The sequence below is a fragment of the Aotus nancymaae genome, unplaced genomic scaffold (genome assembly GCF_030222135.1).
Source record: "Aotus nancymaae isolate 86718 unplaced genomic scaffold, 86718_ANA_hifiasm-v0.15.2.pri h1tg000019l, whole genome shotgun sequence".
In the NCBI taxonomy this organism is placed as follows: Eukaryota; Metazoa; Chordata; class Mammalia; order Primates; family Aotidae; genus Aotus; species Aotus nancymaae.
Genome location: NW_026988431.1, coordinates 21,441,652 through 22,018,367, shown reverse-complemented (window position 1 = coordinate 22,018,367; position 576,716 = coordinate 21,441,652). Strand labels below are relative to the sequence as shown.

The 576,716-nt window shown below is 35.8% G+C and overlaps 1 protein-coding gene and 2 non-coding genes across 3 annotated transcripts; 2 read left to right on the top strand and 1 right to left on the bottom strand.

Moving 5' to 3' along the window:
- Positions 1-65,490: 65,490 nt before the first annotated feature.
- On the bottom strand, positions 65,491-65,598 carry LOC135275948 (U6 spliceosomal RNA). Its single transcript, XR_010343534.1, has one exon. It is a non-coding gene; the product is annotated as a U6 spliceosomal RNA (small nuclear RNA).
- A 132,899-nt stretch (positions 65,599-198,497) lies between these two features.
- LOC135275922 (U6 spliceosomal RNA) lies at positions 198,498-198,604 on the top strand. The gene has a single exon (XR_010343511.1). It is a non-coding gene; the product is annotated as a U6 spliceosomal RNA (small nuclear RNA).
- Positions 198,605-215,790: 17,186 nt separating this feature from the next.
- KCNH8 (potassium voltage-gated channel subfamily H member 8) lies at positions 215,791-557,423 on the top strand. The gene is made up of 16 exons (XM_012466726.2): positions 215,791-216,076; positions 319,728-319,961; positions 362,912-363,043; positions 400,316-400,443; positions 405,044-405,284; positions 437,692-437,849; positions 442,272-442,479; positions 478,473-478,670; positions 490,118-490,317; positions 491,178-491,427; positions 496,723-496,937; positions 531,353-531,391; positions 534,685-535,043; positions 537,014-537,120; positions 539,645-539,721; positions 555,149-557,423. The coding sequence occupies exons 1-16, from the start codon at positions 216,001-216,003 to the stop codon at positions 555,851-555,853; spliced, it is 3,327 nt and encodes a 1,108-aa protein (XP_012322149.1). The 5' UTR covers positions 215,791-216,000; the 3' UTR covers positions 555,854-557,423.
- Positions 557,424-576,716: the final 19,293 nt, after the last annotated feature.

Genomic DNA, 576,716 nt, shown 5'->3' with positions numbered 1-576,716 from the left:
TTCCAATCCATCTTGAGAAGCCTTGTGCAGTCCCTCTCTGACAAATGTTCTCAATACTTCAACTGTTTAATTCCAACATTTCTGTCTTAAAACTCTCATAACCTGGCCATTAATCCTGACTTATGGCTAGGGCATTGTAGGGTTATCATTTTTATAGCTGTTGAATTTCAGAAATTTAATTAAGTAACTGAACTATCCACTGAAGCAGTTGACTGCAATTTGTGCAAATACAGAGCTCTTATGATTTTCCATCTATTACCCTACCAAGTTTGTCATAATTTTTCCAATTCTTCATATTTTTCTATTTGCTTTTACCCAAAGCTAATATAACATGTTTTGTTACATTAATTTTTTCTATAAATAAAAGTTATATTGAAAGTTATCTCTTTTTCTTTTTAGACAGCTTCACTGCTTTACCTCCTAACTGTATGACTATTGTAGTTTACTACTAAGTACTTTATACAATGCCTGTTTTCAAATGTGATTTGTAGAAACTTAGGACAAAAAATACACAATTGACCCTTAAATAACATGAAGTTAGACTGCATGGATTCACTTTTATGCAGACTTTAAAAAACAAATATATTGAAATTTTTTTTGGAGATTTGTGACAATTTTCAGAAAAACCTCACAGCCTAGAAATATAAAAAAAATTAAGAAAAAAGTTAGGTATGTCATGAATGCATAAAATGTATGTAGATACTAGTCTATTTTATCATTTACCACCATAAAATACATACAAATCCATTATAAAAAGTTAAAATGTATGAAAACACAAACACACAAACACAGATCTTATATGGTGTCATTAGAAATCAAGAGAAGTGTAAACAAAGGAAAAGATGAGTATTAAGTCACAACTGCATAAAATGAACTGTTGTACATACTGTACTACTATAAACATTTTGTAGCCACCTCTTGTTGCTATTGTGGTGAACTCAGTGTCGTAAGAATCCAACCACGTGATGCTAATCATCTCAATATGAGTAGTTCCTCTCTCCAGTAGATTGTGTGTAGCAATAAGTGATCTCCCCTTGTTCTCTTGTATTTTCATCATGTTTAGTGCAACACCATAAACCTTGAATAATAGTATGGGACCCATACGAAGTGCAACTAGCAATGCTGGAAGTGCTCCCAAGAAGCAGAGAAAAGTCATGACATTACAAGAAAAAAGTTGAATTGCTTAATATGCACCATAGACTGAGGTCTGAAGTTGCGGTTGCTCATCATTTCAAACAGATGATGTAAATTTACAGTATTGATAAATACTGTACAGTACTGTAAATGTATTTTCTTTTCCTTTTGATTTTCTTAGTAACAGTTTCTTTTCTCTTCCTTACTTTATTATAAGAATACAAAACATAATACATATAACATACAAAATATGTGTTAATCAACAGTTTATGTTATTGATAAAGCTTCTCATCAATAGTAAGCTGTTATGAGTTAAGTTTTGGGGGAATTGAAAGTTTTACGTGGATTTTTCAACAGTGTGAGGAGTTGGTGCCGCTAATCACTGTGCTGCTCAGGGTTCAACTACATATCCATGAAGAGTAAGAAAAGCAATAGAGGAAACCAGTTCGGAGAGGGAGTGAAAGAAATGATTAAACTGGGCATAAAGATCAATACAGTTCTAACGAAGGAGCAAATTTAGCTAAGCTGTCTAGCATCTATGCATAAAGAAAATATGATGGTTGGCTCATTGTCTATATTAGCTGAAAAAGGCATATATATATATACACCTGTATATTTGAGATGGAGTCTTGCTCTATTGCCAGGCTGGAGTGCGGTGGCGCAATCTCCACTCACTGCAACCTCCGTCTCCCAGGTTCAAGCGATTCCCCTGCCTCAGCCTCCTGAGTAACTGGAACTACATGCAGCCGCCACCATGCCCAGCTAATTTTTTGCATTTTAGTAGAGACAGGATTTCACCATGGCTAGGATAGTCTCTATCTCCTGACCTCATGATGCGCCCACCTCGGCCTCCCAAAGTGCTGGGATTACAGATAATGTGAGCCACTGCGCCCGGCCAAGAAAATAAATAGAGGTTTTCCTAAGTTCTAAAAAATGTATGGAATGTAACACAGGTCAGAGAGGGACATGATACATAATATCCTGACAATCACTGTATACGGAAAGCAGACAACTCTTTCTTGTGATTACTTTGATAGAAGCTGAGGATTTAGCATTAAATTAGCATGGAGAACAAAGAGCAAATATGCTGATTTCAAATAATTTTCCCTTGGTTTAAGTTCATCTGCACATAGAATTCAGAAAATTTTCAAAAGTGTTGTGTAACACACACTTTTATTTATATTATTTTAAAGCAAATAGTACATGGTTTTTTAAAAAAATAAAAAATAATTAAAATTTAAATTGCATTCCAATTGACATGTCCCCATACCACCATTTAAATTTGTTATGTATTCATTCCTTCAGATTGCCTTCAATTTTTTCTCAACCGCTTACACATGTATAAACATGGAGCTTTATTTTTAGACACATCATACTATACACATATTCTTCAATTTGCATTATTCCCATAAAATATTATTTCTCTCTTACATTCTAATTTCCAGTGGCATTTTACTTTTCTGGCAAAACTTTTGAAAGAATCTAGAGGGGAAAAGACAAACTATTTTGACAAGTGGATAAAAACATGGGCTTTAGAATCTGACCTGCTTTTATGACTTCCATGATCAATAATTTTGTAATCTTGGACAAATAAGTGTTTTAAGACTCAATTTCCTCATCTATGAAATGGGGATGAGAGTAGTATACAACCTCTCTACAGGATTTTCAATAAGGTTAAATAAAATACATACGAAGTATTAAGAACAGCACCCACACAGAGAACGAGCCCATTTTAAGGCCTTCCAATGCTGACCTAGATTATGGACTGAGAGCAGCATTAAGCTTTAGAAACTAGTTAGTGGTAGGTATGATGTTCCATTGTGAAACCTGAGAAGGGCACTCCACCCCCACACAGGTTCCTCAAATAAAGTTTTATTTTATCCAGAAGGGAGACTTGGATTTTCTCCAGAATTTTTATAAACATTTTGCAAAAAGACTTATCACCCTAAACCACCAAGTATGGAACCAATAGCTCTGAAGCAAACATTTTTCAGAGATGCTCTGCCCCCTGTCTACCACAAAGTGCAAATGCAGGGGGTTGTCCTCTCACTGGCCTCAGAGGACCCCTGGCCCAACCTAGGTGGCTCAGAAGGGCCAGTGAGCATCTGGGCTGAGAAGCCCCCCCACCTGCCCACCCAAGGGCAGCTCCTGCCAGCTCAGCTGGGCTGGGTCTGGGGTCCCTGGGTCACCACATGACCCCCTCCCACAGGGCCTTAGAAGCGACCTCTGCGTCTCTGGCAGTTTCTGTTAGAGCAACACGGGTCCTTCCATGGGGGCCTGGATGCAGCCTCCAGTGTATTCCCTTCCCTGAGAGTGGGGCTTCCCCAGGAGCTGACTCTGCACCTCCTCCTTAGCCCTCGTGGAGCCCCAAGGCATCTGAGTGTGGTTTTTCCGAGTGCAAAATAAATTCTCCCAGAAAAAAAAAATTATCGGCCTCAGAAAATGAAATCTCAAAATGGTCCCATGGAATTACTAGTCACAGTTGATTAAGATTTTATACAAATATAATCTCATTTGACCCCTATGAAGTCATTGTAAGGTGAATATTATTTTACAACAGAATTTTAGCATCTCTCACGCCCTTTATGTTCAGTTTGACTTATTGAAACTTTTGGACACTAAGGACATGGAAGTATTATGGCATCCAATGGACTGTCAGGACTCTGAGCTCATTTGAATCCTGCTAAGCTCATATTGGTGTACAATGCAGCAGTTTACAAAGCAATCCCAGTGGAGTTGTGTTCTAGCTGCTTGTTTGTTTGCAAGTGCAATTCCAGATGTTGATTTTTCATCTAGTCATCCCTTGCTAGTTTGGTGTCGTGTTGCCTTAGAGATTGTTTTCTCTATGTGTTATCCCTTGACAATTGATGTCAACCAGAGTCTTCCTTATCATCATCTGGAGATGGAAGACAGAACCAACAAGCAGTTGGACATTTTCTTAGCTCATCCTGCTTGGAATTTCCTTCTCTAGAAGCTTTCTCAGGCTGTGTTTTAACTCATGGTAAAATATAGCTCATGTTGATTACAAAAAAGAAAGCCCAGAGATCCAGAGTGAAAAGAGTATCTGATAACCTTTCCTCCTTTCCTGCTTCCTTTTTTCCTTCTCCCTCTCTTCCTCTCTTTACCCTCCTCCCTTCAGTCCATTCCATTTCATACCATTCCATTCTAGTTTAACCTAGTCTAGTCTATCCTCCCTCAATCCTCCCATTCCCACCTGCCCCCTCTATCTCTCTCTGTCTTACACATGTGTAACACCTACACACACACAAAATAAACACACACACATACACACACACACACTCTTAACTTTTCCTCAGACGTCTCAGAGCAAACTCGTTGGAAATGCTTAAGGCTAAATCAAAAGTGAATAAATGTTTCCTTTACCAGGAACTTTAACTTTTTCTTTGAAGTTTAATTTAGTTCCTGAATGTTAAAGATGATATATTTGATATCTGTAAATCTGTCTGTACTCGTCTGTGCATGTGAATATATATACATGAGCAAAAATGAAAAAAAGAAAAGAAAATCCCCCCAACTTCTGCTTTGACTGCAAGATTAGAGGTTCTAACTTCTTGATTATTCCTTAACAAGAACATTTTAGAGAAATCAGTATCTTTTGTCCTCATTCCATATAGATTACTGCAGTTTGCAGACAGCCCTTTTTGCATATTATGTAAATAGAAAGTTACATTAACAACACTGTAGGTAATGTAGGAACATTTTTTTTAATTTCTCTTTTTTTCTTGTAGAAAGAGCTTCTGATTAAGAGCTGTGAATGCTGTTCATATTTAATTCCTTGCTGACTCCCCAAGTGCTGTCTGGGATGCCTCAAATACTTTTTGTAAAACCATTAGCATTTGGCACTACCCATCCTGAAAAGATCACAAGTTAGCCCAATGGACAATGTAGAATGTTGAACATATCCTGCTCTGAGTTACCTAGATGAGAGTTAAAGTGTATGCGCTGGCAGGTGGGTTATCAAAATAAAATGTAGCATCCATAGGTAGCATTTTTATAAAAGTGTTAGGAATGTGAGAGGTGGTGGGAGGAAGCAGAATCTCAGAGCACTTCAGAGCTGGATAAATAAGCTCTAACTTCAACAGAGAACAGGAGGGAGTGGGAGAGGGAAAGAGAGCCTCGATGCTCTTTACAGGGTGTGTCAAGTTATACAGACACAAATAGAGTCCGAGCTTTTGTTGATGCATGCTATGAATTTTGCAAAATATTAGAATAATGAAATGTTGCTTGGTAGCTAATTACAGCATATGATAGGGTCACAAAGAGATGCATAAACCTATCTTAAAATTTACCCCCAAAGACAAAGCAACAATAGCTTTTTAAAACAAACAAACAAAAAACACTTCACTTTAGAGTGACCTTAATTGTTACTGGAAACAAGATATTCAGCCTTCAAAGTATATTGGTGGCCCTGGCCCTGACTCAACAGGAACACTAGAGACAATGTCCTGCCCCACCACTGACTTTCTCAATGTCCCTAAAATCTATGGAAGTGAGTAATCTACCAGCTTTCCTGAGAATATGACTTCCACCTTAATGCAGAGAAGAAAATTGCTCTGTTGAATAAAGAAGAAGTATCTGATTATAATTCATAAAGCTACAGAAAATTATATGGATTCATTAGTTTATGATACTGTCTCACCTTAAGAAGTCAGTAAAATTTCTCTCCTTGAGCAAATAGAGTTTATCATGTTTCTATACAATCAGTGTTGAATGGATTCCTCCATGCTCTTTTCGGAAATGTTTGTTGTGATAGCATGTGACACAATTTACTTATTATTGTGGCAGTAGGAGTTTAATGTGATTGAAAGCCATCAAAAGGCATAGCATCTGAATGTCAAACATGACTTGTATCTATAATTCCAGACAACGATTTGGATGCCTGTTGATTCTCTTCCTCATTCACAATGATTTTTCCCCCCTTTCCACTAAGTGGCACTGTGTTATTTGCATTTTTCTGTTCAGGTCAAAATATCCAAACATTTGGAATGCTGGTATGAAAACCAGTTTAAAGCTTTGTTGTAAATTTCTACTAAATAGATTGGGATGGGAAAAAAAAGCAGCAATTAAATTTTTAAATTTTTATAAGAAAAAAATCCTCTATGAAGCTTTCTCTTTTCTGTATTTAACTCTTTCCCACTTTTTCTTTCCAACTTCATTAGCCTCCAAATAAGCACACCATATTATATATGTCGAAGGGAGTTTTATTTAGACTTATAAGGGCTGATCTATTCCCATACTGTTTAAATTAATGTTCAAAAAAGAATTCAAACCACATTCTAACATTTGGACTATGTAAGAAGGAAACAGATTTTTTGGGGAAAAAAAAGATGTTGTTTTAGCTAGGCAGAATGGGCTGTAGGAACATAGACACGTGCAGACTGAATTTCTAAATGTGTGTATTATCTGATAAGATCTGGGCTGCTCATGTGTCAATTCAGAAAGTAAATGAGTACATGAACAGATTTTTTTCTTTCTTCTTTTTTTCTCCCTATCCCTTCCTTCTTTCCTTCCTTCATTTTTATTTTATGTTTTCACTTTTTCCTTTCTCCTCCTTCTTTCCTAATAGTACAGAATTTACTTTTGTCTCAGCCACCTGCAGCCTAAGGCTTGGAAACACTCTGGTTTTCACTAACTGGTGACATTTCAGGCCAAATTAGCCCCAGAAATGCAAGGTGACTTTTAAAAAATAAACTAGAGCCTTTAAATAGAATAGCCTGGATTTGTATCGGGTGTAACATTTTGAGAATTCAGTTCTGATTACCCTCTCCAAATACAACACATCATTGACAGGCAGAATGCTCTATCAGGTTGACATCTATACAGTCATCCTATATTTTTAAAAAATCATGAACAAAAACAAAGTTACTGTCTCTGTGTGTGAGTGACCACCTTTAGTTTTCAATACAATAGATTTTTCCAGTTTCTCAAGTGCAGCGAAAACACTGCCAGATAAAGAAGCACAGATACGACCTCAGAAAGAACCTTAGAAAGAAAAAAAACCTTAGAAAAAAATTGAGGTCAAAATTCTGGGCATGTATGTGATTGCATGTGTGTGTGTGTGTGTGTGTGTGTGTGTGTGTGTGTGTGTTGTGGAGAGTTCTGTTTGAAACTAATATATTACATTCCAATTAGCCAGCTTTTAGCAGTTACTTTCTTTGGTGTTTTGGCTTCTATTTGTAGCACGTATGGTAATATATTTTTTTCTCATAAATGAAGTGTATTTTTTAATTAGAAAAATAAAAGAAATTAGTGAGCCAGAAAAATGTCAGTCTACCTTTTTGAAAATTACATCACCTTTTAGAAAATAGCACAACTCTCTCTTCTGTATATGAGATATTATAGCATTTTCCTTTGAAACTAGCTAACATTCAAGAGCAGATGAATTTGTAGACTTCCTAAGACAAATAAATTACAGAGAACCTGGAACAGCGTTGAAACAAGCGCCATGCCATGAGCTAGTGTTTCTGAGAAGGGAGAACTGTCCCAATGTAGTCACATGAAGACAAAGGCTGGTGAAGTGGTGGAGAGTTGGCATGCTTCCCTTGGCATGTATTAGTCCTTTGGAATAATCCTGAAACCAAAAGAACTGTATGTGGGACATTTTGGTTTACTTGCAATAGACTTGTAAAGAGTCACAATCCATTAATGGATCCAAATCAGTCCATGTAACCTATTTAGTTTTCTTCAAATTAGCTTCTCCAAAACTTGTTTGGGCTTGTATCCCTTTTTGCTAACCACCTGTATTGCACTCCCAATGGTCTAGTTTGACAGTCAAGGCAGACTATATTATACGGAGGTAATGTAGAGCCTCCCAGACATCAATGGTTTATGTCAGTAAAAACTTATCCATTTCTTACATCATGATCCATGTTCAGCATGTCCTTAGGGATCAGGAGTGCTGTGTTCATGGACCAAAACTGAAGAAAGAGCCAGTATATGAAGCAGGCCAGTTGCTGTGCTAGAGGGAAAACCAAAAGTTCAAGAATATTCCACCCAAACACCAACCTCTAGGTGCCCTGAGTCTGAGGTGATTCACAGCACTTCTGATCACAATTAATTGTGCAGAACTAGTCATATGGTTTCATCCCAACACAAGAGGACAGGAAATGTAATCCCAACATATGCCCAAAAGGCAGAGATCCTAAAATAATTTGGGAACAGTACTAATGACTACCATACATAGTATTTTTCAGAATATATTTTAACATTTCCTGGACAACTTATTATGTCTCTTACATGCTCCAAATCTCATTGTTTGCATTCTTCCAAGATCAAGTAGGGTTTTACCTGAAAGAGGAGCGATGCCAATCCAACACACTGAACATAGTCCAATTACATGTGAAAAATACCTTTTTACATTTGAGCTTCATAAAAACCCTATTATATGTATTGGGCAAAGATTATGATAAGCAATTCTTTCTCATGAGAAATTGAGAGGTGAGTGAACTGACCCTTCTGAGTTGATGTAGTATTCAAATGGTCTTTGTAAATCCGAAGGAAACACTGGGAGATGGAAAACGTGAACAGGTTCAAACCCTGAGACAGCTGGGCTAGCAAGAAGTATCACTGCAGTTCAGCGTTACTCTGAATTCTACCAGATTTATCCAGGACTGGTCAGGGTTGGAGAGATTATTGAACAAAAGTATAGTGAGAAATAAAGCTCATTAACAAAAATGTAAAGAAACAAATTTTGGTGAGGTGCCAAGAGGTGATAATGTGCTTCGTAAATATCTTGAGAGGCTTCTGACCACTTGAAGCAATGACCACTGAATCATTAAAGAAAAAAATTCATGCAGTGACATCAAAAAGATTTTAACCTGTCATTTCAGCCTCAAAAAGGACAGTCAAAAGTAAAATAAAAAATAAATTCGGGCTTTTTAATGTGCCGTTGGACTTTCAGGAAGATAAATTCTGATTTATTGTTGTCTGCCCCAGAAAGAAGATGGAGGCACAGAATGACATTTTATAGCTTTGTTTTGGTTTGTCAGTGTAGGTGTGGGTACCAGGCTGTAGGAGAGTGTATGCCATGACAGCCACTAGCAAGCCACAAGCCACGTCTCATTACCCTTTTCACGTCCTGCCTCACCTCCATCTCCCCCAACCCCTAAATCTACCATAATTAGTCTTGCGATGCTTACATTGCCCCAGCTACATGCCTGAGGCATTATCTCCTATCTGTGGTATTACGTGCTGCAATCCTACAGCTAAATGTGGTAACCCAAATTTCACAGAGACGCTGTAGCAGGCTTGCCGAGATAACCCATCTTCGTATGTGAAGTGCCAGGTCACACGGAGCCTGTAGGCTTGGAGTGCTATGGATGCTTTGTGTGGCTTCTTCCTACGCACCCTATAGCTTACCCATCCTTCCAGAGATCACAGGAACCCTAAATAGCAAATATGGCATCCTAACTAGAACACCACCTGTTTTGTGCAAGTGTACATGGGCTTCTGCCACCCGGCTGCTTCTCTCTCCCTCGCTCTCTCTCACTCTCTTTTGGTGGAGAAGAGACAAAGTTTAGGGTCCATCTCTGTTGTCTGGCTGACTAAATATACATAAAACTGGTAGATGCAGGCTCACTGTCTGTCTCCAGGCCAATAGTACCTATGCCACCTACACAAACAGAGTGACCTACATATATCTCTCACATATGTTACTTTGAACATTTTACATATGCTTGCAGGTGCGGGATCCTGGGCAATAAAGATCGTTGCTTGACAAGCCTCTTTGTTCCATGTTTCGGAATATCTGTGGCTTTTTGTTGTCAAAAGAGATATATTCTTTTGTCTCCTCTGACTCTCTCTCTCTCTCTCTCTCTCCCTCTGTTGTGGGATTGCTTAGAAGCATGCAGGTTTTGACATATGCTTTTACCCGAAAACGTATCTGCTCCTGCTGCTTTATTGGACCCCCTAATTACTTGTAAAAAAAATAATAGTAAATTGGGCAGGTGTTTGCTCTTCCAGTTGATTAATTGACAATGACTTCACTACAATTGACGGCAGAAAGCTAGGAAGCTGTGGATTGGGGTTCATCAGCTTGAGAGGACAATTTACAAAAAGCTAAAATTGCCAGAAAACTATATGTTTTTCATTTCAGGCTTGGGGACGTATTAGTCCCAGTATTAAGCCCTGTCACATATATAATTCTCTGTTTTATATACATGAAACTCTGGAGCCAATAAAATGAGCTTAGAAATATTTTTTTCCCTAAGTGAAAAAATTTCACCCAGATTAGTCACTATTATGTGTTGAAAGAACTGCATTACAGCAGGAACAGTTAAGTCTGATGTAAACTTGACCATGCTTTTTCACTGTGTCGTTAGTGTTTTGCTTTTCAATTTACCGGTATCAGCAGCAGTAGCAGCCAGCCTCAGATGGTCTCTGAGGACCATGCCTCCCAGAATATTAGCATAGTGAGGCTGGAGAAATTCCATATTAATTTTTTTTATAGCTTCAAAGAAAAACACATGATATTTTCATACTGGTGAGTAAATAAAAATGCACTCAAAAATAAAGAGATCTTAATTTCAGAAATAGACAAAACCAAGCATGCTCACATTTGATTGATACTAAAACTTTCGAGGTCTTACAGAGATCCTAGTAATATACAGAATACATGAAATCTTGAGATTTCATTATCTTAATTAAGAGTTCTGGGCATAAAGCGTAATTTCAGAATACCAGGTTTTTAGAATAGGAATAGATTGGCTAATAGAATTTTCCATGAAAAAGAAAGTGGTGAACTATGTAAAATAAGTTAGATTCAAGGTTTGGCTGGAGTTCAGGCCATATTTTTATGTTGATCCTTAGAACTCATTCATTCACTCTATTTTTATTTTACAGCTGAGCTTGTAAGCATGAATAATGTAGATACACAAATAGCATAGAAAGTGACTGTAGCCAGGAGGTAGTGAGAGAGGGAAAAGAGTCCATATTTCCTGAAAACAACTCCAAATAGGAGAGACATTTTCATGCTTTTTAAAAGACAATAACAAATAAAGAAGGCTTATCACTAATGCTTATCAACTCAAAATATCCTTTGAATTTTTTTTTCTAAACATAGCTATTGGAAGACCAACTTACAAAGAATTACTGTGATGTTTTAATAGTATTTTTTTTACTAATCAAATTTATAAGGGAAAAATAATGATATTCCAGAATCTTATTACTGGAAGCACAAAATTGATTATCTATCCTTATCTTTAAAGAACTCCTCAACATATGATTGCAATCCAAAATATTTTAAAGAAACATTCAACAAACCTAGCAGGTTATTTAATAAAAAATGAGTATAAGAACTCTCTCTTAAATGTTTACGTAGAGAAATTATATTATTCTTCACTAAAATGAAAAGGTACGAAGTAGAGAGATTTTAAAATATTGTGTGTATTTTCAGCAAAAGACTTTGGGCACTATATCCATTATTTGAGATTGCTATTCTTGGCTATAAAACTTTCTCATGTTATTTTGATATTCTGATTTGCCAAGTAGATAAAGAGTCCAATTCTAACTTGTCCTTTCATAAGAAAGAATAAAAAATACACAGAAGCACTTGATCGAAAGTTTTTATGCATAGAACATGGGTTTCCTTTCCTTGCTATAGAAATACATATATATATATTTATAATTATATATATCAAAAATATATATTTTATATATATATATCTGCACACATTAACCTTATTGATGCATTTGCATCATCAATTTCTTTTCAGCTTTAAAAATTCAGATTGAATATGCCTCTCTCTAATAAGTTTATAAGCCACCTCTCTGCTGCTGTAACATTAGTTAAGTAAAGCAGATGTTTGCTGTAAGCCTGAATGATCTGAGGGCATCAGGCTTCCGTCACCTAGTCCATGATGTGTTCTTAAAATTAAGACTTTCCTAAGAAAATAGCAACAATTCCCAAACTCTAGCAGTAAATTATAATAATAACAATAATGCATTTTATACAGGTGAATTAATCTAACCGTTCCAAGAAAACACACACACACACACACACACACACACACACTCCCCACTAGCACAGCTTTCCAAAGATGGCGCTAATCAATTAACTTTTAAAAAGGCATGGAGAAGATGGCAATTGAGAACTTCTTAAAGAAAATATAGGCTTCCTTTTTATAAAATTCTCCATTTCCCAAGTTCTACCTAAGCACCTTGATTGTTTTATGTATTAAACTGTGAATACTCAACTCCTGCTCTGGATAGTCTGTGAGTCGGGAAAGATGCAAGGCAGACGGGCATATCCCAGCTGTAAAATTGCACACTCTACCATAAGTGAGCAATCTAGACTACCTACTTCATCTCCTTCTACCAAAATATTGCATTTTCTCTTTCAATAAATATGTTTTATAAAGGCAATGAGGTGCTGTAACTCATGAAGTTTCTGCTGCTTACTTGCTCTCTGTGTCCTCTAACTCCCACTCTATCATGAGAGCATATGTTGTATCTCTGTCATGAATTATTATTTGATGACTCCATGTTGGAATTTGCACTTGGAAGGCAGTTTCCCCACCCTCACTGCAAAGATTCCTGCTTATTCTTAGAAGGTCCGTATTGTCTAATGGCTTCCATGTTGTAAAACAGTTTCTCAGGTGCTGCATCCAGGGGCTTGGTCTCCTAAATTCTCAATTAGCAAAACCATCCTGAACTTATATAGGTACCTAAGGTGCAGTGCCTCTTTGTTTTGAAATAACCATTTGTGTACACTATATCCAAGAATGAGATTTGCTCTTCCATGAGCAAACTCAATTGCAAAACATTTCAGTTGGCAATGATAAAAATCTCACCGGCATGAAGCAGGGGAAGAGACATCCGTTTTTGCATGCACTGCCTTCCACCTTTCTCCCTAATAATAAATTTAGCGAATGGAGAGTAATAATATGCATTTTGTTTTAGTCTTTGTGATTCTGACTTTCATCAAGAGGATTCCAAACTATTCCCTGGTGGTAGATTTTTCTTGCAAGTTAACATTTGTTGGTTCTCTCTTAGCAGTGGTGTATCAGAGCTGGCTCACACTGGTTCACAGAACCAAATGGGCACACTACTTCTCCATTGTACTTTTGGTAGACAGCTAGTTAGCCTGAAATAAGCTATTGTGATAGAATTCACACCACAGAAATCAATAAATGCCATAAATCAGGGCTTACTTGGGAGACCACTGGGGTTAGTTGCTAAACAGTTACCAGCACATCAACGCCATCTACCTAGTAAATAAGGTATTCTAAAGGTGCCAAAGGTACCATACGTAGCAGTCCTGGAATGAAAGTGGCTAACCTCTAGGTATAAAGGTAACACATAAAATAAGGTAAAAATACTTTAGGTAATTAGCAGAAAAGATGTTAGGTTGGCAGTGTAACTTATTAGTTAAAGACCCAGGCTTGGTTCAGTTTGCAGTGGTCCTCTTGCTAGTTGAATACCCGTCAGCAACTCACTCATCTCTCTGAACCTCAGTTTAGTTAATTGTAAAATGGAAATAAACATTAGTCTCCTCATATAGTGGTTTTGAGGATTACTTGAGATGATGAATGTATTCACTGGTTGCTTGGTATATACTGAGAGCTTAATACATTTTAGCCATTATTATTAAAGACAGGTAGTTGAAAAATTAGCAGCCTCATCTCAATTGCAGTTACTTATCTACCTAGTCCTAACTATACATGCCTTCTTTATTGTCTTCAGGCATACCATGTTTGTTTTGGCCTCTGAGACTTTGCATCTGTTGTTCCTTCTGATTGAAAATTTATCCCATGAAATTTTGCCTGGTTGGCTCATTCTAATTATTCTGGCCTCAATTCAGACGTTAACTATTCAAAGAGGACTTCCTTATTCACTCTTCCTTGGCCATGCATTCCAACTCTCACCCACCTGGTCATCATGTCCCAGATTTTCCTGTTCGATACATCTATAGAAGTTTTCATCATAAGTTTCTGCTTTATTTGGTTATTTGTTTTTAAGGATCTCTCTTACTGAATCAAAGACCCATGAAAGAAGCAGTCTCATTCGTCTTTTCCTTTGTGTAATCCCAAGCACCAGTAATAATGACTGGCATGTGGTAGGCATGCAATAAATATCAGTGAATGAATGAACAAATAAATGGTAACTTTGGAGCCAAAATAATGAATTCACTACTTAGGTGGGGGCTGATCTACAATTCTATTTTTAGTCCAATTAAGGATTGTTTTTTGATAATAAAATAGCAATATTTATGGATCCACAGGAGGTAAAAAAGTTCATTAATGCTCTGGATAAATAAAGGAGTGAGCAGTAGAAAAAAAATCTATTGACATATTTAATCAATCAGGAAACTGTGAAAACAACTAGATATAGCTGATTTTGTGAGGCATGGAAAGATTGGATTCAGAAAAACTTAATTGGGTAGATTTTTAAAAATATTATATACACACTGCTAAAAGTTTATTTCTGTGATCTTAGCATAATGATTGGAGATAAGAAAGTGGTATTTAAATTCCCGATCATTAAACATCCTTATTATTATAATTTTGAATGGGAGGAAAGATATAATGTGAACTAGGCTTCTTGGTCTGCAAGAGTTTCCATAGACTTCTGTGCAGGTGTGTGAGTGAGACTATTTTCCCCCTCATGGCATTTGTCTGAGCATATGAAGAAGGAGTGAGGAGTGCTGAAGAAAGAAAAACAGAATAAACCAGTTAACAAATATTTTTAATGCTTGTGGTATCAAATAATAAAGCATTTCTATGTTAAGGGATTTTTTTTAAGGAGTATGAGAGGTTCGAAGAGCTTTAAAAAATACCATTCTAAAAGTGAAGGACTTTAATTAATAGAAAAAATATTTACCATATATTACACTCATACAGTAGGATCAGGAAAAGTGTTATGAAGTAAGAAATAGAATTTTAGCATAGGCATGCATTTCTTGCCTTACTAAAGAAAAGACATTTTATAAGTGGAAGCCAAACTATAATGCAAGGTATGTGGATATAGAGATCTTTATATCTGGATTAATTGCTCAAAGTCCCATCTTTTTCTTTATTTTTTAGATTAGCTAGGATAGAGCAGGGGGTGACATGCATAATGTTATAGCATTTTCAGTTACATTGTGGATATACAGTAAGATTGAACATTTGAAAGAATTACAGAAACTCCCAGGCATCAGTTGCAGGAGATTTAAAAGGCAGTTATTTAATGCCTTTATATATATATGTGTTTGTGTGTGTGTGTTTATATATGTGTACACACACATAATCATCATTATCATCATTCTGAGGCAAATAATTCAGATAGGCACACAGCTACACACAATTGTTTGCACCTATTTTATTATCTACGTGTAACATTTTAAGAATTAGTTTCAGATTCTTAAAAAATATAAAAGCTCTGGATTTCCTCTGCCAAGTATTTCACAATTGCACTTACATGGACTAAAGTGCAAAAAGTGTAGGAGAATGATATTTTATATAAAAATAAATAGGCACCTAATTATTACATATGTAATCTATTGTTTACCAAAACATATAAGGCCATACCTTATACAAATTCTCATGCCCACGCTTGTACAAAGGCTACTTCTTATCGTTGTTAATGTATGACACTATGTAGCCAGATCCTAAATTAGAGTACACTATGAAGAAACAGCATCTGGTAACAACTTGCCATATGCTAGAAATTTTTAGGTGCTATGTATATTTTATTTCATTTAATCCTCATAACAATTTATATATATAATATATACGTATATTGTATTTTTGTTTTCTTCCCTCTCTGATCTCCTTATCATGTACATAATATATATAGACTTTATTATCATAGTATTTAAGTTATAGGATATCAAGTATAAGAGTAAACATTATTCTAGGACTTTGTGTCCTCTTCTGAGGAAAGGGTTAGTGCATCTTCAGTTGTGGTTATAAGCAAGATAGCTGTATCATGTTAGGTGGAAGTATGACCTTGTTATTTTCCTTATTTGGAGATCAAGTATGGTTTTAAGATATGTATATGATTGCCAAATTAACAAGGGGTAAACTTGTGATGGTTAATTTTGTGTGTCAAGTTGACTGAGCCATAGTGCCCAGATATGTGGTCAAACATTCTGAGTATTCCTGCTAGGGTGGTTTTTGGATGAAAATGACATTTAAATAAGTTGACTTTGAGTAAAGCAGATTGCCCTTCATAATGTTCATGGGCTTCGTCCAATCAGTTGGAGGTCTTAATTGAACTAAATACTAACCTTTCCCAAGCAAGAGATATTTCTGTGGCAGACTGCCTTCAGACTTAAACTGTCACATGGGTTCTTCTGTGGGTCTCTAGACTGCTAGCCTACCCTGCATAATTTGGACTTTGAACTCATGAGCCTCCTTACTCATATGAGCCAGTTTATTAAAATAAATCTCTCCACACACACACACACACACACACACACACACACACACACGTATCCTGTTGGTTCCATTTCTCTGGAGAAACTGGACTAATGAACAATCCAGTGAAGAAAGGAATCAGATCTCTATTACATAGATGAAGAAAATGAAGCACACAGAGGTTTAATTGTCCAAGATCATAAAACCAGCAAATAGTGGAATTAGAGTCTGAAGCCACATCTTCTGATGTGAAAGCCAACATTGTTTTGCATATTTCCCATGATTCTCAGAAGAGGCTTCTAATAATCAACATTTCAACAACTTATTTATTATTGAGTACATTACTAATTATAATTATTTATTCATCTATAAACACTGAAAGGACAGAAATATGCCTTAGCCATCTTATTTTCTAAGTCTAGCACAATGTATGATGCATGAACCACCAGAAAACACACACACACATACATACATACAGGCACATATCTCTACCATACACATACACAGGCATATCACACACCCCCAACATTTATCATATGACAAGCATGTATACACTTCCTACAGTATAAATTATTTAATTCAAGAGAGTCCACAATTTACATTAACTTAGGCAATAGCTTATTCCTTTTCTTCGGTGTTTGAGCCCATGGGTACTATTGAACAAGACAAGACATTTTAAAGCCTCTGTGTTTCCATTTCTTTATACATTAAACCAAAATTTGGCCTGCAACAGGATTACCTGACTCAGATTTTAGACGTTTGCAAATCACCTTCCTGCTACTTGCCTTATTCACATACCACTAAAAAAGTGTAATATGCTGCCAAAACCTGCAGAGATGGAATGTAGACATTACTTATGTTAGTTTCAACCTAAGGAGTAACTTATATTTTGAATATTTATTAAGATAAATTCAAAAATTTTATAAAATTTAAATTGCCTGCAAATGAAAATCATTCAGTATTAGCAATGAAATGAAGGCCACATTTGGGAAAACAGGTCTAAATTAGAACTTAAACCCTTGTTTAGTTCTCTCTGTTTATAAATTGACTACTTAATGGACATTAGATCATTCTATAACTTATCCCAGATATAATCTTCCTAATTCTCCAAAATCTAAAATAACCTAAATGTGATAAGAAATTTTCAACATATAATGGGTTTATTGGGCCATAATTGCATCGAAAGTCAGGAGTATTTGCATTTTTGCTTTCTCACTGGCTGCTTATATAATCCCAAAGAAATCAGAGGCCCTCTACAGTTTTCATAGATACATGAGTACATGTACATTTAAAATTTCAAGAGGTCTTGTGTAGGCTTTAAATTTTTTTCTATTACTACAACTCACATTATGAAATATATTTTTAGTGTGACCTGATATGGACATATATATGCAGTATAATTGAAGTAAAATTTTAATGAAAGCTGCTGACATTTCTATTCTATTCTCTATCATCTGTTCTATTTCATTCTTTAAATTGCAGACCACCAGCTACCAAATTTATTTTATGACACATTATATTAATGATCTACTCCTGTGTAACAATATTGCCACAACCTTAGAAGCTTAAAACAGCACTCATCTATTTTCTCACAGTTTCTGTGGGTCAGGAGTTCATGTATGACTTAGCTGTGTCCTTCCTCTGTGAGGCTAAACTCGGGGCTTCGGCCAAGGCTGTGGTTTCATCTGCCATTCGACTGAAAACAGACTCATTGCCTTGCTTGCTTGGGTTTTGGCAGCATCCAGTTTTTTGTGGGCTACACTGGACGGACAGCCCAGTTTCTTGCTGACTGTTATATGGAGACTGCCTTCAGTATCTTGCTACATGACCGATTTCGTAGGGAAGCTCACAACGTGGCAACTCGCTTCTTTAAAGCCAGCAAGGAGAGACTCTCTTTACAAAGCAGATACTGAAATCTCATGGAATGTGATCACGTACAGGTAATCATGTATGCCCTGTTACTTTGTCGCATTGGTTAGAAACACATCACAGGTCCTGTGTACACTCCAATAGAAGCAATTATGCAAGAAGTGAACATGAGTAGGAAGGGACCTGTGTGCCAAACAAATTAATGTATCAATTTCTGAAATTTGAAAACCACTGGTCTAACAAGTTAACTCTCTTCATATGATAATAATTCTGAGTATCTGTATGCCAACAAGGCAAGAATTATCGTTCATACTTTTTCCAACTCATTAATAAAACCACAGAGCTAAAGGGCTTGCTCAGGATCATATAATTCTTTAGTGGCGGAAGCAAAACTAGATTCACCCTTTTTTTGGCCTCCAGTCTCAAGATGTTTTCATTATCTCCAGCACCTAGCAGAATGTCTAGCATATAGTAGTCATTCAATATATGTGTTTTGAATAAATGAATACATAAATAAATGATTATAAATCATATTATCTTTCATGAAATTCTTGAAACTAGTCAATTAGAAGTGCTACGAAATATAGAATATTATCTTGGCCTCTTAAGAGATTATTTAAAATCTTATTAATTTTCTCTCTGGTCTTTGACATTCTATATGATCTTATTACATGATGTATATACTTGTCTTTAAAAAAGTTAACACCAAAAGTTAACACATTTACTTCTCTACATGTTCCAATGCAAATGTTCTCATAATCTAGAAAGATGGACTTGACAATTTAAATTCTAGGCAGTGATAGTTAAAGAAAACTTGTAAGTAGTTTAAGCACATATATTATTCCACAAGCTTAGCATAGGCTAACAATGCCCCAACAATTTTGATTGCATCATTGTTGTGAAAGTGTTAAGAAATGAAAAATAGTTGTCAATTTGAGTATAATTATTTTGTCATTGTACATTTTCAAGCAATCTTACTATTTAGAACAATGTTTATTATCCATCACTACTGCCCCAAATAGGGTTTGAAGAGCTTTTAATTTGTAAATTAAGCATCATAACAAGTAACAGCTTCTCTCTCTGTCACACTTTTCCAGATAATGGTCATTTGAACTGTCTCTGAGTCTGGAGGTTGCTGTTAACAAACCAGATTGTATTGCTGCTGAGCTAGTTAACATTCATATTAGACTTTCAAAAGAGCGTGGAGAAAACAGTCAGCTCTTTGATAGCATTTATGATGGACACACAGCTGGGCTAATGAAGACAATATGTCAAGGCTTGAACAGCAATAATTTTACAGATTTTTGAGACATCTATTTGGGTTTACAGAGCTGATTTCCTCTTTGGAGGCTGCATTCTGAATTAGTGATAACCACCTTTATAGAGAAAAGATTGAATATAAAGGGTCCAAGGAGTTTAGACTAAAGAAGTAATTCTAGGACTAATCAGACAAAGAGAAATATTGTCTGAAATGACTCTGAATTTAAATTTAAAATTGGGTGTGGCATTTGAGGTGAGAGTGGGAAAGGTTAGGAAGGGACTCTGAGGAGCTAATAAGAAATAAATACCACACAACACGCATCTTTATGAAGGTCCTTATTACTCATAATGCAACATGTGTGTGAGCTTCCACTTTGAGAAAAGACAAACTAAGTAACAGCTATTTCTTTAGCCAGGATTTAGTCATTTTTTGTTAAAGATCTTTTAAACTAGCCACTTTTTCCTTAAACTCCAATAAGCCCTGTTCCCCAGAATCTATATTCGTTTAACTGCTAAGATCTCAAGATTACACTTGCTTATTTTTATGTCTAAGAAACACCTTTATTTCTGTAAGAACAATATTCTTAGAGAGAAGAGGAATTTCTAGAGTGCAGTTGATTTGAAAATTACCTAATTTAAAATATTTTAAAATCCCACAAAGCTAGGTAGGTAGTCACTGCCTGCCTCCCAATAAAATATTTCTGGACTGTAAGTGGACTCTACTTTCCAAGAAGACAAAAGACAATTCATATAGTTATTCAACTTCCTTATCACAATTTTTGTAGGTCCCTTTGTGGTAGAGCCCTAAAGCCTTGTTAAGTTATTTTACTGGCAAAAGAGTGCCCCAGTTATCATGCAAAGCCCATGTGGACACCATTCAGGTTTAGGCCCAAATTGTTAACCAAAATGTACTCAAAATTTGAAAATCATCAGAGCTTGCAGTTAGCACCCTGACACTTTCCCTTTGTAAGCTCATTTTAACTATGTGCCTTGTTTCTTTACATTATCTTTTTCACAGTCGTAATTACTATAATAGCTAGCATTTATTGAGGATTTACTATAAGCTAGGCACGGTGCTGAATATTTGATGCAGATTGTCTCATTGATTCACATAGCAACCATAGGAGGTAAATATTATGATCATTATCTCCAATTCATAGATAACAAAACTGATGCTTAGAAAAGCTAAAAAATTTGCCATAAATCACAAAGCTATAAAATCAGAATCCTAAGATATCAATCAGGCAAAAATTCCAGACAATTTGGTCTGCTCAGAGAACAGTCTTGAAGGCAAGTATTTTCTAGATTTGAGCAAGCACGCCTCTTTAGAATTTTTCAAAGGCTTCTATAAGAATTCCAATTTGGAAGACTCAGGAAATTAAAGTATTAGTCTATATTTGAAATTACTACATGAAAAAAATTCTTTTTTAATCGATAAAGTTTTGCAGATTATCATTAATAAAAAAATCAAACTTCAAAGATTTGCAATTATATGAAATTTCATATCTCCATATAAACCACTGAATATATGGCAGTGAAATAAAACTTCAGTTTTGACTAACACTTCTGTGTGTCATCTCTGCAATTAAAATTCTCCTGCCCTCTATTCAAAACAATTTTAAAATCTTACATCTCCTTTATTTTTCTTTATAAATTAAAAGTGATTATTGTTCTTCTGTTTCTGGCCAAAATAGAGTAATAGGGACAAAATTTACCTGTCTACCTTGTTCACTGTCTTAAAAAACACTGTTTCAAATATTTTGTCCCCTGTTTGTTTTTTCAGGTACAACGCTTTTGAAAGATAGTTTTATTTTTCTTAATTAAATATACACCCACCACAGAGTTCAGTCATTTCAATCCTATTTATTTACCCAAAATGAATGAAAGCATATGTCCACACAAAGACTGATCACCAATGAGCTATTCATACATGCAACAACCTGGATGAATCCAAAAATAATTGTGCATAATGAAAGAAGCCAGACATGAAGAGTACATACTGTATAACTCCACCTATATATAAAACTAGAAAATACAAACTCAGCTGTAGAGATAGGAAGCAGATAAGTGGTTGTCTGAGATCAGGGTGGGGTGTGAAGAAACTATTGGGGATGGTGGATATGAAATGTTTACTGTCTTGCTTTTGGTGATAGTTTCACAGATATAAATCCGTGTGTAAAGACAGGTCAAAAGTTACTAAACTGTACATCTTAAATATGTGTACTTTATTGTTGTCTTTTATTTTTAACAAAACTTTTAAACTTTTTGTAAGTAATTTTGACTAAAACTTAATCAACTTAATCTAAGCCATGGGACAGAGCACTGTGTTCCTTTCCGAGTACTTTCCTTACCTTTAAATTCTGATACACAGCCCTCCAAGACCACTTCCTCCCTCCCATCCCACCCAAATCCCTCATAAAACATCAAATTGCAAAATTAGGAAGGGGCAGCATCAGCAGATGCCTCTGACTCTCAAGAGGCAGTTTTAATTCTCTGTGTCATTTAGCTCTTTTAAAAATGATGGAAAGTTGCCACTTTAAAAAAAATCAGTTTTCTTTCCACATGTAAGTATTTTTAGTGGAAATTTTACTATCAATATCTGATTGAGCATATTTCTATTCCCTCTAGGTTTAATGTTTTCCATCTGCAATGTAAAAGAAAGATAATGCACAATTATGCTAGTAAGACTCTCTTTTCCAATAATGTTTGCACTTCTCAATACTTACATTTAAAAAGGAAATAGTAGAACTTGAAAAGTTAGGTAAGAACATGAACAAAACTGAATAGAGGAAAAATTCCTGCCTGAAGACTTGTTGAAAATACATTTAAAGACAGTCTGTCTGAGACAGGAGCTGAGCTGGCCAACTCATCTTTTAAATAGCTGAACATCATTCTAATGTCAAGTATTTGACCTGGAGACTGGAAGAGGAGGAGAGAGCCGCCCCCAAAAAGTCAAAAGATGAAGAAAAAAGTTAAAAAGAATTTGTCCCAGGAATCAGGGAACCAAGGTCCAAACTTCTACCCTCTGCCCAACTAAATTATTGCTGCCTCTTTCTGTGAATCTTAAAAGTGTACAATATACCTCATTTAATGACTTTCATTTATTCATGGAAACCCTATCCCCATGGGAAAAGTTGTTAAATGTAAAAAGATTTCCTTTAAGTAGAAAAATTATGAAATGATTCCTTTTAACCCTCCATGCCCAAAATATATCAAATGAATTATATATATATATCAATTATCAATATATATCAAAATATACCAATTAAAAATATCAATTGAACAATACATCAACTGAATTATGAAAGCAAATTATTTAAGTAGCAAAGAATAACATAAAGGTTAATAAGTATAGCTTATACTTAAAATACAATGAATTGAAAGCGGACGGCACTTAATATAGTAGGCAGAAGAAACTTAATAGAAAGTGGTAGGTAGGGGAGAAGGGAGTTACTTTTTGGAAAATGCATTTTTTATTTCTGCATCATTTTATTCACAAATTGTTCTTAATCTTTTGTGAATCTGTGGATTTCTTGAATTCACACTAGACTTAATACAGTTATAGCACAGAAAAAAAATCTTTACCGGCAAAATAAAGGCTAAGCAAGAGAGCCTTTCAAAACACATGAAAATAGCACACACGTACAAAAAAAAAACCAGAATAAAGAGATGTACAAGTGACACCTCCTCAACCTTCTCACTTGGTATACATATGCACAGTAAATTATTTTGGGCTCAGCCAAGCATGGGAGCAATTCAAATAGATCCATATGATGTTCTCTGATTAGAAACTCTTGTGGAGTAAGTTGGTGGGTATATCTTTGCCTAAAACAGTAATGTCAAAATATAGCTTCTTATAGCATATTTATTTAGTATCATTTTGGTGAAAAAGTGGTTATACAGAATAGAAAAGAGTTGTCCAAAAATAAGTGGTTGACCTTTCCAGAGCCATTACCTGCAGAATTGTTATGTAAGTCTGTTCCATACTCATAAAGGAATACTCAACTGACCTAACTGATTTTCTCCTCATGTTTTTTTCTTCAAGGGTTAGTCGATGTCTACATGTAGTGGTGCAAAGCAACCTCAGCCCTATGGTCCAATATTTGCCCATCAAAACTTGTCTTATGATTTATAGAACTGGAACTTCACTGGTAAGTCACATTCCTAGAGTTTCCCCTCTCCCTACCCCAGTGATGGAAAGTGAATCAAATCATTGTCATTCTTTCTTAACAAAGAGTATACATTTAAAACTTGCGTAGAATTACAGGTACTGTCTGTGGTCTACAATGGGGAACCTGAAGACTCAATACTGCAGTTGTCTAATCAGAGGATCTAAGATGCATATGCTCAAGGACTTTATATTTGGCACCCTCTGGAGCTTGGTTTAACAGAGATTCATTTGGGTTAGGAGACATTATGTAGGCAATATACTTAGTCAATGGAGGCCTTATGCCCAAAGACACTTAGAAGAATCTGAATTCTTATGTTACTTTTCCTCTCATGGAGTGGAATTCCAAATGTAAAAAATCAAACAGCATGTGCATAAATATTAGATATTATACTGAAATTTACAAAGCCTTTATAGATATGCAAGTGTTATTGTGTCTGTCCCTTACTTCTATACAGAATTTAATGGGTAGCTGTTATTATTTTATTGCTGTGTAAAAATGAAGAAACTGATAAGTTGTCTAAAGGTGCACAATCAAAACACATCAAAGCTATTGTGAAATGCAGGTCCCCCGATTTCAAAATCAGGTCTTCTGCTTATAAATTCAGACTTTCTCATATTGCCATAAACTCCATAATGGGAAAACAAAGTTAACATCAGAAGAACTTCTTTTAGCCGAGCATGGTGGCTCATGCCTGTAATCCCAGCACTTTGGGAGGCCACGGCAAGCAGATCACTTGAGGTCAGGAGTTCAAGACCCCCCATGGTGATCTTGACTAAAAATTAGCTGGGCACGGTGGCGGACACTTGTAATTCCAGCTACTTGGGAGGCTGAGGCAGGAGAATCGCTTGAGCTAGGGAGGCAGAGGTTGCAGTGAGCCGAGATCATGCTGCTGCACTCCAGTCCGGGCGATAGAGTGAGACTCCATCTCAAAAATAAAGCAGCTTTTTATTTTCCCCCTAATCACCATAATATTCACTATTAAGTGATGGAAATATAAATAATTTACTTAGCAAATGCATTCTAGTTTAAATAATTTGTATACAGGCTATGCAAACATAATAATGAGAGATTCTTTTTAGTCATCTTGCTTTATATCACTAATTACACTTTTATTTAATGATATTTTAAAGAAAAATGTATTTTTTTCAAGTAGAAAAATCATATATGTCCACCAAGGAAAGCTGTAATGAATGTAAAATGCATAAAAAATGCTAAATTTCTAAAGCGTTAAAAAAGACAAATAGAAGGGTGTCAGATTAGGAAAGTTTGTCTTGTAAGGTAATGAAGAGACCAATTAGCTTAGAGCTGTGGATCTCAAAGTGTGGTTCTCAGACCAAAAGCATCAGGATCACCTGGGGAACTTGTTAGAAATGCAGATTCTCAGATTCCACACTTAATGAATTAGACACTTGGAGTAGAGACCAGCAATTTGTTTGAACAAGTCCTCCAGGGATTCTAATACAGCTGATGTTTGAGAAACACTAGCTTTGAGTAAACTTAAGAGAGTCTCGTTAGTATTTTTAAATCATTGGAAGTTGGTTTGTTTTGTTTTCTCTTAAGTGGAACTCATTTGTACTTCAATACACAGAATGGATATTTAGAGGAAGTAGTTTTTGACCTAACACAGATGAGTACTTCCAGTTGAATAGAGCTTTCTGAGAATGTGGCTGCCCTCTACAAGTAAATAACTGGTTTTCTCTAGACTGGAGCTGCAGGCAGGTCACTACGTGTATGGAGGATTGTATTAATACTATCGTGGCTCTTTACAGCTCTGCATTACTAATATTCTGTTTTAAAGTCTTCCTTAATATCCACTGTCTCTGTGTTCATGATGGTAAGGACTGGGTAATATTAACAATCATCCTGTTGTTGACAACAGATGATAAGGGAAAGCCCAGCTTTACGCTCCCTGTAACCTTACTCCGATTCCCTATTCCTCGTCTAATTTTTTAACACATTAACACATGACCTTGACATTGCTAAATAAGAAACTCTCTCACTTAGAACCCAATGCAATGTGATAAAAATTATTTTTAGAACAATCAGGAGCTCTAGTTTTCAACTCTGCTTCTCTTATCAAGTAATTCTATGCCTGAGTTTCTTCTTTGTAAATATAAATAGCTGGAATAGAGGATCTGGTAAGTGTTATTCAAGCTGAAATTGTATGTACCCTATGCTGAGTTTCTCTCCTATACCTCTAACCCGTTCAACAATCACACCACCAGTTTTCAGGACTCAGAGTAGGATTAGCCGTCTATCATTTGTTAATAGGAATGCTTTTTCACCCAAACAAGAAACGCATGATTTTTTCTGGTTTTTTTTTTTTTTTTTTTTTAAATTTATTTTAGCCAGGTTCCATGTGCTGGCCTGGAACTATAGAACAAACATTTCACAAAAAGTAATGATGATATACAAAGGAAAGACAATTTCTTTGAATATCCATAATCTCAATATGGAGCCTGGCTGTGGATGGCCAAGAGAGTTTCCTTAACTGGAAAAAGTTTTTTAAATGAGACTTGGTGGGCGATATATCTTTGCATCATTACAAAGAGGAAAAAAGAGAAATCTCACAACTGAAGAAAGTGAAATCCACTTTACTTAATGCGGACCTCTGTCTCTGGTGTGCAGGTCCTCTGTGTCCAAAGATAATTAGCACTTTATAATGCTAATTATTATAATTATGTCTGAGAAAAAAATCATTAGGGGGTAGGTCCGTTCACTGATTTTCAATTGCCCCCTCTATTTAAAAATAAGGTCATTTTTCTATGAAATAGCTTTAGGAGCTCGAAGCAGAAAGAGGGTTATAGAAAATTCTGTGTAGGTATAAGCCTGAGTTTTTAATATTCTTATAATTTTGTGATATGTCTGGGAACTGAACCAGGAGGAAACAGTGAACCTATTTAGTCTAGAAGACTAGAAATCAGGACTCAGAAGAGCAAACATTTCTGTAATAGTTGGTCCTCAAATAGTCATTCATTCACCATCCACTGTGTTCCTGGCAATGTGCTAAGCTGTTTCTAGATGCTATCTCATATAATAACTATCACAGTTGCACAAAACAAGTACTAGTACTCCATTTTTCATAGATAAAGAAGTAAAATCTTAGAAATTAGCTGCCCAATATCATGTATATAGGAAAGGAAAGTTGGATTCTGATTCAAATTTGCTTGCTCCAAAGTACTTTTTGTAAACATTTCACTATCCTGTGCTTACATGTAAATGTACCATTTCTGTTAGGGGTCTTGAAATACTGACTAAAGAATGGTGTAGGGGAGGGGAAGTTTAGAAATACCTGGAAATTGGGTTGTTTGAGAGAAGCTTACTCTCAGGTGGTAGGCGATCAAGCTAACAGAATAGATGAGGAGAGCCCCAGAAGTATAAAAATGGTCTAAGGGGAAGAATTTGAGACACAGAGTGAAAATACCCTGCTTCTGAAGACCAGCTTCATCTCTTCCCTTCTGGGTGATAATAAAAGAGCCCTTTAACTTTGCCAGGTCTCAGTTACTAATTTCTGAAACAACTCCTGCTGCTATTACTACAGATCTTACTACTACTATTACCACCACCATCACCACATCAGTTACTGAGAACTAGATGCCAAGCGAAATGCTAAACACTTCATATACATTCTTGTTTTAAATACAAAATGTACTATTAATCCAATTTCATATATAAAAGAAAACCAAGGTTCAAAGAGGCTAGGTAATTTGTATGTGAACATGCTTTATACTATGTAAAACATCTTATTAGTAGATATCACTATTATTAAGAACCTATCAGCCGAAGAGGAGGAATTGGCCTTTTATCTTTCTATGATGAACAGTTGTCTTTCTGTTTAATGGTTTTTTAAAAATCCCCCTGTGACAAGCTCCAGAGGACAAATAATTTATTTCTTGTGGTGTATGGCTCTCTAAATGAATTAATTGATAGGCATCCCATTGTCAGTCTCAGGGATGTGGAAATAAAACAGGCATGAGATGTTCTTTACCAAACTAATTTGTGCTTTAAACACATAAATAATAAATATATATATTTTAAAGTAAATGTGTATTTACCATCTCTCCTGCTCCACTTCGAATTCAAGAACCTGTGTCTTTGTTGTGTCATTGCACTGTCACTTGAGAAGCTTTGTTTTGTTTCTTTTAGTATTAGTAAGTGGAATTAAATAGTAAATATTGCTGAGGGAAAGAAAGAAGAAAAACAGCTCTTTCAATCCATCCCTGCTTCCATTCAATGAAAGGAAGGTAGAAAGAATACTTATGATAATTGTAATAAGTATAACAGAATAGCAGAGCCACTCTTTTCCTTTCAGGAGGCCATTAGGTCGAAACTATTTTCATAGCAATACTAAGATGATATTTGCCTTTTCACTGTGTTGGCACTTTGATAATGCAAAAACATTGGAGTCTTAGCCAAAATTAAGACCATGAAAACAAACTGCACTAGGAGTAATTATATTCTTCATTACTATTTACTTGCAGCAGGGGAAACCCATTTTCATTTAAGAAAGTCCTTGGTGAAGTAGTAAAAATATTAATTTTATTAAATCTCGACCTGAGTACAAGTCTTTTAAACATTCTGAGTGATGAAAGGGAAGAATATCTGAAGTGCTTCTGCTGCATACCAAAGTATGACAATTTCTCAAAAAAAAAGCACTTGTGTGATTGTTTGAGATGCCAGCTGCGCTAGTCCCTTTTGTTTGAGAACCACCATTTTTACCTGAAAGAATGTACAGACAAACTATGGGTATTCAAAGTTGAATATTTTACAGACATTTTCTTGCAAATAAATAAAGGGGGCCTCTGGCTTCAGGAAAAACAACTGACAGTATTTTCAGCCCATTAGAAAATTAAATCTTTCAAGAGACCATGTCTTGACAGCTCCCTAATACTTCCAAAAGATGGAGGGTGGCATTAATAAATATAGTTTTTTATGACGTTACATAATGGAATGTTTTAAAGATTGTAATATCTGTATAACCATGAAAAACAGTATCTTTCAAATGACAAACACATGGTGTTACATAATCATGAGTGGGTAAAAATGCAAGATACAAGAATGGATTTTAATGCAGCAGAGTACAAAACATTCACTTCCCATTCCACATTGCAACTAACCTTTAAGAAACTACAACTTGTTGAGTTCTGGGTATTATCAAAAAATGTCTACAATTTATATGACTAGCCTATTAAAATACTACTATATTTTTCAACTCCATGTCTGTGTGAGTCAAGACTTTCTTTACATATGTCAACCAAAAGCAGATTGAATTGTAGAAGTAGATACGAGAATCCAGTTGTCTACTGTTTAGCCAGATACGAATGAGATTTGTAAAATGGAAAACAATGCAACTCCTTTCAGTATATATCTTTTGGCTTGGAAATTGTTTTTCATAATTTGTTATTTTTATTAACAGATAGTGTTTATTACTATTATTTAAAAATCAATATTTACACATCTATAATTTCTAATATGATAAATATCAAAAATAACCATATCACCAAAACTCTCTGGGGACCTCAACTATTCTGAGCGTATAAGGGTCTGAGACTAGAATGTTTGAGAACTGCTGGAATAGGGTAATGAACAATTGTATGAACTGCCCTTGGGTCTGTAAATTTGTTGCACCATTTCTGCAGAGCAACTTGTCAAACTGTCAAAATTACTAAAATTTGGGTAACTTTTGGCCAACAATTTCCACCTTTAACAGTTCATTCTTAAGAAAAAATTGTGGATTCCTGCAGATATTTATTTATCAAAATATTCATTATACTTTCTATAATATAAAATAGCACTTATAAATATCCATGGGTTTGTTTAAATACATTTTGTTGGTTTCTTAAGACAGAATATCATGTAACCATTAAAAATATGTTGTAAAAAACTAATATATGACATAACTTTTGTTAATAATATATTAAATTTAAATGATATAAAATCATAGTTTTAAGAGACATATTTTGAAAACTAAAATGAAAATGCTTTCTCCTCTCCCTATACATTTAAAAGTTTTATTTTTATATTTCTCTATGTATCTGGAAGTTTAGATAAATAATGAGTAATTTATTTTTCAAGGATGATGAATGATGGGTTATTAGTGCTTCTAAAAGTCTTTTGCGTTTTTCTAATTTCTACAGAATGTGCATTAATTTTTTATCAGGAAAAAAGTTTACAAAAATGCGGTGGATAAATCATAACTTTCAGATTGACAGTCTTTTATTTCTGAGCTTCGACAGAAAAGAGTATGTTTAATATGTGAATGTAACTAGGAAAAACCAGAGCAGGGCATTACTGGAGCACTGGGTAAATAGTTGGATAAAGAGCAGGTTAAGACAATTGACTTTTATTGAGGACCTATTCTGGCTCATGTATTACGTTAGGGGCAGGATTGAAAATACAAAATTGCCATTTTTATAGGTCAAAAATTGTTGAAAATCATCATTTATATTTTATTAAAACTATCTCATTTAATATAATAGATATTATTATTATGCCTATTATACAGTTGAGGAAATGAAGCTCAGAAGTTAAATAACTTGCTTGGGATCACAAGTTTTTTCTAAAGTATATTTTCCTTCAAAGTTCTGCTCTGGATCGACTCGAGGGTAAGATCTTTTAAGTCGGCAAATGGGATATCTTCATTAAATTTCGTGCAACTTAACTCTGGAAAACCTATTCCTACATATGTATGATGGTGTTAGATCCCCTACTGAGTATGCTGCCCTTGGATGTACAAAGTTATTAAAACTGTTTGGTATGCTTTTAATGTGAATAAATATATTTTAAATAAAGGACAGATGAGTTATCAAGAGCTCCTCACCTGTCTTCTTCTAAAAATAATTCTGGGACTCTGATGAAAAGGAAACATAGTATGATAATCTCTGAAGCTCACCATCTACTCTCCTCCAAAACAGCTAAAATAAAGCATAAATAAAAATGTCAACTGCAGCTGGGTAACAAAATCAAATAGAAGCCGGATTTAAGCTGAAGTGAAGAAAATATTGAAGGCAAAAAACAGTTGAAAGCAAATCTAAATAGAAAACAAAAAGGGGGTGGGAGATTAGTTCCAAAAACTTCTCAGAAAAGGTTGAAGCCTTCCACAAAAATTCTAAAACACAAAATCAAGAACACAGTTCCTACTTTAATATGAAAAGTTATAATGCCGAAAATAAAATTGAAAATAGCAGAAACAGACTCTAAGTGTTAAGTTGAAGAAGGCCCAGAGTAAAAGTGACCTTGAGAAGGAAGAAGTCTAAAGAACTTGGATAAAGCTGCCCCAGTACCACCTGGATAATATATTCTTGGATGTAACTTATCCTAAAAATAACCAGAAGAAGCAAGAGCTGGAAAGAAACCAGTATGGATATAGATGGATGGAAGTGGGGTGAAGGAAGCATACATATTTGGATCCATGCAAGCATTCAAATTAGGGGACCAGATTTGCCCTGTCAATGTGAAATATCAGAAGAGACATCCTTTGTTTTGGATATGGCAGATTTGACACAATTAAACAATTACACAGGAATTCTTAGAGGAGGAACTCTCCGAGTATTTAGTATTCTGATAAGTGGTGTGGATTCACCATGCCCCTCAGTGGAAGTTTTTTTCAGCTTGAAGAATAACATCTCATAAGTATTTTGTGGAACTGGTCTGGTCTCCAAACATCATATATATACATATTATTTTTTAGAGATGGGCTCTCACTCCATTGTGCAGGCTGGAATGCAGTGGCACTATCATAGCTCACTGCAGCCTGCCACTCGTGGGCTCAAGTGATCCTCCCATCTCAGATTCTCCCAAGTAGCTGGTACTACAGGCTCTTGCCTCTGCACCCAGCTCCCAAACATCATCTTATGTATATGTAAATTCAGATTCCAAGAGTGAAGAGGCTTCCCCAAAGAATGTGAATATGTCCAAGTTAAAGATCAACCTAGGTCCCTTGTGTGCCACTTCATTGTTTGTTTACATGTTTTAATGGAGTGACATATGAGGAAACCTTTCCTAAACAAGTGCTTTTCTAAACATTTTCATTCTACTTGTCTGAGGGGTATGAGTGAAGAGTGAAGTACTCATGGTGAGCATTGGTGTGGTTGGCTTGTGCGATTCCACTTGGGGAAGGTGGAAGTTGTAGGGGAGTTAGTGATTTATTAGCAGGGATGAGGGAGGACTTGGATAGTTCATGGAAATGCAGTCTCCAGGTGGAATGCCAATCAGTAGATAAATATTGTTTAGGACTCTGCTCAGAAGGTATCTACTACAAAATGTAGAATATAACATCGACATTGTTGGGAGCCCCCTCATCCTTTGGACATCAGTTGAACTTAGCTTGAACCTTCAACTTTACAGCTGTGAAATCTGGTACCTTTCCCAAGATATCTTCAAATTTTCAAAATTATCACCTCAAAACTCCTTGGAATTTCTTTGTCCACTGCCATCTTGGAATGATTTTATTCCAGCTAGTATAATGACTTTATCCATTCACTCTTTTCCATAAGAATTTAATCATACATATGATTTCATTCCGTTAGTAGCTTTAATGAACACATATGATCTTGGGACGAGATGACATTGGGCACCATACAGCCTCCTACAATTTCCTAGCTCCCGTCCTCACATTCTCTTCTACCTTCCCAAAGCCTGGCATCCAATCAATAAAGTGAACAAATAATTATATTACACAAATCAGGACATTCTAAAATTGAAATAGAGTGCTATTAATAACTATATTAGAACCACAAGTTTAAATGAGAACTATATGGAAGAAAACTATATATCCTACCAATATATTAATATGACCAGCCCCCATTGTAAGAAGGCCTTTGGAAATGTAGCTTCATCTCTTCATCTCTGAGGGCTTCCTTGATTCGGACAGTAGACTTTCCTTAGGACCCCAGGGTATTTTGAAGATTAAGTTTTTCTCTAATCCATTATAGTTGTTTGATTCTTAGTTATCATCAATGGCTTAGCTCTTCCTTAGATTTGTTTGTGTTTCTCATAATTTTTTTTTATTTTAAAGCAAAACATAGTTAACCTCAATATAATCATTTATGTACACATCTATTTTTTTCTGCTAAACAGTAAATTCTTTTGGGGCAAAGACCATGTCAAGTTCATTATAGCAAAATGTTCTACTTGTTCCTCACTATGTTTTCTCCTTTTTCTATCATAAGAGAACCTTGTTTTAGCTTTCAAAAAAGGTCACTCAGAATTAAAACACATTCACAGCCCTCTTTGCAGCTAGGAGTGAGCATGTGATACAGATTTATACAACAGAATAGGAGTACTGGTTATGTATATATTTTCTGGACATGCCCTCTTTTTGCCAATTCATTTTTCTTGCTAGAAGGCATATGCATATAAATGTACTAGTGTGGCAAAGACTATTATTAATCATTAATCATGTGATGCTCTGCATTTACCATCTTCCCTTGCCTGTAAGTTGAGACTATCTGACTATCTTTTGCCACATAATGTAATTAAAATGAGCGTCACTTCAGAAAGGGCCAGTTAAGATCTCATGTGTTTCCCTGTTACTCTTGCTTTGTCACAGAACTATTGGAGGCCACTAGTTCCAAATAAGTAGCTATAAGAAGAAGGCCCTTGGACTCACCTGGGGCAACTCAGATTGGGAGTCATTTTGTTAATATGGTACAGCAAGGTGTTATTTGTCTAGAGTAGAAGGAGAACCATTTTGGGCCATGCAGTCAACATCAATACCTTAGGGAGTAGAAAGTCACAAAACCAAAAATTCCTGGGTTCCAGACATTGTGGAGATAACAGCTGACTTCTGAACTCTTTCCTCTTGAGCTTCATGTGAGAAATAAATGCCTATTTTGTTTAGGCCACCACGAATTTAGGTCAACTTTGCAGCAGCCTAATTCATTCTCAATAATAAACCTATCTTTGCATTTCTCAGGGTGCCTTATAAAGTATCTCACTCATTAGAGATGCTCAATTAAGCATTTGGTGAATTGAAATAGGATAGATAAAAAGACCATATAAGAGGGTAAAGGATATTTAGTCAAGAGTAAAGTCAGCAGAAGCCCAAAAAAGAGGGAAAGCTATTTTAAAGGTTTGAACTTCTGGACAAACTTTCCTGGCATTTCCTAGCATACCAATTGGGAAATAGAGTCCCAAACCAGAGGCAGCACTCTGTCAGCCTATGGGTCTAATCAAACTCACAGATGGGTTTTGTTTGGCTTGCATTACACTTTTTAAAAAAAATGTGAGTTAGTTGCCAACATTCATAAATAGGAAGAGTTTACATGGAAATCCAGATTTCTGGCTTCTTTTGAAAAATCAAAAGACCTGGCAACTTAGGCCACATATTCTCATATGGTGACAAATTGGCTAGGACTATGGCATCCCCCTGTAGTCAGGACATGAGTTAATCAGCTAATGATGACTATGACATTGTCTCTCTGACATTGAAACTGTGTGTCACTTGCCATCTATATGACAGTACTTGCTTTCTCACTTGTAAAAATTTGGCCTGCTTCCATAAGTGACCCTAAAAATAATTGAGATTGAGAGCCTTAACCAAGGTGATGATGAGACCCCTGTTTTATACATTGTTTTGTGGGGAAAATCCTAGAGTGCAGGAGTTGAGCAGCAAGAGTTAAAGAAATTGGGAGATCCCAATAGAGCAGTACAGGCAACGTGGAAATCTTCGGCAACATGAGTTTTAATGGCAGAAGGCATTTATTTGAGCAGGTGTTATGAGAGGCCAGTGATCCCAATAGGCATATGACCATCCTATTCTCTGCTTGTTCTCTTAGCCCCACCAAAAGATGAAGTGGCCCCCAGACTCCAGGTCTAATGTAAGAACCATATGCTATTGTGCTCTTTCGAGCTCTGCTCCTAGATCTTCATAGAATTCTTGACAACTTGAATGGTGATTGGTGCTTCTCCAAAGACTTGAAAGATTGAGAGGCAAATAGATAGTCCCTACGTCTCCCCTCACTTATCGTCATTTCAATAAGAAATGTGAAGATGGAAGATGAAATACAAGCAGAGACAAAATGAGGTTGTAAATCAAATACTGTTTTGCTCCCCTTGCTGGAAAAAGCCTGTTGAGTGCTTCAGAGAGAAAGATAAAGCTTGCAATGTGGGGAGGGAGGATTGAGACAAAGGGAAAAGTTGTATTTCTATGTTTCAGTTAATCTCTTGATGTTGGTGGGTGTAAAGCCCCAGATGTTAGAGCTAATGCAATATGCATTGGTCCATCACATTGGGAAATCTCTAGTCTCTGCAACAAGGAATTAATAAATCTAGTAATTGTGTCATGTCTGTAATACAGGCTAGGAAAAAAAAATTGCGTAAACCATTTGATAAATGTGCCTGCCCAGATAGCATGTGTTTCTGAGGCCCTCCACAGGGATTCACCCAAAAGGTTGCCCAGGCATTCTTTTCTTCCACTGTGTCCTCTGTAGGAGGAGCTGGCACAAAACAGAATGGTTGTTTATTTAGTGTGGCATTGGCATCTAATTAATAGCATCCAAAATCGATTCTTTATGCTTTGTTTCTTATCAACACCCCTCTCCAGAACGCGAGTTCTCTAAGGCAATTAGAAATAATCATGGGCTTGCCAAAATGCTCTTTTCGATTTTCTAAACATTATAACTAGAATGTGCTTCAGTTTTAGCTTTTAAGAGGCTCCTTTTTATTTAAATAAAATGAACAACTAAGCAGTTGTCTGAAGCATCAGGACACTATATATGTATCCAGAATGACATATGCAATATGCTTTGTAAAACATTTCTGAATTTCCCTTTTAATTTTTCTGCAGCATGTTGAAGAGTATGAATTTAAAAATAATTGTGAACACATCTTCGTCATCGATTCTTGTACCTCTTCAGTGTGCTAAATTCAACACAGAGGTATGGATGTGGGAGAAGTAGAAGGAAACTGAGAAAAAGTTCACAAAGGATATCTCTTGAGGACAGACTCATATTTACCATGATTATGTCAATCTCTTTGCTGCTAGAAGATTTCTGTGCCATTTATGATGAAAAGGTATATAGGCTTGAGTAAACCAATGAATAATAGGAAGCTGTGCTCCCATGTGTACCCAAGGTGATTAATCTCTTAGAGGCTGAGGACAAAATAATTAGAAGGTGCCACGTCACAATTAACACAGTGATTACTGACCACCTTAACTTGGATGGACCCTTTGGTAGGACTGTCTCATGCCAGTCAGAAAACCACTATACTCACATCACTGTAAATATGCCTTGTGCCATCACTATGTTTTGGAAGCAAAATCCACCACCCTCAGACTTTTGTAAATAAATTCTTAACATTAGCTTCATTTCCTCTCTTTCTGGACCCAAGAAGATTGGGTTATGGATTGCCAAGAAGATTATAAACCCAAGAAGGCAGAGGTTGTATCTTGTATGTCCACCTTGATAGATCTGTTGGTTATGGCTACTAGGGCACTGTGTCAAGGCTACTTGCAGCTGCAGTGCCATGATGGATTAGTCATATCGTCCATGGGTAAGGAAAACAGTGCTGTGATACATTGTCTGAATATTTGCCAGCCTTGTTCTAAATCTTCACATTTTTCTTCCTAGAAAATCTGCAGTTGACTCTTGGCTGTTTTCTAAAGATTCCCTTTGGTATGCAACATCTCTTTGTAATTCAACAACACTTTCTCCTACAGTAAGAAGGAGCTTAGAGTCATATCAGAAAGACTGACTATCCTGGGTCAGAACCTCAATATTTCTGGGTAATTATTGTGCTTTATTGAAACAAAAGATCAGCTGCTATGATAATGTGAAATGTTATAATATACTTTCTAACAAAAAAACTAAAAATGAATGGATGGAATAGTCTAAGAGTCTAGCAAATAATTTTATCACTACTGTTTAGACCTGGCTAGAGCTAGAAAAAATGGCAGAAAAGTAGAGAAGCCAAGAAAGTGAGAGAGGAGTTGGCTGGACTTCACATGTGAAGTGACAAGGAAGCCAGTAAGAGATTTGATTATAAGAGTGATTATAAGAGTGAAGAGAAATCTTCCAATCCCAGTGACATAGTAAAGGAATAAACTAGATGCTGGAAAGGGTAGGATAGATATAAGATGTTAAAGAGATGAAGTTGATCAACATCCTAGCATAAGATATACAACTGTGCTGGTTTTAAAACATGTCTGCAAATGTTTTGACACTTTCATTAAGAGGTAGAATAATATTTCACCATTGAATAAAAACCAGTCATGGTTTAGAGAATTGCTTTCAGAGGCTAGTTCTTGAAAGGTGATACAGCTAATGCTGGCTCTCTCTCTCTTTCTCCCTCTCTTTCTTCATAGGCATGCACCTTTGGAGTCCTGAGCCACAAAGTAAGAAACTCAGTTGCCATGTTGAAGACACTCTCTGGAAAGGCCATAAAAAGATAGAGAAAGACACTCAAGGAGCCCCAGCTGTTCTGGCCCCTACCTAATTGAGCCACCAGACAGCATCAACCATCAGATATGTAAGTGAACAAGCCTTCAGGTGATTCCAGTTCCACCTACAATCTGATTCAGCCATGTAGAGACTCCAAATGACAACTGCCTAGCTGAATCCAGTCAATTCCAGGACCATGAGAGATAATAATGATAACAATAACAAGCATTATTGTTGTTTTAAGCCACTAAATTTTGGGATCGTTTGCTACACAGTTGTAGATAACCATAACTATACTTTCTTCTCTTCATCAGGGATAGAAGTAGACTACCTTTAAAGGTTTTTACAATTCTAAAATATACTAGGGAATCTAAGTTGAAGTTGAGGCTAATGTAGCTGGATAAAATTTGAGATACATTTTAGAGTTATATTATCCCCATGATATGCCTCTTTGCCTTCCTTCTCCTCAAAGCACAGATTTCTTTGGCATTGTCTCAGGAGGGGAGGAATGCTGCAGGACTAAAACCAGAAGATGTCTTGGCTTTGTTTCCCCAATGTAAGCCTTTAGAAAATCACATGCATTTTGTAGAAGTGGAAGAAAGGAAGCAAGGTAACATGCAAGAAGAAGCAGAGTAGCTTGGAAAAAAAGTGTAAGTCAGGAGCAGGGAAACTACCAGCCACCTCAACTAGAAGAATTTTTTTTTGGACTGAGGTTGGAGTGAGAAGCAAGAAGGGAAATATCTAAGCATCATGCAAACAGAGAGGGCTGTGGGCATCTCTTTGGTAGCAGCCAAAGGAAGCAGTAAGTCTCCAGAGAAGAATGTTATGTCTGGACAGTGGGATTCTGGGAGGTCTTGAAATAGTGTCCTGTGTCCCAAACACAGAATGACATTGTTGACTGAGATTTTTTTCCCCTTTCATATGAGTAAAATAACTTTGCTGCAGAAAAAAACTGGGAGTCAACATCAATGATAGGTCAGTGAGGCACAAGCTTCAGTGACAAGGAGAGGTCTTACTTTGTGAGGCTTATGGGGCTATGGACCTCAGCAAGAGAGTGAGCCAGGGCAGGAAAACTTGAAGAGGTTTAAGTGTTCATAAGAAACTTTCCCAGGGATATTCAGATGAGATTTTTGAGGTACTGGAGTTTTTAAGTAATACACACTGAGAAGGATAACAGGGATGTCTTATATTTATTGTGAAAGTGAACTGCATTATCTTTAGAATGATAAAGTCTGGGAAAACTCAGGTTCCAAATCAGTTCTTTGGAGTCTAGAGTAAGCATTCTAAAATGAGTCTGATCTAATTGGCAATAACTAAGCCTTTGATAGACCACTGTGCAAATCTAATTCTATGATTCTTGGTAACTGTAAAATTAAGTTTGCTCAGAAAGCTTCATTTCCTTCTATTTCTTAAACAATAATCTAAATAAATACTTCCTTTTAAGATTAATCTCTTTTTCCCTCATGTGCGTATAGAAGTGTGATTGTTTCTCTGTAGTAGCAATTATCTCCTTCCAATTTAGGTTATTCTGTTATTTGTGGCAGTCTCCCCATGAGACTGTGAGCTCCTGAAGGGCAGTAACCTTGTCCTGTTCATTAAGGGATTCCAACAATTCCTCTTAAAAAACGCTACATGTAATATTTCACTTATTGAAAACATATTTATAGAACACCTGTGTTGTGCCCAGCACTGTGCTCAATAAATGACTCAAAGAATTGAAAATTAAAAGCTTCTCATATGTGATAACAAAGCTATTACACTGCTAAGAAATGTCTTCAACAATATTTTTAAAAGAAAAACATAGTTATACACATCCATCTGCTTTATAAATATTTTATTTTGGACATTTTCCTCTATATCTATAAGAGATATGGACCCATAGTTTTCAGTTTTTGGGCTAACTTTGGTATTTGTATAAAGGTTATAAGAGATTTGTATATTATATTGAAATCATTGCATATGTTTCTATGATCTGCAATAATCTTTATACCATTGGAATCTGTCCTTTTTAGTAGAATTCATCTATAAAACTGTCTTGGTTCAATGTGTAAGAGTTTGAAAGCCACCATTCCCATCTTTGCAAAAATAAATATAAATATAAAATTGAGCAAACCGAATATCAACAACTACTCTTGCATTCATCAGAGAATTGGGGTCACAAGACAAATCACTGCCTTAAAAACTGGGAAGATAGGTGAGCACATGCAGAAATCACAGCATACTAGGAACAGAAGCTATTGGAGTCAGCAACTGGTAGAAGTGCATAAATGGATACTAACTGTGAGGAAAAAAACTCAAAATAAATTTTTACATACCAACATAACTTACTGCCACATCAACAAGTCTCCTTTATAATAACAGGAAATTACAGCTAAAAGAACTGCAAGCCTCTAACTCTATTTAAGAAGGAGTCTCTAGAGAAAGTCAAAGACAACATGAGAAAAGAAAACAGAGAAAATCTTAACCTCTGACACCTAAAGCAAACAGTAAACAGAATCTAACCTCACACTCAATAATTATTTATCTCAGTTTCTTTTACTTAACACATTATGTCCAGATTTTAGCAAAAAATGAAGGCATGATAAAAGGCAAAAACCACAGTTTAAAGAGACAAAGCAAGATCGGAGTCATACTTTTAGACATGGCAGAGATTTTGGAAATCAAACTGGAAATTTAAAATAACTACTATTAATATACTAAGGGCTCCAGTGGAAAATATTCTCTGGTGGACAACATACAAAATCAGATGGGTAATAAGCAGAGAGATGAAAACTGTAAAAAATAATTCTCCTTAAGAAAGAAAATGCTAAAACTTAAAAATAGTATAATAGAAATAAAGAATGCTTTTGATAGGCTCATAGGGACACTGGACATGGCTGAGGAAAGAATCAATGAGCTTGAAGATATGTTAACAGAAATGTCCCAAACTAAAAAGCAAAGAAAAATAATTAAATGAAACAATATCCAAGAGCTGTGGAACAATTTTAACCAGTTTTAAGATACATGCAATAGAAATATCAGAAGAAAAAGAAAGAAAGAAACAAAATTCCTACACCTAGGAATATCATATTCAAACTTCAGACAACCAAAGGAATAGAGAACATTGCGGAAAAAAACCAGAAGGGAAAACAAACTTCACACACAGAGAAACAAGAATAAGAATTACATTAGACTTGCCTCTCAGAAACCACACAAGCAAGAAGACAGTGGAGTGAAATATTTAAAATGTTGAAAGAAAAAAACACCAACCTAGAATTGTATATTCAATGAAATTATCCTTTAAAAGTAAAGCAAAAGTAAAAGACTTTCTCAAACAAAAACAGAGAATTTACCATCAATCGACTTTCCTTGTGGAAAATGTTGAAAGAAGTTCTTTGAAGAGATGATAAATGATATAGGTCAGAAACTTCTGTCTACATAAAGAAGGGGAAAGCATTATAGAAGGAATAAGTAAAGTCAAAAAAAACTTTTTTCTATTTTCTTATTCTAAATTGGTTCTACAGACAACTGTTCAAAATAATAATAGCAACAATATCTGAATGATTACTGATTTTAAATAAGTGAAATGAATAACAGCAATGTTATGAGGGATGGGAGGGAAGAACTGGGAATACTCAGTTATAAGATACCTGCTAGTTGTGAAATAGTATAGTGTTATTCAAAGGTGAACTTAGATTTGTTGTAGATGTATATTGCAAAGTCTAGGGCAATCACTAAATTTTTTTTTTTTTTTTTTGAGACGGAGTTTCACTCTTGTTACCCAGGCTGGAGTGCAATGGCACGATCTCGGCTCACCGCAACCTCTCCCTCCTGGGTTCAGGCAATTCTCCTGCCTCAGCCTCCTGAGTAGCTGGGATTACAGGCACGCGCCACCATGCCCGGCTAATTTTTTTGTATTTTCAGTAGAGACGGGGTTTCACCATGTTGACCAGGATGGTCTTGATCTCTTGACCTCGTGATCCACCCGCCACGACCTCCCAAAGTGCTGGGATTACAGGCATGAGCCACCGCTCCTGGCCCATCACTAAAATTTTTAAAAGGGTCCTTGAAAAATTTTAAAGGATTCTTAAAATTTTTTAATTGATCTAAGTTTTGAAAAAAATGAAGTCATATAACATGCTCAAATAAAATTAGAGAAGGCAAAAAAAGATTAAAACACAAACTAACAAAGGACAAGGTCAATGGATAAAAACAGTTGCAACTATGGCAGATATTAATTCAACTGTATGAGTAATCACTTTTAATGTGAAATGTCTAAATATAACAATTAAAAGGCAGAGACTGTCAGATTAACAAAACAGATCCACGTATAGGTTGCCTACAAGAAACCCACTTTAAATATAAAATCGTATGTAGATTAAAAGTAAACGAAGGGGCAGGGCATGGTGGCTCACACCTGTAAACACAGCACTTTGGGAGGCTGAGGTGGGCGGATCACCTGAGGTCAGGAGTTTGAAAGAAGCCTGGCCAGCATGGGAAAATCCCATCTCTACTAAAAACACAAAAAATTTAGCTGGGCTTAGTGGCATGCACCTGTAGTCCCAGCTACTGAGGAGGCTGAGGCACAAGAATGTCTGGAACCCAAGTGGCAGAGGTTGCAGTCAGCCTTGCACCACTGCACTCCAGCCTGGGTGACAGAGTGAGAGTGACACTCTGTCTCAGTTAAAAAAAAAAATAGTAAAGAGAGGAAGAAAGCTAAGATTAATCAAAGAAAGATGACTTGATTTATCAACTTCAGACAAAGCAGACTTCAGAGCAAGGAAAGATTTCAAGAGTAAACAGAAACATTACATAATAATAAAGACTAAATTAGTTCAACAATTGTGGTGATTCAACAGTGTGGTGATTCCTCAAGCAGCTAGAAATAGAAATACCATTTGACCCAGCAATCCCATTACTGGCTATATACTCAAAGGATTATAAATTGTTCTATTATAAAGACACATGCACACATATGTTCATTGCAGCACTGTTTACAATAGCAAAGACCTGGAACCAACACAAATGCCCATCAATGATAGACTGAATAAAGAAAATGTGGCACAGATACACCATGGAATACTATGCAGCCTTAAAAAAAGATGACTTAATGTTCTTTGCAGGGACATGGATGAATCTGGAAATCATCATTCTCAGCAAACTGGCACAAGAATAGAAAAACAAACACCACATGTTCTCACTCATAGGTGGGTGTTGAACAATGAGAACACATGGACACAGGGAGGAGAATATCACACATGGACACAGGGAGGAGTTTGTTGGGAGGTGGGGGTGGCTAGGGGAGGGATAGAGGAGTTGGGGAGATTGGGGAGGAATAACATTGGGAGAAATACCCTAATGTAGGTAATGAGGGGATGGAGGCAGCAAAGCACCATGGCATGTGTATACCTATTTAACAATCCTGCAAGATCTGCACATGTACCCCAGAACTTAAAGTATAATAATAAAAAAAAAGAAAGAAAAAAAAAAGAAGCTAATTTTCTTAGATGACACAACATTTCTTAAAGTATGCACATAAAAACAATGTCAAAATACATGAAGTAAAAACTGATAAAATTGCAAGAAAATATAGTTGGAGACTACTATAGTTGAAGACTTTAATGACTCTCTTATTAGTAATTGACGTCAGGTAGAAAATAAGGATATATTAGAACATAACAGCACCATTAATCAACTGAAACTAATTGACATTTATAGAATATTTTATCCAACAACAGCAGAATACACATTCTAATAATTCTTACATAGAACACTTACCAAGAAGACCATATTCAAAGTCATTAATGAATCATACAAAATTTTTAAAACAAACATTATGAGGTATGCTCTCATACTAAAATAGAATTAAAGTAGAAATCAGTGACATAAAAATAGCTGAAAAATTCTAAAATATTTGAGGATTACATGATATACTTTAAAATAGCATGTGAATCTAAGAAGTCACAAGAAAAATTAAGAAATATTTTGAAATAACTAAAAATGAAAATGACATTAAAACTTGTGAGATGCAGTTAAAACAATATGTAGATGAAATTTATATTTTTGAAAGCATATAAGAAGAAGAAGAAGGATCTAAAATCAATAATCTAAGCTTCTACCTTAGGGAAACTAGAACAAAAAGACTAAATTAGATTCAAAGTACACAAAAGAAAAGGAACAATAAAAATTAGAGCAGAGGTTAATAAAATTGAAAATGGAAAACTGATGTAGAAAATCAACAAAACCAAAATCTTATTTGAACAGATAAATAAAACTGATAAATGTATAACCAGACCCACCCAAAACAGGGAGTGATAATACAACATTACCAATATCAGAAATAAAAGGAGGGCCATTACTACTGATCCTTTGGACATTAAAGGATAAGAAAAGACATTATGAACATCTCTGTGCCCACAAATTCAATAACTTGGATGAAAGAGACAAGTTCATTGAAAGGTACTACCTACCAAAATTCACATAAGGACAATAGATAATATGAGTAGGCCTATATCTGCAAAATAAATTAAACCAATAATATTTCCAAAATGAAAGCACGAGGCTCAAATGGTTTCACAGGGGGCAGGTAAATTCTACCAAATATATATACTTTTAAATCACATCAAGACTCTACAAACTCTTTCAGAAAATAGAAGCAGAGGGAATATTTTCCAACATATTTTATGTGGCCACCATTATGCTAATGTCAAAACCCAAAAAATACATTACAGAAAACGTAAACCATAGACCAATATCTCACATAAACATGGATGCAAAAATATTCAATAGTATATTAACAAATTGAATCTGACAATGTGTGAAGAGTTTCAGCATTTGAAAATCAACTAATGGACTGGGTATGGTGGCTTATGCTTATAATCCCAGCCCTCTGGGAGGCTGAGGTAGTGGATCACCTGAGGTCAGGAGTTCGAGGCCAGCTTGGCCAACATGGTGAAACCCTCTTTCTACTAAAAATACAAAAAATTAGCTGGGTGTGGTGGCATGTGCCTGTAGTCCTGGCTACTTGGGGGTCTGAGACAGGAGAATTGCTTGAACCTGGGAGGTGGAGGTTGCAGTAAGCTGAGATCACAACACTGTACTCCAGCCTGGGCAACAAGAGCAAAACTCTGTCTCAAATAAAAGAAAGAAAGAAAATCAACTAATGTAATCCATTACAACCGCAGGCTACAGAAGAAAAATCAAGTGATTTTATCAATAGATACAGAAAAAGCATTTGACACAATTGAACATCCATTCATGATAAAAACTCTCAAAAAACTAAGAATAGAGGGGAACTTCCTCAACTTGATAAAGCACATCTACAATAAACCTACAGCTAATATCATAATTAATGGCAAGAAACTAACTGCTCTTGGCCTAAGATTAGGAACAAGACAAAGATGTCCCCTTTCACCACTCTTATTCAACATTATACAAATCTAGCTAATGGTATAAGACAGGAAAAGAAAGTAAAAGGTATACATATTAAGAAAAAAATAAAATTATTTTTGTTCACAGATGACATGATTATCTTATGTAGAAAACCCCAAAGAGTCAACAACAATAAACTGGAACTAATAAGCAATTATAGCAAAAGTGCAGGATACAATGGTAATATCCAAAAGCCAATTGTTTTTCACATATCAGCAATAAAAAACTGAAATTTGAAAAAGACACTTAGATATAAAAGTAAAAAAATCATGTACAAGATTTATTTGAGGAAAACTACAAGCCTCTCATTAAAGAAATGAAAGACAATCTAAATAAATGGAGAGGCATTCCATATTTATGAGTAGAAAGACCCAATATTTTAAGATAGCAGTTCTTCTCAATATGATCTATAGATTTAATGCAATCCTCCCAAAAATCAAAGATATTTTGTTTATATCTACAAACTGACTCTAAAGTTCCTATGGAAAATCGAGAGTCAGAATGGACAATACAATATTAAACAACAAAGTCAACACACTAACACTACCCGATTTCAAAACTTACTATAAAATAAGTCAGTATAGGTATTGGCAAAAAAAAAAAAAGAAAAAGAAAAAAAAAAGAAATAGATCAATGAAACGGAATAGAGCCAGAAATAGGACCACTCAAACATACACAAGTGATCTTTGACAAAGTACAAAAGCAATTCAATGGAGAAAAAATAGCCTTTTCAGTAAATGGACTTTATTGGAACAAGTAGACATCTGTGACCCTCCCCTCATCCTAAAATAAATCTAGATACAGATTTTCCATCTTACACTTTGCATAAAAATTAACTGAAAATGAATCATAGACTTAAATATAAAATACAGATCTAAAACTTCTAATAATAGAAAAGGAGAAAACTTAGATGACCTTGGGTTTAGCAATGACATTTTAGATATAATACTGAAAGCATGAGCCATGAAAAAAATATATGCAGAGTTGAACTTCATTAAAACTAGAAACTTCTGCTCTTGAGAACTACCCTGTTAAGACAGAAAGACAAGCCACAGACTGGGAAAAAATATTTGCAAAACGCATATCTGATAAATAATTTATATTCAAATATACAAAGAACTCTTAAAATTCAACAATTAAAAACATGACTCAATTAAAAAATGGGCAAAAGAACTGAACAGAGACCTCACCAAAGAAGATATATAGATGGCAAATAAGCATATGAAAAGATGCTTAACATCATGTCACTAGGGACTTGCAAATTAAGACAACAATGAGATATTACTACACACCTATTAGAATGGTGAAAATCTAAAACACTGACACCAAATTTGATGAGGATGTAGATTAAAGGGACATTCATGGAAATGCAAGGTAGTACAGTCAGTTTGAAAGACAGTTTGGTAGTTTCTTACAAAGCTAAAGAGAGGTTTGCAATGTAATTCAGTAGTTGCTCTCTTAGGTAACTACCCAAGTTATTTGAAAGCATGGCCACACAGTAGCTGGCATGTGAATATTTTTAGCAGCTCTATTCATAACTATCACAAACTAGAAGCAACTAAGATGTCCTTTAATAGGTGAACAGATAAACAAACTGTGGTACACTCATACAATGAAATAGTATTCAACAATAAAAAGAAATGATCTATAAAGCCAAAAAAGACATGAAGAAACCTTAAAAGCATATTGCCAATTGAAAGAAGCCAGTCTGAAAAGATAACTTATTGTAAAATTGCAATTATACAACATTCTGAAAAAGAGATAAGTACAGAGATAGTAAAATAGTCAGTGGTGGTTAGGGGTTCAAGCAGAGGGAGAAATGAATAGGTGAAGTTCAGGGTATTTTTAGAATGGTGTAAATATTCTGTATGACACTGTAACAGGTGGATTACACATTTGTTAAAACCAACAGAACTGTAGAACACAAAGTGAGAACCCTAATGTTCATTATGTATATTTTGTCAATAATGATGTATCAGTATTGATTCTTCTATTATAGCAAAAGTACCACAGTAATGCAAGGTGCTATTATGAAAAACTGCATGCAGGAGAAAGAAAGTGCAGGGAAAATGTACTTTGTGCTTAATTTTTCTGTAAGCCTAAAACTGTTATAAAGTATTAATTTTATAAAGTCTTACCAGTATTAATGCCTTTATAAAGGTTGATAGTTTTAAAACTGATGATAGTTGACTGTTTTTGAAATGTTATGGTTTTTAGTCTATTCATATCAACACAAGGAACATAAAACTCTATTCTACCCTGTGAAAAAGAAATTTATAATAGAGTCTTCAAAAAGGAAATGTCAAAAAAAGCTGGATGTTTCAAAACAGTTCAAGTATATGCCTCTGTTTGTCATCTGCAAGTAAAAACAACTGGTTTCTTTAACCAAAGGAGTTTATATCTTAATAGAGAAATTTATCACATTTACATTTATTGTAATGTTGGAATTAATCTGTCACCATATTTAATATTTTCTATTCATTACACCATCTTTCTTTCCTTTTTATTTGTTGAGTGGATTAAATCTTACCTTTGAGCCATTTTCCCCCTCTTCTTGTAACTTGGAAGCAACAAATTTAATTATTATTCTTTTCTGCTTCTATTTATTTTTTATTTTTTCAAGTTCATACCTACATTACCAACAAATTAAGTAGGTCAAAAGGATTTCTGAGAAAAATAAGCAACAGTCTCCTCACCTTTCATTCCCTATTCTCCACATAACATTTTTATATCAGTTTTAATTTTTCTAGTAATAATGGTATAACTCTGATAATTTATTTTTTTCTGTACTTCTTGATCCATAAATTTCAAATAAATATACATATTAAAAATGTCATATTGAAACATTCTCTTTATTACTTTACACAGTAAATTTTAGGCTTTTGGAAAGGATATTATGACAAAAATAATATACATTTCTTAGATATTAAATAATATATTATAATTTGCATTAATTACATTTATCATTTACATCATAATTTACAATTACAATGTATAGTTTACATTATACATTACAATATTATTTTAGTTTACTCACTATCGACTGTTTTATGGACTCATATGTTTCTTTCTCTCAGTTTATTTGACAATGATAATGAACATTACTAGTGTAGAAATACAGGTCTTTTTCTCATGACATTCTTCAACACTAGTAAATTCTCCCCTAGGGGGGACGCGGTGGCTCAAACCTGTAATCCCAGCACTTTGGGAGCCTGAGGTGGGTCAATCACCGGAAGTCAGGAGTTTGAGATCAGCCTGGCCAAAAGGGTAAAACCCCATCTCCACTAAAAACACAAAAATTAGCCAAGTGTGGTGGTATGCATCTATAGTCCCAGATACTCAGGAGGCTGAGGCAGGAGAAACCCTTGAACCTGGGAGGCAGAAGTTTCAGTGAGTGGAGATTTTGCCACTGCACTCCAGCCTGGGCAGCAAAGCAAGACTCTATCTCAAAAAAAAAAAAAAAAGAAAAAGACCTGTAATCCCAGCACTTTGGGAGGCCGAGGCAGGTGGATCATGAGGTCATGAGATCGAGACCATCCCGGTCAACATGGTGAAACCCCGTCTCTACTAAAAATACAAAAAATTAGCTGGGCACAGTGGCACGTGCCTGTAATCCCAGCTACTCAGGAGGCTGAGGCAGGAGAATTGCCTGAACCCAGGAGGCGGAGGTTGTGGTGAGCCGAGATCGCGCCATTGCACTCCAGCCTGGGTAACAAGAGCAAAACTCCGTCTCAAAAAAAAAAAAAAGAAAAAAAGAAAATTATCTTCTATTATTTCTTGAGTAATTTCTTCTATAGTGTCTTCTTAGTTCCCTTGTTTTAAGATTCCTACTATTTGCATGTTAGATCTGTAGAATAGGTCTTTATGTGTCCTGTCTTTTCTCTCAGATTTTCTTTTTTTTTCCCCCATTCATTCTCGGAGACTTTTGTCTCTATCACAGTGTTCTAGTCTCCTAACACCTACAACATTACATGTTAAGATTGTATAGGAATTTAGATTCTAATGGTTATATTTTTAGATTCTGCACAAATATTATTTAGAATTAACTGTTTTATGAGTTTCTTTGGATAACAACTCTGTTTTTGTTTTGCTTTTTTTTTTTGCATCTCATAGATTTTGCTGTATGCATTTATTTATTTATGAAAGTCTTTTTTAACAATTTTTTTCAAAAAGTCTATTGTCGTAAACATTTTGTAACATTTTTATTCTAAAATGTTTTTGTAAGGTCTTTCAAATTGCATGCTACTTCTACTGTCCACTAGGTATAGAATTTTAAGTTCAAAATTACTTTAGAATAGTGAACATTTTCTTTCAGTGTTTTCTAATGTACATTTGAGGAAAAGTGTGATGTCAATTCATTTCCATATATTTGTAGAAAATCTGCTTTTGTCTTCCTGAAAACTTTTAATTTTCTAATTAATTTTTAAAAACTTAATCCACAAAGTATAATTATTATATACATTCTTCTTGACAGCAAGTATATTTTAAAAGCAGAATAATCATTTCTTTATTCAACTTTGGAATTATTTTCTGCCTTTCTAAAAATATTTTTCTCTCCTCCATTTTTCATTTTCTCTTCTATTAAAATTCCAAATGTAGACAGATTTTTTCTTGAAATTTCTAGATCTCTTCTCCATGACTAATATGACTTTTCTGAAATATTCTACAATTCTTTGTTGAGAAGCATTTTCAGAGAATTACTCTGTTAAATTATTCTGCTTCATAGATATCTCTCTAGCAATTATGTGAGGATTGGGTAGGATATGCTTCCTGTTACAGAGTTTCTGAAATTGCTGTTCTGATATTTGAAGATTCCAAGCCCCTCCTGTTGCCATACTGACGGGCTTTTCTCAATCGTTTGCTATTTTAACTTGTTCCAGTGAAACAAGTCAGTAGGAAAGAGGTGGACCACCTAGGCACCCAGGGTATATTTCTTCAATTTGTCACCTTCACCATTGTCATTGTGCTCCCTTTCCCTATTGAATCCTTTTGCACTTAGCTTTGAACTTCCATAGAACAACTGCCCAAATGTTTGTAAAGGTTATGACCTTCAGTTACTGCCATGCATCCAATTCTGCATGCTTTCCACCTGTTCTGGAATTTTAAAAAATTTCTGCTGTACTGATACTTTTAATGTAGTAATTATTCAGTTTTTTTTAAAAAAATTATTCTATCATTTCAGAAATTTTAAGCAGGAGGTAAAATAGCTACATGCTCTCAGTCTGCTGTCTTAATCCCATTTCCCCAGAACAAATTCAACAGTACTTAATACCTGTGCCTTTCTATTTTATGTTGCCATACAGGAATACCTCGAAACTGGGTAATTTAAAAAGAACTAACAGTTCTACAGACTGTACATGAAGCATGGTGCCAACATCTGCCCAGCTTCTGGTGAGACCTCAGGGAGATTTTACTCATGGCAGAAGGTAAAGCAGGAGCAGGCACATCACATGGCAAGAGAAAAAGCTAGGCAGTGGGGTAATGTGCCACACTTTTAAACAACCATATCTCACATGAACTCAGAGCAATGACTCACTTATTACCAGGAGGACAGCACCAAGCCATTTATGAGGAATTCACCTCCATGATCCAAATACTTATCACCAGGCCCCACCTACCATGTTGGGAATTATATTTCAACATAAGATTTGGAGAGGACAAACATTCAAATTACATTATTACTTTTAAGAATTATATTCCAGACATTAAGTTAGAGTCAAATATATTGCATTATTTTTAAAGTCTTGGAGACTGACTAAAAGACTATAAATGTGATGGTCAAAGAACAGAAATGGCTGACATTAGAAAATAACTTTGTCTGAGTCTGGGACAATATGCAGCTATTGTCCAGAATAATTCAATAATTGCTTTCATAAAGTGAATAGTTAGCCCCTTGAAAATACATTGAGTATTAATTGAAAAGTCAATTAATTTGAAGAAAGTAGAAATCATTTAATGCACACAAGTTAGTTGCATCTGCAGTTTGCATCTACAAAATTTTTTTTCTGAATTTAAAACACATTATAAAAATCAGAATCTTTTGAGATTATAGATTACAAAAATCTGATCTTTGAGAACTTTGGGATGTCAACTTCTCTCTGATAAATAATAACACTTAAAAAATACTAATTAAACCAATAGTTGAAATAAGGAATAGTATATTAAAGCTAATAGATTTGTTCTTATGATGGTTTCATCTTCTATTATTTTTTAAAAATTAAGCAGCGGTAAAAAATTCGAAGTGTTATATGACTGTCTGGAAGGATAACAGTGTACTGGGATCAAAAATAAATTTCCAAAGGTGAACATCTTAGGCTAAAGTCTCACATAAGTTTATTTTCTCAGTAAAGACAGAGGAATCTTTCTTTTCTCCCTTCCCCCATTATCATTAACTCAGAAGAAAATAGAGACAAAATTCAAATCAGACTCTCTTTTGTCTCCATAAGCGAGACAGAAACTACAGATTGATGACTAGGACTAAGAGGTAGAATTATATGTTAAAGAATATTAATGATGGAATCCACTTTAGAGTTTGAGTATCAGAATATTTGCAGGAAGACAATAATTCACATATTTCTAAAGAAGAAAGTGAGAATGTGATCAAGCAATAAGTGGATAAAAAGGAGACCAAGATACATGTTTAGAAATTATTTATTTCAGAGGTCCCTAACCAATGGTCCATGGATTTTTAGTGAAGCACTTCTAAGATCTGTGACTCCTTTGAATTTGAATGCAAAATTTTGTAGATGCACGTGCAAAATTTTATAGATACATGTGCATCTGAGGCGGGCAGATTACCCAAGGTTGGGAGTTCAAGACCAGCCTGATCAACATGGAGAAACTCCAACTCTACTAAAAATACAAAATTAGCCGGGCATGGTGGCGCATGCCTGTAGTCCCAGTTACTTGGGAGGCTGAGGCAGGAGAATCTCTTGAACCAGAGGGTGGAGGTGGCAGTGAGCTGAGATCGAGTCATTGCATTCCAGCCTGGGTGACAGAGTGAGACTCCGTTTAAAAAAAGAAAAAGGTTGAGTCACAAATTTAATCTTCTCATTTTATAGATTAAAAACACAGAGGCCCAGACAAAGGAAGTGACTGCGCTCAGTCCAAGCAGCACTGATCAGTAGAGCCATGAGTCATCTAGGTACCTAGATCAGAACTCATCTGTCTTTGGCCACTGTCCTTTCCCTCTACATAACCCCCAACAGCACCAATTCCTAAAAGATATGCAATCTATTTTTCTCATCACCAAGGTTTCACTTCATATCATAGCAACATGAAATAGACAGGGATAGTTTAAGCTAAGATAAGGCCTCAATAATCTATGTTTGTTAACATTAACGCTCAATGATATCTATAAGAAATAGTAGTTTGTAGAAATCTGACCAATAACTGACCTATAATGGTTCTCAAGGAGTCATGGCCAGTTTATATTAAGACCACGTAAGTGCTTTGCATTTTACTTTAAGCCATTATTTCACTCTAAGGATTTTCTTTACAGATCTATAAATATAAAACAACATAAATTATACTGTTTTACCCATATTTTAATGAAGTATGTGATACCCAAACATCAGATTTAAAAAGAAAATGAGTCCCAGAACCAGGGAGGGAATGAACTCTGCAACTGCACTGTCTATTTTCAGTCTACTTTACCTTGAAGGTTTTATATTAACATTTCCGTTAATTTTTCTAATGCTAAAGAAATGCACTTGTAAAGTGCACCATCTGTGCTTTGTCTGATTAGCTGGTCAAAATGGAATGGATGTCAAATTCTGAGTCCCTTTTATTTTTATGAAAATAAAAAGAGCTTCACTTCTAACTCAGTTTTATGAGCGAATCAATGAGAAGTCATCTACTGCATAATCTTCCCCTAGAAAGTGATAAATATTTACAGTATATAATGAGATTTCATGTCAAAAATTGATGGTATTTATTGTGTTTTAATAAAAGTAGATTTGAAAACATTAGTTTTATTAAACAAAAAACAGAATATTGTTTTTAAAAATTGCCATTTTCATATTTGCTTTTCCTGTGGAGACCTTATATGCAAAGGCAGATTTTTAGCTAACTGTATTACTATGGAAATTAGCTCCAACTGAAGAGAAATAGTACAAAATAATGAAAACACTAATACATCTTTACACATTGTATTATTCATCTATCAATTACTTTCCCTTTTGTGGGGCTCACTCTTCCAGGTTTGGTTGTTTAACAGTCATATTTCCCAATATTTATTCTCAATTTCTTTTCTCAATCTTGATCCTAAAAATTTACTAAAAAAGAATATTTAAAAGGTCATACTGTGTAAATGAGAGATACAAGACTGTTACTAACCCATTTTCTAATTATTTAAGTAAATGTTAAGAGAAGCATTTGTTTCTCATATGAAAAGCTTTTCACAAATAGGTCAAATATATTATAGGTGGCAGAAACAGACTTTTTTTTTCATGATTTTGCTAGATTCTCTGGCTCCTGAAGAAATTAGTTCAAAGGGTCATCTATTCAGATTTTGACATTTAGAAGCTAGTAACTCTCCTATAGTGAAAAAGACTCTTAGAGATTGATCTGGAGAATATGTGAGAATAATGGCAGCCCATAATGAAAATGCCATTAAAGACAACTCTACATTGAAGATTATAACTCAAATGCTTATCAGTCTCTAGTATAAAATAATAGAGTTTGTTAGTGACCATAGTTAACTAAGAAATGCAGATGCACCTAGATGCTAAGATTCACACTTTAAAACAATAGTGTGCTGGCCAGAAAAATCACAAATCTGAGTGTTAAATTCAGCCAGCGGGTACCAGATTTTGTTGCTGAAACTACACAGTAATATGTCAAAGCTACAGGATTGATTTTATCCTTTCCCCTTTTATGCTCATCCATTAGTCTTCCGTTGTTGTTTGATGTATTTCTCCTTATCAATACTTTGCTGGTTGTTATTATTAATCTTTTACTGACTTTTTTTTCTAAATAGATGAACTGTGGTTCAAAAATGAAGAGAAAATATAAAATGATACACAATAAAAAGTCTTACTTCTCCCCAGCCTTGATCTGTCCATTTCTCATTCTGATTCCCATGCTCTGACAGATAACTTCTGTTATTGGTTTATGTGTTTTCACCAATGTTATTCTATTTATACAAAAGCAAAACAAATAGATCCACAAACACACATATTCTTATGCCTCCCATTATAAACAACACATTGCATAATGTATATACATTTTTTTTTCTTCTTAATGTCAATCATTTGAAAATCACTTCTGATACATTTTGGATTTGTGTCCCCACCCAAATCTCAGGTCAAATTGTAATCTTTAATGTTGGATGTGGGACCTGGTGGGAAGTGACTGAATCAGGGGGGCAGATTTCCTCTTTGATACTGTTGTCATGATAGTGAGGGAGTTACTGGGAGATCTGGTGGTTTAAATGTGTATAGAACCTCCCCCTACTCTCTATTCCTCCTGCTCTGGTCATGTAGAACATGCCTGCTTTTCCCTTCTCCTGCCAGATTGTAAGTTTTCTTAGGCCTCCCCAGGCATGTAATCTGTACAGTCTGTAGGACTGTGAGCCAATTAAACCTCCTTTTTCCATAAATTATCTAGTCTCAGGTATTTCTTTATAGCAATGTGAGAACAGACTAATACAACTTCTTACTTAAAAATAAATAAATACATAAATAAGATACATAAATACACAGCATATATCTATACTGGTGGCCTTTATATTATAATAATATATTTATTATATATATATATACACACACACACACACACACAGTGCTTACTTATTCATTTATACAGCAGCATATTTCTTTGTAAGAATATATAGTACAATTTATTTGATTCTTCCAATAATGGTTTTCAAGCATTTTCTATTATAAATATCACTGCATGCATTATTTTGCACTTGTACGAGTACATCCATGAGATAAGTAGCATAAATGATTTGGCTAGGTCAAAGGGTAAATTTATTTATAATTTTGACAAACATTGTCAGATCATCTTTAGAAATTTTATTAGTTTGAATCAGTATCCATTCTCACCACATCAAGTACTACTCCTTTGTAAATGAGGGAGCTATGAAACTTACATTGTTTCTGCTAATATTAGCTAAAAAATGATATTGTAGTGTAGTTCTAATGTATATTTTTGATGTAATAAGTGAGAAAAATCATTGCCATGGTTAATACTGATTGTCAATTTGATTGGATTGAATGATACAAAGTATTGATCCTGGGTGTCTGTGAGGGTGTTGCCAAAAAGAGATTAACATTTGAGTCAGTGGGCTGGGAAAGGAAGACCCACCCTTAACCTGGGTGGGCACAATCTAATCAGCTGCCAGCATGGCTAGAATATAAGCAGACAGAAAAATATGAGGGGAGAGTGGCCTAGCCTCCCAGCCTACATCTTTATCCTCTCCTGGATGCTTTGTGCCCTCAAACATCAAACTCCAAGTTCTTCAGTTTTGAAACTTGGACTGACTTCCCTTGCTCCTCAGCCTGCAGATGGTCTATTGTGGAACCTTAGGATTGTGTGAGTTAATACTTAATAAACTCCCATATATATATATATATTCCATTAGTTCTGTCCCTCTAGAGAACCCTGACTAATACAATCATCTTTTCATATGTTTCAAAGCCACTTTTATTTTTCTTTTACATAAAATATCTGTGCATATCATTTGCTCATTTTATAAAGTTATTAATCGTGTTTTCAATTTCTAGTTTATTATAAATTAAGGGTATTAGCTCTTTGTACAATCAGACATAAATATGCCTCACTTTGTTGTTTGTTTACATTGTTGCTAACAGTGGTTTCATTTTTTATGAATAGATTTTTTATGCAATTGAATTTATCAGGCTTTTCCTTCTCAGATCTTTTTCTCTCTACAGTTATAATGAAATTAGTATTTTCTTCTAGCATTTTTATTATTTCATATTTTTACATCTAAATCTTTTATTCTGTTTGAATTTGCTATAGTGTACAATATGACAAATGGATCTAACTTTAAGGAAGAGTTCACTTATGTTTCACAGATTTGGCATATTCCAAAACTTACCTCAGATGAAACAGAAAATTAAACAGACTGATTCCATACAAGAATTAGCCAACTCCCACAAAACATCAGGAACAGATAGATTCACAGAGGAATTCTCCAAAACCTCAATGAGTAGATAATTTAATACTATTTACTGAGTTCTGTTCAACAGATTTATTTTTCTGTTTATTCATAAATATTATAGTGCTTTAATTATGTTTTAATATATGGTAGGGCTTAGTACAATTCCAGCACTCTTTCTTATTAGCTTTCTTTGAATATTTTGGTTTTGTTGCATTTTTTCCATATGAACTTCATGAGCTTTTATAGCTTTATTTTTATGAAAAATACAAAACCCATTTATATTTTTATTGGAATTATTTAAAAATTATTAATTAACATGGGACAAATGAATATATTTATGATGTCAAGCATCCTACCAAAAATGTAGTTCCTCTTTCCATTTTTCAAGCTTTTTTGTGAGTCCTTCAGGAGCTTTTTAATATGTACTTCATGTATATTTTGCATATTTCTTGTGAGATTTATTTTTAGTTATTATATTTTATATTAATTAATGTTTCTTTGGTAAGGTCTTTTCTTTTTAAATAAATTCTATCTGGCATTTTTTTTAATGCATAAGAAAACAATTTATTTCCATAGTAAGTAAAATGTGACTTTGGGGCTGATATATATACAGAAAGAAATAGATACACATATACACATGAGATTTTCATTTTAAAGAACTTGTACTTATTTGTATGTTGCTTATTGTTTTTCAATCTAAAATGAATATTGAACTTTGTCAAATGACTTTTCAGGGGCTTAGATGTGACTCTATTATTTTTCTCCTTAAATGTATCAGTCACGTAAATTACATTAATAGATGTCCTGACATAGAACCATCCTTGCATTTCTGGAATTGAATCCAGTTGCTTTTTGGTATATTTTAAAGTTTAATTGTTACTGAAATCTATTTGCTAACATTTTATTTAGAATTTTTGCACTGATATATACATAAGTGAGATTGCTCTTTAGTATTCTTTTGTGTGCAGTATTTTGATATATTTTGGCATCTGTATTATATTCATTGCAAAATCTTATTTGGAAATGTTTTTCTTTTGCTAATGCACTGGAAAAATTTAAATAGTATTAAATTATCTACTCATTGAGGTTTTGGAGAATTCCTCTGTGAATCTATCTGTTCCTGATGTTTTGTGGGAGTTGGCTAATTCTTGTATGGAATCAGTCTGTTTAATTTTCTGTTTCATCTGAGGTAAGTTTTGGAATATTTTGTGTTCCTAGAAAGTAACACATTTCATTCAAGTTTGCAAATTTATTCATTTATTAGAGCAAAATTATTTTTACTAAGTTCTAAATTACCTGCATTCCTGTGCATTTCCTCCTTAATTAATATTTCTTATTTTTGCTCTTAAATGCACTCTCTTTCTCTTGATGAGATTAACAGAATACTAGTTTTTTAAATAGAAACTTATAAATCAAACTCAAATAAATTTAAAAAAAACTTATAAATAAAATTTAACATTATTCTGTTTTCTAGCCCATTAATTAATATTGCCATAGTACCACGTAGCAAACAACCACAAAATTTCAGTGGCATGGTTTCACTCTAGAACTTTGATATTTGCTGGGGCAGTTTCTCTCCTGACTTTGGTGGCTGAAGCAGTTCCTTTTTATGCTGAATTGGCTTGTGTGGCTCTCCTCTAGGTGCCTCTCATCCTCCTAGGACCAGCAGGCTAGTTTAGGCATGTTATTCTCATGGCAATGGCAACAGCACAAGAGGGCTTCCTCAACTGTTCAAGCACATTGTAAGCCTCTACTTGCATCACATCTGCTGGCATCCCATTGCCAAAGGAATCCACACGGCTGAACTCAAATCAAGGGTAGAAGACATATACAAAAAGAACTGAAAAAGTGGGAACGGTATCCACACACCAAATTTTCTCTCCTTTCCTTCAGTTTATTTCATTTATCATTTTCTAACTTTTTGAGTTGATATCTATTCATGACAAGTACTTGAAGATTGTAAATTTTCTTCTAAACCCTGTTTTATCTACATCCTATAGATTCTAAAGTGTCTTTATTACATTTTTTCCTAAATATGCTGCAATTTTTATTTTCTATTTTCTCTTCTCTAGACTTTAATAAAATGTTTTTACAAATTTCAGGAAAAAGAAATTTTTTCTTTTTTTAAGATAGAGTCTTGCTCTGTCACTCAGTCTGGAGTGCACTGGCACAATCTTGGCTTACTGCAACCTCTGCCTCCTTGGCTCAAGCAATCCTTGTGCCTCGGCCTCCCGAGTAGCTGAGATTATAGGCTTCCACCACCATGCCTAGCTAATTTTTGTATTTTTAGTAAAGATGGGGTTTCACCAATTGGCCAGGCTGGTCTCAAACTCCTGATCTCAAGTAATCCTCGCATCTTGGCCTCCCAGTGTGCTGGGATTACAGGTGTGAGGCACCATACCCTAGTTTGTATCTAGTTTTATTATTACATGGTCATTAGAGAAGCTTGCACCTATGATTCTTATTTATTTTTAATTCAGAACAGATTAAGGATATTCCAGTCGTTCAATATACAATCAATTTTCCTATATATTCCAAAGTTCATTCAAAATTAATAAGGTACATAATTGCCTCATCAATTAGCTCTACCTTATTATTTATATGGTTTTGATATTCTGTATACTTCATTATTTTCATTCACTTGATCTAACATGGACCCGGAAAGGTGCAGTAACACATCCCTTTAGTGTTTTTACGTCTATTTCTGTCTCTATCACCTGTCTTTTATGCTTTATGAATGTTTGGCACATTTATGCTTTATGAGTGTAACTGTAATATGTCCATTCTGAACACTTCTGAACTATTGGCTTTCTTTTCTCTTTTTTAATGCTGTTTAGTTGGAGATCCTAGTTTATTTTTGTTCATATTTTCTGGTATATACTTGTACATTCTTTGATTTACAGTCTTACTGAAGTACTTTGTTTTAGGTAAGTCTATGCCAAAGAGTATAATCCATCCTGATTATACTATAATCCATCCTGATTTTTTTTTCTTTGAAAGCTAAGTTAAGCCTTTTAATAGGTTATTTACTGATACAAAAGCAGTGTTTTGTCTTTCTTATATCATATTATTTGTATTGCATTTTCTTTGTGGTTTTAAAAATAGTATTTCATTATAAGTTTTGTTTTCTTTGCTTCTTTTGTATTATCTGCTAATTAAGTTATGTGTGTTTTTCTTTATTTGCTTTATAATAATATTAGACCTTTAGTCACGTACTTCTTTTGAATACATCATCTCTAAGTTCCCTGTTATGAATAATAATTAAAAATTGGAAATTTCCTCTTTATTTTCTCTCTTGTTCTTCCCTCTTACCTGACTTTAGTTACTAATGGTGTTTATTTTTAATAAATTAAATGAGATTATGAGTTTATTTAATTTCTGACCTTCTTTCTTCCTTGCCTGTCCATTTTTTTTTTTTTTTTAACTTCAGACAGACTCCATCACCCAGGCTGGATTGCAGAGGCGCCATCTCCACTCACTGCAACCTCTGCCTCCTGGGTTCAAGCAATTCTGCCTCAGCCTCCCAAGTAGCAGGGACTACAGGCACCTGCCACCACATCTGGCTAATTTTTGTATTTTTAGTGGAGACGGGGTTTCACCATGTTGGCCAGGCTGGTCTCAAACTCCTGACCTCAAGTGACCCATGCACCTCAGTCTCCCAAAGTGCCGGGATTATAGGCATGAGCCACCACACCCAGCTGACTGTCCAAACTTGTTAAATATATCATTTCTGTATTGACAAGGCATAAAACATTTATTTTCTATTCTGACATGTCAACTTCCATATTTGCTTTCATTTAGGTTCTATAGATTCAGTATTTATTTTCAGTCATTTTGCCAGTGTTTGTCTAGTTATTTCTTATTTGGCCCAAATTCATTTTCTAGTGATCCTCTCAAGAAGAACTCAATGGCACAAGATTCTCTGAGCTCTTGCATGGTAGCATCTGTTGTTTATAGGTATTATATATTCAATCAAATTTGAGTAGCTACACTAATCTTTGACTCAAAGTCATTACTTTGTGTGTTTTGCAAGTGTTGTTCTACAGCCTTCTCATATTAAATATTTGTAAGAAGAAATATAAGGCCAGAATTTTGTTCTTCTCTTAGGAATTTTTATTTTATTTTATTTTTCCTGGTTGCTGCTGTAGCTGCAGCGCCTCCTCCCCCTCCTATTCTCTTTCTCCTCCTCCTTCACCTTCTTCTTCATCTTCACCTTTTAAAGTGCCAATGTAAGTCTTAGAATTGACCATACTGCATCACTTTTCCTGCTCTGCTGGGTATCCACTGACAATGTTGAACTTTACTGAAGCCTGGTGATCTTGGAAAACGGTACATATTAGAGAAATTCCCCACCATTTCATGTTCTAGGAAGCTGCTTACTGCAAAGCACTACACTTTCACACAAGACTTAGATAATACTCATGGATGCCACCTTGTTAACTTATGACAAGGGACAAACAGACTCTCCAGATTCTCATTCTTTACTTCATAAATGATTAGCTTAACTGTTTGCACACATCCCCTGCCCACTGATCAATCAGAGAAAAATACTTGTTAACTAAACTTTTATTAATTTTCTCTCCTTCCCCCAGGAACCTGAACTTTGACCCACCCTCTGCCTAACCCAGTAAACAACCCCTTGTTAACAGCCCCTCCCCAAAATAGGCTGATTTTAGGGTAGAATATTTTCTGATTTATTGTCTGACCATAGATATTTCTTCTGCTGCTTCACCGTTTTGGACACATTCTTGCCTCCATCCTAGGCACTGCTTATGAAAATTTGCATGATTCTTAATATTTACATTCAAATCCCCAAATTCTCTGGGTATTCTTTTTATCATCCTCTGAAGTTAAACACAGTTGGAAAATAAAGTATAAAGAAAATAGAGTGAAGGGCACAGGGCTCCTTTGATGGGATCCATTATCTCCAATTTTCTTTTGTATGTCTATCTCTTCTTCACCATTCCTCCTGAATCTGACTGATCTATTATTCTCAATCTTTTTATCTTGAGTCTAAAATAAGGTTTTTGAAAATCAAATCTGTTTTTTGTTGTGTTTTGTTTTTTGGTGCTTTGCTGACCCATTTTCCCTTAAAATAATCAATATGGAATGCAGACTAAGGAGGAGGAAACAGGAATTACAGAGGAACGAAGAAGAACGGTACCCTAGATTGATATGAACTATTTTCATTGATATGATAGAAGTGTCCCTAAGTCATCCACAGTCTTATTAATGCTTCCTCTTCCCCTAAGGCCCCATAATCTGCAAGATAACTGGGTGAATTTGGGGAGGGATGTCTCCATTCCCCAGACAGAGCCAAGCAACATCCTCGGACATCTCAAGTCCAAGTCCCATAGGTAATAAGGTGTTGAGTTAACCTATCCCAGCCTCCTTTGATACCATCTTTTACTGAGAACATCCGACTAGATAATACACAATTATATTTCTTCTCGTCGTCTTTTTTTCAAATACCCAACATACAACTAGTTCACTGCCCACTCAATTTCTATGTTAATATCTCTTTATTTTTCAACCCAGAATGACACGGTTCTTTTATTTTTACAATGAAAAATATTTTTACCTCTCAAAGTCTCTGTTTCTTCATAAAATGGGGATTATATCTTTTTTAGAGGTGTCATTTCTATGATGCTATCAATAGAATATGCTGAAATTGGAGATCTGATCCTATTTTGTAGATCAGAAATGACTGTATCAATATTGGCTATAATTAAATGTTTACAATATACAGCAATTTCCATGATTATAGAAATATTAGCTGGTAAGAAGAAGCCTCTAAAAATCCAAAGAAAAGCACTGGAAATGGCAGTCTTCCCAGGGCTTCTCAGATGCTGCCCTTCGTTTACTGGGGCTGTGTAAACCGTGCATACCTTCAGTAAGTACATGTTCCTGGGGTTTTGGCTCAGATGGATGCTCATGTAGCCCCAGTTTGCCACTTACTTGTCGTTATAATAATATGATCAGGCACATATGGCTGAAGAAGTTGGGGCTACAGTGCTTGTATTAATATCTAGCAAACCAAAATTATAGAATGACTTTTCACTTAATGAGCAGGATAGTAGTTAGTATCCATCATTTCAGCTGTTTTGCCTGGTCTGCCCCTTAAAGTTAACTCACATTGAGGAATTCCCTACCCTCCTCAGAGGAGGTTGTGCTTCTGACACTTATTTTTGTATATAATTTTGAGAAGGGACAGTTGGTGGTAGAGTTGTCTTATGTGGCTTATATAAGTTTATTTTATCAGGAGCCAAGGAGAGGAGAAGGCAGGCTTGGCATCCAGCATGAGGTTTCTTTCCGATCCTCAGTGAGTGGGCATCCATATACCTCCATGGCTTTTGGACATCCATGATTGTGGCAGATCACTGTGACTCATTTGGCCTAACTGGCTGACAGACCCATCTGTTGTTAGGAACCCAACTCAGATCTGTGTAGTAAGGGAGCAAAACAAACCACATATCTGAATCACAGGACAGAAGGAGAGCTATAGTCATCTGCTGATAGATATACATATTTTTTAATTTAAATAAGGTTTTCCCTTCAAGCAGGTGGAGCGATGTACCTTACAGGGCTTTTGTGATTGGCTCCCAGCCAGTCTTCTGCATTTTTCTTAGCTGGCATCAGGATAAACTAATTTTTTTTACTGAATTGACCCTCTATTACTTTCATTTTCATCAGCTCACAACCAATTGATGAGATACAATTTAATACAATGCAATTGATGTTACAGAATTTTCTACAGCAAAGCATCAAAAAATGAGCTAAAACCTAAGTGCCAACCAGTGGGAGTTGGAGTATAGGAATAGGAAACATAGAATACAATGTAAACCTAGGAGAGAAGGAAGCACCAAGAAATATAAAAATAATTTATGCTGCTAGTGCTGAGAAAGAAAGGGATTATAAAAAACAAGCTAGACAACACATGGTTAATAATTACTTTACTAAGATGCTTCTAAGGATTCAATAAACCTTCCCAAAATAGGCAACCTGTAAATTGGGCCTTGGAGAAATGGGGGAATGAGGGCATCAAGCTGGTGAAGAAAAGAAGGGCTATTTCTAGCAGAGGAGAAAATACGAATGCAAGCAGAGAGCTGTGAAAAAGCATTCATGGCCCCATGCAATCTGGCACCTCCCTTCATCTACCTGTCATTTCCCACCAATACCCTACCACCTGAAGTATTTACTATTTGTATATATTCATTATTAAAAACTTTTAATGTGAAGTTAAGCTTATGGATTTTCATTTTATTCAATGAATTATAGTTCACTGGTAACATTATTTATGTTGATGTTAAATTATACCAGATTTTGCACATTGGTTGTCTCTTCAAGGTGGCTTTTATGTGTTTTTGACATGTCTCTAACATTCTTTGAGTATTTAATTGCTTTTTTGAGTAACTTGTTGTATATATTTTTAGTTGTAGTTCTGAAATTAACCTTTCCACTAAGGAGCCCTGATGCCTTTTAGTGGAGAATGGTATTTAGGAACCAATATCTGAGTACTAACTGTGCTCATTGCTATTAGCATTTCATTGCTTCTAGCTTATCCCAATGTTCAGAGCTAGGAAAAATAACTGAAAATGCACACACATATGTGCACACACACACAAGTACATACATTTTTTTCAGTATCTACCTGTTTATATATCAAAAACAATGAATTTACCTGATAATTACAATTCCAGTCACCTATGTTTATTCCAACTATCTTCCATTCCGTGTTTATAATCCCTTTCTCCAACAGTGAAAAATCTGACATCCATTTTATCATCAATATATCTACTTATTTCCTCACTCATAGAATGCACAGAGCATGATTTCAGAATTGTTCGTACCATAGTGAAAATCAATTCTATTAAGTGGAATTTACTATTTGTCTTTTTTAGAGCAAAACTTGTAAATAGTAAAAAATACAAATCTTTACAATTCATTGAGTTGTAATAAGTGCTTGCCTTCATAAAACTCACCCTGGTATTAAGATATAGAAAATGTCATCATTGTAGATGGCTTCCTTTCTCCTCTTCCTGGTAAATTCCCTCATTTAATAGGTTAGACTTTTCTCTTCTGATTTTTTATACATATGAAATCATGTAGTGTGAATTATTTTGCATCTGGCTTCATTTGCTTAATCTTTCATTGTCTAAAAGATTCATCCATATTATTATATGGATGAATAGTTTTTCATTTTTATTGCACTGTATTATTGCATTGCAGTCTATATCAAAATTACTTACTTATTATTTAGTTGACAGATATTTGTGTTGTTCCCAATTTTGAACAATTAATAAAACTGCTATGAACATTTTCTCCAAAGTCTTGTGTAAAAATGTATGCTTATTTATCTTAGGTAAATTCATAGGAGTAGAATCGATATATCATAGGGAGGATTTATGTTCAGTTTTTAAAAACTGACAGGTTTCAAATTGATTGTATCATTTTTACTCTATCATCAAAGTATAAGAATTATGGTGGCTCCATATCACTGACAATATTTAGTGTTGGTCTTTTTATAGTTTATTCTGCTAAATATGGAGTAGTATCTCTTTAGGATTTAATGGCATTTTCCAGCTAACTAATGATGTTGGATCCTTTTTCATTTACTTATTAGCCATATATACTTATTTCTTTGTGAATTCTCTGTTCAAGTTTGTTTTCATTGAATTTTCTTTTTATTACTCAATTATAGAATGCAAGTTTCTTGGTCTTTTGCCAGATATGACCTCAGGTTATAAAGATATCTTGGATTTTCTTCTAAAAGGTTTTAAGTTTAGCTTTTAAAATAGGGTATCCACATAGAAATCCTCAGTGCCATTATCAAAAGTTAATTGTACAATTTTGGGTGTATTTCTGGACTCTATGTTTTATTTAACTACCATTTTATAAATATTGTACTGTCTTTATATTGTAGCTTCATAGTAAGTTGTGAAGTAAGTCAGGTATTGTTAGCTCTCTTCCTATGTGTATTATTTTCTTTTAAGATTGTTTTGACTATTCTAGGTCACTTGTACTTTAACAGAAATTTTAGAATCTGCTTATCAATTTTTAAAATAAAAAGCATATTGTAATTATGATTGGCCTTATGTTGAATCTGTATATCAACTTGGGAAGAGTTGACATCCTGATCATATTGAGTCTTCCAATCTGTGAACATGGTCTATCATCCCATTTACTTGGGGCTTTAAAAGTTGCTCTCGTTAATACTTAGTGAATTCTGTGTAGAGATTTTGTTTGGATTAATTTGTCTTAAATTTTTATGTTTGGAACTATTGAAAATGGAACTTTAAAATTTTTATTTTAACGTTGTATATTGAGATCTTGCTAAATTTGCTATGCAGTCTAATGGATATTTGTATATTCTTTAAGATTTACTAGACAATCATGTCATCTGCAAATACTGATAGTTTATATTCTTTTTTTTTTTTTTTTTTTTTTTTTTTTTGAGATCATGTCTCACTCTGTCACCTAGACTGGAGTGCAGTAGTGTGATTATCTTGGCTCACTGCACTCACTGCAACCTCCCCTCCCAGGTTCAAGTAATTCTCCTGCCTCAGCCTCCTGAGTAGCTGGTACCACAGGTACACATCACCATGCTTAGCTAATTTTTGTATTTTTAGTAGAGATGGCGTTTCATCATACTTTCTAATTCCTTTCTTTTGCATTATTGTAGTTTCTTAAACTTCTCATGTAATGTAGAGTAGAAATAGTGAGAGAATATCTTTGCCTTGATCACTGTCTTAGAGGGAAAGCATAAAGTAATGATGAGAAAATGTAAACTTCTTTATAAAATTTTATGCAATCCTTGTACGGTATTCATGCTAGTCATCTCTGTACTGTTCCAATATTAGTATATGTGCTGCCAAAGCAAGTACATATTTTCTTTGAAAATCTGTGACTTCCTTGAGATCGGATTTCATAATTTAGTTACCTTTCTAGTCTATGCACCTAGCATAATGCCCCAAGCATGCAAGAATTGCAATAAGTGTTCTTTAAACAAACAAATAACAACTTCTTGAAAGATTATTATGTAGAAGTAACCTAATAATATCCTATGACCCTATTTTCCAGACGTTGTTGATGTAATACTAAGAGATGATATCATGTATTAATGTAAACTTTTTTACCGACAAATAAATTTGGGAGATTCTGGATCTAAAAAAGAAAAAGATTTACCTACATAACAGAGTAGACAATTCATATTTACACAAATTTGTAAAAGTTTTCCTAATATTGCTATGTAACTAAATTCCTTTATGATCCCTATTTCTACTGATGATTGGAAAGTAATGTAAACTTTCCAGTTACAGTTAACTCAATAGTTTCCAGTTTAAAGTCTCCTCATTTAGGAAATGTTCACTCAGTTTAACTTCTCCAGGTGGTACTCACCATTTCCTTTTCTAAATGGTGTCTGGATTGTGGCAAATGTCTTCTGGGGCTTGCTCTTAGTGAACTCCGACTGAAGGGTAGCTTGTCTTACCTTACTCTGGGCAATGGCCTTTTTTCCTACTGTTTCTGCTGTTCAAGTGACTATAACAGGTATACCTTATTACTTACTGTCACAGAAAAATAAAGTCTCAATGCATCTATCCTTACAGTTATGAGTTGAATTATATCCCCTCAAAATGTATGTGACAAAATCCTAATTCCCAGTAACCTAGAATGTGATCTTATTTTAAAGTAAGGCCATTGCTGATATAATTAGTTGAGAGGTTATTAAGATGGGCCCTAATCCAATGTGACTGTGTCCTTATAAAAAGGCAGAAATTTGGAGAAAGATATGCCTGTAAGGACTATGCCATGTGAGGATAAAGGCAGAGTTGGGGTGATGCTTCTATAAGCCAAAGAACAGCAAGATATTTAAAAACAAACCTACCAGTTTGATGAGAAAATTTGAAAAAATGCTAGTCAGTGAAATTTTAGATCCAAAGCAATTGTAATGTTTTAAGCATTCATTTTTAAAGTTATATTTTATAGACCGGATCTTGATCTGTCTCCCATGCTGGAAAGCAGTGGCAGGATCATGGCTCACTGCAGCCTTGACCTCCCAGACTCAGATTATTTCTGTGCTTAACTATTTTAATCACGTCTCAGTATTCTTCCTCTTTTCAATAGCTTCTGATTGCTTGTACAGTAAAGTCTCCATAACTTTAATCAGATTTTCAAGGCCTTTCATGATTTCTCCACAAGACAAATTTGAAATAGAAGTTTCCCTTACTTTTCTCCATTCACCCTTCAATGATTTTGCCAGAATGAATTATCAATACTCCTTGGCTATGAAGCACTATCAGTTGAAAAGTCTATTATTTGTTTAATACACATCTTACTCCACATCCTTACAGATGGTAAGTTTTTTTTTTTGAAATTGATTCTAAGATAAATCCTGTTTTTACAGACAGTAAAGTCTAGAAAGATAATGTGACCAAGAAGTAAGGAAGCAGAGTCCTCATGGTTTTCTACATGTTGCATTCTCTGCTGCCTGTCCCTGGCTAGAACTATTCTCTCTGCTTTGTATGCTCCAGGACTACATATTCACATAGTCCTGCTCATCTAAAAATCTATGCAAATATCTTCCCACTTAGAAATCAGTGAGGACCTTTGTCTTCATTGAGCTAAATGTAATCACTCTTAAATGAACTTTCCTCTAAAATGATTAGAACTACTCACAGGCATTTTCTACTTTGTCTTGGCAACTTTTTTGTTGTTGTTGTTAGTAGACTGCATGCAGGTTGAGGCCAGTTCAGAATTTACTGCATATTTCACACTCTGTTTTTGCCACTCCAACACAAAGTTCTAAGTACAATGTCTATTGTGCATTGCTCAATATATATTTGTTCAGCAAATAAAATCAATAAAAAGCACACATTTAATAAACTACAAGGTTTCTGACTCCTCATATTCATTCTGTCACTAATTAACCACGACTTGCTTAACCTCTTAGGGCTGCTGCCTCAAATTACAGAATAGATGAGATAGTAGATGTGTGAATACTATAAACTGTGAGATCAGTTCGATATCTTAGCATTGTTTCCTCTTCTTAAAAATGAGGCAGATGAACCTGGAAACCATCATTCTCAGCAAACTGACACAAGAACACAAAACCAAACACCACATGTTCTCACTCATAGGAGGGTGTTGAACAAGGAGAACACATGGACACAGGGAGGGGAGCACTATACACGGGGGTCTGTTGCGGGGGAGTGGGGGGGACAGCGGCGGTGGGGAGTTGGGGAGGGATAGCATGGGGAGAAATGCCAGATATGGGTGAGGGGGAGGGAGGCAGCAAATCACACTGCCATGAATGCACCTATGCAACAACTTTGCATGTTTTTCACATGTACCCCAAAACCTAAAATGCAATTAAAAAAAAAAAAATGAGGCAGTTGAACTTGATCTAGTTTTTAAAACGACCTGTAAGTAGCATTCCATAATGATAAGATTGCCAGTTGTTGCTTTTTCTTAAATGTGTTGGCTTGAAGTGTAAGATGACTTTAAAAAGCGAGGTACAGAACTTGCTTCCTGAAAAGCTTATCTTGGTAGCTGATGCACTATTGAACATTCCTACTGTGATTATTATTCCAGACAACTTTGCACCAGGCGGACAGGTCAAATGAGACCAGAAGTATTATGAACCAATGCTAATCAGGACTGTTTCCCACACTCTGAGACCAAAGGGGCCATTCTCACAAAGAAAGAGGTAGGTATCAGAGCAATATAAATCACCCAAGAGTTTGGTCCAAAACTTTTTTGATTAACTAAAACTTTTATTAATAAAAGTAGATTAAAGACATATTAAGAGTTCAATATTTTAAAGAATCACCCTTAGGAAATAGGCATATAGTGACTGGTGTTGGATGTAATGATATACCATAATTAATGTGAGCACTACAGAGTCTTGAGCCCCACATCTCTGCATTGTGATGTATTTTCCAGTTCAATACTATTCATTTCAGTTCACTTTGACTCAATTTACATTTGTATCAATTCAAGGTAGCATTTGATATTGTGGAAAGAGGGTTGGCTTTTAGAATTCATGAACTTCCATATTAACTACTATTTGTGTGATTTTTAGCAACCCAGTTATTGTCTCTAAACCTTAATTTCCTCATCTGCAAAATGGGAATATTATTAGCCGCTTCATATTTCATATAACGTCCCTAGCACAATGATTATATCATCTTCCTCCAACTCCTTTAATTCATGCTAGTTCAATTTGACTTAATTTGGCAAACATCAACTATTTTTCAGCTATATTGCTGGGACACAACCATGCATATGGTAGCATCATTGCAAATATGGGCTTCTCAGAAGCCTCTGTAATTGAAAAGTTTTTCCTTGGGAAAATATGTATTATTTGATTATGTAAGGAATTAGATATTGTCATGCTTTATTTATATCTAATCCAGTGAGTTTATTAATGTCTAAATCAATGGGAAGATCATTAAAGGAAAGCTTGATGTTTTCTCCAAAAATTTGGTGTCTACACCCTATTTTTCTATAAAATGAACACATTTTCTTAAATTTCAGGAAGACAGTAGTCTTCTATAACCAGGTCAGTGGACAGTACTGGAAGGCATAGTGAAGCTAAGCATTGCAATGGATGAGATGCCTCTGACTCCTCTTGTGCCCCACTTTCAGCTCAGCCCTGTTTTCCCAACCACTGCTGCAGTAACCAGTTACACGTGAGCTTTTCCACTCAAAACTCAAAATACACGCAATCCAGACGTGCGAACGAATTAGGAGGCCAATAGATAAATTACTCCTTTTTCTATCTCCCAGGCAGATAGGTCTAAGATGTATTTTGTGACTTCTTAGAAAATCTCATGTGATGACCATCTGTCACATAGTAGTGGTCAACTCCATCACGCATCCTTGTCTTAGTTTTTCTCCTTTCCTGTTTCTCTCTATCTATCCCTCAATCCTGTTTCCTCATATCACTTTAGGGAGAACTTTAGCTAAGACTGAATATAACGGGGCAATTTTTTAGGCTTAACTCCTCCCCATTCTGTAGCTCTTAGTATGGTAAACTGGTAAGGGTAGTCAAGTTTGTATAAGGGACCAACGTGATTCTAGGAAAGAAAGAGTAAAACGTCCTTCTCTCTGGGGTTAAAGGTTATTGAAATGACTCTGATTTATAAAGATTGTCTTGAGTGAGGCTGATCAGCAGCAGAAGACATTCAGGGCCCTTAATATGTGAAATTTTCCAGAAGAGTAAAGGTGGATTTCAGTTGTTGCCCTAGACCAGAGTTGAGCACAGTGTAAGGATAAGGCTGGAAATGCCATCTAACCTGTACTTTGTGAATCGACTACGGGCAGATTACCTGTGCATGTGAGTATAATACAGGCAGCTGTAAAAATGAAAGCCCAGTTCTCAGGTGGTAAAAGCCATTACAGATAACGGTAACCCTGAGGGAAGGTGCTTCTGTTTTCTGCTTTCCCTGTAAGCTCTCGTACTGAGCAGCAATGTCAGAACTAATGCATATGGTCATCAGTGGATGGACAGGATTCCATGAGGCCTGTGCTATGTGTAAAACAAGATTCCTCAGTTTCTTCCTGCCAGAGCCTTTTGAAACCAGGGCTGGGTCCTAAGAACAGAACAGCTGTGGCAATGGTAACATCAGTGGCTGTGGCTTGGATGGAAGCATCCTTACCCTGAGGGAATGGGCCTGGAATGCAGATGAGTCAGTGGCACAGAGCACTGGAACAAGTTGACTGAGGCGGGATTGAACCAGGAAGAAGAGAGACAGGTTTGTGGTAGGTAAGATAGAAGCTGGACTTGCGAAAATGAGTCTTTCAGCCTTTATGTAAGGGTAGCAGAAAATTAGGAGGCACTATCCTACGGATATCTCATGACCCAAGTTTCATGGATTCTTCCAAATCTCATTGAAAAATAAACAAAAATCCTGGCATGCTTCTGATCCTTCTAGTAACTCAAAGGTGGGAAAATGAAGCTATTAAGGCAAGGGATTATGGCAGTTAAGATTTCTTGACTCTTAGCTATTGTGGCAGGAATAAAACAATGGTCATGTTTAGCTTGAAGGGTTGTGCAGAGTCAGGATTTGTTGTAGCGCATGCACCTTATCGCAGGTGTGATGGCTTGCCTGGTTGGTGTGAGGCAGTAGTCAAGCACTATTGTTCCAACTCTATTGAGGTTTCATCCTTCACCTTCTGTGAACCCTGGGCCAGCATCCTATTTATCTCCATAAGAGGACTGGCTTCTCCAGCAGATTACTCTCATTAACCAAGCAGGAAGCATGGAGGGTCCCAGATCTCCACAGAGGTTCCAGCTCGTCCTGCTCTTCCTACTTAACAGCCACCTTTTCTATTTTGCACAACAAGCCCTGCTGTCATCAGGCCCAGAACTAGATGCAAATACAATACCCCTAAATCTACTGTTTCACCAGCTCCCACAATATTACATGGTAAAATCTCTATGAGAAGCCCCTTATTTTCAGTCACTCCTGGAACATTCACTTCTCTGATCAATTCCTGCCTGACAGTACTGACAAAAACAACGGTTTCTATTTCACAACCTTGGGCAAGAGTCATTTCAGCCTGCTTTGGCCTGATTGTACTTGTGTAATATGGGGTATTGGTGGGGACAGGTGGGGTTAAGGTAGAAATGGCGATTCGTGAGGAGAAGGTTCACCAAGGGGTGTCCCTCATGTGAATACAGCAACGTTACTAAAAGAACATTAAAACACACTCTGCAAGGAAGTGAGAAGTAAAGGTGAAGGGAGCAGATTGGGGACAAATTGGAGCATCTGCCTCTTTAAGGGGAGGCAGCAAATCTGAAACCTATTGTTATTAGGTGAGAAGAATGACATCCAGATTGCTAGATTTGATTTCATAAAAGGTTGGAAACTCAAGTTCTTATTCAAAATTTTCCAATTTTTTTCAATTGATTTTATTTAATTTTTAATTCATATGAGTACTCATTGGGTGTATATATTTATGGGTTGCATGCTTTGATAAAGACATGCAATAATCACATCAGGGTAAATTAGGTATCTATTACTTCAGAAATTTATCATTTTTTAATGTTATAAACATTCCAATTCCACTTTTAGTTATTTTAGATATACAATAAATTACTGTTGACTGTAGTCACCCTATTGTGCTATCGAATACTATGTTTTATTTATTCTTTCTACTATATTTTGCACCTATTAACATCTGAAAATCCCCCAAATCCCCTGTTACCCTTCCAAGCCTCTGGTAGCCATCATTTGGAGATAGCTAACTCTATCTCCAAGAGTTCGATTGTTTTAATTTTTAGCTCCCACATATGAGTGAGAACATGCAAAATGTGTTTCTCTGTGCCTGGCTTATTACACTAACATAATGTCCTCCAGTTGCATTCATATTTTTGCAAATGTTAGGATTTCATTCTTTCTTATGGTTGAATTATATTGTTCATATGTACCATGTTTTCTTTATTAATTCATCTGTTGATGGACACTTAGGTTGATTTCAAATCTTGCTATCATGAACAATGCTGCAGTAAACATAGGAGTGCAGATATTTCTTTGATATAATAATTTTCCTTCTTTAGGATATATGCCTAGCAATGAGATTGCTGTGTTATATGATAGTTTTATTTTTTTATTTTTATTTTTTGAGGAAACTCAATATTGTTCTCCATAGTGACTATGTTAGTTTACATTTCCATCAACAGTGTATGAGGGTTCTCCTTTTTCCATATCCTTGCCAGCATTCCTCATTGTCTGTCTTTTTGATAAAAGTGATTTTAGAGAGACCTGGCAAGATGGCCAAATAGGAACAGCTCTGGTCTGCAGCTACCAGTGAGATCAATGCAAAAGGTGGGTGATTTCTGCATTTCCAACTGAGGTACCTAGTTCATCTCATTGGGACTGGTTAGACAGCAGATACAGTCCACAGAAGTGTTGCCTCAACCAGGAAGCGCAAGGGGTTGGGGAACTCTCTCCCCTAGCCAAGGGAAGCCACAAGGACCTGTGCTGTGAGGAATGGTGCACCCCGACCCAGACACTAGGCTTTCCCCATGGTCTTTACAACCCACAGACCAGGAGATTCCCTTGGGTGCCTATGCCACCAGGGAATTTAAGCACAAAACTGGACGGCTATTTGGGCAGACACCAAGCTGGCTACAGGAGTTTGTTGTTTGTTTTTTTTCATACCCCAGTGGCACCTGGAATGCTAGCAAGACAGAAATGTTCACTCCCCTCGGATCCCACCACAACAGAGCCCAGCCAGCTAAGATCCACTGGCTTGAAATTCTCACTGCCAGCACAACAGTCTGAAGTCAACTGGGGATGCTTGAGCTTGGTGCAGGGAGAAGCATCCACCATTACTGAGGTTTGAGTAGGCAGTTTCTCCTGGCAGTGTGAATAAAGTCCTGGGGAAGTCCCAACTGGGTGGAGCCTCCTGCAGCTCAGCAAAGCCGCTGTAGCCAGACTGCCTGTCTAGATTCCTCCTCTCTAAGCAGGGCATCTCTGAAAAAAAGGCAACAGCCCCAGTCAGGGGCTCATAGATAAAATTCCCATCTCCCTGGGACAGAGCACTTGGGGGAAGGGGCGGCTGTGGGCACAGCTTCAGCAGACATAAATGTTCCTGCCTGCCAGCTTTGTGCAGTGGATCTCCCAGCATGGTGTTTGAGCTCTGCTAAGGGTCAGACTACCACCTCAAGTGAGTCTCTGACCCCTGTGTCTCCTGACTGGGAGACACCTCCCAGAGGGGCCAACAGACACCTCATACAGGAGAGCTCTAACTGGCATCCAGTGTGTGCCCCTCTGGGACAAAGCTTCCAGAGGAAGGAACAGGCAGCAATGTTGGCTGTTCTGTAGCCTCTGCTGGTGATACCAGGCAAAAAAATTCTGGAGTGAACCTCCAGCAAACTCCAGCAGATCTGCAGCAGAGGGGCCTGACTGTTAGAAGGAAAACTAACAAACAGAAAAGAATAGTATCAACATCAACAAAAAGGACGTCCACTTGGAAACCTAATCCAGAGGTCACCAACATCAAACTAAGTTTCATAAGTGAAGGAGAAATACAATCTTTTACAGACAGGCAAATGCTGAGGCATTTTGTCATTTGTCACAACCAGGCCTGCCTTACAAGAGCTCCTAAAGGAAGCACTAAACTTGCAAAGGAAAAACTGGCATCAGCCACTGCAAAAACATACCAAATTGTAAAGACTATCAATGCTATGAAGAAACTGCATCAAATAGTGGACAAAATAACCAGCTAGCAACATAATGACAGGATCAAATTCACACATAAAAATATTAACCTTAAATGTAAACGGGCTAAATGCCCCAATTAAAAGACACAGACTGACAAATTGGATAAAGAGTCAAGACCCATTGGTGTGCTGTATTCAGGAGACCCATCTAATGTGCAAAGACATGTATAGGCTCAAAAAGGGATGGAGGAATATTTACCAAGCAAATGGAAAGCACAAAAAAGCAGGAGTTGCAATCCTGGTCTCTGATAAAACAGACTCTAAACCAACAAAGACCAAAAGAGACAAAGAAGGGCATTACATAATGGTAAAGGGGGCAATGTAACAACAAGAGCTAACTGTCCACCCAATACAGGAACACCCAGATTCATAAAGCAAGTTCTTAGAGAACTACAAAGAAACTTAGACCCCTAATAATACTGTGAGACTTTAACACCCCACTGTCAATATTAGACAGATCAATGAGACAGAAAATTAACAAGGATATTCAGGACTTGAACTCAGCTCTGGACCAAGTCTACCTAATAGACATCTACAGAATTCTCCACCCCAAATCAATAGAATATACATTCTTCTCACACCACATCACACTTAATCTAAAACTGACCACATAATTGGAAGTAAAACACTCCTCAGCAAATGCAAAAGAATAGATATCATAACAGTCTCTTGGACCACAGTGCAATCAAAGTGGAACTCAGTATTAAGAAACTCACTCAAAACTGCACAACTACATGGAAACTGAACAACCTTCTCCTAAATAACTACTGGGTAAATAATGAAATCAAGGCAGAAATAAGTAAGTTCTTTGAAACCAATGAGAACAAAAACACAGCATACCAGAATCTCTGGGACACAGCTAAAGCAGTATTCAGACAGAAATTTATAGCACCAAATGCCCACAGGAGAATATGGGAAAGATATAAAGTCAACACCCTAACATCACAATTAAAAGAACTAGAGAAGCAAGAGCAAACAAATTAAAAAGCTAGCAGAAGACAAGAAAAAACTAAGATCAGAGCAGAACTGAAGGAGATAGAGACATGAAAAACCCTTCAAAAAATCAATGAATCTGACAGCTGGTTTTAGGAAAAGATCAACAAAATAGATAGACCACTAGCCAAACTAATAAAGAAGAAAAGACAGAAGATGCAATAAGAAATGATAAGGGGGATATCACCAGTGATTACACAAAAATACAAACTACCAGTAGAGAATACTATAAACAGCTCCACACAAATAAACTAGAAAATTTAGAAGAAATGGATAAATTCCTGGACACATACATCTTCCCAAGTCTAAACCAGGATGAAGTGGAATTCCTGAATAGAACAATAACAAGTTCTGAAATTGAGGCAGTAATTAATAGTCTACCAACCAAAAAAAGTCCAGGACTAGATGGATTCACAACTGAATTCTACCACAGGTACAAAGAGGAGCTGTTACCATTCCTTCTGAAACTACCCCAAACAATAGAAAACAAGGGACTCCTCCCTAACTCATTTTATAAGACCAACATCATCTTGATACTAAAACCTGGCAGAGACACAACAAAAAAATAAAATTTCAGACCAATATCTCTGATGAATATTGATGCAAAAATCCTCAATAAAATGCTGGCAACCTGAATCCAGCAGGACATCAAAAAGCTTATCCACCACAATCAAATTGGCTTTATCCCTGGGATGCAAGGTTGACTCAACATACATAAATCAATAAATTTAATCCATCCAATAAACAGAACCAATGATTATCAAAAACCATGATTATCTAAATAGATGTAGAAAAGGCCTTCAATAAAATTCAACAGCTCTTCATGCTAAAAACTTTCAATAAACTAGATATTGATGGAATGTATCTCAAAATGATAAGAGCTATTTATGACAAACCCACAGCGAATATCATACTGAATGGGCAAAACTGGAAGTATTCCCTATGAAAACTGGCACAAGAATGCCCCGTCTCACCACTGCTATTCAACATAGTATTGGAAGTTCTGGCTAGAACAATCAGGCAAGAGAGATAAATAAAGGGTATTCAATTAGGAAAAGAGGAAGTCAAATTGTCTTTGTTTGCAGAAGACATAATTGCATATTTAGAAAACCCCATTGTCTCAGCCCAAAATCTCCTTAAGCTGATAAACAACTTCAGCAAAATCTCAGGATACAAAATCAATGTGCAAAAATCACAAGCATTCCTATACACCAATAATAGACATACAGAGGGCCAAATCATGAGTGAACTCCCATTCACAATTGCTACAAAGAGAATAAAATACCTAGGAATACAATTTACAAGGGATGTAAAGGACCTCTTCAAGGAGAACTACAAACCACTGCTCAAGAAAATAAGAGGGGACACAAACAAATAAAAACATTCCATGCTCATGGATAGGAAGAATCAATATTGTGAAAATTACCATACTGCTCAAAGTAATTTATCAACTCAATGCTATTACTATCAAGCTACTATTGACTTTCTTCACAGAATTAGAAAAAAACTACTTTAGGCTGGGCGCAGTGGCTCATGCCTGTAAACCCAGTACTTTCAGAGGCTGACATGGGCAGATCATGAGGTCAATAGATTCTGGCCAACATTGTAAAACCCCGTCTCTACTAAAAATATAAAAATTAGCTGGGCATGGCAGCACATGTTTGCAGTCCTAGCTAATCAGTAGGCTGAGGCAGGAGAATTGCTTGAACCCAGAAGGCAGAGGTTGCAGTGAGCCAAGATCATGCCACTGCACTCCAGCCTGGCAACAGAGCAAGACTCCGTCTCAAAAAAAAAAAAGAAAAATACTTTAAATTTCCTATGAAACCCAAAAAAAGGGTGCATAGCCAGGACAATCCTAAGCAAAATGGACAAAGCTGGAGGCATCATGCTACGTGACTTAAAATTATGCTACAAGGCTACAGTAACCAAAAGAGCATGGTATTGGGTACTAAAACAGATATATAGATCCATGGAACAAAACTGAGGCCTCAGAAATAAGACCGCACCTCTACAACCATCTGATCTTCGACAAGCCTGACAAAAACAAGCAATGGGGAAAGGATTCCCTATTTAATAAATGGTGTTGGCAAAACTGGCTAGTTACATGCAGAAAACTAAAACCAGACCCCTTCCTTACACCTTATACAAAAATTAACTCAAGATGGATTAAAGAGTTAAACATAACACCTAAAACCATAAAAACCCTAGAAGCAATACCATTCAGGACATGGGCATGGGCAAAGACTTAATGGCTAAAACACTAAAAGCAATGATAACAAAAGCCAAAATTGACGAATGGGATCTAATTAAACTAAAGAGTTTATACCCAGCCAAAGAAAATAGCATTAGAGTGAACAGGCAACCTACATATTGGGAGAAAATTTCTGCAACTGATCTATCTGACAAAGTGCTAATATCCAGAATCTACGAGGAACTTAATCAAATTTACAAAAAAAAAAAAAAAGAAAGAAAAGAAAAAAGCATCAAAAAGTAGGTGAAGGATATGAACAGACACTTCTCAAAGGAAGACATTTATCCTGCCACAAACATATTTAAAAAAAGCTCATCATTACTGGTCATTAGAGAAATGCAAATCAAAACCACAGTGAAATATCACCTCACACCAGTTAGAATGATGATCATTAAAAAGTCAGGAAACAACAGCTAGAGAGGATGTGGAGAAACAGGAACACTTTTACATTGTTGGTGGGAGTGCAAATTAGTTCAACATAGTGGAAGACAGTGTGGCAATTTTTCAAGAATCAATCTAGAACCAGAAATACCATTTGACCCAGCAATCCTATTCCTGGGTATATACCCAAAGGATTACAGATCATTCTACTATAAAGACACATGCTCAAGTATGTTTATTGTGGCACTGTCCACAATAGCAAAGACTTGGAACCAACCCAAATGCCCATCAATGATAGACCGGATAAAGAAAACATGGCACATATGCACCATGGAATTATATGTAGCCATAAAAAAAGGATGAGTTCATGTCCTTTGCAGGGACATGGATGAAGCTGGAAACCATCATTCTCAGCAAACTATCACGAGAACAGAAAACCAAACACCGCATATTCTCACTCATAAGTTGGAATTGAACACATGGACACAGGGAGGGGAGCATCACACACTGCAGCCTGTCAGGGGGTAGGGGATAGCATTAGGAGGGGAGGGATAGCATTAGGAGAAATACCTAATGTAGATGACAGGTTAATGGGTGCAGCAAACCACCATGGCATGTGTATACCTATGTAACAAACCTGCATGTTCTGCACATGTACCCCAGAACTTAACATATAATAAAAATAGAAAACACACTCACCCCCCCAAAAAAACTATAAATGTAAAGGAATGAGACAGAATGAATGCTACCAAATATAAAAGTGTTTTTAAAAGTATGAAGACTTTCTGCTGCTCATGTAGTACTACATAATATACGGAACAAAATGAAGGCAATAAAAAAACCCCAAATATATGTATACCATTTTAACAGGAATAAGATAATATATTTTAGTTTTGATTTACATTTCTCTGATGATTAATAATGCTAGCATAGTTTCATATACCTGTTGGCCATTTGTATGTCTTCTTTTGAGAAATGTCTATTGGGGACTTTTGCCCATTTTTAAATCAGATTATTAGATTTTTTTTCTATTGAGTTATTTAAGCTTTTTGTAGAGACTGGTTATTAATTCCTTGCCAAATGGGTAGCTTGCAAATATTTTCTCCTATTCTGGGGATTGTCTCTTCACTTTATTGATTGTTTCCTTTGCTGTGCAGAAGCTTTTTAGCTTGATGTGATCTGATTTGTTAATTTTTGCTTTGGTTGCCTCGGCTTGTGAGCTAGTACTTATAAAACCTTTGCCTGGTCCAATGCCCTGAAGAGTTTCCCCAGTGTTTTCTTTTAGTAGTTTCATAGTTTTAGCTCTTAGACTTAATCCATTATCTTTAATCCATTTTGATTTGATTTTTATCATAGCAAGAGAGAGGGGTCTATTCATTCTTCCTCATATGGATATCCAGTTTTCCTAGCACCATTTATTGAAGAGACTATCACTTCCCCAATGTACATTCTTGGCACTTTTGTCAAAAATGAGTTCACTGTAGGTATGTGTATTTATTTCTGGGTTCTCCATTTTGTTCCTTTGATGTATGTGTCTGTTTTTATGACAGTACCATGCTGTTTTGGTTACTATAGCTCTGTATGATAATTTAAAATCAGAAATTGTGATTCCTCCAGCTTTGTTCTTTTTGCTAAGGACAGTATCAGCTATTCTGGTTCTTTTGTGGTACCATATAAATTTTAGGACTTTTTTTCTCTTTCTAGGAAGAATGCCATTGGTATTCTGACAGGGATTGCATTGAATCTGTAGATTGCATTGTTTAGAATAGGTAGTATAACAATATTGATTTTTTCAATTTATGAACAAGGAATATTTTTCCACTTTTCTGTGTCCTCTTCAATTTCTTGCACCAATGTTTCATAGTTTTCATGGTGGAGACCTTTCATTTTTTGGTTAAGTTTATTTCTAGGTATTTTATTTTATTTATAGCTACTGTTAATGTAATTACTTTCTCATTTCCTTTTTCAAATTGTTTGCTCTTGGCATATAGAAAAGTTACTGATTTTTATGGTTCATTTTTTATCCTGCAATTTTACCAAATTTATCAGTTTTAATAGTTTCTTGGTGGAGTCTTTAGGTTTCTCCAAGTATAAAATCATATTATCTGCAAACAAGAATACCTTGACTTCCTTCATTCCAATTTGGTTGTGCTTTATATCTGTTCTTGTCTAACTGATCTAGCTAGGACTTCCAGTACTATGCTGAATAACAGCAGTTAAGATATGCATCCTTGTCATACTCCAGATCTTAGAGGAAAGAGATTCACGTATTCCACATTTGATACTAGCTGTGGGTCAGTTATTTATGTATTTTATTGTGTTGGGGTATGTCCCTTCTAAAGCCATCTTTTTGAGGGTTTTTTATAGTGAAAAGACCTTTATTGAATTTTTTTAGCATTGATTGATATTATCATGTTTTTTGTCCTTCATTCTGTTCATATGATGTATCATATTGATTGAGTCACATCCGTTGTAACATTCTTGCAGCCCTGGCATAAATCTTACTTTGCTGTTATGAATAATCCTTTTATTGTGTTGTTTAATTTGGTTTGCTAGTATTTTGTTCAGAATATCATCAATTTTCATCAGAGATGTTGGCATAGTTTTTTTGTCATTGTTGTGTCTTTGTCTAGTTTTGTTATCAGGGTAATACTGGCCTCATAGAATGGGTTTGGAAGTGTTCCCTTCTCTATTTTTTGCAGTAGCTTGAGTAGGGTTGGTATTGGTTCTTCTCTAAATTCATGTTAAAACTGAGGAGTAAAACTATTCAGATCCAGAATTTTTTTGATGTGAGACTTTTTATTATGGCTTTCATCTCATTACTTGTTATTGGTCTATTCAGGCTTTGAATTTCTTAATGATTCAATCTTGGTAGGTTTTATATAATTAGGGATTTATTTATTTATTCTAGGTTTTTCAATTTATTGGAATATAGCTGCTCATAGTTGTTGCTAATAATCCTTTGAATTTCTGCAGTATCAGTTTTAATGTCTCGTTTTTCATCTCTGATTTTGTGGGTTTTTTTCTTCATTTGACTAAAATTGTCTTTCAAAAACCTAACATTTCATGTTTTTCACCTTTCATAGTTTTGTTACAGTTTTAGCTATTTCTGTTCTGATATTTATTCTTTTATCTACTAATGTTCAGTTTGGATTGCTCTTGCTTTCTAGTTCTCTAAGATGCATCATTCAGTGTTTATTTGAAGTTTTTCTCTTTTTTTGATGTGGGTATTTATTGCTATAAACTTTCCTCTTAGTAATGCTTTTGCTGTATCCCACAGGTTTTAGAATGCTGTGTTTCCATTTTCATTTGTTTAAGGAAATTTGCTTTATAATGTCTTTATTGGCTCACTCCTCATTCAAAAGTATACAGTTTATATATGTTTGTATAGTTTTCAAAGTTCCTCTTGTTATTGATTTATACTCTCATTCCACTGTGGTCAGACAAATTACTTAATATGGTTTCAATTTTTTTTTTTTTTTTTTTTAGTTTTTAAAGACTCATTCTGTGACCTAGCATATGGTCTATTCTTGAGAGTGATCCATGTGCTGAGAAGAATTTGTATTCTGCAACTGTTGGATGAGATGTTCTCCAAATATCTATTAGGTCCATTTGGTCTATAGTGCAGACTAAGTTTAATGCTTCTTTGTTGATTTTCTATCTGTCCAATGCTGACAGTGGGGTGTTTACTTTTCCAGCTATTATTGTATTGAGGTCTAACTCTCTTTAGCTCTAATAAAATTTATCTATATATCTGGGTGCTCCAGTGTTGTGTATATATATATTAAAAATTTTTTTTTAAGTTTATTTATTTAAGCCATCTCCTGCCACAAGCAAAGGAATGAAAGATCAGTATACCAGTCATCATTTGATACAGGTAAAGAAGGTGAGCTTAAGGTCCCATATACTTTTTCTGGTCCATGTGCAGAGTAATGGTCCAAACCAGTGCTGTGGTCCCTGGTGCCCAGACAGTGGTCCAGATTCTCTTTATTCATCTTTGTAGCCAGTTGGAAGTGGATTCACATGAGAGTTATGGAATAGGGTATGGTTACCATCTCCCCAGGGAAACAGCTTGGTCCTGATGCGGAGATGAGGGTAGGCGACAAACTCGGGTCTCTCGTGCTCTTTTTGCGACTTCAAGTACACATTCAGCATGCTGACTCCCACCCCGGGGAGCGCGACCTGGACCTTTAAAATTATTATATCCTCTTGCTGAATTGACCCGTTACTCATTATGTAATTACTGTCTCTTTTTAGAGTTTTTGTATTAAACTATATTTTATCTAACATAAGTATAGCTACCCAGGCTTTTTATTTTTTTGTTTCCATTTGCATGGAATCTTTTGATTCCTTTATTTTTAGTCTGTGTGTCTTTAGAGGTGAAGTGAGTTTCTTGTAGGCAGCATATATTTGGGTCTTTTTTTAATCAGTTGAGTCATTTTATGTCCCTTGAATAGAGTTTAGTTCATTTACATTCAATGTTTGTACTGATAGGTAGGAATTTACTACTTCCATTTTGTTATTTGTTTTCTAGTTGTCTTCCTTCCTTCCTTCCTTCCTTCCTTCCTTCCTCCTTCCTTCTCTCCCTCCCTCCTTCCTTCAATTCCTTCCCTCCTCCTTCTCTCCCTTCTCTCCCTTCCTCCCTTCCTTCCTGTCTTACTTTTTGGAAAAGTGATTTTTCTCTGGCAGTATGTTTTAATTTCTTGCTTTTTACATTTTGTGTATCTGCTTTCGTTTATTTATTTATTTAGATCTACCACAATGCTTGCAAATTACATCTTATAAGCCATTGTTTTAAACTGATACCAATTTAAGAAAAAAAAAGCAACAAGTAAGCAAAGAGAAAACTAATAAAAATTGTGTAATTCAGCTTCATCACCCCACCATTTAGCTTCTTGTTTCTATTTATAGTCTTTTTCACTATTTCTTAAAAAGTTTTGTAGTTATTATTATTTTGAGGCAGAGTCTCACTCTGTTGCCCAGGCTGGAGTCCAGTGGTGTGATCTCAGCTCACGGCAACCTCTGCCTCACAGGTGCAAGTGATTCTCTTGCCTCAACCTCCTGAGTAGTTGGAATTACAGGTGCACTCCACCATGCCCAGCTAATTTTTGTATTTTTAGTAGAGATGGGGTTTCACTATCTTGGCCAGCCTGGTCTCAAACTCCAGAACTCAAGCAATCTGCCCACCTTGGCCTCCCAAAGTGCTGGAATTACAGGCATGAGCCACTGTGACTGGCCTAGTTATTATTCTTGATAGGCTTGTCTTTTAGTCTTCATACTCAAGCTATAAGTGATTTACATACCACAATTACAATGTTGTTAGTGTATTCTGTGTTTGTGCTCTTACTGTTAAAAGTGAGTTTTGTGCACACAGATGATTTCTTATTGCTTGATAACAACACCCTTTTCTTTCAGATTGAAGAACTTTCTTTAGCTTTCCTGTGAGACAGGCCTGTGTTGACAAAATACCTCAGCTTTAGTTTGTCTCAGAAAATGTTTATTTCTGCTTCCTGTTTGAAGAATATGTAGGCTATATTATTGGATATAATATTCTAAGACAAGATTTTTCTCTTTCTACACTTTGCATATGTCATGCTACTCTCTCCTTGCCTATAAGGTTGTCCCTGAAAAGTCTGCTGCCAGACATTGGAGCACCTTTGTATGTTGTTTCTTTTCTGTTGCTACTTTAGTATCCTTATCCTTGAACTTTGGGAGTTTGATTATTAATTGTATTACTTAGATTACATTTTCTTGATGTTCTATTACTTTGTTGTACTTGAATATTGATCTTTCTCTCTGGATTTGAAAAGTTCTGTGTTATTATTTCTCTGAATAAATTTTCTACCCCAATCTGTCTTTTTATTTCCTCTTTAAAGCCAATGTCTTAGATGTGTCTTTTTGAGACCGTGGTCTAGATCTTGTAAGTGTGCTTCATTCTTTTTAATTATTTTTTTCTTTTTTTCTTCTCTGACTGTATTTTCAAATAGACTGTCTTCAGTCTCAGTATTAATTCTGCTTGATTAGATCTGCTGTTGAGAGACTCAGATGCATTTTTCAGCTTGTCAGTTGAATTTTTAAGTTACAAAATTTGTGCTTGACTTTTAAAAAAATTTCAATATCTTTGTTAAATTTATTTGATATGATTCTTAATACCTTCTCTGCGTTATTTTGAAGTTTGTTGAGCTTCCTTGAAATAGCTATTTTGAATTCTCTGTTCTGAAATGTTACATATGGCTGTCCTTCTGGCATCGGTCCCTGGTACCTTTAGTTCAATTGATGAGGTCATGTTTTCATGGATGGTCTTGATGCTTGTGGATGTTCACAACATCTGGGCTTTGAAGAGTTTGGTACTTATTCTTATCTTTGCAGTCTGGGTTTATTTGTATCATCCTCCTTGAGAAGGCATTCCAGATATTCAAAAGGAATTGAGTGTCGTGATCTAAGTTTTTGGTCAATACAGCTGTATCTGCTTAGAGGGCACCCCAAGCCCAGTAATGTCACAACTCTTGGGGACTCATATAAGTATTACTTGGTGGGCTTGGGTAAAGTCTGGGGAAACTTTTTTGATTACCAGGCAGAGTCTCGTGTTCTCATCCCTCAGTTTCCCCCGAACAAATGGAGTCTGCCATGCTGAACTGGAGTTGGTGAAGGGTGATGCAAACAATCCTGTGTCCACCACAGCTGGGACTGTGCCAGGTCTTACCTGAAGTCAGTATAGTACTAAGTCTTGCCTAAGGCCAGTGGTGACTACTTCCTGGCTACTGCTGACATTTATTCCAGGTCTAAGGGCTCTTTAGTCAGAAACTGGTAAATCCAGAACAAGACTGGGTCTTTTTCTTTAGGGCAGTGGATTCCTTTCTGTCCCCAGTTGTGTCTAGAAATTCTGTCAAGGAGCTACGGCCAGGAATCGGAGGCTTCAGGTGCTTGCTGCCTTATTTACTGTGGCTAAGCTTGTATCCAAGTTGCAAGACAAAGTCCTCTTTACTCTTTACTCTGATATCCTCAGGCAGAAGGAGTCTCTCTCCAAGCTGCCCTGCCTGGAGTTGGAGGAGGGGTGATGCGAGAACCCCCTTGGCCAACCCACCTGGTGTCTCACTGGGTCCTATTCACCCCAAGTCCGCTGGATCTGAGCCCAGTGCAGCACAAGGACTTGCCAAAGTTCTACAGTCCTTGTGGACTGCCTTTCATATATATTCAGGACTCCATGGCACTTTAGTTTCTGGTGGTTGGCTAGCCAGAACTCAGGTTCTTGCCACTGGGATGGAGGATTCCCCTCTGGCTGGGGCTGGTTTAAATACTTCTTCCATGGTCACTGGCCAAATTCTAACCTGTGCTGTGTCTCTCTGTGGCAGAGCAGGACTGAGTTTCAATGCCAATTCCCACAATCACGTCTCTTTCCCTTACCCAGGCATACAGATTCTCTTTATGAGCTGCCAGGAGATGAGGAAGAAGTGGTGTAGGCAATGCAAGACTGTCTTTGCTGCCCACTTCAGTGCCTCTTTCGTTGATATAATGTTAGAACTAGATACCATGATTGCTCGCCTGATTTTTGTATCTTATCAAAGTTCTTTCTTGTGGGGATAGTTGTTAAATTTGGTGTTTCTGCATGGGAACAATTGCTAGATTGTTCTATTTGGCCATCCTGCTTCCCCACATTTCCCAATTTTAAATGCCTGTAACAACAATAACAAAGTAATAATAACTTTAAAGAAAAAAATCATTTTCTAAACTTAACAAATTCTGTCCGTAGGCCAGGTTTGGTCCAGTGTAAGCATGAACTCCAGTCAAATTATCTGGGTTCCAATATTTGTTCCAGGATATACTAGGTGTGTAACCTCACGCAAGTTAGTTCTGTACCTCAGTCCTTAATATATAAAATGAAATAGCACCAAACTTCTACAATGTTTATGAGATGAAATAAGTTCCTAATACATTTCCATGTTTCTAAGACATCACTGAATATAAGATGCATCATTATTTTATGTGCCCCTAAGAAAGAAAAGATGGCTGCTAATTAACCTATGACACAATGCTTTCTAATCACTAGGAATTGTTGTTTTATAATTATTTAAAGAGCTTTTTCAGAGTTATTTTCACAGTAATTTTTATCATATGTCACTCATAGGGCCTGTGTGTGTGTGTGTGTAAGAAATAATTTGGTTTGTATTCTTCAAACCTCCCCTCATTATTAGTCTAACATGAATTAGTTTACCACTGTGATTTAAGCACAGTATTATTGTTGGTGCTATTAGCAGCACCGGTGATGTAGCACTTAAAGAGTGCTCCCCATTGTCTCCTGGAATTTTTTCTAAGTCACTGAAACCATAATGAGAGTTTTCATGTTGGCACTTTCTTGATCTTACTAGAAGATGTCAATGGAGAATTTTCAAACAGAAAGACTTGTGTTCTTTCTTTAAATGGTCCTTAAGTTAAAGATTGTTGCCTAAATATTCAGAGGATTTCAATTGTTCAGCCACTCACCGAGAATAACAACAAAAAAGTTTGTGCATAAACAAACATGAATGGCTACATAATCACTGCTGTTTTTCTGAGAATGACTGCCAAAATTTTATTAATTATAAGATATTTTTGATTTTCCTAGGTGATGAAATGTAAAAAAGTTTATTTGAAAAGTTTTATATAAAGAAATATCAAAGAGTTTGATAAACAAAAACAAATTTTTATAGAGAAAAAAGCTAGTATTTTTACTTAAGCCTCAGCTTGATCATATATTATCTATATGGCCTTCTTTAAAGCATTGACCTCTTTATCTATAAAACAGACATAATCTGACTTGTAATCATTGCATTACAAGTCATGGGTGGATAGATGGTCACGTGCAGAGTGTCTTGTGTATGTCAATTCAGCTATCTGAGGTCTGAGGGTTGAAAGAACCAAAACTGGGGAAAGAAAAGGACATCAAAAGATTCACGGATTAGATCTCTCTGGAAAAGGCAGACTGAATTTAAATATTTCACCAAAGAAGAAGATACAGATATGTAATATTGGTTTGGGCCAATAAATGTAACCTGTTGAAGGTGAGAACAGAGGAGAAAACTTGATTGGGAAAGAGAGAAAATAGCACAAAGAGTGCCAGACTGAACATTCCGGTTGGGTGATTTCAGAAAGGTCTATCTGTCTGACCTGAGATGTCTGGTCACACAAGTCCAGGAAGAGCCATTGTGATGCTGAAGACTCAGGGGCCTCCTTTGTCTATTAAACTGGATTCCAAAGTCCCTCCTGTCATAAAAACAACAACAAAAAACTACACTGCTTCAGCTTTTTTGGTTCTTATTTACAAATTGGCCCATTGGCCTCTTCGTTACCCTAAGCCCCTGAAAGTATCTGGACTTAGAAAATGTGGTCAGTGCCAGAGAAAAGTAAGGCAGAGGGAACAGCTACCTCTCTCCTGCCCCAAATCCCAGGATCACAAATGATTCGGAGAGCTGAATGAGGCATTGTATATATTTCACTTACAATGATTGTACAACAGCTGTATAATCGATGTTGTTGAAGATATGAGTGTTGCTCAGAGTCTAGCATAAATGTCCACAGTGAGCTGCAAATGTGAGTAAGAATGGCCCTGCCTGCATAGTAATTGGTATTATTACTGGAATGAATGGCAAATCCACATATGGATGAATGGGTGGGGCTACCAAAGGGTGCAGCTTGAGAGACAAATGGTAGCTTTTATTTTCTCTGATCCATGCCTGTTCTTTCAAATAACCAGCCACGGTAGGTGGAGGAAAAGGGATAGAAAGTAGGAATATAGTGGAGAAATAGTGAAGCTGCCTATCTACTATTACATATCATGTCCCTTCCTGTCTGCCAGTGCCCACACTTATTAATTATAATAGAGTATATCACACATCCCCTCCTGGAGAAACAAAATCCGTCTGTTACAAAGGGTAGAAGGATAGACTCAGGTGAAGGGGGTGGGAGTGGCGGGAGACATAGGGAAGAGAAACACTTCAGGTTAATTGGAGCTGAGAATATAAAATACTCGTCTTAAAGTGTGTGCTTCAGTTATGAGAAGGAAAGTGTCGAGATCATAATGTTTTCTGTGCAAGATTCAACACAGCATGGGTGTTTTAAAACAAGCAGTAATCATTTCTCATGGAGAAATTATAAGCAGCAGCTCCAGGCTCAGGACAAGCGCATGGGAGAGCCATTCTTTTCATTTCTCCAAAAAGACACAAGGAGAAACGCAGTAGTTAGCAGATGAGTCCCTTGAACCAAATGGCAGAGTTAGTGACGAAGAGAATTATATTGTTCAATTTGCTTATTGCTTTCTTCATTCAGAAAGAAATGACACTGAATTCTTCTAGAATTTTGCAAATTAGGAGGGAAGAAATTTTGGTTTCAAAAATCAAACTGTCTGGCTTCTGCAGAGGTTGCAAAGCAAATTGGTCAACTCCATAATCAGGAAATAACAGAAAACTGTTAAATGATTTATTTGACAAAATTGTCTATGTTATTTCTTTTAGAGAAGAGACCTTTTGAGTCTGATATAAAAACAGGCTCTGCCCTGATACATACAGCTTTTGTTTGCTTGCTGTCATCCTGGGTGCACCTATGTGGTGTCTGAATCACTAGTAGGTCTCTGTTTAAAGATTTATTTTTTACTAGAAATAATTTCTCTAAAGTAATAATGCACTGTATAACACCACTTTAAAAATTCTTAGAAATAAATGCAAAGAAATTAGTTACAATTATTCACATAGTTCCTCAAAATGGTAGCACATGAGAAGAAAGAGGGGTCCCTCTCACCCTTTTTCTGAAGACTATCTTTGTTTACTTCATTCCCAAGTATTAAGAGATTGCATGATCCATTTGCATAGGATAACTAACATATACCACATCATTTGCACGTCTGCAAGTACACGTGAGTAACCGTAATTACACGTGACACCAATTACTCTATTACTTTGTATTAAATTATAATGGAAAATTCCACTAGAGAATTGAAGCCTAATTGCATCTTAATTTGCATAATTTTGCATATTAATTACATCTCAGATGAATAATAAATTTCAGCAGATTTTTAATTTATGCATAGACACAAAAACAAGTGGAGAAATAATTTAGAAAAAAATACCAGCAACTATTACTTAGGGCATTCAACTAATTTTGCTTAGTTTAGCAAAACAAAACTTGGTTTGTTTAATATAGCATCTTTAGACTGCTGTTTATTGCACAATATGTCAGTCTTGAAACATAGGTGCAAGCATGGTTTTCTTAAAAAAGTGTTCAATTATAGCATTTTAAGTTTGGATTTTTATTTTTTGATAAGACTGTCTCGGGGATAATATTGTTTCATCAGAAATATCTTTAGTTGTGATACATTTTGATTGAGACTTAATTTCTGTTGCAGTTATTTTATATGCAGGGGATTATAAAAATAGAATATAAAAATATCTTTGTGAAGGAGATCACTAATAAAATATATCAAGTGTTTTCTTTCTTGAGTTTACTATGAAGTCACTGAGGATTGTTTTAGTGATTTTTGCATGAATGATTCAGAGTGAGAAATTCCATGTGTTTCGTTTTTTAGCATATAACAATTTAGAGGAATGGCTTTCAAAGATTACTACTATTTTCTGATTGTTTTCTTTGTTTCTCATTGCTTGCATGGTAAACAGTAACATTTGTTCTTAATTGCTAGAGACCTGGGTTTTAAATTTAGTCACCTTTACTTCAGATTTATTAAATAAACAGAAGGTATATTTCTCAGAGTTAATTAATGCATTTTAGTTACATAGCTGTATCTAGGTTGACAGTTATTCAACAAAAGAAAAAAATACACCAACTCAGTGTTCCTCAAATGACAATATGTAACTGAAAATTCATTTTGTCCATTTCTTGCCTAAACCCAATCCTTATTGCTTTATCCCTGCTGCCACTGTTAAAAGATGGGTGGAAACCCTTAGCTCTGCCTCCACTAAGTCTAATACTATGATCATTTGCCAAATTATACAAAAAGAGAGGATGACACGTCCTAATAAATCAGGAAACTGTCAAGATTAATAATCTCAGCCGTCATCTGTTTTCTTATAAAAGCCCTACTGGAATCAAATATTTTCCAGTTGGTTTTGCAGTTCTGTTGGTGCAGAAACTGGACCTGTGCCAGCCTGGTGCTGTGCAACCTTCAAGAAGCCATTCTATATGTCTTTTATCACATTAGCCCGAATTTCACAATTGTGCTGGGTCACAGGGTGGTAAGCAAGAAGTCTTTGCAACATATGCTCCCCTTCTCTGGTTACCAATCATTGTTACGATTTGCTATCTGACAGGCAACACTTTGAACTTAAAGGCTTAGATTTGTCTTTGTTTCCTAATATTTCAGTATTTTCTGTTTGCATCAAAAAAGTTTACCTCATTCTTAGGCAAGCTAGAACCACTGGAAAAATAAAAACTCACCAGGGCTTTCCTTATTGCATGAATTTCTATTAGGTGCTTGACTCTGGTCTTTGGTTTCTGTTGCCAGGTGACAGCCCTAGGAACACCTTTCATTATTTGTATGTATAAAAGCTGAAATAGTTCAGCTATCCAAAATAGAACTGCATCGATGATTGCATCTGTCACTTTACTTTTTTTGTTCAACCCTTTTGACCAGGTTCTTATGTTAAAGAGAGATTTGAGCTGGATGAATGCCTCAAACCAACCCAATCTTTCCAACATTTAAACAATGGTTCCCTCTTGTGGCCATGCTTCAATAGTGCGATTTAAGAAAGAGGGAACGTAAAAATCTAGTAGCTGTGAAACAGATTTCGACACAACATACTGTAGCAATCTACGTGCAGCTTGTATTTAGAGGCATTCCCAGAAGTCTCAAGTCTTTCTGACCTATTTTCAGTAAGGTATAAGTCTTGGTGTTTTGTGTGAAGGAACAGCCAAGTATCCTGATGCTTATTTCCTGGTGATATTAGAAAAATACTCTCCTAGAGGGAATAGAGTCCACATTTTAGGACATTTTTTAACATGCTGAAGCATAGGTAGGAAAAAAGGCAGTTTAGGCTGTCTCTGTAGCTTTAGAAATAAATTTATAATTTCACTATTAAGAATACTAATGATCTCCTAAAGGAACATCATAAATATACAATTAAATCTAGATTATGCTTGTCCTTTCAGATTTTATCCTCAAAGTTCATCTAAGAGGGGGTAAAAATCATACAATTAACCAGCTCCTCAAAGATGATCTTTCCAAGCACCTTTGATATATGCTTTTAGAAATTTATTTTGAGTCAGATTTCCCCAGGGGCCACCATCTTACACTCTCCAAATTACTGTGATAAAGAGCATTCTTCTGACACCACAACTGTAAACAGCCCACAAATGCTTTCTGTCTGTGTTAAGCTATGTTCAGAACAGCAACCGCCAAGAGATGTCCCTTAAGTAGATTTTTTTTTCTTAAGACCGTGTTTAATGTAAGAGTAAAGTGTTGTTAGTAACAGAGACAAGAATCTGCGCATGGTCATATGACTGCGTCTACAAAAGATTGCAGCCATCCACGCAAGTCAGATGCGACGTGTTTTAGTACACTTCAAAATTCCGAGTAATAAAAATGCCAACTTTCAATTCCACTCTAAGGACCCTTTTGAAAGAATGAAAGCATTCATACTTGTCAAGCCATTTTTCAAGCCACAGTCTTTCTTATTCACCACGGAAGTATATTTATTTGGAAGTTTCACATGGGAAATCAGGTTCAGGATAGAAATGGACATTTCTGCATGTCACAAGGAGGGTGATAGAAAGAGAATTAGCCGTCAAGAAGCAAGAGTATGGAGATAATGTAATCACCAACAACATATTACACTTCTGATTCCAAATGAACTCCTTCCTTTCCCTCCCTCATCCAGCACAGGCTCAGGCACCAAGTTACAAGTCTCTTCACTTCACTGACAGGGCAGCTCTGTATGTTTTGCTCATGAGCCTCCATTTTGTTTAGAAGTGCACACCTTTTTGTTGTTAATAAAAACACAGGTAGTTAATTTTTAACTATTTGCCTGCAAGATGAGTCACGTCAGAAGCTCTCATAAGAGAGGAAGGTTATATTAAGGAAATAGGACTAGCACCAACTTAATTTTCAGCACAAATTTTAAAATTAATAAGAATGATTTTCTTTCCCTTAAAATAGTGAGCTTTAAAAAAGGTTATTTCCCATTGTGGTTCGCTGATGCCACTTTCTGCCACCACTAGGCTTGGGAGGCACTTTTGCAGAGGCATTTCCTTTTGACAGGCTCAACCGAGGTCTAGTCTGAAGCTTCCTGTGGAGTTTTTGCCCAATCCACTATTCCTTTTCTTGGACTTTTTCCCTTTATTTTTCTTCAATAAAAAAGTACAAGATTAGGCTGGGGGCAGTGGCTCATGCCTGTAATCCCAGCATTTTGAGAGGCTGAGGCAGGCGGATCACCTGAGGTCCGGAGTTCGAGACCAGCCTGGCCAACACGGTGAAACCCTGTCTTTACAGAAAAAAAATATATATACAAAAATTAGCCAGGCGTCGTGGCATGGTGATGCACACCTGCTAAGGCATGAGAATCGCTTGAACACAGGAGGTGGAGGTTGCAGTGAGCCAAGATCATACCACTGCACTTCAGCTCTGTCTCAAAAAAAAAAAAAGAAAGACAAAAGATAACAATTAAATGAAACAATGACCACGAGATGTTCCTCCACAAATGTGTACTAATTGCCATCTTGTGGACATTTTAAAATGTCCATCAACTGGTTTTTACATGAACTGTACCCTCAAACTGTTAATCTCCTTGCACTTGCCCACTTTTTGTCTCTGCCTCTGTCTCTCTCCTTATCTCTTCCTCTTTCTTGATGAGATTAGCGATGTAATTCACTTGCGCAGGAAAAATAAAACCTAAAAAGCCAATTGGCTCCTTACCTTCCTCCTTCATTCTCTTAGGAAATCACAGAGGCTTTTGGAAGTTAGCAAAACAGAGAAGGAAATAGGGGAACTGTAACACAGAGGAATCCAGAATTTAGATTTTACAATCCAGTAAAATGTCAAACCAAATATTCAGGCTTTGAGATTGACTGTTATTTGCCAGCTTTTTATTAATATTTTGCCAAAAAGGTAAAAGAAATCCCGAGAATTACCGTATATTCTGAACATCGCTTAATAAAAGATGCTTTAGCAACAAAAGAACAGGTAGAACATAATCTCTGAAAGAAAAAAAAGACACCCCTTTCCATCGGCTATGTTTAGTTTTAAAAAATCATCACATTTTTATTCTTTCTCTCCTTTATGCTTTTATCAATTAGATCAGCTAAACTTCAATATACAGGAGTGTTTGTCTATAGACCAAAATCTGGAACTCACAAGCTCACTATTTGTTCTTCTTCAGAGCCCTGGTCAAATTCACCATTTTCAACAGATTCTCCTTGATTTCCCATGTAAAAACGAACAGTTGTGCTATCTAAGCTCTATGCATTGTTTGATTTTCATCTATTTTATTTTGAATTTGATTCATACTGCAGTTACCTCCATCTCCATGAGATCAGGAATTCTTACTACGTATTCATTTTTTAAGGAGCACTCCATAAATGCCAGTTGACCAAATGAACCCAAAACTGACAGTAAAAAAATATGATTTATGCAAAAGTTGGTTTTTCCTTCCATGGAGCAATAATTCCTGATAGGCACATAGAAATGTTAGGAAGTAAAATTGATCACTTTCACATCATGGGGCAATGACAGCAGTGCCAAATACATGTGTGTGTATATGTGTGTGTGTGTGTGTATGTGTGTGTGTATATATATATGTATATGTGTGTGTGTGTGTGTGTGAGAGAGAGAGAGTGAGAGAGAGTTGTATGTATCTGAGGGCTTAACTTCCAACCCCAGATATACACACACATGTAAATATACACACAGACACATTACACACATATACATCAAGTTACTGGAACTTTGCTCTAATTAAGAATACAACTTGAAGTTTCAATATGGAGAGGAAAATAGGTATTTTTTATTGGCTTTGCTCTTGGCTAACCACTTTTATTCTTCAGATTCTCTTTACTAAACCTGATTCCTGGTGTGCTATGGGTACCAAGACCTGTAGCTGCCATGGGCTTGCAGATTTTAGAGTTAGAAAGGTGTTAGAAATTTATCTGTCTCAACTTTCCAAATGTATGGAATAGGAAATTGAGACCTAGAAAGGCAAAACATCTAGGTCTTCTGACTTCCCAGCCAGTGCTTTTCCCACTCAAACTATTAAATTGACAGAAGGGAAAATCATGTGGCAATTTGTGCTTTTAAAACAGAGAATTTTTAGAGGCAATCTAATTATTTTTATATTACATTAAGAAAGGAAGAAAGGGAAGAAGAGCAAGGCACCAAAATCAAGAAGGTAAGCTCTTTGGAAAACCTGGTTTTCATCAGCTGGTCATAACCTCTGGAGCTAATACTGGGCCCAGAGGAATATCCCGGACTGATCTATTCTTGGCAGAAACTGCTTTTTGGGTGAGTAAGCCGCCCACTAGCCTTTTTGTTTTTTTCTCCCATCTTCTAGATAAAAATGAGTGTTTAAAAACTGTGCTAAAATTTTCAAAAACACCTTAAAAAGATTCCATTACTTAAAGTGATTTGGATAATTGTGTTCAATGGTAGCCATTATTTAAAAATATAATTAGTTGCTGAACTCAGAGAAGGAGGGAAATTTCTGCAGGTGTTTCTCATTATTTGCTATGCATACAAAATATCTGCATAAATTACCATTATTATTCCAATGTATACTAAGAGACAATAAAGCATTAGCAAGCAAAGAAGAACGCTGTTGACCCACAGACTGTGAGAGAGAGGCCTGGATACGCAGTAATAGTGTGTTGGCCTTCAGCGCTGCTGCTGCACATGTGCAACCGCATTCAGGATTAAAAGAAACAATTTTGCACCTGTAACAATGTTACATATGGAATGTAACTCCATCAGAAAGATATTTAAAACAGGGTAGGGGGCAGGGAGAAACAACAAAACAACTGGAAAAAATAAGGCTATAATTATTTCCAAAGGTTGACACACTGACACACACTTAAAGTAGGTATCTTGGATTTCTTTGAGTTGAAAGCCCTAGTAGAACAGACAACTGAATTTTTTTAACTATGTGGTGCATTTGCCATTTTTCTTCCATGATATTGTTAGGGTTTGATGGCAATGTTATTGTTAGCATAGTCCCACAGAACTCGCTACAGTGGTGGAAATATTCCATATCTGCACAATCCAGCAGTAGCCATCAGCCACATGTGGCTATTGAGCCCTTGAAATGTAGCTGGTGCAACTAAGTAATTGATTTTTTACAATTTAGTTTTAATTAATTTAAATATAAAAAACCACATCTGGCGGCTAATGTAATGGACAGCATAGGGAAGTTAATTGCATTAAGTTGTCCTTTTCAATAAAAATGGTAACTAATGTCTTTTGAGTACTTACTACATACTAGGCACTGGGCTAAATATTATCTCATTTAATTAACACAACAACTCTATGAAATGGGTACTATTATGCTTGAGAAGGCTGAGGTCCATAGAAATTAAGGTATTTGTCTTGATGTCACCAGACCAGTATATGAAGGGGTCAAGATATAATCTAGGCAGTCTAACTCCAGATTTCTCCCTATGAACTCTTGTTAAGGTGGCATCAAAAAGCAACACACTGTTGAATTTACTCTATGAATCCACAATAAATCAATTTCTGTCAGTCTCTAACATGAAATCAAATGATAAATGAATATGTGTCACATTGGAAGTAAAGATTATCCAGTGATCAATCCAACTCTTACCATTGACAAGAGGGAGGCCCAAAGCAGATGAGTTCAAACGTGTTAGTGCTTAGCAAGCTTAAAACCAAGGTCATTGTAATATATGCAAATGTAGCGAGTGTCCCAAACCACACGTCACACAGCAAACATTCAAAAAATGGTGTGGGTGCATCTTCCAGGGAAATCTGATACAGCAACCAAGAAGGAAGATATGGAAGAGATGTTGGGGCCGGATCATTTGGTGATGAAAAGCAAATGAAAAACACTGACTGGAGTCCAGGTACGGTGGCTCATGTCTGTAATTCAGTATTTTGGAAGGTCAAGGCAGGTGGATCACCTGAGCTCAGAAATTCGAGACTAGCCTGAGCAACATGGTGAAACCCCATCTCTACAAAAAATGCAAAAAATTAGCCAGCTGTGGTGGAGTGTGCCTATTACCCAGTTCCAAAGTCACCTCTACATTTTTGGGTATATTTCTAGGAGTGACCCACTCGACTGGTACCAATTTACTGTATTAGTCTGTTTTCATGCTGTATGTCATAAAGACATATCCGAGACTAGGCAATTTACAAAAGAGCAAGGTTTAATTAGGCTACAGTTCCATGTGGCTCGGGAAGCCTCACAATCATGGTGGAAGGCAAGGAAGAGCAAGTCACATCTTTCATGGATGGTAGCAGGCAAAGAGAGCTTGCATAAGGAAATTCCCATTTTTTAAAACCATCAGATCTTGTAAGACTCATTCATCGCCACAAGAATAGCACAGGAAAGACCCGCCCCCATTATTCAATCTTCTCCCACCAGGTTCCTCCCACAACACATGAGAATTGTGGGAGTTACAAGATGAGATATGGGTAGGCACACAGAGCTGAACCGTATCAATAGTCCAGTCTCATTTTTGGTGTTCCGCAAAATCAGAGCTTCAAAGACACAAACCAGTTCATCAGATTTGCATAACAACATGCCTCAAAATCCTTCCTGTTTCCATTCCTTTGAAACTAAATGAAACTTCACACTTAGTGCTCCTGCCCCTAGCCTGTACCATCTCCCACAAAACTTTCCTAATTTCTAAATCTTCACAGTAATTTTATTGCACTCTTGCCCCAACTTCTTTTCAGGATAAAAACTGATTACCCCTCCCTTAAGCTCTCACAGCCATTCCTCTGTGTTTGCATCCATTACACTGTATTATGGTTACTATTTAAGTGCCTGTGTTCTCCACTCCACCACTCAAAGGTGCATTTTATCTCCTACTCCCTTTTTTTGTGTGTGTCTTCAGCAACTGACAAAGTTTCTGTACATAGTAAGTCCTTAAATATTTGCTGAATTCAAATGAACTAAATAAAAACAAGCAAGTTCACACAAAGTCCTCCAAATACTAGTTAAACCAGGGTATATATTCTTTTCACACTGATAATCCTGTTACTGAATCAGCTAGTTATAACAATGATCTCTGCATGATTGGATTTACATACTATTTTATAACAGTTTGGTTCTAACTTTGTTTCCCCACAAAACTATGAGCCTTTAAATTTATTGTCTTATTTATATTAGTACAGCACATATGTTAAGAGCACAGACTCAACTTTATAAGTGAATGGTGCTCAGGTCTTAATTTAACAAGGTGACTGATGGACAACATGGAGACATCAATGTCGTTGAAAGAAAGTTTAATGCCATTCACACTTTGAGAAACAAGAGGCATGGAATACCACACAGGGCCACAGGAAGAGGCAGCAGATTTGGACAGGAGACAGAAACAGGGCTGTGGAGAAAGCCTAGGCCAGGGGGTTTTATCAGGGTTTCTGTAGGAAAGGCAAGGTGGGGTAGAATAACCTGTTCAGGACTGGCTAGTTTGAATAATCCCAGTGGGCTTTTGGGCTATAGGAGTGGTCTCTAGTTGCCTGGCATCTGGCCCTGGAATAATTTAGTTCAGGAGAAATAATGGCTTGGTGTATGAGACTACATAAAGTGCGTGGTTGGAGATAAGTTAGTTTGTGTATGAAAGGTGTGCTCACGGCCTATCCCTTTGTTATCACTAAGGATTAGCTCTCCTTTGGAAGGACAGACTTCCCTGACCACCAAGATTTTTCAGATTTCAAAACACCATAAGATACAGAAAATGGAAAACATGATTACTACAATGACCTTGAACAAGTTGCTCAACCTGTCTCATTCTCCTCATCTGTAAAATGGGGATAATAATTACAACATCATAGGGTTGTGTTGAGGATCAAATGAATTAATATATATAAGACAAATAGAATGGTATAAGACATATAAAATATGATGTAAAAATTGGCAATAATATTTGTCACTACAACACCTCTCAAAATGCAGCCCACAAGATGGGAGGTGCTTGAAAAGTGCTGAATGAATGAATGAATGTAGGAATGAATGAACAAGTCCTCAGCATTACACACTTTAGTGCTAAGCAACCAGCATTTTCGATGTCTTAGAAACAGAAAAACAATTTGTGGATAAAACTGGCACTGGAATGAAAAGATGAACTGAATCTTGAGAAAGAATAAGATTCTCACTAACTAAAGCCTTTGCTACTGTTTTCCTTTAGTGCTTCTTTTAGTCCATCTATCTCTGTCTCAATATTTAAGGCAGGCATTTGTCTTTCAGGTTTCTTTTGGCATCACTGCAGTCATCAAATGAAACGTAATTTCCTCCATCCATAACCCAGTGAAGTTTAGTTGGACTTGATATCACTCCCAATTTTAAAAAGAAAATTTGCATCTTCAGACATCAGCAGCATGAGGCAACCTAAGAAATAAGTGTGCATTAGGCCTCTAAATAGACTTTTCCTTTATTATGTGTATGTAGCATCTATCTAATGGAAAACGAAGCAACAGCATCCATCTCCTTCTACTGGCATTACAATTTAAAGGAATCCAGTGAACTGTCCTTGTTACATGTATAGGATCTAGTACCATTCTTTACTTCTAATGAACCCGGCATTTCAGATGCATAGATCTTTAGAGTTGGAGAACTGGATATTTTTCCACCCCCTGGATTTCCAAAGAAGAAAACAGATTCCAAGGCCCCATCTGCCATCTTTTGTCAACAGTTCTGGAAAAAGGACTCATTTCTATGTATTTAGGACACCCAGAATAATGTCTTATTTTTTGAAATCAGTATGGTATCCAAATGAAGGCAGCCATTTTACTAGTATTAATACAAAAACTTACTTCAGCGAACAATGAGGACTTGAAATATCTATCTACTATATCCCCAATGCCAAGAGCATAGAAGAGACAATCTATGTTACAACATGGAGAAGTAACTAATTTTCTTATTTATAGGTACAAATAGCTGTGTTGGAAACAGCATTGGCTAGAGACTTTGGTGGCCCAAATCTGCCAATCTCTAGATACGTGACTTTATGTAAACCATTTAAATACTCAAGGTCCCTGTTTTCTTATCTGTAAAATGAGGGGATTAAATCAGGTGTTCAAGATCTAACATTTCTTGATTTTATGAGTGGATTTATAATCAAACTTTACGGTACTAATTACCTACAGGTCACTTAAGTAGGTCTGATTATCAGCACTAATTCACATGGACCTAATATAGAATTAACCAGACCACATGATAAGCTCATAAACGTGCTCTTTATACACTTTTAATCTTTTGGGGTTATTTCCTATAACAAGAGGTCCAATTTAAAAATGAGTTGAGTTATAAGCCTTTATATAGCATTCATTTCTACACACTTGAAATAGAAAATGTTAGCTATTTAATCAGTCAGGTTCATAATTTAGTTTGTAAACTCAGAGACCATATCTAGGTTTTACATAATATTGATTACATGATCAGGGCTCATTAAAGGATAATAATTTAAAAATCACTTTTAAGTGTTAGCTTTTCCTAGCTAATTTCCTTTCCATGTGAGTGCTTCATATTTTAATATATCATCCTTTTCTCTTATTTATTTATTTATTTGCTCTAGAAAACCGGTGAGAATTAATCTAGAATGATGACAAAATTAATGGAAATTTAAATGAAAGTGTAATCTTATTGGAATTTCATTTCTGATGACATAATAATAGGCTTATATAGCACCTTTCATCTATGGACCTCTAAGCACTTTACAAACATTAGTTAATTCGCACAACAATCCTGTGAGGTTGGCAATTATAATCAGCCCCATTATGTAAATCAGGGAAGTGCAATACAGGGAGGTTAAGTTCCTCAGGCAACAGAGAAACTAGTGGCAGAGCCAGCATCAGACCACAAGCATCCAGATGCTTACAACTGCACACCCGAAGAACCTTGTGGAAAGCCTACCATTCTGCTTGGTTGCCAGGAAAGACCTCTTTCCAAAAGAAAAAGATCCCAAAGAAATGTCTGATCTTGCCTTTTTTTTTTTTTTTTTTGAGACAGAGTTTCGCTCTTGTTACCCAGGCTGGAGTGCAATGGCGCGATCTCGGCTCACCGCAACCTCCGCCTTCTGGGTTCAGGCAATTCTCCTGCCTCAGCCTCCTGAGTAGCTGGGATTACAGGCACGCGCCCCCATGCCCAGCTAATTTTTTTGTATTTTTAGTAGAGACGGGGTTTCACCATGTTGACCAGGATGGTCTCAATCTCTTGACCTCATGATCCACCCGCCTCGGCCTCCCAAAATGCTGGGATTACAGGCGTGAGCCACCGCGCCCAGCCGCCATTTTTTTTTTAGTGTTCCCACTGGAGGTGAAAGAACCAGAAGTGTAGGGCAGTATAAACGAGACTTGCCTTGAAATGTACTCTGTCAAGCATTTTCTCACCAGGCTGAGACTCCAGCCAAAAGGCTAGGTGCTATCCCTTTCTTGATGAGCCACATTTGAAGGAAAATATGCCCCAAATACGAATATGAACACTGTTTATAATAGCAGAAATTCTTTATTGAGTGTTTAACGGTTGACGGGCATTGTATTAAGGTGTTTTATATATGTCACTTCCTTTAATCTTTATCATAACCTATATGTAAGTATATTAACTATTGTAAGTATATTAACTATTGCTGTGTAACAAAGCACCCTATCACCCATGACTTAAAAACACATTTATTTTTGTTCTCATATCTGTGAGTCAATGGGGGTTGGTGATGTAGGCTAAGCTTGACCTAAACTAAAGCTGAAGGTTAGATCCAGGTCTGCTCAACAAGACTCTTCTACTCCTTAGACATCAAGGGAGCTGGAGCATGTTTTCTCATGATAAGCATGTTTTAAACTGTTACTGCATCACATCTGCTGATATCCCACTAGCTATGTAAGTTACATGGCCAAAGTCAAAGCCAAGATATGAAGTACTTTCTGCCCAGGATGAGGTCAACCCAGTTGCGTGGTTAAACCCAATACTGATGGAATAGGAAAGTTTATTCCCGATATGAAGTTAGTAGAAACAGTGAATATTATAATTGAACCTACCATTATAGCTATTCTTTCATTCCTTTTCTTCCTTTTTTTTTTTTTTTCAGGATCTCACTGTGTTGCCCAGGTTGGAATACAGTGGCATGATCATGGCTCACTACAGCCTTTCTCTACCTCCTGGCCTTAAGCAATCCTCCCACTTCGGCCTCCATAGGGCTGAGATTACAGGCATGAGCCATTGCACCCAGCCTTGTAGCTACTCTTGTTCCAATTTTACATATGAGAAAGCAAGCTGGAAGCAGGGAAGCCTTGGGAATTTGAATGTCTGTATGCATCCCAGCCCTCCTCCCATCGCTGTTTTTCTTTTAGCAGCAAGTGTATTACAGGTTGCTTTCTCATTCCTCAGATTATCCACTCAGAAGTGACATAAACGCACCTTCTCCTCTTCACTGATACTGATGATGATTTAAATTACAGGGCCAAGGACTTCTCCATCCTGGTTATGGCTTAAGCAGGGGCTAAATAGCCCTTTTTGCTTCTGTGCCTTTAGTTCCACATGGGACCAAGAAGCACTGAGACCTGCTCAAACCTTCAACACCAGTGCATTTAAGCCATTAAACCGTCCTGCTGCATTTCAAAGAATGGATGCTGACAATTCACAGAAAGCACCCTTTAGCTTTTGGATGTATGAATTAATCATTCTGGTTAACTAGACACAAAGTTCACCTAAGGTCTCTGATCTTCTCAAGATAAATATTAAACATATCCGACTTACTCAGTAGAAGCAATGCAAATTACCAACAGTCCCTGGGTCAAGGATCTGAGAGACAATAAGAAGTTCAAATAAATCAGACCATGAGGGGCAGGGAAGAATTTTATCACTGATGTGAATACTGCACATCATCCACATCCACTTCTCTCCTGCCAGTATCAGCAGGGGCACCAGAAAGTGTGAGATGGGCTGGCTCCATTTTTGTCCTTTTGTCAGCTGCTACATCTTTCAACTCCATTTTTAAGATATAGAATTATGAACATAAGGAAGGAGAAAGATCTGCAACTTTATTAGTGTATGTCTACCAGTTTAAAAGGAGCTAATAATTTAACATCTATAAAACTAAGCAATGGATAGAAGTTGTGGCATTACAATGTTTGCTTTTCAAATTCCATTTTGCAGAGTGTAAGAATTCCTTGGCAGGGCTACAGGAGCAGCTGCAGGAGAAAACAGAGAGGCAGAGGTACAGTGCCTTTGGTCTCCCGTTATTCTACTGGAGCAGCTGCATTTTTATCTGCTTTATCAATTGAGTTTCATGTACAATTACAGTGGAATAAAAGCATTCTGCTGTTTTAAAAATGGTTTAAAACCACTGGTTTTGGTCATGTCTCTTTCTCTACTATATTATCCATTTTTCTATGCCCAACAACTGTGCTTATCCTGAACATGGCCTTAACATTTATTTATTTAAATGTTGGCTCTTTGCATGTCAGCAAAGAATGGTATTCTGTTTGCCATGTTTTTAGCCTTTTCCCAAAACATGCCCCATTTTGTTTTGATTACTTTAATCTTTTTGTTCTCTTCTCCTTATGTTCAGCATCAAAATTGCTATTTTACTCCTAGCCTAGGGACAGGCATGTCTGATACCATTTCAAATAAATAATCTAACTGGAGATTGGAGAGAAAAACAATGTGATCTCTTAGGTCTAGGAATGGTTGTGTTATATTTAATTTATGCAAAACCTTCTGCATTGCACTCTCTGGAGGATTTTCTTTGAATTCCTGACCACTACCTTTCAGATAGTGGAGTTTCATGGAGCACACAGCAATGATCAGTATAACTCAAAGGGTTCTCTCCAGTCACTTCCACTCCCCATCTTTTTTTTTTTTAAGTGTCACGTATAGATGAGCTGAGAGACCACAGGCACACTTAGGCTTCTCCCTGAAAGCCAGAGCTACTTCATATCTATTTACATGTGGACATGGTGAGACCTCTTGGACAAACATAACTCTTCATTGAAAATGCCTCAGTCCTCTTTATTAACACAATATTCCAACCCTCCCCTTTCTCTTACCATTCTGAGTACTGCCTCACATTGCACTACCCTCAACTTCTTGGTCCCCTGAACTGTACTATCAATGTAACAGATAGAGAAGAACAAATTAATCTCCAGTGATATCCAGTAACTCCTGTGTCTTTGGCGCCATTGCTGGTAGAAATTTCTGATCTATTAAATTACTGTGATTTTAGACTTCAAGAAAACTTCCTCACTGATCCCTCCTAAATGTTCTTTATATTGGCAATAATTTTGAAATAAAATCCATGATGATTCTTAGTCACATTTTGAGGTTATTGAAGAAAACTAGTTGGAATATTCGTTATAAATCAGTACCAGTATTCAAAATTCGAGGGGTATATTAATTTTCATGAAATAAAGTGTATTTCCCTTCCCTGTAACACAAAGGTAGACGCAGTTGAGGTCTTAATAATCTTTTAAGTTCTTCTACCAGCACTGTAGTATGGGTTAGTGTACATTTCTGAGTCTGTGAAATACTGGTTACTTAAGTCTTTGTGATCAATGTTCCCAGTATCCCACCCATAACGGCTTTGGAATTACCAGTTTGGGGCATCTAGCACTAACTGTTGTTCTTTGTCAATAGTTGTCTAAAGGTTTCCTCTGGTGACTGAATGCATATACAAATATACAATAGGCTGAAAGTACATATAATTAGCACCCTTTTGGGAATAGCACCAGCCTATAACTGATAGGAGTTTGGGGTATGCATATTCCATTTCTGAAACCCCTCAGTGAGATAACTCTGAGGGTCATGCTTCTACACTGGCTTCTAGAATTCCCCAATGATATTAAACTCCAGTTGTCCACAGTGATAGCTGTCCTGAGAACTCACCATTTTTCTGTTTTCTTCCCTTTCCTGACTCACTTTCCACATTTCCTCCTGACATCTTCTGCAATCAGCTCCCAAGTAAACTACTTGCACTCAGACGCTTTCTTCAGGATTTGCTTCTTGGATAACTCAAACTAATATGCTATTCTAAGTCTCAAATTCACTGGTCAGGGAGTGGGGATGATAACAACTCCCCCAAAGTCGTGTAAAGATTAAATAAAACAATGTCTTTATGCCCTTGCCATTACTATGGCCACAAAGTAGGCATTTAATAAATTATATTAATCCATAGTATGTATCCTCCCACCTTGCCTGTAGACCTCTATTACTTGATTCCCTACCACTGTATTTCCTACTCATTCCAATGAGGACACAGTGGTCTTGCTCTTCCTCAAACACGCCAAACACACCCCTCCTTCAGAGTCTTTGCACCCTCAGTGTCCTCTTCCAGATATCTGCATGGCTTTCTCCATCACTTCTTTTTAAACCTTGCTCAAGTGTGATCTGATCAATAAGAATTTCCCTGATCATCATATACAAAGTAGTACTTCCTATCAGATCTCAGTGCTCTCCTTGTCCTACTTAATTTTTCTCCATTATAATCATCATTGGCCACTAGATCAGAAACACCATAATGGCAGGAGCCATGTTTCTTGCTCTATTTCCAGCACCTATAAAAGGGCTGCGCACATAATAAGAGGAAAAATAGTATTTGTTGAACAAATGAATAATCTTCATAAAATCCTAAATTTAAAAGTCCCTTTAAGCATTTTAAGCGTAAAAACACTTAGATATACTGATCAGGATATATTGATGAGGACAATCTTATCAGATGATGCCAGTGGTGTGTGAGAGCTGGCTTATATGTGCTCAAAATAGTAAATTAAATATTCAGCAATTTTTTTGACCAGTTCTTAAAGTGTTGTAGCTTGAAATTGTCCATGATAAAAATGTTTACACTATGGAAATCAGTAAATGCTATATATCAAGACTTTTTTTGGAAAGGGGGAATCTGTTTGTCACCACACTACTGATGACAGCTAAAATTCTGGAGCAAACAGAATTTTAAAAGAAAAGTGCTTTTTGGCTATAACATAGCTTTGGAGTAAGGATAAAGGATAACATTATTGAACAGTGATATCATCCTTTGGGCCTTATGTTGAGCTTTATGTATGAGAGTTAGTGCACAATTATTCCCCAGGTAGATTTAGTAGGATTTTCTTCTATGCTACATTGCACCATGCATACATTTCTACTACTGCTCATATGACATGAATTTTTCATTGTTAATATATAAACAGTTGACTCTTTGAGGATAAGACACTGTTCATCTTTATAATCCCTGGAGACTAACAAAATTTGCCCACAGAGCAGGCTGGTGAATGTTTGAATGACACAGTGATAAGAGTCAGGGTTATGATGACTGACAAAAAAAGTAAGGCCATATATAACTGACCCCATAATGCTTCCTTTCACAGTATCTTAAAGAATGAAGTTGAGTCTAACCTCTTCATGAATTTGTAGTCACTCCTATTAAAATGATGAAAATAATTCTATCAGCTCAGTCCATTTTTCTTTGCACAAATAAACTCTGCTAAGGATAGGCGTTCTCAAGACATAAATTCTAGTCAACTTGTAAATATATGCTGACTTCTGAAGCCACAGAGATATATCATGAAGAATAAATGAATTTCCAGTTTTGACCTTGCATGTCACTCACAAAAGAAGAGTTATTGAAAGTCTGAGTAAGATTTTTCTCTTTAGACGAGCATATTAGGTGAGGCAGTAGAGATTATGCCGCAATAACAAATAAACTTAGAAATTGTAGTGACAGAAATCAATAAAAGTTGTTTTTCATTTGCATCTCAGTCTTATGTGAAAGATGTGGCTTTCTTGGGTAGGTGTCCTCCAAGGCACCTCCAAACACTTTCTATGGTGGGATCTCAGTCATATCAACCCACTAATTGCAACAGATGCTGGGAAAGGTAATATTTCTGTGTATCATGAAAGAAATTATTCTGATGAGCATCTATTCAGTCTCTGCTACAACATGTCTAAAAATTGTTGAAGATTCTATACATAAATTCATTTTACAGGAAGTCTCACTACCTCATTTGACTGATAATGGCCCACTTTTCCTGTGAGTTGAAATCTCTGCTTGCTGCCTAAGCAATAGCCTTCTATTTCTCTGCTGTTTAGGAGAACCTGCATTTTTCTTTTAAAGCCTGGTTTTCCTAGCTTCCTGTCTTTAATTTTATGAATCTGCAAGACAAATCTGGTGGGAAGTGCTGGGAAAGACTTTCTTCCCTAATTGAAAAGAGAACAGAAGTAAATTCCCCTGTTTTCCTCTATCGATGTGGCCGTGCAGTCAAGGACCTAGAAATAGAAATTCCATTTGACCCAGCAATCCCATTACTAGGTATATATCCAAAGGATTATAAATCGTTCTACTATAGGGACACATGCACACGAATGTTCATTGCAGCACAGTTTACAATAGCAAAGACCTGGAACCAACCCAAATGCTCATAGATGATAGACTGGACAGGGAAAATGTGGCACATATACACCATGGAATATTATGCAGCCATCAAAAACGATGAGTTCGCGTCCTTTGTAGGGACATGGATGAACCTGGAAACCATCATTCTCAGCAAACTGACACAAGAACACAAAATCAAACATCGCATGTTCTCACTCATAGACGGGTGTTGAACAATGGGAACACATGGACACAGGGAGGGGAGCACTATACACTGGGGTCTGTTGCGGGGGAGTGGGGAGGGACAGCGGGGGGTGGGGTATTGAGGAGAGATAGCATAGGGAGAAATGCCACATATAGGTGAAGGGGAGGAAGGCAGCAAATCACACTGCCACATATGCACCTATGCAACAATCTTGCATGTTTTTCACATGTACCCCAAAACCTAAAATGTAATAAAAAAAAAAAAAAGAAAGAAATTAGCACTGCCATCTCGTGACAATGAGGAGAGGCTCAGCAAAGGTACAGAGGATTGTTGAGTTTGAAAGATGGAAGTGGCATGCTTCTTGCAAACAGCAAAGAGCCACTGAATTAACTCTGGAATCCATGTATGTTGGGCCTCTTATTAAAGGAGACAACTTTTTTCATATTAAGATCTTTTTCAGTGTATTTTTTATTTAAATGGTTTTAGGATATAAATGGCATTTCAATAGGTGTTTTTAAGTGCCCGATTGATACAAGGTACAGTGTTAGCTGCAGAAAGGATGTTTTCCACTCACCTTGAGATGTATTCCATTATTTCACCCAGAATGCTGCCAGACATCTCTTTCTAAAAGGCGAGCAAATGCTTTCTGATATTGAATCCTACCTAAATATTTAACTTGGAATCTCATCATTCCTAGAAGATGGACTATAGTTTTAGAACTTTTTGTTTGTTTGTTTGTTTTGAGACAGAGTCTTGCTCTGTCGCCAGGCGCCAGGCTGGAGTACAGTGGTGAGATCTTGGCTCACTGCAACCTCTGCCTCCCAGGTTCAAGCAATTCTCCTGCCTCAGCCTCCCGTGTAGCTGGGACTACAGGGGCATGCCACCATGCCCAGCTAATTTTTGTATTTTTAGTAGAGACGGGGTTTGTTGTGTTCACCAAGACAGACTGTCAGGGTGGACCACCCTTGTTATTAAAACAACAACAACAACAAAGCTTGGCGATGAAAAGCAAGCCTCAGAGAAGAGCCTCTAGTAAAGAGATGGGGACTAGGGGAGTTCAATTGTTCTTTATTTCAAAGTAACAGCAATTTTTGGTTTTTCTCATGGTAGTTCAAGAGAAATGAACTCTGTGGGGATCTTGGGACTCAGCGAGAAAAGGAGGCGAGAGAAAGTTTTCCATACTGAAACATGTCAGCAAACCAAGGCTAAGCATAGAGAGGACCAGGCACCTTAGCTACGTTGATGTCTGATCTATTCATTTACATTGTTTTCTCTTTCTGCTTATATTTCACCTCCATTATTTCCAACTCTTCAGCAGTTGTTACACATAATAGAGTTACATATTGGTTTCTTAGAGAATAAGGTGAGCAGGCTGGGTGTGGTGGCACACACCTGTAAACCCAGCACTTTGGGAGGCCAAGGCAGGCAGATCACAAGGTCAGGAGTTCGAGACCAGCCTGACCAACATGGTGAAACCCCATCTCTACTAAAAAATACAAAAATTAGCTGGGCGTGGTGGCATGTGCCTGTAATCCCAGCTATTCAGGAGGCTGAGGCAGGAGAATTGCTTGAACCCAGGAGGCAGAGGTTGCAGTGAGCTGAGATCGTGCCATTGCACTCCAGCCTGGGCGACAAAGTGACACTCTGTCTCAACAAAAAAAAAAAAGAGAGAGAGAATAAGGTGAGCAAGGTGTTTGAGTTTGCTTAGGACTTCTCTAGTCTTAGCCCAAAAGCCCCATATTCAAGGCAAACCCAGATGGTTTGTCATCCTACTTAGAAAATGAAGGCAAGAGGGTGAGCACTGTGGGTGGGAGTGGTAATTAAATGGTGAAAGCTGATTAAAATTGAGATGGGAGAAGTGTTCTGACCAGGAAGTGAGAGATCCCAAGATAATGTAAAATTTACTTTCATGGAAATCCTGAATGATATAAGACAGATTGTTACACTTACCTCAAGGACACAGGAAGTCAAATTGACTATTTTAATAGTAAAGAAAAGAGTAACTCCAGAGTTACTCTTTGGGGATTTGGAAACATAGAGATCCTGGTATTGCCAGCTTAAACTAATTCCTCTGACTGTGGCAAATACTGAGAAATTCAGGGCTCACTGAGACCATGTAAAAAGCAATCTCTCTGAAGCATCTGAGAAGTTCTCCTTGAAGACAAAGTCCTGGCTATGTTGAATTTGAAGTCTTCCAGGCAGATTCATTCTCTAGCATCACTGATATAAAGTAGTGACTTCTAATGAGTACAATTAATAGAGACTTTCTGTGACTGCAAAGAGAACTTGGGAACTGATGTGAGAATTACTATCATTCTGATTTTAGCTGCTTCAAGCAATCTTCAATTGGCCTTTTCCCCTCCCATCCTCAAAATGTACCAGACTTTAATCTCTCTACTTCATTTCTACTCAGCTTTGCCTAAAGATAACATTTTCATATAAATCAATTCTACTTAATGTATTATCTAGTTGGAGAGTCAATTCTCCCAGATACAGTCACTTCATGTGAAGGAGTGATGATAATGCTGGGTCACTTCAGCCATCAGTGTAAGGTGTTGGGACATACAATTTTGACTCCAGGAATCTCAGGATCACTCCTGAGTAAAGCCAGTCAAAAGGAACAAGAAAAAACTTATCTATAACTATATGTAACACATTCCTCAGAATTCCACTGAATTTTATTACCTAGACAGCTTGTTGTCTCTGTGGGAAAATAGACCATGCAACTTTTTCAATTATATGGAAGACAACTTTCTCCAGTGTGTTAATAAAATTCAGTGTTACTGAGTTTATATTCCCACTAACATATCGTGATCATACACTTATTATTTCTGATTAGCAATAATACCATGGTAGCTTATAAGGTCAAAAGACCACTAAGAGAAATTCTCTACCAAAATAGATTGTCCGAAAGACATTTTTGAAATTCATTTTAAGAATGAGGTCATTGAAAAAACAGGTTGCAATGAAGACTATAAAGCAGACACTTGTTCTTTGGTAAATACTTTCATGGATTCTGAACTGAATAAATCTAACCTATATTTTAAATATCATATTGTTTTAAAAAATAATAAACTGTCAAGTCCTGCTACTTATCACTGTGTGATCTTAGGTGAGAGACTGCAACCATAAAAGAAGTATCTATAAACAGCATATGTGGCTGCATTCCAAAGGGCAGTCCTCTCTCATGCTTTGACTTACATGTGTGTATTTTATTTTTCCCCAACACAACTGTAACCACCTTGAGGCAGAACCTCTTTACTCCCGCAAGGATAGTCTGCACCAGAATGCACATAGTAGAAGCCTAATAACTGTAAGATATATAGCTAAATTATTGATTGTGGGTTACCCATTATGCTGTTCTAATCTTCATTTGCACTGTATGATATAAAACAAGAATATAGTTTATCAACTATAATCTGTTTTTTGAGGCTCATAATGATTTTTGAGATCAAATACGGCCGTGGGAAGAATTCTTGAGTTTGAATATGGCCTCTACGACACTTACTTGCTGCGAAATTTGGACAAATTTCTTATTATTCTGCTTCAGCTTCCTCATTTGTAAATAAAGACAAGAGTATCTATGATAAAGTAATTATAAAGATTAAATGAGTTAATACATAAAAAGGGCTTAGAATTGTGTTTGGTGTAATAGCAAGTACTTTATGGCTTTTTTTATTCAAATAAATTTATAAAAATCATTTGATTTTACAGAATTGATCTGTAAAAAAAAAAAAAAAAAATCACTGCATCTAATTTCTTTCCACCCAAGCTATTACTAAAGCCATGGTATACCTTACAATCGATGATATCTAAAAAAAAAAAATCAAAGAAATAAAGTTTCTAAAGAAAAGCAAAAAAGACACACGATGAGAAAAATGACTAGAGAAAATGGAGACAGAGAAGTGAGAGAAAGTGGTAAGATGCACAGAAACCAAACTCAAAACCTGGCCCATTGCTTTCCTCTGGTTACCAGATTTTGAAAATGATACTGATCTTATAATTTTACTTGGATAAAAGGACAAAGTAGCTGACAAGAACTGGACATTATTTCAGGTATATTTAGTTGTCTCATGACATACAGGGCTGGTTGAAAGGATTTGTTCACTTTTTCCCTCAGCTCCTCCTTTCAGATGTTTGCTTTCCATCGGGATGTTTGGGAAGTAACTTGGGGCAGCAATGAAGAACATGAGAGGTCTGACTGTCTCCTTGCTCTTTACCTAGAAACTTCAGTATAAATATCATGATCATAATATTTACATGGATGAATGGAAAGTTTATAAAAACTTGGTGGGAAACAACATAGGGTGCCTTTTTATTTCATATTGACATGATTCAAGCTTTATCCTAAGAATACATATATAAAAATAAGCAACTTTAAAAAAATAAAACTATGATGTCTTCATATTTCATTTCAAGGTCACATTTAAAATAGTTTTCTACCCAGCTTCTTAAATTATGCTTTACAGAAAACTAGTTCCATAAAATATCTGTTGTTGTTTGACATTTTTATGTCTTTTCCCCTTATGGCTAATGTCATTTTTTTAAAAAAGTTCAATGGTCAAAGAAGTAAGGAAAACATTGAGTTAACCAAAATTTAACAAATGTCTTTTTGATAGGACTTTTCAGAGTCTTTAATATGCCAACAAGCATCATCCATCTTTCAGAAGAAGATACCACAGACAGTTTTTGCCAAGTGTATTCGATTATGTAACATTTATAACATATGACTTAATGCAACTATGCAATGCATTTGCTTAACATTATGTTCTTTTCCCTAAAAAAAAAAAAAACCCCTTTTCACATATATAGTAAAAATTCTTCATCACAACAGTCCCTGGGAAGCAACAGAAAAATAATTAATATAGCCATTTTATGGATCTCATAAGCAGAGGCCTTAAATGCTGAATTATTTTCTCAGTGTCATACCATATGACATAGAGGACTTAGGTCTCTTGATTCTATGCATTATCCTATTGAACATTTTATTCAGAATTTATTTTTTACCATTGTAGTTTTATACCAGCTCTCATCTATCTACTGCAACCCCAGTGAAGAGTTATAACATATGAGGGCACATATAGTACTCTGGGTCTTGGGCCCTGGGTTAAACTGGAAAGGGATATTTCTGAGGAGCCAGTAGCCATTGGAGGCAGTATCTATGAAGCAACTGTAAGAGAAGTTGGAGCAAGCCCTCTGATAGTGATTGACTAGAGACTGGTATAGGGCTGGAAACTGGAGCTATGCTAATCAGGTCATTGCTTAGGAGGTGATGAATAAGAGCCATGTTGCCCAAAACTCTTGTCTTATTAGTTGTTGGCCACAAGGCCTGTAAGTAGACCATCATATAATGTCACAATCTGCTAACTTGATGCAGGGTGTACCCTCTGCTTATCAGCTCCCAGGTCTGGAAAGTCAAGAAGAGTTGAATGAGGCCGAAAGAAAGAAATCATGAGGCTAACTACTTTGACTTCCATTTGGAGCTTTAAAGGTAGAAGGCATTTTTGGTGATGATACTTGGTTTAGACCAGCACATCAAGATTACAAAAAAAAACAAAAAACAAAAAACCAGACTTGGAATTCAACACCAAACAAAATGATTACAGGCAATCCACTGCTAGGGTTTGGATGTGGTTTGTTCCTGTCAAAATTCATATTGAAGTTGTATTGCCAGTGTAGCAGTATTGAAAGTGAGGCCTAGTCAGAGGTGTTTGAGTCACGGGGGTGACTCTATTCTTGTCCCTATGAATAGGTTAAGGACTTCTTGAAAAGTGAGTTCTTGCTCTCACAGAAATGGATTAGTTCCCACAAGAGCGAGCTGTTATAAAGCAAGTTTACCTATTTGGCCGCTTCTTCACATCCACTCCCCTGTTGACTTCTGTCATGCTATGATGTAGCATGAAAGCCTCTCTAGAAACCAGCACCATGCTCTTGAACTTCCCAGCATGCAGAACCATGAGTTAAATAAAACTATTTTATTCATAAATTACCCAGTCTCAGGTATTCTGTTTTAACAATACTAACTGCACTAAAGCATCCACCTTCTCTTCATTCAAGCCTCCAAAGCTGAAAGGAATGTGCAAAGTTAAGTACAAACCACAGCTTCCCAGGGAAGAGAACTCTATTCAGCCAAAAGTCAGTTAATCTCATAATGTGTTTTTGTGTGCTAAGTGGTATTTCACTGTATAAGTTTTCTGAGCAGCACACACTGAATTGTCACCAGCCTCCAGAGCTGTAGGAAAAGAAAATGATCTCTTATGTATCTTGGTGGCTTATCAGGTAACATGGAAGAATTAATGTATTTATTCTTTCTTCTGAGATTAAATGTAATTGCTTTAAAAAGATAATCATGCTATTGTTTGAATTGTATGCATTTCTTATGAAGCACTAATACATTTTCCTGTAGTTTGACAAAGTGTATGGTCTCTTATCCTCATTTCCCTGTGGATAAATACTTTGTTAATTAATAAAGTATTATATGAGCACTTAGTGTCTGCATTTAACAGTGCAAGGATTTCATTCAGATTATGTTAATAGATTGTTCATATTATTCCTTGCATTAATTACAACTTCTTTCTGTGGTTTCATCATAAGAGCATTGTCATTGTGAATACAGGGGGCTTTTTGGATTATATTCTTGTTTGACTGCTGAAGTAATGCTAGGAAAATATTATTATATCGAGAACTACTCTCTCAGACTTGGCAAAAGGCAAAAAACAGATTCAATTATTCTCAAATCTTAGAGGCAACACAGTTAGTTACTGTCTGGCCTACTTGAATCAAAATCAGGCAATTTGGGAATTTCTCTAGAACCTACAATATCTTAGAAAAAATTTATAAAATTAGTATTTCATATCATGATACCTTAGGCATAATAATCAGAAAAAAATTAAAAGGGTTCCTCCTAGTAATTAGTAAATGTGGAATTCAAATGAAGCAAATATATGGCATGGGTATAAATCTTAGGCCACAGGTGTGCAAGAAATTTCACTTTCTTTTTTTCAAATCAACTTAATTCTGACTCATCCTGCTGTGCTGGTGGGAAATTTAATGAGAGGTACGTGGACCACCCCCTCTGCCCAGTGTTATGCGAAGGTTCCAAGGTCTTAGGTAATATCTGGAAGTGAGGAAGTCCCTGGGTCATCAGCCATCAGTCTGTCATGGTTACTACTGAGGCACAGCAGGCCTAGTGCTCAGGGTCCCTTCAGGTCTGCCTATGCTCCATTCGTATTTGAGCTGTTTGAGGTACTTTAGAAGGCTGGGGATCTCTATGTCTGCCCTGGGGATGGGCCTCCTCAGCCATATCTTGAGGAAATCATTCAGTCACCAGTCTACAGGCAGAACGCTACCACAGGGAAATATGCCAGTCCTCACCCTCTCATTCTCCTCCTCCATCTTTTTCTCTTTCCTAGAAATTTTTCCTCTTCACGGCTGTTGCTCTGATAGTCACTTACTCCCTCTGTCTCTAGTTGTCCTCAGAAGCAATCTTAGCATTTATCTTTTTAGGCTTTTCCTAGCCAGACAGAAACCGAAGATTTCTGCCGGGCCAAAACATCTCAGAGGTCTATTTGCAAAAGGGTCAGCTATGTGCTTAGAATAAAGGTGTGGGGAATATATACACAGAGCAAACACACATAAATTATCTTGATAACAAATCCTGGAACATAAACTATTTTCCAAAGACATGCAATTTTATTTTAAAAAAAATAAACTTTACAAAATACAGTTCTAATGTTACTATTTCAGATAAAACGAGAAATTATTTATAAAAATAAAACTAGGGATTCGATCCAAGATGGCCGCTTAGGAGGAACTCGGGAATGCAGCTCCGAGAGAAAGCACAGAGGGTGAGTGGACGCCGTGTTTCCAGACTGATTTTTACTGCCCACAGACCAGGAGATTCACACGCAGAGAAGCCACACGGGTCGCCAGCGCCGCTGGCGCCGCTGGCTTGAACGGTGCAGCCGCTGGGCCGGCAACCTGAGGCAACGGCTCACTGTACAAAGTGAGAGAGTCTGAGTCCCCTATAAGCCAGCAAGGGGAGTTGAAACGGGGAGCCAGGCCAGCGCCACGAATCTCAGAGCCGCGGCTTTAGCCAACGCAGCGGCTCCGGAGGCAGATCAGATGAGACGGTGTCCCCTCTTACCCAGCAAGAAGACCTGAAACACAACTGAAACCAGGACGGTCCAGCTCTGTGGAGGAGGGGCGTTCTCCATAGGCACCTGCTGTTCTCTACCAAGGCAATCCGCCACTACAGAGACTCCGTCACTACAGGGGCGGGCCAACATATCGGAAGCAGTTCTAACTACACCCAGAAGTTCACACGGAAGCTGGGTGGAGCCCACAGCAGCTTAGCGAAGCCTCTGCAACCTGAGTGTGACTAGGCTGCCACCTTGTGGGCAGGGAAAACAGCAACCGCACAGGGGAACATCATAAAACCGTAACTCCCTGGGACAGAACACCTGGGGGGAAGAGCAGGGGGTTTATGAGTTCTGCCACAGCAGACTTAAAATTACCAAAATCAGAAAGAAAACAACTACAAAGTCAACAGGTGGATAAATCCACAAAGATGGGAAGAAACCAGCGCAAAAAGGATGAGAACACCCAAAACCAGAACACTTCTCCTCCTACAAGGGATCACAACTCCTCACCAGCAAGGGAACAAGACCGGATGGAGAATGAGTGTGATGAAATGACAGAATCAGCTTTCAGAAAGTGGATAATAAGAAACTTCCGTGAGCTAAAAGAACATGTTCTAACCCAATGCAAAGAAACTAAGAACCTTGAAAAAAGACTTGACGAAATGCTAACAAGAATGGACAACTTAGAGAGGAATATGAGCGAATTGATGGAGCTGAAAAACACAACACGAGAACTTCGTGAAGCATGCACAAGTTTCAACAGCCGAATTGACCAAGCAGAAGAAAGGATATCAGAGGTCGAAGATCAACTCAATGAAATAAAACGAGAAGGCAAGATTAGAGAAAACAGGGTAAAAAGGAATGAACAAAGTCAACAAGAAATATGGGACTATGTGAAAAGACCTAATCTACGTTTGATAGGTGTACCTGAATGTGACGAAGAGAATGCATCCAAGCTGGAAAATACTCTTCAGGATATTATCCAGGAAAACTTTCCCAACCTAACAAGGCAGGCCAAGATTCAAGTCCAGGAAATACAGAGAACACCACAAAGATACTCCTCTAGAAGAGCAACCCCAAGACACATAATCATCAGATTCACCAGGGTTGAAATGAAGGAGAAAATACTAAGGGCAGCCAGAGAGAAAGGTCGGGTTACCCACAAAGGGAAGCCCATCAGACTCACTGCAGATCTCTCAGCAGAAACCCTACAGGCCAGAAGAGAGTGGGGGCCGATATTCAACATCCTTAAGGAAAAGAACTTTCAACCCAGAATTTCGTATCCAGCCAAACTAAGCTTCATAAGTGAAGGAAAAATAAAATCCTTTGTGAACAAGCAAGAACTCAGAGAGTTCATCACCACCAGACCAGCTCTACAAGAGCTCCTGAAGGAGGCACTACACATAGAAAAGAACAACCAGTACCAGCCACTCCAAAAACACACGAAAAGGTAAAGAGCATCAACACAATGAAGAATCTGCATCAACCAAAGGGCAAAACAGCCACCTAGCACCAAAATGACAGGATTGAATTCACACATAACAATATTAACCCTAAATGTAAACGGACTAAATGCCCCAATCAAAAGACACAGACTGGCAAATTGGATAAAAAGCCAAAACCCATCAGTGTGCTGTATCCAGGAAACCCATCTCGCATGCAAGGATACACAAAGGCTCAAAATAAAGGAATGGAGGAAGATTTACCAAGCAAATGGAGAACAAAAAAAAGCAGGAGTTGCAATTCTCATCTCAGATAAAATAGACTTTAAAGCAACAAAGATCAAAAGAGACAAAGAAGGACATTACATAATGGTAAAAGGATCAATGCAGCAAGAAGAGCTAACGATCCTAAATATATATGCACCTAATACAGGAGCACCCAGATACATAAGGCAAGTTCTTAAAGACTTACAAAGAGACTTAGACTCCCACACAATAATAGTGGGAGACTTCAACACACCATTGTCAATATTAGACAGATCAACGAGACAGAAAATTAACAAGGATATCCAGGACTTGAACTCAGACCTGGAACAAGCAAACCTAATAGACATTTACAGAACTCTCCAGCCCAAATCCACAGAATATACATTCTTCTCAGCACCACATCACACCTACTCTAAAATTGACCACATAATTGGAAGTAAATCACTCCTCAGCAAATGCAAAAGAACGGAAACCATAACAAACAGTCTCTCAGACCACAGTGCAATCAAGTTAGAACTCAGAATTCAAAAACCAACCCAGAACCGCACAGCCTCATGGAAAATGAACAACTTTCTCCTGAATGTTGACTGGATAAACAATGAAATGAAGGCAGAAATAAAGACGTTCTTCGAAACCAACGAGAATGAAGACACCACATACCAGAATCTCTGGGACACATTTAAAGCAGTCTCTAGAGGAAAATATATAGCAATAAGTGCCCACATGAGAAGAAAGGAGAGATCTAAAATTGACACACTATCGTCAAAATTGAAAGAGCTAGAGGAGCAAGATCAAAAAAACTCAAAACCTAGCAGAAGACAAGAAATAACTAAGATCAAAGCAGAATTGAAGGAGATAGAGACACGAAAAACCCTTCAAAAAATCAATAAATCCAGGAGCTGGTTTTTTGAAAAGATCAACAAAATAGACAGACCACTAGCCAGACTAATAAAAAAGAAAAGAGAGAATAATCAAATAGATGCAATAAAAAATGACAAAGGGGATATCACCACAGATTCCACAGAAATTCAAACCATCATCAGAGATTATTACAAACAACTCTATGCACATAAATTAGAAAACCTGGAGGAAATGGATAAACTCCTGGACAGCTGCCTCCTGCCAAGCCTAAGCCAGGAAGAAGTCGAAACCCTGAATAGACCAATAACAAGGTCTGAAGTCGAGGCAGCAATTAAGAGCCTACCACCCAAAAAAAGCCCAGGTCCAGATGGGTTCACAGCAGAATTCTACCAGACATACAAAGAGGAACTGATACCATTCATACTGAAACTATTCCAAATAATCCAAAAAGAGGGAATCCTTCCCAAATCATTTTATGAGACCAACATCATCCTAATACCAAAACCTGGCAGAGACTCAACAAGAAAAGAAAACTACAGGCCAATATCCATGATGAACATAGATGCAAAAATCTTCAATAAAATAATGGCAAGCCGATTACAACAGCACATCAAAAAGCTTATCCACCATGATCAAGTAGGATTCATCCCGGGGATGCAAGGCTGGTTCAATATACGCAAGTCTATAAATGTAATTCACCACATAAACAGAACCAAAGACAAAAACCACATGATTATCTCAATTGATGCAGAGAAGGCCTTCGACAAAATTCAACAGCCCTTTATGCTAAAAACCCTCAATAAACTAGGAATCGATGGAACGTATCTCAAAATAATAAAAGCTATTTACGACAAACCGACAGCCAATATCATACTGAACGGGCAAAAACTGGAAGCATTCCCTTTGAAATCTGGCACTAGACAAGGATGCCCTCTCTCACCACTCCTATTCAATATAGTACTGGAAGTTCTAGCCAGAGCAATCAGGCAAGAAAAAGAAATAAAGGGTATTCAATTAGGAAAGGAGGAAGTCAAATTGTCTCTATTTGCAGACGACATGATTGTATATCTAGAAGACCCCCTCATCTCAGCCCAAAAGCTCCTGAAACTGATAAGCAACTTCAGCAAAGTCTCAGGATACAAAATCAATGTGCAAAAATCACAAGCGTTCCTATACACCAATAACAGACTTAAAGAGAGCCAAATCAAGAACGAACTGCCATTCACAATCGCTACAAAGAGAATAAAATACCTAGGAATACAACTAACAAGGAATGTAAAGGACCTCTTCAAGGAGAACTACAAATCACTGCTCAACGAAATAAGAGAGGACACAAACAGATGGAGAAACATTCCATGTTCATGGTTAGGAAGAATTAATATCGTGAAAATGGCCATACTGCCCAAAGTAATATACAGATTCAATGCTATCCCCATCAAGCTACCAATGACCTTCTTCACAGAACTGGAAAAAACCACCTTAAACTTCATATGGAACCAAAAGAGAGCCTGCATAGCCAAGTCAATTCTAAGCAAAAAGAACAAAGCAGGAGGCATCACACTACCAGACATCAAACTCTACTACAAGGCTACAGTAATCAAAACAGCATGGTACTGGTACCAAAACAGAGATATAGACCAATGGAACAGAACAGAGGCGTCGGAGGCAACACAACATATCTACAACCACCTGATCTTTGACAAACCTGATAAAAACAAGCAATGGGGAAAGGATTCCCTGTTCAATAAGTGGTGTTGGGAAAACTGGCTAGCCATATGCAGAAAGCAGAAACTGGACCCCTTCCTGACACCTTACACTAAAATTGACTCCAGATGGATTAAAGACTTAAACATAAGACCTAACACCATAAAAACACTAGAAGGAAACCTAGGCAAAACCATTCAGGACATAGGCGTAGGCAAGGACTTCATGACCAAAACACCAAAAGCATTGGCAACAAAAGCCAAAATAGACAAATGGGACCTAATCAAACTCCACAGCTTCTGCACGGCAAAAGAAACAGTCAATAGAGTGAATCGGCAACCAACAGAATGGGAAAAAATTTTTGCAGCCTACCCATCTGACAAAGGGCTGATATCCAGAATTTACAACGAGCTAAAAAACATTTACAAGGAAAAAACAAACAAGCCCATTCAAAAGTGGGCGAAGGACATGAACAGATACTTTACAAAAGAAGACATACATGAGGCCAACAAACATATGAAAAAATGCTCATCATCACTGGCCATTAGAGAAATGCAAATCAAAACTACATTGAGATACCATCTCACACCAGTTAGAATGGCAATCATTAAAAAATCTGGAGACAACAGATGCTGGAGAGGATGTGGAGAAATAGGAACACTTTTACACTGTTGGTGGGAGTGTAAATTAGTTCAACCATTGTGGAAAACAGTGTGGCGATTCCTCAAGGACCTAGAAATAGAAATTCCATTTGACCCAGCAATCCCATTACTGGGCATATATCCAAAGGATTATAAATCGTTCTACTATAAGGACACATGCACACGAATGTTCATAGCAGCACAGTTTACAATAGCAAAGACCTGGAACCAACCCAAATGCCCATCGATGATAGACTGGACAGGAAAAATGTGGCACATATACACCATGGAATATTATGCAGCCATTAAAAACGAGGAGTTCGCGTCCTTTGTAGGGACATGGATGAACCTGGAAACCATCATTCTCAGCAAACTGACACAAGAACACAAAATCAAACACCACATGTTCTCACTCATAGGCGGGTGTTGAACAAGGAGAACACATGGACACAGGGAGGGGAGCACTATACATGGGGGTCTGTTGTGGGGGAGTGGGGGGGACAGCGGGGGGGTGGGGAATTGGGGAGGGATAGCATGGGGAGAAATGCCAGATATGGGTGAAGGGGAGGAAGGCAGCAAATCACACTGCCACGTATGCACCTAAGCAACAACCTTGCATGTTTTTCACATGTACCCCAAAACCTAAAATGCAATAAAAAATAAATAAATAAATAAAAAAATAAAACTAGTTTGAATTCAGAATTTATAAAAGCCCAGATTTGGTGTTTTACATGGAAATGTGATAAAACATTAACATTTGATGTTTTGTCTAATTATATTTGTTTATAGAATGATTAGGTCATTTTCATTTTATATCTTGAATATTCTCATGAAATGTAACTGTAGAAACTAAGAAAAAGGTTTTCTTTCTTCTCTTTTTATGCTCACTCCCATAGTCATTCTTGCCTCTAAAGTCTCCCTGTTCCAACTCCTTCCAGATGTACCCAGCTAACATGCAGTTTTTCTCACTCATGACCACCTCTTGCCCTTTGTACCGAGACTTCTCCCATATCTAGGGCTGCAGATTTAGCAAATAAAAATACAGGACAACAATTAGCATTGAAATTTAAATAAACAATGAAGAAATTTTTAGTATAAGTATGTCTCAAATATTGCATGAGACATACTTATAAAAGAAAAAAGTCATTGTTACCTGAATTTCAAAGTTAACTATGCATTCTGTATTTTATCTGACAATTCTACTCATATTACCATGTCACTATCTCCCCTTTCTCCAACTCTCCCACCTCCTATCACAGAATATTGGTCCATGTTACTAATCAGTGGGTATGAAGTTTCAATTAAGCAAAATAAATAAGCTCTAGATGTCTACTGTACTGCATTCAACCTACAATCTACAATAATGTACTGTACACTTAAACATTTATTAAGAAGATTGCTCTTACCACAATAAAATAAAATTAGAAAAAGGTATTATAGTAAATATGAAAAAAAAAAAACTTCAAAGAAGAGGTACTTTGATTGAACACCCCACAATCTTTGATGAATTTCTCAACCTGTGCTCTTAGATCCTGAATTGTCTTAGAAATAGGAAAATGGCCTCAAAATGTATAATCTAACAGCCTCAAATTCCACAGTTATGGTGGAAATAGAGCCAAGATAAAGAGCTAGAATTTAGGCTGGAGGACTTTGTGATGTAAGATAGAAAACTTGAACAGTTTATAATAATCAGGCATTCTGAATTCATAAAATGGAAAAAATCACATTGCAGTTAAAAAAAACTATTTTAACTTGATAGCACTAGAGTTAGAAAAGTATGCCAATTGAATGGTTCTCTTTAGAAATCATCCATTTGGAATATGAAGACCCTTGTAAAGAGAGGAGTGGCTGGGGAGGCGAAGCCCATTAAAGTTGGCAGTTGTGCTTTGTCAACCATTTAGTGTGGTTGAAGCAAAGGTAAAGTAGCAAGGATTGTTCCTCTCGGAAAACATATTTAAACTTATAGGCCAGGCTTTACAAGTAAGAGTGCAAGGACAAGAAAAGTAGAGGTTTTATTTCAGGGCAAAATAAGAAATGCATAGGATATGGTCCTTCTTGTTCAACACAGTCTCCAAAATGCTTTCAAGTTGAACATGTTTCTGAGCATTGCAAGGATAGTTCACAAATGGTTATTCTTAAGCTGTTGCTTATTAAATCAAACCTGAATCTGGCCAAGTAACAGCAGCAGCCAGGGGAAAGCCAGTAGATGATGCATTAATGCAGCTTTGAAAATAATTTTCAAGTCTTACTCAGCAACACAATTTGGTTATATCCTGCTTCATATGGAATGATTTCATTCCTTTTGTTTTTTTTTAAATCAGTCTGCTTTCTATAATAGCTATTTAAATTAAGCATTAAATTTATCAAAAATGTATTCTTTATTGTAATTAATTCTAAAAGATAGAATAATACTACCTTCTTCAACAAACACAGAGTGACCATGTCTGGAATTCAACAATATTTATGCAGAAAGAAACTGTATGTACACAGGAGAAAAAAAAGTAGATTGAGGCAGATCTGTGTTTAAAACACAGCTCAGTCATTTACTAGCTGTGTGGCTTTGGATGGATCCATTAACCTCTCCGAATTTCTTTCTTTAATTATAGCATGTACTAATAATGCCTTGCATACATGAGAGTTAGTATTAAACATAATATGTGTAAAGTGTTACACACACAATAATAGCTACTATCTAATGAGGTCTATTAGGACGTCCTGAGGCTCATAAAGGAGAATAGCTGAGACCTCTTGAATAACATTTCTCAAAATATGTTGGGAAAATATTAGTCCCTACTGATGAGTCTGCTATTATCAAATAAGTTTGGGAAATGTGTTTTATAGGCTTCTATTAGAAAATAGTAAAGACTCTGAGAAGCTCTGCAACTAAGAAATCTGCTTAAGTTCAACACTGAGTTTTCCAGGCCTAAGAATTCTGCAACATTTTATTAGGCATCAATAGGAATTCCAGTCTTGGGTGAACTTTGCTCTTGATGTCAATAGAGAAAGCCAATTCATTACAGTATGTTCAGCTGAGGCTGTGTTTCCCACTATGTTACTTTGACATTGTTACCTTTCTTTTTCACTAATTTATTAATCTCCAGTTTTAATTCATGAAAATAAACTTGGAGGAAATGTCATTTATTGAAAGTATACCCTTTGTCAGATAGATAGATTGCAAAAATTTTCTCCCATTCTGTAGGTTACCTGTTCACGCTGATGATAGTTTCTTTTGCTGTGCAGAAGCTCTTTAGTTTAATTAGATCCTATTTGTCAATTTTGGCTTTTTCTGCCATTGCTTTTGGTGTTTTAGGCATGCAGTCTTTGCCCATGCCTATGTCTTGAACGGTATTGCCTAGGTTTTCTTCTAGGGTTTTTATGGTTGTAGGTTTTACTTTAAGTCTTTAATCTATCTTGAGTTAATTTTTGTATAAGATGTAAGGAAGGAGTTCAGTTTCAGCTGTCTGCATATGGCTAGCCAGTTTTCCCAACATCACTTACTAATTAGGGAATACTTTCCCCGTTGCTTGTTTTTGTCAGATTTGTGAAAGATCAGATGGTTGTAGATGTATGGCTTTATTTCTGAGGCCTCAGTTCTGTTCCAATGGTCTGTATGTCTGTTTTGGTACCAGTATCATGCTCTTTTGGTTATTGTAGCATTGTAGTATAGATTGAAGTCAGGTAGCATGAAGCCTCCAGCTTTGTTTTTTGGTTTGTTTCTTTGTTTTGCTTAGGATGTCTTGGCTATAGGGGCTCTTTTCTGGTTTCATATAAAACTTAAAATAGTCTTTTCTAATTCTGTGAAGAAAGTCAATTGTAGCTTGATGGGGATAGCATTGAATCTACAAATTACTTTAGGGATTATAAATCATTCTACTATAAAGACACATGCACATGTAAGTTTATTGCAGTACTATTCACAATAGTGAAGACTTAGAACCAACCCAAATGCCCATCAATGATAGACTGGATAAAGAAAATGTGGCACATATACACCATGGAATACTATGCAGCCATAAAAAAGGATGAGTTCATGTCTTTTGCAGGGACATGGATGAAGCCAGAAACAATCATTCTCAGCAAACTAACACAGGAACAGAAAACCAAACAAACCAAACACAGCATGTTCTCACTCGTAAGTTGGAGTTGAACAATGAGAACACATGGACACAGGAGGGGAACATCACACATTGGGGCCTGTTGGGGGTGGGGGGCTAGGGGAGGAATAGCATTAGGAGAAATACCTAATGTAGATGATGGGTTGATGGGTGCAGCTAGTCACCATGGCACTTGTATACCTATGTAACAACCCTGCACATTCTGCACATGTATCCCAGACCTTAAAGTATATATATATTTTAAAAGTATACCAATGTATTTTATTACTACAGGACTTTTCTTATGCAACTTTCAAGTTTAGAGTTTTGTCATATGACCTAATTCATTTCTTTAAGGAGCTATTATATTTACAACAAATAAAATGCACTGATCCTTTGTCTTATGAAGGTCTTATGAATGCTACTTTCCCAGCTTCTGTAGATACAGATCCTGAATTGCCTCGGCTCACGTACTCTAAGCCTTTCTCCTCACCTCATCTTCTCAAATTCCACTGGTTTCCCCCCTCATTTTTCTTTCCATCTAAGGCAATATTCATCATCACAACATAAATATAATCTCCACTCTTTGACTTGTTTTGTTCACAAATTTCATCTCTTCCCCAGCTAGGTTTCTTATTCCCATGAGAAGCTGTCTACAAATAGCATTTCTACAACAGCTGTACAGAATGTCCATGAACCAGGCCATTGACCCCCACTCTGGGCTTGCAATACCATGATCCATCCCTCATGAACTTGACTCCCCTGCTTGCTGCAGCCTCAACAGAAAGAGTCTCACCTAATCAATCCTAACTTCAACAGTTAGATTTAGACATTTTTAATAACTCAGAAGCAAATTGTTGGCAACTAGAGAATCAAGTATTTTTGGCAATAGATATATAAAATAGCAGGAATTATATGACTGGGAAAATACATATGACTTGTTATACAAGATAAGACTTATCTCTAAGCAGGCTGATAACACAGTCTTACTTAGGTACTGTTTTTGGTCTTTGGATGAAGTAGTCTATTAGTAATACACTATAATCTAGAAGCAGCCAAAGTTGCTCCCATCTGTCCTTTTTGAGCATTTCATACGTGGCCATCATGTAATGAGCCCAGAGACCAATAGCTCCAATCCTACAGGCCTTGTAAAAAGCACTAGTTGTGAGATGCAGCCAGAGAATTCATCACATAATCTCAATACCTAAAACACTGCACCATCAAACAGACATGCTGGATTGGCAATGGCTGGCTCAGTGATGTCCAAGACCACAGTCATGGCAGTGAAGGGACTGAGGTGTTTTGGCACCAAAGGTGGTGAATGGTTTCTCCACAGTATGTCTGCTTCCAGGTGCTATGATAAAAATCTTGGCTTTTTCATGACTTCCTAAAATCATTCTTCAACTCAATATAATACTATAAACAAAAAGGAATATGGATGAACTTCGTGGATGGTGAAATATAAGATCACTATTACGGCAGCATGTTATAGACCTACTCATAATCCATCTTTAGTTGTATTTTTCATATTGTTATTTTCACACATATGAAAATTCATTGTAATAAAATTCCAGTGTAAGGTTTTTTGTTCATCAAGTTTCAGTTTCCCAGGGAAGGAGGCTTTTGAATAAAAAAATCTAATAATAATATCCACCACACGTAGCACTTTTCCAATACAAACACTATTCTAAATTCTTCACATATATTGACTATCTTAATCCTCACAGCAATACTATGAAGTAGATACTATGATCGTTCGTTCACATTTTAGAGACGAACAGTGAGGACAAATCATTCGAAGTGTGTGGACTGAAGCACTGTGATTCATTGTGTCCAGTTACAGACCTGACAGCCCTGTTGGAGTGAGGCAGCAGAGGTGAGCATGAGAAGGACTTGAAGTTGACATCGTCCTTGCCTAAATGTTGTCTATAGGAATCATTCTCATCACAGTTGCCTCAGTTTCCTCATCTGTAAGATAAATATATACTTATCTCTCCCCCAGAATATTTGAAAATGTACTTACAAACATCGTAATAAAAATCCATGACAACCACTATGAATAATATTGGAACCATTATTAATAAGTAACCTAAGACTATGGAAATGGAAGAACCACCGTTTGAGTCACAATTGTCCAAATCCCTGTGCATACTATATGTCCCATAAAAGAGTGTGTTCTCTGGAATCATTCAGAGGAGAGGACTCTGGGGTAAATTCTTAGGGAAGAGAGGCAGTTATAGTTTGTTCAAGTTATTTTTCTAGTTAGGGCCAAATATTAGGATGAACCAAATCAAATTATCTATATGCAACCACTTTTGACTCAGAAAAATGGCAATTATTCATGTGGGTCAAAGTAACATAATGTCTTACTTTATGGGGGATCTTAGGAAAACAGCATGTTGATTAGAAGGAAATCTGTAACAAGACATATCTAGCTGAAAACAACTAATCTATATCAAATCTGTAGCAACCTTGAATACATGATGGAGTAGTGGGTATGCAAACTATACTTAATCCTATGCAAATTTGAGTCAACCTATGAAATTATAATTAGCCCAGGTGATACACCTTGAAATCTATAATTTTTGTCCTCATGTCTGGTATTTCAGAAAACCTGGTGTAATTATAATCCACCTTTCCTGGCAGAAAATTTTAAATGCAAATTTGCTAGAAGTTCTCTTGCAAAACAACAAAATAAAATAATAAGAAATCCCTTCTTAGGATTTTTTTTAAACAGTGAGGTAATGTAATGGAACTCTGAAATATATTCTACAACTGCCATTGTGTTCTGAGAGATATCCCTACAGAAACAGGTTTGGAGTCACTCCAGTTCACGCTGTCAGTTTGGACTAAGACAGGCAGTACGAATGGGCAATTTTTTTGATAATGAAATCTAGAAATTTGTCTGGAAGACCCTGAAAAATTTCATGGGTACTCTTTGATGCTACAATGCCATCAGCATGAAATGGAATAGTTCTGCTTTAAAGTGCCTGGCTAAAAGAGGTGCATATCTCTGCATCTCAGGAGCACAAGGCATAAACATCATGTTACTGTGAATTCCATTTTCTACAGCAGAGATTAGTAATGTATGAGCTTGCATTTCTTATTGCCCTTCCAATGAATTTCCTGAAGACTTTTAATTCTAAATAAAAGAAGGCATGTTTATATTTTCTGCATTGTCATGTGTGTGCTGTGCATGTAGTAAAAGATACAGACACACAGAGAAAAGGAAAATTATGAACCTTGGAAGAATCATCTATCTATCCATAGATAATGTTTAGTGTCTCTGAGAGATCAAAAGACTCTGTACATATTTCAAAAAGTAAGAAAAGAACAGAAGCATAATGATGTTATATCCTCCTGGCAATTTCACTACAAGTGAATTTTGCAGGTGAGTACAAGGGAATGGTTTCTCAGCACCCCCCTGAATCCCTTAGAAATTGAAAATAAGTATGAGGATTGACTCTGAAATACCTGACTTCAAAAAAAATGCCATGTATGTGAGAGTGCATGCATGCATACACATGCACACACAAACACAATATGTGCACAAATAGAACATGATGGCTAAGACAATTTTTCTGAAGTTGAGATTTAAGGTGCTAAATTGAGGACTTCAACTTTCAGTCCATAAAGTCGTTCAACCTCATACTTAGACTACAGAAGATAAATTATGTTCAGAAGGCCCACCTGAAAGCTCTTCTGTTTTCTGTGATTAAGCCTAATTAGCTATGCATTTGGGTAAAAATACTGTCTTATTGTTTGAATCGTTGCATAAGCTCTATACCTTCTTCTTGGCTCTGTTTCTGACTCCATCTCTTCTTTGTTATGCTATTGTAGATTTTTAATTCTCATTTTTATATTAGTCACATATAGACATACTGTTAGATAATACCTAGCTGCCTCCTCAACTACACACATACACGCACGCACCATATAGGTAGGTATCTAATTGCATGAAAACATTAGAACAGTCATGCACTCATCCCTAGGGTCCAGTCCTCAGGAATTGATTTTACAAAATGGTCTGAGAGAGATGTGCAAACCCTGATGTGAAATAATTTGAGTTTTACTTGTACTCACTTGATGTGGAAGAAAGTAATTGTTGACCTATGATTAAATCCTCAATCCTTTCTTCCTTATTCAGGGTGGTAATGTACTCAACTAAAAATAGTCTATTGCATGTATAGATGACCACAAGATATAATTCTATCCAGTAGAAATGCCTGAGGGTTTCTGGGAAAGTTTAGATTTCGCAGTATAAGTACAATGCCTTCCTATTTGACCTTCTTTCTGCCTGCAATAGACATGAGATGAGGGTGTGTCAGCTATATTACAAACAGAAGATGGAAAGCATAAGTACAAAAGATGTCGGAACTCAAAAGCAGACAATAGCTGGGTTCTTGACGTTATTACTAAGAAGTTGGAAGAGACCTTCATTCAATATCTCTGTATATTTTATGATTTGATAAAAGCAAATCTTATACACTCAAGTGACTGCAGTCAGGTTTATTTGCAGCTGACCCCTTCCCCAACGGACATAGCTTATATTGTAGTAACAGTTTCAGGCAACCAAATGTGTTCCCTATGGGTTATTTTGGAGGTTGGGCAAGTGTCTGATGGAGCAAAAGGGTCTGAGCCCAGCTCTTCTTTCATATTCCTCCTTTCTGAGCAGGTGAACCCACAATACCACTGGAGAACACTCTTTGCTTGGAGTGAACAGCATCCCCATTTGCCCTTCCATTCTTTCAGCTATTCTGTCTTATTTTTTCTCTTTCCCTAAATATCTCCATCACATTTCAAACGAGGAAACACTGGTTCTCCTGGGCTTTGGGCCCATCAGTCTACAGGGCACGTATGGACTTGCTAGCCTCTAGAATCATGTGAGCCAATTTCTCATAATAAATTATGTTTTACATACATATATACATGTGGCTAATGACTACATGTATATATATGTATGTAAAACACAATTTATATATATGTATGTATACATATATATGTATACATATGTATATAAAACACAATTTTTATATATATGCTATTAGTTTTGTTTCTCTGGAGAAACCTATCATATAAGCGAAACTAGTTTGTGAATCAGACCCAGATGTTTACCTTTTCCTACTATTGGGTATATTCATCTCAATAATGCACTTACAGATTTTTTTTTAAAATCACAGGGTATATCTGTGAACACACTGGAACCTCTCTGAGATAGACTGGTACCAGGACTCTATTTAACACCTTTGCAAGTTTCTATACTATCAAAGGGGCCATGTTGCCATTTTTGAGCCATCTGATTATAGTATCACCTGAGATTATGTAACTAATAGTCATTGAAAGATCTCAGTGTTCCACTTTCCAGAGTTAATTTGGCAATTAGCCATAAGACCCTTCGGGGAAAGACTGGGGAAATTGCTACTACATATCCTTGCTGTGGAATTGCACAGTTCTTCCTCAAGGGGACTTGAAATGTCCTTTCATTAAAGGGAAAAGCTATCTTATGTCTTGGTCAAAGAACTGGCTCATGTCTGGAAGCTAGGTGAAGAATTGTGAATTTTTATTTTATATTGATGGCTCTCATTAATCTTCTTGGTTACTTACTCTTGGTCTTTTGTGGTTTTAGTAGAAAAACAACATCATCATTAAGTATCATCTACCTCACTCCTAGGCTCACCATGCTTTATATGCCTTTGTCACAGATTGCTGCAAGTCAAGGACCCTTGGCCCATACTGGCCTTAATGCCAACCATGTAATTACATCTGCTGTGGCTCTGATGTCTTAGTGCTGCTGTCAGGTTTCTCTCTCCTGGTTCTTTATTATTCCCATTGACACAAGCAAGCCCGCTTCTATCAGTATCAGGAAATTGCCACTACTGAGTTCTCAGTGATGCCAGTGTTTCTCTCCCTAGTGCATGCCTTACCACTTTCATGACGGAAGTGTCCCCTAGGCCCATATAGTTAGCTAGTGGTTTCCTTATCGTATGCATAATCTTACTCAATAAACTAATTTTACACACTCTTCTATACTTTTAAATCCTTATTCAAGTCTATGCCATAGAATTCTGATGTCTCTACCATGTTTACTGGCATTTCTTCTAGCCCCAAGGAACTGTCTCAGCTAAAAAATCATAAAAACCAAGGGGTTATTTACAGGGCACCAATAGCAGGTGCTCCAAGAACAAAAAAAGAAATTCTTTCCTATTTTTCATTGTCTAACGTATGGCCCTAAATGTGGTACTGCCCAATACAGTAGCCACTAGCCACACATCAGTATTTAGATTAATTAAAATTAAATCAAATTTATATGTCAGTTTCTCACTTACACTAGCCACATTTCAATTGCTCAACAGCCACTTGTGGTTAATGACTATTTTCTTGGATAGGACAGACAGAAAATGTTCTTCCTCACAGAAAGTTCTATTGGAGAGTACTGCTCTAAAGTACATCATATTTCTTCTACCTAATAATAATATTAGCTATCATTTTCATTTATTTATACACTACACTATTACCAGCTCTTTACAAATATTTCCTACAGCAACTCTCTGAGACAGCTTCTATTTCTACCCACACCATCAATATCACAGATGACAATCTCCAATATGTTAAGATATGACATTTCCTAAATGTATGTAGCCAAAAAGTGGTGGGTCTGGGAAATAAACTCAGATCACCTGTCTCCAAACCCACTTCATAATGGTGCTTCCAGAGATCCTATTTTTCTGCTGACTTATATTTATCACTATTATTTGATGTTAATATTTCCATTGAAGAGGAGTCATGGATCCTGGTACTGTGTGCTGTGAGATGATAAATTTAGTGTTTATGTGTGTGTGAGTGAGAATCGAAAAAAAGGTGACACTTAGCAGTAATAACTAACAGAGAGTAGAAAAATGAATAGAACCTCGTAGAAATGTAAGACAACTTTAAGCACACCAATAAATATGTAATGGGGAAACCAGAAGGAATGGAGAAAAAGAAAAGAATATAAAAATATTTGAAGAAGTAATGACTAAAAGCTTTTCAACTTTGCAAAAAAGACATTAATTCACACATTCAAGAAGCTCAACAAACTTCATGTAGGATAAATTCAAAGAAATCTACACCCTGGCACTTCATAAAAAAATGTTGAAAGATAAAGAGAAAATCTTGAAAGCAGCAAGAGAAAAATGACCCATCACATACGAGAGAGCCTCAATTAGATTAGCAGAGGACGTCACATCAGAAACAATGGAGTACAGAAGGCAATGGAATATTCAACATACCAAAAGGAAAAACCAGAAGATTTATGTTACCCAAGAATCTTATTTCTAGCAAAACTATATTTCAAATAATGAAGGCAAAATGAAGACACGCAAAAAATAACAAAGCTGAGAGATGTATTGCTAGCAGATCCACTTTACAAAAAAAAACACTAAAGAAAATTTTTCAGGCCAAAAATCAATCAACATGGAAATTAAAATCCACATGAGCAAAAAAAGAGCACCAATAATTTTAATAATGTAACTATAAAAGGTAATATTTTTTATTCTCTTTAATAATTTACAAAGTGCTTATATAAAACAACATACAAAGAATTATACGGTGGAGCTTATATAGAAATATATTTGACAAGAACAGGAAAAGAAGATGAGTGGAAGCAGAGTTGACTGGAGTAAGGAAATGAAACCAGATGTTAAATCCACAGGAGCAAATAAAGAAAAACAGAAATGGGAAATAAGGAGGTAAATGTAACAAGTTCTAAAAGTATGCACTTGGTCTTTATTTCTCAGCATTTTTAATAGACACAAATTATATAAAGTAATCAGTATGACAAGGTATTACTGGGTTTGTGATACAGAGAGGTGTAATATATGTAACAACAATACCACAGAAAGAGGGAAGAGGGAATAGAGCTATACGGGAGCAAAGTTTTTATATCATATTAAAATTAAGTTAGTACAAACCTGATAGTAGATCCTAATAGTTAAGATGTATATGGAAAGCTTGAAGGCAACTAGTAAGAATGTAGTTAAAATTTTTAGTAGAAAACTATTACAGGCATTAAAATGTTACAATAGAAAATATTCACTTAATGCAAACGAAAGCTGGAATGGGTATACTAATGTCAGATAAAGTAGACTTTGAAACAAAATAAGAAATAAAGAGGGGCATTTTATTACAATGAGTGACATTAGAAATGAATTACAAAAATACGTTTGGAAATTTCACAGATATGTGGAAATTGAAAAACATACTGCTAAGTAATCGATGAGTCAAAGAAGAAATCGCAAGGTAAAGCAGAAAATACTTAAGATGAATAATGAAGACACACATACTAAAACTTACAGAATGCAGTTAAAGCCCTGCTCAGAGGTAAATTTATGTTTGTAAACATCTATGTTAAAAGACAAGACTGACCTCAAATCAGTAACTAAGTATCCCCATTAAAACAAAAAATAAATAAATAAATAAAGAACAAACTAAATCCACAGCAAGCAAAAGGAAAATAATGATATGTGTTAGAATGAAAATTAATAAAATAGATGATTGGGTAACAGTAGACAAAATCACCAGAGTGAGGAAGCAAGATGGTTGAATAGAACCCTCCAGTGATTGCACCCCTCCAGGAAAACCACATGGAGAAACTATCCACATGAGAAAACACCTTCATAAGAACCAAAACTTAGGTGAGTGACCACAGTGCCTGGTTTTAACACCATATCAAGGAAAGAGGAACTGAAGACAGTCTTGTGTAGCCAACATGTCATCTCCCACTTCTTCTGGCAGTGCTGCATGTCTTAGGGAGAAAGAGTCTATGTGCTTCGAGGAGGGAGAGCAAAGTGATTGTGGGACATTGCATTGGAACGCAGAGCTCACCTTGTCAGAGCAGAAAGCAAAACAGGGCAGAATTCAGAATGCACCCATGGAGGGAGAATCTAGATCAGCCCTAGCCAGAGGAGAACTGTCCATCCCAGCTGTTGAAACCTGAGTTCTGACTAGTCCCACCACCATGGGCTAAAAGACTCTGGGTCCTTAAATACGCTTGAAAGATAGCACAGGACACAAGGACTGTAATTCTTGGGAAGTCCTGGTGCTGTCCTGGGTGCAGAATCAGTGGACTTGGGGTGTATATGACTCAGTGAGACACCAGCTGAGATGGTCAAGTGTGTGCTTGAACCACCACTCCCCCAGTTCCAAGCAGCATAGCTCACAGCTTCAGGAGACATTTCTTCTGCTTGAGGAAAGGAGAGGGAAAAATAAAGGGGACTTTGTTTTGCAACTTGGATACCAGCTTGGCCACAGTAAAATTAAGCGCTAAGCAGAATCATGGAGCCCACATTCCAGCTGTAGCTCCTGGACAACATTTCTAGACCCACTCTGGGCCAGAAGGGAACCCACTTCCCTGAAGGAAAGGACCTAATCCTGGCCTGTTTTATTACCTTCTGACTAAAAAGTCCTTGGTCTGTGAATAAACATCAGTGTTAGTCACAGAGCAGTTGCCACAGGCCTTGGGTGAGCCTCAGTACCGGGTTGGCTTCAGGTGTGACCTAGTACGTTTTCAACTGTGGAGACATTGGGGAGAGACTCCTTCCGCTTGAGGAAAAAAGAAAAAAAAGTGAAGGGGACTTTGTCTTGCAAAGTGGGTACTAGTTTTGAGACGGAGTTTCGCTCTTGTTACCCAGGCTGGAATGCAATGGCACGATCTCGGTTCCCCGTAACCTCTGCCTCCTGGGTTCAAGCAATTCTCCTGCCTCAGCCTCCCAAGTAGCTGGGACTACAGGCGTGCGCCACCATGCTCGGCTAATTTTGTATTTTTACTAGAGACAGGGTTTCACCATGTTGACCAGGATGGTCTCGATCTCTTGACCTCATGATCCACCCCGCTCGGCCTCCCAAAGTGCTGGGATTATAGGCGTGAACCACCACGCCCAGCCCCTGGACCACATTTATAGACCCTCCCTGAAACAGAAGGGAACCTAATTCTCTGAAGAAAGAGACCCAGGTCTGGCAGAATTCACCACTTGCTGATTAAAGAGGCCTTGAGCACAGGCCCTGGACAAGACCCAGTACTGTGCTGGCTTCGAGTGTGACCCAGCATCATCCTAGCAGTGATGACTATGGGAGGACTTGTGCCATCCCTCCCCCAACTCCAAGCAGCTCAGTATGGAGAGACAGAGACTCTGTTTAGGGGAAAGTTAGGGAAAGGAACAAAAGATTTTACCTGGTAAGCCAGGGAATTACCCTGAATTTTTCCAAAGATCATCACGGTGGTACCTGTATAATTCTGCAAGAGTCACAGCATTACTAGGGTTTGGGTGCCCCCTAATGCACATAAGGCTGCAGTGACCAAAGACTTAAACCACAATACTCAATTTGCTTTGAATACTTTAAAAGTCTTCTCCAGAAGGATGGGTACCCAGACTCTGAAGGTTAGAATATGTACTTAACTCTTCAATGCTCAGACATAGACTAACATCCAAAAGCATCAAGACCATCCAGGAAAACATGACTTACCAAATGAACTGAATAAGCAACCAATGACAAATATCAGAGTGACAGAGATATGTGACCTTGCATACAAATAATTCTAAATAGCTGTATTGGGGAAACTCAAGGAAATTCAAACTAACACAGAGAAGGAATTCAGAATTTTATCAGATGAATTTAACAAGAAATTTAAATGATTGTTTCAATCAAGGAGAAATTCTCAAGCTGAAAAATTCAATTGACCAGCTGAAGAATGCATCAGAGACTCTCCATTGATTAAGCAGAAGAATTCGTGAGCTTAAGACAAACTGTAGGAAAATACACAGAGGAGAAAAAAGAAAAAAGAATAACAGAATAAAGCATGCCTAAAAGATCTGGAAATAGGCTTAAAAAGCCAAATGTAAGAGTTACTGGCCTTAAAGAGATGGCAGAGTGAGAGAATGGAATAGAAAGTATATTCAAAGAGACAATAACAGAGAACCTTCCAAACCTATATAAAGATATCAATATTTGAGTACAAGAAAGTTAAAGAACACCAAGCAGATTTAATCCAAAAAAACTACCTCAATACATTTAATAATTGAGCTACCAAAAGTCAAGCACAAATAAAGGATCCTAAAAGCAGCAAGACAAAAGAAATAACATACAAAGGACCTCCAGTATGTTTCAGCCTTCCCAGTAGAAATCTTATGGGCCAGGAAAGAGTGGCATGACCTATTCAAAGTACTGAATGAAAAATCCTTATATCTTAGAATAGTATATCCAATGAAAAGATTCTCCAAACAAAGGAAAAATAACAATGTTCCCAGGCAGACAAAAGCTGAGAGATTTTGTCAACATGAGAATTGTCCTATAATAAATGCTAAAGACAGATCTTCAGTTTGAAAGAAAAGGGCATTATCAAGCAATAAATCATCTGAAGGTACAAAATTCATTGGTAATCATAAGTACACAGATGAATACAGTATATTATAACACTGTAATAACAAACTCGTATCTTGTAGAAAGACTAAAAGAGGAATAGATAAAAAATAAATAACTACAACAACGTTTTAAGAGACAGAAAATATAAGATATAAATGGAAACAAAAAGTTTAAAAGTCAGTGAAGCAAAGTTAAACATTTTAATTATTTTTGTCTTTGACTGTTTGTTAGTTTGTTTTGGCAATCAGAGTTAAGTTGTCATTGGTTTTAAATAATGAGTTATAAGATGTTATTACTTGAAAGCCCGATGGTAACCTCAAATCAAAGAACCTACAACAGATACAAATATACACACACACATATAAAAACAAAAAGAAAGAACAAAAAATATACTCCCAGAGAAAAATCACATTCACAAAAAGGTAGACAGGAAGGAAGGAAGGAGGGAGGGGAAGGGGAAGGGGAAGGGGAAGGGGAGACCACAAAAGATACAGAAAATAAGTAACAAAATGGCAGCACTAAGGCCTCACTTAACAATAATAACATTGTAACTGGACTAAACTCTCCAATCAAAAGACATGGAATGGCAAAAAAAAAAAAAATAAGTAAAAAATAAACCACTGTCTGTTACCTACAAGAAACTCACTTTACCTATAAAGACAAACAGACTGAAAATAAAGGGGTTGAAAAAGAGATTCCATGCAAATAGAACCCAAAAGATGCAAGAATAACTATACTTAGATAAGGCAGATTTCAAGACAAAAACTATAAGAAACAAAGAAGGTAATTTTACAATGGTTAAGGGGTCAGTTCAGGAAGAGGACATACAAATTATAAATATGTATGTATACAATACTGGAGCTTACACATTTATAAAGCAAAATTTATTAGAGCTAAGGAGATAGATCACATTGCAATAATAGCTGGAGACCTGATCACCCCATTTTAGCACTGGACACATCATCAAGGTAGAAAATCAACAAAGAAACATCAGACTTCATCTGCAGTATAGACCACATGGACCCAACAGATAGTTACAGATCATTTCACTCAGTGGCCACGTAATTCTCCTCAGCACATGGATCATTCTCAAGGATGGACTATATGTTAGGCCATAAAACAAGTCTTTAGAAAATTGAAAAAAAAATGCAATTATATCAAGTAACTTCCCTGACCACAATGAAATAAAACCAGAAATCAGTAAAAAGAGAGACTTAGGAATCTATACAAACACATAGAAATTAAATTATATGCTCTTGAGTGACCAGTGGGTCAATGAAGAAATTAAAAAAGAAATTTTAAAAATTTCTCAAAACAAATGAGAATGGAAACACAACATACCAAAACCTATGGGACACAGCTAAGGCAGCACAAAAAGCAAAGTTTATAGCAATAAGCACAACATAAGAAAAGTAGAAAAACTTTAAATAAACAATCTAATGACACATTTTTAAAAATTAGAAAACCAAGAGCAAACCAAATCTAAAATTAGTAGAAGAAAAGAAGTAATAAATATCAGAGTAGAAATAAATGAAATTGTACCAAAGGAAAACATAAAAGATCAAAATAAAAAGTTTGCTTTTTGAAAAGAGAAACAAAGTTGTGAACCTACAGCCAAACCAAGAGAAAAAAAGAGAAGACCCAAATAAATAAAATCAGAGATGAAAAAGGAGATATTACAAGCTATGGACAGTGGCTCACAGTTGTAATCCCAACACTTTGGGAGGCTGATTTGGACAGATCGCTTGAGTCCAGGAATTAGAGACCAGCCTGGGCAAGATGGCTAGATCCCATCTCTACAAAAAAGTGAAAAAATTAGCCATATATGGTGATGTGTACCTGTAGTTCCAGCTACTCAGGAGGCTAAGATAGAAGGATTGATTGAGCCTGCAAAGTCAAGGTTGCAGTGAACTGTGGCTGCACCACTGCACTCTGGCCTGGCAGACAGAGGAGGACTTTGTCTTAAGGGGGGGTAAAAAAAAGGAGACATTGCACCTGACACTGTAAAAATCAAAGGATCATGAGAAGCTATTTTGAGCAACTACATACAACTAAATTGGAAAACCTAGAAGAAATCAACAAATTCCTAGACATGTACAACCTATCAGGATTGTACAATTGAGATATACAAAACCTAAAGAGACCAATAACAAGTAATGAGATCAAAAGTGTACTAGTCTCCCAGCAAAAAAAAAAAAGACTCAATGACCTTAGTGCTGAATTTTACCAGACATTTTAAGAACTAACACCAATTCTCAAACTATTCTAAAAAATAGAGAAGGAAAGAATGCTTCCAAACTCATTCTACAAGGCCATTATTATCCTGATACCAAAACCACAGAGAAACATCAAAAAAAAAAAAAAAAAAAAAAGACAAAAAAGAAAACTACAAACCAATATTTCTGATGAACAGTTGATGCCAAACTAATCAACAAAATACTACCAAAATGAATTCAACAACATCTTAAGAAGGTCATTCATCATGACCAAGTGGTATATATTCCAAGGATGCAAGGAAGATTCAATATTTGCAAATCAATCAATGTGATATATCATAACAGAGTGAAGTCGAAGAATAATATGATAATGTCAACTGATGTTGAAAAAGGATTTGACAAAATTCAACATTCCTTCATGATAAAAATAAAACCTTCAAAAAACTTGCTTTTAGAAGGAACATACCTCAACACAACAAAAGACATATATGATTGACCCACAGCTGGTATCAAATGAACGCCCTTCCTCTAAGATCTGGAACATGACAAAGATGCCTACTTTCACCACTGTTATTCAACATAGTACTGGAAGAGTACTAGCTAGAGCAATTAGACAAGAGAAGTAAATAAAGGGCATCTATGCTAGAAAGGAAAAAGTCAAATTATCTTTTCAGATGATATGATCCTATATTTGGAAAAATATAAAGACTCCACCAAAAAGCTGTTAGAACTGATAAATTCAGTAAAATTCTAGAATAAAATATCAACATCAAAACATAGTAGCATTTCCAAATGCCAAGAGCAAATAATCTGAAAATGAAATCAAGAAAGTAATCCCATTTGCAGTAGCTATAAATAAAATAAAATACCTAGGAATAAACTTGACTAAAAAACCGAAAGAGCTTGAGAATAAAACCTCTAAAATGTTGATGAAATACATTGAAGGGTCCACAAAAAAATGGAAACATATTCAATGTTCATGATTGGAAGAATCAATATTGCTAAGATGCTCATATTACGCAAAGTGATCTTCAGAGTCAACGCAATATCTATCAACATGCCTATAACATTCTTCACAGAAATAGAAAAATAATTCTAAAATTCATAGGGAACCACAAAAGACCCAGAATAGTCAATGCCATCCTGAGCAAAAAGGACAAATTAGAGGAATCATATTACCAGACTTCAAATTATACTACAGAGTTATAGTAACCAAAACAACATAGAAGAAAATTTAGGCATAAATATTTATGACATTTCATTAAGCAATGTTTCTTAGATATAATGCCAAAAGCAGAAGCAAAAAAAGATCAGATATATATCATATGCATCATCAAAATTAAAAACTTCTGTACTTCAAAAGTATACCACTGAAAACATAAAAAGATACCTACAAAATGGAAGAAATTTTTTACAAATTACATGACTAATAATAACAATGTGATACCACTTCACACCTACTAAAATGGCTGTAAGAAATAATAGTGTTAGCAAAGGTTTCAAAAAATCAGAACCCTCAAGCACTGTAATGTAGGAATATAAAATAGTGTAGCCACTTCGAAAATTAGTCTGACAGTACTTCAAATATAATACAGCAATTCCACTTCTAAGTATATTTCTCTTCCAAGAGAAATAAAAGCATAGGTACACGCAATGTGTACAGACATTTATAACATTTATAGTAATATTATTCACAATAGTCAAAAGGTTAAAACAAGTTAAATGTCCATAATACGGTAAATATATGAGCAAACTGTGATATATCCATACAATAAGATATTATCTGGAAATAAAATGAAATGAAATACATGGGAGAATATTAGAGACATAATGCTAAGTGAGGAGATCAGTTAAAAAGGATCACATATTGTATGACTCCATGTATATGTAATATTCTAGTATAGGCAAATCTATAGAGACACAAAGTAGATTGGTGATTGCCTAGGGTTGGAGGGATAGAGTTGGGGAGTATTGAGCACTACAGATGACAACTAAAGGGTGTGAGATTATTATGGGGGGGGTGATGAAAATACTCTAAAGTTGATAATAGTGATAAATGCACAACACTGAATGTGCTAAAAGTCCTTGAATGATACACTTCAAATGAGTGAATTGTAATAATATTTTTTATAATATAGAAAATGAATGACAAGTGGCATGTTATGGTTCCAATAAAGCAGTTTAAAACAGAATAATAGCTAAATGCCAAGTTCTCTGTAAAATGAGAAAACTAAGAGCAAATATACAAATATATAAATCAACAGACTTTCTCTGTTCAATACAGTAGCCACTAGCCACATGTGCCTATCAAAATTTAAATTTTCATTAATTAAAATTAAGTACAATTAAAAATTAAATTATTTACTCACAGTTACCACATTTCAAATATTCAATAAACACAAGTGACTAATGGCTTCATTTTGAAAAATGTATATATGGCACACATCCATCATCTCAGAAGGTTCTATTGTACAATATTGATATCTACAATCTATACATCACAGACTTAGTTTTACATTTGCCAAGTATATTATCTACTTAAGAACTACTTTTTACTTTTAGATTTTTGTCATTTGATTTAAAATGAATTTTCTTTAATATAGATATAATTTTTAAAAAATGTTTTTACCTTGAAAAAAAAAGTGGTTACTCTATATTAGCTCCCTGTTCCCATCTCCATTCTCACAAAAAAACAGTCTGGGATCGCTGAAGAATAATATTTTCAGTAGCACCTCAGTTTGAATGCTTACACAGAAAAAAAAAAGTAGTTTATAAGACTGAAGGTAGAGAAAGATGAGAGTCTGGCATATTATGATGAATCTTATTGGTATGTAAATATTGGGTATTAATTTAGAAACAAAGGTGGCTATGACAGTGAATCGCTAATATTTCAACCTCATTTGAGGGGGAAATATGCAGTTGATTAAATCAAAGGTGTTCAAAAGGGGTTTATTTTAATTGCTATGTCACTGAAGAATAAGAAAAAGGTAAAAGAAAATACTCTATTGATATGTGTTGTCATCTGGATTTGCTTTTCTGTAGTCATCTGTGTGTGCATTCGATTGTATTTTATGTCACCCTGGTGAACAATACCACAATATGTCAAGACGATTTAGAATTCAACTACAAAGGAGCTAAGAAAAGGGTTCTGGTTTTCATGTTGATCAGCATCTTCTGCTTAGATTGGGAGGTCTTAAAATTAACTCAAGCAATACAAAAAAATATCAGACACAATGCATAACAGGCAGTCTCACAAAAGACTTCCTTTATGGCTCATCAGAGTAAATTCCCTGTCAAAATACTCCTTGCACTAAGTAAAGGTTATCTATTCATATGAACACCTGACTTATAAAATCAATCAGGGCACAATAAGAAAGATGCCTGCTTTTTGCATGCATTCAAGTTGTTGTTCCCATTAACTTAAGTTCCTAAAAATATATTTCATTTTTTTTCAGTCTGCTCTGCACAACTCATTAACATCATAATCCCCAGCAATAATTGCCTAAAGTGAGTAAAGAAAATCGCGAAAGATGAAGAGTTGAATTACCACTTAATGAAAGAAGAAAAAAAGAAGACAATTTAAATCAACAGTCTAAGACTCAGCAACCACTCCCTTCCTTCAGAAAATGTATAGTAATTGTGTTTTTTTTTTGGAGCCTGTTGTGTTTACAAATTAGGATTCTCAGACAGTGAATTCTCAAAATGATTCTATGAGTTTAATTGATGATATAAATCAGAAGAACTTAAGAATATTTGCTCAGCAATCTAAAGCTGCGTTTTTATAACAAGTTGCAAAATATAACTATTTATTTTTGAAATCATCTCTATGCTAATTAGAAGGGCTGACCAAAATGAAATGTTTCTTCTAGACCTCAAAAGGTGCAGATTCTCTCAAAAAAATGTTTAATCTATTTGGGGATTTGTTGGTTATCCCTTTTAACCAGTATTCCTCAATTGTAGTTGATTTCTACTCCCAGAGAACATTTGACAATGTGTGAAAAAAAAAAAAAAACTGTTATTCACAACTTAGTGATTGCTACTGAGATCCAGGACAGCTTCCTGTAACAAAGAATCATCTGGCTCAAAATATCAATAGCAACAAAGTAGAGAAGCCCTGATTTATACCAACAAAAAGATCTAAGAGATGATTATAAAAGGCAGCAAATAAAATAAAAAGATAATGTCTCTTAGTAACAAAAAACAATCTGTTCAAAGTTAAAATATAAATGCAATGTTTTACAAAATGATAATTTATTTTTCATTTTAGAAAGCAAGCTGGAGATAGGGAGATAGGAGAGAGAGAATGAGGATACATTCCTCCAGCTGCCCTTATTGGCCAAAACTTTAACTCATGGCAAACAATCAGTAGGCACTAATTGTAGTAAAGGATAATTACGATTTATCATTTTTATAGTTATTTGTTGAATCTGTAAGCATATGAGTTATTATGAAAAACAGATTAAGTGGGTTGACAGTGTCAGCCAAGTACACATGTAAAAGGATATTAAAGTGGAGTTTTGGCAGATGCTTTAATACAATGGTTCTCAAACATTACCATGCATCAGAATTACCTGGAGGATACATTAAAAACACAAATTATGGCAACATCATCTCTACAATTTCTGACCCAATAGGTCTGGGGAGGGTTTTAAGAATTTGCAGCACTTTGATAAGTCCTTCAGTGATAGGGATAGTGCTAGTCTGTGGCCACTTTGGGAACCACTTCCCTAATTTAGTAGATGCTGCATCCTAAAATGAAATGCAATACAATTATGATGCAAATTTCACTGGCAATAATAATGTAAACAATTAGATATTAAGAGATGAGGAAAGTGGAAGTTATTTTAGAGAGAACTGTAAAATGTTCACTGTTGAGTCCTGTCCCCTCACAAGTGGTAGAGGTGGGTCTGGAGAGTGCAGGCGGCTTCCATCAAGACTAGGGAAAGATGCTTCATTCCAACCACTTGGAGAGATATGTTTCTCATAGTTTGCAACATGGAGTAGAATCCAGTCTCTCTCTCACTTAAGAAATCTAAAGAACAAGAGAGACTTGCTGGCTAGCTGATCAATGGCAGGGAAGATGTTAAGCTTCTAATATGGTGAAATTCATCTGCATAGTTGGAATTTGTCAAGAAAAAAGATGAATGAGTGTTTCTCACCTGGAGAGCACACATGGCCTGTGTGCAAGGGGCCCCATGTGGGGTAATCTTAAATTATGTTCAAAAGGAAGACTACAGGGAGTTAAGGGACCTCTATTATAGCTGATAGACATGTCTTTGTTTTTAATCAAGGTGATGACAGGTAGACAGTTTCTCCAAGAATGAGATGAGTGGGATATCTTCAACAATTGAGTTAAGTGATTCCAGAAAGTCTAATTTTACATGTCTGCCAAATTTCCAGAGCACTGAAACTAGACAGTTAGAAGACTATTTGTTAAGTGAGGACTTCTCCTGCTTAGGGCATCTCCTTCCCTCATTTCAACACTGGAAATAGCAGAAACAATTGTTGAAAGAAAAACTTTAGATAAATTTATTTGGTCAAAGAATGATTCATGAATCAGGCATCACTCAGAACCAGAAGAGGTTTAGACAACTTAGCCCAGCAGTCTGAGCAGTGAGATTTTATAAATTGAACATACAAGCAAAGGAGATAAATATCTGACTGACTACAGCTAGGCATTTGCCTCATTTGGGCATGGTATAATGAGGATTTGCCTTACCTGAGCATGGTCTGATGAATTGGCTGTCTATGATGGGTAGAAGTTCAGCTGTTTTTGATTGGCCGAAACTCGGCTAATTTGTTTTTAAAATATACTCAAGTTTTGTTTAATTTATATACTGTTAGGTTGCAATTTGTTATATAGGACTGAAAGTACAGATACAGTCTCAAGTTGATGACCTTGTGTTATTAAATTTAACAATTTCCCCCTTTTGGTCAGCCTCTCAATCTTGAAAGATTGATCAAAACCTTGGACAATGTTGTGATTCTCTGTGGCTATCATAATGGACTTGTTTGGTCTCCATGTGGAATTCACAAGTCACAACATGGACTCAGTTGAATGATTCTTTATAGTCTCTTCATGTTTTTTGCTTTAACCAATGTGAGACCATTTAACACACAGTAGATGGCTGTATATATGCATTTAAGATGCTTGAGAGCACAAAGTGTACCAGGGAGACTATTATGACCATCAGGAGGATAATATCAAAAGACTAAAATATGCTCCTTAATCAAATAAATTAAAATCATATAAATCCAAGAATGATCCAGAAAGGAATCTACTTGTCAGTTTGTTGTTTTCTTGTAATTGAGTTTCTCTCATACCAGATGTGTTTCCCCAAGTACAACAAGGGGTGTTAGCTATCACACACACTGTCCCCTGTTCAGCCAGCCCATAGTAAAGGCAATCTTGTTCTCTAGAAATACTTTAGCAAATACGTGTAGAGAAGTTTCTGGGCAACTACAGCCTTTGCAGTAGAGTCGACTATAGTAGCTAGTGTTTGGACAGATATTTAATCATAACCTCATTTATATTTGTGCCATGCCAAAGAAGAAGCATTCTATCAAAGCTGCCCATTTAGAGATTGAATTAGTCAGGGTTCTCTAGAGGGAAGAGTCACTAGAGTCTCAAAACTGAAGAACTTGGAGTCTGATGTTTGAGGGCAGGAAGCATCCAGCACAGGAGAAAGATGCAGGCTGGAAGGCTAGCCAGTCTCACTTTTCACATTTTTCTGCCTGCTTTATATTCACTGGCAGCTGATTTTATTGTGCCCACCAGATTAAGGGTGGGTCTGCCTTCCCCTGACCACTGACTCAAATGCTAACCTCCTTTGGCAACACCCTCACAGATACACCACATTAATACTTTGTATCCTTCAATCCAATCAAGTTGACACTCAGTATTAATCATCCAGAGATATTTACACCTCCTGGCAAATTCCTTCTTATGTTAAAGTGTATATTAGAAGGTATAGACCAATGTTCAGTTTCCAATTCATTATAAAGTGACAGTGGTACTGTTAAAATCTATAATATGCATTGAGTTCTTGTTTCCCACTTACTGAGACATGGATTGCTCATATATGTGACTGATCAACAAATCCTCCACAGCTAAAAACATATCCTGGAGAAGCACAAAAGACAACTTTCTGTGAGATGCCTTTCACATTAGGGGTCATCAGTAAGAAAGCACTAATTGTATTTATTCAAAGCTCCACTACAGAATTACTGAATGACTGGAAACTACTAATAATTAGAGAATTCGGGTTATAACAGTTATAATTTACCAACTGTTAAATTATGTGTCTTTTGGTTTTCTGCCAATTTTAGTGTCTAAAATAACATTTGTCCTTTCAACCTTCTCAGAAGTTTGAAGATGATGAGGACAATGGTAATGTCATTGTGATTGTAATACTTTATGTAACTGTTTTATAATATTTAAAGTGGTACCTCTATCATTGGAGACTTAACTGAGAATATCCTATAAAGAAAACATATTTTCTAATGATATTTTAGCTACTGTTATAACATCAGCCTTCCTTATGGGAAAATTTCTATTCAACCAAATAACATACAATTACAAGAACATTTTGATATTCCGTTGAGGGTGGAAATTGAATAAAATACATCTTTAAGTGTTCAAATAATCCAGTAGGTGGCAGAAATGTAACACTTGAGGTTTTTACTCTTTTACTAGGATTAAGAGTTTTCAATCCCATCATTGGTTATAGATCATTTTAGAAATTCATAGAATAGTTTCTGTACCAATTTTTTTGTATCATTTTGACTACTCCATGATAGTCAAAGAGCGCAGAGCTTTTAATAATGGAAAGTTTAAGGACTCAGGAAAGAGCAGGCAACCATCAGAGCCCACTGAGTCCACACTTAAAATTGAATTTTAAATATCAATTTTGTTTCTCTAATTCTGGTGCACAGCACTGTTTATCAAATAGCTTATCTTAGGTAGTTTGACTCCTATGGAGTTTATTTGAATTGCATATTTTAACAGTTTCAGTACTAGCTGATTTAGCATGAAAATCTGCCAAAGTGTTTATTTGGTACTCAATTAATTCTTGTTCTTCTTGATGTTAGGTTAGCAGTTTCATGAACCAATCAGTTTGTTCATTAGAGTTATGGCAATTATCAGCCAGTTTAATAGTATGATCTTAAAGTTATCAGAAATTTGTGCTTATCAAAGTCCGTCCCATGAATCTCCTTAAAGATGAAACACTTTACATTTATAGTTGCTTCAGTAGTACTCAAGAAAGTTCTGGAGTAAAATGATTAACTGTATGTAGAAGACAGTACTTAAATGGACATGAAAAATATGTGGTGAGACATTACTGTAAAGCAATTGTCAAGGAAATTATATTATTTCTGTGATATACAATATTTTAGGATACTAACTAGAATTATGACTGACAGCATTATTTCAGGACCATCAGATTTATAGGAGTTTTGTACAGTTTCTGGACAATATATTAACAACATTTCCATAGCATGGTTTGAAGAAGGTTCAGCATCACATTATTTGACCATGCTTCCCATGTAATTTAACATATCATGTAACACAACATATTTCCTTTTGTAAGACAAAAAATTTGGGGAAGAGGTGGCATGGTTAATGGGTGCAAAAAAGAAAGAAAAAATGAATTAAGAGTTACTATTTGATAGCATAACAGGGTGATTACAGTCAATAATAACTTAATTGTATATTTTGAAATAAAGAATGTAATTGGATTGTTTGCAACTCAAAGAATAAATGCTGAGGGGATGGATATTCAATCCTCCATGATGTACTTATTTCATATTAAATGCCTGTATCAAAATATCTCGTGTATGACATATATACATCTATTATGTACCCACGAAAATTTTAAAAATAATAAATTGTAATTCTTTGGAGATATTCCAGGGATCCATCTGAAAACTCTCAAATTAGTTTGAGATCAAAAGGTCTTAGTTTATAATTTGATTTTGGGAAGTTGTCAAAAATTGTTAAAAGGTTTGAAACACTTGATTAAAATAGAATCACACTTGAGATCAGGAATTCAAGACCAGCCTGGCCAACATAGTGAAACCCCATCTCTACTAAAAACACAAAAATTAGCCATGTGTGGTGGTGAGTGCCTGTGTTCCCAGCTACTTGGGAAGCTGAGGCAGAAGAATAGCTTGAACCTGGGAGGTGGAGGTTGCGGTGAGCCGAGATCAGGCCACTGCACTACAGCCTGGGTGACACAGTGAGACTCTGTCTCAAAAAAAAAAAAAAAACAGAATCACAGATCACTGTGAAACAGTACATATTCATTTAACTGTAGAGATTATTAAATGACTTCAATGGCAAATACAGAAAATCACATACTTCTACAAAAAGCCTTAGCTTTTATTAAAGAGGACTCAGTTTTCTTAAGTAATCAAAGCCTAATAAAGCCAACATGAACCACAGGAAAGTATCCACTATCCAGATTAAACACAGAATCTTCATTTCCCAGTCCAATTACTTAAAAGGCTAAAGAAAAACCTTTCACAATTTATTATTAAGAGCAGACCAATACTAAAAGTAAGCAAACACAAACACAAACAAAACTTGTTGTTTTAATAGATTAAACTAAAATCTGATTTTGTGTTAGTAAACTTTTGACATGAATGCTACATTTTTAAAAACTTACAAATAATTTCCTTCAAATCTTAGCCAGTTTGAGCACACATAAAATTCCTTTACCAAAATTCCTTTTCCACAAACTGTAACTTTCTCATATCTATTCAATTTTTGTTTTTATATTTTTCCTCTTTCTCACTGTGGAACAGCCAGTCCTTCTATTTCAGGACAAAAATTACTCTCTTTCTCTTAATTAATCAAAACACACTCTCATACTTTATAGCTTTTCTAACAAAATGCACACCTTACTTTCTTTGCATACACGCACAAAGAGTTGTTTCCTTTATAATGCATAATAATTTTAGTTATTTATGGTTGATCTTTGAATGGTATGAGTTTGAACTGCACAGGCCAACTTCTATTACAGATTTTCTTTTGCCTCTGCCACCCTGAGACAAGGGGAATCAACTCTTCCTCTTCTTCCTGCTTCTCAGCCTACTCAGTGTGAGGACAATGAGGATGAAGACCTTTATTAACACATAGTAAATATATTTTCTCTTCCTTGTGATTTTCTTAAAATAGTTCATTTTCCCTAGCTTATTTCATTATAAAGATATAGTATATAATACACATAGCATATTAAATATGTGGCAATTGTTTGTTATTGATAAAGCTTCTGGTCAACAGTGGGCTATTAGTAGTTAAGTTTGGGAGAATCAAAAGTTATACACAAGTAATTGTGCATGGGGAAAGGTACCACTAACTGCTGTATTATTCAAGGGTCAACTTTTTAATTTGAATTTTCAACCATTAGAAACTTCAATTTCTGGTGAAAACTAAGAAATATACAATTGTGAACTACCTGTCACACTAACATTCTATAGATTAGCAAACCTATATCATAATTTCTTGAAGCATGTGCTTTCTCACAGTACAATTATTCATTTTGGCACAGAACATATTTACTAACAAACCTAACTATCTTTAGTCTCTCTGCAATAAGAAATTGTAGGGGAGACAACGTTTTATCTCTGTCTTCTGTCTTCTTAGATTTTTTTTTTCCCTTTAACTCAAAATAGTCAATATGTCAGAGCAATGTATTTGAGGGGGTAGGTTATGAACTTCTTCAAAGCAAAAAGTAAATAAATTTAAAATTATTTCTAGAAATAAATGTTTAGGCACGTTGTCTTATTTGTAAATGATTGAAATATTCAATGAATATCCATTATTTAATTTAACTTCATGTAACTTTAGATGTGTAAGTTATCAGAGAGATTTCAGAAATTTTTTTAAGTAGACATGATAGAAACATAATTATTGTGAAGAGCTTATTTATAAACTATTATATTACATCTATTTAATTCATTTTTTTTTTTTTTTTTTTTTTTTTTTTTTTTTTTTTCCAAGAGCAGGCAAAAATGGACAGCTGAGCCAGTCAATCAGTGGACTTAAGGGAGGAGGAGGGTAGATTTGCTGAATCCTGGGACTGAGGGTAGATTTGCTGACTCCTGGGACTGAGGGTGCATGGTGACTTTTCCAGTACCTGAACCACATCCTAGTCCCAATAATTCTAATAATATTTTTTTTTTTTGAAAGAAAGAAAGAAAGAAAAAGAATAAAGAAGAGGAGGAAAAAGGAAGAGAAAGAGAGAGAGAGAATGGGAGTATTGCTTTCTTGCCCAGGCTAGAATGCAGTTTAGTAATGGGTATTGAAAACCTCTTTTATACCAATAATTATACTTGATGTAAACAGGAAGGAATAAGGGAAGAAAATAACAAACGAGCAGCCAACCAATATTTCATTTAAACCTATGAAATGCTATGCGATTACTGAGTAGTGATTTACTTCCAATTATGTAGTCACTTATGGAATAGGTGTGAGGTGGTAATGTATGTTTTATGTATTTGAAGTGGAGAGTTCTATAAATGTTTATTAAGTTTACTTGTTCCAGGTCTGAGTTCAAGTCCTGGATGTCCTTGTTAATTTTCTGTCTCGTTGATCTATAAAATCGTTAGCTCTTCTTGTTACATTGATCCTTTTGCCATTATGTAATGTCCTTCTTTGCCTTTTTTGTTCTTTGTTACTATAAAGTCTACTTTATCAGAGGTGAGAATTGCATCTCCTGCTTTTTATTTGTTTATTTTTACTCTCTGATTGGTTGATAAATCTTCCTCCTTCTCTTTGTTTTGAGTCTTTGTGTATTGTTGCATGTGAAATGGGTCTGGATGCAGCATAGCAATGGGTTTTGGCTTTTTATCTGATTAGAATATATATACCTTTAATACTGGCATTTGATGCTAGCTGGCTGTTTTGCCCATTAGTTAGTGTAAATTTTTCGTTGTGTTAATGTTCTTTTCTTTTTGATATATTTTTGGAAAGGCTGATATTGGTTGTTCCTTTATATGTATAGTGCTTCTTTCAGAAGCTCTTGTAAAGCAGGCCTGGTGGTGGTGAACTCTCTAAGTACTTGTTTGTTCGCAAAGGATTTAATTTTTCCTTCGATTATAAAGCTTAGTTTGGCTGGATAGGAAATTCTGGGTTGAAAGTTTTTTTCTTTAAGGATGTTAAATATTGGTCCCCACTCTTTTCTGGCTTGTAGGGTTTCTGCTGAGAGATCTGCTGTAAGTCTGATAGGTTTCCCTTTATGGGTAACCTGACCTTTCTCTCTGGCTGCCCTTAGTATTTTCTCCTTCATTTCAACCCTAATAAATCTGGCAATTATGTGCCTTGGGGTTGGTCTTCTTGAAGAATATCTTTGTGGTGTTCTCTGTATTACCTGGAGTTGAATATTACCCTTCCTTGCCAGGTTGGGAAAGTTTTCCTGAATGATATCCTGAAGAGTATTTTCCAGCTTAGATTCATTCTCTTCATCACATTCAGGTACACCTATCAAACGTAAATTAGGTCTTTTCACATAGTCCCATATTTCCTGGAGACTTTGCTCATTCCTTTTCATCCTTTTTTCTCCAATCTTGTCTTCTAGTTTCATTTCACTGAGCTGGTTCTCGACTTCTGATGTCCTTTCTTCTACTTGATCAATTCGACTGTTTAAACTTGTGCATGCTTCGCGAAGTTCTCGTGTTGTGTTTTTCAGCTCCATCAATTCACTTATATTCCTCTCTAAATTGTCCATTCTCATTAACATTTCGTCAAACCTTTTTTCAAGGTTCTTAGTTTCTTTGCATTGGGTTAGAACAAGCTCTTTTAATTCACAGAAGTTTCTTATCACCCACGTTTTGAAGCCTGCTTCTGTTATTGGAACACACTCGTAATCTATTAAGCCTTGTTCCGTTACTGATGAGGAATTGCGATCCCCTGTAGAGGGAGAGGCATTCTGATTTTGAGTATTCTCTGCCTTTTTACGCTGATTTCTTCCCTTCATTATATATTTATCCGTCTGTTGTCTTTGTAATTACCGACTTTCTAACTAGGTCTCTGAGCAGACGTCCAACTTGTTAATTCCCAGCGCCGAAATCTGAGCAGTCCACTGCGCCAGCCAAAACCGCGGTGTTAAGATTGATGCTGCTTTTCTGCCCGGGAATCTCCGGACTCTGCACCAAAAACTGGCGTGCTAAGGCACCAGCAAAACCGCCGCGCCGGCCACAAGAGTCGCCCTGGCGACACGTGGGGCTTCTCTGCTGGGAATCTCCTGGTCCGTGAGCAACAAATATTCGTCTGAAAGTGTGGCGTCCTCTCGTTCTCTGCGCTTTCGCTGGGAGCTAGGAGCCCGAGCTGCTAGTGATCAGCCATCTTGGATCTCTCTCCCCTAATTCATTTATTTTTAACAGTATTGCCTGCATTGCTCATAAAAATGAGGCATTAAACAACTAGTCATCATCTTAAGTTAGTTTTCTTGCTGACAATTTTATAATATAAGAGATAACATCAGTTAATTTTATTTGTAAACTTAGGTAGAAAAACTTGTGTGTCATATTATATTTAATGCTGACAACTCTAAAGACATGCCTGTATTCATCAATTCATCAAACTAACAAATTTGAACTAGTTCTTATTTACTAAAGATTATCCCAGATTAAATGAACTTGAAAAACATTTTAGGTTAATTTCTATCTTTCTAAGAGTTTAAGGAATGCTTAATGTATATCAATACTTGTTTTTCTTTAAGCCAACTAAATAGAGCTCTTTTATGATTTAATTTTGGTGATACCATCCAGAGGTGGAATATATACATAAACATGCAGATAGAAGCATATCTTACAGCTTTCATTCTAAAATTTTAGCCATGTGCCATGTGCAATAATACAAAACTATTTTATTAAAGAATATCTGGAATTGTTTTTTTTTTCTGGCCAATGAAATAAGATTACCCTGCAAAGGCAGGGGAAGAATTACCACACAATTCTTGGACTGGTAAGATTTAAAATGAGAATCAAAAGCTAAAATTAAAGTTCTGTTGCTTTGTCATTGCCCCCATGAGTGACGAATCTTTAGTAATGGCTACACACACAGAATTTATTGTGCCTTCCTAAGATCCTCAAATGAGATTTTTGCTACAGAAATTTATGTCTAACTCACTGTTCCATGTTTGTTTTCAGCTTCCTTCTTTGATAGAAGAATCAAGGATTATTGTATAAAGTGTGGTTAATTGTAAACCAAACAAAATCTGATAAGTGGGTGTTTGAATAAAGAAATACCATGCTACATTCCAGGATAGATAAATAGCCCAGAGAATTTACCTGAGACATATTTGATAGAAATTCAGATTCTTCTGATAACCCTAATGCTTGAACAAATCAGCTGGGTAGACCATTTCCCAACTTAGTTTTAATATATAGAGACAATTACAGACAAGAAGGAAAGAATATGTGAGAATTCTAATAGAAATACGTTGTCAACTAGATATGAGTTGAGTATTTGGAAGTTCATTGTTGTGATCTGTGACAGTAAACTCATCAGGTTCCCTGATTTCTTCATCCATCTTTCTTATGAAACCTACTCACTGTCAACATGTCAGTGTTATGGATGGAAATACCATTCTGACTGTATTTCCCCATTAAAATACACCATTAAAAATGGTCAATGGATCCTCATTTCTAAGGAATAATGATACACAACATTAGTATTGTGCTGAGTTAGAATATGCTGAGTAGGTCATTCTTATAAACTATTGATATAATAATTCTGGGAAAAAATTGGATGCTGTATCAGCCAGGGTTTCACTAAAGAAACAGAACCAATATTATATACGTACTATATATGACATGTTTGTATGTGCTACACATATATGTATGTGCTAACATATATGTATATATTTTATATGCATATGCATGTATATGTATATACACATACATACAGAGACACAGAGAGAGACAGAAAGCAAAGCATTGACTGGCTAGAAAAACCTGAAATCCATAAGGCAGAAGACCATTAGAAAGGAGAGGCTGGATATTCTAGAGCAGGAGCTGAAGCAGCAGTCCACAGATAGATTTTCTTTTCTTCTTTAGGAAAGCCTCAGTTCTGTTCTTAAGGCCTTTCAACTGATTGGATCATAACCACCCAGATTGTTGAGGATAATCACCTTTCCTTAATGTCAACTGATTAGAAACGTTAGTCACATCTACAAAATACCTTCAGAACAACACCTAAATTAGTGTTTGAATTACTAGAGATTTAGTCTAGCCATGGTGACAAACAAAACTGACCACCATAGCAACATTATCACAAGGCTTAATAGATTCATACCATTTAGTGATGGATTCTAATTCCTGAAATCTATCCTAAAGGAAATATGAAGAATTGTGCACATTTTATATGTGTTAGTAGCTCACTCCAGTTACTATAATGAACCAAGCTCTGTTCTAGCAGCCATAGGCACAGACAATTTACCCAAGAAAGATTGCTAATTTGGCAAGTTCAAGCCAAAGTCATTATTGAGTCACTGGATAGTAAGTTGAGATAGATTGAAATAGAAAATGGTTTAAATGATGGTAAGTCTGTATATTGTGGTTATTTACCTCTTTACACTATAACATTATTCAAATAATCTATAGTAAGCATATACATTTTACCCTCTGAAAAACAAACATTTTTATATATGTTTTAAATAACTGTGAGACATTTTAAAGCATGGATAAAAGCAAAAACAACTTTGTAATTAAACTAACTACAGCACTCAAAATATGACAACATAATTTCTATTTATCACAATGTTATGATTTTAGTTCAGTACCTAACATACCACACAGTGCCTAATATTAGGGAATCAAAACCGGATATTATAAAATTGAGCTCAAACACCTCATATGCACTGTGGGATGAGCCAGTGATGATTAAAATAGATAGTACAATGAAAACAACCTTTTGGTAATTAGTGAAACTTAGATAGAGTCTATTGCTCCTTGATGTGGTACCCACCAGGCCAAGAACCAAAAAAAACCTAAGTACCAGCATAAACAGCTGCGACAAGTCACCTGATCTGCTCTTTGCCATTCAAAGGTATGTCTACTGTATTTAAGCCACCTCCCAAAAGAAAATAGGCCACATTTTTAAAGCATCTCTGGGCCTTCCCCATTAATCCAGAGAAAAACAATCTGTCCATCATCTTAAGACGCGCCTTCTTAACTTCTCCCACTACAAGAAGAGGTCACGATTGGACATAACTCAGGATATTGATTGAATCAGGTCATATATAATAATGAAAATGGCTGCCATACCTTAATTTTATGAGCTCAGTGTCCATCCTTTATTCTGACTTTCTGACCTCACCCTTAGGGTAGGACAAATCATTTGGTCTTTTGAACTTCTTTTTCTATTCCATGTGTCTGGTTGAGCAGACTCAGAGTCCTTCTTGATTCTTTCTCCTCTCTCTCTCTTCTAAATTTTTTTGCCACATTGATTCCAAGTATGTAATTTGAAGCTAGAAGTGAAAAAGAGATGACAGAGGTTAGAAGCTTCCACATAGACCTCAAGGTTTAGTACCATTTTCCCATTCAGCATTTATGAGATTGCCTACAATACAGGATTAAATATTATCCCAAATATCAATGAAAGGCTACTTTAATTCTACATTTTGCTATTGTGTCTTTTAAACATAGTTCTCTTAGGAAATTAAAGGGATTTAAAGTGATTGGCAAGGCAGGATTCAGATATCCCCCAATTTTTCATTCTTATTCAGACATATTTATTGGAATGAAAGCATCACTCTTAACCCCTAATAGGACTTAAAATTGGGCCCTTGCTTTTATTTTTTGTATTGTATGTACTTGATACTCTGTTAAGCACACATCATTCTTGTTTTAATACTGGATAGAAAAATAGACACTATTCCTCTGTAAATTACAGCAATTCCTATTAACATTAATGCCTTGCTCTGTTCTAAATTTCCAACCTGAAGCTTTTCTGTTCATAATTTTGATATTTCTGAGTTACTCTTTCAGTCTCCTCTCTGTTGAAGTCAAGCCCTGTTATTCAATAATGAGTCTCTTCTTGGTAGATTTTAGTGTTTCCCTTCTTTATTCATCCTTGGCTTTAGTGATTTACTCAGCTAGCTCATACTGAGATCTATGGTAGGAAGAATTATAAGAGACCCCCCAAGATTACCACTGATTCCTGATGTATACACCCTGTATAATCCCCTCCCATTGAATGTGGATGGGGGCAAGGGAATATGATGGACATAACTCCATGGTTAGTTTGTGTCACATGGCAAAAGAGAGATTTTGCCGGTGTAATTAAGGGTTCAAGTCAACTGATTTTGAGAAAATCAAAAGTAAGATTATACTGAGTGAGTATGGCCTAAAATAGATCAATTAAAACATGGTCAAGAGGTAAAAAAAAAAAAATCAAAGATGTTCCCATTCACCTTGGAGAAAGAGATTGCCTTGTTAAAGAGAGAGCTATGTGTCAGATAATGCTGGTTGACCTCTAGGAAATTGAGACCTCAACCCTTCTACCACAAGGAACTAAGTTCACCCAGTAATTATGTGGCCTCTGAAGAACTCAAGTTCTAGAAAGGCATATAGCTGAGTTAGCATTCTGATTGCAGCTTTATGAGATCCTGAGCAGAGAATCCATTTAAGTGCCTAGACTCTTGACCCTCAGAAACCATGAGATAATGCATGCATGTGGTTTAATATTACTGTTTGTAATATATTTTTACACAACAACAGAAAACCAATGTTAGTTCCCAGATTGATGTTTTTACTAGAAACATAACTGAAGAATGCAGTACTTAAAAACATGTACTTCCAGGGTCAGCCAGGAATTCTCCTGGCAACCTCATCCCCCAACAAAAAAAGAATTGCCCCGCCCACACACATATATACAAACACACTCCTCCATCTTGGAACTGTCAGTATTTCTTCTGCCCTAGGAGAAGATGGGTCTAATTTTAGACTCAAGTTCCTCCTCATCCTGCACTAGAATGATACCTGCAGACTACCCATCACGACTTTTCTCTGAATCCTAAGCTAAAACAACATTGTCCTTGGGGAACTCATGGACTCAGCTGGGGAAGTTGTTCCCATTAATTACAGTATAAAGAAATCTCTTGAATATGGTATTGTGAAGTCTGTTTTGAAAATCATATTCCTTTTAAAAATCATCATTCATTATGCTTCATAGAAAAATAATTTTACTTAGGAGCAAAAATATGATTTTCTACCAGCTGAAGGGTCTCTCTATAATGAAGCTAGAAAATCATTACTTGAGCAAGACTGTTTGTTTGTACTAAAGCTAAGCTATTCTTATATATAAGAGGGAGAATGAAGAATCACATATAAATAAAGAAATAAATCTTTGAAAGCAAGAGAGGCTTTCCTTTCAATTCATTTCTATGTGTATCCTTTTCTTGTTTTGCTTATGAAATGAGAAACAATAAAACTATTTGGTGTGTGTGTGTATAACTATATAATTCATCACTTCAAAAGTCTAATCTTTCTCTATGATCTGTAATTTCTTGTGGCCTCTATAATAAAATCAATCAACTCAGTATGTCTTAACAAAGCCATACTTTGTGATAGTCCCATTTAAAATCATTTTTGTCTTCTTGATGCTCTAGTTTCTTGATATATGCAATGCCATACTTAAAGCTATGAAACATATTTGCTGGATAAACTTCAATGATTCGTATAGTGATTTGTAATGTGTGTCCCTAAAAGAAACCATGCAGAAATAAATTGCATTATAAAAACCACATTTGATGGCCCTGTTCCTTATAATTGTAAAAATTCCACCACACATAGGTCAGAGATACTGCTTTGCATGTATCAGTATTTCCATCATCATAGATTAGGAATTTGACTTTTTAAAATTATATCCTAGTCCCAACTGAATACCAATAATAAAAAATTTATAGTAAAATAGCTTATTTGATTATAAATAAATAAAACTAGTCTTTTGATCAGGACTCTTGCATGGGTACATAAGCCCCAAGTGGGCAACTTATTGAGGAGAGTCAAAACTTGTCATAGAGTCAAAAGAACCAGCAATGATTCCTTCCTCTTCTTTGCTATTTTTTTCATCAAGGAATAAAAACAAGGGCATAGTAATCCACCATGTTAGTTACTGACAAATGAATACGTAAATAAATAAAAACCAGACATGTCCTAAAATACCATGTCTCTCTTTTGCAACATCAATCATTACCTTCAATATTTCAGAATCTCACTAGGTGTTTTAAGCCATATCGAGAGAAAAATAGTCTTGAAATGGCCAACAAAACCAAGTTTTTAAAAAGAAAAAACTTACCCCTTCTTCATATTTGCCTCATCCCTGAATATGGATTCTTGTGATTTTTCTCCCTTCTCTTATCATGCCTAGGAAGTTGCAATTTCCCAGGAAGTAAAAGTGTTGACTTTCTTATTCATGTTATTTCCCCACAGTTTAGCAGTACGTCTGATGCATAGTAGGGCCTTTGTGAATACGTATATGTGAATATCTCTAAGAATTTAGATATGTGGGACTCTAAAATTAGAAAATTAATGGGATAATATTATGTTAAGATAGAATTTTTCCACCACCCCTTCAACTAATATTTAACTAATCACTAAGCTCTGCTGACCCACATGAAGCTAGTCTTAAAAATAAAGGCAAGAATTAAGATTTATTAAAAAAAAAAAAAAAAAAGGCAGAGACATCAATGATCACAGCCTGCAGGAGATTTAAACTCTACAGAATTAGTTTAGGAAAATCACTAAACAAATATACAAGTTAAAAACAACAACAACAACAACCCGAGAGACGTGGAAATCAAAATCTAGAGTACACAATATATTATCTAAAATATTAGTTTTCAACCAAAATATTATAAGGCATGCCAAAAAATAAGACTATGCAACCAATACACAGGAAGAAACTGTTTCTCTTTCAATATAAACTCTGTGAGGGAACACAGAGGTTGAATTTAGTAGACAAAGAAAAACAGCTTATGTTCAAAAGCAATAAGAAGCCATGTTCAAAGAATTACAGGACAATCTGATGACAATGGCTTATCAAGTAGAGAATATCAATAAAGAGATGTAAATTATAAAAACCAAATAGAATTTCCTGAATTGAAAAATAAATTTAAAGCAAGAAACTTACTAGAATAGCACAACAAAAGATTTGAGGTGGCCAAAAAAAAACCATCAGCTAACTGGAAGTGGATCAATAAAGATGATCTAATCTGAAAAACACAAGGAAGAAGAAATTAAGGAAAAAAAGATTGAATAGACTTAGTTACATATGAGACAACATAAAGCATACTAACATAGGTGTAAAGAGAATGTCAGAAGGTGAAGCTAGACAGGGGAAGAAAAAATAAATGAAGAAATAATGGCTAGCCATCTCCAAAATTTGATTACTTTGTCCCCAGAAAGAAACTTTAATTACATTTTGAGGAAGGCTAACAGATTTCAAGTAGGACAAATACAAAAAGAGTCACATCTAGACCTATCACCAAATAAGCCAAAGAGAAAAATCATATTCCAGCTCCAAAAAACCCCACATTCGTGTCCTTTGTAGGGACATGGATGAACCTGGAAACCATCATTCTCAGTAAACTGACACTAGAACAGAAAATCAAACACTGCATGTACTCACTGATAGGCAGGTGTTGAACAATGAGAACACATGGACACAGGGAGGGGAGCATCACACACTGGGGTCTGCTGGGGGGAAATAGGGGAGGGACAGCAGGGGGTGGGGAGTTGGGGAGAGAGAGCATGGGGAGAAATGCCAGATATAGGTGAAGGGGAGGAAGGCAGCAAATCACACTGCCATGTGTGTACCTATGCAACAATCTTGCATGTTCTTCACATGTACCCCAAAACCTAAAATGCAATTAAAAAAAAAAAAAACAAAATAAAAACCCACATTCCAACTCATCATGAATAAGAAAACCACATTAAAATTAACAGATAACAGAAAAAAATTGAAACAAAAGGCAGTAAAGTGGTATAGTCCAAGTGCTGACAGAATAATACCATCAACAACGAATTCTATATTAAAGAAAACTATAATTCAAAAATCAAGGCAAAATTAAGACATCTCCAGATACAAACAAAAGTTGAGAGAATTCACTGCCAAGCTACTTTGAAAACAAGAAATACAAAGGAAGCACTTCAGACGGAAGGGAAATGACACCATACGGTAACTAGAATCATACAGAAATAAAGAGTACCAGTATATCTAATTATGTAAGTAAATATAAAAGAGCAAGTAAAAGTATACCTGCATGAAGTAGAAATGTAACTATAAATACATATATAAATATATATACATATATATGTCTTTGCTCTTAACTGATTAAAAAGACAATTGCATAAAACAATTATTATAATACTACATTATCAAGCTTATTACATAAAGATGTATATATATGGCAAAAATAAAATTATTGGATAAAGTTTCTATATAAGTTATTCCAATAGGTAGGAAATGGTTATTTGTGGGCAAAATAAGGCAGCAGCAGTAGACTGAAGAAAATTCGAATAGGATAAAGAGATATAATTAGCATAATTTGAAAATGTCTTTTGGAACAATGGTGCAGGCATAGCTTAAAGAAACTTTCAATCAGGTTGAAAATGAGGAAGGAGTATCCATCGGCATAATTGGACATACTAACACTTTATTATGGATTTATTTAGATTATTTTTCAGCCTGAGAACTAACTGAAAACCAGGTCCTTGAGGAATGAGAGATAAGAAAGTAAGTTTCGATAAGCGTAACTCTCCGTCTCTCCCCATACTAGTCATTGTTATAGGAAAACACATTCAATGTGCCATGAGGGTGATGAGTTGCATACGAAGAGGAAATAAATATAAAGGATACCAAACTAGAGGATTAAATCAAAGTTATTCATATTTCTTAGTACTCTCTGGCACTGCTGCTGTCAATGAGAATAATTCTATTTTAAATCAGTCTTAATTAGTTTTATCTTTAACAACAGTGTAATAGCTTGATGATCAAAATGAAGTAAACCCCTAAGATTTCAGATTTGGAAGAGTTTGGGAGAATAAATGAGGAGACAAGACAGAAAAGTAACTCAACTGGCAGCTTGAGGGAAGAATTAGGGCTTCCATCTGGATACTCATCTAACCTTCACCTTTGACTTTGCTCTATTCTGTTAGTCTCTACAGGTTGAAGGATGACCTCAGTTTTCCTCTTTTCTTCCTGGTATGAACCATTATTTGAATATCTTCTTGAACTTATGAGAGCATTACAAAATTTCAGAGCACATTTTTATTGCAGCAAAATGTAATTTTTTCCTATATTCCATACTCGATTAAGATAACCCTGGAAATTTTGATTGGATGTCTGGATCTCAGGAACCCACAAATCTATGTAGATAAGTCACTGGAAAATAGAAGTCTTGAATCTTCTTTTGGTTTATAATTCCTCACTGCAACGCAGATAGGATTTATGTAACTTATGCTAAACTATTTTTTTTTTAGGTTAGAGAGATTCTATGAAGTAGGTAATTGTTACAGAAACTGGAGTTTAGACAAGTGAGCAGTAATGCTAGGATTAATAAAAATGGCAAACAGTATCTCCAAGGAACCAATAATTTAAGACAACTACCTTATATTTGTGTCCTCTTACCTCATATTAAAACTCTTTCTATTCCTTTGCCATTGTTTGCTTATATGGAGAAATATTGCTGTTTAGAAAGTTGCTTTGGTTATCAGAAGTAGCAGAAGGTACTATGAAGCCCTAGCCAAGCATCTTTGAAGTAAATGGTCTCTCTTGTTAAAATATAGTAGCCCCAAAAATAAAATCTTGGCTGAGAGAGAAAGTGTCAGCATGAATTGTAGCCATCAACATGGTGAAAATCCTCAAACACTTATCAGAGATGTTTTTGACTCACTCCTTGGGAGAAACTCAACTTTCCCAACAAAGAGATGGTCCACTAAGTATTTCTCAGCAAATACTGAAGGCCCGCAGGAGAATCAGACTTTATTATAACCATAGTTTCTTTGTTGTTGTATAATTTAAAGTACACAACATGATGTTTGGATAGTTGTAGTTTTTATGTTATAATAATTTCTAACATCTTACCCTACTGAAAAAGTATAAATGGTTCAGTTTGCTGAAGGTAAGAGAAGTAAGCTAACTGGTGTTGCCTAGCTATTCTGTGCCAAGGACATAATATTAGTGTTTAATTCAGTCCTCTCAGTCATTCTATGAAGACACAATTATCTATATTCTATGGCTAAGGTGACCAAGGCTCACAAAATTTAAGTGCTTTCTCAGAATCATATAATAGGTCCGGAATAGATCAAGGAGTGGGATACATGGGCATTTTCTATGTTTCCATAACTGACACTCAAACATTATCTAAGCATTTGGAAAATTTCTTGACAGTTAATCCAGGAATTCATATTAGATTCCTAACCATCATTTGAGATATGTAATTAGTCCTCTAGGGCCAAAGAAGAGAAAAGCAAAAGCAAGAACGTATGTTCCTCATTGGTGTTGATCCTATCCCGAAGAGGTAAATGCTGATCAAACAACAAAATAATGTTTTTGTTTTTAAATTAGGGCTGTATTTTTAGTTTTGCAAAAATCCCCCATCTCAATCAGGCATGGTTATATAGTGTCATTCATTGTTTCCCAGGAGAATGACTCTGCAATGGAGTTAAAGGGCAGATAATTTATTAAAGTATATTCTCAGGATCAACATCTATGGACTAAAAGGAAGAAAGCATAATTGTGCCAAGGGAGAGAGTAGGCTGTGGTAAAGATTCAATAAGGGCTTTAACCAACCCCAAGTGAAGCCCTGGAGCTGGGCCCTTCAGAGTTGTTTTGACTTGGGCTGGGATGGCCAAGTCTTTATACATGCAAGTAAACCAGCCATTGCATGATGTGGGTCAGCTGCCCAAGGATGGTGTGTGACCTTGGGCAAAGGATTACTGAAGGATCACCAAGAGTAATTTCTGGAGATAGCTGACAGTGTAAGACAGCTAGCTGACAGACTCCCAACCATTGGCAGAAAATGTCTCTCATCCCTAAATGAAGTTCTAAGTGAATCATCAAATACATGTTACTAGTTAATGATTAAGCTGGTCTTTAAATTTAGACATACCTAGTTCTAAGCCCATGCTTTGTCTCATGTTATTTATTATTGTGCCTGTGTGAATGCACAAGGAATGCTGCTTATGACTACTACCAAAGTTTTAACCTGTCTAATCAGACTTTAGACTATCTTAAAGAACAAAACATATGGGCCTGCTTGTTCTAGTATATGTTTGGTTTGGCTGCAACCGTTGTGAACTAGATGTGTGAAGAGGCAGGCTGTAGCATGACATTCCCCCCTACTCTCCAGCTATAGCAAACTGATCCAGAGAAACCACTCTGAGAAGGGTCACATGGAGATGTACACCAAGGCTATGTTGCAGGCCCTGGAACCTGTCCTAATCTCTGGGAAGTACTCTACAGAACAAGAGCTTGGTTCATGGTAAATGCCCTCCAGCCCGTTTCCTATCTTGAAAGAGGTATTTGCAGCTTTGCAATAAAATATAGTAAATGCTAATGGATGTTTGCATTTATTTCCCTCCTTGAGGTTTCAGACAGCCAAAGATTCACTATAGGTAAGTCAGGGTAAGTTAATAGTGACCCTTGAATGCTTCATCTGACCAATGAGGTGTAACTCAAAGCAGGGAGCCAAAAATTATCCAGACTGTAATAGTGGAATCTTTACAAGCACAGCTTGAGACAAGGGCTTAGATGTAGGTTGATTTTCTGGAGAGGTAATTCCAGGAAGCAGGAAAGAAAAAGAAAAGGAGAATGAGATGGGAAAGAGCTTTTAAAAGTGTCTGTTATTTGAGCTAGTTATTGGAGTAGCCAACTGGGGTGCAATCCCACTAAGAACTTTTTGAGAAAACTTGCAGAATGCACTTCAAAGATACCCTATGTAAAGGTGGGCTCTTGGGGCACTTTTCCAGTGACTCCAATCTCCCGATGTATAATGGTCTCCCCTGGGGACATCAATTCTCCCACATTTTCTGAGTAAGCGCCCTTGTTTTTGAGAAAGTGTTGAGTAATAACATTGGAGAGTCCAGGTGGGACACTGTTAGCCTGAATAAGAGCTGTCCACCACACCTGCTGCTGAAATACTCTTGCGCTGTGGGATTGTGGCATAAGACACCAAAGGTGTCTGCTATAGCTGATGGTTGCCAGGTAGTTAGCTAGATGGCTTTTGAAGGATTAGCTCTCACCAGAGGAAGAGTGGAGAGGCAATCACCTTGATTGTGAAGCGCTTCAACATTTCTGCTCTCTGATGTTCATAGGAGTTTTTTTTCTGCTGACATTGAAAAATATTTGCATCCTTAGGAACTATTTTTCTAGGGCATTTGTGGGTTTCTTGCATTTAGTTCTGGCTCAATTCTCCAAGTTTCAGGAGCAATTTACCCTTACTGGGCCTCCCTTCTTGCCCCAAGTAAATATCTGTGCCTATGCCTACTAAGAGGAACATAGGTAAGAAGATGTGTGAGTAAACAGTATTTGCAAAGCTGGAGTAATTTCTCCTAATTATATGTTTTAATTAATTGGCCTGATCAGTACTTACTAAAAGAGCTAGTTATGAATAAAAATGTCATTTTAGTGATTTTGTCTGCTAAAGTCTGTCCTGAGTATTAAGAAGGGCCTCTAGAGTTAGCCTTTAGCACTAACTAATTTTGTTACTTTTTTGTGTTTCTGTATGTCTTTTCTGTAAATTCTATGATTTCATTATACAATGAAATGGGCTTCTGTTTCATATTTTTTTCCAATTACTCAGGCAGTTGAGATATGACATTTTACTTCATTTTGATTCATTGAATGTAATTCAATAAAGGGTGGAGAGCGAGTGAGCTAAACTCTATGAGCAGACGCTTCTCACTGCAAACCAGTTGGCTTTTCTCCTACTTTTTGAAAAATTCTGATAACATTCATGCTTCCATATTCCTCCCCCTCCCTTCTTTTTTTGGCAATTTTCTCGCATTGAACCTTGAAATGCAATTTTTCAGCACAGAAAACAAGGCCACCTTCTTTGGCTGATGACTAGAGAAGAAAAATAAACATAAGGGTAGATTTTAGGCTTCCTTCTTTATTAACTACCAACTGTATGACTTTAAATAAAGTGGTGCAGTCTCTAAAACTCAAATTCTGGCTACCCTTGGTTATTCAATAGAGGGCACAATATTTAATTTTTTTAAAAGAAGTGAACTAGATTTCTTTGTATGTCATAACTCTCTTAATTTTCACAGCATCCTTGTGACTAACTGCTATTGCTAGTCCCATCTACAGATGGTGAAACTGAAGCACGCAGGCATTAGGTAACACTCTCACAGTCTACACGGCCATTAAGTAGGGGGGGCCAGCATTTAAACCCAGACATTCTGGCTTTAAATATCCATGCTTTTTGCTACCATTTTATACTGCCTCTTAGCTAAACCTCTCTCTATAAAAGTCTTTGGTGTGAGTTCACTGATACCTTGTCAAGACATAATGGAGTTGAGGACACCAACATTATTTATATAGACTGTTTAAATTTGTTTGAAAATTGACAGTGAAGCAAGAAAAATTTTGCTGATTCTAATCTTTGTACACACAATCTAATTTCAGCAATCCTGATTTCTCTCACAGATCAGACTCTAAAGATGTGGGTACATATTTTTCTATGATTCTGCAAAGTACTCCAAAGTCGAGGGCTACAGTTTACAGCTACCTTTTAATTATAGTAAGTAAAATTTGATGGAAAATAGTAATTCTGTTAGTGAGTTTTGACTGGCCTGTATCTTACAGTCACTAGAAAAACCTCACTAGCTAATGCAGTGGTGCACTGGCGTGTGTGCATACTACAATTTTGTTCTGATTTTTTTTTTTCTAGTTTCAAGATGTAATGCAGTCTATAACACACTAGATGGTAGCCTTGTCACAGGAGCCCCCAACCATAGACCACAGAACTAAAGTGAGAACAATTCTCTTTTCACATTAGAACATTTAAGAGGATAGATGTGAATGCAGGGCCAATAATGGGTCTACTTTTTATATTTCAGGGTTAGAGGCCAAGACTCGTGGAGGTGAGAGAATTGTCTTCTGCTCAATAGCTCAGTAGTGTCAACAGGAGTTGACTGAGAGACTTTTTCCCTGCGTGGTTAGGGAAGGTCACTCTCTGCTTCTTGTGGAGTTGGAATTACTGTAAAAAGCTTTTTAGGAAGCTCATCAGAAAAACACAAATAAATAGTTCATTTACAATTATACAATAAAGTAACTGATTCCTTATATGTCTTAAGTTTTATGATTAATTTATGACTATATATATAACTGTGATTATAGATCAAATATATGCTAGACATTGTGTGTGTATTTTTTCCCTCCAATACGTATGAAATTTGAGGAATGAATAAAAGGTTAATAGTCTCAATATTATTATATACAGTCCATTAGAGTCACTGAACATCTCTTATCTTTTTCCTCAACCCAGAAATGTATCCCCTAATCTTTACCACTGTTAGATTCAGTTCAAGAGCAAATGTTCCATACCCAAATCCTCCAGTTAGTATGTCTTCCTCTCTGCTGAACTGGATTTGAAGGGGTTAGAAACAAGAAAGGAAATTCTTGTCTCAGAATCTAGAAAGACAGACACCGTTCTAGCATGCCACGTGGAAACCCTGATCATAGTGCCCTGTAAGCACAAAGACTGCTTCAAGTGTACTAGCCATTTAAACAGGCTTTGGCGGGTTGGCTTTTGAACCAACTACCACATATATACAATAATGTGCTTGTGAGAAATAGATTTGTTGAACAGTACAAATGGTTCAAATGATTGGGCTACAACCAATTTCTCGATTAGGGACTAAAAATAAATGTTTATCTGTTTCATTTTCCTTTGGCCTCCTATAGTTTTAATCCGATATCCCAGGTCAGATGACTGCTGATAGTCTCATTTATCTTGCTGCAACTATTTATTAACAAAACAATAATTATGACATTACATAGGCTGAGTAGGATAATCCTGTATTATGATTATTTTCTTGGCAACAATGACATAAAGCTTTCTGCACAACTGCATTTTTCTGGGCAAAATTTAGATGAGTGTTTTATATAATGTTGAATAAAGACAATTGATTCTGAAATGCCATCATCAAGCTCTATTTTAAAGAGACATAACAAATTCTTAATTCATATGACAACATATTTTCAACTTGTTCTGCTGGCCTTTAAACAAGTTTCTGATTGTAGAATTTATGGTCATTTCATTGTTACATCTGCTTTCTTCTTTCAGCAAAAATATAATGAGTACTTGTGTTTCAGTTACTGTATAAGAGCCAAAATAAAGATACGTGTCATAAAGGCACGGAACTCTTTGCCTTTTACCTAGTAGATAACTTGAGACTACAGAAAAGCATTAAAGACAGAATGAAGCAACATTTGAAGATTACAACATTTCCAGCTCCTTGCTGTATGCTGTCATGTATATCATTCAACTCTCAGAACAATCTTTGAGTAGGAAATTGAAATACAAGGATATTGAGATTCTTTATTCAAGGACATGTGGTGAATTCCAGAGACTTCACCGCAGGCAAAACTGTGAATTAATTAAGTTCTAGAGAATTCACCACGTGCGAAACTGTGAGTCAATTAAACCTCTTTATTTATAAATTATCCAAACTCAGATAGTTCTTTATAGTTGTTTTGCATTGATGTCCAGTGTACTCTTATTGATTGAAGTCACAAATGAATGTCTGGACATGTTCTCAGTTTTAAAACTAGGCCTCACCTAACCACTCTCCAAGTGCCTAGACCAGAAGACCTGGTAATTGTAATAAAACCTGTAAGAAATAATTTAGAGTATCTGGCAGAAGAAATCTCTGAGGTGCAAAGTATTCAAAATTAACCCTAACTTCATACAATCATATGCATTCACAAATAGATGGTGTGAAATTGGAACTTTCATTTTCAAGGGAAGCAGAGTGTAAAAGTTTGGGAAATTTGTAGCCTGACCATGTGGTAGAAAAGAAAAACTCATTTTCTGGGGAGAAGTTCAAGCTGATGGCTACATAAATTTTGCATAAGTAAAAAGAAGCCAAATGTTAATTGCCAAGACAATGGGGAAAATATCTCCAGAGCATTTTGGAGACCTTTGCAGCAGTCCCTCCCATCATAGGCCTAGAGGCCTAGGAGGGAAAAGTAATTTCATGGGTTGGGCCCAGGGCATCCCTGCTTTGTGCAGCCTTGAGACAGGGCATCATGTGTCCCAGCCACTCCAGCTCCAGCCATGGCTAAAAGGGGCCAAGGTGTATCCCAGGCCATGGCTTCAGAGAGTGCAAGTCCCAAGCCTTGGCAGCTTCCACATAGTGTTGGGCCTGCTGGTGTGCAGAGGAAAGAATTTGGGAGCCTCTGCCTAGATTTCAGAGGACATATGGAAAAAATTGGATGTCCAGGCAGATGTCTGCTACAGGGGCAAAGCCCTCATGGAGAACCTCTACTAGGGCCATGTGGCTAGGAAATGTGGAATTGGAGCCCCCACACAGAATCCCTACTGGGGCACACAGTGCCTAGTGGTGCTGTGAGAAGAAGGGCCACCATCCTCCAGACCCCAGAATGCTAGATCCACTGACAGTTTGCACCATGTGCCTGGAAAAGCCACAGACACTCATTGCCAAACCTACTTGAATAACACAACATCTAACAGAGTTCAGGAAGACAGACATATTCCTGGCATCCCAGGGGCAATGGGGTTGGAAATTCAGAAAAAAAACATGAGGCACAACTTGTCTCTGCTCCATCATGTCTGGAGCATCCATTAGGAAGGCTTTGAGGGGCATCTTGATGTTTGAGGCTAGAATCATCTGCTCATCCAAATGCCAGACAGTGATTTTGACTGTTGGCTGAGACCTTAGCTAGGGCTGTCAAATAGAACACCTGCACATGCATTGTCTCTATGTGATCTGTGCTTCTGCATAACATGGTGGCTGGATGCCAAGAGAAAATGCCCTAAAAGACAACCAGTAGGAAGCTGTCAACTTTTATAAATTTGCTTCAGATTTCACATGGTATCACATCCACTATAGTCACAAATTTGTCCAGATTCAAGGGGAGAGAATATAAATCTACCCTCTAATATTGCAGGAATATCAGAGTCACATTGTATGAAGACCATGTGCTTTGGGAGATAATGTGGTTATCATTGGAAAATTCAATCTGCTGCATCAGGTCAACAGAATTCTCTTTTTCACACTTAGTATTGTTTATATGCTTTATATGCTTTGTAAAGTAAGCTTGGAATTAATATGATACAAATATAATTTGATTGACTGTATTTTGGGCACATTATTTATTTGGTTATGTTATATGCAAGCAAGCAATATATTAGGATAAGAAGCAAATTTCTTTTTTGAAAGTAGATATAATAATTATGAACTGAATCGTATGTGATTACAAATCCTGACCTGCTTTCAATAATTTTGAAGAATTGAATATATCTAGAATAATCTTATATGTCTATTCAGACATTTAAAACATGGGATTATATTTCATAATAAATTTTATAATGTAAGGATATATATTAGAAAAATTCTGTTAAATTTTTTTTTCCTAAATGGTTATGGTAAGGGAATAACATTTTGCATTTTCCCATAAAGACCAGTATGGAATATATAATCATGTAGTGGTAAAAGATAACTCAATTATAGGGAATTTGAGTCATAAACTGGATGTATTCCATATCTCTGAGTGATTCATTATTTGTGCCATGCACAGTTCCCTAATTAAGGGAAAGAATTTCCTCTTGGGATTGGATTAAGTCCTGCTAAAGGTATGACTCAAAAAACAAAATACGGGTAGATTTAACACTCTATAATTGCCTTATTTGACATCAGTAAATGGCAATTCTCCTCTTTGAGGAAATAAACCAATGATCACAGTTAAAAGATAAGAAAAGCCTGAAGAAAACTTTTAAACAAAAAAATTTAGTTCAGTGGTGTAGAATGATAGGAAGCTGGTAAAGAAAGGGACATAAAAAGTTTAAAAGACAATTCAGTTACGTATTTAAGGAAATATAAATGCTTCCATGAAAAGAATACCTTGATATGCATTTATTGTATTTGTTCTTAATGCATAGTTCTCAAATACTACCATAAAACTAGAGAAGAATACAGACAATCTAGATAGGGCTATATCTATTAAAGAAGTTGAATTAATAATTAATAACTTTCCCAAACAGAAAGCACTAAACCCAAATGGGTTCACTGATGTATTATACCAAACATTTAAGAAATATATTATATTAATTCTCTATAATCTCTTTCAGAATATAGAGGCTGAGGGAATATTAACCTCATTGTATGAGGCCAGTATTACCCTTTTAACAAAACCAGACAAAGATACTACAAGTAAAGAAAATTGCAGACCAATATATCTCATAGACATACATGCAAAAATCCTTAACAAAAAATTTAAAAAATGAATCCAACCGTGTATAAGAATAACTATATCTCATTACCAAATGGCATTTATTCCAGGTATGCAAGGCTGGTTCTATATTTTGAAATCAATTAATATAATCCATCACATCAACAGTCTAAAGAAGAAAAGTCACACAGCTATCAAAAGATGCAGAAAAGTTATTTGGCAAAATTCAACACCCATTCATAATTTTTAAAAATTCAGCATGCTTACCTAATTTGATTACTATACATTGTGTCAAAACATCACTATATATACCATAAATATGTACAATTACAATGTGTCAATTAAAAATATGTCACTGTGTTTAGGGGAGGAAAAGGCCAGTCTGGGCTAATGTGATCAAGAAAGGCTTTAGGGCAAGGCAGTACCTAAACTGGATCCTATAAAATTTTTAAGATGAGGGTATACCAATCAGAGAGCTAGCACATTCCAAGCAAGTTTGGAAACACAGATTTGAGCTCAAAGTGTGAGCAGATTCATTTACTTCAATTTAGAACACTTCATTAATTAAAATATTTTATTATATTAAAAAACTATCAGCTAACAATAAGTAGAGCAGAACGCCCTAACCTTGAAAAATACCATCTATAATAAACCTCCTGGTTACATTATACCTACCTATAAGAAATGAGAAAATGTCTTCTCTTGCTACCTATGTTACCACTGTACTGGAAGTCCTAACTGATGCCATCAGACAAGCAAATAAAATAAAATATATGTAGATAGGGAAGAAAAACATATAACTCTGTTCAATTACATGACTGTCTATGTATAAAATTTGAAAGAATGGACAAAAAGTTCCTGGAGCTGATAAGCAATTATAGCACAGTTGCAGTATACAAGGCTAATGTACAAAAGTCAATCACTTTTCCATATGCTAGCAATGAACAAGTAGAATTTTAAATGAAAAACACAATATTTTTTACATAAACACCCAAGAAATTAAATACTTAGGCATAAGTTTAACAAAATATGTATAAGATCTATATGAGGAAAACTACTGAGTAAAACAAAAAATTAAAAGAAAACCAAATAAATGGAGAAAGATTCCATGGTCACAGATAGAAAGACTCCATATTGTGAAGATGTCAGGAACTCTTCCCAACTTGATTTATACATTCACAACAATCTGAATTGAAATCCCAGAAAGTTATTTTGTGGAAATTGACAAACATCCATAAGTTTATATGGAGAGGCAAAAGATGCAGAGGAGCCAACATAAGGAACAAAGTTAGAGGACTAATACATGACTGCAAGTAACACGGTAAAGCTACAGTACCCAGGACACTGTACTACTGGCAAGGATATACATAGATCAATCAATAGAACAGAATAAATAATTCATTAATAAACAAACATAAATATAGTTAAGTGATCTTTGGCAAAGTAGCAAAGGCAGTACAATGGAAAAAATAGAGTCAACAAATTGTCCTGCAACTAGACATCTATGTGCAAAATAATAAATGGAGATGCAGACCTTACACCCTTCACAAAAATTAATAAAATAAATAATTATCGTAAATATAAAATACAAAATTATACAACTGTTAGAAGATAACATCTGAGAAAATTTCGGTATCCTTGGGTATAAAGGTAATATGTTAGATCCAATACCAAAAGCATGACCTGTGAAAGAGAATTGATAAGTGAAACTCCATTAAAATTAAAAACTTCTATTGTATAAAAAACAATATCAAGACAATTAGAAGACAAGCAACAGATTCTCTAAAGAGAACTGAAAATGTGGAAGCAGGTTTGGAACTGTGTAACCAGCAGAGGTTGAAAGAGTTTGAAGGGCTCGAAGAAGACAGGAAGATGAGGGAAAGTTTGGAATTTCTTAGAGACTGGTTAAATGGTTGTGATCAAAATGCTAATACAAATATGGACAGTGAAGTCCAGGCTGACTGGGTCCTAGATGGAAATGAAGAAGTTATTGGAAACTAGAGTGAAAGTCACCCATGTTATGCCTTAGCAGAAAGCTTGGATGAATTGTTTTTATGTTCTAGGGATCTGTGGATGTCTGAACATAAGAATGATGACCTAGGGTATGTGCCAGAAGAAATTTCTAGGCAGTAGAGCACTCAAGAGGTGATCTGGCTACTTTTAACAAACTATGATCAGATACAGAAGCAAAGAAATGGCCTAAAGTTGGTACTACTTTTTTTTAAAAAAGGAAGTAAAGTGTAAAAGTTTGGAAAACTCGTAGCCTTGCCATGTGGCAGGAAAAGAATCCAAGCAAGCTGTAATCACTTACTAGAGAGATTAGCATGACTAAAAGGGAGCCAAGTGCTAATATCTAAGACAATGAGGAAAAAGCCTTCCGGGCATTTCAGAAATCTTAGAGACAGACCCTCTCATCACAGGCTCAGAGGCAGAGAAGGAAAGAATGATTTCAGGTGCCAGGCCCAGGGCCGCATTGCCTTGGTCAGCCTGAGGTCCTCATTGCCCTGGTCAGCCTCAGGACACTGCTCCCAAGATCCTGGCTGGCCCAGATCCAGCAATGGCTCAAAGGGCAACAGGTACAGCTCAGGGTGCCACTCTGGTGGGCATAAACCATAAGTCTTGGTGCCTTCCACTTGGTGTTAAATCTGCAGGCATACAGAATGCAAGTGTTAAGGAGGCCTGGCAGCTTCCTTCTGGATTTTAGAGGTTGTATGAGAAAGCCTGGGTTCCCAGGAAGAAGCCTGCCACAGTGGCAGCGCCTTTACAGAAAATCTCTACTAGGGCAATGCAGAGGGTAAATGACGGATTGGAGCCCCAACACAGAGTCCCCACCAGGACATTGCCTTGGGGAGCTGCTGAAGGGAGTCACCACCCTCCAGACCCCAGAATGGCAGAGCCACGGGAAGATTGCATCCTGAGCCTAGAAAAGCTGTAGGCACTCAACTCCAACTCATGAAAGCACCCATGGGTGCTGTACCTTGCAAAGTCACAGATGCAGAGCTGTCCAAGGCCCCTGGAGCCTACTCCATGCACCACTCCATGTCCTGGATGTGGGACATGAAGTCAAAGAAGATTATTTTGAAATTTTAAGATTTACTGGCTGCCCTGCTGGGTTCCAATCGTGCATAAGGCCTATAGTCCCTTTCTTTTGGCCAACTTCTTTTTTTGGGAATGGAAATGTCTGCTCAATGCCTGTACCACCATAGTATCTTGGAAATAAATAACTTGGCTTTGATTTCATAGTCTCATAGTTAGAAGGAACTTAACTCCAGATGAGACTTTGGACTTTGCCATCTTTATGTTGGGAGTGGAACAAGTTAAGACTTCTGGGATCCTTGGGAAGTTACTTTTATATTTTGCAATGTGAAAAGAACAAGTGATTTGGCAGGTGGGCAGGGGCTAAGTTATATGGTTTGGATGTTTGTTGCCTCCAAATTTCATTTTAAAATATAATACCCAGTGTTGGAGGTGGGGCCTGGTGGAAAGTGTTTTGGTCTTGGGAGTAGATTCCTCATGAAAGGCTTAGTGCCATGCCCTTGGTGCATGATTGAGTCCTTGCCTGTGTTCACATGAGATCTGGTTATTTAAAAATGTGTGGAACCTTCCCACTCTCTCTCTTGCTCCCTCTTTCTTGCTCCAGCTCTTGCCATGTTACATGCCTGCTCTCCATCTGCCTTCCAATATGATTGGAAGCTTTCCAATGCCCTAACCAGAAGCAGATGCTGGTGCCATGCTTTCTGTACTGCCTGCATAACTGTAAGCTAATTAAACCACTTTTCTTTATAAATTACCCAGTTTCAGGTATTCCTTTATAGCCATGCAAAAATGGCCTAATGCAGTTATCAACCATGGAAAGACAGAGAGTAACCTTAAATGCATACTACTAAGTGAAGAAGACAATGTGAATAGGCTACATACTGTGTAATTCCAACTACATGACATTGTGGAAAAGGCAAAACTATAGAGACTGAGAAAAAGATCAGTGGGGGATCGAGGGAAAAGAAAAATGAATAGAAAAATCACAGAGGATTTTTTAGGACACAGAAAGTAATCTGTGTGATACTACAATGGTAAATACACGTCATTATTCATTTGTCTAAACTCATGGAATGTAGAATACCAAGAGTGAACACTCGTATAAACTATGGAATTCGGGTGGTAACAATATATCAATGTAGGTTCATCAGTTATAACTAATGTACCATTCTGATAAGGGATGTTGATAGTGGAGGAGGCTGTGGATGTGTAGGAGCAAGGAATATATGGAAACTGTGCCTTTTGCCTAATTTTGCAAAATGGCTTTTAAAATGAAGTCTATTAAAAGGAAAAAAAAAGCAGACTACAACAGTATAGATTGTAACATAATCCTACTAGAATATTTATCATATTTCGTGTTAAAGGGAACTTGTGGTACTCCAGTGAATGGGTACACCTTAGTCAACCTATCCGTGTTAAACCTAGAAATTGACTTGAAGTCTTCTAGACTCGTGTTTTGGTGGCAGTAGGTTATGTTAAATCTAGTATCTAAAGCCAGGGAGTTTTCTATACTCATTTTTTGACTCAGAGCTGGATGTGGGGCTGATTCATGGTTTGGGCAATGCCGGCTCCTCTTCAGCTTTATTCTCTAAGTCATAATTTCCAAGTATGCTGAGAGATGCCATTCATGGGAGCCTTTCTGTATTTAGGTGGGTTTGGTAATGACACAGGACCAGGTATGCTTATCTCATGGAAAAGATCTCTACCACAACAATCTCCCTGTCATGTGATGTTTTCTCCTTAAACCCACAAGGAACATGCATAATTTGATTAGCACACAAGGTAAATGTAGCTTAATATTGGGCATTTGAAACCTAATATTCCATTTCTTTGAAAAAGTGTCTTCTGTATATCTGTGGTACCTTACAGGAAGAAAAGAGCTTTGAAATGAAAAGGGCTAGCAATTCTTACAAAGAGCATTTTCATTGTATAAAAAAAAAGCTTTAGATTTATGTGTTCATTATCACTTACGACTTCAAAAATATCACTTGAGAACAAAGACATTTCATATGCAGATATTGTATTTTAAATATTTCTATAAAATCCAATAGCAAATATAAATAATCCGTAAGCAATATATAGAAATAGACAGCATCACCAATTTGATTGATGCTAAGGAAGAATACTGATTTGGAATTTGGCTGGGTGAGCCACACATTATTCTCATTTCCAACTGGGACATTTAATAGCCCTTATTGTCACTGGAAAATTGCATCCTTTTTGAATGACTAGAGAATGAGCTTGAGTCTTTTCAATCACGACTCAGGAAGATGCTAATGTATTCTCTTGAACACAGAAAGAATATATTTTCCTGGGGTCCAAACAATCAGGCTTCCCTTTTGCTAGCTGTAATTTTATGAAGTTATTTTACTCTAACTTCTCAACTATGGCTTCATGATCTTGGGGGTAACTCAAGCCATCTCTCACCCCCATTGTACTACAAAGAAAGAGGCTGTCTAATGTGAGTCAAAGAAATACAATTCATTGTAAAAGGGAGAGGAATAACCATTGTTCCCTTTTCCCCAGTGGAAGCCCCACCTTGGCACAACTCTGGGATTGCTTCCTACCTCCCTGGCCACTGCCCCTGTGGGTTGTTCTGACTGACCTAGTTTGGTCTGCTCATGAAAGCAGCCCTAAGCTTTAAGAATAACTTTATTGCTATTTTATCTTTTTTTAATTAAAAAATCATTCCGTTTCAAAAAAAATCTTCTGATTAGTCCCCTTTTGACATAATTTTCTGAAGCCTACATCAGTAGACTTAAGCAAAATGACACATGTATATATCACATAGTTTATGAAGCATCCTCACATATTGTCTCCTTGCCAGGGACCCATTATTTCCATTTATCTTTTGCAGAGGAGAATTCAAGTTCTAAGAGGTCTAACTCAAGGCCACAGGGAGACAAATTGCAGAGCCAGCACAGGAGACTTGGTTCTTCTCCAACTTCTTATAACTGGTTCTCAAACTTGAGCATGTATTATAATCACCTGGGGAACCTGTTATTAAAATACAGATTTCTAAGCCCCATAAGCAGAGTTTTTGATTCAGTAGTTCTTTGATGGAACCAAGCATTGCATTTCAAACAAATTCCCAGGGGGTGCTGCTGCTGCTGGTCTGGGAAACTTTGAGATCCACTGGTCTAAAACACACTGTAAAAGTTAATCTCATGTCCCTTGCACCAGATCCAGAAAAATTTCATGAAATAAAAACAAATATGTAATAAAAAGTACATGAGAATATTATAAAAATATCTTTAGACCTACAGCCTCCCTTCTTCTAACCCCTTACCAAAAGTGTTCAGAGTTTATCATCATTGCTGTCTTCCTGTAATGCCCTGAGATTGTAGTGGTGATAGCCCGGCAGTATGGAGAGACGAGACTCTGTGGGCTTTGTGTTTGCAAAATGTGTTTCCAGAGTATGTTCATTTTCATTTTTTCTGGTGATTCATCACATGCTGTTCTCTCAGCAGGCTTTCGGCATCTGGCCTCCACAGGAAACTCCAGCTTGACTTAAGGAGTGAGGTAAGTCTTATTTTTAGCAAGGAAATATTCACAATTGCTAAATTAGTTTGGATTTGCTTTAGATTTAAACACGGATTTATTTTAAAAGACACTGAGGCCAACGGAAAAACAAATAGCCCTGGAAGTGTTGGGGAAGCACTGTCTTGTTGACAGGGAAGTTGGCTAGCTGAAATCAAATGTTTTTCAGAACAAAGATACTACGGTCTTAAGATTTCACTTGAATTTAAATTCTAGAATATTCTAAAAATAATGAGCACTTACTTTGTGCTACTTTTTTTTTTAATTTTACTTTGTTCTGGGATACATGTGCAGAACATGCAGGTTTGTTACATAGGTATACACGTGCCATTTCTATGACAGTCTTAGCAATTCTAAGAAGGAGGTATTTTAAATATATCCATTTTATTTAGGAGAAAACTGAGGCCAAAAGAGGTGAGGTGATCTACCTAAGATTATATAGATGATAAAGAGGAGGGATTTGAACCCAAACTTAGTCTGGATTCTGTGCTTGGGCTTACAACCAATATTCACTAAATGACTCATGATATCTGAAAAGAATCCATAGAAAAAGAAGAAGCAAGAATGAGACTGAGCCCAAGCATAATGCTATCGCATGACTGAGCTGTCAAAACATAATAAATTTCCATCTTAATTCCTTTGACTTATAGCTGGGAACCAGTATTCTGGGTCCAAGACAGACAACCTCAGACCTTGGATGACTTACGGATACTTTTAGCTTGTCTGGGTAAATTGCCTTAACAATAACAACAATAAGCAATAACAAATTACTGAGTAGTAATGAGAAAGAAAAACCAAATGAAATAATTTGATTCAGACACATAGAAAATTAAGGAAGAAAACAATTCTGTTTCACCTGATGGGTCTTAATTTAATCTAGTATGGAGGTCTGGTATCAATCATTTCTCTTTCAAAAGAAAAAATAATATGACTTTTTTTGTTACGTGAGTCATTTTGCGAAACTAATTGACTTCCTGTGGAATACAATGCTCTCCCATTATTTTTTTGGCTGAACTATCAGGTGGTTAACTTCTTTATTTTTTCTTTTTAAAAAACTGTCTACCAAACTAAAGTTGAGAAAGACGAAAGGGAGGGTCAGAGGATCACCATTGAATGTTACCTTCTCGACATTCACATTATGACTTGGTTACCAAAGACTCAGCTTGGCATGAAGGAACATTAGCCCAAGCTATGGCCTCTCTACTGCTTTCAAACTGTTTTTAATTATGCAATTGTCAAACTTTCTTAGGAGTTTCTGGAGTTCCTCATTTAGTGTTGAGAAAAGAAACAACTTTAATTGGTATACCAACTTAAATTTGTGAGGAATTTCATACATATTATCCAGTTTGATTCTTATAAGAATTCATGAACTAACTCAGGTGGGTACTATAGTTCTTATTTTTCAAATGCAGAACCTAATACCCAGATAAACTTATGTGGAAAAACTCTTATTTAGTAAATGACAAAATTCAGATTTGAATCCCAGCTTTCAAACAATAAAATTTTAGCTCTTTTTAGTTTTTTACTATAATGTAATACCAGATTGTATAAAACAACCTTATTATATTTTTTTCCTGTAATCACCATTGAAAACAGGTTATGTACAATCCATGTTTCCCAAACAAGTTATTAATATTTGAGGAATGTGGAAACAAATAAAAGTTCTGTTTTAAAATTTGGAAAGTAATTTCAATACAAACTTCTTAAATTGCAAAAAAAGCTTTGAAAATCATGGATAGACTATTTTGAAAGTGTTATATTTCTCTTAGTTTATTGATAAGTACTAATTTTCCATTTCAAAGATATGATTAAAAACAAAATGAAGTTCAGTTTCCAGTTATGCATGCTTGGAAGTTGCCACTCTGTCCAAACAATAGGCAAAAATAAGTAAAAAGCTAAACAAACTAAAAAATAAATAAATGAAAACAACTTAGATATTTCACAGAAGCAAAGTCACAGGGTAAATCTGCTGTTTCCAGAATTGGAAAGATAGGCAGATAGAGAGAATCTCAACATACCAGAGAACAAATCTCCCCAGGAATCAGTGCTGTAATAGAAAAATCTGAGTTGTAATTGACAAATTGCTGGAGGCTAAGTGTGGTCAAGGCTGAAAGTTAAAAATTCCAGGGGGACCTAGTCATAGAAGGGTATTGACACGTATGTGAATATTATCACTGGGAACTTGACCAGGTTCTCACAGAAAACATCAGAGTGAAATATTCCCATGCTTCCAGCAAATGAGAAAGGAAGGGATCCATTTTGAAATAAGTACACCCTGTTCTTAATAAGGTCTGTGTTCAAAAGAAACCACTGAACCTAGCCTAACTTTCTAGGGTTTTATCAAGCCCAACTGACTTGGGAGAAGAAAACTTAACTCAAGCCCATTTTAGCCATTTTGTTCCATATAAGGTTTGGGGGAAGGATGGAGAAGCATATGTAAAGTTCACAATCCAGAGAGACAAACTCAGTAAAAGACTGAAACCTAGTTGTAGAACTGTACAATGCTTCCTTTCCCCACACACCTCATCACCACATTACTAAAGGCCTATTTACAGCAGTTCCTTTTATCCAGTACATCAGGTTTGACTACCAAGAAAAAATTCAAGGCAAACTAAAAAAGCAAAAAACAGTTTGAAAAGACAGTGAAAGCATCAGAACCAGACATAGCTGGGAATTTAGATTTACCAAGAATTTTTAAAACTTTATTAATATGCTAAGAGCTCCTTTATTTATTCATTAAATAAAGGAGACAGAATGAAAGAATAGATGAGCAATGTAAGCAGAGAAAAGGAAATTCTGAGAAAGTACCAAAAAAAAAAAAAAATGCTAGAAACAAGAAAACACTAACAAAAGTAAAGAATGCCTTTGATGAGCTTATTAGTAGACCAGACATGGCAGAGAAAAAGGTCTCTGAACTTAAGAATATATCAATAGAAACTTTCAAATCTGGAAAGCAAAGAGGACGAAGATTGGGCAGGGTGGATAGGTTTGGACAGGGGAAGAATAGAATATCCACAAACTGTGGAACAACTACAAAAAGTATAACTTACATGTAGCAGAAATACTAGAAGAAAAAAGAAAAGAAAAAAACCAGAATATTTAAGATAATAATGACTGATAATTTTCTAAATTAATATCAGACACCAAGCCACAGATTCAGGATGCACAGAGAATACAAAGGAAGATAAATGATAAAAAAACACACAACAAAACATTACACCTATGCATGCCATTTTCAAACCACAAAAAATCAAAGATTTTTTTTGCTAAATCCTGAAAGAATCCGGAGGGGGATAAAACAGCTAACTTTATTGTTTTTAGGGTTTTTCTATTAATTTTTTGTAGATATATAGTAGGCATACATATTTATGGGGCACATAAAATATCTTGATACAGGCACACAAGGTACAATAATCACATCAGGGTAAATGGGATATTCATTACCTGAAGCATTTATCCCGTCTTTGTGTTACAAACAATCCAGTTATACTCTTTTAGTTATTTTTAAATGTAAAATAAATTACTGTTGCCTGTAGTCACACAGTTGTGTTATAAAATACTAGATTTTATTCATTCTATCTAACTGTATTTTTTTACACATTAATCATTGTCCTTTCCCCCAGCCACTACACTTTCTAGCGTCTGGTAACCATTGTTCTATTCTCTACCTCCATGAGGTCAATTGTTTTAATTTTATTTCTCACAAATAAGTGAGAACATGAAAAGTTTGTCTTTCTGTGTGAGAAAGAAATAAAGGGTATTCAATTAGGAAAAGAGGAAGTCAAATTGTCTCTATTTGCAGATGACATGATTGTATATTTAGAAGACGCTATTATCTCAGCCCAAAATCTCCTTGAGCTGATAAGCAACTTCATCAAAGTCTCAGGATACAAAATCACCGTGCAAAAATCACAGGCATTCCTATATACCAGTAATAGATAGAGAGTCAAATCATGAGTGAACACCCATTCACAGTTGCTACAAAGAGAATAAAATACCTAGGAATACAACTTACAAGGGATGTGAAGGACCTCTTCAAGGAGAACTACAAATCACTGCTCAAGGAAATGAGAGAGGACAAAAACAGATGGAAAAAACATCCCACGCTCATGGTTTGGAAGAATCAATATCTTGAAAATGGCCATACTGACCATAGTAATTTATAGATTCAATGCTATCCCCATCAAGCTACCACTGACTTTCTTCACAGAATTGGAAAAAAACACCTTAAACTTCATATGGAACCAAAAAAGAGCCCACATAGCCAAGACAATCCTAAGCAAAACAAAACAACACAACAACAACAACAAAAAAAAAACCCTGGAGGCATCACACTACCTGACTTCAAACTATACTACAAGGCTACAGTACTCAAAATAGCATGATACTGGTATATAGACCAATGGAACAGAACAGAGGTCTCAGAAATAACACCACACATCTGCAACCATCTGATCTTTGACAACCCTGACAAAAACAAGGAATGGGGAAAGGATTCCCTGTTCAATAAATGATGTTGGGAAAACTGGCTAGCCATATACAGAAAGCTGAAACTGGATCCTTTCCTTACACCTTATACAAAAATTAACTCCAGATGGATTAAAGATTTAAACATAAGACCTAACATCATAAAAACCCTAGAAGAAAACCTAGGCAATACCATTCAGGACATAGGCATGGGCAAGGACTTCATGACTAAAACACCAAAAGCAACGGCAACCAAAAGGATCTAATTAAACTAAAAAACTTCTGCACAGCAAAAAGGGGAAACTATCATTAGAGTGAATTGGCAACCAACAGAATGGGAAAAAAAATTTGCAATCTACTCATCTGACCAAGGGCTAATATCCAGAATCTACAAAGAAAACAAATTTACAAGAAAAAACAAACAACCCCATCAAAAATTGGGCAAAAGACATGAACAGACACTTCTCAAAAGAAGACATTTATGCAGCCAACAAACATGAAAAAAAGCTTATCATCACTGGTCATTAGAGAAATGGAAATCAAAACTACATTGAGATACCATCTCACGCCAGTTAGAATGGCGATCATTAAAATATCAGGAGACAATAGATGCTGGAGAGGATGTGGAGATATAGAAATGCTTTTACACTGTTCATGGGAGTGTAAATTAGTTCAACCATTGTGGAAGACAGTGTGGCAATTCCTCAAGTATCTAGAAATAGAAATACTATTTGACACAGCAATCCCATTACTGGGTATATACCCAAGGGATTATAAATTATTCTATTATAAAGACACATGCACATGTATATGGCACATATACACCATGGAATACTATGCAGCCATAAAAAAGGATGAGTTCATGTCCTTTGCAGGCACATGGATAAAGCTAGAAACCATCATTCTCAGCAAACTGTTCTCACTCATAAGTGGGTGTTGAACAATGAGAACACATGGACACAGGGAGGGGAACATCACACACCAAGGTCAGTCAAGGAGTGGAGGACTAGAGAAGGGATAGGAGGGGTTGAGGGGATAGGGGAAGGATAACATTAGGAGAAATATCTAATGTAGATGACGGGGTGATGGATGCAGCAAACCACCATGGCATGCGTATGTAACAAACCTGCACATTCTGCACATGTACCCCAGAACTTTAAGTTAAAAAAAAAATTTACTAGACCAAAAAAAAAAAAAAAAGAGAGAGAGAGAGAATGTAACATGTAACTGATATGCTAAGAATGGAGAGAAAACAGAATCATAAAAAATGCTCAATTTAAATCACAAAAGCAGAAAAAGTACTGAAGACAAAAATAAGAACAAAGAAAAAGGGAACAAACAAACAGCAATAAATGTGGTAATATTAATCCAATTATATCAATAATCAGTTTGAATGTTGATGGTCTAAATGCAGTACTTAAAAGACAGAGATTGTCAGATTGGATCAAAAAACAAGTCCCAACCAGAAGTACCCACAAGAAACCTACTTTAAATATAAAGCCACATTTAAATTAAAAGTAAATGAATGGGCAGGGCACTGTGGCTCACACCTGTAATCCCAACACTTTGGGATACCAAGGCGGGTTGATCACTTGAGGCCAGAAGTTCGAGACCAGCCTAGCCAACACAGTAAAACCCCCATCTCAACTAAAAATAGAACAAATTAGCTGGATATGGTGGCACTTGCCTGTAATCCCAGTTACTTGGGAGGCCGAGGCGGGTGGATCACGAGGTCAAGAAATCGAGACCATCCTGGTCAACATGGTGAAACCCCGTCTCTACTAAAAATACAAAAAATTAGCTGGGCGTGGTGGCACATGCCTGTAATCCCAGCTACTCAGGAGGCTGAGGCAGGAGAATTGCCTGAACCCAGGAGGCGGAGGTTGCAGTGAGCTGAGATCGCACCATTGCACTCCAGCCTGGGTAACAAGAGTGAAATTCCATCTCAAAAAAAAAAAAAAAAAGAGAGAGAAAGAACACAAATTATTAAAATTAGAAATGAAAGAGGGAGCATCACTACAGATTCTATGAACATTAAAAGGATAATGAAGATATAAACAGCTCAGTGCCCCAAAATTTGATAACCAAGATGAAATGGACCAATTCCTTGAAAGACAAAATCTGCCAAAACTCATACAATTAAAAAAAGACAATCTGAATAGGCCTATCTATGCTAAATAAATTGAATTACTAAGCAATTACCTTTCAAAACAGAAAGTACCAGACCCACATGGATTAACTAGTAAATTCTACCAAACAGCTAAGGAAGAAATTATATCAATTTGTGACAATCTTTTCCAAAATATAGAAGTAATATATAGGAAATATTTTCTAACTCATCCCATGTATTGCCCTAAAACAAACAAACAAATACAGAAATATTACAAGAAAACTACAGACCAATTTCTCTCATGACCAAAAAATTGCAAGGTTAATGTACAAAAACCAATCACTTTTCTATATACTAGCAATAAATAAATGGAATTTTAAATTAAAAACACAATATTATTTATATTAGCACCCCCAAAAAGGAAATATTTAGGTATAAATCTAACAAAGTATGTATAAGATCCATATGAGGAAAACTATAAAACTCTGACAAAACAATGGAAAGAACTAAATAAATAGGGGAAAGTTTCCACATTTATGAATAGAAAGACTCAATATTGTCGAAATGTCAATTCTTTGACATCTGATGAAGACTGCATTGAATCTATAGATCAAGTTGATTGTTGATATTTTGTGAATGCCAACAACTGATTCTAAAGTGGAGAGGCAAAATCCAAGAGTAGCCAAAACAGTGTTGAAAGAGAAGAACAAAGTTGGAGCACTGACACTAGCCAAATGCAAAGCTTATTATAAAACTACAGTAATCAAGACATTGTAGTATTGGGAAAAGTATACACAGATAAATCAATGGAACAGAATGCAAAACCCAGAAACAGATATACATCAATATAATCAAGTGATCTTTGTTTGACAAAGCAGCAAAGTCAATACCTATGGATAAAAGAAAGTCTTTCAACAAATGATTCTGAAACTAGTGGGTGTTGACATGAAAAAAAAAAAAGCATCTAAATACAAACCCTACAACCTTCACAAAAATTAACTCAAAATAAATCACAGATGTACATGTAAAAGACAAAGCTACAAAACTCTTGAAAGATAATATAGGAGAAAATCTAGATGGCCTTGGTGTGGCGATGACTTTTTAGATATGACCTCAAAGTCATGGTCCATGAAAAAAGGAGTTGATAAACTGGACCTTATTAAAATTTAAAATTTTTGGTTTGCAAAAGTCACCCCCAAAAGAATGAGAAGATAAGCCTCAAACTGGGAGAAAATACGTACAGAAGAGGCCTTGGCCTCCCAAAGTGCTGGGATTACAGGCGTGAGCCACCAAATCCGGCCATTTTTGATGTTCCCTTAGCCTAGAAAAGTGGATCTCAAAGTAAAATATTCAGACTAGCAGAAGTAGCATGACCTGGGGAACTCATCGGAACCTTCAACAGATCTACACAATCAGAAACTCTAGGGCGGGACCTAGTAATCTGTGTTAAAATTTGACAACTACTGGTGTAGCACATCCTCCTTGCTTCTTTATAACACTCTGCCGGGCAAAAACAGACCCAGATTTCACACTTCCTTGTGAAGTCTTCTCCAATCCCACAGCTTTTTCACTAAGCAGAAAAGAATTACTCTAAATTGCTTTGTCCCCTCTGCTTTTGGAACACTTAGGACATATATATAAAATTCTCCATTATAGCACATACTACATTTTCTAAAATGGCAGTCTTTCACTCACCTCCTGCCACATCTTATCAACTGACTTTTATCTTATGAAGCCAGTTGCAATACAAAAGTGTAATCAAGGAGTCTTATTTTGCTGACAATTTTGACCCCATAAGTCATGTGTATTGAAATTAATCACTGGACAGAGTATGAACAGCATAGTTCTGAAATTTTCATACAAGTCTCTTCCTCCATTCTCATAGTCTCAGGAGAAACAAGAACTAATAAAATAGTTATTAAGAAAAGAAATAACTTGATGAGCCAGAGAAGATTAAAAAGCAGAGGAGTGATCAGTATGAAGGCTGAGCAGTTGCCTTCTTGCTGAGTTTAGACTACTTTGCCATTTTTTAATTAAGCAGTCTTTTTACTCTTGCCATTCAGAAGGCTTCAAAGATCAGCGTTTCTCATATATTGGGTTACATATCCTCACCCCATAAGGGAATGATGTGGTTAGATGCTTATAAACCAGATGTTTGAGGTGTGTGAGATACAACTGCAAACAGATTTACTTTGTCTTGGTGGAAATGGCTCCTTGATTATAAGTTAGATACTTTGGGGGATACTGCAGAATTCCCTTCCATTTGAGTATAATTAGAGCATCAGTGCTCTAGTGAACTAAACACAATTTTAAAGAGTAAATGCTAAGAATGCTAATTCTTGGAGAATACCCTTCACTTTCCATTCTCCATGTTGGTAAACTTTAGTTGGTTATTTGAAGACATATCAGAGATCTCTGCAAATCAGCAAAGTAATTCCTATTTTTGTGTTGCATTGTATCAGCTCCATAAAATGCTTTATGTGTGCTCAGTCTTTTTTGTGGTAGCCAAGCAGACAGACTTTTCTTGCAAACAGTGTTTTTGAAAAATTGAGCAAATGCGTTTTCTGGCTTTTTTTCCTGTTATTTTCAAGAAAATGTGATACCTTCTATGTCTGAAGCCTGTTACCTTGAAGTTTATTGACAATGGATGAGAACAAGGAGTCCTCATTGATAATGGACCTTGAAGGAAAGGAACTGTATGTATCCCTAAAATACTTATCATTTGTCACATAATTGAGTTTTGCTATTATATGTTCCAAACAATAGAAATAAATATTTGTGATTGCCTCTGTTCATTTTTTCTATGTACAGTATTATTATTTTGTAAATAAATAATAAAAAGACATATTCCCATTATGCTATTTTAAAATTAATAATAAAAATAACATATGCCTATTTTGGATAGCTAGAAAACATAAACCTATAATTAAAAAACACAATCACACATATTCCTGTTATTAAAAGAAAATGTATTATTAATGTTTTTGTGAAGAGCTTTCCATCATTTTATCTATGTGCGTGCAATTTGTTTTTCAAACTTGGGAGTATGATATACTATGATGTTTTAATGATAATTTAGTTAATATATCTTGAGCATTCAGTTATATGATTATCTTTTAAAATTTTATATAACGACCTTATTGTTTTTCCTGTTTTAAAATTTTATTTTATGCTAAAATTGAGTAACATCAAAGTCATCCAAAAATGATTTAATTAAAACAAATTTCTCAGATAAATAAGAAGTTCTAGCCCAGTACTATCCCAGAGAAAATGTGAATGAGGTATGTAATTTAAAATTTTCTAATACCCACATTTTTAAAAGTCAGAAGAAATCTGAAATTAATCTTAATAATATATTCTATTTATCCCAATATATTCCTGTATTGTCATTTTAAGATGTAATCTATACAAAATATTATTAATGAAATATTTCACATTTTTTAATTTTAAATCTTTGAAATCTAGTCTGTATTACACACACACAGCACATCTTAATTCTGACTAGCCACATGTGCAATGATCAATAGCCACATGTGACTAGTGGCTGCCATGTTGGACAGTGTAGCTCTATATTGTCTTATATTTTTTACTTGTCATCAAACAAAGAAAATATTAAAACTAGCACATACAGGTGTATGAGTTCCTTTACATGACTCCTCTTTTGTAACTTTTTTTCATATCACATTATCTCATAAGAGTCAAAGAGGAGTTTCATGTAAAAATTTCCAGTTATCTGAAGGTGAATAATTCTTAAAGACTTCAGCCCTACCTCCTCTGCTACTCTCATCTCCATCCCCAGCAGTCCAGAGATCTAGTATTTGGGTCCTGAACAGCCTGCTTCAGCCACTTTGTGCCCTTGTTCTAAAGTAATTCCTGGATCCATGCATCATGATTTCTTCGAGGTCATGCTTCTAGACTCTAATGTTTATCATTACACTCATTTGTCTCCTTACTACATTGGGCAATTCTACACACTGTCATCTCAGGCATCAGTGTTCAAACTGGGGTCTGGGGATCACTGAGTTTCCAACTTTTTAAAGATAAACTGCTATGGAGGACATGGAATGGAAATTTGAGATCAAGGAAGTAAAAAGAAATATGTAAAGATTTCCAGCTGTTAAAGAAAACTTGTTTATGTATGTTTTAATGACAATAGTGGGGATCAAACAGCTTTTATAGTTATACTGGATTTGTTACATATAAAAGTCAAAATGTTATTATTTTGGAAATGACATGCTTTGTAATTATTTAAATATATAAAACTTCTTTATATATAAAGTTAAAATGTGCAGTGTGACTTTTTTTTTTAATAAAAAAGCAGGCAGAATGTAATGTAAACAGAAGCTTTGAAGACCTTAAAATTAGCCCAGTTCACTTACATCTGCTCCTGAAAAGAACCCCACTGGCAAAACTCTTAAACTTTCTGCACCTCTATAATATGAGATAATAATATTATTTACCTCACAGTGTAGTAAGGTTAAAATGAGATAACTTGTGTAAAAGCATTTTGTAAATTATGATACATTGTAGAGATGTTTGTTATTCATAATTTCTTTTCATCAGTTCCTTTTTTTTTTCTTATGAGACAGAGTCTCGCTCTGTTGCCCAGGCTGGAGTACAACAGCACAATCTCTGTCTGCTGCAACCTCCGCCTCCTGGGCCCAAGCAATTCTGCTGCCTCAGCCTCCCCAGTAGCTGGGATTATGGGTGCCTGCCACCACTGCTGGCTAATTTTTTTTTTTTGGAATTTTAGTAGAGATGGGGTATCACCATGTTGCCCAGGCTGGTCTTGAACCCCTGACCTCATGTGATCCACCAGTCTAGGCCTCCCAAAGTGCTGGGATTACAGGCGTGAGCCACTGCGTCCGGCCCCATGAATTCCTTTAATAAAAATACTTCTTGAGCATCTACTCTGTGACAGAGGCTTTTTTAGAATTTGTAGATACAGTGATGAAATAAAAAGGGGAAGTCTATGTTTTCATAAATCTTCCATTTTAGTAGGACTGGCAAAATACACAAGTAAACAAATGAACAAAGCAATATGCTTGCAGGTAATGATAGATGTTAGGAAGGAAAAAATACCAGGTATTTCATTGTGGCTTTCCTGAGTGGGAGCTACCAGACTTCTTAAGGTTTATTACTGGACCTGGCACAGAGTCATTTCTTCTACAATCTATTGCTAAAAGGATTTTACAAAGCTGGCCTACATTCAAGAAGATGGAAGATAGAATCTACCTCTCAAGGGGTGGAGCAGTAGAATATACAGAGAGAAATGGAAATGATGCCAGCCCACTTTGGAGACTATCAATTGCAATTATTCTCATTTTTTGGACAAGGAAATTGGAGCTCAGAGATATCAGGTTGACAAATCAAACCCAGGCTTCATTGATTCCAGAGCCTGCACCCTTAAATATTCTAGTTTATGGCCTTTATTAGAGTGGTTCCCACCCTGCAGAGGAGGTCTAGAACTGAGGAGACAGACTGTTAGAGTGTTGGAAAACAGCTATGTCATTAGGAAGGCATACAGGAAGGGTTTTGGAATCTTATCCTTGCTTCAAGCAGAAGAACTCAACTTCAAATTATTTTACCCATTGATCTTGCATATAAAGTTTGATTTGAAGAAGAGATTCCACAGATTTAAATACAGTCAAAGGATGCAAAATGATTATATATATACATATATATATATAATCAACTAGTTTATAACTCTATGAATTTAAATCTCTGACATATTCTACTTTAAAAAATGTGTTTGTTTTTATGACTGTTATTCTTCTTTTGTTTACAAAGATAAATTCTAAATAGATAATAGTTCACCAGTTCAAACAGATATTTTATGCAGAAGTGTAGTTTTATATAGTGATTTTCAAAATGCCTGGTTTTTTTGGAAGCTTCCCTTTGAGTTCTTTTGTAATGTTATTATGCACAATATATCCAATTTCAATCTGATAGGAAAACCATATGTTTCCACTGTATTCTTTGCAGGAATACAATTTAGGGAATATTTTTTCATGTAGTTCTTAGGAATGTTACATTATATTTTTTTGCACAAACTTGTCACAATATGATAGTAAATTATAATATCTGTTTCTTCATAATACAAGAAATACTGGAGAAGGGAAAAATTGTGAGTAGTCATGTTCCCATGCATTACCCAGAGACGTGTTCCTTTCCTTATTTTATATGCTGCCTTTGTGTACAAGATTTTGTTTGAAGAAAGGCGTTCACTGCAAAAGAAAAGTATAATTTCAAAACAGTTTTACTAAACAATCTTTAAGCCATAACATAAGTACAAACTCTATGGTTTTCTGGCCATAAGTTAATTCATTTGCCAAGATCTGTATCCAATATATTTCTGGAATGTTTAAAGAATTTGATAATTGAATTAAAGTTTTTTTGCAGTGATTATATTAATCAGAAATAGACAACATAAAAAAGAATTTAAAACTTCCCTTAAATGCTGCTGATGAGCTGGTATAAATTTTGTTTTGGTATAATTATTTTATTTAAAACTTCTTGAAGGTAGTTGGGATACCTACATTTTCTCTAGAGATATTCTTGACTTTCTAGGACACTGCTTTAGATGAGAAGTACATAGAACCTTTCATCTAAGAAACCAGTGGAGTCCATAACAGGTAGCTAGTCTGTAACTAAGAACCAGAGAAAATAGAAACTATCCTAACTTCCCAATAGTCACAAGCTAAAACGTCGTTCAAAATTCATTCCACTGTCTTAATTTTTTTTGTTTCTTTCCCTCCAAACCCTATTTTCAATATGTTCTTTTGATGACAATAATTTTCTTCTAACAATTCACTTTTGTTCCTGAAGTAGCACCCAATGCAGGAGCACTCAGATTCATAAAGCAAGTTCTTAGAGACCTACAAAGAGACTTAGACTCTCACACAATAATAGTGGAAGACTTTAACACCTCACTGTCAATATTAGATCAATGAGGGAGAAAATTAACAAGCGTATTCAGGACTTGAACGCAGCTCTGGATCAAGTGGACCTAATAGACACCTACAGAACTCTCCACCCCAAATCAACAGAACATACATTCTTCTCAGTGCCACATGGAACTTATTCTAACATCGAACATGTAATTGGAAGTAAAACACTCCTCAGCAAATACGAAATAACTGATGTCATAACAAAAAGTCTCTCAGACCACAGTGCAAATTAGAACTCAGGATTAAGAAACTCACTCGCAACCAGACAATTACTTCAAAACTGAACAACCTGCTCCTGAATGACTCCTAGGTAAATAAATAAATTAAGGAAGAAATCAAGAAGTTCTTTGAAATCAAAGAACTTTTTAAATCATGTTAAAACCTCTCAATAAACTATGCATTGATGGAACATATCTCAAAATTGTAAGAGCTATTTATGACAAATTCACAGCCAATATCATACAGAATGAGCAAACCCTGGAAGCATTCCCTTTGAAAACTGGCACAAGACAAGGATGCCCCCCTCATCACTCCTATTCAACATAGTATTGAAAGTTCTGGCCAGGGAAAGCAGGCAAGAGAAAGAAATAAAGTGTATTCCAATAGGAAAAGAGGAAGTCAAATTGTCTCTGTTTACCGACGACATGATTGTATACTTAGAAAATCCCATCATCTTAGCCCAAAAATTCCTTAAGCTAATAAGCAACTTCAGCAATGTCTCAGGATACAAAATCAATGTGAAAAAATCATAATCATTCCTATACACTAATAATAGACAAGCAGAAAGCCAAATCATGAACTCCCATTCACAATTGCTACAAAGGTAATAAAATACCTAGGAATACAACTTACAAGGGATATGAAGGACCTCTTCAAGGAGAACTGTAAACAACTCTTCAAGGAAATAAGAGAGGACACAAACAAATGGAAAAACATTTATTCTCATAGATAGGAAGAATCAATATTGTGACAATGGCCATACTGCCCAAAGTAATTTATAGATTCAATGCTATTCTCATAAACTGTCATTGACTTTCTTCACAGAATTACAAAAAACTACTATAAATTTCATATGGAACTAAAAAAGAGTCCATATAGCCAAGACAATCCTAAGCAAAAAGAACAAAGCTGGTGGCATCATGCTACCTGACTTCAAACTATGCTACAAGGCTACAGTAACCCAAACATCATGGTACTGATATGAAAACAGATATATAAATCAATGGAACAGAACAGAGATCTCAGAAACAATGCCACACATCTACAACCATATGATCTTTGACAAACCTGACAAAAACAAGTAATGGAGAAAGGATTACCTATTTAATAAATGGTGCTGGGAAAATTGGCTAGCCATATGCAGAAAATGGAAACTGGACTCTTACCTTGCAGCTTATACAAAAATTAACTCAAGATTGATTAAAGACTTAAATGTAAAACCTCAAATCATAAAAACCCTAGAAGAAAACCTGGGCAATACTATTCAGGACATAGGCATGAACAAAGACTTCATTACGAAAATGCTAAAAGCAATTGCAAACGGAAGCCAAAACTGACAAATGGGATCTAATTAAACTAAAAAGCTTCTGCACAGCAAACAAAACTATCATCACAGTAAACAGGCAACCTACAGAATGGGAGAAAATTTTTGCAAAATGCATATCTGACAAAAAGCTCATATCCAGAATAAAACAAATAACTCCATCAAAAAGTGGGTGAAAGATATGATTGGACACTTCTCAAAAGAAGACATTTATGTAGCCAACAAACATATGTAAAAAGGTCAACATCACTGATCATTGCAGAAATGATAATCAAAATCACAATGAGATACCATCTCATGCCAGTTAAAATGGCAATTATTAAAAAGTCAAGAAACAATAGATGCTTTTGAGGCTATGGAGAAATAGGAATGCTTTTACCTGGAATGTAAATTAGTTCAACCATTGTGGAAGACTATAGTGATACCTCAAGGATCTAGAACCAGAAGTACCATTTAACCCAGCAATCCCATTACTGGGTATATACCCAAAAGAATATAAATCGTTCTACTATAAAGACACATGCACACATATGTTTATTGCAGCACTATTTATAATAGCAAAGACTGAGAACCAACCCAAATGCTCATCAATAATAGACTGGATTAAGAAAATGTGGCACATATACACCACGGAATACTATGGAGCTATAAAAAGGAACAAGATCATGTCAAAGGACATGCAAAGGCAAGGACATGGATGAAGCTGGAAGCCATCATCCTCAGCAAACTAACACAGGAACAGAAAACCAAACACTGCATGTTCTCACTTATAAGTGGAATTTGAATAATGAGAACACATGGACACAGGGAGGGGAACAACATACACCGAGGCCAATTGAGGGGTTGGGGAGTGAGGGGAGGGATAGCTAATGTATGCTGGGCTTAAGACCTAGACAATGAGTTGATAGGTGCAGCAAACCACAAAGGCACATACCTATTTAACAAAACTACACATTTTGCGCTTATATTCCAGAACTTAAAGTTAAAAAAAGAAAAGGATAAAGGAAAAGAAAGCCCCACTTGTGGCGCATGTCTGAAGAGAGAGCCAGGTAACCACTGTGAGGAAGCCAGAATAACTTGTCTTAATGTTTTCCCACTATCTCCCATGCTGAATAAAAGCTTTAAGCTCCTGAAGAGGGGCACTAAATTCTGTTGTCCTCAGATCATAGGTAAAAACTCATTAGAGTTAGGGGAAGAGAACAATAACAACAACAAAAATCCTTCTACTCTGGGAGAGGGGCAAAAAGGCCTGAGCTTAGAAGTTTCTTGTCACTAAAAGAGGTACCAGATCACAGGTAAGGCCTCATCCCTGAGATTCAGTATTTCAGCAGCTGCCTAACACTGAGACTAAATCCAAACAAAGGACACACTCCCTGCCTCTCACCACAAAGCCAGCAAGAATCGAGTAGTCAGCAACAGCACCCTAATTCTGGGAGAGAGGTGAGAGAGACCTTCTATTAGAAGCAGGTTCAAAGAGACCTACTGGAGATAGAGTAGAGATAGAGAAAACCCCTTTAATAAAACAGATCTCAGCAGAAGGTTATGCTAAAAGAACTGAAAAAACTCAGCCACAACAAAATCCAAATCCAGATTAACTCCTGACTAAAATGACTCAAACTGCCACGCTAAATTAGGCCTATCAAAATGTGTGCCCATTTTTAGGCATAAATTCTGCTTCATTCTTTAGTATACAATACAACCAGCTTTCAACCAAAAATTAATTATGCAACAAAGAAGCAACAAAATAAGACTTAAATATGATTAAGTTGGAAATATCAGAAAGGGAATCTAAAATGACTAAAAATTAGTACATTAAAAGCTTTAGAAAAGGTGAAAACATGCATGAGCAGATAGTGAAATTATACATACACACACACACACACACACACACACACACACACACAAACACAATGCCAAAAGTAGAAAACATGGTAAAAGAGATGAATTCCTTCAATTGGATTGTCAGTAGACTAAATACAGATGAAGAATAAATCAGCTAACTTGACAGTAGGTCAGTAGAAATTAACCAAAAGAAGGTGAAAGAGAAAAAGGAGCAAATAGAATGGAACACAACAGAGAGCATTTGTGGGACAACATAAAACAGTTTAATGTATATGTAATTGCAATTCTAGAAGGAGAAAAGAGAGAAAATGGATCAGAAGAAATATTTGAGATGAACTTATCTCTTCAAAATATTTAAAGAGAAAATTGCTTAAAGTGTTAACATTGATGAAAGGCAACAAACCATAGATTCAATTAACAACAGAAACTAACACAAATAAATATCAAATAATAATAATTATAATATCTATAGCTAAATTAATAATATCTAAGTTGTTGAAAAGCCAAGATTTTAAAAAACTTGAAAATATGTAGAGAAAAAATATCATATACAGAAGAACAAAGAAAATAATTACTGTAGACATCTTGTCAGAAACTATGCAAGCCAGAAAACATTGAAGAACATCTTTAAATTGTCAAACATAAAATCTGTCAACCAAAATACAACATCCAATTTAAAGAAAATTATTCAAAAATAAAAAGAAATGAAGAGTTTTCAGGCAAACATAAACTAAGAAGATTTGTTACCAGCATATCTTCACTACAAGAAATATTAAAGAGAGTTTTTAAAGGACAGGACAAAAAAATGAATTTCCAAGAAGAAAAAAGTAAATCTTGGTCCCTAGACATACGGTAAAATTAATTACAGGAAGACTTTGTGTTCCTTAAAATACATAAATTGAATGAAGATGGAAGCCACAGAATGGAAGAAGTTAGCCACAATACACTTAACTTTGAAATTATTCGTATATATGTAAGTGAGAAAAACAGACAACCCAGTAGAAAAAATAAAGAGATTTAAACAGGTATTTTTCAAAAGAATATATCCAAATGGCCAAGAACTATTTTAAAATATGTTCAACTCATTAGTAATCAGTTAAGTGTGACTTAAATGTAAATGAGACATGACTAGGATATGTGACACTAAAATAACTGACAAAGTGCTTACAAGGATGCATAACAACAGGAATTCTCATGAACTTTTGAGGGGGTTGTAAATTATACATTCAGAAGATTGTAATTTTTAATAAAATTAAACATATACCTTCTCTATGATCCAACAATTCCAAGGTATATGTTCCAAAGAAATGAGTCCATACATCCACATAGAAAGTTTTATGAGAGTGACATTGCAGACTTAGTAATAACAGCTCAAAGTAAGAGACAACCCAAATGTCAATCAATATAAAGGGGAAATGACTCATGGTAAAATCATATGATGCAATGCTTTACAGTAATGAAAGGAATGAAATAGAACTATAGACAACAGCACAGATGAGTCTCACAATCAAACTTAGTGAAAGCAGCTAGACAGAGAGGAATATTCACTATATGATTACATTTTTATAAAGTTTAAAAACAGGCAGAATTAATCACTGGTGGTAAAATCCAGAAAAAGATAAGCTCTATGGAAGGGAGTAGGATAGTGACTGGGAAGGCATATGAGTGTCCATTATGCTTTCTTTCTTTCTTTGCCTGGTAAGAGCCAGTTTGTTCACAATGTCATAATTACTTAAAAGGCACATGTATGATTTATGAACTCTCCTCACATGTCTGTTAGAGTTCAATAACATTTTTATTTAAAAAAATAATAAAAATAAAATAAAGCAAAGTAAAGCATACTGAACTCCAAACCTGAGTAAAATCAATTACTATAGAATTGGCAGCTAATTTTTTTCCTGGTAACAAAATATTTTGCATTGGGTAAGTGGCTGTGGCATACATTACGTTCTTGCTCTTGATAGGCAGCCCTGTGGAGTCAATTCAGGTTAAATTAGTCTTTAAGAGAGCAGTGCCCAGTGGGCAGCTTCTCTTTGCCCTTTTTTAGATTTTTTACTTGTTTACTTTATGCTCCCTTCCTGCAAAGATGTTTCTGGTATTAACAACAAATAAATTACAGCTGTAGCCTATGAAAAGTGATGCCTTAGGTAATTCTTTTGTGATGAATCTTCTGATTTTTTATTAATTCTTGTCCTTTTGATTTTAAGAGAAAGCAGAGGGCATTCCCTGGAATCCTGACACTGATGAATACTCTGCTGTTTACTTGCCAATAATTGAGGGGATTTACTTTTCTAAAGTATATAATAATTATAACAATACCAATGCTCATTTGCACAGCATTTTACAAAACATTTTTAAATAAATTATCTCATTTGACCTTTATATCAGTTAAGAAAAGTGGAGCACATGAGAACACATAGACACATAGAGGGAACACTGGGGCCTGCCAGACACTGGGGCCTGCCAGAGGGTAGAGAATGGGAAGTGGGAGAAGATCAGGAAAATTAACTAATGAGTACTAAATTTAACACCTGGGTGATGAAATAATCTGTACAACAAAACCCCATGACACAAGTTTACCTATATAACAAACCTGCACATGTAACCCTGAACTTAAAAGTTAAATTAAAAAAAAGAGTAACAATTGCATTGGCTTGAAATATGTTTAATCCTTATGCTTATTCTGATTTTTAAGAAATAAAGCCCACTGGTCACCTTGAGAAAAAAAAAGAAAAGTGGAGCAGACATTATTATCTTCATGTTATTCAAAAAGAAACTGGGTTTCAAATATATGTTGAAGAATAAATGCTTTATTTGAGATGAGTAGGGAAAGATGAAGCTTTCGTATCACGGATTTTTGGTCCTCCCAGAAGTAGACCCTGAGCCAAGTGCAGAGTTTCTTTGGAAGCAGAAAACATCAGAAGGAAGTGGAGAAATTAGAGCGGCAAGTTAAACCAACAAATAAAGAATTTGTTATCAAATCAGTTACCACTGTGGGCTAGGGGAATTTAATCCTGCTCTGGGAACCAGAGTGATACTATCCTAACCCAAAGAGCAAAGGAAGTAGGAGCTAGAGTATTTATTCACCCCCATTGAGGCCTGTATTAGTCCGTTTTCATACTGCTATAAATAAATACTCGAGACTGGGTAACTTATAAAGGAAAGAGATTTAATTGACTCACATTTCCACATGGTTGGGAGGCCTCAGGAAACTTCATGGTGGAAAGGGAAGGGAAAGCAAGAACCTTCCTCACGTTGCAGCAGGAGACGGAAGTAGAATCAGGGAAAATGACACGCACCTATAAAACCATCAGATCTCGCGAGAACTCACTCTCTATCAAGAGGACAGCATGGGGGGAATGGCTTTAATGATCCAATCACCTCCCTCCCTCAACATGTGGGGATTATAATTTGAGATGAGATTCGGCTGGGTACACAGATCCAAACCATATCAGGGCCATTAACTTCCTACCGCTTCTCTTGTTGCACAGGTGGACAAAGGGGATTTTGGAGGCCAAAAACGTCCTCAGGCAAAGAGGCGCAGGTGCTAGCAGTTGGAAGTCAGGCTCAAGAACTCTGGTGTGTGTAATATGGGAATTAACAAGCCTGCTATACTTGGTAAATAAGAGAATTTTCTTGTTATTTGTGATTGCTTTGCTTGCATCCATTTCCTATCTCTTTTTGTACAAGTGTTCCCTAATACTTTTAGGGATACAAGCGTGGATCCGGCAACTTAAGCTGGTCCAAAGATAGTTACATGTTAACTTTTTCAGGATCTCTCGGTTGGGTACGGGGGTGGGAAGTTCTCACTTTATCCCAATGAATGTGGAAAAAGGAGCCTGTAGCTCCAGCAACTGTTGAAGTCATTTAACATTTTAAAAGAAGATAACCTGAGGATAAAACTCAGAAAATGGAAGGTAGAGTGGGGACACAAAACCAGTTCCTTAATGATGTTATTAATCCCTGCCTCAAGACTTACCTGAATCAAGCTGAAAAACTTAACTTTATGATTAAGTAAAATAATTAATTCCCTTTAGTGCTTAAGCAAGTTAGAGTCTTTCATGTTTTTACTTACAATGAAAGAATTCTAACACAAAATGTATGTAATCTAAAACAGTGTTCATTTTAAGAAGCGTTACTATTTTATATACTACTGAGTAAAAAATACTTCCGATTAAACTAAGAATCGACTTACAGTCCCTAAGGTTTTTAAAACTTTATACTTTCTGAAAGATTTCTGTTAGTAATTTTTAGATGTAGATTTTTAAAATGTAAGTTTTGGGGGTATTCATTAGAAAGGGTATATGAGTGAGAGTCAAATATGCTAGTTAAAAGAATCCTCAAATGTGTTCCCACTGAAAGTCCAACTCTTCTCAAATCATTTCAATCACGACCAGTATCAATGCTAATATGCTCTTACTACATCCTCCTTGGCAATGTAGCTTTCTTAAATTGAAAAACAGGAAACTGATCTGTTTTCTGTTACTACGGAAATCTAGAAATGCTAAAATTCTAGTATTTAATATAAATGGAATAAAAATACACTAGGTACTTTGGTTTCTTGCTTCTCTATGTACGTTTCTAGGATGTTCCATGTTGTTACATGTAGCAGTAATTCATTCTTTTTTATTACTGAGTACTGCTATAATGTATGTTTATAGTTTTCTATCCATTCATCCAGTTTGGAGCTATTGTGATTATACCTGCTATAAGCATTTGTGTACAAGATTTTCTGTAGACATATATTTTATCTATTAGGTAAATATCTAGGGATGGAACTGATGTGTCATATAGTAAGTATATGGTTAACTTCAACATTAATGCAAAACTTATTCCAAAGTGCTTATTCATTCCCACTAGTATATATGAGACTTTTAGTTGCCCCATTTTCTTGCCGACGTGTGATATTACAAAAACAATTTTGCCTTTCAGGTGAGTGTATACTGACATCTTATTATTGTAATACGTGTGTTCCTGATAATTAGTAATGGGTTGAGTGTCTTTTTATGTGCTTACTAGTTATTTGTATATCTTATTTTGTGAAGTGTTTGTTCAAATTTTTTGCCCATCTTTTTTTAATCAGGTGTTTGTCTTTTTAATTATTGAGTAATGAAAGTTTTTGTTTACTGGAGACTTCTCTCTATCAGATACTTGTACCGTAAATTTTTTTTCCAATTAGTGGCTTTTCTTTTGCTTTCCATATTAATCCCTTTCAGAGAGTGGTTTCTTTTTTTATTTTGATTACATTTAATTTATAATTTTTTTCTTATGTGATTGGCACCTTTGTAACCTATCTAAGAAATCTTCTTAACTCTACATTAACGAATATTTTCTCTTTGTTGACATTTAGAAATTTTGTAGTGTCAGCTTTTATGTTTAGATCTATGGTCCATTTTGCATCAGTTTTTGTGCATGGTGTGTTAAAGGTCAAGACTTCTTTTTCCCCAAACAAATTTCCAGTTGTTTCAGCATTGTTAAAGATTACACTCTCCCCATTGAAATGTTTTGGTACTTGTATTAGTCAGAATTCTCTAGAGGAACAGGACTAATAGGATAGATGTATATATAAAAGGGAGTGTATTAAGGAATATTGACTCACGTGATCACACAGTCAAGTCCCACAATCGGTCATCTGCAAGCTGAGGAGCTAGGAAGCCAGTCTCAGTCCCCAAACCTCAAAATCAGGGAAGCTGACAGTGCAGCCTTCAGTCTGTGGCTGAAGGCCTGAGAACTCCTAGCAAACCGCTGGTGTAGGTACAAAAGTCCAAAAGCTGAAGAACTTGGACTCTGATGTCTGAGGGCAGGAAGCATCCAGCATGGGAGAAAGATGGAGGCCAGAAGACTCAGCCAATCTAGTCCTTTCACGTTCTTCTGCCTGCTTTTATCCTAGCTGCACTGGCAGCTGATTAAATTGTGCCCACCTAGATTGAGGGTGAGTCTGCCTCTTCTAATCCACTGTCTCAAATGTTAGTCTCCTCTGGCAACACCCTCATAGACAAACCCAGGAATAATATTTGAAATCCTTCAATCAAATCAAGCTGGCACTCAGTATTAACTATCACAGTATTATAAACCAAAAATAAGATTGAGGCCCTCCAACCATCTGAATGGACTTCCTCTTCAGCCAGGACTCTTTTAAAATTTAATGTGAAAGGTTGGTTCAGGCCATGACAGAAGTAGGGGTTGGACATGCCTCTTTATACCTCTCTGGCATTAATGTCAACACAGACTTTAAGTCTGATAAGAGACATTTTACAACCTGTGCTCTGAAGTCTGTTATCTGGAGGCTTCATCTGCATGATAAAACTTTGGTCTCCAGGACCTCTTATCTCAACCCAGACATACCTTTCTATTGATCCCAGGTCTTTGGATAAATTAAACCAATTGTCAACCAGAAAATGTTTAAATCTACCTATAAGCTGGAGTCCCCCCCAACCCCTTTCAAGTTGCCCCACCTTTCTGGATCAAACCAATGTTATTTATTAAATGTATTTGATTGAAGTCCTGTGCCTCCCTAAAATGTATAAAACTATCCTGTGTGCTCGCTTCGGCAGCACATATACTAAAATTGGAACGATACAGAGAAGATTAGCATGGCCCCTGCGCAAGGATGACACGCAAAACTATCCTGTATCCCCAACCACCTTGGGCATAAGCTCTCAGGACCTCCTGAGGGCCGTGTTACAGGCCATAGTCACTCATACATATTTGGCTCAGAATAAATCTCTTCAAATATTTTGCAGAGTTTGATGCCTTTCATCAACAGTACCAATATTAAAATTAAATTAATGTTATATCAGTGGATCTATTTCAGTAGTCTGTATTTTGTTTCTTTCATTTTTATGTCTGTCTGTACATCAGTACTATACTGGATTATGGGAACCATATACCCTTGGGAGGGCTCCTGGGTGATGGGCTATATCCATATGGTAACTTCCATTTAAAATGCCTTGAACAGCTAAGATTTAAATGTCCTTGAATAACTAATGTGAAGGTACTCTCCAAGACTTAAGGGACTGTATTTTGAAGAAAAACAAAATTTAGTTTAGGGTTACCAAAGTTTACATGTAGCATACAAATGTATACTTAGTATACAAAAGAGACTGTGTGGTCTCTTATTTGCTAACTAGTGGAAAGCTACGGTGGTTCACTTCTGTTTGAAGCCTGTATTTGAAAACTGGAAGGAATCTCAGTTACTATGTAGTAAAGCAGTTCTCAAACTTGGGTTTGCATTGCCTAGGGAAGTATATATTTCCCAATAATCAGGCGTTCTTCATCATTTAAATATTTATTTTTTACTTTATGACCATCTATCGTATTTATACTAATATTATGTATAATCTTTTTTAAAACAAATAATTTAAAGTGTTATAGGTAGATAGATAGACATGAGTGGGACAGGAGCAGGCTTTCCCCTCACCCACTAGAAATGTCAGGTGATGGTTTGGCAGTTGATCTCATTGCCTCTCTAAAAGTGATAAACTGGCAGCTGGTGCCAGGGAGAGGCCATTTCCTAATGATTTCATACCTGTTAACATTAAAGTGTTAATAAGAGGCAGGCCCCAGGGAGAAGCATCTTCCTGGGCACGCACATTAAGAGACAAAAATGGTGAAGTACTATTTTCTGGGTACACTCCACTGGAAAAAGGGAAGAAAGCGTCAGATGGGCATGTATATAACTCCCTAAACTCACTGCGTGTGTTCAATTCCCAAGGGTAAGGAGAGCACTGCACATGAGGAAAGCTCACCCTAAAGGATGAATCATGGGAAAGAGGTGAGCCTAGAAAGTCCTAGGATCAAAGGTTAAATGCTTTTCTTTTTTCTCTCTTGGACCTCGAAGCCCACTTGGGTCTCTTCCAAGCGTTCTTTCCTTTCTTTCTTTTTCTAAAGTCTTTTAAATAAACTTCCACTTCTGCTCTAGAATTTACCTCAGTCTCTTTTTCTGCTTTATGCCCCTCAGTAGAATTCTTTCTTCTGAGGAGGCAAAAATTGAAGTTCCTGCAGACACCTACAGATACACCTTCAGTAACTTGGGGTAACTCAGATCTCTTCCACTCCTCACAAAAGAATGTAAACATTAAATAATATCTTAGTTATTAATAAAATAGAAAAATATTTTTCTAATATGTATTTTAATAATAGATAAATGTTAAATAATGTCATCTTGGTACAATCTAAACTCATCCAACAAACAGCTGAGTATCACACTCTGAGAAATACTGCAGTAGAGGCCTATAAAACTATGTTGCATGTCCTTAAGGGAAATTACCACAGAAAAGTAAGCAATATAGTATCTAGTCAGTAAGTTTCATTTTGGATATCAAAGATTTCAAATATTTATGATATGATTGATGTGTCCTAGCAGTTCAAACCTTGGACTCAAACTCAAGTCTCTTGATTCTAAGTCCCTTGGTTTTCCAGTTATACGTTGAAACAGATTCCAATGTTTAGAAACCTCTTCTCTCTATACCTTCTGAAACATGTAGATTCAAATTGTTATACATAGTTTCTGTGAGAATAGAGCCATGAGCCATATTAATATGATAAATGAAAACAACCCAATTGTTAAGTCATTATCCTTTTGATTTTGTAAATTTATAATCTACAAAAATCAGCAAACATAATTTTTGTCATGTTTTAGGAAGCGATTAAATGAAACTTGAAAACTGACAAAATAAATTTTTAATTTAATGAGCCATTAAATTATTAAAATACTAATTTAATTATTAGCTTTTAACTTCTAATTTTACCTGAATGCAATCAATGTGACTAAGTACTATTTAGCCTTTAAATATATTAAAATAAATTTAATTAAGCCATTCAACGGCTTATTTTTAAAGGACCTAATCCTTTAAAAAAAAATGAAAAAGGATAGGAAAATGTAGTGATTTCAACTACTCTCCCCAAAATTCTTCTACATATGCTTAAATAAGCATTAAACAGTAATTAGAATAAAACTGCTATCTGTTCTTGTTTTTTTGTTGTTTTATTTTGTGTGTGTGTGTGTGTATGTGTGTATGTAAGATTACAAAATGCTATCAAGGGAAGTGTTTAATGTTGAAATTTGAACTTAATATAAAGGATCTACAATGTGGGCTTGTTGATAAAAAAAATTCTTTATTTCCAAAATTCAAATAAACTCAGACTTCTGCACCACACTCTGCAGAAGCAAACAGCACACTGAGGCAAGAGACCTGCTGTCTCATCAAGCAGTACTTGACACCACTCCTTCATTCATTCATACATTCACTCTTTCCTCATTGAGGCAATCACATATCTGTGGTACTTGAATAATTTTCTGAATTGTTTTCATTTTTAACTATTTTGTACATTAAGCACACCCATGATATTGATCCTTGTGTATTTCGTAGTGGAAAGAATAAACCATTACAGCCACACCCTATTTGAATGTATTTTAGTATTTCCAATGATTTGTATAAGTTGTTTCTTTGGATCTACTCTCTCACTTCCCAAAGAACATTCTTACTGTCACCATAAAATTATCAGCTAAAGGAAAGAAAGGACTAGTGAAATATTAGCTATGAATTACATTCTTTTAAAATGTGTCATTATTTTGGAAAATAATATCTCTAAAATATCTGCCCTATAATGTGAAAGTGTTGACTTTTTTATTTTAAAAATTCCATGAGCTTAAAGATACAAAATTATAATAATTTTACTATTTCATTAACTTCATTATTTGAACTTTTTCATTTTTCCTTTTGATTAAAACTCGAATGTGATTGATTTGTCTTATGTTATATTTTATGTGTGTCTCTTTTAGAAAGAATAAGACAGCATATAAAATCAGATAATTGTGTAACAGAATGATCAATTAATTTGTATATAGAAGCTTTTAATTCTTGTTCTTATTATAAACTATGTGCATTATAGGCTTTATAGAACTTTCCATATATTTTCTCTCACGTCCGTAATTTAAAATGAAAGCTTTTAAAAAAGAAACCCGGAATTGTTTTTTCCTAATTTTTCTTAGAGCTCAAAATATTCTCAAAGTGTTGTAACTTCGAAATTCCTTGATATTATTTTGTCATATCTGGATTTGAATATATTCTAAGGCAGAATCTTCCAGGTCCTCTAACTTCACAGTGTCGATAACTCTTTGCCAGCCTTACTATATATTCTACATTTAAGAGGCAACAAATATGTATATGCTCTATACTTAGTTAAATGGTAGGGGACACAAATAAGATTACTACACAGAAAGTGAAGGTTAAACCACAGGTTATATAATAACTCCAGGAAGTTTTATAAGCTGATGTTACAGATGCTCTGCAATCCACTAGATATTGTTACATTTTCTACTTCAATTTTTCTTCTTGAGTTCTGCTAACCTCAAGGTAGCCTGAATGCATATACCAGGGAGAATGACCTGAAGTGACAGCCATACGTTTGAATTTTTAAAAAGCTTCTTTATTAGAAGGAAATATATCACTGTACTTTAATATAAAAATGAAGTTTCTGGAATATGTGCCTTGAGTATCTTGTGGCTTTAGAAATAACTTTACCACATAACATGAATTATCAAAGGCTCATACATGCCAGTTTGAGAAGCATTGAAGATAGTCTACAAAAGATGAACTGCCATAAATATTTTATCAGAATAATTCAACTCAAAAGAAAAGAAGGGAATTAACCTTCCATGGGCACATTAGAGATTGTGCATCAAGAAGTACACCATGTTAATAGTCTCAAAAATATTGATCCAGGAAAAAGCAGAGCTACAAAAGCAAAGTCACAAGGGTATTCTAGGAAGACAATTTAGATCTAAGTGCTCTCCCTTGATTTGGCAGTTTGACTTTGGAAAAGTCACAGCCTTTTTTATAGTGTGCCATCCCTCCCCTGCTAGAGTCATTGCATAGCTTCTGTAGTCCTCTCTAGTTTCGCCACCCTGTGATTCTAAAATGCACTGAATTTCTTATCATTTACAACATCCCATTTTGAATTAACAAACACAGTAGAGTGGCAATGTTCCCTAAATGCCAACCTCATCACTAGAGAGTGTTTTGGCAGTGTAATTTTAAAACACGTTTTGACTGTCTGCTATTTTGAGGCTGCTGCAAAGGTGAGAAAACAGCATTTATTGAGCTACTATAATTTGCCACTCATTGCATATTCAGCAATAAAAAAGAAATGACCCTTGACTGTTCCTTACAGTTTATTTAGAAGCAGTGTTTGTAGAGTGAAATTATATAAGACACATTTCAAGATGGCAGGAACAAAGGAAACACTAAATCTTCAAGATTTAAATCACTTCAAGTTAAAGTGATGATCAAAGTAAAAAACAAGAGAAGACTTTTAAAGCAGGTGAATTTTGAGCTAGGTCGGGAGAAGAAGATGGTAGCTAAGTAATAAAAAGAAGAAAAGAAAGGGATTGAGTTGAAGAAGTAACAAAAAATGCAGTTCAAATGAATCTGCAGTTCAAAGATTTTCAATTAAATATTAGAATGAAGAAATTGGCAAGATGGAAGCCCTGGCTAAGTTCACCTCATCAATACACACTGCCTAAATAACTCACCATGTGCAGAAATACACGTCTATATTAAAAACCTACACAGAACACTGGTTCAGGATAGGTACCATGAAAGATAGAAAGGATCTAAAATACAATCCTTGCCCCTAAGTTAGATCTGGTCTAGCAGGAGACCTAAGATGTGCAGCATTGGAAAATAATGAAACTATATTTTACAGAATGAAATCAAGACATCAGAAGAAAACATGCCTTGATATCACATGAGACATTACCAGACAGATAATTTGGATAGTGCTACTATAATTTTGAAAAGAAAGAGATCACTGAGCTAGTACCATGAGTTAATAAAAAAGAAGTGGATAGCATAATGTCTGACTGCTAAGAACTTAACAGTTTTTAAACGTCTACTTCATCAACACTTAGAACTGCTCACATTCCCTCCCCTTGATTTCTTTTTTCTTTTAGCTGAGTGATGACGGCATTGCCATTTACATCAGCACTGAGTATCTATTCTCATCTTCTGCTAAAACATTGGGTTTAAATAGATACAAAGGAGCAGCAGGAGACTTAGAAAAGACTGACTCTCTATATATATTTTGCTTGAGTGAAAGTCTAAAAACAGAAACCAGGGTAGAATCTAGGGAAGAAAAGGAGGGTGTGAGAGTCACTCTTTTCATCTTTAATGCACTAGGAAAAACTCTGAATTGTCTTTATCTGTGTGTGAGCAAAGAGATACAGTTTTTCTTTCAAGTTCTCAGGGTCAGCCAGGATTATTGCTGGGGTTCAATTTTCAAATGAAAAGAAATAGCTTCCAATCTTATTTTGAAAATTTCTATCTGAACGTGGATCATATTATATTAAAGTCAACGGGACCTTAGAAATCTGAACTTACTCTTCTGTCTTTCTTCCTCCACATGAATTTCAGAAATGTTAAGTGATTTGTTCAAAGTCTCAAAATTAGTTAACAGTAAGCTTGGAGTAGAGAACTTGAGTTTTAATATCTGGTATTTTGCTAGTTCAACAAAAACAAGTGAGAGTTTTCTCTTGGAACTTAGTGCCAGGAAATGTTTTGATCTCATCCAAATAATGAATGCTAATTTTCACTGATCCTCTTGTTTGTTTGTTTGTTTGTTTTGTTTTGTTGGGTTTTTTGAGACGGAGTATTACTCTTGTTGCCCAGGCTGGAGTGCAATGGCATGATCTCGGCTCACCGCAACATCCACCTCCCAGGTTCAAGCGATTTTCCTGCTTCAGCCTCCCAGGTAAGTGGGATTACAGGCACCTGCCACCACACCCAGCTAATTTTTTTTTTTTTTTTTTTTTTTTTTTGGTATTTTTAGTAGAGACAGGGTTTCACTATGTTGGCCATGCTGGTCTCGAACTCCTAACCTCAGGCGATCCACCTGCCTCAGCCTCCTAAAGTTCTGAGATTACAGGTGTGAGCCACTACGCTCAGCCCACTAGGCCATTTTTTACTATCTATTTAGGTGAGAGCTTAATTTAATGTTCAAATGAGTAAACCACATTCCTTGTACAATAAATTGCTCCTGCCTTTATAATTCCTGATGTTTTCTGTTTTTAAAAAATGTATTTTGAATTTCATTTTTAAGATAATATATACTCACAGAAAATTTGGAAAGCATGTCAGAGTATAAATAAGCAAAATTTTCTTATATTCTTATCAATTCATATTACTTTCCTTGAAATACATTTCTATATGTTTTGATTGTAAGCTGCCTTGAGATAGCTTATGAAATAGAAAGAGGTTACTTCACAGATAAATTTATTTTCTTAAGCAGAACTTATATCACCTCACTTTTCACAAATATCCACCCATCTGTTAATATCCATAGTTCATTTAGCTTAACAGGCATTTAACAAATGTGGCCCTGTTGAAAAATATTTGTATGTTGGGCCAGATGCAGTGACTCACACTTGTAATGCCAGCATTTTGGGAGGCCAAGGCGGGAGGATTGTTTGATCCCAAGAGTTCAAGATCAGCCTGGGCAACATAATAAGATTCTGTCTCTACAAAAAAAATCAAGGAATTAGCTGGACATGGCAGCGTACACCTGTAGTCCCAGCTACTTGGAAGTTTAAGGTGGAAGGATTGCTTGAGCCTGGGAGGTTGAGGGTGCAGTGAGCTATGACTGTCACTGCACTCCAGCCTAGGCAAAAGAGCAAGATCCTGTTAAAATATATATATATATGTGTGTGTGTGTGTGTGTGTGTGTGTATGTCATGATGAGATGCAAGCCCCAGTACAGGACATGAACATGAGATTTGGACTCATAGTGAACAGTTATAGACTTAAGAAAGATTCTATAGCCTTAAAATGTTGTGATATAAAAGATAACACATTAATAGAAAGTGCCTGTATGTTCAATAATTTGAATGAGGAAGTTTGGATCATATGTAATCCATATGATCAATCCAGCAGTATGAGGGAAAATGCTCATAATATTATTTTAAGTTCACATTTGCCTGATTTATAAATCAATAAATAAAATTTACACAACTTCACATGTACATATACTCCTACATTCAGTGTATCAATAAATCAAGGGAAAAAGAGATTGTATAGAAAAGAAAATCATAATAAAAGAGACATAAAGTCAATGTTGACACTTGCTTCAGAGGAAGACATGCTATAGATTAATTCCATTCATCTATACATTCATTTCTAATTCATTAAACATTGTCTAATACCTCCTATGTGCTAGATAACCTTAAATGAAGGTTGGATAGAGTAAGATAAACTATATGAAGCTCAGGGTGCTGTGGTGAGACAGAGAGCTAAACTAATAAATATAAAGCAATGTGGTGGTGAAATGATTGAGATAATAATTATGTTAACTATTTTTCTGCAAATATTTATGTGCCTACAATGTACCAGGGATTATGATAGCCACTGGGGATACAATAGTGAACAAACAGTAGATACTGTACTAATCATTTTCTCTATATTGTTTCATTTATCTCTCACAGCTGCCCTGTGAAATGTGTGTTATTATAATCCCCATGAAACTAAGAAAAGGCTTGCCTAAAACTGTGCAGATAAAACTAGGTCAGAAGATATACAACATCTATTATGAAAGCAACTCCTTCTATTTTGAGTGGCATTCAAATTAGGCTGAAGTGGAAAGTGGGTATGTGTGTGTTAGTCATGCAAAGAAGGTCTGGGAAGCACTTTCCGTGAAGTGAAGCTATCATAATCAAAGTCATAGTCTCTAGAGGAGCACTGTGTATTTTGGGAACTTCTAGGAATTGTGTTTTCTTTGAGTATAAATTTTAAGGATGGTGAGAAATAAGCCATGGTAGGCGAGATGGACTCAAAATCCCAGAGGCAAAATGAAAGGTGACATGCTGAGATTTGCCTTTTATTAAGATTATTCTAGCTGCATTGTGAAGAATGGCTTAGAGGTCAAGCAAGGTGGTTCACACCCGTACTCTCAGTGATTTGAGAGGCCAAAGCAGGAGGATCACTTGAGGACAGGCGTTTGAGACCAGAATAGGCAATATAGCAAGGATCTGTCTCTACAAAATATATATAGTTTTAATAGCTGGCTGTGGTGGTGCATGCCTATAGTCCTAGTTACTCAGCAGGCTGAAGTGGGAGGATCACTTGAGCTCAGGAGTTAGAGATTACAGGGAACTGTGGTTGCATCACTGCACTCCAGTCTGGGCAATAGACTGGAGCCAAAAATGGCTCTTAAAAATAATAATAAGGACTTTGGGATCTCACATAGATTACTTGATGGTATACACAGAAGTTTATGTAAAATGATTTGTTAAGGAATAATATTGAGGCCACAGTTAGGAATTGTCAGAAGCTTAGAGGCCTGGGCTTCAGATAAAGATTAGGAAAATGTTCTCAGAGAAAAGATATTTAAAATATGACAGTAACTGAAATGTAGAGTTTAGTGGCCCAGTTTATGGAATCTTGAGGGAGACTAGAATATAAAGGGTGGCTAAGGGAAGAGGTTTATTATTATTTTTTTCTTTTTTTAAAGAAACCCAACCATTCAACAGAAAAGGCTCTTTCTGTCCAAAATAGGAAAGTTTTCTATCTTAGAAATTTGGAAAGTTTTAAGAAGGAATTAATTGACAGAGTCAAATACAACAAAAATTAGGAATATATGGATTAAAAATATCCATTATTTTAGAAAATTAAGTGATTATTGACTTTGATAAGAGACATCTTTTTAGAATGGTCGAAGAAGCAACCAGATCACAGTAATTTTAGATTGATTTTTCAGAAAAATTACATGTAAAAGAAATGTGAAAGATCAGATAGATCAAGGAAAGATATATCTCAGGATCAGAGTAGCTGGAATATTTATAGGTTGAGAGAACAAACCGGGAGGGAGAGAAAAAGAGACAGAAGTAAAGATATAGGAGAGAAGGACAGGGCAAATGAAACATGATTCTGGAAACGGACAATGAAAATTTCAGGTGGCTGTGTAATACTTTTGGAGAGAACACATAATCTTCTGAAAGAAAAGAAAGTAGGATGGATATAGTTACAAATACACTGGTAGAGGAGAAAGAAAAACTGGAAGGTATTTACCATTAAGGTCTGATGAGACTGGAATTCCAGTGTTTGTGTAAGAAGCCTGAGCAGAGTATTGAAAATTGGATAGGCACTGAGGGACACGTTGTTTCCTGTGACAGGAAATTTTCAAAGCAAGAGAAAGATGGTGAGATCTAATAAATAAGCCTGTGTTATCTCTACTTTTCACCTTCTACTCTTCCAAAGGGTCTCAGATTCACCGAATGGCAGTAAGATATGGAATGTATTCCTCATTATGTAACTTGACCACTGTGAAAATTTACCAAGAGTTAAGAATACTATTAATTGAAACCATGTACCTCTTGGAACCTGCTACTCAAGTACTGCCCAAGGTCTGTTGCGCTGACCTGAATTCTGAAGGTGGGAGTAAATGGGGAGTTACCTAAAATAGTAATACCTTGAATTTATTAAGCTACTACTGTAATTTGGTCATTATTCTGTGTGCTTTATGTTAGTCATTCATTTAACTATCACAAAAAGTCTGAGTTGGTGGTATTATCATTTATTTTTGTAGAGGGAATTTTGCAGAGTACTTTCCAGGTGCTCTTTCTCATAGGTGAGTAAAAGTACATGAGTAATTCTGGTCAGTAAGCTTTAGGAAGTGGTGATGTATATAATTTCTGGGTTGAATCACAGAATAGCAGGTGACTTTTCTGTTCAATGATCATGATGGAGGCCTCCATTTCTGGATATGCATCTGTTACATGGATGAGTGTCCATCAGCCTGAGTGCCTGAGTAACTGTGTAAAGCAGAGCCCCCCTCTATTGCTCTATAAGTGATAATTACATTTTGGTGGTTAATTTACTTAAACTTGAGGTGGGATATTAATTTGCTACCACAATATAATCTAACATACGCTGAGTAACAAGTGATCAAAACGAGCACTAAATCATAGGGTAAGTAAGTACTTCACTTTCCTCTGCAAATGGAGAGATGAGAACAAATATGGCTCTTAGAAATCTGCTATACAACTAACAGCTCCAGGTCTACTGCAGTGATCTAAATCCCTAAGACTTTCTATCATGCCCATGGTACACATTACTAATTGTTCTTTAACTCTCTCTTGATGAGCCTGGGAGTCATCTAGAATTATTTTCAATACACAAAGCCAAGTAATTGCTATTAATTTTTCAGAATTGAAGTGTTATATAAAACCTGCCTGTCCATCCATATTATGGACATATGTTTACATCACACCTTGTTTATAACTGCCTTTGAAATATGTGGCAGAAGCTATAGGTTGGTTGACTGCACACTCATTCTTAAACTGTTAGACCTTGTTTGCTTTTTTTATAAATCCTGGGTAATTAAGTTAACTAATCACTTACTCATTCTTTTAGCAGCTAAAGATGACTCTATTACACAGTGTTAGCTAATGAGACATAGCAGAAATGTTCTGAGTGGAGACGGAGTTTTTCCCAAGGAAGTTTTAGCTTTTCTAATAAAAAGAGCTGGTTTTAGCCAGCACTACCTTCTCCCCACTTCTGAAAGTAGGCCAAAGAAGTACTGGATGGAGCTTCAGCAGCCATCTTGCAACCCTGAGGAAAAGATCAAGATAATCAGAAATAATCGCTGATATTGTTGAGATTTTGAATTTATATCTGCAACTAACCACCCCAGGACCAGTTATTTTAGAGAAGAATAACCCCGTTTGTTTAAGCCACTCTTATCCACTTTTAGTCAAGTATTCTGTTACTAGCAGACAAGCAGAAGTCTAGTCAATATGGGGTACTTATATTATGTAGCTATTCAGGCACATACCTATACCTATAAAGTAAGAGTTATGACAGAGGCATATGAGGGAAACATTCAAAATGAGTACTTAAGTTGATTAGAAAATTCAAAGAAAGGTTTCAGTGGAAGTGATGTTAAAGGTACTCTTTGGGTCATGAGTTCAATTGGTGAGGAAAGTTAGCAAGTATGAGATGGTCATTTGAAATAAGGCTAACGGCATGTTAAAGAGATGGAGGCCTGAAAGAAAGTAACATATTCTGAGAATTGTACATAATTAAGCAAGTGTCAAACATTAAATGATGCAGGAGTTAGCCTGCTATGTGCATAATAGATAAGGCTGGAGGGCTACATAGGGGCTAATTCTTGAATGGCTTTAGCTGATAGGTGATATAATTTTGCTCTGTCTTCAAAGATACAAAGATTTTAAGGAAGGAGTACATGATTAATTTATATTATAGAAAAACACCATGCTGGCTGCAGTATAAAGGATGAATTAAGAAGAATGATTTGCGTCAGAAAGACCAGCTAAGATAAATAGTTATAGTAAGAAATAATGAGTGTATCAACTAAAAGAGTGGCAGCAGAAAATGGAAAAAGGACACTCTACAGATTTTATGAAGCTAGAGGTAATAGAAACTAGTGATCGATTATTTATTTTAGTGTAAGGAGAAGATAATCTCGATTGGTTCCCAGATTGCATTTTGGGCTAGTGGTGAATCATGGATGAAAACTAGGTGGAAAAGGAAAAGGATGTGCTGGAGTGAAGGCCACAAAGATATATGTGAGGTGTTTTTTGTTTGTTTTATGTTCAAGATTCATTGTTAGCTGTAGAATTTAGTAAATGGCCTCATGGTTCTTTCTTCTCAGAAAACCTCCCTGACATGCCAGGGTCAATCTGGATCCTTCGTCAAGCAGACATCAAGACAGGAGTAGACACTGAAGACACAGCATGTGAAGGATAAAGGTTGGGGAGGGGGCAGGAAGAGTCTTCGGACTGTGATTTAGGCTTCACATCTGGGAAGAAGAGGGAAGGAACAGTGGGTAGGAAGAATGGTGCACTACTGAGAAAGTCTTTGTCAAGCTAATGAGGAATCCTGGCACAGAGATTACCTACTAGAAGAGCCCCATGCAGGATAGAAAGGGCTGAGTTTTACTACTGGCATCACCTTTGGTCATCAGCTGGCATGGACAGTGTGGCAGATTTGAAGATGTGGCAACTGAAGGCTGTCATCAGCAACAACACTTCTCCCAGCAGGTTCTCTTGAAATAAGATCGGAACAGTGCACCTCCTTGCTACCAAATGTCAGTTCTTGAATATTCTGGAGTTCCTTTTCTTTGACGACAAGGGTTCGACTGTATTTTACCACCTCTTTAAAATTAGGGTGGCCATATGACTTATTTTGGTGGTTGTGAGTGGAAGCTTGAAAAAACAGTATATGCTTTGCCAGATTATCTTTTTCCCTTCAAAGAGAATACATTTTGAGCAGAACTTCCATCAGTCTGGGCCCCAGTAATGAGTAGATTCTTGCCAACTCAGGTGGGACATGTAGACTGAGCAAGAAATAGCATTGTTGTAATAAGCCATTGAGATGCTATGTTTTTTACTAAAGCGCAACCTAGATTGCTCTGACTGAAACCATAGCTTTGGAGATTGTGCTAGAGTATTTCAGTTTCTATATATACTGAGAAATAGGCAGTGATCACTGGGGAACAGAAGGCAGTGAACACTGGGGAACAGGAGGCAGTGAGCATACCACTGGAATTCTGCTTGGTTGGATATTAGAGCAGAACAATTTGAAAGCATTAGTCAAAGAAATGAACTAGCTTGATTTTCCTTCTGAGCTTCTAATACCATTATATTTAGAGGAAAAGCTCACAAGCCATAGGTTGGAACAAAATATTAATACATATATGTGTTATGAGCTAATAGGACCATACACTGTAATAATTGGTCAACAATATTTATTGTGGATAAACAACATGTATTAGATATGTTAGAACACAAAAAAGAGAACAATGATTATTATCATGTTTTATTGTATGCCACATATTATGAGATTCAAAGGCTCTCACAAATATATTCTTCTACTCAGTGAAGTAAGTAGAGACAATATTATTATTCCAGTTTTACACTTAAGGAAATGGAAACTCACAAAGTTAAATGACAAAGGGAATAAGTGGTTGAGACAAAACTAGAACTCAACACATCTGAGTAGATGCTCTTTTATATTAGCCTGTAAATTAAAATATTTCCTTCTTATGAAGGCTAGGATTCTTGTTGCCAGAAAAAGTTTAAGAATATTTTCAGGGCCTACAGTCAAATACGTATGCATCAATAAGGCATTTGCAGCTATTTTGTGTCAAGGTATTAGATGAATGCCATAATTAGAAAATAGACATGAAGCAGACCTAAAACCATCAAACAAATACGGAGAGCCCTGAAGCCCTTTCCAGTTCCACTCAGACTGAAAAGACAACATCAAATACTAAAGAGAGACAATCTTAAAGAAAATAATGATAAGAATAAAAATTGCTTTATCTGTGGCTTATAACTCTTAAGTGAATTTAATGTATATTTTCTCTCTTGTGTATTACATTTTCCCTATAAGGAATTATAGAATTGAACCTAGATCTTGTACTCATAAATTTCAAATGCTTATGAAGACATAAAAAATAGGTAAAAATGGATTTTTAATCACATTAAGAAATGCTACTATGAGGCAACTTCCTTTGAAACTCAAAATACTAACAAATTGATGGGAAGATTTTAAAACATGGCTCCATTTTATTTGATACTTCTTCCATCTAAAGGTTGGACATTTCCCCCTTTCTGATTAATCTGGGTTCTGTGCTTGCTTTAAATCTGGCAGTTTCTAGGCCAGGCCTTAAGAAACAGGCAGCTCCTACTTCCTGTCTTTTCAGACACTCTTGAAATCACCATGCTGTAAGGAAGCCCAAGTAGTTCCTGGAGAGATCCACACCAATAACTGAAGCCCCAACACCCTAGTACTGGTTGAGTTCCCAGCTGACAGCCAGCACCAAATTTCCATCACTTTGAGTAAATCATCTTGGAAGTGTATTTTCCAGTTCCAGGATAAGTGTACTCAGAAATAACCCGTCCCATTGATCCCTGCACAAATTGGAGACCTGAAAGCAAATATAATGTTGTCATTTTAAGTCAATAGTGTTTGGGGCGGTTTATCAGTGAACTTTGCCTAAGTTAGTTTTACCTAAAGAGGCCTTCTGTAGTACATAATTGAGTACCTTGGTCTGGATATAGGGATTTTGTTCCTTCCTTTACATTTTAGAGTCAGAGAAAATGATCTTCTCTGTCAACATGAATATTTTTAATGAGGGCATTAAATTTACTGTATTATGTGGTTATCCTGTATTCTTGTATCTTTGTCTTGTTTAGGCCATAGTGAAAGATAACATCCCTGTAGTGGGGAAGGAATCTGCAATAAAATGAGTCTTTGTGCCAATAAGTGGGGACAATGGGAAAATTTCCTCTAAGGAAAGCACATGAGATTTGATGATTTTGGGCAGATGATGGAGAAAAATCCTGACTCCCACGGTGCTTCTTTCATGGCCTTTGATTTCCAGGTGGCAAAATATGTTTAAAGGGATTTAATATACTTAAACTTGCATGGAGGTCATGTTCTAATGGCACAACTTGGCCTCATCAGTGCTACAAATCCTTAAGATGAACATGAGGTTTTTGGGCTAGATCTTAAAGTGGGCCTGGAACCCAAGACCAGAGTGGTGATGGCTCTCTTCTTTAAGAAAGACTTCTTGGTGGGCAAAGGATACAAGATGTGGTGAGGTCCATCTGCTGCAGTTCAACAGGATACAGGGCTTGAATTTGAATTTAGGGCAGGGATCTTGCCATGCCTAGCAGTTCCTTTACACATAATAGGTGTTGGAGAGGAGACAGTGAATGATAAATACCAGGCTCCTTTTGCCATGAAAATGGGGCTTTCTTTTGGATTGCCATTTTTAAGCCCCTCTGTGGCTTGCTTCTTGCAGTGATTTCATACATTAGGCAACCCATTATCAGGAAACAGTTTTTACACACACAGCCCTACAGTGCAAATTGTATGAAGCCGAGTCATGGCTTACAACTAATAAATTTCATCCTGAACTTCGAGCCACTTCCCGGGTGGCGTTTATCTCCGTTTTACATAGGCGGCAACAGCCTGAATTTTCTGGGACACGATGCACCACCCAAACACCAGGGACTCCCTCATCTTTCTCTCCCCAGCTCCGCCCAAGAGGGAGCCACACAGCCACCCGCAGTTGCGATCCGCTCGCCGCGTGGGGAACTCCACCGCGTGAGCTCGGTTTCCGAAAAGCGAAGCTGGTTTGGGATACAAGGATTGAGGGGAGGACGAGGACGGACCTGCGGCAGAAGCAGGGTCCAGCTGGGCGAGGAACCCCATAGTGGTGGCTTCTCTTCGGGGATGGCCGCCCCGCGCCGCCCACTCCGGAATCCCGTCCCCTCCCCGGCGCGCCCCCGCCCAGCTAGCCTGGAGCCTCTGCCGGATCTTCTCGAATTTCAACACAAAGGGAATCCTCGGCCGCAGGAAGTGCATCACGAGGAAAGGGGCCTGGGGGCGGGGAGAGGGGGGATGCCGCCTCTGTCTCCACCCCCTCCCTCGCAGAGCCCGCGGCAGACGTGACAAAACCCGCGGGGTTTCCCCCCGAAGCCCCAACAGCCGGGAGAATCGAAACGAGAAACCCCCTTACCCACAGTCAAGGGGGTGGGCGCTTCCTCCTCCCGCCACGCCCGAGTCCCCGGGGATCAAAGCTGCCCTGGCCGCGGCTCTGACACCTGTTTGCTTTTCCCCTCCTCTCCTTCCGGGTGCACTAGCACCTGGGCTTAGGATTGTTATTCTACCCTGAGGCTCTCAACTTCCCTTCCACACGTCCCTCCCTTGCAGAGTTTTCTGTAAAGTTTGGGCTCGGGGTGTCCCTTTGCACTCCCCGCAGGGCTGTGCCCCAGGCTTGGGCGACTTCCCCCGAAAAACGTCGGCGGAGAGGGAGTCCCCGCGGGGGCCAGGGGAGAGGACTGGGATAGAACGCTTTCCCTTTCCGAGACGCCTTCAGTTCCTGGCAGTCCGCCAGGCTTTCTTCTCGGAGGTGTCAGTCTTGGGCTGCGCAAAAGGGGACAGGCTAGGGGATTTGTTTTTGCAGCTATTTTTGGAAGGCAGCCTTACTGTTTTTACTTGGTATTTTGTAAATTAATAAAAATAGCAAACTTTTCTAGAAATGCTTTATTCACATTTTACCGGAGAATGGGAAACCATCCATTGCCCTTTTAAAAGGCCATTTTTTTTAAAGTTTGGGGTGGCTTGGGGAGGCCAATGGCATTTGGGGAGAAGGGCTGAAGTACCCCTTTTTGGAGCTCGGGGCCAGTTTCCGGGGCCAACAGACCTTGGTGACCGGAGAGGGGCCTGACAACTAATTCGGGTTGCCCTACGCCTGTCGCGTGGGCTCGCAATGGCAGGTGCTCCGGAAGGGGGCCACCTCCCCGTGGGGCTCCTGGCTGCCTCTGCTCCCTTGGACACCACGGGGGGGCCTCCCCCTCCTAAGTTCTAGGCAGAGGCCGGATACCTGCCCCGACCTGTCTCCTCCCATTCTCCAATACCACACCCACGGAACTCCAGTCTCCCCGGGAGTGGGACGGAGCCGGAACAAAGGGGTCTTTGTTTCCTGGTTCCCGGGGGGTGGGAGTTGCGCTCGCTCTCGTTTCCCGGCGCCCTTTGGAGACCGGGAGGCTCAGCGCCTCTCCCAGCTCTCAGCGCTGCTCTGCAAGACCCCAGAGACTTCGGTCAGGGCGCGCACCCCGGGCCACAGCGGGCTCTTTCCGGGCGGGCGAGGTGGGGAGCGAGGCACTGTGCGGCGACGCCTGGCGGGCACTGTGGCCCGCGGAGGGACGGTGGGGGCGTTTCGGCGGCTGGAGGGGGTGGAGGGGGCGGGAGAGGGAGCCTGCGCCAGGCTGAGCCTGGAGGTGTGGGGCGGGCTCCTGGAGCGCTCTCCGGGCTGCTCCTGCCACTGCCAGGGTGGCTGGAACCCTCTCCCTCTCTCCCTCCATCCTCCCACCTCCCCGGCTCGACCCCACCGTCACGCCGGGTCCCCCTCCCCTGCCGTCATCAGGTTCCCCTTCTCCCTTCTTGGCACTTTCCTCTGGAACCATCCTTCCGGACAAACTTTGATGGAGAATTTCACACCACGCTGGAAAAATGCCGGTTATGAAGGGATTACTGGCGCCGCAAAACACCTTCCTGGACACCATCGCCACCCGTTTTGACGGAACACGTAAGTCTTACACTTGGACTACTGGTATGGCATTTTCTGAGACTGATTTTTCTCGTACACGTTACTTTTGCTCCTTCCCTTACTACCTTCCCTTTTGCACCAGTAGAGTGAATTTTCTTCTGTTCTTGCCAAGGTGTCTTTTGTGCGGAAAAATTTGTCCCCTCACGGTTTGGTGTAGTATTAACACTTTGTTTTGGTGTAGTAGTTGGCTCTCTTGACTTCTTGGGTTTGTAAGGACTGAAAATAGCCTGCCTGAGGAAAGATCGACCCCCGTATTCACTGTGGGATCTGCATTTTTGTGTGTCTTTAGAAAATTGGTTGTAATTTTCTGAGGTGAAAATGAGAATATTGGTGTACCTTAGCTTTCTAGAGTGTCAAGGCTCCCTAGATTATATGCAGAGTTTGGAGTGTTCTTTCTTGGAGCTTCATTCCATGATGTCTTTCGGATAGGTTTGATTTCCTATCTGAGTTTAAGAAATACAGGATTGCCAAGTGTACGCTTTCTGTAGAATTTTAAGTGTTGTGAGTTTGTCAGAATCTTGATTCCTGCTTTTGAGCTAGAATAGCGTATCTCTTAATCCTGAAATGAGACTAATACTCAAGCAGAGACTGTTCAGGAAGAAGGACATTAATAAAGACTGATTTTATCATAAGATAAAGTTTTTACTTTACGAATGTTATTGGACATTTAGTTTATTTAAGCTACAGTAGGGAAAAAATAGATGGGGTGTTATGTGATTGCTTGCAGACGGTTCAGAATCATCTGCAAGTTGTTCTCTTTCAGGACCACGGTCAGGTCCCTACTCCCCAGGCCTGTCAAGCTCTCTTTTCGACCCTGTGGATCTTCCCAGAAGGCTTTAACTCTGTAATTAGGAGTCTGTACTACCACCTCCAATAAATACTCTTAGTTGGTTTCACTATGAATATCCTCACCTTCTTTCTAGCTTATCCTGCTTCTGTGCACTATCTTCCATTTTTCTGTTATACAAGACTCAGAGAAACTCTTTTATCCTAAAGTCCTTCTCAGTGGTTCAAATATCATTGTTTTTACTCTGACTATATATTTCTTGGAACTGATATGGGCAAGCAATGCTAATTTCATTTCCATTCCAGTAGTCTAAATACACAATCTTATGTTTGAGTGGGAAGCAAGTCTTGGACTTTCATGCTTCAGGGGTAGTTGGAAAAGTTTACATGAGAGAGAAATGAATCACTTACTTTAATTTTGATCAATTTTTATTTTTAACATCTATCCTAATCATGGTAGTTGGTGTGGATATTTGGTCACTTTATAAGTGTTTTTATCTTTACATCTAGTCATTCTTTCCCCTTTTATATTCTAAATGTGTCAGATGTTATATATGAGGTGTAATGTTATTAGATATGTCTTTTTTAGATAATAATAATAAATATTGTAGGAAAACTTCAAGTCCCTGTCATTGCCAATACCACACCACTGAAGCTCCATACAAAATCACCAGTGCTGTGTTTTACCATGCATGATTGTGGGTACTACTATTTATTACCTGAGGTGCTGATCCGTTCCATGTGGTTGTTTTTTCTTGAACATTCAAAACTAAAAGGCTATAAACATTGATCCTGAATGCGAATATTGAAAATGAGGTAATTGGAAAATGGTCGTTGTTTATCTCATTGTCATTTAAAGTTGAATGAAGTATAATGTGTAGTGAATCATCCCAGCACAGCCTTGGGAATTACTTGAGTGTTACATTCAGATATCAATTGCTAATGACAGGGGCTTTAAATCATCAGCGTGGAAATATCTTGACCTCTGATTCTGACTATAGTGATATGCATGATAAGCAGGAGGGCATGTGTGAAGAGATGGATGCACTTGTAAATAGCTCTTTTTCTATGTTGGCTACACATTAATAAGATAGGTTAGATACTTTAAATCCTTATTTTGGAAGACTATCGTGACATACCTGTATTTAGTATATAGCAAAAAATCTAAAACTCTTTTGGAGACCATGCTTAATCTGTGCTCCACAGCATCTGGGGAATTCCTGGAGGGAACAAGTTTGCATGAAATCTGACAATCAGAGAAGCAAATTTGAAGGTGATAAGTAACATGAAGAAAGGTTGACTTTGGCAAGATTTTGTTTACTTTTGTGAACACCTCTCCTCCTAAGAAACCCCACTCAATGAAAGAGGGTTTTATTTCTGATTTTCTTTTCCTTTCTTTTTCTTTCTTTTTAAATTGCAGGATGACTTGAATAATCTGAAACTTAAAATACCTTAAACAAACTTTTAGCCACAAATTTTAGTATATCTAGAATCATGGGTATAAAATTTCCCCAGCTAGCTATTTACTTTAACTTCTTATATCATCATTTCTTCTTGATACAGTTTTATAATTACTGTCTCTAAAACTATTTTCCTATGATCATCTTTCCTTCTTTTGATTTTTATAGCTGTCACTTATTTTCTGTTGCAAGATAAAGCTACTTACAAATTTGAAATTTACAAAATTGCCACCTACTCAAATAAAAACTTTGCTGGAAAATGAACAATGTTAATTATACTCAATATGTAATATGTTGAGTTGGCATAATTTTTACCTTATTTGTGAGGTATGTTTTACAGTCATGCTAGTTTCTTATTTTATTCTGGACAATTTTTATGAAAAACAAATAAGAGAGCAAACAACAACCCTGGCAAACTGCCTTACTAACTTACCCAACATGTAGTATTATCATTAGCTTTATTGATTTATTTTATAGGAAAATAATAAAACAACCTAAGACATCATCTGAAAATCCTCCCAGGAAAAATAAATATATGACAACATAAAACTCTATAACATACTCCTGTCATTTATCAGTTGAGATATTATCAAAGGGCAACATAACAGAAGTTAATAACACATTTTATAACTTAGTGACACTTTATTATTTTACATAATTTAATATTTCTTCTTTTTAATATTTAAAAAGTGAGCTCTGTCAGGATTGAAAGACAATTGTGGATTATTAATTGAAGCTATTTTTTCTAATATCCAATGTAATTTGCAACCATTATTGAAAAATATAAATATTTTTGCATAAAATTACCACCAAATATATTTACTCTTGAAATATGTTCTATGGTTTGTGTTTAACTGAAGTGTAATGAGACTTAGAAAAACTAAGAACCTTAGAAATCTTAAATACGTATACCCCATTTAGGGGGGAAAAGTAAAAATAACTCCAAAGAATTTCTTTGAATTATTACATAAAACAAAACCACTCACTTGTACCACTCTAAGACACACACATATACACACACACTCCTAACATTATGGCCTGCAACTAGCTCACTTATACATAGTTTTTTGGTTTTTTTAAAACATATTTACTGTATTTTAAGAAAACCTTTTCTGTTTAGACTTTTGCTTTAAGTAAATAAATGTTAATTTGGACAAAGAAAGTATAATAAGAGAACACATTGATACATATATGAAAAAATAGTTTTTTTGTACAAATATTTGTCATAGGATACTATTTGAGAAAAACACCTTAAAAAAGAGATAAAGCTTTCAGAGGGAAATATCCATTTTCAAACATAATGGTGGATTAGCTTACATTTTCTAGCCATATCAAAATTTAGCCAGACTAATTCTCTTTTACGTTACTAAGACAAAAATTTAAGTTTTGAAGGAAGTTTGTAGCCCAGTGGACTCCATCAACAAGATTCCAATGAAAGTATTCAAAAGCATGGTGGTTTAGAAATTCATCAATATTGCGTATTTTATGCACTTCTATATAGCCTGTTCAAAATGGTCCAGAGAAATTTGTTAAAACTGAGGCCAGGCAAGGTGGCTCACGCACTTTGGGAGCCTGAGACGGGCAGATTACTTGAGGCCAGGAGTTCAAGACCAGCCTGGACTACATGATGAAACCCCGTTTCTACTAAAAATACACAAATTAGCCGGGTGTGGTGGCATGCACGTGTAATCCCAGCTACTTGGGAGGCTGAGGCAGGAGAATTCCTTGACCCCAGGAGGCAGAGGCTGCAGTGAGCTGAGATCACATCACTGCACTCCAGCCAGGGTGACAGAGTAAGACTCTGTCTCAAAAAAGAAAAGAAAAAGAAAAAGAAATTTGTTAAAATTGAAATACTTCCTCTACAGAGGAAATTCTCATTGTTTTTTTCTTTTTATCTTTTTGCTTTCATCAAGGTACACAGATCCCTTAATGTTAGAATCATAGGGTGAAGGATAATGTACCCATTGTCATACTCTTGACTTTGTAGATGAATTCTGTGCCCTCTAAAGGACTTATCACAGGGATTCTCGTAAGTTCACTACAATGAAAAATGTGTTCGAATTACAGGAACTGGATTTATGTCTTTATCAGAAATGATTTTGTTTTGATTAGTGCGATATACAAATGATAAGGAAAGTTGTATTGCATAGTTTTAAAAACTAACATCAGACAATTTTGGCCTTATTATATAGAGAAAATGGATATGTGATATGCTGAAAATTGGAATTATGTCCACGACATATTCTTTCTAGGCTCTAACATTTTTCATTACTTTCAGTCCAAAGGCCATGGCATAAGACCTCTTCTGGCCAATGAGACTAGCAAAGAACAAAAAGCCTTTACAGAAGCATATTGAGGATCCTGAATTACTAGTTTCTGAAATATCCTAGACTCAACATACTTCTAGGAGGGTCAAAGTCTCTCTAAAGAAATGTGTACTTTATTCATTCATTCAGTCATTTTTCTAATAATATTTAATGAATACTGACTATATGCAAAGCCATTGTGCTAGGATCTTTGGGGTGAATCAGGATTATCTTTTTCTCTATGGGGCAATGTAACATTCACAAATTACCATAATAAAGATTAGAAAAAGGTAAGTGTAATTTGGAAGGTGCAGACAAAGAGCTATGCACACTTGGGTGAGGGAAGAATAGTTTCTATGCAGGAATGATCTGAGAGGGCTTCATATAATAAATAACTTTGGGTGGGAATGATTGTATCATATATGATAGGTGCAAAAAACAATATTCTATTTAATTCGCCAATTTGTACAGCACCTGTTATTGATGCTAGAAAAAGCCTTTAGTGAGAATAACGAGCATGTTAGAGGGTGTCAAGAGTTCAATGTAGAGGTAAGAGGGCAATGGAAAGCAGCCATAAAAAATCTTTAAACCCAGAGTTTTTTGGTCATAATAAGCCATTGGAGGTGATAGATTCATATTTTGGTAAAAAAAAAAAAAGTATGGTGCCAATATGTTAAATATTTCCAAAATGCTTAACCTTCCCATGTTCTACAGTCTAAAGAACAATATAGTACATGTCAACTTTAGGCTTAGGATGTTTATTTTCATTATCTCTTCTAATAATGCTTTTTAAGAAAGGTTCTATAGAGTGCAGTGGAGTTGATGTATTTATTTTCTCAGGAATGTTTCTTTCTACTAGGAAGTTAACTTTCTTTTAGGGAAGTGATAGATTTATTTCTCACCATATAGCTGACTACTTTTCTCCTCCAGGGCTGTTTACCCCAGTTATTCTAGAGTTATGCCTGTGGTGAAGAAAAAGAATTGAGGGTTTGCTGGAATTCAGTGCTAAAGCGGTTGAATGGGGAAATCCCAACAGTGAAAGGTATAGAATTGGGGCCTGCTGCAAAGATAGTAGGCTTCACCCTGGCAATGTATATTTCCTGATATCATCTAAATGCTGTGTTTAAAATCTATTTTGATTTACCACAGCCTACAAACATAAAATATGAGACTTCAACTTTACCTATGACATAGTTCATACTTAGCAACTGGAGCAATGGAAAAGCTTTCTCAGTAATTTAAACAGTCAAATATAGTTATTGGATTATAAATTCCCTGGAAGATATATTTTGCTATCCTTCATAGTTGTTACTACAACCATCTATGGCACATAAACCCTTCAAACTCCACATGTCCCCAGATGAACTAATAATCTTTTCTAGCCTATGAAACCTATTTGTTTTCTTACATTTTCTATCCTCCTTATTGACATCACCACCCATCCAGTTCTTCAAGCTGGAAATCTGAGTTGGTCTTGACTGTCCACACATCTAATTAGTTATCAAAATTTTAATATTTTACTGCAGCAATGCCCTAATTTGGCCTCTCATTTCCCTCTTTATTGTTTCTCTTTTAATTTTGATCCTCTTTTTCGTATCTCCACTGAATTGCAGCCTTTCTCTAACTAGACCCCTGAAACCATCAGTCCCTTCTTCCACTCCCACTTCTTCAGTTTCCATTGTTCCCAGAGTGATTTCCATGAAAAACAATATTACCACTTAATCATGTAACACTCCTGCTTAGAGCCATCCTTTGGCTCCCTGGTACCTTTTGGATAATGTCCAATGTCCTTAGCATCATCTGACCTCAAGATGATTCTGCAGAATCTTTTCTAACCACTGTCTCCCAGGCTGCACACATACTCATTCTAAATTCCCTTGCTCTTTCATGGTTTTGGGACTCTGCATTTCACTTGAGGAGCAAGATGCTTTTTGTTCAAGATCCATCCTAAAGATTACATTCTTTCAAACTCCTTCTCTGAGGCTCTGAGTAAAGTTACATAACATTTTCTGTATAATTCCACATGGCCTTGCCCATCCCTCTAATCAGCTCTTAAATGTGCTGTAATTATATGCTTTCATATTTTAACACTCAACCATGAACTCCTTGAAACCCTAACTGTGTCATTATTCCAGTTGCTTAGACTTATAGTTGAAATGGTCTTTGCTTAGTAAATATTTCTTTGAGTAAAAGAATTTCAACTTCCTCGATGGCCAGGGCTGTATATTAATTATCTTTATTTCCCTTCAGTGGTAACTGGTGTTCCTTTTATTCACTATTGCATGATTACGTTTAGTTTTGAGACATAATTCTAGACTGCCTTCCAGTCTCTTATTTTTATGTGGTTCTGGCACGAATTTCTTTTACCAACTCTAGTGATAATAGTATCTATCTTCTTTGGCATGTCTATATGCATAATGTGTACTGTGCTGGTGCTTTTTCTGTTTCTACCACAACCCAATACCCCACCAAAGTGGAAGGCAATCCACTTTTTGAGTCAAAGATGACAAAATTCAAGCCCAGAATTCTACTATATCATATTAGCCTGAGATTTTTCTACTATATCATACTGCCTCTAAAATGTGCTTTTATAGCAAGTGTAAACAGTCTAGGGTGGTCTGTGGTATTGTTTCTAGTTTCTAGCTCTTACAAAGAAGATATTTCTTAAAATATTTTAGCCATTTCTAGTTTATATGCGTTTGTTCCCCTTTGGATATCCTATGCTTCAAATACTTGTCATTTAAATGATGTTTTAAAATTGGTATTTAAGACTCATAACTGGAACTACTAAATGCATTCACTATGCAAAGCAGTTCTGTTCATTCAAAGAAAATGTACTGTCCTTTTTTTTAAAAAAAGGAAATCATTTTCTTTGAGATTTTTCTGTTTAGAATTTGCTGACTTGAGTACTTTCTGGTGATTTATTTTGTTGTGAGGTTAATCTCTGTGAAGATATTCTAATTCTTGTAGCTATTATAGTGGATATTTACCTTGTTAAGGTCATATACAGGAAATTCTTCTACCTATTTTTAGTCTACTTTTATTGGGAGAAATATACTTTCCAGTGTCAGGTACTGTTGATGTCTTTTAACAGGAACATTTTACTTTTTTCCACAATGAACTTACAGGAAGAAGTAAGGGTACTTAGCCCTCCAACTCTCAAGTCTATAAAGCTCTTTTTTTAAGTCTATTATTCAGTCTTTCTATTCAGTCTTTTGGACAGACATCTTTATTGTATTTGTCAGTCCAAATGAATCTCTTATTCCAGTTATTGAACTAGAGAGAACTGAGACCAGAGCACTTACCAGTCTTACCATGTTTTATTTGATTTTCTGGAAAAAAGGATCCACATAAGAAGTTCAGATATTATTGAAATGTCAAATATCCAGTTTGACAAGAAGTAGGCAGCTCTTACCTGTGGTGTTCTGGCTATTCCTTCAATTGAGAGAATAAAGTAGAAGGTAAAAATTGGGCAAGGTTTTTACCTTAACAGCTAGATAAATGTTTTGCTGTGATTCCATAGTTATGGAAAAGAATGAGGGTATTGGGCTTGGGCAATGAGGAGGAGCTTTTGTATTATCTTAATTTGGTACTGTTTTGGTTAGGCTACATCTCAGTCATCCGAAAATGAGCCTGCCCCTCTCTCTTAACAAATGTGTAGTTTCAGGTTTTAAAATACGTCATTAATAAAAACCTAGGCCTCTTGTTTATCTGCACAGTACTCATACTGTGTATTGTATTATTGGTTCTAGCAAGCCAAAAGTTATACAATTATTTGGTAGATATCAATAATGGCTAATATTTGTATAGCATTTCAGCATATTCTTTTTTATGCCATGACTCGAATTATTTTCAAATTAATGGATGAAAAGTGGGTTCTTGTGATTGTTAATGTACATTTGTTTACTATAAATGAAGTTCAGAATTGATTAATATGTTTAAGAGCTATTTAAATGCTTTATTGAGCATTACTTGTTTATATTCATTGTCTCTTATTAATTGAACTGTTCTTTTTCCCTTTTTTGACATATTTGAGCCATTTATAGAGTTTAAAAAATGAAACACTTCATTAGTAATGTGAATTGTATACATTTTCCCAGTTTGGGTTGGTCTTTTGATTTTTATATAGATGAATTAATAAATTTTCCTGTTATATCTAGATTTTGTGTCATACTTAGAAAGGTATTTTGTATTTTGAAATTACTACTATTATTACTAATTTTTCATTTTTGTGAGTACATAGTAGGTGAATACTTTTTAAAACATATCCTATATGTTCTACTATAGTTTTATTTTACATATTCAATTTTTTCTCCTCCATTAATAAGTTCTGTAATTTAATCTACTGACTATAATATAGTAATCAAAATTATTTTTTTTTCAAATTTGTATCCAAATTTCCTAATGTTACTCAGCAATTTATCTTCTTTATGTTAATTTGAAATGTCTAGTTATCATATTTTATATTCCTCTATGTGATTCTGTTTCTTGACTTTCTATCCTATTAATCTTTTTCTGTATATTTTAGTACTCCAATTTTAATTATAGAATATTTGTGATATGTTCTTAAAATTCTCATTTCATTTTTTTCTCAGAATTTTACTTGACTAATTGTACTTATTTGGAAATCTATATAACTTTAAGTATCAGATTATCTAGTTAAAAAAACTTCTGAAGGTGTTTTTAATGGACTGATCTATAGGAAATATGATATTTTTGTGATATTAAAAATTCACATTAAAATACTTACTAGGTATTTTTATTTTTTTACACCTTTTGAGGGAGTTCTCAATAAAACATTTTGTACTTATTTTATTCCTAGTAATTTTATTTTTGCAATTGCTATGTAAAATAGAGGGTTTTCTTTCACTGTTTTGCTTTTTCTAATTCAATCACATTGGTTTATTTGAAGGAAATTAACTTCTATATTTTATTAATTTTTTTAACCAGTCAGCTTACTGACTTTCTCCTATCCTTTGTAATAATTTTGCTGTTGGATTCTTGAAGTTTTCAGATAACAAATAATACTGGTCTCAAATAATAAAAATTTTGCCTTTTGTTTCTGATTTTTGCAACTTTTACTTTCTTCCTCTTTTTTAATTGCTTTGGCATTTTAAGATCAATGTTAAAAAATGGTAGCCATAAAGAAAATCTTTCTTCTTCTTAACTTTAAGGGGAATTATTTTATTGTTTTTCTAATGAGTGTTTCCTGGTTTGTCATTTGAGAGGTAAATATTTTATTATGTATTTGTGCTTTATTAAAAAACTTTGCAATGTATTCCTATTTCATTAAGCCATTTTATCAATTTTTTAATTATCAAAGCTATTATTTGTGTATTATTGAATCAATTAATATAATGAATTCAACAGATTTTATGATATCAAACTCTCTTTGCATCCTGTCAAGAAAAGTTACTTGGCATGTTGCTGGATTTTCCCTTCATTTATAGAACTTTTACACTATATGTGTGTGTGTATGTGTATATATATAAGTATATATATTGTGTAAATATATATGTGTGTATATATATTATGTAAAATACATATACAGATATATAATATAGTGTATATGTAATATGGTATATATGTATATATACATATATAATATGATGTGCATATATATATCATATTGGAATTTATATTCTCTTCTTGGACATGTATGTTATTTGATTTTGGTAGGAAAACCACACATCCATGTTTGTGACGATTATAAGGTGATCCCATCTGGTTTAGCATTTGTGCCAGATTTTTCATATTGTAATGAGGCATTATTATTCATTGTTGTATGAGAACAGAGCCAAGATTGGTTGTCAGATCTCCAGTTAGTTCTTATAGTTTTGGCTATGGCCTTGTCTAATGGTGTCTCAAATGTTTGTCTAGTGAGTATAGTTTTTCCTTTAATGTGTGCTTAAATCTGAAAGATGCCCAGCAATATCACACATTTTTATCCCGACACTTTTCAGATACAAATCATTTGTATCTATATCTATATCTACATCTGTCATCTCCTTTCCTATAACAACATGCACATTGTATACCAACTAGTAATGTCATAGTCTGTGAGAGGCCTGGAGCTACCAGCCCACAAGTTAGTGAAGTCAGTTGGAAATATGGGAAATTATAGTTTATGTATACATGCAATATATTTAGAATTTATCAGTATCTTTGGTATAAAAAATATTACAATAAACCTTTTTGGCATCAATGAGCTCATAAAAATGAAAAATAAGTTTAATGAATTATTAAGTTCTCATTTCTAAGAAAATTGATGATGCATATATAACTGGGAGAAAATACTGAAATTTACATTTGTCATGGGTGCCCACATTGACTACAGTAAAGTCACTGACTACATTTAAATCAGAATGCATAAATCTGCTGAATAAGCATCAGCATGTTTTTTAAAAACACGTAACTGATTTAAGAAGACTGTACCTAAAAATTATGATTCATTCTGCAGAAGGTGTCTTGGACATATTCTGTGAAGCATGACTTTTCATTTAGATCAAAGGACTGCTCTTCCAAATGAATTTTGTTTATTCATATAATTTACATATACCAAAAATCACTAATTGAGTATTTAATTTACATATACTAAAAACACTTCTTTTAAGTATAGCGTTTAATGAATTTTGCAAAATATATACAGCCATGTAACCACTACCACAGTCAAGATTTAGAATAGCATCCTCAGCCCCAAAGGTCAGTGCCCTCCTCCCGCTTCCAGTACGTAGCAGCTACTAATCTACTTTTATGCCTGAAATTTTGCTTTGTTTAATATGTAATATTAATGAAATCATACAGTACAGTACTCACCCCCGTTACTAGCAGTTTTGCTTTCCATTATTTCAGTTATGTTCTGTGAGCTGAGTTCCAAAAATATTAAATGGAAAATCTCAGAAATAAACAATTCATAAGTTTTAAATTGCACACCCTCTGAGTAGTTGATGATATCTCATGCTGTTTCACTCCATCCCACCCCGGATGTGAACTGTCTCTTTATTCAGAGTATCCATGCTGTACATACCACCCATCCATTAGTCACATAGTAGGCATCTTGGTTATCTCGTCTATTGTTGCAGTAATCACAGTGCTTGTATTCAAGTAAGTCTTATTTTACTTAATAATGGCCCTAAAGGGCAAGAGTGGTGTTGCTGGCGATTTGGCATCTCCAAAAAGAAGTCACAAAGTACTTCCTTTAAGTGAAAAAATGTAAGTTCTCAACATAATGAGAAGAGGAAAAAAAATGCTGAGGTTGCTAAGATCTACAGTATGAATAAACCTATCTGTGAAATTGTGAAGAAAAAAAATGTGCTAGTTTTGCTGTCACACCTCAAACTGCAAAAGTGACAGCCACAATGCATGATGCAAAAGGAATTTTTAAGATGAAACAGGAATTACATTTGTGGGTAGAATACATGAACAGAAACGTGTTCCAATTGAGGGCAGTTGGGTTTGGTACTATTGTCAGTTTTAGGCATGCACCAGGTGGTCTTGGAACACATCGTTCTCAGATAAGGGGGGATTACTGTGTGTAGCATTCTTTGTCTGCCTTCTTTCACTTAATCATTTCACAAAATGATTTTGCAATTCATTCTTTTTTTGAGGGAGACAGTAGTTTGTTTTATTGTTGAAAATTTTGTTAATTTTGATTCCAAGTTTTCTTGTGAGTGTAGAAAAAAATGAAGCACCAGTGATTAATGTGTTGCTATTAGTAAAAGCACTTGGCAAGTATTCATGTCATCAGGATTTTCAATGGAAAATCAGTTAATTTTATTTATTTATTTATTTGAGACAGAGTTTCACTCTTGTTTCGGTGAGCGATTTCGGCTCAGTGCAACCTCTGCCTGCCAGGTTCAAGTGATTCTCCTGCCTCAGTCTCCGGAGTAGCTGGGACTACAGGCATGCGACACCCAGCTAATTTTGTATTTTAAGCAGTGACAGGGTTTCTCCATGTTGGTCAGGTGGGTCTCGAACTCCCGCCCTCAGGGGATCCACCCTCCTCGCTTCCCAAAGTTGTTGGGATTCCAGGCTTGAGCCACCAAGCCCGGCCCATCAGTTAATTTTAATAATGGTTGAGTTTTTGTATCTAATTGAATTTAAGTAAAGCTTTTCAAAGTTGTTTCTGTAGGTGAATTATATTTCTCTGTAAATGTTGTTGCAAATTCAGTTCAAAAGGTCATTAAAGATTAATTTTATGGCAACAAGGCAAATTAAATTTTGGTAGAGCACAGTATCACGGCAAAGACTGTTTCTAAATAAAATGTGTGAAGCATAAATGTTCTTTGACTTGATTTAGTGTACACATAATTCACTTTTATGTTAATCACTATAGAAGTTAGATTGGTCAAAATTGCCACATATTTTTATATGTGGAGAATTAGGCACAGTAATTATACTACATGATTAGATACATCAAATACAGAAAAAGTATTTGGAATGACACTACATGGTTTCTTTTTTTAATGCCTGTTGTCAGTCAGAGTTTTGAAATATCTGAGCCTTTGAATTATTACTTGTAAACAATCTAAGTGTTTAACAAAGTTATTAGTCTTTTCTAAATAAGACTTTTGTATTCATTTTGTTTGAAATCACTTGAAAATATTTAACCAATGTTTGTAATTAAACAAAATACTAAAAACTTCAGCTTTTAAACATTTTAACAAATAGCAACTTTTTAAAAATAAAACTTGCAGATAGAAGCACACTGAAATGTACCACTGAAGGCCAGGCATGGTGGCTCACACCTGTAATCCCAGCACTTTGGGATACCAAAGGGGGTAGATCACTTGAGGACAAGAGTTCGAGACCAGCCTGATCAACATGGCGAAAACCCAACTCTACTAAAAATACAAAAAAAAAAAAAAAATTAGCTGGGCATGGTGATGTATGCCTGCACTCCAGCCTGAATGACAGAGTGAGACTCCTTCTCAAAGAATAAGAAAAATAAGAAAAAGAAATATATTACTAGATAAGGAAGGGAAAAATGTTAAACAGTGAGAGCTCAAACTATTTACCAGACTTAGTATTAAAGTTATTTAATTTTTCTTTGAGATGTTTTAACTTAGAAAATATTTTGAAAGAATTTGTCTTTTCATTAGGTAGATTTATGTTCCATACTGATTTTGCAACATCTAAATCTGGAACAACATTGCAAAGAATTCATAGAGACATCTATTATGATAAATTTTTATATTACAAAAATGTTTTTGAAGATAGTTACTCTGAATGAGGCAAAATAAGAGGTAATATTTGGACTGAAATGTTTGCACTTTCCAATATAAAAATATATATAAGTAAGAGTATTCTTAGCATGGCAAAATTTGGGGGGAAAGTAGAATTTAAAATATCCCCTATTTAGCAAAATTTGCTGTATGCCTGAAGGTTATTTTAGCAACCACAGATAATATTTTTTCAATTAAAATTTGTATGGTCTATTGTGAAGAATTAATTGAATACATCAACAATTTCAAATATATTAATTATGAAATAAACCTTTGAGGAAAATTACAGGCAATTTTATGAAAAAAAAAATGATACTACACAGGAGAAAGGCAAAAATATAGTCTTCAGAATAACACCAGCAACTTGGCATAAGAGACAGATATGGCTAAATACATGATTTAAATATGAAAAATATTATAAAATATTGTGTTTAGTGTACTATTTCATTCCTGGTAACATAAATATATAACAGAAATAATTTTATTTTAAAGTATTTTTGCAGAAAAGTTTATCAATATAATAACACTAGTCAAAACTAAAAATAAATACTTACAGAATTACTTTATTCTTTAATACCTACTTTCACTTTATGTTATACTCACTTCATAAAATCATTTTCAAAGCCATTTAAACTAGGCAGAGGTTTTGGGTGTGCCTCAGATTGTCAAGCACAAATTTCCAAAAAGTAGACTTTTAAAATAATTGAATTTTCATATTATCTTCTGAGGTAGATTAACAAAATTGGGAAAAAATTATTCCACAATTTTCATTGTTAATATACAGTTGACTCTTGAACAACAGAGGTTTGAATTGCACAAGTTCACTTATACATGGATTTTCTTCCACCTCTGCCTCCTTCCATGAGACAGCAAGACCAACCCCTCCTCATCCCCTTCTTCCTCCGTCTACTCAATGTGATGACGATAAGGATGAAGACCTTTATGATTATCCACTTCCATTTAATGAATAGTAAATCTATTTTCTCTTTCTTATAACTTTCTTATTCACATTTTCTTTTCTCCAGCTTAATTTATTGTAAGAATACCATGGATAGTACATATAAGATATAAAATACATGTTAATTGACTATGTTATCAGTAAGGCTTCCAGTGAATGGCAGGCTATTAGTAGTTAAATTTTGGGAGATTCAAAAGTTATATGAAGATTTTCTACTGGAAGGAGGTTCCCCTAGTTCAAGAGTCAACAGTAAATGTTAAATACTCAACAGTTGATGTAACACTGATATCTCTTTAGTTTTTACATGCTGCAAACATTGACATGTGTCTCTTTTGGCCTGTCATTGCTCCTAGATATGTTTATTGTGTTCGCTTCAGAGACAAGGAGGCAGAGAACCCTTAGAGGCTAAGTGTTTTGTCTCAAGATAGAACAAGTGAAGGCTGCACTATTACTCTCCTCTTAATTGCAAAACCCATGCTCTTTCTTCAACTTTACTCTGCTTTTAGTTTGAAAAGAGGAAAAGGGAAGATAATTGACATTTAATAAGCAAATTTGGACCTAATGCTGTACTTGATACTTTCGCCTACATTCGTTTATTTAATCTCTACAACACAAGTTAGATGTTTCTGTTCTGACTTTATGGATTGGGAAACTGAAGCCTAGAAAAGTTTAATAAATTGTTAAAAGTCAAACATTTTATAAGTAGTGAAGATGGAATCTAAACACATCATTTTGACTATAGCAGGCTGTGTTTCAGAAAAGGCAAAAATTAGATCTAAAGTGTAAGGCATTAAATTTATGATTAAGAATTTGATGATCATACTTGATTTCTCTATGAGATACTTAGAAGCTATTTTTATGCTTTTTAAGAAGACATTATCTGGGAAGCTCAACCCTTAAAGTTCCCAATTGGCAATGCTTTATAAACAGTATTTAGTAGATTACTCAGGAATTAACCTCTCTTACTAGAATTAAGTACCCAAAAGGCTCTTTTTACCTAAGGGGTAATAATGCACTGGTGTTGGAGAATTGAGAGCTCTGCCATCCATAAGTCCAGAGCTTGTTAATATTATAATATATTCGGAGTTATTTGTAAAACAGTGTCACACTAACTTGAATTTTAAAATGCTTCTGGGGCTCATCAGTGGTTCTTTAGGAGTGGGGCTTGGGTCAAGAGGGGTGGACTTATAAAGAGACATGAGGAAACTTTTGGGGGTGATGGATATGGCTACTGTCTTGACTGTGGTGATGTTTTGGACATACATCTGTTAAAGTTATCAAATTGTACACTCTATGTGCAGTTTATTGTACATGAATTGTACTTCAAAATGCTGTTAAAAATGATTTCTGGGGTGGAATAGAGAAGAGTTAAAACTACAGCACTGTTAGATTGGTGCAAAAGTAATGGCAAAAACCACAATTACTTTCACATCAACCTAATAGAATGACACATCCTCTGCATTCAATTTTATTTGTTTCTCAACTCTGATAAGCAATCTTTTCTGGTAGGTATATTATTGTTTGTGCAGATCCAAACTATTGAATGTATGAGACTTGAGAAACAAGTAATATTAACAATGAACATAGTCAAATTAATAACACAAACTTACTTTAACAGTAAAATTAGTTAATGTTGATTTTTTTTTTTTTTGTCAATACTACAGACTTGCTTTCTATATTAGTTATCTACTCACTTGTTTGTGAGTTGGCTGGGGAGTCATTTAATCCATGTTGGGCTTAGCTGGGTTGCTCTGGGATCTTGGCTGAACTAACTCATGTGTATGTAGATTGTCTACAGGCTTTGCTCCTGTGTGGGCTTGGCTAAGGAAGCTTAACTAGGGCATTTTCCCCCCAGATGTCTCTCCTGAAATGCTGTTTCACAACAAGGATCATCTAGCACATAATTGTCCCTGAATAAATGCATAGCTCTAGCTAAAGAGAAGTTTTTTGGAACCTATCAAGGATCCATAAATATTTTTCTAATGACTGAGAAGTTGTATATCATATTTTCTATTTTCTTTTCAAGGAACTTCAACATGATTTTTATTAACAATAAGATTACATTTAATGCTTTGTTACAAAAAAACTTACATATTGTCTCATTTATTTTTCACAAGTACTAACTGGTTTGGGAAGGAATCAAGTATGTTCCCATTTGAGATCTATGGAGAAGATCCATATCCCTATGTTCCAAGCTTCTATCCTACATTCTTCCCTTATTTCAGTTTATGTTAATATTTCATCCTATCAAATTTTTGTGACATACTTAAAGAAATGGCATCATTCACATTTTACACACATGAATGTTGAGGAAAAAACATTCTAAGTATGCATCTAAAATTTTCCTAAGTAAATTTATTGTTTTATTTTTTGCATCCTAATTTTACCCCTTTCTTAACAGTTCCCTAAGCTCTATCTTCAGCACACACAAACATATACACACACTTGCACACGTATACACACATATGCACACAGGTATATAAAATGGATTAATACTTCAATTAAATGTTCATTGCAAAAAAAAAAATGTTCATTGCACCCAAAGTGTTATATCATATATTATGTAATAGTGTCTCAAGCTTACAGAATTTAGAACATTTTACAGTATCAGAGAGTTACATAGGGAAGAGATTTAGGGAACAATGTGAAACTGATCATGACCCCTCCTTACACAGGCTTAAGAATGTTCGAACTTCAATGTTTAGCCTTCCTTCAGCAAGTGCACAACTTCTTGGGGCTTATATTTTAAGTAAAGATAGTATCTTTGGTCACATAGTCTTTTTCTTATTCTTACTTGTTCTAACTTCCTCATTTATTTTTTATAAATTATATATATTTTGTGAGCAATATGAGTAATGTCTTTTCTGGAACAATTCATCATATACATAAACATGAGTTTTTAAAAAATCAATTTTTCTACTTTCTGAAAAACTTCCTCACTTGCCGAGTTTTCTAGATTAAGTTACGTCACTTGGAGAATACAGCTTATATTTATGCTCCTATTCATGTATCTCTATATATCTATTTCTCAGTGACTAGAGGTATAAAAACTAAGATTCAGAAAAAAAATGAATGATCCCTGCTTACAATCTATTTTTTAAGTTGTCGTATGTTAAGGGTTGATGCACATGATAGAGGTATGTGGCTTTTCTTAAATTCTTCAATTTTTGAGTAGATATTCATTAGCTCGACTCTATAAATAAGTTATCCTATCAAGATGCTATGAATGACAGTTCTGCTCCTCTGATTACTAGATTCACTTAAATGATCTCATGTATACTTTTAAAATTAATATCTGTGACATTTTTTGAAGGGAGCAAGGAAACGTGATAATTACCTTCACTGCTAAGTTTATAGGTAAAATGAAAACTATCTCATTAATCTAGAGTGAGACATGGTCCTAGCTTGACGATATAAAGTGAGAAACTGATTAGTTTTGAAAACAACTCACATGCAATTTTGCTATGTTGGTGTTGGTTAGCTTGCTGGGTTTTCTCTGATTACTCAGTTGTCAAGGATCTTCATTCTGATGAGGGTAAGAACTTGATGGTGTTTGCACTCATTTTGTGACAGTGGGGTAAACTCATTTGCGAATAGTGATTCCCTTTCTCAATCATGTAGGAAGGAGTGGCAAAGACTCCCACTGTTTAGATAGTTGCTGTCTGTCAGTGGATTTTCTGGGCAAAAATGTCTTTTTCTTCTGACATCTGTTACTTCACAGTAATGGGAATACTTTGACTACATTTCTGGGTTGTGCAAGTAACAAAAGAGCAAATATTATTGTAAATCTTGCTACCTCTTAGTGTCTAGGTTGTCTTTGCAAAAATTGTATTTGGAACTATATATACCTCAGAGAAAGAGGTGGGCCATGTTTGTACTCATTTTAGTATTACTTTAGTATTATTACTTTTTAACTTATGTACTTGTCTTCTCCATAAGAATACATACCGCTTGAAGACAGTCTTGTCTTTTTAATGATTTTTTCTCCAGTGCCTTGCAGAATGTCAGAACACAGTAGATAGACAAAAAAAAGTAAGTGTTTAACCTGATAAGTGTGAAACGAGAATGATAAGTGTTTTTCTATTTAACTACCTAGAGTTTATAAAACTCCCTGATCACTTATATTCAGGAGCCATCATTACCATCATTATTGTTTTCATCACTGTTGTCATCATCTCACTTTTCATTTATTGGTCTCTTATTAAGTATCAGTCTCTGTTAAGCGAGTTTTATACATAATCTCATTTAATCCACACAACAGTCTTCTGAGATATTGACCTCAGTTCCATTTTAAAACTGAAGAAGCTGAGGTATGGAGAAGGTAAGCAATTTGTCACAGCTGAAAAAGTAGCAGAGTCATGATTTAAATTCTGTACTTGTCTTATTTTAGGTTCAAGCTCTTATCTACCTTGTGGTTGTGGTAAAAGTTACCTTTCCACTTCCTCCCACCAGTCTTCTTGATTGTACAATAAGGTTTTTGTTAGTTTTTTAATTATTCTAATCCCATCTCCTGTTATTTGCTTACCTACATGCCTCCTTGGGTGTATTGTATGATACTGAAAAGAAAAAAAATCTGAGTTAGGTTAATAAAGGAATAAAAGTGTGTGTGTGTATGTACACACATACACACATACGTATATAAAAAATACATATATACATATATAAATACATATATATACATATATATACACATATAAATACAAACAAACACACAATCCTAGGTATGGAGAGTCGTTTCATCCTAGGTGGCTCTCAACTCAGGCTACATATCAGAATTGCCTAATAAGTTTCTGAAAACAGCAGATTCCCATGCTCTGTCCAAAAACTGCTGAGTCAGAATGTCTTAGGAGAGATCCTGGCATCTCATTAAAAAGAAACAAATGCCATGCTGTATTTCTTATGTGCAACCTGGTTACCAAATCCAGGCTTAGATCTGTGAGACAGTGACTTGAAGAAGTGATTTCTCCGTGAGCACTGGACCATCATTGTGAATGCCTTGGGCAATAGTGGTGGTGACTTGAGCAATGGATGCCTGGACAGTGCCCATATTTTTTCTAGTTATTTTATTCAATAAATATTTATTGAGTATCTACTACGTACAGTACAATGTGCAGGAGCTTACACTTCTGCAAATGTAAAAACAGGAAATAATTCAACCAATAGAACTAATTAACTTTTTAATTAAAATTTTGAGGTATATCCATTTTGTCCACACCATACTTAGCCTCCAGTGTTTTAGTTCTGTGCTCAGTTTGTAAGTTTCATAGAGTAAGGGATTTAGAGAAGTTAGTTCAGGAGAGAAAGGCATAAAACTACACACACATACACACACAAATAAAATGTCAAGAGCTCACACTAAATCATTAATATAAGCTACTCATAATTTATTATTTATGAGAAAATGATAGAATAGACCACAATTTAAATAAATTCACGTAAGAGCAAAGGAGTTATGACTATATTTCTCTTGATCATTGCATATTCTACATCTTCATATTTATCCTGAAAGTAAATAATTGTCTTGTGTCCCCATGACTCATCTAAGCATAAATTCTTGGTAACTGTGCTTATCAGGTTTGACTTTGACATCTGAAGGTTCTCACAGGTGTCTTTGTTGATTTTTAAAATCCATTCTAGTATCTATTATCTGTGTGTCATAATCACATTCCTTTTTTTCTCTCGTTACCACTCTGACCCTTCCTCCCCAACTCATGACCCCTAGCACTTGGCCACTCCCACTCTACACAACTTCATTCTCTCTTTTTTCTCCTTTATGGCCAAAAAGAAGTGAAGAAAAAGATTAGAAGCAGACACTCTGTTGCAGGTAACATTTCCCACCTTGTTCTTCTTGTAGCTCACCACTGGGCCCCATATCTACATTAAATGGGTTTCTTCCCTTTTTTCAGTAGTGTTCTGGCATCTCTACTTCTTGCTCCGGGACTTAGAAATCAACTGTATTTTTAGGGATTTTCTTTTTCTTTCCTTTTTTTTTTTTTTTTAAAGATGGGGTTTCACCATGTTGGTCAGGCTGGTCTTGAACTCCTAACCTTAGGTGATATATATATATTTTAATTTATTATACTTTAAGTTCTGGGGTACATGTGCAGATTTTTCAGGTTTGTCACATAGGTCTACACGTGTCATGGTGGTGGTTTGCTGCATCCATCGCCCCATCATCTACATTAGGTATTTCTTCTAAAGCTATCCCTCCCCTCCCACCCCCTGTTATTCCTCCCCTAGCTCCCCACCCACAAGGTACCAGTGTGTGATGTTCCCCTCCCTGTGTCCACATGTTCTCATTGTTCGGCACCCACTTATGAGTGAGAACATGCAGTGTTTGGTTTTCTGTTTTTGTGTTAATTTGCCGAGAATGATAGTTTCCAGTTCATCCATGTTCCCGCAAAGGACATATTCATCTTTTTTATGGCTGCATAGTATTCTACGGTGTATATGTGCCACCTTTTCTTTATCCAGTCTATCATTGATAGGCATTTTGGTTGGTTCCAAGTCTTTGCTATTGTGAACAGTGCCACAATGAATATATGTGTGCATGTGTCTTTATAATAGAATTATTTATAATCCTTTGGGTATACCCAGTAATGGGATTTCTGGGTCAAATTGTATTTATATTTCTAGATCCTTGAGGAATCACCACACTGTCTTTCACAACGGTTTAATTAATTTACACAATAGTTGAATTATTAATTAATAGTTGAATTAATTAATGGTTGAATTAGTATAAAATAAAATATATTTGAATATTTTCAAATATATGAATGAAATAACTTTTTATTTTCTATTTTTTGTGGTAGTTTCATCAAAAATAGAATTAAAAATGTCTCCCAAGTATCATACAGACTTTAAGAATTATGTCTATACAGTTGTCTTGACGAGTTCATCTTAGTATTCTCTCTATCTTTAGGGAAATGGAAAAACATCTACAATGGGGTCAGGCAAGCTGGTGAACAGTCAAGGATTTCTTTTAAAAACTCTAATTGGACCTCATTCAAGTTATAAAGGAATATCGATTATATTTTACATTCTCAATCTTAAGAACTAAATTTAAACTAAACTTGCATGTTTTTAGTGAGTTTATTTTTGCATTGTGTCTGAAAACATGTTCTTTATTCAATTAGTCTGGCATCTACTGCATGCTTTTGGATATAATTATAATAGTAAGAAATAATCACTATTCTAGTGGTGTCTAGCATAGGAGATGGATATGACAAAGTCTGAAGCATTAAAAAGAAGAAATATATGCAATTTAAAGTATTATGATTTCTGGATAGTAAATAGTATGTGTCTGTTTTCTTTCAGAAAAGGAATATTTAAGTCCATCAATAGTTCTTTTGTTTCTATTAATGAAAATCATTGCAAATGAAAGGAAAAAATATGCCCCGTTTGAATTAGGACTGACAGTTTTGTTTCATTATGTAAAGTCTTTGACCAACTAGTCAGAATATAAAGTTGTATTTAAAAAAAAAATGAATTTTACCTCCTAACCTTGGATGCCGTGGCATGAGTTTTAGAGGATATTTTCACACCAGAAATCAGTATATTCTGAGTCCAGACTTTTGCTAATAGTTTACATTGGTCTAAATATAGTAATACAGAGATAGTCTGTTCACATTTACACATTTCTCTAAGAAGTTGTCAACTCAAAACATGCACAATAACTGTTTTGTAATTTTATCAGTCATGCTTTTTTGTACTCTTTCTGTTATTTCAAATTGCTCCATAGAATGACAATGAATTTGTCATACTTTATGTGACTAAACAGTTAAAATACTGTTTTATGATTATATTTCCTATAAACTCTACAAAGAATACAATGACTAGTTCTTGTATGTTTCTTCTGGAAATACTTTCAAATCATCTTCTTTGCACAGCTTCTAAAATGAAATTTAATTTGTCATCTTGATTCTTCTGTTGATCATATATTTATTCAATTATGTGTAAAGGCTGAATATAAACTGGGTCTCCTAATACTCTCTATGACATTTCAGAAGGGCTAAAAAACAAACAACAAATCTGTGAGCTATTTATATTTAAATTTGAATACAAGTTCAAGTTCCTGTATGGCACTCAGACTCCACATTTTCCTCAACTAATAAATTTCAGTAGCTGTGTGGGAGTTTAGGATCAATTTAGCTACATTACCTTGTTTAGAAATAAAGCATACCAAAATGATAAAACTTCAAATTATGATGCCAGTACTGTCTCTGGACTTGTTTCCTGTTGTTAGAATTTTCTCAGAAAATATGTCCAGCTGAGTTTGAGGTGAAATATTTGTTCATCTCTCATCCTTTAACATTTTACTCCAATTTTACTCTCAAGTAGATTCGGGATGAATTTTTTGCTAACACCCTGAAAGAGACCTGAAGAATTAACTTATTCAACTCCTTATTTGAAGATAAGGAAACTGGAGGCTTGGAAAGGCACAGCCTTTTAGGCTAGAGGCCATTGTCTATATTGTGCCCTTACTCTACTGGAAATATTCAGCTAAACAGCATGAGGCTCTGTAAACATTGAGTTAAGAGTATTCTCATTCAACGGAGACCTTTCTAATTTAAGTAATAAGGACACATGCACACGAATGTTCACTGCAGCACAGTTTACAATAGCAAAGACCTGGAACCAACCCAAATGCCCATCGATGATAGACTGGACAGGGAAAATGTGGCACATATACACCATGGAATATTATGCAGCCATCAAAAACGATGAGTTCGCGTCCTTTGTGAGGACGTGGATGAACCTGGAAACCATCATTCTCAGCAAACTGACACAAGAACACAAAATCAAACACCACATGTTCTCACTCATAGGCGGGTGTTGAACAATGAGAACGCATGGACACAGGGAGGGGAGCACTACACACTGGGGTCTGTTGGGGGGAAATAGGGGAGGGATAGCAGGGGGTGGGAAGTTGGGGAGAGATAGCATGGGGAGAAATGCCAGATATAGGTGAAGGGGAGGAAGGCAGTAAACCACACTGCCACGTATGCATCTATGCAACAATCTTGCATGTTTTTCACATGTACCCCAAAACCTAAAATGCAATAAAAAATAAAATAAAATAAAAAAGAACATTACTAAGATGGAAAGTGTTGAAAGTATCTGAAAATGCTGTGAGATTATGGCTAGTAGTGCATTCAGCATAGTTTTAATATGGCAGATACATTCTTCCCCCCACCCCCCCAAGATTCTTTAAGACTATTTTTCATCTGTAAAATTATCAGGGAACTTAACAGAAATATTTTCTTTCTTTAACTGAGAATGTATACTTAGTTTGATGAGAACATACTGATTTTGAGCAGGCAGTGTTATATAGTTGAAAAAAGTAGTTTTTCTGACATTACCTATCTTTTGATTATTATATTTCATAACTTTATTTCAGAATATTCTATTCCATGTATGAGTTTGTGTATATATGATATACAGTTGATTCTCATTATTTCTGTTAGTTATGCTCTATAAAATTGTGTAAATACTGAATTAGCAAATACTTGACCATTTCTCCTAAAGGAGATATAGGAGTTAAGTTCTTGTGAGCCTCTGGTCACAATAATTTTGTCAAACAGTCAATAGATAACCTTGTTGTATGTGTATTTCCATTTAAGACAACTTTATTTATATACATTTTTTATTTATTGCCAGTAAACTTATAATGAATACTACTGTAATTCATGCCTGAACAAAGCTTATCTAACACATGTGTTTTCTCCATAAGTCACAACACAGTCTTGCGCTTAGCAACGCTAGACAATACTTTAGCATTATACTTCTGAGCTAATTTAAAAAGAAAATTATCAACAAAAAGCACAAAAATACAAAAAAACACAGCACTAAATGGAACACAAAAAAGATACTTGTTTTTATAGTATGAGCACTAAAGCAAGAAGGCAGAGAGTCACTTTGTTCAGCCACGGGTGGGAATGTGTGAGGTAACTCAAATAGTTTAATGCTTTGTGTGTGTCTGCAAGTAACTATAAAACATTCACGAGTACCTATTTTGTAGTTATAAATAAATTTTAATGAGTAACCAAATTTACAAATAAGGCATGCAGAAATAATAAGGATTGTCATGCATCTATGACACGTTTTGGTTAATATACAATGGAAATTCTTTTCTATTATTTTCTATCTTTTAATTCCTAATACTTGGTAGACAGCAGCCTCCCCCATTTTGGGCTTCTACTTATTATTGGTTTTAGGCAAATACCTCTTTGTGTAATATTTATTATCTTTTACATACATATGTATTAAATACTTGAGTATTTAAATGCATGTATGTTTAAATACATGTGTATTATTTTAATACACCTACAGAGACAGAGAGGGAGAAAGAAAGAGAAGGAGAGAAAACAAGGATGTGTTGATGTGCAAAAGAAAGCCATTTTAAAGAGTCATGAATGAACTAATTATTCATGTGTTAGTGTAGCAGGCTGCTTAAAAATTAGTTGATGTGCATAAAATTGACTTAACCTCTTCTGTTTATAGACAATTAAAATGAAAAGCCTTCATAATTAATATAATCTTAACATTATTTTAAAATGCAGTTAATGGGAAGTCATCCATCTTCTGACATAGTTAATTCAGTTTTTGCCACACTTCTAGCCATTTAGCTACTAAATTTGAACGTGTCATTATATATTAGAAGGTGATGCTGTGCTTCACTGTTTTTCTTAATATTAAAGTTAGTGGAACATTTGTTTAGTATATTACCAACTTAGTTCTTTGTTCTTTTATCAAAATTAATTTATGCCTTCTAGTAACACTGAATGGCCCAGGAAAGTAAATGCAGTAATTGGGTGGCTAATTCCAGAAAATTCTGCACTTGATTGTTAATAAGATTTAGAATTGAGTCTTCTGAAATTTAAAAGAATTACCGATTTGTATTATATTTTTATATTTTATACCTGGATATTTTTTCATTTCTATATCTTTGGAGAACAGAAATCATTAGTCATTTTAAGTTTTTGTTCATTAAAAAACAATGTGAATAGGGAATAAAGGGTTACTGCTCTCTTTCAATCTCCTAATCTTTAGTCTTTAACTCAGTGCTGGAAACAAGTTCAAAATTACTCTGCAAATTATTGTGTTACATATTGTTAAGGGAGTTGCTTCAATTGAAGGATGAAAGTTTCTTTTCCTCAAGACACACTACAGTAAGAGAGGGAAGATGAGCATTACTGTAACATAGTTTAATAAAATGGAAAGATTATACAAAAACTAGCAGCAAAGAATATGAGTGGGCAAATGAAAAGCCTACTTTATAAGGAGAATTGAGAAAGTAGAATTTAGACCAAGATTTGAATTCTGAGTAAAATCTGTTAGCTAGAAAGGGAGTGTGGTCCTCCAGCAGATTTTACTGGAGCAGTAAATTCTTGAAGACAAACATAGGGAGGCAAATTTCAGGAAGGCTGGAATTGTAATTTGGACTTGTGGTTCAGGTCTTGCATGTCAAATAATATGGTTAGATTTTGATAAATAGATAACTGGAGCTATTGCAAAATATTGAACTGGCAGGGAGACTTAAAATTTGAATTAAGAAGTTGGGGATAAATATGAGATAGATTGTTGAGAAATGATATATTTTTCATGTAATAAACATTTTTGTATGTTTGTGACTGAGAGACTCTTTACCCAAAACTAGAATTCTTTAGTTTTTGTAGAAATTTACTCCAGGTAAGTTATTGTTTTTGTTGTTCATCTGGTTTTATTTGAGGTGGGACAATGTTTATTATTTGTTTCTCTGACATTTGCCAGATATACCTAACTGTGGTGATAGTAAAATACCATATATGAATGATCCATTTTGAGTAATAAGGACAAAATATTTGGCTCAATCATAAAAAGTTAAGCTGATTAACAGTTTAATCTTTACTGGTCATTTGAAAGATTAATTAATATCATGGGTCTTACTGTCAACATTAAGAATATCGGTTGTCATGGTACTTTATTTTCTATGGTATTGCTGACTAATGGAAATCAGAGGAGGAACTTTTGGTAATATAGTTCACTTAATCAGTAATTTACAGCAATCTGCTCCAATTACTCAGCATAGAAACAACTGTTGAACTTAGCTTCATTGTCTGTTTTTGTTGTTGTTATTGCTCTCTAAAATGAATGTTAGCAGGGACAATTAAAATACTTCTGGCAGATATTTTAGTTAAAAGTAGTAACATTCTAACTCATCTCAGGGACTTGAAAGATTTGGTGGTATTTCAGAACAAATTTTGTAAGAAGGACTTAAAATATAAGTATTTTAAAATAAGATTTGTGGAGAATTTAACAGAATGAAATAATAGTAACAGCTACAATAAAACCATTCTCTTTATTGCTTCCAAAGAAATACAATAACATATAGTGTTGTTTAAGTAAAGTCATAGGGGAAGTAGAATATTAATGTTTATTGAAAGATGCTGAAAATCTAGGTAGAGAAGTGTGTATCCATACACATTAGACTCTATATTCTCCCTCTAATCTCAATAGGGAAGATTATAAAGATGGAGATTATGTAAATGACATCCATGGTGGTTTTGCAGTAGAGTTGGCAAGTAGGAAGAGAAGAGACTTCTTGAAGAGACTAGTAAAAGTTTGATTATTCAATAAAATGCAGAAGGGCAGGTTTTCTGACATAAGATGGATGCTTTTAAATATGGCCAAAATGAGAGTACATAGGCAAAACAGAGAAGCTTTTGTACCAAGAAATTTTCTTGAATTTGTACTGACTACTGAAGGTTGAACCCTTAAAACATTTAAAAGCCAAAATCATGCTTCAGAATCAATATTTTCTGCTGAAAAGTTTAGAGAAAATATGCTAGGATAGTCTATAATGTATTATAAAACTAGCTATTTCAACCCTTTACTTTGAGAGTTTTGTAAAGGCAATCTGGTATGACCTACATTTGCTCACAGGGCCAAGGCAGACTTTCCCAATCAGGGCTAAAGGAATTTTGAAGTATTTATTTCAAAGTATTCACAGAGACATGCTTCTTGTTGAAACAGTTAGGAAAGCTACTATTGAACTGCCTGATATTTATCACAGAATAAACAGAAGGCTGTCAAAATGGAGGATTAGCTTTGACTTTAGGAACATTACACTTTTGGAGATTAGCAATTGCCAACGTTATAAGCCATTACTAGTTTCATTAAACTTAATGAAACTAGTAATGGCTTATAGCATAAAGTTTCATTAATGAAACTAGTAATGGCTTATAACATTATAAACTTAAGTTTCATTAAGTTTGAAACTACTTTTTTTAAAATTTGCCTCATTCTGGGCAATTTTGTGTATTTTCTGAACTTGACTTCAGGCATTCAAAATTGCTATTGTGGCTTTAAAATCTGGTTCACTCTACTATCAAAGCAAGTCAGTAACAAGTTGTATGTTTTTTTCTTTTCTTTTTTTTTTTTGGTTTGGTTTTGTTTGCTATTTTAAATCTCCCCAAAGAGACTATCTGATAGGCTATGAGGATATACTTTGTAAAATATTCTGTGAGAGCATATTTTTAGATGATTATACAAAGTTTAAAAATATATTTCATCTGATAGACTGGATAAGGAAAATGTGGCACATATACACCATGGAATACTACGCAGCCATAAAAAACAATGAGTTTGTGCCCTTTGTAGGGACATGGATGAATCTGAAAACCATCATTCTCAGCACATTGACACAAGAACAGAAAATCGAACATTGCATGTTCTCACTCATAAGGTGGGTGTTGAACAGTGAGAACACATGGACACAGAGAGGGGAGCATCACACACTGGGGTCTGTTGGGGGGACTGGGGAGGGCCAGCGGGGGATAGGGAAGTTGGGGAGGGATAACATGGGGAGAAATGCCAGATGTAGGTAACAGGGGGATGGAGGCAGCAAACCACATTGCTATGTATGCACCTATGCAACAATCTTTCATGATTCTGCACATGTACCCCAGAACCTAAAGTACAATAAAAAAAGAAAAAAATTATATATATATATTCTGTCTGATATCAGCTTCTGCTGACCAATAATTGTCATATCTAATTGCATAGGATGATCACAGAGAAAGGATATTGGTCAGAGAAAATAAAATAAAAAATAGAAATTAAATTCTTTTGGTAGAATAGAGACACAAATATAACATGGTAATAGAAAAAGCATGTAATATTCAAGATGGCCTGAATATTATAATAACAAATATAAACTGTTTTAGAGAGGATTAACATTTTTATGAAGTTGTAATTCTTTCCAGTAACATATTTTTATTTGTCAAAGCCTATTTTTGTGGCAAGACATTTTTAGTCATACTATACTGAAAGAGTTTATCCTCAATAAACATTCAGAAAATAATTTTTAAAAGATATACTTTATCAAGAGAAAAACTGAGCCCAGAAGGGTTGTGTGCTGGTCTTTGCTGTTTTCTCTCAGATCTATTCCTTGCCCTTCTCCTGCTTTGTTCTATATTTCATTTCACTCCAGAAGTTAAAAAAGAAAATGGAATAAAATTAAAGAAAGTAGGATGAAAAAAGGAAGAGGAACAAAGATAGATCAGAAATGTTCAATATAAGGCAAGGAAAGAGATGAACAGCAAAACAAGTTTGGTTTTCAGAATAAATTAATGATGTATAAATATCTGTCAAGATTTATCTAGAAAAAGAGAAAAGAGATAAAGAAATGAATTTGTAATAAAAAGGGGAACAGATATTTTTAACACCCTTGATTACCATGAGCAAATTTAAGCCAATATAATGACTTGTATATAATAGATAAATATCTATAAAATTGTAAATTTCAAAATTGACCCCAAAAAAGAAAAATTGAATAAGCAAATAGCAAACAAATGAATTTTAAATCAATCAACTAAAAAATGTTTATAGTCTGTCCTCATTGTCCCCTGTCTTTCACAGACAACAGAAAGATTATGAGAACCCATATTCAAGGAACTGATGATCTCTAATCTGGGCCAACAGTTTCAGCAAACAGAGAAAGAGTGAAATATCCTTGATCTAGAAATCTTGTTACAAAACTGGACAAATATAATAACAAAAATAAAATTAGGGATCAATCCGTTCTGCATATACAAACACAGTAATACTAACAAAGTGAATTCAGTGTTGTGTGTGACATTTGTAAGGAAAAGAAAAATGGCGAAATTCCTGGGTATCCGTAACATAGGAAAAGTATGGTTCCTCATCAGAAGAAAACTGTTCTTGTATATGCTGTACTAAAAAAGAGACTGGATTGTAAATAGAGGTCAGATATTCTTTGTTACTCTTCCCATCAAGAGGTGGAATCTGCTTCTCTATCCCTTGAATCTGGGCTCAGCTGTGTGACTTGCTTTGGCCAATGGAACATTAGCAAATCTTATTAAAAAAGAGGGTTAAAAAGTGGTTATGCAACAAACCTTCTGCTTTTTTTTTTTTTTTTGCTGCTCAGAGCCCTGATACATTCCTATGAAGAAACATGGATTAGCCTCTAGCACAATGAAAAGACAAATAGGGAAAGATGCCCCAGTAGTACTAGCTGAGTCCTAGTGGGCCTGTTTACTGAATATATTCTGTCTTATGAGTGAGCCTAAGTGAGAACAGAATGCTCAGCCAACACACAGCTATTTTTTTTTTGTGAGAAATGCACTTTAAAAACACTAAGACAAAAATAGTTGTTTTAAGCCACAACGGTTTTGGGCATTTTGTTACATTTAGCAAAAGCCAAGTGACACATTAATGAATGATCTTGGATACAGAAAAAATTTAAATAGTTTTCAATGCTTCGTCATTATAAAACATCATAGCAAAATAGCAGTAGAAGTTTCTCAACCTGATTAAAGGTATTTATCTAAAATGTACAGTTAATATATTTACTAGTGAAGCTTTAAGCATTCCCATTAAAATTTGGGACCAGTGAAGAATTCTGCTATTACCTCTCCTATTTAATGTTGTATGGGAAGTTCTATCCAATGCTGTATAATGAAAAAAGAGGAAATGAGATATGCAAATAAGAAAATAAAATAGTATTCTTACCTGTAGATGATATCATTGTCTATGTATAAAGCCTTGGAGAATGTAAATACTGTTAGAACAAAAAAACACACTAAAGATAATGTTAAAGAATAGCAAGGTGTGGAGAGCAACTCTACCAGATGGCAAGATTTATTGTATATTAAATCATAGTAAGTAGATAACACGGTATCATGCATGCATGGAAAAATGACAGTGGAATAGAATACAGAGCCAAGAAACAGAACTAGATGTTTATAAAAACTGATACAGATCAGAGTTAATGTTACAAATGAGTTGGGAGAAGATGAAGTAGCTATTCTAAGTGGACTAAAGACTTAAATAAACAACTTTAAAGTTTGACAAGCTATAAAGAAAAGATTTACAAATGTCATTAAATTATAATTTTAAAAGTATTTAACAACCACAACAAAACAAAAACTGTGATAAACATATTTGAAATGGAAACTACAGACTACAAGTAGATATTTGTCACACATGCGGCTGACAAAATATGGCATACAGAATTTTTAAAGAACTTCCGGTTAGTCTAAAAGAGAAATGGACAAAGGCACATCATAGGGGAGGAAATTCTATTGCTAAGTCAGTGTGAGAAAGAAGAGAGAAAGATGCTCAACCTCATTAGCAACCAGGGAAATGCATATTAAAACATTTCACATTTATATGGCCAGTGTGTTTTTAACAGTTTGAACATAACATTTATGGTATTGGCAAGAATTAGAGAAACAGATTTTAAGCATGCTTATGTTCATACGAATTGAAACAGCCACTCTAAAGAGCAATTTGTCAAGTTACAGTAAACTTGAACATGAGCATACTCTTTGACAGAACAATTCCACTTTTAGAAATATGTTCTAGAAAACCATCCACTACAAGTACACAAGAAGATATGTTCGGAGTGCTTGTTGCATCATTACTTATCATAGCAAATTTTATTGTAAATTGGATAACTAAATTCTCAATATAATCACATAATTAAATACTAAGCCCTTATGACAGTGAACCACCTACAACATGGCAGAATCTCAAAAACATAATTTTGAGAGAAAAAATATAAGTACGTCACTGCTTATCTAAAATTTTAAAGCATATTAAAAATACTGTATACTATTTATAGACATAGCTATGTGAGAACAGTGTAAAAAGAAGTGTAGTAATGATAAACACCAGCTTAGGATAGTGGATCAGCTGGAAAAAAAGAATGGAATTTTGATACATAAGCACTTCAACTGCATATGTAATTTTTCTAATTTAAAATATATAGCAAAACTGGAAAATCTGAACATTTAATAAAGCTGGCTGACAAAAATACATTTTTATAACTTCATGGATGATAATGATATTTTATTTTTAAATGGCGTTAAATAAAGTTAAATTCTATTGTAGCTGATGTTGGATTTCTCAGACCCTAGGATGCACTGTGACTCTCTAGAAGGTAAAAGTAGTATTTAGCATTTTTCAAATGCATTTGATCAGGGAGTGAATTTTGATGATATGTATGGAGACACTAGATTATTGCACAACAAGTCGCAGAAATGCAAATCTAGAAATAAACAATGCTGCAAAATTATTTTTCAATGCAAGTGCCTGAGGTCTAGACTACCATCTTTTCTGAATATTTCATACATACAGAATCATACAATGTATAGTCTTTTATATCTAGTTTCTTTCATGTAACATAACATTTTGAAGTTCTTCCATGTTGTAGGATATATCAATATTTTGTTATTTTATATTGCCAAATAGTAGTGCATTATATGGATATACTACATTTGGTTTATCCATATACAAGTTGTTGATCATTTGAATTGTTTACAGTTCTTGGCTATTATGAGTAATGCTGCTATGAGCATTTTTTGTATAAGTCTTTTGTAGAGATGTATTTTTTTTTTCTCTTGGATAGATTCATAGAAGTGAAATTGTTGAATTATTGTAAGCTTATGTTTAACTCTCTAAAGTCCTGACAAATTATTTTTCAGAGTGGCAACACAATTTTACATTTCTACCAGTAGTATTTTCAGTTTTTCTGCATCCTTGCCAAAACTTTTCATTTTCTGTATTCTAATTATAGTCATTCAGGTGAGTGTATAGTGTTATTTCATTGTGGTTTTAATATGCATTCTTGATGATGTTGGACCCTTTTTCATGTTTTTATTAGCTATTTGATGTCTTCTTTGATGAAATGTTTATCCAAGTCTTTTGACATATTTTAAACTGGATGATGATGATGATGATGATTTACTGAGTTATGAGAGTTCTAATCTGGATATGAGCCCTTTACCAATGTAGGATTTGCAAGTATTTTCTTCCGGTAAGAAATAACGCAATTTTAAATTGCTCTTGATTTTCATGTGTTTCGTATCTCTCACATGATATTACTTTGGATAGAAAATACTGCTGTAAAGATGATTTACAAGAGGGCCATTATCACTATAATTGGTAATTTAGGTAGTTAGCATGCTTATGCTCCTATGATTTATTTGCTGGAGATTTAAATCTTATAAAATGTATTAGAATTCCTACATTTGAATTACTGGTAATTCTGTCAAAGCATTGGTCTTATATTTACTTTCCACCTTTATTCCCCCAACGTAAACATTGTTTAAAACATTCTTCGAAGTTTTCTTCATGATTTGCATTCTGAGTGAGTGGTAAACCTCTGCATACAATGTATATATACACACACATTCATTTTCTCTGCTTCAAAATGTGAGTTAATATTTTGCCGATTGCAGATGTTTGTCCAACCCTCATAGTTGTTGGACAAATTTCAGTTGGTAAGATTAGTGTCTCATGGAAAATAGGGATTTAATTAAAAACAATAAAAATTATTACTAAGTATGCTTTAAAAAACAATAAGTAACAATTTTAAAAGTCAAATGCTTCCAAAGGAACTAGATTAATCAGCATTAGAACCTTCTGAGATAGATAAGTCTTCTGAATTACCTCTCTGATTGTCTAGGAGATATTGCTGCATCAACACAATCCACTGGAGAGCATTCTTCCATAGCTTTATTTTATGTAGAATGTGCCTCTTTAAAAAAAAAAATTAAAAAAAAATTGCAACCCGCCCTTACTGAGCTTGAAATAAATGTCCGTTACATTTGCATATGTCTTTAGTTTCATTTTCAAAAGTCTCTCCAAAAGAAAACCTTGTTTAAACACCTGGCATTTCACAAATTATTGTGCTGCTTAAGGACACTTTATTCTGGCCCTTGTCTTTTATTCATATATTGAAAGGGCAGAGCATAAACAGATCACCTTTCTCTGCTCTGCCCTCACATGATGTAAGATGTGGAGGCAGGGAGAATAAGACATACTCTTTGATGTGTTTTTTTGTTTGTTGAAAGATAAATTTAAAAAAAGGAAAAATCATAACTTTCATACAGATATAAAATAAACACATTAAACATTTTGTTTAATTCATTATTAAAAAGAGAACTAGGCAGATGTTACAAAGTTCAAAGGAGAAATTAATGAACCCCAAGTTTTTTTTTTTTTTTTTTTTTTGAGACGGAGTTTCGCTCTTGATACCCAGGCTGGAGTGCAATGGCGCGATCTCGGCTCACCGCAACCTCCGCCTCCTGGGTTCAGGCAATTCTCCTGCCTCAGCCTCCTGAGTAGCTGGGATTACAGGCACGCACCACCGTGCCCAGCTAATTTTTTTTGTATTAGTAGAGACGGGGTTTCACCATGTTGACCAGGATGGTCTCGATCTCTTGACCTCGTGATCCACCCGCCTCGGCCTCCCAAAGTGCTGGGATTACAGGCTTGAGCCACCGCGCCCGGCCGAACCCCAAGTTTTTATGGAACAAAGTAATGTTGAAATGAATGTACAAAAGGAGATAAAACTGGCTTTTCCATTACAGAGTGGGGTGAAGGAGGACAAGATGTATTTTCACTGGAGACACCCAGTAATGTTTTCTGCTTCTTATGCAAGGATTGTCAGACATTTTCTGTAACACGCCAGATACTAAATATTTTAGGTTTTGTGGGCCTTATGCTCTCCCATTCAATTCAGCCATTGTAACATGAAAGCAGCCTTAGATAATACGTAGACAAATGGGCATAATTCTGTTTTAATCAAACTTTATTTATGGACATTGAAATTCAGATTTCATATTATTTTCATGTTATGAAATGTTGTTCTTTTTTTTTTTTTTTTTGGTTTTCATCCATTTAAAAATCTAAGACTAGTCCTTGCTGTGAACCATACAAACAGCCTGCAAAGCAAATTTGAACATTTAATCTCAGAGAATAACCTGAAAAACTCATAACTCAATCAACACAGATTTGCAAAGTATAAGATTTATAGTAATAAATTGTCCTATATAGTAGTACAAATGTAATATTGTTATATATGTACATAGTAGATATGCATAGATATATATACTTATGTACATACATATTTATCTATGCATATATGTAATATAAATAAATAATAGTAATAAAATAACAGCACCTATGCTAAAACTGTTGGAAAAACCAAGGTTGTCTAAGTACAGATTACTATACTTTGTTAACATTTATCACTGGGGTTATATCACCTCAGTTGATCACCCACTTTACTCATAAGACTAACTCAATCTCATGGAGTAAAAAATACTGTGTTGTGATCAGTTACTAGAAGTATTCTCTTTCACAATTGGTTTACCAAACTCACGTTTAATTCCAAACATATTTGAAACAGATAGCTTTCCTTGAGTACATGGGTAAAATAACAAAACTTAGAACCTGGGTGTTAACAAATGCATAAGATATAGAGCATCTTTATATAAGTTAACTATATAAATATGAGTATTTTCATTTTATGAAATATGTTTTAAATTGTACATATAATGTAATCGTTTTCCAAAGAGTTTTAAAAAGTCCTCATGAACAGACTTTTATCAGCCTTCATTTACTTGTTGGCTGAATTCACTGGCATGATTTCATAAATTGGGCGCAGGTATAAAATTATCTCTTTAACATATTTATTGTTAAATTATTTATTACTGTGTTTTGTAACCACTATACACATACCAGGGTCATCAGATATATTCTTTGGGTCCATGAGCATTCTAAGATCTTCAAATATATGTTTTTATTTTCATGAATTAACTGGACATAATGTTTTTGTTAATAAAGTTTTCCTGGAAAATAGCCCTACTTATTTGTTTACATATTGTCTATGGATTCTCACTTTAAGCTCAAATATTGCTGCACAATTTTTGTTTCTGTAATTGTGTTTATTTCTTTAGTGGACTTTAGATGATGCTTTAAAATGTAACTTTCATGATAATATTTGCCTAGCTGTGACAGTTGGCCTCTTGTTGTAGAGTATGCAAATATATAGAGCAGACAGATTGGCAATCTTTTTAGAAATTACCAGAGAGTAAATATTCTAGCTTTTGCAGGCCATAAAATTCCATCATAATCATGCAACTCAGCAGTTGTAGCATGAAAGCAACCATAGACAATATGTAAACAAATGAATGTTGTTACTTTCCAATAAAACTTTATTAACAAAAACATGTGGTGGGCTGATTATGTCCAGAGGGTCTTAGTTTGCTAACTCTTGTTCTAGAACATCTGATGATTCTCAAAAATTTAATAACAATCGATTTATGGATATATACTCTTTAACAAATGATTCTATAAAGCATCACATTTGTAGAGGTAAATTAGGAAGCCATTATTTGCTTATCTGTATCATTCTTCCTTTATAGAAATGCAATATAAAATTACATTATTATGAATGTTTTATGTTAAAATAAAGAATTCTAGATTTTTAAAGTTTTTTTTTTTAAATAACCAGCATATTCTTGAAGAAAAGCAGCCTGTATTCTACAAGTGTTTGTTAGTTTATTTGTTTTTGTTTTTAGAGACAAGGTCTTGCTCTGTTGCCCATACTGAATTCAAACTCCTGGGTTCAAGGGATCCTCCCACTTCAGTCTCCCAAGTAGCTGACTGCAGGCGTGCATCACTGCTTCCGGCTCGAAAGTTTTTCTTTGTTTATTTGTGTTTAACACAAACCATGGGCAGTTTTTCTTTTTGACTTATAGCCATAACCCATATACATATTTGAGTTACTAAATAAGCTGCTTCTAAAATCCTAGATATTGTTCAGAACTTTTCATCTTCATCTTACAAGTGTGACATTTTTAGATGTCAGCTAAATCAAAGGTGTTTGGTTGAAGAAACTACAACAGTTAAAATACAATGATAGATCATTCTCTGACAGACCAGAAAGGAAGTTTAAAAGTTGGCCAGCAAAAATATAATTGTTTTTGAACATATTCAATGAATATTCAATACAGAGTTAATTAATTTTTATGAATACATTTATAAATATCTTGTTTTGTTTTCCTTTTTTTTTTTTGAGACAGAGTCTCGCTCTGTCACTCAGGCTGGAGTGCAGTGGCCTCTCAGCTTGGTGCAACCTCCGTCTCCCAGGTTCAAGTAATTCTCCTGCCTCAGCCTCCCGAGTAGCTACAAATTACAGGCTCGTGCCACCATGCCAGGCTAATTTTTTTGTATTTTTAGTGGAGATGAGGTTTTACTGTGTTAGCCAGGATGGTCTCGATCTCCTGACCTCGTGATCTGCCCGCCTCGGCCTCCCAAAGTACTGGGATTACAGGCGTGACCCAGCACGCCTAGCCTGTTTACTATTTTAAGTGAATCTAACGAATGTTTCATATGAGAATTTGTAAATAGTGATCTCTTTCAAATTCTTTTAAAAGTAAAGTAACATTGATTTAGCTTATTTTAATTATTTATAAATTATATAGCAGTTTATATTGTGGGGCCCCATTAATGGTTTCTTAAAATTTCTGTAAGTTTCAGTTTGTTGGCTTTTTTGGTCTTCACAGCAATATTTTAAATAGTTTTAGAAAGAATTTTTAGAAGGTCATAGTATGACTTAGTTTTCTTAGGAAAAATTTCCCATTTAATATTCAGAAATATGTGATTCATATTCAGTAACCAAAATTTAGAATAAGATTTAGCATTCCAAATCTGACCTATAACCACCTTCAGAAACATAACTTTATCTAGAAACACATTACTATCAAATGTTAATGATCTTCCTATTAATTACAGAATTATGACTGATATGCCATTTGGTGAAATGATGACAAAGTTAATATGAAATGCAAAGAATGTGTGTAAACTGACAAAAGCCCAAAACAATTCCATCACATAAGAATTGCTGAGATTTTACATTTTAATTGCTATAAATACAAAATTAAAGCCGATGCTATTTAAATAGATTCATAAAATATATTGCTATTCACTATAATTTTAAAATGCATTAACATACTTCTTATGAGTTGAAACATTTGGTAAAGGCTGGTGATTATTTGATCAATTGACTTCGGGCAAAATTGATCTAGTGTTAGCAGAGATGGCCTAGTTAAGGGAGACAAAATGCCTTTGCTTGCCGAGGGGCTTGTACTTAAGTTGAGACATCATAATCAATATGTTTGTAAAGTCTGATAGTGAAGTAAACATCTTAAAACTGGTGTTCACAGGTTTTCCATTGATTCAAGAAACTATGGAAACTAATAAATGCTTTCTTTTATTTTTTCACAAGTTCTAAGAGAAAAATTTTATTCACTTCCTTTTTATTGTATCAGCAGCTGTTCTTGTTATTAACAAAATCAACTTCCCTTTAGTTCTTAGAGAAGATCCAAGGTCTTTCCAAGAGCAGAAGTTGAACAGATGCCTCACTAAATGTAGTTCCATTCTTGGCTAGTCAAGGCCACTTGTCTTCAGTAGATTGAGTTTTTTATTGTTTTTATATTTTCTTTTATCCTAGAAATATTTTGAAAGCTGTAAATAGTTCAGGTGAAATTAATTTGACTGTTGATGAGTTGTAAGGAATAAAATATATAAACCTGGCTGCTTTGATGGAATATTTTTCTTGTAATAGCTTTGTGGAGATAATATGTGTCCAATTTATTTATAACCAAAGAAAAATTAGCTGCGTGGACAAGAAGCCTGACGGATTTAATGTGGAAGAAAATAGGATGCTGTTGGAAATGAGCTAATGTATTAAAGCAACAAGTGGGATTGACAATGTGGCAATAAGTTGGCTTTCACAATATGTAATGGATGGTAGAGTTTAGGACTGTGCACAGGAAGAAGTATTTATTTGTAGCTTCCTGTTTCAAACCTGCACTTAAAATTCCTCAAACAGGAATCTCACAAAGGTAGAGTAGCTTCTATAAGTTTGCATGGCCTTATTTCAAGTATGCTGTGTTAGTTTCATTTTTAAGGAAATGAGCATATGTAATACTGCTTTTGATATGTATTACAGTAGTAAAGTGTTTGTCACATACTTAATTGTTCTTAATTTTATAAGATTACTTTCATCAACCTTTTGAAGGTTGTTTTGAGGTATTAGCTTTAAGATGCTTAACATCAGTTTAAGATGATCACATCTTAAAAACTTTCAAAGAAACTTTTATCTTTTTTTTTTCAAAAAATGTTGCCGTAAACCTAAGTTTATACATTCTAGAGTATGTGTGTACTTCCACAAGATAGAGCACTAGATGTGGAATTGATGGGTCAAAATATATTCAAAATTAATATTTTAATACATTCTTTAACTTTCCTGCTAAATTAATCATGATCCCACCATGGTTGTGTGAGAACATCCATTTCCCCATAAGCTTGTCAGCCTTGTATTTTATCAACCTTCTAAATATTTGCTAATCATATGAACAAAAAGTGATATCATCTTGTTATAATTTTGATATATCTGATTAGAAATGAAATTGAACCTCTTTCACATGTTAATTGTTAATTAGTGTAATTCTCATCATTTTAAGAATGAATAAAAGGGTAGATTTTATTTCTTTATTTGTATACATTAATTTTATTTTGTAGAGTCTAAGGCTTAGGGAAATTTTCCTATTTGTTTCTTTTCTATGGTTATTCCTTTTTCTCTGTCACCTCTCTCTAGAACTCCTATTTGATGCATGTTAGCCTTTCTATATCTAATCAATACACCTTTTGACTTTGCTTTCTCATACTGTTAAACTTTTTGTCCTCTACTGTCCAACTCTAGTTCACTGTGTTCAGCGAGGAGGTCCCAATGCTGTCTTCCAGGTTACTACTTTTTATCAAGATTAATTCTGCTATGTAGCTCTTGATATATTTTGTTTTAATTTTAATTTTGGTGTTTATGATTTTTATAATAATCTATGTGGTTATATAATTTTTTGTTTGTTTTTTCTCACTATCCTCTTGGACATTCATGATTAGGACATTAGTTCTACCCATTTTTAATCTTTCTTTTAATTTGTTTTAATCTGTTTATTCAAATTTTCTTGGGGTAGTATATTGGTACTTCTTTTTCAAGTTGATGGTTTTCTCCACTGGTCTCAGGTTGTACAGTCTTAGTAGCTTCAATATAGTTCGACAGACTGGATGATAATTGCTTTTTGTTTGACAGCAAATGCAAGTTCTAAACACAGGAGTTTTGCCTCCTGCTACTGTTCAGCAGGGAACGATAACCTTCAACCAGTTTAGAATTTTCTTGTATGTCCTAGAAAATATTTGTCTCATATTTCTGACACTTTTGCCCACTCTTGGAGTCTCTTATGTAAGAATTCCTACTTGATAGAATGTACTCATGTTAGTTTTCATTTTTTGAGGTAGGAAACATAATAATTACCAACCTTAAGAGTCAACTACTCTCATTGGGGTTCCAACATGCTTTTGTGTGTCTCTTGACTAATTATCATCCAGTCTTTCTTCAAGGAATGCCTTTATCTTGGAATTGATTAAGGCCTTCTCTGATTGAGATAGTCTTAATTCAGTTGAATTTTGACATTAGTCTATTCCCACCTGCCTTATATCTTCCAGGATATTCACAGCGTCCCATAGTACCAGTGATCTTTTGTATTTGCTTTTGTTTTTTCACTTGTCCTTTTCAAAGGCATTTGGGAAGTGAGGAGATTTGTTCAGTCAGTAATCTTCCATTTGAACTGAGAAGACCACACTTCTTTTATTATTGACATAAAATGTCTCTAGTTAAACGAAAGGTATTGTCATTTTGAGTAAATATTTTTTTTTTCAAGTTATTCCTTTTAAGCTTCTTATGGAGTTGGTTTGGATTTGTGGTTAAATTTGATTCCACTATGTTTATTTTCACTCAGTCTGATTCCAATAAAAGAGATGGCTACTTATCTTGCTTCAGTTCAAAATACTTGTAGTAGTGTATTTAGAAAAGGTCTACAAACTTACTGGAAATTTAACCCAGTCAAATATTATTAGAAGCATTTGTCTTCTTTTAAGTGCAGGATCGTCAGTGATTTAACATTTTCACATAAATTTTCAGAAAAATTCATTTATAGATGCATTGAAACTTTCTTATTTTAAAAGATCAGTAATGAGAGAGTTTAATTTTAAAGCTGAGATTGATCCCATTCAAGGAATATTTTCATTTTTTATCAGACTTAAAGTTTTAGATTTTCAAATACATGCCACTTAAAAAATATTAAAGTCAACATTTTCTAATTCCAATATTTTGCAAAACCTGTAATTTGGTGCTCAACAGAAAGATTATGTGTAAGAATTGAATATGAATGTAAATTAGCAGTTTCTGCATAGATAAAAATAAGAACAATCTTCTTATCTCCACGGACACTAATATTTTCTTGTCTTTCAGTCATGCCATTCTCTCCCTTTTCTTCCTGCTTCTCTTCATTTTGTTCTCTTATGTTTAATTTAACAAACATTTATGCAGTATTTTATATGTGCCAGGCACTGTGTTAGATCCGAGAGATACAATGATGAATAGATAAGACATGATTCTTTACCTCATATCTTGACCTTTCTTTCTATGCAAAGATGAAATGAGAAAGGTATGAAAATATTCTGTAAAAATGTCTTACAATAGAATATGTTGTAAAACTTACAGATAGATATAGAGTATCAATTTAAATTTTGAATAGAGGGAAAATGCTATAAAATTAGACTTAAAAACTTTCTGATTGTTGTCTTAAGTACTGAGTATTAAATTGGAGATAATTATATTGTAGAAGGAGACTCCTCAAAGCAAGCATTGTTTCACTGAAGAAATTTTGTTTTAACTTGAAAGCTTCAAACATCTTGGGAAGCTTATTAAGCACTTCTCACTTGTAGTTTTTGTTTGTGTGTGTGTACAAAAATGAAATGAGACAGTAGGTGTGAACTATTTTTGTAAACTGTGAAGTACTTTATAAATATAAGGTGCTATAATTGTGAAGGGAGGTAATAGTGAGAGACTATGGAATAATTTTGATAAGGTGTAGAACTGGCACATTTGTAAAGGAAAAGACAGTAGAGTAAATTTTAAGCAAAATTATAACTACCTAAATGATGTATCTTGAAGCAGGATCCAGTGGACTTCATTTCCAGAAATACCTTCTGTCTACAACTTGCTATGGCATTTAAAATTCTGCTAGAGAAATTGCTTTTGTTTGATTCTAATAGTAGGTAATAGTATGCATTCAAATATAGTATTTTTAAAATGCAGCAGTTTAATATTTGAAAGTGTTTTCCTGTATTTTTATTGGCTCTTGATAAGATTTTGAGCTAACTTTTGGTGATGGTATTGTTATCTTCATCTTTATTCCTTTCTTTATTTGAGCAAATGTCAGTAGATATTCTTCCATTTTTTTATTGGTGAGGAAGTAAGGATCAAAAGTTGTATTAATTATCTATCCTATTTCCAATGAGTGACAGGCTTAACCCCCACTATCTTACTTCTGTTTCCTTCTACTCTACCATGATTAAACCCCTAATGAAAGAAGTGTTTATGAGGCACCTACTATAGGGCTAGGACATTACAAAGTCAGATAATACAGTTTCTCTATAGGGCACACAAATTTATTGGAGATATATATTATGGGTTAGAAACAACAGACAATGAGGACTATTAGAGGGGAAAGAGAAGGAGGGGGCAGGGGTTGAAAAACTACTTATTGGGTACTAGGTTTGTTACCTGCACATATAGCCTCTGAATCTAAAATATAAGCTAAAAACATGAGAGAAGGTCGTAATACAATGTTTCATTTTAAATACTAAATGGTGTGATAAAAGCTTTGATTATTTAGACAATGGAGAAAACAATATGGGTTAGTTTAGGTCAAGAAATGGTTTGTTAAGAGGTGGAATTGCCCAATTATCAAAAAGCTATAAAATACTTAGTAAGATAAGGAGTAGAAGGCCCTTGCAGGGCAGATTAAAAGCATTATGAGGAAGGCCATCATAACTGAAGTGATAGAAAAAAATGATTAATAAGACATGATATGTTTTAGGGGAAAATACCAATAACTTCTATAATCAAATATTTCCTTGAGCCTCAGCTATGGTCATAGGAACACTTGAAAAAACCCTCTTTTGCCAGCTTGAGGCTTGCTGGGCGTCTCATAACCCCATTTTTCTGCTGTCATTATCAACATCTGTGGCCTAATCTCTTCCAGTTATGAGCTTTGCCTGGGCTTCCTGAAGTTTCAAGATGCTAGTGTGTTCATTCTTCTGGTTGTCAGATTCTTCTGTCTCTATTCTATTCTGCCTTTTTAGAAGGGATCCCACAGCAGAACTGCTCGGCTCTGGTATTATAGGCCTTTCATTTTCTTGATTCCCAGAGCCTCTTTTTCCTTCACAGTATATTCATGTTGACAGGGTAGGTGAATCAGAGAGGGATTCATGTCTCATCTCTTCATACCCAACAGAGAACTTCTTGGGTCTTAACACCTGGACAATTCTGGACATCTGTTTTATCATTTAACAATGGAACATCTTTTACTCCCTTTATATTTTGGCAGAATTTGGCCCTGTGTATGGGACTGGTGTGCTACAGTTTTCCACTTGTCACTACAAAAGCAGAGGAGAAGATACTCCATCTACCTGCTAATTCCCCAGGAGTCAGAGCATGGCCTGTGACCCAAGCCCAGCCAATCAGATGTTTCAGCCTGGAACTGATTCCAGAGCAAGTGACTCAAGAAAGAAAGATCAGTTAGAAACTATTGGTGGTGAATGATATAGCTTCGATATCAGTGGTTTCCAGTACTGGTCATTTCTTTCAGAACCATCAGTCTCGTAATTAGATTTTCATGCTGCTTGGTCCTCCAGCTAAGATCTTTCTTGTCCTGCTCTTTTTTCAGTTTGCATCTTCTCCTAGCCTTCTTGCAGATTCTGTAAATCTAATATCTGTCTGTCAACTTCCTGAATATGTTTTGTTCATTTGCCTTTTTTAAAAAAATTAAAATAGCCCAAGTTAGTTTATTTTTCTTACAAGAAAGTACTGTCTGAAACTTAAAACCCTGTTGCCAAGTCTGGCTTATTAAGCCAGGCTGACATTTCTTTTCTTGTGCCCAAATTCTGTTTAAGAGACCTCAAGTCTCTCCTTTGTTCAGTTATTGCCTTCCTCTACCACCCCAAAAGTGGCCAGGATACTTGCATATTCCTAAACTTCATCAAAGACATAGCTCTACTCTTTTTCTGAATCTTCTAGTTCACAAATATATTGAGAAAATGATTAGGTACCATTTAAGAGGTGAAGAGAGGAAAAGTGACATCTAATCCCACGTGTTAAGAAGTTGCAAATTTCTACTCTTATCCAGTATCAATGATATTATCACTTAATGTTTACCACCAATATCATGAGATGGGTACTTTTACCCAGTAAAAGACTGAAATAGAAAAAAAAAAAGATATATGGCTTCAATGGAAAACTAGGTTTTCTTTAGCAACACATCCTTCCTGGTTATCTGTTTATGTGGAGGTCTCTGTGCTGTTTATTGTCTTTAAAATAATTACAACTCTGTAAATTGTAGAAAGTGAATAGAAGTGCAAATGATTATCATTTATGGATATGCGAATACATCATGCTTGGCGGAGGCTAAATTGACTTCTTTTCCCCATCATGGAAGAACCCAGTTTTTAGTCTATTTGTGTGGTTCTTTAGATTCTCCTTTGAGAATCCAAAAGAATCCAACTAGTTGACTGGTTATCTCATTAATGAATACATTAAATAAAATGTTTGATACCTACATGCTTTATGTTTGCTTGAGAGATTTTATCTTTAAAAAAATTATCCTTTAACAACTTGATTTTACCGAATAGAAAATATTACACTTTTAGTATCTAGTGATGTGAACATAGCTAATAAATGGCAGGGGTGGAATTTAGATCCAGATTTTCCAACTTCAAATTCAGAATTTTCCAAATGCAAATTTAGATAGGAAAGAAGCGATAGGTAAAACGGGGGTCCTATTACTTCTGTCCAACTCTAAATTAGTGTTCAATGAGCTCATTGTCTGCAATCTGTTGCCTTTGATTTTGGCTTTACGAGCTACTGAAAGATTATTATTCTGAAACAATGCTTTATTTCTCTTTGTCCTTCCTCTCAGTGACTTCCATGGTCAGTTAGAAATATTTTGAACTATTGACTCCATAATTTAATCCACCCCCAACAGTTTTGCCCTCTATACCCTCTAATATTATCTCACAAACAACACACCTTATTCTTACTCATATTTGTTTTCTCAGATTTAGTTTTCTCTACTATGAGGCCTTCTTGTACTCTGATTTGCCAAACTTAATAAGTCTTGAAAAGTCAATTTCAGTGAATTTTTACCTCTTCCATAAAGTTTCCCATTGTTGCCTCCTCTAAAAGTTAGCACGTGTCTGCTTAGATATTTAGCAGTTGTTTTGGGGGTATATAAACATTTGCACACCATGTTCTTAGAGGCAATTTAGTGCAGTAGTTAAGAACACGGGCTTTGGAGCTGGGCTTCCTAGCCTCAAATCCCAGCTTTGCCACTTCCCTCCTCTACAACCTTGGAAAATTTATATAAATTCTCAGTGGTTTGACTTCTTTATCTCTAGCAGAACAGTGAGAATTCCTATGTAATTGGATTGTTGTTGGAATTATATAAGTTAATATATGTCAAGTCCTTACAGATATATTTGGTTCAAAGTTGTCTTGCATAAAATTTAACTTTTATTGTTGACATCATACCTATTTACTATTTCTTGACTTAGCTTTCCAACTAAATTTTAAGTTATTTGTGGGAAGACATAATTTTAAAAAATTTGTGCAGTTTATTTTTATTTTTATTTTTTAAAAATCTGGTGCTAAATCACTGGGCAAAGACAAGCTACTGGCAAAAGCTTTTGAGAAGGGTTTTGTGGATCAAAGGTAGTGTTCAGTTTGCAGTAAGGTCTGGGAAAGGTTTTTGAAAAGGTTGGATTAAGAACTACTGCAATAATTCTAACATGTCATAATTTTTTGTAGATCCCAAATTGCAAACATTTATTATTTGTCATGTGCCTGACACAGAGATAAAACCTATTGATTCATAATGGACAAATAACCATTCCAATCTTCAGAGCATTTAACACCCAGTACAGAAAAAGTAATAAATGAATAAAGAGGGGCAGGCCATTGCTGAACTTTATATAGGGATAGGATGTGGAGGGAGATTAAGAGAGTAGTGGTTTCTTGAAGGAAGTAATTCTTAAGCCCTGAACTGGAGGAGTTGGGAGGTAAAAACGGGGTACTATTTCAACCAAGCAAGTAGAGCAAGCATGGCAGAACGAACATTGCAATGCAAGACAACTGCAGTGGCTTCAGGTTTGGCTGTGGCACAAAATAAAGCTGGAGAAGTCACAGGGCTCCATCTTGCCAAAAGCAAAAAAAAAGTCTGGACTGTTTCCTACAGCTAATAGAGAATGTGTGCAGATTTGAGTTTCTAAAATAAGTCATCAATAACTTTTTCAGACTATTGTGATTCTGTTTTGCCTTATTTTAATATTATAGAAGTAAGGATATATTTTTCACGGATACAGTTAATATGATAGTGACCCTTCCTTACCCCAAGAACAAAAACTTTTTCCAAACAACAACTATAACAACCAATGCCAACACCCATTCCCCATTGATGTTTTCAAATTTTTCTTAACACAGAGGAATACACTATATTTAGTTTCTAGGGTATCTCTTAGAATGTTGAACTCCATTAAGTATGCCACAGCTTTTGAGATGAATTAGCTGTCTCACTAAGAATAGGATCTGCAGAAGTGAGAGATACATGTTAGAAAATACAGAAAGAGGATAGATGAGAAAAAAGGGGTTCCAACCAAGGCCACTGCTTGGAAGAGCCACAAACTAACCAGAACTTCAAGCAGCGGCAGGCGTCAGGTGAACAGATGATAAAGACTGACTGGCTGACCAAGAACTGCCAACATCAGCTTCATATTTATGGAAGAACATTATAAAATAGGAAACATGCTGTGGGAAGAGATAGCTTGATATTTTCAAAACTGTTTTTACCTTCCCCTCAAATATTTAACTTTTACCATGCTGCATGTTATCTCACTCATTGCACTTTGTCATCCTACTAATATATAAACTCTGATAGTTATTTGTGACTAATCATGTTTAAATAAATCATGTTATGTGTTGAACTGAACTTAATTCTAACCTTCGTTTTTAATCTGACAGTGTGCTTTTAGAACAATAAGTTCCACAAATGTCAGAGTACAAACTTTCATTATGGAGGCCATTCACTGATATTACATGAATCTTAATCAGAAGCAAAGGCCATCATGTCCTAAGAGGCATACTTTTCAATCATGTAACAAAAGAACACTCCTCCCAATTTGTAAATATGTATTTCATCTTGTAATACCAAGAATTCTTATAGTGACAAAAACTGCTATTTATGTAATTCATGCAGTAGAAATGTACATTGATCATTAATTGCTAGAAACAACTCATATATAGTCATTATATATTTAATTTTTACATAAGTAAAAACATGATATATATATTTATATGTTATGTACATATAAATGTATATGTACACAATGATGTATGTTTTTAAATGTCTTAGCAATGAGTACCTAAAGTTTCTAATTATAAGGGACTATCTCTTATTCTTATAAACAAGATGTATTCAGTAAAATATGTAAATCACTGAGAACTATATTGATAAATGGCAGATAATGTTACTGAAACAAGGTAATATGTAACATAAATATTACTGTTTTAGTTTAAAAAGTGAGTGGTCCCTTTTCATCCATATGAAATGGGTTTTATTCAGCAAATTTCCTGATATAACGTCATAGTTAATTATGAAGGAATTCATAGTAGAATTTCTTTTTAAACTGCTCTGCTATAAATTCCCATGTGACATGAATATCTTGGTACAAGTTTTTATTGTGATAATGAAGCATATAATATATTGTTCAATGAATTTCCAAGCCTGGTGTTTTAAAAAACTTTTTTAAGTAAATTAATCAATTTATTATTCACATCATTTCAGAAACTGATATAAGGCAGCTTTCAGAGATACAAATAAGGGATTAAAAATAAAATTTACTTTTATTAAGTGATTAAAAATAAAATTTGATTTCTATGTGATTAAAATGTTTTTAACATAAAAATAAAACAAAGTAGAAGAAAAAATGGGTGGAAGTAAGAGTTGTGAAAAAAGTAAAGTCAAAAAATAAGATGAGTTCCAAGATAATCTTGACATAAAAGATGATCTTGAGAAGTTGCTAAATGTGGCTGAAAATGTATTTAGACCAAAACATAAGCACAAATAACTTGTAGTTTGTTTTTAGATGTCTGTAAAGATAACTAAGAAATAACTAATAATAGTCTATTAAATGAATAATTCAAGTTTATAAAATTTTGTATTCTAAAACAAAATTGGCATGTCTTTAAAATTTACTGAAAGCCCTGAATAGTATGCCACTCAACCAAAATCGTGAAGCTCTTACTACGTAGACAGCTGGGAATTCCACCTTTTTTTTTTTCTGGAAGAATGTTTCATTATCAACGCATAATCAGTATAATGTTTAGCTATATGTTTAGTTTCCAATTTTATCTATTAAAAAAAAACTTTTCAATTAGCATTAGTTCAGCTTCATCTTTATTAACTAATGTTCATTGAAGATTTAGTGTCATCCTATAGTATATACTATTGTCAATTTATAGCAATGGTAGCTTCGACCTATAAATCTCCCAAAATCAAATGCTGATCAAACTGTAAGACACGAAGTTCTCCCAAACCATTACTGGTACAGTGAGACTTCATTAGTAAATTTTTGTTCTTAAAGTTATGCTTTTTAGTTAATTTTGAATGTACTCTCAGGATACGCATACTAAATAACAGGGATATTTTCAAGTATGTAAAAGAAAATAAAATATTAGCAGTTATTCTCTTACAATTATAGTAAACGTGGCCGGGCACAGTGGCTCACGCTTATAATCTCTGAACTTTGGGAGGCCAAGGCAGGCAGATCACCTGTGGTCAGGAGCACATGACTAGCCTGGCCAAATGGTGAAACCCTATCTCTACTAAAAATACAAAAATTAGCCGCGTGTGGTGGTGGGCACCTGTAATCCCAGCTATTAGGGAGGCTGAGGCACAAGAATCGCTTGAACCTGGGAGGTGGAAGTTGCAGTGGGCCAAGATCACACTACTGCACTCCAGCCTGGGTGAAGTAGCAAAATTCTATATAAAAAAAAAATTATAGTAAATACTCATATATGCTGCTAACATTTTTATCAGAACATGTTTATTTTATTCCTTTTCATTTTTTTTTATCTAGTTATTTTTTAACATTCAAAATTTAACAAATGTTTTTAAAAGGTCAATGATGTGCCATACTGTCATTTAATCTCACAGCCTTCTCTCCTCCAAGGATGTTGTAACAGATAAGAAAATTGTGGTTTAGCAACGAGAAAGGATCATAGTAAGTGACAGAGCAGAGGTACTTGAAGATACTGTTTTTGACATTTTTTATATTCTGCTCCACCAGGGGCTACACAGCTCAATGCCCCTTAACTATGACCCTAATGAATGCCCTATTTAAATCTGATTTTTTTCTGTCACTAACCTGGTCTCCCCACCTTTATTCAACTGTCTCCTGGGTACCTTGAAGAGCTAACTATGCTGATATTATCCATTAAATTCTCAGTCCAAGACAGAATAAGTACATTGTGTCTTAACACATATGAAGACATGAGTTTTTTTCTTCACTAAGTTCCATTCTAATTTATCTTTAAATGTTTTATTAATACTTATATTATTGCTCAGGAGATAACCAGTTGATGGCTTGTGTATTTAAGATCAAAATCATTGGATATTCATTTCTATTGCTCTGAAAACAATATCCTTTTCACTCTAAAAACAAAATAACACTAAAAAATAAAACATGAGATCAGTTAATTGAGTTTGACAGATTTATCACTAATTTTGAGATAAAACCCAACAGTATCACTTCATAAATGTATTTGCAGCAGCAGAGTAGTAGAGTTAGGAGAGTTGGGCTTAAAAATGTCCCTCTTGGGTTAGGGCTGGCAGTGCAATGGGACTTCATGAGGAGGGTAATCATATATCCTGGTTTGCTCAGACCAGTCCTGGCTTATGCCTGTTGTTCTAGCATTTTATCTGGCTTAGCATGTATTTGAAGTTTTCAGTTTTTAAGGACAAGTTATTATTTATTTTATTAAGATGAGTTGGGTTGATATTCTTCTACTTTGTTTGCATTTCCTACCATAATCTGAACTAGTAGTTTGATTCCCATGTGCAATGAAGACATTTCTAATTTTAACATATGGTTAAATCTGATAGACAATGCCTAGCCTGTCCCTCTATTCTCAACCCTTTCCAACTCCAATCTCCCTTCAAAGACTATGTGAATTGTGTTTTCCAATAATACAAAGACCTCTTAGTGCTCAGGGGCTGAGAACAGCTAACTCCTGTGCCAGATGCACAAAGCTGCCAAGCCACCGATGATTGGGGTTAGGAAGAAATATGAGAAATTATACTTTTAGTATGGAAAATATGTATGGAAAAGAGAGGATGCACGGTCCTGTTTAATAGTGTGTAACTTTTGGTTATTATTTGTATGTCTGAAGTCTACAACTACAACTATATCTCATGGTTTGGAAAACCTTTTTTATTTTGGAATCAACTCTTTTGGCTTCGATAACAGACAAAAAAGAAACGTGTTTAATGAAATGTTAGGTACTAAATTTATAGTTATTAAAAAATGTTGATGATAACATGTAACATGCATAAATATTTGTTGACATTTATCACCCATTACGGGGACTATACACACATCACTAACCTTCTGACCACAATGAGATACAAATTTGCTGAAAAAGCATCAGTGTCCACTTCAAATACTGTTTACATTTTGTTCAAAATTAGTTAGAAATTTAGAACCAAAGTATCCTAAAAATTGAGTAGCAATGTATTCATATTTTGAATGTGTAATAAGCTATAATTGTGAACAATGTGGGCAAACAGGTACATATTAAAATGGATCATTACAAAAGGAGAAACTAAGAAAATTAAATAATGAGAGCCCCACTTGTGTAAAAGACTTAATTTGAAACTTTATAATTGTATTTTAAAATATCTTGAGTTATGAGAAGCCTGTTTTGTTAGAGCTCCCCTCTTTAATTGAATTGCTCATATATCTGAAGCACTTAAATTTGGCTAAAAATTCAAAATAATCAGAATAGAGACAAACCGTTGATTTTTTTTGTTATGTAATATTTGTCAAAGGAACTTATTCTAAATAAAAGCAAAAAAGTATATATATGAGTATTTACATATTGCAATATAGAAATATTAAAATTGAGAATATATTTTATGTAGCTTAATTTGTTTTTTGCTTACCAGACAACTCAAAGAAAACATGCTTTTTCAGTTAAACATTTTATGGTTAACAAAAAAATGTAAGTTGAAAATGTTCACAGTTTCTAATATGTTATTCATAAAAATGCATCTTTGAAGAAGTTTGCAGGTAGCTTTATAAAAAAGCAAAAATAATATCACAACATTGAAATAACATATTTGCAAAATAATATTAGTGATATGATAGTAGGGATAGAAATAGATAACAAACTGTTCAAAGTACATAAATGTATTCAAATATACTTTCTCTGCTTATGTTTTTTCTAGACTAATTTCTGACAGTATATTTTAAAAGGCTTTACAATGATTTTTAATATTTTCTAAATATTTTATCATTCTTATAATCTTAACATCTTTGATAAAATCAATGCAATTATTAGAAGCAGAAAGTGACTATTATGCTATGGTTATTGTCCAGATAAGATTTAAGAAATATTTTAATGTTAGTTTACTATGTAAGATAAGTGCCAATTTTGTTTTTAGAATTTTGAGAATAGATATTGAATAGTACATTTTATTGCTTCACAATTTCAAAGACTATATAATTTAATTATTTGTATTGCTCTCATTCACTATTAAATATCACCTGATTTGGATGATAAATCACATGGCCTCCCTGCTTATGATGGCTAGAACCAGGAACTCGATTTTGCTGTCAACTGAAGCTACTACTTTCTGTCTCTGTTTTTCCTCTGTCATAAGTATGTGTGATCTTGGGAATTAATTACATAAACTAATGTGTCTGTGAGAGCCCATTTCTCTATAATGGAACAGTTCTTAGAGGTGGCTGGATAAAAACCCCTGCACAGTCATCTACTGATAATTGATTTGAAGCTTAAAATGATAGCTTTAAACTATGGTACTCTCTCTTGCTGAGAGAGAGAGAGAGAGGAAAAAAGACAGAGACAGAGACAGAGACAGAGACAGAGACAGAGAGACAGGAAGACAGAGAGTTTGTGTTCGGATGCAATTTAAAAATAAACATACCTATTTTAAGGTAAGTGGTTATCAGTTTTTCTTTCCTTCTAAGATTCATGTTTTAGCCAAAATAGTTTTTAACAAGCATGTAACAAAAACATTTTAAACAAATTGGGAGAAAAAAATCAGGGTTGGGAAGGGAAACACAACATATTGTAAATGAGGAACCTAAAGAGATCTTAGCTCCATTCATTATAAATGAAACCAAGATGCTTTTAACAAACTCTAAAAATTGAACAATTTATTCAGATGCTCTCAGAAATCTTTGCACTTGATCTTCCTGAGTCTTATCAACATGGAGGACAAATATATGGACAAGGAGTTCAAATACAGAGGTATGAAGACTGTTTCCTATACCGATTAAGGAGCAGATGGTCATAAAAAAGAAACCAAAAAGAGACCAAAAGAATACAGTGTTTATGCCATCTATTCTCTCATTCATCCACTCACCCACCCACCCACCAAACCATGTTATCTGTCTACTTACCTTTTCATTCAACTACCCATCCACCCACCCAACTGTCTACCTACCTATCTATCCACTCAATCTTTCATGTATCTAACTAATAAGTGCATATTTTTAATATATTTCAATGGCAAAAAAATGAAAACCTGGCCCTGATCTTAAGTTACTCATAGTCTAATGCGGAATTTTATACCAAAAATGATTTCTGCTTATATTCCACTGCTTTGCGCAAGATAAGTTCTTTTCTGAGAATTTAGAAAAATGTCTTAGAGTTACTCTTTTTTATAATAAAGTTCTGATCCTCAAGTGTATATAGCCAATCAAACTCTACTTAACTATTCTAGTTAATTTCAACAAATATTTATTGAATACTTATAAGCCAGGCACTGGGGTACAGAGAAATCTGATAAAACACCACCCTTACACTCAAGCAAGGGGGTATAGGCAAGCATGGATTTGTTGAAAACCACCCTACTAATTTTCTGATAGAAGCATTCTCAGTTTACTGTAGGAATACATAGAAGTGGCATCTATGCTGACCTGAGGTGGTGGGGAGCAGTAATGGTATCAAGAAAGACCTCTGTGAAAGTCTAAAAATAGGTACAAAATTAACCACATAAAAGGAGTGAGCGAAGGGCATTCCAGGAAGCACAAAAAATATGAGCAGAGGCATTAGGTGACAAACAGTATGGTGGGACATTATTATTATTTATTTTTATTTCCATAGGTTTTTAGGGAACAGGTGGTATTTGGTTACTTGAGTAGGTTCTTTAGTGGTGATTTGTGAAATTTTTGTTGCACCCATTACCTGAGCAGTATACACTGAATCCAGTTTGTAGTCTTTTATCCCTCACCTGCTTTCCATCCTTTCCTCTGAGTCCCTGTAGTCTGTTGTATCATTCTTATGCCTTTGCATCCTCATAGCTTAGCTCCCACTTAGAAGTGAGAACATACAATGTTTGGTTTTCCATTCCTGAATTACTTCACTTAGAATAATAGTCTTCAGTCCCATCCAGGTTGCTGTGAATGTCATTAATTCATTCCTCTTTTATGGCTGAATAGTATTCCCTTGTATCTATCTATATGTCACAGTTTCTTTATCCACTCCTTGACTGATGGGCACTTGGGCTGGCTCCACATTTCTGCATTTGTGAATTGTGCTACTATAAACGTGTGTGCAAGTATCTGGGCTGCAAAAGCATAAGGGGAAAGGCATTCTGGGCAGTAGATAAACTGGAGTGGAAGGCTGGGATCTGTTATGCAAGGACTTTTATATAATTTCGAGAAGCTTCAAACACCATTGAAGTGGTTTTAAGTGGTGGGGATGATAATGACATAGTTAATTTTTATTCTAGATCAGGTTTTTTTTAAGCTCAACACTATTAACTAAATAAATATTTGTCATCTTGTTGGGGCTGGGGTGTTATCCTGTACATTATAGGATTTTGAGCAGTATTTCTAGTCTATATCCTGTAGATAAGAGTAGCATTACCCAGCTGTGATATTCAAAACTGTCCTGGAGATTGTCAATGTCCCCTGAGGAACAAAATTGCCCTAAGTTGAGAGAATGAGTGTTTTGGATGAATCACCCAGGAGATGAGTTTAAGAAAGAACGACAAGTGGTGAAATCAGAACTGAATGTGGAGAGTTTAGAAAGAAAAACTCGTCAGATATGGCAGATAATTTGAGAGATGCTGGTATGGAAAATATCAAAAGAAGAGAAAGAACAGGGCAAAGATGGGGAGACTGGAGGAAATTATGAGTTTGGTTTTTGAGCTTGAAAATTCAGGATGCCTGAGTTACCTCCAGGCAGATGGGTCTTGCAATCAGTGGAGTATACATACCTGAAACTCCATGAAGAAGTTTGGTCTTGAAAAAGAGATTTGGGTGTTGTTAGTAAAAGTAAGGAAGGATGTGTATAGAAAAGCAAAACAAGTGGGCTGGCAATTGAACTTTTGGGAACATAAGTAGAAGAATGTACAGAAAAGAAACTTGTCAAAGACAATGAAGGGTCGGGGTAAGAGAAGAGCTGGGAGTATGATCTCAAGCTTTTTGGGAAGGAAGTGTCTTAGTAAAAATGATAAAGAAAGGAACATTCAAATAGGAAATAAAAAATATTTTTTGGAGATAGCAGTTTGAGCATAAAATACAATGATAAATGAAGACAGTATTATTTTCCTTTGTAGACTTACTTGGTGACTGACACATAGTGTGCATTCAAAAAATGTTTGCCAGATGAGTGAAAGAATAAACGAATCATAATGAATTATACTGAATAAAAGACCTCTTTTAAGAAAATAAAAGCAGGTCTATGGGCCTAGGTTATTAAAATATTCTTCGATTATAATATTACATCAATGTCATACCTAAGAGAATGGAGATAAATAATGCTTCTTCTTCGATCAGTTTATGATAATGCAAAATAATCTGTTTATATATGAAGTCTTGAGATTCACACAAATAGTCATTCCAGGGATATATTTTTATGATGTTCCCTTTCACAGCAGTATGCACAAATAGATAGCTGAATTACGCCAGTGACAAAATAAGTGCAATGTGTAACTGGACTCATTTAATTTATAAATGATCATTTGTGTGTCCTGAAATATGCCAGGTTGTGTCTAGAAGACTGTGAACAGCTGTCTCATACAGCTAATGGCTTTTCTCACCAAAAATGTAAAAAGTGGATATTATACTCATTACTAACAGGATATGATCCGAATATCAAGGGAAAAAAATGTTTTCTTGTGTGAAATTTTAATATAATTGGTATGGATATCAAAACTTTTTAAAAAATGTATTTCAGGGTGTTCAGCTTAGTTAATATCAACTGGCAGTTCTACTAAGAGTTATTAAAATAAGATGTTAGTTTCAGTTGAATTAATAAAACTCTAGCACTTACAGCCTTTGCCTGTTTATCTGCTTATTCCACAAGTTGAGAGTGTCAAATGCTAAATACTACAGAAATTCATTCCCCAAGATTCAAGCACAATTTAAAGAAATTAGTCAAATTAGTACTCCTCTTGTCAACGTTGGGAAAAAGGAGCCAAGAAAAAGGCTGGCAATTTTCAAAATACTGCATTTTGTTTTATTATAAGAAGACATCTATTATTTGTATTTACTATCAGAAAGTACACATTTAACATTTTAAATGTCATTATGTTTATTCCTATTGCACATCTTCAATATACAATAAAATATGTATAATCTGATGAGAAGTTGTCTGGGTCTTACCAAAGAATAAATTCATTCTTTCTTTGTAATTATATTAACATCCTAACTCCATTTAGATATATGTTTTCAACAACTTTAAAAAATTGAAAAGAGTGATGTGTGATTCTCAATCAAGCTAGTATGTTTTGATACTATTAATCAAATAGTATTAATACACTGCTGGCTATCATAAGGCACAAATAATAAATTATAGTCCTTATGCTCAGATATTTGCAAGACTGTTGGTGAGAAGGAACCTTGTATAAATTAATAAGATGACAATTAAATGCTGAGCACCATTAAGTTCAATGCAAATGTGGAAAGCATTTAAGGAAAGGAGAAATCCACGGGAATTAAGGAAGCCAAAAGAGACTCATGGCAGATATGGTTTTCCTCCTATTTTTGTTGATGTTGGTAATACTCCAAAGAGAAATTTTTCCTCTTTATAGGTAGAAAAGACAGGAAGAGGGAGATTGAATTTGCCTTTCAGAGGAGCCCAGTGTTAAAGTAAAGGATCAAGAGATGTCAGCTCTTTAATGTTTCTGGATCCCAGGGATATTTTTTGTACTTTCCTTGTTCAGTAAACAAAATCACAAGGATATATCAATATCTATATATCTATATCTGTACCTCCTCTATCTATATAGATTATATAGATATACACACTTCACATATATATTCATATATACATAAATATATGGATACAAGGTATAAATATATATGTATAGGTATAAAGGAGTAAATAAATATATAAAATATATATTACACCTTCTCAATTTCCATCCCTTAGCGGTTTTGGCAATAGCTTTTAAAGCAGTATGCATTTTTTAGTTAAAAATATTCTCTATGATTTCCCTCACTGCAAACCAAGTCTTTTTTGTGCTTAGAAGTTACTAATGAAAATAAATCACTAAAACATGCTTTTCTCATAGGAAAATAATTTATATTTCTTGGGGAAAATGTTATTTTACTTTCTGAGGCCAGGAGGTATGTTTATCTAGAAAGTAATGCTGATAAATTTAAGAAAATACTTGGATCATTTTTAAATAAAGTAGGTTCTTCTAAACAAAGCTAATCTAATCTTTGGTTTTTTGTAGGGTTTTTAACACTCACTCAGAGATTGACTATTACATTGTAAAGCATTCAAACCAGTCATGTGGACCATCTTAAATTATCCAAGAAATTTGAATTCCCCTGCAGAATTAAGCAAATGATTGTGCCTTCACATCTGTTATGAATACACAGCACAGCTCCATTTACTGGATTCTGAACAAAAATCAGCTTTGCATATAGGGAGGTATATTGTCAATGGTAGCATGAAACTTGACAGGGAGGCACTGCCTGTTCACTCCATTTGCCAAGGAGAGAAGTCAGAATTCATGTGCATTTTAGAGATCTGGCAGGACCATTCCTGGGAGAGTTATAGGTACCTGTTGAGTTATCCTTCATCAGTGTAATGTGTGGTATGTAGCTGAGATGGAGGGAAGCCCTCAGGTGGGCTTCAGGAAGAGATTTTTTTGGGAGATACTGCATAAACCAAGGCTAGATATTTGGCTTGAGAGGCCTGCATATCAGAGCTCCCTTTGCCAAAAGTCACTGAATGATCTTAGACAATTTACATACTCTTTTCTGGTCTTCTCTTTCTTTGTACAACATGAAGTTTAAATTACGCAATCTTCAAGATCTCTCCCCATTCTAATAAAAGGTTCTTTAGAATTTTCCATTTATTTCTAGGAAAGCCATGTAATTTCCGTTAATTTCTAGGAAACATTTTGTGACTGAAGAGATTTGCCATCACATTTTAAAATTAAGAGAAAAAGGTCAGAGATGGACCAGCAGCACAAGGCTCTCAATGATGTGTTTTTTTTTCTTCTTTTTTGTCTTTTTCCATTATCTGATTCTCTGTAAAGTGATAGTACCCAATTGCATAAAATGAAATTATATCCTTCAAATTGCATACCTAGCTGTGGGGTGATTAACATCCTAATTATTACACAGGGGTTAGTAAGAAATAACACAAAACCCCTACTGCCAGGGTGAATAAAGCCTCCTTTCTGGTGCTCCAATCTCATTTGAAGTATAAGATGCAAGAGAATTTATTTTCACATTTTATCTTCTGTATGATACTTTCTGAGTGCCCATTTTTAAAAAATACATTGCTTTCTTCAAGATTGTCTTTTTACTCCTGAAACTCTGCTGTGAAGGGTTCTGACACATTGCAAAATGGCTGCTTTAGTGTTATAGCAGGTTAAGTTTCATAAATCTATCAGTACAGAAAAAAAATGATTAGAAAAACTGGTCTGTCACATATGTTCAAATAGGAGTCATTCATATTTCCCAGTGAGTCAAATAAGAGATAAAAATGAAGGATGATGGCAAGAATACAAAGTAGATTCCTCTGACAGCACCATCTGGTCAGAGCCCTGTTAATATTGGACTCTGGAAGTATGATGACCTTTTTGCATTAGTGCTGACAGCTTCCTTCTTCACATCCATATGAAACTGAAATTATGTCAGGAATATGTTTTCCTACTACCCAATATTCAAATATTTTTATTTCAATAATGCCTAGTTGATGCCACTGTCCTTAGCCTTCACCTACGTTGTTTCAGTTCTCCAATACAGTCATAAATACGTGATGTCCCATTGACCATACATTTTAATGTGTTTACTATATGCCCATCATTTCTAAAGTATGTGAGAGAAAGGTATTGTGGGTGAAAAGACATAGTTTCCACCCATAATGTCTTACATTGGGGAGAGCATAGGAAAAACATATACAATAATAAAAATGCAAGTACAAAATGTTAGTATGACAGTCAAAGAACAGATACCATGTAGAAGTGCATGATTTATTTCCAAATAGGTTTTTTTAAAACACAAAGTTCTTTGATTTAAAAGATAGCAAGCCTACTGTCTGTTGATTGGAATAGTCAGGGCAGGCTTCATGGAAGAGGTGGGGCTGGAGGAAGCATTGAAAGAAGTGAAGGATTGGGATAAACTAAGGAGGCAGGATGGTGTGGACCAAGGCAGTATTTCTCAAAGCATGGTTTCTGTACCACTGCTGATATACATGGTAGACAGATGTAACATTAACATCGAACCATCAGTGAGAAAATTTTCTCTTTCCAATTATCTTCAAAACTTCTTTTACTCAGGAAAAAATAGACCTCCGTCTGATATTTTAACTCTTTGCTTTACTTGCTAGCTAGCCAGTTCCTCCTCCTTCCCCCTGTTCTTTAACCCATAGCCAGCAGGCCTCAGGCTCCAAGATTGTGTCAGACAACAGTAACTATAATTCAATAAAATTGATTTCAGATTGCATTTTTTTTTTACTTCTCTTAATCTTATGGAAAGTCACACTTAATTTCCATTTAAAATTGTGGTATGAAATGTCTTAATCAAATAAATGTATTTAAGGAAAAACTTAGGCAACTTAAGGAAAATAGAGACAAATAATAGTACTAGTGTTAGGGCAAAATTTGTTTGGGTGGTATGTTAATGACTGAATTTGGGAGAACACTGAGGATGGTAGGTAGCTCCATGTAATAACAAGAAGAGTCATGATGGAAAGTAGCCAGAATAAGATTAGAAGGACTGGTTGGTTGTGAATAGGTCAAGGAGATCAGAGAATGCTAGACTTATGAGCTTTATTCATGGTGTTCCTTCTCCTGGGATTACATTTTACTTTTATCCAGATATTAATAGTTGTGGTTTATTGATTCCTTCTCAGACTCCAGGTATTTATTAAGTATCTTAAATATAATGATTACATCTTTCGTCACAACTATGTTAAGAGAAAAGTATTAGCTTGATTTTAAGAGTGAATAATCTCACCAAAGGTCTCACAGCTAATAGTTAATAAAGCTGTATTTGGAACTCAGACCTACTTGACCAAAACTTCTGTTCTTCATCATGCCCGGCAACCCTCTTCATCTTGAAGCCCCAAGATGAATACTAGCTTTTTCTATGTGAGCCCCACTTTCCAGCAGATGGTTGATGTCCTCTTTGGCCTTCATGCAGCCAGCACTACATATTTCTGGGTAGTAATTTATTTTTTCCTTCATTAGAATTTACCTGGCCAGCTACTGACTAGTTTGTAAATACTGAAAAGGCCTGTTCACATGTCTCAAGTCATATAGCACAGTACTTGTCTCATGATTGGGGCTCATATTGTTTGACTTGAGCTAAATTTTCATCTTTTACCTCAGCTTATCACAGAAGTACAGCTGTACCACCTTGGAGTGGAAGTGGGAACAGGAGCTCTGGCAAAGATAATTCAGGAACTACCTGGAAAGGCTTTGCCTTTGTCAGACTCCAAGAATCTAATTAATTAATTTTGAGCATATCAGCAATTCTTCAATTAAATCACTTTGTGTTTTTCTATAGCTGGGTTGTGTAACATTTAGGTTATATAGCACAAAAAGGATGCCTAATAATTACAGACTTTTGGGTCTCATAAGAGAATCTTAAAGAATATCTCATCCAACTCCTTTATTTTTTCAATGAGAAAACTGAAGACAAAGGGAGTTTCACAATTTGTTAAAGCCACAGAGCAAGTTTAGGGCAGATCTTTAATTAAAAGTCTCTCAAATCCTCGTCAGTTATCTTCCATATTGATGGCTTTGAGCTTGGAGATTATAGTCTCCTTCTTTGCACCCAACATAGGAATCTCTACAGTAACCTTTACTGATCAACAGGTGCTGCTTGTGTACATGAAATAGGAACTCACTGCCTTTAGGAGTAATATATTTCTCTTAAATTAAAGGGGCTATTTCCTCTATTAAACCCAATTGAACATTGCAATCCTATGTTTTTTAACAGGAGTGTTCTAGGGCTCTGTTCTTGAACTTGTCCCCTTTTCCATCCAATATGCACCTCATTCTGTGATCCCATCAGTCCCAAGTCTTTAAATACATCTCTAAACAAAGGACTTTGAAATTTGTATCTCTGGAACAGCCTCTTCCCTTTTGAACTCGAGGTCCATGTGTAACTGCTTACAGAGTATTTCCCCTAGAATGTATAGTTGGCATTTCTGATTAATATAAAAATACAGGCCGGGCGCGGTGGCTCAAGCCTGTAATCCCAGCACTTTGGGAGGCCGAGGCGGGTGGATCACGAGGTCAAGAGATAGAGACCATCCTGGTCAACATGGTGAAACCCCGTCTCTACTAATACAAAAAATTAGCTGGGCATGGTGGCGCGTGCCTGTAATCCCAGCTACTCAGGAGGCTGAGGCAGGAGAATTGCCTGAACCCAGGAGGCGGAGATTGCGGTGAGCCGAGATCGCGCCATTGCGCTCCAGCCTGGGTATCAAGAGCGAAACTCCGTCTCAAAAAAAAAAAAAAAAAAAAAAAAAAAAACAAAGCCTTGATTTCTCTTTCCCACCAAAATGCTTTCCCCATCCCCCTATTTTTTATTCAATTAGCTCTTGAATAGATACTTCAATTCTTCTAGTTGCTTGGACCAAAAACCAGAAGTCCTCCTGATGCATCTTTACTGGCCTGGAGTACTATTTCAGTCATCTGTTTATTGCCTCTCAGCTCAGAATGCTTTCTTCAGTACATGCTCTGTGATAATGGAATTCCTTTAAGTATTTCCCCTTTAAAGAGAGCATCATGTTAATTGTTCTCAGTAGAGGGTGCTAGAGGGACACTAGAGGAAGAAAAGACTTTGCTGCCTTTTTCAGAATGGTCCTGGGATTGGCCATGTTATGTGGGTAGGAGGACATCTAGTGAAGTCTACTCCAGTATCATGCTCAAAACACAGTCCCTCTGCAAGCCTGCAGCCTCAGCATGGCCATGGCCTTTCCTCAGCCCTCTTGACACAGAAACCAGAGGTAGGCATGGCTAGCCCCCACTGAAGTGCTCCTATGGCTGCCAGCACCTGTATTCTACCACCCACGCCTGCCCTTGGGATTAGTGGCTGACGTCTGCTCTGGGCTGGCACTCAGCACTCTATAGGGTGGTGGCCTATAGAGGATTAGTGTCTGATGTCTGCTCTGGCCTAACAACTCCAGACCATCTCAGGCCTGTCCATACCTATGTAATTCTCTACTATATTGGGAGCTGAACTTCACTCTCTCTAAGTTTGCCCTTCCTTGGATTTTTTTCCCTGAGCCCTAGGATAATATATACAATTTTGTCTGTTTAATTTACCATGTGATATCTTTATCCAGATTGGATCCAGACTGCTATAGGACCATCCCACAGCTGCTAGGAACATTGGTCACAAAACACACAGCTGTCCCCTTCCTTGGATAATTGCCCTTCATTACTGGGAGCTGCCTAGCCCAGGAGGTTAGCCACCTTTTATTCCTCCCCAACCTGGGTCAGAGCCAATGGCTAACCGATAAAAGCCAGCTCCTTTGAGTTAAGGCAGGGGCAATTCTTTGGGTACACTTTGCCTCCCAGAGTTCCCCTGGGGATCATGTCAAGGCTAAACTTTACTAGAAACTATGTCTTTTCTCAGCTCTCTCCCCTTCTCAGTCCTGCTTCCCTTATTCTCCTATGGGTCTTTCCTGAGGGTATTCCCTCAATAAACTGGGTATATCCTAATATTTGCCTAAGGCTCTGCATCTGGGGAACCTGACCTCAGACATGTACCAAGGCCACAGAGCTAGAAGATAGTGAAGTTATTATTTATACTAGGTCTGTTTAACTCCAAATCTTGTGTTCTCTAACCAGCATTGTCTCATAGTTAAGGTAATCTTGCACCTTCAACATATTCTCCTTAATCCAGCATGTCTTCCATGCTAAGCCACCTTGGCCTGGAGGAAGGTCTGCCATTGGATCAGACTGAAATGTGTGATTATTGATACAACATATCTAAGGCCTGTGCTCACTGTTGCCAGAGGTCTGCAGGCCCATTATCTATTTCATGGAGGCTTACACATCCCCTGCTGTTACTGTCTTGGGCCCACATCTCTTCCACCTCTCTCTTCCCTAGAATGTGGGCCAGCATTCTAACTGGAGCTCTACCTTCCCAGTTCCCTGAAGTGAGTCTGCATGTCTAGCTAAATCACACTGCTATTCTCCAGTCAGGTTTATTTGGGGTAGACTAGTTCTCTATTTGCTGAGAATTGTACACTGGCGTTTACTGAGGTACAGAAACTTAGATGATATCTTGACATCTGAATGCCTTTTAGGTAAATAATCTATTGTTGGGGGCCATATCAGTGGGTTTATTTATGATTTCTGCCACCACACACTAGCATTTATGGGGGAAGGGGCTGGAGGTAGTTGAAGAGTTGCTCAGGGACCTGGGAGAACCATGAGGACCTAGATTTATGAAATATTGAAAGATAATTGAGCCAACACTGTGTGAGAAGTCTTTCAACCCATTCTATTTTCAGATGCTCTAAAACACAGTGAAAGATTCAGAAGACAAGTCAACAGGTCTTGGATCTAATTGTCTCTTTTCCATGATCCCAGTTTATGTTTTGGTTTTGTGGTTTGTTTTTGACCATTACATGCAGATCCCTTTGGGGATTTCTTAGCCTAGTCAATGCTACCTACTAGAGTGTGATTCCAGATTTCCCATATGACTCCAATTAGTTGACAGCCCACAACTTTTTCTTTTCCTTTCTCAAGAAACAAACCAATAAATGAAAGTCTGATGTTCTTGCTAGTAGGCTCTCCTTTCTTCAGACAGACAATTTACCCACGTCAGAAAGATGGTTACACTCTCTTCAGCATTGCCACGTTTTCTTTGTGACTGGATCAAGTACATCTGTAGCTAATTCAGTCACATTTTTAGTTGTCCCACCGTTAGATGAAATTATTAGCCATTTCTAAAGAGTGTCAGCAACTGCAAATAGAAATGTACCTTTGAAGGCAGCTGGATCCAACTGGGAATTGAAAAATTAATAGGAATTTAGAATAATGAGCATGCTTGCAATGAACTATTTATGGGTTCAAGAAACCTAGTTTCTCTGGTAATTTGAGTAAACAGGTTTGTTAATAAAGTTTGTCTATTAAGTGAACCTGCTGGATCTACCTGTCATTCACAAACAACTCGAATTGTCACTTTCCCCTTAAATTTTACCCTTTCCTCTTAGCTTGCTGGTTTGTAGAATTGATTCTCTCCATTCTAGGCAGAGAATATAACACAAGCACTTGTGTTATGCAGTAACTTTGGATGAAATTCATGTGTATTATGCAGGTAACTTTGGATGAAATTCAAGTGGTGCCACATTATTTATTTGAAATGGCAGATATTCTCAATAGAAATTCTCAATTGTGATCAATATTTACTGGTAGCTCTTGATCCCTCTTCTTAATAGATCTCCAGTATCATGGTCCCTACCCTCTGACTCTAATGTATTTTAACTTCAGGAAAATATGCAAATGTCACCAACAGCTTCAAAATGTTAATAATCATAATAATTCCACATACTAGTAAAATGTGTTAGAGTTTCCCTGCCAACCTTTATTTATGTGATTTTAGTCCCTTCTGTGTAGCTTCCCTTTCCCCAGTGGAAATGTATGTCCTTCAGGAAAATACAATATGCTGCTCACTCATTGATACATTAGGAACTCCTTTTATGTTCTCTGCAGTTTTGCAGCAGTTAGAGCACGGTTCTCAAGGAAACAGTTATCAACAGGATTGATTTTTCCATTTGGCTCCTGAGATTGCAGCAGCATGGCAACAGGCCAGATCCAGGGCGCTGATGCTCACCAGGAAAGGTGAGGAAGGAGCCAGGGTTCTCAGAGATCAGGTTGAGCAATCTGAGAGCATGACTTTGGTGAAAGTGCAAATGAAGCAGCATACATTTTAGCTGGTGTGAAGGTAAAGAAGATATTTAACCTCTTTGAGATTGTTTCTTCATCTTTCAGTAGAGGATGAGAACAACATGCACCTCATGAGGTAATTGTAAGGTTTAAAGGAGGCATTCATGTGAAGTCTGAGCACAGTCCCTTGTGCAAGGCTAATATTTTTGGTTATGTACACTGATCATCACTGCTAATTCAAGTTGAGAAAGCCATCTGCTTTGCTTGGAAAGTGTTCTATTTCAGTTTATTTAGATATATGACTTAAGAAATTTCACCTTACATTTCTATAGTTCATAAAAATCTATTATGTCCAAACTTTTAAAGTAGGGAACCCATTCTGTGAGCAGGTGCATACACAGGCATAGTTATGAGTAGTTATGATTAGCATACATATTGTTTTCTGGGGGCAAACATTTTAAGAGCCTGAAAATTTCTTTAATATATGAAGTCTCTTCCTTTTTAGCCATTTTTATATCTTTTAATTGTTCATCAATACCCTTTCCTAGGAAATGTATAATTATACATTTAACAAATACTTACATAATATTTACTGAGTGCCAAGCATTTTCTAGACCTATTACAAATATTAATTAATTTAATTCCTATGAAGTTGGTTCCATTATTATTCCTGTGTTACAGATACATAAATTGAGGAACAAAGTAATTAAGTAAATTGCTCAAGATCTTGTAGGTAGTAAGCTGTCCAGCTAGGATTGTAATCCAGGCAGGCTGGCTTCAGAGTCCGTACTTACAGGTATCAGGCTAGGCCAATCTAGCCCATTTGTATTGTGGCAACTTTTGAATAATTGGATTTGGGGTTATTTCCCTTGTTCTGTGTATCTGTATGTCTAGACTTTCTCAGCTAACTTATAGTTACCTTATTTAGTTTGTTTGGACTGTGACACCAACTGTAAATTTCCCTTTTGTGTAAGTCATACAAGTAGGGAGTTTAGGGATGCAGGGATGCCAGGGAGTGGCATTAAGGACTTCCTCTAAAGAATATGTGTCACATAAACTAGGAGCCATGGATTTGACTGACTTAAACTGTTTTCTCAATCCAAACTAGATTCTGAGACCTCTGTCATTTTGAATTATCTTAGGAATCCCTTCTTAGTAATTCAAAGTAATTCTATTCAGCACAAATAGAAGACCTATGTACTGAGACCAGGATTTTTAATTTTTTTTCTTTATTTTCTTGCTAATAAATTAACTTTTAACTAAGAAATTTTAAAACTCCACTAACCATAATGAACCCTATGAATTTAAGAATTAAAAAAAATTTTTTCAACTAGTTTGTGTTTGCTTTTGAAGAAGTTAGTGAACTTGTTTGATTTCTCTCTTAGTACTTATCCCTGATCGATCAGTGGTGGTCTGCTTTTATAATACCAACTGATCATATTTTTAGTTCAAAAAACACCATGAGCTTTCTTTGCTGTACATGCTCCTGGTTTTCCCACCGCATCACTGGCAGCTCCTTTGCCATATTCATCTATGTTCTGTGACTTCGTAAAGTCAAACTGCTCCAGAACTCAGGCTTTAGTCAGATCATATCATTCCTTCATTCAATATGCTATAAACACTCCTTGTTTAAAGTCTTTGCAGTAAGACTCTTTATCTTCTGGTCCTTCACTCTCTCTCTCTGGCCTGACTCTCTCTCTGGCCTGATTGCCTATTGCATTACTTTGCTACAGCTGCTGGAACAATGTACCACAAACTTATATGGTTTAAACAACAAAAAATTACTGTCTTAGGGTTCCAGAAGCTGAAGTCTGAGATCATGGTGTTAGCAGGCCCTACTCCCTCTGTCGATGCTAGGGAAGGGTCTGTTTCTAGCTCTTCTCCTAGCTTTTGGTAGCTGCTTGAGGCAGAACCCTCTGGTCTTCACATGGCATTCTCCTTATGAGCGTGTCTATCTCTGTGTCCAAATTTTCTCTTTTTATAAGGACACAATCATATTGGACTACGGGCCCATCTTATTCCAGTGTAACCTCATTTTAACTAATGGCATCTGTAATTACTCTAATTCTAGATCAGGTCACATTCTGCAGTACTAGGAGTTGGGACTTCAACATATGAATTAATGACACAATTCAGTCCATAACACCTACTCTGCTTCTTCCCGCTCACTGGGGGGCAGCCATACTACCCTCTTTAAAGTTTTTTGAGTACTTGGTTGTGCACCTGCCTTAAAGTCTTTGTTCCCTCTGTCTAGAACATTCTCTCACCCTCACCACCACTGTCCTCATGGATTACAAACTCCCTTCTTTAAGTATGACTTCAGATATGCCCTCCTCAGTAGTGCCTATCCAGATCACCCTATTTAAAATTTTACCCCAACTCCTCTTCATATCCCTCAAACCCTCTTGTCTGTTGCTTTTCTTTTTTCCATAGTACTTATCACCTTATAACTTAAGTGTTTATTGTTTGTCTTCTTCTAAGCCTGACACTGGAGTGTAAGCCCACTGAGGGGTCTGTGTCTTTTTTATTCTGATGTAATCCAAGCACCTAGAGCTGAACTTGAGATTTAACAGCAGCTCAAAAAATATGTGTAGCATTCCCATTTTTCTTTGTTGGTTTAGTTTGAGAGATGCAACCCTTTAATATATTGGAGTAAGGCAGGTGGGAGGAAGGCAAAACATGTCTGAAACAAGTTTCTTGCACACTGTGACATGGTTTTTCCATGCCATACATTTGAGGCTTTTAGCCAAATGCCATGTTCATGATGACTGCAAATCCTTGTGGGTGCTTGCCATGGCTCCCTTCTGAGAGTTCAAAGCATTCTCTTCCTACAGAGTGAAACCAAATTCTTCCAAGGTTGGGAGAGTCCTCATTTGACTTGCTTCTGCTATCACTTAGCATGTGGAAAAGCAATCACTGAGGCTTCTATTATACAGGTCAAGAAATCAGGCATCATGACTTGCTGCGATTTTCCCACTAGCATCAAAAGCAACAAGTGACTAAAGTAACAACAAAGTACTCTGAGAGACATTTCTCTGGCTTCACTGGAGTGGATGAGGTTTAAAGGGCCACAGATGTTGCATCCACTTGCCTTAATAATCACATCAAGGTCTTTCATGGGCTGCTTAGTAGCCAATGTTAGGAGAGATTCCCAGCAGAACTGCTGAGCTAGCCAAGCCCCCATTTTATATTAAACCTGTCTATTTGTTATCAGCCTCTACTCTATAGAATGTAGAGTCTAATGAGAGCAAGCATGTTTTGCCCCTTGTTGTTCTTTATTCTGGTGCCCAGCATAGATACTGTACATAATAAATGCTTGAAAAATCCTTCTTAAACCCCAGCTGAAGTCCAGTCTCAGAGCTCAGCCCACACAATCTCATGCAGGTTACATCACCACTCAGCTACTTGGGTTAGGTATCATTGTGGCATGGTCCATGCCTTTGTTCTTTGGTTTAGTTTATCCTTAAACTCATGAATGGCTTGCAAAAATAAATACTAAAACACGCTTGGGCAGTTCTTCTTGCAGGGGTAAGATGGGTGACCTGTAGGAGAGCCTGAAAGGGTGTTTCTGAGATCATGTGGCCCCGCCGGTGAAACATGTCAGCAATGCATCTAAAATTAATGAGTCTTCCAAGGGGAAGGACTGCCAACACAGATGTGGGAAATATGACATTGATTTTTTTTCAGCCATGCTCTTTCATGGATGGCAACATTATCCATGACTAACCATAAAGCAGGAGTGGTATCAAGAGGCATCATTGACCAAGGCAGCACATTTGATCCCTCAATCGGCAGGTAATAAACCCATCTTATTCCTTATTTGGCCACTCATCATATACTTCCTGAACAATGGCACATTTTTTTTCTAGTCCTATCAGTGCTATCTACATTCAATCCATTTAAAGGAAATTCTGCACATGTTTTACTCCAGAAGTAGCTCCTTTTGATGAGGATGGATTCTTTCTGCAAACAAAGCTTTACCAAGAACCTAATGAAGCCTAAACTTCCAGGCCTTTTACTTGCCCTAGTAGGGACCTTACCATGTGCTGTAATCATTTTTGTTTGTAAACTTTTCAAAAGGAATACATTTTAACCACAACAATTTGTTGTACTGTCTATCACCATTCTGATTTCCCTTCGGCCACACTTATCTTCATGTGGCTGCAAGCAATTTTGAGGTTCAGCTAAAAGGGAATGTTGAGTTGAGAATGCATTTATTTAGGTTAGATTGAGCAGAATATATTTATTTATGTAGTTTGCAGTAATTTCCAAGTATAGCTGTTGCTAGTCATCTTGTTACAGGAATAAATGGGCTTGCAGGAATATTTGAGTTACCTGCTCTGTGACTCACTGAGTGTTAGGACACTAGGGTGCAGGGCCTGAGATCTTGCCTCAGGATGGGTAGCTTCTACAGTGCATTGCATCAGAATTGTGCTTTTCTTCTGGATTTCATGATGTTTGTGTTTGTCAACTTTTTGTAATTTGTCACTTGTGTGATTTTTTTTTCTCATCTTAAATGAATGTTCATCTTCACTCCTAATTTATTTGTATTTTTTTCTTACAGAACTTTCCTATTTTAACAAAGCATTAAGACTTCCAAAACATGGATTGCCTCTTCTACTGCCTTATCAATTCTCTTTAATTTCTTAAAGTTTTACAAGACTTCTGGATCCTAATGTATAAAAATGTCATAGAAAGTTTAATGTCATTTGGTGGTTAATATTAGTAATTTCACTGCTCTCCACAACTTCTAAAAACATACAGATATTAGATAACTAGTCCTTATCAAGTCTCTAAGTGCAAGAAAAAAATAACACTAGCATCCTATTTTTATAGGATAAATGGAGTCAGACAATATGAGCAGATTTTCATAGCTCAAAACCTCTATGAATTACCCAGGGTTTTTGTCTTTTTGCCTTCTATATGGGTCTATGATCTTCTACATAAAATATGTTTCTTTCTAATTACTTGCAGATAGTATGAATTTCTAAATGCTATTTTTGCTGAATGCCATTATTCTACATATGTAATAGATACTTCAGTGAAAAATGGATGTTTTAGATAGCCACAATATTCTCAAATTATCTGTGAGAAAAGATGGTAATAAAATGTTTAAGCATTTCTGCTTGAACTAGAGTTGACTAATTATAACAGGTCAAAGCATGTGCATTTGTATACAGAGGATAATTTTGTTTGATATTTCCAATCATCAATCTAACTGCAGTAATGGATTTAGAAGATATCAGTAAAGCTTTGAAAATGGTGGTGTGACAAATAATACAAGCTCACCCTTTAAATAAATTGTACTACCAAGAAACAGAGTGATAATAAACTTTGATAAAAGTAATTCAAAAGTTTCCTGATCCAGTGTAAGCCAGTTATAGGGCCTTTGAAATCTTTGGAAGTTCTGTTTTGACCACAGATAAATCACAGATAGTCTGGTTCATTTCAGGATATTTTTTCGGATGTAGCATATAGGAGAAATGAAAGAAAGCCTCTACATTGTACTTTACTAATGAAGAAGTATTTGCATTTCCTGTCCTTAGAGATGTACCAAGTACTCTAACGTGCACAACCCCATGCTAAGTGAAGACCTTGACCAAATCTTTTAAGTCCTTTAGAGCTCATTTTCCTTATTTTATTTATTTTGAGCTCTGGAATAAATATTTTGTGGTGTTTATCTTTATTTATATATTAAGTGGGTCAGATCCATAATGGAGTAGAAGAGTAATTAGCACTCTAGGTATAACAGAATACTGTGGGAGTTGAAGATTTCACTGTAACCCTTAGGATTCCACTGAATTATTGCTTAATACTTGGGAAAGAGTTACTAGAGGGGATAATTCTGGCTTGAGGTTAGCAACACCAAATCTGGACATTAGAACAGAGTCACACATTATTCAACAACCCTGTACTAAATTTGCAACATAAGATTAAATTTGCATATGGTAAAAATTACCTACTACTCTCCTTTCTGAAGAAAGTCTATTGCAGACTGACATTTTTGTCTTTCATTAATACAGTTAGATTTATCTCCAGTATTGAATAGGTAACTAACTCTTGAGTCTCTAGTAAAATAGTTGCCTTATGTTTTGGGGACATATTCTATATTTTTTAAAATAAAATTTATCTTTAATGGTTTCTCTCTTTGTAATTATTTGGTTATTTATTTACTTATCTATGTGTTCATGGTGAGCTTGTATATTAAGTTTGTGTAGTTAAATGTACTTATTTGGGCCTGGACGCCTCTGTGCTGCTTTTCATTTGAAGTTTCAACATTTACTACTAACGTTGAAGGTTTCTCTCAGCCATTCATTACTAAATCACAGTGCTAGAGTGGAACATTTCTTTGATATCATATTTGTCTCCTATTCTTATTTTACCCTTTGAGACTGTAAAATCTCTAACTTCTGGCCCAATTCCTTAATGCTTTATCATTTACACCACTTGCCATTTTCTTCTACTGCAGGGAGGAATTTAAAAAGTGATTGCTGCCTTTTTAAAGGTCATACAGATATTTCGCTTTCTAGCTTTATCACAAATATTTTAGTATTTTTTCTGAGATAAAAAGGTATGCAATGTCAGGGAGGGAAAGATGTAAAATAAATTATTTGAAATCACATTTGGTATGTACAGAAGAATAAATACAGACAGATTAAGATCTATAGTGGCACATCCTATATTAATTTGTGCTTCCCTATAAGAGAATGTATGTGCATCTTAAAAGACAGCCAAGATTTCTGTTAAGATTAATTGGCATGGAGTGGCTTTTCTCTTAGTGATTTCAAAGTAAAGCTTTCTTCCTATGTTTGGCATGTGAAATAGAGTAGCCTAACTCAAACAGACCAACTTTTCTTGAATATTAAATAAAGACAAATTCTGACATTTTTAAATAATGAGTATATTATATGTTCCAACTTAGAAAATATTTAACCTTATTTCAGTCATTAGGTTTTTGGAGCACTTGCAAATGTAATTTATTAAAAATTGCTATGGAGCCTTTGAGAAATTAGTCTAGTGATGGTTATTTTGTTTACCTAAACCATACTTGCTTTGAAAATTATGAAACCTAAGTAGTCTATGTTTAAAGAGAAACAAACCATTTTAAATGATTTGAAATGTCATTTATTTCTCCTTCCTTCTCAGTCATTTATTCCTATAATATTGAGAACTAACTTTCATTAAGAAGGATGTACTTTGTTTTGAATTTATTTATTTTTACTTTTTGACATAGGCTGGAGTACAGTGGCATGACCATAGCTTACTGTAACCTTGAACTCCTGGGCTCAAATGATCCTCTCACTTTGGTCTACCAAAGCACTGGGATTACAGGCCTGAGCCACATCACCCAGCCTGTTTTGGCTTTTGACAAAATATGTCATTGATTAAACTGGAACTAGATCTTTTTCTGTTTTTTGTTACCAAGATTAGAATTACCAGTCATTCCCAAGGATATATTTTGGACCAGGTGTTGATGAGTACTATACAAACAGATGTCACCTTGCATAAAGCCCAGCCTCCAACATCTAGGGGCTTGTAGTAACAACAGACATACAGAATTCTAACACAGAGATGGTTTTGGCAAATGCTAGAATGAAGTGAAACAGTTCAGTTGAAGAGGAAAGAAAAACAGAGGCAATCGTGATGAAGACTGAGTAAGAAAAAGGATATGAATGGGATGTTGATACGATTTCAGGAATAGAACAAGATAAAAATTAAGACAAAGGCTATAGTCAAAACATGGAACACATTGAATACTAACCTGAGGGATTTAGACTTTATTCTCAATCTCTGAAATTGAATGCTAACATGAAGGAAGAGTTGTAGAGACATAACAAAGTAACGAAACTCTACTATGGATTGGATTTTTACGGACCCACAAAAATCGGAACTCTATTATGAAAGGATCCATAAAATTCCAATCCATTATTTTACAGATAAGGAAACTGAGGCACAGCAGTGACTTTTGGAAGTGACTTACCAAAGGTTGCATACAATATCAATAGCTTAGTGGGACCAAAAGCCCAAGTCTGCTGACTTCCAGCCTAGAAACCTTTCAATCACATTAGGCTATACTAGGCTATTCAAGATCCAAGTCCTTGGCAGTTATTACTTCTTGAATATGTAGAGATAGGCCTAGTTGTCATTGTTTTTTAATATCTCTTCTTCTCCTATGGGACTATAAGAATGAGAGCTTTCTCTTAGACATATGAATGTGGTGTATATGCCATCATATTTGCTATTCATATAAAAATTCTTGTAATTCCTCTTTTTAGAAAATTATTGACTTACTCCATGGCTTGTGGAAGGTGGTATGTTTTGTTAATGTGAAACTGACAGTTTCTTATAAATTTTATTCTCTAGAAATTGGCTTTTCTATCTACTGTGGGAGTTATTTAATTTCTTGGTTTCCTGCATTCATAGATGGCTGATTTGGATAATGTTTATGCCCACAATATGGGCCTAAAACTAGCACAAAAATTAAATGTATTCATTTAGAATACTTGTGAGCGATATTTTCCTCCATAAGCGATTTTACCTCGTGTGCTAGGTCAGGTATATATACATGCATGTGATTTCAGAAAAAAGTCTTATATTCATAGGTGTTTATTATGAATTCAATGTTTATGAAAAGTGGTATCATGAATGAAGTGCATTGTTAGGAACCGAAAAAATGTATTTTGAGGTAATTATTTTGATATGAAATTCTTGACTGTATAGGGCTTCTCCCAGTCTTAGATGTATGTTCCAATGGAATAAATATTAAGTGCTTGTCTTGTAAGGCAGAATTTGAAAAAATGTCAAGGACTTCATATTGAGAATACAAGTGTTATTGAGCAGTGCTTCAACTACCAGTAGGGTTGGCAAAATAGCTTTGGGAAATGGCAGTGTCTACTATAGTTAGCTATTTTATATGATGTCCGCACATATTTGGCATATTATATATGTTTGTGTGTATACATGTGGATAAAATTTTTCATTCTGAGCCCTACAAAAGCCAATTTTGATCATTAGTAGTAGTACTCAACAGAGACTCTGCCTTGAACATTACAAGGGCATGCTTGGTGTTTCCTATATGATAAACAAGGTCGTCAGAAGAAAGTGTGGTTTCTATGATCCTTGTTTTGGTAATGTCTTGGCACCAAGAGATTGAGTTATATTTTGGAGGTATCATACTTCTTTGGCATCAAAGTATTTACTTCTCTCTCTTTCTCTCTCTTTTTCTCTCTCTCTCTCTCTCTCAGTCTTTTTCTCTGTCTATCTCTCTCTCTCTCACACACTCTCTCTCTCTCTCTCTCACACACACACACACACACACACACACACACACAGGAAAATTCACTCTGAAGGAAAGGCAACTGTTAACTTACTAATGTTTAGATTAAGCAGACTGTGCTCTGCAAAGCTCAGTTGGGTGCCATTCACAAAAGATCCCATAGGATATAATCAGAATGGTGCCTTCTGGGGCTCTGCAGTGCTCATCAAGAGTAGGACATATCTTAAAATGTTTTCAAAAGATCTTCAATAACAGATAAAAACACCTGTTACCTGTTAGATCTTTGGTTTGTATACAATTCTGAAGATCCATAATTTCCCAGTCTCTTGTCTCTGACTTGTCCACTAGACCTCAAGACTTAGGGTCTATTTTTGGAACTGTGTCCCAAGTCTTCACCTGGATTCTTCACTGGACTCCTTTTGGCTGGATAGATCCAGTGACTCTTTCAAATCACTGCCCTCACTTGAATTTGTTGTTTATATTCAGGCATAAATATGGGAAATGGGATCACTGTTACTCTCTAGAGCCAACATTACTCTTTGGGCACCTCAATCTGATTTTCCTTCTAATTTTGAAAAACAGACAAGACATCTGCTTCCCTCTGTGCTTTCTTCTCTGGCCTCTGTTGTCCTTAATCCCTCCTTCCACTCATTTCTTTCCACCTTGGACCAAGTTACTATTTTCCATAGAGTAACTAATCTGTACATCTAATGAACCAGCATTTTATTCTATTCTGATGTCACAGAAAAGGGAGACAATGAGGAGTAAGATAGTAATACATGACACTTCTCCCTTATTGGGAACTTTTATTCCTCAAGGTGACCCATTGTCTAGATTTGAAGATCAACATATACATGAGAACTCAAGAATTCCCAACATCACTATGAATTATATTTGAATATTAATGCTGTATTTCTGTGACCATGTTCTCAGACCAGAGCTTGAGAAAGAGTATATACACACAGAGGGACACATAGGTTATAAATGATACAAAGATATAAGACATATCAACTACCTATGACCTATGAAGAATTAGAAAAAGAGTTTAGTGTAAAACAAATATAACCAGAATTTTTGAACATCTTGTTTATGCTATAGATTCAGGGAAACAGTATCTGCTATGCACCAGACTGTCGCAGCAATCCTGAAGTACAGATAACATTGTAGGCCTAGTGAGCAGCAACAAGGCTTAAAGTTGGTGTCATGACTTGGGTGCAAGTCTGACTTCAAGGATCTTGTGTTTCCGCTAGACATGATGCCTGTGAAAATAAGGATGTTTCGATGGGAAAGGAACCACCCTTTCAGGCAGCTCTTCAAGTATAATGTTATGCACTTTCATGTATTCCTCACTGAGACTACATAATAATCATGTAAGTGAGGTATAGGTTATCATTCCTACTTAGATTCCAGAACTGAGAGAGGAGGCTAATTTGTTCGGGATCACATAACCACAAAGGCATAAACCAGAATTGGAATCCAAACAATATGACTCTAGAGTAATACCCTGTGCATACTCTGTGGACCCTACCTGGCTCACTTCCTGTTTTTTTGAACAGGTGAGCTAAGAACAATAGTTACATTAATAAATGTTGAAAAGAATAATATTATTATTTAGTGACAATAATTGTTTACATATTTTCTGTGGCTGCTTTCATGCTATGAACGTGGGGTATTTGTGACAGACTGTATGGCTTTCAGAGCCTAAAATATTTAGTTGCTGGCCTTTTACAGAAGAATTTGCTAATCCCTGTTCTAAAATCTACATTCTTAGCCCCAGGGCTGTTGTTTTTTCACAGGCTTATGTTAGGCTCATATTGAGCACTTTTATTATTCCTAGCTTATTTTGTAACATATGAGAGTTTTAAAATGAAAATAAGCATCTGAAACATTTTGGATGAATGTGGCACAGATGTGAAATTCTAGGAGCAGCTCAATAAAACCATAAAGTAGATTCTATAATGTATTGTGGGAAAGCATGATAAATGTTTTACTCACAGCATTGCTAGTTCCATGATTCATTAAAAAAATGTATCTATGTTGACAAATAAAATTATATTTATTTGTGTGTTACATCACCAATATATTTAGCTAATTTCTATTTATTTGTATTCATCAGGTTATTTTCCAAAGCAAATAAAAAGCAGAACATGCACTGGAAAGTTATGAATAAAGTTACATGCCTAATGGTTTAGCTAATAAGGCCAGAGAAAAAGCAAATATTCCTACTTATGAAAAAAAAAAGTACATTTAAGCTACCTACTATTGCTGTGCACTTTTATAGGTGGTAACCGATTTTACTCTTCAAGGCTTACAAGTAAAATGACCACTGCAAGTTGTGCAGCCAAGCGGATCTTGGAACTCCAAATCAGGATCTTTTTGTGGAACAAATTATAAGACATTTATAATTGCAAGTTGTAAATTAGTCTAGAATTACTCATCCAGTTAGACAATGAATTCTCTTTCTATTTATTTGACTCTATTACTTCTGTCTGTTATTAGTTGTTCTAAGTATTGCCCATTATCTGACTTTATTACTTCTGCTGTTGTTTATTAGATATTCAAAAGTAGCTGAAGATGTAAATGATATTGCCACCACTTCATATCTCACAAAATAGTTGAAGATGCTGTATTAGTCTGTTTTCACACTGTTGATAAAGACAAACCTGAGCCTGGGAAGAAAAAGAGGTTTAATTAGACTTACAGTTCCACATGGCTGGGGAGCTGAGAATCATGGCAGGAGGCGAAAGGTCCTTCTTGCATGGCAAGAGAAAATGAGGAAGATGCAAAAGTGGAAACCCTGATAAAACCATCAGATCTCATGAGACTTATTCACTACCATGAGAACAGTATGGGGGAAACAACCCCCATGATTCAAATTATCTTCCATCAGGTCCCTCCCATAACACATGGGAATTATGGGAGTACAATTCAAGATGAGATTTGGGTGGGGACACTGAACATCATTTGGCCCTTTGCCTCCCTACATCTCATGTCCTCACATTTCAAAACCAATCATGCTTTCCCAGTAGTCCCCCAAAGTCTTAACTCATTTCAGCATTAACTCAAAAGTCTACAGTCCAAAGTCTTGTCTGAGACAAGGCAAGTCCCTTCCACCTATGAGCCTGTAAAATCAAAAGCAATCTAGTTGCTTCTTAGATACAATGGGGGTACAGGCATTGGGTAAATACAGCCATTCCAAATGGGAGAAATTGACCAAAACAAAGGGATTACACAGCCTATGCAAGTCCAAAATATGGCAGGGCAGTCAAATTCTAAAGTTCCAAAATGATCACCATTAACCCATGTCTCCTATCCAGGTCATGCTGTGCAAGAGGTGGGTTCCCATGGTCTTGGGCAGCTCTGCCTCTATGGCTTTGCAGGGTAGAGCCTCCCTTCTGGCTGCTTTCATGGGCCAGTGTTGAGTGTATGTAGCTTTGCCAAGTGTATGGTGCAAGCTATCAGTGGATCTACCATTCTGGGGTCTGGAGGACAGTGGCCCTCTTCTCACGGCTCCACTAGGTGGTGCCCCAGTAGGGACTCTGTGTGAAGGCTCCAACCCTGCATTTCCCTTCTGTACTGCCCTAGCAGAGGTTCTACATGAGCGCTCTGCCCCTGCAGCAAACTGTTTAGGCATTCGAGCATTTCCTTATGTCTTCTGAAATCTAGGCGGAGACTCCCAAACCTCAATTCTTAACTTCTGTGCACTTGCAGGCTCAACACCACATGGAAGCTGCCAAGGCTTGGGGCTTGCACCCCTGAAGCCAGGGCTGGAGCTTTACATTTGCCCCTTTTTGCCAAGGCTGGAGGGGCTGGGACACAGGGCATTAAGTCCCTAGGTTGTACACACCATGGGGATCCTGGGCCCAGCCCAAGAAACATTTTCTCCTAGGCCTCTGGGCCTGTGATGGAGGGGGCTGTGACATGCCCTGGAGACATTTTCACCATTGTCTTGGAGATTAACATTCAGCTCCTCATTACTTATGCAAATTTCTGCAGCAGGTTTGAATTTCTAATCAAAATAATTTTTTTCTATCACATTGTCAGTCTGCACATTTTACAAATGTTTATGCTCTGTTTTTCTTTTAAAACTGAATGCTTTTAACAGCACCCAAGTCACTTCTTGAATGCTTTGCTGCTTAGAATTTTTTTCTGCCACGTACCCTAAATCATCTCTCCCAAGTTCAAAGTTCCACAAATCTCTAAGGCAGGGGCAAAATGCCATCAGTCTCTTTGCTAAAACATAACAAGAGTCACCTTTTATCTAGTTCCCAACAAGTTCCTCATCTCCATCTGAGACCACCTCAGCCTGGACCTTATTGTTCATATCACTATCAGCATTTTTGTCAAAGCCATACAACAAGTCTCTAGGAGGTTCCAAACTTTCCCACACTTTCCTGTCTTCTTCTGACTGGTCCAACCTCTGCCTGTTACCTGTTTCCAAAGTCACTTCCACATTTTTGGGTATCTTTTCAGCAATGCCCCACTCTACTGGTACCAATTTACTGTATTAGTCTATTTTCATGCTGCTGATAAAGACATACCTGAGACAGGGAAGAAGAAGAGGGTTAATTTAACTTAATGTTTCCACATAGCTGGGGAGGCCTTAGAATCATGGCAGGAGGTGAAAGGCACTTCTTACATGGTGGTGGCAAGAGAAAATGAGGAATATACAAAAATGGAAACCCCTGATAAAACCATCAGATCTCGTGAGACTTATTTAGCACCACAAGGACAGTACGGGGGAAACCGCTCCCATGATTCAAATAATCTCAAGGTAATTATAGGAGTGGGAATTATGGGATTACAATTCAAGGTGAGATTTGGATGGGGACACAAAGCCAAACTATATCAGATGTTGAGCAAAAAGAACTTGTTTTAACGATTCAAGGGTTTAAATAAATCTTATTCCAAGTTTTTATAAAAGTTGGAGAGATGACTTTCTTAATTTCCAAATGTAACTCATTTTTGGTGGTTATCTAAATTTTACAGTTGCAAACAGTAAACAAAGAAGTTTAATAAAATCTAAATTAGCTGCAGACTCTTTCATCTTACTCAGAACCAGATAGCATAAATTTCAGGCTTGATAATGAGAGAACATAAAGGTCTGTTACCATGCCATCTTGAAAGGTAGTTTTAGATATTTGTGATAAATGGTTATAGGGAAAATGCATACTATGTCAGTGGTTGCATAATACCAAAGCTGTGCCTTAGAAAATTTGAAATAGATTATTTTTTACATTAAGACAAAATCAGTGATCTATAATTCTTTATGTATTATTATAAACATGTATTCACTTGTGCTTAAGAAAAACAGATTGTTTGCAGTTATAAAACTTACAAACTGAAGAAAACAAGGACAGTGTGATTTATGAGTGTGTACTTGTGTCTTTTTCATAAGGTTCCAGTCCTGGTGGGCATGTAATTTGGCACAGTGCTTCTGTTCTTTGGAACACAAATTTGCAATATGTGCCAAGAGTTTTCAAAGTGTTCTTACCATTTGAATCAAAACTTTTAACTTCAAGGAATTTGTCTTAAGAAAGGTGTGAAATACGTTCATCATGATGTTAGATATGAGTGAAAAATTTTAAACAACCTGAACAAAGATGTGTAAGAAAATGGTTAACATACTATATCCAATTATGTTACTATAGTATAGTAACTATAGTATATCCAAGGTATGGGCTATTTTGCAATCAATAACATGATGTTAAAAATGTATGTCTGCTATCATGGGGGAACATAATACATTAACTGAAAAAAAGAAACTATTTTCTTAAAAATTTGATTCTATCAATTTATAATATGCATATATACATCTATGATAACACTGATTAAAATGTACTACATTTTCCTTTTTATTTATGCATGTTCCCCATGACACCACACAAATCCAAGGGAAAGGACTGTGTCATTCACTAGTGTAATGTCCTTATTGTGCATAATGCTTGGTATGCTGGAGATAAACTGTAATTTCTTTTGAATAAATAAGATGAGAGAAAATCTGGTGGTATTTATATAATGGAATTATAATGTTTTATGTTTTATATTTTATTTAGTACTTTCTTATTTGTATAATCAGAACAGACAATTTAAAAAGTAATAGTAAATTTATATAAAGAGAGATGGCTTTTTTTCTCCAAAACTGCTAGCTTAGATATTTAGTGTTGAAATGGTTCTTTCTAATTTGGCTCTAGTTTAAATAACCCTCTCTTAATGGGCCAGCCTACAAAAGCATATCTATTGCTTGGCTTCTTTTCTACCCCTTGGGATTCTTTTACAGAATGAAGTATCCAACAATGCAATGCTGAATCATTATTAACTCTAATTTGGGAAACTGAGCCTTGAAATAATAAGTGTTTGGGGTCTGATTTTGGGAACACTACTCACTCTCAGTTTTCATTTCATCAAAGGAGCTCGTCTTCATTTGCAAACATTTCTTTTCTCTTTGAAACATCTTCCACAGTGCCTTTGCCAGGTAAATACATTCCTGCCTGAAATATTAAATCAATACATCAAATTAATTGCCATGAGTTTTGAGACCTGACACCAACAAAGAATACACAGCATCTAGCTTAAGTCAGAGGTCACTATGCAAATTGCTTTTACAATCTTTGAATTATGCATTTGAGATGTTTGCTGCTGTATCTTGATTGGAATATATTTTTTAGTGTGAAAATAGTTGACAGGAATTAGTGTTTGTTTTCCTTTTCAAGGAAAAATTCAGGGTCAAATGGAAGCCTCTTGCATGATAAGCAAACAAGACACACCTTCCAGATTTATTTACTTTGATCAATAGATTGCAAATGTTCTAATGTAACTTGAATACATCATCTCTATTTGGTTGCCAAGAAGATAATCTGACTCCTGGTTTTATTTCCTCAACCATATCCTTCACTGAGAATCCGGAGAAAATCCATCAACATTTTCATCAAAGGGATGTTTGATGTAGAAAATTTGAGCCATGAGAAAACCAAGGATCAAATACAACAAAGGAGAGTTTCTATTTGCAGGTGTTATAAGGGCTCAGCTCACTGTCTTCTTACCCAGCTAATCTGATGCTTTAATTGTCCAAGCTTGTATAGAATTAAAATATGATCAGGAAGTAGCCTATAGGATGCATTTGTGAAAATTAGGACAAGGCACTCCTGGTGGGCAGATCAGTTAGGAAAAAGAACCTCCTTGGTTGGATCCTGGGCTGCAAGGTTAGTCATCAGCACCCCATTTCCTGTTTGGCTTAGATTCTTCATGAAATGCACAAATGCACAACCCAGGATAGCAGCCCTTGGGTAAAGGATGACTGTGTGAGAATTGTATGAAGCATCTGAGAGGTATGGTATGAAAGATGCCCTGTAGCACCTGGGGACACATCCAAATCTCAATTGGCATGGGTCATGTGTATAGGTAGCTACAGGTCTCAGAGATAGTTCTTTGCCATTTCAGAGAATACCATACATGTTGTTGCCAAATTCAAAGCATGAGGAACAGCTGATTTTTATGTATTGCTAATGTTTGGCACACAAAATGGCAATTTTCTACAATTCAACCTAAATAGGTCCCCTATTAGTAGTGCTTGGCTATATTCTGTTTTTATTAAAATGCTACTTGTGTCTTACACCTCAGTGTCTTGATATTCCTCCCCGACTACATAAACCGAGCTCTTATTTTAAATGGCAGCCATCTTTGTCTGGAGTTGTTAACTCTTGATGTTGTTGAAAATAGCTTTGATTTGATATTATCTACTGTCAGCACACTGAGTGGGTGCCAGTTTCAGGATACAATAGTAGGTGAAGGACTTTTTAATCAGTGAAAAGTCTGTAGCGAAAGAGTCACTGGTATTATTTGTTAAATATACCTAGAAACATGAAATGATTGGAATAATTACTGGATAAATAGCTTACAATGTGTGTATAGTGTTTTTGTAGGTTATAATGGTTATGATGAGCTTTAAGAAACTCTAGAACTTATGCTTCTGTGCTTTGCTGCCTTGTTTATCATAGGGACAGAAAAGAAGGTAGGTAGCAAGGAAAGAGGTTAAATATTCTTTCATGAATGGGTAAACTGTGGTATATGCCTACAGTTGAGCAGTTCAAATGGAACAAATAGATGTACAGCAGATCCTTGAATAACATTGTTTCATTCAAATCATTTATTATAACATTGCTGAGAAAACCATCAGCTCCCAGTTTGGGCCACTGTCTGTGTGGAGTTGGCATGTTCTCTTGTGTGGATTTTCTCCGGGTACTCTGGTTTCCTCTTACATCTCAAAGGTGTACACACTAGGTGAATTGACCTGCGGACATGGTTCCACTCTGAGTGAGTGTGGGTGTGGTGAGTGCCTCTGCAATAGGATGATATCCTCTCCAGCATGGGTTTCTGCCTTACACCCTGAACTTCTGGGATAGGCTCAGGCCATTTTGTGACACTGAATGAAGTAACTGGGTAAATAATTATCTTACTTGTTTTTATTTACCTTTCTTAAATGTATGTATAGTTTGCACTTATCTCAGTGTTTAGTATTAGAAGTCTTTTGGTTTTTATTTAGAAATTTGGTGACATTACTAGGAGAAATGTGCTATAGGAACATATCTCTTGTTTGTATCAATTAGCCTATGGTAAAACTGGTTTTATTATATTTCATTTTGATGAAAGTCACAGCTTCCAAGAATCTGTCAATGACATTAAGTGAAGTCTTACTATATACTTAACAATGTGATAGATTTGAAAAACAAAGTTTATTGGGAAGGGGTGATTTAAAAATAATCCATATAGAACGATGTAATTTGTGTAAATTTTACAAACAAATAAAACATTTTAAAATGCTGTTTATATACACCAGAATAGGATGAAAGTATAAAACAAAGGTGAGTAGATTACATGTTCACTCCAGAATTTAGAGGGACTAAAATTGAGGAAGCAATGTTGGCTGCATCTGTAATAATATCAAATTAGAAACAAATATGGAAATATGTTAGTATTTGTTAATTCTGGATGATAGGCCCCTGAATGTTGGTCACATTGTTCTCTTCAATTTTTATATTTGAATACTTAAGAATAAAGATATAATAATGATCATCTGTGTAAGTCTGTTTTTACCTAGAAAAGATAAATATTGACAAATTAGTGGATTTTTCTTAAAAAAAATGCAGATGCTAACTATTAATCTTTTTAATGCCATCATAGGGTCTCAGGTACTTCAAATTCACAGAGTTATAGTGATCTAAGGTTCTGAGTGAAAGACATCCTAGTTGAAATGACTCGATTTTCTTAAACAATTATTCTAGAAAAATGGCCAAAATTGAAACCAGGAAAACTGACTTACAGGATAGATTTGATTACCCTCACTTGGAAAACAGCCATTGTGCATTTATTTGATGAAAAAGATTTTAACGAAGGGCCTTGTGGTTAGAGATAATTTTTACATAATGTCATTTAATAAATGACAGTTTTATGTATAGTTTCATGTAATTATATGCATATAGTTTGATGAGATGGGGGAAGGTAGGCAAAAGCTTGGTAGCATAGTCTCAGACCTTTAAATAGTATATAAAAGGCTCCACAGATTCCCTAGAAGGATTTTCATCTCCATTTCTCCATAGCACCAATAACCACTGCAGAATACCAGGGCTGAAAAAGACTTAATTGAAGTTGTTAGTCTCTCTTTGAATCCTTGAAGAAATCTTCATCTGAGTCTTCTGTGTGAGGATGGGTACATGCAGCTTTTTGGTTAACAGCAGAAACAACAAAGATGTGTACAGTCATTATCTAGAAAAATTCTATACTATATCTTCCTACATCATTGTGTACTGCCTCCCTTCTCCAACCTGCTCATATGCTTAAAATGAATAACTCCACTGTCTTTTGCAGGAAGGAAGGTAAGCAGGAAAACTCTGGCAAATATACTGTGTGGTGTATGTTTTTGAGAATTGAAGGTAGAGTAAGAGGGCACTGGTTAAAATCTTATCATTTGTTACTCTTATAGTATTCGGTAAAACTGTGACACTCTAACCATTTAAATGCCCTTTCCTTAGAATCTGACAAAGGAAGATATGGTATAAGTTTAAGATGAAACAATGCAAAAAATTATTGACTCAAGATGCAGCCTTAGAATGGTATAGATTCCATTAAGAGACATCCATGTAGAACATGTGTAAATGAAGATATTTAAGACAGGAAAACAAAGACAAAGAAGTAGATTTTAAAAACAGAAATTATTAACACTGTAGCTTTCAACATCCTGTGTGCCATACATATATTATGCTAAAATATTTTAATGCCATTGTCAAAAAAAAAATCAGTTGATTTTAGCTTTTTATCCAATTTGCCAGTCTGTGTCTTTTGATTGGGGCATTTAGTCCATTTACTTTTAGGGTTAATATTGTTATGTGTGAATTTGATCCTGCCATTTTGATGCTAGCTGGCTGTTTTGCCTGTTGGTTGATGCAGATTCTTCATTGTGTTGATGCTCTTTACCATTTGGTGTGTTTTTGGAGTGGCTGGTACTGGTTGTTCTTTTCTATGTGTAGTGTCTCTTTCAGGAGCTCTTGTAAAGCAGGTGTGGTGGTGATGAAGTCTCTGAGTACTTGCTTGTTCTCAAAGGATTTTATTTTTCCTTCACTTATGAAGCTTAGTTTGGCTGGATATGAAATTCTGGGTTGAAAGTTCTTTTCTTTAAGGATGTTGAATATCGGCCCCCACTCTCTTCTGGCTTGTAGGGTTTCTGCTGAGAGATCTGCTGTGAGTCTGATGGGCTTCCCTTTGTGGGTAACCCGACCTTTCTCTCTGGCTGCCCTTAGTATTTTCTCCTTCATTTCAACCCTGGTGAATCTGACGATTATGTGCCTTGGGGTTGCTCTTCTAGAGGAATATCTTTGTGGTGTTCTCTGTATTTCCTGGACTTGAATATTGGCCTGCCTTGCTAGGTTGGGGAAGTTTTCCTGGATAATATCCTGAAGAGTATTTTCCAGCTTGGATGCATTCTCTTCGTCACATTCAGGTACACCTATCAAACGTAGATTAGGTCTTTTCACGTAGTCCCGTATTTCTTGTAGACTTTGTTCATTCCTTTTTACCCTGTTTTCTCTAATCTGCCTTCTCGTTTTATTTCATTGAGTTGATCTTCGACCTCTGATATCCTTTCTTCTGCTTGGTCAATTCGGCTGTTGAAACTTGTGCATGCTTCGCGAGGTTCTCGTGTTGTGTTTTTTAGCTCCATCAATTCACTTATATTCCTCTCTAAGTTGTCCATTCTCATTAGCATTTCATCAAATCTTTTTTTCAAGGTTCTTAGTTTCTTTGCATTGGGTTAGAACATGTTCTTTTAGCTCACGGAAGTTTCTTATTACCCACTTTCTGAAGGCTGATTCTGTCATTTCATCACACTCATTCTCCATCCAGTCTTGTTCCCTTGCTGATGAGGAGTTATGATCCCTTGTAGGAGGAGAGGTGTTCTGGTTTCGGGTGTTTTCATCCTTTTTGCGCTGCTTTGTTCCCATCTTTGTGGATTTATCCACCTGTCGGCTTTGTAATTGTTGACTTTCTGATTGGGTCTCTGAGTGGATGTCCTGTTTGTTGTTGATGAAGTTATTTCTGTTTCTTAGTTTTCCTTTTAACTGTCTGGCCTCTCTGCTGTAGGACTGCTGAGGTCCACTCCAGGCCCTGCTTGCCTGGGGATCACTTGCAGCAGCTGCTGAACAGTAAAGGTTGCTACCAGTTTCTTCTTCTGCTTTGTCCCAGAAGGATACCTGCCAAATGTCAGTCTGAGCTCTCCTTTATGAGGTTGCTCTTTGGATATATGGGGGTCAGGGAGCTGCTTGAGGAAACAGTCTGTCCCTTATATTATCTCAAGTGCTGAGCTGTGAGCCCCGTTGTTCATTCAGAGCTGCTGGGCCAGTAAATTTAAGTCTGCAGCAGCAGGACTCATAAACCCCCCTTTTTTTTCCCAGGTGTTCTGTCCCAGGGAGTTAGGGCTTTATGAGTTTCTGCTGTGCTGCTGCCTTTTTTTTTCTTCAGGGCTGCCCTGCCCACAAGGAGGCAGCCTAGTCACTCTCAGCCCGCAGAGGCTTTGTTGAGCTGCTGTGGGTTCTGCCCAGCTGCCATGTGAACTTCCCTGCAGTCCTGTTTATATGGGTGTAGTTAGAACTGCTTCCGCTATGTTGGCCCGCTTCTGTAATGATGGATTCTCTCTGTAATGGCGGGTTGCCTCAGCAATGGCAGGCTGCCTCAGTAATGGCGGACGCCCCTCCCCCACAGAGCTGGACCGTCCCGGGTTCAGCTGTGCTCACTGTGAAACTCTCAACTCTGAGCATTTCCAACTGCTGTTTTTTTGTTTTTGTTTTTGTTTTTGTTGGGGTGGGATCAGCTGACCCTGATCACCTGGCTCCCTGTCTCAGAGCCTTTTGTTTTCTAGTTGAATGGTCGGCTCTCTCCCAGGTGTCCTGGTCGCCTGTTGAATAGGCGCCGGGATCTGTGTGATTTCCCGTGTGGCGACCCACTGCGCCGTTTGAAACCGCAGCTCTGAGATTCGTGGCACTTTATTTGCCCGGGAATCTACTGGCCTGGCTCCCTGTTTCAGCTCCCCTTTCTGGCTAAGTGGGAACACAGTCCCGTTTACTCTGCACTGGGAGCCGCTGCACCAGGGCGCAGGCAAAACAGCCGCGCTGGCCAAAACAGCCGCCCTGGCCAAAACAGCCACCCTGGTGGCCCATGGGGCTCCTCCGCCTGGGAATCTCCTGGTCTGTGGGCAATAAAAATCCATCTGGAAATGCAGCGTCCACTCACCCTCTGCGCTTTCACTTGGAGCTGCAATCCTGAGCTGTATCTAACCGGCCATCTTGGAACTCCTCCTCCAAATCAGTTGATTTTAAAACTCAGTTGAATTTGACTTTATTATTCGCATGGTCAAATTAAATGACAATACCTGTTAAGGCAGCAACAAACAGCATAAGCATTTTTGCTTTGTTTTCTTTTTGAAATTAGTATTTATAAACCCCCTAGGAAGAACCACTTGATAGGGGGTCATAGGTAGACTCTGTAGATGTTTTTAATTGGTATTTTTGTTGTTGAGTAAGGGAAGAGTCTTCAGATATTATTCAGTGAGGCTGTTGTTCTCAGAGCTGCCCATGGCCTGTGTGGGAATTAGACAAAGGCATCTTTCCTCCAGTGGACATGGCCCAGTGCTAGGGCTCATGGCTTGGCGAATGAGTGCAGGCTGGATTTTAGTCCTCATTCAGCCCTTTAGCTGGACACTCTTGTTCAAAATATAACCAGAGTAGGTCAGAACTTTAAATAGTATGTAAAAGACTCCACATTCAGCCCTTTAGCTGGGCTCTCTTGTTCAAAATATAACCTGAGTAGGTCAGAACTTTAAATAGTATGTAAAAGGCTCCCCTCTAGATTCCCTAGAGGGGAAGGTATGTGGCATTCATACTCACTACTCAAATGTATGTGGCAGCCCTGGTTGTTGTGCTCCAAAATCTGTGATGGTTTATAAAACCCTCCCCTTCACATTAGTACAAGGAATACACACCTGAGTATTAAAGGGCAACTGCAGTGGGCACATGCATTGAACAGTAGTTCCTTGAGTTCAGTAATTTACAGCAATCTGTACAGAAGCAAATACAAATGAATAATTAGGGTCATGTAAATGTAGACGATGAAGACCCTTTACAGACTGAACTTGGAGCAAGTGAAAACAGCAAGACTGAGAAATCTGTGCAATTAGTTTATCAGCTCTGATTCACTAAAGTACATGAACCACAGAGGGACCCAGAACAGAATCAAAGGATAATGTATATGCATGTGCACAAATGTGTGTATGCCTTTTGTTTCAAAGCAATTTAAATCTAAATTATATATCCGTTGCTTAAGAAAAATGCAATTAAAAGGTCCATTTTGAAACTATGGGCTAAGGGATACATATATTTACATAAAATTTATATATTACCTATAAATTTTATGATGAAGTATTTAGCAGTTGGGTTTGGCATATATTTCAAAATAAAGATCTTCAGAATTCAGGGCTTGGTTGGAGGACACAATTCAAAAAGCATGGCAAGATTATTTCTTAGATTTTTCAAATGACCTCGGAAGTTATGTAGGCTGTTTCTGCAACTCATGGTAGTCTGCTTTCTGTTCATTTGTTCGAGTCATCCATCTTAGTTCTTTTGGTAACAGGGAGATCACCATATTTAAGGTAGCTTGTGACCGTTTGGATAGCCTTAGTTGCAAGATAGAATTATGTTCATGCTTAGATTAAATCTTTTCCTCGTAATGTCCATCAGTGGGCTCTGCTTCTGTTTCTTGGACAAACCTAGAATAAGACTGCTCTCTCTTCTATGGGACAATGCTGCAGATATATGAAATGGTATAATTTCACTGTCTCAAGACAGAAAATAGTAGACTAGACAATGGTAAAATAAACTGAAAAAGAAAAAATTATCCAGGAAATAGATTATTCCAAGTATTTTGTTTTGCAGATACTTGCACCCCTTCACTAGAATTTATTTGTATAGAATGATAACTCTTTTTGTGATTTAATAACCACATGCTGAGCAAATACATCTTGCTTTCCAAATCGTGGATGAATAACAATGCCGGAAGAGCTTTTACAAAGGCAAAAGAACCAATTACTCAACCACCTTGTTTCTAATATTGTAGTCTTTTATTAAACAGAGGGAAAAAAATAAAGTTTACCATGATGTTACTTCTTAGCATATGTTAGCATATGCTTATATCATAAAGTACACATTTTGGGTTTTATTCCTTGATGAGCTTTTGTTGAAAATTATAGAATTTAGTGCAAGTCTTCAAGGTCATTTGGTACTAAGTGTCTAGCAGTGAGCAGGAGAAGGGTATCTTACAGTCTTTTTAATTCCAGAGGATGTCCCAAAATACTAGCTTTAATTTTTACATATACTAGAATTTTAAAGGCGCTAACCTAGAAAGCTCTCAGAAAACATATGTAATTATTAGAATACAGGACCACCTAAGTCATTTTTGATATATTGATTCTTACATCACCATTCACATTTTAGTTATAAAGACAGGAATAAACAGGGAAATACTCATAATATTGTATGTTTCAGTTAGGAATACTTTCAGCTTAAAACACCAGAATACCCAAATACCAGTGGTTTAAACAAATGGGACTTTTTTTTCACCTAATAAAATATCTGGCTATAGACTTTTGCTGGCCTATTTTACTATTGTATGGTATTATAAAAAATCCAGGATTTTTTTCCATTCTTTACTTATGCCTTATCCAGGCATGTCACCTCAAGGTCACAAGATAACTGCTACAGTCCTAGACACCACAATCACATTACAAGGCAGGGACGAGGGGCAGAAAAGGTAGAAGAGCACAATGGCCTGGATGGTGAGACCATTTCTCTTCTCATAGCTCTCATTTAATAGAAATGAAAATATCTTAACTTAGATACTTACAAACTGACTTACCAAATATCTCATTGGACAGAACTTAACCTGGCCACATAATGGCAAGTGAAATATCAGTTTCACAATTATGGCTGTGCTATGATAATATTTATTTAAAATATTAATGGGAAAAATTTTAGAAACTAGTCTAAAATTATTACCAGTAGTTCAGAACAGTAGAATAATGGGCGCTCTCTCTCTCTCTCTCTCTCTCTCTCTCTCTCTCTCTCTCTCTCTCTCTCTCTCATCTATCTATCTATCATCTATCTAATCTAGTTTCCTAATGCTTTATAATGTGACTACCTTAGTTAGATAATTAAATCTTGTATTTATAATAAAATTAAATTCATTTAACCTTAAAGATATTAGACTTCTATTTGACAGATTCATTGGTTCATCAAGCATCTCATTTGACCTCACAGTCATACATCTATACTTAGCCAAATCGGGAAAGGAGCAAGGAAGTCATGCTGGTATCTTTATGGACATCCTTTTAGCTAGAGCATATTCAGTATCACAACCATTGCCTTCCCTAGTGTTTATGAACTCAAAACATGATCATATTGATTTATTTAAAAGTCTTTACTGCAAATCATATTTAAAGCATAAAATATACTTAGTCTTGGCATGGAAACATTGTGATTAATTTCACACCTAGTTTCATGAGCTCCCTCTTTATTTACTTTCTGCTTTCTTGACTACTCTTTCTGAGGCTCGTTTGATGGTTTCTCCTGATTTTTTTCAACCTCTGACAGTTGAAGTTGTCTAGATTCAGTCTTCAGACTTCATTTTTGGTCTGTTTTTACTTCTTATTCTCTAAATTATCAAATTTCTGGTAACTTCAAAGTTCTATCTAAGCATAGCTATCATTCTTAAACTTCAGACTCTAGGCTGGGCATGGTGGCTCATGCCTGTAATCCCAGCACTTTGGAGGCCAAGGCGGGTGGATCAGTTGAGATCGGGAGTTCAAGACCAGCCTGACCAACGTGGAGAAACCCCATCTCCGCTAAAAAACAAAATTAGCCGGGCATGGTGGTGCATGCCTGTAATCCCAGCTACTTGGGAGCCTGAAGCAGGAGAATCTTGAACCTGGGAAGCAGAGGTTGTGGTGAGCCAAGATCACACCACTTCACTCCAACCTGGGCAACAAGAGCAAAACTCCATCTCAAAAACAAAACAAAACAAAACCAAACCTTCAGTCTCTATTCAACTGCATACTTTACATCTCTGCTTGGATGTTTAATAGACTTTTTAAACAGCATATATAAGACCAAACTGTCAAAATTATCCAGAACTGCAGTGTTTTTGTTCCATCTCATAAAATACACCTCTACCTTTCTAGTTATTAAGGCAAAAGTATTGATGTCATTCTTGAATTCCATTTTTTTTTCCTCTCCAACTGCAGTGGAATCCATAGGCAATTTTTTTCCAGCTCTTTCTTTTAAAAATGCCTCAGATCTGACCACTTCTCACCACACTCACTGGTATTGCTCTGGTCCAAAATCACCTCATGTTTTTTACGGACTGTCATGATAACCCTCTACTGGTTTTCCCTGTGGGGCCCTTGTTCTGCTTTTGTTAAGTGAAAGAAATTTAGGGTTTGAGATATTCTATATTAATTAAGATACTTCTGTTAGATCTTAATATTCAAGCTATTTTCCTTCTATCTTCTGTATTTTGTCTTTTTTCTTCCTTTCGTCTCTTCCTTCCTTTCGTCATTCTTTTTATTCTTAAGATTAAAAAGTATGTGCAGTTTTTATATTGTTCATTATAGTCATTAAGTTCTAGTCACTGTTCACATATAACCTCTGTATCCATAATTCATTGACTCACCACCCATCTCAGATAGAAAGGATCTTGGAGATCATATGATTCAACTACTTCACCTTACACATGAGACAGGTAGGGTCCAGAGTAGAGAGGTGACTTGAGCATGATCACAGTTCTTTTTTGATTGAATTGGAACTCAATTTTAAGATAGCTCATGTGTAGGGTAGTGTTTATCCAAAGTAGAAAATATTTACTAGATTTAATATATCTAATATGTAAACCTCCTCATGACTTAAGTCTAAAAGGTGCTCAGCCCAAAATCTAATCATCAACAGAAATGAGTTTTATCATAAAAAGACAATTTTGTAAATTGCAGATTAGGTGGTTGCCATGGTGTCATATCAACATAACTCAGGTGTATTGACAACATTGCCTTGGGAAAATGTGTGTGTGTGTGCGCGCGCGTGCGTCTCTCAGGTAACAGAAAAATACACACACACACACACACACACACGCACACACAAGTGCTTGATAGAAGAGAAACCATTCCTGAAGGAGCAAGTATACAGTTGAGTGTGCATTTATAATTTTGTGTATAATGGGCTCAGCTATGTGTGGCTAACAAATCATAAATAAATAAACTATAATATTGAACAGTATAATTGTAATAGTCTTAACTAAAAAATAGGCCATGATGATAGAGAATAGATGGGAGAGGGACCTATTTAGAGAAGATGATCAGGGAAAGACTCTGAGGAGTGTACATTTAATCCAAGACCTGAAACATGTAAAACGAGGAGAAGAAACTACATGGGCAAAAGCATTGACAGTGGAAAGAGTTGGGAAGAACATTCTTGAGTATAAGATACCAGGTGTGAGGAGTGAGTGAAGTTTTAGGCAGGGTATTCCAGGCCATGAAAGTGATAGGTTAGCTGTCATTCCAAGTGCAATGGAAAACCCTTAAAGAATTTGAAACAGGAGGGTGATAGACATGATTTTTCTGCGAAGATTTCTAGGTAGTAAGACCAAAGCAGATGTTAAATCCACATGTGGGTTAGGTTAGCACCCTTCACAGTCATAGCATTGACATCACTAACCCATGAAAGAGTGAGATCCCCCACACTAGGGTGGGTACTGGGGCAGAGGAGGCTGGTCAACCACTTTATGAGACTATGGTAGAGGGGGATTAAAGGATTGTAGATTGGGCATGAGGTTATGTATTGACCTTTATGATCCTCTCCAAACTTTAAGATTCTATAGTTCTATGAGCTGAGCTAATTATTGAAAATTACTTTAGGAAATTTTAAAATCCTAAAATCAAGTATATACTTATATAGAAAGGTGGTATCCCCTTCCCAAGTTGGAGCTGCAGAATATAATATAAACCCCCTTCCATTAGAGCAGAAGGTCTTAATTTTTTGTGTGACATCTTTCACTGAGTGATCTTGCTTAAAATGAAGGTCACCAGGTCCTAAACCTTGGAGATTCTGTTTCAGTAGACCTGAGGTAAGGTTTGTGAAACTGCAAATGTAATAAGCAACCCAGGAGATTCCAACAGATGAGATGGATGAGGTGAACAAGGACTGTACTTTGAGAAACAGTGGGCTTGGTGACAAAAAAAGAAAAAGCAAAACAAAACCCACTCAGACCCTAGCTCTAGTTGAGCTAGAGCCATCCCCAATGAACTCAGGAGTATTACAGCTCTAAGGATATTTTAACTTTCTGTTTAGCATTGTTAGGCTATATAACCTTTCTAAGCCAAAGTTTCTTCATCTATACTGACACTTACCATAAGATGCTATTGTGAGAGCCAGAGATTCAAAATGCAGAAAGCTGACCTGAGCCCCTGGCATATCACAGCTGATTAATAAACAGCAGCTATTACCTGCTTTATTTCATCCCGTCTAATTTATTTGGCTTCCCTCTTCCTACTCATCTGTAGGATGCTGTAATGCAGAGTCAGCATCCACCTGTGTTGGTTTGTTTCTCAATTGTCTTCTTCTTGCCTCCACCTCTCTCGCAGACTCCCAGAGACTTGCCTTAAGCAGGTATCACATTAATTAAAGTTTTGTTTATTTGTTTGTTTTACCACATCTGCATTATTATAACAACTCTAGAAAAAAACTCTGATATTACAGCCATGGAATATAACTATCAAATTAGTTTAGTCCTGTGTTTCCTGTTACTTAACTTACAATTATCTCTTGTAAAGCTACACATCTTTCCTGTTTAATCTGAGTACTGTGAAGTAGGGAAAACTATGCAGGAGACAGATGAGGTTCTGAAAAATACTACCAAATTATGGAAAACATTTGAATACCATTAGCTTCTACAGAATTTAAACAAAGCTTAAATGGAGAGAGAAAGGTCAGTTCACTCTGATGCATTGGGCATACTAGTTTGTATATGCTGTCATTAAAACTTCAAATTTAAAAGACCTATAAGTGTAAAAATAATAAAATGACTAAAACATGGCTGAATTAACTATTTTTTTCTCAAATCTTAATGTATGCTTGAAGAGGCTCATCCAGTTTCTTTGAAATTAAAAAGGAATTTTTTTTAATTAAATATAATTGCAAGTAAAGTCTAGATTGTCCTTCAGGAGAATCAGGGAACAAGTTTAAATATATTGGGAATCCAAGTATTCATAGAATATGGCTGGTGTCACTTGCTAGATTCCACTTAACTTGCCTTTCAGTAGGCCAAATAAGATGCCAAGATAAGTAACTGTGTTTTTTGAATCAAAAATGTTGTCTTGTGATATTATTTTGATTTTAAATAAACTTCTAAAAGAAGCTTTTTAAAACGTATAAAATTAAAACCACACTTAGCCACATAAACTTATGTTTATTTAAGAGAATAAAATTACACTAAATGAGAATTATCCCGGAAAATCCAGGCCTTGTCACTTTCTCCCTAACTCTCACCTTTCCTTTTCCTCTGGGTTAGAAAGTCACAATTTTTATCTACTATTCATTTGTGTGTGTTGAAAGGGGGAAGCTATGGTGAAGAATAAGCTTTCTCCTTCTTGCTCTCTGTAAAGGCAGGAGAAAAGCTTGACCACATTTTCTTTTTATCCAGTCTACCATAGATGGGTCCCTAGGTTGATTCCATGTGTTTGCTATTATGAATAGCACTGCAATGAACATATGAGCACATGGTTTGGTTTTTGTTGTTGTTATAATGATCTGTTTTCCTTTGTGTATATACCCAGTAATGAGATTTCTGGCTAGAATGGTATTTCTGTTTTATATTATTTGAGAAATCTCCAAACTGCTTTCCACATTGGCTGAACTAATTTACATTCCCACCTACAAAGATAAGCATTTCTCTTTCTCCACAGCTTCACCAGCATCTGTTGTTATTTAATTTTTTAGTAATAGCCATGCTGACGGGTATGAAATGGTATCTCATTGTGATTTTGATTTGCATTTCTCTGATGACTAGTGACGATGAACATTTTTTCATATTTTTATTGACCACTTGTATGTCTTCATTTGAGAACTGTCTGTTCATGTCCTTTGCCTGTTTTTAATAGGGTTTTTTTTTTGTGTGTGTTGATTTGTTTAAGTTTCACATAGATTTCTGGATATCTTTGTCAGATGCATAGTTTGCAAATATATTCTCTCATTCTGCAGGTTATCTGTTTACTTTATAGTTTATTTTGCTATGGAGAAGTTTTTAGTTTAATTAGGTCCCACTTGTCAATTTTTATTTTTTTTAATAATTCCTTTTGGGTACTTAGCCAGAAATTCTTTGCTAAAGCCAATATTGAGAAGGGCATTCCCTAAGTTTTCTTTGGGATTTTTATAGTTTGAAGTTTTATGTTTAAATCTTGAATTCATCTCGTGTTAACTTTTGTATATGGTGACAGGTAGGGGTATAATTTCATTCTTCTGTATATGGCTAACTGGTTATCTTAGCACCATTTATTGAATAGGGAGTTCCTTCCCAATTGCTTGCTTTTGTTGGTCTTGTCAAATATCAGATGGTTGTAAGTGTGTGGCTTTAGAAATTTCTGAGTTTACTATTCTGTTCCATTTGTCTATGGTCTGTTTTTGTACCAGTACCACGTTGTTTTGGTTACTATAGCTTTATAGCATAGTTTGAAGTTGGGTATCGTGGTGCCTCTGGCTTTGTTCTTTTTGCTTAAGATTGGTTTGGCTATTTGAGCTATATTTTGGTTCCATGTGAATTTTAGAATAGTTTATTCTAATTCTGTGAAGGATGATGCTGGCATTTTAATCAGAATGGTATTGAATCTGTAAATTGTTTTTGATGGTATGAACAGATACTGATTTTTTTCAATCCATGAGCATGGACTGTTTTTCCATTTATTTATATCATCTCTGATTTCTTTTAGCCATGTTTTATGGTGGAGTTTTCTTTTTTACAACTCTTTGGTTAGCTGTATTCATAGGTATTTTATTTTCTTTATGGCTATTGTAAATAGGATTATGTTCTTGATTTGCCTGTCAGCCTGGACATTGGTGTATAGAAAGGCTACACATTTTTGTACATCTATTTTGTATTCAGAAACCTTACTGAAAGTGTTTTTTTATCAGTTCTAGCAGTCTTTTTGCAGAATCTTTAGGATTTTCTAGGTATAGAGTAATATCATCAGCAAAGGAGATAGTTTGACTTCTTTTACCATTTGAATGCCCTTTTATTCTTCTTTTGCATTATTTTGCAAGATGAAACTCATTTATTGAATTCTAAGGGACAATAAGCCTGACAAGAACTAGCATAATTCAACACTGAAGTTCATATAGGTGGAAAAGTGAAATTTACAAACTTTATTGATGATTTTGCTAATTCTAAATTATGAAAGAGTATATAAATTTGCTTCAAATTTGTTTTTAATGAGCTTTCACCTTTGTTTATTGAAAGTTTTAACATCTGTTGATGTAGGACTTTTTTACTTCAAAAGATTGCTATTTTTGGCCGGGCGCGGTGGCTCAAGCCTGTAATCCCAGCACTTTGGGAGGCCGAGGCGGGTGGATCACGAGGTCAAGAGATCGAGACCATCCTGGTCAACATGGTGAAACCCCGTCTCTACTAATACAAAAAATTAGCTGGGCACGGTGGCGCGTGCCTGTAATCCCAGCTACTCAGGAGGCTGAGGCAGGAGAATTGCCTGAACCCAGGAGGCGGAGATTGCGGTGAGCCGAGATCGCGCCATTGCGCTCCAGCCTGGGTATCAAGAGCGAAACTCCGTCTCAAAAAAAAAAAAAAAAAAAAAAAGATTGCTATTTTTAAATTAATAAAGGAACAAATTCAAAAAAATGATTAAATAACTTTAAGAAGATATTTTTGAGTATGTATTACATGCATATGACAGAAAATTCAAAAGTTAAAATCAGTATACAATGAAAATAAGTCTCTCTTGTTTTTTTATCCTCAGCCACATAGTTACTTTCCCTCAACCACTTACTGTCACTAGGTTCTTGTAGATCTTTCCAGTGCTATTCTAAAGAAGCATCTCAAACCTTAACATGTACATGAATCTTATTAAAATGCGGGTTCTGATTCAGTGGGTCTGGAGTGAAGCTTAAGATTCTGAATTTGTAAGTTTCCACCTGAGGCTGACGTTGCTGGCCCAGGACTATGCACCCAATAGCAAGGTTGTGAGGGACATATGTTTACATTTGTCTCTCCGTTTGTTTATTGGATTGAAGGGAGCAAGATAGTCTCATAAACAGATGCAGTTCTCAGCTTTCTACTACTACTTTAGCACTAGAGTTCCAGTTTTGAGCTTTGCATTGTTACAAAGCTTTCTTCCAATCTTTGTCTTAAGTGATAATTTATACAGTTTTTAAAAATCAAACCATAAATGAAGAATGAAACCTACCAATATGAAGCCTGATACTGGATGATGTGTAAATTACTAGGACTATGAGAAATCTTTTTTTACAAATTTTTAATCTGCTATTTAAACAAGGTTAGAAAAGTTACCAAATAAAAATAACCTCCTAAATTTTGGCAAAAGGCATGCTGAAAACTTTAGCTTGCAGCTAGTACCATTAATTTAATAAAGATGCTATCATACTTAGAAATGATGCAGTTAATCTCCCTTAAATCAATATAAAGTGCAAAGCTCATTTAAATATTTTAAAGTCATAAACATTAATAGTCTATCTTTCTGTTTAAAGTAGTCTCCAGAAATGACTGTGTTCAATATTACAAGGGGTACAAACGTTGTATTTGTTGAACCTGTATGTAAAGGTAATTCTGAAAGCATGGGGGGCAACTCATAAAACAATATCAGAAGTTCCTGCTTGTTTCTTGCTCTGTGCAGGAAAGTGAAGGATGGAGGACTTAAATTTGTCTACCTTCCTTGTCAGCTGCATATGTTACTATGAGTACTTGCTAACCCAATACAAGGTTTGTTTTTAAAAACAGAACCAATATCAAAGATACTCTTCAGTAATAAATATTTGAACTATAAATATCTCGATTTCTGCATTATTGGCAGAAAGAGCCCAGAGAATAGTTTTCTGTATGATACCAAGTCAGTGTATATCAATGGCCCCATTGCTTTGACTGTCTCCAGGGGTCTGCCATATGGAGAGTTATTACACTTGGTGCTGAGATGGTTATTTTTAAATATTTGAGGCTACATAGGGAGAATGGTTTTGATTTACCTAATCTTCTTGAGCATACACTATTTTACTTAGAGTTGTGATTCTCAAACCTAAATTATGTAGTAGTGTACTAAATGGCATGCACAAGTCATAGTACAAACAGCACAACCTTTCAAAGCTTCAACTGAATTAAAAGTTTGACAGGCCCATATCAAAACAAAATAAAAAACACTACAACAAGCAATAATATATGAAAGGGTATAATGAAAAATTCTGATGAATTTTTAAGTTAAATGTAAATTTGAAAACAGTATTAGGCTTAGGGATATGCTTCTAGGCCCCTTGGAATACAAATTTATTGGCCAGTAGGAGGATGTTTCAGTGGGAAACTTTTGAAGTACTGCGAAATACATTAAAAGCATGTGAGATTAGAGACAAGATTATTTGAGTAGGAAGGACATTTCTGTGCCTCCTATGAGACTCCAGAGTGGGTGTATGCAAAATATTTTAAGACCACAAAATGTACTGCCCTATTTCTGCATGAAATTAGGAAGTGACATAGAGTTTGCTAACACATCCAGACTGGCTTAGGAGATGTCATCCATGAATTTTTAATGTATATAATCTCTACAGAGAAAAATCTGTGTCTTTGGGCTTTTTGGAGACTGAAATAGGTAAAAATGTTTTTCTACAATTTACCCATTTCTCCTGCTAGTAGAGAGCAAATCACTTCTTTACAGAATGCATGGAATAGTAAAATATGTCACATAGACTGAGTTTTAATCTCCAGCATTGGATCTTGGACAGGAAACTAAAGTCCTCCAGGTCTGTGTTCTCTGAAAAGTGGGACAAGTATAAAGATGAAAGAAGCTAATAGTGGATCAATGTTTATGTTCTTCTCTCTTTTTGATTTTCATCCTTTATACCTTTCCATTCCTACACCCATTCTCTCTGGGCTTGGGAAGTTAACAATAAATAGTACATCCTCATTTGAAGGGGAAAGTGGTGCTCTATATTAGGAGATCAGACCCAATGACCTGGGTCTTTACCAATCGTGAGATTCTCTTTGAAGATCCATGAAAGCTTTTTGCTAAGAAAGCATTTAGAGAAATAATCAACTGCCTAGTATATAAATACATTTATATCTTATTGTTTACTGCCACTTTCAAACTGAATATATATACAAAAATGACCTAGAAACAAGCAGAGAAAGCTGTGTGGCATTTAGATGCATATCACATATGCACAATAGATTTCTTAAAAGGTTAAATACCCTTAGCATATGTATAGATAGTGATATGCCCATGATGAGTTTGTAATAATTATGGCAGTGGCTTTGTTTTACATAATTCTAAAGTAAGTGTTATGTTTCTTCTTTAGGGATTCCAAGACTGGGATTCAGAAAAGCATGTGTTTCCAAGTAGATAGCTGGGCGAGAGAGGCTACTCTCCCAAATACAAGGACCATGCACGTAGCTAGTACGCTAAGCTTTATGAAGCTCAGACTGCCACTAAATTCTCTTTAGAATTGAAATGCAATTACATATCGAGGACAAGTGCTAAATATAAACAGAAAAGGCCAAATACATGCCTTTATTTTTTGCTTTGTTTTTGCAGTATATTTTTAGAAAGAATTAACCACCTCAAACACACCATAATCTTTAATTGAAACATACAGATCAGTCAACTTTGTGAATCCTTCACCATCTTTTGTCAAAAGTTTATTGTAGCTCTGAAGGACTTGTCTTTTCTTATATTTATAAATAATTATAAGGAAATTAATAAACAAAGCTAATAACTAAGAACTATACCAAATGAAATATCATTAAGTATTTCCTAAATATTTTAAAATAGGCACTATGTTTCATGAGGATACATAAGGGGTGAAAACTACATAAATGCGAGTGATTATTACAAAAATTCAAGTTATGAGCTTCTTCTCTGGGGAAGGAAGGACATATAATTTGCATGGTATACACAGGGTTTTTCATTGCATGAATGATCTACAGGTATTTATTATTGTTTAATAATATTATACAATCTTGATGGGATATCCTATATTTTCTAATTTTTAAAAATGGCAAAGGCAAGCTGAGTGTGGTATCTTATGCCTGTAATCCCAGCAAGGCCAAGGTGAGTGAATCACTTGAGCTCAAGAATACAAGACCAGACTGGGCAACATGAAGGCAACATGGCAAAACCCCATCTCTACAAAAATTAGCCAGGTGTGGTAGTGTGCACCTTTAATCACAGCTACTCTAGTGACTGAGGTGGGAGGATCACTTGAACCCAAGAAGTTGAGTCTACAGTGAGCTGATTGTGTCACTGCACTCCCAGCCTTTCTTTCAAAAAATAAAAAAAAATAGAAAAGGTAAAATGACAAAACATAGTGAAAAGAACATACAAATTAAGTTGGTAAAAAAAATGTAATATAATTATAATAATAAAAGTAAACTTATCAATCTTAGGTTGAAGAATGTATTTTTCTATTACACTTAAAAAAATTTGATATATGCCGTGTGCAAGATACAACTAAAACATAAGTCCTTGAAAGTAGGAATATGGGAAAAGATATACTAGTCAAATACTAACAAAGAAAGCTATTGCATCTGTATAACTAGTTTAAGAACTGGACTTTAGGATAAAATGCAATGTTTATTCTGTTTGCAATTCTTGTTTCCTTTTTCATTCTCTGAGCCTATTTCATCCAAGCATCTGCTTCTAACATTCCTGGACTTATAATAGGTCATCTTGATCTATTTTTGTCTTATTCCAATCTAACCGTTTCAGATCCCAGAGTATTTCATTTCTCAACTCTGGTAGTACCTATTACTTGTGTACCACTGATTTGGTATTTATATGGTATGTTTTAGTGTTATTTATGTACATGCATTTCTTTAATTAAATTACAATATCTTAGAGCTAGATATTATGCTTATTCTTCTTTAAACACCTCCTTCACCTCACCCTACGGCTTGCCATATGGTAAAATCATGTTACCTGGCATTATCATATAATAGAAAGTTAATAAACATGTCAGCAGTGAACTGAAAAATGGCTTCAGAAAGTGCATTAAAAGCTCTTTTTTAGGATATTGAGTACTTTGTCAATGCTAAATATCTATATTTTCTAAGTAATCTTCCAGCCAAAATTTCAAAACGGAGTAGGGGACACACACTATTGTTAAAGTGACCCAAAGTTGTGCAGAGTTGATGAGACTGAGACCACAACCCTCAGTAGGAGGGTGCCCCTCCTCTGGAGACTCCCACATGTTTATGACTATGTGATCGTTAAGGTCTGGGACCACATCTAATGAACTTTTTGCATCCACATCTGGGACAGAGTCCCACAATATATAGTCAACAAGCGATTCTGCAAAATGTGAGATAATTAATTAATTATGAGTCTAGGGTCATCTAATTCACTGCTGTGGCATCAAAGCAATTAGTAATTCAAGTTTCTCAGTGTGTGTCTCCAGCTCTCCCTTTCAGAGGGAGACAGTGGCTGGGAAGGTAGAAGAGCCAGCTGGGCAGAGGCGAGATGCTGATTCTTACACTATACTTGGTATGGTGGGTTAGGTGCTGATTGGAGCAAAGCTGAGTAGAGTGGATTTGAGTCTGCTAACTGATGGTGGACTATGTTTGGAAACAAACAACAAAAGCTTAAAAGGAGATGGAGAAACACATGGAATAGATTTTCAGTGCTTCTCTGACTGGCCATCAAGAAGTAGCTGGAGTACCTTCTTTCTCATGGCAGGAAAGAGAGTCTGCCTGCTGTAAATCTCATTTAAACTTACGATTTTTTGAATAGGCAATATCTAAAGCATGTGGGATAAAATTTAAAATGTACAGTAGGGTATATGGGAAAAATAAGTGTTTCTCCCACCTCTGCCCATAGTTGCTCTCTCTAGAGACAACACGGTTACCGGATTCCATTTATTTTTAGGTATATAAAAACATTTCATGTTTGGTATGCGTACACATGTGCATATATATATATATATACACACACATTTTTCAGATAAATAGCTCATATAAAATACTATGTTGAATCTTGCTTTTTTAAAAAATTAACTTATCCTGTAGTTTTTCCATTTTTATATCTTTCAAAATACCAAGTGTCCAACATTTGTTTCATGTGTGAATGAGTAATTTGATAATAGTCTCTAATTCATTCATACTGAACCTAAAAGTCACCCACCAACACATTTTATGAATGCCTTATCTTAAACCCCATCTCCAATGTGCATCTTTTCTTTTCCCCCTGTCGACATTATATTTGTCCTTTAAATCTCAAAAAAATTTATCCCATGGAAACCTTCTCTGAACATTGACTTTCTTCCCCAGGAGTTACCTCTAAGCACTTAATAATAGTTTACTATTACCAATTACTTAATAGTGTACCATTTTGATTGTCTTGTAAGTCTTTTATGTTAATATCATAACCATAAATATGTGAACAGCACTCTATTTATTTATTTGAGATGGAGTTTCTTTTGTTGCCCAGGCTGGAGTACAGTGGCATGATCTTGGCTCACTGCTGCAACTTTTGCTTTCCGGTTTCAAGTGATTCTCCTGCCTCAGCCTCCCGAGTAGCTGGGATTACAGGCATGTGCCACCACACCTGGCTAATTTTTGTATTTTTAGTAGAGATGGGGTTTCACCATGTTGGTTAGGCCAGTCTCGAACTCCTGACCTCGTAATCTGCCCGCCTTGGCCTCCTAAAGTGCAAGGATTACAGGTGTGAGCCACTGTGCCCAGCCTGAATAGCACTCCTAACAATATTAATTTTTTATTGAGTAGTTGTTTGTGCCAGACACTTTACTAGGCATATAATATGCATAATCTCATTAATTCCTACAATACACTTATGAAGTAAATAACATTATTATTATTATTGTAACATACCTGTCAGTGCCCTGATAATATCACCTTGATTCACTTGGAGATCATATGCAGACAATTTCCTTATATACCACTGTTTTCTGGCATCTTGCTGCCAGAGTGATCTCTGGAGAATGCACTTAGCTCAAATGGATAGGTCAGAAGTGCCAACATATTGATATTCCAGGCGTGAACTTAACCAATTATGTGTGGACATTAGTGGATAAATACTTCTGCTTTCTCTGTCTTTTGTGGGAAAATCTTTAGTTGTGCTCCTCACAATTATTTCAGGACCCATATATTTTGCCGACAGTGGCAAACCCTTTTATAACTTACCCTTCATTATCTTTCGTCTCTTCCCTATCTCAATTTGCTACTTGCTTTCTTCTTGGAATCACCTCCCAATTAAACTAATTATGCCCAAACCTTTGTCTCAGGATATGCTTTTGGGGAAAGCAGATCTAAGGAAGTTGAGGTTTAGAATTCTTGAGTAACTTTTTCAAGTTCACCTATTGTTACATGGTAGATTCAGTATATGAATCTAGAAGCCATGATCAAAAGCATCATCCCTTATTGCCAACTAGATGGTAGGTGCTACAAAGCAGACCAGTGAACACTATGTTTCTTCCACAGTGTGTTTCAAAATGCAAACCAAAGTCAGAACTTAATGCATACTTCTGCTGGTCAAGTTCATTTTATGTTTTGGAGTGTCTCTTTTCCCCTGTAGCACATCAGAACATGTCTTTAGGCAGTTAGCTAAACACATGTGCTTATAATTTATACAGGAATTGTGTATAAATTTCTCACACTTTTCTAGTTGCTGAGTATCTTCTCCTTGTTTTTCTATAGATAGCAACTTCATCCTCGCCAATGCCCAGGTGGCTAAGGGTTTCCCCATAGTCTATTGTTCCGATGGCTTCTGTGAGCTTGCTGGATTTGCCCGAACTGAAGTCATGCAGAAGAGTTGTAGCTGCAAGTTCTTATTTGGAGTTGAAACCAATGAGCAACTGATGCTTCAAATAGAAAAGTCATTGGAGGAGAAAACAGAATTCAAAGGAGAAATTATGTTCTACAAGAAAAACGGTGAGTTGGCTTTCTTTGGTGCTCATTAGAGAGTTGTGAGAAGTTGTCTTCTTTCAACCTATCAATTGCTCCGTAACTCCCATTAAGGCTTAATGGTATTTCACGTATGTGCAGCCTGTTATAGAAGTTCCACAGATGACTTGGATGATAGCCTTGTTTTAACCATTAGCAGCATAAACTGCCTAGAAATTTAGAATTAGAATTGTAACTATTCAATATCAATGATAGTTAACATATATTAACTGAATTAATATATGTTAAAAAAAGATGTTACTATTATATTTTGGTCATTCTTAAAATATATGTTATATATAATAGTTATTTGTATATTAACAACTTTTATATGGGAGTATTTCCCAAATATTAAGCCTTAAAGAACTACATCTCAGTTCCAGTCATTAAAGACAGAGATCTGTATGTTCCCTGCAAAAAAGGGAAGTCAGTTAAAAAAAAAATCAACATATGCATTTTCTTTTCCAGTAACCTGGCCATAGAGCCTTTCTCACTATTCTCTTAAATTCTAAACACAAAACAGGAGACACATAGCATCTCAGGTTAGAGTAACTTTGCCTGGGCTCAAAACTGCCACTGTGGAAATACTAGGTATTTTCTTGTGACTGCAGTTTTGTGGCTCTCTTTAAAAAAAAAGAGGATCTAGGGATGTGTAAGGTGTCTGCAGTCCTTGGGCTGTATGTAGGAATATATATCATTAGCAAATGGGCCCTGGTACTTAAGGTAAATTCAAGAGGGAGAAATGGGAGAAATGCTAGATCAAAAATATATCCAAAGGATTATAAATCATTATAAAGACACATGCACACGTATGTTCATTGTGGCACTGTAAAATAGCAAAGACCTGGAACCAACCCAAATGCCCATCAATGATAGACTGGACAACAAAAATGTGGCACATATACATCATAGAATACTATGTAGCCATTAAAAAATGGATAAGTTCCTGCCCTTTGTAGGGACATGGAAGAATCTGGAAACCATCATTCTCAGCAAACTGACACAAGAACAGAAAATCAAACACAGTATGTTCTCATTCATAGGCAGGTGTTGAACAATGAGAACACATGGACACAGGAAGGGGAGCATCACACACTGGGGTCTGTTGGGGGGGACTAAGGGAGGGACAGTGGGGGGAGTGGGGAGGTTGGGGAGGGATAACATGGGGAGAAATGCCAGATAAAAGTGACCGGGGGGATGCAGGCAGCAAATCACCTTGCCATGTATGTACCTATGCAACAATTGTGCATGATCTGCACATACACCCTAGAACCTAAAGTACAATTAAAAAGAAAAATAAAACAGAGAACACTATTATTTTCCCAGTATTCAAAAATTTCACTTTTTTCATTAATAGCTTTCCTTTTCCCTTGTAATAACATAATTCCCTGAGTTTTAGCTAGTGCATGGCTACCAAACTAGAAAAAAAATATTTCCCAGTATTCTTTTTAAGTAGGTTGGGTTTGTGACTAAGTTTTAGGCCACGAGATATGAGAAGGAATGTTTTATGCAATTTCTGGATAAAATACCTGAAAGTGAAATTGTTCTCTTATTTATCTCCTTTCCTTTTCCGAGGTTTTGGACAGAATTTTGTCCTAGAAAGTACATATATTGAAGTCATAACCTAAAATATGATTGAAATAGAGCCTTTAAAAAGATAGTGTTAAATGAGGTCATAAGGGTGGGGATCTAATCCAATATGACTAGAGTCCTCATAGGAAGCAGGAGAGGCACTGAAGGTGTGCATACACAAAACAAAGGCCACATGAAAATACGGTAGGAAGGCAGCTGTCTGCAAGCCAAGAAGAGAGGCCTCAGGAGAAACTAAACCTGTCAGCACTGTGATCTTAGACATCTAGCTTCCAGAGCTGTGATAAAAAATTTCTGTTGTTTAAGCTACCAAGTCTGTGTTGTTTTCTTGTGGCAGCCCAAGCAAACTAATACACATATGTTAAAAATTTAAAACAGCTGAAGAAGCTTTTGGGCTGAGATGATGGGATTTTCTAGATATAGGATCACGTCATGTACAAACAGAGACAGTTTGACGTCCTCTTTTCCTATTTGAATACCCTGTATTTCTTTCTCTTGCCTGATTGCCCTGGCCAGAACTTCTAGTACTATGTTGAATAGGAGTGGTAAGAGAGGGCATCCTTGTCTTCTGCTGGTTTTCAAGGGGAATGCTTTGTTGATAGGTACAGCAAACCACCATGGCACACATTTATCTATGTAACAAACTTGCACATCCTGTGCATGTACTGTGGAACTTAAAATGAAATTAAATTGGCCAGGCACGGTGGCTCATGCCTGTAATCTCAGCACTTTGGGGGCCAAAGCTGGCAGATCACTAGGTCAGGAGTTCAAGACCAGTCTGACCAACGTGGTGAAACCCCATTTCTACTAAAAATAAAAAAAAATTAACTGTGGGTGGTGGCATGCGCCTGTAATCCTAGCTACACAGGAGGCTGAGGCAGGAGAATTGCTTGAACCCAGAGGGCCTGGAGGTTGCAGTGAGCTAAGATTGTGCCACTGTACTCCAGCCTGGGTGACAGAGTGAGACTCTGTCTGAAAAAAAAAGAAAATTAAATTAAATTAAAAGAAGAAAAGAAATTATACATTTGAAATGGAAACAATAATGGCTAAGATGTTGCTAAAGTTTATTTACCGACTTAAAAAAAAAGATAGTTTCAGCTTTTTTTCTTTGTAACAATATTACAATAATGTTTATTCCTTCCCTTAAAAAAAAGTTAAGACAAGGCTGGAAAGTCAGCTTCAACCATTTGACAAGGACAATACTATAGTGAAATGCAGAGCAACAAGATAGAAGGAACCTGGGTATGTTTACAGATCCACTTTTCCACTGCAGACAACAAAACTTCTATCTTGTTTTGTTGTTTTTCTATCTTGTTTGAGTCACTTATTTTGATGTCTTTGTGTAACAATATTTAAATTGTACTCTAACTCAGGGTTTCTCAACCTTGCCACTGTTGATAGTTTGGACCAGTAATTCTTGTGGTAGAAGGCTGTCCTGTGCAGTGTAGATGCTTAGCAGCATCCCTGGCTTCTATATCTTACTGTCATTACTTTGAAGCATTGAGATCAATGCCAAGAAGAAGAGCCTGCATATGGAAATTTCATCCCATTTTGTAAGTTATTTTACCTTCGAGGATATTCCCTGATGATGTGGATTTTGGATATACAGTAATTATGAAGTATTGCAGAATATCTCTTTGGGACAGGATACCTCAATTCTTTGGCACTGGGAACACAGTTCAGACAATTGTTTCCTTCCCAGTGTCAATAGATAAGGCCTACATAGCAAATATGATAAAACAAAAGGATTCCAGCTCTATGTAATTATACCAAAATCATTGAAAGGAGACCTGAGATAAAAGAAAATGGAGGATATTACTGCAAATGCAGACTGGCAGGGAGTGATAAAGCTGCCATCTGATGGAACAAAGGGGAAAAGATTTCCTTTGAATGAAATATCCACTGACTGCAGACTTGTCCTTCTTAAGATGGATGCCTTGTGTTGGTTGCTCCAAATCCATATGAGTATATTCCTTTTTAAGTCTCTTCACAATGTCTGAATCTAGGTGTCAAGACCAATCAATGGAAACTTACAGGCTAGACAGGTAGAAAGTATGGCACACAGGGTGGGAGCAAGAATTTCCTGAGCCCAGGTTTTTAATAAGATGTCTCCGCAGCCTTAGACACAATTGGGTGGAAATCATTAAAGGCACCAGGTCCCTTTAAGCTAGTCACCATGGGGAATTGTCTGACTTTCTAAGAAAACTAATTGATCCAGTTACAAGACTGAAATTTGCCATCTACCCTAGGCTAATCATACTGCATTATTGCTATTTATATAAATATCTGTCTGTAGATGTAGTTGTGAGCTTTTGAAGGCACACTTCTACATCCCCAATGCCTGGAGCTTTGGGTCTCAAGCAGTGTTCTTCAGATGTAGTTTCTTAGTAAACACTTGCTGAAAGGAATTGAAATTGATTATTAGCCTATGGGTACTTTAAAGATGTCTGGATTTCTGGGTTTTTAAAAAATATGCTTATGACTTCAGGTTTCCTCCTTCCTTCCTTCAAGGATCATTTTCTTTTAATATGCTTTCGAAAGCAGATGCTTATCTCATCCTCCCCAGATACATTTTGACATTCTGTGATTGTGCTGCTTTGCCTACTTGTCCCTTAATGCTATGATTGCTCTCCTGACCTTACAGAAAAAATGATAGCAAAAAAGCTATCCAACACAATTTCTTCATGCTTCAGAGCTATAAAACCCCATAGTGGGAGATCATCTCTGGTTTTCCTTGTTTTTTTTTCTTTTTTTGTTATCCTCTAAGCTGAGAAAGGACACATTGAGATATCATATCCTATTTGTTTTCTTCCTCACTCTAGCTCATTGGCAGAACTTTAATGTCAACAAGTTGTGTCTTCCCTAATAGCATGAAAGACAATCATGATTGGATCTACCAGCCTTAGCTTTTATATGTTTATCTTATCATATCTATCCTTTCTACAGAAAGCTTCTTTTTCAAACCTATTTGCATATTAGTAGGTCCAATGTCATCAGTTTCCTGGAAAGAAAAACATAGAAAACAAATATTTAAGGTGGTTTTTGCAAAATTGCCAATTTTTCAAAAATATTATCATGGTATATTAGTTTGTTAGGGCTACCATTATAAAGTACCACAAACTGAGTGGCTTAAACATTTATTACATCATAGTTCTGGAAGCTAGTAGTCCATCTAGATGTAAGCTGAGTTGGTTCTTTCTGAGGGATGTGAGAAAGAATCTGTCTCATGCCTCTCACTTCACTGCTGATGGTTTGGTGGAAAGCTTTGGTGATCCTTGGCTTATAGAGTGTCACCCAGATCTCTGCCTTCATCTTTACATAAAGATCTCCCTATGTGATTGTGTCCAGATTTCTCCTTTTTAATAAGGACATCAGCCACATTGGATTTGGTCCTACTCTAATGACCTCCTTTTAACTTGGTTACCTCTGTAGAGACCCTATCTTCAAAAAAAGGTCCCACTTTGAGGTACTGCGGATTAGACTGTAACATATCTTTTGGGGAAGACAAAATTCAACCAAAAACATCTAGTTACATTTATATTGAATAGATTAGAAGTCATTTGCCCAATATTACAAACTAGTAAATAAAAAACCCCAAATGCATAAACATTCTTGCTTGACTTCAAGGTCCTTGCTCTTAAGTCACTGATTCTCTATGGAGATGGAGATGCTACCATCTCCCACGGAATTTTGCAAATTTTTGGAGGTTTTTGACTCAGTAATTAGGAGAGTGCTTTTGTCATTTATTGGGCAACAGTCAGATGCCAAATACACTACAATGTGTGGAATAATCTTGCAATTGAAGAATTGTCTGGTTTCTTGCATGACTTTCTAGTGCCCAGTCAGACTTTCCAGGAGGTGAAACACTGCTTTCTAATTACCTGAATCCTGAACTTAACATGCAAAGTGTTTTTTGAAAGGCTTTATTTCCCACTGAGTTTCCAAGAATAAAACTGTAGTGTAAGTGAGGGAAGATTGAACTTTATTTAATGTTCAGAATTTCACCATGTAAGAAAATCTTGTTAGTGGCTCACAGCACTTGTCGGTCTGATGGAGCACATATTCAGGTGATCTGCACTCACAGCCATGGCATTTGCAGTGATTCTACATACTGGTCCAATTATCCAACTGTTTTATTATATCTCTGCTCTAGTCAGTCCTATCTGAGCATTTCTGTTGAGATATATACTATCAGATTATCAGAGTAAATTACTTCATTTTTATTTTGTGTTACTATATGTATATATGAAAATAATGTTATAGTAGGCAAGTTTTATTGTGATGATTTTTATTTCTAAATAGTAAAAATGGAAATGCAACTATTTATTTTAAAAGAGAATCATGGGTTTTGACAAAGTTATGGATAACTCTGGACTCAAACTTATTCATTCTCACATCACCATCAAGGTTTGCCATTTCCATGTGTCTATCTCCTGAGTTATTGCTTACTTGATGTTTTTCTTTATTCTGATTCATTGTTTTATTTTACTTAAATAAATTACAAGAAAAGAAAACTAAATCACTACCCTGAATACAAAACTAGGATCACTAGCTTCAAATAGAAGCAAACATAAATAAATATTTAGTGAAAACATTGGTTTTAAGCTTTTTTTAACTTAGAAAAGTAAAAAGTATACTGCAAAATCCAAGTAATAATAGACCTAATCAATTTTATTATACCAAGCAGCATATACGTTATTTTATTCAATTTTCCCAGTAACCTTCAAATAAATATGAATTATCTCCCATTTACAGATGAGGAAAGTTGATGTAGAAAAATGACTTAAATACTGGTCTAAAAGTTATGTCATGAACAGGTCTCAATTTGTTACCCCAGTCATTGTCCCTCATTGTATTTACAGATTGATGCACTTCAATTTATTTATTTTTACATTTTAAAATTTAATTATCTGATGACATAGTAAAATGCCCAAGAAAACTCAATTCTTTTTAATATGATTAGGTTTTCAATTTTGTGTGATATAGATATATGGATACATATACATATATATGTATGTGTGTGTGTGTGTATATATATATGCATATAAGTATGTGTGTATACATACACACATTACAGCAAAAACAATTTATTTATAATTAACTGCCTTTTTTTAAAAAGGGAGAATGCCTCCAAAGGGGAAACCTTTGTTTATAAGCTGGTTATGTATTTGAATGCAAATCTCAAGCTGAACTAAGCTGTTGAGTCAATAAAAACTGGTGTGTGGAAATAGGGAGGGCTGAAGAGGCTTCTTTAGCATTTGCATGGGTAGAGGAAAAGAAGGAGGGATTGGGAAAGATAAGAAGAAAGAGGAGAAAGGAAGAGAGCAAGAGAAATGGATGGGGATACATCTGGTGATCTGGTGGTACTTTATCCATCAACATGTCTAAAGATAAGTTTTATGTGCTACCTGCATATTTTAGCTTCAAATACACATTTAACTAATACATAAACATTCCAATGTAAGATATTTATATGTTCCACTTAAAGTAATCTTGTGTACCACCAGGAGTATTTCATACCACCATTTGGGCAGCATGCTATGTTCATGCGAGTGTACACATCAACCATCTGAATCAGGTATATTCATATTCAGTCTTACAATTTCAAATCATGATAAAAGCAAAAAAAAAAAAGAAAAGTAAATGTCTTCATGACCTTCCTTTTTTACAATGAGCTGTTCATGACAGATAGTTACAGTAAGAAACATTACCAGCTTTAAAAAAATATATTGTGTATATTTAATATATATATGATGCTATAGGAGATACATATATATATATGTGTGTGTGTGTGTGTGTGTGTGTGTGTGTGTGTATAGTAAAATGGGTGTGGGGTGGGAAAAATTAACATATCCATTATCTCACACAGTTAACCACTTCTGCCCCTGTGGCAAGAGCAGCTATAATCTACTTATGTAACAAAAATCCCAAGTACAATGCACTATTATTAACTATAGTCTTCCTGTTGTACATTAGATCTTTCAGCTTGTTCATGCGGTATATTTGCTGCTTTGTATTGTTTGAACTGCATTCCTCCAAATTCTTCTCTCCACCCCAATGATAACCACTGTTTTGTTCTTTGTCTCTAAATATTTGATTTGTTTTTCACCTTATGATTACATTTATAAGTGAGATAAAGCAAGTTTTCTTTCTGTTACTGGCTTATTTCCCTTAGTATAATGTTCTCCAAGTCCATCTATGTTGCGACAAATGGCAGGATCTCCTCCATTTCTAAGGCTGAATAATTTCCATTGTGTGTGTATGTATATATATATACACCAGTTTCTTTATCTATGTTTTCTATTGATGGACATCTAAGTTTTTTTCATATATTGGCTATTGTGATTAGTGCTGCAATGAACATGGGAGTGCAGATATCTTTCTCTTTTAATATATACTCAGAAGATGGATTTCTGGGTCATATGGTATTTCTATTTTTAATTTATTTAGGAACCTCCATACTGTTTTTCATAATGGCTTCACCAATCTACATTCCTACCAACAGTTTAGAAGGGTTCCCTTTTCTCTGCACCCCTGACAACACTTGTTATCTCATGTCTTTTTGATAACAGCCATCCTAATTGTGTGAGGCGATATGGCATAGTGGTTTGCAATGCAATGCCCTGATGATTAGTGATGTGGAATGCCATTTCATATATCTATTGACCATTTTTATGTCATCTTTGGAGAAATATTTATTCAAGTATTTTGCCCATTTTTTATTTGTGTTATGTATTTTCTTACCATTGAGTTGTACATGTTCTTTATAAATCTTGGACACTGACCTCTTATCCAATTATCCAATATATGCTTTGCAAATTATTTTTCTCAATTTGTAGATTACCTCTTCATTTTGTTGACTGTTTTCCTCGCTATGCAGAAGTTTTTTAGTTTGATGTAGTCCTATTTATTTAATTTTTGCTTTTGTAAACTGAATTTTTGGTGTGAGATCCAAGAAATCATTGCCAAGACCAATGTCAAGGAGCTTTTCCTCCTCTATGGGTCCTTCTAAGTGTTTTATGGTTTCAGGTCTTTTTAAAAAATTTTGACTTGAATTTTGTGTATGGTATATGATATGCGTCCAATTTTATTCTTTGAAATGTGAAAAGTTTTTTCCAGTACCATTTATTGAAGAGATTTTCCTTATCCTGTTGTGTCTTTTTGACATCTGTGTTAAAATTAGTTCACCATATATGTTTGGATTTATATCTTGGCTCCGTATTCTGTTTTTCTGTTCTTTGTCTGTTTTTAATGCCTGTACTATTACTTTTTTGGTTACTATAGCTTTGTAATATAATTTTAAATCAGGAAGTAAGATGCTTCCAACCTTTTTTTTTTTCTTTAATCAGAATCATTTTGACTATTTCAGGTCTTTGGTAGTTCCATACAAATTTTAGTATTATTTTCTATTTTTGTGACTATGTCATTGAGATTTTAATAGGAATTGCATTGAATCTATATTTTGTGTTGGGTAGTTTGGATATTTTAACAATATTAATTCTTTCGAGTTTATGAGCATGGACTGCCTTTCCATTATTTGTCTCCTCTTCAGTGTCTTTCATTAGTGTCTTGTAGTTTTCAGTGTAGAGATCTTTCTCATCCATTATTTTGCTTCTAACACTAAGAAGATATTCTTTTTTTTTTTTTTTTTTTTTTTTTTTTTTTTTTTTTTTTGAGACGGAGTCTCGCTCTTGTTACCCAGGCTGGAGTGCAATGGCGCGATCTCGGCTCACCGCAACCTCCGCCTCCTGGGTTCAGGCAATTCTCCTGCCTCAGCCTCCTGAGTAGCTGGGATTACAGGCACGCGCCACCGTGCCCAGCTAATTTTTTTTTTGTATTAATAGAGACGGGGTTTCACAATGTTGACCAGGATGGTCTCGATCTCTCGACCTCGTGATCCACCCGCCTCGGCCTCCCAAAGTGCTGGGATTACAGGCTTGAGCCACCGCGCCCGGCCAAGAAGATATTCTTAATAAATTCTTTTACACTTAGTTATTCAATATGACTCTGGAAGATTTTTTGAATATTTGATTATGTCATCTAGTTATTTCAGAAATGGAACTCAAAATAGGAAAAGAGGCAATGATTTGAGTTGTAAAATTTCAGAGTATTCTCAAAATAGCAATTTTAAATGTGAAGCACATGTGACTTCCCCATTTGGCTGTTAAGTAATGGGCTCGTAGCATTCATTGCATATGGAATGATTTCATGTAAGATATAAATTTCAGAGCAAAAGATGTCATGCCCATCTATTTAATAAATGAACAACAGCAAGAATATGCTTTTAAATGGGATGTGTTATATCTAAATGGGTGTTTTTTATGAATACCAGAGTTCCCAGCATGGACAACGTCTGTAGTTGGTTTAGACTTCACCACATCTAAAGAACCAGGAATTAATTTTATCAAGAGCTAGGGAAACCAGGCTTGAGATCACACAAAATAGAAAGATAGTTTATTCTAAGACTGAGTGAAACCTGGAGAGAAAGGAAAGGTCATTCTGAGCAAAACAAAATCATCTTCTCACCTAGCCCTCCCATGGTTTTAAACTAGAGTCCAAGCCAAGAGAAAGGCAATACAGCAGCAAGTGCAATGTTTTTTTATGAAGATCTCCTCAGGCTGTTGAGAATGTTAAAGTCATTAGCACCATGGGCGTTAGGCTTATATAAATGGTGGCCTTGGCAGCAACTGAAAGCAAAGCATCCAAGTGAGCCTGGAGGACAATATAAAACTTAGATTCTTACTTCTTTGGAAGCCAAGAGGACTCGATTATAGAGACATTTCCTCTGAGTTTTCTAAGTATTTGTGAAGAACATAAAGGGGACTTGGTTTCCTGAACGTAAGACCTAGTAATATTTTTCCTGTGTAATAGATATGACCATAGTTTTACTCACTGGGTTTTAGAGTCAAGGAAACTCAAAACAGTTTATCTAGTGTTCCGGTTATGACAAACTACCTTAGAACCTAGCAACTTAAAATAACGATAACTATATCTTACAATTTTGTGGGTCAGGAATTTAAGTTGGCCTTCTTCTTCCATGTGGAATTAGCAGATGTTGGTGTTTGGTGGTGTTCAGTGGGGAAATGCACCTGTTTGGAGGGTGTAAGATGCTTTCCCTCATGTATGGCATCTTGGAAGGCTGGGATCAGTTGAGACAGTCAACCGAAGTGCCTACACATAGCCTCTTTAGCATGGTGGTTTTGGATGGTCACTAGTCTGGTAGTCTAGTGTTTCGTGAACCAGGCAGAAGCTGCAAGACTGTTTGTGACCTCATCTAGGAAGTTACATAGCATAACTACTGCCATGTAAGTGGCTCCATCTGAGTGGAGCCACAAGTCCACTCAGATTCATGGGAAGGAGACCAAAATCTCACCTCTTGATAAGAGTGGGTAAGAATGTGCAGTGGTATTATATAACTTCATTATCTAGTTTCATAGAAACACATTTGGGGATGAGTGTGTGTGTGTAGCAACAGGCAAAAGAGCATTTGGTTCTGACGCTTGTAATATCTGCAGTTTTCATAAAGTCTGTAGGGCCACCAAACAGTTACCATGCTTCCTTCAACTAAGTGTATTAGAAAAGTTGGGTCAGATTATTGTTACTATCCTCAGTTGCTTTCTCCATCTTGATTCATCTGAGGCCTTACCTGAGACTTTGCATGCCCTCAAATAGAAAGCATGCATTGTTCTTTGTGTTTTGGCAGAAGATTTTATAATGATTCTCCAATATATCTTTTCAGTCTTAATAGGATATTAATTTTTTATATTTGCCTCTTATGTCTTTTGCATTCAAGAGGTGAATCTCAGAAATGCATTTATGGAAGACAACTTCAAAGTCATGGTGGCAGGAAGGCAAAGGGTTTAGAAAGTACGTGCACTGAAGGTGGCACATGCAGCCTGTATGGAGAGTCTGCCTTGCAGTTTATCTTTCTGTTTGCATATAAGCTTTGCATTTGTAAATGTAGGCAGTCTTTCGGGTTGTCTTTTCATCTATCTGAACAAGCTACTCTGAGAGAGAGCCTGTTCTTTTTCTGTGGTCATGGTTAAAGCTTCATTGTTTAATCATGGAGCAGAGGTTTTACGTCAGTTCAGTTTTTGAAGTGCTCTTCACTGACCCATGCTCTGCAGCCAGGATGATGAGAACAAATTGAGATAAACGTGGGGATCAAGTCACAGTGCATTCATCTGCTTAGCTTAGCTTGTTCTGCCTAGATTTAGTGTTCACTGATACTTCCTAACTGGATTCCTCCATACTTTCACTTCTTCAAAGTCAGCCTTACCACCATCCTGACTTAGCATAGACAACTTCATAAAATAGAAACAGCCAACATTTACTGAGCGTTCACTATGGACTGAGCTCTGTGCTCTGCTCTTTGCCTGTTTTGTTGCTTTGATTTAATCCTCTCATCAACCCTTTGAGGTATATACTATTACTATCCTGTTTCACAGTTAAAGATACTGATTCACAGAGTGGGAGGGCTGGGATCCAAGTCCTGGTCATTCTGACTCCTGACCCCTTGTACTCTGAAATACTAAGTAATGCTCATGCGTCTGGCAAACCTAAGCTTTCTATCTAGGAAGGCTATGGCACTCCCTCACCTGCCTTGTCTATGACAGCGGATGGTAAGCATGCCAGGCACTATACATACCCCTTGGGGTGAGTGACTGACAAACTATCAAGGAAGGACTTGCTCACTAATAGCTAGAATCAGAAAGTTTTGGAGTAGAATCTCAGCTCTCTACCATTCAGTAAGTATGTATTCTAGTTCAATGACTTTGCTTGTTTGAACCTCAGCTTGACCTTCTCTAAAATAGAGATCAAATATTATCCTCATAGATGTCTTACGAAGGGGCAAATGAGATAACCATTGTTCAGCACACATTACCAGGAACAGCCACATAACGTGCAGGGCCCATTGCAAAATGAAAGTGCAGATGCCTTTGTTAAAAAGTTGCTAAGAATTTCAAGATAGCACCAGCAGAACGTTAAATGAAAGCATGGGGCTCTTCTGAGCATGGGGATCTATGTGACTGCACAGACCACATACCCATGAGGGTGACCTTGAACATCATAGCCATTTAATGAATATCTTTCCACCCCTGATATTCTTCCCACCAGAGGAACCTGCCTACTCCCATTTCCCATAGTGCTAGATCCTCAGAACCTCACATTGAGGAGCCTGAAATCCAATGCCTGCCCCTTGGCTAACTCTGAACCCTGGCCTGTGGGCTGGTTTCTGGTTTTCCCTTACCTTACTAGAAAGCCATGGGTATCTACCAGTCTTCAACAAGATCCGAGAAAAGTTCTGTGAGGTTTTAGCCAAGAGGATCTATGTCTCTTGAGTTGGACAAGAATTATAAAATTAACAGAAAAAAGTTACATCATTTACACATGCTTAAAGTATACTAGCAACATGAAAAATTATATAATATTGACTGGCTACAATTACATTAAAATAGTTTTGCTTTATTTTTCAGTGATGAGCCTTTACTCTATGTCATCCATCAAATTTACACAATCATTGGCACCAGAAATTCATCCTTCCTGACACTGCCTTAGGTCAGACCCTCACAATTTTGGTCCAGAGTTATAATAACTCATCTCAACCCACAGACCAACCTCCAGTTCTGCACCCTCAAATCTTTTCTCCTCACTGTCTCCCAAGTTGTCTTCCTGAAGTGTGTCCTGCAATCCCCAGGCATGTCTCTCCACAAAACCCATGATACTGCCTTATGACAGAGCCTTCAGGTGTTCCTCATTGCCTTTCAGGATAAATGAAAACTTCATTCTGGCATGTAAAGCCACTCATGAACTAATCCCTGTCTACAATCTCTTTAAGCTCATCCTTCCCCTTTTTCCATCTTCCCTGTTTCTTTCATTTCTCATTACTCACACTTCAGCACATCCCGGAATTCAGGCTAATTATTTTATAGTTTTGTTTTTCAAAAATCTTCCATATCCTAACTTGCCTTGTGCCTTTGTACTTGCTGTTCCCCCTGCCAGGAATGCTACTCCCCACTCCACAATTTCATCCTCATATTAAGCTAATAAAACTATTGAGATTCAATTCAAGCCTATCTCATCTGTGAGGCTTTCAACTATGACTTTCTGTTTCACACGAAGCTTCCATGAGTCACAGTAGGCACCACCTTGTTTCTTAACTTTCTCTTTATACATCTGTCTGATTCATTATGCATGTTTGAGGGTGACTTTTGTACCATATTAATCTTGTTATCTACAGTGCCTAGAATGTTTCTGATATATAATAAATGCTATTTGCTGAATGGGTGAATAAATAAATAAAGTTTTCTTGCTGTTTCAATTGAAGCCTTATACTGCTTCCATGTTAGAATAGACTTGAGATGTTGTATAAGTCTCTCTATATTCTCATATAAACTCAGTTTGCTTTTCTGTTTCAATTTTATGGTTTCCTTTCCTCCTAAGAAAGACCTTTGACCTCATCCTTCACTTTTCTTTCCATTTCTGGACATTAATTCTTTTGCTGGAATATTTTCTTTTTCTCTACTTAGAGAACATATTTAAATTCCCTATCTTAGAGAGAGGGATTGGTGTTCTAGGATTTTCTGCAGGGTTGATAAATTAACATCTGTTTGTATGGGAAGTGACCAGCTTGTTCTAAGGCATTTTAATTCAGGTTTGTGGACTGGGGTCTGAAGGATTATTCATTGACATCTCTCTGCTCTGCGTCAGTCCTGTCTGTCATAGCTGCCTCTGGGAAGTTGGGCCAATAAAGGCACAAAGGAGGTAAACAAGAAAGGCAGCCAAGAGAAGTGAGTGCCTCCCCTGAGCATGCTGGCAAGAAAAGGCCAGGGAAAAGCACCTCAGAAGACAGCCGCTGGAGTGCAGATGATGCCAGCAACTTGTGCACAACTCAGAAATCCCTGTGTCTGATGATGGAGACCATGGGACCACTCTGAATGTGAAAAGAATAAGTATTTTGCTCTACCTAGAAACTTTGGCATGTAAATAGCTCTCAAGGCTGAAAGAGCTCTCTAAGAAGTAGTCTGATGTTGGCATTTGGCAACTTTACACGATGTCCGAAGGAATTCACATTTTCAGATGTGTATTTGAGAAGAAAAATGTAGTGAAAATTATCTTATCATAGAAAGCATTTTTTACCATTCCCAGTGTGTTAGAGTGGAAATAATTATGATCTTTGTGTGTGGAGACTCGAGTTTGGGTCCTTGCACAGTCACTAACGTGCTGTATGTGATCTTAGCCAAGCCATTTAACCCAACGATATCTAATGTTGCCCATAAGAAACAAGCAGACATATTTAGGTCTTAAAAGCATTTATGAGAATCGGATGAAGAAAGTAAGCTATAGAAAATATAAAGAAGCACATTAATGCTTTTTGTATTGACTCTCAGGGTCTACATTCATATCTACCAGAGTAAAGCCTTCTGTCTCTTATGAACTATATGATTTTGCCCTATTAACTTCAACTTCCTGAGCCTCAGTTTTCTCTTCTGTAATATGGCAATAACAGTAATAGCATCTGTTTCTTAGGCTTAAGTGAAGTGTAAAGTCCCTTGCACAGTTTGTGTGCTCAGTAAATGTTAACTGTCACTCTTGCAACCAATAGTGTTACTGAATTCATCTTAATAATTTAGTTGATAATCCGAACACAGAGTTTAGAGTACCTGTTATATTTGGGTCAGGCCCTCTGTTTTGCACCTAAGAAAAAACAAGAAAAAGGAAAACATGAACCTTGCCCTCCTGTACCTTATGGTCTATTAAGAGAGAAGGACTAATCAAATAATCACACAAACATATTTAGTTTGAAGGCAAGTTGCAGGCTGCTATGGTAGAAGATAATAAGGGGATCTGACCAAATATGGATTTCAAGGAAAGCTTCATCAAGGAAATGATATTTGAGTTGACTTTTGAAGGATGAGTAAAAATTGACTATATGGAGGAAAGAATGAAAGCATTCTAGGCAAAGAGAGCCACATATGCAAAGGTCCTGGGAGAGACTGTCTTATTTGAGACATGGAGAGAAGGCCAGTGTAGCTGGAGGGCAGACAGCTATGTATCACATAGGAGAAGGAAGGTAGACTGAGTTAGATTACTAGGGATTTTGTCGACTATGCTCAGGCTATTGGGAGTCAACTTAGTGCAGTCAAAGTGTTTTAAGTGGGAAAGTCACATGATGAAAATTTCATTTAACAAAGATCATTTTTGCTGCCATGAGAGTAATCCACATAAAAGGCAGGTCCTACTCAGAGTGTGATCTGAAGACCAACAGCATCAGCATGCCCTGGAAATTACTAAGCCCTCCCCAGACCTACAAATCAAATCTGGGTCCAGCACTCTGTGCTCTCACAAGCACTCCAGGTGATTCTGATGCTCAGTAAAGGTTGAGAAGCCCTGGCTTGGTCTAGGATGTAGCCAGTGGAGACTGAAGAGTGAATGGATTTAAAACCAATTTCAGAGGTTTACTACTAGAATTGACAAGATTTGGCAATATCCTTAGTCTGGGGAATGAGAAAGAAGGAAGCGTCAAGAATGACTCTAAATTGTACATCTAAAGAAACCATCTAATCTGACTTTTTATACTCTGTTGTATATATAGATATATATGTTTTGAAATCAGAAAAGATGAATGACTAGGGCGTGGATTTTGGTTTACATGTGTTTGTTTGTTTATGTATGTACTAATCCAAGAGCACTGTTGATAAGATCTAAGAAGCATCATTATGAAAAAATGACTTCAGGTGAAAAAAGTAACTTATAACTTGGACCATCTCTACCGTTGCCAATATAAGCAAGTTATCACTGGAGAGCTGATTTCCTCTATGATAAGGAGAGCGATTTTTCTTGAAGTCTTTACTTTCCCAGAATTACTCAATTTTGAGTCCCCTAAATTACCTTTTGAAACATCATGTTCCACTATTTTTTAAAAAATACTTTTTCAGAAATATACTAGGACTGAAACAGTAAAAGAAACCTTGTTAATAAGGCTACTAAGAAAATATACTGTTAAAGGAAAAACATTAAACTCAGAATGTGTTTTGAGGTTAAAAAAAGTCATTGACTGCCTAAGATTTTTAACACTCTGTGTAATGTCTGTAAAGATTTTTTTTAAGTACCTATTCTTTTTCATACATATAAGAGATAGCAAGAGTGAACATTTCTCACATTTTTAACCTTCTAGTTGCTTTGGTCTGACTCTTTATAGACTCAGACCACAATCTCCATTTCACTTCTTTAGACTCCTGATTTACCTGTCTTTTGCTTTTTAATGCAGCTCAGAAAGCTCCTACTCAATACCATCATTCCCAAAGCAGCTTCCGCTCATGGATTTTGAAGTAAAAGCCTTGTCAGAGATCCCTCTAGGTCATTGATGGCCAAGCCTATTTTTCTCTTCCTTTCCTTTCCTTTCCTTTCCTTTCTCCTTTCCTTTCCTTTCCTTTTTGAGACAGAGTTTCACTTTTGTTACCCAGGCTGGAGTGCAATGGCATGATCTCAGCTCACTGCAACCTCTGTGTCCTGGGTTCAAGCGATCCTCCTGCTTCAGCCTCCCAAGTAGCTGAGATTACAAGCATGTGCCACCATGCCCAGCTAATGTTTGTATTTTTAGTAAAGATGGGGTTTCTCCATGTTGGTCAGGCTGGTGTCAAACTCCCGACCTCAGGTGATTGGCCTCCCAAAGTGCTGGGATTACAGGCGTGAGCCACCACGCCTGGACACCTATTTTTCAAGTGAAGGATAATTAAGTGTATGCTAATTATCAAATTGGAAAGAAAATGACTAGTCTTTATTTAGGAAAATAGTGTTGTCTGATTGGATGATCTTTTACAAGACACCTCTATGACATAGTCTAGGCTCCTTCTCAAGAAAAACTGTCTATATGATTTTTGCACTAACAAATAGTACCTCTTAAATACTTTGGTAGTATACAGTCTTCTTAAATCTCCAAAGAATCAAGAATTAACTCCTAGTGTCCAGTAATCTTTAGGCTTCTACATTAGTATTGGCAAATCATGACCTGTATTTGGCAGGATGCCTGTTTTTGTAAATGAAGTTTTACTGGTAAACAGCCATGCTCATTTTTTAATGTATTGTCTATTCTCCAACAGCAAAGTTGAGTAGTTGAGACAGAGACCATATGAGCTGTAAAGCCAAAAATATTTACTCTCTGGTCCTCTATAGAACAAGTTTGCTGACATTTGAAGATGAATAACCAAATCTGTTAGGTTGCATATCCAGTTAGAACCCTCACAATTTAGAAGAATTCTAAATTTTCACTTCTTGGCAGCAAATCGCACTGCCATGTGTGTACCTATGCAACAATCTTGCATGTTCTTCACATGTACCCCAAAACCTAAAATGCAATTAAAAAAAAATGAGACGTATTTCTGTTGTAGGGAAATGCCTATAATCATATGGGAAAATGTTTTGCATGAATTTATTTTTTTCACAAAAAGATTTCTTAGAGCAGGTGTCTGGTGAGTAATGCAAGGATAAGCTTATTGCGACACCTCACCTGAGTAGTCTGAGTACAATGATGCCTATCCAGTCACCAGGTTTTGGCTTCAAGTTCTGGTGAGGTGTCCCTTTTATTTTAGGAGAGAAGCAGTAAGTTGAGGAAGATGTCTGTTTTACCTCACATGTCTGCCAAGTTGTGACTCAGGGCAATCTGGCACAGTGTTCACAAGTCTTCGTTAAGAGTTTAGTTTGCACAATGGAAGAAATGTTCAGTATGTTTGTTGTCTGCATATTCTTGGAAAGTGCTAAATTGCCACCTAAAACTGTAATCATATATTTATATGCTGAAGAATTGTCATGAAATCCTTAACCATTTCTTTTTACTTCTTTTCTTATTTCCAAATTCTTATCTCAATATTTCTGCTTTCTTACATAGAATGTATTTTTCATTCATTTCACTGTATTTGTCTAACATTTTAAACACAAATTCTAATTCTGAAACTAACTTCTTAAAAAGGACTTGATCAATGTTGAATTTGTTACATGTCCTAGCTTACATTATCAATAAAATAACAGCAATACATAGAAGCATAATTTTTCCTTTTTAAGATACCCAAAATAGATTGTTCACTCCTGTGATAATTATTCCTTTGGTAAATTCTTTAACATATGTTGAAATGCACTGTGTTTTGGCAGAAAGCTCGGGAAACTGAGAGTCATATGATTTGAGGTCTAGTTCTAACTCTTCCAAAAATTAACATTTTTGACTTCAGTTTACTGAACCACTCTGAACTCATGATTTTTAGCTTTACAATAAACAGTTCCATCTCATCATCTCTACAATTCTTTTTAACTCGAGTAATCTGAAATGACTTTGTACATTTCAACTTAATATTATATTAGATGTTCAAAGAAACACTGAATTCTTCGTTTTTAAAGTGTATGTATATGTTTCCTTCATTTAAAAAATGAAATGGAGGGAGATCCAAGATGGCCGCTTAGGAGGAACTCGGGAATGCAGCTCCGAGAGAAAGCACAGAGGGTGAGTGGACGCCGTATTTCCAGACTGATTTTTACTGCCCACAGACCAGGAGATTCACACGCAGAGAAGCCACATGGGTCGCCAGCGCCGCTGGCGCCGCTGGCTTGAACGGCGCAGCCGCTGGGCCGGCACCCTGAGGCAACGGCTCACTGTACAAAGTGAGAGAGTCTGAGTCCCCTATAAGCCAGCAAGGGGAGCTGAAACGGGGAGCCAGGCCAGCGCCACGAATCTCAGAGCCGCGGCTTTAGCCAACGCAGCGGCTCCGGAGGCAGATCAGATGAGACGGTGTCCCCTCTTACCCAGCAAGAAGACCTGAAACACAACTGAAACCGGGACGGTCCAGCTCTGTGGAGGAGGGGCGTTCTCCATAGGCACCCTGCTGTTCTGTACCAAGGCAATCCGCCACTACAGAGACTCCGTCACTACAGGGGCGGGCCAACATAGCGGAAGCAGTTCTAACTACACCCAGAAGTTCACACGGAAGCTGGGTGGAGCCCACAGCAGCTTAGCGAAGCCTCTGCAACCTGAGTGTGACTAGGCTGCCACCTTGTGGGCAGGGAAAACAGCAACCGCACAGGGGAACATCAAAAACCGTAACTTCCTGGGACAGAACACCTGGGGGGAAGAGCAGGGGGTTTATGAGTTCTGCCACAGCAGACTTAAAATTACCAAAATCAGAAAGACAACAACTACAAAGTCAACAGGTGGATAAATCCACAAAGATGGGAAGAAACCAGCGCAAAAAGAATGAAAACACCCAAAACCAGAACACTTCTCCTCCTACAAGGGATCACAACTCCTCACCAGCAAGGGAACAAGACTGGATGGAGAATGAGTGCGATGAAATGACAGAATCAGCTTTCAGAAAGTGGATAATAAGAAACTTCCGTGAGCTAAAAGAACATGTTCTAACCCAATGCAAAGAAACTAAGAACCTTGAAAAAAGACTTGACGAAATGCTAACAAGAATGGACAACTTAGAGAGGAATATGAGCGAATTGATGGAGCTGAAAAACACAACACGAGAACTTCGTGAAGCATGCACAAGTTTCAACAGCCGAATTGACCAAGCAGAAGAAAGGATATCAGAGGTCGAAGATCAACTCAATGAAATAAAACGAGAAGGCAAGATTAGAGAAAACAGGGTAAAAAGGAATGAACAAAGTCAACAAGAAATATGGGACTATGTGAAAAGACCTAATCTACGTTTGATAGGTGTACCTGAATGTGACGAAGAGAATGCATCCAAGCTGGAAAATACTCTTCAGGATATTATCCAGGAAAACTTCCCCAACCTAACAAGGCAGGCCGAGATTCAAGTCCAGGAAATACAGAGAACACCACAAAGATACTCCTCTAGAAGAGCAACCCCAAGACACATAATCATCAGATTCACCAGGGTTGAAATGAAGGAGAAAATACTAAGGGCAGCCAGAGAGAAAGGTCGGGTTACCCACAAAGGGAAGCCCATCAGACTCACTGCAGATCTCTCAGCAGAAACCCTACAGGCCAGAAGAGAGTGGGGGCCGATATTCAACATCCTTAAGGAAAAGAACTTTCAACCCAGAATTTCGTATCCAGCCAAACTAAGCTTCATAAGTGAAGGAAAAATAAAATCCTTTGTGAACAAGCAAGAACTCAGAGAGTTCATCACCACCAGACCAGCTCTACAAGAGCTCCTGAAGGAGGCACTACACATAGAAAAGAACAACCAGTACCAGCCACTCCAAAAACACACGAAAAGGTAAAGAGCATCAACACAATGAAGAATCTGCATCAACCAAAGGGCAAAACAGCCACCTAGCACCAAAATGACAGGATTGAATTCACACATAACAATATTAACCCTAAATGTAAACGGACTAAATGCCCCAATCAAAAGACACAGACTGGCAAATTGGATAAAAAGCCAAAACCCATCAGTGTGCTGTATCCAGGAAACCCATCTCGCATGCAAGGATACACAAAGGCTCAAAATAAAGGGATGGAGGAAGATTTACCAAGCAAATGGAGAGCAAAAAAAAGCAGGAGTTGCAATTCTCATCTCTGATAAAATAGACTTTAAAGCAACAAAGATCAAAAGAGACAAAGAAGGACATTACATAATGGTAAAAGGATCAATGCAGCAAGAAGAGCTAACGATCCTAAATATATATGCACCTAATACAGGAGCACCCAGATACATAAGGCAAGTTCTTAAAGACTTACAAAGAGACTTAGACTCCCACACAATAATAGTGGGAGACTTCAACACACCATTGTCAATATTAGACAGATCAATGAGACAGAAAATTAACAAGGATATCCAGGACTTGAACTCAGACCTGGAACAAGCAAACCTAATAGACATTTACAGAACTCTCCACCCCAAATCCACAGAATATACATTCTTCTCAGCACCACATCACACCTACTCTAAAATTGACCACATAATTGGAAGTAAATCACTCCTCAGCAAATGCAAAAGAACGGAAACCATAACAAACAGTCTCTCAGACCACAGTGCAATCAAGTTAGAACTCAGAATTCAGAAACCAACCCAGAACCGCACAGCCTCATGGAAAATGAACAACTTTCTCCTGAATGTTGACTGGATAAACAATGAAATGAAGGCAGAAATAAAGACGTTCTTCGAAACCAACGAGAATGAAGACACCACATACCAGAATCTCTGGGACACATTTAAAGCAGTCTCTAGAGGAAAATATATAGCAATAAGTGCCCACATGAGAAGAAAGGAGAGATCTAAAATTGACACCCTATCGTCAAAATTGAAAGAGCTAGAGGAGCAAGATCAAAAAAACTCAAAACCTAGCAGAAGAAAAGAAATAACTAAGATCAAAGCAGAATTAACGGAGATAGAGACACGAAAAACCCTTCAAAAAATCAATAAATCCAGGAGCTGGTTTTTTGAAAAGATCAACAAAATAGACAGACCACTAGCCAGACTAATAAAAAAGAAAAGAGAGAATAATCAAATAGATGCAATAAAAAATGACAAAGGGGATATCACCACAGATTCCACAGAAATTCAAACCATCATCAGAGATTATTACAAACAACTCTATGCACATAAATTAGAAAACCTGGAGGAAATGGATAAATTCCTGGACAGCTGCCTCCTGCCAAGCCTAAACCAGGAAGAAGTCGAAACCCTGAATAGACCAATAACAAAGTCTGAAGTCGAGGCAGCAATTAAGAGCCTACCACCCAAAAAAAGCCCAGGTCCAGATGGGTTCACAGCCGAATTCTACCAGACATACAAAGAGGAACTGATACCATTCATACTGAAACTATTCCAAATAATCCAAAAAGAGGGAATCCTTCCCAAATCATTTTATGAGACCAACATCATCCTAATACCAAAACCTGGCAGAGACTCAACAAGAAAAGAAAACTACAGGCCAATATCCATGATGAACATAGATGCCAAAATCTTCAATAAAATAATGGCAAGCCGATTACAACAGCACATCAAAAAGCTTATCCACCATGATCAAGTAGGATTCATCCCGGGGATGCAAGGCTGGTTCAATATACGCAAGTCTATAAATGTAATTCACCACATAAACAGAACCAAAGACAAAAACCACATGATTATCTCAATTGATGCAGAGAAGGCCTTCGACAAAATTCAACAGCCCTTTATGCTAAAAACCCTCAATAAACTAGGTATCGATGGAACGTATCTCAAAATAATAAAAGCTATTTACGACAAACCGACAGCCAATATCATACTGAACGGGCAAAAACTGGAAGCATTCCCTTTGAAATCTGGCACTAGACAAGGATGCCCTCTCTCACCACTCCTATTCAATATAGTACTGGAAGTTCTAGCCAGAGCAATCAGGCAAGAAAAAGAAATAAAGGGTATTCAATTAGGAAAGGAGGAAGTCAAATTGTCTCTATTTGCAGATGACATGATTGTATATCTAGAAGACCCCCTCATCTCAGCCCAAAAGCTCCTGAAACTGATAAGCAACTTCAGCAAAGTCTCAGGATACAAAATCAATGTGCAAAAATCACAAGCGTTCTTATACACCAATAACAGACTTAAAGAGAGCCAAATCAAGAACGAACTGCCATTCACAATTACTACAAAGAGAATAAAATACCTAGGAATACAACTAACAAGGAATGTAAAGGACCTCTTCAAGGAGAACTACAAATCACTGCTCAACGAAATAAGAGAGGACACAAACAGATGGAGAAACGTACCATGTTCATGGTTAGGAAGAATTAATATCGTGAAAATGGCCATACTGCCCAAAGTAATATACAGATTCAATGCTATCCCCATCAAGCTACCAATGACCTTCTTCACAGAACTGGAAAAAACCACCTTAAACTTCATATGGAACCAAAAGAGAGCCCGCATAGCCAAGTCAATTCTAAGCAAAAAGAACAAAGCAGGAGGCATCACACTACCAGACATCAAACTCTACTACAAGGCTACAGTAATCAAAACAGCATGGTACTGGTACCAAAACAGAGATATAGACCAATGGAACAGAACAGAGGCGTCGGAGGCAACACAACATATCTACAACCACCTGATCTTTGACAAACCTGATAAAAACAAGCAATGGGGAAAGGATTCCCTGTTCAATAAGTGGTGTTGGGAAAACTGGCTAGCCATATGCAGAAAGCAGAAACTGGACCCCTTCCTGACACCTTACACTAAAATTGACTCCAGATGGATTAAAGACTTAAACATAAGACCTAACACCATAAAAACACTAGAAGGAAACCTAGGCAAAACCATTCAGGACGTAGGCGTAGGCAAGGACTTCATGACCAAAACACCAAAAGCATTGGCAACAAAAGCCAAAATAGACAAATGGGACCTAATCAAACTCCACAGCTTCTGCACAGCAAAAGAAACAGTCAATAGAGTGAATCGGCAACCAACAGAATGGGAAAAAATTTTTGCAGCCTACCCATCTGACAAAGGGCTGATATCCAGAATTTACAACGAGCTAAAAAAGATTTACAAGAAAAAAACAAACAAGCCCATTCAAAAGTGGGCGAAGGACATGAACAGATACTTTACAAAAGAAGACATACATGAGGCCAACAAGCATATGAAAAAATGCTCATCATCACTGGCCATTAGAGAAATGCAAATCAAAACTACATTGAGATACCATCTCACGCCAGTTAGAATGGCAATCATTAAAAAATCTGGAGACAACAGATGCTGGAGAGGATGTGGAGAAATAGGAACACTTTTACACTGTTGGTGGGAGTGTAAATTAGTTCAACCATTGTGGAAGACAGTGTGGCGATTCCTCAAGGACCTAGAAATAGAAATTCCATTTGACCCAGCAATCCCATTACTGGGCATATATCCAAAGGATTATAAATCGTTCTACTATAAGGACACATGCACACGAATGTTCATAGCAGCACAGTTTACAATAGCAAAGACCTGGAACCAACCCAAATGCCCATCGATGATAGACTGGACAGGAAAAATGTGGCACATATACACCATGGAATATTATGCAGCCATTAAAAATGAGGAGTTCGCGTCCTTTGTAGGGACATGGATGAAGCTGGAAACCATCATTCTCAGCAAACTGACACAAGAACACAAAATCAAACACCACATGTTCTCACTCATAGGCGGGTGTTGAACAAGGAGAACACATGGACACAGGGAGGGGAGCACTATACATGGGGGTCTGTTGTGGGGGAGTGGGGGGGACAACGGGGGGGTGGGGAATTGGGGAGGGATAGCATGGGGAGAAATGCCAGATATGGGTGAAGGGGAGGAAGGCAGCAAATCACACTGCCACGTATGCACCTAAGCAACAACCTTGCATGTTTTTCACATGTACCCCAAAACCTAAAATGCAATAAAAAAAAAAAAGAAAAGAAAAAAACAAACAAAAAAAAAAAAAAAAAAAAAATGAAATGTTTTATATGTACACAAAAGAAAGATTATTGCAACAAATATCCACTTTATATCACCACCTAACTTTAAGATATATTAAAACTAAACCATATTTGTCTATGATTATTTTTGATATAACTATTTAAAATGCATATAATACTTCAAAGCTAGCTCTTAACCCTGGCTTCCTCAAAGCATTTAACCATGAGAATTAGCCATATACCCAGTATGCAGATGTAGTATGAACAGGTGAAAAATTATACCTGAGAATATTCAGCAAGTAAATGGCAAAGTAAATGACTGTTATTTCCAGTCTTAGAAGATGAATCCAGTGACTTGACCACAGGCAACACCATTCAAATCCTGTATGTTTCTGTTACATCTTGAGTCTTCTTTTCTAAAGATACAATGTTGTATTTAGTGTTTTTTGGAAAAACGCAAATTGGTTCTAATTATCTTAAGCAAAAATAATAATTTACTGACGATTGAAGCCAAGATAGCCGAATAGATACAACTCCAGTGCACAATACCCAGTGAGAGATACGCAGAAATCCAGAGATCTCCTAGCTCCAACCGAGATACCAGGTGCATTTCAATGGGTCTGTTCCAACAGTGAGCAAAACTCAGGCAGGGCAGACCAAGGCGGGGAGGGGTGCCGCTTCACCCAGAAAATGCATCTGACCGGTGAGTCAGAGGATCCCCCTCTGGTATTCAGGTCCAGATACAGCGCTTCCCCCAAAGCCTCAGCAATACACAGAACAGGGGATCTTTGCCAGTCAAGTGCCAGGAATTACAAGCACAGAGTTGAATAATAATCCAGGACAGTGTCGCAGATTGGTGCACAGATCTAAGGAAACACATAAGCCCATAAGCCAGCCAGGAGAGCCTGTGGACCAGCTATCGCGCTATCGCCCCCTTTCCCTTCCTGGAGAAAGAGGGAGCTGAAGGTGGGAGGGCAGACGGAGCAGCTGGGAGGGGGTGGGTCCCTACCCTCCCTCACAAACCCCAGAGGGCTGAAGCACCAATTCTAGGGGGTTGTGCAGCCAGTGCCACAGTCTGAGCTGAACCCTGAATGATCCAGTCCTGCAGAGGAAGGACATAGTGCACCATTAAAGGGGTGAGACTAGGCCTCAGGTTTTAACAAAAAACACAGGAAACCTACTTAGCAAAGGGATGCCGCTCTTGACCACCCAGCAGCACCTCCAGGTCAATGGAAGAGGTGGGCCTAATCTCCCAGTGTAAACAAAAAAGACACAGGAAGCTTACCTAGCAACCTGAAGGAGTCCATAGAAACCAAGTAGTGCCTTAACAGGCAGACAAGCGACCTCATCAAGCAGCTCCCTGAGTTCACAGCCAGGAAAATCCATGAAGATGGGGAAAAAAAAACAGCGCAAAAAAGATGAACCATCAAAGACCAAAACACCTCTTCTCCTTCAAGGGATCACAACTCCTCAACAACACAGGAACACAAATGACCAAGAAAGAGTGTGACAAATTGAGAGAAACAGGCTTTAGAAGGTGGATAATAACAAACTTTTCTGAGCTAAAGGAACACATTCTAACACAATGCAAAGAAACCAAAACCTTGAAAAAAGGTTAGACGAAATGCTAACTAGAATAACCAGCTTAGAGAAGAACATAAACGACTTGATGGAGTTGAAAAACACAGCACGAGAACTACATGAAGCAAACACAAGTTTTAATAGCCGAATCAATCAAGCAGAAGAAAGGATAACAGAGATTGAAGACCAATTCAATGAAATAAAAAGAGAAGGCAAGATGAGAAAAAAGAGTGAAAAGAAATGAACAAAGCCTCCAAGAAATATGGGATTCTGTGAAAAGACCTAATCTACACTTAATGTATTTACCTGAATATATCAGGGAGAATGAATCCAAGCTGGAAAACATGCTCAGGATATTATCCAGGAAAACCTCCCAAGCCTAGCAAGGCAGTCCAACATTCAAATCCAATACAGAGAACTCCACAAAGATATTCCTTAAGAAGAGCAACCCCAAGGCACATAATCATCAGATTCACCAGGATTGAAATGAAGGAAAAAATACTAAGGGCAGCCAGAGAGAAAGGTCAGGTTACCCACAGAGGGAAACAAATCAGGCTCACAGCAGATCTCTCGGCAGAAACCCTACAAGCCAGAAGAGAGTGGGGGCCAATATTCAACATCCTTAAAGAAAATAACTTTCAACCCAGAATCTCATATCCATCCAAACTAAGCTTCATAAGTGAAGGAGAAATAAAATCCTTTACAGACAAGCAATTACTGACAGATTTTGTCACCACCAGACCTGCTCTACAAGAGCTCCTGAAAGAAACACTAAGCATGGAAAGGAACACATACCAGCCACTGCAAAAGCACACCAAATGGCAAAGACCAAAAATGCAGTGAAGAAAACGAGTCAGCTAACGGGCAAGAAAACCAGCCAGTAACAAAATGGCAGGATCAAATTCACACAAAACAACATTAACATTGAATGTAAACGGTCTAAATGCCCCAATCAAAAGACACAGACTGGCAAACTGGATAAAAAGTCAAGACCCATTGGTGTGCTGTATTCAGGAGACCCATTGGTGTTCTGTATGCAGGAAACCCATCTCATATACAAAGACACACATAGACTCAAAATAAAGGGATGGAAGAAGATTTACCAAGCAATTGGAGAACAAAAAAAAGCAGGGGTTGCAATCCTAGTCTCTGATAAAATGGACTTCAAACCAACAAAGATCAAAAGAGACAAAGAAGGGCATTACATAATGGTAAAAGGTTCGATCCAACAAGAAGAGCTAACTATCCTAAATATATATGCACCCAACACAGGAGCACCCAGATATATAAAGTAAGTTCTTAATGACCTAAATAACTCCCACACAATAGTAGTGGGAGACTTCAATCCTCCACTGTCAATATTAGACAGATCAACGAGACAGAAAATTAACAAGGACATCCAGGACTTGAATGCAGAACTAAGCCAAGTGGATCTAATAGACATATACAGAATGCTCCACCCCAAATCCACAGAATATACATTTTTTCTCAGCACATCACACTTACTCTAAAACTGACCACATCATTGGAAGCAAATCACTCCTCAGCAAATGCAAAAGAACGGAAATCATAACAAACAGTCTATCAGACCACAGCACAATCAGATTAGAACTCAGAATTAAGAAACACACTCAAATCCACACAACCACTTGGAAACTGAACAACTTGCTTCTGAGTGTTGACTGGATAAACAATGAAATAAAGGCAGAAATAAAGATGTTCTTCGAAACGAATCAGAATGAAGACACAACCTACCAGAATCTCTGGGACACCTTTAAAGCGGGGTCAAGAGGGAAATTTATAGCCATAAATGCCCACATGAGAAACAAGGAAAGATCTAAAATTGACACCCTATCATCAAAATTGAAAGAGCTAGAGGAGGAAGATCAAAAAAACTCAAAAGCTAGCAGAAGACAAGAAATAACTAAGATCAGAGCCAAACTGAAGGAGATAGAGACACAAAAAATCCTTCAAAAAACCATTAAATCCAGGAACTTGTTTTTTGAAAAGATCAACAAAATAGACCACTAGCCAGACTAATAAAAAAGAAAACAGAGAAGAATCAAATAGATGCAATAAAAAAAGATAAAGGGGATTACCACTGATCTCACAGAAAACCTATCATCAGAGATTACTACAAACAGCTCTATGCACATAAACCAGTAAACCAGGAAGAAATGGATAAATTCCTGGACACTTGTACTCTACCAAGACTAAACCAGGAGGAAGTTGAAACCCTGAATAGACCAATAACAAGGACTGAAGTTGAGGCAGCAATCAATAGCTTACCAACCAAAAAAAGTCCAGGTCCAGACGGGTTCACAGCCAAATTCTACCAGACGTACAAAGAGGAGCTGGTTCTATTCCTTCTGAAACTATATCAGACAATACAAAAAGAGAGAATCCTCCCTAACTTATTTTATGAGACCAACATCATCCTGATACCAAAATCAAGCAGAGATTCAACAAAAAAAGAAAACTTCAGGCCAATATCCATGATGAACATCAATGCAAAAATCTTCAATAAAATACTGGCAAACTGAATGCAACAGCACACCAAAAAGCTTATTGATCACAATCAAGTAGGCTTCATCCCAGGGATGCAAGGCTGGTTCAACATACGCAAGTCCATAAATGTAATCCATCACATAAACAGAACCAAAGACAAAAACCACATGATTATCTCAATAGATGCAGAGAAGGCAGATCTTCATGCTAAAAATTCAACAGATCTTCATGCTAAAAATTCTCAATAAACTAGTTATCAACGGAATGTATTATAAAATGATAAAAGCTATATATGACAAACCTACAGCCAATATCATACTGAACAGGCAAAAGCTGGAAGAATTTCCTTTGAAATCAGGCACTAGACAAGGATGCCCTCTCTCACCACTCGTATTCAATATAGTATTGGAAGTTCTAGCCAGAGCAATCAGGCAAGAAAAAGAAATAAAGGGTATTCAATGAGGAAAGGAGAAAGTCAAACTGTCTCTATTTGCAGATGACATGATTGTATATTTAGAAGAACCCATTGGCTCAGCCCAAAATCATCTCAAACTTCAGCAAAGTCTCAGGATACAAAATCAATGTGCAAAAATCACAAGCATTCCTATATACCAATAACAGAAAAACAGAGAACCAAATCAAGAGTGAACTCTCATTCACAATTGCTACAAAGAGAATAAAATACCTAGGAATACAACTAACAAAGGATGTAAAGGACCTCTTCAAGGAGAACTACAAACCACTGCTCAACTAAATAAGATAGGACATAAACAGATGGAAAAACATTACATGCTCATGGTTAGGAAGAATCAATATCGTGAAAATGGCCATACTGCCCAAAGTAATTTATAGATTCAACGCTATCCCCATCAAGCTACCAATGACCTTCTTCACAGAACTGGGAAAAAAACACTTTAAACTTCATATGGAATCACAAGAGAGCCCGCATAGCCAAGACAATCCTAAGCAAAAAGAACAAAGGCAGAGGCATCACACTGCTAGACTTCAAACTATACTACAAGGCTACAGTAATCAAAACAGCATGGTACTGGAACCAAAACAGAGACATAGACCAATGGAACAGAACAGAGGCCTCAGAAGCAACACCACACATCTACAACCACGTGATCTTTAACAAACTTGAAAAAAATAAGCAATGGGGAAAGGACTCCATGTTTAATAAACGCTGTTGGGAAAACTGGCTAGCAATGTGCAGAAAGCAGAAACTGGACCCCTTCCTGTCACCTTACACTAAAATTAACTCCAGATGGATTAAAGATTTAAACATAAAGCCTAATACCATAAAAACACTAGAAGAAAATGTAGGCAAAATCATCCAGGACATTGGCATAGGCAAGGACTTCATGACTAAAACACCAATAGCAGTGGCAACAAAAGCCAAGATAGACAAATGGGATCTAATTAAAATTCAGAGCTCTGTACAGCAAAAGAAACCAGAGAGATCCAAGATGGCTGATGATTAGCAGCTCGGGCACGTAGTTCCCAGTGAAAGTGCAGAGAACGAGAGGACGCCACACTTTCAGACGAATATTTGTTGCTCACGGACCAGGAGATTCCCAGCAGAGGAGCCCCACGTGTCACCAGGGCAACTCTTGTGGCCGGCGCGGCGGTTTTGCTTGTGCCTTAGTGCGCCAGTTTTTGGTGCAGAGTCCGGAGATTCCCAGGCAGAAAAGCACCATCAATCTTAACACCGCTATTTTGGCCGGCGCAGTGGATTGCTCAGATTTCAGCGCTGGGAATCAACAAGGACGTCTGCTCAGAGACCTAGTTAGAAAGTTGGTAATTACAAAGACAACAGATGGATAAATATATAATGAAGGGAAGAAATCAGCATAAAAAGGCAGAGAATACTCAAAATCAGAATGCCTCTCCCTCTACAGGGGATAGCAATTCCTCATTAGTAACGGAACAAGGCTTAATAGATTACGAGTGTGTTCCAATAACAGAAGCAGGTTTCAAAACGTGAGTGATAAGAAACTTCTGTAAATTAAAAGAACTTGTTCTAACCCAATGCAAAGAAACTAAGAACCTTGAAAAAAGGTTTGACGAAATCTTAACGAGAATGGACAATTTAGAGAGGAATATAAGTGAATTGATGGAGCTGAAAAACACAACACGAGAACTTCGCAAAGCATGCACAAGTTTAAACAGTCGAATTGATCAAGTAGAAGAAAGGATATCAGAAGTCGAGAACCAGCTCAGTGAAATGAAACGAGAAGACAAGATTGGAGAAAAAAGGATGAAAAGGAATGAGCAAAGTCTCCAGGAAATATGGGACTATGTGAAAAGACCTAATTTACATTTGATAGGTGTACCTGAATGTGATAAAGAGAATGAATCCAAGTTGGAAAATACTCTTCAGGATATCATTCAGGAAAACTTTCCCAACCTGGCAAGGCAGGGTAATATTCAACTCCAGGTAATACAGAGAACACCACAAAGATATTCTTCAAGAAGACCAACCCCAAGGCACATAATCGCCAGATTTATTAGGGTTGAAATGAAGGAGAAAATACTAAGGAGAGCCAGAGAGAAAGGTCAGGTTACCCATAAAGGGAAACCTATCAGACTTACAGCAGATCTCTCAGCAGAAACCCTACAAGCCAGAAAAGAGTGGGGACCAATATTTAACATCCTTAAAGAAAAGAACTTTCAACCCAGAATTTCCTATCCAGCCAAACTAAGCTTTATAATCGAAGGAAAAATTAAATCCTTTGCGAACAAACAAGTACTTAGAGAGTTCACCACCACCAGGCCTGCTTTACAAGAGCTTCTGAAAGAAGCACTATACATATAAAGGAACAACCAATATCAGCCTTTCCAAAAATATATCAAAAAGAAAAGAACATTAACACAACGAAAAATTTACACTAACTAATGGGCAAAACAGCCAGCTAGTATCAAATGCCAGTATTAAAGTTATATATATTCTAATCAGATAAAAAGCCAAAACCCATTGGTATGCTGCATCCAGACCCATCTCACATGCAACGATACACAAAGACTCAAAACAAAGAGAAGGAGGAAGATTTATCAACCAATCAGAGAGTAAAAATGAACAAATAAATAAAAAGCAGGAGATGCAATTCTCGCCTCTGATAAAGCAGACTTTAAACCAACAAAGAGCAAAAGAGGCAAAGAAGGACATTACATAATGGCAAAAGGATCAATGTAACAAGAAGAGCTAACGATTTTATAGATCAACGAGACAGAAAATTAACAAGGACATCCAGGACTTGAACTCAGACCCAGAACAAGTAAACTTAGTAAACATTTATAGAACTCTCCACTTCAAATACATAAAACATACATTACCACCTCACACCTATTCCATAAGTGACTACATAATTGGAAGTAAATCACTCCTCAGTAATCGCATAGCATTTCATAGGTTTAAATGAAATATTGGTTGGCTGCTCGTTTGTTATTTTCTTCCCTTAATCCTTCCTGTTTACATCAAGTATAATTATTGGTATAAAAGAGGTTTTCAATACCCATTACTAAACTGCATTCTAGCCTGGGCAAGAAAGCAATACTTCCATTCTTTCTCTCTCTTTCTCTTCCTTTTTCTTCCTCTTCTTTATTCTTTTTCTTTCTTTCTTCCTTTCAAAAAAAGAAAAAAAAAAAAAAAAGAGAGAAACCGTCATTAGAGTGAACTGGCAACCAATGGAATGGGAAAAAATTTTGCAGTCTACTCATCTGACAAAGGGCTAATATCCAGAATCTACAAAGAACTAAAACAGATATACAAGAAAAAAACAACCCCATTCAAAAGTGGGCGAAGGATATGAACAGATACTTTTCAAAAGAAGACATATATGAGGCCAACAAACATGATAAAAAATGCTCATCATCACTGGTCATTAGAGAAGTGCAAATCAAAAGATTTGCACATTGAGATATCACCTCACACCAGTTAGAATGGTGATCATTAAAAAATATGGAGACAACAGATGCTGGAGAGGATGTGGAGAAATAGGAACACTCTTACACAGTTGGTGGGAGTGTAAACTAGTTCAATCACTGTGGAAGACAATGTGGCGATTTCTCAAGGATCTAGAAATAGAAATTCCATTTGACCTAGCAATCTCATTACTGGGTATATATCCAAAGAACTATAAATCGTTCTACTATAAAGACACATGCACATGTATGTTCATTGCAGCCCTGTTTACAATAGCAAAGACCTGGAACCAACCCAAATGCCCATCAATGATAGACTGGACAAGGAAAATGTGGCACATACACACCATGGAATACTATGCAGCCATAAGAAACAATGAGTTCGTGCCCTTTGTAGGGACATGGATGAACCTGGAAACCATTATTCTCAGCAAACTGACAGAAGAACAGAAAAGCAAACACTGCATGTTCTCACTCATAAGCGGGTGTTGAACAATGAGAACACATGGACTCAAGTAGAGGAGCATCACACACTGGGGACAGTTGGGGGGCTAGGAGAGGGACAGTGGGGGGTGGGAAAGGTGAGGAGGGATAACATGGGAAGAAATGCCGGATATAGTATGCACCTATGCAACAACCCTATATGACCTGCACATGTACCCCAGAACCTAAAGTAAAATAAAATATAAATCAGAAGTAAATAATAATAATTTACTGAAAAACATACGGCATAACATTGAATCAAAGAAATTAATGAGAATCTAAGCCTTGAAAAAGACAAAAAGTAATAGGGTTCTGTAAGGTCTAGGTAGCAAGAATAATTGGAAATGTTTTTCAGGCTGCATTATTGAATGAACATAATTCCTTCATTTTTGACCTTGGATTCATCAAATCAAGATTAAAATTAACAGAAGAGAAAGACTGATTGTTTCCTTTTAGACGATTTGCCCATTCCTTCAGTGAGGGTTTGCAGAGCACCAGATGGTTCTACCAAGTCTGCATGCGGATAGGAGGTTTGGTTCCCAGTAAAATTTGGAGGTGCAACAAGAGAAGGGGTCACAGATGATATTCTGCCAAAAATATAAGAGGTAAAATATACTGATTGTGTCAATTCAGAATGTGCCTCTCTTATCTCTGGTTACCGGAGAGTAATTGGCTGATGGCTCCAGCTGCGTTCCTCTGAAATGCATCACCAGATTGGCCAAAGTTTTCATGGGCTGCTTCCAGCCAATGACTGAGTGAGGCAGGGTTCCTAAGACAGGTCTGTTCCTGGGAAATGAGGAACTGCTTAGAACTGTGCTGTAATCTAGACACTTCCTTTCATTCAGTTTTTCTTCCCTCTTCTCTCCTTTACTTCACATCAAAACTGCATCATGGTCTTCTCATAGTTTGCTTCTAAGAAGACCGGGACTAACACACAAATAGTTCATTAATATTCAAAAGCAACATTAAGTAGCATTTTCATGAATAATTCTTTAACAATGTCATGCCACAATCTACACCCTCTTATTTCACACTTTCCTACATTTCTCCTTTTACCCTGCTCTCCTTTTTCTATTTTCCTATAGCATTTAAGACCTTCTAATAAACTATATAATTTACTAATACAGTGCATTTATAATTTATTTTTTTTCACTTCAATTAAAATATAAGTCCTTTCAGGGATAAGACAGAATCCATTCTGTTTTGTTTACTGATGTATCCAAATAGTTAACAAGAGTGCCTGCCATTGCAGGCACTCAATAAATATCCACTGAATGAATGAATAACTTTATGTCTGATTGCTTGCAATGTAATTTCCAAATGTTTTCTTTTGGATCCTAAACTAGGTAATCCCAGAGTCCCAGATCCTCATAACAATGCTGAGTTCATACAGACATTATGTTTGTTGGCACCAACAATTATTCTCATTGCTCTGCAAAGGTCATAGATTCTTCCAACTAAAGCCTTGTGCAATTAGAGAGGGTTAACTTAATCCTCCAATTCTCATTTAAAGCAAGTTCTTTCTCACTGAACAATTGCATGTTTGAAGAATATTTAAATTGCTTTTCTTAAAGAAAAGTATCAAGAGAGCGGGTTTGTTTCAGTGCCTTGTTCTCAGAAAGAAGTGGCTTAGAAGTAGCAATCATGAAACCAAACCTGTCAGATCAGACATTTTTCTGCTCACTACCAATTGTCCATCACATCTGGCCTTCTTTTCTCCAAAAAGACCATTGAAAAGATAGAGTCATGACTCAGACGTTGATTGGGGTTCAGTTCTCTTTGTTATTTCCAGTCTTAGAAGATGAATCCAGAGGATGTTGCTATGTGTCCTACACAGAGCTGCCACAGTGTACAGAGCACCATTTCTAAAGCTTCCTAAGAGCAAGAAGCAGAAACATACTGGGAGGCAGAGGCATGCAGAAACTTTGTGATTGAAGTCAGAATATGGTGCCACGTGCATTAGCAACCTAAGTAACTACACTTAGATATTGTAATCACAAACCTTTTATAAGTACATTTTCTCTGTCTCAACCTGGGACTGGCAGCAGCACCAGTGGTGTTTTTCTGATCCCACTCTCACTGGATACTCAAGCAAATTTAAAAATTAACACCACATATACCTTAACAAAGGATTTTTTCAGTCTTAAACTAAATAGCTGAATCTTGTTTTAAATAGTGGTTCTACTCTTATTCTTGGTTTGAGAGTGAAATTCTTTTTATTATAAAAAGGCTTTACTGCACCTTTTTCTCTTAAAACAGGATTTTTTAAAATCATATGTATAATAATGTCCTATAGGATGTGTAGAAAAGAGAATTAAATTGACCTGAAACTCAATATTTAAAATATTGTCCATAGAAGAGGATCATTCCCAGAATATTACATTAATAGTAAAGCAAAATTAGAAAATCAAAACTCAGACTTGTGTTTAAATTCAAGTCCTTTACAGGACTGTCGTGTGACCTGAAAAAAATACTACACATCTCAATCTCTACAATTCGAAAATATAGTTCATTGCAGTAAAATGTTGATCAGGTTGATCAGTGGGAACTTTAGATATAATACATGCAAGACACGTTGCACAATGTTGGCACATGATACGCTCTTAATAGTTACTATGTTAGCACATAACACACACTGTTAATCTCACTAGGTCTTTGCTGTGTGTGTTATTTTCAGGGCCTCTTGATCTCTGTTTCTCATTGGACTATACTCAATTGTTCCATTTCCTCCTATAAAACTATAACTGCTGAATTTGTGTTTAACTGTACATGAAAAATCCTTTCAATTGTAGGTAAGAATTATCTGTGTTTACCATGGGAACAAATTGGGTTTTCTTAAAGCAAGTATTAGTTCTACTGGTCAATAACCCCAGTTAATTGTTGAACGAGTATACTTGACATGTTGACTAAATCATGTCTGGAGGATATTTTTGTGCCTGAAGTTTCCAGGCTCCTCTTGTTCCTAATTATTTGAGATTTCTGAGAAGTGGGTATACATACACCTGGGAAATGAATAAAGTACTTTTATTTAAGGAGAAAGGTAACTTGGATCAAAGTGAAAAGAGGATAAAAACTTGGCACGTTTTAATCCGTTTAAGCATAACTTGATTTCCCTCCCCTCCCCTCCCCTCCCCTTCCTTTCCCTCCTCTCTCTCTGTCAGATATTATGACTTAACATAAAAACTTTTCTCAAAAGTTTGAAATGGAAGTATCCATTAGAACTTCCATAGAAGTTCTAATTACTTCCATAGAAGTAATATCCATAAGAATATTACTTCATCATTCTTATTGCTCCAGTCTTGAACTCGTTACATCTCCACCCCACATCACTGGAGTTGACAGAATCCCACTATATATTTCTTCATGCTTATTCTGAAAAACTTGAAAGTAAAGATCCGTGAAGAAAAGGACATTAAACCATAATTCACAATCTACCATTGTGGATTTTATGTGTATTCTGCCAGTCTTTTTTTAAATTCAACGTTGTATGTGTATTCTGCCCATCTTTTTTTCACACAAAAAGAAATTTAAAACACGTGTTTTATTTTTCATTAAGCATTGCCATGAAGAGTGTCCTTAGCCACCACCCAGTTCAGGGAGCTCTACAGCTGTCTCTCAGTTCATCTCCTGTCTACCCCATGCTTCCCTCTCCTGTTACACAAGGGGTCAGGGCCCCAGTACCATTTACTTTGCCTCACTAGTATCCTGGAGCATTTGGAGGAAGGGTATTGACCCAACGTAAATTCAGTGAGGACTGAGCAAAGACTTACAGTCTATATGGACTGCACTGTAGATAGATGGTCCCTGGAAGAAATGTTCACTGCAGATAAGGTGAAGCCTTTACCTGGTATTTTCTAAAGAACCATTACTTTCATCTGTTAGGATAGTACAAACATCAGGAAGAGCTGGTGAGGGTGCTGTAGACACTTATTTCACTTATTTGCCAAGCAGCTTTGGGTATTCTAGGGAACTTCTACCTCCTTTGTAAAATGACAGGTTTTTAAAATTTATCTCTTTGCATGTCCATCACACTCCTGTATTTTCTATTCCCTTGAAATACATCTTCCATATTGATTAGTATCTGGAATGTTGTGCTGATTTGAACAAACAGTGAAAAGCCCTCAGGTATTTTTCATCAGGATCCTGTATTTTCAAAGCTTGTTGACAGCAGCATGGGAGGAAGACTAGAGACAGAAAGAATACTTTGGAAAAGTGGGCAAGAGATGACTGAAACCAGAACAAAACAGTAGCAAATATGATAAAGAGGAGGGGCAATGCAAAGCTTTCTGGTAGATTCTGTTAGGACTGAATTACTGCAATACTCTTTCTGCTAAGGAAATGAGTGTCCCATCACCCAGCCACGATTCATAACAGCCTTGTTTCCTCACCTGCAGCCCTTTCCCACTCCCACCCAAATATCTGTGTGTGTGTGTGTGTGTGTGTGTGTGTGTGTGTGTATTCTTCTCTGGACTAATTTCTAAAAACTAGCAAGCATGTTATTTTATCATTAAGTAGCACTGAGACAATGGTTGCAGAAAATAAGACTCATCAGACCTAATGTGAAGTAGGAGGAACACCTGAAAATGTTTAGGTCACATAACACTAATGCTCTTGGGATATTATGTTATTGTTGCTATAATTTCAAAAAATAAAGATGGCATATATTTATCATTAAAAATTTATTCAAAATTCTGCTTGATATTAGAAACAAGAAAACATAAAATGATTCTATGTCTCACTTTGACCTATTGTGTTATATTGAGCAATGCAACTATTTCCCATCATGACAGCACAGTTATTAAAGAGAATGGGACTACTCGCAACTCAATTTTCCTTATACCTGCATCTCCTTGTATTCAGTTATTAAACCATGAAGTCACACTAGAAACATTATTATTAGTTAGCTATTATTAGTTTTTGTCTATTGACAAGTATCTTTTAATGGTGCCTGGAAAGCATATGAGTTCTCTTACAGTTATAAATATTAGCAAAAATTAGTATAGCCACTATGAAGAATAGTATGGAATGGTCCTCAAAAACCCACAAATAAAGCTTCCATATAATCCAGCAATTCCATTACGAGGTATATATCCAAAAGAAAGGAAATAAATAGATGAAAGGGATATCTGTACTCCCATATTTATTGCAGCACTATTTACAATATCCAAGTTATAAAATCAACCTAAGTGTTCATCAAGGGATGGATAGACAAAGAAAGTGTGGTGTATATATACCCAATGGAATATTATTTGGCCATAAAAAAGAATGAAATTCTGTCATTTGCAGAAACATTGATGGAACTGGAGGACCTTATGTTAAGTGACATAAGCCAAGCACAGAAAGATAAATATTGCATGTTCTCATTCATATTTGAGAACTAAAAAAGTAGATCTTATGAAGATAGAGACTAGATTGTTGGTTACCCTAGACTAGGAAGGGGAGACAAGGGGATGAAGGGAAAAATATCTATAAAGATATTTATTACCACTGAACTGTACATTTAAAAATGGTAAAAATGGGCTGCACATGGTAGCTTATGCCTGTAATTCAAGCGCTTGAGAGTCCAAGGTGGGAGGATCCCTTGAGGCCCGGAATTTGAGACCAGCCTGGGAAACATAGTGAGACCCCCATCTCTACAAAAAAATTAAAAACTAGCCAGGCATGGTGGTGCACGTCTGTAGTCCTAGCTAGTTGGGAGGCTGAGGTGGCAGGATTCCTTGATTCTAAAGTAGGCTATGATCATGCCATTGCACTCCCACCTGTGTGGCAGAGTAAGACTTTCTCTTAAACACCAAAGAGGCACAGGTGGTAAACCATATATATGAGTTTTACCTCAATAAAAAGAAATAAACAAACAAGAATATTAGTAAGTCAAATCATCCTGCGTTCTTGTTTCCCAATCAATAAAAAGAAAGTACCAAAATGGAGACAAGGGATATTCCACCAGATTTAAGCTTTTGTGTAACTGTTTATTCAATTCCAAAAGTAGATTTTCCCATATAAGATAAAAACCTTGTTTTCTCTCCACAATTGTATTTATCCATAGAAATTAAAGGTGTCATTAATCTAAATCCTGTTAGAGCCTCATCTGTGTTGGCACTCTCCAACCCACATGATAATTACGGCTGCTATATAAAGAAGGAGTTAAACTTTTCATGAAATGTCTGCCCTCTAACTCTGCTCTTAAAATCATTCACATCTCTGAATTTGAGGCTGAGGGACTTGCAGCTTCCCGTTTTAGCCCTAAGAGAGATTTGTTGCACTGGGCCTGAATTGCTCTTGACTGAAAGAGTCGATCATCGTTGAGTCCACAGGTAAGTGAGGAAGAGCCTGATCCTGGAGAATAACTTGAATTATTGCATTCATAAGAGGTTGAAGGTGTCATTAGAGATCCAGGATGGGGGACTTGCTGGAAAGATTTAGGAAAGAAGAGAAGCAAAGGATAAGTGAGCATGCTAAGTGTAAAGGGTCTTGCATTGAACATGATTTGTAGCTTTTGGCATCTATTGTCTTTCTAGAAGAAAACACAATCGGTATATGCTTTGCTCTCTTCTAAAGTTAAGAAAGAAAAGCATAAATATACCTGAAGCTATATTGTAAGGTTGTTGCTGTGGATATATCTGGAGGGGCAGTTGAAAGGAAAAAAGAAAGGAGGGAGGGAAGGAGGGAGGGAGGCAGAAAGCTAGGCAGGCAGGCAGTCAGGAAGGAAGGAAGGAGGGGTGGGGGGAGGGGAAGGGAAGGGAAGGAGGGAGGGAAGGAAACAGTTTTTATGCCCTTTACACCGTTTCCCTAATAAACTTTTTTTGTCATATAGGCACTGGGAAGGTAGACCTCAGCCTGATTCATGTAAAATCATTCCAAAGCTTGAATTTAGAAAGATCTGTATTAATGAAGTTTTATTGAATTTGTAAAATGTCAGTGATCACATCACTAACTTAAAAGACAAATCTCAAAGTAAACTTTCAGTTCTTCCAGAATGTAATGTGAAATGATGGCTGTGCCTCAAGGGCTGATCAGTGAATATTGCCATATCAACAGCTATTTCCTTGGCTTTCACCTCACGTTGTGCTTTTGCCTCTCCAAAATACGTTGGTGCACCTGTGGAAAGGCTCTTTGGAGACAATAGTGATACTTGTCTGAGTACATAAATAAAAGATTTTCAGGAAAATTAATAGATTTGGTTATGATTTGGTGACGTTCTTGCAAGGTAATTGACAGAGAGATGCTTTGAAATGTGAACCAAAATGTCAGATTCATACCATTCTTTGTGTTCCCACTATTACTTTCTCTGAAGTCTGATTATGAGTTTAGCCTGGTGATTCTTTTTGTTTCTATCATAGCTACAGCAAAGGCTCCCAATTCAAAATGGTGACCACAGATAAAATTTGAATTAAGAGCCATTCTGCAGTGATGAGGATAGCAGTGTTTTGGTTAGGGGTATAGCTCATTTATGAGGCTTCTCCATGAATCTCAAACATTTGAGTTGATATATTGTCCTAACATTTTGGGGGGTCACTGTATTCACTACTGGAGTGAAGGATGTGAGAATGTTACAATGAAGGAAACCAAGTTCCAGGTGGGTTAATTGACTTCCCTATTGTCTCATGGCTAGTTAATGTTAGAACGATGGTTAGACCCAGGGTCTTCTAGAGCCTGGTGATGAGCTATTGAAATGAGATTGCCATGGAATAGATATTGGGGCAGATTAATGAAAGGGGATATCATAGGGCTAAGAAAAGAAGGAAAGAAAAAGAAAGAGGAAAGAAAGAAAGAAGGGAAGGAAGGAAGGAAGGAAGGAAAGGAAGGAAGGAAGGAAGGAAAGGACGACTCAAACTATTGGGAGAAAACAGGAACAAGCGAATAAGCATATTTTGTTATATTCCATGCAAAGTGTATATTTATGTTATATACAGAACTTATGAGAGCAGCATGTCATACACACATTTATTGCCTATGAATCCAACCATTATTTTAAACAAATACAGCAGCAGCTACGATAAAAATATGACTTTTATATCAGATGGCTCCTATGGCTTCACTATCTATTCAACTGAAGAAAAAAATGATAGATCTCAAGGTTGGATGAATACATCAGCTGTGTTGGAAATTATGAAGTCTAATACAGCATATGCAAAACAAGTCAAAATATCAAGGATATTTCTGACTGTCTTATACTTTTGTCTTATACCCTGACTTTGAAATCAACACCCAAATAAGATGAAAATTTACAGTATTGAAGTCTTTTTTCCCTCATCAAAAGAAAATAAGGGAAAATTGTGTGTGAATAGATTAATAGTTTAGTTTTAAAGCAACAACAACTTCATCATTTTCAAATATTCCTGTCCAGAATGCCTTTCAGTAGGAAATATAGTGCACGATTTTTTTACATAATCCTAAAATACATATTTTAAAATATATTTAAAAGTTGAAAAATAAGCTTTAGGCAAGACCATTTGGCTACTATATTTTGAACTTGAATCTTAATGATATTTCTTGTGGTTTTTTGCTCAAAATTGAATTGAATTTGATTATTTCTTCTTCAAATATTTTTTGAAATGTGACATGCATACTGAAAAATACACATAAGCATGTAAGAACTGAGCAGTCCTATGTAAACAGCATAAAAATCATGTAACAAAACTTGACTAGCATCCTACCACTCCCAGATCTGAGTGCCTTTCTAATCACAATTTTCCAAAAGTAACAATTAACCTGACTTTTAACATCATAGATTAGTTCTGCCTGTTTCTGTACTTAATACAAACAAATTCTTATTGCATTCTACTCATTTGTGTTTGTGAACTCATTTGTTGCTCAACATTATATTAGTGATAGTCATCTATTTAGTTTCGAATGATTTTAAGTCACTCATTCACATTGATGTATAATGTTGTATTGTGAGAATAAATTTTAATACTACCTACGTTTAAAATAGATGTATTAATTTGCAACCAGACAGCAATGTACGAAGTTCAAGTGGCTATGCGTGCTCCCCCAAACGTGATATTTTTGATCTTTTTTATTTTAGCATTCTGTTGGGCAAGCTTTGATTTTTTAAATTGATGAAATAAACCTCTGGCAAACTCATACCAAACAAAGGTTTTTATTGAAGAACCAGTGTGTGCTGGGGGTGGGAAGGGGCAATCTCTCATGAAATGGAATGTTTCAACATCAACAAGTTCAAAGAAGAAATGCAGTTTGAATGATGTAAGCAGAAATGTCTCAGCACAGACAAGTGTTTTTGTTTAAAATTTTTTTTTTTTTTTTTTTTTTTTTTTTCCAGAAAAAGCATTTCCCTTGGAATGAAGAGAGATGCATATAGGATAGAAATTTATGGAATCTGAAAACTGACATTTTTAAGATGGAGGGAGTTGTGGGATTGAAGAAAACACTAAAGGCTTTGTTTTTATTAATGATTGAGATTTCCATAGAAAAAACAGAAGGCAATGGTTGATTTGTATTTTTATCACTGTTGCAGGATCTCCTTTTTGGTGCCTACTGGATATTGTTCCCATAAAGAATGAAAAAGGAGATGTAGTTCTTTTTCTGGCCTCATTCAAAGATATAACAGATACAAAAGTGAAGATTACTCCAGAAGATAAAAAAGAAGGTTGGTACCGTTTTCAGAAAACATTGACAGATGGAGTAACATTTTGAAACTGTTTACTTAAAAACTCTCAGAGAAAAAAATGCATTTTTAATGACAGCAACTGATAAATATTCAAAACTGTTAGCAGTCAGTATTTGGTACATATTTCAAAATCACAGAGACTCACATGCATTCACATTCTATCGTCTTTATAATAAAGACTTGCTTGACAGGAACTAGAAGTTCATATTCCTATGCTAATAGGATGAGGATGAGAAAACAGTATTTCACAATATAAGGATTAACACTACTTCGTTGTATCAGGCAAAAATTAATGGATGGGATAAGTGATGTTAAGAGGATGTGATCAAAATTACATCTCTGTTTCCTCTAGATTGCTGTAGCTCAAAACTTAGATGTGCAAAATTTAGTTTTGTACAAAATTAAGAACCCTAGCTTAGTGGTTGTTAGAATAGACTGTTGCAAACAAATGTGAATCCTGTACCTTATCATATGTAACAATATAATACTTTAAGACATAAACAAGCTTTTCAGTTATCTTTAAAGGAGTCTAAGAATTTGTGTGGTTTACCTTGTATCTTCTGTTTATAATATATTAAGAAATTCCTTGCATTTTATATAAGCTAACAAAAGTTAACACTGAAAAAATGCTGATATTATTTCTTTTAAGCAGAAGTAGGATTCTAGTCAGCAGAGAAAAAGCAATTATCCTGTGTGGATTTCTTAAGTAGTAAGTTCTTTTGTAGAACCAGCTACTTGACATTTCAACAGCTATGTCTTTTTAGGAGTAGACTCTTTTATTTCAGCTCTTTTTTTAAAATGGGTATGATTGTTTTCAATACATTATGCCTCTTGAAATGACAACCCAAATGAACAGCTATTATAGTTTGGTACTCTCATTTCTAGCATTTGAAATCCTTGCAAATGCATGTCTGTTTTGCTCTATATTGGCATGACTAAATTCTGTGATTTATTTTACATATGCAAGGGAGAGCCACCTAAAAATTAAAGTTACTTGAATTTTAGAGCAAATGTAATACCTGTCCAATGTAAGTTCCATGAAGATAAGTATGGAACTTGGTGTGTACGGTTTTTACTTTTAATATTTTCTTTGTAATACAGAAATAAAAAGGGTAAGGATTTTTTGAATAAAATTATTCAATATATAAATACATAGTCATATTACGTACATTCACAAATATGTGTGGAGAAGTAGAAATATAACACAGTCCTTAGAAAGAAGTACATGACTTTTTTTTTTTGCTTGAAAGGAGGCAGTTTGATTAATCTTTAACTGACTGGTTTTGAATATGAGGACCATGCCTAATGGTTTTATACAAATTCTTTAATCATCTTTGTCTTATATTCATTATGTGTCTTGATAGGGGAGAAATCCCCATCTTGGTGGACTGCAATGAATAAAAGCAGTGAAGAAGACCTTTTCATTTGGAGTTTGAGAGAGCTCAATAAAAATACTCATCTTTACCACCCATGCTCTGAATCAGCTGAAAAAGAAAAATGAGTAGATTGGAGACCAAAATATCACCTTTATTTCTGATGAAACTTATAAAGGAGAACAGGAAATATCTCTACTTGCAAGTAGGTTTCGTTCTAGTGAGCTCTAGTTTTAGGCAAAGTTGTCCCTCAGTCACAAAGCTAGACTGAGGCCAAAGCAGAGCCTCTCACTGTGTAACTTAATGTCTGGAAGACCAGAGCAGAACAGTTGCTCCCTAAGGAGAGGGAAGACAAAGGATACATCCTATACATATCCATATCACCTTCCAAGCTTAATCAAATTATGTTTTTCTTCTATCCCTGGAAATAACTAAGTTAAGGAGCACAGAGAGGCTAGCATGTCACACTAGTAGAGCTGCTTGCACTTGAAAGATTACAACTGTCATTTGGAAGTGAAGGACATACATTTGAACACTGTGCAACCAATAAAAAACTAAGCCAAAGTTCTGTCTTAAAAATGAGTTTTACATTTGTACTTAAGTAGATCTATTAAATTGTACTCAATAATATTCTCGTTTTGTTTAGGGAATATGTACAATGTAAAGACTATCTCTTACAAGATTTAAATAATATCGACAAGACACTTTCAACATTAATTATATTATGCACAATGTGATTTAATTTTTTTGAAATATTTGCTAGCAAGTCCCTAGATATTATCTCAACATTATCTCATATGAAATTATTGCTTCTAATATATATTGAATGCTCAAGAATAGTTTTTTCTATTGCTACCTTATTATAAATGTCCCATAAAAGTATATAGCATTTTTAGAAAGACAGAGTAACTATTGTAAGTCACCATGCTTATAAAATGATAATTTAAAAATGGCCAACAATTTGGGAGGCCAAGATAGGAGGACTGCTTGATAACAGAAGTTTGATACCAGCTTGAGCAACATAGGGAGACCATATCTTTACCAAAAATAAATAACAATAAAATAAAAAATTATCCAGGTCATGGCGGTCCACACTTGTGATCCCAGCTATTCGGGAGGCTGAGGTAAGAGAATCACTTGAACCCAGGAGGTGAATGCTGCAGTGAATGGTGATCACACTTCTGCATTCTAGCCTGGGTGACAGAGTGAGACCCTGTCTCAATAAAAGAAAAAGAAATAGAAAAAAAAAATATATATATATATATATTTGTACCTGCACTTAATGGAGAAAAACACCTTAAAATTCACTAATTGATAGTATGTCTTGCAGTTAAAACTCATCAATTGATGGCATGTCTTGTAGGAAAGGCACACCCTAACATATGATATTTTTAAAACTTCCTAACGAGTGTTTGATTATTAAACTGTCACCACATAACTGCAGCAGTATTGTGTCATAACATTAAAAAACTAAATGAGTACATGACCTGACCCAGTATTGCATCTTCTGCAAATGCATCACTGAAGTTCATCTAAGTTGTATAAATAAGCTTCATGTTAATTAAACTAATACTGAGGTTCATATGGTGGACTTCATTTAAGAGATATAGATGGCATGGACTTCTATTAAAATAGTTTAATCATTTATCTATGTTTTGGGGGAGTTTATTTTAAATAAGGAATAACATGTTTTATAGAAGAGGCTAACAAGGTATGGATACAACATAGGCCTTTTATTAATGAACAGCATTCTTGGAAGATTAGCACAAAATTCAAACTACTACTTGTATGTACAGTAGCTTTCAGCTAGTGGATCTGAGGGGGTTTGTGTGTGTGTGTGTGTGTGTGTGTGTGTGTGTGAGAGAGAGAGAGAGAGAAACTTCGGCAGAAATCTGATGGTTTTTATCACTTTTAAAACTACCTTTCTTTTTGGCACATATTTTACTTCTATTCCAAAAATAATGTGTATGTCACTAACTTCTATGTCCATGTCAAGTGTTACTTATGGAGTGAATTTAATATGAGGCCTTATTTATATCTTCCTTGATCAGTTAAGAAATATTTTGATATAAAATTTGGATTTATATATCAATCAGCTTGGCAATTGAGGTTCTTTTGTTGCTGATCAGATATCTTGGCTGTGATTAAATATGTCCTTTTTATTAAAAAATTAAGAAAGAAAAAGAATGTCTACTTAATACAAGAAGCCAGGGTAGGCAAAGTGTTTTTGGACACCAGGTCCTCAATGGTGGGGAAGGATTAGGAAAAACATTAACAGGGATGAGAACGGAGGGTCTTTGAATGGAGTGATTCAGAGGGAATTGTTTCCTTTGAGAGAAGAAAAATAGTCTCAGAAGGAAGCTTAAATTTTTTTAGTTAATTAAAATTAAATTAATTTAATTTAATTAGTTTTTAAAATTATATTTAAAATTTAATATAAGTTTAAACGTGGATTAACAATGTAAGAAATAATTCAAAAAAATATTTATTGAGAACCCACTCTGAGCCCAGTATTGCATTAGCATTTGGGGATGTCAAAATGAAGACAATATGCTTGAAAACATCTTAGGTCTCAGCTTAAATCCTTTCCACTGAATGTTGGCTGTTAGGCCTTTTAAGCTGCTTAGTGTCTCAGAAACTAAGTTTCCTCATCTATAAAATGAGGTACCCATATATATCTTCTGCATTTGTTATAGGTTTATAAGAGATAATATATGCAATTCATATAGCACAGGGAATGCAGAATACGCTCAATAAAAGATATGGTCATGGTTGTTACATTCTATAGGATTTATAAAAACACCTATCTCTTGTTGAGTCTCTGCCTCATGCTAAGTGCTTCACATAGATTACTTCATTTACTTCTCATAATTCTGTGAAATAAGCATTATTTCTGTTCTCACTTATTGATGAATTAAAATAACTTGATAAAGTTGACATAGTTAAAAAAAAAATGGTAACCTAGGATTTACACTAATGCAGCCAAACCTCAGAGCCTACATGATGCTTTTTCTCCCTCACTTGCCCTTCACAAAGTGCTCATAATCTTCTGGTGAACACAGATCCAGTATTTGCAATACAGTATGTTCAGTGATAGTAGAATGACAGAAATAATAAATTCTTTTGAGACAACGAAACAAGATAGGATGAGTCAGTGAGAGGCAGAGCAGAGTCAGGAGAACTTCACAGGAGAAATAATATTGAAGCAAATCTTGAAAGATGATTTATGTGTGGAGTAAGACTGAAAGGAAAGAATGTTAATTTTAGGTGATGAAACAGCAAGTAGTTGACTTTGTTCATAAGAAAAGTCATGAAGTTGAAGTTCAACCCTAGGGAGTTTAGGTGGCATGCAGATATATTTCAGAGTTAGAACAGGTTGTCCTTGACATAAGAAATGAAGGAAAAGGAGACTTTTGGAATCCTGTTTCTGGTTTAAGGGCTGTTATGAACTGATTTGCGTCACTCCCAAATGTATATGTTGAAGGCTTTACCCCCAGTATCTCAGAATGTAACTATATTTAGAGATGAGACTTTTGAATAAGTTAAAATGAAGCTGTCAGGGTTGCCCCTAATCCAGTCTGACTAGCATCCTTATAAGATATTAGAACAAACAAAAAGACACCAGGGGTGTGAAAGCACAGAGGGACTGCTGACCATGGGAATAGAACAGCTGTGTGCAAGCCAAGGCGAGTCCTCAGGAAACCAACCTGCTAAACCAACCTTAATCCTGAATTTCTAGCTGCCAAAACTGTAAAAAAAAATAAATTTCTGTTGTTTAAACCACGCATTCTGAGGTATAGTCTCTCCTTGTGTCATTGGGGGATTTGTTCCACTACATCCTGAGGTTACCATAATCCATTGATGCTTAAGTTCCTCTTACAAAATGGTGTAGTATTTTGCACATCCTCCTTTATACTTTAAAAAAATGCCAGATATAGATGATGGGGAGGAAGGCAGCAAACCACATTGCCATGTATGTACCTATGCAACAATCTTGCATGTTCTTCACATGTACCCCAAAACCTAAAACGCAATAACATATATATTTAAAAGAAATCTCTAGAGTACTTATAATGCCTAATGCAATGTAAATGCTGTGAAAATGGTTTTTATGTTGTATTATTTAGGGAATAATGACAAGAAAAAAGCCTATATATGTTTAGTACAAATGAAGCCATCCATTATTTTTCTGAATGTTTTTGATCCATACTTGGTTGAATCTGCAGATGTGGAACCTACAGATAACAGAGAGCTGATTGCATTTTGTTATAGCAGCCCTAGCAAACATAATTAATGACTTTAATCTAGATGGCAAATGCAGAAGAGAAATAAGTTTCTGAGGAACATTAATGAATTCAGTATTGGGTCTATTGTTTGAGGTTTCTATGCATGTTGTATAGGCAAATAGACATGTGGGTCAGGTGATTAAGAGAGAGTTATGGACTGAAGGTATAGATTTGATAGCCATCAATATATTGAAGGTAATGCAAAAAAAATGGTCATAGATGAGATTATTTAGGAATTCTAAAGAGAACTTCAAGAGGACGGAGGAAAGAAGTAGGTCAAGGGTAGGACCCTGGATCATACTAACATTTGAGGAACCAGGAGGAAAGTATCAGTAAAGGAGATAGATTAATAATGGTAGGCATTAGAGGGAAACAGAGCCAGAAGTCATAGAGATATTAAGTAAGATGAGGAAAGAGATGTGCCCATGGGGTTTTACAATTGAAAGATTACAGGATTGCTGCTAAAAGTAGTTCCAAGAGACAGCTGGAAGAGAAAGCCAATAAGAATTCTACTAACTTTCCAACACTTTGGGTCATCACATTATTAAAATTAAGGAAACACAACTGTAGCACCTTCTTATATGCTCTTAGCTCGTGTAAGTAGATTTTTAAGTTCAAATTACTTAAGAATTGGCTTATTAAGTTCCCCACAGACCACTTTCTAACTACCATTTCACCTTCAAACTTTTTTGAAACTTGGGGACAAGTTAAGCTGGTCTGTTCATTTTCAGCTCATACTCTTCTTTCTCCTTACCCAGGTCCTCAAATTTTCCTTCACTTGGAATCTATCTTTGTCACCTTATTCATCATGAAAATCCCACTTGTTTTCTGTATAGTTAGATTTTCCCGATCTACGTTAGCTTATAGTAAGGGTCCTTCCCTTAAAACGCTCTGTTCCTTGCTGCTGGAGTCATCCTTCTAAATATTCTTGTAATGGTGTATCCAACTTCTTTATCTTGTCATTCCCAAATCATTATGGGCCTTGAAGATGGCATATGGTTTCATTCTCTACATTTCCTACATTGCCTCAAACATAATAGAAACTGAGTAAATTACTTGCTTATTAATTAACTGTATTCATGGACTCTTACCTGTGTGACAGTGGTTAAAATGTCTTTTAAAAGTTTCTTTCCTTGGCACTCAGTTGCATTTGTGTCAATTTTCCAAACATTTTTCACAGCAGTTCATTCAATTTGTTAATTTTGTTTTCCATTCAAACCAGTTGAGTATAATACTACATGCCTTGTTTTTCCAGGCACGGAGCCCAATGAAATTATTTTTATTTCTTGTCGAGTGTCACAGATTTGCTTTGGAATGATGGTTGATGCTGGCTTATTCATTATGTGGTAACAACATCAGTTATCATAGAATGAGGGGATTTCAATTACAATTTCTAAAAAGCAAGCACTTCAAATTTGTCTTGAGAATTTAGGGGTTGATGGGTGAAGCTTTTCATGTTATCTTTAGTGGTAATACAAATCAAGATTCCAATGCAGTGGTATTTCTTGGTAGTCTAACTGGCAAGCCACAGCAGGTTGGCATTGTTAATTACAGTGACAAAAGTTTTGTGTTGCATATACCATTGCCTATTACTAAATGACTTCAGAAAAAATAAAATAATAAAAAGCTATTCTAAACAATTAGATATCCATTGTGGTAGCTACAAGAACCTGCAAACCTAACACAAGATTAAAAAGTAAAGGCTTATTTTCCTCATATTTCAAAGAGCATGGAACTGAGCAGTCTGTGGTAGGAACAGTGACTCTGCAATACTGCTGGGCACTCAGGCTTTTTTGGCCTTTCTGCTGTGCTGTCCTTTATGTGCTGTTTTTCTTCATCCTGCTTGTCACCTGATGGTTGCAAGATGCATGCTGCGCCTTTAGAACTCATTTTTGTGGTGCAGACAATAAGAAGAGTGAGGGACAAAAGGCAAGGGCCTCTTTCTATGAGGATTCACCTTTGTTTGTAGGAAGGAATGTCTTTCCCCTTGCCTCTCTCTCCTGCCAAGGATTTCTGTCAACATGGCATTTACCATAATTTTGTCACATGGCCATGGCCATTTCTAGCTGCAAGGAATGCCAATAAATCAAGGTTTGGGTGTTTTTTTTTTAAGCCTTTGTGTCTCTAAAATAGAAATAGCCAAAAGAGAAAGAGTCTTGGAATGAGATTGGGTCAGGCAATCTAGAGTATCTATCCAGGTATCTACTGATTATTTTCTATATGCTACACATATTATCCAAGGGTCATACAATGTAGAAGAATGAGACTTAGAGTGATAAGCAAACTCCCCAATGCTTAGGTGCTGTGAAGAGGTGGAGACGGAGTGAAGACCAGGACTGTCTGGTCTCATAGCTTATATATTTCCATTATAGCACAGGGAGGGGGCCCCCAATAAAACAAATGAGAGGAAACTGGAAATGAAGTGGAAAGAAAGCGGGGCTTATCTCAGTTCCTTCCCCAAACCTCTACAAGCAATTGTTATTGAAACCGAGCTCCTGTCTCAATTAATTTTACTCATTTCTTATTTAAAATCCTTACTACTCAAAGTGTGGTCAGAGGGCCTGACACATTAGCATCACCTGGGAGCTCACTGGAAATGCAGAATCTCAGGCCCTACTTCAGACCTTTAGATCTGCGTTTCAAGGAGATACCCAGGTGACTCACGTGCATATCCAAGAAGCCCTGTGACTTACATATTTCTTAGAAAGGCTTCCCCAACCATCCAGACTAAACTAATTCACCTTCAGCCACTCCATTACATCACCCTGTTCATTGTTTTATAGCATGTATGCCTATCTGAAACAACATTACTCAAAAGTTGGTTTTTATTGTAATTGTTTTCTGTTCCACTAGAATTTAGGCTTCATCAAGGAACAGACCTTGCTTTCACTGAAGATCTTATCTCTAACTCTTACAGATAGAAAGTCTGATACAAAATAAGTGCTCAATAAATATTTGATAGATGGATGATGAGTATGTGAATGCATAAATGATGTCTAATTTAGAATACTTGACTCTTCAGAGATAGATAACAATATAGCATTCTTGCTGCTTCAAAATAACCAGATGATAATTATAAAAGCTGCATGTCTCAGGTGCACATTCTAATCACTGTATTGTTTGGCTTTGTTCTGCGTGATTTAATTCAAAGGCAACTTTTCATGTATTTACCTTAGTCTTAACCTCTCTACATTTATTCTTACTGCTGGTATTGCTAGTATTCTATTTAAGCCCTTTGAGTTTAAATAAAATCTCTGTTGTTGGTTAATTTTTTGTTCTTAGTGACTCTTCTGTTGTTAAGTTTCCAAGAATCTCAATTTGGTCAAAATTTTGAAGACAGTTGAAGTTATTTATAAAAAATAAAAATTGTCCCCAAAAGGCCAGACATTAAGCGACTGATCAGATGTTAATTAAATCTAAGATGATTGTTATGTACTTTGAAATTTTAATTTTCAATGTGGAACATTGCAATAATGTTCCTTTCACTTGCTGAAGTAGTCTGCTTGATTTTTTTTTGTTTGCATAATGGAAAAAGCACATGCAAAATTTCTAATCAAGAGAAGCTGCCTGATAAGATACTTATTATAAAAATTGATACCTTATCCCAGGAAATAGATTTCTGCCTCTGGGACATCTATACCAACTCTTTATCAGATATATGATGACACTGAAACTGGAGCCCATATAGATGCTTAAAGTGATTTAAAAATTTTAAGCACATCTATATTTTATTGTATTACCTGTATTTAAAAATTATCTTTGGAGTTTCTATACATATTTGCTAATGTCTTTTTCTCCCAAAACCTTTTAAAGACAAATAATGCAAACTAGGGTTCATAAACAAAGTTGTCTTTAAAGACCAGGGGATGATTATTGAGAAAGATGTTGCCACAGGCTGTGGTAAGGACTAGGCATAATTGTCATGGCATGCTTTACCAAGTCATTCCATTTGAAAGAAAAATGTTAAATATCTGCAGCCAGTCAAAATACTCTCATGGATTGCATTTGTTCTGATGATGAGTAGCTTGTGATCCTTGAACAAAAGCTTTCTGAAGCTGTTATCTTGTTAGCTTTATTTTTTATAAAAGATGTTTCTAGTTGTGTTACTTTAAGATTAAAAGATGGTTTTCGCCCTTTTTGGAATTTAATATTAAGAAACTTTTTGTAATTGAATGATTTAATTCATTAAAACATCAAGCAAATATGGTATTAAGAAGATTAGGGCCAGGTGCAGTGGCTCACACCTGTAATCTCAATTTGGGTGGCTGAGGCGGGAGGATTGTTTGAGCCTAGGACTAGCCTGCGCAACACGGGGAGATACTGTTTCTACAACAAAAAAAAAAAGGAGAAAAAAAAATTAGCCTGATGTGCTGGTGCACACCTCTGGTACCAGCTACTCAGGGGGCTGACGTGGGATAATTGCTTGAATTCAGGAGGTGGAGGCTGCAATGAGCTGTCATCATGCTACTGTACTCCAGCCTGGGTAACATAGAGAGACCTTGTCTCAATTAAATAAATAAGTTCAGGCTGAGAGCTAAAACAACCAGAGCCATATAACTTGACCCCCTGTATGGATATACATTCTTGATGATGTTCATTATATCCAGCAATATTGTCCTAGACATTGGTATTAAGAAATATTCCCAATTTTGGGATTACAGCTGTCATGCTATTGTCATGAATGATAACAGTGTCACTGAGGACAGGCTGGACACCTACAGAAAGGTCTATAGGTAACATTTCTTTGGACTTCCGGCATTTTCTGTGGAATGCTGCGGAGTGGCAGAAGATACTGTGGGTTTGTGCTTCAGTGGGTGGTGTGGCTAGTGTAGAGTTTTCCCTTTTTTAATATGGGGTTATTGAAGTAGTGGTTTTCCAGTGGGAAAGAAACAGACTATTTGGTACCAAGAGCATAGGTGCCAATTATTTGGAGAAGTGGTTGGGAAACACTAGGTGCCCTGAATGGGAAAGATAGGGTCCTCAGTTTGGGGGGATTTTGCGTTTAGTTTCAAAACTCCTTGCTTCAGTAAAAATAAGCTTTGCATCCTAGCTAGCTTGTTTTCAGACAGTAGGAAAAAATGTCCAGGAGTCACCCTCTATCAATCCTGCTTATCTCCCCAGTGGGCCTCCCCAAAATTCCATGATGCTTTACATATATATATATATTTATTTATTTATTTATTTGACACTTTGTGTGGGGTAACAATTTGACTTATGGATAATATAGATGGTTCAAAGGTAAATGTCTACTGAAATGTTCACATAGTTGCTTCAATCTTTTAATATTACATGGCAATTCAATTTTATTTGATCTACTTCAAAAATGCATCTTTGATTTCATGAGAAAAATACATGCAAACATGATTAGGAGACTGATCCACAATTTGGAGAATGAAAATTTTGCCCAAGTATTCATATCTCAAAGCATACATTCATATTAAGAATGCTTATGTACTATGGGAGGTGAGCTGAGCAAATGTTAACTAGAAAGCTGCTAAAATGACTGATTGCATTGATGAAAAACTTAGGAACTTACAAATGGTGCTTATGAGCACATTGGTTTGTGCTCTAGTTTTTTCATGTGTTCCTTTTCTCTTCCAGACTATGAGCTCTGTGAAAACAGATGTCATGTCTGATTCACTTTTGATCCCAGTAATTTAGGCTAAGGTGTGAGGAGTTAATTGAGTGGCATTAAAAGATTCAGAGTCTTGTGATTATTTGTAATATATCTGGAATGATTTTTTTTAAACCTGAAGAAAAGAACATTGAAATGGCAATCCAAGCAATAATCTGAGATTCAGAGGTATGTGGGAATTTTTAAAGGTGTGAGATATCATAAGTAATAGGGGAAAAGAAAGTAACAAAAGGAGCAGAAATAGTAGAAGTATTGAAAACAGTGTGGAGATTCTTTAAAGAACTTAAGGTAGAACTACGGTTTGATCCAGCAATCCCACTACTGGGCGTCTACCCAAAAAAAAAGAAGTCATACAAAAAAGATATTTGCACAGCATGTTTATAGCACATGATTCGCAGTTGCAAAAATATGAAACCAGCCCAAATGCCCATCAATCAATGAGTGGATAAATACATTGTGATATATATATTCACAATGTGTGTATATAGACATATGTGTGTACATATATATATATATATACACACATACATACATACACACATACACACACACACACCATGGAATACTATTCAGTCATAAAAATGAAAGAAATAATGGCACTCAGAGCAACCTGCATAGAATTGGAGACCATTATTTTAAGTGAAGTAACTCAGGAATGGAAAACTAAACATCTTATATTCTTACTCATAAGTGGAAGCTAAACTTTGAGAATGCAAAAGCATAAGAATGATACAATGGACTTTGGGGACTTGGAGGAAAGGATGGGAAGGGGATAAAAGACTACAAATTGGGTACAGTGTATACTGCTCAGGTGATGGGTGTACCAAAATCTCACAAATCACCACTAAAGAACTTATTCATGTAACCAAATACCATCTGTTCCCCAAAAACCTATGGAAATTAGATATATATTGTTCTTTAAAAGAAAAAGACATGATGAACAACTTACACTTACTACAAATGAAGAAAACCAGTGAGTCTATTTTAAAAATTAGAATGGAATATTCCAAGAATATCAGATACAAAATATATCATTTATTAATTCCATCTAAGTGAAAAGATGGAAAAGCATACATATCCAGATGGAATATGAAAGCAAACACATTACAGTATGAGATAGATATTTGAGAGTATCAAACTCACATGAAAATGGTTCAGAATAATGTGAGCATTAAGAAATGTACTCAAGAGTATGGGGAAAAAACTGAGATACCCAGATGGAAGAATAAGGCAAAGCTCTTATCACATTGGAGCACAGTTTTGAGAAGCAGCCATTAGAATGGCTGAGAATCCTGATTTGATTTTTTAAGTACATGTTCTCTCACATGTTTAGAGTGCTATAATATGAGCTTAAGGAAGTAGTTAAATGATAAATCCCAAATGGTACTACAACTATATTTCATCTTATAATAGGATTCAGCAATACCTAGATGATACATTGATGAAAATATAAGTTAACAGCTTGTTTACATAAATTACAAGGTAAGTACAGAAAATTAAGCCATGCCATTGGATGATGACTTCCTGAATAGATAGTTCAGCTTTTTATTGAAAGAGGGATTGATTGGCTAAACTGAAGTTACAGTAAAATGTATTCCTATTAGTGTTCTGTCATTGCCTTCTGTAAAAGAATGACTTTAGATAAACTCAAACCTGAGTCTCCTGAGGGTATGGCACACCTGGAAAATTGATTTTCAATTTTCTGATTTACCTACAAAGCTCTCAGAAGTATGCTGGCTACTGGTGAGTGGAAAAGGGCTAGAAGGTATCTATCACTTCACACATAACCAAAAACAGACAAGCGGTGAAAGGAGTTTCTCAAAGCCTCTCTTCAGTCAAGTGATTTCATTGGCAGCAATTGGCCAGCATGAGAACTTGAAAGCCGCAGATGCTTACCAAGCTCTTCAGAAGTACTAGCCATTTTATTCCGTGTAACAATCTCTAGATTTGTAAATAGGAGGTTTATTTATCACCTATGTTAAAGGAAAGTGTGGTGTGTCTTTTGCTGGTGTTTTTCAATGTCTCTGCATGGTGACTATCACTCGTGCAAGTGTACATCACCATTAGAGTCAAAAGATAAAGTTTTAATAGGTGAGAATATTATATAATAGTGCTGAGAAGAAAAAACAGTGAACTTGATTAGCTAGACAGGGACGGCAGAAAAGAGTTACTAGATGACCTAATGTCATGTGATTGGTAACGGCTACCCAGAATTTTACATTGAAAACCTTCCTAAGGTGACATCTTATCTCATAGGAGAAAGGTGTTATGATCAATTATTGAACTCTGCCAAGTCACAGTGATGGAAGGATAGAAAGTAATGGTCACAAGCAAGCAGATATTCGCCATACCTGCTGTTGAGAAAAGCAGTATCATTCTTATAACAAGTAGAATGTTGGAGACCTCAAACCTTCTCTTGTGAGGTTAACTCTAAATACAAAATAGTGTATCTTTCATATAGTTTTGAAATGAAAATAACCCATCCACTGTGGTTTACAGTTGAGTTATCAAAAATCTATAATTATAAAGAAATCAATTGTAAAATTACAAAGCATGTGATGAGCTAGGGTGTGCAGAAAAGACATCCTGATACAGATTTCTTAAAGTTGCTGCGTAAAATAAAAATTTCACAATATGGCTGTGCTGATGGTTAAGGAAGAGAAACAAATAGATTTGAGGGGATAAAAGCATAAATAGGAGGGGTGCTTTGGACTTGGTGAAGGAAGAGACAAACCCTATGTTTTGAGCAGAGTGGGAGATCAAATTGAAGACACCAGCATAAATCTTGGACAACTGAAAGGTGACAAAGACAGTGTCACTTGGTGTAGGGATGTAGGGAGGTTCTAAAAGGGACTTGCTTATTTAAACCCTGATTCTGGGTAGTGCATGAGAAAAGAAAAAGAAAAATTTCCTTAAGAATTTCTAATCACAATCTCACAGTCATTTAAGTTTGGGGCCTGCATTCATAATACACGTGGAATATGGAATAATCCTAGCTGAAAATTTTATTTAAAGTGATTCTGGTCAGACACAGTGACTGATGTGCTCCTCAAAATTTCCATTGTAAATCAGGAACAGTGGCTGTTCCTGTAATGTAATCCCAGCCTGTAATGTAATCCCAGCCACAAAGGAAGATTGCTTGAGTCCAGATGTTTGAGAGCAGACTGGGCAATATAGTGAGACCCCCATTATTGAAAAAAAGAAAACAGCAGCAACAAAAAAATGTCTCTTCTTGTTTTTCATTTAACACAGTAGTATAATTTTCATTTCCAAATTAGAGATGATTATTCACATTTTTCAATCTCTACCACAAATCCCCATGACACAATATACCTATGTAACACACCTGCACTTGTATCTTTGACCTTAAAAGTTAAAACAAACAAAAATAAAAATAAAAAATAAAAAAGCATTAATGTTACTATGTATATCAAATTATAATTTTCTACTTTAACATTTTCCAAAGAGTAGTAGAAGTCATGAATATTGCTGGTGATATACCAGTAGTGACTTTGGATGACTATTTAAAAAAACTATTTTGGATGACTGTTGAAAAACCTATTTTAATATGCATTAGAAAACATCATCAGTGCATTTATATTATTAAAATGATCTAAATAAAATAAAGAAGTGATTTGGAAGTAAATTTAAAAGAAAATATGGACCAGGCGCAGTGGCTCACGCCTGTAATCCCAGCACTTTGGGAACCCGTGGTGAATCACCTGAGGTCAGGAGTTCGAGACCAGCCTGCCCAATATAGTGAAACCCCGTGTCTACTAAAAATACAAAAATCAGGCAGGCATGGTGGCACACACCTGTAGTCCCAACTATTCAGGAGGCTGAGGCAGTAGAATCGCTTGAACCCGGAAGGCAGAGATTGCAGTGAGCAGAGATCACACCATTGCATTCCAGCCTGGGTGACAGAGTGAGACTCCATCTCAAAAGAAAAAAAGAAAAGAAAAGAAAAGAAAATGTGAACAGGTGTTGTATAAGTAATGGCAAAATAAGGAAGCTAGTATTTGAATGACTAATTTGGGACGCATTCATCAATTATAGGAAGACTCACCATGGGGCAACTTGATGAATACCAAAAGAAGACAGAGAAATATAGTTAACTTCAAAAGCATTAAAGCTATGTCTAGCTGTTGATCTGTTTACCTATAACTCAGTGGGGCATATATAAGCTCCTGCTTTGGAGTATTTTTATCATACAGCTGTGATTGATCTCTGTAATTTAGAAAACAAAAAATATGCTTAAGGAAACCTAGACCCCTAGGTGCTCAATATTTAGAAATTTTCAAGGTATTTAAGAGTGGAGATTACATAACACTTTACATTGTCTAATAAATAAGTTATATATCCCAATGATTCCTTTATGAGAGTTCTGGGGAAACATTTAGGTCAGGATACGATTTTTGGTTGATGTTTTTCAAATTTATAGGCATTTAAATGTTATAGCCAACCACATTTTCTTCTTTTCAATTGAGAGCTAGAAATTTTATATTTATTAATATTAATTCCAAAAATATTAAAAATTTAACTCCTTTGAGCTTTATTTCATTATTTTCTACCTTTTGCCTTAATCTTTTTTCTTATTTTTTAAAAGCCTTTCTAATATATTTTGCAAGCTACCTGAAATGCTTTAGAGATAAAAATAATTTCTAACATGTATTGAGTGCTTACATGGGGTGTGGGACTGAAGGTTTCAACCCTCTAATCAAGTGGTTGGTTCCTCTGAAAGCCAGCTTCCATTTTTCAGGAGTCACCTCATTAGCAAAATATAAATATGGTTGAAAGAGGCTTATGAATAAAAAAAGATACCCTTCTCACTCCATCACTTTAGAAATTCCAAAAATACTAGGAACCTCTATGCCAGGAACTAGAGAGGAAGACCAAATATATATTTCTTATTATATTAAAATATCACACATCCATTCTTTTTTATGTAAAATTTAGTAAATTTTAAGGCAATAAATCCATTCTGTAATAATCTTAGCTGCTAGGAAATTCTTCTTTAAAGTTTTATTTCTTCATGTAGAAATTAAAGACCATTTTATCATGCTTGAATTATTTGTGAAGAAAACTAACATTATATGTCCTACTGTCAATAAGGTACTTTCCCTCACCAATCATCCCATTAGATTTTCTCAGAAAAAGCACTTAGGAAGGTGTAAAATAATGAGTATTTCTTCATATCCTTTACAGTCAGTAGAAAACCATCTGATTCTTCTCCTCTGAATAAACTACTTGCTTTTCTGCTTCCTACTTAGACTATCTTCATTCCAACCCTTTATCATATTTGTTACCTTCCCTTAAGCCCTCTTGAAGTTCATTCTATTCCTCTTGAGTCTAGAAGAGTACATGCTAATGCATGTTATATCTCATCAATACTGAGCTTAATTAAAGAACAGCTTTTCAGTGCCTCGATTTTATGTATTCTACCCCATCAGAATGACTCTTAAAATAATTATGACTGTCATTCAAGTCACGAGCCACTATAACCCTTGGGATAGTGTCCACTTTATAGTTTATAGTCAATCTTTTATATTATATTATGATTGCAAAACCTGTAATAATTCCAGCCATACCAAACCTCAATCTGATAGCTTTCAACCACTTACTTCCTCAAGGATATATCAAATTTCAAGATGTACAATCCCCATTTTACTCACTTTTCTTCCTTGGATTAGTGCAATTGGAAAGTTTTAATGATGAATATTTCTATTTACTATACAATATGGCCTGCAAATAAAAATGTCAGAAGTTCTAGATGCAGAGTGAAGTTTATATGTGGAAACTGACAGATTAAATGCATGCATTTCCAAAACAGCACTAAAACAACAGTGAGGAGATTTTTTAAAAGACATAAACCCACAGTTTAAAAATAATAGAAAAGATAATAAGGACAAAATTTTAGAAGCTGAAAAGCAAACAGATGAGTGTGAATTGACTTAATAGATTGGGGAAACCTAAATCCTAACCAGCAGTGGAAAATTGCTAACAAGCATCATGATTTTCATGATAGGTTCCTTCAAAAGTTCAAAAATAGGTACCTCTTGAAGTGATTATGACAGTAAGACTAAAACCAGAAATATAAGATGAAACCATGTTTAAGGAGTGTCTGTATCTATAGATTTACCCCCCGATATGCACATTGAGACTGCCCTTCCAAAGTTATCAGGTTCCCCGGAAAACAAGATTAGCGGAATCAGCATCTGTGTGGGAAAGGAGGAAAAGAAGTGCTAAGCAGAAGTCATTGGGTTCTGATACAGTCACAAAAAAAGGCTTCCTGCCAGGATGACCTTTCAGAATGCTCCTGAGGTGGGTGAAGGACCTGGAAATTTGTAAACACTCACACTGAACAATCAATGTAGGCAAGCTGGCCTTACAAATAGTGCATGATCATGGGCAAGGTGATCCTCTTCAACCAAGGGCACTCCCAAGAGCTGGTAAAATAGACTCTTGATTTTTGAGGGGACACGGAGGGAACATAAACTATTCAATGCACAACTTTTTTGCAGAAAAGTTGAGGCCTATTCTTTTGTGAAGGTAAAATAGAAAGTCTCTGGACTGAAGAAAATCAGGCAGTACTAGGGAGAAAATAAGCAAAAGTCTATATGCCAAATGTTAAGACTCTCAGTCCTCTTCCTCAACTTGGCTCCTATATAATCCTAGCAGCCAAGAAGTCTATACCCTCTCAATAAGGCTTTGGAAGAAGATTTTCAAAATAACCTGGACAGCCCATGAGGAAAATTCTCAGTATGCTAGCATCAAACCTTGTCCGTTCATATCACTCTATAGCAATGAACAAATATGACACATCCCACACATGTGCCCAGACCTTCTATTCAGATTTATCTTGCTTCAGTTTAAATATGAGCAGATGTAAAAAACTGCCAAGACTTCTGCAGGGAGCTTCTTATGGAAAAGGTATAAAATCAAAATAAAAAGAGAAAAAAAACCACATTAAATAAAAAGGAACTTTTCAGGAATAACAAAGCTAAATATTTAATATCTTGAAATAAGAATAAATATAAATTGATGAAATAAATATAGGATATAATGAAGTAAAGAAACATACAAACTATAAAATTTTTTTAAAACTTGTGAATATTAAAAGGTAATGATGGAATTTTTTAACAGTAGAGAAATTAGAAAATTAAGTTCAGGAATCTTCCAGAAATTAAAGCAAAGTGGAAAATACATAAAAAATAAAAAGAAAAAATTAGAAAATTAGAGGACTATGAAGGACTATACTGCCCAAGGATTTTCAGTGATGATGAAGATGTTCTGTAGTTGTGCTGTTCAATACAGTAACCACTAGCTGCATGTGGCTATTGAGCACTTGAGACATGGCTAATGTTACTAAGAAAGTTAGTTTTAAAAATTTATTTGATATCAAGCAATTTAAAGGCAAATGTCAAAAGCCACATGTGGCTAGCAGCTACTGTATTGGACAGCACAGATCTAGGAGGTTAAGCACCTAAATTAAAAAGAGTACCAAAAACTTAAAAAAAAAAAAAATAGAATGAAACTGGTTAGAAGAGAGGAATCCATTATGCCAGCTAAGTTCCCAGATCTAAAAGGCATGAGTTTCCAGACTGAAGTTTTGTGACACTGTTAACTGCAAACAAAAAGATGGTTCTTTTGACTTCCAGAAAAAGGAAAAAAATAAAATAGTACTATACAAAGGATCAAGAACCAGAATGATTTTGGACTTCTCAGGAGGCGTGCTGGGAGCTAGAAGACAGTAGGGCAATGCCTTAAAATTCTAAATGAGTTTCACTTCCAACCCAGAATCTATATTCAGCATAATTGCCAATAAAGTCAAAGATAGAAAAAATACATTTTTCAGACATGAAAGGTCTCTAAAAATGTATCTCCCTTTCATGTACCTTGTCTCAGGTATCTACTAGAAGATGTGGTGCATCAAAAGGAGGCAATAAGCCAATAAAAATGTAAATATGAAATTAAGGAAATGAAGACCAAATTCAAGACAGTACTATATGGTACTGCTGGGATGATGACCAAGGGCCAGCTCAGGGCGAGAGCTATGAACTAGGTTCATCAGCCATCCTGCCCAGAGCAGGCAGAGGACTCTGGGAGTTTTCAAGATTAGTTAATATTCCATTTGATGTATCAAGACCTATTAAGAGAAAATTCACACACAATTGATGAAGACTTTGTATTTTTATTAGTAATAATAAAAAAACTATTAGAGTAGTATTAGTAGCAATAAACATAAAAAACAAAAAAACCCAGCTAATTGTTAACTCCAAAGAAAATAAAAACTTGTATAGAAAACAAATACTTAACAGACACCAATGACTCAGTTGTCACAATATTGTAAATACTGAATATTGATTTAAGCAAAGGAACAATCTTACCTAGCTGCAAAAGGACAAGATGGAAAAGGGGTATGTATGTGTGGTTAGGGCATGGGATGTAAGTAAGTAAAACTCTCATCTGTTATACGGGAAACAAATTGGTAATGCCTCAAAAACCAAAAGATAAAAAAAAAAATGGCAACATAGGTATGTTAGTTGCAAGAAAGTGATTACTAAAAGTAAATGGACAAAACACTTTAAAAGTTTTGTTTCTGGTGTGAAAGAAATGGGAGGAAAGGATCTGTGAACTTCTGGTTTTCTATGAACTGTTGGACAAGTTATGCCACATGCATATATGACTTTCATTCATCAAAGAAAAATGTTTCATTCAAATGGGCAGCACCAGTTGAATTCAGAAACACTCATCCAAACTTGTCCTAATGTATTAGTGAGTGAAAATACATTTCCTAAAATCTTATGAAAAACATAAACTAAACTAAATACAAATAATACATCCCCTTTTGGGCACTTAAATTGATGAGGTAGCCCTTTATATTAGGAAAAAACAACCTATTACTCAAAAGGGAAAATGACATTTAAAGTAGACTTCGTATAAAGAAGACAAATAAGGGAAGAGGGTCAATGGTCTTAGTAGAACCAGGAGTTCTCTGCAGAGAAAGAATCAATGTTCAATTCTTACTGCATGCCAGGCAATATGCTGGTTAATCTCATCAGTGATCTCTCATTAAAGCCTGACCTAAGGTCCTACAGCTAGTGAGTACCTAAGTTTCCATCCCAAGCTGACTCAAAAGTCAAAAGGAAACAATTCATTCTAAAGAATGAGCAAAATCAGGACAAGCACAGAGGCAAATTGGTGGAGAGAACACAGGACCAGGAGCCCCAGAGCCAGAATTATTGTTCCATCATTCTTGCCAATAAAATGAAGCAATATGCAAGGTGTAACTGACTGTAATCTGCCATTCAAATACAGATGCAACAGGACAATTTGCTTTGGCACAGGACTCAATTCATTTGTGGGTCAAATGTCTCCCTTCTCCCATCATCTCTGTTTCTTGGGCCTTGCTTATTGCTAGATAAGTAGCTTTTTGGATCTTCTACATGCAGGAAGCTCCTGGGAGGAAAAGAAATAGGAACTCTGAATCCCAAAAATATTAAAATATTTATGAGGCAGGGCTATGCCTTTACATATTTGCTCCCAGCATTGTACCTGAATATAGTAGTTATGTCTATTTAAGAGGGCCAAAAAAAACCATGTTTTTGAATGTATGAATATGTGAACAATCAGCATACTGATTACCAAGACATTTGAGATGGAAGAATTTTCCTTTTATTTATTTTTTATCCAAGTAAAATTTTAGTGGTGCCTTACATAAATGACTAATATGAAACTTTTTCATTGTATTACATTATTAGATTTGTTTGAAGATTTTTACTACTTGTTAAAGAATAATACCTTCTTTAATATAAAGCAACTTACAAAAATAATTACCCAATGTGGTGCAGAATTCTTACCCTTTAGAAAATGTTGCTGAATCCTAGCCAAGGACAGATATAACATATCATGAAATGTCAATATATAGGATGTGATTTTCTTTTTGTGTTATTTATGGATTTTCATAACTTGAGAATCATAACAACATTGTTTTTATGAAGTCTCTAAGGAAAGACTGAGAAAGAAGTTAGCAGATCTGGAGGAGGTGAGAGCTATCAGTAGGGTAAGAGGCTTTTAAAATGAGAATAATAATTTTTAGATTAACATTCTTATTGGCAAGATAGCTGCTCTTGAGTTCAAAGGAGTTGTTACAATCTATTTCTTAACAGAGTAGTTTTATGAATATATCATAAAAATCATGTAATGATGCCTACAAAGCTATTTTTAGTGAATGAATTAAATAAAACAGGAGGTTGTAATTATTCATAATAAAAGACAATACATCTAAGGTGAAGAAATACAATTTCTAATTATACTTTAAGATCACAACCTAGAAGAATTATCCATGCACAGCATTTTTGAAGAAAGGATAGCACTTATAACCCTGTTACAATTTTCCTCTTCACTCCATCAAATTGATTACTCTACTGTGACTTTTGCTCTTTCACACTGCTACACTTTGGCATAGACTGTTCCTAGCAACCAGAAGGTCACCTCCTTACCCCTCTGCTTATCACAGTTACCCATTCTTCACCATTTAGTGCAGGCCCACAGATTACCCTACTTGAACTCCCTTTATAAGTGTTCTTTCCCTCTTCTTATTTTTTACAGTCCTTATATTTGCCTCTCATATCTAAAAATAATAATGACAACTAACATTGATTAAGTGTTACCATGAGTCAAGCACTATTCTAAGCACTTTATGGCTTTTGCCACATTTAGTTGTCACAAAATACCTCTAAATAGGTATTCTTATTATCACCATTTTTAGAGATGAATAAACTGAAACCAAAACAAATTAAGTAATTTTCCCTAGTGGCTAGTAAGTGGTAGAGTGAGGACTTGAACCTGTACAGTCTGGTTGCAGAGCTATTAACTACTATAGCTATTTACTCTGCAGCTTTACCTTTCATTTGACCTCTTTTGCAATATATATATAATATATTAAATATATATTTAATTATTTTTACTATGTGTATGTCATAGACATTTTTTGCCTCTTGGTCATCTTGTATTCATTTGCCTTAGTCCCTGAAACATATTTGAGAGTATGGGGTCCAATGTTTCCTCATTCTCAGACTGTAGTTTTGGTGGAGTGTAGTCTCCAGAAGTGTTATCTGATGCAGACCAGACCAAACAGAGCTGTACACTCCTCTGACACAGAAACCGATTCAAGATTAGACACGTAACCCCACGAGAGCCAAAGACACATTGTAAGATGCAGGCATACATACTTTTGACTACATCTGAAACTGAGATGATGCACACGTTTGGAGCCTTTCTGAGAACTGAGTTAACATAGAGCCTTGACCAAAATTCCTGTTTTCTCTTTTTTAAACAGTTTGGAATTTTCCAGATTTCCTGTCTATTGCTGTAAAAAAGTATCCTAATTGATATAAGGCAGACAGATTCTCCCAGATTAAATGGTCAATTTTTAGACATACAGATTGCCTTTCTGAAACTCTTCCTTCGGCAGTGTTTTGCACTTATATATTATATAATACTGATCGCATCCAGTTTGAAAATCAGTTGAATTAATATATTAACCCTAAATTCATGCCAAGTGTGCTGCAGATTACATACAGACTTTAACTTTGTTGTGAATTTGATTTAAACTTCATTCAAAATTATAATTGTAAAAATACAAATGTGTATGGACAAATCAATGGCATAAAAAGGAACTATATTACTGTTATCTTTACCCCTTCTATTTTTCCCTATTCTTTCTTTATTTCAGAACATGAGGGAAACAGGGCTATGTGATCAGTTTGCTATAAAACTTTCCATGCTGTGAAATAGTATACTATAGTGAAAGGAGCACTAACAGAAATGGGAAACTTGGCAAGCCATATAAGCTTGGGTTGGCCTTTAATACTATCTCAGTCTTGGGCTTGAGCTTCCTCATACATACTCAGAGTATTTGGGATTATATCACTTCTTGGCATTTAAAAGAATGGGAACTCTGACTACATGGATGTTTCTGGACCATCAGTCGCTTCTCAGAAATTCTTCTGAGGTCCTCAGTGGCCAATCAGAACTTCTTCTGGTCATGTGATATTAGTAAATATTATTTTGAATAAAATCTAGATTAAGAGAGTATGATCTTGATATATATGGCTCTTATTAATGTTATGATGTATAAAACATTTTTTCTAGGTTTTATACAAAATTAAAATTTGCTCAAGGAGCTTGCTCTTCCACTGCTTTTATTGATCATAAATTTGAAACTGTGGAAATCACTGGGCTAGCTATACCACAAGGTTCCTTCCAGCACTACCTTCCTGTGAAAAGACATAGGTCATTGCCTGGAATAAATTTGAGAGTACCTTATATAGTCAAGATGGGCCCATTTAAAAGCATGATTTCCTCTTGTTCTAGATACCTATTATTTCAGACTTGGCTAAGTTCTAGTGTCCAGGATTTTCTGAAGATACTAGTTTTCTCCATAACTACCATTAGCTGCTTTGGCTTCATGAAGATGTCCTGGCCTGTGAGTTGCTCTAGAATACCGAGAATATGAGTGGTTGCATTGAATTGGGAACCCATAGGTAGTTCAGGCTTCCAACTGTAGGTTGTGCTAAGGAGTTCAGTCTTTATTCTTCATTAAGTGGCATGTGAGTCCTGCCAAGGCAGACACTCAAAAAGGGGTTTAGGATTACTTATGGTTGTCTGAGGACAGCATTTCTCTATTTCATCATTTTATCTGGGGCAAGTCAGCTTGCTAGCTCTGCAGTATAATAAAAAATCCTAGGAGTTACAAGTTCACGTCCCTGCCACTAGTTACCACTGTGATCTTAGGCCAGGCATTTTTGCCTCCCTAATTGCAGTTTCTCCAGCTACAATATAAAAGAATTGGAATATAAAATTTCTAAGCCTTCTTTTATTGTAAGGATCTCAAATTGTATAATCACAGTATATGACACAAAAGCATGACCACACAGAACCATACTTACAGCTTGGGAACTAATGACCCTGTTTTTCAAATTTCCCATCTTAACTCACCAGAGCCAGCACTCAGTGTTTGTCACATGCAGTATTACCAGCCAGAAACACTCTTGCTGTAGCCTAAGTTCTTGAAATTGAAGTATACATTTTTTTTTTTTCTGATGCTCCCTCAGATTCCATTGGGGGGAAAAAAACTCAATAACTATGTAAATGAAGAAGCCCTTTCTAAGAAGTATCATACATAAGATTATAGATGGTCATACAAAATTTCCATGGGTCCCTGGTTAATTTAAGGTCCTATTCAGGGAGAAGAAAGACAAAAATAGATGTTAGTATTCTTGGTGAATTAAGTGGGAATTTGCATTTCAATGCCAGTCCTTAAATGGTTTGATTTTCATAAACCCTATATATTATAGAGTGTTTGATGTTACATAATGGTAAAATGAATAGAAATGGGAAATATTTGAACTTCAAATGTACTTGCAAATGTTCTCCCCCCACCCCTTTAAGCCACCTACATATAAAAACCTAGGATCAATTATTTGAAGTTTAATTTCTGAAAGTTTTGATAAAGCTGGGTCATCATACCTTCTCCTCCAAAAAGTTGGTTCTCAAATAGGAATATATGTGGAAAAATGGTTTGTTTAGTTTTCTTTTTCATTTGTTCTGATATAATTTAGAAAATAGCAAGCTTTTTCTTTAAAAGATATGATAATAAATATTTTGAGCTTTGTGGACCATATAATGTCTGTTGATACAACAGTACTTGGCCAGGCACAGAAGAGCCTAACACTGTAATCCCAGCACTTTGGGAGATCAAAGAGGGAGAATAGCTTGGGGCCAGGAGGTTGACAGCATGGGAAACATAGAGATACACTGATTCTACAAAAAATTAAAAAATTAGACTGGCATGGTGGTTAGCACCTATAGTCTCAGCCCCTCAGGAGGCTGAGGCAGTAGGATGGCTTGAGTCCAGACTATTGATGCTACAGTGAGCCATGGTCATGCCATTGCAGTCTGGCCTGTGCTACAGAACAAGACCCTATCTCTAAACAACCAACTAACAAATAAAAAAAAGCCCGACAGTACTTAACTAACCCACTATAACAGGAAAGCAGCCATAGACAATCTGTAAACAAATGCATGTGGCGATGTTCCGTTAAAACTTTATTTACTGATACAGGTGACCCATTGGTGAGCAAAAACAGATACTTGATCTAGGTAATTAACAAGTGATATCTTCTTCAATCCTCTCCCAATCCTAGATCATTCCATATTAAAAATGCATTGGACTGAATACCTGGCTCCCAATTATAGCTTTTCTAATTTCTGGACATTGACTACACATAATCCCATCGAAAGTCTCATTGATATGGAGTTTATTTCAGTCATCATATCTAGTTCTTAAATTGTATTAGATAAGAGTTAATAAGATTGTTGTTGTGGTAGTGCTTTATATCTGGTGTAATACTTTAATATCAGGTCACAGGAATTTTTGTAACATTAAGAAATGAAGATCAGGTTAGGATTCTGAAAAATGGGTCTTATTTCTGGTCTGGAGGGGAAAGAGGTTAAGATAAAAGCTCCTCCATTCTCATTGCAAAAGTGATCATGTTCTAGAATCATAACAAACATGTCCCAGGATTATGCAGACTTGAAGCTGGGGAATGAAGTGTGACTGCCAGAACTGGTAAAGAAAATGAAGGTTCTGTTTCTAATCCAATAGGTAGGATCACAGGGTATCCAAGTCTATGCAGAGTCAAAAAGGCAAAGTATTAGGAGCCCAAGAAACTGGGGGACACCACTAAGGTAATAAGAAAGGAAAGCTTGCCTGCACTCTCTGTGATAGCTCCACAAATCCTGATCAGCTCTTGTCTTATCCAAGAGTTTATTTTAATGAACTGAGGGTGTTTTTTGCCAGCTCTTGTTTCATAAAATTTAAAGGCACCTATGTACTTCCTGGTACCTAACATATAGTAGATAGAGGTAGAACCATAAATATTGACCTTCAGACATCCTTTGTAGATCTATTTTGATGACTTAAAAAATGTAATAATAATCTATAGTAGTTGGCTACTATGTTGGCCCATCTGGAATGTTTTGGTATTCCTCAAAATGGTTCTTTTGTGCACTTAAAATATGTCCCCTGACTTATATGAACTATCTTTATTAATTTAATTAGTGAAAGAAGGAATCAAAGTTAGACAGCCAAGGCATTTTATCTTAGATATTACTGAGATTATTATAGATTCATAATTTGAATGCAAGAGGTTGAGGCATTATAATTTTTCTTTTAAGGAAAAGATCAGGTGAATATTTTTATAGTTGGCCACATGTATGTAAGAATTGCTTCAAAAAATTCTCTACAGTTGTTAAAGACTTAGATCGTTATTTGGTGACTTGACAAACACATGATTGGAGAAAGATGAATCAATTGAAAGTTAACTGTCCCTAAATTGAATTATGTCTGATTATTACCCCATTTATTAATGTGTGACCTAAAGATTTAAAAGAAATTAAGTCATGTATTAGTTTCAAGTCATTTCATTATTTTGGGAAAAAAATAAGCAAACCTGGAAATATTTTTAGGAGTAGTTTATCTTTTGTGTATGCATGATTTATTTCATCATTTTTGGTTGAATTTTATGGACAGGTTTTTAAGCTCATATAAAATTGGTATTCAGTAGGTTTTCTTAACCTTGCCACTATTGACATTTTCAGACGGATAATTATTTGTTGTGGGAGACTGTCTTGTGTGTTGTAGGATTTTTAGCAACATTCATAGTCTCCACCCACTTAACACCAGTAGTACCCGTACACAAGTTTAATTAACCAAAACTGTCTCCAAACATTGTCTGATATCCCCTTGGGGGTAAGAATCTCCCCTGGTTGAGATGCACTGGTATACAGCAGCCAGGCCGTAACTCTCTAACGTATAGGGTTGAGGAATAGAAACTAGAAGCAGGATTTTTTTGTTAAGAGTTTAAGGAAAGAATATATCTGAACCACATAAACAAACAAAAAGGTATTATATAAGAAAAAATAATATAACAATTTATGTAAGTACCTGATATATGAGCATGCCCTTACATCTAAAACAAAAAATAAAAAGGTAACGTTGGTACTATATATATACATACATATATATATATGTATATATTTGACAAGTGTGCATTAAAGAATTGTCTAATATGAAACATTTAAAATGTGGAGAATACTTTTTCAAGATACAGAAAATAATTGTTATGATAGGCACACTCATTCTTTTTAATAATGCAAGACTTTAAAAATTGAATCTTGGTGTTGAAGTGAATTTATTTGTATTATTTAGTATTTTTGAGTGGTGCATTATTACGCAAGAGTTTCTAAAGAAGCCTAATATTTAGAAATAAAGCAATCCTCCATAAAGGACTATCTCTCAGCCCCTCCAGCTTTTACATATCATGTTGTCAATATCATGCTAAAGTTGTAATAAGAAGATTGTATTGTTGATTCTGCTCTTCTACCAGAGATTGCACACAGAGCAGCAATGGTGGAGTTACAACTCAGAATAGAAAGTGAATTGGACCTTATCTTGGGAACCCTATGAATTAGCTAAGTTACCTCCAAGTCTCTCAACATACTTTTGTCTGGATAAATCAGATTGCCTACGTTTCTTTAAGGTCAAGAAATATAATGTAATTATCTCTGCCTTTCCAGCTTCACTGCTGGCACAAGATAAATAGATACTTTGAAACTTGATGAGTAGGTGGAATCTATTTGTTGATCTTACAGAGTCAGCATGTTTTCATCTTCTGTTCTATCTTCTTCCTCCTGTAGTCCTATATTTTCATTCCTGACTACTTCTTGGTGGCTTTATTCACAAATAATCTCTTTTATTCTTTCATACTCAAGATACAGCCAAGATTTTGTTGCTTTAACTTCTATAAGCATAAGAGAGGCCCACAACCAAAAAGTACTAAGGAGTTTTAATATAAGACATTGGAGAATACTAGTGGAAAAATATTGTATCACTTCAGTACCCACCATCACTGTCACAAAATTGTTACTGCTACAAATTATCAAGGTTGACTTAAAAGTTTTAAATTAATTTCCACACTAGAATTCTTATAAACTCGCTTTTCATTTTAATTATTTGTAATATATTCTATAACTCTAAAACATGGACCAATTTTGTATAGAACTTCATTACTTTTCAAAATCAGTTACCAATACTTTCCTTTCAGATTTTGAGTTAGCTGTTCTGAAGGAAAAAAAGAGCCTATAATTTAGGAGAAACTGCATGATAAAGACAAAGAGAAAATGCTTTAGAACTGGACATGCTGTTTAAACCTACTGAACTTCAATGATACTATCTTTAAATTCACCAAAATGTTAAATTATTACTGGGAGATGGTATTATAAAAGAGATTCATTTCCTGCTTTACACTGGTTTTCACTTCTAAATTTAGTAAAATCCACATGTATCATTTTTAATATTTAAGGAAGAAATGTTTATATACTATTTCATTGTAGTTGATCTTATAAAAAGGAAATGCAATAAACATTTGGAAGGAAATGCATGAAATTCTTGATATTGAAGCCAATCAGGCATTCTTTTTTATTTTTCCATATTTCCCAATTTTTCATAATGAGTTTAAATTACCTTTATTCTATTTTTTCTGTTTTCCAAAATTTTTATGAGTTTAAATTAGCTTTATTCTCTCTCCCTCCTCTAATATATATATATATATGTATTATAAATATATATATATGTCTTTTTTATAAATTACAAAAACTGCCACCCCACTAAATAAGACTGTTCCCTTGGTTACTGTTGAATGTTTTTCTTAAAGAAGATTCTTTCTATTGCTTGTTTGTTATAAAGATTTTTTAAAAAGCACAAATGTTTACTGAGTTATATATAAAATTTGGTATTAACTGAGATGGTCATTTTTTTTCTTTTTAATTTATAAATCTGCTGAAATATATTGATTCCCTAAAAGGGAACCACCCTTAGCATAAATCCTACATGAGATTGATGTAGTTTTCTTTTACAGTACTTCTAAATTCAGTTTACTAATGTTTTATTTAGGATTTTTAGATCTATACATGAAAAAGGTATATATTTTTTCTTTTTTATTATACTCATCTAGTTTTGGTAACCAGTTTTCTAGAGTTTTAGACTGAATTCAGAAATTTTTTAGATTTTTTTATTCTATGATGTTGTTAAAAGAATTATTTGTTCCTTTAAATCTTGATAACCTTGACTTTAAAACTCTCTGAAATAGGCCTCAGAGAGGGGTAGTAAGTAACATGAGATGGTCTCTCTCTACTTCTTTCCACGTTATTGGTCTATTGAAAATTTTTATTATTTTTTGGAACTATTTCGGTAATTGACTCCTACCCTCAAAGTATTCATTAAATTTAAAAAACTATGCAAATATATTTTTCTACAAAGTAATTTTGTAATTTTTAAAAGTCTTCCAAATTCATGATCTTTTTTAAATTCATGTTCTTTTTAAATTCTGAATATTATTTGTCTTGTTCTTTTATCCTTGAATACAATTGCCAGAAGTTTAATTCTCTTATCTTCTTTTCATTTAATTGGCCAATTTTTTTTTAAAAAAAATTTGTTTTCTGTTTTTTTTTTTTTAGATAACCTTCTAGTTTACTCTTATTTGTTGTTTTCCTATTAAATTGTTATATTTATTTTGTGTCTTAAAGTTCTACAGATTTTACATTTGAAATATCTAGTTTGTTTCATGTATTAAATTTTTTATATATTTTGTAATAAATATATTTTAAGTATTATTTTTTCTCTCATTCATCTTTGATTATATCATTGAGTTTGGATATCAAATATGGCTATTAACATTATTTCTTTTTAAAAACAGCCTTTTATTTCCAAAAGTCTATAAGTTTACTTACTAATTTCTCTTAAAATAAAAAATTATACAGAAATTTTAAAAATCAAAATAGAATTTGAACCATTATATGGAGAATTGTTTTCATACATGACTTCTATTTTTCAGAATATTTTTGAAATTGTCTTTGCAGAACAAAGTGAACTATTATGAATGTTCCATGAGCATATGAAAAGAGGGATTCCTTCTTTGGTAGATACCATAGACACTCATTCATTAATTATAGATAATTATTAACATTATTAATGTATTGATAACATGTAAAACAATGTATTAACATTCCCTATAATTTTATTTATTTTTCTGCCACCACAACTACCAATTTCTGAGACAGGTGAAGCCACTTCACTGTGATTTTGGATTTTCAGATTTCTTGTGTTTTTAACGTTTATCAATGCCTTATAATTTATAACATAAAAATTTATAATTTTATTATAATTTTTTAATAAGAACTTTTCCTTTGCATCTTGAACTAGAAGATTTTGCATTGATATTTAAATGGGAACAGGTACTCTATTTTTTTAAAAAGCATGTTTTAAAAGTAGTTTACAATGTAAAAGTGGGAATATGAGAGGAAAGGGAGAGGAAATAAAACGTAAAATGACAACTGGAGAGAGTATTTTTTAGCGTATGTCCATTTTAGTGCAAGAAAGAGAAAGAGGGTGAAATAAGAGAAGACCCTGTCTAGCAGAGAAAATAATTCCTGTCTAGGAGAGATCCATTTTGACCCAACACAATAACATAGATAAGTAAAAAAAATCTGAGAGGCTCACAGCTCAGTGATCTGTAATTTATTATGGTGTGTTTGAAAGAACACGTGATTTCAAGCAAGATCATTGAGAATTCAAATATCAGCCCTCCCAGTTACTGTGTGAATTTGGACAAGTACACAATTTCGATGATCTTTAGGTTTGTTTTATTTTATGCTTTCTTTTCCTTCAGTTCATAGAAAAACTAATGCTTTAACAAAGTGAGGATTAAAAAGGAATGAACACAAAGTTCCTGGCCATAGAACATGACGGAGGTTAAGGGAATATTGCTAATACATGATGTTTTGTTGAGAAATCCTAACTCACTGGAGTCTAATCATAACTTTAATTTTTTCCTAGAAATTTTCATCTCTCAGTGTTTAATAACTAAAATGACTTATTTAATTATCCTGCTTACTGACCACTATCTCCTCTCCTTATATTTTACTTATTTACCTTTGTTGACCTGATGGCAATTGAAATCTTCACCTTTTCATCACTGAAAGAAAAAAGGAGGGCCTAGATTTTCTCTTTTCACTCTGAACTCTCTTACTAGATAATTGCATAATCAATTAAATGACAAAGCCAGGCAACTTGACTCTCTATACATATTTCAAATGTGCCAGCTTTGCTCCATATCTACTGATAGCTACCACTCAAGTCTAAAGCTATCATGTTTTTACTGATCTTCTAAAACAGGCTCCTGAGTAATCTCCTATCAACTTCTGTTGACGCTTTCTGATCAAATCACACATTACAAGTCAATGTGTTATTTTGAAAACTCAAAAGTTCTCATGTCATTTGAAGGTTTAAAATCTTGCTGTTGCTTCATGTGCTCCAGCACTCTAGCTTGCTAATCTCTGCTTTGTTACAGGAAACAAGAAGAGAGTGAAGGAGATAGAAATATACATAGAGACAGAGAGAGAGAGAGAGAGAGTTAGGGGGAGAGATATTGAGAGAGGAGAGAGGGAGAGAGAGAAGAATAAAGAGAGAGTTATCTTCTTATTCAAGTCACTACAAATATATATTTTAGGCTTTTTTTTTTTTTTCTAGAGCAGCCTAGGTTGTTTTCTAACTACTGCTTTTTATCATTGTACTTATAGTCAAGAGCAAAAATTCTAATGTGGCTTCAAAGGCCCTGGATGAGCTGTCTAACTTCTGCCTACCTTCTAGTTTCCCTTTTACCTCTCTTCCTTCCTTTCTCTATATACTAACTCTTCTGAACTTGGTTCAGTTCTTCAAAGATGCTGAATTCCTTTCTGACTGAGACCCTCACACCTTGTCTTTGCTCCTCTGACCCTATCTTATTAACAACTATTATTTCTTCAGATTTTAACCCTGGGTCATCCATTGCAAGCATATTTCTGTGATAAATATTAGAGTAAAGTGAAATGATTTTCAACCCCAATCTTGCATGAGGGTTCAATTGTGACTAAACATTTTCACAGAAAACTTTTTTTCTTCCATTTAGAGTCAAGACTAACAGATTATATTTGTTCCCTACCACCACCAATCTATATAATTTTATCAGGTTTCACTGTTAAATGGTTTGATATCACTTTATTTTTGTCCTTTTTGTGGTGAAATAATTTTACATTAAAAATACATATGAGTATAAAATATTATTACAAATCATCATATACCCCAAATCCACTTTAAGAAATGGAACTGTACTAATTCCATTTAGTAAGGCACATGGTGGTCAACTGGAGATTCTATTTTCTAGCCTCTTGTGCAGCTAGTTATAGTCATGTGATTACATATAGTTTTACAGCAGTTGTACATTTCTCTAAACAATATATTATTTAGTTTTTCGTGTGTGAATATTGTTAAAATGTTGCCATGTTTTCTGTGATCTTTCATTTTTTGCTTTCATACTCAATATTATGTTTTTGAGATATTTCTGTATTAATAGGCAGACACTATTTCATTCATTTCCCATTTATTTTCTCTATAAGTTCAGTTTAATGAAATTATAATATTCTATGTCATTACTATGCCTGTATGCATTGTTTTATTTCTGGACATTTGGCTTATTTCTAGTTATACATACACACACACACATGTTATGTATATATGTACATACTGATGTGTTTGTGGTTTATGTAGATATGCAGATTACAAATATTGCTGTGATTAATATTACAGTGAAGTAGAATGATTTTCAACCCCAATCTTGCATGAGGGTTCAATTGTGACTAAAAATTTTCACAGAAAACTCTTTTTTCCTTCCATTTAGAGTCAAGACTAACATAGATTATTCTTTGATACTTCCCATTGAGGGGCCCTTTTCTAAGATGATAAAATTGCTATCGTTTGATTTGGAAAATCTCAGTTATTACTTAGATTTCTCCACGGAGAAACGAATTGGCTTATTGACTGTTGTAAATATCTAATCTGGTCCATTTTATAGTTAGCATTGTAATTCCACTTGACATTTTGAAGCCAATTGATACTGCATAAGCAGCCCGTTGGCAATTACTACCAAATTTCTGTAGACGTTATCTGAAAATTCTGGCTGTTTAAAATTACTCTCTGCTGGAGTAATAATTACATTTTCAAATGTTGTACGAAGATTCTATGTAAATCAAAAAATTTAACACATTAAGATATGATCTTAACTTTTAGCAGTAACAATGAAATGTGCATTGTTTAGCCACAAGTTTTTAAAAAGTGTCCTTTTTGATATTATTCTGTGCATTTTAAAATCTATTTTTAGTGATTCAAGTCTATAGTAACGTAGCAAATTTTATTTTAAACATTCTTTCAAGTAGGTAGCAAAAGGTGAATGCTTTTTAAAAATGTAACATTCAATTAGACTTTTGCAGTGAATTAAACACCCCATTTGCTGGTCATTAAAGCATCCCAGAGTGGTGTGGGAATTTTGGAGGCGAGGGTAACAAAAGTCCTTGAAAGACTTGGAGTCAAGTCTCAGATGGGTAGGAATTGTGACACCTGTTACTTTATGTGACACTCGATAAGAAGTAGCAGTCCTGAACATTGATTGAAGTCACTAAGGGACTTGGTTATGTGTGTAGTAAGAAGAGGAACTCGAGACCAATCTGATTTCACATACTGACTGTATTCCTGTTACTAGATGTGTGACCATCTAATGTGTTATTAGACCTTCAGTTTTCTCACCTGTAAATGGAGAATAATAATACTTATTTCATAGGATATTTATGAGGATCAGTTTTAATAATAAATTTGGCAGATCTAGAATGAGCCTAGTAGCTATCAACAACAGTCATATGGCTTCCATGACACAGCAACTAAACCAAATTATTTTTATGAAGAAGAGATATCAAAACGCTTTTATGACAGTAGAGAGATTTTATGATGAAGCTTAAATAAATAGATTTTAATATTTTTATATTTTGCAATAACTGTAATATAGATACATTTAGGATGAAATTGCATGTTGACCATTTGACCAAATAATGACTGTTTCTTAATGTAATATAGCCACTTTATTTTTCTTGAACAGTAGCCCTTTAGAAAGAATATAATACAGCTAGATCCTTACTTTGTTTTAACTAAAATATAGTCCAATTGGATTAAAGATTTAAATGTTAAAAATTTTTAAAGTAAGGGCAAAAGATATTGGGGAAACTTGCATATATTTTTGTGTGACAACAGTTTGACTATGCAGGGCATAATGTCTAGACACCAGAAATAGATAGAAGGATAAGTTGGACTGAAACCAGTGGCAGATCTGTATGAGTCTGCAGCAAACTTGATCCTTGCCTTCTTGAAGGAAAGAATTCAGCAAAAGGGAAGAAATAGGTTTAAGGCAGAGGGAGAGACCAAGGCAAGTTTTAGGAGTGAGAGTTTATTCAAATGTTTTAGACAAATATCCCCATTAAAAAGTGGGTGAAGAATGTGAACAGACACTTCTCAAAAGGAGACATTTATGCAGCCAACAAATATATGAAAAAAAAACTCATTATCACTGATTATTAGAGAAATGCAAATCAAAACCACAATGAAACACCATCTCACGCCAGTTAGAATGGCGATCATTAAAAAATCAGGAGACAACAGATTCTGGAGAGGACATGGAGAAATGGGAACACTTTTACATTGTTGGTGTGAGTGTAAATTAGTTCAACCATTGTGGAAGACAGTGTGGCGATTCCTCAAGGACCTAGAAATAGAAATTCCATTTGACCCAGCAATCCCATTACTGGGTATATACTCAAAGGATTATAAATCATCCTATTATAAAGACACATGCACACGTATGTTTACTGTGGCACTGTTCAAAATAGAAAAGACTAGGAAACAACCCAAATGCTCATCGATGATAGACTGGATAAAGAAAATGTGGCACATATACACCATGGAATACTATGCAGCCATTAAAAAGAATGAGTTTGTGTCCTTTGTAGGGACATGGATGAAGCTGGAAACCATCATTCTCAGCAAACTGACACAAGAACAGGAAACCAAATACCATATGTTGTCACTCATAAGTGGGAGTTGAGCAATGAAAACACATGGATACAGGGAGGGAAACATCACATACCAGGGCCTGTCAAGGGGTGGGGAGGTTGGGGAGGGATAGCATTAGGAGAAATACCTAATATAAATGATGGAGAAATGGATGCAGCAAACTACCACGGCACGTGTATAACTGTGTAACAAACTTGCATGTTCTGCACATGTACCCTAGAACTTAAAGTATAATAAAATAAAATAAAAAATGTTTTAGAGCAGGAGTGAAAGGCAGCAATGCACACTTGTAAGTGGGCCAAGTGGGTGACTTGAGAGATCCGAGTTCCCTGTTCAGCCCTTGACTTGGGGGTTTTACACATGGGAATGGTTCTAGGGTTTCCACTTCTCTTCCCTTGATTATTCTCTTGAGGTGGGCTGTCCACATGCACAGTGGCCTGCCAATACTAGGGAGGGGCTGAATTCACAGTGTGTTTACTGAAGCTGTGCATATGTTCACTTGAGGTGCTTTTCCTTACCAGTAGAGCATTCCCAGAGGAAGTTTATATACCATGTAAACTCCACCATTTTGCCTCTTAGTGTGTATGCTTGAGCCCACTCGTTCAACTAAGAGTACCAGCTCCAGGTGTTTTCTATCTATTGAGAGAATGTCTTTCACTGGCACTGGCTGCAGCTAATTATCATTTCAGAGAGACAGCTTAGCAACCACCTGACCATCACCTAATGCTCGCTTGACATTTCCAGGGAGGTGGTCCTCTCCTGCACTCTTCATGTCTGACTAACTACTTACTCTAACATGACAACATAAACGTTAAAATTTTTAAGCTGCATAAACAAATTCCAAAGTCAAGCAACAAATTTGGGACATTTTTCATGGCACCCATAATGAAAAAATGACGATTACTCTAGTATACAAAGAGTTATTCTAAATAAATTTTAAAAAACTACTTTGATTTTAAAATTGACAAAATGAATAGACCAGAAAAATCAATACAAATAGACAATAAGTGTTTAAAGCATGTTCATGGTTTTTATAATATGAATTAATATGTCATTTTTCAACCATCCAAATATTGGACAATACTCATTTGATAGTTTATAGTTTTGGTTTGTGTGTGGTGAAGCAGGCACATCTGTTCATTTGCTGGTACTGTAAATTGCTGGAATGAAATTTGGAATACATATACCAAAATTTAAAATGTACATACCTCTGCCAGTAATTTATTTACTGAATAAACTCAAAGCTATATGTATGCTTTTAAGAATTTTCTTTGAAGGATTGGCCAAACAGATTTTGACAAAAATCTTAGATAAACATAAATCTTCATGATAGAGAAATAGTAAAATTAATAAGGTTAGTTATAATCTTAACATAGTATGCTATTAGCCATTTAGAAAATAGGAGAGAACTGTAATCTGCAGATATGGATTGATTTACAAGCACTTTAATGTGAAAAAGTAATAAGTAAACAGTTTTCACTGTAAACTTACATTTACGGAGAGAAAAATAATTATAAATGTGGAGATAGGGTACATATTAGAAATTTTTCTGGAAATAATGCTTTTAAATGTTGAGAGTAGAATTAGGATTTTGAGTGTGGAATAGCAGGAAGGAAGGAATAATACCCATTAATGCTTTTCTGAACTATCTGAAAATTCTCCTATGTTCATGTATGTTTTACTTTAATTTTTAAAAATTAATGCACTCAGTCTGATGATAAAAATTATGTAAATTGCAAAGGACTGAGACTAAAGTTAAATAAAATGTCATTAGGATCCAGCAGATTATTTTAGGTATTGAAAAACATGTACAATATGCTCTTGAAAGATAACTGTCAAAATGACATTCTTGAGGTGAAATGATGCCTGCATTTGTGTCTAATGAGTTTTATTTTCCCCCAGACAAAGTCAAAGGAAGATCAAGAGCAGGGACTCACTTTGACTCAGCCCGGAGACGGAGTCGAGCAGTCCTTTATCACATCTCTGGGCACCTGCAAAGAAGAGAAAAGAACAAATTGAAAATAAATAACGTAGGTGGTATGTGTGTACAGGACGAATGCTAGTGTTTCCCCTGGTGGCAATGTTTGACTCACTAAAGAAAGGCCTCAATTACTCATTTATTGGCTAGCCTAGATTTTTTTCCACTTTGGTTTGTGCTTTTCTATGAAGAACAAACTGGAAAAGGTCAGCAGTCATGAGGCATTTCTATAATAAAAGTGCTTAATCATAGTGTTATCACAGCCTAGAAATTAGAATATTATTGCAGTGAAGTACAATATGGTACTAGGGACACTGAAAATGGGGACACACTGGTTACATTTTATGAAACCAAATGATGCAGCAAGTCATATTACACATTCATAGTTTGCTGGTTAAAATATCTCAAATTTAATTTTAGTTCCATCTGTTTTGCACGTTATCTAATTCTACAAATGCTTTTATCCAAGGGAACATGACCAAATCCAAGTCATTACTCCATTAAAAAATTTACATTTTATACAAAATACAGTTGAAAATTTCACAATGAAATACTGGATTTACAATTACATGCCATACATTAAACAATTTTGGGAAAAGTCACATGTTTAGTAAGTTACAATAGAGTTCCTTTCTGAAATATGGTGTTTATCTGTCAAAGTCACAACAAATAACTATGCCTGTATAAGGTGATTCTTTCCGATTTTACATGACATATATCCTCTAGGATTTCACACTGAATTTCGTAATTGGTTGTTAGCACTAAGAGACTTCACTGAGAAACCTATGTTTAAATAGAACAATGTCTATTTAATTGTAGATATTGAAAATTTTTAAATGATGGTAATGTCATTAATTTGCCTTATGGAATCATTAGAACATATATGTGGGGTTGTGTGACAATAGGCCGCAGATTAAATACTCAACATCTAACTTGCCTAAGAAACAAAATGTCACATGAAACAATCAGAACTATTTTGGAATTGATTTAAGATCCAGAGGTTCTGGGAGTTAGGACAGAGAGGGGATCCTTTGGCATTTTATTTTATTCCTAGCAAGCTCAGGGACTACCTAATCCGACATACACATACTTTGATAAAAGAAGATCATGCATCAAACATATGAAGTATTCATTTCTCTGATTGTAGTGAAGAAAGAAAGATGTAGGAACCCAGGGTGAGGAGCGAAGTCTGACATGGAAGTGATGCAAACCTGGCTCTACTTCAATGCAAGTTTCTGTAAGCCAGTTCAAGATATTTTGAATCATTTGTCCTTTAAGGACCATCAACCATGCCCATGCTGGTCTGCCATGTACCACTATGGAGGGTCACAGTTTGCTTTTTTTTTTTTTTTTTCTTAATTCAATATAAAGGTTCTCTAGGGATACCTGTGCCTAAGTGTCGTATTGATTTCCCAGGAATCCAGGGAGAGGCTTGAAACAGTGCACATCACTTGATCTATGGATCCTTCCACTGGTGCCTAGTTACATCTCCCTTCGGTTACTAAGTCAGCCTTGGTGACAGTAAGCAAGTTATAGGAAGAAACAAAAGTAACCACATCTGGGCTTGATTCCATGCAAACCAACCAGCAAAGCACCTAAACAAATATCCACAGATTCTGTAAGGCTGAAAGCTGACACTATCTAACTTTTAGTGGAGAATTTAAGCATAGCAAGTATTAGTGAGCTTAGAAATGCATTTGCTGAGCATGCTGTTTTTCCCCTTAGATTCAACAAAGTACAAAGCAGTACTTAAAATTTAATTTTAAAAAACCATAACTCCTGCTACTTAGCTAATTTGCTTAATTACCATTCATTTAATAAATACAAATAACAGGATGGAGCATTAAAATAATACATAGTAATTTAAGATGACTAATCAGCATAGTGACTATAATCTACAGGTAATATCTTACTCCTGAAGCAAAGTATGGAATCAGGACTTGCCCTGTTCACCTGTTCACTATCTCCTTTCAAGGATAACAGAATAGAATGGCTAAGTGGCAGATAGAAGGGAGAAAGAAGAAGAGGAAATGAACTGTATAGTTTATTGAATAAACAACAAATTTTCAAGAAATTCTGGCTCTAATAACATTTGCACACACAAAAAATAATTCTTAACATTTTTATAGTCCTTTGCTATTTACAAATTCCTTTTACTTACATCATATTATTCGATTCTTATAGCAAGCCAGTACTAGGTCTGATTTTTATTAGTTCAATTTTAATGAAGGAAAAAGACCCAACTTATTCAAAATCTCAAAAGTTGAAGCAGCAGTTGTGGTAACCAGCCTTTAATTTTCTAATTTAGAACCACCATGCTTCTGACTCTTACCTTGCTACTTCTCAGATACAATTCTGTGGAACAGGAATATATGCTTCAGCCATAGGCAAATGAACTCATCAGGTCATTAGCAGGTTTGGGAAATCGGAATACAACATATTTTAGTCTGTCTCCAACTTTGCCTGATATGCCTTGAAAAAGTGTTTTCAAATTCTGCCTTACTTGATTTGTTATTCTGTCAATCAAATGAGAATGGGATGATGCAGATGTTTCCAACAGAAAGAAATCTTTGGATGCTTGAAAGGAGAGTGCTACAAATGCATATTTCTGGCAGGGCACAGTGGTGAGTAGAAGAAGAGGAGCATCTATTTTTTTCACTCAGGTGATTGTGTAAAGATGTTTGCAGGATTTGAGCTAACAACATTTCAAAATTTAAGTCTAAATCTCAGATGTATTCAATTCTCAGTATCTTTTAAAAATATTTTTAAAATATGTTTTAAGTAGCCTGCAAAATGAAACCATGTAATTTGTTTTCTGATTTGTACCAAAAACTAATATATTGCTGAACTTTTGCAACAGAACAACTAATGCCTCATATAATCAGCATAATCAAAAAAACCCCAAACTTTACTTTTTGAGTTTTCCCAAATCATTACCCCTAGATATGGATACTCCCTCAAACAATGTAAAATTTTAATTTCTGTAATATGATAGGAAAAACTTATTTGAATAGAAAATGAGATATTTCCCATGGTTTCTGATAATTATTGTAGTAAATATTCAGGGAAAATTTGGATTAGAACCAATCAGGTTATTGCAACTAGAAGTGTTTATCAATGATAAGAAAATTAATGGTCATAGACTTTAATTTCCTCTTCCAATGTAATAGCCTGAATTTTAATGAGAAGCCCAATGGGCTACTTCATTCCTCTTCTCAGTTTTATGCTGAAGTCTACCTTTGGAACTGCTTTCTTGAAACCAAAGAATGAGGCAAAGGAGACAGGACAGATATCAGGGAATTGTATGAAACCTAGAGTCAGTGGCAGATGGGCATCTAAGGACCATCTGGAAGTAGTTTAACAGTGCCCCACCATGAAGTACTGACATTATGAGATGCCTGTGTGGGTTGAGTGAGAATATTAACAGGAAGTAGATACATGGGTTGAGAAAACCTACCAAAGAGAAATGCCAGAAAGGGGTGCATTAATATTAAGATAGCAGAACTATTCAATCACTGACAGCCACCACTTAGAGCTAAGTGTTCCTGATCTTTCCGAACCTTTCTTGAATCCTCAGGTACTTCAGGATCCCTGAACACATCACATTAATTTGCCCTTACCTCAGTGACTGAGACAAGAACACAACACTATGACCTGCAAATAATATGCATTCTGGAATTTTTAACTGCTCTGTTAATTCAACAAAACTTTCAAATATAAGTTTCCATTACCTATCTTGTATTTCTCATTAATTGAGGTCAAAGCAAGGTCTGCAAGTATCTGGTCAGAGGCTTGTCAAATTTCCACACATGCTATTGTTTGGCCTCCCTTTGTCTCCTAGCAATAAGGGAATTGTTCATCAATTTGAACTGCGTTCAGACTGAAGTGCTTTTGCAGTTATCAAAAACTTCAGCTATTTTGCATTTAATCAGCTGCACAGTGAACATTGGCTTTCTCCTGCCATGACTTGAAATAATAACTCTTGAGTAACTGTTTCTTATTTACCATCTGAACAAGGTCTGGCCCATGTCAGAATGCATCTGTGTCAATCAAGGTAATGAGGTTTGGGTTCCAAACTTGAAGCTTCACCAACAGCCCCAATGCAAAAAAATGCATGTAGTTAGCACAACTTGGTTATATTTGGAAAGAAATGTAAACTGTTTACAATATAATGTTGGTCATATATCTATTCTTTTTGGAAAGAAAAGTGCAGTTGCTGTTATCAGTAAAATATCAAGTCAAATAGGTTCTTTAGATAATGTCATCAGAAATCTGTAAGTATACAGAATGTCCTCATGACCGTAGAAATGTCAATATAGCTTTGTATTTATAATGCGTGTAAGATTACATGTAACTGTGAATGTTTTTTAATGACATTTTAGGTAATGGTCTTTTTGTTTTTTTACTGAACAAAATCTGGGTTACTCACTTAGCTTCTTGACTAAACTCTGCATATTCCTGTTCCTTGTAACAAAGATCTCTGCTCAGTTTTAGATGCGTAGATATTTTGCATCACCAACCTTTAAAAGTCACTTGTAAGATACTGTATTGTGTAGTGAATGATCCTCCTCACAAAAGTGTGTGTTTCAAGCTATGTAATTCTTGTTTCTAATGTTGTGTTTCTCCTCTCTCCTTTTTGTCTTCATCCACAGAATGTTTTTGTAGATAAACCAGCATTTCCGGAGTATAAAGTTTCTGATGCAAAAAAGTCCAAATTCATACTTTTGCATTTTAGCACTTTTAAAGCTGGCTGGGACTGGCTTATTTTGTTGGCAACGTTTTATGTTGCCGTGACTGTACCTTACAACGTTTGCTTTATTGGCAATGACGACCTGTCCACAACTCGGAGCACAACAGTCAGTGACATTGCAGTGGAGATTCTTTTTATTATAGGTAAGAAACGACAGTTGCTTTCCTAGGATATTTGCATATGGGAAGTGAAATGTGTTCCAGATATTTCTGACATGAATTTGAACTAAGATCCATTTGCATGGGCATGATTCAGCCTCTGATGCAAATTCTGGAGAAGCACATACTGTATTTGGATGCCTGAAAATTGCCTCTCCCCCTTTATTCAAACAGATCTAAACTGATCTTCTGTGTTTCTAGACTTATTTCATCCAAAATGGGCAAAAAAAAGATTTAACAGCTGTTTTGTTTGTACTCTCACATCCTTCATGATCTTAAACTATGTAGGGTCAGAGATGGGGTTTGACAAAAACCCACCAATGGTGTTGTGATAGTGGTCCAGTCCTTGACGTGGTTCTTTCTCCATGCCCTTCCTTGCCCTTTCATCATGTTGATGGTTTCAGTAAGCGACCCGTTTGCAGAAACAAAGGGTTACATAAGCCTTGCAGTAAATTTGAAGAAGAGTAAGTATCTGATTTTAATTAAAAGGCCCCAAAGGATGTTTGTTAAGAGAATTTATCACTGGAATATTGGGTACCTCAGTTGAAGCTGCATCTGTGCCAATCTTGTAAACCTTTTCCTATTTTCCTGTCCCTTAAATCTTCATCTTGTTTAGACCAAAGTCTAGCTCTGGCTTGCTCATTCTAGGACAGATTCTGGGTCTTTAAGTCACACATTGACTCCCTGTTGAGTTATTGACTTTCATTAGCAGCTGATGCCTGTTTCTTTCCTTGGTCATGGTAATAGAGGGCAATATCCTTACTCTAAAGATGAGAGAATGCTTGGAAACATTTTCAAGCAGGTAGTTGAATAAAGGAGTGAGAAGTGGATCTCAAAATTTCAAAGAAAAATAAATAAATGAGACACATCAAAACCTTGTTTCAATGGTGGTAGTTTGTTTGCTTGTTTGTTTACCTCAGTAAAGCTGTTAAGTCTTTGAGACTGATGGGTTTTCTAATTGAATGTCAGCACATGTTTGCTTTGGATGAGTTTGTGTGCTCTTGGTGGTATGGCTTGGCATCATTATTAACATTGTATCTACTGGGCACACCCTTCAGAGCCTTGATAGGACCCCTGCTCTCACCTCAGAAGTAGTAGCTGTAGTATGTTTAGGCCACTAGATAGCAATGTCATCCAGTTAGGCAGATGGCAAATTGATTTTTAATTTTTTAATTTTAAAATAAAGCTAAGCTTTATTAGAAAGATGTAACCATAAAGTTATCTATTAAATGGAAAATAACATTCCAGTTTGAACAAGGATTTAAAATGAAAATGGTAGACAGATTGGGTGTGTCTGTGGTTTTGTATCCTTTTGCTTTGCCAACCTTTGACATCTTCTCCTACCCATCCATGATGCACACATAAATTAGCATCCTCAATACACTCTCCAGCCAGGCGCGGTGGCTCACACCTGTAATCCCAACACTCTGGGAGGCCAAAGTAGGTGGATCGCCTGAGGTCAGGAGTTCAAGACCAGCCTGGCTAACATGGCGAAACCCTGTCTCTACTAAAAATACAAAAATTAGCTGGACGTGGTGGTGCATACCTGTAGTCCCAGCTACTCAAGGGGCTGAGGCAGGAGAATGGCTCCAACCCAGGAGGCAGAGGTTGCAGTGAGCCAAGATCGTGCCACTGCACTCCAGCCTAGGCGACAGAGTGAGACTCCATCTCAAAAAAACAAAAACAAAACCACTCTCCATGACCTGGTCAAAGTTCTGAAGAACTTGGGCAGTCACTCAACCTGTCTAAGCCTTTGTTTTCTGTAGTAACTATTTCATAGGGTTTTGTGAAATAATAGACATAAGTATCTGCTTAACAAATATTCATCACATTATTGTTATTTGCAACTTCGTTATTAGGTCAGATTATATCTTGAACTTTCCCTTCCATTCTTCCTGATTCTTAGATATTTGAAATTCTTTGGCCTTAGAAGCCACTTCTGTTACCATCTGTTCATTAGCAGATGATGACTTATTTACTCCCATAAAAACTCGTACCTTTGATGGAGATATTTTATAAGTTTTTGTTTGTTTTAAGGCTGCTTTTCTCTACTAAACCAATGGAGACTCATTTGCTCCCCTGATAGCTCCCCTAAATTCTTCTGTGTTTTTTATTACTGTCATTTCTACGGTGCTTCAGGCAGCAAGATGGTTCTCCCAGTAGGCAATACCCATCCCTTACTAACTACATGACCAAGGAATGAAAACTCATTCCAATTTTTTGCAGTTTAGTTTCTACAGAGATTTATTTAGGATTTGAAATTTTGGTCTGCAAGCAATTCTAGTGTGACTCCTGCCTGAAATCCCCTGTTGACTGACTTATTTTTATAAGCAGTAAAAACTTTCCTGTTCTTTCCTACTGTTATCTGCCTGCTCTTTCTTTTAAATGAGTTTAAGCATATCTACAATTTATTATAGCATATTGAGAAAAATAGCTTAAAGTAATATTTCTCTGCTTCCCCAAACCTTTATTCTATAAAATATTTCAAAAAGGGGCCTAAAAGTGATCATTGAGAAATAAGTTAAAATACTGGGGACAATATAGTGCATTGCCTCTAATATTGTGCCTTTACAATGTGAAGGTAGTGCTCATACCATTCAATATTTATTAAATTAATATGTGTGGTAAAATGTACATGTATATTTAACCTACTGTTTATTTTCTATTTCCAGAATAGTATTATTAATTTGGCATCTTATAATCATTTAGGGCAGAATTGTTAAAGGGAAGTGCAAAAAATGCCTGGGAAGGAAAGGCATTCATGTAACTACAAGATGATGTTTTAAAAATATTTTGTTATTTTTCAAAACTGCTGTGTATTCACAGGTTCAACAGTTACCTCTCCCATTTCCTTACCACTCCATACAAAACTGTAAAGCAATATGATTATTTTATAATGAGAAATAATTCAAATGTTCCATGAAGAAGGGACCCACAGTCAAATTTGCGAGATGATGTATCTCTTTTGAAGAGTCACAACATACTTTGGCATTGTAGGTCTTCTAAGAAATTTAATGATAAAGATACTTATTTAAATATGCTTAATCCAGCATTTCTCAAATTTATTTTTACCTCAAAAATTCTTCCCCAGACCACTTAGTAATGCTCTTTTGGGAAGATAGACTCAAAAACATTCTTACCAGATAGATTCATCATGAAGAAAGTATCTGAGTGTAATTATGTTAGTCAAAACTTAAATATAAATGGTGAATCTCTAAGAGGTACTCTTACCCTTAAATTAAATTATTTTGTAAGCCACATTAATTATTTGGGATCAACAGGATGCAAGGTTGTCTATGAGTTACAAAATTTGGCTATATAGTTACCTTTAGTTTAAAAACCATCCTGTATAATTAAGCTGCTGATTAAAAGCCTTATCAAAACTTAAAATGAGAAGTGACTGAATAGCAATTTATCGAATCCAATCTTTCTTACTCCACAGTTGAGGGACTGTACATTAGTGGTTTGCCCAAGGCCCTATAACTGATGGCAGACTCAGATTTCTGGTTGCTAGATCAGGTATACAGCCAATATGATCCTATTTTCTGAAAAAATTCCACTCAATTTGCTTTTCTTTATTTATGGCAATGAGATAGAAAATGAGAAAAAGAAAGGCCACCTTTTTTTTTCTTCCATGAATATGGAAATTAATAGTTTGAATTTGTAATCTTGGTGGTGAAAACTGCTGTGTATTCATAGATTCAACAGTTACCTTTCCCATTTCGTTACTGAAAAAGAAAAAAACAAAAAACAAAACAAAACAAAAAAAAACAATTTTGTGTAGGCAGCAGTATGCCCAGACTCAGGGAATAAATTCTGAATGTTCTAAGCCAGTGCTAATTTCATCCTTTTTATCCCCCTTTCTGGTGTGAAGATCAGTATCTGACCAAGTCTATCCAACAGGATATAAAGAGATGATTGTTTGGTGGGGAGAAGGGAGCTTTTGGAAATAATTCTTTCCCTGATAAAAGAAGAAAGACATGCAAGGGAAAAATATTTGCATCCCCATTCCTTCGTTTCCACCGGGATGTGTAGATGGAAGGATACGATGTTTGAAACCACTGCAGCTGTCTTGTTATCATTTGGAAAGATATGGCTAAGAAGATGTGAATGGTCAAGCAGAAAGCTAAGACGTTGCATCTCCAGACTCCTTTTTGAATGCTGTAAAATGTTCCTGTCATTGTAGCCACTGTTAACTGGGTATTTTGTTACTAATCCTTATATCATTCTAAAAATATATATATATAAAAAAATCACTTAATTGTTTGTGGTCCCTTGCACTGGGCCACTGCAAAGCTCTAAATTATATTCTTTCAAAGAAAACAGAATGAACTTTTTTTACATCTTGTAATTTTACTATGAGACTATCTAAGAAGTGATTTGCACATTCTTATTATCTACTATTATAACCACAAAGGCTGAGAGTCATAGACTTATGCCATAAAGTTGTATCCCTGATTGCCTTGGTCTCTCTAAGAACTCCTCAAAAGCTAAGTGTCAAAGGTAATGTGATATGCAAGTATGCTTTCTGTTTATATTTACCTTAGTCAAAAAAATCACTGAGTAATAGAACATCTGAAAAAACAGAATAGAGAGATTAATGGGGAATATATAAATAAAGGGATAAAGCTGAGAAGCTTTCAGAATGGAAGTAATATATAAATCCTGAGGCCAAGAGGGCACTTTAGGAACTGAATGGGATAAAAAAATATAGTTCATACCTAAACATGTCACAGTGCAGATTATAAAGGATTATAAAGAAAATCTCCAAAGCTTCTGGAAAGAGAAAATTTACTTACCAAGGAATAATTATTAGACTAAAATCAGATTTCTCAGCAACAGTAAAGGCCAAAAGGCAATGAACAATATCTGGCTTACTAGAAAAAAATACTAGCTGGTCTTTCTTCCTTCCTTCCTTCTTTCCTTCCTCCCTCCCACCCTTTCTCCCTCCTTTCTTTTTTCTTTCTTTCATCTCTCCCTTCCTTCCTTTCCCTTCCTTTCTTTTCTCTTTCTTTTTCTTTTATTTCTTTCTCCCAGTTCACTGTTCTTCAGGAAAGGATACACAATGTAGATAATTTCACAAAAAAAACAGAACAAAACAATTGTACCACCCATAGATTTTCACTGAAAGAACTGCTAAAATGTGTTCTTTAGCAGGAAAAGAAGTGAAACCAGAAGGAAGGAGTGGATCCAAGATAAAACCAAATTTAAAATGAAAATTTATTAAAAATGTAAACAAATTAGATTAACCATTGGCTGAAAATAAACAATATTGTTTCAGTGGACTGAATAAAAACAAGTTATAGCAGATACTGCTAAAACATGTTGACAAATTTAATTAACTATTGACTGAAGACATATTAAGGTGTTTTATGTTTTTTACATAGGTAGAAACTAAAATTCTAAAGGATGATGACCATATGAAGGTGATGGTAGGTGGCTGAAAAGCAATATGTCGTATTTTAACATGTGAGAATAAATACATTAGGATCTAGAAAATATTGTTAGAAAACTTAATTATTTGTGTGTATTAAAATTTTTAAAGTAACTGTGCAAAAAGAAAAAGGAAAACTATTAATGAATACAGTGATTTCAAAACAACCAGAAAAAAATTAAGGAAAACATGAAAAATTACCAATTATCTACAAGGAAAATGAAAGGAGAAAAACAAATGAGGAAGAAAAATATGGAGATTAGAAGATGAAAAATAACAGCAGTAAATCAAGATATATGACAAATATTCAAATGTAAACATTTAGTGGACAGTAGTAACTCACCTGCTAAAATAAGTGATATTCAATGAATTTAATTCAAAAATATGCCAGTTATAGAATTAAATCTAATACAAAACTACTAAAGGAATGGGGAAAAAAAATCTGTTATGTAAATACTAACCAAAAGAAAAGTGATGCAAGAATATAAATAGCTGAGATATAAAGATATTAATAGGGCCAGTAATACTACATGCTAATAAAATTAACTATTAAGAAGATATAACCATGATAAATATATGTACTTATGTATGTGTGTGTTGTGTGTGTATATAGAGAGTGAGAAAGAGAGAGGGAGAAACTTATTTTTAAAAATAAAAATAGCTATTTTAACACACAGTATCAGAAACTGATAAACTAACACATGAATATTTTTAGACTATAGGAGAGTTGAAAAGCATGATTGATACCTGATTCAATGTCATTTAAGTAGAGTGCCCTCAACCTTGGTACTACTGAAATTTGGGGCTGGATAATCATTGGCTGTGAAGGCTGCCCTGTACATTGCAAGATGTTTAGCAACATCTCTGATCTCTACCCACTAGATGCCAATGGCACCCACTGCCGAGTGTGACAATCAAAATTGCCTCTAGACATTGCCAATTTATGCATCTATTATAATTTCCAAGAAATATTGTGAAATGAAATAAGCAAGATTAATTGTGTATGTATAGTATGCTATCATTTATATACTAAAGAGGTGGGGAAAGAGTATGTATATATATATTTGATAATGCTTAGGTTTTCTTTGGAGACTTAAATAAGAAATTGCTGAGCTTCTTTGCTTCCAAAGAGAACCACAAGGTACTTAGCACAGAAAAGGGAAGATTACTGGATACCTTCTGTGAACTTTTGAGTTTTGAGCAACATAACTGTAATGCCAAATAAGAAAAAATGAAAATAAAGTAAAAAGCATGAGTTAAGTTTTTACTTTAGAATTTTTTAAAAGCCTGAGCAGAAGCCTAAATGAAGTCCTAAAGATAAGGACAAAAATTATAGTCTAGAAAGCAAACAAAAATAAGAACAATTTGGCAAGAATCAGTCAAATTTGAAAGCACATACCCTAGGATTCAGCATTTCTTTTTTTAGGTGGAGAATTACTTGCAGACATGTGCAAAGGTTTGCTGGGTTATTTTTTGCAGAAGCAAAATAATGGAAACAACCTATATATTCACTGACAGTAGAGTATAAATCAAGTGTGGTGAATGGGTGGATGTATATAATGAAAAACTATACAATAGAGAAAAAAGAATATAGAACAGGGATTGGCAAACCAAGTGTCAGAGGCCAAATTCTTCTGCCTGTTTTTATAGACAAAATTTATTGTTAAAACAATTACTCATATTCTTTTGAATCTGTTTTATTGTTGCATTCACACTATATCAGCAGAGTCGAGTAGTTGTAACAGAGACTATGTGGCCAACAGAGCCTGAATCTTCACGATTGGTTCTTTAAACAAAACGTTTGCCAACGCCTGGTCTAAAACAATGATTTGTAACCCAACATTGCCTTTTCCATAACAAATATTTTATAATGCCTTCTTATTCTCTACCTATTCACCTTAAAAACAAAATCAATACAATAACTTTAATATCAGAGAGAACATAAAGGAAATAATTTATAATAATTTCTTGTGTGTTTAAATTCATAAGGGCTGTCGTGTTAGGATACTAAAATGCATAATGAGATAAATACTTGAACTAAGTTATCATGAACAAATTTAGATTTACAATAATTCCATTGAAGAAATACAGGTGAATTAAAAGAGTGGAGATACAAGTGGACATTGAATAAAAACTAGTATTAGGATGAGTATTCATTAAGCATACATTAATATATGACAACCGAAATTGAGAAATAGCTAACTCAAGTAAGGATAGCATGCTAAGACAAATTTCAGTCTATGAAAATAGAAAAATGAGGAAACTAAGTATTCTGGCAAATTTCCCTATACGTAGTATTCCAACAATTCCTGTGCTCAGACCTGGGGTGAGACAGTGATGAAATCAAAATAAATAAATAATAACAGGAAAAACAATTGAATGGGAAAAAACAAAGAGAAAAAGAAATCATGATATTAAATTTTCCTAACGACTTCGTAATAGAATCATGGATTTTTTTCTCTCATTAAAATAAGTATTTCTTCATTAATTAAAATAAAGGAGATCCCACATTTTTCTGCCAAAACAGTTGAAAGTTATGTGGGATAAAGGACTATCATACTGGGTAGACCATCCTGTCCAGGCCAGAAAATCTCACGTCCTTACCCTGTACACACCAGTAATGTTCCCCAATCATTATAACTCAAAATACTCCATATATATTAGGCTTCTTTTTTTCAATGCTGTATTTTTAAGGTTATTTCCTATATCGACTTAAGTAGTTCTAGTTCACTGATTCTCAGAGGAGCAATACCAACCATGGGAGACACTTTAGAAATATGTGGTTTGACTTTAATTCACCAATCAGCATTACTATTATTTTGTATTAAATTTGTGCTTTTAAATCTCAATTTACATATTTGCAAATGAGTAAAAATTCAACAAATGAACAGAATTCCCATGAATGCAGTATTTCTTATAAGCATATATATACATTTTCATTGTTTGTAATTATTTTATTTCTTTCTCCTTTTGTTTAAAATGCTTTATTAACAGATACTTCTGTTCACTTACAAATATCCAGATTTTTCTATCACAGAATCTTTATTTCTGAATATCACTTAATTTTTAGTATAACTTTAGGGCAGGTACGTATTTGTATACATAGGGAGAAAGGGAGTGAAAGAAAGAAGTTTATACAAGATCTGGCTAATTACTGACCAAGCTAGAGCTAAAACCCTAAATGGGCAAAGAAGTAGCATTATTGTGAGGATTTAGTGAAGTAATTATATCAAGAAATAAGCTCACTCGCTGTTCAATCTATAATGATGATTACTGTCAATAATGTAGGAGAGGAAATCTTTCTATTTTCTTAAGTTCTGTGGCTCAGAATTAATGTAAGACAGACTAACAGAAAAAAAAAGCATACAAATTTTATCAATTATTTTTACATACACACAGCAGTCTTCATAAAGAAAATGAAAATCCCAGGAAACTGTTAGGTCCAAAGCTTAAGTACCTTTTTTTAAAAAAATGTGTTAAACATTGTGAGAATGTGACAAGACAGGGGAAGTAAATTGTGGGGCAGTGACTAGGAAACATACGGGGGAAATTAATGGAAGATGCATTGTTTTAGTAGATTGGTTTGTCCAGATTCATCTCAGCTTCAACTCCCAGTCTCCAGTGATAAGAACATTCTTTTCTTTCTGATACAAGGAAAGCACCTGTCTCATGGGAAATTTTGTGACTTGCATTTAGGGGAAGGTCAGGAAGCCTTTCCTGCACCTGCTGTTTCTCAAGTGCCTTCAGCTAGAAATAATCAATATAACAAATCAGCATATCTTGAGGTGGCATGTTCAGGTCACCAAGCCTTTATTTCCTCAGTATTTGTTTTTGTTTTTGTTTGCTTGAAACAAGGTCTCACTCTGTCACCCAGGCTGGTGTGCAGTGACGTGATCACAGCTCACTGCAGCCTCAATCTCCCAGGCTCAGGTGATCCTCCCACCTCAACCTCCCAAGTAGCTGGGATTACAGACATGTGCCACAACGCCTGGCTAATTTTTTATTTTTTGTAAATGGAGTTTCCCCAGGTTGCTTAGGCTGATTTCCCGAGTTCAAGCAATCCTCCTGCCTTAGCCACCCAAAATGCTAGGATTACAGGCATGTAATGCTTAAGGCTTTGTGTTGTGGCGGTGTGGGCATGAAAATGTGGGGGTGTATAGGTATATGGACCTCCATGGCCCAGCTTCCTCAGTTTGTTTTAATATCTACTGTTTTTAGAAAATCAGCATCCTTTGAAACCTACTTAATAATCTAGCTAATCTTGGGACTAAGATACACCAGAACATTGTACATCTCAAAGCTTTCAGGAACACAAGTGACTGGGGATTCATTTACTACTTAAAGGAGCAGAGGCTTTTTCAGATACTTACGCAGACTTGGCCGAGCATCTTTCTGAAAAGCCAAGAGAAGGTCTCTTAAAGACCATCATCTTATATCTACCTAAGTCAGGTGTCCTTTATCTGCAGTACTCTAGGGACTGACATGCATGGAATGATTCCAATATCTTCTCCCTTGCAATCTTCCATCAGCACTTCTAAAAGCAAGGAAATGAGCTGATCAGCATTTCAGCTCCTCCTCCTTTTTTCTGAGGAGCTTTGATGAGGCCTGAAAGGCACAACTGGGACTTTTAGTAACACAGTCTAGAAGGAAGTCATTAGCTAAAGGCTTAATCACCAACTTGAATAATCCAGAGGTCTCTTTCCAACAGTAATTTTGCTGGATCTGAGTTCAATATTTAGTAGCATTTACAAATACATATTTGCTTCAAAAAACTTTTCTACAAATCCCATTTTTATTGTGCATAATCTGTATAATCTCAGTTTTATGTTAAATGGAATTGAGGGGCAGTGCCCTTGTACCATTGAACTCTACTCCTATCAATGCTTGTTACACTAGTAGCCTCAAAAAAGGTACTTTAATTCTAGGATTCTTGGATGTATTTTTCTCTCAGGGTAAAATATACAAACATCAGTGAGGCCTGAAAGAGTATGGACATTTTATGGTTACTTCATTGCATAAGCAAATCCCAATTTATAGTATAGTCATTTTCCTGAAAACTGCGAAGATGTCATTTCTCCCTTAGGTAAAATGGCTAAAATTAAAGATACTGACTTGGATACTAAAGGGAAAGATATCTAATAATAAATAAAGTTGAAGTTTTATGGTGAGGAGAAAACTAAACAAATTTGCCCCTGAATTGCTTGGACATTCTGATATACCCTGACTACATAGTTAAGCTTTGATTAGTTAACATCCATTCATCTCAGTGTTTGGCTCCCTACCTCCCTTGCTCTCTTCCTCTTTCAATCTCATTTTTTCCTCCTCCCCTACTACTAAAAAAGTCACATTCTCCTGCCTATTTGTAGTCTACCTTTTAGATATAAGGTGGCAATGGCAGTCCATAAACCCGTATACCCCCACATCTTCACACCCACACCTCCACAACACAAAGCCTTAAGCATGTTGAGGAGACACCTTCCAGTTATTCTGTTTAGCCATTCACACTAATCTAGGATTAATAGTGTATCTAACAATAACTCAATATGGCATTTATAGCTCAGAAATGACCTTTGTCCCACAAAGCTATTTATAACACAGCTATGAGAATATTTACAGTGTCTATACGGCAAGATAATATGTTTGGAATATTTAATAAGTGGAATGTATTATATTGAGCATTAATCTTTGACTAGAAATGCATATCTTCTTATAATTAAACATAAGCCTATTACAAGATAATATGTTTGGAATATTTAATAAGTGGAATGTATTATATTGAGCATTAATCTTTGACTAGAAATGCATCAGTGCCCACTTGGTTACTGGCCAGCTATTTTTTGGTAGATAAATCTAAGCCTGAGTATATAGCAATAATTAAACAGAAAACTACACTGCCACTTCAGATTCCCAGTGAAATGTAAGGTAGTAAGTGCCCTATCTCAAAAATGTATAGATTTTACATGTCAGAATACCTTGGTGGGGAAAGACAGTGCATTGAAAAGTAAGGTACTATTTTCATCGTTCTTATTAACAGCTCTCTAAAGTCACCTAAGACTTTAAAGTACCTACTTAAGCATTTAAGCAAGAATTAAAATTGCGTTTATTTTGCAAATAGACTATCAGTTCAAGTATTGCTTCATTAGGCTTTTCTGAATTCACTATGGGAAAATGAAATGCTATCATAAATTAACTATTGAACAGATACCTAGGATGTGTGACCACTATATTTTCCTTAACCATATGAAACTGTAGAGCAGACTGTTTTTCATTTGATTGTTTCAGCCATAGCAATTGATATTTCCTTAGGCTAGATGTAATAGGCTTATGTTTAATTATAAGAATTACTTTATTCACCATCACTTTCTAATAGGCAGACTTGCGGATTTTTGGAAATAATCCCACCATTCTTTACTGTAAGCAAAATCATACTCAAGGACAATGTTCTCAATAAACCTACAAATTACATTTTTAAGGTATTTCTTGTGATTTGTTTAATTTTCCTCTGTGCATATAATGTGCTAATTATCTAAACTTTAAAATAGAAACAGTGGAGAAAAACAAATGGCTGTCAATCACAGGCATTCCAAAACAACCTCTGCTTCCATGTTAAATCTGTTTGTTGTTTTCTCTACTTGTTTTAATGTAGTTGTGCTGGTAGTCTATGCAAATTTGGGGAATTTTTTTCTCATAATATTTTAATATAAGTATTTCTCTGTGTTTTACAAATATTTATGAACATATTTAATAGTTGCATAATATTCCATCATATAAATGAATTCTTCTTTATATAACCCTATTTTAATTGTTACACATTTAGGATGATTTTGATTTTTTTGCCACTTAAATTAAAAAATTGTAATGAACATCTCTATGAAAAATATATTTATTTACTAACAAAACAAATATGTACTGAGTGCCTATCATTTGCCATGCACTGTTCTAGATGCTGGAGATAGGACAGTGAAGCAAATAGACACAGGTTCTTGCCTTCATAAGATTTACATCATAATAGGAGACAAACAGTAAACACAACAATTAATTTAAATATGAGGCATGCTAGACAGTGACAAGTTACATGTAGAAAAATAAAGTGGAGAAGTGGGAATGGGCTCCAATTTTAAATCAGTGGTCACAGAAAGTTTAATTGAGAATATGACATTTAAATAAGGACAGAAGATTAATGAGGAAACAATCAACTGTATGTCTTGATGAAGAACATTCCAAGCAAAGGGGACAGCAAAAGACTTTACTCCCACATTTGGAGTTCGTTTAAGAAGGAGTGGAATTATGGGTTCAAAGAATGTCAATATATATATAGCTTATAATACTTCTTTTTTAAAAAAAAATCACACTATCCTAAGAGCATTTTATTGGTCAGTAGAGCTCTAGTTGAAATACCGTTTATGGCAATATTTTTATATTAATAGCTACTGTGCAAAATTATAGGTTGCATGCTGCTTTCCAAATTTTTTATAATAAACTAAAGTCACTTAATTTGATGGAATAATTCAGATACTACAATATCATTAATATTGCATTACTGTTACTTAGTCCTATGTTTTCCTTAGGTTTAATGCCATAAGGAAAATCAAGTTTTATTTGTCTGAGGGATACAAAACTTATTTCACAGTGCACCTGAATGTTTAAATTTGAAATATTTGAGAGATGGCAAAGGAAAATTGTCTTAGGTTGTATCCGAGAATGATTCTGCCTTATGACATATATTACGGTAAATAGACTATGAGAAGAGCATGTGCTCATAAAATATGAAACAGTGGTGCTTGTTTGGAACAAGGCAGGGATATTAAGAATGGAATATTACTATATTTAGAAACCCAGGAGAAAATTGTGAGTTCTTGATTTAGAAACTTAATGTAATGAAAGGTTCTTTTTTCCTCTTACCAAACATGAGCTCTGCTATGTCATTCTCTCTTCTTTCCAGTTTTCAAGTATATTTTCTAAAATATACTATTTAGCTCATTTCTCAAGATAGAAAAGGCATTATTCACGTGGTTTGTATTTTCCATCTCAGTCCATGGTGTTAGCATTTGCCATTGGAATAACCTCCTCTTCTCATATGTAAAACTCCAGTAGTTTTAACATAATACATAAATAATAAACAATAAAAACAAATGTATATTGAATTTAGTGAAAAGTTGTTTAAATATTTTTAGATGACAGAAAACATTATGGCTACCTGTGTCTAGGCATAATTCTTTCTGTAGTCAATGTATTAAATATTCGTTGAGGACCAATATGATGTCACCCAAGAGAGCTGATGTGGCAATTACTTAGCATAGAAGACCCTTGGTGGTTTGGACTTCTTATTTCTATCCTTTTACCTATCACCACTTGCTCTTCCTTCCTGTGGCTCCAGCTATACTGACCATTTGCAGTTCCTCAACTGTGTCATTCTTTTCACCTTGTTTCATGATTTTTGCACTTTCTACGCCCAGAAAATAAAAATGGCAAGACATCTCCTTAGTTCCTCTTTACCCAATTAAATTTTCCTTGTCCTTTAAGTATCATCTGTGAACTCTTCCACAAAACCTTCCTTATCCCTTTTTATACCTGTTACCTTGAGTCTGGATTAGTTTTCCATCAAGCACTATTTAGCTTATTTCCTTCCTCCACTCTTTAACCCCATATTATAATTGTCTATCTCCCCACTCCTTATATATAACTAGAAATAAATTTTGAGCTGTCAGAGAACATGGACTGGGCAATACATTTATTTTTCAAATCCCACCAAAAATATACTATTTAACCCATGGTAGCACTAAACAAATGTCTCCTGACTAGCATAATTCAAATAAACAAACTATGATATGTAGCTCATTGAGATAAACAACAGCCTTATTGAATAGCATAGTTCAGATAAACAAAATATGGCATGTAGCTCATTGAGTTCAACAACAGCCTTATTTCCAAAGGCAGGCCTGCATGTTTGTTTGTTTGTTTCATGTGGCCTCATAGGTAACTGGTTTTTTTGTTTTGTTTTTTTAATTTTTAAACAGCACAGCCTACTTCAGAGTTACTAATTCTTAACAAGTCATGTATCATTAAACAAAGAGCAGGTAACTTGGGAAATCCTACAGGTTTTGGCTCCGGGCCCAGACCCTTGCAAACACATCAAGATCTTGTCAAGGACCCCTTAGTGTTGGCTTACAAGAGAAAGCATGGGATTAGCCTAGCAAATCTAAATGCTGGGTGTTAGAATATCATCCTTTCCTGGATGACAATCCTAAAAGGGAGACTTATGACCATATAGAGGACTGAGGAGATGCTACAGCCTCAATTCAGCTAGACATACTGGCCACCAGGCAATTAAAATTCTTATCAAATAATTAAAATTATCTAATTATTAATAAATATTTTATATTTTAAATATATCAGGCCTGATATAAATCTGATGCCATGCTTTGGGTTATGAAGCATATTGAAGAAGTTGAAGGCACTCTCCCTGTGTTCAAGAAGCCTATACAATGATGGGGAAATTTGTCTAAGCATGGAAAACTCTTAGTGAGTAGTAAAAGAAAAGTGGAAACTCCATCCAAGTTGTGTAGTGTGATTCTGTAAGTGTACGAAAGATATCTGTGGTGTATTTTGAAATACATGTAGGGCTGGTCTATATCAGTCACTGAATTTGAAGGTATGATCAGAGAAGAAAAAGGGACAGGAAAGTGTGGTGAGAGACCATGAGTGCTAAGCGCCTGGAATTAAGAGAGCTTACCTTAAGGTGGCAACACGAAAGAAGCTGTATTTGTTATTATTTACCCATTCATAATTCTACCTAAGCTTAGACTTACTACAGGCTAAAGGAAATTCATGGCTGGAGTGGAATGTTTCAAGAGATCTTCCTCAAATAAGGTCATTGGATAAAGATCATATACTTAGAAGCTTGACTGAACATAAACATGCTAGACACCTAGTATCTGGAATATAATAGCGGTTTAGTAAATTTATGCTGTGTGTTTGAAAGCTAATGTGTCTTGGAATTGACTGCAATAATAAATAAGACTGTGATTCCCTTGGGCTGATCATATATCGGCCTAGATAAAACAGATGGTCTCATCAAGAAAAATGTGAAATGTTGTCTAATTTAAAAAATTTATTGTACTTTATAGCTACAACCATTCAGAATATTTAAGTTACTTATATTTTCTCATTTGAAACACACAAAAACTCTGAAAAGACTACCTTCTAGTTTTCCTCTTAATTTTTGCAAGGCTGACCTTTCCTAATATAGTATAATTAAGAGCCAAATTGCATAATATTCATCTCAGTTTATAAACTAAATCTCAAAGAGTTTAAATCACGTTTTAAAAAGGAAATATGAAGGTAAATTAGATGTAAACATATTTTGAACAGTGGAGATAACAATATTTTTATATTTATTGTTTCCTTTAGTGGTTATAACAAGGATACGGAAAAGTTTTCAGTCACTTGTAATCTGTAGCCTGTTGGTTAAGGAGTTGCTTTTCAGTCTTTATCTGTCTAGACCTCTTTCCATATTTGATACTAGTGACCCTTCCTCTCTTCCTTGGGTTCCATTGTCTACTGTGCTCTACTGCTTTTCCTTCTCTTTGCTGGATGTTTCTACTCAGCCTCTTTCATCAGCTCCTTTCCTTTTTCCTGTACGCTAAGTGATGCTCCTCCCCTGATTGTTAACCTTGATTCTCTCCTTTCTCTCCACTATATCACACACTCATCATGGGAGATTGTTTCACCATCTAGCATTTCAATGTTGGTGGCTCCCAAAACGATATCTTGAGCCTGATTCATTCACTAAATTTATGAAAGTGAATTCAACTATCTATAGGATCTCATTCCAATGATACATAGCTACTTCGAATACCACAGGTCAGATATTGAACTCATCATTTTTTCCCACTAAACCACAACCTGTTTCCTTCCTGGATTTCCCCAAAGTTGAGAATGATCTAGTAAGTCCTAAGTTTAGGGCTCTTTGCAGATTTGTCTCTCACTCCATCCTTGATAAAATCAAACCTGAAACCCTGTATGGTCCACCTGCTAACCATCTATTTATGCACTCTCCCTTATTATTCTCGCCACTACTTCTTTAGTTTTGGTCACCATCAGCTCTGTCTAGACTACTATAATCCCTGACTAACTTCCTTCTCTGCTGCAGTCTTGGGATTTATTTACTATGCTATAAATAGGTTTTTGTTGTTGTTTTAATAAAGTATATGTCTGATCATGTCATGTCTCTGCTTAAATCCTTTCCATCACTTGCTACTCTTGAATTTTAAATAAATGAAGACTTGCTGCCTCCACCTTCTTCCCCTTTGCCTTGATAAGTCTTATTAATCCTTTAGGATATAATTCGCTTGTTATCTCTTCCCTGCCTGCCTCAAGCTTCACCTCCTAAGTCTGTGTTAGCTATTTTTTCCTGGCATTCCCATAGCATTCAGCAAATGACTTTGTGATTTCCTATTTGCTTACCTGTATGATCTACTAAACTACAATTTCTTTCTTACTTTTTTTTTTTTTTTGAGACAGAGTCTCGGTCTGTCACCCAGGCTGGAGTGCAGTGATGTGATCTTGGCCCACTGCAACCTCCACCTCCCAGGTTCAAGGGATTCTTCTGCCTCAGCCTCCTGAGTAGCTGGAATAGATTACAGGTGTGAGCCAATGCACCTGGCCACTACAATTTCTTTTAATGCAGAAACAGAGTGTTTATATTCCCAGAATTCAGCCAAACATATGTATTAGGTGCTCCATAAATACTGGTTGAGTAAATAGTTGAAGGGCCACCATTATTAGTTTCCTTTTACTTAAGTAAAAATTGGAACTTAGGAAAGGTAATTAACTTTGCAAAGGACACACTACTACTGAGTGAGAGAGCTGGATTAGGACACATTTTATTCTGTAAATGTTTTATTTTATTTTAAAGCCAATGTTCATCTCATGACATTTTGTCATATAATCATATTATTACTGAGCTAAGATTATAATTTTAAATAATAAAATACAAAGAATGTATACATATTTTAAATTTGCTAATGTATTGCCTACAGCCTGATTATTATTGTGGTTTTCATGGAAATCAGTAATTTTGGTGATATTCCTTCGGAGGAAAGGTTGAACATTCTCATTTACATTAGATAATCCAACAAATGCAATGGGAAGTGTGAAGAGACTCAAAATACACTGGAGTGGAACAAAAGTTTGGGATACTAAACAAGAAGCAATTCTCATTCCCCTTTTGGGGAGACCAACAGTGAACAAAGAGGAGATGTACAAAATTAGTGACTTTTCAAAAAAAATACGAAGACATGAAAAAGTCATTCGATGAGTACACAGCAATACTGTGCACAGGTAACGCAGAGAATGAGATTGCACAATCGTAAACATAGGTAGAAAAGGCAGACAATGTCCCTTACTGTGTATAAGTTGTCAATAGAAACAAATGTCTGGAATACAATGGGAGTCTAGAAAGTAAGTTGTATAAATTTGATGTGCCAGGCAATGCTGAACTCCAGAAGAAATAGCAGGGTGGTTAACAGCTATAACAGCCAACAAAAATACTGTTTTCAAAGAATTAAAACGAAAGATATTAGTGACAAGCAGACAAATGAAGAGACGATATTTTATGTTGGTTGCTGAAACACATTTCTGCTGTATAGGATCCATCTAGTGATGAACACACACGTTTTTAAGGGTCCTGATTAGGGCATTGAGTGGATTTGTGCACATTTGTTAGAGAGGTGAGAATGGATGGTCAATTTCAGGTGATCTGGATGTATTCTGAGAGGCTTAAGGGTCCAAGGATGGTTATAGCCATTTAAATCAGATATAGGGACATTTTCTTTTTATCCAATATATTTATGCTAAAGAATGATCTGTTTTTTCTTAAAGTTGAAAGTTGCAGTGCTATCCTATATTTTATTAGCTAAATATGGCAAGTATACAGAGGTGACCTCAATGGATCATATTAATGCCTTGGTTTTAGCAAGCAACACTAGGAGTTTCAATGCCCAAGAGGAGCTGCAAGGGTGGTGTATATTGAGATGATGCTGACCAATATTTGACTGGATATTTAAAAAGAAAAACATTTCTGAGTGCTGCTATCCATGGTAGATAGTGGAGAACTGTGCGAGTTTCTTGTTCATAACGATAAAAGGCCACATTTTGATTAGATTGTCAAGCCCAACCATCAAAAGACTATTCTTAAGAGGCTGGGAATCATTAAAATGCTAAGTTAATGGAAGGAAAAGCGCAGTGGTTTTTGCTTTGTTAGTGTTAATAAGTTGTTTTAACAAGTGCTCAACAGTGATTCAGTGCATTATGGGATGTGAAAATTTATTTCTCTCTTACCTAATGTTCTGGGTAGTGTATTGAAGGCCAGTAGGGAGAGGTGTGTGTGTGGGCGGGGGGAGTTGTGTTGTTGGGGTTGGTTCTCTTAAATAATCATTTAGGGACCTAAACTGACAGTGGTTGTACCATCTTTAATGGGTAGCTTCTATTGTCACTATTTTTCTTCATTCCAGCCAGCAAAAGAGCATGGAAAAGCAAATGTGCACAATTGTACGGTCAGACCATAAAATTTGCATGTATCACTTTCATTGCAAGAACCCAGACATGTGACCATAATTAGTTGCAAAGGTGGCTGGAAGTGTCATTCCAGCTACAATTCTATTGCTCTGGAGAAAGCAGAAGTAAATTTTGACAGTCATTTTTTGCCACTGTGCATTATACAATAGAGTTACATTACTGGACTTTTAGATCAAAGGAAAGGTAGACAAGGAAAGCAAGGGACTGTTTTAAGTACTAGAAGCAATTTTTCCCATCATTTTGTTCAAAGAAACTACGGCGTGAAATGTGAGATAGGTGAGCACACTCTGCGGTGCTCTGTATTGTTCTTAATTTCTTTGTTTCCCCCATAGAGTGGGAATGTTATGATTTGAATGTGATTTTAGTGTTTTAAGGAACATATCAAACATGACCACTGGATGCAAGCCAACCATTACATCCATTATTTAACTGAAGATACCACAATCTATTTTAACACTGAAAAAAAAAGGTGACATATTGGATTTAATGAGAAATGATATGTTATGATGATATACTTTATGGCAACAAGTTCTTTGGGGCAACATTTTGTCTCTAGATGAATTATCCTTTACTCACAAACTTCGAACCTAATGACAACATAAAAATTTATCCTTGCAAAACAAATAAATATACATTATTTCTTCATAGTCCCTAGAGTTTGACTGTTGCATGTTTTAAATGTGTTTCAAGTCTCATGTATTACAGACACCAAGACAATTCTTCCCAAGTGGTGAGGTCTATAGGTACACAAAGGCAAGTAATTTACATGTTCATTAAAGGTACCACATAAAAGTAAGAAGAAAAATAGTAAACAGCTTTGGAGGGTGTATTTGATCAGATCAAGTACTATCCTGGGCAACTTTATTAAAATAATACAAATTAATTATTACTTATCACCAAGGAGGTATTTCATAACAGATTAAAAATCTGAATTGACCAAACACATGAAAAGCTTCATTACAATGTAAATATATAGAGTACATGGCCAGTAGCAATCTTTAAACAAGTTAAGAGGAAGTTATGTATGAATCTCTTGAATGACAAGGCAGATAATCTTGCCTGTATATAAATAAGTATTTAGCATAGTATTTGTACTGACAAGCATTCAAATGCTAAATAAGAAAACAAGATTAGCTTGATTAACAGAATTCATTAAAACCACCCCAAGTCAAGCAACATACTAGTGACAGCCAAATATCATATTTGCGTTACTCAATTGTTGGAGTGATGCCTCAGAAAGTAATTCCTTGGAATAAAACCTTAGGCTTATAGTTTATGGCAGTGTTCAGTAATGAGTAACCTGAATTTTGTAGCACCTTCTGACTCTAGCCCCAATAAAGACAATTTGGTTTTATCCATATTGCTAGGGAAAAAAAAAAAAAACTATCTCAGTCTAATAAAAAGGTTATTTTGAGGATAGGACCTTTCCTGAGTATATGATCATTTCTAACAAATAGCTGTGTTCATGTAAAGTTTTCCTTATTAATCCTTATATCAACAACCTATGCCCTATGAAGAATAAGTACAGAAACACACAGCATTGCTAAGTTTTGAGAGTTAAGTTTTGCTGTCTCTGGAATATCACTGAGAAACTCTAGATACTATAATTTATTTATATAAGCAGATACAGGAACAGTATCTTTCCTTCCCTCCTGAAATAATATATAAGAGGATAAACTTTGTAAGAACTTAAAAATAAAACTTGAAACATGAAATATGAACAAATAACAATGACTGGCAACTTCACATTTTTGGAGATTCTTGTTCTCATTGGCAACTCCTTAGGTGGTGTACATTTCCAACCCATGGATCTTACCTCCTGAGGCACATTTTTAACCCCAATTCTGACTACAGGCCAGGTGTACTTCAGTACTAACTGGCTCTGTAATTCCTCCTGACCCACTCAATTCTTGTTCTTTCTCACAGAGTTCCTGTGGCTATTTGGATTTGGAATTCTGTTTGTCTTGTTGTTTCTCTTCTTGACTTTTGTGCTGTAGCTACAACAACGAAATTCTGGGCTCTTAAATGCCTAGTGATATTGACTGGTTATTAGTCTATACCCTCTACTCAAGTAACTCTGGGGAAGAATTAATTAAACATAAACCCTACTTTGCTTTCCAACTTGCTTTCTGGTTTCAGTGACCTGGATTATAACATAGAGTAAAGAGGACTTGGTGCCAAATCCTGCATTATTGCTTGAGCTCATACATACCAAAATCACATGGGTATGGCTTGATACTATTGATCTTTTTGTGATTTTACTGTTCACAAGTACTAAAAATAGACTGAATTATTGTAACCACAAGTAGAAATGAAATTCTAGCATATCATAAAAATATGAGCAATTTCTACTGATGGCATTCATAAAAATAACTATGAAATCATAATGTCCTTAAGTGAGAATCTATATTTCTTTTAATTGAGCATAGTTCTGTTATTTCAAATATGGAACATTTTATTCTATTTCACTTTTAATAGAGCACTTCATATTTATGACTAAATCATATTTAAATTTTACTTTTAAAATCAAATATATTTGTTATGTTTTAAATGATCTTGAGAGTCCTTAAAAATTAGTTTGTGAACACTTCTATTTCTGACTGTGCTGGAAATGTGGAAAAACTAGTATCTGACAAATAAGCCACTGGAACAAATACAGAGATCATAAATGAATCTGCACATATATGATCATTAACACCTGATTTATATCAAAGGTGCCACTGCAATGTTTTGGGGGAAATCGTGTCTTCAAAAACAGTGCTGGATCCATTGGATATCCATCTGGAAAATATAAATCTTGACGCTTGAATCACACCATAAACAAAATCAATTGTAGATGGATTGTAGACAAATTGTTAACATTAAAAAATAAATATTTTAGAAGACATCACAGTGGAATATCTTAATGACCTTGGGGTAGGAATAAATTACCTGAACATGACACAATTTATATGCAAAATATAGCACAACTCCTGCAAAGGAGAAAAAAAAGCTGGAGGGTGGGGGAGATTTTCCTTAGACAAAAGTTCTGAAATTATACTCATAAAAGAGGATTTATAAATGTACAAGTAGTTTGTGCTCAAAATTATTAATCATAAGGAAAATGAAAATAACTTCACTACCACCAGAATGGCTAAAAGGAAAATAAGGGAAAAAAATGAGAAATTGCCAAGGATTCAGGGAGTATACAGAGAAACATAAAATTTCATACACTGCATACAGAAATGTGAATTAGTACAGTCTCTCTATTAAACTCTTTGCCAGTGTCTATTAAACTGGAATATATACGTACTTGCTGGCCCAGCAATTGGACTCATAAAATCAATGAACATACATACCATACTGATTTAAACAAAATTAATTAATGAGAATCAGGACAATGGTTATGTTTTGAAAGTTAATGGCTACACAGGATCATAAAGGAGGCTTCCAGTTCCAGTTATATCTCTATCCATGGTTGGTTACAAAGATGGTTTGCTTTGAGAAATTCATTAAACTGTCTCCTTAAGATTAGTGTACTTTACAGTATATATGCTATTCTTCCAATACAACATTTTAAAAAATGTTGAGCAATTTTTACATGGAAACCTATAGTTTAAATGCTAAATATTATCTTTATATGATTCTAAAGATTAACTAAGTTTCAAAAAACAATTCATAGATATTGCTAAAAGAACCTCTGTCCTGAGCTGGAAGGAGAGTAAGAATTATAATAAATCATGTTTTGGTGGCAGTATGCAGACAGACTCTTAAAGTATATATTTTAGCTCTTCCACTGCCTAGTTGGGTAACCTTCAGCAAGTTAATTGTCTGAGTGTTTCATGTATCATTAAATAGACATATTACCTATTTTAAAGGGACTACATGATGACCAAAATAGTTAATACCTAGAAAGTACTTAAACAATCCCTGTCACAAAGTAAAAATTTAATGCATGTTAGCTATATTACTTCCAATATTATTGTCACTTTAACATCACTATAATAGATCTGTTAAGTAACAATAAAAATAGTACTATTAATATGTTATGCAATTTTAGATTAAGTCATTCATTGACCCTGTTCCTCACTTTTTCTTTTTTTTTTCTTTTTTTGAGATAGAGTTTCGCTCTTGTTACCCAGGCTGGAGTGCAATGGCACGGTCTCGGCTCACCGCAACCTCCACCTCCTGGGTTCAGGCAATTCTCCGGCCTCAGCCTCCTGAGTAGCTGAGACTATAGGCATGCGCCACCATGCCCAGCTAATTTTTGTATTTTTAGTAGAGACAGGGTTTCACTATGTTGACCAGGATGGTCTCGATTTCTTGACCTCGTGATCCACCCGCCTCAGCCTCCCAAAGTGCTGGGATTATAGGTGTGAGCCACCACACCCAGCCTGTTCCTCACTTTTGAAGCCTGTAAAGTAGTAGTAATACCAGTAGTAATAGTAATAACAATGACAACACCTGCCTAGTGATCCATAACCTAGGGAGTTGGACTCCAAATTTTACACTGTTAGCCACTCTGCCCTATGGCTTTACAGAAACATCTATCAGTCAGAATGCCCTATGGCTTTACAGAAACACGTATCAGTCAGAATGGGTGCTACAGTAACAAGCAATCCCAATGTCTCAGTGGGATATAATGCAAAGTTTTATGTCTCACTCATGCTATGTGTAATGGGCTCTGCCCATTGTAACCTCTCAGGCACCCAGGCTGACAGAAGATACACATCTTGCAGTATGCTTCCACAATTATCAAGGCAGGGAGGAGAAAATGTGAGAAATTATGCCCTGGCTCTCAACACTTTTGCATAAAAGTGTTCCAGGTTACCCCTGCTCTCACAGTTTTGGTCAAAGCAAGTCACAGGGATGCACTTAATCTCTTCAGATGGTAAGGAAATATAACCTTTCCAGGAGATAAGGAGCCATAATATTTGGTAAACAGCACTAAAACCCTACCATAAATACTAAGAATATTATTTTCCTCAAATGTGAAAATGAACATAATAGTTCTAATTAAAATGCAAAGAGCTGGGTAACTATAAGAGATATTATTTAACCTAATTTTTTTTTCTCTAATGAGCATAACGTGTGATTTCATTTTGGGGCGAGCATCAAATGTATTAACACATTTATTATTATTTATCTCTGTGTTCATTAATTTCTTTTTTGAGACAGAGTCTCACTGTCTCCCAAGCTGGAGTACAGTGGCACAATCCCAAGGGCTCACTGCAGCCTTGGCCTCCTGGGCTCAAGCAATTCTCCTGCCTCAGCCTCCCAAGTAGCTGGGACTACAGGCACCTGCCACCACACCCAGCTGACTTATGTATTTTTAATAGAGATGGGGTTTCACCATGTTAATCAGGCTGGTCTCGAACTTCTTATCTCATGTGATCCACTCACCTCGGCCTCTCAAGGAACTGGGATTACAGGCATGAGCCATCATGCCCAGCCAAGTGTTCATTAATTCTAGGCTTTGTAACTTGAATAATTAATATTTACTTCAAATGAAACTAATAACCCTCATTGTTAATTTTTAAATTCCTTTATTGAATATTATAGATTAGATAGTTCTTGTATTTTCTATTTTTACTTAAACTTGGAAATTTTACCATCTAATAACTACATCTATAAACACAATAAATGTGTCAAAACTTTCTATAATTAAGACTAATTAAGGTTTTTTCAGTATGCTGATGTTTAATCATTAAATTATTTTTATTAAAAATGATTAAATGTTTCCAAAGTTCAATATCTAATTTGAACTTTGAGTTACATAATACTGAAAAAGTGAATAATTTAGAGGGAGACAAAATAGATGGTCTGTACATGTATCAATGGGCATGTTACACGAAAGTCTGTTGATATGGTAAACTTACATACCAAAATAAAAGCAACGCACAAGACTGATATGACACAAATAATTAGTTGTAGACAATAAGTGGGGAATATTAAAGATCCACTGGTAGTGTACACTGTCTCCTCTGACCCACAAGCAAGATCACAGTTGTATTTATGCATCTACAGCTCGAATGATTGCAGATTAATAAAATTATGAAATCTTATGGTTACCAGGAAAAAAGCATACTTCTTTTGGATGCCTTGTTCATCTTTGAGTGTCAGGGGCTCTGCATAAGGCAAAGAACACAAGTCCTCAATAGCAGTATTTTATGATGCTTAAGTATGTTAAAAAGCTGAAAGGTACACCTATGCTCTAGCTTTTCCAATAAGAACCCAAGCAGTCTATTAGGAGAAATATATATGAAAAACAATGACATTTGGGAGTTTAAGTTGGCAAAAGTTCACTTCAATAAATAGTAATAAAACCAGGTTTAAATAAAACCCTGACAATTTAATAAGGCTGCATTATTTGAAGTATTGAAACTAATCCTAAACACATTAGAAGAACTATTATTCCACCCAATAAGAAAAAAAAATTAAATTTATAACATCAAGTGTTAGCAAGGCTATGAGTAACAAGAACTCTGAAAACAATGCTGATGGGAATTGTACATATTTGCTCCTGTCTCCCACACTGGTAAGACCACTTCTGGGATGGTAAATTTAATTCTAAGTACCTTACAAGAGTGATTTTCTTTTTCTTTGCTTTATTGCATGAAAGACTTGAAAATTCCTTTTCAAAATGAAAGTTGATGAGGAGGCTTAATATATAAAATGAATAAAAAGTTAGCCTAAAAATTGGAAAGGGTAGGTGGGTGGAGGTGGAACCCAAATTCTTCCTTTCTTCCATGAGGCTTTTGTGAAAACCACTGAACTAGAGAGTATCATCAGGGCTATGAAGAGGAAACCACATCAATAAGAGATGGTTGAAAGAAATGAAGATATTCAACCTGGAAACAAAGATGAACTTGATGGCTGATCTCAGATATTTACAGAAAGAACGTTTGGCTGGGAGAGGGCAATGTCTTCTGTGCTGCTACAAAAGTAGACTAAAGGAAAGGAAGTTATGAGAATGAAGGCGTTTCCTCTGACTTAAGGAAATTAAGAAGGTGATGGATACTCCACTTATATTGATTTGATCTTCATCAATTATATGAATGTATTAAACTATATGTACCTCCAAAAGATGTACATTTATTATGTATCAATAGAAAAAACATGAAAAAATAACTACCTAATGATGGATATGGCCAACCAATGCAACTATGAATAACTGACCCTACAAATACAAAGTAAAAGTCAATATCAGCATCAACTACACCTCAGTCTACCTGATTGCTTTTTGTCAGCTTCATTTTTTCTCCTAAATATAGTTGTTCTTAAATGCTGTTTCTCACTGGACCTATGCTATTTCATAAATCTTTCACCTCAGGTAAGCAAGAGGGACAAATCTGACAAGATGAGCAAGGGTCAAGTGATATGAAACTCTCATCCACTAATACTGGCAATCAATTGCAATTATTCTTAGGATTGTTAGTCCCTCAAGCCTCTCTTCATTAATCAGCTCTCTATTCATTCATTCCACACCTTCTAGCTCAAATTTGCTGTGATATTATATTGTGTTTGAAAGAGTGCCTCATAAGCAATGAAAAAACCAGAGTATCTTTAGAATATTAGTCGGCAGCTGGTTTGATTAAATATCTCTTGGCCCAGACTCTACTACATTGATTAATTTTTAGAGAAATGGCTAAATTAAGACATTAATTATTTGTATGTGGTGCATATGCTTTCATGCACACTATTGTATCTTAATTTACTTTTTAACAAGTAAGCCAATATGATTTTAAAATTATTTCCCCATCTGTCATGCATGCTAATAAAGAAAAGAAACCTACTAATTTATGCCATATTAATTTTAACCTTTTTCTGCTTTCTAGTTACATAGTTCTTGAGGAAATCAAACTAGAAAAAAATGGATTTAGCCTTTCTGCTTTTTAGTCCACATAAATAGACATAAGCGAGACAAGTGAAATACTCACTTTTCGCAGCCTTAACAATATGGAAACAGCCTATGTACACATTTTTCTCTTGATTATTTGTCTTTTTTAAATCATTCCATGTAAATGTGAAGTACAATAAGGCAAACTATATGTACCCCAAAAAGATGTACATTTATCAAGTATCAATAGAAAAAAGAAAATTTTTCTAAAACATGAAAAAAATAACTACCTAATGATGGACGTGGCCAACTAGTGCAAAATAATTAACTGTCATTTGATGCATTAGATAATTCAATTATATTCTGCTTCTTTTTCATGGGTATATTATGATGAGTGTTTTGGAAATTCTATAAACCACATAGAGTATGCATGGTAATTCTCTATTACCCTGCCTGTTTACTCATTGCGTGTGATACCAATACCATGTGCCATAAAGGATTGTTTATGCATATATAAGCACATGGAGACATTAAGGTTTCTAGGTGAAAAATCCTTTTGAATTAATTTATTATGGATTTTTAAATTTCTTAAAAATTTAAACTGTGTATGTGTATGTTTTGCACTTATGGACAATTGTGCAAATTGATCATAAATGAAATTAACAAGACCAATTACATTTAAAACTGTAGATATCAATGAATACATTTCTATTTATTTTTCAACATACAGCTGAAAAACATTATCCTTATGCTTCTGGACTCTCAAGACTAAAAGTTATACTGCTGCTCTCAGATGGGTTATGGATTGTCTGGAGATCACATTCTTATTGTAATATTTAAATAAGTTGCTGATTTGATTAGCTAAAAATACAAACATCTTTAAGGGAGTGAGATAGCTATGGGGGAGGAGCAGCTGCATTCAGTGTTTGTGAAGTTCCACTCTTTTTCTATGATTCTGTCATGAGGGACATCAGATCTAGAAAGCTCTTTCTTCCACATCACAATCTTTTTAGTCTGTGCTTCCTTCACTTTCAAATAAGAACTTGTACTTGCCATCTCTACAGTTCTCTTAAATGGAAGGTAGTATTTGCAAACATTGAGTTATCCTGATTTGTGTACAACAGCACCACATCCTCATTACTGGATAGAAAACAGAGTGAATTCTCTGTTATCCCTGAACAAAAGCTTAGTCCTTGTACTTTCAGAATCAAAGACAGTTCATCTCACCACGCTTAATTCTGTGACTCTAATTTGATATTATTTTACCTGGGTAGTGCTGATGCTGAATTTGATCTAAGGACTACAATCAGAAATGCATTTCCTTGCACTGACCTATTGTTATTTCCTCTAAAATATATTTAGAAGTGCAGTAATCATTTAGATAATGGAAAGAAAATGGGATTGAATGTCAAAAAATATCCTCTCTCCCTCTTGCTTGCTAGCTGCATGACTTCAAACAATTAAATCTCCTGAGTCATTGTTAAAATGCAACAGATAGTAGTCCACCTGAGAGATGGCATGGGAAACATTCAAATTAATGAATGTGAAAGTGTTTTGTAAATATACCAGGACTATGTCTGTTCTTAGAGTACAACAAAAGTAGTTTTTTTGCTTTGAAATCAGCTACCGAAAAATGGTATCTTAGAAAATAATATATATCTAGGTTTTTCCCCTGCAAAGAAACCAAAAAATGTTCAAGTATTTCAAAAATAGATTTGTAGAGATGTCTTAAAATTTTTTATTCTTTTACTATTATCTATTTGTGTATAAAAGTCTTATAATTACTTCTTTTGAAATCTAAATTTAGCATATTTCTTTTCATTCCATTAACTCAGTTGAATAATATTTTTTAAAAAGCTCTCTAAACTAATATTCTGTAATGAGCTATCCAAGAAAATACTTGCTCTTTTCAGAAGTCTGAACCACTATTTTGTTCTTTAGTCAACCACATAACTAACCATGTAGCTTTAAAGATGTTGCTGTATCAATCAACCATAGGTCATTCACTTCATTCATTCTTCCATTCATGGGAGTGCCCCTGGTATATATATAGATGATAGCAATGGGTGTTCTGTGAAAATTGTGGTTGACCTCATGGCCACGTATTCAAGGAATTTATCCCTTTAATTTTATAACAAACTTATGGTCTTACCTCAGCCTACATTGCAGAAACCAAACAACACCAATGAGCTTAATAAACAACTCTGGATTTTCTTACTCATGAGATGAGAATTTAAATGCTCCACCTGTGCTTCCTTTTAGAAAACATGAAATTGAAATCTTTGCTTTATTTCAGAGTGGGTGGCCTGAGGTACTAAGTTGCATTGCTAATGCAGAAGTACATAAACCTAGAAAGATAAAGAGGAAGAGTGAACATTCACATGCTCTCTTTATAGTCTGTTGGCATTCCACTGACTTGACTCCCTCTTGGTGGCCATGCTTCCATGGTCCCGTGGTGTTTTGCCACGACAGTGTTTTAACTGTGCAGTGGAATTCACCTGGGATTGTTTTTAATCCCATTGTGAGTGCTTTACTAATTAGCTTCATTCTTTCATATTCTCAATATTAACAAAATTACCTAGATATTTTTATTTTTTGATAAAAATATCACTCTTAATAATGCAGTATTTAAAAGTTAGATCATTCACAATAGACTAAAGCAACTATTTTCTTTTTGGGTCACCCAGAACTTGCCTCCAGATCTGTGATGAGACCAGTCTCAAATTTGATACTGTGAATGTATCAAAACCCAAAGTCCTAAACTAGAGTTCAGGAGAGTTGGATTTGGGTCTTACTCTTTCACTAACTTGCTGAAAGATGTAATCCTGTGCTTCAGTTTTATCAAATGTATCACCCAGGGCAAGTCACTTGAACTCTTTTATGCCTCAATTTCCTCATCTGTAAAAGGAGATAATAAAAATGACCACCTCTTAGCATTGTTGTAAGACATCAATGAGATCATGACAATCAAAGGCTTAGAACTGTACTGGGCTCATACTAAGAACTTATGTATTATCTATAATAATACTAATCTGCCTTGCCATAACTCCTGTGTATTTCACCTCACAAGGCTATACTGAGAATCAAATGACATAATAAGTATTGTATTAGTTTTCTTCTTGATGTATAGCAAACTTATGAGCTTAAAACAACATCCATTTACTGTCTCACAGTTGCTATACATCAGAAGTCCAGGGACGGCTTAGTTGGATCCTCTGATCATCAATTCAAAAGGCTGACATCAAAGTGTCAGCTGAATTGTGTTTTTTTGATTCTCAGGATCTTCTTTCAAGTTCACAGAGCTGTTGGAAGTAGTCATTTTCTTGTGGTTGTGGACCAAGGTTCCCATTTTCTTGCTAGATGTTAGCCAGAGGTTGCTCTCAGCAACTGGAGGCTGGCTGCTGTTCCCTGCCATATGACCCTCTCCATAAAATGGCAGGTGCTTTCCTCCAGGCCAGCAGGAGCATGTCTCACTGACTTCCAATCCCTTGCTACCAGCTGAAGAAAATTCTCTTGCCTTATTAGGTCAGGCCACCCAGTATTATCTTCCTTTAGCCATGTCATGTAACTAATTATGGATTAACATGTCAGCATGTTCATAGGTGCCAGCCTCACAAGAAGAGATCATATGAGGGCAAGGGTCACTGGTCACTGGTGTTATTTTAGAATTCTGCCTTCCACAAATGTGAACATGAAGTGAAAAAGTAAAATAACATACAAAGTGAACATTATCATGAGTAATTTTATCATTGTTGTCATCACGATCATATCAATAAATTATTTTTCATCTTTTTTCTAAATTTAGCGACAGGGTCTCTATGTTGCCCAGGTAGGAGTGTCATGGCTATTCTGTCATGATATTTGTGTACTACAATCTCGAACTCTAGGGCTCAAGCAGTCCTCCTGTCTCAGCTTCGATAATAGCTGGGACTACAGGCATGCACCACAGTGCCCAGAATATCAACAAATTTTTAACCTCATACAACACTGTTCTACTTATTTTGGGGGTTTTAAATTAGATGCAAAGAGTATCCCAATTCATTTGATAATGATAGAACTCGGAGCCTTGCATTGGTTTCATAACTCCTTGAATTCCTACTCTCATTGACTGAGATATTTACTTCCTGCCTTCTCTCCTTTAATCCTTAAGTGAACTATGACTCTCCCCAAAAATAGAGTTCCATGGATAAATTTCTTTCTGTTAGAGTCACCAGACCATAAGATACTCAGTATCATCATTACATGTGTGCACCAACCCTGAAATTCCCTGTGTCCTGGTTGTACCCAATCTTAAAACAAATTAAGGAAAAGGTAATATTTTCCAATGTCTTAATGATAGTTAATGCAGGAACTAAAAGGACAGTCTCAGAGATGTTTATTCATAAATAGCAGGAGTGAACAAAAGAAGACCCACTTAGCTGTGGCGTTGTCATTTGATCAGCACTCAACAGGACCTCATATATTGTAAAATACTCAGTAATAGATAACTAAATAATGATGCAGGGAAAGATTGAAAATAATTGCATTTTCATTAAAATGGAATTTAACCTATAAATCCACACAGGAAGCTACCAGTACTTTGTTAATAGGAGTGTCTTCAGGGCAGGGCTGAATCCCATATCAATACAGAGATTAGTAAAACTTTTATACATAGAAATAAGTAATGTTATATAAAATAAGGAATACAGAATTCAGATTACATTTAATAGGCTTTTTTTTGTTTGTTTGTTTGAAACAGAGTCTCATTCTGTTCCTCAGGCTGGAGTGCCATGGTGCAAGCATGGCTCACTGAAGCCACAATCTCCTGGGCTAAAGTGATTCTCTCACCTCAGTTTCTAGAGTAGCTGGGACTACAGATGTGTGCCAGTATGCTCAGCTAATCTTTTTTATTTTTAGTAGAAATGAAGTCTTGCTTTGTTGCCTGGGCTGGTCTTGAACTCCTTAGCTCAGACAATTCTCTTGCCTCATCCTCCCAAAATGCTGCATTACAGGCATGAGCCACCATGCCTGGCCTGTATCTGTATTAAAACTTGACTCTGCCACTCTTGGCAATATAATCTTGGATGAGTTACTTTTTCTTCCTGGGATTTAATTTCTGCCTCTGTAATCAGAGTAACACTGTCTACTTCAGGAGATATACTGAGGTTTAAGTGAAAAACCCTATACTAAGCTCTTAGAACAATATCGAGTACATAGTGAACACTTAGTAAGTGATGACTATTGTTTCTATTGCTGCAATTATTTAATAATCTTAACGTGGTTCCATGTCTGGAACATATTATGTGCTCGGAAAATATTACATCTTTCACCCTTCTTCAGTATCTGTTGAGTTGAACTGGATCTGTAGAGGAGAATATTTTGGATAGTGTCAATATGAACTAGGCTAAGTGGTTACCGTTTTCCTAATTTTATTTAATTTTCTATAATTTTCTTCCTCCCTTCCTGCTTGCTTGGCTGCCTGTCTTCCTTCCTTTCTTCTTTCTTTCATTGTCTTTCCTACCTTCTTTCTTCTTCTCTGCCTCTTCCTTTTATTTCTCAATCTTTTTTTTTTTCCCAAGCAGATATTATTTTAAATTTCCGAACAACTTATGTCAGCAAGTCTGGCCAAGTTATCTTTGAAGCAAGATCAATTTGCATCCACTATGTCACAACCTGGTTCATCATTGATTTAATCGCTGCCCTGCCTTTTGATCTCCTGTATGCTTTCAACGTCACAGTGGTGAGTAAAGAGCTCCCCGCCACACGGCCTTTAAGGTTTATTTATTTTCCCATGTTTAGGTTTTAAATGTTTGTGGCAATTTATCCTTCCAGGGTTTTGTGCCTTCTTCAGTAAAGATGCCCTGATGCCCAATGATATACAGGCCAGATTCTTCAGTTGATGAAATTATTTCCTTTTGAAATTCACATTACCTGTTCCCACTTTTTAAAATACCTAGAACCAGGAAATACAGATATGCTGAATTTATCATAAATACTGACCCACTAAACAAATTCTTTAATAAGGAAATCCTCTGTAGGAATTTAAGCATCACTTTATATTACCTAGGCAGATACTTGTCTCAAGAATTTGCTGGAAAGTTTGAAGTGGTTTTTTTTTTCTGCTTTTATGACCCTTAACTCTATACTTCTTTAGCATTTTGCTACTCATTGGCAAAACCAACTGAAGACTGATCCAGATAGAGAGGACTGTTGAATTTAAATAAGGGAATTCAACCACTTCTTAGAGGTCCTTGTCAAACTGTTGGATGAAGCAAAAACCTAAATGTTATGACTAATGTAAAACTTTAGAGTTCTCTTGAATTTGCGTAAATCCTTGTACCTTCTTTTTCTTGCTGTAAATCCCTCACCCTCATGTAGCCTCACAGAACAGAAAGCATATCACTTGTAGTAGTAGCCACTTTTATTGTTTAGTGATTGGTATTCTTAAAAGTATTAAATGCTCCCTTATAAAGAAACTTTTAAAGAGGCCATTTGTGAAGCAGTAATGCAATTTTTTGCTAGAGTAACCAATTATGGCACATAAAAATTTATTAAACATTAGTTTAAATTAAGCAGATTTTCTAGTCAGTTGACAGTACTTCATAGAAATCATATCCTCTTTAAAAAATTTAAAGGCATAGTTATCAATATTAAACACAATAATCACTGTTTCAAATACAGTTATTATTAACTTCAGAATGAATATAGAATTGTGATCCTGACTTGTTAGTGCAGACTTGTGCATTTGTTAATTGCCTTTACAATAGTTTCTTTTTATTCTTTTTCTTTTTAAGTTGTGAGGTTGATAGTGCCAACATCTTTAAAACGTTTATGACTCAACTGAAAAGAAAGCTCCCAGGAAAAATCTAGTATATCTCAATCACTGCTACATTGAATTGTTATCTGGGCTTTCTAAAGTGCTTTTTAAGATTGAATTTGACTAGATAAGTGTACCATAATGAAACCATAATGGCTTAAAACCATGTTTTTGCAATAATGAAAAATAAGTATACAATTCACAAAAGGTTAAAAAAATTTCCAAATTCTCTTGGCAAATTGTTTTAAATCGTTCATTAATTATTTAATATAATTCTACTTTAAATTAATTTCCTGCTTTGCTACTAAATAGTAATACATTTATGTTTCATTTTCATTTGAGTACTGAGCAAATATTTTAAATATCTATATATAATATATAATTATATTATCGATATATAACATACATTTTTATATCATCAGCATTCTCATTGCCCAAAATTAACATGGATGAAGAAATGTCTTAAAGTCTAATTCTCATGTTTAACTAATTTTAAATATGTATATACTTTATTATACTCCTGTTTTATTTTCATCAATCCTATGTAATCTAACACAAACGCTTTATAAATAATAAAAGGTGTAGGGCAACATCTATGTCAAAAAAAAAATGAAAAAAAGGAAAGGAATAAATCAGTGATACTTGTTTTGCTTTTCACAGGAGTGAGTATATGAACATTTAAAAAGCTGGCACCTAAATTCATTGTACCTCTTAAACAAATTAGTTAGGACAAAATATTCTATAATATTTGAAGAGAAAAGCTTGTTCAAGGTATTATGTTTTCTTCTCAAGAAAACGTAAGTTATGAGGAATAACTTATGAGTTATGCTGTTTTACAACAAAGACTGAGAAAAAGAAACAAATAAATAACCAAAGGTGTTTGTCTCTGAAATCTACAATGTGTCCAGTTAATGCATCTCCATAGATGACATTCAAAACTGCATAAACTTTGACTTTGACTCTGCTGACAATTGCTAATGGCAGTTCTTTTAAGTACAGATCACTGCTTTTTGAAACCTAGTATGTATATCACTATAAAAGGCACATATAAGAGATAAAATTATGAATAAGACATAGGAAGAGCGATAGAGTAAAAAGGCAGAAGTATGAATCCAAGTTCTATCACTTACCACCTGAGTGACTTACTTGGGGAAGTTTGTATCAAAATATCCCTAAAATGGGCACAATATAATTCCTACAGAGTTTTTGACCAGACTCAAAATGCAACATATCTGTACAATGCTTTGCTAAATGTCTAAAACCTAGGAAAGCCTCGCAACATGTTAATTAGCATCCTCTCTCTCTCTTTCTCCTTTCTGAAATGGTCATATCCATTTGGTAAAAGGGGAAACTCCCATTTGATAGGGGGTTTTGATGAATGCACCTGTCTATGAGTAGCTTATAATTCTTATCAGTGACAAATTCAGAAAAGCATCCAAAGAGTGAAAAGAATCCTCTCCTTTTTTCAGATACATATTTCTATATAAGTTAAATATGCTTCTTTCTCCTGTCATTCTTCAAGAGCCAACATTCAAACCTTAGCAAGAATCTACTGACTCTGATGGGAGCAAGCATAATTTTTTACTGCCAGTTTTTATTGACTTCAGAATGGACATAGAACTACCTGGGTCAGCTGGACACCGAGGTTCACCTAATCTTTGCAAATTACTATTGCTCTCATGTACAAGCAACTCCACATTCTTTACTCAAACATCTCCTTTCTGGTCAGAGAAAATGGAGAGACTGCATCAATAGTATCTATGCAGATGCCTTCATCCATTTGGGACTTTCATTCCAGGTTTCATTTCACTTATAAAATTGTCACCTATCCATCAAATTCACCTACCTATAAAATAAACTCCATTCCCAGTAATATCTTTAAATCACAGAATAGAGATTACAAACCTTGGCATCTGACCATCTAGCTAACTACCAGCTTGAGAAATGATAGATGAGAATTTGGCTCCAACGGAGAAGAAAGTAAAACTTGACACGAGAGAATGACAAAAAGAAATAAAAGAGCACAGCTAGCTGTTAAGTTCTTCAGGTACCCTTGAGAGTATACTGTATTTGAGTATAGAATAATTCACAAGATTACAAGTGAAAACAATTTTATTGAATATCAATTTCTATGCTGAGCTTGAAGTGTTTGCATCTTAACTTGAAAATTTATCCATTCACTCATTTAACAAATATTTATTGAGCATTTTCTATGTGTCAGGTACTGTTCTAGGCATGTTTTTCTTAGAGATAAGAGAATATGGCTAGCAAAGGAAGGAATTAGAAGTCAACTGACTCTAGATAAATACAAAAGCAAACTCTCAATGCTGACCTTGTGCCTGATTAAGTTTTGTAAAGGAAAGAGTGTAGTTAGTTAAAGCTATACAAAGCACCTCCTTCATCTCTATTTTCCCAAAGAAATTATGTGACGTCAAGAAGTTTGTCAAACTCTATTTCCATATGATTTAATGTTTTAATTGTTTTTTCTATTTTAGAATGTTTTTTGAGGGTATGAAAAGAATGTGTGCTATGGGTACCACTTATTAATGGTGATATTGACTATCCTGGTCCACAACAATGATGCACATTTTTCAACTGGACTCTGAAATCAATAAAATAACCCATCAGCTACAAGTCTACTGCTATAGTGGATGCAAAGGCACTCAGAGACTCTTGAGAAATTCTTGTCCATTTCATTTTAATTCCCTAAGCATGTTCAAGAGAGTGGAGAAAGAAAGAGAGAGAGAGAGAGCACACACTCTTCAGGCAAATGTTTTCTCTGTCTGTTGATAATGTTAGAAGTATAGCACAGGAGGGAGAAGATGCTACTGGTACTTGTGAGCAGAACTTACTCAAGTTTTATGGGTCTACCTATTTCAAAAAATAAATTGTTACTTTTATTATTACTTTCTAGGCATTTACTTCAATTTTTCTGAATTATTGTTATAAAGCAACTTCCTTACACAGGGAAGGGAATATAAGGTTGAAGGAAAATATGTGTAGGGGATTTGAGATATCATGGTATTCTGATACCATAATGTGTTTCAGTTGTGTATCAGAATGTATACTATTGTATTAAATGATACAGAGAGTAAAAAAAGATAACTCCTAGTTAAGAAAGGTATTTATTCAAATAAATTATCCTCCCTATTCTATCCTTTATTCCACCATCTTTAATCCTATCATCTTCTGATATAATATGTCAAGAATGAAGACAATTTATAAAAATAATAATATTGAAATAATTATACTTTGTTTCCAAAATTTTTAGAACGGTTCCTAAAAATTGTTGTGGCATGATTTTAACACATACACCAAGTTGTGCTCCTCTCTCTCCTACCACAGGTGTCTCTTGTGCATCTTCTAAAGACGGTGCGGCTCTTGCGACTTTTGCGTCTGCTACAGAAATTAGACCGCTATTCCCAACACAGCACTATTGTCCTGACTCTGCTCATGTCCATGTTTGCACTCCTTGCACACTGGATGGCATGCATCTGGTATGTCATTGGAAAAATGGAGAGGGAAGACAACAGCCTTCTGAAGTGGGAAGTTGGTAAGGGCTTACATTTGTCACATGTTCCATTAAATTAAAAAAAAAAGATTATCAAGAACTTGGAGAAAGTGAAAGATAAATCTATAAATATATTCCTTCTCACTGTCAATTTGTCTAATTAATTTCTATTTTTGAATTCATGATACAAATATTTTATTTCAATAAGGTTTTCTGGAGCAACCTTACTTTTTTTTCAAAAATTAATGGGTTAAATTGATAAATTTTATATATATATATATATATATATATAGTCAAAATGACCATAGTTTGGCTGTAGAAGTGTTTAGATAAATAATGTTCAATCTTATCTTGAAATGTTCTGATGCAAGGCTATTAATAGTAAATCACTAAGCAACTGGCCTATGGCCTGTCACTACAATATCTTATATCATAAGAAAATTATCACTTGTATTTGAGGTGGTGAATTAATAGAAAAGATATCCTACCACCCTTCCCTTTAAATAGAGAGAGTGAGAGAGAAAGCAAATATAATAACAGACTCCACATTTAGCACATTCTGAGAATTTGTGATTGTAGAAAGGACTGGATATTTACAAACATAATTTATAGTTTTATGTCCCCATAATACATGGTTTAAGGGAGATTTTCCAAGTGTTACATAATTCTGCATAAATGAATCTGAAACACTATGCACATGAACACATTTTTAAACTTATGTCAACCAAAGGAAATTTATAGAAAATGAAAATTCTCATAACTATAACCCTCTATCCCAAAATATCTGCATTCTTCTCACAGTCATACCCTTTAGAGAATTGTCACAGTACCTTATGTAGAATGTAGAATATTTTTTCTTAATCTGACATTTAATCAAAAGAATCTGCTTCTTAGTTGGCTAGAAAAGCCTTCGCTTATCTTCTCCACCAAAAATCAATCTTGAACTTTTGAAAGAAGCTCAGAACTTTGCATAGGAAACTCCCAAGAGAGAAAAATGCCCAAACTCTTCATACCAGTACTTAATGGCTGGATATATTTAAAACATCCCTATGTTGGCCCTCATGAATACCAATATCTCAGCATAGGACATATACAAATCCTTCAAAGGCAGCACTGGAGGAAGAGCTGGAGACCTTAGGAAAGCAGGTGGAAGGGAATAATCTGTCCAGGTTCTTAAAAATACCTCTACACATCACAATTTTGTTTCTGAGCTACACAAAGCAACTGACATGTTCAGATAATTTTTATCTCAGAATTATTTTCTTATCTTGTTTATCAAAGGACTTTTTTATGTCTTGCTGTGGGTCCTCAATTCTAGGAAACAAAGGAAATGGGGAAATAAAACTACTTAGTGAAAGCAAAAATATCCTAGATAAAAATAAGTTCCAATAAGAAAGAGAAGGAGAGAGAAAGAGAGAAGAATTGGGTAAAAGGAGGATCAGAGTCTGAATTGTATGTGGATGGAAACATTTTCCATCTTTCAATATTAGTTCCTTCTTTATAACTTTGTCTTGAAGGCTTCCTCATCACATACTGTGTCATCATCCTAATGGTGTTCACTAAATTACAGCATTAGATCTCTGCCCTTTGTTTTGAAACCATATTAAAATTCTGACTTGTGGTCAGCACCTGATTCCTTTTTAGACCTGACCTAATTTTCCTCAGGCCCCAGACCTACACACTCATATTAATTTGTAAGTCTTGTCTAGTCTGAGAGTCTCCAGATGGGGAAATTTAGCTTATTCACACTCTCAAATTTAGTTATATGAAGAAAGCTTTTTGTTTCATTTCCAACATGCCAGGCTTGCTGCAGACTTCTAATCTAGCTGCTGTTTTTCTTTCCACAACATATAAAAGTATTTATTTGTCAATGCTTAAAAAAAGCCAACAACCTGAATTGCTTCTGTATTTACCACCTTATTTTTTTGTATTCTTGATCCTTGCATTATAGTTCAATGTAATGAGTAGTCAAATCACAATGTAATGTTGTAAGCCAGAGCACAATCTCACAGAGAGAGCAGTGGCATGAAGTAGTGGCAAGAAGAGCATTGGGCTCCTGTCATCATGGTTCCATTGCTAATCAGCTGTCAGATTTGCAGTATTTCTTTCACCTGTCTGGGCCTCAGTTTCCTCGTCTACAATGTGAAAATCTCACCATATAATTTGAAAGTCTATTTCTCATTTCATGAGCAAACATTTTCATGGAAAACCAAACCTAAAATGTGTGCTCAATATATTTATCTAGATATCTAGATAGATAATATATCTAGATATCTCGATAGACATTAATATATCAAGATATCTCGATAGATATTAATATTTCTAGATACCTAGATAAATATATTGAGCAGCACACATTTTGCATTTGTTTTTCCATGAAAATCATTACTCATGAAACTAGAAATAGACTTTCAAATGTCTATCTTGATATCTAGGTAGATATTAATATATCTAGATAGATAGATAGACGATAGATAGATGATAGATAGATAGATGATAGATAGTTAGATTATTATGGCTCAGTGTCCACATAAACTGTCAGAGTACGTATTAGAAAGTACATCCTATGATCATGGCACGTCAAACAATTGACATATCTTACTCATTTATGGTAAGACTGACTGAAAATTTATCTTTAGAGAATTAGATTTCTGTCCAAACACCTACTGGGATATGACTAGCAAGATTGTATGCTAATTAAGTGTGTAAATATTGGGCTTATAGGCTTGTCTACAAAGACTTTCTCTTCTAAAATTACTTGCATCATTTAAATGTTCATTTAAAACATTCCCCAGCTGAGATTTGAACACAAGTTAAATAATTGTGACCTTCCCTACCTAACTTTATAATGAAGTAGCTGAGAGTCTAGGCTAATTTAGTTTTTACCCTTTAATTTGTGGACTAATAGTAAATTTTACCTTTTTGGATCCAATTATAATGAATCAAAAAAATTATCATACAAGTAACATTTGACAAGAGAGCATGTTGTTCCTTATGTTGGTGTTTAACATTAGATGTATAAAAATAGATACATTTTCCCAAAGAATAACATTTCTTCCTAATTATTTTTAATTGCCATGAAATGATATTTTTTCTTTTGTTCTTTACAGCCCAACTACTTACAGCTAGAGTTCGTTCCAATATTTTATATCATGATAAATCAGTGTTAATCTTTAAAAGGCATTACAGTGTTACTTCTTTATTAGGTATCTATTTTTGGAAGGAAGAATTATGCTTGTAGATGTCTCATATCAGAGGCTGGTTATGAAATGCTTTGCCTGGTATTATATTTATTTCTTTTTAATGTATTTCTATATTGTATTTTAAGGAATTTTGATGTTTGGTTTACTGTTTCATGGAATTTTAGACCTGGGAGGACCTTAGTTTAACTCATTTACTTTATGAAGAGAAATTTGGTTCTAGGTTTTACAGGCTCCATGATGGAAGGAGTTGTTGCCTATTAGATCCACTGCTCTATCTCCACTGTAGTGTACAGTTTCCTGCTACATGGCCAGCAGGCAAAAAATTTTTTCTTTGAATGAATCAATCTTCATGGTAGTTTAATTATTAAATCAAAATCATGATTCAATAACCTAAATTCCCTAATTATTTGTCTAGAATTCCTTCAAATAACATTGACTATTATTAAATTATAGAGAATGAGATTTAACAACTCTTTCCAGCTAGGAATACAAAGAAGAGAAGAACAAACAGGATTACTTAAGCTTTGGTTGTTCATTCAAAAAAGAAATTTTTAAGTGCTCATTACATACTTGGTTCTGTGTTAGGCACTGTGGATACCAAAACAAATCATAGAGTTTAAAGTCTAGTGGGAAAAGTAGACAAAGATTTAATAGGTATATTACAGTGTGATGTATAATGTATTTTATAAAAGGAATCTAACTAGGATATCATCAAAGGCTTTTCAGAGATTATCTGAGTTTTAAAAGGTGAATAAGTCTTATCTGTATAGATGCTGAAGAAACAGCATTTGTGACAGCAGGTTTACTAATATATTAAGCAATTCACTTGCACAGAAGTGAATGGGGGTATGGTAGAAAGGGAATGAGGCTACAGGTAGGTAGGTAGAGACCAGGTCTTTAAAGGCTGTGGTAAGCTTTAGAGTGTGGACTTCATCATAAGATACAGTGAGGGATAAAGTTCTCTTGAACAGAGATCTTTCGAACATAGAGCGCCACTAAATGGGGAGATGTTTCACTCTGCTTCATTTTCAATGACTGTAAAATGACAATAATAATAGTGCCAATCTCAGTGGGATTGCCAGTATTAAATTAGGCAACATATATAAAGCATTTAGATTTGTACCTAGTAAGGGAATTGTATTATGACAATTACTTCTAATGAAAGAAAGAATCATGAACTATGACTACTGAATACTTATCATCTTATGTATGAAAGTTATTTAAAAATAGCTTTAAAAGTATAGCCTTCATGTTTAGTTTGGTGCTGGACAACAAATTATATACTTTTGCATATCATCAAAATAATTTATCTGTGCCACCTTTCAATTGGAAAGTCAGTCTCTGAAAAATTTTTACATAGGCTTGCAATTGCACATACATAGGAGACTTTTTCTTTCAGGTTCATATAGGAGGCAAGTCCTACATCAACTTTATAAGCTTGTTAGGATATATCCAGTTTTTATGGAATTTAGATATAGCACTTAACGGTAAGATTAAACACTGTATTAAAGAGACATATCACAACTCAATCAGAGAGTGCTTTTCACAATTTAGTTTTTGGGAGGCTGCAAGGAAATGTTTCAGAATAATCAGTCTCTTTGCAGGGAATGGAGGATGCTTTATTTGTTTACTACAAGATGACATCAATAAATGCCCAGCTAAAATTGTACAATTAGACTTTGCATATTTTCTTATATCTCAATTAATATATGTATATATTATTTTAGCTACTATGGCCTCTAAAGTTCAATCAATGATATTGAATTAGTCTCCAAAGAACTCCATTAGCATCCTAATATGAGTTCTGATTTGCAGCTCAAAAGATTCAGGTCTGAACCCTGCCTCATGGATTTACTAGGCATGTGATTTTGACCAAAATGACCTCAAAGTGTGGTTTTTCATTAAACAATCTCAGTTTTCCTATCTATGAGTGTGGTAATACTGACTCTCATGAGTACTCACTTCACATAGTATCTGGTACATAGTATGTCCTTGCAGGTGGTAACTGCCACCGTACCACCACCACTTCTGCTCTTATTGTTAACTGAAGCCCTCTCTTAACTCCAGCCACCTGTTCAAACCTATATCAATGAGCAATGTAGAACTGAAATAACAATACTCTTAAAGTCTAATGAAGAGGTGATATTTCTGTATCCATCATGATACTTGATTGCAAGTAAAAGCAAAAAAAGAATTCATTAGCAGGGCACGTAGACTCAGAATTAGAAGGATATAAAACAAGACTGGCAAAAGAACATGAGCTAAGATAGCCCCAGATTGCCAATTTCAAGTTCAGTTGTGACATCCTTGTGAAAACAAGGATGGCCTGAACATGTTTCTGTCTGTAGAGCCTGTGCAGGAGTCCTAACCTCTCCTGCACCTCTGATTCACAGTGCCTGAGAAAAGAATTCAGTTGATCAAGCTTAAATCACATGCTCAGACACAGACTGCCAGGACAAGGAGACTCTTTCCATCTTACCCTTCCATGATGGAAAGTGGAGTCCTGTGTCTCTGCATTACAAAAAAAAAGGGGGCATTATTCACAAACAGTATGATGTCAGATGAAATTAGCTGAAATATGGAGATGTGGTAATTTTCAAGGCATCTTGCTCACTGTAACACAGTCTGTGTTCCTTATGTGAGTCTAACGGTGGAATCCCACTTACCAATCTGTGTTTCCTCAGCTATAATAGATTATGTCTTGGTCAGTAGCTCCCGTTTTATAGATAAAATGTTACCTTATGGTCTTTTTCAAAATTATCTCTAAGACTATGACAAGCTGAACTTTAAAATAAATAATCCACTTCAAAGGTCAAAAAATATTTTGTAATAGAGAGGAAGCTCTTTTATCTCTTACCCTTTGGCTGGAGTAGGCATATCCATTGCAAATGCCTAACAGTGTATCTGTATCATGCAGGGCAGGGCAGGAAGGCCAAGGATCTAGAATGGGAAAAAAGGATTAAGTCAGACATCGTTTTCAAATTTTCATTGACAATTTTAATCCTAAGTCTCCTGATCCTTGTTGGATAAAAACTCATAAAAGCTGATTGATTTGAAGGGCTCTCTAGTTATTAACTACTTAGCATTTACAAGCCTATGGAAGAAAAAAAAATGACCAGGCTTATGATGTTGTGATCTGATTACTTCAATAACTGCACTGGTTTTCCTGAAGAAAGTGGAATTTACTAACCCTATTTTTTCAGAGTTTACATAAAGGATTATAAAATCTTTTAGAGATAACCCTTACTTGTAGATTCTCATTCTTCAGAATGCATGAGATAAAGAAAAGAGGAAAAAATCTAAAATGAAGGTTTCCAGCCATTAAAGTGGGCACTAATAAAGGACTCCTGATTATTATTTTTTAAAAAACAGTACGTTAAACCTTTTTTTAAAAACAGCACTGGAATGACCTGAGGATCTCCCTTAATATAAATTATGATTCAGGAAGTCTGAGGTGGAGTCAAGACCCTTCTGTTTTAAACAAACTCCAAAGTGATGCTGGTGTCACTGGTCCCATACAGCACACCGTGGATGGCAAGGTTTTTAAAATGTCTTGAGACTTTTGAGGAAGTTAATACTCCCAGTTGTAAACAGCACCAACCAGTAACAATTCAGTCCTTTCTATCCTTTTCCACTGTTCTGTACTTTTTCAATCCCCATTACATCTGCAAACTTATTTGAATGTAGTTTATTTCTAATGGACAAAGGAGGTCTATCTAAAAGCAATTAACCTCAATACTGAAGTAGTACAACATAGTACTTAAAATGTCATTACAAACAATATATATTACCGATAGTTTCAGAAAACTCAAATCAAATACCACCCGTTTTGAAAATGTTGTCAATGCTTTGTTCTATTTACATAAGGGCTTCTAGACAACAGAAATATTTCCATGTTTTAGAAGTAAGATTTTACTCTTGTCAAAAGGAGCAAATGATGTATTTTAAAAACTCAGAATTTTTTTATATTAAGTATAGTAATAAACTTTGCATATTATAAAAATTGTAGAAATAAAGTATATATAGCAATGTCTAATTATGAAGTTGCATTATCTCTGCAGTCTGATCTTGTATTTAAAGATTATCTGGGTATGTAGATAGTAAGGAACACAAAAATTTGCATTTAATTGCATAATATTCTCAGTCCTTTGAAAGGGAATTCCTGGGTTTCAGGTAGAAGACAGGGAGTTAATATGATTTCAAGTTGCTACAGTTGCTTAAGAGGAGAAAATTCTTATACCTAGAAAGGAATGAAGCTATAATATACTCAGAATCTTTGCACGATAGTTTCCAAATGTGTTCACACTTCAGACCAAACACTCCAAACAACAAAGATTCCATTATCATATAAGTTTGAGAAATGCCGCACACTGCCTCCCTGTTCTTAAAGACTGACAAGGTATATTAGCAGAGTGTAAGCTCAGAGAAATCCTGAAGAAATTGATTAAACTTTGCTAAAAGAAATGTTGCATAAGTTTATTTTATATCATAAACCTTTTCTTTTTTGTACATATTATTAATACTCTATTAACATTCTATCCTATGAATTTGAAGTTTTAAAAACACACCTTAGGAAAAGTTACTAAAACCAATATAATTATAGGAAGAATAATCATTTTAATCTTTTAAAAATATAGGATATCACATGTATCATCCCACAGTATATCTACAAACACAGGAAGAGATTATTCTCACAAAATGGAAATAAAAATGCCTACCTAGAAAATCACTGGTGAGCTTAAATAAAAATGTATATGAAAGCAGCTTACAAATTGAAAAGTGCTAAAGTGCTATACAATTATGACGTGTTATTTTTGGGTCATAGTTAACAGTTACACACAGATATATACATATGTATATATGTATATGTATGCATGTATAAGAAAGAGAGACCGGAATGTATATATTCCACACCACAAATTCCTGTGTTCGTGTTTTCCACGATACTGATCATAGCAAGCGTGTAGAGAGTAGATGCACAATACACGTATGTGAGTGAATGGATGCAGGAATAAGTGAGTGAACAACAAATAGGGATTCTGTACCATATTATGAGGGCACCCCTTCAGCTTAAAAGAGAAAGACATTGTGAAATCAGTCTTCCTTCAGTGCTTGGAAGTTATGCTCGTTCTGTACTTCCTTATGGCATCTCATCATTTATACTGTACTGTTATAGGCCATTCTCATTACTTGTTTGGTTAAAACTATTTACCTAAAATATAGACAATAAAGTTATAGGAAACCAAAAGTCAGGATTGTATTTCTATTGAATAGTCTATTCTTTTGGATATTTTGGCTACCCAAATACTGAATTTCCTTAGTACTCAGATCACACTTGAGGAGAAACTGTTTTGGTTTTCTCTAAAAAGATCTCGTAATACCTGACAATTATTAATATAAGTTCTATTAAGCATTTATAAGTATCACAAATTAATCCATTTGGGTTTGGTTTCCTGATTTATAAAACATTATCCAAGTGTACCTTGCCCCTAAACTGTTCTTGCTCTTTTTTGAAAATCTTTGACCTTTTATACAATAATTAACTTGCAACCTATACTCTACATAGTCCTCACATCTACTGAAAATCTCATACAAACAATTGTTCATTTTTTTCTGTTTCCCCTCACCCCAGGAAACACACACATAAGGAATGAAAAAAAATATACATATATATACACACACACACATATATAATCCTTCTGTTTATAGTATTACTAAAGGACAGTCTTTATTATTCCCTTCAAGGAAGAGCATATCACAAACTCTAAATCATTGGTCTATTTGTAATTTTATTGTGGAAAATAATTACTAGATTAATAAGTGTGGGCACTGACTACAGGTATAAGAATTAAATACTAAGTCTAAGTCACTGATTTGAAATGTAAAATGTGAAATTTCAATATGCTTATAGAAAAGCACACGTTTTGAACCACTCGCACTGATATATTTTTAATTAAAACAAACAAGTTAGACAAATAAGCTTTAATGATGAAAATAAAAATCAGAACCACAGTGTTATATTCCTAAGGATAAAAGACTGTTAAGCAACTAATACTTTGTGACTGAGGCTAAGTGTCATTCTGTAGTGATGATGTTAATCACTATGTAACTTTTATTATATGGACTTTGTTAAAGTACCTAGTGTATATTTTATTGAAACCTGTGTAATATGTTTTATATTATGCCCCATATAACATTTTAATATGTAGACTTTAGAGGTCCTATCCCTCATCAGATGTCTTGAAATTTGTTTGAGGTTGCAGTGCATCAGTCAATTCTAAGTGTCTTTTGAATTTCTTACTATGTGATAGCATCAATAAAGGCAATGATAAGCAATGGTTTCAGTTTTAAAGAACTTTGATTTCACCAGGTTACAAGAGAAAACTAATCATTTCAACTGTTCTTCACTCTCCATCCTGTTGCTTTTTCTGTATTTCCTGTCTCAGTAAATGACTCAAGCATGCTTCCATCTTCTAGCTGCAGATAAATTTAGATTGGCACTGCTTACAGCTCTTGTTAGATCCAGAATCTCTCCAAAGAGCTGTTGCTTTCTAGTCTCATCTTCCCAGTCTCATTTTGATATGTTAGCTTTCAAGGAATACTCTTGGCTCTTAAACATCTTGGACCATGCCCTGGACATAGATTTTAGAAGAGTGAGTCTTTTTTGAGTATTTTCTCCAAGGTGTCTTTGTTTTAAGATGACTATTTGCTGACCATTCATTGGCTTCTGTGCTTCTCTGAAAGGATCCTATAACTTCAATCACGGGAGATTTTTTGCTTATCTTTGAATTCTTCCTTTCTATCCTACTAGATTTTCCTGAGTTGTGTAGTTGTTAAGATCATGGACAGTAATATGCTTCTGGTTCTTGGAGTGTCATGGACTTCTAAATTTAAATGAGTTCAGTGTTGAAGACACATCTCACGCAAGAACTACGAATCTTAGGGTAGCCTAAAAGGTAATATGAACATTCACAGCAAAAAAAAAAAAGAAAAGAGATTTATTTTTGGTAATGGGAGGAATGTGATGTACTGACTTGAGGTTTGGATCTAATCTAACTAATTAATTAATTAATGTTCTAAACACTACTCAGTTTTCCAGTACCATGTGTCAAATAATCCATTTATTTCCACTAATTAAATATAGCATTTTAATTATGTGTACTTATGGCTATTACTAGGCTTCATTTTTCTTCTCTTGACAGTCTAATTTTACAACAATATTGCATAGTTTTGATTACTGTACTTTAAAATTGTTGGTAAAGCAGGTAGAACAGAGGCCATTTTAGCTCATTTACTTATTTAGATAAATATTAGAAAAAACTCCCTGTCCCAAAATATCTAACTGGCATTTTAATTGGAGTTAATTTTAGAAATTAAATTAGGGAAATTAATACTTTGAGAACATTGAGTTTTTTTTTTGAATTCCATTTCATGGTATTTAATCTCCATTTATTTAAAATATTCTTCTATATAACTAAATGAAATTGTGTAATTTTCTTTACAGGTTGCACATATTTCTTATGTATATTTTTAAGTATTATGTATTTTTGTGCTTCTGTGAGTGGGATCCATTTTTTATTGATTTTTGTTCCAGACATTACGGTGTAAGAAAATCTAATGACTTTAAAATATTTTATAGAAATCTCAAGTAATATGTATCTAATAAAGCTTGATAAGTTTTGTATTTTTGGAGTTTTTTAGAAGACAATCATATAATCTATACATACTAATAAATTTATCCCTGACTTCTAATATCCATAGTATTTTTAGCTACTAGCTTGAGAAAATTATTTATTTTATTAAATATGTACTATAACTTCACTAAGAGATTTTACTGAGAAGATATTTTATAATCGCTAACAGGCATTATCAATGCTTAATATACATTGATGCTTGATAAAGTTCTGTGATATGCCATAGAACTTTATATTGTGGTTCTCAAAAATGTATTTCATAAAAGAACCTGACATCATAAAACAACTCTTAGCCTGGAGGTTGGGAATCCTTTATCTAATCAAGCTCTGCTGTTAATTAGCTCTTTGACCTAGGACATTTTATGAAACCGTATTTCTCTCAATTATCTCTCTTAAAATGAGATACTTGACTGATTCTTACTGAGTTTCAATCCTTCTTACATCATAAGCCCTTTTGGAAAATGAATGGAAGCTGTAGATATCCAATGATAAATTAATATATCCCGTGTAAATGATATTTGCATTAAAGTATAGTTTTATGCTTCATTAGATTCTTTCATAGGATCCTGGTAAAGAAAACAAACAAAAACATCTGAGAGCTAGTTGATCTCTAAAGTTTTTAACTTAAGGAATATTTAGCTACATTACCTTTAAGAAAACTGTCTTGCCTATAAATTTTAGGTGTGTTGAACAATTAACTCCGTAGTCTGTTGACATATCTTTAGTCATAAATGAAAACTACATAACAGCTGCCATAACTCACTAGTAAAACATTTTAGTCTTTATATTCTTTCAGGTTTCATATCATTAGGTTATAATTGTATTCTGTATAGTAGTATGTTTATGTGAAATCCCTCTCATTAATCTATTTCTTCCTAAAGTTCTTAACCTTTGGAGACTTTTAGCTACAGCCATGAACTTTCAATTTTGCTATTCAAACAAGCTTCATAAACTATTTCACTTTACATGCAACTTTTCAGAAATGTAATGATTTCTCAAATTGAGAGAAGCCAACCACTATCTAGGTTGGACATAAAAATAACATGTCTAAAAATTTTTTTAATTTGATTTCTGGTTTAATTTCTGAAGGATGGTAAGAAGCAAAGGAGATTCCTAATATTTTAAGACTTCTGTCATTTGGACAATGTTCTAATTATCCCAGATGTTGTGAGATCCTTTACAACGTAGTCTTTAACTGCTGTATTTTTTCAACCCCTGTACTCAATAACCTTATGCAACTGAGTTGGCTCCAGGTGACTACTCTTTTATTTAAGCCAACCCTAGCCCATAGATTCATAGGATGTTAGTGGAAGAAGGGACTTTACAGATAATATATTCTAAATCCCTAATTTTACTTGATTATTTCTCTTTGATGAGGTCTCATAATGTAGTGGGGAGAACATGGATTGGGTAGCATAAAATTAAGGATCTATCCTGGCCCTACACCTCAGATTTCTTCTCTATTAAATGAGTTAGAACAAAGGATCTTGAAGATCTTTAGAACATCAACTTCTCTTATTTGTATGAGAAGAGGGGAACAAAATTCTTTTAGTAGAATTATTCTACTCCACGATATTCTGAAGATAGAAATATATTTTTCTACTTCTAAAAATCCATGAAATAAATGGCTTTTATGACTTCTGATCCTTGTTCCAAAGAAGGAATGGGTTTGGCCTAATCTCTTTTTAAAAATTACTTTGTAGTCTATATGTTTCTATTCTCAAGCCCAAACATAGTATTTTTAAATTTACAGCATTGAAAATTAAAGATAATATTTGCAAAAAGTAATAGAAAATAAGGTGTGATATTAATGGAAAAATAATCTTAGTGTAGTTTTTTTTTTCTTATGTTCTATCTTCCTTATCTTTCTATGCCTGCTTCTGCTAAATTTATAAATATTGTATCCAGATAAGAGTTTATCTAGATAGAGGGATTTGGAGCCCCCAATCACCTGGTTCAGCAGCCTGAGCTCCCCACCCTGACTAGACATAGACTGTGATGCAGAGGAACTCTCTCTTCTCCATACCTAGGCAGATCTCCAATAATTTGGAATACCTGTTCACTTGGATCAGCAGCCTGAGTTGCCCCACTCCTCCTGTGCAGAGATCTTGAGGAGGCCCTTTCTGCTCCATGGTCAGGCAAATCTCCAGGCATTTGGAGCACCCACTTGTCTCATTTAACAGCCGGACCTGCCCACCCATTCCAAGAAATAGATAGTGGTGCAGTGAGACCCTCTCTGCTTCATGTCCAGGCAGATCCTGAGGCATTCAGAGCACCTGTTTCCCTGGTTCAGCAGCCTGAGTCACATCACCCCTCCATGCAGAGATCTTGGTGCAGGGGTGCTGTCTCTGCCCCATGCCTAGGCAGATCCCCAGGCATCTTGAGCACCCACTCTCCTAGATTGAGCTTCAGCTGCCCCCATTCCCATGCAGAGATCTTGAAGCCAAGATTTCTCAGCTCCACACCTAGGAATACATCTGGGTGCCTGGTGACCATCCACTGGATTCTCCTTTGGCACTAGTGCTTATGCCTGACATCAGGGAAACTGCAGGCAGAGCTGCTCGGTCCAGTCTTGCCTTTCATGACTCCCACCCCTTGGAGAGTGAGCAGAGAGCTCAGACCACTGTGCATTCCATGAGTCAGTGCATTGGTTGAGGCAGCAGGGAGCTTCTGTCAGTAAACAAGGATCAAGTATATACATAGCCATGTTGGTCACAGCCAAATCTTACCTATAAGTGACATCTATGGGCTTATAGGACAAATTGCACAGCCCAATTTAAAACCTGCTGAAAGAAGTACATAGACATAGAATTATACAAGCAAAGCCAAAACACCCTCCTCAGCATTCTCTATAGTCACACCCCTGGGGTGGAGGGGGAAAGTGAAGAGAAAGAAAATAATAATAATATTATAGGGAAAGAAAGAAAAAGAAAAAATCCTACTTGCATGAACATAATCATAAGAATTAGAAGTGCCAGCATCTCCAGATGAGAAGGAACTAAAACAAGAATGCTGGCACTATGAAAAATCTGAATTTAGTGACACCACTAAATTTGTTGCACTAGCTCTTCAACAATGCTCACTATTCAAAATAGAAACTCAGAAATGACAGTTAAAGAATCCAAAGCATGGATTGCAAGGAAGTTCATTCAGTGTCCCAACACAGGGTGGAAAATCAACACAAAAAAATTTCTAAAGCAATCCAGTAAATGAAGGAAGAGATAAACACCCTAAGAAGAAAATCAATCAGAACTTCTGGAATTGAAAAACTCACTTAAGGAACCTCAAAATACAATTGAAGATCTTATCAATAGACTGGATCAAGTAGAAGAAAGAAGTTCAGAGCCAGACGGCCAGTGTTTTCAACTAACCCAATCTGATAAAAATGAAGAAAAAAGAATTTTTAAAAATGATCAAAGTCTTTGAGAAATATGGGCTTATTATGTAAGGTGATCAAACCAACAAATTATTGGTATTCCTTGGAGAGAAGGAGAAAAAGCAAATAACCTGGAAATTATATTTGAGGAAATCATTCAAGAAAATATCCCTAATCTTGCTAGAGAGGTAGATGTTCAGATACAAGAAATTCAAAGAACATCTGTGAAACACTATACAAAACAAGTATCACCAAGGCATATAGCCACTAGACTGTCCAAGGTCAGCACTATAGAAAAGACTTAAAGGCAGCTAGAGGAAAAGGGAAAATTATGTACAAACTTGGTGCATAAGATTTTTTAGATACTATTTTTACTACACAAATGTGTTAGTAAACCAATATATGGCATAATTTTGTCTCACTAACTTCTATGTGAACAATGAAAGAAATGATGGTAATAATAATAGTAGCAGACATACATGAGTCTTCCTCAGTGCCAGGCACTGTTCTAGATACCTACATGGGTTAACTCATTTAAATTTGCCACAATTCTATGAGCCCAATGCTATTATTATCCCCATTTACAGGTAAAAAAGCACACCATAGACTCAATAACTTGTGGATATACCCAGTAACGGGACTCCTAGATCAAATGGAATGTCTATTTCTAGGTCCTTGAGGAAGCGCCACACAGTCTTCCACAATGGTTGAACTAATTTATACTCCCACCAACAGTGTAAAAGTGTTCTATTTCTCAGCATCCTCTCCAGCATCTGTTGTCTCCAGATTTTTTAATGATCGCCATTCTAACTGGCATGAGATAGTATCTCAATGTGGTTTTGATTTGCATTTCTCTAATGACCAGTAGTGATGAGCATTTTTTCATGTTTGTTGGCCTCATATATGTCTTCTTGTGAAAAGTGTCTGTCCATATCCTTCGCCCACTTTTGAATGGGTTTGTTTGTTTCTTGTAAAACTGTTTAAGTTCTTTGTAGATTCTGGATATTAGCCCTTAGTCAGATGGGTAGATTGCAAAAATTTTTTCCCATTCAGGACATAGGCATAGGCAAGGACTTCATGACTAAAACACCAAAAGCATTGGCAACAAAAGCCATAATAGACAAATGGGATCTAATTAAACTCCAGAGCTTCTGTATAGCAAAAGAAATAATCATTAGAGTGAACCAGCAAAAAAAATTCTTATGTTGAGCTATCTTCAATAGCACTCTTTCTGTAGAAATCCTGTGCACACTGAGCTGTGAAAATATACAGAATTTTAGTGGTTATTATGTATGACTTGCTTCTCTCAATGACACCAATATTATCACCTGCCCTAGGATCAAATTTTTAAAAACTTCTTAGCATCAAAATTCCTGTGCCTCATAGATAGTGTGCTTGCAAAGCACAAGGCTGAATTTTTAAATCGCTTAAAAGAGACTACTTTTAAAACACAAGTTTCTTTGTCCTTCCCATAACCTGGTGGAATTTATTTCTATCTTTCTCCTTGCATGTTTCACCCTCTCACTAACCCAGTTTTATAAAAGGTGTAGGTTGTAGTATTTGTATGATTTAAGTGTTATCTCCTATGCCTTGCAACGGCATGAAACTCAGGCCCACTGACATCATTACCACTGATTAGCTTCCCATCTCTTCCCCTAACAGCACCACCAGCACAGTGTCAGCTAACTAATTTCCTCCTCTTTCTTTTTAATATGGAAATTTCACTTCCAAAATAATATATTTCAAAGATATATGTATATTATCTAATACATATATTAGATCTAATATATATTATATATTATTTTAGGAAGTGAAATTCATATATGTATGTATGTGTGTCTATACATATATATAAAACATATATTTTGAGTATTTATGGTATTTATATCAGAAGGGCTTGCACATTTATGAAATTTATGATGTTGCCAGAACCACAGTATCCATTTCTGCCAAATAATATAGCCTAAATTCCAGTGCAATTTTGTTATATATTTTGTTTGAAATATAAGAATGGTTATCTAACCTATAAGAGGCCAATTGAATAAGAGCTAATTACTCTGGACCTTATTCTTACTTGGAATAAGTTAGATTATTGCAAGATTACTATAAGTAATCTTATAAGTAAGATTTCCCACATAAAGATTTCCCTTTATGTGGGAAAATCATTTAAATATAAGACCTGAAATCTTCAATCCTTCAAACAATTGTTTGGTTACCAGGAAAATAAATTATGCTACTGACTTGAGAAGAGATAATAAAATATATTTAATATACAATTATTTCTAATGGCTATGACAAGTTAATATACTGTAGATTATGTTTCTAAGAGACTATAGATATGAAGAAAGACAAAACAGAAAAAGAACCAAGGCTTTGAGACTGTTGCAGTTAAACCCTATAAGGTTTTCAGTATTTACTATAAAATAAATAATTATTGATTACATAAGAGAGACATATCTCTGTGAATAATACTAAGAATTGAACAATAGAGTCTGCCTCCTATAAATGTATTCTCATTAGAAGATCAAGGTGGACACAAAAATATTGTAAAAAGTAAAATAAAATATAAAAAGACAAAAAGGTTAGTTTGGTGTATGTTTGCACAAGTAGAAGTTTCCTTAAAGTTCAGAAAGACACAGAAATAACTCTGAATCTCTCTGAAGGTGGCATTTGAACTGGGCTTCAAAAGGTGAGTATTATTTTGGTGGATTCTTCAGAGAACATTTCAGGTGAGAGGCTCAGTGTGAATAAATGCATGAAAGTAGGAAATCTCACAGTGTATTTGAGGAATTGTGAGTGGATTAGTTGGCTTATAGTAGAAAATTAATGAATAGCTGAAGTTGCAAGATGAAAAAAACTTAAAGGAGAAAAAGACATGGTGTACATGGATAAAGCAGGCCAGATACCAAACTAAAGGTTAATGAAATTAATTTCTAAAAAAGGTGGAGAACAAAAGTCCCATCTGAAAGAGCTAATCATGACCTAACTCCAGCACCAATATAGCTTATGTGTGGCCACATCTGAGTTTTCTAGAGAATTTTAGAATCAGTATTTTTTGATAAATCTCTCATATTTAAACATTGTCAAATACTTCAGAACTTGAAAAGCATAGTATAAACCCCAAACAAAATATCTGTGAATCTGAGCAAGCCCACTGGTCACTAATTTGCCTTCCAGACACAGAGTACGAGAAAAAGAGGGATAATACCAAAATGATGGGTTGAGGTTCTAGCTGAGGTGTCTGAGTATGACCCCTAAGACATACCCAGACAGAGAACAAGAGGAGATGTACTAGGTTTCTTGATTGATATAATATTTGAGGAATTTTAATACAAACTTGAGGGAAACACTGGAAGTTATTTTCTTCACAATATTTGCCAAACTGTTTTTGTCCAGCTGCATATTCTTGTGAAAAGAAATGCAAATGCTGTTTTTAGGTAAAGGGCTCATGCTTTCTATACTTGCACTAATGAAAAGTTATTCTCCGGTACACTAATTGTGAGAATATTTCCATAACAGGGTTTCAGTATTTATAAATAATTTCCACTGGAAAACATTCCCCATATGAGATTTTAACAAACATGAACATAATTCATAGATACATGATAGGAAATGAAAGATAATTAAACATTTAATTAGACATCAGGAATAAAACTGTAAACTTATTCTCACCTTTCTCATTATGCATGTACATGTGGGTGTTTGCTTTTTATTTAGTATATTTCCAACTAGTCACAAAAAGAATTAAAATGTGTTATGTGGCCTTCAGCCCTAAAGAAACTACTGCCAAAATGTCTGTGCTGACATGGCCTTTACTTGAACGTGACAGTCTTTGGGATTTTGTTATTTTTCCATTGAGATTAGTCAGGAAAGATAGAAACAAAATCCAATTTTAATTTCTCAGAAACTCAGAGCCCAGAACCTTAATCAAGATGGAAGAGTTACAAAAGCCCCCATTAAAAACTGGTACATTCACACCTTACTATATTTGTCCATACTCCTGTACTTTACACCAAACTCAAGCAGAAATGGCATACCAGAAAAAATCCATTCAATTGAAGTATTAAAGGCAAAAATAAAAATTATCTCCTTTTTAGCTTTGTGTAGATTTCGACATCTCTATATTCATTTTTTATTATAATGATATTTAAAATTAGCCTTTGGCCATTTTATAGGGGCTAACGGCTCCCTATGAACCTGTATTTAGTCTCAGGAAAAAATGTCATATGACAATTTTAGGAATATATGTTCTAAATTCAGGTTTCAAAGCCTAGTCCCTGTACCTACTATCATTGCAAATTTATGAGTTACTTAAATTTTATAGGCTGTCTAGGGTACAGCCTGTAAAACAGCAACAGCATTAGCTACTTTATATGGTTGTTATGAGGATTAAGTGGTATAGAGTGATTAAATGCTCAATACATGCTCATTTCTACTGCTGCCACTGCTGCTGTGGTTGTTTTAACTATCATTGCTATTACTGACATGATGATGTTTTATGTAAATGACTATGGTAGCTGATTTTGTTCCCAAGAAACTTTATGTAACTTTTTTGCTATATTGAAGCCAGTGCCTGAACTGCTTGCAGTCTCTACCAAAAACCTGCTGCTGATGGTCAGGGATTAAAGGCTTATTTTTAGCAATCTTTCTAGCCTGAAATGGAATTCTGTCAAGGTTGGCTTTTTTGACTCTGACGCACAGAGGGAGGGTGGTATTTCTAATTTTATCATCTGCCCATAAAATCATATTTTAGTGCTAGCTAATTTCATTAATTTTTAAAACATACTGGCTTAGGTTTACAGGCTGAAAAGCTATTTTGTGACTGAAATGGTATATTTTGAAATATGTGGTGACTCTGTAACCCACTCAGGGGTAATCCATAAAATGATTTCAAAGTCGATTAGAGTCTGATTTACAAGTGACAGCACATGATTATAGCACATGATTCTATTCTCCATTACAGTGCTTCATATGTTTCACACAAAAATGTGTATAGTAATACAAATATATATGCCAAAATCCAAAAAATAATACCATGGTACATCAGGATTCAGAAGAGTTAGAGATACTTAAACTAAAATCTAGTATTATTTTGTTAGCAGCTGAGGATATGTGACTGTGATTTCTCCATCAACAACATGCTTGGTGAATGGTATATGCAAGCCATGTTAGGGTGGTCATTCTTTACAAACATCACAGCCAAGGTTGACTGTGTGTGTATGTGCACATGCATGCATGTGTGTAAGAGGAAGAGGGAAAAAAGAGAGAAGGAAGAGCTGCAATTTATTGTCATTGCCAAGTTATAGAATTGGTAGAATTTGACACTTTTTAAAAAACTGGTGAAACAACTACTTTTTATTCTTTGGTGATGAGCTTACTGGGATTATTTTAGTAAATTGCTCTATTTAAGTCAATAATTAATTTCAGAGGTATAAATTGGATAATTTAAAAAATCTTTATTTGGCCAACTACTCAATGCATTTTCTTAAGATATTTTGATTTACCATTTTGAACCTCCCATTTTAAGATGTTTTTGTCTTCACTGTCTTGATCCCTAAGGACATTTCTATTTGTGTTTCTTAATACAGAGATTCTCATTAGAATGATAGCAACCTGTATGACTGTTATGTAAAAGATACTTTCAAGAATTTCATTAAACTAATTTAATTTTTAATCAAATTCTTATACAGCAGAGTTAAAAAATTCCTTTATATTTTCTTTTTGATTTTATTAAAATTATTTTTCTCAAGTTCTTTTGGTATAAACTTTATTACCAAAGATCTAATTCACTAATCCATTTTTAAAAGTCCATATCAGATACATGGAGGTTTTGTAGCAACATTTCTATGATGTCCAATTTTGTCAATTTAAATTTTAGCAAGCTAATTTCTGTCAAGAATCTGTTAATCCTTCATCAATTTTGGGTCAGTTACAAATTTTACTCTGAAGTTTTAGCCATTGTGAATTTTATTTTTTATTAGACTAAGTCTAATTTTTTGAATCAATGCTTTCTGTCTTTAATGTTCCTAAAGAATGTATGACCTCAATCAGGTCTTTTTATTTGGAGGACTAACCAATTTTACCATGCTCTGTTTTAAACATATTCAACTGTATTTGCCTCATCACTGCCACTCATGTTTACTAATTGGATGTAATAATTAAAACATGTATTTATTTCTTTGGTCAAGATGCAAAGAACATGAGATAGTACAAATGATGGTAATTAAGTAGAGATGGAAGTCAAATGTCATTGCAATGAAAATAGTTGGGTCACAATACCCTCCCTTTGGATATGTAGACACCTCAGGAAGTCTATGGTTTTGCTAGATGACAGTGATGTCTTGGAAATAGTCATAATATCTTAGTCTCTGTCTACATTTACAGATCATGGTATTTTAACATTTGAATTTCCCAACTGGCATATGTTTATTTGTAGTTATATACATATTTTATAATGAAAATTGTCAATTCATCTTCCAAATCAGAATGTTATCTTATTTTTAAATAATAGTTATTTGTGACAAGTAGAAGACTGCAGAAAAGGTGAAAAAAGAACTGTCATTTTAAGTGGGAACAATACACCAGGCACTGTGCCAGGTGTTTTACAAAATTATTTTCTTCAATGCTCTCAGCAAACAAGAAGGCATTTTTACTTTCATATTTTAGCTGAAAAAGCTGAAACTTAGAGAGATAGCTTATCTAAAGACAAATTATTAAGTAGTGGTGGGGGCTGCAGTTCAAAACATTCTGCAAACCCAAATCCTGTTTTATATGCAAAGCAAGAGTATCTATTCTGTGGTATTTACAATTTAGAAAGACATTCTTTATCATTTAACAAATATTAATTGAGTGCATATTAAGTGCCTCATCCTGAGCTAGACTTGGGAATCAAGTGTATAATAAAGACCATAAGCCCATAAGTTCACGAAGCAGTCAGCCTAGTGTTAACTATAGGCAAATAACCAGAAATTAAAGTGTGTTAAGACCTCCAGTGGGGTGGCAGGTCAAAGGAAGATAGGGCCAAGAGATTGATCAGTTTAAGTAATTGAAATGAAAAATTGATTACCTAGTTTACTGAAAAGTGAGAGGGGATAAAAATACTGCTAAATGAAATCACTGTGGGTGAAAGAATTTTGCAATATCTTGAAAGATCTTTAACAGTGTTTATAAATTGTTATATCATAGTGATGATGATCCACAATGATTAGATATTATCTTAATACCAACATAAGGATTGAAGGCCAGCAACTTGAAATCTTGAGTATAATCTTGCCTAAAGACTGAAAAGCATCTCTCATGATTGTACATTTATTGGGTCAGACTGCATGACCCCAAGATAAACCCTAAAACAAATCCCAAGAGGCTTCTACAGCAGTTTCTCAAAGCCTTGGTATCTTTTGCTTTATTATTTATCTTAAAATTATTTTTTATTTATATTTTTATTTTATTTCAATAGTTTTGGGAGAACAGTTGCGTTTCAGTTACATGAATAAGTTCATTAGTGGTGATTTCTGAGATTTCGGTGCACCCATCACCAAGCAGTGTACAGCATACCTATTGTGTAGCCTTTTATCACTCACTCTCCTTCCACCCTTCCCCTAAGTCCCGAAAGTCCATTAAATCATTCTTATGCCTTAGCATCCTCATAGCTTGATTCTCACTTATAAGTGAGAACATACAATATTTCATTTTCCATTCCTTAGTTACTTCACTTAGAATAGTGGTCTCGAATTCCACGTTGCTGCAAATGCCATTACTTCATTTCTTTTTGTGGCTGAGTAATATTCTATAATGTGCTTGTGTGCATGTGTGCATGCATGTGTGTATCACATTTTCTGTATCCACTCATTGGTTAATGGGCATTTAGGCTGGTTTCATATTTTTGCAACTGCAAATTGTGCTGCTAAAAATATTTGTGTGCAAGTGTCTTTTTTATATAATGACTTATTTTCCTCTGAGTAGATACCCATTAGTGAGATTGCTGGATCAAATGGCAGTTCTACTTTTAGTTCTTTAAGGAATCTCCATGCTGTTTTTCCATAGTGGTTGTACTAGTTTACATTCCCACCAGCAGTGTAAAAGTGTTCCCTTTTCACAACATTTGTGCCAACATCTATTATTTTTTGATTTTTTAAATTATGACCATTTTTGCAGGAGTAAGGTGGTGTCTTATTATAGAATCAATATTATGAAAATGACCATATTAACAAAAGCAATCTACAGATTCAATGCAATTCCCATCAAAACACCATCATTATTCTTCACAGAACTAGAAAAAAACAATTCTAAAATTCATATGGAACTAAAGAAGGTTCCATAGCCAAAGCAAGACTGAGCAAAAAGAACAAATCTGAAGATGTCATATTACCTGATATACTACAAGACTATACTACAAGGCTGTAGATACCAAAACATCCTGATACTGGTATGAAATAGGCATACAGACCAATGGAACAGAACTGAGAACCCAGAAATAAACCCAAATACTTACAGCCAACTGACTTTAGACAAAGCAAACAAAAACATAAAGTGGGGAAAGGACACTCTATTCAACAAATGGTGCTGGGATCATTGACAAGCCACATGTAGAAGAAGGAAACTGGATCCTCATCTCTCACCTTATACAAAAATCAAGAAGGATCAAAGACTTAAATATAAGACCTGAAACCATAAAACTTCTAGAAGATAACATTAGAAGAACTCTTCTAGACATTGGCTTAGGCAAAGAGTTAATGACCAAGAATTCAAAAGCAAATGCAACAAAACAAAAAATAAATAGATTAGACCTAATTAAACTAAAAAGAAAGAAATGATCAGAAGAATGGGAGAAAACACTATCAAACTATGCATCTGACAAAGGACTAATATTCAGAAGCTAAAAGGAACTCAAGCAAATCAACAAGAATAAAAAACAAAAAAAAAGTTGGCAAAGGACATGAATAGACAGTTCTCAAAAGAATATATACAAATGACCAACAAACATATTAAAAAGTCTCTTAAAATTATTTCTAAAATTAAAAATGTGCATTGTTTTTTGCATTTTGAGTATTTCAAAATAAAGTTGAATGAAATCCCTGATTCTAGGAAGAATTATACTAAATCCATCCTCACATTATTTGTGGTTTCCCTGCTCTACACACACACACACACACACACACACACACACACACACACACACACACACACACACGAAGAGAATGAGTTAGCCATTATATTAAATATCAGTTCAAACCCAGCTTTTCTTATGGTTTCTGTTTTTAATACCTTGGAAGAAAAGAAAAACATTTGAAGTTTGAAAACTTGTAGGTTACATATACTTTACATGACTTCTCATTCTGTACCCTTAACTTTAGCCAATTCACATGAATTTTTTCCCATAAATGCCTTATATTTACCCAACCTAGTGATTATTATTCATGTCCTTTCAACCATCCTAAATGTACTTTATCGCCATCTCTGTTCATCCAAATTCTACTCATTCTGTACAGTACAATTTGTATATTTCCCTTCTACTTTAAACTCTTTCTGGTTGCTCCAGCTAGAAGTACTTAGTTCAGTCAACGTTATGTTGCCTTGTTTACACTTGTGTTAGAATTTCCCCAATAGATTGCAAGACAATAAAGACCTTTCTCCCTTATTTTTGTATCTCACACAGCAACCTGAACATTGTGCATGGTCACTAAATATTTTTTAAGTGAGAAAATTTTTAATTATCTAATTAGGGTCTAGAGACTAACAGAGAGATGGACTCAATGAAGGTAATGTTTTAGTCCTCTGATTCATGGAAAGTCTCCCCTTCATTACTCGTGGAAGGAAATGCAAAGGGAACTGGTCTGAAGGTAAACTTGACTGGGAACAGGATAGGAGAACAGAACATTCAGGAATCAAATCTTGTCATGAAGGGGCAATTGCTGGCAAAAACAAAACAACAAAACAACATGGACTTTGTTCAGTTCAGTTCTAGTACAAAAATGTCAAAGATAGACTTTGACAATCTGCAGAATATTCAGAAAAGGAAAAGCAGGCACAGGAATTAGTGTCATATGACCTTGAAAAAGACTACCACATAGAGGAGATGAGGTTGGAGCTGAGGTGTTGACAATTTTAAACACTGAAAATTGCTGTAATATTACCTAAAAGAGTAGAAATAGGGCCAGAGAATGGAGAAGAAATGGAGGCAGATTTGGACTTAACAACAGACTTTAAACGTGTCAGGACTGTGACAATGAGAATCATGTGTTCTTGGATTCTTAGCTCTTGTGAAATCTGGAGCCAAACTCTGCCTTCCACAAAGGCCTGGGAGAGCCAGAGCCCTGGCTTCTGAGCTTCTCCCTCAGAATCCCTGATGCTGCTCCCTCAGTCCTGCTGCGCTATGCTCCTGCTGTGCTCTGGTGTTCCTGGACTTCCCTATTCCCATTGTTGCTGTGCCTCTTGCACAGCAAGATGTACTTCTGGTGCATGGCCAAAGTTGGAGAGTTCTTTCCTTGAGGGACACCTGTAAAACTTGCACATGGAAATTAAAACATGCTTCCCAAAATCTGAGTTTCTTGAAAATACCATCCAATGACATATAATGAAGACATTTTTCGAGATTGGTAGGGCAAGACTTAGGCAAGTGTGTACGTTAAATTTCTGTTAGCTTGTATGGTTTTGATATCCCCACACCTCTCAGGTAGGTATGCATGTTGGGGCCCCTGATGTTCCCTGCACCAGAAATAACTTTCTGATCATCATAATTTTCTCAAAATTAATATGATATACAAGGATATAAAGTAAATTTGGTTTCACCATAGATAGCCAGGGGCTAGATGTTATTTGACTGAATGTTGTAAGTTTAAATATTAGAGTGGATGGCCGCTGAGTTTGCTGTTAGCCTCATAACTGAGTGATATGATATGGTCTTGAACAATAGGGGAGGTTGAACACACAAAACTGTGACTTTGCTTCTTGGTAATCAGCCACTTCAGTCCCATTCTCCTTTCCACTTTTGCCTACTTTTAAACAAAAAATATCATTGCTCTTGATCCTCTGACATTTGCCCCTTTTATCCTATATGTTTGCTTTTTAGTCAGTAAGTATTTCCTTCTTCATGCAATGTATCTCTTTCTCCTTTCCGAAATCTCCTTTCCTTTCCCTTTTGTCTTGAGTTGGTGATTCACATTTATTCATGATTTTGATTAATAAAATGTCTCGTCTCATATAATAAGTGTCACAGGGCAAAGCACCAGAGGATGCCAATGGACATGGCCAGGAACAGAAACATAAAAAAGTTATGCCAAAGGGGTAAGCAGTCTCTATCTTTAAAAGAAGATGAGTTAGATCTAGATATCGACTAGTCATATCCTTCAGTGTTTAAAGGATATTGGCCCATCGTTCTGGCAGTGCTTTAAAACAAACAAACCACGAAAAAAAAAAAACCACCATTGTCAATTCTAGTTAGGTTTATCTATTTAAAACTAGATACTGTACTTTGGTTAAAATGTGAATTAAACCAGCTTTTGTGTGCCATACTGGAGCCTAAACCACCTTTCATCCTTCTTTCCATTGTTTTAAATCCACTGAAAAGACATTATAATTGCCAAATAATAGATTTCTAAACAGATAGTTGGTGTAAGTGAAATTAGAAGTCAAATGTCAATCAATGGTATGGTTAAAATGTGATTTGAAGTTCTTAGTTTATTCAATATTTTTGATAAGGTCCAAGAAATTACATAGGAAAATGGGTTCTTGTAAACAAAAGTTATGAGATTATCAATTTCTTCACAGCATAGGTATAACCTATGTCAATATCTTGCAAAGTTCACAAGACAGTAAGCAAAAGTTCTATACCTGGAAAATGAACCATTGAGAAGATGCTGAGAGTTCAATCTGTGGTTCCAAAATGTTTTTCTGTTACCAAAATCTTTTCATACACAGAAAAGTAACATACCCTCCCACCAACTGCCTTTGGAATAATAGCTAGAGCTTCTGGGAGAAGGGGTGGGTAAGTGTTCAGAGCAATTTTCATGCTCAAGGTCTGCAGTAGGTAGATAGTAGACAACATGAGAAATTCCTATTTGCAGGTGGAAGAAAACAGCACTTAGAGAGAAAAATCTACTGGGGTAGCCATTTCTATGAAATCAATCAGAAGTTCATTAATATCAAAACCTTGACTAATAAGAAGGATCAGGAGGTAGGAGCATATTAAAAAGTGTAATGACTTTCAATTCAGACAAACCCAGATTCAAAACCTGGTCCTTCTCCCTAACAGATGTCCACCCTTGGTTATGTTTTGTTTTAACCTTCTTAAGTACCAATATTTTAATATCAACAGTTCAGATTGTAACACATTGTTCTTAGAGTTGTAAGAAATGAAATTACATGATGTAGGATTCAATTAAATACTATATAAAGTACTTAGCACATTAGGTCATGGTGTCCTGCACAAATACACAAAAAAGATTATTACAACATACTATTTTTATCATAAGCAATCAAGTAACAGCAAAATAAATCAATGCCAGAAAATATTCAGACTCTATGTCTTAACCATTTAATGTCTTCAGTATCTAATAAGGAAAGTGTCATTTGTAAATATGAATGATGTAAGATCTTTGATTTCTAAGAATGATACAATTGTGTACATTACTTTCTCCTTATGGAATTGGGATGCTGAATTGATATTTTATATAGGGTTAGCAATCCATAAATTGCTTTGGGCAGTATGGTTTTTAATAATGAAGGATTTTTGAAGTCTGCATAATTTTCAGTACAACAGAAATCCCATATTCCTTTAAAACAACAGCAGCAGTGATAATAAAAGTATTATATTGAGTGCTTGCTACATGTAATACTGCATTCTGCTAAGCACTTTATGTGAATCATGTCACTTATCCTCACAACAGTCTATGAAGTGAGTCACTATCATATTCTCCATTTTAGTGAGAACACTGAGAGAAGAAGAGTAAGTAAACTTACATTACATGACCACTAAGAGACAGAACTAAGACATAAAAAAGTCAGGCAACATAATTCCAAGACAAGATTGCTTATGCAATATTCCTATGCTGCATTGCTTGCCTTCTGAGTTATCAAGGTTTACTGCATTACCTAGGTCTGACACATTTCTCTGTACTCACATTTCTCTTCCGCATTTCGCTGTATTTCTTGTTCTCTTGTGTGTTGTCTCTCTGCATTCTTTCTACTTCTTATTTTTCAAAATGACTGTGCCCCCGCTATAGGTCTCTCCAAGACAATGTCATTGCCCTGTGTTTACTTCAAAGCCAATCGCTTCACCACACACTGGCTGAAAACTTATTTTGGAATGTTCATGCAAACTCCCACTACCTATTGTTTTTCACACCTATCAAGCCATGAAACAAAGTTACTTTTACGTTTTTAAATGCACATGAGTCAGAATTCACTCTTCTAACAAAACTTGACACCTCAAAATTGGTGTTTCCTTTTGAGACTTGGACATTTCCTAGAAACACGAATAAAACTCTTTTAGAACAGTTTCTTAACTTTTAAGTTTAGAAGTACAAACACAGGTTTGTTACATAGGTAAACTTGTTTCATGTGAGTTTTTGTACAGATTATTTCATCACGTAGACATTAAGCCTAGTATCCATTAATTGATTTTCCTGATTATCTACCTCTTCCCACCTTCTGCCCTCTGAAAGGCTCCAGTGTGTGTTGTTCTCCTCCCTGTGTCCATGTGTTCTCATCATTTAGCTCCCACTTATAAGTGAGAACACACAGTATTTGGTTTTCTGTTCCCGCGTTAATTTGCTAAGGGTAGTACCCTCCAGCTCCATCCATGTTCCCACAAAAGACTTCATCTTGTTTTTTTTATGGCTGCATAGTATTCCATGGTGTATATCTATCACATTTTCTTTATCCAGTCTGTCATTAATGGCCATTTAGGTTGATTTCATGTCTTCGCTATTGTGAATAGTGCTGCAATGAACATATGCATGCATGTGTCTTTATAATAGAATGATTTATATTCCTCTGGGTACATACCCAGAATAGTGCTGCAATGAACATATGCATGCATGTGTCTTTATAATAGAATGATTTATATTCCTCTGGGTACATACCCAGTAATGGGATTAATGGGTCGAATGGTATTTCTGTTTAATCTATCTAGACTTAATTTTTGTATATGGTGTAGGGAAGTGGTCCAATTTCAATCTTCTGCATATGGCTAGTCTGTTATCCCAGCACCATTTGTTAAATAGGGAATCATTTCCTCATTACTTGTTTTTGTCAAGTTTGTCAAACATCAGATAGTTGTAGGTGTGTGATCTTATTTCTGGATTCTCTATTCTGTTCCATTACTCTATGTGCCTGTTCTTGTACCAGTACCATGCTCTATTGGTTACTGCAGCCTTGAAACATACTTTGAAGTTGGGTAGCATGATACCTCCAGCTTTGGGTTTTTTTTTTTTTCCTTTGGATTGTCTTGGCTATTCAGGCCCTTTTTTGGTTACACATTAATTTAAAAATAGTTTTCTTTTAGTTCTGTGAAGAATGTCATTGGTAGTTTAATAGGAGTAGCATTGAATCTATAAATTGCTTTGGGCAGTATGGCCATTTTAATAGTATTCATTCTTTTTATGCCTGAGCATAGAATGCTTTTCCATTTGTTTGTGTTATTTGATTTTCTTGAGCAGTGTTTTGTAGTTCTTCTTGTAGAGATCTCTCATCTCTCTAGTTAGCTGTATTCCTAGGTATTTTATTGTGAATGGGAGTTAGTTTGCAATTTGGTTCTCAGGTTGACCATTGTTGATGAATAGAAATGCTAGTGATTTTTGCACATTTATTTTGTATCCTGAGACTTTGCTGAAGTTGTATATCAGCTTAAGCAGCTTTTGGGCTGAGACAATGGGATTTTCTGGATATAGATTTATGTCATATGCAAACAGAGACAGTTTGACTTCCTTTCTATTTGAATATGCTTTCTTTCTTTCTCTTGTCTGATAGCCCTGACCAGAACTTCCAATAATATGTTGAATAGGATTGGTGAGAGAGAGCATCCTTGTCTTTTGCCAGTTTTCAAGGGGAATGCTTCCAGCTTTTAGCCATTAAGCATGATGTTGGCTGTGGGTTTGTCATATGTGGCTCTTATTATTTTGAGGTATGTTCCTTCAATACCTAGTTTATTGAGTTTTTAACATGAAGGGATGATGAAATTCATCAAAAGCCTTTTCTGTATCTATTAATGGCCTGGTTTTTGTCTTATGTTTATGTAATGCATCACATTTACTGATTTGTGTACATTGAACCAACCTTGCATCTCTGGCATGAAGACGACTTGATTGTGGTGGATAAGCTTTTTGATGTGCTGCTGGATTCAGTTTGCTAGTATTTTGTTGAGGGTTTTTGCACTGATAATCATCAAGGGTATTGGCCTGAAGTTTCCTTTCTTTTTTGTACCTCTGCCAGGTTTTGGAATCAGGATAATGCTGGCCTCATAGAATGAGTTAGAAAGTAGTCCCTTCTTTTCAATTTTTGGGAATACTTTCAGTAGTAATGGTACCAGCTCTTCTTTGCACAACTGGTAGACTTCAGCTAGAAATATGTGTGGTCCTTGATTGTTGTTTTTTGTTTTTGTTTTAGTTGGTAGGCTATTTATTACTGCCTCAATTTCAGAATTAGTTATTAACCTGTTCAGAGATTTAATTTCTTTCTGTTTCAATCTTGGGAGGGTGTATATGTCCAGAAATTTATCCATTTCTTCTAAATTTTCTAGTTTATGTGCATAGAGGTGTTTATAATATTATCTTATGGTTGTTTTTCCGTGGGGCCAGTGGTAATATCACCCTTATCATTTCTGATTGTGTCTATTTGAATCTTCTTCATTAGTCTAGCTAGTGGTCTATTTTAGTTTTTCCAAAAACCAGCTCCTGGATTCATTGATCTTTTGAATGAATCTCCTCATTATTTCTATCTCCTTCTGTTCAACTCTGATTTTTGTTATTTCTTAACTTCCGCTAGTTTTGGGATTTGTTTGCTCTCAGTAGAACAGTTTCAATACCAAGCAAAGGTAAACAAAATCCAGTGAACTTTTTAACAGGTTATTTGTATACAATATTCAAACATATTTTGTGGTCTAATTTATTTTACAGTTACTTTTATGATTGAGATATTAGAAAATGCATCCCCCTCCAATATTTTTGGAAAAAAATGTAATTAGAATTTTCTTTTGAAGTTTTGCGAACCAGGGAAACTTGAGATTCCTTTTCAATAGATGGCAAAACCCTATCATTTTAAGTTAAATGGCTGCCAGGAAACTACCAAAAACAGTTGAGAAATGATGTACAAATTTGAGATGAGACCTGTCACTTCATTTTTCCTCTCTAGCTTTTCAGCAGCCTGAAACTTTGAGAGAAAAGAGAAGACAAGAAGGAAATTTGGGGCAGATAATTAATGTAAACTTTAGCATATCAATAATAAAATAATTTGGCTGGACTTAATTACTTTTATCCCAAATTGTCTTCCTAAAACATGTTTTTGTTGTGATTAATGCAAGTGATGAGTACTTTCAATTAAGATTTTCTCACCGACTAAAAAGGTTTGTTTATAAATGATACTCTGAGCTCAGGCACAAATGTGTGTCCCACAAAGACAGAAACTCTAGAGTTTCTGTTTAAGCCATGAGAAACTCTAGAGTAACTATCCATGAAATAAATGCCCATGTTGAGGCACAGATCTGAAAGCATTTTGAATTATAAGTATTTTATGTAAGAAGGTTAAATGCAGTGGTCCATAGCTTATGTTCTGCCAACTTAACCATGAGCCTAATCTTTGTTACACTTTTTTCTATTGTTAGCTGAGACTTAAGAGGCATTTGGAAGCGCCCCAGTTAGCTGGAAACAGATGGCCTGTTCTTTTCCTTCTTAGAATTAACCATAGAGCTCTATAGTAACTGCTCAACTATGGCTTCAGATTGTTTAGGGTTTTTTCGTTTGCTTGTATTTTGGTTTTTGTTTTTTGTTTTTTTGTACATGTGATAGTGACCTATTTTAGCAGTTTACAATGCTGTACAGTCTTTCAATTAATTATTGCTTAAGTGAAATGCTATACTTTAGTAATCAATGTTCAAAATGTTCCTATCATACAAACTTTTCAACTTTTATGAGACTACAATGAACTGGCAACCTCTGGACTGGTTTAGCACAGGTGGCACATTTTTTTCTTGACAGTACTAACAATATATAATATTGCTTGCTCTGGAACGTTGTTCAGCAATGGAAAAAGAGCACAAATGATACATGAGAATGTGAAAATCTTCCATCTTTACCTCATCAATATTTGCTGATAGATCTTCCCTCAAATAATTAAAACAAATGAAAGATAAATTCAAAAGTCATATTTTATAACACAGAATTTTGCTTTTAAAAAAAAAGGTCAATCATTTGTGAAGAAGCTGTAAATTACAGAATATTATTTCACATAATATTCTGTAAATTACAGATTATTTAATTCTGTAAATTACAGAATATTATTTCACAAAATCCTAGCTGTGAAAGCAAACCTAGAGGTTACTCAATCCAATCACTTCATGTTTTAGTTTAAAAAATGGAATTCTATGAAGGCTCACAGAGCTACTCAATTAGTAACAAGACCAAGAGTAGGATCCCAATGGAGCAATAGAGATGAAATCTCAAGCTTTTCTCTGATATTTCGTTTTACTCAGTATTTGTAGCAGTAATACTTCACCAATAACCCCCCACCTCCATCTCCCTTTCACAGACATAAAGACACGCACACACACACAGACTTCTGAAACTTAACCTGACATCTCTCAGTCACTTCTGCAGCTGAGTATTCCCATGCTTCAGGCTCTTGCTTAGGAGGCTGAAGAGGGCAGAGAAGCTCTCATGTTGTCCCCCATCATAATCATTTTCTTCCAGTGCTCTGACTCTCCCATCAAACTGCTTGCTACCTTTTGCATCACAAAAATCAATGCTTTTCCACCTCCTACCCTAATGAAGTCCACAAGGATGATTAAGTGGATCTTCAGAATTGTGGAGAGAGGGGAAACAAATGTTATTTTATATGCTTGAAATTTGCATTTGACACTTCTTAATTACTGTTAAAATAATATTCAGATTCTACCAAGGTATGCTATGTTTATATTGTAGATTGCATTTGGATAATTCTATTTTCTCTGGTATGATGTGCTTTTGGGACACATTTTTCCACTAAAGTGGGAAGTACGCACTTATTTAATAATGATCTCAACACAGCAGAATTTAAAATCATAATTTGAAATGATCTTTTGTACAGCATCAAGAGATAACTATACAAATGAACTCTTGTATAGCTAATAATGTATTTGAAGCTTGAAAACTGCTAAGAGTAAATCTTAAATGTTCTCTGCACACACACAAAAAGATAACAATGTGAGTTGATGGATATGTTACTGGGCTTGATGTTGGTAATCATTTCATAACATATATCAAAATATGTAATACACTATAAATATATAAAATTTGTATTTATTAATTATATCCCAATAAAACTGAAAAAAAAATCAAAATATGCCCAAAAGACCACTGGAGGAAAAAAATACAACAAAATGATTACCTCTGCGTTAAAATTCTGATCATGCCACTTTGAACAAGTTATTGAATGTCTCTGAGCCTTATTTTTCACCTCTTTAGAGATAACAATTCCTAAGTCTTTGTGATTATTAATGAAATAATGAATCGAAATATGGACTGTAATTGTATCTATTCCATAGGGTTAGTACACATAAATGAGATGGGATGTACCATTTTAGCAGAGTATCTAGAGCACGAGTAGCACTTAGGAAAATGTTAACGGTGTGCTAACCTGCTGACAAGGAAACCCTCATGTGCTGCTAGCTAACTTCTTTTACAACATGGCTCATTCATACCAAATTAAGTAAAACACCATTTTGAATTATAGGTGTGATTAAGTACTTGCTAATTATTTCTCCCCTTTTCTCTCCACACACATCGTTGAGCAAACATCTGAATCTGATTTCACAAGCTTATCTTTTACCAGGTGTTTTTTCATATTATGGAAGTATTTTACATAACCACAGAGATTCTCCATAGGTTTTTCTTAAATAACATGCTCACATTCCTTATATTAAACCTAAAATATCTATTAATTCACCAAATGCTAACATAAATCAGACTTTTTAGGAATACATCTGTTGTATAAAACAGATCATACCTGTACACATTGTGAATGAACACATATAAATAGTAAACCAAAGTATATTGTTGTAGGAAATCTAAAGAGTAAAATAATGAACTCCTATTTAGAGTTAAAAGTATGTAATTAAGCAAAATACTGGGTCTATGGTTAGTATGCAATGAAAAATACACCATTGAATTATGCTAATGATAAACTCTTCTAGGAATGATTCTTAAGGGCCATTGTCTTTGAAACTGATTATTTATTTCATAAATCTATTTTATTCATGAAATGTATTTTACTGAGATTTTATGATATCTTTTGTTTTTATCATAAGTCAATGTATTAAGTATATTTAGATTCTACTTTATGTTGTATATTCTTTTTTCTTTGATATGTTCTTTAGGAAAAAGAAATTTGAGTAGAAACAGACTGTTCTAGGACATTCTTTCTTTTAGACACATGAGTTTCTCCAGCATAAAAAATGATTGGATTCCAAATTGGTTAAATTGCTTCTTCTGTAACAGTACAGTGACATGTTGTCTTGTTACAGTGGAACATGTGCTCTCATTTCAGAAGAGCTGTTCTGTGAAAAAGTTTTATTTGGCCCACATAGCCAATTCCCGAATTTGTGGGTGTTACCTACTTTCCGTGTTACCAGTTTTTTTCATCATCATTATTGCCTCTGCTTCATTAGCTGTAACACAGTTTAGGGCAACCCTTTTAAAGAATGAGATGTTTCTCAAAATAGACAAAACAGTTGACTAGACAGAAAAGAGATATCAACAAAATTAGATCTGTTGTCTGTGTGTTGCTCCCTGAACCACTTCAGAGACACATCATCTCACACATGTGTAAATGAACAAACATTGAGGAAGCATATCATCTGTGCATTCCAACACAAACCTTTATCCTATTTTAAGAAAAGTAAATGATATGCGAAATGATTTTGTTCAGAGCATACAGGACCAAAACAACGAAATAAATTATCGGTTTGGACCGTGTGAGCTCTCTTTAGCAAGACTTCTAGGTGTTTCTGATGCAAGCTAAAGGTTGAAAAACACTCTGTAGAAACGCAGAAAGTATAAGGCACAGTTCTTGCCCCTAAGCACTTCTCCTTGGTCTCAAGGAATTCTCATCTGCTTCAAATGTGCATTTTAATTACCTAGCACCGTTTTATAATCTATAAGCTTAGTTGATAGTGATAATATTATTACTGTTTAAGAGTGCAATGCGTTTTCACCTCTTGAGCAGCCATTCAATGAAATGTTTATTAGAAACTAGTAGTATCCATTACAAAAAGCCTTATGAACATTATGAGTTGAGCTGCATTGATATTGTTTGTTGCAACACATACACAGAGAGAAGGAGAGAATCATAAAATATAAAATCTTGAGGGACACATATAAAATCTTAAAGGACAAACATTTTCAATAAAAAATTTCAGGGCCGGACGCAGTGGCTCAAGCCTGTAATCCCAGCACTTTGGGAGGCTGAGGCGGGTGGATCACGAGGTCAAGAGATCGAGACCATCCTGGTCAACATGGTGAAACCCTGTCTCTACTAATACAAAAAATTAGCTGGGCATGGTGGCGCGTGCCTGTAATCCCAGCTACTCAGGAGGCTGAGGCAGGAGAATTGCCTGAACCCAGGAGGCGAAGGTTGCGATGAGCCGAGATCGCGCCATTGCACTCCAGCCTGGGTAACAAGAGCGAAACTCCATCTCAAAAAAAAAAAAAAAAAAAAAAAAAAAAAAAAAAAAAAATTCAAAGTATTTTTTGTGTTGTGTTTAAATTCTAGATAATAGTATTAAGATGATACCTGCTATCTTCTCATGTTTGTTAATATAAGTTGTTTACAGCTTTCTGACAGTATAATATATAATTAGCTATATATTTATAAAGCATTTGATAAATTTGCACACATATATACATAGTATCATAAAAGAGTGTGTAGATGGGCGTTCAGTTCTAATAGATTGCAAGTATTCATTACTTGTACAAGTTTTCCCCCTTCCAACCCTAATTTCAGAATGGGGCTGCAGAACAAGCTACCTGAGTAAAGTAACATGAACTGAGATTTGTAAGACAACTGGATACAGCCCCAAGTGAATACAAAGGGGAAGAGTTTTACATAATGGAAATAAAGTCCATCTCACCTAGACTTCTCACCTCTGACGTCTAGACTCAGGGCTGTTGTAATTTATCATCACGTTGTGCTTTGAAATATTTACTCAATCTTTTTGTTTCCTATAATTCCAAATGAGATGAGCTTAACAGGACAAGTGAAATAAACAACACTGTTTCTGAGAGTAGCCATCCTTGCAGTTTGTTTCTTGCATTAGAGTAACTTGTTTAGCTTTGACCATCAATCCAGTCAGGAATTCATATTTATATGCTGTGTGTATTATAGAGAACAGCATGAGTAAAATTATATTTTCACTTTTATAGAATGAAATCTAATAGCTTGCCTTTAATTTCCATTTTACCTTCTTCCCCCGAGCAAATTATTACCTCCCCAAATGTTCATTTATTATTACTCTTATGTGCTAATACTGAGACTTTACTTTTTGTTCTCTAACTTGCATTATTTCCTCCATTGCAGGCTGGCTTCATGAGTTGGGAAAGAGACTGGAATCTCCATACTATGGAAACAATACCTTGGGGGGCCCATCGATCCGAAGTGCCTATATTGCCGCTCTGTACTTCACGCTGAGCAGCCTCACCAGCGTAGGTTTTGGGAACGTTTCTGCTAATACAGATGCAGAAAAGATCTTCTCCATCTGCACCATGCTGATTGGTGGTAAGAGAACATCTTTCATAGCAAGAAGAGGAATTGTGCCTGCCTGTCACTGCCTGTTTGCTCTGCCTGAAATACGATAGAGATAAATTGGTTAACATTGGAAGATTCTAAAAGCGCTAATTAGATAGTCTAGATGCAAAACTGTTGTTGTCTCTGTGGTTTCATATAAGAGACTTGAGAGATTAACACACTAGAGCATGCATTTGAGAAGAATGGGGCAAGATTAACATGTGGGGCTCCTATATAGAATCATTACCTCCTCCAGCTTACTGATTTAACCTGCAAAGATAAGATGAGTTAAGAGGTGGCTATGTAGGCAAATTTATAATACACAGTTGCCCTGCCCACTAGGATATGTACTCTGGACAGTGGCTTAGAGCATGACTTTCCCTAGATCCTCCAACTTACTTTTACATATGACCTCTTTCTGGTCCACATTGTGGCCTTGAATCTAGGGATCAAGTCCATTTCAAACTCTTCACTCAGTTTCTTCATCTTTCAAGTGATGTATTAGACAAGAGGCACCTGTGGTTCTATCTCTGATGTAATATTATATGCCTACGAATAAACGCTGCTCTCTATAAAGCAAGTGTATTAGCAAGATCCAGCAGTACTTCTCCCAATAACAAAACAAATTTCCTTTAGATGTGAATTGTATTTTCATAGTCTTCACACTTCTCTCTCTAGGCAACTCTTTTATAAGAGACTCAGTGCAAGAGGGTCATTGGTTCAGCAAACATCTATCCCCACTCCTGGAATTAAAGCCCCAAATACACTTACTTGGGAAATCTCAAAACATTAAGAAGTTAGGAAACTTGCTCAATATGCTCTCTAGATAATTTGATGACAATCAAAAACAAGGAACAAATATTTCTTATATGAACATAACAAAATAGTCTGCATTTTATACTTCTCTTCAAGGAAATCACGTTTTTTAAAGCATTGAGAATATTTTTTAAAGCCAGCAAATTCCATATTCAGTTAAATAAGAGACAGCTATAATTAATTCATAAGTATTCATAAAGGCTGCAAAAACTGAGACTGGTAGATGCCAAATGTGAGAAGAGATGGGAAGAAGTGACAAGAGGGTCTAGCATGTCAAATCTCAGAAAGCATCAGCAAAAATACACTTCCTAAGTGTGAGGTTCATGATATAAAGTGCAGAAGTTATCAAACTCTTTTGTTACAAGTAAAAGTGCCAAGTGAGCAAGTTTGGTAGAGAAGTAAAGAAGGCTCAACTCACAAAGAATCACACAGACCATTCATATTTGCAGAGATCATGCTAACAAAATACAATAATTCTAAATATATTCATAAAGCTATTGCTGTTATTAAAGAAGATCACAAACAAAAATGAAGTATCTTCGAAAAGATAGGTTAAAAATAAGCTAAAATAGCAAAGCAAAGATGTAAAGCAAAAAAGCAAAGCCATCTTATGCACAAAGATAAAATTGAAGGAAAAAGGGAATAGATATTGCAAAGAATATAATGAGTCACAAAGGATAAAAAGAAGGAAAACAAAAGGAACTGAAGGGAAGGAAGAAAAAGGAGAGAGGAAAAAAGAGAAAAAGAGGGAGGGAAGAGGGAGACCAAGGATGGAAAGCAGGCAGGCAGGCAAAAGAAAGAAAAAGAGTGAGTGACAAAGACAGAGAGGAACAAACTTAAGAGGAGTAGAGAAAACCCTAACAGTAGAAAGCAGGCTAAGGAGAGCCAACGTATGAATGATACTTCTTAATGCATAAAGAAATTTTAATAAGAGTCAACAGCAAAGAACGACTTCTCACTATATAGCATTTAACATAATTTTTTTACAAATTTGGATAACATGAATTACTGCAGGTAATTTTTTTAAGCAGGAAGAAAAGAACAAGCTAGATAGAGGCACAATAGGAAGGAAGGAAGATAACAGGCCTGATTCAACCATTTATGTATTCAAATGTTGTATTAGTTTGTTCTTACAATGCTAATAAAGACATACCCAAGACTGAGTAATTTATAAAGAAAAAGAGGTTTAACGGACCCACAGTTCCACATGGCTGGGAGGCCTCACAAACAGGGTGGATGGCAATGGAGGAACACAAGCACATTTTACATGATGGCAGGCAAGAGAGCGTGTGCAGGGGAACTGCCCTTTATAAAACCATCAGATCTCGTGAGACTTACTCACTACCAGGAGAACAACACAGGAAAAAGCAGCCCCCATGATTCAATTACCTCCTACCGGGTCCCTCTGCACAACATGTGGAGATTATAGGAACTGCAATTCAAGTTGAGATTTGGATGGGGACATGGCCAAACCATATCAAATGTATAACCAAATACTTACTGAATGCCTATTATATGCCAACATCAATATATAATAAAAGGTAAACATTTATTAGTTGTTTTATGCTCCATTCTCTGTTCTAAGTGTTCTAACACAATACCACAATTTTTTAAGCAAATCTATGGGGTTGGCACCATTATTATTTCATATAACAAATAGACAATTATCATATATTTCTAATCTTTTGTTTATTTTCTGTTATGGTAAATTAATTATGTGACTTTCTATAACTAAATCAGACTTAACTTTCCTGGGATAAACATAACTTGATTAGGATGCATTACTTTCTAAAAATCATAGATCTGGATTCAGTTTGTTAATATGTTTAAAATTTTGTATTCATATTTGTAAGAGATCTTGGCCTGCATTTTCCTTTTCTATCAGGACCTTGTATAATTTCAGTATCAAAATTATACTACCTCCATAAAATGAATTAGGAAATGCTCCTTATTATTATTATACTTTAAGTTCTGGGCTACATGTGCAGAATGTGCAGGTTTGTTACATAGGTACACACGTGGCATGGTGGTTTGCTGCATCCACACCCCATCATCTACATTAGATATCTCTCTTAATGCTATCCCTATTCTAAACCCCACTCTCTGCTCTCCCTCCCCTAGCCCCCCACCCACTGACAGACCCCGGTGTGTGATGTTCCCTTCCCTGGGTCCATATGTTCTCATTGTTCAACATCCACTTATGAGTGAGAACAATTAGCATGTTCTCTTAATGACCTTAATTCACGATATCACTTTGAGTTTTGAACATTATAATAGCAGATGGCTCCTACAGGTTTCCTTGCATGAGAGATGTGATATGAGTGTGTGGGTCTTAAGCAATTGGTCACCCAGCATACAGTGAAATCAAAGAAGTATGAAAACAAACCTTCCCTCAAGGAGTTTATGATTCAGTTTGGAGGAGATAGGCTGAAACATGTGGAAAGAGTTTTAACGATACCAGGCAGTAAATGCTAAGTGCCAAATCAGTTAGGAAGTTCAGAAGCTGTTAGTTTTTTGGAAAGACAGTGCTGCAGCAGAATTGTTGAAGTAGCATGCTGGGACTATACCAACTGTAACAAGCTCTTGGCTGATGTAGAGCAGTGACAGCCTAGGGAGCAAAGAACGGGAATTCTCATTTTCTGAAGAGCTACAATGTGCCAGGCCCCGTGGTGACTGTTTCATATCCAGCATTGTGACTTTGATACTTTCCATTCTCTGTGATAGCCCGTATTTCAGCCAAGCAAAATCATAAGCATTTTGCAGATAAACACAGTCTATACTTATTTAATATTTGCCCATGTTTCTTCTATTCCTGATGAAAATTTTGGGAAATGCTCAAAGCTTAATTCTACTAATTCGACATTTCAAAAAATTTGTAAGATAATTGAGCTTATTCTCTATTGATCCACTTATTGTATTGTAATACTGAATCAAAAATTGTTAAGGCACAACCTATTCCCTGCTGTTCTCTGTAGGTGGGTGCTACACTGATCACAAGGCCAAAAGACATGGGAAATAATCTGACAATGTCACTTTGTTACTTGTTTGTTGAATGTTTATTGAGCAAATATTCTGGTGCAAAATTAGTGCTCGTTGGTAAGGGGCATTAAAAAATGTAGGTGACCTGAGCAGCACTTAGGAAATTATTGTGTTTGAAAGCCAAATGGCAACTAAGTGACTTGAATTTATTAAAGCTTTTTATATTTGTGTTTATGGAGAAATAATTTTATATTATTGTGAAAATTACCCTGGCTAGGAAAAATGCCTGCATTTTAATATTTCCTAATTAACCAATTACTTGAAAAACGTTGAGAACTAATCATAAGAGCTCACAATATTGAGCAATTTGTTCATTTAATTCTCATAATACTGTGAGATACAGATTATTAATACCCCAATTTAGACATAAGGCAGCAAATATTTAGTGAGTTTAAATGCAGGACTCACTAAGACCTGGCAAACTTTTTGTAAAATATTCATTTTATTATGTACTATAAATTGATTTTACTTAATTTTTATAAACAAGTAATTTATTTTTAAAAAGAAAAAGTTTGTGTTGCCATTGACTTAAGTCTAGCATATCTCACTAGGAATACCCCAAACAAGACTGATGAAATCGCTATTGGCAAGGATGCAATATACTAGAAAAATAGGCAGTAGCAATATTAAATGAGAAAGGGGACTGCCAAAACTTCAGACAGTTATCAAGGACAGAGATAATACTGCTCAGTGAGAAGAAACGGGTGAAAAAATGCTAAATGGATCCACCTGGGAGTCCTCTGGGAATCCACCAGAATTTCCACACGAGTTGTACAGATTTTATTTTATATACATATATAAAAAGCATATATTTATGCTTATATATGTATATATAAGCATGTTTGTATGTAGATAACATGTGTATATATGTATGTATATAACATAAATACATTTGCTTATATATATACATACATCTATACATATATAAGCATAAACTTTATATATATATGTGTGTGATATAAAGTTTCCATTTAAGATGCCATATAAACTTTCATATAAGCATCTGTAATTATGGAGTGTACAAACCACTAATATATGGGAGGAATATTTAAAACTATAAATCAAGGAAATTTAAAGCAAAAATCATTTCTAAAAATTATACCTAGACAAAACTATGTGTATTTTGAGAGCACCCAAAATGAATAAGTAATCCTAATAGCTTCAGATGAATGTTAGAATTAATGAGTGAATTGAGTAAGGTTTGTGGATACAAGATCAATATGCAAAAAAAAAAAATTGCATTTCTATATACTAGTAACAAATAATTAGAAATAAAACATTAAAAATGATTACAAAAACATTAAATATATATGAATAATTATAACTAAAAATAGGTAAGACTTCTGCACAGAAAATTACAAAACATTAGTAAGAAAATAATGGAAGGATATACAATGGTGATGGTTGCTAATTATGGACTCAACATTGTGAAAATACCAGTTGTACTCGAAGTAATCTAAAGATTCAATGTGATCCCAATAAAAATTCCAGTAGATGTGTGTTTGTGTGTGGGTGTGTTTGAAAATTGACAAGTTATTTCTAAAAATTAGTGGAAAAGAGCTAAAATCAGTCAAAGCTATCATGAAAAAGAACAAAATTGGAAGATTTGTGCTACAGGTATCAAGATATATTTCGATGCATTTCAAAGTTACAGTAATTAAGAAAGTATTGTGTTTGTTCAATAATAGACCAATAGGCCAATGAAACAGAAGGAAGTTCAGAAACAGGCTCACATCTATGTTGTCACTTCATTTGTAACATAGATGCTACTTTCAAAAACTGTTGTTAGGTCAAATCTATATCTACCTGTTGGAAGACAACCTTGATCCCTCTTAAAACTGTACATAAAAATTAATTCCAGGTGGATTTTGATGTAAATGTACGAGGGGAAACAATAAAACTTCTAAAAGGTAATATAGGAGAATATTTTTATGACCTTGGATTTGGCAAAGGTTTCCTAATCATAACACAAAAAGCCCTAACCATAAAGAAAAAGAATGATAAACTGAACGGCACAACTTCTTTTTATCAAAGACATTATTATAAATGTGAAGAGGGAAGCTACAAGATAGGAGAAGATATTTGCAAATGTTTATCTGACAAAGGACTCTGATCTACTATATATAAAGAACTGTTAAATCAGTAAGAAAAAAAATCAGACAACTCCCCAAAATGGACAAGAGCTTGAAAAAACACCTCAAAAATAGATTTCCAATACCTGAATAGATGACAAACATATATATATATATATATTAAAAAAAAAAGGTGTTTGACATTAGTCAGGAACATGCAAATTAAAACCAAAATTACACACCATTTTATGTTCACCAAAATGGTATGTTTAAAAACACTGCAACCCTAAGTGTTTGAGAGGATATGGAACATCTTGACCTCTCCTATACTGTTGATGGGCATGTCAGTTGATACAACTTTGTCAACATCTACCAAATCTGAATATACCTCTACTCTGTGATTGAACAATTCCACTTCTGAGTATATAACCAATGGAAATACATATATACTTCAGGAGATAGATAGACAGACAGACAAATAGATGTCTATAGAAGCATTTTTGTAAGAATCTCAAACTGGGAATGTCTATTAATAGGAGAATAAATAAGTAAATTGTAAAATACCTATTCAAGAGAGCATTATACACTAATAAGAGTAAATGAACTACTATGTCATGCAACTCTATGGATGAATATTACAAACTCAAGGCTCAGCAGAGAAGCCAGACACAAAAAAGTTCATACTGTATGATTTTGTTTAGAGAAAGTTTAAAGATAGGCAAAGCTTATTAATTGTAATATAATTGGTAACTGTTGTTACCTCTGGTGAGGGGATTGGTTAGTGACTATGAAGGGGACACAAGGGAAGCCTCCAGGATACTAACATTGGTTTATTCATCTAGAGTGACGGGCGGTGGTGATTCTATACCTATGTTTACTTTGAAAAATCTCAATAAGCTACACATTTAGCAAGTGTGTAACTTGTTCTATATGTATCTTTAATTTTACCTTGTAAAATTTTAATAGATGAGCTAAAAATCAAGCGTGAGTTAAGAAAAGACGCAGAGTAATAGTGAGCTAACTCTTGCCTTTCATGTCAGGTTGTTTTTAGGTTTGCCTTAACAATAATGAGTCAAGCAATGCAGTACAATCATACTGTCCAAAATTTTGGTGGCAACTGCAAAAATACCCCCAAAATTTATTTTAAAAGGTTGACTTTGGTGAGTGGGATGGGGGTGAAGGGATGGGTTTGGGCCTGTTTATCATAGATGTTCTAAACCATTTGCTTACAATTACAAAACTTTTAAAAGAAAGTATCAAACTACCACTGGCTCAGAGGCTCATTTCAGTTCCATAAATATTTATGGCACACTTAAATTATGCCAAGAGCTGTGCTAGATACAGGGGAAACAAAGATGACTAAGATATACTTTCCTTCAAGGAGTTCACAGTTTAATAATGGAAATAGGTACTTAAGCAGATGATGTTCTTCTGTATTTTATATCTTTTTTTTATAATACACATTTAGAAAAAAAAATGAAAAACAAACAAAAATTAGACATAGCCTCAATATCAAAAGATAGTTTTCCAGATTTTCCATACATAGCTATTTTTTGAAATGTTTAGGTAGCACCATTCATATTTTTTGCAACCAGACAAAATATACCAAAAAGATTTTCTCATGTCTTTAAAAATTCTGTCATACTAAGCAGTGACTGCCTATAGTCACCTAATGAATTTGCCCCAGTTAATAGAGTCATCAGCACAGCCTTGGAGGTTGAATAAAGCTTCCTAGTAAAGATTGTTCATCGCTGAGAAGATATTCCGTTTCAATGAAGCATTATTATCACAAAGTAATCAAGGCTTCCCTTGGGTCCCCCCAATGAATACATACACACTACCCTGACATAGTTTTATTGGACCCATATGATGAGATATGGTGTTCACAAATTCAGGCTGTTCTCAAGATGTCTTTGCACTGCCATTTAAATTCATCATTTAGGAAATTTTTCTCATCTCTATTCTCTCTGCCATCTGCCATCCAAGAGCCAGTATACTTATAACCAAGAATGGAAATTTCCAGGGCAATGAGGAGGTGGGAGAGAGAAGGAGGGCAGCTAAGATTACCCAAAACTTGAGCCCTGGCCTCTTTTTATATCAGTAGAAAACTCCCCCTACTTAGCCTCCAAAGCCACCACAAAATCGTTGGCTAAATTAATCAGCAATGATGTTATGCCCCAGGAGATCAGTGTTGTCCAAAATTCAGGAAAAGAAATTGAAGGGGAAGGAAAAGGAGAAGGAAGGGAAATGAAAGAGAAAGGAAAAGACAAAGGGAAAGAGAAAGAGAAAGACAGGCAGTTCTATAGAAACACTTCCTTCATTTGAGAACCGCTTACTTTTTTTCTTAGGTGCCAATTGTTGAGTTTCCTTCCAGGACCTGATACTGAGATGAGATTTTACAAAATGCATTTTATGCAAAACTCCTACACACGCACACACAAAGAGATGCCCACACACTCAGGAGGTCTAACACTCAAGAATTATATACATCAAATTTGCTGGAAAAAAAGGAAAAGTAAGTGATAATTTCCAAACTGACCTGGATACAGAAGTTCTTGAGTCAAACTTTTATAGCAGATGGAATGATTTTCCCTGACAGTTACGCACACTCTTTGCCAGAGTGAAATGATAACCAGTGACAGAATGGTCATAATAACTTTGGAAAATGAAAGGCTACGAAAACCAGAATTTTATTTTTTAAATACTTAAATTAGAAGTAGTTACCTGTGCTGAAATAAGACTTTGAAATTGTGGTAACTCAGACATAGACTAATACTTTTCAACAAGGCTTACGAATGCTACAATTAATCCAGTAATTCATTTTATTGATAAAGTACAAATAGGATGCTAAAAAACTGAACATATTACTTCTGTTACTTTAAGTGCTTTACACATTATAATTAAGCAAAGCAAAGTTAAAATCATACACATAATTAAGGAAAGCAATGTTAAAATAAATGAAACAAAATTATCCTCTGTACTCGATTTAATCTCCATGAAAAGACTATTACATAGTGTTAAAGATGGTACAGCTTCCAAACACTTAGCCCATAAGTATATTAAGGGAGCCTGAAATCGATGTTTAATTTCTTTGACTTGGAGCAGAATCAGTTCTTTTCTTTGGTGAGTGTTTATCATAAATAGAGCTCTTATCCTCCAAATAAGATATTTAAGCCTCAAAACTGCTGCGCTTCTAAAACAATACAGAAGAATGAACCTCTATTTAGAATCTATGAAGAACAAATGCAACATTTAGTTGTTACATGATATATATTTTTCATGGAATATTTTTGACCTGTTGGGAAACATTTCATTTTTGAACATTTAGGAATAACACATACTTATACATTCTTGCATGTATTAGGCATTTATTAAGTATGTTTTTAACTTCTTTCATCAATAAGCTGTGTCTACTAAGAGCCACTCTTTACTATTTAAGAGGTTACAGGGAAACCTTAAATCTGGGTCATTTTCCTCAAACTTAATTGCATTGAGCATGCTGAAAATTCATAATACTTTTCACTTTCATAAGAAAAATTAACATGAATTGAGCAACTACTGTTTTTCATACATATACTAGGCAATTTTTAAGAAATATATAGCTCTTTAAATCTTGAAATAGTTCTATGAGTAAGGGCTATTTAACATAATTAGTATGTCCATTTAACATGAGTCTGTTTAAAGGAATTATGTAACTTACTAAGTTCACACAATTAAGTAGCAAAATCAGTATTAAAATCCAGATCTGTCTGATTCTGAAGTTCATATCCTCTCTGCAACATTATATTGCCTCTTTTATATAGACCCTAAGTTTAACCCTATTCTAGTAACTTTTCCAACATACTGAGGCCAAGTTATGAAGGGAGTGATTTTATAGACATAGTGACTATTATTCCATAGAGAAATGATGATATATTACCTGGGAAAGGATTTTAATTCCATTGTTAGATTAGAATTCAATTACTATTCCAGTGTTCTGTAATTTCTGATAAATGTAGGGGGAAAACAAGATTTGAATTGGGGATGTACTGAACACTCAGGAGGATAGAGGTAATAATATGTTGACATATTTCCACTAATGTATCCATCATGATGCTAAGAAATTTTTAACATAGCTCCTTGGACACTGCAGTTTTGATACAGGTATATTTTGATAGATACTAATAGACAAGCTACTAAATGTTTAGTCTTTTTTTAAGCCCCAAATTACTGAAACAGATGATTTCACCCAACTCATAAGCTTCACCTAATTCCCAATCCTGTCCCAGAATAAGGATCAGGGATAAAATCTGAATGTTCCTTAGAGTTGACTTATCCATAAATATGAATGTACTTGGCCCTCATCTCTCTCTGAGTTTCCCAGTTCCAGGTATGTCCAAGGCCTTCTTGGATTATCTGCTGGTGTCTATTTAGACCATTTCAGTTCCATTCTGCTAATGACTAGTGGGTGCAAAACCCTGTCACGCCTTCTCCGGCTTGACGATACCTAGTTGCTTCCCAAAGTGGGTAATTCCTGGAAAATGAGGTCCATCCTCTCACTCTGAACAGGTCATCTGTGTTCTCCAGAAGAAATATTCACCCTAAATCACCATATGCTCTCAAATTCTGGTAAACAACATTTTTTCATGTCATTACACTTTGATGGTAGGTTTGGGGCAGGCTCCAAGGGCAGGCTTAGCAAGAAAGTGGAGGTTAAATACTATCTGGCTGACAAACCTCATTGAAACAAGAGTCCCATATACATGTACCCTGCTGGTGCATCTCATGGTGGCAAAAATAACTCTATATAGAATACATCTTTTTCTCTGTGAATTCATTTGTTTCTTGAATGGTCTCAAATTTTCTGATATCTCCCTTAAAATTAAAGTACTGCAGAGCTGGGGTTGGGCTGGGTATTGGAGCTTCAGACTGCTCAAGAAATCCTCAATTACATTTTTAACAACCTCCTCCATATCCACATTAATATAAATATAGTTAATATTCTAAAATGAATTTTAAATGATGGTTTTTTTTGAGGGGTGAGACTAAAATTCTCACAAAGGCTAACTAGTTTATATAGACTTATTTCAAAAATTAGTTTCATTTGTTACTATAATAGTTATTAAACTACAACTTTATAGCTTATTCTATCAAACTAGAAATTATTTTATTGTAACTATTAAGTTATACATAACTATTAAAATAATATACATGTAAATCAAGTTCAAATAAAAATTTCTTATAACCAGAATGACAGCTAACAGATAAATCAAAGAGGCCTATTTTGCATATTATTGAGTACTTTTAAAGATATTTTTACTCTAATCAAGCCATATGGAGTCAAAAATGACTGCTTCAGGATGTACCTGTGACACACTGTCTGCACCAAAATGCCTATACCAAAATAGCTGTATCGACATGGCCATATAAGCATTTTCTGTTCTGATACAGGATAGATTGTAGACTTAGATTTAAGTGGTGGGCCCCACCATTATATTTCTCTCCCATTATATACTGTGCTGTTCTTTCTAGCCTTGATGCACGCCCTGGTGTTTGGAAATGTGACAGCAATCATACAGAGGATGTACTCCAGATGGTCCCTCTATCACACTAGAACTAAGGATCTGAAAGACTTCATCCGTGTCCATCACCTGCCCCAACAACTCAAGCAGAGGATGCTCGAATATTTTCAAACAACCTGGTCAGTCAACAATGGAATAGACTCAAATGAGGTAATGTTCATTTCTCATGTTGTTTTCAGGCAGAAAGCATATATTCTAGGGTAAAAGCAAGATGCTGTAATGCAGGTATCAGAAGTGAAAACACAGCAACATCTTTATTCCTTTATTATTTTTTTTAATTCTTCATGAATCCCAATTCATCTTCTTTCACTTGCTTTGGCTTCTGTTTTCACAATGCCAATTTGGATTGACCAAAGCTTTTTATTAACTTGCTGCTTGTTAAATCAAGTGGACTTCTTTTCCTTCTAATTGTCTCTTTTCGAAGGAGTCAATTATTATGATAATTTAACAATGTAATCTAGGATAATTATATGAATCAAGTTTCTGTTTCCCTTTAACATTAAGAAAGTTAAAACATTTCCAACAAAGGGGTTGTCTTTATACTTCCAGAAATACCCCAGACTACCATGATAAAAAAAGGTATTATATAAATCAACCAACCATTTCATCAACCCACCAACCTAACCTGTAACCAGCATTTAGTAGTGATTAACTGGTTTCTTCTCTCTTCATATAATCACCAGTGGGTCCAAATTCCATATCTTCTGTCCTGACTAGGACTCTCTGTGAGAAGCAAGTCACAATGAGTCATATGTTTTCCTGCTAAAGCCTTTTATTAATTTGTTCTTTCTCCAGACTGCTTATCAGTTGATTATTCAGTAGCACATAATTGAAATCACAGTCACTGAAAAAAATATCTCCAGGATTACACATACTTAGATTTCCTCTTCTGTATGCTGGATGGCCAAACAGCAGGAGACAGTAGGAAGAGCATCCCTGCTGTCTTGCAAAGTAAATCAGTTAGACTACACTTACCCCAATTTGATTTCCTCCTTCATCTTCTCTGACAGCTTTTGAAAGACTTTCCAGATGAACTGCGTTCTGACATCACTATGCACTTGAACAAGGAGATCTTACAGTTGTCCCTTTTTGAATGTGCCAGCCGGGGCTGCCTCAGGTCTCTGTCTCTACACATCAAAACCTCTTTCTGTGCTCCGGGGGAGTATCTGCTGCGTCAAGGGGATGCTTTGCAGGCCATCTACTTTGTATGCTCGGGCTCCATGGAAGTTCTTAAAGACAGCATGGTGCTGGCTATTCTTGGTAGGTCTGAATTGAAAAACTTCTATGAAATTTGACTCTGGAGCATAAATTAAGAAGATGAAATGGGGGAAAAAACTGCTATTGAGAGTAGGAAAAGGACAGATGAAGACATGAACTCAGGAGTATTCTTCATGTGAGTTTACCTAGTGTTATATCCAACATATTATTTAATTCTTGCAAGAAATCCAGTAGTTTAAATATTATCTCCATTTTAGACATGAATAAATATTACTTTAGTTAACTAGCCCAGACCACATAATAAGAAAATGAACTCAGTTATTTTTGTTTCCTGAAGCCAAATTATTAATCATGATGTATACTGCCTTCTGGCGAAATAGCTGCTCAAAGACGGCATTTATTTTTGTGGAAAATTAATTCAGAGAACACAAAAATTAAACTTTATCTGTGCTAGAAATAGAGCAAAAATGACTATGTTTCAAGAATAAGCTCTCATAGCAGTCATTAACCTAATACTGTCGGTGACTATAGCCTCTTTTTACTTCCTTAAAGAAAACTTACAAGGTATATTGTGAAAATTTTGTGCCACAGAATTGATTCTCAATATTAATACATAACTGGTCTTCATTGAAATATAAAAGGCAGATGACAAAAATTGTCATGCAGAGTTAATGTATAAAAAATCCTATTTACAATTTTATGTGGGGCTCTTTTAAAAATCACTCTAGGCCAGGCACAGTGGCTCATGCCTGTAATCCCAGCACATTTGGAGATGAGGCAGGTGGATCACTTGAGCTCATGAGTTCAAGACCAGCCTGGGCTGCATGGACAGATCCTGTCTCTACTAAAAGTACAAATAATTAGCTGGCCCTGGTGTCAGGAGCCTATAGTTCCAGCTAGCTGGGAGGCTAAGATTGGAGGACCACTTGAGTCTGAGAGGTGGAAGTTGCAGTAAGCCAAGATAGTGCCACTGCATTCCAGCCTGGGTGCAGAGAGAGAGAGAGACAGTGTCTCAAAACAAACAAACAAACAAACTCTAATTTTTGTTTCTTTATTCAACTAATGTTTATTGAGGGCCTATGAATGAATTTAGTACTGTTCTAAACTCTAAGAATGCAGCAAAAAAGAAAATAGCCAAAAGCCTTGCCCGCATGAAAATTAAACTCAAGTGAAGGATATGATGGGGTCTGAGACCAGTCAAGGTGGTAGTAATGATGGTAAGAGGCGGTGAATTCAGGATATATTTCAAATACCAATATGAGATACAAACGTTTAGAGTTTGTGCTAATAAAAAGGGGCGAATTTGATACTTTTTATTTTTCATTTTTAAGAACCTTATATTTGTAAACAATTACTTGCAAAGTGTATTCACACACAAGATCTCATTTAAGCCTGTGTCAACACAGAGAGACAGATGGCAAAGGTATTTTCTCTGTTTTTCTAAAGTCAAAGCTAACCTAACACTTTGGACTCTGTATTCAGCACTTTTTCCATGTCTAAACAATACCTGTTTCTCTAATTTAAATAAAAACAAAACTCTGCACTCATGTTTATCACAGCAGTGTTTACGATAGCAACAATATGGAATCAACCTAAGTGTCCATCAATGGATGAATGGATTAAAAACGTGGTACATAGATGCAATGGAATACTATTCATACATAAAGAAGAATGAAATCATGTATTTTGCAGCAGTATGGATTGAACTGTAGGCCATTATGTTAAGTGAAGTAACTCAGAAAAACAAAGTCAAATACCACGTGTTCTCACTTATAAGTGGGAGGTAAATACTCAGGTGTACCTGTGGAATACTCGCCACTGGAGACTAGGAAAAGTGGAAGACAGGTGGACGGTGAGGGGAGAGGGGGGATGAAAATAACTTAATGGATGCAATGTATACCATTCAAGGGATGGCTACACTCAAAGTCCAGACTTCACCACTATGCAGTGTATCTGTGTAACAAAACTGCACTTGTATTCCTTAAATTGGTGCAAAAGTATTTAAAAAAACTATTATTCTATATAATCATTGTAGGGCTTCTATCGTGAATTCTGCTAGTAAGTTTCAAAATAGATTATATTTTGGAAGAGAAAAGAGAGAACTAATATTTATTGAATTCCTAATATGAGCTGGGTGTTTTATTCCCATTATTGAATTTAAAACTTGCAACCTTATTATTTGTGTGTTATGATCTGAATGTTTGTGTCCCCCCAAAATCGATATGTCAAAACTTAATCCCCAATATGATGGTATTAGAGATGGGGCCTTGAAGAGGTGATAGGTGATGAGGGCAGAGCCCTCGTGAATGGGATTAGTGTCTTCATAATAAAGGCTGAAGAGAGCTACACTTTGCCCTTTCTGCCATGTGTGGACACAACTAAAAGGTGCCATCTGTGAATCACAAAGTGAACTCTTACCAGACACCAGCCTTCAGAACTAAGAGAAATAATTTTTTTGTTGATAAGCCACCCAGTTTGCAGTATGGCAACCTGAATAGACTAAGACAGTATGATTATTTCCAAAATTAAAGGTGAAGAGATAGACCCTGGTGAATGATGAAAGACTTACATGCTTTTCACTGCTTCATGTTGACTCGTTTACCACTTAAAGAGTAGAGTTACTGTTTGTCTTTCAATTTTGTGACTCATTTCTTGTCTCATCTTCTTATGTTTTTCTACTTTACAGAAAGGCATGGAATAGCAACTAAGAGTTTACTACTAATGTGGCCATTTCTTTATCAATATTAGAATAAGACTCAATATTAGAGTAAGGCGCTGTGTGTGTGTGTGTGTGCGTGCGTGTGTTTTCTTTCTTAAGGGGAGACTTTAACACTCGTTCTGGCATCTTCTCAACTTTGTGAAGTTAAAGGCCAGTCACCCTATCATCCTGTGATTCTAAATTAGAATTAACAGTTATTCTTAATTTGTTTCAAAAACTTAACAATAAAATACTTTTACTGATTTTTCCTTAGTACCACTAAAAGTTTTACAGTCTGCCTAATGATTCAGCCTGTTTTTAAGAGGGCATCTAGACTTTTTCTTCAGAATCTTATGGTTTGATATTAATGTAAGCAAATACAATGCAACAATCTAAACAGATATAATGTGGATTTTTCTTTAATTGTGGTACATTTTAAATTTTGGTAGCTAGCAACAGTTTTAGGAATAGAATATGAAGGCATCATCGATGATACTAGAGCACAGTAAGTGCAAATTTAGTGGCTTCTATGTAACTTCCATTCCTAGTCAAATATGATCCAACTGGGTCTTTCTTGTTATATTTTTAAAAACTATTTATGGCTGAAAGATTCAATTCATTATCTTTTGCTCCTGGCCCCAAGTTTCTCCATAAATTGTGATGAACACGGGTAACACTTTCATATCTTTGCTTCTACCAAGTATGTGTCAAAAGTGCAAAATGCCACATGACCATTCTAAACACTGGTTCGTGGTACTGGGACTAAACTCAAACAAAGACAATATATTATTAATATTTACTTTCTGTGATTAACATTATTTCAATAGAGATTGATTATTTTACTTTCCCTATGGTAATATTGCCTTATAGGGCTAATTCAAATCAATACTACTTGGATAAACTTAGCAAATACATGACATTATACTTGACCTGTAGATATTTAGCACACGTTCACTCTGCCGATGAAAAAAAAAATAATGTTCTTCCTCCTCACAACAACAGCTGTCCAACCATAAACTTACTCTAGCAACTTTCTCGTCCAGTCAATACATGCATACATTTCTTAATCTGATACCTGGAAAGAGTAGGGGCAGGAATTTGTTATGGGGCTAGAATTTGTTTGCCTTGTATACCTTGATTTCATGTCCAGGTAATGGTGTTTTCCCCACCAATTTCTTCGTTGTTTTAAAAGAAAATGGCAAACCACGAATAAATGTACTCTCCACTGAATATTAGTCTGCCTAATTATAATTAAACATAAGCTATAGCTCTAACCTGAGTGGTTTGAAGATGCATCTCATCACCTTACGTTTTTCAATGAAAGAATAACTGATTAGCAAAGATCAATCATATAATGCTGAAAAATGGAGCCCATAAGGGATCATAGAAATCTTTGTCTTTTAGAAATAAGGATACTGAGACCCAAAGTTATTTAAAATTAAAGGTCCTAAATCTAAACAATAAGAAGTCCACAAGACTGTAAAATTAGTGAGGTAGTTTTAGGTAATGAGGTGAATACCATGTTGGTATTCACCAGTACCTGCTTGCCAGAGCTCAGTGCAAAGTCCAGCATGCATGGTCAGTTCTCCAAAAATATTCATTGAACAAAATATAAAGTGGAATTCTTTCTAGGATGCCAAGATTGGCAAGATGCTGCTGCTGTTTTTATAGGTAGTGTCACTGTGACTGAAATAGCCATGCCATGGCAACCCAAAGTATGAAAGGATGATGACCCTAAAGTTATTGCAGACACTAGTTGCTTAACGGCGAATGTGAATGCTTTTGTACAAGAGACTGCATCATGATAAATTCTCCTCAAATATACAAAATTAAAAAATTTTTATTTATTCAAAACATCCTGGCTCTATTTATATCCTGCATCAGTACCCAGCTTTGAGTTTTGAGCAGCAAGTCAGATTTGTAATGAAATATACAGGAAACAAAATTTCCAAGTTTAGCAATATTGACAACAATAAGATTTAAATTCTTCCACACCATGTGGCTATTTATCATTCCTAGTGTCTAAAAATATAGATTTTAGTCTATTTTTTCTTCTACCAAAATAGGCTAAATTTCAAGATTTAAGTCCAGTACTAACTTGAAGGTACTATCTACTTATAATCTAATAATTTTAAAACTTTTTATTTGACATACATATTTATGAAAAACTCAGGTATTCATAGTCAATTTGACATGTTTCCTTTTACTGTCAAATCTGATAAAATAGACTTGTATTGAAGCCTGCTATATACCAGGGACTTTGCTTCCACAAATGCTGGACACAATAAAAAGTAAAAATTTTAAACAACGCTGGGTACAATGAAAAATTTAAAAGTTAAAAAAATTATTGAATGGGAAGTAGAGGCCATTTGTTCTAATAACTTTCCAAAGATAGAGCTTGCTTGCTGTTTGTTGTTGCTAGTTAAAATTTGTTAGTTTTTAGTTCTTTATGATATGGAGCTAAATGGCCATAAAACAAATAAAAGCTAAAGCCCAGCTGTGACGCTATTGTATGGCAAAGTTGAAAAGTCCTGCCCCCAGGTTTCAGTGTAATCTCACTGAGAAATGAAGCCTGTAAAGTCAAATGAGGTTATCAGTCCTAAGATTGCTTTTTTTGAAAATGAACTCTCTCTTTCTAGGGAAAGGGGATTTAATTGGAGCAAATCTATCAATTAAGGACCAAGTGATCAAGACCAATGCAGATGTGAAGGCTTTAACCTACTGTGATCTCCAGTGCATCATCCTCAAAGGACTCTTTGAAGTGCTAGACCTTTACCCAGAATATGCTCACAAATTCGTGGAAGACATTCAGCATGACCTCACATACAACCTCCGAGAAGGTCATGAAAGTGATGTAAGTCTCATTTCTAATTAGTGCTGAGATCTAATAACATTGGGCCTGGAGATCACTTATAACAGTAAAGGCAGAGGTCACTCTGAATATATAAGATGTGAATATTCAGCCACCAGTTAAGTAATTAAATAATTAGCTAGAAGCCAAACCTAGAGTTATTAACATTCTAGGAAAATATTTTTCATGGATAACTTCTCAACTCAGTTTCTTTCTTGTTTATTTTCATATGCTTATGACTAGAATTGATTTCAATTATATATAACATTAGGTAGAGATGTGTGATTTCTCCAGAATTTAAAGATTTCTGGATAAAGTATATGGTTCAGAGTTTTCTGTGCTTGTAATTGTTCACTACTTCAATTGCTTGACATAGATTTTGCTTAAAAATAATCTTATATTTAATGGTACACAAAACAGTCTATCTTAAAGTGAATAAATATGCATAAAAGGATTCAAGCCAAGGGTTGTCACACTGAAAGCATAATGAACATTTTATACAATTATATATTTGCTTCATGTTTCGAATTAGACAAACAGCTTTCCTGTCAAAATATGTACTATACTGCATCCTGTGATTAAGCTGATCGTGAACATGACTTCATTAGATGTCTCAGAGAGACACATGATTTAATAGGAATGATTGTTGAAAGGCAAGCCAAGGCATGCATAGCATTGTGTAACAACCAAAGCCTTTATATGCTGTCTTGAGCTTTGCCCCAGATATTTGTAACTCTCATTTTTTTTCATATGGGCTTAAGAAGCTATGGTTTTGACCAACCCATATTGTGCAGATACTCATTCAATCGTCAATATTCTCTACTTTGAAGGGTAGAAAGAAAATGTAAATTGCATATTATTTTATCTTGGTTGGGGCTATCTAATGACAGTAAATATGTAGATAATGTCCCATTCTGAGGTTCAAGATTGCCAGTTTTGCATATGTGCTTCTCTCCATTGTTGATAGCAAACAGCAGAGGTGGTACCAACATTTGCTGGCTACTTTTCATGTGTTAAGCACTCTACCTATGTAAAATATCTCATTTATTGCTTAAGACAAATCTTTAAGGTAAGTCTTGATCTGTTTTTATGGAAAAGAAAACAGATTCAGAATGGATAAGTCACGTGTGTATGTTCACACAAACTTGCAGGTGGCTGGGACAGAGTCTCAACATAGGTATCAGATTTTAAAACTTGTTTCTGTTAAATATGCTGCCTTTTCTTGAAATTACTTTCATGTCTTTTAATTAGTAGACTGAATTTTAAAACTACAGGTGCTTTTTGTGCTCTCCATGGCAGCATAAAATAACTGTTTTGAAGATTGAGGTTGAGTTAGGGGATGGAAGTAATCAAAGAGAAGAAGAAATTAGGAAAAAGAGAAGAATTGCTAATATTCCTCAGCATGGCAAAGTGGGAAATATTGGATCTCAATCACTGTTTTCTTTTATTTGACTTATTAAGGATCCTTATCTTTTTAAAAAATTTGTGGCATACAAAATGATGTTTTGAAATATGTATACATTTGGGAATGGCTAAATCACCCTAATTAAGGTATGCATTTTTTCACGTTTATCATTTATTTGTGGTGAGAACACTTAAAATCGCCTCCCTTAGCGATTATCAAGTGTATAATACATCATTATTAACTAGAGTCACCATGTTGTACAACAGATCTCTTAAACTTACTTCTCCTAACTTAATCTCTGTATCCTTTGAGCAACATCTTTCTAATCTCTCCTGGACCTCCAGCCCCAGTTCCTATTAACCATCAGTCTACTCTCTGCTTCTTTGAGTTTAAGGTATGTTCGATTCAACATATAACTGAGACCATGTAGTATTCGTCTTTCTGTACCTGGCTTATTTCGTTAAGCAAAATGACCTCCAGTTTCATCAGTGTTGCTGCAAATGACAGGATGTTCTTCTTTTTTAAGGCTAAAGAGTGTTCCATTGTGTATATACGCCACATTTTCTTCATTCGTCTGTTGTTGGACATTTAAGATAATTCTGTATCTTGGCTATTATGAAATAATGCTGTAATGAAAATGGGAGAACTTCCCTACTGCTTTCTATAGTGGCGATACTGATTTACATTTGCATCAACCGTGTGCAGGGATTTTTTTTCTTCACATTGTTGCCAACATTTTTTTTTTAAATAGCCATTCTAATAGGTATGGTTCTAATTTGCATTTTCCTAATGATTAGCAATATTGAGGATATTTTCATATAGCTGTTGGCCTTTTGTAAGTCTTTCTTTGAGAGAAGTTCATTCTGGTCACTTGTTTATTTTAAAAATCAGGTTATTTATTTTCTTGTTATTGAGTTGTTTCAGTTCCTTCTGTATTTTGCATATTAACTCCTTATCAGATGTCTGATTTGCAAATATTTTCTCTCATTCTGTAGATTGTCTCTTGATTCTGTTGACTGTTTCCTTTTTCTGTGCAGAGCTTTTTAATTTGATATAATTCAATTTATCTGTTTTTGCTTTTGTTGCCTGTGCTTTGGAGTCATATCCAAAAACACTGTCCAGACCAATGTCATGGAGCTTTCCCCTATGTTTTCTCTTAGAGTTATACAATTTCAGTTCTTACATTTAATTCTTTATTCATTTTGAATTTAAGTTTGTATATGGTGTAACATAAAGATCTAATTTTATTCTTCTGCATGTGGAAAAAGAATTTTTATCTTTGATAAATTTTTCATGTTTTTTTCTATTTGCTAGAACATTAATTATACTAATTTCTAAATCCCAGTATACTTGAATTATCTGTGGAATTATTTTCATTGTTATTTTTCTCTGTTTCTGTCTCTCTCTTGGTCATTTGTTCTTTTTTGGTAATTTAGTTCTCTTTTTTAAGAAGGAAAAGCAGGTGTCAGAATTTTGTTTAAATATAGATGTTGCTTATTAAAGATTGTTCATGTCATTTTCCTCAAAATAAGATTTTCTTTTCATGGACAGAAAGATATCAGCAAACCATATAAATTATGCTGTCCATAATTTATTTTAGGCTTTGTTAAGCTGGTGTATTTCAAGTTTGCCCTCAGTTCTGAGGTCTAGCCTTTACTCCTAAAACAGCTTTTCTGGAGTCTTAGCTGAAATCACAGTATGTTTGCCAAGGCTTTTCCTATTTAGCAGGGTTTGAGCTCCAGCCTCCATCTCCCCAACACCACATGACTGTTGAAACCTCGGTCCTTCAATTTACCCTTCTAGGTGCTATTTTTAATCTGTTTCTTAGAGGACTACCCCTTGCTATTTAAGTAAGTTAGGAGTTGCCTAATGTCTTAAAGGGAACATCAATGCAGTTTACTTATCTCTGGTATTATATTCCTCAAATCCCTTATGCTTTGGTCTACTTGAACTTCTCCGTCTCCTTAGTTGGTAAGGATGCTCCTTTCTCCTCTCTTCTATTCTACCTTATAATGAAATAGCGAATGCCTGCAGAAAAATACCTAGCTGAATGTGAAGCTCTCATTGGTGGACTTCTCTCTTGTTAGGGATCACAGTCCTTCAAGTCTTATCCGAGTTGAATTCTCTCAAATTCCTTCAACTAGTTTGATATGGTTTGACGGTGTCCCCACTAAAATCTCATCCTGAATTGTAGTTCCCATAATCCCCACATATCATGGGAGGGACTAGGTGGAGATAATTGAATATTGGGCAGTTTCCCCATCCTTTTCTTGTGATAGTGAATTAATTCTCACAAGATCTGATGGTTTCATAAGGGGCTTCCCCTTTAGTTGAGCACTCATTCTTCTCCCTTCTGCTATGTGAAGAAAGACGTGTTTGCTTTCCCTTCTGCCATGACTATAAGTTTCCTGAGACCTCTCCAGCCATGCTGAACTGCAACTTAATTAAACCTCATTCCTTTATAAATTACCCAGTCTCTGGTATGTTTTTATTAGCAGCATGAGAACAGACTAATACTCAGTTATTTTATGAATTTTGTCCAGTTTGATAATTACTTTTGACTGGAGGGTTAGTTCAATATGTTACTTTATCACAGGTTGAACCAAAATTGCCTCTTTTCAAAGTGGACTCCTTATGGGTTACATTTTAAAGGCAGATGGGATCTTCATAGTTTTGTAGTTCCTGATGTTTTATCCCTCAAAACTTCTATTCATATATACTGAGATCCTAAAGGACACTATGCCCTCTAAGGGCTAGATAAGTTTGGAACTCTCTATAAGTTTGTACCGTAAGAGAAAAGTCTGTGTCCTCCCCAAGCATAGTATGACTTTCAGGGGAACTTATATTCTGATGATTACCTTATGGATTCCTGTTCTCTACTCTGTTGTCAGTCCAAATGGAGAACCAAGCCCCTTTCCTTGATTTTCATGGACAAAACCAAAAATATCCAATCACACAGGATTTTCTGTGGTTAAAGCCTTCGTGGAAATTTAAGTGATGAGTTGTGGAAGGAGGAACATTTGCAAAATGGAGATGCACACAACATAAATGTAACATCTATATTTTCTTATTTTTAAAATTCATGTGGGCACTCTGCCATGTTGTTCAGCCAGTTATTATTGGTCTTAGCTTTCTCCTCTCCTCTTTTGTATGCTCCCTCTAATCCCAAATTCTTCATTATTTCTCATACTTGTTAATGTAACTCTCTGTTTAGTTGCCTTGTGTTTTTCTGATTTTGCCTCCTGAATGTCACCTTTTACTCTGGGTAGCTTATGTACTATCTGGCGATATGGAGAGTTACCAGAATATCTGAGTAAAGAGAAGACTGACAGTCAACCTATTTTGAAATACAGCAAAGACAAAAAGCACTTTAATAAATAGTCAAAATTTAGAAGAAATATGCATGTAGCAGTAGGATTATGATTCCTAGAACTGTGATAAATTAAATAACTTTAGAATGACAGCTTATCCAATTCTCATAGGAAAATTAAGTTAAATCTATAAAATATTTTGTAAGTTTATTGAAAAGTTTAGCTAGCACTGTTTTAACCTCATGCTGATTATGCATTTTATGCAATCATTGTGTTTTCCATATTTGACCTCATTTATATTTCCTGGATAGTTCCAGTAATGACATAGTTCAATTTAGCTATTTCTATGTATGCAGATCATGAGAGATTTGCTTCACTGCTTCTTGTGGTAAACTCTATAAAATTAATTTTAGCACAAATTCATCTGTTGTTAGTTGTGAAATTTTTTTCTTAACATAAGAATTTTGAATTTGTGAACAAATTAAATGATTAAAGAGCATTCAAAATATGTTTTTAAAAATTAATGCTAGTATATTGAAAATAAGATATTGATTTGACGATATATAAGCACATCTTATGTGCTTTGCATGTGGTAAGCACTAATTTGTTGATGGTGTTGTGGTTGTGGAACAACATATGGCAATGGCTATTTTAAAAAATGATAAATTCTCTACCTTTGCCTTATTGAGGGATCTTTAAATGACAAAACCTAATAAAACGCTAAATGTAATGATGACCTAATTTCTTCCCCAATATTCCATTATTGATATATAATCCAATCAGCGAAAAACTCAAGTCTCCTCCTTTAGTCTTCTGACCTCTTTAGTAAAGGGAAGAATACATCCCCAGTTTCCTGACAGCCAGTGGCTTCCAGTGAAGTTCTTTGAATTCCTGTCTTCAATGACAGGAGGTGAAACCAAAGTTCAGAAAGGGTCCTTGCAGCAGAGATAAGGGAGTCCTTGAGGAGTGCCCACCTTCAGCAACTTTCTCTGCACTTTGACATATATGATGGTTCTTAGTGGCTTGTGATACTGACCCATGGCAGCCTAAAACCTCAATATTTATCATAATATCTTAATTTCCATCTCTATATATATCAATCACCAAGTAGTTACAAAATTGAATACTTCAGAGTTCTGACCAACAAGTGAAACAAATACAGCTGGCTTTCCTAATCTATAGAGTCCATCTCCAGGGATTCAACCAACCACTAATCAAAATCAATAAATGTTTTCTGCAACAAATATGTGCACTGTTTTTTTTCGTATCATAACTCCCTAAACAATACAATATAACAACTATTTACATAGAATTTACATTGTATTAGGTATTATAAGTAATCTAGAACTGATTTAGAGTATACAGGAGGATTTGCATAGGTTATATGCAAATACTATGCTATCATTATATCAGGGATTTGAGCATCTGAGGATTTTCATATCTGCAGGACATCCTGGAACCAGTCTCTCAGACACTGAGGGACAATTATACCTATATAATAATAATTCATTGCAAAAGTTCCAGATTAGTCCTATGCATGAAGTTAACACAAATACAAATAAACATAACTGAATGCAAAAGTTTCATACTAGTAGTACGCATAAAGTTAATGCAGGACATAATGGAAGAATATATCCATAATGTCTGAACCCTTAAGGGTTTGGTCAAAAAGTAAAAAGTATTACTGTTAGAAATATGAACAAAATATACGTACAGGCAATGTGTAGACGAAGAAACACAAAAGACAAGAAGCACATAAAAAGTATGCTCAGAAACTTTAGAAATATAAACATGAAAATAAAAAACAATGATATAAACTTTTAAATTCTTAGGACACCAACCTTATGGAGGAGTTTAATAAAATTGTATAGAAACTTATGCAGTTATTGGTGGGGAATATAGTCTTCTGTGCCCATATTGCAGAAAACTATGTCACTACTCAGTTCATTCAAATATATATACAGCCTATGACCTCTCAATTCCAAAATAAATCCAAAAAATTTTCATACAGGTCTCTAAAGGGGGTCATATGGGGATGTTCATTGTAGCTCTACTTATTGTGGACAAGAGTTAAAAGCAACCTGGGTATTCATCACTGGAAGAGTAGGTTCAGTAAAATATGGTACATTTATAACAGAATTCTATGTAGCAGTGACAGTATTATAGATATGTAAAATGTAGTATTTATTGACAAGACAAGAAACAGAATGAGATCTAAAACAATGCCACTTGCATAAATTAAAATGTACTCAAATAAGCCAGTGTACAATTTTATAAGCTAATTATAAATTGAAATACCAAAAGGATTTCTGTAAATCGAAATACCAAAGACTGTCAATACCTAAGACAATCTTGAAAAAGAACAAAATTTGAGGACTTATGCTGTTAGACTAAAACAAAGTTATAAACTAAACCTACAGTAATCCAACCAATGAGATATGAATGCAAGGCTATACAATTTCACTGGAACAGACTCCACAAACAGGCCCACTCTTTATCGTCACCTAATTTATCATGAGTTGTTATAGTGAAAAACAATTGACACTTTAGACTATCAATATACATGTTAAAATATCCTGAGGGAAATAAAATGGCCTTTGACTCCCTTTGCAGATTCATGTATAAGTAGATACACACACACACACACACACACACACACACACACAAATATATATATAACCCAACAACCCTGCAAAGGATGCACAGGATAAACATCATTAAAATTAACTCCAGATGGATTAAAGACTTAAACATAAGACCTAACACCATAAAAACCCTGGAAGAAAACCTAGGCAAAACCATTCAGGACATAGGTAGGCAAGGACTTCATGACTAAAACACCAAAAGCATTGGCAACAAAAGCCAAAATAGACAAATGGGATTTAATTAAACTCCAGAGCTTCTGCACAGCAAAAGAAACAATCATTAGAGTGAACCAGCAACCAACAGAATGGGAAAAAATTTTTGCAATCTACCCATCTGACAAAGGGCTAATATCCAGAATCTAAAAAGAACTAAAACAGATTTACAAGAAACAAATAAACCCATTCAAAAGTGGGCGAAGGATATGAACAGACACTTTTCTAAAGAAGACCTATATAAGGCCAACAAACATATGAAAAAATGCTCATCATCACTGGTCATTAAAGAAATGCAAATCAAAACTTCATTGAGATACTATCTCACGCAGTTAGAATGGCGATCATTAAAAAATCCGGAGACAAGAGATGCTGGAGAGGATATGGAGAAATAGGAACACTTTTACACTGTTGGTGGGAGTCTAAAATTAGTTCAACCTTTGTGGAAGACAGTGTGGCAATTCCTCAAGGACCTAGAAATAGAAATTCCATTTGACCCAGCAATCCCATTACTGGGTATATATCCAAAGGATTATAAATCGTTCTATTATAAGGATACATGCACACGAATGTTCATTGAAGCACTGTTTACAATAGCAAAGACTTGGAACCAACCCAAATGCCCATCAATGATAGACTGGACACAGAAAATGTGGCACATGTACACCATGGAATACTATGCAGCCATAAAAAATGATGAGTTCGTGCCCTTTGTAGGGACATGGATCAACCTGGAAACCATCATTCTCAGCAAACTGACACAAGAACACAAAATCAAACACTGCATGTTCTCACTTATAGGTGGGTGTTAAACAATGAGAACACATGGACACAAGGAGGGAGCATTATACACTGAAGTCTGTGGGGGGGAACTAGGGGAGGGACAGCAGGGGGTGGGGAGTTGGGGAGGGATAACACAGGGAGAAATGCCAGATATAGATGATGGGGAGGAAAGCAGCAAACCACATTGCCATGTATGTACCTATGCAACAATCCTGCATGTTCTTCACATGTACTCCAAAACCTAAAACACAATAAAATAAAAAAAAAATTTTAAAAAAACAGCTGCCATTTCTGATTGCTTACTCTGCGATAGACACTGTGTATGCATTACCTGGTGAACTCATTATGACAGTCATGCAACTTAGGTACAGTTATTTTCACCAGCAGTACGAAGTATATGTATCCCTTGTCAGGATAAGCTGGTCTCTAATGTGTGATTCAGCTAGCCTTCAGGAGCCCATGGGAACAGGGAGTGGGCGCTGAAACACATCTACCTGACCATGACAAATGAGAGTCAATATAGTGATTCTCCCTGCTTCCACTTGTATCCTCTTATGACCTTAAGGCTACAGGAGCAATCTTTGTAAAATATAAATCTGATCATGTCATTTTTGTTACTTAAAATAGATCCCCATGGGCCTGTAATAAAATCCAGACTTTTTATCATAACTTACAAGGTTCTATGCCTTCCTTCCCCAGGCTACCTTTCAAAGTCATCTGATGCCATCTTGCCTCCAGCATTACACTCCAGCACACTGGCCTGCTTTCCCTTCCTTAGGGAGGCAGGCCTCACCCACCTCACTGCCTTCTTCCCCACCTCTGCTTCCTCTGGGCCTTTGCATCTTATCTTCTTTCTTCCTGCTATGCTACTCCTCTGCCCTTAACTGACAGTCTGCTCCGGAGTTTGCCTTCTCCTAGTTATCCTCTGTTATACCACCTTGTTTATCTTTTTCATGGCACTTAGCAGGATCTAATATTTTAATTTGTATATTGTCTTGCTCATGATTAGTTTCTCCTACCAAAACCTATATTATGAAAGCTTTGTCCTGTTCTATACGATAGCCCCACTGCCTAGGTCAGAGCCTAGTGCAGAGTCAACATTTAATATATATTCAATGAATAAATGAATGAATGTCAATAAGTTTACTTTGGTACCTGGAACTAATGTTAAATTTTAATAAAATGAAGAAAGTCCTGAAGACAGCAGCTTCTATGGCCAGTGAGTAGAGTGTATAATATAAGAAGCGAAAAACAATTTAGGATTGTATTTCTTAGAAGTAGCAAAGCCAAAAAAAAGTATCAATACTAGGATTTGAAAGAACAAATTGAAAGAATGGCTAAATTAAATAACAGCATTTTTCACTTCCCCTAAGTTCAGGAAAAGGGATTTTCAAAAGCAACATGAGGAATTTAAGCTGAATAATAGGGAAATAATAAAGCTTGCATTCTCAGTAATATTCTCCAGGTGGCTTGGTATAGTAAGTAGTGTTAAAATAAAAGATCTGCCTTCAAATCATAGCTAATGTACCTATTTTCTACATCTAATTTCCATGAACTATTGAGTTATGTCTACTTGAACCTCTTGGCACTGGGCAATTTCTTGTGTAATTAATCTGTGCTATATCCATGAGATTCGACTTCATGATTCCTTCCTTAGATAAAAATAAGCCTGACTAGATCTTTCAAATAAAGTTTTTGATTTGCCAACATCTCTTGATGCCTATTTGACTATACTACAATTTAATTCAATGCAAGAATGTACTGAAAAGGGAGCTTTTCCAAAGAAGAAGCTTATTTTAAATTTAGTCTCCATTTCAGTCTGAAATAAAATTAGGCTGCTTAGAAGCAATTTTCTTGAAAATGATTTATCAAATATTAATAATTTTTAAAAAATCATATCTGACAGCCCAGATACTTAGTTCTTCAAGAGTAGCCTGTGTGTAGGTGTGCATCTGCCAGCAGAGTCCTGCGTAATAAGAGAACATAATTCTTCACTTTTCTGAGATAATTGTTCTTAGAAAATTGCATACTGAAGAACTCACATGTCATTTTATCATGTCAGCTTTCCTTGTTATCTCAGGCCCTACAAGTGTTTTGTTTGTCATTTGTGTAGTTTAAAATACTCTTCCTCAGGAAGCAAAAACAATTCCATGAAATATCTTGCAGTGAACTGTTTTACACTTTTATGCTGCTTAAGAAAATGATAGATAGGAACAACTCATTAAATAATGGCCTGGGAATTGTACTTGGATCCAGAATAAGTTTGTTTTTGTTTGGTTCAGTTTGGCTTCATTTGGTTTGAGACAGAGTCTTGCACTGTCACCTGGGCTGGAGTACAGTGGTACAATATTGGCTCACTGTAACCTCCGTCTCCCAGGTTTAAGCGATTCTCCTGCCTCAGCCTCCCAAGTAGTTCAGATTACAGGTGCTCACCACAATATGTTTTTTATATTCAGAAACTTTCCTCCTGCTGATGTCTTTCAGTAGATTCAGCAGTGATTGTGACAAACATAGTATTTTGAAGGAAGAGATCGTGTTTTCATTAGCATTCCCGGAGCCTAGTTTTGTGTTCGTGTTGATGGTGTTGAGTAAATAAAGATCATTTTGGACTTCTTGCACCTATTAATACATCCTACTTTGCCTGACTGCAACAAAATGACTCTCAGTACCACTTCCCTTCTTAGTGGTTACCTAAGATAACAGCTTTATTCGCTTTATTATTATCCATCCTCTTCCCATCTTCATCTTTTTCTCAGTGAGGACTGGACTCTACTGGACTCCAATGGAGTCTAAGGTCATGTTCCCTTCTAACCCTGAAGTTCTAGACTCCTGCCTCAGAGAAATAAAGGCTTGATACTCCCCAAAGTTGTAAATCAAAGGAAAGAAGTTACTCTTACCCTTTCTCAAATTATACTTAATTTTTACAAATTCTTATTTTAGGATAGAACTAGTGTAGGACATTGCAAAAGGCCCATCCTGGGAATCCTGTTACATTTGGGGTAATTCAGAATGAGGACATTGACTGTAAACAATAGAAATACAACTCAAATATAGCATTAAGAGAAAGAGATATTTAATGTAAGAATTCCAAGTATCTGATGGGATCAAATAAAACACATGCACACATATACAACACATGCCCCCTAGATCTCAAGAACTCTTATAATCAGGCTCTCAAACTCTAACGTTATCTTTCCGTTTCTTACTTCTCTGCATATCTTCTTCATTTTTCTCTCCTTCAGTAGACTTGTCATCTTTTCTTCATCCAAATGGCAGAAATATGGTCTCAGCAGCTCTTCAATTTAAATAGCAGAGTAAGCTAGACTTTCTTAGTTGATTCTAGATTCTTGTGGAAAGACTCAAGTGGTCCAGCTTTCATTAAGTATTGTATGGAGCTTCAAGGATGAAGGGAGATCACCCTGTAGTAGCATGGTGGTTTCCATGGAAACCCTGAGGGCTGAAGAGTTGAGATAAGAGACAAGAGCCAGAAAGAGGGTGGGTAGGCAGAGGTAGTCACTGGACACATAAAGCAAAGCTGGAAGTTGTATAAATTGTGGGTCTCCTTTGTGCTGTGGCATTGCAGTTTGTCTCCATACAATCATATCTCAGCAACTTTTTCATAGAAATGCAATCCCTTATTTAAAAACATATTAAAATAAAAGCATATGAAATAGGGAGCACATAAAAAGCTTCAAACCATGCTGCAGTGGCTCATGTTTCATCTTTTCTGGATTCTCTCCTTTGTGGCCACTTGTTAGTCAAGGAGCATGACATATACCCTGCATAGAGATCAGCCACATTTTTAGTGGCATCTGGATATTTCAACTTATGTTTCCAAGTTGAACAGTGAGCAGTTAGATTTTTAAGTTTGTTTGTGGGGAAGGGGAGTTTAACTGGGTTGGGAAAGAGAGAGAAAGAAAAGGCCACCTGCCACCCAATAACCAAGACAAAAAAGTTTTTCTTTCCTTCCTTCCCTGGTTGTTTCCATCCTGCAGAGAACAGCAGCTGTTCAGCCTGAAATAAAGTGTGAAATTTGCATATACACACATACCCACAAACAGACACGGTTCCACTTACATGTATTCCTTGAGAATGAAAAACAACCTACTGCTACATCCAACAGGAATCCACATATCTGCTCTATGATTACTTGGCAGGAAAAGGGGAAGGTGGAGCAAGGGTCCTCCATTCCATGCTATGTTGTGGATGGTTGTTTAGGCCTATGAAGTGCAGTGTTTGCCCTCTGTAGAGTTCTGCAGGCTGGGTTAACGAAGCCTCATGCTCATGACAAAGGCTCTATGAAAAGAAGCTGATATACATACTGTTGATAGTATAGTAGCTCCTAGGAGCAAAGCTGCATGCTAAGCACTTTACAAACATTAACTTATTTTATTCTCACAACAACTTTGGAAATAGGTTGTGTAAGTTTATGCTCTAGATAAGGAGGTGAATTAAGGATAAAAGAGGGAAAAAAACCGGCCCAGAATCCTTTAGCAAGTAAGCAAGAGAGATCAATAACTGGAATTTAAGTCCCAAACCACCTAACTTCAAAACCCAGTTGAAACTTAGTGGAAATTTATCCATCAAAACAAGTTATTAATTCTTGGTCAGTTGCCTAATCCCATGATTAGTGAATGCCAGCTAAGTTAATGGAACATTCATAGGAAACATGTTTCCATGGGAAAATCAGTTTCACTAGCCAAATACATAAGTAAAAAATGAAGCATAGCACTTTTTGATAATTAAGCTGTATACTTTTGATTTACGCACTTTTTTCTGTATACTATACTTCAATGAGAAAGTTTTTAAAACATGAATTATAAGAATTCTACCAAGTTACATGTGGATTATTCAGTAGTGTATAGATGATTTCCTTGAGAACAATTATTATATTTTAATTCATTTTTGCAATCCTTTTTTAAATAGAATTGCTAGTACAAAGTATGTGCTTGATGAATGATTATTGAAATTTAATCAATTCATTTGTGTGTGTATGTGTGCGCGTGCGCGCAAAGGCACTTTATATATCACCTAGTAAAACTTTTTATTTGGTGACATGGTTTGGCTCTGTGTCCCCACCCAAATCTCATCTTGTAGCTCTCATAATTCCCACTCTTGTGGGAGGGACCCAGTGGGAGATGACTGAATCATGGGGACAGGTTTTTCCTGTGCTGTCCTTGTGATAGTGAATGAGTCTTACGTGACCTGATGGTTTTATAAGAAGGAGTTTCCTGCACAGGTCTCTTTGCCTGCTGCCATTCATGTTAGATGTGACTTGCTTCTCCTTGCCTTCCACAGTCTTCCTTGAGGAGACTGTGAGGCCTCCTCAGCCATGTGGAACTGCAAGTCCATTAAACCTCCTTCTTCTGTAAATTGCCCAGTCTCAAGTATGTCTTTATCAGCAGCATGAAAATAGACTAATACATTTGGATTACAGGTGGCATAAATCTAATTCAAATTGGCTTGCAGAGAGGAAAAAAATTTTTTTTCACTCACAGAACAAAAAAATAAGTTATTGCTTAGATGTGCAATGTAAGTGAATTACATGCCTACGTTATTCAGAATATCTCCTTTGCAGAGAGAACTTTCACATATGGATACATCTCCCATGGACATCAAGTATGTGTTTCAAGTAAGATTTAGTAAAAAAATCAAGATACATCTCATCTTTTTTTACTTTCTCTTGTCAACTGAATATTTAGTAGCACACCTACTTGCTACATAGAGCAAAGAATGTCATTAAGTAGTATAAGCAAGGTAATTTGTTTATATTACCTTATTTAATTTAACTTTTAATCGATGAATTGTCTCTGGGAATTTGGATTACGTTCTGGCTTCCCAAATGAGGAAACTGAGTAGCTAAGCAGTTTACTGCCTGAGATTACAAAATCAGTGCAAGAATCAAACAGGATAAAATCAAGTCAAACTCATGGTCTTCTGCATACAAGTCTAATACATTTGTCACTAACATAATCTGCCACAAATCAGACAGAAATGGGTTAGTCTTCTTCTGATTTATAGCATAAGCTATACTGAATTTCTGGAATAACATTCACTTTAATTTTCTTAAACTTAATTCTATTGCTTGTCATATCTCATCAGAAACCCACTGGAACTAAACATTTTAGGAAAGACATCTGATTAACAACAGGACAAGTAAGATGACAAAACACCCATGCCTTGGCCATTTGACTTGGCTGCTCCCCTTGTATTTATGCTCTTATTTGGTCATAAATCCATCCATTTATTAAATAACCTTGTGGTCACAGACTGGCCCTGGGAGAATTTCTTCCAACTCAAGTATACGTTTTTCAGTCTGCTATATCCATTATTGTTCTTCATCCTTCCCTCGCTCCATCTTTAAGAGTAAATTTGTGAAATCACCACTCCACTATCATTTTAAATGTACAAAATAGTGTTTTACATTCTTCCCAGACTGCTTCATTCTTGTAAGAAGATGCAGATCTTCTTATTAATGGAAATGAATGAAAATCTCTTTGGAGTGTGAATGTATTTGCCAACAAGTAACACATTCTGAGAGCTTCGTGTATACACACACAAACTCATGCACACACATACATTTATGTAGAGGGACTGAGAACATAAGTGAAAGAATCAATGTCTTTAATGATTTTTGTTCACACATCTCAGTCAACCTGCAAATACTTTACCTGTGGATATGTTAGGACTTTTTAAAACACAATTCTATTATGGTTTTTGTCCAAGAATCACACTTTTTGTCCAGGATTTTCAGAATAATACTGAATGTTTTATTGTGGTGACTATTTCACTGTTTGAGTCTGTACCCAGATAATAACATTTTACAGGTCATCCTTAGGCATGTGGGGCATTTCTTCTGTTGGCCTTCTAAATCCCAAACCAGTGAGCCCTTTAATCCCAAATCTCAAACTCAACTGTTAGATTTAGTGCATGGTATAATTAACACTGTGTACATGAGCTAAGTTGATGGAAATTAAATTAAAATTAAAAACAAAATGCAAAATCCCGGGATAAACATATTTAATAGTGCTTTTCCTGCAAAAATTCCCCAAAAGGGTGTAGACAGCAAAGAGGATGACATATGGTGGAGGCAGTCTGCTTACAACGCAGCACAGACTGTGCTCAGCAGGCAGATCTGGAGGTCTCCAGTTTGATCAGATTCAAGGCATCTATTTGCTCACCATTTAAACCCAGCATGCCAGGATGCCAAAACAGCGGCAGCTTTGAGTGGAGGAAACGGCAGCCAAGTCATCAGAAATACAAAGCAAGCCGAATGCCAAATTAAGAGGAAAACTGAAGTACCTCGAAATTATGAATGTAAAGGCATGTGGTAATGACAACTCTGTAAGGGTGGCAGGACCAAGGAAGATGCATTTCTCTCAAATGAATTGGCATTCAAAGAGTTTGGTTTCCATGTCATTGAAGAAAATGATTAAGGAAAATTCTGATATGAATGTATATAATATACTAAATTTTTAGTGATGTGGTAATTCCACTTGTATTTTCCACTGCTAAGATTAATGTCTTTGAAAGCAGAACATATGATGACTGATTTGTGTCACTGCACTTTGCCAGCATTCATAAACAGTCCCAAGTCTGATTATTGCTAATGAAGCATATTTATATCCTAGGTTATACAGTTTACATTTTTCTTTGAGGCTATTAGTCACTCTTCCATCTTGTTAGTACAAAATGATAACATCATATATAGTGGAAAACAAAATGGTATTCTATCAAAAAGAGCAATGAAGAGGGATCCGGAAATCCTGAGTATCAGACTCAATACACGTAAGGTCAGAGTGTTTCTCCAAAGAATTAATGTGAGTTTTCTGCAACCCCCAAAGAAACAACTAAACAAGCACAGTTTGATCCAAAAGATTGGAAGCTTAAAGGGCCAGAATTGCACAAATTTTTATAAATATTCATTGAAACATCATCCTGCCAATGGAGTCACCTGTCCATATTTTGCTACATGAAAATAGTAGTCTTTACGGAGAGAAAATCTTGCTCTGAAAAGAGGTTTCATGTGCATAACTAAACGAATGATGACTCTGTACAAAATCTATAAATAACTAAATTAGGTAGTTCTGTATATTCAAAAGTTATGCCATTCTAAGTGAATATGCCTTGTTCACTGTTCACATTTTTACAAAGAAAAGCTCCTCATAGCCCTATGATTTTTCCCAAATTTGAAAATGCTGACTTTGTGTCCAGGTTGCCATATGATAATCTAAATGTTTGTCCAAATAGTAGAATTTCAGGAAAAGAACCATTGATTCACCCTTTTCCCCACAAACCTTGTCCCTAATTTCCTCACTGTTTATTTCAAAAGGTTAAGGAAATGTCTATCCTATGATGAAGGCTCAGGTTCAAAATATAAACTCACTTTAAAAACTGATACAAAATACACGAGACTGTGTAAATAACTGGAGAATAATTTCTCCCCCATGGAAAACGTGCTCCATGTGGAAATATTCTTGAGAAAGAGACCCAGAGAAGGAAACTGGAGATTTAGCAGGCTTATTTTATTTATGACATAATTCTTGTTCTGGGAAATTCCTTATTCAGGAGCACTATTGAGGGAGCAAAAATGTCAAATCAGATGTGTTTTGTTCAAATTTCAGTGGCTTGTAATCTTATTGTGAATTCTCTGAAAGACTTGTTTGTAGTCAAGATATAACTAGCCAATAGTATCTCCCTTCTGATGCTCCACACACCAACTTTGAGTACAATACTGTAACATAAGAAGATTGGCCTCACGTCTACTAACTGTGAGAATATCTTCCTCACCTGAAAATGATTATTTGGTAAAAGTGGTAATACTATGATGAATAATATTCTTCAAGCTTAAGTTTCAAAAATTTCTTTAAGTAAAACATTTATGCATTTGGCCATGTGGAGGATGCCTACTACCCCATTATCATGACCCTCTATTAGCCCTCTTCTCATTTTGTGGCTAAGTGAGCTTAACTGAAGTACTATATTTGAAATCAGCAAAATAGTTTATTTCAGTTTGCTGGTTCAAACACTATCTTCCACAGACAAGAGATTCAACTTTTTTGGTACAGTGTATATTTGACAATGGGCTTCCTAGGCAGCAAATTAGTCATTTCGAATTAACTTTAAAAGTGCCATAGGGAGTTGTGATGTGCAAACTTCTCGCACCAAATTGAGCATCTTTCTTAACCAACCTGGTTTGAAACCTAAATACTCAGTGGGTATTCTGAAAATCTTATGAAACCTTCTATTGTGTTTCTTTACAATTACACAGTAGCTGACTTTACAAGCTAAGCAGGAGCCATTGTACCCTAATCAGAAGCGGGTCACTGGGGGGCATGGGATCTCAGCTTAATATAATGAATTTAAACAGTGTAAATTCTTTTCACACAGATTACCCTGCTGAATTCCCAAATCATTGATTTGGGGCATAGCTTCTTAAGCCTGATACCTTTAAAACTCCTACAGCATTCCTGAGAGATTTCTAGTCAGTTTTCTTCACATAATAGTGTATATTTTTCTCCTTTTTCCTTCTAGAATGATATGAGCCACATATTAGTAAATAACCCTCTCTCTCTCAAAATCATCCTGCATTTTCCAAGCTTTTAAATAAGTATAAAGAAACGTCTTTCGATTTTCCTTCAATTTCAAAACCTTATAGTTTAGGCAACTGAATTCAAAGATAATCATTCTTGAGTTGATTTGTGTATATTATCAATGTCTTACTGACTGTATTTATACCTATGAACAGTTTTATTTTATTTAAGTAAAGCACATGAAGGGATTGAAAAAGAAAAAATATAGAATTCCTGGCCATGTCTTTATATAGAGTATTCTTCCTGGGGATCCAAGATGGCTGAATAGGAACAGCTCTGAAGCGCAGTTCTCAGCGAGAACAATGCAGAGGGTGAGTGATCACCACATTTCCAAATGAGTTTTTACTGCCCAACGACCAGGAGATTCCCGGGCTGAAAAGCACGGCAGGTTTCGAGCATGGCTGTTTCAGCTGGCACAGCAGGTCTCTGCACAAAAACTCACACAAATCTGGGTGGCCATTTCAACTGGCACCTGGAATGCCTGGGAGACAGTGCTGCTCATTCAACTGAAAAAATGGGGGCTGAAAGAGGGAGCCAGGTGATCTGGCTTAGCAGGTTCCACCCCGACAAAGACCAGCAATCTGAAACGCTCTGGATGGAGAGTTTTGCAGCAAGTGCAGCTGGACCCGGGATAGTCCAGCTGTGTGGGGGGAAGGGAGACTGCCATTACCAAGGCAATCCACCACTACTGAGGCAGTCCACCACTACTGAGGCAGTCCATCATTACCGAGGCAATCTGCCATTACTGAGGCAGTCCACCATTACTGAGGCAGTCCGCCATTACTGAGGCAGTTCTAACTATACCTCTGTGAACAAAACCACAAGGAAGATCACACAGCAGCTGGGCAGAGGCCATGGCAGCTCAGCAACACCTCTGCTGGCAGACTGTGACTACCTCCTTACTGGGCAGGGCATCTCTGGAAAAGGCAGCAGCACATCAGAAACTTATAAATAAAGCACCATGTTCCCAGGACAGAGTACCTGGGAAAAAAAGGGGTTACGAATTCCACTGAAGCAGACTTAAATGTACCTGCCCAGCAGCTCAGAATGAAACAATGGAGCTCCCAGTACAGCACTTGAGCGCCTATAAAGGACAGACTGTCTCCTCAAGCAGCTCCCCAACCCCCATATATCCAAAGAGTCACCTCATAAAGGAGACCTCAGGCTGACATCTGGCCAGCATCCTTCTGGGACAAAGATAACAAAAGAAGAAACTGGCAGCAACCCTTACTGTTCTGCAGCCACTGCAGGTGATCCCCAGGCAAGCAGGGCCTGGAGTGGACCTCTAGCAGTCCTACAGCAGAGAGGCCTGACTGTTAGAAGGAAAACTAAAAAACAGAAAGAAATAACTTCAACATCAACCAAAAGGACATCCACTCAGAGACCCCATCCAAAAGTCACCAACTACAAAGACCACAGGTAGATAAATCCACAAGGATGGGGAGAAACCAGTGCAAAAAGGATGAAAACACCCAAAACCATAATGCCTCTCCTCCTCCAAGGGATCACAACTCCTCACCAGCAAGAGAACAAAGCTGGATGGAGAATGAGTCTGATGAATTGACAGAAACAGGCTTCAGAAGGTGGGTAATAACAAACTTTTCTGAGCTAAAAGAACATGTTCTATCCAATGCAAAGAAACTAAGAACCTTGAAAAAAGTTAGATGAAATGCTAACAAGAATAAACAGCCTAGAGAAGAAGATAAATTCCTTGATGGAGCTGAAAAACACAACACGAGAACTTCACGAAGCATACACAAGTTTCGATAGCCAAATCCACCAAGCAGAAGAAAGGATATCAGAGATTGAAGATCAACTCAATAAAATAAAATGAGAAGGCAAGAATAGACAAAGAGTGAAAAGAAATGAACAAACCCTCCAAGAAATATGGAATTATGTGAAAATAACTAATCTACTTTTGATAAGTGTACCTGAATGCGACAGAGAGAATGCATCCGAGCTGGAAAATACTCTTCAGCACATTATACAGGAGAACTTCCCCAACCTAGCAAGGCAGGCCAACATTCAAGTCCAGGAAATACAGAGAACACCACAAAGATATTCCTCTAGAAGGGCAACCCCAAGGCACATAATCATCAGATTCACCAAGGATGAAATGAAGGAAAAAACACTAAGGGCAGCAAGAGAGAAAGGTCGGGTTACCCACAAAGGGAAGCCCATCACACTGACAGCGGATCTCTCAATAGAAACCCTATAAGCCAGAAGAGAGTGAGGGCCAACATTCAACATCCTTAAAGAAAAGAACTTTCAACCTAGAATTTCATATCCAGCCAAACTAAGCTTCATAAGTGAAGGAGAAATAAAATCCTTTATGGACAAGCAATTGCTGAGAGATTTCATCACCACCAGGCCTGCCTTACAAAAGCTCCTGAAAGAAGCACTAAACAAGGAAAGGAACAAGTGCCAGCCACTCCAAAAACATACCAAATGGTAAAGACCATTGACACAATGAAGGAACTGCATCAACTAATGGGCAAAACATCCAGCTAGCATCAAAATGGCAGGATCAAATTTACATATAACAATATTAACCTTAAATGTAAATGTGCTAAATGCTCCAATCAAAAGACACAGACTGGCAAATTGGATAAAAAGTCAAAACCCATTGGTGTGCTGTATCCAGGAAACCCATCTCACTGCAAGGACACGCATAGGCTTAAAATAAAGGGACGGATTTACCAAGCAAATGGAGAGCAAAAAAGAAGCATGAATTGTAATCCTAGTCTCTGATAAAATAGACTTTAAACCAACAAAGATCAAAAGAGACAAAAAAGGGCATTATATAATGGTAAAAGGATCAATGCAACAAGAAGAGCTAATGATCCTAAATATATATGCACCCAATACAGGAGCACCCACATACATAAAGTAAGTTCTTAACAACCTACAAAGAGACTTGGACTCCCACACAATATAGTGGGAGACTTTAACACACTCCACTGTCAATATTAGACAGATCAACAAGAGAGAAAATTAACAAGGATATCCAGGACTTGAACTCAGGTCTGGACCAAGCAAACCTAATAGACATCTACAGAAATCTCCACCCCAAATCCACGGAATATACATTCTTCTCAGCACCAAATCACACCTACTTTAAAATTGATCACATAATTGGAAGTAAATCACTCCTCAGCAAATGCAAAAGAACAGAAATCATAACAGTCTCTCAGACCACGGTGCATTCAAATTAGAACTCAGAATTCAGAAACTAACTCAGAACCACACAACTTCATGTAAACTGAACAACTGGCTCTTGAATGTTGACTGGATAAACAATGAAATGAAGGCAGAAATAAAGATGTTCTTCAAAACCAATGAGAATGAAGATATAACATACCAGAACCTCTGGGACACATTTAAAGCAGTGTCTAGAGGGAAATTTATAGCAATAAATGCCCACATGAGAAGCAAGGAAAGATCTAAAATAGACACCCTATCATCAAAATTGAAAGAGCTAGAGGAGCAAGATCAAAAAAACTCAAAAGTGAGAAGACAAGAAATAACTAAGATCAGAGCAGAACTGAAGGAGATAGAGACACAAAAAACCCTTCAAAAAAATCAATAAATCCAGGAGCTGTTTTTCTGAAAAGATCAACAAAATAGACTGCTAACCAGATTAATAAAAAAGAAAAGAGAAAAGAATCAAATAGATGCAATAAAAAAATGATAAAGGGGATATCACTACCGATTCCACAGAAATACAAACTACCATCAGAGATTACTACAAACAACTCTATGCACATAAACCAGTAAACTTGGAAGAAATGGATAAATTCCTGGACACTTGCACCCTCCTAAGCCTAAACCAGGAAGAAGTCAAAACCCTGAATAGACCAATAACAAGGGCTGAAGTTGAGGCAGCAATTAATAGCCTACTGACCAAAAAAAAAAGCCCAGATCTAGATGGGTTCACAGCTGAATTCTACCACACATACAAAGAGGAGCTGGTACCATCCCTTCTGAAACTATTCCAAACAATACAAAAAGAGGGAATCCTTCCCAAATCATTTTATGAGACCAATATTATCCTGATACCAAAATCCGGCAGTGACTCAACAAAAAAAGAAAACTTCAGGCCAGTATCCATGATGAACATAGACACAAAAATATTAAAATAAAAAACTGGCAAACCAATTGCAACAGCACATCATAAAGCTCATCCATCATGATCAAGTAGGCTTCATCCCGGGGATGCAAGGCTGGTTCAACATTCACAAGTCTGTAAGCATAATCCACCACATAAATAGAACCAAAGACAAAAACCACATGATCATCTCAATAGATGCAGAGAAGGCCTTCAACAAAATTCAACAGCCCTTTATGCTAAAAACTCTCAATAAACTAGGTATTGATGGAATGATGGTGAGAGAGGGCATCCTTGTCTAGTGCCAGATTAGATTTCAAAGGGAATGTATCTAGTTTTTGCCCATTCAGTATGATATTGGCTGTGGGTTCTGCACATGTACCCCGAACCTAAAGTGAAATAAAATATATATTTGTTTTTAAAAAAGTATTCTTCCTAGTGTTGTGCAAAGAAAAGTGTGTTTTGTGGCATGGCATGATAGCCCTTTTGCCAGGAGAACAATTTGGGGATTTAAGTATATGGCCTATTTGAAGACATTGTACATATTTATTAATTGCAAGTGAGACAGACTTATGCATGTAAATGTTAAGATAATCATGACCTAACTAAATGATTGATGCAAAATATTATAATGCTCCATTCCCAACATGAATTCAATTCAAAGAAAATTTTTATTTATAATCAATATATCAATAAAATGTAATTAACATTTATAAACAAGAATTACCCTTGATGCCAGACACTGGACCAAGAATTTAAAAAATGTGAAGAGTTTTTTTGATTTTCTTTCTTTTTGTTCTTAACCGTAAATTCTATGTGGGAATTCCTTGTGGATAGGGGACCATGAAGCTGAAGTCATATGAGGCTTACACTCCCCAGGAGACTCCAGATGCTTTCTTTCTGGAGAAATGAAAGGCCTAGAAGGCATAATACTATCACCTCTAACATGACACTATCACCTCTAGCAGAAATGCTTGGAATTATGGCGAGAGGAAAGCAATAAACAAGGAATCCAGAGAGAGTTTCAGTGAGAGAATTGAGAGAGATGCATGGTATTAATTGCTAATGAAATAGAAAAGGTGGGATAATCTTAACATGTCTTACTATGAGTTATCTAATACGTCCTTTTCTTTAAATATATGTGTTTGTTATTCATGTTTAGGAAATACAAGTGCAGATTGCTTACATTCATATTGTATAGTGGTGAATTCTCGGCTACTCATGTAGCCATCATCTGAATAGTGAACATTGTATTCGATAAGTAATTTTTCAACCCTCACCCCTTTCCACCCTTTATTGTCTCCAGTATCTATTATTCCACTCTGTATGTCCATATATTGTTTAGCTCCCAAGTGAGAACATGCAAGTATTTGACTTTCTGTCTCTGAGTCACTTCAGTTAGGATAATGGCCTCCAGTTACATCCATGTTACTGCAGAAAACATAATTTTGTATTTTTTATGGCCCAGTAGTATTCCATGGTGTATATGCACAGTTTAGGATTCATAGGCCCATTTTCTTCATCCAATCCTCTACTGATGGGCCTATCAATTCTAGATTGATTCCATATCTTTGCTATTGTGAATAGTGGTGCAATAAACTTATGAATGTAGGTATCATCTTGATATAATTATTTCTTGCCCTCTCAGTATATACCCAGTAGTGGGATTGGTGATTGAACGGTAGTTCTATTTTTAGTTTTTGGGAAATCTCCATGCTGTTTTTCATTAAGCTTGTATTAGTTTACATTGTGACCAATAATGTAGAAGTTTTCCTTTTTCTCCAAATCCTCACCAACATCTGTTGTTCTTTGACTTTTAATAATAGCCATTCTGACTAATATAAGATGGTATCTCATTGTGGTTTTAATTTGAAATGCATCCCTTTTAAGGGTCTTGAAAGACACCAAAAAGTTAGAATTACATTTTAATTACCTTTGGTTTCTATACTGCATTTCTCTTAAATGTAACTCAATGCCAGATGTGGCCAACTGAATCTCCATTCAGTTTTCACATATATATCTCATGTAATTATCCAAACAACTCCAGTTGCTGGTCATCACTTTTGAGAAGGGAAATGAACGTTCCCAGAATTTGACTGTAAGACTAGTTCTGATCATTAAAATGTAAACAGAAGTGATGTATCACCCTAGGCTGGGGTATTCATGTGCCCTGTATGCCTTCCCCATACTCTTTCCTGAGCAGCCCATTGGATAATACTAGAAAAATCCTGAGACCACAAAATAGAAGAAGCCTAGGTCCCTGAATCATCTAGGAATTATGTTAGAGGAGAACTGCTGGACACATATAACACTGTAAATGACTGAGAAATAAAGTTCTTTTGTGTGAAATTTAGAGCATTATTGTTAACCCAGCATTACCTACTCTATCATAGTTAATATGTTTCTTAAAGTTATATAGCTAATAATTGACAGGCCTAGGAAAATCTTAATCACTATGCTACCCAACCTCCAAAGTGGGTTCTATCCCCTGGCACACAGACTTTTTACTCTAACCTACAGCACTGAAGAGTTTTGGGGGTGCTTCCAGGACTATGAACTCAGTAACTGATTCTCCAGCTCTCATCCATAAACTCTAAATTCAGAACTCAATTACTTAACTAGTACTTTTGTATTAGAAGTGATACTATTTACCTAGAGGAGAAGAATTATCCTCTAATTCTTAATAGTTAGTCTTGATCTCAAGGCTCAGATGAAATTGGGAAATGCTAAAATATCATCAATTCTTTCATTAAAATGTCATTCCTAAGTTACACAACAAGCAAAAGAAATATAGTAGAGACTGTGTTACTCACTTAGGGTTTGAGGGCAGCCTCAAAAAAGTCTCTTTAGATTAGATGGTGGTGAAATGTCAGATTTGTTTACTTGAAAATTAATGCTCCCTTATTCAAAGCCTATCCTTTCTCCAAAGGTTTCCATTTCCTGTTCCCATTACCATCTGCCATGGGTGTTATTTACTATTCATGGGCACCCCCAGATGAGTCTACAAAAGGAAGAAACAGATCAGAAATGAAAAAGAGACCTGCTGATTTGCTGTTTCTCTATTACATGACACTTATTTATGATTTTGCAGGAGTGGACATTTTAGTTATGTGAGTTATGGGCTTATTTGTGAGTATGCTTCATTCATATTCTCTATCCCAAACAGTCACCAATACTGGTTATGCTGCTGTCCAGTGAATAAGATAAAATATGGAATAATCTCTTTTTCTGAATGGGAACACATGTTCCTCCAATCTGCTTTGTGACTTAATCAGTGTGTCATTATTGAAGCAGAAGATATCATGAATCAGTCAGAAAGAAGAGCCTTATAATACACATTGCATTTCCCAAATGAGCATTCAGCTGTAGATAACATTCCTGCTGGAGCATTTAGTGTCTCATGAGAGTTCTCATTGAGAGGACATTTTCAGACTCAAACAAGGGCTTGTAAATTTTGACCTATGCACCATGTAAACAATACAAATAGATTTCCTATCTTCCTTGGTCCACTGTCGCATTAGATTACAGTTTAGGTTTCATAAATCCAGGTTGTGGGTTCTGCAATGTTTGCTTCTTTCCTGCTTCACAGGAGTCAGCTTCTTGGTGGTTTAGCCTCTTGAAAGAAGCTTAAGTGTAAGCTTCCCTCTGCCTCAACAGGATGGGAAAACCATTCAAAATCTTTCCAAAGGTAAAGCATTAGCATCCCGTGAAAGGCTGGGTCCCAAACTTTGTTACCATAGTACCATCTGTCAGGATTCAGAGGCATTTAAGGAGTTAGAGAAATACATGAAAGAAATCAAAGAACTGCCTTCCCAACTAAAATAATCAGTGGAAATTCTAATAGTAGGAAAAATTACATTTGAGGAATTAAAAATTTAAGGCAAATATGAGTTGAATAGCCAAAATCAGGTGTAAGCCTATGAGAGCTCTTATGGAAATGTCTTCATTGAGTAGAATAAAGACAACATTAGAAAATACAACAGCACTTTTCACATCTAAAATTGCCATTCATGTGCCTGGTAATCTTGATTTCATTTGCAATTCAAGCTCAATAGTAGAATGTTGAGTCCTTCTCTCCACAGTTTAAGAAAAAAAAGTTGTGAATTTGTTTTCCTTTTTCTGTTACAGATAGTATGAGTACTAAGAAACTATATTTTCTCTGTCTGGTTCTTCATGCCAAAAAAGCAATTATCTTTCCAATTTAAGAGTCCTCCCTCTCAGTTCCCACTGTATTCACAAAGTGATAGAGCAATTTAGGTGGTTAGAATTGGGGAGAAAGGAGAAGAAAAGCTATGTGGAAACTTCTTAAACCAACTGACTGTGGTTGAGATTATATTTCTTTCCCACTGTACAAAGCCTTACCACTGTTCATAATAACATTATGCCAAGACAAATCTTTCTTGCCCACATTTGGTTTCTTCCATCCTAATAGGTGGAAGGGTACAATGCTAAGGTTTCTGTAGGCTAACCCTCAATCTTCTTTATCTCTCTCAAGACTTCATTGATTTTGTTTTTTATTTGTATAAATTTATGGGGTACAAGTTTAATTTTGTTACATATACTGTCTGGGGGAATCAGCACTTTTAATGTATCTATCACCTAAATAATATATATTATTGTTAGATACACTAAGTTCCTCTTCAAAGGTTCATCTTGTTTAACTTCCTTGTTCTATTTTCTTAAGGTCAACCTCTTTGTACTCTGCCCCCACCACCTCCTAATTACACACTTTGTAAACAATCTCTCCTGCCAGTCCTAATCTGTGGCCCACATCTGTTCCTGATTTCCTTTCGCCTTTGCCTGCTTGCACTGAAAACGTTCATCCCACCTTTGCCACACCCAGGCATGCCCAGACATGCCTTCTACTTTTTCTGTAAACAGCCCTTCCTGCCAAAACTCCCCTTCCTACTACTGTAAACCACATGCCTGCTCTATTTGAAATAGCCACATCAGGATCAGGCTAGATTGTGTGGTCCAACTGCAGCCAATGGAGACAAGACACAGGCAGGGACTGACTGCATTAGTGATAAAAACCACTTCCCTCTTTTGTTTGGCTGCTCTTGCAGCAGTCAGAAGTGTGAGCAGCACCCTTCTGCAGAAGTAAATTTGCATTGCTGAGAAATCCTTTGTTTGAGTGCTTGTTCTCTTTGCAACTATTTGATTTTCTTAACGTTGATTTCTGTTTTTATGCACTGTGGTCCAAGAGTGTGATTGGTATGATTTCCATTTTTTTTTATTTGCTGAGGATTATTGTATGTCTGATTGTGTGGTTGATTTTAGATTATGTGCCACGTGGCAATGAGAAAAATGTATATTTATTGTTTTGGGTGGAGAGTTTTGTAGATACTTAACATGTTCATTTATTCAAGTGTTGAATTCAGGTCTTGAATATCTTTGTTAATTTTCTGCTTGAACAATCTATTCTAATACTCTCCATGGGGTATTGAAGTCTCCCACTATTATTGTGTGGGAATCTAAGTCTCTTTGTAGATCTCTAAGAACTTTCTTTATGAATCTAGGTGCTCCTCTCTTGAGGGTATATTTAGGACAGTTAGATCTTCTTGTTGAATTAAACCCTTTACTATTGTGTAATATCCTTCTCTATCTTTTTTGGTCTTTGCTGGTATAAAGTCTGTTTTGTCTGAAATCATGATAGCAATGCCTGCCTTTTCTGTTTTCCATTTGCTTAGTGGATTTTTCTTTATCCCTTTATTTTAGTCCTGTGATTGTTATTGCATGTGAGATGGATCTCTTGAAGATGGCATACCATTGGGTCTTGCTTCTTCCTCCATATTGCCAATATGTTATTTTTAAATGGAGAATTTAGCCCATTTACATTCCAAGTTAATATTTGTATGAGTGAATTTGATCCTCTTATGTTGTTAGCTGGTTATTAGATTTGTTTATATGGTTGCTTTATAGTGTCGCTGGTCTGTGTACTTAAGTGTGTTTTTGTAGTGTCTGATGTTTCTTTGTTTTTCCATGTTTAGTGCTCCTTTCAGGACTTCTAGTAAGGCAGGCCTGGTGGTAATAAATTCCCTCAGTGTTTACTTGTCTGAAAAGGTTCTTCTTTCCCCCTCACTTGGGAAGCTTAGTTTCGCTGGATATAAAATTCTTGGTTGCAAATTATTTTCTTTAAGAAAGAAAAGGTACTGGTACAAAAACAGACACTTAGGTCAATGGAAAAGCATTGAGAGCCCAGAAATAAGGCCACACACCTACAATTATCTGATCTTCAACAAAGCCAACAAAAAACAGCAATGGGGAAAGGACTCCTTATTTAATAAATTATGCTGGGATAACTGGCTAGCCATATGCAGAAGATTGAAACTGGACCCCTTCCTTTCACCATATACAAAAGTCAACTCAAGATGGATTAAAGACTTATACGTAAAACCTACAACCATAAAAACCCTGGAAGACAACCTAGGCAATACCACTCTGGACATAGGACCTGGCAAAGATTTCATGACAAAGATGCCAAAAGCAGTTGCAACAAAAGCAAAAATTAACAAGTGGTATCTAAATAAAGAGCTTCTGCACAACAAAAGACACTATCAACAGAGTAAACAGCCAACAGAATGGTAGAAAATTTTTGCAAACTATGCATCTGACAAAGGTCTAATATTTAGCATCCCTAAAGAACTTAAATTTACAAGCAATAAACAGCTGTATTAAAAAATGGGTAAGGCCATGAACTGGCCCTTTTCAAAAAAAAAAAAAAACACGAGTGGCCGACAGTCATATTTTAAAAAGCTCAATACCACTGATCATTAGAGAAATGTAAATCACCATCTCACACCAATTAGAATGACTATTATTAAAAAGTCAGAAAATAACAGATGCTGGCAAGATTGCAGAGAAAAAGGAAGAATGCACTGTTAATGGGAGTGTAAATTAGTTCAACCATTGTGGAAAGCAGTGAGCCGGTTCCTCAAAGAGCTAAAAACAGCAACCATTTAACTCAGCAATCTCATTACTGATGAATGTACATTGTTCTACCATAAAGAAACATACACACATATGTTCATTGCAGCACCATTCACAATAGCAAAGATATGGAGTCAATTTACATGCCCAGCAATGATAGGCTGGATAAAGAAAATGTGAGAGACATATATATATATCTACATATATTCACCATGGAATACTATGCAACCATAAAAGAGAATGAGATCATGTTTTCTAAAGGAACATGGATGGAGCTGGAGGCCATTATCCTAAGCAACCTAAAGCAGGAGCAGAAAACCAAATGCTGCATGTTCTCACTTATAAGTGGAACTAAATGATGAAAACATATGGACACCAAGAGGGGAACAACAGGTATTGGGGCTTATCAGAGGGTTGGAGGAGGGAGAGGATCAGGAAAAAAATAATGGGTACTAGTACTTGGGGGATGAAATAATCTGTTCATCAAACCCCCATAAGTTTACCTATATAATAAACATGCAAATGTACCCCTGAACTTAAGATGAACTTTAAAAAAAAAAAAGGAATGCTGATATAGGCCCCCAATTTCTTCTGGCTTGTCAAATTTCGATTGAAAGGTCTCCTGTTAGCCTGACGGGGCTCCCTTTGTAAATGACCTGTCCCTTCTCTCTAGCTGCCTTTAACATTTTTTCTTATATTTTGACCTTGGAGAATCTGATGATTATGTTTCCTGAGGATATCTTCCTCTATAGTATCTCACAGGTTTTCTCTGCATTTTCTGAATTTGAATGTTGGCCTGCCTAGAGAGGTTGGGAAAGTTTGCATGAATGATATTCTGAAATATGTTTTTCAAGTTGCTTCCTTTCTCCCTAGATCTTTCAGGGACACCAATGATTCAGAGATTTGGGTCTCTTTACATAATCTCATATTTCTCAGAGGTTTTGTTCTTTTTTATGTGTTTTCTGTTTGAGTTATTTCAGAGAGCCAGTTTTTGAACTCAGATTCCTCCCTCAACTATTATGCTGTTAATAGTTTGAGTTTGCATTGTAAAATTATTATAGTGTGTTTTTCAGCTCTTTGGATCAATTTGCTTCTGTTTTATAATGGCTATTTCATTCATCAGTTCCTGAGTCACTTTATGGTACTCATTAGATTCTTTGAATCGGGTGCTGACTTTCTTCTGAATCTCAATGGTCTTCATTCCCATCCAAATTCTGAATTCTATCTCTGGCATTTCAGCGATTTCAACCCAGTTAGGAACTCTTGCTGGGGAACTAGTGGTTGTTTGGAGGAATGCGGGCACTTTGGCTTTTTGAGCTGCCAGAATTTTTGTGCTGGTTCTTTCTCATTCATGTGGGCAGGTGTTTCTTTAACTGTGGTATAATTTGAGTACAATCAGTAGGCTTCATTTTTGGATGTTTTCAGAGGGCTGAGGCTTTGTGCAGGGCCTTTCTTTGTAACTGAGTTCTTGTCTCTGGTTTCACAGAGGAGTATATTACCAAAAGTATTTTTGGTGTTGAAGTTTGTGCTGTGATCCAGTAGATGGTGCTTAAGTGAAATGGCCAGTAGGTAGGCACTTGCTCATCCACGTGGCTCCTGTATATTTCTTCTTAATTGCAGCTGTGCTCCCTCTCAGGGCTCTGACAGTATGAGCTCCTCTCCCACTTGAGCACTGGCTGAAGATCTCAGTTTGGCTCTCCTGAGCTGCACACTGTAACTCTGGGGTGAACTCAGGCTACGTGCCCTCCACAGCTTGGAGGCAGCAAGGCCAGGGATCTTACCAATGGCTGTGACAGAGGGCCTTTTAATTCTCTCTTAGGGCTCCACTCCAGAGAAATGAAGAGTTGCTTTCAATCAGTATAATCAGCCAAGGTTGAGGTGACTGCACTAGGGGTCCAAGCTGGGGGTGTTCTGCCCGATAACAAGCAGGGAGGGTGGGAAGGTCACAGAGGAGACAGACTGGCCTCTTCTCCTTATGGCAATTGCAGCTTCCTAGAAGTGTGGTTAAAGCACTCAGGGTCTTTGCACCTTCCCCAGTCTGAGGGCAGCAAGGCCAATACCACTCAGTAGTGGCCATGAGAGGGACCCTTCACTTGTCTCTGGGACCTCTGCCTCAGAAAAACAGAGCCCCTGCCACTCAAAATGATCAGCCAGAGGATGAGACAGATGCATCACTGGCCTGAGCTAAGGGCCTTGCTTGATGAAGAATGGAGATTCAGGAGCTTACAGGGAGGAGAGACTGAGCTCCTCCTCCCTGTATGGTGGCTGTGATATGCTGGAAGCACAGGTGAAGCCCTCAGACTGTTTCTTCCCCATAACAAGGGTAGCGGGGGTAGAACCACTGCTGTGGAGGTGACAAAGGAGCTGTTTATTGCCTCTGGAAGCCCTTTCCAGGGAACCTCAGAGTCAGTAACCAGTGGGTGTGCTCAGCTGTGATGAGGCAGCTGATCTGTGGTCCAGAGTGAGAGGCCCTGCTTCATGAAGAGTAGGGGGCCTGGGCTCACAGAGAAGAGGGACTGGATTCCTCTCCTTATGGTGTGTGGTATGCTGAAGGTGCCAGCATAGTGACTAGGCCCTTTTTTCCTTCCCCAGCCCCAGAGTGGTTAGGGCACAGTACCACTGCAGCTGCAATGGCCGAGGGATTGTGGGTTTTCTCTGGGATTTCCTGCTCTACTGACATGTTCAGGTGGGGCCAAGGTAGTTGTGTTGGAGTCCCAGGTCACAAGGGCTGCCCAGTAAGGAGAAGCAGGATCAGAGAACTGTGTGGAAGAAGTCTGGCTGCTTTTTCCACAGGGCAGCTGCACTGTGCTGGGGATATGCACAATCCCTTGTCACCACACACCCTCTGGAAGCCTGAAGGCAACAGGGGTGAGGGCTGCAAAAGAGCAAAAATGGCAGCTTGCCTCTGTGGAGCTCCCTCCCAGAAAACATGGAGTTGCTACTGGCCCAAGAGATGGCTCTTATTATTTTCAGATATATTCCTCTGATGACTAATCTGGGTCATTATCATGAAGGGAAGTTGATTTTATTTGCATCTATTGAGGTGATCATTCAGGTTTTGCTTTTAATTCCTTTTATGTGGTGAATCGCATTTATTGAATTTTGTATGTCAAACCAGCCTTGCATCCCAGGAATAAAGGCTACCTGATTGTGCTGTATGAACTTTCTGATGCGCTGCTGGATTCAGTTTGCTAGTGTTTTGTTGAGGATTTTTGTGTCTATGTTCATCAGGGATACCGGCCTGAAGATTTCTGTTTTCATTGTGTCTATGCCAGATTTTATTACTAGGCTTATTCTGCTTGACTCTTGACCATGAGTACATTTGGTAAAAGGAGAGGTAAGGTTACCTTGGGTAATCAAAGGCATCAAAAGGAGGAAGAAAAATATATTGCATGCCAAACACTGAAATATAGTATTGCATTTAACCTCAATAACAACCAATCTGGTGTTCATTTTCCTGCTTAGTCAGTTATTACTTTGCAACCATCACCAAACCACTTAACTCTAATTTGGCCCTTTTGTTTCCTCTTCTCCAGAATAGAGACTAAAAATACCTATATTATAGGATCACAATGGGAATTAATGGACATAATGTCTGGGAAACACTTATCAGGGTGCTTATCACATGATGGATAATTGATAGGAAATAGGATTTTAATAACTGTGACGTCAGTCATGAGATCTTACTACTCAAAATGTGTCTCCAGAGCCAGCAGCACCAGTATTACCTGGGAGCTAACTAGAAATTAGGAATTTCAGGCCCCACCTCAGACCTCCTATGTTGGAACCTGCATTTTCATGAGATTCCCTAAGTAATTCAGGTGCACAGATATGATTGAAAAGCACTAGTATAGAAAAATGACTCTGAGATTCAGCAACTTGACAGAACTCATCTAGTAGTAAACCAGACAGCTGGAAGCACACTCAAATCAGAAGATGCTAAGGCCAGCATCTTTCTCTTATACCTCTAAGGGTATCTGTGATTGGAGGTGTTCAGGCTTCTGGAATCCCATTGTGATATTCTTCTATAATCCAAGCTATAATTGAAAGGCTTTTTACAAGCACGTTCTCATGTCTACCACAGTAGCAAGAACACCATAATTTTGTTTTATTTTTCACATTTTTAATTATTCAGCTGTTTTATTTGCCACCATTTAGGGAATTATTACAAAACTTATGTCTAAAACGCATCTGATTAATGCATATTTAGGCAACTAAGCAGATGCAGAATTAGTTGACTGCTATCATACAATTAAACACTGATGAGACATATATTTGCACAGAAATAATGATCCTGGCATTTATATAAATAATAAAAGATCTATTTCCCTAATCATCTAGGGGGAAAAAAATGAGGAGAGGGTGACAAAATTATCAAATATGTCTGGCTTACTAGGCAGATCATTTTCAAGTACAATTTTTTTTCACATGAATAAAATCATGCTAATCAATAGTATCTATTATCAGATTAAAATGAAAGAAATGTATTTGAGCAAAAAACAATGTAGATAATATTAGAAGATGTTTCCAAGACGTCTCGTAATTTCCAGAGCTTCTTTGTACATCATAGAAGGTGCATGTTTTTAATACACTCCTCTATGGTGCCATAGTTTGATTTTATACAAAATGTGTCCTGAGAGTCAAGCCTAAGTGAATAAAATATGTATTTTCCCCCACATTTTAGCATCTCTGAAATTTAAATCTGCCTTAACAATTAATGGTATATCAACACTGATTGGCAGCACTTTTTCTTCTTTTTTTGTAATCAGCGGAATCTTAGATTCAATTAGATAGGGGATTAGGATTCCCAGTAAACTGAAACCTAGTCTACAAGGAATACCACAGTCAGACAGTGGAAAATGGGTGGAACAGGAATGCTAGATCGTGCCTATGAGCATTCACGCAAAAAGAGGGGTAAATAAATAGAAGTTATGAGATTAAATAAGAAAAGATTTCATAGATTTCTATTTTCACAGAGCCAGGAAGAAAAATCAAAGAAGATGAGAAAATTTGTCAAAATAGCAAGAAAGAAGAATAGGGAGATACAGAAAAAAAAAAAAAAAAAAGGAGAGAATGAAACATCAAAATGGAAAATACAGCCGATAAGCCCACTATCGTGATCATTATTTCCTAGGTGTGGTATCCTGTAGCAGACATTCAACTTGGGGCTCCTTTTCCCATTACTTACACTGGTCAGTAGTGGTCCTAGAGGGTAGGATGAGGCAGTTGTTTTTGGCAAATTGTAGAGGGTGTTTTCTCTTCTCTAGCCTGCACAGGTAGATCCACGCCCCTTCCTGTGCTCCTTCCCTCCCGCAAACTCTGTACATACTTCTCTTTCCATTCTCTTTCCACTGCCTGCTGCATTTCACCTAGTCCCAAACCACTAGGAGAGGTTTAAATGATTATTAACACTTCTGTTTGTTCTTTCAGGTGATATCAAGACTATCACACAAATCTACGGTCTCACAGGTATGACTTTTGCTAAAGAGCAAAATATTTACCTGAAATCTGGAGGATTTCCAATAAATATTTCTCTTCAGAATTTCATTTATTGTTTTTTACTTTCCCTTTTTGATTTCCCAATGAGAGATATGGCAACTGACTTGCTGGAGTTTGAGTACAGAGGAGTATTGAAACTCATATCTCTACGTAAACGTTTTATAGTTACTGTTATAAAGCAGTTTGTTACCAAAACCTGCCAAAAGTAAAGTCCTAATGTGTTTGATCTGAGAAGTACGTTCAGTACATTTAAAGTTAATAGTCAAATTTTTTCTTGTAAGTGTCCATAACGCTAAAAATATGGTTGAGAGATATTTTGGAACCATATTTTGTGATTCAATGAGCTCTTAAAACAGTTTCAACTTTTAAGTACCCTCTAATTTTAAGAAAGATTTCTCAAAGAAACACTGATTATTAACTAGACTTTTATTACTAATAATCCTGCGACACAGAGGCACACAAATAGATCAAATTACATAATGCGTTATGAAGACATTAAGAATAACAGGTGTTGTTTCCCTCTCATGAACAAGTCCAGAAATGGAAAATATATAAGCTCCCATGTGTCAATAAGGTGCCAAGATATATTATTTTTGCTTCATCATTCTCAAAATATGATTTACTTCTCCAAGGTCTCCTCACTCTCTGAGGTGGCTGTTGAACATACATTCATTTCATCCATATTTCAGACTAGAAACAAAAGAATGTGCAAGACTAAGAGGTCACAGTGTTTTTAGGAGCCTTTCTAAAAGTTTCTTAAAACCTGTTCACTTATATGCTACCACCTCATATGCTACCATCTTAACTCATGGCCAAACCAAGTGGCAAGAGAAGCTGAGAAAGGTAATCTTTGTGTAGGGTGTGTTGCTGAGAGTTCTGTTAACTAAGAAAGAAGTGGGGATATTGCATAAAAAGAGGGAGCCAGAACTCTTTGCAGCACTTGCCACGATATAAATGTTTTCATTTTCTTTATGATCATCAGCATCGTGTAGGTAAGCATTTATTAAACTCTTTGCACATTGCTAAATGCTTGATTTCCATTATCTGTTATCTAGTGTTTTCCTCACACTATTCCTAATTTACACATGAAGAAACCAAGAATTTAATAATTATATTGTTTGACCAAGGTTACAGTTAGTAAGTCACAGGACTTTTAGGACTGTATAACTGAAAGCTCATGCATTTCAACCACTAGACTTTGTTCTGCTTCCCCATTAGTCAAGAGAGATTTGATGAAATCCAGTCATTTGTGATTTTAAAATGGCTATCCCAGCAAAGTATCATGAGCCAAATTCTAGACTTATTTAACTATTAGTATAAAAACCCAGTGCCTTCATGAAAGCATTTTCCAGGAAAAAAATGAAAAGATACATCAGTTGAGAAGAAAGAGATCTGTGGTTGAACTTTATGCCAGTGTGTAACAGGTAAATCCAGCTACATGTGGAAAGCAGCCGTTCCTATATAGATGGTCTGAAGAAAGTAACTGATACTCCTGCACAGAGGCTAATGTGAGGCTGGATATTTAATAATATAATAAACTTAAGTCCTATCGACAATGATGGCAGGTGAGATAATTGATTATTGGTTTAAGTCATGTCTGCTGCCTTGATTGTGAGTATCTAAGTAACTCATCCAAGATACCAAGTCTCCATGACAAAATGGAAGTATAAAATTTCCACAAACTTGTAGAAGTACAAATACTTGACAGGTTATTAGTCAGAGAATTCAATTAGGGCCAATGGAGGCTTCTTGAAACAAAGGAATGATTAACTTGCCAATGCAAATGTAAACAGAATTCTAATTAGAGAATGCGCTCATTGTTTCTCATTTCTTCGATTAAGCTTGCCCTGTTGTGTCTTTAGCTGGGTAAACTAATTTTTCTATCCTACAATGCTAGTATACAAATGTTCCCCTGTAATTCCATGTAGGCCCAATTTGTGTTAAAAGCACGGAGTTTTAAATGCTGTGAAAAACAAACAAGAGCGACATCATGACTATCTCAGTTTAAAAAAAAAAAGTATGGCTTCATCGGTAATTAAAATAACCATATGTAGTTGGAAAGATGAGTCCAAGAATGCCATTTCTTCAAGACATTTTGAGCCAATAAAATTGAAGTACAAAAACTTCATAAGTAAACCATACATTTCACTCTGTACCTATGGCCTAAACTGAATGGGCTATTGCCTATAAGTCACCACAATTTTAGATCTGTTATCATACCTGTAATGTATACAGCAAAATCCATATATGCAAAAAAAAAAAAAAAAACCACTATTCATTGAAGTCAATAATCATGACAGCCCAGAGTTTGAATAGTAATCTTAGGGATTTTCAGTTATTTGCCTTATTTTTATTATAAATTGATGATCAGGTATAAGGGATTGAATTTTCAAAAAAGACAGAAGCACAGAAAGTGAGCAGAGAAGCCATGTCTGGGGCAGAGCAAGAAGTACACACTATTACAGCGACTCTGTTGAGGGCCACTAGTTAGCCTTTGCCATGTTCACTGCCCTGGCCCTTCAATCATCACCTCAATTGTCTTTTCCCACCCTCTTTCATTCCTATTCTTAGTCTACAAAGTTGAATGACCCCAGTCAAGAGTCCAGTAGTTATAGGATGAGTTTTGGCAAGACTATTTTTCCTTCCTTTTCCAAGGTTCTTCAGAGGAAGCAGACCAGGTGCTTTGCTTTTCTTGCTAGTGACCGGAAAGAACAAGAAGAGCAGGAAGCAGAGTAGCTGAGGATACTTCTGATCCTCTTCCACTCATGGGATCCAAAATAGGAAAGCTTTTTATTCTCAAGAATAATGCAATTTTGCTGATTACTCTCCATGTAAAGTTCCAGTAAAGACCCTGTAATTTTAAATAACAAGGCCTAAGACCCTCCATTAAAATTGAAAATTACCTCTAAGAGCATGCCATCATATAGTATTACAAGTGACAGGCTGATTAAAATCTAGATGCAAACCTAGTATAATGCACATTTCACATGACTTCCCACGGACACAGTTTAAAAGACCAAGAGAAGGTCTGGTCTTTTAAAATCAGAGGCTAAAATCAGTAAAGCATAGAGGGTTAAACCTGGAGAAGAGCAGAAGTAGGAAGACTTCTAACACCTGATAACAAAATCTGTGAAGACTTTGGTTTTAATGAAATTAAGTCTCTGAGACATTTGACTTTGTTTAAATGAGACCTCCAATATTAATGATATACATTTTCTGCAGTCTTTGCAGTCTATACTAATTTATATTTTCCACTGATTTAGTCAGAGCCCAAGGGAAATGGCAGCATAAACAAGCGACTCCCATCCATTGTGGAAGATGAGGAAGAGGAGGAAGAGGGGGAGGAAGAGGAGACAGCCTCCCTCTCTCCCATCTGCACGAGGGGATCATCTTCTTCACGCAACAAGAAGGTTGGAAGCAACAAAACCTACCTGGGCTTAAGCCTAAAGCAACTGGCCTCAGGAACGGTACCTTTTCACTCACCTATCAGAGTCTCCAGGTCAAATTCCCCCAAAACCAAGCAGGAAACTGATACCCCCAACCATAGTAAAAGGAAAGAGAAGAACTTGAAATTGCAACTTTCAACTTTGAATAGTGCTGGACCACCAGATCTCAGTCCAAGGTAAGAGTTCATATCATATAACTTTCTCAGGTGAAAGTGGCTGCCTTCTATACAGAGTAGTACCTGCCTTCAGCCTTCTGATTCTTTCTGCTACACAGATTCCTGGCCTGAAATCCTCAGCTTTTCTGAATTTTATGGGCAATTTTTTGAGTATATGTGCAAGTGTGTGTGCATGCAGGATGGGCAAAATAGCTTTAGTTATGTTCTCAAAAGGATCTACTAAATGTTCAGAAATCCTTCTCTACTCCTTTTATTCATTTTGCACTACCTATTAAGCATATATTTCTAAATTCTGATTTTGTAATTCATAATGAAAATAAAATAGAAAAAATTCCATCAATGTTATCCATTCGGTGCTTGATCTTACCAAAAGTTTTATGGAACAACGAGTTGAAATTAGGAAGAAAATAAAATGCAGATTTTTATTTTTCATACTGTTTTTGCCTTATTATCAAGGATGGCTAAAAGTTAGTTTTATTTCTGGTCTCTTCAATGAGTAACATAGCATGGTTCTGTTTTTAATTTCTTAAAAAATCACTTTCGAATCCACTATAGGTGATTGAAAGCATGAAAAATCCTGATCCCGAAGATGTGAAAGGGGTAGGCCATGGTGTAGAAAAGCAATAGCAATCATCAAAATCACATAACAGCTGAATAATAAAAAGCAATTAAAAATATTACTTTTTATGTTTCATGTACTTTGCTACATAATTTCACATTCACAATTGCAGTTAGTCTTCTCAGAACCATATAAAGTAGTTTGTGTTATCTCTACTATAAAGCTGTAAGAAGTGAAACTTGAAGGGTAAATATTTTGTCCAAGATCTCAGAGATATTAAGTACTGGAAGTTAGATTCAAAGTTTGTTTTTCTACTTATAAAGCAGGTGATCTTTCTAGAATACTATATTTTGTTATTGTTTATTTGAATATACTTATTCATTAAGATAAAATATTAATAGAAAGATTAATAAAATAGGTTTAGTGAAAAGTAGGTGCATAATAAATTTTCAAGAATTCAGTTGGAGATGGTAACTTGAAAACATTGCTTCACTCTTCTTCCTAAATTTATACTAAAATTAAACATAATAAATTGTAAATAGGAAGAGACTATATCAGAGCTGAGAAAGATTTACAATATGATCTTACATTTATAAAAATATATGTTCTTTTATAGAGAAAAGAATATTTTGAGGACATACAGCAAAATATTGACTATAATAGATTACAGGTGATTTTTATTTTCTGTATTTTTGTTACCTTTATATTTAAAATTTCTACAATAGACTTGTTTTATTTTTAAATAATGAGTAGGTTAGATACTATTTAGCCATGGAAAGAAAGCTAAAGCACTGATTTAAATATAATTCTTTAACCCTCACATTTAGAGTTTTCTCTAAGTCTAGAGTGGAGGTGTAATCACAGAAATTTATTTTCTGTGATGCTAAGGGTTAAAACCTAGAGTTTAGTGATTTAACATGAATTTAGGTAAGAAGACTTGTATACCTTAAAGTTTTGAATTTGAGACTAAGTAAAAGACTCTCTGTCTACATCAGTGTTTGATAAAAATATAATGTGATATAAAATTGTGAGCCACATAATTTTAAATTTTCTAACGGCTACATTTTTAAGTGTGATAAAAGTGAAATTAATTTTAATAATACATTTTCTTTGACCAAATATGTTCCAAATATTTTAAATTTGAATATAAAAATATTCAGTGAAATAATTTACACTGATTTTAAACATATTCTTCAAAATCCAGTGTGTATTTTATTCTTACAGCACATCTCAATTTGCACAAACCACATTTCAGGTACTCAATAGCAATATTAGGCTAATGGTTACTATATTGAATAGCACAGCTCTAGAGTATCTAGAATTTAAAAATTTAATATTTTTAAGTCTTCTAAAAATATTAGAATCCATGAATATGAATGCACAACCAGCCAATTTCTTTTATTTTAAGTAGGATTGTTGATGGAATTGAAGATGGAAACAGCAGTGAAGAAAGTCAGACTTTTGATTTTGGCTCTGAACGAATCAGACCAGAGCCAATAATTTCTCCTCCTCTTGGAGGTAAGATCTATATTTAGCCTTCTCCCAAGGTACAAATTTCTTATTAACTTGTAATGTTTGCCATGAGCTTTTGTTTTGTTTTGTTTTTCTGTTCTTAGAATATACTCCATGTCATAGAACCTTACCAGTGCCACTGAATAATTTGACATGAGTTTATGTCATTTCCAAGTTAAGATGTCATTTGTGATCGTTTCTCTGTCCACATTGGATGAGCTGCCATTTAGCAGCCGAGGTAATTGGTATGCCAGGAGACTCAAATTTCTGCTGTTCATCAGAGGGTAGTCATGTTTTACTATTATAAATTTAGATTAATTCACAAAAACATTATCTAGAGGAAATGCTATGTTGATTGTGCACTGAAGGAACATTGGTTATATTTAACCAATTTATTCAGTGTGAGGTTATATACTTGCGGTTTGGCAGAAGATAAACAACTTCAGAAAGATATAAGCTTGTTGAAAATGATGGAGAACTATATGATGTGCTAACCTTTAGTCACGGTAAAACAATGTGAAGGTACCTCCAACCCTAGCCCAAATACCTCTCTTTACTTTTCAATCTTGAGTTCATTGCTCAAAAGAGAGATTCTGTCAACATGACAAATAAAATGATACACTCTAAAGAAGATAGACCTGTATTTGATAAAAAGAGAATAGTGAACATATGTTGAATAGGCAGACAATTCAAAACAATTGCCAGTAAACTACCAAATGCAAGGCCAGCAATCTTCACCCAACCTCCCCTTCCCTTCCCACCAAGTCCTAAGCCCCTTGTGTTAGAATGTCCTGGCAATTAGCAAATCCCTTTATGAACAAGTCCAAGCCCAAGAAAGACATTTGAATGTACAGTTCTGGAGATGTTTCTGGAGATGATTCATCTGAATCAGTAATTCTTTCTAGCATTCATCATCTTCTTGGGAAACTGACGGGTGCTTGTGAAATTCTTTGATTGGGGGTAAGAAGTAAGGAGAATGCAAAAGGGTAAGGAGTACAGTCTTGATTTATTGATTTAATTGACATACATATGTTGATATTACTGTGCTTGGGCCAAGGAGCTAAGAAATCATAGTTATCATCATACTGGTATATTTGCAATAAAACCCTGTTGATGTCCCAATTGAATGTTTATCTTTTTGGTTCAACTAGAGACAATGCAAAAAAACCTCACCATTTCATCCACATATATCTCATCCTACCACTCTCTTAGCTTCCTCCTCTTCCTTAGCCTATCACCTACCCCTATGCTTATCCATTCAAGCAATAAGTTTTCTAGAAGCAAGTTCCAAAATATCTCTTAGTTCTAAGACTTGCTCTCATTACTGCCAACATTCTTTGTCTAGCTACATCTGTCTCTTGCTTGCATTGCTACCAAAGTCTCTTCTCTGGCCTCACATTGTTTTCCATGCAAAATGAATTTTGTTAAGGCAAATTTATTTGTATTACTCTGTTCATATACTTAAAACCCTCATATGGCTTTCTATTGCCCTTAGTATAAAATTCAAACTTATTGCATTATTACTTTACATAGGTTTTTTTTTATAGAGATGGGATCTCCCTATGTTTCCCAGGCTAATCTTGATCTTTTGATCTCAAAGCAATCCTCCTGTCTCAACCTCAAAAAATGCTGGAATTACAAGTGTGAGCCACCATGCCTGGCCTACTTTTTAAATGTTTATTTTTCCTGCTAAATTCTAACATCCATGAGCATCAACTATATTTTCTTTATTGGTTGCTATCTCCTCTAAAACAGGGCTGGCCTATTGTACCTGACCTGCAATCATTGTTGAATAAATGGATTATCTCTGCAAGATACCTCCGCAAAACAAGTTCCTATCACTCTGTTTAAGACTGTTTTGAATGGCTTTTTTTCCCCCACAAACAAATTTTCTCCTCATAATTGACCAGAATTAGGATGGTCATATCTGTCAAATCTCTTCCACTCAAGGTGGTACCAACTCGAAGTAAATATATTTGAAAGAGGAAAGTAGAGAAAAAGTAGAGAAGAAGAACTAAAATATGTGAGAAAATGCCCTTTAGAGTGACACAGGAAGAGACAGGCAACCTGCAATGGATATCAGTATCTGGTGTATATGTAGGAGGAAAATGTGCTCCTGGGCACAGGAATCAATGTTTAGAACAAAACGAGAGAAGAAAAATAATGTTCCTTTTCTGTGGCTTGAGCACTGACTATGAGTTTTTAAACAATGGTCAAAGAAAAGAAAATGTGCCATCTTGGAACATGGTGGTGACTGTACTCAGGGAGATTTGCAATGGACACATCCAGTCACTATGGGTGCAATCACCACCATGATGTGTGCCCAGAGAGTATATCTAGTGCCATTCAGAGGAATATGAGAAGTTTGCCTGATCCCCAAAAGACAGGACAATGCACAGACATCAGAAAAGGTTAAAAGTGGTAGCATGGGCTTTCTTCCATATTCTAATTGCCCCAATCCTCAAATATGAGGTTTATTCCTAAAGGATTCATTCTGTGTGTGTGTGTGTGTGTGTGTGTCACTTTTCAGATCCGGAGATTGGAGCTGCTGTTCTCTTCATCAAAGCAGAGGAGACCAAGCAGCAGATAAACAAACTCAACAGTGAGGTATGGAGCTGGTTAAGTGGTAAGAGGAGATGTAAATCCTAGTTACTCACAGAAGCAGTGTAATGTAGTAGTTACAAGCATGCATTCTAGAATGAGACCACCATGAGTGAATCCCCACTCAGCCTCATGTGAGTTGTGTGACCTCTGACAAGTCACCTACCTTCTCTCAAGCTCCACTTCCCCATGTGTAAGAAGGGAAGAATAATAATGCCTGCCTAAATTAAAGAGTCTAGGTAAATCATTTAGCATAAAGTAAGCAGTAAATTATTATAATTAGTATCATAGATATATGCATACTTGGTTTAATTGGTACACCTTAAACTTTTCATGACCTTCCATTTTTAATGAGTTAAAGCAAGATTACTAGTTCACAGAAGAATGCTGTTTCTCAGTGTAGTCAAATGGCCTGAACTCTGTTCTTTTCTTTGACATGTATTTGCATGTGTCACCTTGGGTACTTTACCTCTCTAAATCTCACTATCTGTTCATAGAAAATAAGATAATTTTTAATAGCTTTATTGAGGTATATTTAATATCATAAAATTTGTTCATTTCACATATACAGTCCAGTGAGTTTTAGTAACTTTATTGAATCCATCATCTATAAATCAGTTTTAAGATATTTTTTATTCCCCCAGTAAGATCGCTCATACTCATTTTACAGTTAATCTCTGTTCTTATTTCCAGCCCTAGGCAACTACTTATCTACTTTCTATTTCTGTAAATTTGCCTTTTCTGGAAATTTTATAGAGATATAAAAATAAGATAGTTTCTTGGTTACTGTCTTAATTGGGGTCTCTCCCATTAAAAAAATAAAACAAATTCTGAGAAAATATGGGTGCGAATAGTGTATTTGGAAGGTGATCCATGAAGTATAATTAAAGAACAGAGAAGGCAGAAAAGGAAGGAAAGCAAAACAGAAGGATGTATTAAACTTGTGACCAACTGGGGCTCAACCCCACTGGAGAACTCTGAGAGACTATGTAGGACAACTCAAAATTATTCAACCAAGGAGCAAGGAAAAGTGGAGTTGAGGCTTTTCAGGCAGGCCTGAAGAAAAAAAAAAATCTTCAGGCAAGAATATGCAGCAAAACCTGCACCTGTCTTTGGTGACCTTCAGGGTAGACCTAGGCAAGGGCATGTGGGCAGGGACAGACAGTGCAATAGAATCCTTGTCTAGGAGTAAAGTCTTATTAATAGGTGATTTGATGACACCTTGGGGAAAATATAATCAAGTGATGGTATTGATGAGATTTACAAAAAAATGAAGTTCATATAATCAGCTTCCTGTTATCTGTAATAAGGGAGGAGTGAGTAGCTTGTCATAAAATCTGCAGGTTTCTCTTAAACATGTATTTCTTCAGCTTCATAGAGATTTATGTTTTACTGCCGCCTCCCTTCTGCACCTGCCCTCTCTGGAGCTGAGACTGTTGCTAATAAGAAGTAAGAGAGCCAAAGGGCAGATTAACAAGGCAGAAAATCAAAACTAGATGGTGCACTAACTGGCTTGAAAATACTTACATCACAAAGACTCAGCCAGGCGCTGGATCACCCAAATAACCTCTGGTTTAAAAAAAAACAAAAAAAACACTGAAACCCAGAACAAAACAAATGCAACTCCCTGTTGAAGAACTGGATGTTAACCTTCTGTTGAACAGTTTTTCTCTTCAGATACTGCTCTTAGTGAAAACCACCATCAAAACCATTTGAATTCTTTCCCCTCACATTTGAGAAGAGCATTTAATAATTTTAAGAACTGACTGACCTATATCTTAGTTCAAATGTTAGAGTTATTGATTCTTCTGAGAAAAAAATGTCTATATCTTCACCTTTAGGAATGTAGATAATTTTTCCAAGTTAGGACTGTAAATCCACAGCCCACATTATTTCCCTTTGACAATGTGAACCAGGGGTTGACCCACTAACAACAACAACAAAAAACCATTTGGAAAACAAAATATCTTCCCAGTATGATCCTGTATTCATGATTGCTTTTCTAGTGAGAAAACATACATCTTTTTATCTTGTCATACATTTAAATTTAAAGGGCAAAATAAAATATCAAGGTGCAATTATTCTTTCCCAAAAAATTGGGTTTTCCATATAGGAAAATAGCTGATTTATTCACGGTTGAAGCTTAAGTAGAAAAATCTTATCCTTCACACATAATTTAATTTATACATAGTTTTGACTCTTAGGATAGCGCATTAAAACCCACTAAGACAGGCAGAATAAAAATACAAATGGACTTCAAACTGTAAAATTATCCCTCTTCTAACCTATTTTCCTTTTCCTTATCTTTCCTGTAAAATGATAGTTTACATAGGAAAAAAAAAACTTATTAAAAGTCCAAGCCTAATTTTACCATTTTGCCTATTTTCCACTACTAACATGTGTCATCATTTGATTGTTTTAGTCTTTGTTTTTGCTATTATTTGGTTAATAGCAAGTAAGAGAAGATTTATAATAAGTGTGGGATATATTGCATGATAAAAACTCTACCACCAAAAGGGCAACCCCAAATATGTGTGAAGCATGCCATACAGACTGTGGGGCATTGTGTGAGGTGTCAGAGCACAGGAGAATTTCTATTCTGGTATTTGTTCAAAGACTTAACACATAAAGAAATTGTTCATCGGTGTGCAGATTTCATAATCATAATCCACAAGCTAAACACAGAACAAGTCTGAAAAGGAATAATATTGGTAATTACCTACATTCACAGAATAGTTAGGAGAGTTTAAAAGATGTGGAGCAGCTGCTAATATTAGAATACTTTGACAATATTGCCATTGCTTTACAGCATAGGATGAAATAGTGTGACTCTAAGGAAACTCTTTGAAAATTGCAAAAACGTCACAATGGGGGCCATGGGCTGTGTAAGTCAAATGCTCCACTTCTGAAAAGGTTTGTAGGTAAAGGTTAGAGTGCATTCTCATTTCTGAAATCTGACTGACCCAGAAAGATACAGAGGCAAAGTTTACCAAGGAGACTGTGTGCGCAGGCACAGCAGGCATAAGGCATAAAACACACTATGGGAGAAAGAGAATTAGCTTTGGAAAGAGACAAATATTTAGATTCCTATTCTGTGATTTCAACAAGGTGTTTACCTTCCCTAAGCTTAGATTTGTCCTCTATTAAATGCTAATAATAGAACCTGTAATAGAGGATTGTTGTGAGAAGTTAATATTATATGTAAAGTGCTGAGCACAATATCTTCGCTTAATAAGTGGTCAATAAATGCTGATTCTGTCCTCACACAAGGTTATGCTTTGATTCAACAAAAGGTGACTCTTATATAAGCACCCTCCTTCTGCCTAACAGTTCCCAGTAGAGTAATAAGTGAGAGAGGATCAATGTTTATGGAATAAAATGAATGGACCTAAGAAAAACATATTTGGTTATAAAAATGATTACTTTCACCTAAAAGACTTTCCTTTTGCTACAAAGATACTCAATATGAAATTAGAATAGAAAATGAAATGGCAGATTAATGATATTTCAAAGCATCTTAACTAGTTTGATTGTAATTGTGCCACTTTATTTTTTTTTTGAAAAAAATTTTTTTTAAGACTTATGGATTGAGTAGCAAATAGATGCATACACCAGTTTACCAATGCTTAACCATTACCTGATATTACAATAAACATAAAATTGGCAAAATGATGATAAAAACCAGGCAGAAAATAACCTGCCAAGCTTAACAGAAAGCATAGCCATATCTGCATTTATGAAATGAGAGAATACAGGTGGCTTGTTAATTCATCCTTACTCATCCAAGCGTGCTTAGGTTTGAATACTCTACTTGCCATATTTTATCATTTTGTTTTGTGTGTATGTAAAGGGGCCAGGTGATTTAATATTAGGTGACTTAAATCCATCTTGAATCTTAAAAATACTGAGAATAAAATGTGTAATATGCCTAAACAACAAAAAAAATGAGCTTTGTAAAAATATAACAACTTGTATTAATTGATTATTGAGGCTGAAAGGTCCCATGATCTAAAGCTGGCAAACTGGAAAACCAGGAGATATGATGGTGTAGTTCCGTTCTGATTCTGAAGTCCTAAAAACCAGGAGAGCCAGTGGTGTCAGTTCCATTTCAAAAGCCAAAAGGCTTAGGTCTCAAAAAGAGCTGATTTTCATTTTTAGTTGAAGTCCAAAGCCAGGGAAAGACCCAGGGTTCAGCTCAAACAGTCAGGAAGGAGGAGTTCCTGTTTACCTAGACTTTTTGTTCTATTCAGACCTTCAACTGATTAGATGAGGGCACACATTAGGGAGGGCAGTCTGCTGTATTAAGTCTACTGATTCAAATGCAAATCTCATTCAGAAATATACTCAAAGACACACCCAGAATAACTTACCAAACATCTAGGCACCCCATGACCCATAAAAATTTACTGGCACATAAAATTTACTATCGCATCCAACAAATGTCTTCTGTTTGTCAGTCCAGTGGCTTTCTTTACAGTTTAAGTCATTGGCCTATTTCAATGTCTAAACTGCTTTGATGGGAGTAATTATTTTCCCCTTTAGCGATATAATAATTCTTTGTAGGCTCTGATTGGATCTAAAATTTAAAAAAAAAAAATTCCATAGCAAAACAATGTCATGTTTTTCTTTGTGAGATAAATTAAACATTTTCTCAAACTCCAGAATTTAGAAAGTATTTTAGTTTTACCCTTTACAAGTTGATATAGTGTGAGTTATGCAAATGTGTGATGAGAACCAATATTTGAGAGAGCTGAGTTCTATTCTTGATGCTCACTACTTTGCTGGGAATCTGAGCGATATGGGGTTCTTTGTTTCCTACAACACATTAGCACATTGTTAACTTTAAGTGATATGAGAACCCCATTCAGATCAACTGGGACTCTAGCATCTTAAAGACCAAGCTCTTATTGTTATTGAGTCCAAAGGCTTCTTCTTTTCAGGGATGGCTGTGCTTTCATTACATTTCATAACCGGATAATGGCTCAGTCATATCCTTTAAAAATAGATATTACAGACATGTCCTTATATGCGCTATTCTCCTAAGGCTTTAGAGAAGATTATTATATTATCACTAAGACCTAAAAGTTAAATTTCAAATTTAATTTTGTAACATCAGTATCTTTTAGCTTTCTTTTCTCATTTTCAACTCCTCAAAAAGTCCATTTACGTAAGTTTCTAATATATGGAAGAGTCCTGCCATTATCAGATAAGCACTGTTATAAGATAAATTTTACTGAGGTAACAAACTTCAAATTGATTAAAATTTATTTCTCATTCAAGCAAAATGCCTAACACGGGTCAACAGAAGGGGCTGCACCATCTGGAATGTCACTGATTGGCTGTTTTCCATTTGAAGTGTGGAGCACAATTGTTTGGCTTGAAAGATATACACATCATTTCTGCTCATATTTTATTAACCAGAACTAATTCCATGGGCACAGGTTAATTTCAGTGGGAAAAGAAAGTGTAATCTTTTCTATATCCCAAAAGAAATAGAAAACTGGATACTGGCAAACACAAATGATATCTACAATAGCACCTAAAAGCTAACAGGAAAATTTTGTCCCTCATTTAATTTTGCTCAAAATTCAATTGCAAATATCCCCCAATTAAATTTATTATATATTATCCAAATAAAAAAATATCAACAATGGAAGGCCTTCCACTGGAAAACAGAGAATCTCAGTTTTTGTCTAGTTATACTTGACAAAGCTAATAGATGAATAAAACCTCTTTGAGTCAAAGAGATAGAACAGTAAGAGAGGCTGTTTTTTAACTAAGAGTTGCTTTACTACTTTTCTAAATGCCTACAAAAACAGGATTCTACCAATAATTCACATAAGGAAACCTACATGAATAATATCTTACGGTAAAGTTGATTCCTTAGTCCTCTGAATTAGTGCTACCATTATATCTTTTCATTAACAATTGAGTCAACTGAAACACACTGACAGAATTGTCAGGTCATTCCAAGATTTGTCTATGTAGACTCTTTTCTTCATCATCCTGATCATGTATAGTTCTTGATCATCAATTTTCAAAGCTAAATATAAACAAAAGCTGTACATTTGCTTTTTGCCCTAGAACAACAAAATTCAATTAACTGCTGGCAAAACCAACGGTTTTAATTTTTAGATATGTGTTATTGATATTAATACTACATTTTGTGGGCATGGATTTTTAATCTGGAAGGCTTGCAACTAATGTATGCTTCGTAGGACTCTTTTTGGTTATTTTCCAGTTCTCAAGCCTATACAAATAGGCAAATTTAAAGCTCTCATGAGAATTTTACTGAATTTAAAAAATTCTAAATAACAATGTGGATCTCTCAAAAGAAAAAAAGTATGCCATTCAGAAAGCTTCTCCTATCTGGAGACAACAGATGCTGGAGAGGATGTGGAGAAATAGGAACACTTTTACACTGTTGGTGGGAGTGTAAATTAGTTCAACCATTGTGGAAGACAGTGTGGCGATTCCTCAAGGACCTAGAAATAGAAATTCCATTTGACCCAGCAATCCCATTACTGGGTATATATCCAAAGGATTATAAATCGTTCTACTATAAGGACACATGCACACGAATGTTCATTGCAGCAGTTTACAATAGCAAAGACCTGGAACCAACCCAAATGCCCATCAATGATAGACTGGACAGGAAAAATCTGGCACATATACACCATGGAATATTATGCAGCCATCAAAAACGATGAGTTTGCATCCTTTGTAGGGACATGGATGAACCTGGAAACCATCATTCTCAGCAAACTGACACAAGAACACAAAATCAAACATCACATGTTCTCACTCATAGACGGGTGTTGAACAATGGGAACACATGGACACAGGGAGGGGAGCACTATACACTGGGGTCTGTTGGGGGGAAGTGGGGAGGGGGGACAGCCGGGGGTAGGGAGTTGGGGAGAGATAGCATGGGGAGAAATGCCACATATAGGTGAAGGGGAGGGAGGCAGCAAATCACACTGCCACGTATGCACCTATGCAACAATCTTGCATGTTTTTCACATGTACCCCAAACCTAAAATGCAATAAAAAAAGAAAAAAAGAAAGCTTCTCCTGTGAGGTGTGGATTTAAAATGCATGCAACTTTTGGAGACTGGTTGTTTTCATCCTCTTTGCCTGTAGTTGCTTATATATAGGACTCTTCTCATCTTTGAATAGAAGGACTAAATGGATATATCAGTAAGGGCCCAAGTAAAAACCAATGCCACATCCCAACTGGGCAATTTTAGCAATGTTGAATTAAAAGGTTGTTTATGAAGTAGTATAGGGAAACCACATTGGCTAGAACCACCCCTCATGAAAATAACAACAGAAGTTCACCACAACTCCTAGGTCAGAAGCAGCCAGAGTAGAGCAGTTACAGAAACATGAGTCAGACAAAGCTGGGTGGAAAAGGTTAGTTGTCAGAAGCTGTGATCTTTTGTTTTGTAGTCACATAGTGACTACAGTTAATAACAATGTATTGTATATCTGAAAATTGCTAAAAGAGTAGATCTTAAATGTTCTCACCACAGAAAAAGTGGTAAGAATGTGAGGTAATAAATAAGCATGACTTAGTCATTCCACAATGTATACATATATCAAAATATAAAGTTATATAACAAATATATGATTTTTGTCAATTTAAAAAATAAAAAAAGAAATTTCAAACTATATTGGGGTTAAGGGTCTGTCTGTAGACAGCATGAACTAGCAGCATTGGCATCAACCTGAGCTTATTAGAAATGCAGAATCTAAGGCCCCGCCCAAGACCTACTGCATCTGAGTATACTCTTTGTCTAAATCTCCAGATGATTCCTATACACATTAAAGTTTGACAAGCACTGTTCTATACAACCAGTATTCTGAGAGCAGACACACTTTCATTTGGTGTTTACTGATAGCAGTAAAGATCCCTTATCCAGACAGCAATTTGAATACTAATCAAACTTCATCACAGAAACCAGGAAAAAAGATGACAAAAGCAGTCAAAGGGTTGATAAATAATAGATTACCATGGTACAGCTGAAGTAATATCGAAAGGCCTGAGCTTGCAGAAACTCAGCAAAGTCATTGAATCACTTTCAAGACTATAATTGGTCATTTTGTATTGGTAATGCTAGACTTGTAATTCTTCTCTAATTATAATTTAAGAGACATCAGCTGCACCTGCAAAAGTAAAACCCTGGTTAGTAGTCCTGTGTGACCTAGAACAAGCCACTTCACCTTCTAACATTCTAGTTTCTCCAGCTGTAGACAAAGATTTACAACTTTTATTAATAATGGGATTGAGGTCCTCATTTGGATGAAATGTATGCAAGTGCTGAGTATGATTATTATTTTAGCTGACAGATAAAAAAGACTATCACTTGTTTTGAATGCTTTGTAAAGCAAAAGACACAAGAATGAAATTACGCCAATCGTCTTTTTTGTTTTGCCTGCTTATGGAGTTTGTTTGAACATGTCTGAATCCTATGATAAATATGCAATGTAACAAAGGATTAAATGAAAAACCATTTAATTTACCCAAATAATAACTTGCAAAAATGTATATGTATTTGTAGCGGGGCAGGGGAGGATTGGTATAATTAGTACCCCTTAGGAAAATTTTGTCTAGCAGGAAAATGTGTACATGTTTGGTAAAAATTGAGTGACAGGTCAAGAACTCTTCAAGCTAAGAAGATTATGTCAACAGATGCATTCCCCATCTGCTCTCTGAATGTACAAAAATGGAAATCACATTTTTTAGCTGCCTATCAATGGAAGTTCCAGTTATACTCAAAGCCCAAAAATTATATCACACCAATTGCCAAGACAGAGAAATACAAAACATATGTAAAATGAAGTAAAGCTATTTTGTATTATTTTACATGTCATTTTATGTGAAATGAAAGGTATTGTCAAAGACACTTTTTTTATGGTCTGCATTAGAAACTCTTATTTCTATTCCCAAAAGACACACCCTAACAACACATCAGCGCAGCAAATCTGTGTTTACACCAAAAAACACAATGTAACTGTGAACACTGACAATGCATGGTGTTTTGGAACAATAGATCACCAGTTCCACAGATAGATTATTTAAGCCATTTAATAACATGATGTTTTGAAAGCTCCCATTTTGAAGTGGTGGGGACTTCCATAAGACGTGGATATAATCTGAAACATTCTTACCTGCTTAGAGGTATTCTGACACTTACTTCTTTATCTTTCAGTGATATTTAGGGGCAACTGATGAAAGTGAGTTATTTAAGTTCAATTGAAAATAACAAAAATTCATAAGAAATTCACCATGCAATTCACTATTCATTGAACTATTCATGAATCAACAAAGATCTGTAGAGTCCTATTATGTGGCAGGATTCTTACAGGAGCTTGACTACTGTAAAGAGCAATAAATACATGTAGTATCTACCCTACCTGTCACCCAGCTCCACATTGGTCCTTATTCAATTGGTCCTAATCAAAACCAGGCTGCACATCCTTACATTTCGGCTCACACATCCTTTATAGAGAAATCTTAATCTATCTTAATGCAGTTGCTCAAACTTTGGACTTGAAATACAGGACCCTTCAGTTATTGCTGTTTCTACTTGCTATTGCAAAGATCCATGCAAGGCAATACTAAATATTGGAGACCTTTTCTTCTGATATTAGTTATGTAAAATTGTTATCAAAAATGGCTTATCTCTCCATGCTAAGGCAGAAGAAGAGTTATAGAGATAACTGTAGTTTCTATTTTCTTAAAGCTAAATACTTTCTGGACTAGAATTCCCCGCCTTGCAGAAGTTCTCTACCAAGCTTAGTGCCAATGCCACAAATCCACTACCAAATCCAGCCACCTGGAATTCTGCATGATACCAGTCATATGGGGACTAAAGATTTATATGTATTATATTATTTAATCCTCACAACAAAGCCCTTATGGAAATATGACACAGAGGAGGGTGAGAAGTAGCATCACATCAATAAAGGTGATTAAACATGAGAGGAATAAACCAGATACTCGGAAATGTAGGGCAACAATGACTATTTCTAAACCAGCAGAAGTTTTGAGGAAACCTGAAACAGCAGAAATAGAAAAACTGTGGTAGTTAGTGATTCCCTTCTTAGGGGTGTGGAAGGATCAGAGTGTGGATAATCACGGCCAGTTGGCAAGTCAGTTGTCACATGGGTTTTTTATTTATGGCAGGAGAGCAAAATGCATTGCCTGCAAAACACCTAATGATTTGTGTGGTTAATGCACGATGCTGGGAGAATAGACAAGGGAAGAATCTTTAGGTGCTTCAAAGTTTTGGATAGAAAACTGTACCACTTGGAAACACAGATGGTGTTTTCATCACTTCTTTTTTTTTTTTAACAGTTGGGATTTTGGAAGGGATAGAGAAATCTTGGATGTGAACAATTGGCTACGCAGATGGTGATGGTAAACTGGTTTGGCCAACAGTTTTAAACTCCAGACTGATGGATTCCACAGAAGATTGAGAAGGAGAAGGGGGAAGAAAAGTAGAGGAAGAGGGGAGAATGGATAAAGAAAATTAATAAAATAAGAATGTATATTGTTATGTTTCCTTTATGCACTATCTTTATAAATAGAAAAAATTTGAAGACCACATCTATAATAGTCATCCAGAGTAGCAATCAGGGATGCAAAATGTTTGCCAAATTTCAGTTGATAAACAGCTCTCAATTATGTAACTGAATTCATCACTTGGCATTCATAATGTAGTTATGAGATCTAGGGATCAGTTACTGGGGGAAATTTCCCAGAAAATTAAAACTACCCACGGAAATCAAGTTTACGTTGGGACAGATGACAAAGCAATAAGACAAGTGAAATCCAGCAGAAAGCTTGGCCAACGGAGACACAGTTCCACAATTATGAAGGAAACACAATAAGGGAAAAGGGATTCTTAACAGTAGAAATACCACCTGCACTTAAAATGAAGGGATAGTCAAGGATTTGGTTTAGGAAAGTTATATATATATAACTTTATATATAGAGAGAATATATTATATATATTCTAACCATAATTCCTAAATTTAGTATATAGACTTAGAATGAAGATGCCAGTTACAGCTTTTCCAATACAATTTTGTATCAGGCAACTTTCTTCTAAAATATTTATGGTAAAATCATGAGATAAAATAATATCAGAATCAAAGGCAATGTAACAACCAAAAGTCCTTCAAAATGGAAGTATTGTATTTATTTTTGCATTCAAGATTTGCCGAGTGCATGTGGTGTTCTAGGCATTGCCTTGAGACCAGGAGATTCTGAGATAAGTTTCTACACTCAAGGAACTCAGACTAGTTGGTACAGACAGTCTCGTGTGATCCAAACTGGTCAGAGCTAAAGCTGCTATGTGAGTAACAATAAACTAAGGAAAAGCTCTGCTGAGAAAATTAAGTACTAAAATAAGTTTGAAGGAGGAGAAGATTTTCTTGCCAGACAGAGGAGGACAGACGAGAAGAGCACCCAGTCAGAAGGAACAGCATGCACCAGGGCAGCAAGGGGTGAATCTCACTGTATCAGCCTGATGGTGTGCAAGGGAGAAAATGCAGGACCTGGAGCCATTAAAAGATAAAGTGGGGCTTGTGAAGGGCTTTGTCGTACCTGCTCAAAGAGATTGTATTTTCTAATAAGAGTGTCAGAAACACTTAAATATTTATGCTGCTCAATTAAAAATTGAGGTAAGTAGGAAAACTGGTTCATTTGATGAGAACCATTTTGTTTGTTTTAATTGACCTATCTCTTTGCAGGTAAGTTGTATTTTGAAGATGTATCTTCTTAAGTGGACAGAGTTTTGTTCACAGAGTAACCCTGACAATCCTTTTTTAGCAAATGTGTGTCTTCTTACCATGCTATGGAGAAGCACTTGAGCCATCACCCTCAGACAGTAGAAACACTGCATTCTTTCCCTTCAACATTTGATCAAGACTGAGGTCTTTCCTGTTTCAGAATAAATTTTGATAGCAAGCCCAGCAGGAAGCATTAAACAAAATTCAGTAAAACTTTATGGCATTTTCTATGGCAGTATGTCGTCACCTTTACTGTCACCACAGCCTCTACTTCCAGGAAATGCCATCTCTCCTTGTGACAGCTGGCTTTGTCATGGTAAAAAGAGAGATCCCTTACTTAACAGGAATTAATTCCCTCATGCAACTTTAATAAGGTTTAGGGGTGTATTCCTAGAGACACAGTGACAGAAAACTTCCCTAACATAAATTGATTATTTCCCTCTAGAGTTAAAGAAAACTCTGTTTCCTTGAGTTACTTGCTCCTTTTAGTTCAAGCTAGGATAGTAATTTGTTTTCTGAAAATGTTAGTGCTTGGTTATGTTCCTGGATCCTGTCAAGAGTCTGGATTTCCATTCAAAATTCATGGCCTCAAAGTTGTGGCAAAAGCATGGTAAACCAGGCACAGAAAGAGAAATATTGCATGTCCTCACTCGTATGTGGGAGCTAGAAAAATGTGTCTCATGGAGGCAGAGAGTAGGATGATGATTACCAGAGGCTGGGAAGGGAGAGGTAAGGATGAAGAGATGTTGGTTAATGAGCACAGAAATACAGTTAGATAAAAGGAGTAAGTGCCATTGTTTGACAGCATAGTAGGGTGACTATAATTAACAATAACTTATTGTATATTTCAAAATAGCTAGAAGAGAAGATTTGAAATATTTCCAACACAAATAAATGATAAATGTTTGAAATAGATATACTAATTATCCTGATTTGATCACTGCACACTGTATTCATATGTTAAAATATCACATGTATCCTACAAATACGCATAATTATTATGTATAGGTAAAAAAATAATGTGTCTATGCAAAGGTATTCAGTTATGGAAAAATATCTGTTTACCTTGAAAACTAGAAAAATAGTTCATCAGAAATATGTCCATTAACCTATCTGTTTCTAGTTCTTACCCTGAGGCAAACTATTTTTGCATTCATATAATTTGCTTTGAAGAGATTTTACTATGTTTAATCAGTCTATTTTTTTTAAAGATGACACTATTTATTTACTTACTTAATGTGGAATTAACATTTCAGACAACTTTTTATTCACAAGGCTACCTTTCTGTGTCATTGTGCTCTTTACCTGTTCTGACCACATCAGGAAAATCCTCTCAATCCTCTTAAGCAGTCTTTCTTTTTCCACATGATAATACTCTATAGCAGAATGAATACTAAAGTTAGGAGCCCTAAATTCTAGACTGAAGACTGTCATTCATGAAATAAGTGGCCTTAAATATGTCCTTCCACCTCTGGGTCTTATTGCCTCCATTTTACAAGTTGGGAAATAATAATACATCCCTGTCTATCTTAGCGCTGTTTGCAGATCCAATAGGGACAATGTACCTGAAAGCACATTGTATAGATTTACAAACATACAACCATTTATTGAATAACATAATTGTTGATATACCTAAAATTCAAAATTGTTCTTCAGAGACTGTGCCTTTATTTAATCCTCAATAAAAGGCCAAATCAAAGCATTTTTATTGGGAAGTGAACTAATGTAGCCCTGGTGAGTTTCATACAGGTATTAAGCTTGGACCACCTTTATGAATGGATGCCTAATGTGCCCCTTTAACCATCTCATTTAGTGGCAGCCTTGTCTTCTGAAATTGCCATACAAGAGTTAATCAATTTAAGGTGGAACCCTTGTAAATGTAGGTAATGCAAAGATCCTGGGGTACTGATTTAAGTGTGATTCATGCGCATTAGAATTAAAGCTTGGCAGGTAATAAAATTGACAACCTGTAATGAAGATTTCAAAACATATTGAATTTTTCGTATATTCATTGTTTCACTTCTTAAATGTGAGGCTGAGAGATGTTGTCTTCAGAAGTTTTAGAACTGCTGAAAAGCCTGGACAAGTATTCAGTTGAATCCCTTGAGTTTCATGCCAGCAGTAGGGCAGAAATAGTTTTGGCCTGGCAATTTCAAGGCAGGTGTTACCAGTTGGTTGCCCAAACCATGGAAAAACCTCCTTCTGGCCTTTTTTAAATGCCTGACTTTGAGCAGTGTTACCTCCTGATGGGTCTGCCAGGGAGAATTAGTTTCAGAGTGCACTCACAGGAAGAAGACTGAATTAAGTTGCTGGATGAATTAGGAATGTGTACTTAAATGTTGAAGAAAGTCTGCCCAAAATAGCAATCTCGAAGAATCTTCAGTTCAGTGAAGTTGAACTACCTCTGTTTCCTGATTGTGGCCCATAGGTTCAGCTGCTTCTATTAGTGTTTTGTGGTTCACAATAGTAAAACAAAGTCATAAAAAGTCCTTTATAAAATACAAAGTATTATAGCAATGAAGGCAAAATATTACATCATGTTAGTATCATGAATTACCAAAGACTAAAAAATATACGTGTGTCCTGCTTTCTGAAATACGTTTTCCTCAATTTGAAGAATACAAATCTTTTAGAAAGTTAAGTGAAATTAAATTTTTGGTGATCTTCCATGATTAAAATATCGATGTGGTCATTAGGAAAATGAATTCTCTGATGAATGTTATTATGCATTTAAGTATAAAATGAAGACTCTTCAATGGTTCTTAAGTGTTTGGGAGCCATGAAAGCTAAATGTCTCACCTAGAAAACTGAATGAAGCACACACAGCGCAATTTGTTGTTTCATACTTCCATGGGGTTTCAGGTTCACCGATGGGTTCCAGGACTCTCAGATGCCCTGCAGTGCTTATCTGTACTTATCCACCTGGCAGGTCTTTTTATTTCTTTCCAATTCTCATTCCATAGCTTTCCCTTTTTCTGCAAACTTTCTTTGTAGCAAATCTGATATGAGTTCTTGCGTACCATCCTCACAGTCACCGAAGGCCACTCTGTCTCTGGCCTATAATAATATAGGCTTCAACCAGAAATGGCAAGAGTGAGACCTACCATTCACTAGGTGTCTACTCTAGATAAGTAGTAGTGCTCAGTGTGCTGAGTGCTTTACACGCAGTATCTGCCACTCCACATTGAAATGTCTGATGATTTGCGTGCACTATGGTGCATCCCATTCACTCAGAGGAAGCAAAAGATATCATCAGCACTTAATATCTCTCATTCTGTTTAAGAATCCCAAACCACTGATTAAGATCCCCAAAATACTTATTTCCCTCTAGACTCCTTCAGAATGAGGATGGCTTTAGATCAGGATGTATGTTCATTCAGATGCCTAAACTACCCATTTCCCCCCTGGGCTTGGTTGGAGATGGAGAGGCCTTTCAGGCTTTCTTATTTCTTCTATAGAAATTTCTATAAGAAATTGCTTTTTCACCAAGCAAATGCTAAAATGTTTAAGAATAAATAAATAAGAATAAAATAAAAGCAAAAAAAAATCACTTCTCTGTTTCATTGCTCTGAAATTTGGTCACTATCATGCACCTCTAACTATTGCCTTTCACTTTGCTCTATCCACATAGGTAACAACATTGACTCAGGAAGTTTCTCAGTTAGGTAAAGACATGAGAAATGTGATCCATCTTCTGGAAAATGTTCTGTCACCTCAGCAGCCATCACGGTTTTGCTCCCTGCACAGCACCTCTGTGTGTCCCTCCAGGGAGAGCTTACAGACTAGAATGAGCTGGAGTGCGCACCAGCCTTGCTTACATTTGCAAACAGGCGGGACTGCTTATACCCAAGCACAACTTTGTAGCAGTAATATCACCTCAGACATTTGGAGCGTGGATCCCTCCTCTGTGGGGAGCAGCCCCCAACGAACTGGAGCTCATGAGCAAAATCCTACAGACAGTGAACTTTACCATTCTCCAAGCCTTGATTATTCTCCTTCCCACTACCAGGTTGTCCAAGAGGGTCATTTGCAATTTTTAAGGTGCATCTCTCCACATTCAGATACTACACTGACGCCTCTGCAGTCCATTTCAGCAACTCTCTCATCCTCTGTCTGCTCCTCTTCGGAAACATCTTTGCACCTAGTTCTCCCAAGCAGATCAGAGGAGGGCAGCTTCAGTCAGGGAACTGTGAGTTCCTTCAGTCTGGAAAACTTGCCAGGATCTTGGAACCAGGAAGGAATGGCATCAGCTTCTACAAAACCTGTGGAGAACTTTCCACTGGAAGTTGTCACAAGCACAGCAGAAGTGAAAGATAACAAAGCCATAAATGTATGATATTAGCGCCCATGATGCAGCTGCTAATTTCAGAACTACCACTGCATGACAGCTTTAGTTTGCCTTTTTTGCCTCTGCTGGGCACAAAGACTGAGCAAAGTTGGGAATCCTGCAGAAGAGAGTGTGAGGAGCCAGGGAAAGGCAGAACCACCTTCATACTGTAGCAATTTCTAGACACTAGAAGCATAATAGAAACATTTTTCTGTACAGGTATTAAACTACTGGTCTGTTTGACAGACTTTGGTTACGATCCAAAGACCCTGAGGGTCTGAGCAGCTAGAAGTCCTAGACAAAGAATTTGTGGATGACTTTTGTCCTGGGTGGCTTTTGTGAAGTATGGCAAAGGTTTTTCATGAGTGCCTGATTGTCATTCCTGAACAATATCCATAGCACTGTTGGCCTCAGGAGTTCACAGCTCCTGCTGATCTATTTTTCTTTTTGTGAAGGCAAAGGGACAATTATCACTGCATGTCATCTCCTAGACAATCAGTCAAATAGAGCTGGTGGCCAGTGGTTAGCTACTCGCACGTTATTTGCCATGTAAATGGAAACGTCTTTATTTATCAAAAAAACACAGAGGCTATTTTTATATCCTTGGTATGAAATATGTATTTAAACTATTTAAAATATTTATAAAGAAACGAATGTTTTCTTTTCATTTTGGTAAAAAAAAAAAAGCTTGCTGTTTTAACAAGAAATGCACTACTGTTATGTATAGTAAATCAAAAATTATTTATTACTAAGAGGATGTAGTTTTAAAAGGAATCCCCCATTTTTTCTGCATGCAGTTTGCAACAAATGTATTCTCACGCTTCTGGATTACTAAAGGAAAGTGAAGTTATATTTTGTTAACGAAATAAAAACATGAACTGAGTATCACCTACATGAGCTTTGGCATGGGGGTAGAGAGGCTTCATCTAGGCTCTGCCGACTCATGTCAATGACCTGATTTAAGGTCACTGTGCCAGCAGAAAGATCTCTCTTCCAGGCATCATACTTTGTGGCTCAAGAACCCAAAATGGTTCCATGGACATAGGGTGACTTTGGGCTCAAAGTGAGAGATATTCTTTCCCAATGCTTTTCTTTTACAAGAGGTGGTAGACCAGTAGAAATCCCCAAATGGAGCCAAGACTTCTGAGCTATAACTTGTGGGAGTAATACCAGCTTGCAGTGGGTCTGCCCTTTACTTTTTTTCTTTAAAGCTCCCAACAATGCTGTATAGAGCAGTTGTTTTCATTCCAATAAGTTTCAGGCGAAGACCCAGAGATTACACAGTTAGGATGCTGACACAGTCTAGAATCCATAATGCTCCCTACATCTCACACTAACAGGCAAATCCAGATGCAGGGATTGGCAATGATTTAAACATCTTAAGTTTTACTTTATGTTTTAGAAGAGTTATGGTCTAAGTGTCTTGGACATTTCGGGAAGACATACTGAGTTCACGTTCTGGAGTTCTCTTTATTTTCCACCACAAAGAATAAACAATCTGAGAATTGTATCATTAAAAGTATCTAAACAAACCAAGACTTCTGAGGTTGTGTGACTCTTGCATCCTAAAACTGGGTAGAGCAGCAGAAAGAAAAGATACCTTTTCTAAGAAAAATGAACACAGGACATGTTTATAAGGCAGGTCACTCAGGACTCACTGCCTTCTACTTTCCCCCTCTCCAAAATTCAGTCTCTCCCTAAGTTAAGGGGAAAAGTAAGACAAAGCCAACATTATAGGTTTCACTTATTCATTTGCATTCTCCCTTTTGCTCTTCTTCATATGTAATCATTTTAAGTGCAGTTCAAAAAAAGCTAATTGGTGTTGGCTCACAGGTGTCCTTCTGGCATATTAACACTGCTATTACTAATGCTAACAAAAATAACTGGCATTCTATTTCTTGAGTACTGACTTTGTACCAGCCAATTCTTAGGAATTAATACACATTATGCTTCCTCATGCACTCACCAAACAATGCTAACAGTTACTTGAGTTACTTGTTATTACTATCCCTATTTTACAAGTGAATAATTGAGACACAGATTTTTTTTTTAACTTACTCAGTCACATTATTTTAAATGATAGACTCATGGCTGCTCTAAGTACCCCTCTTTTTATGTTCACATCCATGCTTGTTGATCTTTGAAACTTTACTAATAATTACAGTTGACCATTGAACAATGAGGGGCAAGGCGGCTGGCCCCACACACAGTTAAAAATTCATATATAACTTTTGACTCTCAAAAAATTTAACTACTAATAACCCATTGTTGACTGGAAGCCTTACTGATAAACAGTTGATTAACACATATTTTGTATATGTATTATATACTGTATTCTCATAATAAAAAAGCTAGAGAAAAGAAAATCGTATTGAGAAAATCATAAAGAAGAGAAAATAGATTCACTCTTCATTAACTGGAAGTGGATCATCATAAAGTGACTCGTTGTCATAGTCTTCCCGTTGAGTAGGCTGACGAGGAGGAGGAAATGGAGGGGTCTTGCTGTCTCAGAGGTGCCAGAAGCTGAAGAAAATCTGCACAAGTGGATTATGCAGTTCAAATTCATGTTGTTCAAGGGTCAACTACAACTTTTTTCAAAATCGGTGAACAAAATATTTGAGTTGTTTATTCAATGCAAATAAACAAATAGGATGAATTAGCTAAGCTCTTGTGATTTGGGGATGTTCCCGGGCTGGAAACAAGCCCATATTTTTCTATCCAGTCACCTTCTCTGTGTTTACCCAACATCTGACTTTAGCAGACATGAGAACCAGCTCCCTGACCTGCATGGAGCTGCAGCTGGACAAAAGTGAGCAAGCACCTGGGAGGAGGGAGGGCTCCCATGCATGTCTTCCATAAGGACCTCTGCCTCATCTGAATCAACCCCACTTTATTCCTTATCGACCCTTTCCCCAATCATTGCTCTGACAAATAGAGCTCTCCCACATCCAGGGCAGCTCAGAATGATATAGTTGTGTTCCATTTTGTTTAAGTATATGATGATAATATTCTAGGAAGTGAGAATTCCAAATTTTCCTAGATGTTTAATTGTCTAATCATTGTAGCTACACAAATAGCAAAGGCCTTTGCCTTCATATCAGGGATGCATTTTTGAGCCTCTCCATTTTCTTCATCTGCTCATCCTCTGCTGAAGGAAAAACCCAGAAATCCAGAGGGAACAGAAGCAGTTATTTTCTTGGTCAAGGTAATTTTCTTTAAAATTATATTGAGAATCAATATTTTTCATACAATTCTAATTAAAACCAGACAGATTATACAAAACTTCGTATTAATTCAATACAAGAAGAAATTTCTGATAATTAAAACTACTTACAAATGGAGTTTATTGTTTATCCCCAATAGATAAAGTGTTTTCTCAGAGGCTGCACAAGTATTTGACAGGAATAGTTTTTCCAGAAGGGCTGTGCATTGGGTGTGAAGTTAGCAGAATGCCTACATCACAACCACATGGGGTATATATTTGAAATGCAGAAAATCTAGGTTCAAGCAAGCTGCTTTGGATGGGGTCTGAAAATCTACCATTTTGTAAACTTCCTGGGTGATTCACACACACTAAAGGCTGAGAAGTATTGGTCTAGAATCTACAGAAGCACAAGTTTGAGTCCTAGCTAATCTGTATGTAAGTAGACAACTATTGAAAGTCTGTTAAGGACAGCCCAGAGTCTGCAATTGTATAATAAAGAAGGCTGGGTAACTCCTAAATCAGTCATCCTCCAGCTCTAGTTTTTAAAATTTATTTCTAGGGGATCTTATTAAAAGAGAGATTTCAGGTCTCCAACTCTTAGACATGAGCTAGGTCCCCAAGTGATTCTAATGTGGATGTTCCAAGAAATAATCTCTGAAAACATTGTCCTAAGAAGTACAATCACTCCTTTTATAATGAGCTGGTTCTGTAGGAAGATGAACTATCTAGAATCAAACCAATTAAAACTGACAAGTTTCTTTCTGTACAGTTCCTAATACATCAGTGACTTTTTTTCATCAAATTCATACCTTTTCTCCAGGAGAGCTTTAAACATGCATCAATTACTTCAATGAAAAATTATTGTCTACTATGTGTCATGAACCACTTATACCTCTTGATTTGTTGTAGATATTTGTTTTCATTTCATTTAGATTTTCTAGGAGAAAAAAAAGTGAAAATACCTTCTAAAGTTTCAAAAACTGGTCAGTCATATGATAGGAATCATATTTGTATGTGAAGCAAGGTAACTATTTGGTCAGCAGATGACAGTTGCTATTCATGTCCCCTATGTGAAATGGAATTGCTAATGTTAAGATTGTGATTTTATCCACAACAATGAAAACAGCCTGCACCAAATAGTTCTTGCTAAAGCTACTTATTCTCATGGAATATATAGCTCATTTTCTAAGGTCATTTTTTTAAGACATTGCTTTTATGTCTTCTTTTTTAAGTATATAATGCTTCAAATGTAGTCTTCTCTTAGACACCATCATCACTGAAAATAGAGCTTGAGTACATGTGCAGGCACAGGCTCTTCCAAAAGGCTTTCCTCTATTTATTTCACTTTATACAAAGGCAAATGGTCCAAATAAATATGAACCTGAGAAAGGAGCAAAGGAGCAGGAGTTTTAGAGGAACACAAAGGAGTGTTTGCCTCCAACCATTTTTTTTTCTTGCTCTGTGACCTTGGACAAGTTATTTAAGACATCTGAGCCTCAATTTCTTCATCTAAAACTTGAAGAATAAAATATATCCAATTGTCAGAGTCTTTGTGAGAATTAATGAAGTAATTTACGTGAAGGCACACTACCTGACGTATAAAGAACGCTAAACAAATGTCAGTTTATCTCCCTTGGCCTTCCATCCTCTGGCTCCTCTCCGATTTCTCCCTCCTTTCTTCATCTCCTTCTGCCCTCTCCTTCCTGATTATTTCAGTGTTTCCTGCTTGCCCTCACTCGCCTCTTCCCCACCTTCTTCCTGGCTCTCCCTTTATCTCCTCCCCCTTCCATCTTCTCAGTTCTCTCTTTCCTCTGCCTTCCTCTTTTCCGTTGATCCTTCCTCAGGCTTCCTCCTTTTCCCTTTCTCTCAGTGTTCCAGGCCACCTTCTGGAAAACGAGTTCTCTCTTTGACATTTTCTCTGCTTAGGTCACGAACTAGCTTTCATAATACGTCCCTACAGTCTATTCATCACGGTGTTAACAATCAAATCAACATTTACCTATTTAAAAAGTTGTTAAAGGGCCACCAGGGCAGAAAAACGCACTGTTTCTGTCCCCAGCCACCTTATCCCCAACCTGTGTGGCTTTTAATATGTCTATCTGAATTTCAGTGAAGTTTTATTTTTAACCCTAGAATTACAGAAAGATATAGGAAGTTTATTCACTAACACAAATATATTCTACAAACACATACCATGCTTTCCCCATAAAGTTTTTCTATAGAGATTAGCTATTAGCTTCAGAAATCACACACATATATGTCACACCCACCCCCCCAGGTTACAGAAGATACGAGCACTATCAGCCAAAAGCCTCAGAACTTTGTGGCAAATGTTGCCCTCTTACCCACAGATTCTCTGGCTAGAAGCAGAGCCGATGAAATGTCTGCCACTTCACACAGATGCCTTCAAAGCTTCCCTTGTTAGCCCATCGTGTGAGTAGGCCCCATCAGAGGGAATAAGCTAAATGTTACTCCCTGCAGCCTGTGTCCTGAAAGAACCTATTCCTTGGGTTGTATCATTCAACAGAGCCCCAGATAAAGAGTATAAAAGACTGAATGACAGGACAGTGAGGCAGAGATAGATCAGCACGTCCACAACTGTTATTGCAGGTAATTAAATAAACTGTACATTTTAGGGGGAAAAAAAAAAACAAAACAACAACAGTTTGTGGGCAAAAATGTGTCCGAAGGGCAAAGTATGCCTTCTTAGTCTATTTCCTTTTAACTTGGGTTTTTCCCTTATGGAGATGAGAAGCTTGAAATGGGATAGAATTTGACGCTGAAGTTAAGCTTCTGGATTTTTTTTCACAGTTGGCTTGATAAAAATAGAACATACATATGTGATATATTTGAGTATGACAAAGAATAAAATAAGAGGAAGTGAGACTTAAAATTGTGCCTGTGCTTTTTATTTTTGTAAAGAACTAATGTACTAACTTGAAGGGACCATTTTCATTTAAGAATTTTCTCTAGGGTAAAGAGTACCCTATTGCTTTGGCAGTTTTACTTGCAATGGTAATTTTTTTTTAACCAATATTGACTCCTGAACTTTATGCTACTCCTGTAGTTTTATTCTTCACTATGGTTCATTTGTCCTGAGAGAGAATTATTTCTGAACTCAGCATGGGGGTCAGTATTAAATGCTGCTAAGGAAGGGGCTCAAACTCAGCCTCATCTTTCAGGGAACACAGAGCCTTCTGGGTAGCTGCAGCCACATGGCCAACACTCAGTATCTTCGGGGCCTCTTGCTATGATTGGCAATGATGTCCACAAGCCCTCAGATGGAAACACAGATTTCCTAAAGTTGCCATGCTATCTTATTGACTAAAATAAGTTGTAAGAGTTCCTCCGCTCTAATCAGACAAACTGTGGAACCAAATCAAATTGTCAACTCTGGATTCTGGTATCCCAAAGGTATTTGTACCCTGGGCCTAGATCACTTAGTATATCTCTTGTTCACTTACACAAAAACCACATCTACAGAAAAGGGGTAAAAAAGACAACATTTCTGACTCTTGGTTCCCAAGATGCAGTTTGTGGGACAAGAGCAGCAGCTTCATCTAGAAACTTGTTTAAAATACAAAATCTTAGACCCAGTCTCAGAGCAGTGAATCAGAATCTACATTTTGACAAGATTCTCAGGTGATTTGTGGACATGTCAAAGTCTTAGAAATACCCAGACAAACACTGGTTCTTGACTCTGGCTACCCATTGGAATTACCTATGTTACTTTTTAAAAACAGATTCCTGGCCCCAACCACAAAGAGTCTGATTTAGTTTGTGTGGGAGATACTTAAGTATTGGTAATGTTTACAGCACTTCAGTATACACCTAGGGTTGGAAAAAACACTGCTCTAGAACAATAGTTTTCAAAAACCAGCAGCGACCAGCATTACTAGGAACTTGTTAGACATGCAAATTCACACTGAACCCCAGACATACAGAATCAGAAACTCTGGAGGTAGGGCTCAGCAATGTATGGTGCTTCTGATACCAGCTAAAGTTTGAGAACTACTCCTCTAGTCTAGATGACAAAGGATCCAGCATGAGCTGAAGTAGGGTTTAAGCAGGAAGGAATGTGCCTATAGTTATAAGGTGTATAAAAAGATGTATGTCAATATCAACCTTCCTCCTGGAGACTCATCAGGTTCTTCCCACTTCAAATACTTCTCCATATGTCCATACTGCAGGTGGACATATCACTTTCTGATTAGAATAGGCTCCCCATAATGCCAACTATTCTATTATTTCTAGTTTACCTTAGAGATATCACTGTGAAGGATTTTATTCCTAGGAGAGCATTCATTGGCATATCACAGTTTTATGAGTCTGAGTTTGGGAAAATATCAATTGTTGGTTACAACAGCAGATCACAGTTGTAGGTCTTGTGAACCATTAGCTGAGATGGAAGTTCCTCCCTCAAGACTACAGTGTCCCATGAAAAAACCACCTAATGTGTTTCCTGATTTTAATTAAAGATGGTGGTTGTGTTCAGAAATCAGAACTTTATATTACAACACAAAACCAGCTCCATATATAAGCCATGAGAGCAGCACTGTGCTGTTTTAACCACATTCATAAAAAATAACGAATATTCTACTACCTGACTGTGAAGAGATGGTTTCTACTGACAATAAAATATCATTTACAAAATTATGAGAAAATAAAGTTTTCTGTTATTAGAAACTGTTTCTATATTTTAATGCTGCTGCCTAGGTGGCTGATGTGGCAATCCTTTACAGAGTTTCACTTTTAAACAAATTGAATTTATTTTTATATGTTCAGTTCCTATACTCTAGGGTTTATGCACTTAGACTAGAATAATGGGTCTGCATTGATCTAACTGCTAGTTAAAACTGTCTTTATAACGACATTTGCTGAAGTAAATATAAAGAATGAGACTTTGGCTGAGATGAACTGAGTTCTTTACTGTTTATTTGGCTTTGAACAAAACAAATTCTCAGACTCTTCATTCTCTTATCTCTGAGACTGGGGTATTTTTCATATGAGTTCTCCTAGAAGCATATCCTGATACAAAAATTTTGGTGAAATAGTTTATTTAGAGGATGAATTCAGGAAATACTGATCAGGGAATGGGGAAATGAGACTGAAAGAAAGAAGCCAGGAAGTGGTATATTATTGAGCAGGTAATCATTGCGAGCAACTGAGGTTCAGTCACTCTAAGGAGCTCCAGATGACATTACAGAGCATGACTTATGAGTTCCACGGCCTAAAAAGGAAGAAGCTGGATTATTATCCTCCAAGTACCATCTGTCAATGGCTAAAGTCTGTACCCAGAGATGTTAACTGCACATCTGGCCTGACCCACTGCAAATATAAAGTGTTAGCAGAGAGTCCCAAGAGTTTGCAGTAGAATGCCTTGGGCAGAGCCTGGAACCGTGAGTGCACAGTGGATATGAGAAAAGCACAAAAAGCATCTGCTACATGAGGTATGTATGTATCAGGTCCAATCAGAAGGCAGAAACCACACAGTAACTTGAACAGGAAATGCTTAATATAAATAATTATTAATTATTTATGGAAGATGGGTTTCTAAGAAAAGATGAAAGAACATCCTGTGGTGGGGGGATGTTACCCAAGGAGGGAATCAATTTGGAAGGTTTCCAAGGCTAGGATACAGACTTTCTGAAAAAGAGGTAGACATAGCCCAGTGAGAGATTTGCTGGGTTGCCTGGATCAGAAATGGTCCATTGTCACTGGACTGAGACCAGAGGGAAATTCATGCTGGGCAAACAGCAAATCCATGCGGAGGTTCAAATGGACCAAGCTGGTGTGAGAAACGGCTCTGGTGTCTGACACACTACTGGTCACTCTGTACCACAGGAGCCAACCAAGAAGCAGGACACAGAACCCACAAAAAGAGCCCTTTCCTCTGCAGTGTCTCTCCAGCGCCCTCTACTGACAAAGAGGAAATATTTACAAGATCCAGTTCAGTATCACAAGCAGAGCAACGAAGGGTAAATTTTTGAAGTGAAAAGCAATACTCTAACCACTGACACAAGGAAACACTATTTACACGAGATCATTCGATATGAAGTCAATAGAACAGCATGTCTTAAAATTACTTTTTTAAACCATAAAGTTTTCTGTGTTAGTCTGTTTAGTGTTTCTGTAATAAAATACCTGAAGCTGAGTAATTTGTAAAGAAAGTAAGTCCAGCTTGTGCTTCTGCAAGCGGGAAAATACAGCAGCATGGAAATGGCATTCACTCAGCTTCTGGCGGAGGTTTTCCTGCTGCCTCATAACATGGGAGAAGGTCAAAGGGGAAGCAGACATGTGCAAATAAGCAAACCTGAGGGCAGGCACATCCTGGCTTTAAAACAACCCTCTCTGTAGGAACTGAGGTATTCCCATGAGAATGAATCTGAATCCCGTCTTGCCTGAGTGAGAACTCACCAAGCCATTCATGAGCGATCCATCCCCCAACTCAAACACTTCCCACTAGGCCCCACCTCCAACGCCACCACACTGGGAACCAACAATTTCAGCGTAAGTTTTGGTGAGGACAAATTCAAGCCATATCCAAATACAGCATTCTCCTTGATTATTTAGTAATTGCAGTTTTAAAAGACATTACTTTTAATGTCAAAAAACTCAATTACTTTTGCACTAACTTGATAGTATTTTTAAATGAGTGTTTGTAGGCAAAAACATCAGAATTACTATTTATAACAAAACTATGATTTCCACTAACATGGTTATTACATTTTTTAAAAAAACTATCTTGAGCATATGCTCTTTTAAGCAAGGTTTTCTTCTCTGTAAAATGTCATAAATTGACTCTCATGTCCATATACAACTTTCATGGCCTAAGATTCCTTTAATGGGGCTCAAGTCTTTCTTCTGCAGTCAATGACAAGTGCAATAGATTTATTTTACTCCACAGAATACAAAGGCTCTAGCATATTTTTATTTCTTTTACAGAAAATTTTGATAGGCAATAGAAAAAGTGAGGAATATGACCTATGTATAAAGTGAAAAAGCTATTGCTGGGCAGTTAGACTGTCCTTCCTTTTCACCCTTAAAACCCTTAAGGGCACCACATCTTTTTCTCTCACCTTAGCACAGAGTCAGCTCAGTGCAAGAAAAAACAGAGTTGAAATCCTCTAATTTACTCTTCTCTCTTATTCTCTTCACTAGGGATATGACTGTCAATTAAAATATCTCCTTGAGATGTCTTTATCACATACTATCCAATTAATTAACCTTTCCTGTAAAAAAATTAATCTCTTGACCCATCAATGTGCTTCTGGCTATTAATTTATTGTTTCCTTTCAATTACCATTGATGTTCATAGTCACTTATAACTTTTAGAAATAGAAAACCCATCTGTCGTAGGGTCTGCTGATAGAGCAGAACATCCTTTTTTCTCCCTTCTCCTTATTTCATGAAGTTTCAAAAGCTATCAAAGGGATGTAATAGTACAGCATAACACACAGGGACAGAAACCAAAACACAAGAGGTGACCATGGATAGAAACACGATTTCTGTTTTGGGAGTTAGGTACATGTCAAACTAATTGGCATTTTAAAGGGAACTGCAACACGAGGTCAAAGATGGCTAGATAAACATTGGTCAAGTTCATTATGGAGGTGATGTATGGGATGAATTACATTCAACGAGGTGGTTTCTGAAACATTTTCTGGCTAGAGATGCTCCAGTCATTGGGAAACAGAGAGAGAGGCAAGTCTAAGAAAAACTTTCATACATCACTTGGACTTTAGTCAGATGTAACTAAGATTAAAACTGATAGTTCATACAAGCAGAGAAGGTGATTAGTCGCAAAAGTGAGAAATCATTTGGGTAGTAAATAGTCAAGTAGCTCATACTCCAACTCACAAAGCTAAAAGAAACCCAGCGTCTAGAACAGGAAAAAAGTTGAATCCCTACTTCCTTCGGATACTAGGACTGATTCCAGATCAGTTACTTCACCCGACTCTTTCTGGTGTTAAACAGAGGGGCTGTGGAAGAGATAGCAGGAAGATATAAGATGAACAGAGATAGAAGTATGCCCACCTCATGTACCCAGGATGTCCACAGCTCTGGGGATATGTGAGCTGAACCATTGGGGTTTGTGGGAATGGGCCTCCAGGTTGGGGTTCAGTGCTCTTCCTCCATGATCTTCTATATTTTCCCTTTTCCTCTTCTTTTCATATCAAAATAGGAGGATGTTTATTGACCATCTACTATATGCCAGGTACTTTAAATATGTGGTCACATTTAATCTTCCCAACAACTCCAGAAAATATGCTTTGTTATCCCTTTGTCATGAATGAGAAAGCAGAGGCCGACAAACTATGCAATTTTCTGCAGCAAATAGGAAGCACAGTGCCTTTAGATTCCAAAAACCATTCTGCACAACTCCACCGTGTCACTAGATCCCTCTCAGACTCTCCTGGATGTAAGTGAATACTCTACCCTGCCCTAAACCCAAACTTGGTAAACAATTCTTTAGAAAGCACATACACTTGCAAAGTGCCTTAAAAATGTGAATGCTTTTATTTGAGTATCCTGGTACTCCTGCCATACTGTCAGAGCATAATATATGAGGCTTATTCTATAGAGGAGGATATTGAGGTAAGATTAAAGAAAGAGTCTAAACTGGAAAGACATAAAAATAGCTAATATTTAATGGGTACTTATAAAGTAATAGGCACTATACTCAAAGCTTTATATATCAATTCATTTTGTTCTAACAATAATTCTGTCAGTAGTTACCGCTATTATATTCATTTCACAGCTGAGGAAACTGAGGATAAAATAAGTTAAATAATACATTCAAAGCCACACTCCTAGTAAGTAGCTGAGTTTGAATTCCAGCCCAAGAGACTAAGACTCTTGCTCTTAGTCCTGTACTGTATTCTAGTTTTGTGCTTATCTATTGCTTATGTGCCTCTTCAAGTTATAAGGCTTTCCACGATGGCCAGAGCCTGTCAATAGACTTCTAACCACCACCCCACCCCCACACCCACAACAACCAGGACAGAGGCTGATGCAAAATGGCTACTGAGAAAATGTGACTGATAGGCCATATAAACTGGACAATGACCATTATTTATACGAGGATTAATAAAAGACTGGCCATTGTAAAGCTTCCCATAACACAATAAGGATTTAAAGTAAATAACTAAAATGCACTCTAATTGTCCACTCCAAAAGATGTACTTTTGTGCTTCCAGATCTTCCACCAACTGCGCAAAGGCAGAATAAAAATCTGTGCAATATCTGTGTTTCAAACTGGTACCCAGAAACAAGCAGAATCTCTACTTAGCATCTGTTTAACCACATTAACCCCTTTCCTTAACATAGCCCTCTCTGAAGAAGCTTCTGAGCATTTGTATACCTTAGAATGTGGATCATCTAGCAAATAAATAACCTGGGTATATAGCATTACTATCCTTATTTTTCAAAAAAAAAAAAAAAAAAATTGAAGTCAAAGGAAATGGCATCTTTTCTTAAAGCTCAAGGTCGCTGAATGCTTAAAGTCAATAGCTCCGACTGTTGACTGCTGGTGGTAAATAGAACAAAAATACACACAAAGAGCTCTATTCCTCTAAGCCAAAATGGCAAGGCATTCACTAACATTCAAGACAGGCAGACCCCTTTCTCTTCAGTCTCTCATTAAAGCAGGCACAGGTTAAATGTGACTCTCGTTGTCATCACTTGAACTATTTCTGGTTTAAACATAAATTTTTTATTGAGGCCCCAAATTCTTAGGTTTGCCACTGAAGCTTTCTTTTAGAACCAAACCCTTGTTATTTATAAAGCTTGAGACTAAACAAAAAATTCCTCTGCCCTTCTTTGCCACCCCTCCTCCCATTCCTTCCTGTTGCTCTCTTCCCCTCCTCTCTTCAATTCATGCCTATACTTGAAGTTGAAATATCAACACAAGGGAGTTGGCTTAAATGTAAGATAAAATATTTCCATCATCTACTCAAGAGATGTCTGCAAAATATCAAGGTTGTTGACCCACATGGAATGTAAATATACTCTAAAAACCATACGTCAAGGGACCTTGGCTTACATTATTCACTTGGGTCTGCTTGGAAGTAGGCTACTGAAAGAGAAGGCTATATCAAACACCACAGTAAGAGCAAAGGTGTAGTGTGATTGCTTTTTTATTGCTCTGAATAAAATCAGAAGAGGTGATTCACTTGCTGTTATCCATTTATTGAGAAACACACAGCTCAATTTTTCATTTACAGAGAGGGTATTTGGCAAAGGGGGCTTCAGATTTTTTTCCAAGTAATCGTCTGCATTAGTTTCAATAGTCATGACTTCTCTCTTTGCAACAACAGTTGTAGATAGCTAATGTGATAAGCAGCTCCCAAGTGATCCTTATTTTCCTGATGTTCACACTCTTGTGAAATCCTCTACGCTGAGTGTAGGCTGAACCTAATGACTTTATTCTAACATATACAATATTGCAAATATAATGTGATATCACTTCCTTTATTAGGTAACAAAAGACTGTGACTTCTCTCTTGCTGGTATTTTCTCTCTTAGGTTCTTCTCAGTGATGTACTGTGATAGAAAGCACCTCAAGGCAAGGGACTAAGGACAGTCTCTGGCCAACGTTTAGTAAGAAACTGAGGCCATCATCCCAACTGATGGAAGAAAATGGAATCTCATCAAGAACCACTGAGTAAGCTCGGGGTTGATCCTGTTCCTTGAGTTGAACAGGATCCAGCTGGCCCTTGAGTTGAACCTCGAAGCCACTGACTATATATTTTTTTAGTTTTTAAAACTGATACATAAAGCTATATATATTTATGGTATTCAACATGATGTTTTGAAATATGTACACATTGTAGAATGGCTAATTAACATGTGTATTACCTCAATACTTTTATTTGTGGTGAGGACACTTGAAATCTACTCTATTAACAAATTTCAAGATTATAGTACATTGTTATTAACTATAGTCACATACTTTACAATAAAGCCCTTGCTGATATCTTAACGGCAGCCTGTGAGACCCTGACAGAGGATCTAGTCAAGCTGTACTCAAATTCCAGACCCCCACAATCTGTAAAATAATATGTATATGTTGATTCATGCTGTTAAATTTCAATATAATTTGTTACACAGCAAGTAGATAACTAATACAGTAAGAATGGTGGGGGTATGCGCCCTTAAACTGAGCAGAAACCAAAACATCCCTTATCAGCATAAAAGTAGCACAAAACAAAAAACAAGGAAAAAAAAAAAAAAGAACCCTTTATGGGAACAGGATTGCTTGGTGAGCGTGACATAGGTAAAAAGGAATACAGTGGTCTTAATAGATATTTCATCCAGAGTTGAACAGCTAAGAAAAGACTAAAAAGCAATGTTCTCTTCTATGGACAGGACTGGAAAACATTTGTTTTGTTTTTTTGCCCATTTCAGCCAGACCATCCTATCACAACATAAATGACCAGGTTTCTATTTCCTACAGTTATCTCTAGTATCAGCAATCCTCCGACCATGCTGATTGGTTTGCATGGTTTTCGAGCCTCTTGCAAATGACTCCACTGTCCATCTTACACTGATTACTAGTTTCCATCTCACATTTAACCCAGTAACTACAGTATTATTAGCTCCACTTTATAAAGAAGTCTGAGAGAGGTCATATGGCATGCAAGTGGAAGAACCAACAGTAGAATCCAGTATCAAGGGATCTTCCCTTGGATCACTCACATTCTCAATACCATTTCTTCCCAATTCTTTGTTGAAACACAAAATAAATTCCAAGACATCCATTGAATTGTGCTCATAGCTCCTACCAATTTCTGCACTAACATCTTGTACCTAATACTAATCTCTTATCTTCTGGGTTTACAGTCCCTGACCCACCAGAAATTCCTTTTGGTCTCTTACCCTAGAATGTTAAAATCTCAGAACTCCCAGTACCTTAGAATCTTTCCTAAACATTCCTTGCTGCCTTTTGAAAAGCTTAGAAAGGCATGGATTTTGAAGTCTAACATACCTGGGTTCCAATTCTGGTTCTATGAATCAATATGATACCAGCTGTGAGTATGTCATAAATGACTTTTATAATGTGGCAGTATCTTTCTTTTATACTCAGTTTTTCAAAGGTTTTTTTTATCATGAAGGATGTTGAATTTTATCAAATGCTTTTTCAGCATCCATTGAAACATTCATACGGTTTTGTCCTCTATTCTGTTGGTATGATGTAGCACACATTGAAAGATTCACGTATTTTGAAACATCCTTGTGTCCCTGGGATAAATCCCATTTGGTCATGATGAATGATCTGTTTAATGTATCGTTTAAATCAATTTCTTACTATTTTGTTGAGGATTTTTGCATGAATATTCATCAAAGATATTGCCCCGTAGTTTCCTTTTATGATGTGTTTTTGTCTGGTTTCGGTATAAGGGTAATACCTCATAAAACATGTTCGGAAGTACTCCCTCCTCCTCTATTTCTCAGAATAGCTTGACAGTGTCTAACTCTTTCACCCAAGCTGGAGTGCAGTGGTGCAATCATGGCTCACTGCAACCTTTAACTCCCTGTCTCAAGCAATCTCCCCACTCCACCCTCCTCAGTATCAAGGACAACAGGCATGTACCACCATGCCCGACTAATTTTTGTACTTTTTGTACAGATAGGGTCTTGCCATGTTGCCTAGACTGGTCTCAAACTCCTGGGTTCAAGTGATTCTCCGGCATCAGCCTCCCAAATTTCTGGGATTACAGGCAAGTTATTTTTTGGTAGAATTCAGCAGTGAGGCCATTGGGTCTCAAGCATTTATCTACTGTGACATTTTTAATGACAATTTTGATCTTGTTACTTGTTATTGGTCTGTTAAGATTTTGGATGTCTTTATGGTTTAAACTTGGTAGGTTGTGTCTAGGAATTTATTTTCTCTAGATTTTCCAATTTATTGTCATACAGCTGCTCACTTATGACACTTTGAATTTCTGTGATATCAGTTGTAATGTCTCTTTATTCATTTCTGATTTATCTGAATCTTCTCCCTATTTTTTTTATGTCTGGCCAAAGATTTGTTGATTTTGTTTCTTTTCAAAACAGTTTTTGCTTCATTGATCTTTTGTGTATTTTATTTCAAATTCATTCATTTGTGGTCTAATCCTTATTTCTTTTGTTCTACTAATTTTGGGTTTAGTTTACTCTTGCTTTTCTAGTTCTATTAAATTGTTTACTTGATGTGTTTTCTCTTTTTAAACATAGGCACTTACAGCTATAAACTTCTGAGTACTGCTTTTGCTGTATCCCATAGGTTTTGGTATGTTGTGTTTCCATTATCATTTGTTTCAAGACATTTTTCAGTTTCATTCTTATTTTCTTCATTAATACACTGATCATTCAGACACAATATTTAATTTCCAGGTGTTTCTATATTTTATATATTTTTAAATTCTTGTTATTGATTTCCAGTCTTATTCCATTGTGGTCAGAGAAGATGCTTGATATTATTTCAGTTTATTTTTTAACGTTTTAAGACTTGTTTTGTGACCTAACATATGGTCTATCCTTAGAATGATCCATGTACTGAGAAGAATGTATATTTTGCAGCCACTGGATGAAATGTTCTATAAATATTGATTAGGTCCATTTGGTCTATAGTACCAATTAAGTCTGGTGTGTCTTTGTTGATCTTCTATCTGGGAGATGTATCCAATGTGAAAGTAAAATCTTGACATCTCCAGCTATTATTGTATTGAGGTCTATTTCTTTCTTTAGCGATAATGATATTTCCTTTATATATCTGGATGCTATAATGTTGGTGGGTACACATAGATTTATAATCATTATAGCCTCTTGTTGAATTAACCCCTTTGTCATTATACAATGAACATTTTTGTCTCTTCTTACACTTTTTGTCTTATTCCTGCTATTTCCGGTTTCTATTGGCATGGAGTATCTTTTTTAATACCTTATTTTCAGTCTGTGTGTATCTTTATAGGAAAAGTGTATTTCTTGCAGACAACAGATCATTGAGTCTTGTTTTTTCATCCATTCAATCACTCTATGTCTTTTTATTAGTGAGTTTATTCCATTTAAATTCAATGTTATTATTGACAAGTAGAGACCTACTCCTGCCTCTTATTATTTGTTTTCTGGTTGTTTTGCGGTCTTCTCTCTCCTTTTCTCTCTTCCTATCTTTCTTTTAGTGAAAGTGGTTTTCTTTGCTGCTATGCTTTAATTTCTTTATATTTTTTGTGCAACCATTAGTTTTTTATTTAAGGTCTTAAAATACTATCTTATAACCTATTAAATTGATGACAACACCAATTACATAAACAAACATGCAAAAAGAAAACAAAAACTCTACATATTAACTTTGTCCCCTTGTTTTTTAACTTTTTGTTTCTTTTTACATCTTATTTTGCTCTCTATGTCTTGAAAAGTTGTTGTAGTTATTATATGTTTGATTGGTCCATCATTCAGTCATTCTACTCAAGATAAAAGTATTATATACACTGCAATTACAGTGTTATATAATTTTGTGTTTTTCTGTGTGTTTCCTATTACCATGGAATTTTGTACCTTCAAATGGTTTCTTCATCTCATTAACATCCTTTTCTTTCAAATAGAAGAACTCTGTTTGGCATTTCTTTTAGGATAGGTCTATTGTTAATAAAAATCCTTCAGCTTTTGTTTGTCTGGGAAAGTCTTTATTTATCCTTCATGCCTGAAAAATATTTTCACCAGATATACTGCTTTTAGGGTAAAGGGATTTTTTTCCTTTGGCTTGTTAAATATCTCATGCACTTTATGTCATTTCATTCTTTTCTGGCCAATAAGATTTCCATGGAAAAGTCTGCTCCCAGATGTATTGGAGCTTCATTGTAGGTTATTTGTTGTGTTTTTTCTTGCTGCTTTTAGGATCTTTTCTTTATCCTTGACTTTGGAAGTTTGACTGTTAAATTCCTTGAGGTAGTCTTCTTTGGGTTAAATCTGCGTCATGTTCTATAACCTTCTTGTACTTGAATGCTGATATATTTCTCTAAGTTTAGAAAGTTCTCTGCTATTATTCCTTTGAATAAACTTTCTACTTCTCTTTTTCTACATTCTCTTTACAGCCAATGACTCTTAGATTTGTCCTTTTGAGACTATTCTCTAGATATTGTAGGGATGCTTCCTTCTTTTTTCTTTTGTCTCCTCTGATCATGTATTTTCAAACAGCCTGTCTTCAAGCTCATTAATTCTTTCAGTGGATCAGACCTAAAGCCAGCAAAACACTGGGTCTTGCAAAAAGCCCATTTGATCAATTCTGCTATTAGGAGACTCTGATGCATTCTTCAGTGTGGCAATTACATTTTGCAACTCTAAAATTTCTGCTTGATTGTCTTAAATTATTTCAATATTTTTGTTAAATTTATCTCATAGAATTCAGAATTCTTTCTCAGTGTTATCTTGAATTTCTTTCAGTTTTCTGCCTGAAAGGTCACATGTCTCTGTTTGTCCAGGATTGGTCTCTAGTGCTTTACTTAGTTCATTTGGTGAGATCTTTTTTGTTGTTTTGTTTTTGGATGGTCTTGATGGTTGTAGATGTTCATTGGTGTCTGGGCACAGAAGAGTTAGGTACTTGTTGTAGTCTTCATACTCTGGGTTTGTTTGTGCTCATCCTTTTTGGGAAGGTTTTCCTAGTATTCAGAAGAACTTGGGCCTCAGGCCCAATAATTCTTTGGTTTTTGCAGACTTGTAGAAGCACTGCTTTGGTGGTCTTGAATAAGATCCAGAAGAATTCTGTGGATTACCAGGCAGAGACTCTTTTTCTTTTTAACTTACTTTATCCCAAACAAACTGAGTCTCTATTTCTTTACTGAGCCACCTGAAACTGGGTGTGTGGTGTTGCAAGGACCCCTGAGGCCACCACCACTGGGACTGTGCTGGTTCAGACCTACAGCCAGCACAACAGTGAGTCTTGCCCAAGGCCCACTGTAACCACTACCTAGCTACCCACAAAGTTCACTCAAGGACCTGAGGCTCTACAAATAGTAGGTGGCAAGGCCAGCCAGGTTTATGTTCTTCTCTTTGGGGCAGCAAGTTTCCTCAAGCCCCAAGGAGGTCCACAGATACTGTATGGGAACCAAGGATTAGAGTCCAAAACCTTAGTAATTTACCTGATATTCTATTCTACTGAGTGCTGTGGGCTATGCTGGCACTCAAACCACAACACAAAGTCATTTCTACTCTTCCCTCCCCTTTATACCTCTCCCTGTAGCCACCACCACCAGCAGCCTATGGAGGATTCTGCTAGGCCACCACTGATGTTCACTTAAAGCCTAAGGTCTTTTCCATCAGCTTGTAGTGAACGCTGCCAGGCCTGGGACTCCTCCTCCAGGGCAGTAGGCTCCACTGTGGCTCAGGGCAGGCAGGTCCGGAAATGCTGTCCAAAAGCCTAGGCCTGTACTCAATGACCCAAAGTGTCTGCTTGTTTTTCTACCCTACCATGGCCATGCTGATACCTAAGGTGTAAAACAAAGTCCTCTTTACTTTTCCCTCTGCTTTTCTCAAACAGGAGTGTTTCACCATAGCCACCATAGCCGAGAATGTGTTGGGTCATATCTGATGCCAGCACATCTCAGAGCCCAAGGCTCATGGCATATTACCTGTGTTTCACTGCTAGTTATTCAGGGTCCAAGGGTTCTTTAGTCAGTGGGTGATGAATCCTTGGTCCTTTTCTTTATGGAAGTAGGTTCCCTTTTAGCTCAGGACGTGTCTAGATATGTCATCTGTCATCTAGGAGCTATGGCCTGGAATGAGGACTCACAACTCTACCTAGTGCCCTATCCTACTGAGGCTGAGCTGGTATCCAAGATGCAAGACAACGTTCTCTCTACTCTCTGTTCTCCTCTCCTCAAGCAGAAGAAAGGAGTCACTTTCATTGCTGTAAGCTGCGCTGCCTGGAGTTGGGGGAAGGAATGGTACAAGCACTACCATAGCCACCCCATCTAGTGCTTCTCTAGGTCATGTGCCACCTGGATCCACTGGGTCTAAGCCCAGCCCAGCACCAAGAGTTGTGCTGTGTCCTAGAATTTGTTATGCTGTGTCTAGAAATTGTGTCCTAGCCAGACTTTCAAGTTTACCTAGGCCCCCAAAGCACTTTAGCCCATGGTGGCAAGACTTGCCAAGAAACTCAAGTTCCAATGACTGTCATGGTCTATTCCCCTCTGGCTAAAGCTGGTCCAAATGCTACCTCTGTGTGCAGGAGCTGACTGAATCCAGCATGGCTTTTGTTCTCTGCTATGACAAGGCAGCACTGAATTCAATAGAAGTTCCCCCAGTCACTGAGCATTCCCTCCTTCAAGTCCACAGGCTCTCCATGCCACTCAGCCACTGCCTGTAAAGTTAAAACTAGGTACTGTGATTGCCCACCTGATTTTTGGTTCTTATGATAGTGCTTTTCTATGTGTAGATGGTTGCTAAAATTTGATGCTCCTGCAGGGGCAACAAATAATGTAGGCTTCTATTCCACCATCTTGCTCTGTTTGAGTATGTTTTCTTAAATGCTGAAAACTTATGAATTCCTCCAGAGGTTGGTTTCTCCTATCATGTTTCTTTGTTGGTGCTACAGTATCATTTAGCATCATCATTAAATACCACCACACAATACGTTAGATATTAGATATAACTTCAAGGCTGTTTGGCAGTGGAACAGCTGGTGATGGT

Coding starts and splice junctions, on each gene's coding strand:
- KCNH8 (XM_012466726.2), top strand. CDS start 216,001: ATGCCGGTTATGAAGGGATTACTGGCGCCGCAAAACACCTTCCTGGAC. Junction 478,671..490,117: donor CTGCACCATGCTGATTGGTG/GTAAGAGAACAT, acceptor TGTTCTTTCTAG/CCTTGATGCACGCCCTGGTG. Junction 490,318..491,177: donor ATGGAATAGACTCAAATGAG/GTAATGTTCATT, acceptor CTTCTCTGACAG/CTTTTGAAAGACTTTCCAGA.